This window comes from Coturnix japonica, chromosome 12, assembly GCF_054131305.1.
Source record: "Coturnix japonica strain WE chromosome 12, WE-NBRP24, whole genome shotgun sequence".
Lineage (NCBI taxonomy): Eukaryota > Metazoa > Chordata > Aves > Galliformes > Phasianidae > Coturnix > Coturnix japonica.
This window is the reverse complement of record NC_140674.1, coordinates 2,886,862-3,374,448: the sequence shown is the minus strand read 5'-3', so window position 1 is coordinate 3,374,448 and position 487,587 is coordinate 2,886,862. Positions and strand designations below refer to the sequence as shown.

The window sequence follows — 487,587 nt, the reverse complement described above, 5'->3', positions numbered from 1 at the left end:
AGCCATGTGTGATCAGACCAAACGTACTCTGACTCTAACAGCACCCAGATGTTTGCTATCTTTCTGGGCAGGTAGTTGGATCTTTATATTCTTAAGGTCCTTCATGTTTCAAATTCTCTGATGCCCTGAAAGTAACGGGTTGTGTTCAGTTCTGTTTGAGAAAAAACACAGCATTAGAGTGGAGTTCTCGTTTTGGGTCAAGTCTGACTCATTACTCGTGTATCACAGAATCACAGGGGTTGGATGGAGCCACTGGAAACCATCTCGCCCAACTCCCCGCTAAAGCAGATTGCACAGGAAAGCATCCAGGTGGGTTTTGAGCATCTCCAGAGAAGGAGACTCCGCCGCCTCTGCAGGCAACCTGTGCCAGAGCTGTTACCGTCACTGCAAAGAAGCCTCACATTTTTATGGACTTTCCTGTGTTCCAAATTGTGCCCACTGCACCTTGTCCTGCATACCACTGTTCAGGGTCTTAAACTGAGCGTGCTGGCTCCAAGATGTGGATGCATCAGGGGTTCTAAAATAGCATCAACAGCATGCTCTGTTTCCTAATAACTTCCCTGCTTACCGCAAGACTTTCTTCCTATGGGGTAGCAACTATAACTGTGCATATCAGACAGCGGTTGTATTTGCCTTGTGTGTGATACTTTGCACTCACTGCCACGGTGTTTGAGCACCTCCCCACTCTGCTTGGTGAAGCACTCCTCTAACTTAGCACAGACAACCTTTTTTTTTTTCATGTTCTCATTTCTTCGTTCCTTATCTAGGCTCCTTTGCGTTCACACAGGGCTACGTTCAGTGGCAGATGTTCCAGGACATCCAAGACTTTGTTCATTAGCAAATGTCCCAGGACAGGTGAAAGAGCTCTAGTGTACGCTTGCAATAGTGAAAAATAAATCCCAAACCTGAAAGTAGCCAAAATCCACATAAATTGTATTCCTTATTTCCTGTATCCTATCTAGTTATTGACTGAGATTGACCTGCCTTCTTGACTCATGACAATGTAGAGCCTCTGGTGACAAACCTTCTGAAAACTGAAGTGCCTGTGTAGATCAGATCAGCTTTATTTCTACTTGTGTACTCCACGGAAAGTCTCTCTTCAAATCTATCTGTAAAGGCCAAGCTACCTCTTTGCCTCTGGATTTTTTTAACTGGCCATATAATGTTTTGAATGACAGAAAAAAAAGTCCTCGGTCTCCTGCAATGTTTCTGAAGAGCTGCCCCCTTATACGGAGACCACCTTTGTATTGAACTCGAGCATCCATTGGGAGAGTCAGATTGGCAAACTAGAATGTTTTACCCAACTGTTGTGCCTACATTTTTACCTCATCCTTTTTTCTTTTTCACCCTCACCTCTGATGTCTCTCCCAGGAACCTTTGAGTCTCCCAGGATTCTTTGAGGGAGAAGAAGTTTGTTCATCCATAGTTACCTACTTGTTCATTGGTCATGAGCTGCCCTGAATCTCAGAAGACAGGGAAGAATGCTGATTCCACTCCAAAACAAGTTATCTTCAAAAAAAGCTCCCGTGACAAAGCTGTAAGTACCGTCATAATGGGTAGAAATCGGTACAAGTTTCACACATAGTCGAGATGAAGACTTAATACAAACCTCTTTCCTGTCCTCTCATTTTTCTGAAGAAGGACCCATGACCCATATTTAGTGTGTATTTAGGAGACAGTGTAAACAAAGCTCATATGGGAGAGCTTGTTGTGGTCTTGCATAAAAGGCAACTCTCATTCCCCCAGGTTGCAGTCCTGCTGGTAAATGTATGAACCAAAAGTGACTCACTGTTTGGTAGTGAATCTGATGGCGTCAGAAATATTCACATCCATAGCTCTGTCCCATCTGCGGGTATTTGTGTTTTACTTCTTGGAGCTGTTGCACATTGGCTCCAATCTCCTGTTGTCCCAAAGTGTGTGGATTGTCCTGAGCCCGGTGTAGGTTGTTTGGTGGGGAGGAAAAATAAACATGCTTAAAATGGGATTGCTCCATTCTCTAAGCAATTTACTGTTTGATACTACATCCTCCCACTCCACGAGCACACAACCATCAACACTTTGTAGTTCAACCATGGTCACCTTTTCCCTACAGCTGACAATCTACCTGGGAAAGCGTGACTTCATTGACAACATAGGGAATGTGGAACCTGTGGGTAAGTCCACAAATGTGCACGCTGCCCTTCCTGCTCTCCTAAGCCTGATTATCCTCTGGTAATCCTTTTAATTTTCCTTTCTTTCAGATGGTGTTGTATTGGTGGATCCTACAGCGATCAAGGGGAAAAAAGGTTTGAGGCTTTATGCAATACAGGTTTTTACTCAAAGAAATGTGTCTAGAAACTTAAAATATGAATACTAACTGGGTTACACAACAGTGTTGAAAGGAGTTTCCATGACTAGTGCAGGATTTTACATCACCTGGCTGTGTTTCCTTCCAGTGTATGTGACTCTGACCTGTGCTTTCCGGTATGGTCAGGAGGACATTGACGTGATTGGCCTCACCTTCCGGAGAGACCTGTTCTTCTCTAGGGTCCAGGTGTACCCACCTGAAAACAAGTCAGAGTCTCTCTCCCACCTGCAGGAATCTCTGCTAAAGAAGCTGGGGAAAAATGCTTACCCCTTTTTCTTTACAGTGAGTATCTCTTAAGAGCTCCTGACCCTCTTTTCTGCAGCCTTTCTTGTTGGTGAAGCTGTTGACCCTGTGCAGACCAGCAGCAAATGGACACTGCCTGGAGGCTGGCTGGTTTAATAGCCATTAATGGCTGTGTTTCTGAAACAGAGATGCCTTGCTTGAGCTTCAAGCCTGTGTGAACAGTGACTGGCACCACTGTGAGCCATGTTGATGATCCTGGATGGGAGCCAGATATCCCAGCCTCTAATCTGCATCTCCAGTGCTCTAGTGTTTGGTTATAAACCCAGGAGCTCTATGTTTCTGGGCCTCTTTTTACTTTTTTTCTGTGTTTTCTCAGTTGTTAGTATTCTAAGTCCCTTTCTTCCTATAAGGCTTTGTTCATGTATGGTAAGCAATAACACCCAGCTTCTCTCTGAGCTGGAACTTCACAGGGTTGCTGTATGTACGTGACCTGTTGTCTTCGGGGCTATGTTGTACCTTTTGTGAGCAGTAAGTTAATTAGGATATCACAGTAATCTGCATAATATTGCTCTGGGTTCTTTTTGTTCCCACAGTTCCCAGATTACCTGCCTTGTTCAGTCTGTTTGCAGCCTTCACCTCGTGATGTTGATAAGGTGAGACTGGTGCACTGGTGCTTGCCATGGACTTTGCTGTGCCACGAATGTCAGGAACCTGACTGTAAGAGCTACAGGTGGAATTCAATTCCTCAAAAAAAGGAAGACAATCTAGCTCAATAGCTGCAAGGCTGTGCTAAATCTGCAGTGCTTGCCATTTCCTTAAGGGTAACAGAGAAGATCTGTTTCGTATGTGTGTATTAATAAAAACCAACCTCTGGAGGACATATCAGCAAACAGTGAGATGTTCTGCTAGGTTTCTGACATTTAAAACAGTCCTCCTGTACTTCACAGGATGCTTCTCTGAACAGCTGGGCTAGGCCTAAAGCCAGGTATAGCAATATAAACCTTGTAGCATGGAGCAGGTGGATGCTGACACACACCAGGTGTGTCATAGGCCAGAAGAATTTGCAGTTGTCAGGAATCCACCAGTTTCTAGGACACAGAAAGTTGCTTGAACATCTGCAGGTGTGGCTTGTGACGCTGGTTTCACAGCTGTCCTCTCTCTCTGGCAGAGCTGCGGGGTGGACTTCGAGGTGAAAGCTTTTTCAACAGAGAATTTGGAAGAGAGAGTTCATAAGAGGTAACAGCACAGTATTAATGTATGTCTTCGTTGTTCCACTTGTCGGTGGACTTCTTGAGTTTAACTAAGCCTGTGTGAGTGCAAAACTCCTGCCTCAGCCAAACACAAGGCACCATCCTGGCATCTTCTGCTGCTTCCCAGGAACTCCGCACGGCTGCTGATCCGTAAAGTGCAGTTTGCTCCAGAAGAACCAGGACCCCAACCATGCGCGGAGACCACGTGGCAGTTCTTCATGTCCAACAAGCCACTGCACCTGAAAGCCTCCCTCAGTAAAGAGGTGAGGAGTTTGCCCCTGAGATGTGGACGTGGTTGTACTTCAATACCCATATGCATTTTGTTACCCAAACAGCTGTTGTCTGTGTTACCAGACTCTGTCTCAGCTGATCCAGACTTGTCCTGTGCGCTTGGGTTCTAATGTGATTTTTTTGTTAGTAGTTCCTGCTAGAGGAAGGAGGGACACTGTTATCAGAGTCATTTGAGGCCAAGGTGCGCATTGGAGACAGGATTGGGAAGGGTCATCTTACTTTATCTGGCCTCTGTGGGGATTTGAGTGGTTTATGGCCTGGGAGAAGCTTTCTGACTGGATTTTTGAGTGTTGGTTTCCCCCTAGGTGTACTACCATGGTGAGCCCATTCCAGTCACTGTCATGGTCAACAACAGCACAGAGAAAACAGTGAAGAAGATCAAAGTCCAGGGTATGTTATTTTTTACGATTGCTTGGATTCTTTTAGGACAAGAAGGCCATGGTGGGAGGGCTGGAAGAGCCAGAATTTAGTGCTGCTAGGCTGCCTAGGCGGGCAGTATGGAGTGCATCAGGAATTCATCCCTCCTCCCCATCTGTTGCTGTTTGTTTGCTGCTATTCATCAAGCAAAACACTGTGCCTTTTCTCCTGACTCATGGTTATTTGCCTGGCTTAATTTCAGGCCCCAGTGTGTCATGTCTATGCAGGAAAGGACTGGCATTGTGGCAAGCAAGGCAGGTCTTCCCCAGTCTGCCTATAGGGAGCCCAGTGGGAAGGGCTTCTTGTCAGCATGATGCTCAGCTAACAGGGAACGTACCGAGGTGCTGTGCCTCACCTGGGGCTTCAGAAATGCCCTGCACTGTGAGAAACAGCCACTCTGCCAGCAATGGGGTAATTCCTCCTGAGGGAGCTGAGGGCAGAGCCTGAGGTTCTGTACTGCCTCTGTTCTATTTGGAGCACTGCATGTTTTCAACCCACAAGCTCCGTTCTGCTTGGGCCTGTGGAAAGCAGTCTGGGACAGAGGATGAGAAAGAGAAGATACAGCAGGGAAGGAAAAATTGCTGAGGGTTTCATGGAACTCTACAGCAGAGAAAGCCAATTCAGTGCCTATCTTTCATGCACAATCTAGTTTAAAAGACCTTATTTCAGATTCTCTCATCACTGAGAGAGTATGAGAATGAGAGTATGAGTATTCTCAATCAGAATTACCATACACATTCTGGTGTTCATTTGAAGGATGCTGTCAGAGGAACGTGGCTACACTTTGGTATCCAGTCTGCTTGATGACGATGTAACTAGCACTGCTTGTGCACCAGAGGTGAAAGCAAACATGTTTAGAGTGGGAGATCCTTGTGATGGGAAGAGCAGGCTCCCAAGGGGTACCATGGGCTATTGACTTTCTGTTGTCTCCAAACCAAAGCTGGATGTGTTTCAGGGATGACAGAGACTAACAACACAGGTGGCAAAGTCTGTGAGCAGGATGCCTGACCTGGTGCTCCCTTCAGCCTCTAAATGTGTGGGTTTTCCTGTTGAGGACAACCTCCTTTTTCCCCTCCTGAGCCCATGGAGCAGCTGTGTTGTTTCTGATGCCTGTGCACAACTGATAGTCTCTCTTTCCCTTTCTTGCTTCAGTGGAGCAGGTTGCCAACGTGGTTCTGTATTCCAGTGACTTCTACACCAAAGTGGTAGCTGCTGAGGAAGCACCGTGAGTGAATACTCTGCTTATCCATCCTTGCTGCACTCCTACACGCACTCTTAATGACTCCTCCTCTGTTAGGGGAGGTGTTCCTGGCTGCATGGCAGTTGCCTGCTGTTACAGCACTCCTTGCCTTGATGCCAGCCATGCACTGGCTCCTTTTTTTTCAGGGAACAGGGGAGGCTGCAGAAAAGCTGCTTTGTTTGTAGTGTAATTACCTACAAGAAACACTTCACAAGGGCACATTGCTCCCCATTGCTTGAAATCTTTGAAAGGATCTGCTCTGCTTTTCTCAAAGCTGCTGCTATGCGCCTGGGAGTGCGGGATGCTCTAGTTTGGGATCAGCCTTTTTCATAACACTTTCTCTAATAAGATCAGGAGAACCCCTGCCAAACCTTTGGTTCTGTAGTGTGGTGAGGTGGAGAACCTCCTGCTCTTATGTCCTGCAGATAAATCATACTCCTTGTGGACAACTCTGTGATCTGTTTTGAAATGATCCTAGTTGGGATTGTAAGGCAAATCAGAGTTTATCACTTTCCCTCTCTCACCTGCTTCTAATTCCCAGGGAAAAGGTGGGGCCAAACAGCAGCCTGACAACGACACTGAAGGTTTTGCCCTTGCTAGCAAACAACCGGCAGACCCGGGAAATAGCCCTGGATGGGAAGCTAAAGGATGAGGATACCAACCTGGCTTCTAGCACCATGTGAGCAGAGGGTCCCAACTGTTGGAGGGTGTAAAGAAGAGGGCAAGATCTGAGCTATCAGATGTTTGTATTTGTCTTAATGGGTGCATCTGCATTGCATGTCTTAGCCCATTGTAGTCATTCAGGCTAAAGGGTAATAGGGATGGAAAGAGGTATTAGCTGCCCTTGAAGCTCTTTTTTAGAACAGTGGGGTGTTCATCTTGTTGTTTTTCCTGCCGTAAGTTGTTGCTTTGTACTACCTAACACCGCTTTCTTTTCTCTGATAGTATTAAGGATGGAATAGACAAGACAGTGATGGGGATTCTGGTTTCCTACAAGGTCAGAGTGAAGCTCACTGTTTCAGGGTAAGAGACTTCTTGCTATGCCTGCTTAGAATTTAGAGAGGTTATTCTTATTCTGGAGAAGGTGGGATGGTCCCCCCTAAAAGAAAGGGCACATATTGTAGAACATCTGCATAAACTTCATCAGAATTGTACATTAACCTATCCAAACAAGTTTTCTTGAGCCTTGAGGTGTTGTTGTACCTTCCACTGTTATAATAAGAATATGACCTCATGGTTTACCTTGAAGTTTCATTTCAAAGCTATAATTTTGACTTTGTGGAAGCTGAAGTGAAACTTTGCTTGAAGTTCTCTGTTGGTGTTGATGTTATGATCTGTAGGAAGGTGGTTTTGATGGCCCACAACTAAAAAGTGATTGGCTGGAACATCAAAATGGGAAGACAATAAACATAACTGTGTTTTCCTCTGTTTCCTTCTGTAGCCTGCTGGGAGACTTCACCTCCAGGTAATGCCATGTTTGTTTTCAGACCATGGTTTCTAATTTCTCTTCACCCTCTTCTTATTCCCCTTCCCACCTCCCTAAAAAGTAAGTAATTATCCCTGAAGCTAATAGGAATACGAGGTCTACACAGCCTGGTTTAAAAAAAAAAAGAAAAGGAGGAGTAAGGCAGTGACAGAACTTTGTCTTCTATGTGATGCAAGTATGTTCAGCATGTAATAAACCCATCCTACTGGAGAAGATATCCCTAGGGCTTTTGTGGAAAAATCTGAACTTAGGTCTTTTGAAGGTGAAAGTCAGTTAGAAAAAAGCTGAAGGAATTGGTGGAGCTGGAATTCTGGGCCTGGGTTGGCCTGAGGTGAGACAAAGATGGAACCAGGCATGGCTGTGGGCTGTGGATCTGATGCATTCTCTCTTATTCTCTCTTTTCCCCATAGCGAAGTGAGCACAGAGCTGCCATTTCGTCTCATGCACCCCAAACCTGAGGAAAAGAACCCAGCAGGTGAGCGATAACTCATTTCTGCCTTCTGTTGTTGTTGCTGTAGTTGTCTCACGTGAATTATTACTACTGCAAGTAGTGCAAGCTTGCAGTGATTTAGCCTCTAGGGGGACTCCTGTGTGCATCTGTGTGAACCTCAAGGCACATATATATGGAGGAGTCTATGAAAGAAGTTATCACAAGACAGGTTCTATGCTTTATACTGGAGGCATTAGTAAGAGTCTGCCATCAGAGCAGCACAGTGAGTCCAAGAAGTGCCTTCAGGATGAACCACAATGGTTGTCCCCCCCACCTCATTGCTTTTCTGCTGTGGCCACATAGAAGACAGCAGCATCACCAAGGAGGAGCACAGGCACTCCACAGATGCATGCAGGTTGCAGCCTGTGAGATGGGAAATTGGATCCTTAGGGTTGGTCTGTAGGACTGATAGGGGTGGGCCACCTTGGAGAAGCTGCTGTGCGGCAAAAGCTGTTCCCACATGGTGGGTTTCCCTTTCATGCTGCGTGCCTGCAGAGCTCTGCTAGCAAACTGCTGACAGTGCTGCTCACTGGATCATGGTCTCAAATGGTGACTCTCTGTAGGACAGCAGCTTTGCCAAGGGTCTTCCCATCTGTTCTGCTTGCACATCCTGAAGTATTTCCCATAGACTTCCCCACAGGAATCCCCCCCTGCCTCTGAGCTTGGCCAAGGCTGAGGTAGTGGCTTAGGAAAGGTGGTTGGTGAGGGCCATCTGGTGTCTGCAATGAGCCTCACATGGCAGGCGTGCTGCTGGGCCCCAGGGCTGCAAAGCTGAGCTTTTGTGGATCCAGAGAGAAGCTTAACAACCTCAAATGAGGACCATCCAAAGGCTCTGGGAATGGTAATGAATTCTCTGTATATTTGCAGAATGGCGTGAGGTTCTTTAGGACCTGACACCGTGTTTGGTGTTAATGCCACAACTCCCTTTATATTCCCCATGCTTTGGGCTGATAATTTTGGCAGGAGCATTTGTAGGCTAGAATGAAAATGAATGGGAGTCAGTCAGTTCTCCCTTCTAAGATCATTTCAAAGGATGGCTGATACACTTTGTTATAGAGCACGCTCAAAAGAATGTGGGCAGAAGACTTTACAAGGGCAGAAGACTTCACAAGGGAAATGGAGTAGTGCAGTATTTCTCAGATCACCTCCCCCAGCACATCCTCTCACCAAAGATGCAGCCCATTTATTGTTTACTACATCAAAGTCGTCTGGGAGCCTGCTGTCAGCAGGCAGCTACACTTCGTGCTTGTACAGGTGGAAACTGCAGGTTTCTTGTAATTTTAGGGGGGGAAAAAGTGTAGTTTCAAGAGCTGCCCATGGGAAAGCCCTAAAGCAGACAACAGGAGAAAAAAAAAAAAGTGTCTTCTATTCAAAGAAGGAAACTAGTATGGGAGAAAATCCCTTAGAAGCCTGCAGAGCTGACCTGGCAACCATGCTGGAGTGCAGTGTCTGAACTCATTACTGGCAATAAAACAGCTTCCAAATGAAGCTGGTAAACTAAAACTCTTTCTGACTTTCCACGTTCTCTGCCTTATCTCACTGTAGGAAGGGCTGTTCATAGTTTGGAGATGGAGTTTTTATTCTACCGCTTCAGTTCATAAACTAAAATGAAATAACGTTGAATTTGTAATCAAGCAAATTAAGGCTTAATTGCGGAGATGGAGCTTCCACAAACAGTATTTAGAGCACAAGATGTAATTTTAATTTGTTGGCTTGTTTAGCAGCCTCTGCAATGAGTGTAGGCAAAGGTACGTGCACAGGGAATTTTGAGATGACTTCTCCTTTTTCTATTCCCTTTTGATTTTACCAGTGAGTCAGTAGTAACCAGTTTGTGTGTTGTACCATCCTTAACACTGAGTTGTCACTTCATCTTAAGATACAGCTGGGAGAAAAGAGAAGTCAAAGCAGTTTAGAGTTGAAGCTAAAGTGGATTAGAAATGTCACATACAATGACTTATTCCATGCAGAGGGTAATATCTTTTCCCTTCTCTAGCTTAAGTGACTTACAGCAGAAGTAAATGAAACATGTAACGTCAATGTATTTAATCATGCAGAGTTGACTGTTTACAAGGGTGGGTAGTGACAGGACAAGGGGGAATGGCTTTAAGCTGAGACAGGGGAGGTTCAGGTTGGATCCTGGGAGGAAGTTTTTCACCCAGAGGTGGTGACGCACTGTTCACAGGTTGCCCAAGGAGGCTGTGGATGCCCCATCCCTGCAGGCATTCAAGGCCAGGCCTGATGTGGCTCTGGGCAGCCTGGGCTGCTGGTTGGTGACCCTGCACACAGCAGGGGGTTGGGACTGGACGAGCACTTGTGGGCCTTTGCAACCCAAGTCATTCTGTGATTCTATGATGTGAGTATGGAGAAGCCCAGTGTCAGAACAGGTGAACTTCTGAAGAACATGACTCAGTTTTTGGGCCAGTAAGAAGCAGGTCTGTCAGGGAGCATGGCCACTGCTGTTTGCTCGCTCTTCCTTTTGCACCTGGAAGAGAGAAATGGAACTGCTTGCTGCCTTTCTTTTTCCATGTCTATTTATGGCTTTCTTGTCTTGGTCTTCTCATAGGCCAGCATTGGCGTGTTTCATGTGTGCTGGTTTTGCAACTGTTTTTGGATCCATGTGGTTCCCAGGTGGTTATTTTTAGGCAAGGCAGCTCCTGTCACATTGGCTGGCAGTCAGTCTATTCCACTCATTGACAAAAATGGATCGAGAGCTGTTTCTTTCAGAGTCCAACTGTGCTGTGTGCCTTGGTGCTTCCAAGGCCTTTCCCAGTCAGCAGCTCTCCCAGAAGCCCCTGCTGGGATTTTCACACGGCTGTTCTTTGCTTTTGGGTTTTCCTGCTCTCGTCCTGATGTTTTACATTTTTTGGGCCTACATCTTGGACACTGACCTTTATTTTGGCTAGTATTTAACAAGGGGTCATTTATCTGTTCCTGTGTTAAACTTGCATGAAGGGATTGCTTTCAAGAAGCCCATAAATATTGTGTCCCTTTAACCCTATGCTCACCCCGTATTGATACTATAAATTGCAGGAATTTGTGAGTTTTTAAAGGGCTTGCATGCCTTGAAATGTTATGCAGCTTCTTCTTTTTTCCCATCATGAGGTTAAAAGAGGTTTAAAAGCAAGCTTATAATGAAAATTACCACGTGTCACATCTTTAATTACATGAAGTCATTTCTGTGGCTGCATAATAAGAGCTTATAGGAAACCCTCTGCAGGGAGTATGGTGATGTCCTGGAGCCTCATCTGTCCTCAAACACAGCCCCCTCCCACCCTAACCCTCAAAACAATTACTGGGATGCCAGCTGGATATAGGTTGGCTTTTTCCTTATTTTTAGGCTCTTGTGACTTTTTCAGTGTTATAATGCTAAATGAGCCACAGGACAGCAAGGCAATGATGAGGGGAGAGCCTGACTCTTGTTAGGGTGCTGATGTAGGCAAGCTGATGTAGGATGTAATGTAGCAGCCTGAAGATAAAATGCATTAAAAGGTTTATGTGTTCAAATGTAGTCTTACACCCAAGCTGTGCAAGCATTGCCATACTGCTACAATATCTGTGTATTGATTCAGTAAGTATCAGACAACAAAGTAAATGCCTAACCCCCAAAATTCCTCTTTCTCCCTCCCTCCCCCCCAACCCATTCTGTGCAATCAGCTTCAAACCACATTGGTGAAGATTGCCTGCTTTGCCCACATCTCTGATGTCACTGTTCCCATAGTAATGAGTGTACTTTGGAGAGGGGAAAGAGAGCAGACTATTTAAAGACTAAAAATTGGAGGAAAAGAAAGTGAGAGTGATGCTTTGTGTTGGAAGCCTTAAAGAAACTTTGCAACTTCTAAGTATTTCATTTTAAATCCATTTCAGTCAAGTATGATTGCACTGAGACTGTCCAGGCCTTTGTGAGCAGAGGAAGCTGTCCTTTCACACCATGGACATACGTGGGGGTGCCTTTATGTGATCCATCATTTGAGGCATTTGGGCTACAGCGCCCCACTTGGCGCACTCTTAATGCTGGCTTTTCCAGCAGTGCTAACCACAGCTTCTTGCCTTTGATTTCAGTGTGTGTTGTGGGTGGGGATTCTCCAGGTCACTCAGTCACTGAAGCATCATGAATCCCCGATGACTTCTGTAGAATGCTGGCCTTACAGCACTGTGCTTTCTCACTTAAATTCATAAGAAATAAGCGAGTGATGCAATGGTTACTTGATAAAGTGAATGTAAAAGCAAAACGATCCATTTTCCCACCTCTTCCCTACAGTATAACCTGTTTTGCTGACTTTAGGCTGTGCTGAACACACCTTCCAAGGAATCCTGCTAGCAAGCTGCAGTGCTGCTATCACTGCTGCATGGTCAGCAAAGATCTTATCAAAGGAACACGAGCACCAAAGGTTTATAAATATAGGCAGGGATGAAAGGAGTATTGCCTCTGTCTGCTGAAAGGCTGCCTTTCTTTATTCTGACTTCAATACCTCTGCATGTATTGAATAAGAACACATCCTCCTCAGTTGACTACTTACATCACAGTGACAGACCAATTAAGGCTGACACATGAGCGCTGTCATCAGAGTGGCAGTGTGCACACAGATGTTCTCACAGCTGTGACCAATAGCGAGCATAAATGGGGAAAATCTGTTTATTTCTCAGCCCCTCTGAGGTCTCGGGCAGCATTGCTGCATTGCTTTCACGTTTGAGAGGTCAGGTTTTGCTTTGGCAGGTGCGTGCACACATATGTTCAGACTGTTGGAATTCTTGTATTGCTGCAAATCCTGATGCTTTATAAAGTATTGCTGTTTTTACCACTGCTCTAACTGTTGGTGTCTCTCTTTTCCTCCTCTGCTGCACACTGACGACTGCAGGGAAGGATGGGTGAGTTTCTTTGGTATATCACCTTCTAGCTGCTGCTGCACTTTGCCTCTTTGAAAGCTCCTCAGAATGGGAGGAAAATACACAGTGTTCACAGAGCGTGAACTTACAAAGTGAGCCAGCTGCTGTGGCTTGATAAATTGCCACTCTCATTTGAGCAGTATGGACTGACCATGTGAAAGTTTGAGATCGTATTTTGCCTAACAGTTGGAGAGAAAGAGTCGGTCAGCTGATGCTCTGTAGTTTCAGGAACTCAATGAGTTCAACCACATGCCCCTATTTTAAGTGCAGAAGGATGAAAGGTTTCACATTTTATCTCGATACAAAGACCCTTTCAAGCTGCAAACTATTCAGCTAGCTGATATGTAGATATTGAGCTGGAAAGAGCGTGATTCATTGGAGATGAAAACCTCCTCAGTTTGTGTCCCGACTTGTTCAGTCAATTCCTTTTCATACTACCTAGAATAGCACCAATGAAGACAGTGTCTGTGGGGATGTGATACAAATCCCTTTGAAGACAAAAGAAATCTCACCAGATACTGCTCCAGGCTTCTCTTCTTCTTCCACTTTGCTGCTCTTCAGTCTGCTGGTATCAAAAATGGCTGTCCTCATTTTGAAAGAGCTGTGCTTCTTCCCTTTCAGTGATGCAGAGATGGTGTTTGAGGAGTTTGCTCGTCAACAGCTAAAAGATACGGGCGATGAAGAAGAAAACAAGAATGTTTCCTCAACTGATGAGTGATGAGAAGAAAGAGCTGACGGAGAAGATTGTAGCCAGGAACCAATCTGTAATTTAGGACCTAGGTTTTGAGTAAACTGTGTTCTTGGTGCATGTGCTGTGGATGTAAAATCATAAATCTCTCTTAGTTATTAACAGTTTCCATGAGAACGTAGCACACTCCATACCTGCTGCTTACTCTACCTGCCAGAGGAGGGCAGGAGGGCTGCAACATCTTCAGAGCTACCTGCTCAAGTGGTTGGTTACTTTTACCATTAAGGAGAGCTTAAATGAGGGCTTGCACAGCCTGCCTGCGCTCAGCTGGGGTTGAGGAGTCTCCGTGTCTTTTCTTTGTGTCTTTTTCACCAGTGAACTGAGCCCTAGTTTGAATGGCTGGCTTGCTGCCTTTGACTTGGAAGTTCCTCAGTGGGCTATATGAAATTTGTTTTGTTTCCTTTCGTTTGCTTTTGCATTTCTGCTTTATCAAACTCACCTAGTTAAGATTTTCAGTGCTTGCACTGATCCTGTGCATGGCTTACGTTTTCCTCCTCTACCATTAAATGTCTTGCAAGTCATCTTTCACTGCAGTTGTATTGCCGAGATGTTATGTTAGCCTTCATAGCATTATACTTAACAGCCAAGTTATTAAGGAACAGGAAAATATGCTCTGTGAGTGGTTTCCTTAACACAGCTCCTTATATGCAATGCTAACCCAGGTTAATCTCATCTAGTCTAGTTATCTTTATGTGGCAGCGCTTCGGAAGAGGGTGCAATGAAATTAAGGAGGAAACCATGGGGCAAACTGCCTTTAGAAACACATGTTGCTCTGCCAGAGATCAGCTTATACTCTAAGAAATGAGAATGTGGTCTGCAAACATTGATCTCCCTTGTTGATCTGAATGTTCTCATTATCCATGCAAGCACATAGGGTCCTTGTCTGAGTCTCACAGGGGCCCTGGGCTGAAACGAGTTGCATCAGCTAGTTGCATTTTGCACGTAAAAGGACTGCTGTTACTTTTTCCTCGTTTTTGTTCTGTTTTTCATTGCCTCTGGATTAAAATTCTCCTGGAAAATCTGAAGGCCCGGCCTACGATTATTACTGTAAACGTATGCTTCTTGCCTCACACAACAGCAAATGAATTGCTTTCCACTTCGATCCTAACTAACAACCAAGGTCGCTTCGGAGAGGGAAAAACACGTTTTAGAGATGCCCATTCCCTCACAGTGGATGCTGTAAAGCCTGCAGTCAGCAGGTTGCTGTTGGATCAGCAGCGTTGAGCCTGATTTGCTTAACGATGCTCTGCAAGCGGGGACCCCGCAGCTCCATCAGTACGGGGAAGGCCTTTCTAACTACCGCTGCGCTATTTGTATCGTTAATCGTGCGGTGATTCCCGGCTGACGGAGCTCCTGCCCGCCCCGCGGCCCCTCACGGCCCCACCACAGGCTGAGGCGGGGGGAGCCCGGCTGGGGGCGCCGAGCGGGAGGAGCCGCCTCAGCGCTTCCCGTCATGGCCGCCAGGAGGCGCTGCAGGAGGCGGGCGGTGCTGGGGGGTGGGCTCCGGCCGCGCCGCCCCGCTCGGTGCAGCATGGCGGCGGCGGGTGCCGTGCAGCCCCAGGCCGGGGCGGTCGCCGCCGCCGCCAGTGCCGCGGCGGAGGAGTCGTCGGACAGCGAGCCGGAGCAGGAGCCGGGCTCCCCGCAGAAACTCATCCGCAAAGTCTCCACGTCCGGGCAGATCCGCCAGAAGGTGCGTGCGGCGGGCGGGGGCCGCGGGCAGGGCCTCGGGCTCCGGCAGCGCTGTGGTCGGCGTTGCCTCCGCGTCTCCTCAGCGCCGCCGCCTCCCCTCCTCCCTCGCTCCCGGTCCGGTTCCTCTCGGCGCCTTCCCGAGCCGCGTGTCCCCGGGCCGCCCCTCATGGAGCTGCCCCCGAGGACCCGCCGGAGCTGCTGCCGCCCGCCCCGCGGGGACCCGCCGGCCCGTCACGGCTCTGAGGTGCATCTCCACAGCAGCCCGGCCTCAGGGACCCGCTGCGGACCCAGCAGCCGCCCCCCCCAGGCTCTGACAGCGGCCTCCCCGAGCCCTCCGTGCAGCCGCCCTCTGAGCGCCCTTCGGGCTCAGCCTGCGACCCCCGCCGCCCTGTGGTGGTGTTCCTGCGGGTGCCCCTTAGCACCCCTGGCTGCCCCCCAGTATCCCGGCTCAGAGCCCGCTGTGCTGAGCAGGACGCCGTGCTACCGCCGGCTGTTCCCACACTCACCTCCCGTAGTGTTCTCCTGCAGCCCCTCCAGTCAGTAGTCAGGCCTTCCCTTTGGTGCGTGATGTTTGATCCCCACAGCACAGTCACCAAGGGTCCTGCACAGTCACATCTGTCACCTTATGCCATCCTCCACTTACTCTTTCCCTCTGGCCCCATTGGTTTGCTGTGAGCTATCCCAAACCCACAGCTCTGTGCTCTGGAAGGTGCAGCTCCCATTGCTGTCCCTTGCACTCAGTGTGTGCCTCCCTCTGTGCATTCTTTGTCGTGTTTGCCTCCCAGTCTTCCCCATCTTGTGCTCTGCTCTTTCTGTAGCCATGTAGTGATGCTGCTTCACCTCCTGGCAGGACAAGCACTGCTCTCGTGGCAGGTTTGTTTCACTTCCCAGCTTTTTCCACCTTGCTGCACCTCCCTGGTCAGGGAGCAGTCGTGTTTGCTCCCCTCATCCCTATGAGGCTTTATCCCTCTGCAGCCCATTCTGGACCAATTCCTGTCTTTTTAGGGGCATTGCTGTCTGGGTGGAACAGTAGTTGTGCTTTCTCTGCATTGTTAACATAAAAGAAGATGTGAAGATTTCCTCCAGTCTTAGGCTGGGAACCACCCACAGGGAGTTACCCTCCTCTGCACTATTTTTACTGTAGCTGCATGGTTTTTCTTTGTAGCTTTTGAATCCCCGTGTAACCCTTGGATTTGGTGCGATACATTTCAGTTTACAAACACCAGGTTAGTTACTTTCTGCCCTCGAGTCGCTGTTGTCTCTGGAGCAAGGGCCAGTGCTGCGTGGGTGCAAGAGGCTGCTTGGTGCTCCTGATGTTTATCTTGCATCTGTAGCAAAGGAGAGTGAACATCCAGCTCTGTGTGTTGCAGCATGTGAGGTATATTCATAGGGATCTTTTCCTGCTGGCTGGTTTGCTCTACTTTAAAGCACACATTGGCATTCATACCACTTGGGGCAGGTGTCCCATGCCAGCAGGAATGAAGGATGCGAGTCTGATTTGTGCTCCTTACTGAGCGATGTGGTGCCTGTGGTTTTCTCAGAGCAGGACTTCATGCTCCTGGCATGGTGTTAAGCGCAGAAGGTGCACTGAATTTTACTTTTGTTTGAATAAAGCAGAGCACAGCCCCATCTTCTTACTTAATCATTGCCCCATTTTACGTCACTTCCTGCGTCAGCATGGCTGGAAAGAGCCTAAATCAGCCACTTGAACTACGTGAACGTAAACATGCTAAGAACGAGGATTATAAACAGATATTGTCTACAGCTGTTAAACTCCCCCTGTGTTCGTCTGCAGACCTTCCACTAAACAGTGTCACATTTTCTAAGTCCAGGTATTACAGTACCAGGGATTGGTTTATTCTGGTGCTCGTTGATGGCTTTCTACGTCATCATCACCTTTTCTGTGCTCTGCTGCATGTAGAGCTTTTCCTCACCCCGAGGGCAGGGAGCGAAGGGAGCTCCTTGGGTACTCATTGCTCTCATGAGACCTGGAGGATGTTTCTTCCTCTTTAATGGCAGACCTGGTTTTTAATTTGTCCACTGACTCCTGTGAGCTGCAGGAGCTGTTGGACAGGTCTGGCAGTGACAGCAGGAGCTGCAGGCAGGCTTTTACTGTGCCCTGAGGGCGTGAGTCGCCTCTAACCACATCTGCTGCAGTTAAATCACAATAAAAGTTTACTGTTGTCACAGCTCAGGCGTGAAACCTGCTGTAGCCATGAGTTCCTCTGAGTTTGCTTGTCAGGGTTGGTTGCGAGCACTCTGATCTCGCTTCCTTTGGGCCCATCCTCTGCTTTCCCATGATAAAATGTACAAAACAGCTGCGTGCTGATGGACCATAGCACTTAGCACTGGACTTGCTTCAGAGCCCAGGTGTGTCCTGCTGAAATACGTTGGCGCAGCAATACAGCAAACTGTGTGGGTGTAGAGGTGCGGTGGGTGCCCAGTAGAGGTTGGAGCAGCTCCTGGCTGGTGTCTGGGTGCTGAATGATCCGGCCCTGGTGAAGCGTGGGGCAGAGGAAGGACGAGCAGGAAGCTCAGTGTTCGAAGTCGGGTGCTGTGCTTAATGCGCTGCTTTATTTTTAGCTAGAAAAGAATTTTATAGGAAGAGGAGAAGGCAGGAAGAGAAGTGTGTTATCAGCTTCATTGTGATTATTGTGGAGACAGAAAAGAGCCCTGCTTTGATAAAGTATAGCTCGCAGGGTGACTGCTGTGGCTTGGGCTGCCAAAGAAGCAGGCAGCACAGAGTGCTTCATCAGCCATTTTGGGACCTGTCAGACTCGTACCAGCATCGTTCTGCTCCAGCCCCTCTCTGGGCTCCAGGCGTGCCCTGCAGCAGCTGGGAGAAGCGAAATAAAACAAGGAAGGGTGCTGCTTGTGGCAGCAGGAGCCCCAAATCCCTGTTTGTAAGCAGTGCTGGAGACTCAGCTGGCCCAGGAGTTGCATGGTCTCGGTGGTGAGCTGGCAATGAGATGGAGCACTGAGATGAAGCACTGAGAGCAGCAGTGGCCCCGGGAGGTGCGGCTGTGAATGGGGAGCGCTGCGCTCTGCAGCTCCGGCAGCACCATGCCCTTCCTCCTTTAGCACTTGATCTTTCATTGTGAGCATCACATTACAGAGCTCAGCAAGCAGAGGATGGATGGATAGGTCTTTTTTCTCATTCATCAGCTTGGTGTGATTTGGGTATGCGAGGTTTCAGTTTGTTTACCAGACAGGATTTCAGCGGTGTCCTTGGGTGGCATCAGGAGGAGCTTTTGTTTAGACTATCAGTCTGACTCCTGTTTGCTTTTATGAGTGACTTTTCCATCATTTTCTGTAGGGTTTATAACCATTTATCAGTACCTTGATCTTTTTAAGGCCAGTTTGCAGTGTATATTTCAGCAGAGTTGCAAACAGCGAGCAGCTCTCCAGGCTCACTTGGCTCTTGGAAGCTATCGTGCTCCAGTAGCAGAGATGTCAGGTTCATTTACACTGAAAAGCAGGATAAATGAGTGGGGCTGTGTTTGCTGTGCCTGTTCTACTGGGGCTCCAATCTCTGTGCTGTTGTGTGGATGGATCTCTGATGTGAGTGGGCAACAAAATGCAGTGTGGAATGGGGAGGGGGGGGGGAGGGGGGGCAGAGTGTTTCCTCACCTTGGTGTGCAGGCTGAGCTGTGCTTGGTCACATCAGGTGTGTGAGCACCTGAAGGAAGCTCACCCTTTTTTCCCCTTAATTACCACATCAATAGGAGCATCCTATTCCTCCCAGCTCCATGCTGCCATTGCTGCACTGTCAGTTTGCCTCGCTGCTGGGGATTTTTGGATGCCATGTGAAAGCAACAGCTGTTACTTCCTCTCTAAAAACAAAACAAAGCACAAAACCACACACGCTTGTAGCTTTTCTCCTTCTAACTATAGCTCAGGTTCCAGGAACTAAAGGGCTCGCGTAAAACTCTTGCCTGTTTTGAGAACATAGATTTACCACTGAGACTGCATTGCACAATGCGCACTGTGAGGCTGGTAATGGTTCCTTCAAACAAAATTAGAGACAAAGTAAGTATTTTTTTATTGCAAGGATTTTGACTTTCGTAGAATCACAGAATGGCCTGGGTTGAAAAGGCTGACGATGCTCATCTCATTCCAACCCCCTGCTGTGTGCAGGGTCACCAACCAGCAGCCCAGGCTGCCCAGAGCCACATCCAGCCTGGCCTTGAATGCCTGCAGGGATGGGGCATCCACAGCCTCCTTGGGCAACCTGTGAACAGTGCGTCACCACCCTCTGTGTGAAAAACTTCCTCCCAAGATCCAACCTAAACCTCCCCTGTCTCAGTTTAAAACCATTCCCCTTGTCCTTAGGTGGTTCTGCTTGCACTGAGAGCCTCCCAATGGAGAAGCTGGCCCTGCAGGCTCAGTGTAAGCTCAGCTGCATTGGTGATTGACTGATGTGCCAACAGGCCTTTTGGTTTTGGGGAAAATCTCATATTGTCGCAGTTGGATGAGCTTTACATCTGCTAACTATTTTCGTGTTGTGGTTTTCTTTTTTCTTTTTTTTTTTTAATAAAAAGGAAACACCATCTTGGTTGCATAACGTTTGCATCAGGCACGTTATGTTTGAGTCTTGTGAGTTGCAATCAGTTCAGCCATGTCACGTTCTGATGGGGAGTGGTGACACCATCTCCATTTCCCCCACGCAAACTGGGTTGCGTGCACCTTGCAGGGAAGGCAGTGGGGCAGCTCTGCACCCCAGGGCACACTGCTGGCCCTGGAGGGAAACAAAATCTATTCCTGAGCTTTTATTACAAATCAGCCTTCTGGGAACATGTGCCAGAGCCTTCTCTGCTGCTCAGCTCAGAGTTAAAGTGGTGTTCCCAGGGCTGCACACCTCTCCCCTGTTGTTGCTGGTGCTCGTTGTGATGTCTTGGCATGGTCAGAGGTATCTGCGGGACGTTAAAACAGGGAAAGTGGAAAAACAAATGAAAAACTTTGGAGTATCCTTTAAAAGCCGTCGCGAATGGGTGAGGGGAAAACAAAACTTAAAAGCATAGGTTGTTTAATACATAAATATGGAAAATCTGATAAGGACAATTGTTACAGATGAGATAAAAATAAATTCCGTGATATCGTAAGTATTAATTAAGTGGCTGGGGGCCAAGAGCTGCTCTTAGTGGCACAGTCCTCCTGGAAGTCTACTTGGAATGGAAGGTGCGTGGTCTGGTCCTGCTCTGCCGGCACTGCCCTGCTGTGGGCATGTAGGGGCTGCTCCTGTGCCTCCCCCTGTTGGGATTTGCTCCTCATCCTCCAGGTAAGGCTTTTGCTTTCCCACATCCTGCACTTCCCAGACCTGTCCTTTCTGCTGCCCCTTCCCTCCTCACCGGCCTGCAGGATGGGAAGCATGGGATGGCAGTGTGGGGAGGGATGTAGTTCTGTATGTGTCATTTAAGGTGGCAGAAAAAACTAACAGCGTATTTCTTATATTTGTCCTTCAGTGTACGGAGTTCATGTTTAATCGGTACCCTTCAAAACTGTAACCTGTTCCAAAGTTTTCGGGTAACTTTTAAACCTGTTGCTGCTCCTTGCTGTGGTTATCTCTGTGGATAGATTGGAGTGCTTACAGAGGTGAATTGTTCACAGTAGCAGCAGCTGAAAATGGCACTGAAAGGAGCTGCTTCAAGGACCCTGTTCCATGTCCTCCAGCTGCAGAGTTAACTGGCAAAGAACGAGGTATTTGAGCCTTGTTTGCCAGTGCCACGCTGGTTCAAACTGCAGCCTGGCTGAGTACAGACTCCTGTTTTCATTTCCAAGAATGATGCTACATTTCTGGTGCTGGTGCCCCTCACCATCACTTCCAGGGATGGGCCATCTCCTGTTCCGCCATGGTTGTGCTCAGGTCTGTGCTGCAGCCTGGCGTGGGGCTTCCCAGTGAGTAGCACGCAGGTTACTGAAACATAGAGGTACCGAGTGGTGTGTGCTGAGGGCCCAGGCAGCCCCTCATCGACATGAGCACGGCTTCTATCACTGCACAGCGGGCTCCCAGCCCTCACTTCTGTCTTTGCATTTGATTCTTGTGGCTGACCTCTGGTTTTCTCTTATTTTTTCCTTTATCTGAAGTGTTTTTGTTGCAATGAGTGCTCCTACTGTCCCATCCTTTTCATAAGAAGTGGTGGTGCATTTTTCACTTGTGCAAGATCCACTGCTTTTAATGCAGAATTGACCAGCAGGACCAAGCACCCTGTGTAAGTGCTTGTGCTGTGCTGCAGATCTTTGTGTCCCGTACTCAGGATTGCTTTACTGATCCAGATTTCCCCCTCTGTGCTTCCTGGAGTTAATTTCCAGGGTGTGACCACTGTCTGCTGGAAGGATGTTGCTCTCGGATTAGCTTGTTAACCCCCAGCCTTTTGACCTCTTGTGTCTTATTCTGTAGGCTTGGTTAGATTTATTCCCATCGCCGCTTTGTTGGGTTTTCTCTATTTGTACGTAATTACCAGTTCTGTATTGATGACCCCAGGGAGCTTTATTGGACTATCCACTCTGGATCCGTGCTTGCCTCAGCACAGCAAAAGCACCTTGATATTGCTGCAATGCCCCACTTGCACAGAGCTGCATGGTCCCTTGGTGGGTGGATGCAGAGAGAGCCTGTCAGCTCTGCACGTGCCTGGTTACTTGGCTCTCTCCTTCCTGTGCTCTGCTTCCTTAGCTTGCTATTTGTTGTTTGGCATCAGCACCCAGCTCGTCGTTCTGCAGGGTACACAAATAAAAGCAATCTGCATCCCACGCCTTTTAATGCTCTGAAGACACATGGCCAACAGAGCAACCCAGATGCCGAAGACTTTGGTATGTAGGACTCTTGCTGCTTAGATAGCTTTGAATGTGCTTTTGTGTGGTTGTTTTCTGCCCTTCAGATATTTATAAGCATTGATCGGATTCTCTCTCAGCCTTCTCCAGGCTGAACAATCCCAGGGCTCTCAGCCTTCCCTCATAAGGGAGATGATCCAGGCAGGAGGAACAGCAGTAACCCGGTGAGCAGTTGAGGTGTGATATGATTGCTATTTTTACTAGAACCAGTTGTGTTATTGGGGTAAGAAGCATTTCATCTGTGTAGGCTGGCTCTGGGATCTCTGATGTGGGCTATGGGTTGCAGAGGTACCTCAGACAAAGAAGACTGCAAGAAACAAGAGCTTGTGTGACTGGCTTTGTGCATGCCTACTGCTTGTCTCTTGCTTTGCAGGGCCATGTGAAGACAAACTGGGTCCTGGAGCCCTTGAAACCATCCCCACAGGGGCAGTGACAAAGCTTCTGTGTCACTGGTTTGGGGCTAGGCCTTACCTCTGCACCCGTTTTGGAAGGACAGATCTGAGGACATCCTATTGCTCATGTTTGCATGGGGGTCAGTGATATGGGGGCAGGGGGTTGAGCTGCTCGTGGTGGGCTGAATTTTTTCCTGCAGGAAGTTGCTTTTCTTCAAGGCCACTGATAAATAATGAAATGCCAGAAATTTCTTAGGCCTTCCAGCTGTCAAGTCATGTTCTTTGCAGAGATGCTGAAGACCCTGCCCTGTTCAGTGACTGTTGCTTTGCATTTGTGCAGCAATCTTTTTCATGCTGTCCAGTGCTGTGACCAAGGGGTGACTGGTGAAGCCAGGAGCACATCACTGCAGGTTCCTCCAGGAAGCCATTTGTCACAGTGCTGTTCACCCATGGCACACCATGGGACACCAGGTAGAAACATGCAGCCAGATGGCAGCAGCTCCATCAGGGAGGCCCTATGTTCATCCTGATAGGATGGGCTCCTACTCCCACCTCACCATGATTCAGAGCAGTAGCTTCTCCCATGGGATCCAGCTAAAAGGGACGTTAAAATGGCTTCAGTTCTTTTTTTTTCCTTTATGGAAGAAGTAATTCTGTTGTGGTCTCAGTGAGCTGCGTTGCTCTTAGTCTGATAGAAGGAGATCTTCAGATAAGTGTTGCATAGGGACTGTGGGCAGCAGTAGCTCTCTCTCCCCCCTTTCATTTCAGCTGTCACCCCGCTGCCGGGCCCTCTCCCCAGCTCATTCTGTTCAGCCGCATTCCTCTGCAAGCAGCAAGTCCTTTGGCTGTAAAATTAGAACAGAGGAGGAGAAAGGCAGCGATGTCTGAATCATTTCATAAAGTCATCTTGATCTTATCTCCAGCCCTTTCCGCCCAAACCCACCAAACTCTTAGCGAGCGCTGTGCCTATAAATAGAAGAGCAGCTCGTGCGGAGCTGGGCAGCTCGGAACCCAGGCTGTTTGTGAGCAGTGTGTGTGTGAGAGCCGCTGCTTGCCGGCCTTTCATGTCTGAGGTATGCAACAGGGAGGTCTGCTATAGATAGGGGCTGTGCAGTGACACACACCGCTCGTTAGGGAGGAGCGAAGTGACCTCCGGAATTGTTGCCTTTTGGTTGGAGAAAAAACAAAAAAACAAAAAAAAAGAGAGGATGCTGTTTAAATGAGGCATGGAGGAATGCACGGCCTGTGCAGAGGTGAGTGAGCCCTGCATTGGAGGAGCAGCAGCACCAGGAGCACAGGGCACGCTGCACTGCATGTCGCTGATCTGCTGGGCCGGGCAGGAGCGTGGGGGGCTCTGGCTGACCCCAGAGCAAGAATGTCTGTGAATAAGCAGAGCAGCAAAGGTCTGACATCTCCTCCTGCAAGCTGCTATTTTTGCTCAGGCTGCTGGCTGACTTGCTATCTTCTGGCTTTGCATCCTGGGAGTCTTCCCCATTCCTTTCTGCCTTCAGTTCAGGGCTTTGCAGAATTCGGTGGCTGCTTTCTCTGTCTCGTTTTTTAATGATACGTGCTTTGGCCAAGGAATGCAGAGAGATCCCTCCATGTTTACGTTCTAATCTGGAATGATCTCTTGCCATTTTTTCCATTCCCTTCTCTGTAGCCTTAATGCTGAGGCAAACTGCAGAGGTGTGCATGTGTGTAGCAGTAGCACGGCTGGGCAGTGCTGATGTCCTGCATGGCAGGTGGGGGCATGGGGAGTGCGAATGACTTCTGGGGTGTCTTGTGAAAAGTACCTGGGGCGAATGTACCTGTCTTCATTTCTTTGTTCTGGTCTAGATTTCAGCGTTCTGGCAGTGAAGGTGCTGCTGGGTCAGCCTTTGAATTCCATTTTCTGTTATGCTGAAGCTTTAGATTCAGATCGTGGCTGAGCTTCCGATTCTCTGCTTGGTAATATGGAGCCCAAAGTTAGCTTAAAATCTTGGTTCTGAGAATCCCTGCTATGCTTTTAACTTTGGATACTAAAGGCATTGCCAGATGCCTTATGGCTGCATGCAGCGTGTTCCCACAGCCCTGTCCCTGCGGTACCAGTGACAGCAGGAGCCGAGTGCCCTTTGGCAGCCACCTCGGAGGTGCAGGAACATATGTGGGAGACACGAGCTCAGCCTTTGGTTGTGCATTTTGCTATCTCTCTGCCCTTGTTTCCAGCCCAGTGCAGGAGGGCAAGGGAGGCTATGGAGTCCAGCGTCGCACAGAGCCCGCTCCCCTCCAGCCCATGGTGCAGGCCCTGCTATGTGGGGACAGCCCCGTTCAGCAGGAGAGCAGTCGTGTAGGCAGGCGGATGTTTCTCCTTAGAGTCAGCACTTTCTTCCAAGTGCTTTTTGAGGAAACTCTGAGCTTGGCAAGGGCCGGTGCGTGTGGAAAGTATTAAAATCTGCAGCTGTTTCAAAAAGGAAAGACCCACATTAGAAATATATATAGCATTTTAAAAGCAAGTTTAGTGCCCTGGAAAGGATTTCTAAAACAATGTAAACCCTTTGGATCAGCGAGAGTATTTATTTTGTGCTCTGTAGTAGCCTGGCAGTGGGCACGCAGTGCTGTGTGGTGCATTAATTGCTGCTCATCGGTTGACATAACCGTGTGACAAACATGAGCTGGTTGCAGTCCTCGGCTTTGTTGGAATGGTGTAATTTTCCTGGCACTGAGATACAGAATAACCTGTCTTACAAGGTTGCTGGACCATTTGTTTCCTGTGCTCTAACTGGGTGCTTATCACATTCAGCTTTCTCAGATAGAAGTGGGTTCCAGGGGCTGTTTCTTGGGGAGGGAAGTGGGTTCCAAAGGTTCCACACAGCACCGAGGCAGTACCTCCCATCACTAACTTGGGGCTGAACCCTCAGCTCTGGCTTTTCTGCTTTTTACCTCTCTAAGCTGAAGTTTCTGAGGCTGTTTGGATGTAGCTGTTGGTATTCCAAGTCTGTCTTCAGCAAAGGAATCAAATGTATTTGACAGAGCAGAATGAAGTGCATGTGGATTAAATACTTACCCCTACTTATGTATAGTATGTGAGCGAGCATATGGGACTGTGCATGCTGGTATGACAATCAAATTATAAAGCAGTAAAAAAAGAAAAGGGGAAAAAAAGAAAAAAAAAGCAGTGTGCGTAGACAGTTTTGGCACTGCAGCCCTGGGAAATGGCAGACAGCCAGAGTGTGCTGAGGGAGAGCCAAGGCTGTCTGAAGAACGCCGAGCACTGAGGTTGGATGCAGCTCCTTCGCTCTAGTTTCACTCCATCCTGTGTGCCTGCAGCCTGCCAGGTAGATGCAGATGATATCACAAAGCAGAGCTGGAGACAAGTGGCAGAGATGCTGTGCTTGTAATGAAATAGCAATTAGATGAAAGGCACCATTACCTGCACCTGAAGTCTGACCTCAATGAGTTTAACTGTTATGGCCCCCAAGTCATTGTTAGACTTTGCGATGCTGGTTCAGTCATAAGTGACTTATCTGTGTTGGTATAGTGATAGTGCCGGAGACAAAGATCAGGCCCCACCCCATGTGGGTTATGTGTTGGGATGGTTTGATCTCGATCAGTTCCTCTTGTTTATATGAATGAATTTGTTAAGCGCTTCCAGCAGAGGGCACTAAGATTATTGGTCTCAAGCTGCGGTCTCTGTTGGTATGCATATATATGGGGAGAACATAAAAAGTTCTGGAAAGTAAAATGTTGGCTTCACCTCTGTCCTCTCCTTGTTTTGTAGACTGTCATCAAAGAGGGGATGCTGATGAAACAGACCAGCTCCTTCCAGCGCTGGAAGAGACGATATTTTAAGCTGCGAGGGCGAACGCTCTACTATGCAAAAACTGCTAAGGTGAGGTGCTGAAAATACATTATGTTCCAGGGGAAGAAGTCAGTGTATGAGTCTTGGAGACAGACGGGAGCATGTGCTCTGAAAGCACCTGTCTTAAGGTTTTGCAGCTGCTGGAAGCTGTGTTTCACCTCACACTTGAACCTCCCTGAGGTTTTCTAAGTAAAGCATCGTGTAGACCTGCAATACCTTTTTTTTTCCCTCTTAGTGCTGGGAAATGGGCAGTGAATCTATAGAAAATGAAGTAGAAGGGAGAGAGCGTGAATGAAAAGAGGAAGTGGAGGGAACAAGGAAGGCAAGAACTTATCATGCAATCAGAGGGCAGCCAAGCATCTGCTTTAGTATGCTGATAGTTCACTAGATACCATTCTGACTCCTTTCACTAGAATTAAGCCTACAGTATTTTTTTGTTTATTTATTTAATTCTTTTAAGTAGTCCCCTAATAAAAATCAAGTCACTGGTTTCACTGACTGAAGACAGGCAAATGTGAGCACTGCTGTATGAAGCCAGGCTTCTGGGTCCACATGCCTTGTGGACTGGGCTTTCTCTTCAGATCATGCAAGGCTCTGATGGGGTGTGCTAAGCAGGCGTACAGTCTGCTGCTTATATACCTAATTCACTGATTCATTGAGGTTTCAATTTTTTCTTTCCAGTCCATTATTTTTGATGAGGTGGATCTGACAGATGCCAGTGTGGCAGAATCCAGCACTAAGAACGTCAACAACAGCTTCACGGTAAGACTGTCACATTATTTTCCATTCTTCTTGCATCTTTCAGTCATTCCCTTCTCTTTTGCACAGCTTAAAAACATCTGAACAATCTTTGCAGCCTATTTACTTACAAAAAAGTGTACCTGGACTTATTTTTCCTTCCAGCAGCCATAGTTCATCTCTGTGCCCATGGGAAGTACTTCAAGTTGCTATTTAAGATGCTGAAGTTTTGCATTCAAGCTCTTACCTATAAGCTAGGAAAGTCTGGTAGAATCCATACACACTGTAGGACAGAAAAATGCATTATGCTGAGGGAGTTCAGGGTGGGGGGGATGTTTATGCTGGAAGTTTTGCTAAAGGATTTTTGCCCTTCAGCTCTGAAAATATGTAAACTTTTTTTTGCTGACTTTATTTGTATGTGGATGTATGTGTGTTTATGCATGCAAGCTATAATATAGAGGAAAGCAAAAAGAGGAACAGAGAAAAGAAGTTGCGTAGAGATAAACACGCAGCCTCCCATGGACTCACAAGGGAGGAGGGAGTGAAAATAGGAAACAAGATTGATTTAAGGCAACATGAAGGAGGGAGCAATCCAGGTGGAGGAAGAAAACCGATCCTGCTGGTGACCAAGACTGAACAGTGTGGCTTGCTCTGCAATAGAGACCCACTGCTTTAAACAAACACATGTAGCAAAGGGTATTTCCATCATGCAGCTGTAACTTTTGGCTTTGTAGTACTCAGGCAAAGCAGCTATTGTGCCATCTGTAGATTAAACATGTTTGAAACGTTTCCTGCATCAATAATTGGACATGTAGGATGCCCATCTGCATCTGACAGTAAAGACAGAACAGGTGTCAGTGCATGTGCACACAGAGAAGGCTTCTGCAGCAATTTCTGTAGGAGATACATTCTTGAAAATGTAAAGTTATTTTTCTGTCAATAATACGTTTTGTTTCACTTTTTCCATATGTAAAATAAGGCTGATTTTTCAGATTAAGAAAAATGTGCTTTTGCTTATTGTTGGAGTTGAGAGAGAGGTGATCTCTGTCAGAGGCACTGGATTTATGCATGGGAAGAAATTTGCACTCAAATTGTCCCCATCTGAATCCAGAAGTGAGTTACTTCCATGAGTACAGTTCCTCTCTCTGATGGTTCCTGCCTTTCCTAAGGGGTAAGAAGTTTCAAGATTACTCAAGCATTCAAGTAGCAGAGAGAGTTTGCACTGTCTCCAGCTGATCGCTGTATCCTGCGCGCTCAGGTGAGCCACAGGAAAAAGTCTCACTTCATGTCTTTCTGCTCTGTCTACCATGCCTTAGAGTCTGCTTTGGCTGCAGTTTACTGTGAGCTATAAAAATGCTTTGAAAATCAGAAGGTTACTGCTGTTGTTCTGTCACATCACTGCATTGGATTCCTTGCAGTCTTGCTATTTTCTCTTGGGTTGTTTTTTTTTGTTGTTGTTATTGTTTGTTTGGGTTTGGGTTTTTTTGGGGGGGGGGATAGGGGAAGGTGGTTTGAGAGCACTCTGTGTCCCTCCTGTACATCCCCAGCTTAGTTCATTTCTAAAATCCAGAGTTCTTGGCATTTTCTTTCCTGTTTCAGATCAGTGGGATTCACTGATGAGGGTTTGCCCTAAAGTGGAAACATCAAACAGTCCGTGTCGTAAAACAGTTGCTTTGGAGTTGGATGTGTTTTGGCTGTTCTTCTGTTGCTTTTTCTTTGTGGGAGACTGGTAGTTTTGGATTTAGGAAAAACTGATTTATTTGTGGGTAAACTCATCTGCTGTCCATGTCCATACTGCTTAAGGTAGAGGTTCTACCAGGCAGGAGGTATCTGGTTTAGTTCATAAGGTGGAATAAGCTCACACTTAGTATTGTCTTCTTGTTCTCTATCTGTTGTCCAGGTTGCCTATCCTTTACCCTAGAACAATTTGCATTACATTAACACTTTGAATCTCAAACTGCGTTTTTGTTGTTGGAGTCTCATCTCTACTACTTGTTCTTTTTTCAGTCTCTTAGACGTTCCTTGGGCAGTTCTTGATTCTACTTCAAATGGAAAAGTACATCTGAAGGCAGTGAAGAGTAGATCAGCTCTGTGAGTGAGCTTCATGAGTGATGTTCCTCATTCAAGAAGAATAAGGTTAAAAAATAAAGCTGCCAATAAATGTTCTACATAGGACTGCTGGCAGCCAGCAGAAGAGAGAGGAAAGTGAATATTAAGATGCAGACCTCTTCCTTTAATAACGAGAGCATATGATATGGGTTCCACTGTTGTTTACTCGGTCACTTTCAGTGTTCGTATCCTGTTTGCACAGGCTGTAGTCAGGACAGTTTTCAGGACTGCTACCCAAAGTTAATGGATGCATGGCCATAAAATGTTGTGGGAACATGTGACTAAGAGCATCTCTGAGTGTAAGATGTTGTGCAGCTGCGTCCCTTGAGAGGTGTAAGGAAAAGCTTTATGTTTAGCTATTGTTCCTTTAGGTCAGGCACAGTGGCTGCAGTTATTTAGCAGGAAGCTTCCAGGAACAAATCGTATAGCAGCCCCACAGCAGGCCTCCCTTCTCAGGAGGATTGGAGATGCAGTATTTGCTTGTTTGGTCACATCTCTGTCATTATAAGACAGAATTAATTCTTTGTGGATGTCTGGGCTGTACGTGACTGCTTCTTCCCACGTGTAATCCCATAGTACCTGCTGTACACATCTCTCACCAGGGGATTTTGCAATGGCTGCTGTCTTCCACAATGCCTCAGAATGAATCTTCTATGGTGCTACCCAGGGATAACCATGGCGTGCACTCTCAGCTTTGTTCTGGCATCACAGCAATCTTCCTGGTGAACTTTTGAGTGAATGGTCATTTCTAGCTGGTTCACATGATGCACTAGATGTAGTTTTTTATGTGCAGCACTTGGCTGCAGTGGTTACTGACATTCTGGACACTAAAGGGTGATTATCATCTTGCAGAGCTGAGAATAAGTGCATTGCAATACTTTGCAATGCTAAAGTTATCCAGTAGTTTGAACCTCTAGACACCATTTCTTCATACTGAGAACAGAAAGGAGCTCTGTTTTTGTTACACCAGTATCATAAAACTCCTTTGCGTTCTGTGAGGACCTTCAGTAATGGCCAGACACAGAGAGGCTGGGAGTTCTCCATGCCTTTGGCTTCATGCAGAAAGCAGAGCTTCTCATTTGTGGCATAGTTTGGTGGGACACGCTGATTTAAAACATGTTCTCCTGAGGGAATGCAGAGCCTTCCTTGTTACTCCAGGAAGAGTTCTGCATTTTGCCCTGGTACTTCAGACACACTTATTTCTAGGAGGGTGGTCAGCTTTTATCCTGAATGCTCACCATCAGTGTGTGCCTCCACATGTATGCCTTGTGAAATGGAGGTCAGCAGACAGATGTGAGTGGGTGAACTCAGTGCCTGATGCTAATTTCTGAGCTGAGCTTGCCCAGCCATACCCTCTAGCACCCCGTTTCTCTGATATAAAGCCCATAAAATGTGGGTGGTACAGATTGCTTTATTGTATGTTGCCCAGGCTGATGTTTTGCCACCATAGCTGTCCACTCAACAGCCTCTGAAAGGACTTTGGGCCACCTCCATAAGCCTACTTTTGTAAATCTTTGTGTGGTGAACAAATCTTTACTTCTCAGGTTGGTGTGTTGGCTGAGGATCTGTTCTTTTCTAAGAGGTACCGAATGAATTAGACCTCCTGCTTCCAATGTGATGAGCAAAGCTAATGAAATGAGTTCTTATTAGTTCGTTGACTCTTCCTTGGCTTAAACAGGATTTATATGTAGCCGTAGGGGGAAAAAATCTAGTGTATGTAATAATAATAGTAATAAAACACTTATAAACAGGAGGGGGCCTAGGAAGAGCCCTTAGATCTTTTCAGGTTCATCTCTTTTGTTCTCATATGATTTTCACCTGGTGTTTTTGTGTTTCCTACTTAGCACTTGCAAATGGCGATGTGGACTTTCACCCTCTTTCATATAACTTTTTACATGGGTTTCAACTTACACTTTCCAGCTAGTCTTACTCAGTGCTTTGAGAACCCACCAGAGAGAGCTCTGTGGAGAGAGATGTGGGTCGTTTGATTCCTTCCAGAAGTTCAGATTGGATGCAGCAAATCATTAAGCACCAGGAGTCATGCTGTTCACCCTTCCTACATAAGTTAAAGTTTCTTCAGTGGAAGAGGTGGAGCTTGAACTCCTGTGCTCCTGCAAAGTCTTTTCTATTGGGAAGTACCTCTCAGCTCAGCCTCAGACAGGAAGCAGTGTATTATTACAGTCAGTGCCTGCCCCTCTGCTTTGCTGCCAGCAGAAGGAGACTTATCCCAGCTCCTCCTTAAGCAGACAGCTAATCAGCTCGTGGCAAGTGGAACACAGCTGGGTCAGACTGACCACAGAGTCCTGTCCATTGCATGTCAAGCCATCTGGTTAGTCGTCTTCCTGAGGGAGTAGGCTGCTCTGGATACTACTTTAGAGGACGATTGAACATCAAAGGTAAGAGCAGGAGTCTTGAGTTTTCTGGATAGAGCAATGAGAAAATTAGCACCTGTGCCAGCATAAGAGCTGATCAGGAGCTCACATTCTTTGGAATAAGTGTGCTGCACACTCCCACTGTTTGGTCATCTCTCCTGACTGGACTTAGGAACTGAAATTCTCCAGAACTGGTATAAAGGGAAATGTGTCTGCAGTGTTGGAAAAGCTGCACCTACCAGTTAAGAAATGCTGTTTATTAACTGATGATTCACCCTAACCAATGTTCCAGGAGAGAGGAAGTGCTGAGATTAAGGTAATACCTCTTCTTCAGAGCACTTGTGTGACTGGAGGCAGGGAGGGCTGTGGCAGGTTGAGGGGCAGAGGGCTGCTGGTGTTCCTGTGGAGAGCACACTGTCACCTTGGAGAAGCAGCGTGGGTGTCATTCTCCAGCTGGATGGAAGCCTGAGGTGTGCTGCAATTTTTATTATTGCCAGTTTGTTACTTAGAGTTGTCTTTATTCAGCAGCAGAGATTCTGGATCCTGTGTTGTGAGGTTCTGTGTGAGTGACTGTTCTCCTTCAGACTGTATGCTTTTGATGTGTTGTCCCAGGAGTTGTTGGTGTTGTGAAGAGCATAAATCTTCATTTGGGGGTAATTAACCTGTCCTAAAAACTAAGGGTAAGGTGGAGGTGAACAAAATACTGTGGTACTGAGTGTGTTCCCTTATGGGGAGAGTGTGTTGATGGCTGCAGATTTGTCTTACAATGTAGTGAGAGTACCTTTACATTTCCTCTGATTTTGTGTCAAATTAAACTGTTTGTGCTTTTAATGTGCAGTTAATTCTATTTTTTGCAGAGAAAACAGCAAAGTCTTCTCTGCAGAACTGGGTGCTGAAGGAGTGAATAGAGCTGTCAAAGCTGCCTGTCAGACAGCACAGGTCTACTGCACATGTTGAGCTCAGGAGCTGTGTGCCTGTATAGCACAGAACTTGAAGCAGAGGAACTTGAAACCAGATGAGCTAGAAACAGGAGGAGCCTGGATCAGAGGTTACTTGTGATGGTTTGAAATATAAGCTTTGAGAACGAGCATGTGACTTTTTTAAGGTGAAAGAACATGAGAATTTCTATTGCTGCTTTCAGGTCAGGCTTGGACTCATAGGGATCAGTGAATTTTATATGGTTTAGCACATGCACAGGTTCCCCAAACTGCCCTATATCACCTCAGCGCTGTTAAAAAGATGGGCCTTAAATGTACGCTGTGGGGGATAACTGGACTTCTAGGTTTGCTGCTACATCTTCCTCCCCAGCATGGGATGAGAGACCTCAGAAGTGGGCGAAAAGACTTCCTTATATTGGGACATGCTTAGTTACACCAGGCTATCACCAGGTGTCCTGGGGGAGGCGGTTCCTCACCCTAATCCTTCCTACACAGGCATGGATTGCCTTGTTAAGGTCTGGAGAAGAGAAAGATCAGAGAAGAAGGTTTTTTCCCTCTTCCTTTTCAACAGTCTTCTTTAAATTGGAAAAAATGACAGTGCCCGCTGGCAAGTTGGCCTTTGTTGGGGGTTGTTGTCTGTTCCACACCCATGTGTGCACACATTCAGAAATCGTACGCTCTCTGCTAGTGCACTTCATCTGTTTATATTGGCAGCTGTCAGAATTTCCTTTACAAGCAACTGAAAATATGACTGGAGCCGTGCATTGCCATGCCTGGGATCACTCTGCTTTTTTTCTCCCCCCCCTCCCTTCATTAAGTGCAGCTCAGTCCCCGTTTCCTATCAGAACCGCCGCAATTTCAAAATACTTTGCTATTTTAGTCATTTGTGATCCAGACTTCAGAGCAGTTTTTTTTTTCTGCTTGAGAAAAAGCCCTTTGGTAACCAGACCCTTCTGAGTCACTGTTAGTCAGTGAAAATAGTCATTTAAAATCCTTTCATGTCAGGGGATCTTAGGACTCCTAATCCAGCCTCCTGCAGGAACTGGTCATTAGGCTGCTCGCATTGGGAGGCAGCAGTTCTGCAGAAAAACACATCTAAGGGAGGACACACGAGAGGAAGGAGAGTCTGGAAGAAGTTGCTCTGGGTGGAGAGATCTGGTGATTGCTGTCTGCTACTGGATGGCTCAGCGATCTGTTAGAAGGTTTTGAAAGAGATGAAGCTGCTGCGAGTGAAAGAGGTCAGAGTGAGAGTTATGAACTTTGCTGTGAGATGGGATAGATAGAGGGCTGGAAAGTAAAGGCGGCTGCTTGTGAAGAGCTGTTCCTCAGGGAAGTTCACTGCTCTGAAGTTTACGCCTGTTACTGCCCATGTGCCTGAGCACTGGGAGCAGGTGTTTGGTAACCTGTTTGCTCTGTGTAACCTTTGTGCCATGGCTGGGGTTTTCTCTGGTTCCCTGAACAACTTGCAGATTCCAGCACTTTCTCCCCTTACAGGTGAGGACGCAGGCAGAAAAACTCTGACACACCAGGAGGACGCCTGAGTGTGTGGTGTGTGTGTAGAAGAAAGACTTCTTGCTGCACATATCCTGCTCTGTTTTGATGGACAAGGAGAGGCTTGTGAGTTACAGGCACAGAAGGAGCTCTGTCTGGTTGCTGTGCCTGTGATGCTTCCACTGTTGTTGTGCATGTAAGAGGACTGGTCATGGGGTGGTGAACCCAGGGTGCAGAGCTGCTGGCTTCCTCGGGCTGCTGACAACAATTCCTTTCCTTCTGTGCTAGCTACCAGCCTCTTCATCTCAGCAGAGGTTTCAGGCTGTGAGGAGCTGCTAACAATAGGCTGTCAGTAACAGGTTATTTTCCTGCCATAGGCAAGGTCTTCTGTTGCTCAATCCTGTGATTTACTGGCTGCTAGCCTTGATGTGTGTGAGACCACTGAGCCAGCAGCTGTACCACTGGGGAGCACTGACCTGCCCCTCTGTTCCTCGTGGCTCTGCTCCTGTTTGGACAAATTGGAAGGTTTCTCTAAAATATCCTTCCCAAGTGGACTGCTTGTCTTTGAGCAGTATGGTTGTGTCTGGGAGCTGTTCCTAGCAGGACTGCATCTTTTGGAAGCAGATGAAGACAAGGATGCATGTGTACATCTGCTTCATGAGCAGGGGAGGATTGGAGCTGGTACTTGGTGCTGGGGTGCTTTGGCACTTGGCATGGCAGCCGTATGGGTTCCCAGTTGGTGCTCTGTCATCCACGTACATCTCTTGTGATTAGTATGCACAGACTACTGGGACTGTCTGCATTTCATACCTGCTATCATTGCCAGTGTTCTTCTTGCATAAAGTAGATTTTGACAGCCGCTAAGTGGTTCCAGAAGTCCTGAAATCTCTGTCTGTGCTCTTCTCCCCAATTGCCAAGAGCAGGAATGTGCCTTGTTTAGGAGCAGAGTTTCCAGAAGCATGCAGGAATGTGACCCTGGTATGAGAGATGATCATTTTCCCAGGGAACATGCTGTCTGCTTTCCCACTGCTGGATCAGAGTAGATAGGGACTGGGAGGAAACACAGACAGAGGGTCAGCATGAGCTGGGCTTTAAGTGCAGCAGGACATGGTAGTGGTTGGAGAAGGTGGTTTTACAGCATGCAGCCACCTGGCAGGTGAAGTCCATACTGCAAGAAACGAACCTAACAACACAAAAACATTCCTGAAGTGTTTCAGTACAATGTTGTATGAAAAACTTACTTTTTCTTTCCCCTTCAGGGCAGCATCCAGGTTTCAAGGAAAGAGAATTATACGAGTTCAGGTGTGCTTTGGTGTTGGTAAATATGCTGTGATTCTTAGGTCTAAAAAGCTGTAGCTGACCTCAGCAGTGGGTTATCAGGACCGAATTTACTGGTGAAACTGGTTGAAGGCTGAACTGCAGATGGGCTCTCTGTGGAGGAAGACAAGCCTCCATCTCCCATGTGTGTAAAGGCTGATACTCATATTATTTCTCTCTTCAAATAATAGAGACTCACTAAAATCACGTTGACCAAGTTTTGCTGTCCTAATAGAGACTGATAATCCAGTCTCTTCCTGAGTGTTTTGTTCATGGGAAGCCCAGTGCTTACTCCAAGATACAGAAGCAGAGGCAGTGGTTACTTGCAGCTGCTGGCTGTCGTCCCTGCCTTTGCCATGTGTGATCAAGCTGAAATTTTTGCTTGCACCAGCACCATTTCCTTAGCTGTTTTATTTTTATAGTTTAGTTCCTTGGCTCAAACTCCAGAAATTCCTGCTGTCCCTCTATCCACATCGACTGTTTTGAACAATCTGGGATCCCTTTGGGGGATACATAGCTAACACCTTTGGACACAGAACTATATTTGAACGGGATATGAGTAAAAAGGAAGCAGTCAGAGTGAGCAGGTGTTCTCGTGCACCCACTTTTAGCTTATCCGAGAAATGCATCACATCAGAAAAACTATATTTAGCAGAGCTGGTTGTCACCCCCCCCCCCCGTCTCCCCCCTGGTGTCACTTCCACCCCGCAGCACAGCCCCAGCCAGCTCTGCCATTGGGCACCTCCATCTGAGCTTGGCTTGCTGTCTCTTGTGGTCGCTGAGCTCACCAGCACCGCTCTGATAGCAAACAGTGCACTGGGACAGGCTGCTGCTGCTTTGCTGAGAAGCTTCAAGTGCCAAAGGGGAAGTGGGCAGAGGTGGCAAAGCTGTCTTTGATGGCAGCAAGAGCAGGGATGAGGATTGTCCTCCAGCTGCTGGGTTGCTCAGGATAGGAAAGCTCCAGGGGATGAAATATAGCAGATTTCTATGTAAAATTTATGCCTAACATAAGTAGTTATTTTTGAGCTGCCTTTCTAATCCAATTATTCCCAGCTGTTCATTGGAGGAGGACAGCCAGGGACATCCAGTCCATTTTTAGAATGTAAAATGAGCAAATTCGGGGGGTTGGTTTTGTTGTTTGCCAGCTGGCCTGGTCTGAAATGTCAGGAACAAAGCAGTGTTAGTTTTGGATGGGAGTGTGCGGGTCAACATAGGGTGTGGGGCGAGGTGAGCAGCCTGCTGGGGGACATGCACTGCTGGGGATGGGACGGTGGGGGTGAGGGTGGTTGTGGATGAGCATCAGGGGAATATCAGTATTTCAAGACATGGTTAGGTTTTCTTATATGTAGATTTTTATTTATTTTTTGTAATTTTGAGTGATCTGGCTTGTTGTAAACTTGGGCAGCTCCTCTGCACAGCGGTGCTTGCTGGGGGCTTTGCCAGGGGTTTTGTTTGAAGCAAAGCCTTTGTAATTGAAGCTGTGTCCTGACTAGAAATGTCTTTAGGCCTTCCTGCCTGCCCTGTGGCTCTCAGCACTGATAGCTGATGGGCAGGTTTTGTTTCATGGCTGTTACAGAGCTCTTTGCTGTCAGCATCGGGACTCAGTGAAGTTGCTGAGTGCTGAGCTCTGGGCCCAGCTGCAGTTGGGTGGGCACCCAGCTCCTGTAGTCTGGAGAGCCACACCCAGAGAGCTCAGCAGCGTTTGGGATCCAAAAGTTATGTTCGTTTTTCATATTCCCTTTTTAGGAAGAATGAGCACTTTTAATTTACGTAATTTCTCATATCTAGATAAAACTCAGAGCTGTTTCAGTGCACGAACACTCAGAGTTCTGTCGGTCCCCAGGCAGGGCAAAACTCCATGAGATTATAAATAAATCCTAAGACTTTGTATTGTCGTTGCATTTATTTTCTTTCTGACTCGGATCAAGGCACCCCCCTGTCCTAGTTGAGAAGCGATCAGTTTGTTGTTATTGTGCTCTCCCTCTATATGAGAACAAGAGGTCAGTGGATGACATTACTGCTTTGTAAATTTAGAACAAATAAAAGGAAATGCTACTTCACCTAGTGCGTCGTCATCCTGTGGAATACACTGTTCCAGGATGTTAGTCAAAAGCTGTGGCTGGAACATAAAAAATAGCCAGACCGTGCTCCTAGCTGGATGCTTGTGCCCAAGGGGCTGCCCGGCCTCATGGCTCAGAGCAGCAGCTGTGCTGTGAGCACCACTCAGGCCTGGGGGAGGACTGTTTCTTAGGGAGAAGATTGCTGAGGCTCCTTCTGGTGGTGATGAGGATGGCTGCTTGCTGAGTGATCATCAGCCTCACCCAGCCAGCACAGATGTAATGGTTCCTGGATTTCTAATTATCCTCAGTAAAACATGTAAGTGTAGCACTACTGCAGGTTAAGCAGAAAAACAGCTTTGTGTGCTTGCTTCCTTTCCCCAGAGGAAAGGAAAAAAAAAATCTTACCTGTCCTTCACAGTGAAGCCTGTTTGCCCTCCTTAGAACAAGAGTGAGGTCTGAGATTGTGTTCTGCTTCCCATCTCTGATAATACTGCTAAATCCCAATGCAAATGTTGGTTTAGTGCTGAGTGATGGGGAACATTGTTCATCAATTCATCTCGCACAAAGCGGTGTTTTATTTACAGTTCTGTACAATAGACCCTCTATTTTAATTCTGTGACTCTTTGTCTGGATGGTTCAAGTATGAAGACCTTGATCTCTTTGTTAGTCCTCTGCCTTACAGGCTTATAACTTTATTTGTTCAGCACAAGGTTGTCTGAAGCTGAATGTGGAGATTTTAAAGCTGATGCAGTGGATGTTTTCAGGTGCTGGTGATTCCTCTCTGTTTGACTCTCTCCAGTGATCCAGGATGTCTGTAGCTTCACAAATGAGGTCTTGGCTAAATTCTCTGAGTTTCTGTCTATTATACCATTGGTTTAAGTTTCACATCTTCCAGAGTGACTTAAAAATAATACTGTGCATTTGCCTTTTTTTTAACTGAAGAGAGAAATAGGAAAAAGTACAGCCCTGAATGAGTGTGTTCTGTTGATAATTAGTGTCACCAGCTGCTTTGAATTATTTTTTCCCTCAGCCCAAGAGCATGCCAGTGACTTGTTGAGTGAACTGGTAGCTTCTCATCCAAAGCTGCTCTTTTTGAAGCAATAAAAGGTCCTTGGAAGATTGGACTTTCCATAGGGTACTGCTGTATGTAGGCAGTTATGGATGTTCCAGCATGGGGCCCTGCTCTACTTCATTTTTCTTGGGTAATATTGTTCAATTTCAACATACAAAAACCGTGTTTCTAATATAGGTGCCTCATTAAGGTTGATGTTTGTAGTGTGTTTTTCTAGGGGCTGTCAGCACCTCGCAGTAAAATTTGTTCTTGCAGGTAAATGCGGCAGTCTGTCCTACAAAAGAAATAGATTCTGAAAACTAAGATAAAGCAGAATCTTTTAGGTACATCTTTTTTTTTATTATTGGTGTTACATCTGCATTTCTTACCATGTGCTCCAAGCCATTTGGACATCAACAAGAAGCTTGACGTTCGATTTCTGATGTTTTTTACTCTGTTATATGGATTGTAATGAGAGAAGTGAGAAGGAGAACAGAAAACAAGTAGTTAGCATAGTTAGCAGGTCTTATACTAGGGTGTGTGGGGGCTCTTCGTGTTCCTGAGCAGCACCCCTTGGCATGCCTGGATGGGCACATGGATCTCATCTACCTCACCTGTCTGGACCCCAGCTGAATGGACAGCCATATGGATGTGGTCCGCTGAAGAGCCAGGAGCTTTTATTTCTCTCTGCTGCTGCCATCTGATAAACCAAGAGAGCATCGGTGATAGCTGTGTGGAAGCTTGTATGGCTGCCTCCTTGGGCCGATAGCATCCTTGGCATGGGGTCTGGCTACCATGGGGAAGCAGCCCAGGGTAGAAACACATGGTCCTTTTGGTCACTCTTGGTATGTGAGTCACTGAGCTGATGGGATGTTGGTTTGTCTACCAGTTTGAGGGTTTTGTTCTCTTAGATGCCTAGTGTTGCACTTTCAGTCTGATACACCAAATATGTGATCTAGTTTGTTAATTGATAGGAAGTGGTGTATTGTTCTGTTAACAAAGTATTTTAATGCTGTTGCCAATTTTAAAAGTACTTTAAAAAAACAACAACTTATGGAAGATCTGCACATGCAGTATATTAACTCTTACTGTTCTGTGCTTGATTTGTATTGTGCAGTTACTCAGATATGAGGCATTTCCTTACTCAATTCTGTATTGAGAATGAGAACTAATAACTCTGTAGTTCTGTAAATTTAGCAGAAGAATTAATGTAATCTGTGATATATATATATGAAAGCATAGTTGAAAGATGTAAATGACTTGTGTTGTGCAGCTTGTTGTGTCTGAAAATAGTGTCAGTAAACTGCGCTTGTGATAACATGTTCTCTCCCTGTCTCTCACTGACGTGCCCATTAATTGTGTGTCTCTCTTCAGATTATCACTCCATGTCGGAAGCTCATCCTTTGTGCTGATAACAGGAAAGAGATGGAAGATTGGATTGCAGCACTGAAGACAGTACAGAACCGTGAACATTTTGAGGTAATGGGAAAATGTGTTCCTTGTACTCTGTGCATCCTCTCCTAAGCAACAGCTTGTTATGAAACATAAAAATAAATATTCCATTGCCTTCTCACTCTTCAGTTAACTCCCCTGACTTAGTTCACATCTTGCCTGCTTGCTGTTCGGTTTATTTCAGTGTATCTGTTCACTTTCTGGGACTTTAATTAGACCAGCACTGCCACCAAAAAGAGCTGTCTGTGTTCTTCCCTCCTTGAAGCTCATCTGCCTGCTGTCCCTCTACTATGCTGGCACAACCATTCCTTTGCTATGCATTAAAATGAACTGGGGAACTGGTCCTGCTGGAAACTTAATTTAAAAAAAAAGGGAAAGGGGAAGGATCGACATCAGCAGATAAGTTCTCCAACTTTTTTGCAAGTGCACACTTGCACTGAGACAGGCAAGGGAAGCAGCACAGGAACAAGCAATCTCTTCTGGCATAAGGAGCTTCTAGAGCTACTGTGCGTAAACTTCATGTGGCCAAACAATTCCCTGCTAAAAACGTTGTATTTCTGCCTTCTCCCACTGTTGTATGCAAGTTTTTGTTCTAAGGGAAAAAAAGTCTTATGTTGCTACCTTAGATCTTGCTGTAATACATTTATTTTATTAGTCTACCCAGTACAGCATGGACCATTTCTCAGGGATGCACAACTGGTACGCCTGCTCACATGCTCGGCCAACATACTGCAATGTGTGTCGGGAAGCATTATCTGGAGTCACATCACATGGGCTCTCATGTGAAGGTAAGTGTTGCTTTGTCTCCTGTTTGGGGAGCAGCATCTTGGTAGCTTGTCCTAGACGGCTTTTAAGAGGAGTATTGTTAACAGTCTGCAAGAAGGTGATGTAGAAAAGCACTGCATAATAAACCCGACTGAGCCACAGGCTGTATACCTCTAGCGTGAATGAGGCTACTTTCACACTCTGTAAAATGACGTAGGAGTGTATGACTCCATAAATCATGCCAAATTGAGCAAGGTGATCATTAAACTTTGTACAAGCAACTGGTGAAATTAGTGAGGCAAAAATTAACAGCTAGCTCATCTCAGTATGCTTAGAATTGGTAGTTTTGGCAGTGCTAACAGAACTGATGTGTGCCCATGCTTTCTTTTGGAGCCAAGTATGGACACATGGGAGAAAGCTTTTGCACAAACTGCCACATTATATGTTCTAAAGCTGGATTAATATGTTGTTCTTCTTGTCTCTAGTGTGCAAGTTTAAAGCCCACAAGCGGTGCGCTGTGCGGGCTACCAATAATTGCAAGTGGACAACTCTGGCCTCTATTGGGAAGGATATCATTGAGGACGAAGATGGGGTAGGTGTTCATCTTAACTCTTCTAGCCTTAACTTGATGTGTAAGCACTGGTATGTGTTTTCTGCACTGTATAAATGCCGCTTGTGCCTTTATGTGTTAGTGGTGTGGTATAGGCATGAAATTCAGTGTGAAAAGCCCAAGCAAGGCAGTGAGGATTCCTTAATAGCAGGAGATGCTTGCTGTGGGCTAGGGAGGTTGAGGTTAAATGGTTGGAGGTGCAGGGAACCTGTTCTGAGTTTTGGGAAAGGAAAGACAAGTGAGTGGTTGGAACAGTATCTTATTATATCAAATGCCCGATGCACGGCTTTATTTCCTGAGTTGCCTGAGCATTTGAGCCTGATGTAAACTGCCCAAAGAGTTTTTTGGGTGTTTTCTAGAAGTTGCCCATGCTGTCCTCAAAGAGTGTGTTTACAGACTTGCATTGTGTATATCTGAAAGCCACAGTGTATCCTGCAGCCTTGAGTTGCATGCTGGTAGGTCCATGGTGGTTCTCTACCTCTGTTTCATTTGCAGATCTCAATGCCACATCAGTGGTTGGAAGGAAACCTGCCCGTGAGTGCCAAATGCACTGTGTGTGATAAAACCTGTGGCAGTGTCCTGCGTTTGCAAGACTGGCGCTGCCTTTGGTGCAAAGCCATGGTAAGTTGAATGAATTCCAGTAAAAGGGTAGTCTTTCATCAGCTCTACGGTGTGTTCCTTTAATGTCATTTACTTAAAACAAAACCTCTAACAGTGCTGACAGTATTTGCTCTGAAGGGCTTCATTGTTTTCTCGAGGTGATAAAGAGTCTGCAAGAGGTAAGAATTTGAATTGTGCTGAGAAACACCACTGTGATATATAAAAGTAAGACCTGAAATTAATTAATGCAAATTCATTTTCTTTTGATAGCCAGCTTTTGTAGAATAATCTAATTATTGTAGATATGAACCAGTGCCTCAGGTATGAGAGATTTTAAAGAGCCACTCTGTGGCATTTCTACAAGTTGAAAAGATGCAACAAAAAAGATTATAAAGAATACAAAGCTATTTTGATAATGGTAGTTTCATTTCCCATTGCAGTAGGTTTATCTTGCCTAAGCACTGTAGTGGTACAGGTCTTCTGTGTTTCTGGTTGTCTCTGGGATTCATAAGGGAAGTATTATGTTGTATGACTTCATGGAGTGTTACAGGGGGATGCTCAGACCCCAGACAAACCCTCTGTCTTGCAGACTTGTAATATCTTAACTGCCTTACTCCATATTAGATTTGTGTGGCATGATTAATCCCTTCTTCTCTCACTTTTTGTGTCCTTCATGTGCTCCTGACTCATCCTCATGAATTCTCAGCTTTTTCTTTCATTGCTACTTTTGATCACTTAATCATAGGCTGGCTTGACTTGGGAGGGACCTTCTAGTTCCAGCCTCCTGCTGTGGGCAGGGCTGCCACACATCAGATCAGGCTGTGTAGTTGTCCAGCCCAGCCTTGGATGCCTCCAGGAATGGGACATCCATGGCTTCTTTGGGAGGCTAAGATTTTGAAAGCACAGCACCTGAAGGCTTTTAAAGCCCATAATTTGTTATCTGGTCCTCTCCAAACTCACAATGCTAGTCTCGTGAATTCAGATGTTGGAAAATGTACATATTAATGTAGAGTGGAGGAGAGTTAATAGTAACCTGGTAGATCATTCTTTAACGTAACCTAACTGATTGACATTTCCTAGGGATCCTTCCCTCTTGCTTTCTTTCTTACCCTTTAAAACCTCTTGTTCCCAAAAGGTTCTGAAATGAATTTGTTTGTTTTAGGTACACACAGCATGTAAAGAGTTGTTGCCAAGCAAGTGCCCTCTTGGGCTATGCAAAGTATCTGTCATTCCTCCTACTGCTCTTAACAGCATTGATTCAGATGGTAAGTATCACTACTAAGTGGTGCCTTCTTTCTCTTCTTCTCAGTCATAGTCCTTCCAGTTAACACTGTTAATGCCAGATTCTGTTGACTTAAAATTCTACTTGTGGTGCTGCTGACATTCCAAACTAGAAGATCTTGCTGAAGTGTTGTGTTGAGCTGTTTGCTTCACTCTTGCATTCAGTTTATTGCTCCGTAAAGTCACTATTTGCTGAGCTGCAGCTGTTAACATTTATGAAGAACCAACTCTATTGCAAAAGTGGTTTGAGAGGGCTGGGGAAGCTGCAGAATTTGGCATTCTGTTAGGTGATAAGTGTGACATTTGGCAGCATGAGCTGTGGTTCATGCTGGATTCAGGGCTGCACACACTTGGCATGTACCCAGTGAGTGCCATAAGCATAGGGAAAGTATTAACTTCAAACTAGACTATGGCGTGTTGTTCGTTTGTTTTGTCACTCCATCTTTTCCTCCCTCCCCTTCACATCTTTCCTTAACTCAGGTTTCTGGAAAGCTACTTGCCCACCTTCTTGCACAAGTCCTTTGTTGGTCTTTGTCAACTCAAAAAGTGGAGACAACCAGGGAGTAAAATTTCTACGAAGATTCAAGCAGCTACTGAATCCAGCCCAGGTATTTGACCTTATGAATGGAGGACCTCACCTTGGGTAAGCAGATATTCTATAGATGTGTGCATTCCCTGTAAACACCAGCAAAGCATGTGGGACTTATTTGATTATAAGCTCATCTTCAAATGTAACGAAAAACTTAATCCTGAGAGAAGGCTGGATACACGTGAAGTCTGGGGGAGTTTTTACCTCTCAGAGTTTAGTGTTATTGATAAACTCAAAATATATGCAGTTATATCCATTCGTCATTAATAGCAGACCAGTTTGAGGGATTTTGGAGGAATTCCAGCAATGTTCCCCTGGAAGAAAACCAAGCATGGAAAGATGAAATCCAGAAAAAGTCCAACAATGGATTTGTAACAGATATCTTGAAATTCTGTCAATGAGTTTTAAGTTAAATCAGGTGAACAGTCAGATGTCAGAGATAGCAAATGAATACTGTTAAAATGAGATAAATCCAGACATAACCTGGTTAAGTGTGTGAAACATCCATCCTTTAAAGATTTAATGGCAATGCTGATAAAGTGTCACTTAAGAATGCTTTCAGTTGCTTCTGATCTAGGGGACATTTCAGGTTTGTTTACAGGATTTCGCTAGAGTAAGTATTGATTAAAGGAAATGAGAAGAGCTGTGGAACAAATCCCTTTACTGTGTTTCTGCAGCTCTGTTTAAAAAAGAAGTTTGATCTCTTAGTTTGCTCCCTCTGAACACTTCTGTTGCATCAGATTTGAGTAACTTTCTCATGAATCAGTGCTTTTTATAATAAGAACTAAAACAGGATGAGCCTCCATTGTATTTTTCTGTATTTAACTCGAAGTCTGTGACCTGCAGATGCAGGCTGCTAAGTCTAGGAGCATCCATTCTGAAATGAGAGATCACCAAGAGCTGCTCTGAACTGTTGTTCATATCATAAGACCTTGTTCCTTGCCACAGCGCATTGCAAAAGACTGACCTTTAAAACTGCAGTGTGCTATCCAAAGGATGTGCTTGGCTGATAAATAATTTACAGAGAACTATTAAAATTAAATGTTTTTCTTCTTCCTCATCCCAGTTGGGCTGTGCCTATAAGCAGGAGCGAAGGAAAGGAAAGCTGTAGCACATATTCTCAAACAGCTGCTTTTGTTTGCCTTTTTAAAAAGGAAGTGATGGTACGGATTAAAGACTGCTTCTTAACAATTTAAACACTCTAAACTTGTGCCAGTCAAACTGTACCATAAGATGTTGTAATTGCTGATAGATGTGTCAGTAGTGCTTGAAGAAGTAGAGTTTCACATGCTACAGCAAATCCTTTCGAGGCAATAAAGAATAGGTTAAAATAAATAAAAGCAGGCAGTAGTTCTGGGAGGTGTTCACTAAGAGGCATAGTTTCAAACAGCTTAAGTAGAGGTTGTTTTTGCATTTAATATTCTGGAAAGAGTAAATAAGAGAAGTTCATGCTTGTCTTGGTTGAGTGCTGTTCTCTGCCTGCAGGACAGATGAGGTGCCAGAGAGTTGATTGATGTTGCTTTCCCAGAAGCTCTGAAGCTTGAGAGGCTTTATATCCTCTTGCAGTTGTCTGCTTTCTGAATGACTGCATCGAGTTCCCATTCTACTACAAGTCTTGCTTTAATTGGCGTGGCCTTGAGTGTGGAGGCAGTGACATCAGAGCGCTCTCAGTAGTGACAAATAACTAGTGTTAGTCTGAAGGCAGCAAATGTGCAAAGAGGAATTAATTCAATGGATAATAGCTATCACATGCCTGTTTCCTCTTCTGTTCAGACAAAAGTGCCTTGCTTTAGAAGGAGAGTGCATCTGGGACATATTTCTGTAGTGAATAGCCATTGTAAATTGCTTAGCTGTATTAATAATAATTCCTTATTTATAATCGTTTGAATTCCTTTGTAGTCTGACAGTGGCCTGTATTCATTGCGAAATCAGAGCCTGCTTGAAGTAAATCTGACATGGTTGTAACCCAGATTAGAATTGTTTAGCATTCCCTTCTGTAGCAGCTGATTGTTCATCTTTCTTGTTGCTTTTTTTTCTTTCCCTTCTCTGTAGTTTACGCTTATTCCAGAAGTTTGACACTTTCCGGATTCTGGTTTGTGGTGGGGATGGAAGCGTTGGCTGGGTTCTCTCTGAAATTGATAGCCTCAATCTTCACAAGCAGGTACCTGCTCCATGAGCTTGGTTGGGTGTAGGAAGGAAGTATCAACAGCAGACAACTTCTGCTGATCATACAGTTGTAGTTTGCCCTGGGACTGAAGCTGCTGAAACTTACCATAGCTGTATATTTGCAGTCATTTTCTGCAAGAAGCAGCACTGGACTAATTTATTCTTATCTACAGTGCTCCTCTGTAATTTCCTTTTACTAGATCCCATTTTAGAGTGGCTCTGGTTTAGTCCTGCTCCATTGCCAACAGGAACTTATACTTGAAATGAGCTGCAATTAGAAAACAGGGATTTCAACAATAGTCGCAATTCTCATCAATTCCCTTTAATTCTCATGCTGTTTCCAAGCCCTGGGATACCTAGAAATTTCATTGGAATAGAGATGTCATACAGTGTTTAATTCATTTCCATTTTGTCTAGGAGATGGCTATGCTAATATTACAGAAAAGGCAATGTCGCCACCTGATGGTTAAATTAGTCCATCAGTAGGATGGGGTGCCTCCTTTTAGCAAGGTGCTCGTTGTTGAGTGGTTCTACACTCCTCACTCAACTGACAACTTACTTAAGAGCAGAGGGAATTTTTCCTTATTTGCAAGCTTTTTTGACTGTTTTTTTCATCCAGTGGCTTCCCCTCCCCCTGGGACTAGCTGTTTCTCAATAGCCAGTCTTTGTAAGGAATCAGTCATGTTACTTTTGGCTGTTTGTGGTTTGTGTTTTTCCATTTGAATATCAATTTTTATTTCCTTTTCTCTGATGCAGTGCCAGCTGGGAGTGCTGCCACTGGGAACAGGGAATGATCTTGCTCGTGTATTAGGCTGGGGATCTGCTTGTGATGACGATACCCAGCTCCCACAGATCCTGGAAAAGCTGGAGAGGGCGAGTACCAAAATGTTGGACAGGTAAATAATCAATGCTGAGCTGCATCTGTTGGGCTTCTTAGTAATTCCAGTTTGAGTTTTCTTTGATAATCTTCTGTCAGCTTTTATAAAAAAAAAGGTAGTTATGCTTTCTGTGTCACTGCTGCAGAATTGTAATAAGGGAAATGGGTGTCCAGACATTGGCCCACTTTCCTTTAGGAATGCAAGGCCAATTACAGTGTCTGTGCTTTCTTTTCAGTGCAGTTCTCTTACATTTTAGTGGGACTTTATTTTAAAGTTAACCTTGTTCCAGAGTTCTTGTCAGTTTAATTTGACAGCCTCACATGTGACGTTTCAAACTGGTTTTTCTTGGGAAATTTGAAGCAATTTATCTTGAGTTCAGCTTTTAAATGAAAGCTGAACACAGAAATTGACATGTTTATCTCTTGATATAGCCTGTATATCTTCATACATTTTAAACTTCTTGTCTTTAGAACTGTACTTTGGCCTCTGTGTTCTCATGTTGAATTGAGTAATGCTCATTGAATTGCTGTGAGGAAGGAGAGAAGTAGAGAGAATGTGACTTCATTCATGCCCCTATCAAAGTGCTCTTCATCCTTCTTGAGTTTCTAACCAGTTAGATCCTCTGGGTAAAGGCAGAAATCATCTGCCTCGTGGTGACATCTATTATGCCTCCTTTTCAACAGGTGGAGCATTATGGTGTATGAAACCAAACTCCCTCGGCAGGCCTCCAGTTCCACAGTCACTGAAGATTTCAGTGAGGATTCGGAGGTACTTTGCAAGATGCAGAAAGGGCATCAGAATGGACAAGAAGAGAGGCAGTGGTCGAGTTCATCCTATGGATGTCATAGGACCTACAGAGATCCTGGGGCTTTAAATCAGTGAAATATTAAAGAGGAGGTTGAGGTTAAACAGAGTCAACAACCATAGTGGGGGAATGCTTTGGGACAGGAGAAAGGAAATGATTGGCTGCTCTGCTCTTGTGATGTTATGTTGTTGAAATTGTGGAAAGCTGCATAGCAGTCGCAGGAACTTTTAACACTGGGCTTTTAGAGATACCAAGAACTGCACTGCTGATGATTGATTGGTTCAGAATTAGTTTTTTTTATCAAAATCTAGTCTTCAGTGGGTAAATAAATTCTGGACCACAGAATTTTTCTAAGGCAAAAAGAAGCTACATAGTATTAGGTATTCTCTGGGGAGCTGGACCTAAACATTGTGTGCTCTAATGTTGGGAGGCAGCACCCCAGTGACTTGTTTCTGGCTGTCACAGGTGCAGAAGATTCTCTTCTATGAAGACTCTGTTGCTGCTCATTTGTCCAAAATTTTGACTTCTGACCAACATTCAGTGGTCATCTCCTCAGCCAAGTGAGTACTTAAAGAAGAGTTATTCTAAATGAAAATTGGACTGTGAAAATCCCAAGACGATCCTTGCATGACTGTGTTTCCCTTACCATCTTTGTCTAGGGTGCTTTGTGAGACAGTGAAAGATTTTGTGGCTCGAGTAGGGAAAGCCTATGAGAAGGCAACAGAAAGCTCAGAGGAATCAGAGGTCATGGCCAGAAAGGTAAGACTGAAAAAATGGTTACGGCTTCCTACTTCAGACATTGAAAACTGTTGTTTTCAGAGAAATAGGATAGCAGCAGTTCAGCAAGCTCTAAAAGCTTGAGCTATCTAGACCTATTGTTAGTCCTACTTAAAACTTCTTCTTCACCCTGTAGTGTTCTGTCCTGAAGGAGAAGCTGGACTCACTATTAAAGACACTGAATGATGAATCTCAAGCATCTTCATCTCTGCCAAACCCTCCTCCCACCATTGCAGAGGAAACTGAAGATGGTGATGGGTCAGGCAGTGCTTGTGATTCTTCCAGTGACCGGTCAGTGGGCTCATCATGTACTGCACGGCCCCAGATATTTCGGCCCCGGGAACAGCTCATGTTGAGAGCCAACAGCTTGAAAAAAGCCATTCGTCAGATTATAGAGCACGCAGAAAAAGGTAACTTGTTAGGAGTCTTGTGGCTTATTAGTGGCTCTTGAGAATTAAGTGTTTCCATTATTCCAAAGGAGAGCGGTATTCTTTAGTAACAGCAGCTTTCATTAGCTGCAGAAGCTGTTTGGTTGCCCTGGCTGTCTAGTTCCGTCTCTGCTAAGCCCACATTGCTTGGTAAATGAGTCTGAAGTTCAAGGTATGTTCTCCCCAAAGGGCTGGTTTAGGAAGTCACTACCCACACACACTCTGTTCATTTGGGTTTCCTGTCTGTCCCCACCCATACCACAACTGTGTCAGCACAACTGTTTGTGTGGTCTTGCTGTAAAACAGATCTGAAAATAATTGGGAAGAAAGTATTTTAAGTATTTTAACTTGGATTGTTTCAGAAATCTCTTTATACTACAGCCCAGCAAAACAATGCAGTGGTATGACTGAAAGGGCAATGAACTGTAGCACAAGGCAAGAGAATGCAGAAACTTCTTAAATGAGCTTTCTTACTGGGAAAATGTTATAATGCTTCACCTTGATATAAATCGATCCTGTTCCTGTGTTAACTTCCTAGGCAGGTGACCCTCTTCTCACTTTGGCCCTTATTATGACCCCAGCCACTCACACCTCTAGCTCTAAGTTTCATTTCCTTCAAAAAGCTTCAGTCTCACAGATGTTAGTCATAAACCCGCTAAACTTAGACCAAAGGAAGTATTTAACAGTTTCTTATTGAAGATAAAAGCATTGAAGTTGCAGATGTTAGTCCATGTATACCTGAAAATGCATTGTAGAGAGCAACAATGTAGTAAGTTGCAAATCTTTGCAGTGTTACTTGGATTTCCAGCACTGCATTTCTAATGTGCAGCCGTTGCTGAAGGTGAAGATATATGAAATGATGGAAGTTAAGCAAATAGTCTGTTTCTCTGAAGTAGTGATTGTGACCTCAGGGCTGCCTCATTTTGCTTATCTTGATCTGATGCTTTTTGGAGTTTTTTGAAGCCCAATCAATTTGCTTAATCCAGATATATTTATTTGTTTGTTTTTTTATTTATTTGCTGGGTTAGCAGGTTGGATTTCCTTGTGGATAGTTCTCGTGAACTGCCAAATCAGCACAAGGTGGGACAGGGGCTCTGAAAGAAGTGGTGAGCTGGTAGATCAGCTGTACTCTATGAGAGGTCACTGGGGAAGTAGCACTGTTGTTTACATTTGGTTATTTAAGCAGCATGCTAGTTTAATTCTTGCCAGTTCTTGGGCAAACTCCAGTTACGTTTCAGATGTATTTATTCAACTTGTCCAAACCATTTTCCTTCTTCCAAATGATGTGATTGGATTCTTTTCTTTTGTTTGTATTGTTGTTTACCAAGTTCCTCCTGGTTGTATGTGACTAAGTGTCCTTTTCAAGTGACTTGTCTTATTGCCCAGCTGCAGATTAAGCAAACAGAAAATTCAGTTTGATCAGTCATTTAATGTCCCACTGGTTAGAATTTCTGGCAGCATCTGAACATGACTAAGTGGAAGCCCATCATTTGCAGCCCATCATTTGGGTGCTTCTGTTTAGAACCTCCCTGCTGAAGAAAGCAATAGACTAAGCCATCCCAGTTCCAAAAGCTCTCCAGAGCAGAGTTTAGGTGAGGCAGAGGATACAGGAACACTTTTTGTTATTCCTATACTTTCATATAAGGAATCAACAGTAGGATGGTACTCTAAAGGTCTTATTTCTGTAAGTGGGGAGGTGTTTTCTACCTAGAAAAGTTGCAGTCACCTACTTTCTCTTTCTTCGTAGCTGTAGATGAACAGAATGCCCAGACCCAGGAGCAAGAGGGCTTCCTCCTTAGTCTGTCAGCTTCTGAGGAAGGCAAGGAGCTAAGGAACGAGGACAAAATCTCCCTGCAGTCATCACACAGCAGCAGCTATGGATTGTCCAAAGGGAGGAGCCAGCGAAAAGGTATTGCTTTGGGGCTGCCACTGTGCAGCTTTCACCTGCAAACTGCAGTTCTGTTAGTTGTAAGAAGTGAGGGATGTGCTACATGTATTACCTTCCACATCATGTTCTCTACTTCTTAACTTCAGATGCCTGGCTTTGCATATTTCTGTGCTCAACCCTGTGTTCACATGCACCATTTTTTGATATGTTGCTGGTGGTCTAATTTCTTAGTGTATGGCACCTAGGGTTCTTAACACTCAGCAGTGATCTGCATTCTCTTGGCTTCCAGTGCTTGGACAAAGATGGCCTTGAGAATTTTTCATGTCATCTACCTGATGACTTATCCATGTAAGCTCCTGCCATCTTGATGGCACGGAACAGAATCCAGTCAGTTTAAATAACTCAGTTATGTGAACAATTTTAGAGATCCTCAGCTGCTCTGAGTTTATTTGGAATTAACTGAGTATGAACCGGGAGCCAAATACACTGTCTGTTGTGGCACCAAAAGATTTTTCTCATCTCTATTTCTCATATTTGCCTGTCACATTTCTGCACCTCTGGTCTGTGAGGTTTTCTGACAGCACATACACTGCATCTCTGTCTCTTAATGACAGTTTCTGTGAGCTCTTTTACAGTGGCCAGAGTGTTTTTCTCATTCACTGATTCTTAACCCAGTCTCACTGCTCAAGTTGTGCTGTTATGTGCTGGTCTGAATCACATCATGTTTGTCAATAGCCATGTTTGTATTATATTTTACAGCATCCAAGTCTCCTTGTGAAAGGCAAATAAGCAAAGGAAGTTTATCACTGGGCAGTTCTGCATCTCTTCCTCCCCAGACAGGAAACCGGGACAACTTGCCAATGCTGAACACAAAAATCCTCTACCCAAGTGAGTGTAATACTCACCACTATTCATTCAAGCAGCCCACTGGAGTGTGGGTGATGACAACACAGGCTTAAGGCTCCATATAAAACGAGACATTTTTCCTTTTGCTGGGTCCACTTGGAAATAAATCTCTTTGTAGATAACATTGCACTAGAACAGAGCAGTTGAGGCATGGAGTGATTGTAATAATTTTCAATACAGTTGAGACCTAAATACAGATTTCTATTAACGCTGTGCAGTGGCAGAATTTATGTGTCAGTTACAAGGAGATTCTGAGCTAAAAGGGAGCTTGAGAAGGCTGATAAGGTGCCAGGCAGATGAAAGAAGTTTCTGGAAAGCAGCAGCCGTGGACTGGGAGCAGTAGTCTGTGTGAAGACTGTGCAAACCCAGCAGCATTACAGCCTTATGCATCTTGTGTAGCAGCTTCTCCATCACTGTTGTGCCATTTTTCTACCTATCATGATCTTCCTGTTGCCAATTTTCCTACAGATATCCGTGCTGGCATGTCCGGGTCTTTGCCTGGGAGCTCTGTCATCAGCCGCTTGTTGATCCATGCTGATCCCTTCAACTCTGAGCCTGAAAATCTGTGAGTATGCCCAGTTGAAGTCAGTGGGCATTTCCAAACGAACATCAGCATTGTGCTGACAAGTAGAGACATTTGGAGTGCTAAATAATGCACTGCAGCAACTCAGAGTTATGTAATGAAGTAATGTGCTGGTGCCTGCAAGGGTTGTCTTATGTAGCTCTTATACATGCAGTGACATGTGAGATGCACAGTACAAGACTTTTAGGTTTTAGGTGAGAGAATGAAATCCAAATCAGTTTTCTTCCAACACTTAGAGATGACTCCAGCTTTCAGTGAGCAGGCAGGAAGTTGTTTGGGAATTGGCACCATGGAGGTCAAAGAAAGCTCGTGGACAGGGCACAGTAGGGCTAACAGGTAGCTAGTGTGATGTGAACTCTTCCTCAAATCGTTTCTGCTGAATTATTTAGCAGAAAAAAACAGTTAATGCAGATTTAATGCTTTAATTCAGTGTCCCTGAGATTAGGCTACTTTTATTTGTCAGGCTGTAATTAACACCTAATATATACATGCTTTAGCAATTAGCATTGCAGATGCTTTGTGTGCCTTTTTCACAACTCCAGTGACCAGGCATGTAGCTTGTTATAACTAAAATGTAGACTTTAGAGTATCTTTTGGTGGCAAGGGGAGAATTCTTCCTTGAATCTTGTGGCTGGTCAGAGGCTGCAGACTGGGGACCTCTGCTCAGTTGCCCATTTTGTGGTTTTAGGTTTTAGGCACTTCCCAGCAGTGCTCGTCTGACACGTTGGCATACAGCCTTCTTGTTCTTCACCTTTATATACAAGGGGATTATTAGGTGGCCAGGTGGGGCATGTGAGATGTATCCTACATGGTATGTAGGCTTAGGAGTGAGAGTTTTGGGGTTGTTTTTTGTGTATTTTTTTTACTTGACAGTGAATGTTACACTGAGAAGTGTGTGATGAATAATTACTTTGGGATTGGACTGGATGCAAAGATTTCGTTGGATTTCAACAACAAACGTGACGAGCACCCAGAGAAATGCAGGTGGGTTTGATATTGACTGACCATTGACTACTGCCAGAAGTGACTGAAATCAGTTTATGTTTTCATATGTGCTTTTGAAGTCTGGAAGTATGATGAGTAGATACATCGTCAGTCCCATCTGTGTGATCTTTTATGAAGGTTAGGAAGAAGGCTTGAAGATTGAGGATATGATTTTTCTAGTTTATTATTGACTCATTATGTTGTTGTGGATCTTTGACTAGCTACATCAACGTGGATACAGTGCTTTGGTTCCATTTACTTTGTAACCTCACACACAGGTTTCTCTCCTGGACATACTGTTTAACTCAGAGAACACATCTCAGCTTTAAGTGCAACTGAGGCTATATTTGGCCTTGATACTAAATTAATACAAACAGACCACTGTATCAGTCACAGGCTTGGGGCTTTAAATACCTGGGCAACTAGAAAGTACTTTGTATGACATGGTGTTGTTGGTACATTTTCTTGACACAAGCTAATGTTGCAAAACGCTGTTGATGTCCTGATATATGAGACTGACCCCTTCTGTGCTACGGGAGTCTCTTTTTGTGTCTGGTAATACATGTTACTCAGTTATCCCAAGTTCCTACATGACTTTTTTTCAAAGTGGATATTTTTCTAATGTAAGTGATGGTAATTTTGAGTGTTTGGCCCCTTTGGAAGCAAAGCTCATTAGTATTTTAGGGTGTAGGAGGTGCCATTTCAAACTATGTGGATGCTTTTGCCTCAATGAAAAAGCGAATGCCATTCCTGACCCTTTCTCTTTTGTTTTGCTCACTTAGAAGTCGTACTAAAAACATGATGTGGTATGGAGTATTGGGGACCAAGGAGCTGCTACACAGAACATATAAAAACCTGGAGCAGAAAGTGTTGCTGGAGGTGAGGAATTAGCATGTCCTTCTGCTGCTAAAACTGGAGTACGTGATCCTCCTTACTGGCCAGGATGTTTCCCTTGCCAGCTCAATACAGCGTACTTGCTGTATCTTTGTGGTAGCTGGAAGTGGTTTGTCCTAGTCCTGGAAAGTAATTTGTATTCTCAGCCCATTATAAGAAGCATCGTCTTGTTGTAATGTAGCCATCCCCAGCTCCATGTTAAGTGCAGATAGGATTGTTAGATGTGGTGTCTCATGTGAAAACAGCATTTTAGATGATGTGAAGTAGAGCTTTTAATTTAACTATGCTATAAGGTAGATCAAATAAGAAAAATAATTATTCCTGTATTGCCCACCCACAGCATGAATGACTGTAACAGGGAGATCCTCATTGCAGCAGGTGGTTCAGAAACTTTATTCTACTTTCTGGAATAGACTGAGAGGCTCTGCCAAGCCTCTCAGTTGTTCTTTTTGCCTGTTGGGGTAAAGAAGCAACAGTCTCTACAGCCTACCTCAGCCAAAGGAGAGGTGGTTCATGAAACATGAATGAGTATGTTCTTCTACTCTGTTAGATAGAAGAATAAGCTGAAGTAACCTGAATTAATTTATTGTTTAGCTGTACCATACAGGGTGTTCTTAGAGTATGTGCTGTGGCAGAAGAGGTTCTCTACAGCTGTGCTGGGAGTAATGATGCCTTCTTTTTTGTACAGTGTGATGGGAGACCAATCCCTTTGCCCAGCCTCCAGGGAATTGCTGTACTCAACATTCCCAGCTATGCAGGAGGCACCAATTTCTGGGGTGGAACCAAAGAAGATGATGTGAGTATTCTCTAAGATAGCTCAGGAAATGTTTTAAATTGATGTTGCTTCTGGAGTCATAGCTGCTGAGAACAGAGCTTGGAAGAATAGGACAAGGGGCATGTCTGCCTGTATTTCTTTTCTGAGTTGGCTAGAATACTGAAAAGTCAATATTCAGCAACTTTGCACCCAAGCAAATCTGTAGTGATTCAGAAAGAAACCAGATGCTGTCCTGAGCATGAAGTGTGCTAAATTTTACTCAGAAGGTGGTGAAGCAGTGAAACAGGTTGCCCAAAGAAGCCATGGATGCCCCATCCCTGGAGGTGTTCATGACCAGACTGGATGCTGCCCTGGGAAGCCTGATCTTGTGAGAGGAAACCCTTCCTGTGACAGATTTTGGAGATATGTGGGCTTTAAGGTCACTTACAGAATGGCTTGGCTAGAGATGTTATGAAATTGACCTTCTGCCTTCAGTCTGCTTGAGAAGTAAAGGCCCTTTAAGGCAAAGGGAGCTGGATCCAGTCAGAAACATTGTATTATTTGTAATGAAAGAAGTGCCTATTCTCATAAGAATAATTATTCCCTTGTTGTTATGGTCTTTGTGTTAGAATTATACTTTGAGTGCTATTGGAAGCGCAGTGGAAATATTGAGGCTCTTTTTATCTTTCTGGTACGGCTGCAAATCTTCACCTTCTTTCCTCACTGTTAATTCTATACAGATTAAATAGCACAACTGAAAACTAAGACCCAGCTGTAACAGCTGGGGGAAAAGGAAAACCTCTCTAGCAGAGCTGTATGTCAATTGAATTCTCTCTCCCTTGTGTTTGACTAGACATTTACAGCCCCCTCCTTTGATGACAAGATTTTGGAGGTGGTAGCCGTGTTCGGTAGCATGCAGATGGCAGTGTCACGAGTGATAAACTTACAGCATCATCGGATTGCACAGGTATCAACTGCTTTAATGAGCTCTTCTTGCCACCTTCATCCTCCAGCTGGTGGTGTTTTTGCCAGTTTCATTCTGTAAAGCCTTCCTGTTCTCTCTTGTCCATGAAAGAACACCCACCGAGGTTGAAAAGGAGAATATTCAGGGACAGCATGAACATGGAGTTGATTGCTGGTGATCATTGTGGGTGGAGTTAGATGGGCATTTCTAAATACAGATTAGTCCAAAGACACAGCAAATGGTGCTTGCATGATCTGGTAGAAACAAAGCTTCAGTACCCAGGGAAGTATTTTGGAAAGAGTGTCTTATGCTTCTGAAAAAGCAGTGTTTCTGTATTGCAATCATTTCTTGCAGTGTCGAACTGTGAAGATAGCCATCCTGGGAGAAGAGGGAGTTCCTGTCCAAGTGGATGGAGAAGCCTGGATCCAGCCTCCGGGTTACATCTGGATTGTTCATAAGAACAGGGCACAAACCCTGACCCGAGACAGGGTAAGAGCTGCCTTGGATGCACTGTACAGCACACCCATGCGTTCTGATGTCACATGTTCTTGCTGTGTGTCAGTGGCCACACATGAAAACTTATCTTGGTAGATGCAGGAAGTGAGACTCTCTGGGAAGAATATGATTAAGCTTGCATTCACTACTTGCGGAATCATATAGGTAAAGTTTTGCCAAGCTTATTTTGCATTTTCTAGGTGCCCTGTGACACAGCATTTCTTAACATGCTGTTTGTCCCTGATTAGCTGAGTGCTGTGGACTGACTAGATTCAGCTGTTCAATATTTTGATTTCTCTTTATTATTCAGTATGTGATTTAAACCTCTTTGGCCAAGGAAAGTGAGTCTCATGCCTGGTTCAGCATAGTGTGCCCATCTCATTTCCTAACTTTTAAAAGTATCCGATGAGTACTAGCACATAGGGAAAGTCTTGCTATTTTAAACTATTACTGAATGGTGAGAAGCTAATAGAAAAGGTAAAGGAATTGCTGTAGTGGGATAGCTCTGTAATTGTCCACTTAATAGTTACAATCATAGCATGCTTTGAGAGCAAACTGAAGTCCGCTGCAAAGGGCTGGTGTGCTGAAAAAAAACAAGAAAAAAGAGAGCATCTAAGAACAGAAAAAAAGGGAAAGCAGCCTGGTACAGACAAGGGACATTCCCTGTCAAGAAGTTGCAAGTATGATAGTGTGAAAAGAAAGGCAAGGCAGGCTTGCAAGGCCCCTGTCATGGTAGGACAGGGAAGTACCCAAGCCCTCCATTTAGCTGGGAGGGAACAGTGGGTACTGGAAGACATTAAGGACGAGGAGACAGAAATATGTGCACAGTCTTCCCTGGAGGGACAGAGAGCTTCTGCAACGTCTTGTTTTTGAGAGGGAGAGTGAGTGAGATAGCGCAGAGAGTCAAGCGGAACAGGATTCCTGCTTGAAAGGTGGGAGAGGGGAGAGGAAAGGCAGCCTACACATGGAGCCTAATGGGAAAGGAGAAGGAGGAAACACAAGAGGCAGATAGAGCACACGTGTCCCTAGAGAGTGTGCTGTGTGTATTGGACCAGCTGAAGCTATTGTTGTGCCACCCCACTTCTCCCTTCCTGCAAATCAGGATCTGCAGGCATGGAGCTGCCAGTGAGCAATAAGTTCCAGTTTTGCAGAGCGACATTCAACTCTTATCTTGACCACAAGCTTATCCTCATTTCTCCTGCTGTCCTCGTGATTGTCACTGCACACCCTTTCCTTCATGGCACAGAACCAGTCTGTCCTAGTTTGTGGAGTAGATGAAGTAGGGTCCTGTTTTTGAGTGTGCAGCCCCATACCTCTGGTAGCATTTTTCAAACATGGCATGGGATGTTTAGTTTCTTCTAAACTGAAGGTGGAAGAACTCACATTACCTTGTGGCCTCATCTGGACCACTGAAGAGACATCATCAAGACTGAGACTGGCAGATAGCTTGTACAGGGCTGACAAAGGTTGTTTTTATCTTGTGTGAGAAGCAGCAGGGGAAGGCAGTGCATTACTTCAGGACTTCACAGGTATTTGCTAATGCAGGGAAATGATGTGTCTCCATGGCAATTGTGTTCTGTCAGACACTGGATTTTCTGCTCCATCCATCTCCCTCCTTAGCCCTGTTTTCCTGACTTAGTTTGTGCTCATCTCACTTGAATTTCCAGGCCCAGGATCCATGACTACCATTTTATTTTCCCTTCCCCTCTACCCATTACACTCATTCTCCTTTTCTGGCTCCACGAACTTCTGTTTGTTTCTTTTTTTTTTTTCCCCTCTGAGTGGTGTGCACCCCATGATTGTTACCCCCTCTTCTCTGAATTCTTTCTATTTCAGTCATCCCTTTTGTGGTCCCTTCCCTTGTCTGACCTTCTGTATTCTGGTTTCATATGCTCCTTGATCCATTTCTCCTTGCCAAGAGATTCTGTGTCACTTCTTGTCCTTACTGTATTCAGTTTAGATTCTTCTGCACTGGATCTGTTTTGCTTCTGCTCCCTCAGCACTAGCTGGTGGTAGCAGAAATATTGGTAAGGCTGCAAGTAGGACAGGCCCTTAGCTCTGAGTTCAGCTGCTAGTGCTGCCCTTACTGCAGAAGTTCAGTTCACTTCCAGATAAGGAAAAGTCTCGAATGTTTTTAATTTTCAGCTCTGAGATGTAACTTGAAGAGAGATGTGTGGTAATTCTGCTGCTCTCTCCTTTCCCCAAAACTTGTCATTTGTCCAATTCTATGGATTTTTGCTGAATAACAGAAGACACTTTCTTGGGGATGCATGTCAAAAGTCATATTCCTGCTGCAAAGTGTAGAGGCAGTACAGATACTCAAAGTGAAGACACTGGGGAATTGGGGTCTGGCAGACAGAAGTGGACTAACAATTCTACTAAAATAAGACTTGAATAGAAACTAAGCCAAGACAAGGGAGTGACATGGAAAATTTGAGCTCAAACAGCTAAAGTTAGCAAAGTCACCAACAGTTGAACAGTGAAAATTGGCTATACCAGACATGCGTGTTTTACAGGCAGTGGCCACCAAAAACTCTTGTGTTTCATGAGAGATTTATCTTACAGCATCTTATAGTTTGTGTGCTGTGTTTCTTTTTAGGCATTTGAGAGCACCCTGAAGTCCTGGGAGGACAAGCAGAAGTGTGAGTTGTCCCGACCCTCCTCTTTCTCTCTGCAACCAGAGATCATGTCTGAAGAAGAATCCACCCAGATCAACCAGTTTGGTCAAACTGCAGGTGCTCTGATCCACAGGTGAGGCTCAATTTGCTTTTGGTGAATAAAGCTGCTCTCTGGTGCCTAATGTTCTTGTCGTACACTTCTGTTCACTTTTATCTTCTACCATGCTAATCCATGTCACTGGGAGTTGCATTTTCATTGTGCACTATCCCAGCTGCATGAGGACTGAAGGTGAATAGACTTTAAGTTACTCTGAATAAAATATATTACTTTTATGAGCAAAAAGGAGTCACCAAAACAACCCAATAGCTTTGATTGTCAATGACTGTTATCAGAAGTGAAACAAAGTCCTCTCTAGGAGCTCCCGTGGCAAGTTGGTTTTGTGTAACCCTGATGCCCAGCATTGGGAAGATGTCACTTTATACTCAGATATTCTGCCCCTTGGTCTGGGCTTTTGAGAGAAAATGCCCAGATTCATACCAAAGAAATGTCAACTAAGCTGCTGTGTGTGCAGCTGCCTTTTAAATCACTGCAGTCATGCTAAAATATCTTGGTCACATTTCAAACCGATTCCAACTTATGCACAGAATTGAATATGTGTCTGGAGTTGTGCATGTGAAATCTGATTTGCTTTGCCTATGCATGCTCACCGTAGAGGGGAGAATAGCCCTACTTTGCTAGAGGCTGTGCCTCTCTGTTCCTATCAGTCTGATGTGTACTAAAGGAGATATCCAGTCAGAAAAGATCTCTTAATTTGAGCTTATGCTGATGCAGTCTGTAATTCTCTCTTTAGCATTCGGGAAATAGCCCAGTCCTACCAGGACATGGAGCAGGAGCTTGCCCATGCTGTCAATGCCAGCTCCAAGTCTATGGACAAAGTCTACGCTAAATCCAAGTCTACAGAGGTACTTCCACTCCCTTGGCATCTTTCTTTTGCTTCTTGTTCTGTAGCATTTGGTATCCCTTTCTGATTGACCAGAAGTAGGCCTTGCTTCTCTAAGACTTCTTCCTTTTGACTGCTCAAACAACTACATTTCCAGGCTTATTTTGTACATGAATTATTTCCCACAGGGTCTGAACTGCAGCCTTGTTGTAGAGATGGTGAATAATGTCAAAGCCCTGCATAATGAGACAGAGCTACTGCTGGCAGGCAAGATGGCACTGGTAAGTAGCACAGAACAAGAGTAAAGCAGCCTCTCACATCCCCTCCTCTCATACTTGGCCTTGGCAACAACACTGTATTGGTCGTGGTCTTATTTGTCTTTGTAGTGAGTCAATTAAAATGTTGTCATGCAGGAATTGGAATGGTGTTGCTGGATAGATATGATGAGCGGTCAGGCTAGTTTGCTCACTTTGGAGCGCAGAAAAGATGCAAATTATTAACTTGGCAATGTCTGAATGGGGTGGCTGCTGTGCATATCCTTCTAAAATGAGGCACTGCCCTGTCAGCTGGGAATTTCAAGGCGAGGACATGACTGTATGTTCCACCACATGGCTTTTAACTCTACTTTGCTTCTATTTCTGATCCAGCAATTAGATCCTCCCCAAAAGGAGCAGCTCCAAGCAGCCTTGGCAGACATGGACCTCCAGTTGAGGAAACTGGCATACATCCCTTGGCTGTGGCAGCTTATGGAGCCCTGTGATGAGGAGGTGAGGAGGACCGCAGCTGTATTTTCTTATCAGTTTTTTACTACTTGGTTGTGTTTGACTTCATGTGAATATATGGCAGATATGAGAAAAAATTTTTGAGAAGGAAACTTGACTCGCTAAGACTAAAGAAAATAATTTCCTGCTAATGTCCCTTGACTGGCTTGGGATCTGCTTTCTCCGTATCCTTCCCTGCCCTGGTCCTTCTTTGCAAGGACAGCAACTTAAGTTTGACAGTTCTTGTTTTTGGTCTGTTCCAGTGAACTGATGTATGTTTTCCTCATTCTCTCTCTGTTCCTATAGAATCAGATGCTGGATTATTCTAAACGCAGCCGCAGTGGCAAATTCCGTCTGGTGACCAAGTTTAAGAAAGAGAAGAACAATAAAAATAAGGAAACACTTAGTAGCATGGGATTGCCGGGTACCGAGTCTGCTCATGTGTTGTCTCTGCCTTTCTCACACCAGTGTGGTCACAACACTACGTGTTCTCCGTTTCTTCTCATGTTTTCTCTCTCTTCTGTTTCACTTGCCTCTGCCTTTTCTCGGAATGGAATCTTTCTGACATGGCAAAGTAGTTTATTGCTGTGTTCTGAGTCATGATCCCGCAGTAATAAGCAGATATTTCTGAGCTGAAACAGGAGGTACCCTCTGAAGAGTTCTGCCTACATCTGGCCATTTTCTGGGATGTTTTTAAGGGAGCTTAGTGAGAGAATTTGAGGATTTTGGCATTTTAGGTATCAAAACGACTGTGGGGCCCAAGTCCGCATAACTCCAGTCTTTTCACTACTGATTCTCTGTGATATGGTTAATGATGTTTTTCTCAGTGACTCACTTTCAAGACTTTAATCAGGTTTCATGTCTAAATGGCTGGGGATCAGCATCACCAGAGGTGCACCCTGACCTTTAATCCTACTGGTTGGTAGATGAATGCTGGCCACGAATCAACAAATTGTCAATCAGAACACTTTCTCTCCAATTGGGTTAATTGATTTTTGGCTTATATTCTACTTATGAAGACCTCCTCCTAAAATTCAGAAGTACTGTCTGTTCTGTGTGTTTCCAGGTCCTTTCCTCTATCATGGAACTCTGGGTACAGTCTCCTCCTCTAGCATGCTGGTGCTCGTTCATTGCCTCTCAGAACCTGGGAACATTTTTATTCTCTTATTTAGAGGCTGTGCGGGAAGGCAGAAGACCAAGCTTTTCCTCACACTTTAGGTAGCAGAGTTGCTGTTTTGTTTACTGAGCACAATTGTTCATACATAGTAGCAATACATAATAGCAAGCTAACCCATGCTGGATTCTTGATATTATTTTATTTTATTTTGTAAGCACAGGGATATCAAGGAATTTGCTGTTAAGCATGGGGGTAAATTTAAAATAAAATAAAATAAAATAAAATAAAATAAAATAAAATAAAATAAAATAAAATAAAATAAAATAAAATAAAATAAAATAAAAGGAAGAAAAAAAGGATATTCAACCCTATATCAAAACAAACATGCACTTTCTTCTGGCTTTACTGCAGCTATAGCCTCTACTTAAGAGAAAAACTCTGATCTTACTCTACCCTACCTCCTATGTTGGAGGCTGTAGATTGTGCTACGCATTCTTTCCCTCCCCTTGTCGGCTGTGCTGTACTGCTTGCTGTCCTGGCACTGAGTGCTGATGGTGTCTCCATTTCTCACTTTCTTCTGGGATTCTGGGTACTCAATGCTTTTCCATCTCTAACAGTTCACCTCTGGGGAACGGAGGAGGTTGCGGCTTGGCTTGAGCATCTCAGTCTTTGTGAGTATAAGGATATCTTCATCCGGCATGACGTCCGGGGCTCTGAGCTCCTGCATCTCGAACGGAGGGACCTCAAGGTACTTTCATGATTGGCTCATCAGAAATAGACAGCTCCATCTGCATGACCTTCTGTGCTGAATGTGCTTAGAAACAGTCTGCCCACTGGTTACTCCATGTGTCTTGGCAAGATGAATGGGTTCATTGCAGCTTTGTTTTATTTTCTTGCCATTTCAGGTCATCTGATATTTAGTAGCAGAGGGCTAGAAGGGCTAGTTGAGAGCCCAGCTGTGTATCTCTCCACAGCTTACTGGAGATGGAAAACAGCCCAGCACACAGATTGCAAAAAGCAAAACTCTTTTTAAGAGTTTCTCAGCTGTTGAACCATCTTTGCAGAACATGCTTTGAGTGGGAAAACTTGGGTCTTGTGTTACAGTCACTGGACAAATAGGTCATTGCACTTCCTTAAAAGAAGTGACACTGCTAGATGGAGAGAATCGTTTAGGAATAGTACTTAGTATGGATATTGCACAGCTTTTCTTCCCATTGAGATACGCTTTCTCCACAGAGAAAAATTAAAAGTGGTGGTTCTTTGCATGTATGAAATAATTTTGTTGTCATTGTGGAAACTTGCATATGGCAGAAATATATTTAAACATAAAATAGTGCATGGCATTATTTGAATGACCTTTAGATCTTCGTTTGTGCTTTTGACCAGCTTTCTGTTCCAGGTTTTGCTCTACTTTGTATAGCTGATCCCTCTGCTTGCCATCCAGCTACAGTGTGTGCTTTGTTGTGTTCACACGTACTTTTTGGTGTGACCATTCATCCGTTGGTTCTTGCTGCATGTGTTGGGCTACCAGTTTGGGTCCCTGAGATCTGTATGTGCTTTCTTTTCTCACGCTTTGGCTTTTAACAGTCAGAGCAATTTGCATTTCTGGCTAATGGTCCGTGGTTGTTTCTCTCCATTGTTCTGTGACTGCTCATTGCAGTTGTGCTCTGATAGCTTTTTGAACCTTGGTTTGAGGTTGTGTGGGTAACCATCAGGTCTGTAGCCTTTCTGGTTGGTTTCCTCCTCTCTGTAACTGGCTGACTAACTTGTAACTACTGCTTGGTGCCCTGGTCTCTTTCCCCCTTTTCTCCACAGGTAAGCTTTTCTCTTGTCTTTCAGGACCTGGGTGTGACCAAAGTGGGTCACATGAAGAGGATACTGCACGGGATCAAGGAGCTGAGCCGGAGTACTCCTGCCAGCGAGGTTTAGCCTCTGTTTTCACAGCCTGTGTCTACCATTCCCCCTAACTGCACAGCAGTCACCTCACAGAGCTGATGTGCTCACAACTGTCTCCACTGAACAGCCAAACTGCAACTGTTCAGAGCTCATATCAACCAAGCATGGTGCTACCTTTCTTTCCTGTGGGGTACAGCTGCATCCAGTCAAGAGGCACCTTACCTGCGTTTGGGCAGAGCCTCCCAGGAGAGAACTTGCTTTCTGTTTGAAGAACTGCGTCCTCCAATGTGGGAAGTTCTGGTTCCAGTGACAGAGACAGTGCAGGACTCCTGAGAATTGCAACACAGCTACCTTTACTGGATAATTTCATCACAGTACAATTATTCAGGGCAAAAGATACATTGGCCAGTCTTAGTTCAGAAGCATCTGACAGTCTTTTTGAACTGAAAACTTGCCTGCTCATCTGTGTGTCATATCTGTAGCTTAGAACATTAAGTGGAACAAAGCCTTGTCCTTGTCTTACTATTCTCTTTTTAACACACCAGTAGTTGCATGTGATTTGTGTCAGAAATTCCAAGCCAGTACAGACCTCTCCTTGCTGATGAATACCTGGTGATCCTTACTCACATGTCCCTTGCAACTAACAATGCATGTGGTTAGAGCAGCTGCACCCATGTGTGGTCTGCTGCTGGGCCTGGCTCTCTGCTCTCAGCCAGTCAAATGGTACAACATTGAGGTTTTCACGCATCACAAACAAGTATTTGGAAGTTGCTGATGCTAAGAAAAGACAATTCTCAAGAGCTGAAAGATTACAAGAAATCAGCTCAGACTGCGTTCATCTTCAGGAGACAGATGAAAGGGAGATTACTACCTGGCTGTTTGGGCCATGCAAGAAGTGTAATGGAATGAAGCAAGGTGTGGAAGAAGTTGCTGCACTTCAGTTTGGGGAGCAGCATGACAGGCAGCAGCCGGGAGTGTCTTGCTGTCCATTTGGTGCCGCTGTGATGGCCACAGACAGCAAAGCTCTTGCTTTACTTCTTGTAGTTGCAGAAGAATGTCACAAAAGATACAATCTATCTGTAGTATGGGCATCTTTTGACCTGTCTTGGTGGAAAAGCTGCTAGAACCTTGCTTCTTTCTCTTGCTGCCTTGCTCCTTTGCTCCAAGTTGGATTCCAAAAGATTAGGGTGGCTCAGTCCCTCTGGGTTGTACCCATATAAGAGCAGTCAGGCTGTTAAACACTGGGGCTCATGCAAGAGCTTTGAGAGAAGGGTGATTGTTACAGAGCAGAAAAGCATCGTAATGAGAACTGGAATATGCTGGTACGTAGCCTTTGGTATCACTGACGGTGGAGCATGGAAAAATCAGTGCCTTTAAATCAGAGTTCCTAGATGGCCTTCAAACTCCCCTGTACTGCCAGACCCCAGTTGGGTGACTTACAGCCCAAAGACCAGCATGCATCATTATGTTGCCATGTTTATCACTGCAGAGCAAATCTGGGAACATTCAGAGCTATAAAGCCAGAGAGACAGCAGGAATTTTCAAGTTACTTTGTAATTTTGTATGTATTTATTTTGTTCTAAATCATTACAGTGCAGCACTTGTCTGCTTTTGGTTGCAGGCAGTAAAATGTTCACATTCATGGTGGCAAAAAAAGAAGAAATAATAATTTTCTGAGGACATCTATTTTCATTATTATTGTTGAGGATTTATTTTGTCAACTTTACATCAGCTGTGTAGCCTAACAGCAATCAGAATCAGTCAAGACTTGTCTGTTTACAGGTCTGGTTACAGGCTGCTGTTATGCTGGCAAGCTCCATTGCAATCTTTAGGACTTCACCGAGGGCAGTTCTTACTCTCCCTATCTTTTATTAGCTCATTCATTCACCCACATCTCTCTCAGCCTGGTGAGTTGGCAGGGTTTGCTCATGAGAACTTAGAAGTCAAGCATGCTTAAACCAGCTAGCAAAAATTCTGGTATAAAGACCATGCGGACCAGGAAAAAAACAGGTTCAGCTTTTCCCTAACTGTGTTCCCCCGTCTTTACATCAGCTATTGCTCCACTGGCTGTATTTTTTCTTTATCAGTACAAAACTGTGTCCGTTGGCAATGTGCATGGTGGGGAAGTCTGCGTGGGAGTGCCCAGCAGGGAGCACAAGGCAGCTCATGGTTCTGGAGATGGGCTGAGGTCTGTGATCGCTCCTTTGGATGGCAATAGAGCTGTGAAGTTTCTCCAAGGAACCTCGTATTTAAAGTCCATAAACAGTATGCACTTGCCTTCCATCTTTCCTGGGGTTTATGTTCTTCCTCAGCAGATAGGGCTCCTCTCTACACTTCCTGCTGAGAGTAACAAGGGAATGCAAAGAGTTTTGCATTTAGATGTGTTCCTTACTTAGTGCTGTACCTGAAGAGGCCTGGAGGCCACCTGCCATCCGCCCTGGTGATGTGATTCCTGCAGAGTTGAAGTTTCCTTTCTTGTACATTTATAGTCTGTCCTGTAGATGGGTTCAAATCCTTTTTGTGCAGGTGCACCTTTTATCAGAGCATTCATTGCCAGTCCATCCCTGCCTGTTATCGAAGGCAATGAGGGGGCTCTGCCTTCTTTTAAGAGCTGGAAAATGGGATCTGTGTTTAACCCGAGTGCCTTTAAATATTAAGGTTTCTGCCTAACAGAAGGGTTGTAGCTCTCTGCATCTCACTGAGAACAGTGCTGATTTCTGCTGCAGGGTGTTGTGAGCAGATGAGGACGATGTGTCAAACATCAGTGAGAGGTTATCTGCAAAGCAGGGAGCTGGGCTGAATTCTGGCCACAATCATCAGAGTTCCTCTTCTGCTGTCCCATCATTTCTATTGTAGGAGAGAAACTCAGGAAATACAGACAGTAACAAAATCTGCTTCACCAAAAAGAAAGAGACTCTCCTGCAGTCTCAGGTAAAACACCAGCTTGAGAGAAGCTAGAACTGCACACACACCACATCTCTTGGTTAGTCTCCGAAGAAGCACTGCTGTTGTGCAAGCCTTGCGCCACCTCCTGGTTATCAGCCCTCACTGCTGGGCGTACAGCTCTGTGCCTTCAGCCCGTTATCTCATGTTCTGGCCCCAGAAATTCACCCTTGGTGGCAAGGTCTGGGGATTTGGCATAGCCCCGTGTTACAATGGTGTGGCTCAGTGGGGTTGCAGAGGACCGCAGGGGGAGGCTGAGCTCATGGACCAGCTCCTGCTCTGACCCTGCCGAGGGCTCTTAGTGCTAATGCTGTCTTCCAGGTTTATCTGGTGGGATCTTTCCCTGCTGGGAGCACCTTGGAGTGATTCCGCGCCGTGTTGTATGGAGAGCTCCATTCATTGCTTTAGTAGTATTTCCATTTGTGCATCCTGTCTCTGTGATTGAAAAAAAAAAAAAAAAAAAAAAAAAAAGACTGTTTACAAACTATTTTGTATCTTAAGCTGCGCGTACTGTAAAAAAAAAAGAAAGGATGGAAACGGATGTTTTTCTGCTCCTGTCAGCAGTGACTGCGTGTCTGTGTCATCATCCAGCAACCGCTGTTCCTCAGGGGTGTCCCCGCCGTTCTGTGATCCTGTCGGAAGTGTAGGGAAGCACAGGAATCCCTGTACAGTCTTGGGAAGAAGGTTTTGTGCCTTAAGAATGGGACCTGCTTCCCTCCTATTTATTGTGTTAATTTATACAGTGATTATCACGGAAATGTCTCTTGTATTATTATTAATGGGGTTGTGTTGTTTTTGGTTGGTTGTTTTTTTTTTGTTGTTGTTTGTTTTGTTGGTTTTTTTTTTGTATGTAGTTTCCTGTTGGTTCTTGTAAATAAGTTTTTCTTGTATATAAAGTAAACATGTTTCTGAGCTTCCAGTAAAGATTCTGTTACTGATTTTGTTGTGTGAGATGGCTGCGTTGCCCGCCTGGAGGGAGCAGCTAATAAACCAATGTGCTGTGACAAATGGCTTTAGCCTGAATTACGCTGGGGGAGCAGAGCTGTTCCCTGGAGAGGAGTGAAGCTGTGAACGCTGTTTATTGCTGATCACTTTTTTGTGCTGGTTTAATTGCTGCGAGGTAGCAAAACATCACACAGGTGTTTGTTGTTGGCTCTCTCTGCAGTGAGCAAAAGAAGAAGAGGGGTTTCAATGATGGTTCTGCTGCTGCTCAGCTGTCTGCAAAACCAAACCAGGAGGGGAAGGCGCTCTGAGATAATGCCCTGTGTCTGAATGCTGGTTCTTCTGTCCCCTTTTGTGCTGTCAGGAGTGAGCAGTGGGGCTGCCCATGTGCTTGTGGGCATCAGGTCTGTGCAGTGTGACCACACTGCTGTTGTCATGCAGTGGGAGGTGGGCTGATGCTCTGCTCAAGCTGCTGTGCTTTCAGTTCATTGCAGCATGCCCAGTAACTGCAACAAGTGGAAAAATAATGGCAGAAATCGGTTTCTCTTGCAATCTGGAAATGCACTGCCGTAAAATGACTCCTGTGCACCTGAAACTAAAGGATTTGGGGGTGTTTGGGTGGGCGTTCCCTTCAGCCTGTATGGATTGATGTGTTTGGAAGGTGCTGCCAACAGGCTGTCAGCAGGTTGCTGTTAGTCTGAGTGGATGGTCGCAGACTTCCATAATAGTTTTGAAAGCAGTTGGTGACGTTGTACACCGTTGCAAGATGAAAATGGTAAAACTCATCATTGAGATGTCAGTTACCTCATTGTAGGAACAAAGAGAGAAATAAAATGACTGTCTTTGCTCACAACGTGCACAAAGGACCGGAGTGTGCAGCTCTGCACTAAGTATCACAGAAACATGCAAAGAAAGAGCAGAGAGACAGAAGGGGTGGTCGCTCCTCTGATGCAAGTTGTTCGTTTTGGTCCTTCTGGTCCTTCCAAAGAGGAGGAAACCCTTGGCCCCGCTTGGTGTGTCGTTGCTGTGCTGTCAGGCCTGCTGCTCAGTGCTGCTGGCCCCTTGGTTTAATTACAGCCATCAAACAGAACTTGGGAAGGTGGAGTGGGTTGGCAATGGGTTTGTGTGCTCTGAAATTACTGATAAGATTTATATTTTAAAATGTTTTCTCCTGCTTTTTCTCACTCGATGTGCTGTGGGTTGGGATTGCTGACGTTTGTTTTTTTTCTGCTCCCCCTGACTGGGCAGCATGGAAGCAAGCAGGTTCCAAAGCAGCCCTGTCCTTCCTTACCTGTAGAGCACCTCCAGGGCCATGAGGTGCATCCCTCACTTGTCTGTTCTGTGTGTCTGCTGGCGATGAACAGCCTTGCCTCACCACTGGGCTGTGGGCAAGCTGTGTTGTTTCTGATACAGAATAAGGAGGTAATGGAAATGATGGTTTAAAATACCCCCATAATTGTCTAGCGACTCTCCGTGGCTTACCCATTTGTTCCTCCTTGAGTTTCCTGTTATGTTTCCTGTCTGAAGGTGTGTTTTATGAAATGGATTTTCAGCACACATCTGCTGTCGTTCATCTCAGCTGAATTTTGAGTGGCTGAATCAAAGGATGAAGAATATATCAGCAGAGCTTCAGTGCACAGCTTCCCCAGCTGCAGTTTGGAGTCCAAAACTGATGGAATGGATGAACAAGGAAAAAAAAAAAAGCACAAAATGGATTTGAGAAGGCAGAGAGGACAACTGTTTCACTTTTCCATGCAGGTAAACTGTCACGCTCCCCCTGAGCACTGTTTGCTTAATGACTAAAGGGAAAGCACTTCATGTCACTCTAAAAAGTAAATACCTCAAGTTATGGATTAACCCAAGTTGCAGCAGAGCTCATGGCGGAAGAATAAATCAGGCCGATTCACACTGAATTAAAGCAGTAAGTGCCTCAAAGATATCGTATCGCTCAGGGTTTCAAAGAGCAGCTTAATTGAATTAAGCATAAAGCTTGTCAGAAGTGTCTGATGGCAAGGGGAGGTGCTGGGGCTGGCAGGGAACGCTCTGGGCGAGCTGCTGGTGGGTTGGAGGATCTGGAAGCAGACTGGGGGGCTCCGACAAACCACGTTGGGGCTGATATCAGAGAGGAACAGCAGCACAGCGTTCTGTGGGGGAGCTGCTGCATGAAAAAGAAGTGAGGAAACCTGAGCTGCTTGAGCAGACCCGGCCTCCAGCACAGGGCTGTACTGCAGCTCACTGCATGCCCCCCGTTACACCTGGCTGTTCTTCACAGGGGATTTGTGCTGCAGCATGTGGAAGCTCATCACCATAGGGGTGCTGCTGGCTGCCTGCTCCTCACCAGCGTGCTGCACCTCAAGTAAGTGTGCCCTCACCCCATTCCAGTCACTGTGAGCATGAATTTGCTCCCTGCCAGCTGCTAGTTTTCAGGCAGCTCTCTTCCCCGCTGCCCTACGTCCACATTTTTGCTTCCAGTATTTTACAGTTACAAGGATGCAAACCAAGTCCTGAAAATCCAGAAGCGGGCCAACTCTTTCCTGGAGGAGGTGAAACCAGGCTCTGTAGAGCGCGAGTGCAGAGAGGAGACGTGCGACTTTGAGGAGGCCAGTGAGATATTTGAGACCAAGGAAGCCACAGTAAGTAGGAGGAACATAGGACTAAACCAATAGATTGTCAGAGTATTGTCGTCTGGGGCATCAAAGGTCTTGCTGTCAGCACTCCTGACTCCTAAGGTGGGGGTATGGTTCTGAATGTCATGTGTTGCAGTGACTGTCTTTTTTCCCATAGAATCTTACTGTTGCATCAAACAGTGGCCTTGCTATGTAGGATGAACCAGTCCTTGCCATCCCTCAGGCCCCAGAGTCTGCTCACAGCCTTCACAGTGCCCCTGTTCTGCTCCTAACTGGGCACAAATGTCATTTTGCACTGAGCAACACAAGTGACTTGTCTGGCAATAAGCAGCCAGGAAACAGAATCTGGGGGGATACTGAGAGGTGGTGGGGCTGCAGGTAGGGCAGGGGGGGATGTGCTGAGTAGGGCCATGGCTGCAGTACATGAATGTTCAGGGTTGGCCACTTTTGTTAACTATGTCTGTCACTGTGCTGCCAAGAGGAAGAGACCTACCTGACTAGAGTGCTGCGCTGCGTTGTCCAAGACTGTGGTGCCCTTCAAATCCCTTGCTTGTGAAAAATCTGCTTCTGGCCTTAATGTAAACTTTGTTTCTCTACAGCTAGAGTTTTGGAACAAGTATGTAGGTAAGTAAGTTACTTTCTTGTTTCTTCAAGGTTAGCTATTGCTCTGCATTCTGCTGCCAGGGATCGCTCACCAGTTTGTATTTTCATTCTCTGTAAAGTGGGGCATGCAAAGTATGTTTGCCAGTCCTTTTGTATATAAAATTTTTCTTATAAAATTTCACATGCATCTATGCCCATTGTCAGTCACCTCCCCATAGATAAGGCACTGGTCAAGAGTGCTGCTCTGACCTTGCCTGGCATGGCCCAAAGAGAAGCCCTACTATTGCTCCCCGCTCCTGCAGTAGCTTACATCTGCCCTGGCTGCCCTGGGTTTTGCTTTCTTTCCCTTCTGCCCACTGCACTTCTTCTACAGCTGTAATTTGGAGCATAAACAAATGTCCTTATCTGGGCCAGCACCACAGTTATCACCATGTGGAGGCAGAAGCTGTGCGTGGTGCTTTGGGGATCAGGGATCTGCTTGTTTTGGTGTTTGATCTGAGCTCTGGCTCAGTGACTTAACTGCATGTTCCAGATGGAGATCAGTGTGAGCAGAAGCCTTGTTCCAATGGGGTCTGCAAGGACAATATTGGATCGTATTCCTGCATCTGTGACAAAGGCTGGGAGGGAGCTCAGTGCAATTATGGTAATGCTGTCTTTAATCCATGATACAAAAAAAAAACACCATTCTTTGTGATGGGGATCTCTGTGTTTAGGGACTGACAACTCCGCCATTGCAAGGTATACTTGCTTTCACTACTGATGTGATTTCTCTGTTACTTCAGAATGCAGTGGAAGGATCATCAGTGCTGACTGAAGTTTGAGGTTTGGAAATCTGAGAAATCCAGGTTTTACAGAAACACTGGAAATGGTTCTGTAAAGGATCAGTAAGTTCACAGCAGTCAGTGCAGGGGAGCTGATTGTTTGGTTTGTTGATGGTTTTTCAATAGTGAGGGAAAAGCCATCCACTGAAAATGTCATTACTGAGACGATGCCTTCCCCAGAGAAAAGCTGAATAGTGTATTTAATGATGAACATCTGTATCTTGTGTCATCACCACCTTCCACCACTGACTCATGCTCAGTAACAGAGAGTTTTCTGTTCTGCAGCCTGCCTGCCCTGACAGTGATCTCTGGGCTCTTCATCTCCCCTTATTCCCTTATTCGAGGTCTAATTGCTGTCTGAAGGGCCCTACAGCCACAGGAGCCCACAGCTGTCACCCCAAATCTGCTGTCAGGTGTTTATTACTCGGATCAGGATGCCAGTTTGCCACTTCCTGTGACTCTTTGGCTTTCCAGCTTGTCCTGTCTTTCTTCTCGTTCCCTTTATTCCCAGAGGTCAAATACAGTAACTGTTCTGTGAATAATGGGGGATGTCAGCATTTCTGCAAGGAAGATCCTGCCAAGCAGTGCCGCTACTGCAGCTGTGCGTCTGGTTATCAGCTGATGAACGACCATAACATGTGCACACCTGTAGGTAAGAGGAGGATGATCATTGGAGATGCCACAGAGGATTATTCAGACATGAAATAAGAGGCTTTAGAGGGAAGAATGCTTGCAGTGCACTTTGTAGTAATTTTCAGAGCATCCATTTCGTGCAGAGTAATTCTGTGCCTGTATTTCCCAAATTCATACCCACTTTATGGCCACCAAGAGCCCAGCTGGTGCCTGTGTTTGCCTCATAGAACTGCACAGGGGAATCAGGAAACCTCCTCCTCTACAAGCATTGACGAGTCCCTGAAGCCAACATGTAGTACAGCCTGGATTAGAGATAGAGGGGAAGCTCTGAGAGATGTTCTGCTGGGTGAGCTGCTCTGTGTGAGTTGATTTCTCTGCATTTTCTCTAGTGGAGTTCCCCTGTGGACGTGTGAAAATGGACTACATTGAAGGCAAAGCAGAATTCAATATTCGGCTTATTGGGGGAAATTCAGGAGGAAGGGGTTTTAGCCCTTGGCAGGTAAGAAGTGAAGAGTCTTTCTCTGCCTGCTCCAGCAGGACTCCTCTGTTAATAATCCCAGCATCACATCAAGCTAAGATTTCCTTAGCTCAGCTCCTTCAAAAGCAGCCCAAAATTTGGAGTAACAGGGAGAAATATCTGTTGGGACTCTTGGCCTTGTCATTGTTTACAACATTTTTTCACTTGGCCAGTAATGTTGAGAGAGGAGGGTAGTGGCATTTACTGCTCTGTTGCTCCATGCTTGGGAATGCCATTAATCATCTCATGCTGCCTGGTGCTCTCTCCAGCTGTTGTAACTGCATTGTTGTGGGAGCTGGAGGTAATCTTTGCCCCTTTTTGTGCAGAAATATTTTCCTATAAGCCTTGTCTGCTGTAAATTCAAGTTATTGGGTTTAATCAGCCAAATATGTGATACCTTTACAGAGCAGGCTGGGATGTCACAGAGAAAGAGGGGACCTCACAGTGCAGTAGTGGATGTGAGTCATCAGGGACCGCCTGTCTCTGATACTGAAGGCTCTTATATGTCACTGTAGGAGAGTTGGAGCCTGAGATGCAACTGTTACCGTGTGCCCTTTGGAAGCAGCACAGCCCTTCCTTGCCTACTGCGTCCTGTGAGCTGTGCTTCCTGCAGCCTCACACCTCTCTGTCTCTTTGTTTCAGGTGATGCTGCAAAATCTGAAAGGGAAATTTCTGTGTGGAGGTGTCCTCATCCACCCGTCCTGGGTCCTAACAGCTGCACACTGCGTTGAGGCTGGAGAGACTCTCAAAGTAAGACTTGGTATGGAAAAAAAAAATCCAGCCCTCTTTGTTTTTAAGCACTTCTTTGAAAAGTCCCAGCTTACATCACCTCAGGAGAAAGACCAGTGGGTTATAAAGGCCTGTAACTTGGCATAGAGCCTTGGAATGCTTGTGGTTTACTGTGGTGTAGGAGGCAGTGGAGAAAGGGTGGATGTGCAGAACATCTTGAGTCTTCACTAATAGAGAAAAGAGGATGAAGTTATGCCCCTGGTCGAGCAGAAAGGAACTTTAAGACCTACCTGAGCATCACACAGTTGTCCTTTTAGATGCATCTTTGTGGCACTTTAGTGCAGCTAGGAAAGCAGCATATTTTCTGTACCCTAGTGATATCTGCCATTACAGCCTTGAGCTATGTGGAACAGTGGAGATGCTGCCATGTCTGCAGGTGCAGACGTGAGCTCTGGGGCAGTGGGACTGCAGAGGTGGTACTTGACCTCCCTCCAGCCCATCAGCCTTGTCCTGTTGCACCTTCTGTTCACCAACTGTAAGAACAAGCCTGGAGGGAAGGCTCACATCTGGGTTTGCACTCATGACCTCGGAGAGTAGTCTTGTAGCTGGATTTGTTCATGTCTGAAGTGGAAAGTTATACCTCAGAGTAGATCTGTGGAAGACGGGTCTGTGAGCATCCCAAACCTCCTTCCTGTGGCACTTGTTCCTGCATGTAAATCAGAGCTGTCTATGTGTGAAGATGGAAGTGGAGTCTGCCAGTCAGCCCTTTGTCACAGCAGCTGCAGAGTGGGATTTGCTCCCAGAGTGCTGCCACCACAAAGAGACGTCACAATGGATGAAAAACAATTGTTTTGTGAGTGATGGCTCAGTGGTAACAAGTGCTCCAGGTGATCTCCAGAGGGGTTAGAGCAGTCTGAGCTGCCTACTGGGGCCACGAATTAAATGGCCACTGGCTGTCTGCAAAGGAGCAAGAGGAGGGGCTCAGAAATAAGGGGTCTAGGAATTCAAGATCCAAAGCTGGACTCCATGGAGTCTGTTGAGAATCTGTTTCTGTAGTTGCTCTGCATCATAAAGCTCTTGGAAACACGCTCATGCAGGAAAAAGGAATTAAAATAGACAAGAAACAGCAGCAGCAATGCCCCATTGACAGGCTCAAGCAGGCAAGTGACCTTGGTAGTGCAGAGGAACTTTAAGGGTTTCTTTGGAAGGGTTTGTTCCAAGTAAGACTGAGGGAACTGAAAAGTTAATTGGATACAGGGCAAACTGGAAGGGCGGTGTGGTGAAGCCTGCATTTGGAAAGGGGGTAGTAAAGAGCAACTTCCAGCTCACCCATAGAGGGACTGAGATGGAGACTCTTGAATTTGCAGAATGAATGGATTCCCAGTGGAGAAGTGTTTATATCAAGCACGTACTAAAATAGGCATTGAAATTAAGCTTAAATAGCACAGAAATGCAACTTTTCTTTTGTGGCTACTTCCCCACATCCTATCAGATAGCTTTCTTTTCCATCGTATCACACATAAATGACTTGTTCATCCCTTTCTGGCCTCCTTCAGCTTAGTTTCCTACTTACTTTGCATGACTGCTCGGCCCATGAAGTGGCCACGATCACACAGCACAAATAGAAACAGAGGAGTCTGAAGTGGTCAAAGAATCCTTAAGATACAGGTGCACAGTTTTAGACAGTGATGGTGTTATCAGTTAGTCACATTTGTCCTTTAAAACCTGAAATTTAGATGCTGGTTCTACAGCACAAACCTCATGTATGCTGTGACTTCCTTTGCTGTGTGCTCGCTGTGCTGGCTCCAGGACCTTTGATATAACCCAGCTGCTTTGGTGATGGAGGTGAGGAAGGCTCTAGGGGCACCTCTAATCTCCTCCTTTGCTCCTGCAGGTAAATACCACCGTCTCCGCACTGAGACCAGTGAGCAAACCATTCGAGTTGACAGTTATGTGAGCCACGAGAATTACACCAAACTGACCTCTGACAACGACATCGCCATGCTGCACTTGGCAGAGCCCGTGATGTATAACAAATACGCCCTGCCCATCTGCCTTCCCACCCGGGACCTGGCAGAGCACGAGCTGACAACGAAGGGCAGGCAGATGCTGGTGACCGGTTGGGGCAGCACAAGTGATGAAACGAGGAATTACTCTGCTCTCCTCAGCTACATCGAAATCCCCATTGTTCCCAAGAATGAATGTGCCCAAGTGATGAGAAACGCCATCTCTGACAACATGCTGTGTGCGGGGAGTTTAGGAGACAGGAAGGATTCCTGCAGTGGGGACAGTGGAGGCCCTATGGCCACTAAATATAAGGATACTTGGTTTTTGGTAGGACTGGTGAGCTGGGGTGAAGGCTGTGGAAAAAAGGATAAGTTTGGAGTGTACACCAAAGTTAGTCAGTACCTGGAATGGATCCAGAGCCACATAAATAAGATGTCAGGCTCTCGGAGGGGTTGATTCTGATGCTTTGAGCCTGGGATACTGTGGCTGTGTGCTGTGCCAGTGATGGTATGCGGTGTAATGTACTGTCACATCTACGATATTAAATGCTGAGTATCTGTTAACCTCATGTGACACTTTCTCCATGTTCTGTTGTTTATATGTAGCATGGTCCTGCTTAGGCCTTACAGGTAAGAGAGGTACCCCGTTATATACTGAGAGGTTGCACAGTGTTGCAGTAAGAATGGCCTGTGGTCCAACAGACCTGCCTGCTAGGTGTGAAATGACCGAACCCAGCGGGTGTTGGGGAGAATGACAAGAGGTCTACTGAGAAAACAATGTTTGAAGTTGAATACTTCATCATAGAGTTGTGTCGTTTCAGCTTTAGCGCATCAGTTGCAATAGCCGTGCTGGTTTGCTCTGGGTTTGTGTGATTTGTCTTTCAACAAAATGCAGTTTTTGTAATTCATCGCTGCCTCCACTTGTTCACGTTTGAATCCAGTGCTTGCAGGTCAGGCTGATGTAGCAGCTCAGTAGATCTCCTCCGTGTTTTCTGCTCCTTGCAAGCACAGTGCCTGATTGTAGCCACTGTAGTTCCTTGAAAGTCAGTGGGAACGTTGCTGTGACTGAAGGAAAGAGCTTTGATTGCAAACCCTTGTATGCTCTATTTATTGTCATGTTGTGCATCTCATCTCATTAGCAGGCCAAGCAAACTCTTTTATTCATTTCTTTTCAGCTGCAGGCTGAATTTGTGTTCCTTATACTCACTGATAGCTTCGTGTGTGTTTGCATCCCTGTCAACACCTCTGTTGGTATACCAGGAAACAAAACAGGGGAGCTGGAATAGTCAGAATCAAGCTGAATACAATCACAGTTCATACTTGTTTTTAATCTTGGCACATGACCCTGTGAAAGGCATCTGATCTTACAGAGAAAAGGGGAAACCAACCGTGCTGCAGTGGGTGCAGGTTCCCAATACCTCTGTTGGGACTTGGAGCCCAGTTTGGATCAGTGAAGAACATCACTTTGCTCTTGTGGTGAGATTCCTAAATGAAAGAACAACCCAGGCCTGAACGCTGCGTACATGCCTCTGAGAAGCCTTGCGTTGCTACACATTGAACTACAAAAAAAAATGGTGCAGTGTTCAAAGCCAGTAAAGCTGGGTTCTGACTGAGGGCAGAACTCACCATGTCAGTGAAAAGCTCTGGTTGTTAGCGGGCAGTGTTTGCCTGCAGTGACTGCTGTGCGTCCTCCTGCCCGCTCACAGCTCTGTGTGTTTCAAAAGATGTTTGCAGAGCAGCTGTGTGTATGTTCCAGGTCAGTTATCTTTTAGCAACTGAAAGCAAACGGGGTTCCAGGAATCTCCTTCCAAAAGTGCCAAATTCTGAAGGAGGTTGCTACAAAGAGGTGGCTCTCATCATTGGGGGAGGCTTATAATGATCGTTTATTTCTATACACACCTGTATGTGCGCAGGAATGAGGAATTTTTTCTTGCTTTTGGATTGTGGGTGGGTTTCAGGGGATCCAGAAGGTTGTCTCTCCTCTGTCAATATTTGTGGCTGGTTAATGATCAGCCCTGTGACCTGACGGCTCTTCCTGGTGTGCATCCAAACCTCTCCTGTCTCCCCCTAAAATATAAAAGAAAAAAAAAAAGTGAGTATAAATGCCTATTTCTGTGTAAAAGTGAATGCATTCCGGGCCCTGTGCTTGGGAAGATGCCACAGATGGCAAAGAGGTACGTGCTGCCAGAGCCCCGTAAATCAGTTAGGAGAGACATTTCTCATGGTTTCCTAATCGGAGTTTGCAAATGCAGCCTTGCTTGGCAGAACCGTGCTGCTTTCTGGGCCAGGCCCACCTGTGCACATCGCCCTGCAAACTGTTGGCGTTCCTACAGCGCGCAGCGTTGGCACGACCCGGAGAAACAATGGAAACCGCATCAAATGAACTCAGTAGAACTTGCTCCCTTCTTCCCTTCTCTTGCCCCCTTGCTCCTACTCCCTTTAGTTGTTGTCATTCCTACAGTCCGGCTGCCCGTTGCTGGCAGCACATCCATCTCATTCATCTTTTCCCTCTGAAGGAAAGTCGGAGTTATCCGGGTGCTGGCTGAGATGGAGGGCAGCTCCTCGCTGGTGATGTTTGTCCTGCTGATGTGCTCCATCAACAGCAGCCATCCACATTCATATTCAGGTGGGTACCTCTAAATACATTTTTAACCTAATTGACTTGAGAGAACCTCAGCACGTCGTCCTGCAGGCTGGAGAAGTGCATCCTGAAATGCACAAGAGGAAAATGAGCACTTGGTTGTGTGTCCATGAGACATTGGCTGCTTGTGACTTCCTTCCTAGGCCCATGTTCTGTTCTTCCTGTGCTGCCTTGTGACACTGAAACCCAGATTTGAATTAAGATTTGCAATTATGGCCTTCTGAAATTCCCTCAGCTTTCGATACAGAAATAGCACTTTCCTTGTAAAGGCGATCGAATCTTTAGGCTGGAAGAGACATTAGGGATGAAGTTAAAGGTTCGGTGTTGTTTTCCTAGTGTTCATGAGGAAAGATCCAGCTCACGAGGTGCTGAGGGTCCATAAACGCGCCAACTATTTCCTAGAAGAGATCCTCCCAGGGAACCTGGAGAGAGAATGCAACGAGGAGAAGTGCTCGTTTGAGGAGGCAAAGGAGATCTTCCATTCGCAGGAGAAAACGGTGAACAAGTGAACAGTGAGCTGGAAGGATTTCACACATTGCAGCTCTCAGCTCAGGTTTTCTAAATGACCGATAAGCCAGAATGGCCACTTAGCGAATGTTATTTTCTTGCAGATGGAGTTTTGGTTCAATTACAAAGGTGAGTAGAACAGAGATTACAAATAATTCTCTCTCGTGTCCCTTCTGGGTACAAAGAGTCCTGTGGAAGTCTGAAACCTTCTTCTCTTAATGCCCAGAATGACAGACACCATTCTGCTGCTCCTTAGGTTTAAATCCATGCACCACAAATCCCTGCAAGAACGGTGGAGTCTGCAAAATAAGACGCTACAGCTACTTCTGCATCTGCCCCCCCAAATTTGGAGGAGAGAACTGTGAGAAAGGTGAGTAGAGGAACACACACATGGACAGCTGCTGTGAGGGAGGGATTAAGGCTGGGGTTTGTTCCCTGCACACTTTTCATTGGGGTTCTTGATGCTGAATTCATGTGTCCAATGCACACCTGCTTGGTTGGGTAAGGTTAAGCCATTAGAATGGTTATTCTGTGTGACACACAGGGGCAGTGCCATGATACAAAGGGAATCGTGTGACAGTGCAGCGTTGTGCACAGGAGGGCAGCACTCTGTCACACAGCAGCTGCCATTCTGGACTCTTGCACTCATCTTTGCAAGCCCAGTGGAAAGCATGAGCTCATCCCCTCCTGTCCCCTCTTGTGGCCTTTCTTCCTTCCCTCCCTTCTCTTCCCTCCTTCCCTCTCTCCCATCTTCCCTTTCTCTTTCTGTCCTGCCCTTCAATCTCTCCATCCCTTCCCACCTCAGTTATTCCATCCCTCCCTCCCCTTTCCCCCCTCCTTTCCACATTTCAGTTCATTCCCTCCCTGCCTTCCCATCCTCCATTCTTTGCTCTCTCCATATCTCCTTTCCCTGTCTCTCCTTCAGTCCCAAACAACTCCTTACCTTTCCTTCCCTCCTCCCCTCACTGCAGCGCTGCTCTCAGGGCCCTGTTTGCAGCATCACCCCGCGCTGTGCTTCCATTGCAGAGAAGCTGGAGTGCTGGTACAAGAACGGCGGCTGCGGGCAGTACTGCTGGGACAGCGGCTCCTTGCAGGTGCAGTGCTCCTGTGCCAAGGGCTACACCCTGCACGAGGACGGGAAGAAGTGCGTGCAAGCAGGTACGGTGCACTCAGCTCCTGGAGGGGCTGCTTCAGGTGTGGGAAATGAAGCGTTATGATGCCTCTCTGTTGGTCTCCCTGTAACCCTGTGCCCCCATAAGCACACATGGGGATCAGAACAGCAGTAGGGCCAGGAACACAACTGTTCCTCCCACCAGCATCTCACCACATCACATCCAGCTCCCATTGCTCACAGCCTTTTCCCCCCTTTGCTCCCCCAGCCCCGTTTCCATGTGGCCTGATTAGAGCCCGACGTGCCTTGGAGGAAGCGCGGCACGAGGCGGCCGTGTGGAACAGGTGCACAGCCCATAGAGTTCAACAGGGCAAGGTGGAACAAAGAGCTGCCGGGGGAATGGAAGCTCTAAAGGATGCACCTGGGCAAAGCATGGTCATGGAGGATGATGCTGGGCAGGAAGGTGGGGACCCCACTCAGCAGCCCACAGAGGGACCAGCCTGGCAGGATGAGACGACAGCAGCTGCTGTGCAGGAGGAAATGGAGGAGAACACGTGTGGGCAGAGCACCGGGAGGAACAGAACAGGGGCAGAGCTGCACGTGCCGGGTGGTGTCCATGAGAGTGACAGAGCAGATGGGTCCGGCACAGCTCAGCACCCCCTGAGGAACAGCGGGGATCCCACAGAGCTCAGCCAGACCAGGATAACGGGAGGGACGTTGTGCCATCGCGGACAGTGCCCATGGCAGGTAACAACACACCTGGCTGCTGCTACTGTGTGAAACATGGCAGTGCTGCAGGCGCTACATGAGAGCAGTGCTGTTCTCACACAGGTTCTGATCCGTGACAGCAGAGATATCGGCTTCTGTGGAGGGAGTTTGATCAACAGCCGCTGGGTGATCACAGCTGCTCACTGCCTCGACCTTGTCAGACCTCACCACGTTACCATAGGTGAGTTCTAGGCAGCACCATGTAAACCTACATGTTATCTCATTTTAAACGTCCATGTTGCACTGTACAGCAGGGTTGGGTTCTCAGAGCTGCCCACTCCTCAGTGCCTGGTACCATAAGAGCAGGTTGCACCAGGCATAGTGCAGTACAGAGAGAGAGCAGCAGGGAGCAGAACACAGCCCTGGTACCTGGCACAGAGCAATGCTGCATCTTAATGTTTGTGTCAGTCCTGAGTCCTGCCATTCAAAATACAGTTCCTGACAATATTGATGGTGAAATCCCTACAGAGGAATCCACTGCTGCGGTCAGTTCACCTCTAAGGAGCAAACTGGTAGAGTGGAGTTGCAGGATCACACCAGCACACCAACAAATTCATTCACGCAGCTCAGTTTCTTCTGTCAAAGCACAGACATGGTGCCCTCCTGCTCCCACAGATACAAGCAGACCCATTACATAAGGATTATACATGGCTTACCATTGTAACTTGTGACTGCAGGTGACTTCGATAAGTACCAAAGAGAGCTGAAGGAGCAGAAGATCAGCGTGGAACGGAGCTGGATACACCCACACTACGATTCCAACAACTACAACGGGGACATTGCCTTGCTGTACTTGAGCAGCGAGGTGGTTTATAACGAGTTCGCCATCCCCATCTGCCTGCCCAGCCCCAACCTGGCAGCGCTGCTGGCTGAGGAAGGGCAGGTGGGGATGGTCAGCGGGTGGGGAGCCACCCACAGCCGCGGCTCCACGCTGCGCTTCCTGATGCGCGTGCGGCTGCCCGTGGTGAGCATGGAGACGTGCCAGCAGTCCACCAGCAGACTGGTCACAGACAACATGTTCTGTGCTGGGTACGGCACTGAAGCTGCGGATGCGTGTAAGGGTGACAGCGGGGGCCCCTTTGCAGTGCCCTACCAGAACACCTGGTTCCTGCTCGGCATCGTCAGCTGGGGTGACGGCTGTGCTGAAAGAGGAAAGTACGGCGTGTACACAAGAGTGTCCAACTACATCCCCTGGATTAAAGAGACTGTTGAAAGCGTGGTGGATTCAGAGAAGTTTTCCATTAACTTTTCTTAATCGCCGCCTTAAAAATAGGGACCACTCTTTTATTCCGGCTGTTCATTTCCTGCCTCTGATGCTGAGGAATGCTGAGTCTCAATTTGCCATAATTAGTTGAATTACTCAGTTAATATGACTAAGCAAAAAACTTACATAATAAAGAACTATCCCTGCAATAACAACGGCGACAACTCAGCTCCTTTCTGAAGATGGCAGGAGGAAGGTGAGTCTGGGTGGCTGTTTTTTTCCTTCTCACACTCACATCAGCACATAAAAATGGGCCCATTTTTACACCCTTTTCCTGAAGGAAAAAAACACATTCTTAATTCCTCAAGACACCCCCATCCCCTCACAGATATCATTTCTCCTTCCCAGTGCTTGATGAAAACCAGCATCCACACAGGAGCACTTTGCTGCTGCTCTTTTTCACCCATCTCCAAAGACGTTCCCACTGTCACATTTCCTACAATTCCTCAGTGAGCTCCCAGAAGGAACAAGTCTCACTCATCATTAGTCTTCTAATGAATTCTAATGACTTCTCTTCATCTTTGTGGACCACACCAGGGGTCTATAGTTAATAAAACCCTTAAGATAAATACCCCCCAGTGCCTGATGTGTGCAGCACCATCTATGAAATAAATGGTCTGGGGGTTGCATGGGGAGGGCTGGGAAAGCCATCCTAACCCACAGACCTTCAGGGCCAAATGGAACTGGGACATGAATACAGGTTCACTGACTTTCCAAGAGCTTCACCTGCCAATAAGGAATTCATGTTGTCAGTCAATTCTTAATTAAAAAGCAAAAAAGATCAAAAAAGCCCTGGAACACTCAGCAGGCTGAAAATGACACAGCTGAGCTCAGCTACATAAATAATTTATACATAAAATTTATCTGCTCTTACCTAGCATACAAGTGGGATTCCTTCAGGAGCCTCCAGTGCAGCATGCTTTGCTGTTTGCCCAAAGGTTATCTGCTCCCCCACACACCAGGCCCACATTTATTTCCCCTCCCACATCTCACACATTCACTCTCTCCTCCATACTCCACATACACGCCATCCTGAGCAAGTACCAGACAGCCCCCAAAAAAACAGGAGATGTTTTATTGTCTAAAGTGTTGCAATACAACAAACGTGTGATCTGTACAAAGGACACAATAGAGCAAGTTTAAATACAATCAGGAGAAACAAGTCCCCAAATTCACAGTCCTCGGACATTATCTGATACCAGAACCTGAACCAACAATTCAAAGATCGACTAAAAAAACCCAAACGAGTTGCTAAAAAAACGTTAAGGTCTCCAAAGAGTCTATGGGTGCATTGTCTTACAGCAGAGATCACAGGGTATTCTGTGAAGGGTCACAATGGCATCTTATTGCCCTCAATGCTGATTTTCACCGCATGGGCCGATCTGCTTTTTTTCCTGATATCTGTGAATTTCCGCATCTGTTTGTCCAGTCGACTCACCCCTTTCTTAGAGCTCCCCTGGAACTTAAAAAACAAAACTAAGAATTACCACTGAAAAAAAGCAGACGTCCCACAGGTTCAAGCGACGCATGCGAGGTTAGACCTGCAAGAGGGACCTGAAGGAGGCCCTGGGCTGGGGAGGGACAGCTCTCCCCCACCTGGACATACATTTTCCCCCCCATCTATGGCAGTGATCACACCAACATCACAGAGGAAAGCTCTCCTACCACAGAGGTTAAGAGACACATATGATGTTCACACGCTGGCAGAACATACGGTTTGGAATAGCTTTTGTTTGGAGTGCAGTGACGATTACATTGCACAATGCCATACATGCAGGCTTCATGTGGGAGGTTCTAGATGTAACTACGCAGTAACTGAGGTGGATTGAGTTGATAAATCAGTTCCAAACTGTGATTGATTTTGGAAGTAATTCATTAGCATTTAAAACATGTGAGATTACTAGAGGAAAAAGAAAAGGAGGTTGGAAGCAGAAGAAATGCCCAAGAAAAGCCGACCACATTGACCACATCGGTTACTAGAAGTTACTGCATTTCAACTCTGTGCTTGAACTGCAGCTGAAAAAACAGAGACAACACAGCAGCTACTTCACACAGATGAGAAACGCCACTGAAGACAAAGGACGTTCCAGCCCATAACCAGCACTTCCTAAATGCAGCTTCCCCTTTAACTGGACAGCAGGAACAGTGATGGAAACTTCACACCTTTTATGTTTGGGAAAAAGCAACATCCAGAATAAGCTGCTCAGCATCTGACTGCAGCAGCTACTGGGAAGTGAGCCTCTTGTTCCAGCATCGCAGAACGCTCATTTTAAATGAACTCTATGCAAAGAGCTCATAGAATTCACTGAAATCATATCTGGAATGTCACTGATTTTCAGAAGAGATACAGATATATATATATATATATGTATATGCTTTGGGTTTGAGTTTTGTTTCTCCTTGTTGCTTTACACAAATAAATACAAAGTTTAAACTCAACATCTACCATTTGTGCTCGCCTCACATCACTGTTCCTTTGTACCACCTCTGCTCACAGAACTGAATGCAGTTAGCACTGCTGCTCATGTTGTTTTATGTCAGTGATTGACCTCCCTCCACACTGCACTCATGGCAGGGGAGTCAGCTCCTGTTCTTGACAACCTCCCCCTGAATCTTACTTCTGTCAACAACTGTGGAAAAGGGGTGTGAAAAACATCTTGTGTCTCAGTAAAACACCAAAGTCCTACACTGAGATGTACGAATTGCTGTGCATCTGTTCAGGGAAACCTGGAGGTCTCAGTAAGAACAAGTTTCAAGTGCCAGACTGGCTGATCTGCCAAGCACCAGGAGCTACAGGTGCAGAGCTTTTTCTGAGCACAGGATTCTCATGTAACACTCATCATTTGGGCACCCTGAAAGTAACAGGCGCAGGAAACATGGCAGATGTCACGTGCTACAAACTTTTTCCTGTACAAGTTACAGTTTAGGCCACAGTGTGGACATCAGAGAATACACAGAGAGTTTTCCAAGTTTAATTGGGGTGTACACACTCCTTTCCTGTATGTGCAATCTGCCAACAGCTGAAGCACATGCACTGTTCACACCTCCCTTGAGGGATACCTCTCAAACTTGGGGAAGGCAGTGTCATGGCTACAGGGGCATCCTGTTGCCTTCAATGCTGAACTTGATGGCTCGATGCACTTTGCTGAGTCGTTTCTGTTCAGCAAACCGTCTCTTGTGTTTTTCCAAGCGACTAATACCTCTCCTAATAGTCCCGGGCTAGAAACAATATCTCAATTAATGCAAAGAAGGAAAGATAACAGCAGAAAGATTACAATAGTTATTACCTCTTCCATTTACACCAGTTCTACCATGTATTCTGCCTTTAAATTAAACCACACCAAGTAGATGGAAGAACCGAATTAAACAAGGCAAAGGCCTCAACTGATGCTGTTAATGGCTGCCAAAGCTTTGATGTTTTCCCAGACCAAAATACTATCAGAAGAACATGATACAAAAAAAATGGGGGAGAGAGAGAAAATATCAGTGACAAACTTATTGAACTGCTGCCTTAGTTCAACATGGTCTGAAAATAAGAGGCCTGTAATCAAATTCTCACATTAGAGAGAAGCTCTAGAACAGATAACATGAAAATCTCTTTCTGGTAAGAGAAGCAATGATACCTGGGGAAAGAATTTGACGGGCTTATTTGAAAGCAAACTTGTTGTCTACTCCTATTAGAAGAGGCACATAAAAAGAATCACTATGCTGTACAGTATCTAAAGTAAGAAGGTGACAAATCTCCAGGCTTATTTGCGGACAGCTTAGGTACAGAGTAACTGAGAGAGACTACACAATACCCCACACCACAGCACTTACCCTAGAGGACTCCATCTCCACGTTCCACTTTGGCCTGACCACGTAGTCCTTGTTGGAAGGCATCGGCACCCTCGCACGGGCACAGAAACCTGGGTCTCCAGGTCTGAGAGCCCTGAAGAAAGACAAGTTCCTGTTAGATACAGCAGTTTCTAGCAGAAAGAGCTATGACTGATGCAGGGTGTTTTACTTCTGAAAAAGTATCATCACTGATTTTTAAAGCCTCAAAACAAACCATGTACTGTTAGTACTTTAGAAATAACTTATTCCAGTTCAAATAAAAACAAATAAGGAAACTTCAACTCACTTTTCCTCTCCTGTTAACACTTTCTCCAGATCCCTGCGAGGAGTCTGACCACCAGAACTGCAAGAAAAACAGATTTTTATTAAGCATACAGAGGAACATAGTAGCTTCAAAACACAATCAAGTACAGTAAGAGGAAAGAAAAGAGCTCAGAAAGAAATGGAGCTCCTAGAAAGAAAAATAATGCATGCACATCTGTGCCTGCTATTCCAACCTGCTTAACCTCCTTCGCTGAGGCATCTGTTCCAAATCTCTCTGTTCTCTCTCTTCTCTTGTCATGCCTTTGTAGTTTGAGGTAAGACCAAAGATGGGTCGAGACCATTCATCTAGTAAATAAATAGAAAAATAAGTTAATAAGCACCGAGCTTATCAAGTTCATCTCCAAACCATTCTGTCCAAGGTTCATATATACTTCTCTCCAACCAAACAGCTCATCTATGAACTCTTTGTATTTCACAGAAATCCCAGACTTGCAGACAGAAAGAAAGATTTCACCCATGAAGTCTCCTGCTGTTGCTTGCTCTTCAGTGGGTTTGGTTTGGCTTTTTTTGACTCTCAGCTCTAGGAACATGTAAGTGTCAGAAACTCTCGCATGGTGCAGTGAGTGTTATTTTAGAAAGAAGAAAAATATATGCAGAAGAGCAGAAAAAAAAGTTTGAAATCAGCTTGTAGTCATTCAAGATGGAACACACTACACCGGATTACAGCCATTTAAGTACTGGGTTTTTAGACAGCCATCCAAGACCTCACTGAACTTCAGAGAAAAAGCAGTTTTCTGCCAGCACCTTCTGTCCTCCTTGTAGGAGGAGATGCAACCAACTCGCCAAGGAAGAATTTGGGCAAAATAAAAGCTATCCTCTGATTTTAAAGCAAAACAGAAAGAAACAGCAAAAAGTTCATGCAGATGGGAAACTATGTGTTCATTTAGAGCCCTGCAAACAAAGCAATGAGACTGAGGAGAATCATCCTTTGCAGAGTGGCTTCTGCTACAGCCAGTAACAACACGCAAAAGAAAGACTGATAGAAATTAAATTATCAAGAAACATCAATGAAGCAAGATAAAAGGTCTACATACTGATCAGCTTCCCTGCCATATCCTTGTTAGGCCTTGACTCTTTGGGGTGCTTATAAAGGTACATCACAGCTCGTCCGATTCCACTGTGCTTCAGGGTCTCTTGGCTCACGCTTGGCAGCTACAAGAGAAAAGTCAAGAGAAGGCAAAAAATTCTGTTTGAACATTAATTGTGCCATTGAATTTTGCAGAAAACAAAATTAATTAGCACAGCTTCTCACTTTATTGTGAACACAAGCAATATCTTCCAAACAACTGTCCAAGATTCCTTACCCACGTTTTGTTCAGCTAGATAGCACAGCTTCTAGATAAGGAATACTTGCTCAAATAATGCCACATTTAAACCAAAACCATCTAGTTTGTGGTGCTCCTGCACTTTAGCACATGGCCCACCAGCAGTGGCACAGCAGTTCGTACCACACGTTTCCCCCCAAAGCATGACTGTAAACCCACGGATCAAATATTAGAAGTCAGTTTAAAACCTCTTGCAGGATCTTCAGAAGCTCCTCTCGTATCTTTAGTGCTGGCAGACTTCGGTCTGGGAGAGGAGAAAGCCACTCCTTGATGGCAGACATCACACCACTATCGATGAACGTTTCTTTGAGGTCCTGCCTAGGAAGTTTAACACACAGAGTATCCACAGTCATATCTGGATCTGAAGTCCTTCAAGTGCAAAGTACATTTGAGTTTAACAGGTAAAACTAGGTGTAACTTCAATTCTGCAGCCACCTATCTCCATTATTTGCCCAAAATGTTTCACTGCATACTCAGTACAACTGCAACATCACCCTATGAAACCCCCCCAATTCCACTGCTCCCCAGGATAATAAGCAGCTCCAGGACAGACTCACTTTTTAAGATGCATAACTACAGTTGGTAGCAAAGTTAATTTCTTCAGTGCAGGTTTCTTTTGTGTATTCAGCTGTCGGTCCTCCTGCAGAGAGTTGAAAAATTACAAGATAATCAAAAGAAGAAATCAGCAAATCTCATTCATTACAGCATTTACAGGAAAAGAGCTGACTTTACACCCTACACCACTCCTTCCTACAGCTCCAGAACACATCTTATATGATGATTTCTCAAATAAATAAACTGTTTAAATAATGCACAGCACACTGATTAGTATTTCTGAGTACCAGACAACCACCTCTATTTCACTGAACACAAAATAGAAATTAATTTTAAGTGTCATTGGAACCCAGAAAACTCACCTCTGCAGCTTCATTCATCTTCACAATCATAGCACTGACCACATCATCTGCATCACTAATGAAAGTCCCACCATCGCGGTTTCGTCGACGCTTGCCACTCATACTCTTCTTTCGCTGCAGCATCATATCAAAATCTGACATGAAGTCCATACTGAAATGCAAGGAGAGAGTCTGCTCATAGGAGAGAGATTAACTCATTGTCCTTGCAGAAAATAATTCTGGATTTCTCCAGCATCACCTTTCCAAAGGTCTTCCAGAACTCTACTACAATTCTGTCACAGTGTCCCTGTAAGATATCAGATGCTAACTGTCTCCAGTACACTAACTGGGAAATGAAAGGACTTCACTTGTTCCGAGGTGTGCTCAGAAGTCTGTAAGACCTTACAGCTAAAGACACCCAGGGTACAAGTGCTAAAGCTGTCAATGAAGCTGTCACAGATTTAGCTTTCCTGTACCTGCAGTACATCCCTCTGACACTACTGAAGAAGACAAGGACAGAAGAAGTCAAATCTTGCCACACCTTGCCCTCTACCTAAGCAAAGAAACGTAACTGTGACTTCAATGCTACTACAAGCAGCCTAGCACTGAACTGCTACAAGTACAGGCTCGCTTCATTAGTTATTTTCAGTCAAGTTTTGATGGAAACTCCAAAAATGCTCTACCAGTGCTGCTGCTCCACTCATCTGCTAAGGATTGCCAAGTGACTGAACTGAACAGACAGAGAGAACGTTATGTCACAGTCAATGAGAACATGTTTTCTGTTGAGACACTGACCTTCCCCTGCCTGTCTGCTGCATGAAATCACGCCAGTTTATGGGGAGGCTCTTCTGAAAAAAATCTTGTTTGCTATTAACAAAATATGCAACACATCAACTTACTGCTTCCCTCTTTTGACGTTATCATCAGAGTCAGACTCATCTGCTGTCTCCTTCATTTCTGCATCACCCTTCTCTTCTTCCAAGTCTTCTTGGTTAAAGCCCTGATGATAAAGACAGCACAAGTCAGTGAAGGAATTAAGACTGGGCATCATTTCAGGTGCCTGACTTTTACATTCTCAAAACCTCCTCTAAACCCTCTTCAGACTTATCTGGAAGAGGAACAAAGATTAACAATTTCACCCACAGCTTTCACACCAATGACTCTCAATAGAAGAGTGGTGAAGATTATTGAAGTCTACCTCAGAAGGTCCAGGGAGATAAAAAGGGCTCCCTCCTGAGAGAGCATCCCTCAACAGGAATGCAAACCCCAATAGGCCTTCTGGGAAGAGCTTCCTATGAAGATTATAGTGTCAACCAAATACCAAACCTCCACAATAACACTTACTGTAAATTCCTCTTCTTCTTCATCACCAGATTCTCCAAATATATCTGCAATCAGGTTCCTGGGAAGGTAACAGAAACATTTACCTGTTTATACAGCAGCAGTGAGAACACAATTTTTGTGAAATTTCTAATGTGACCGAGTGCAGATCCAACCCTTTCATTTTGCCACACTGTCTTTCCTCCTTGCAATACCAATAAATGTAGATTCTGGCTGGTACTCCCCCATTTCCCTATTCACCATCAGTGCCACCCCCTGCAGCCCTGAAGATATTCATATTCCAGAAGCACTTACTCTTGTTCATTTCCAGATTCGCTGTCACTGCCAAACAGATCTTTCTCTTCCTTTTTCTTCCCTGTATCCTCTTTTCTTTCTTCCTCTTCTTCACTATCTGATACCATATTTTTTTTCCTTTTGTCAGATTTCTCTGAAGCAGCATCACTATCTGATTCTTCAACATCAGAAAGGATTCGTACTTTTTTTGCAGCTGCCAATGGAAAGAAGCATTACCACCTGCCCTAGTAACCAAAGTGACAATGGGAGCGATCTGACAGCTGTTCTCTCTCAAACTCAGTTTGGACAGAAGGGAAACCAATTCCTACACTAAAACAACTACCCGTTCAAAAGAGAAAACATGCTCATTCTGAAATTTGTTTTATTCAGTCGATAACTGAATAAAACTCTATAAAGCACAACTGTCCATATGAACTTCCAATTTCAAAATTCTCACTCCTAGTATATTTAAGACAAAATAGAGGGGAAAAAATGACCAGAGAAATAGCAGCAAAGCAAGTAACTGTAACAGAAACAATCAACATGACAACAGATTCCAGTATAAAGCTAGATAGTAGATGTAGAATATTCTTTTGCTTCTGTTAAACCTACTTATTACTCCAAAGTACTGGATACACCTTCATACAGAAATGCAGTTAGAACAACCTCCTCTCCAAAAGTAGTGCTCTAAGAACAAAACTATTCTGTGGTTTCACATTTATCTTATATACTGATTATACCGCTACTGTTTGTCAAACCACATTTTTACTTTCACATTGAAGTTTCTTACGTGCTTTCTCATTCTCATCCTCACTGTCAGAGAGGATTGCTGTTTTCCTCTTCACTGTCTTCTCCTCCTCTTTCTCTTCATCATCACTGTCTGATATTTTGCGTCTCTGAGGACCTTCTTCTTCACTGTCAGAACCCTGAAATCCTTCTCTCGCTTGTTCATTATCTGAGTGGTGAGAATCATTCTGCACCTCCTCCTTCCTGTCCTCCCCGTCACTATCATCAGACTCCACCTCTGGTTTGTGCCTGGCAACCCCCTCGCTCTCTGAGTCGCTGGCCAGCTGTTTGTGGAGCTCCTCGCTCTCCGAGTCGCTGGCTGGCTGCTTGTGGAGCTCCTCATTCTCTGAGTCGCTGGCCGGCTGCTTCTGTGGCTCCTCATTTTCAAAGTCACTACTGTGATTCCTGTGAGGTTCTCCATTTTCAGAGTCACTCGCTTGATGATTTAAGGCATCTTCATTTTCAGAGTCACTTAAGTGCTGGTTTGGACGGTCCTCAGTATCAGAGTCACTGTCTTTCCCTCCATGAGTTGCTTCATTGTCTGAATCGCTTCCATTGTGATTTGGAGGCTCCTCGTTATCCGAGTCACTGTCTTTTTGCCTCGGTACATCTTCATTTTCAGAGTCTGTCATATGATGCTCTCCCATTTGCCCATCATCTTCTCCATCGCTGTGTTCATTCTGGAAAAAAAACAAGAAAATGAAATCTCAGACAACTAAACAAAAAAACCAACAAAGCAAACAAAAAGCATTCCCAATTTGTGCTTGTCCTTCCTCCCTTCCATTGCCCAACCTTCTACAGACTCAAATACTTTCTCTAGAGAAGGACTCTTAGACAAACTGAGTCACAAAAGACTTCTAAAATACCGCAGATGAAAGAAAATCTTCAGAGATCAATGGAACTGCGTCTATCCTGCTGCTCAAATCTATCTTGGAAATAGTAACAGAGAAAAAAACCTCAAATGAAGATGACCAAGAAGGGTTCATCTCCCTCAAATGAGAATACTTAAAGGCTTCCATTTAAAGAGTCCAAACTTCAAAATGGATTAGCCCAACTCCACTTAAAATAATCAACCCCCTATACTGGTCATTTTCTTAAGATGCCAAATAAACTTTTTGGTATGAAATACATTTTACTGGAACTGCACATGCACTGTTTTCTGAATGAAGCTCAAGGGAGCTTGCTTTTAAATGATGAAAGAGCACATGTCAAGATCAAAAGCCTATTAAAAAGAAGACATAAAGCTTTACTAAGACTATTTAGAACATTATTAACAAGTTCTGCATTTTGACTTACAATGATTTAAGAACAGTTTCAACACTTCTGTTTCTTAAGCTCACAGCCCTCGTGCCTTCTCAGGTATCTACTCATAAATACACCAACCTTCTTAAAACCACAGTGGAACACAATCTTTTATGCCTTCTATTCAGCAACAACAGCCATTTATAAGAAAATTCATCATAAGACACCTGTCTACATCAGTGCAGACAACAGAACGTTATTATATCTTTACAAGATCTAAGTTCTGCGTTTACCCAAGAAAACAGACTCTGTTTTATTCCTATTCCTTAATTCAGCATGCCCACACGGCCACTGCCACCACAGCCCTGTTTGCAGCCAGAGAGGATACATGGAAGGAACTGCTTTTCTACATGCCTCTCTGCTTCACAAAGAGACTTCAAGGGTGATTCTGCCTTCTTGTCTGCAGACTCCTTCCATTAGCACCTCCACCAACTGAGCATGCCTTGGAATAGCAGATAATTACAGATCTCTATGTCCTAAAGCTTCCAAATCTTGTTACCTGTTTATTTTCATTGGGAGAACACATTTTATACTTTTATTTTTCCACTCATTCTACTCCCACATTCAGAGCCACACACAACAGCGCAGGTATATCTAAACTACAGTCACAACAAACAGATATTATTAATCTTTGTAACACATGGATAAGAAGGAATTTTAAATAAAGCAAAACTTCAGTCCCTTATAGGAATTACTCCCAACAGATTTATATAAACTGTTCGGCACAACAATTCTTAAACTGCTGGATCTTGGTAAACACTTGATACAACTACAAATTCAACATAACTGTAAATTCAACATTGTTACTGGTGCTATTCTGCAGTTCCGTTTCCCCTCACAGACAGGAAACATGTTTCAGTTAAAAATCTTAAATAAAAAGATTAAATATCTGCAGATTTGAGGGCACACAACTGAGGCAGATCATGCATCCAAAATGGCTGTTTATTGCCAGATTTCATTTCCTGTTCTTCAGTTACTACAGCTATAATAAAGCATTTTGTTAAACATCACCACAGAACACAAGAGAAATAGAGCTGTTTAAACTATTGGGCTTGTCACCTTCCACGCTGTAAGACTGAAAAGTCTTTAGTAAATGTTAAATGAACTGAAAAAGCATCGTAGTGACTTTTTATCACACAGTATTTCTACACACAAAAGCGTGGCTGCAGGTTATACAGACACCTATTCAGAATACATGACTAAGCTACAAAAAACTTCCTGAGTGTTTGGGAATGGACTCGATACAAAATACAAGAGCAACTTCACAACCAGATGATAAACTTTACAATAGTGTGAGTCTCTCCTCTACCTCCCTGACACACCTCCCCCACTATACTGAAAAACCAACTGTCTCTAAAGAAATATGTTCCAAGAAATCAACTATGTCATTTACAGTCTTCTGGTTTTATTTGCCCAATTAATTAATTAAAATAATAGAAAACCTTGGAAACAAGTAGGTCTCAGGTAAATGTTTCATTTTTCTTTAATTCCTTTGCTTTCTTTTCTTCCTCCTCTTTATCTATAAACTTTTCAATTGAGATGTCCTTAATATTTTCAACTGACTATTCCATAACATGAGGCCTTAGTACAGTATAAAATACAGAACACATCAAAATCAAATTTACAGTGTTATGCTTCCACGTGAAAAATTCATCTTGAAAGTAGGTTTTTGCATCAACGTGCGGCCACTTTTAAGACTTCCTACTTCGATAATTCATTAAGATGAACAAATTGACCCATCCCCTACAATCTCATGAATGGCAGTTGATAAAAACTAAGGCACACATAACCATTGTAGGCAGTTCAGGAAGCTTGCTTTCAATAAAAGGTATTTGTGTGTTTGTTAACAGTCACAGTCAAACCATAAGTTAAATCATGAAGACAGCAGCAGTTTGGTTGGAGTGTACAATCTGAGACACTGAAGATTTCCATACGAACCTGACTTGTACAAACACTGTAAACATGATTTAATATTCATTACTGTACTAAAACTATGTGCCATCTGCTTCCATTTGACTGAAACAGAATCGGTAAGGACATCCAAAAGAGCATTTATAGATAAAGTGGGGCTGGGGGAAGGAAAGCCAGAAAAGAATTGTGGAAAAGAAAAACCCACATACCTGAGACCTACTTAAGTAATTCCTCAGGATCCCCCTTTTCTTTAAAGTTAAGAACCTGTAAAAAAAGTTGGAAACTTCAGTTCTTTATATCTGAGCTCTGATTTCCAGACTAAATAGGAATTCAATAGACTTAACTGATTGGGCTGTCTCAAAGGTATCATTACCTTTGAATGTCATTCCTCCCACATACTCCTAAAGATGAAAACAATAATAGGATGAGAGAAAACTTAGGATAAATAGAATAATACATTACTTAAAGCTACTCTCCTTTCAGAGACAGCAGCTCCATGCTGTCAGCTGAGCTGCATTTGGGGTCTGACACAGGAACGCACTAAATTACCAGGAATGGAAGAGTAAAAGAAAACACCTAAGAATCAATTTGTTATGATTTTAGCCAAACCAAGCCAAGCATTAAGGTCTAAAGGTTCATGTTTTCTGCCAGATAAAGAGGTTTTCTGAGTGCTATTGGGGATTTTTCATTTGTTTTTAAGTGGACTTTCTATTTTGTCTACAGAGGAAGATCAACAGCTACCACAGAACTAAGCCCTTACAGTGCTGGAGGTACATGCAGGGAACCAGTCAGCAGGTGATGCTGAAGACGTAAATAGTCAAATCTGTTTCTTTAGGGCAGATTTTCAATTACTTGATGATAGTAAACACACAATTCAACAACAACTGATCACATTTTCAAACACTGAAGATAAAGCCTAATATAACTGCAGCAGCATCACAGCTCTCCATGCTCTCGTTATGATTCTTTCCCATTAAAACATAAGTACAAAATTCCTACCAAAGACAATTATTTGTGTCACACATAAAATCATGTTTCTTCCCCACATAGAAATCCTGACTGTCAGAATGGCAGATGCTGACTGGCAGCAAACCCCCTGCAATCCAACTGCTTTCACTGCAAATATCAATATCTAACGAAACAAATCCGAATGTGCTTTACACTCCAATTCAAAGCAGCAAGAGCTTTCCTTTTACACTCATACCAAATCTTCACTTCTTAACTCTGATGAAAGCACCAATTCAGTAAAGAAAAAGAGGATTGCAAGTTACCTTGCAGTAGAGTTGAGCTTTTGAAACATCAGTCTGTTAGGAAACACCATACCATGCATTTTAAGCTATTTCTTTAAGTGGAAGCCAAGGCCAGTGGATGTCAAAGTCAGTTCTGGTTTTCATGCAACACAATTGGCAAAGCAGAATGAAATGGCTTTGATTCTAATTTTGATGAGCTCTCCATAACAAATCTCTGATGGCAGAAGATGGGATTTCTCAGCCCAAATTCCTTCTATCAAGGCCAAGCAAAACTTGAAGCCAACCTATCATCTCAAGACACCAGAAGATCCTCAGGACTAAGCCCAGAATCGTCCCAGACACAGGAGTTACTTTTTTATTCAGAATTTCTTTCCAACCCCAGCAGTCAAACCACGATAAGAGCAGCTCTCCTCCAAATCCAACCCTGTATCACAACACCAGCACCTTGTCAACAGGCCGAGCTTCCAAAGCACAGAGCTCTTCACAGGAATAAGAGCCATCTTTCCACACAGGAAGTTATTCCTTTGTGAGTGACCAAGTGAAAAGTGTATCACAGAACAGAATTCACAGGCAAGGTTCACATCCAAAAGGAAAGATGGAAGATGAGAAAGCATTTATTGCTTGGTAAGGAAATCCATACCTCCATGACACACGGTTTTACGTTACTATGTAAAATTTAAAGCAAAATTCCAAGTTCTTCAACCGCCTGCTCAGAATTTTAAATCCAGAAAGTTGATCTTCCTTTGAATGCACATGACACGTTTTTTCTAGTGCAAACAGTGACTATTATAACAATTGAAGACCCTACAGCCAAGAGATGAGATGAGAGAAGTCATTCGTTTCTGGAAGTAAAGCTTTGCCACACAGGGCCCTTCAGATCAAACGAATAAACACTTAAGACTTAATTAAGGATGTGATACATCTTTAAGTCGAAAATTAATTAACAACAAGCCATGTACAAGAAGCCCTAACAGTACCTCTGAACGGTGCCCTACGCTTCCATTCTCAGATCCAGAATGCTGCTCGTTTCCTTCATCCTCAACGTCAGATCCCGAATCTCTTTCATCTTGCACCGGAGTAGCTCCACCATCATCTGCCCGCAGGAAAAACAAGGTTAAATTCGGTGACGTTTCCCAACACGTACCGGACACCGAAGGCTCCCGGGGGCACAGCCGGGCGGTCACGCAGGGACACGGCCCCACAGCCCGCCTGTGTCACAGGGTGCCATAAACCCCCGGAGCAGAACGCGATGCCCCCAATGCACACAGCCGGCCCAGCGCCCCGCACCACGACGCGGCCCCGCGGTACCGACCGCAGCTGCTGCCCGGGACACCGCAGGGCAGGGCGAACCCCGCCGTCCCTCCCTCCGGGCCCCAGCGTCATTCCCGCGCCGCTACCTGACTGGTCCCCACTGTAGTACTCGTTCTCCATTGCGGGCCGCCGGCCCCGCCGGGACCCGTGGTCTGGCGGCGGGGCAGAGCCCTCAGCGCGGTGCTCACAACCTACAGCTACCACCGCCCGGCGGCACAGGCCCAAAATGGCGCCTCCCCTCCTAACGACCGCTGGCCGCCTATGCGCATGCGCGAAGAGCGCTCGCCCTTTCTCCTCGCGGCCGGACTCTCGCGAGAGTTCGTGGTCCCGCCAGGGGGCGCTGCAGACGCTGTGGGGGGGCGGGGTGTGTGGGTGAGGCGTTGGGTGCGGTGGGAGATGGACGCAGTTTTACATGGTGGCAAACGGGCAGTGGGTGATTATTCACTGCTTTACGCAGCCTGGGGACCCCCCATGCCAGTGGGTGGGGCAGATCAAGCAATCCCATGGCTGCAGGGCAGGAAAAGTGAGTTCTTATTGGTGTGTTCTTCTGGAGCGTAGTTCTACTTCAGTGACTCAAGTTGTGAGGTGAATGAAGAAGCCCGTGAGGAAAATAATACTAAACTGAGCCCTCATATCAATGAGTCACTGTAAATACATGGAAAATGGTTATTTTAATAACGGTGATTCCCTGTACGAGCGCTGTGGGAGCTTAGAAGATGATGTCAGACAACCAGCTGCACACCCAGAATGGAAATCTGCCCATCAGAAATGGGGTGGGAGCCCCCCAGCTTCATCCATTGCCTTCAGTGATATTGTACCACCTAGGAAATGGATGGATGTGAGTCCCTCCCAGATGGCAGGAGACAGCCCCAAGTGGGCTATGGCAGCTCTCAGCAGGCCAGCAGTGGGAATGAGAAGCGGTTGTCTCAATGGAGTTAGGCCTGACCACCCCACCTGAAGCTGTGGTTCAACCCAGCCCATGTGTGGGTGGTGCCTCCACATTTAGCCTTCGGCATCAACTGAAAGTTGGCCTCGAATGCCTCTTTGAATTGCCAGACTCCAGAGTAAGCAGGCAGGTAGATCCACATCCTCATCAGGAATTGCTGTGTCCTGTTTTAGTGGCCTCTGTGCTCAGAGCAGGTGCATAATTCAGTTATTTGGCATGCCAAAGCTCAAGGGTTACAAGGTATGACTTCTGTCATTGATAAAGCATTTTACAGTGGAAAGCCTAATAAATCCACGCGGTGCTCATCTTCTTTTCTTGTTGTGTGCCAAATATCTGCATTCTCTCATAGGGTGCAGGGTGTGTGACAGACAGAAAACATCCCTGTCATTGGAGATATTTCTAATAACAGTGATTTGTATAATTTGATGTTCCTTTCTTGTTCAGAGACATCCCAGTTCAGTAAGCTGAGATCTCTGGTCTGACATGTGAGTCATCCTTTCTTCTGAGCTAGAAGCACTTCAGAGTGGATGGCAGGGAGGTTAAGCCTCTGTTAACACATACACCCCAACAGCAAACACAGTACAGTGCATGAAGTTCATTCTACCATTCTAAATACAGCTGGACTGTATGACCTAAGCCATTGCTTGAAGTGACAGAATCTTCTGTGTTTCATTTAGGAGGAGAAATTTAGATGTGTGGTTTCACTGAGGTCTTTTCTAGGAGGAGGCACATGTGCCTGTGTATGATGGGAGGCTCCTACTGTTTCACTGTGTTTTTTTTTCATTTGCAAGCCAGCACTTGGCACTTACTGACCTGTAATGTACTCTTTTAATACCTTCTTGGCTGCATCCCAAAAGGAAGGATGGAGTGACACTCAGACCATAATGGGATTGCACAGTGCAGGAGACTGACCTGTCTTCTAGCAAGCAGAGTAAGTAGCACCCGCTTGGCGAGTGTGGAGGTGTGTAATGACACAGATCCAAGTGCCTCACCAGTTTGCCTAAGTCCAGCATCATGAACTGCCTGGAATGAAATAAGCCTCTCTCTGAAGGACAGAATGTTCAAGACGATCAAGGGATGCACCTGAAAAATCCTTTTCTGGTATGTACTTCTCTAGTTTGCTTTGTTCTCCACTGTATGCCCTTCAGAGTTAACGGACACCAGTGACTTAAAGCTACAATCTGCTTACAGGGAGGCGGTTACTATAGACGGGAGAGCTTCCAAATGAGCTGTTTAACCTGGAAACTGTTATATCCAATCACCTCAGAAACGGCATAAAAATAATTAGTTCAGTGTAAAATTATGCTTGCCATCTAGGACCGGGTGATGTGGGAATAGCGAGGCCACTTTGATTTGGCTGGAGAGGAAATGTGAGAGAGAGTACCATGTGCGAATTAAATCCTTTGATCCCGGCATCAATCTCTTAATTAGGAAGCTGTCAGGAAGAGGCAGTTTTGTTAACACGTCTGTCTGGGTAGACCTATTGTTCTGCACAACAGCAGAATTAATGTCACTAGGGATTATCCAATTTTAATTAATGCATTTCTCACTACATTAGGTATGAGCATGCTACAAATTACTCCAGTGCCTCTGCTACACCCAGCTACAGCTACAAACGTGCCTGTGCCTCACAGGGTCCCTTACCAAACTGTCTTTAGCAGTAAACAGAGTTGCTCCCCCCTGGCAAACTCCTGATACCTGATACCTCTTGTACTGTGACTCAAAACTGAGCTCCAGCACTTCTGCTGGAGAAGCCTGCAACAAGTTGCCTGCCCAGCTCTCACATGTGCTTTATAAAGAGCCTAGGGTACGTCTGCCTGGACACCAAGCTGCTGCTCCTTCAGCATTTATATGTGCCACTTGAGTATGTCTATACTTAACTGTGGAAATCCGTCTCCCTTCTAATAGGTATTTCAGATGGCACCATGAATTGTGCTTTCATTCAGGCCGCCTTGAGTTCCTCGAGTTCCCATCTCATACATATTTACCTATTTCTGCTAGTACAGGAATGCTTTGGCTCTCTCTGAAATAGAAAATGCTGCCATTGTGTCTTGGTCAAAAGCACTGAAAATGTTCTATTTTAAAATGTGATTCTCTTCCCCAGAACAAGCTGCATTGGGAATTTCAGCAAGTGTGCTTCATTTGTTGAAGAAATATATATGGCGTGTTCATCTGTCTGTTTGTATTCCTGCAGTCTAATTGCGCAACAAGCTTTTGTTTTAGATATCTACCTTGGCGCTCCAAAGGTGCTTACTTTGATTTTCTTATGTTTGCCCTACATCTAAAAATTCAGTGCTTCTTGAGGAGGTTGTGCCATTCACACAGAGCACGTACATGATGATAAAAGTCTGCTGAAGAACTGTCTTGAGACTAAATCCTTAAGAATGACTTGCACAGTTAAGGAAAGCTCTGCTTTGTAGTTTCCTGCCTCTTCCTAAAAGCCTCTGAACCCTATGGCCCTATACTCTATTTGTGCTATAAAACATAAATAATCTCAGGTTTATTTGTTTAAGTTTTATAGCAGAAATGGTGGAGGCTAACGTTAACATACAAATATGTAACGTGGATATGTAATGTGTAACACAAATTATACCCAATTCTTTATCACTGTGCATGAATTCTGACCCCTTATTCCCATGTGGAACTACAGCAGGAATCCCAAGACATGGAGGCTTCTTCTTATCTTTCCTATGACACATTGTGGGTAATTAAACCTAGGAAACAAGAAAATAAGCACTAGGTGTGTGACCCTTGGTATTTCAGTTAGGTTCTTTTTACCTTCAGCTGTAGGTGCCGTGAAACACAGTCCCCACAGTACAGCGACTGATGAGCATTTTCTGACCTTGCAGAAGCAGCTGTAGAAAACCAAAGGGAGGGATGAGAGATAAGAACCCAATCAGAATGGTCAGTGGTGCTGGAGCAGCTAAGATCAGATGCTTAAAGGTTTCCTATTGGGAGTGGTTCCCAGCAAACTGAAAGGATTCATGCACAGAGGAGAGACTGAAGTTTAAGGTTCACCCAGGCAAGAATCAGCTGTCCTGCTTACTGGAACACCCGACTTGGAAATGACAATATGCTGAACTGGGGGCAAAGTCCTGCAATAAATAACCGTGCTTCAGCTATTTCCTCCTTTGTGCAGCAGACAAGTGGCACTCAGCAAGGGAAGCTTTCCCGGCACCAATGCCAGTTTCACCTTCCCTTTCCTTCTTACTCCCAAGCTTATGAAAAACGGGGAACTAAGCTGCTGAAGCCATACAGTGAAGATTTCTTCAGGAGAGGTAATTTTCCATCCCTTGAGGTGCAGGTCGGTTTGCTGCCACGTTGGAGAGAAAAGCAGCAGAAGAGACAGGTGTTGTGGGAAGGCTGCCTCATAGGCAGGAGGGGGATGCTCAGTTACAACTGGGAGTAAGCATTTTCGGTGCTGAATCTACATACCCTGGGATTATAGAGGATCTCTACCCCATACACCTACTTGTGGGCCTGGAGGTAGATGTGCCCTGACCTGATCCAGCACAGCCGTTCTCCATGTTGGCTTGCACTGCTGCCTCTCAGTTCTGGGCAGACATTTCAACCTCACTGCAGTATTCTCATTTCTGGCTCGGGTGAGAATCTAGTGATTGTGAGACCCTGTGGCTGACCATGGCCCACCTGCTGGTACACACTGTGCTCCTGTACCACCCTGCTTTGCTCATGCTGTAGGTCACCACACCCTGAGATTAGTGCACAGATCCAGTTGCCGAAGCATGAGCAAAGACATGAAGATGTGCCCATAATAAAACTGACCAGCACAGGTGGAATTTATTTCTTGAAAGAAGAGACAGAAAAAAAGTAAATGGTCTCTTCTATGAGTGAACTGGGCTTGTTTATCTTGGAGAAGAGAAGGCTCCGGGGAGACCTCACTGTGGCCTTCCAATATTTGAAGGGAGCTTATAAACAGAAGGGGAACGGCTGTTTGTGAGAGTGGGCAGTGATAGGACAAGGGGGAATGGTTTTAAACTGGAACACGGGAGGTTCAGGTTGGATCTTAGGAGGAAGTTTTTCCCCCAGAGGGTGGTGACGCACTGAACAGGTTGCCCAAGGAGGCTGTGGATGCCCCATCCCTGCAGGCATTCAAGGCCAGGCTGGATGTGGCTCTGGGCAGCCTGGGCTGCTGGTTGGTGACCCTGCACACAGCAGGGTGTTGGAATTGGATGATCTTTGAGGTCCTTTTCAACCCAGGCCATTCTGTGATTCCATGAAAGAACACTGCATTGATAAGTTTTTGTAGATGTTGAGCACCAAAATTCAGAATTGTCTTAGTTGCAGATGGTCTCTGGAGGTAGCCCTGGGTCTCACAGGGAATTCTGAATGTAGTCACCAGGCACTGTGCTGGGGACACAGCAGCTGAAGGTCCTCCATGTGCCACATCATGCTGTGTGACATTCCACATTTCTTCCTGTTATTGGGTTATGTGTGAAAACTGCAGTTAAAATTTCTGCTTTAAAACACGTGTTAGCATTGGACTTTTAGAGCAGTGGTCTGTCATCTCTCCAAGTTTCCATTTATTTTTCTCCTTGGGATCACAAGACATTTTGTAATTTTGATAACTGATTATTTTTAATGTCTTTTGCGGTTATTTGGAAGTGGTACATTTTTCTGGACTTGCTTAGAAACTTGTTCAATCCGTGCTATTGCGTAGACCTTTTCAGCCACAAACAGGGCATGCTGCTTGCCAAGCACTTCTCGTTTCCACTTTGCTACCACGGCAGCCCTCCTAGTGCTTAGGACATAGATGTGATGCACACAGTTGCACTGTCTTGCATGTAGGGCTATAAGTGTTCATCTGTTTAGTCTGAAGAAAAGGTGGTTTATGCAGTCAAGGCTGTAATTTATGGAAGCTATTTGTAACTTCCCAGCTAACACAGGTAAGTAAAGTTGGCAGCTACAGCAAACAATAAAATAAACCCTCATTCTCTCACTACAAAGCTTTCTTCTAACACTGAATACAAAAGTTTATTGAAACAAGAAGAAAACATCATCCCCAAACTTCATTTCATGCTGTGTGTTTTAATGGTGGCTTTTGTTTTTCAAGAGCACGTATTTCCAAAATCAAAGTGGTGGCTTAAAACAGTTTTCTAGTAATTTAAGCAAAGGGTAGATTTGTAAATTGCAGAAACCTCTGTAGCTTCACAATGAAATGGAGACAGAGCATTAAATGTCTGAAAATAAGAAGTCGGGAAAATAATGAGATCTGGATAGCTCTGATAAAATGCATGCACAGTATTATGCAGAATTGTAAATTGTTAATATAAGCTTTATCCATGAGACTTTAAAGCCTTTAGAAGTGATGAAGAGGAGAAATCTCATGGGTTTATGAATTATCCCATTGGTCACTTTTGATGGTTATATGCATAGCAATAGCAAAACCCCCACCAAACCCAACCACTTCCAACTCAGTTAATTCATGATTTCCTTGTTTTTCTCAAACTTCCCAGAGAACCTGTCCAAAATCTGTGCAAGTTTAATCTGGGGCCAGAACAAAATGATTGTGCCAAATGCAATGAGAAAGTAAGACATCTGAATTTGAGTGTTGAGATCAAATTGGAGCAGGTGTTCCAGGAGATCACGGAGCTGCCTGGAATAGCTACCAAAGATCAGTTCCTCGCCCTGTAGTGTCCTCTTGTCTTGTGAAATGCTTCACATTTTGCTTATTGCAAGCATTTCATTAGGAACTTTGAGTTGAACCTTGGGTGTGTGGCAGGGGAAGAGATCCTTTATAGAGATGAAAGGAGCAGAGTGGGCTGAACAGCTGTTGGAAGGCTGTGATGTGAGGTTGTGGAGATCTGTGCACACAGCAGCCTCTCAATCATAGATTATTCTACCACCTTATGTGCAGGAAAGACTTGCTAGCATGAAGAGAGAATAGGGGAAAAATAGACTTTAGTTTTATGTCAGGCAATGGACCTACCTCACTTTGCAGTGAGCTGGAGCCAACAGCAGCAAGCAGAAGAAGAAAGGATAAATGAAATCAAATAGTTGTTAGATATGTGCTGCAGTTCTGTGGCTGCACCCATGCTCTTCTTCAGATGCACAGGTTCCAGCAGGAGGGACTCCGCTCTGTGACTCACTGCTTAGCACAGGATCAGCAGACATGGCCTCACCCAGCTTACGTTCAATAGAGCTGTATGCGTATGCTTAAGGTGAGCGCTCTGCTACAGAGGAGTGCTTCCCGGTCTGTGATACAGAATCAAGGAATTACCAAGGTTGGAAAAGACCTCCAAGATCATGCAGTCCAACTGGCCCCCTGTCACCAATATTTCCCATTAACCATATCCCTTAGCACAGCATCTAAATGTTATTTCCTAAATGGCGGAATGTTCAAGCTGGGATTCTCTGAGAGATCCAAGAAGCTTAGGAGAGAATGGATTCACCGTGTCACTGGGCCAGCCACTTACAGAACTGAACTGATGGATCAGCGGACCGAAGTAACTCTGTTGTGCAATGAATCACATTGCACTGTTGAATCTTTTGATTTGTGATCTAAACTCACAGTTTAGGCTTTACTTGCTTAATGCATGGCTGAGGGAACTATGCACATTGACTTCTTTGGGGTTGCAGGCATCTGTTGGCTGATGTAGATGTTCAGAGCAGAACACCACACTAGATCTGCAGATTTTTGCTTTGAGTAGATGGTTCCATTGTTTCTAGAGCTGGTGTAGTTTATTTATTATGACCTATATCACTTTAGTGCAATCAGGAAGCAGTGTGACTTTAAGGCATTTTGCTGTTACTCTTTACAAGAGAGCATCTTCACTCCACTGCCTGTTCTGACGAAAGCCTGAGCCCTTTTCTGACCTAATATTGTGTTGTTCTTGGGACTGCAGGTTACATACAGTGATCTGAGACATAATGGTCATTTTCAGAAAGGTAAGTCCAATCCTTTGCTATGATTTACTCATTAGCCTGAGGCCTGAAGACGAGAAAAAGACATTAACATCCTTGTTCATCTCATAAAGAAAAGCAGAAAGAACCCAGTATCAAAAAATATAAGGTATCAGTCCAGACTGAAACTGCAAAGGCACTGTGCCTTGTTGGGTGCTGGTGACCTCTGTCACAAGGTGTGGCACTGAAAGTGCAGATTACCTCTGTAGTTTTATCCAGTGCAAATCAGAGCACTTTAGTGTTCTTTGTAACCTTATGTGACATTTATAGATCTTTACACTGCAGTTGTTTGGTTTTAAATGGAAGTCCATTAACTATTTTAAGAGGAAAAATAAATAACTTTTCAATGAAAGACTTGAAACTTTGACAGCAATGTTGTGGTGAGAATGCAATCAAATAAATAAACTGTTTATTGCATACAACTCAGCTGGAACACCAGCTTCTCAGCAGGCATAAGCCAATTCATACCCACTGAAGATCCAGCCCACAGCTTTGTTCCATTTTCATTCTAGTAATTGCAGTAAATTTTTGTTTCAACCTGAATTAGTGTCTGGAGCAAAAGAAGGTATTCCTGAGGTCTGGGAGTACTAACAGAGCAGTAGTTCAGGCAACATCAAGGTGGTGCTTATTCCTGTGAAGGGTCAGCCATAGCTCACACCTTTCCTCCAGCAGATGACAGCAGAGCAAGCACCCAGTGCGCTCATCCTTTTTTCACCTGGTAATGTCTTTGTTTTCAAGCATCTCATTTGAAAGAATACTGCAGCTAATGTGAGGGCAACAAGGCACCTTGTCAGCATTCACTGTACACCCCACAGCCTCTGCAGGTGGTGCTGTGCAGTCACTGTCCTTGTATAAGGTGTTAGCTCAGACAACTGGGCCTGACTTGGCCAAAGTCATGCTCTGTGGTAGGTGTGGAGCTGAGGTCCCAGTGCTATAACCATTAGATTGTACTGCCTGCAAGCAGTAAGAGCTGTCCAGTTAAACAGTGCAGAAGAAATCAAAGCAATAGAAAATTAAGACCAAGAAATGTATGCATGTGAACTACATGGCATCTAGTATGTCGCTTTACTGGATGCTGGATTTTCTTCTCCCCAGGGTGACCATGTGTGGCTGGAAGCTCAGCCAAACAGTGAATTCAATGTCCCTATTGGGGCAGTTGTGAAGGACTCTGACTCAGGACGGATCCTGCTGGAGGACGATGAAGGCAAGGTGGGCTACCCTATAACTTTCTGTAAATGATGAACGTAAAAATCAAAAGTAAAAAGGGGAAATTTAGATTAGATATTAAGGGGAAACTTTTTACTCAGAGGATGGTGAAGCCCCAGCACAGGCTGCCCAAAGAAGTTGTGGATGCTCCAGCCCTGGAGTTTCCCAAGGCCAGGCTGAGTGGGGCTCTAGGCAGCCTAATCAGGTGGGGAGCAACCCTGCCTACAGCTGGGGATGGAAGTGGATGATCTTTAAGGTTCCTTCCAACCCAAGTCATTCTATGATTCTGTGATTCTATAATGTCTGGAACCCACCTGCATGGCTTTGTCCAGGGTTTTAAATCTGGTCCTGTGGCGCAGCACACCTCTTGATTTCTGTAGTTCAATCAGCTGTCCGTTAGAGTATGCTTTATCTAATGTGAACTCGAAATCATTCTGGTATAACATGGCACTCACCTTTCCTTGCCTCTAAGTAACAGCATAACCCATTAAAATGCTGCCTTTCCTTTTTCAGGAGCACTGGATCACAGCTCGGAACATGCACATGGTTCGCCCAATGGACCCATCCACAGCCCAAGGGGTGGAAGACATGATCCGCCTTGGGGATCTCCACGAAGCAGGCATGGTGCATAACCTCCTCATCCGCCACCAGCAGCACAAGATCTATGTGAGTGCCAATGTTACTGGACATGGTACTTTTAGGAAAGACCTCTTACGTACCTTTAGAAGAGTGACTTGTAGTAGCCTGCTTTCCTTTCATGCACAAAGCCTTCCTATTCCTTTACTGACTGAGAGTGCCAAGGATACATGTTTTTTCATCCAAGTAATCTGGCTGTGAAAAAGGGATTTAATATTAGTCTCTGAAGTTGCAGGGATATGCAAAGGTAGCGACCCTGTTCACTTTCTCTTAGAGTGATCATTTCCAGCAGCAACTGACATGTAGCTGGATCCAGTCCATGTTACAGCTTGGTGCTGGGTGCACGTGCTGCTACTACCTGTGACTCTGGATCAATCTAACCAGTAAATGGTGACATTATTTGGACTGTGCTTCAATCCAAGTCACTGTTTATTTGATTTTGATAGAACACGTAAAGAATAGATCTGCATATTTAAGACAATTTGGTTTCACTTCCCGTCCATTACAGATTTAATCTATGAGTTTAAACAAGTTGACATTTTCAGGTTTCTTGTTCCTTAGTTCCTAGTTTGCAACATGATGATAAACTTTTTCACACGTCATCTCCCATGTTATATACACCATGTGCAGGAGAGGAGCTGTCTCTTACAACACAAACGTGGTAATGCTCAGTGTAATGAGGCAGTGATTTTGATATATGTTGTAGTTACAACTACCAAGAAGTGCATACACAACCATTGCATTAGATTCTAGCAGTCTGCCCTTGTGTCATGTACTTCTTGAACAATACATTGTAGTTTCCAAGTACTTGACACTCTCCTGCATTTCAGTGGGGCTGTTACAAATACTCAGTAAGTGTATAAATGACACAACCCCGACAATGCCTGCTCAACTCATGGTGAGGAACCAGGCTTTTGGATCGCCCAGGCTTCTCTCCTGACTCTGCTTAGATCTACTCTGTGAGTGCCTTTGGTTGTATTGTTGGTTGTGGGTTTGCTGCTAGAGGTAATGCTCAGAACTGTTTTCCAGACTTACACGGGATCTATCTTGGTAGCAGTGAATCCATACCAGCTGCTGCCTCTCTACACAGTCGACCTTATCAGGCTGTACTGCAACAAGAGGATTGGAGAGCTGCCACCTCATGTCTTTGCCATTGCAGACAACTGTTACTTCAATATGAAGAGGAATAAGAGAGATCAGTGCTGTGTGATCAGGTGATTGTACTTGTGATGTGTGGCAGACACCAAGTCTAGAATGTTTTTGGGGGACTTCTGCAGACACAGGAGACCTTTCAAATGGAAAGGCACAGATTAAGACTAGAGGTAACAGCAAGGAAATGTTCTCTTCCCTGCTACTTTTTTTTTTTTTTTTTTTTCGTCAGGGCTACAAAAGCTGGAACATAAACCAGAGATTTCTGGTCTGTTGTTTTCCACAAGGCTCTGACTGTGATGACATATTCTACACATATGAGCCTGCGTGATGTTCTGCTGTCTTTTACCTTGTGGACACAATACTTGTATTACTTACATTTTCTTAAAATGGAGATCTCCTCAAGAAACACTGTCTCTGCTAATCTGAAGATGGAAGAAACTATCTTACAAACACAGGACATGTGTCCATATTATGCATGTCATCAGTAAGAGAACAGTCTCATTGCAGCGTGATTATGGCACATCAACTGAGTTGCCTCAGCTAAGACTAACACTGAAAATCTGTGTTTTTAAAGAAAAGCAGGTGGTGATTTTTTACTGGTACAGAATGCATTCCGTGGATTTGCCCATTTTTAATCAAAGGGAGAATTTAGTTCTCAACCTTAGTTAAAAACAAACAAACAAACAAAAAAAAAAAAACAACAAAAAAAACCACTTTACATTTTAGCAGATAAGCTGTTGAAAAGCTAAAATTGTATAGCCATCAATGAAAGGAAACCTGATCTTCATAGCATAAAGCAGGATTTCACCTTGGTCTGCCATTTGCCTCCCTAACCAAAAAAAAAACCAGAAGAAAGCAAACCCTTAATGATCTCATTTCTTACTGCAGTGGAGAATCTGGAGCTGGGAAAACTGAAAGCACTAAGCTAATACTGCAGTTTTTGGCAGCTGTCAGCGGCCAGCATTCCTGGATAGAGCAGCAAATCCTAGAGGCCAACCCCATTCTGGAAGGTGGGTTATTTCACACTTATCACAAGATATTTGTCTCAGAGTAAAAATTCAGGAACCGACCCTCAAGCCACTGCTTTTGCATAACATAGCTAAAAGCTCTGAAGCATTAGTGATGCAGGGTAGAAGTTCTCTAGTCTTTTTTGCTGGGTCTTGATGAGGTCCACAGAAGTGGTTGTGATGCAGGAGGCAGTGCCCATTGTAGCAGTGTCTCAGAACTGAAGGGAGCACAAGAGTCACAAGAGACACAGAGCATATTTGGATCACCTGAGTATGTCTTTTAGGGCCCAGCTATCTGGATGCACAATATGTCTTCCTGTCACTTCAGAAGGAAGTCAGTTCAGATATTCTTTAGTGCATGTCAGCATTTGGTATACAACATGCAAAATACCAGGAGAAAAATGGAAGCACATCAAAAATAGACTCACAATATTCATTAACTACAGTAATCAAGGTACTGTCTGTCCTTTTCCCACCAGCTTTTGGAAATGCCAAGACAATTCGAAATGACAATTCAAGCCGCTTTGGGAAATACATTGATATCTACTTTAACCACAGTGGTGTGATAGAAGGAGCCCGGATAGAACAGTTCCTTCTGGAAAAGTCCCGAGTTTGCCGACAGGTGAGGGCACTTACAGACATCCATTCTGCCTGCTCCTGTGCTACAAACCTGTACCAAAAAGGTTATGTTGGCCTCTTTCTTTCCAGGCTCCAGAGGAGAGGAACTATCACATCTTCTATTGCATGCTGATGGGGATGAATCTGGAGCAAAAAAAGATGCTGAATCTGGGCACTGCCTCAGAGTACACTTATCTCACTATGGTAACTATCTCCATTATCCCTCTGTCATTTGTTTCCTCCAGCAACCAGAACCATCACTAGGAGCTTCGGATGGATAGTACCAAGTACCAACAGTCCTTTCCTTAAGAGTACCAGAATTAGTAATACAAGTGCTGTGAGTCAGTTTCCAGAGGCTTCCTGTAATGTCCACCTGTGTACTGCAGAGGCAGTCCAAAGCTTTCTGTCCAACTCAGCCTTAAGAAACATAAAGGGCATCATAAAGCACATGGGAATTATCCCCCACTTTCAAAGTTGCTCAGATTTTAGATGAATGCAAGGGATCTCATGCCAAGGAGAAAGCTAATTAGGTATGTATACCTTAGGTGATCATGAGTAAGCAGAAACAGTGCCAAGAATCCTGGTCCTTATGTCTGAAGATGATCTGAAGAGAAACCAGAAAAGATTATCTGTGAATGTGGATTCTTGCAGGGCAACTGCACGTCCTGTGACAGCAGGAACGACGCGAAGGAGTACGCCCACATCCGCTCAGCGATGAAGATCCTCATGTTCTCAGACTCTGAGCACTGGGACATCAGCAAACTGCTGGCTGCTATCCTGCATCTAGGCAATGTGGAGTTTGAAGGTAAACTCAGCATCGCCTCTGCTTGGTCTTTCCTCAGACTTGATATTAAAGGACTAGAGGTGCTTCTGCTTCCAGCTGTAAGGATTAGATTGTGCTTCTCTGCCCAGTATGGAAGGTTAGGTGGACAGGCTTGGTGGGGCAGGCAGATAAGCACCATTACACACTGGGTAATGTTTTGAAAAACACCCATCTTGTTATTTTGTCACTCTGGGGTTTCCTTGGTTATAAATAGACCCTTATCACACAAACAGAATCACTAGATGATATAATGCCATGCTGCATTTGCTGACTGTAGTGCTATGTAAGACAGAGGACAGAGGAGGAACTGAGTCATGCTTTCTGTGGAGGTGATTGCAGTCATTCTCTTGGCTGGGTACAGTGAATATTCAGCTGTGTAACTGCAGCACTGGTACGGTTCAGACATTCTGATAACACCCATCAGTAGGACAGCAGAAGCGCTCATATTTTAGAAAAGGACTCTCCTCTGTGTGATGCAGTGGTGCCAGTTGGGTTTTTTGGGTTAATGCTGGCTGCTAAAATGAGGCCTCTCCTATATAAAGGAAAGCTGTTATCTAGGCAGCTTTTTTTGTCTACATTTCCCACCAGCTAGATACAAGGCAAGAAATGTTTTCAGAAAAATAAAATCTGAAGTCAGATAAAACTTCTCCAGATCCCCAATAGCTAAAGTTTAAAACTAACAAGTCCTTCAGTTTTGCTGCTATTTGTAGTGCGATATTCTGGAGCTGTGAGGACCCTATATGCGCCTGGATCCCTAAGTAAAATCAGAACCTTCATTAGTAAAATCTTCAAACCCAGGAGCTCCATTAGGCAAAGTATTGCTTTGCCACATTCCTGGAGGTACAGGCTTATTGAAATAAGGCTGCACAGCTCCCGACCACAACAGAAACGATTCACCATGAGAATGACTGTTCTCTCTTTCCAGCGGCTGTGTATGACAACTTAGACTGCTCTGATGTGATGGATTCACCACACTTTTCAATTGCAACCAAACTGCTTGAGGTAATAAACTCTGGTCTTTTCCTACTTGTTCCCTTCGTCACCCGTGCTCCCTGAGCACACTGACAAAGCATGTCTCTGTGGATCATTTACATACTGAAGCACATAGAAGGGACATTTCCTGTTCTTTCTGTTGATACTCAAGTGCTACTATTGCAGATATCTTTCTGAGATAGGAGACCCTTCAGTCTCTGGTAACAGAATGCCGTCATGAGCACTGCTGGACAAGCAGTTTGTCACAGCCCTCCTCCTGAGACAGACTTTCTTTGCTGGATCTCTTTTCTCTACCTGGAATGACCAAGTTGCCACTACTGTTTTTCCAGGTGGACTACAGTGAACTTCAGAACAGCCTCACAAACCTCTCTATCATTGTTCGAGGAGAAAGTGTGTCCAGGCCCCTGAATGTAGCCCAAGCTGCAGATGGGAGGGATGCCTTTGTGAAGGTAAGGATTCTTAAATCTGTTCTGTTCAAAGATGCTTTCAGAGCTGACTGTCTTGCCAGTTAAAGTGCCTTTTGTGAGAAATGTGCACCCCAGAGGGCCTGGTTCCCTCTTGGTCTTCAGGCATAGTTTGAAATCATTGTTTCAACACAAGAAGAAGCAGAGAGATTTGTCCAAAGACTGTAATGATGGGCTCTCACTTTAATTTCTCCCCAGGGTATATATGGACGGATTTTCCTATGGATAGTGAACAAGATCAACTCAGCCATTTTTAACCCAACATCTCAGAAGCCTAAAAATACACGTCAGTCCATTGGGTTGTTGGATATTTTTGGGTTTGAAAACTTTAGCAACAACAGGTAGGAGGCTCTAGATTCATTTGCACTGGGGTGCTGAAAAGCAGTTGATGTAAATGGGAAAAAAAACCAAACAAAAAACAAAAAACAAGCAAATTTCATTATTATTTTCATTCCCATAGAAGCAGTGAAAGTTCCATCCCTCAGTTTCCCCGATGACAATCTAACCCAAATACCATTTTTCTTTAGTCTTGGTCACATTTCTGCTTTCTCCTTTAGTTTTCACTGTGGTGCAGCCATTGCACATGTCTATTTCAGAGCCCCAGGAATTTGCTCAGGGAAGATGTCTATGAAGCTCCTATGAGCAGGCAGCCATGAAGAGTAGATATATGTTCCTCTTGTTCCATAGCATTTTAACAAGACCTCTTGGGGATGCTTCTGTACATAGCATAAAGGAGACTGTTTTGATTCCTATTTCAGCTGTGCTTCCGTTTTGCTCAGTGTTCCTCTGTCACTCTTCGGGGACTACTTAATTTCTCTGCTTTTAAGGACAGGTCAGCAAAACACCTGGTCTGCATACTATTGTCCCACTGTTACCTCTTCTACTGGTGTTTTCAGTCCCAGAGCACCATTTCTATATGCCCTTCTCTACAGAGGCAGCAGTTCTCTCAGTTTTATGGTATTATATCATCAGTACCGCCACACAGTCTGCAGTCTACAAACCTCTGGGACCAGAGCAGGGAAGCTATGGGGCACCATCAACATGTGAGCAGTGTTGAGGCTGGTATGCTACAGTCAGTGAAGTTTGTATTAAATGACTGTGACAAACAGTATAATTTGTGTCACTCCATTTCCCTCCATCTTTGTCAACTCCTCCTTGATAAATCAATTAAAATGTTCTACTTCCTTCATTCTTTCTAAATTCTGCAAGTCAGCCTTTTCCAATCCCTTGCAACAGATGCACCTTGCTTGCATTCAGCAAGATAATATTCCTCACCAACTTTTAGAACATAATCTGTTCAGCCCATCCTACATTTTTAATGTTCTTTCCTATTACTTTATGCTATCCCCAAAGGCTGCAGTCCACATGGGGCCTCACTGGTGCACATTGTGCCACAGCAATTACCAGGTAATGAAACTCACATGCAGTGTTAAGGACTAACTGATAAAAGAAACAGTAATGCCACTGCAAGTTAAAACAGGTCATACACTCACCCTGACATGCTATTTTCACAGTTATATTTTCCCCTTTCTCTCTAGAGTTCCTTGAAACAGATCTTTCCTTGCTTAACCAGCAACACTCAGTCAACAGTTGGCTCATTTCTGCTCATCTTTATTAGAGCAGGAAATGCATCTCTTATGTTCCTAAGACAATGTGCAGTGGTGGTGATCATTAATGTGGAATATAACAGTAGTTTATCTGGAAAAGTATTGAATATGGACAAATGCTTTAGAGCAATGCAGCACTGGCCAAGGTCCAGGGATGACTGTGTGTTCCCATCTTGTTCCCTTACAGCTTTGAGCAGCTCTGCATTAACATTGCAAATGAACACCTTCAGCAGTTTTTTGTGCACCATGTCTTCAAGCTAGAGCAAGAGGAATACCTTGCAGAGCACATTACCTGGAATAACATTGACTTCACTGACAACCGCCAGGCTCTGGAAGTCATTGCACTCAAGCCCATGAACATCATCTCCCTCATTGATGAGGAGAGCAGGTTCCCAAAGGTAATGTTCTGGTTTCACCTGTAATATTTGACTTTGAACACAGTATATCAATAATGCTTTACACACAGAAAAGTGCAGAGGAGGCTTTCAGAGACATCGTGAGAGGCAATACCCCTTTTAAATCCGCTATATGAAAACTTCCTCTGTCAGAATGTGCTGTTCCTGGTACCTGGCTGTTTTGAAACCTACAGTTGTACCAGATGGAGAAGGAAGGAGACACAGTCATTGTGAAGTGGCATTTTAGGAAATGTATGGATTTGCATATTGAGTGTTGTCCTGCTGTTGGTCTGGGCTGCACCTTCCTCTTTCTTCTCCTGGATGGCAGTCACAGTTGAGCACTGTAATCATGGAGGAAAAAAAAAAAAAGTTATTCTACAAAGGGAAGGCATCTCCAACAGAAGAACAGGGTTAAAGTAGCATCTGACTTGAAAAATAGCTGCTGCACATTTCCATGGTCTCCAGAATATGATGAGGGTAAGCAGGACTGTCAGTACATGAATCTGATGGCAACATCAGCTTATCCAGGAAAGCAAGCTTCTGCCTAGGCTCACCTGTAGTCCTCAGGCAGCAATTTAAGAGTCCTGTGTACAAACAGAGAGCTTTCCCCTTTCCTAATAAGAGGGTGGTCCCAACTGTATGTCCTGCAGTCAGGAGGAAAAAAGCCTCTTCTGTGATTTCCAGGGTATGTGTCTTCTCAGATAGCTCAGCACTACCATTTCATGGGCAAGTGAGCAGAGCTAACCTCACATGCATCCCAAGGGGATGAGGATGTGATGGCACCAGCTGGCTGCTGTACATGGACACAGTCCATGCTGGGTATCTGCTTTGGGCTGCCTTATTCTGGGGATCTCTGAGTCTTGTACCAGTAGGGCAGTGAAAGCAGGCCCTGTGTGCCTGATTACTTCACAAGTAAAGGGCAGAATGTAAGCCTTGAAGAACCTTATGTGTTTGTTCACTGGGTGTAGTCTTGTGCTACAATAAATAATCTACTTAACTGTCCTTCTCCACCTGTATTCATTTCTAGGGCACAGATGCCACCATGCTTATCAAAATCAATTCTCTCCATGGAAAAAGTAGAATCTATATCCCACCTAAGAGTGACCATGACACCAAGTTTGGAATTAACCACTTTGCTGGGGCTGTCTTTTATGAATCAAAAGGTGAGCCTTAGCTGGGTGTGGAAGATGAAGAGAAGAGCATCATTTGCCATGGCCGTATGGCACTCCAGAGTAGCGTTGATCTCTGATTTCTCAAGATGAGAGTTCAAAACATTCAGGTTTATTTAGCTGAAGTCAGGAGGTCAAGAGGATTACTGTAAACTAATCATCAAGTTACAGCAGATGAAGTGGAGTTTAGCTTGGCAGAGTTGCATTAGAGCCAGCAGGCTGCAGAGATGACAAGTTGTTCTTTCTTTCTTTTTCCATCCTATAGATTTCTTAGAGAAAAACAGGGACACGCTGAGTGCTAATGTAATGCAAGTGGTTCATTCCTCCAAAAACAAATTCCTGAAGGAGATTTTCCAGGTGGAAACAACCCCAATTAGTCTGGGACGTGGGACCATCCGGCATCTTGGAAATGACCAGGCCTACAAGGTTGGTTTTTACTGACACTGTGCTGCAGAACCAACTAATTTCCTTACTACGATGCTCTGGCTGTTCTTGATCTTCACTTTATATTGTGCTGTTTCTGCACATGCCTTCCCCTTTCACTTCTTTAAAGGATTCTGGAGGAAAAGTTAGGAGAGTTCTGGCCTTTCCCTTCTTGCAGAGTGGCTGGCTAGCACAAAGAGCAAATAGCTGTGCTGTCACAGAAGGCCACTCCATCTCCCATAGACAGTCTCACTAACCTGCACATTGCTGCAGCTTTAGCTCTCCCCCCACATTCAGAGCCTTTGTGACAAAGTTCCTGGTGTCTAATTATCACAGAAACATCAGTGCCTGGTGGTGTCAGGAGCCCCAGTGAAGTGCAGTGGTCTGGAAGCACTGTGGGCTGGAGTTGAGGCTCTCTGCCTTGCTGCAGTTTTCATGTATCCTTATTTCTGAACCCTTAACCATGCAGTATCAGTACTGTGTGAAGGTACTTTTGCTTTTAGTGTTTATATCTCTGGGCTTCCTTCTCAGAGCAGAGGGTGAATGGTTAACTTGTTGCCTTACCTGTTATCTCTCTACTCTCCTGGTATTTTTTTCTGATCCTGTTCTCTCTTCCTCAGTCTCTAGCCCAATGTGGCTTTTTGCTGTCCAGAACATCTGGCTACGGACAGGTAAACAACCTGTGGGAGAAAAAAAGAAGCTGTACCAGATACAATACAAAGATGGCTTAGCATCTATTAAACGTTACGAGTAACTTAAGATGAAATATCAGGCCTATCTATGTTGGTCTGATGGGTTTTTCTCTTTAAATAAGGTTGTGTTATTGGGGGGGGGAAATGTTTCCTTAGGAAAACATTTAGAAAGTAGAGCAGCATGAAAAGAAAAGAGCTACTAGATGTGGACTGCCATCCACAAAAGCTCAGCACTACTCCAGCAAGAAGTTCCACCTAACAGTGTCATGTCCAAAGGTGGTCTGTGAGACTGGGAGGGCTTCAGCCTTCTGAGACCATGCCATTGCTTTACTGGTACAGCAGAAAAGCCCCCGTGGTCTGTGAGTGCAAACTGCTTTTGGCACCAATACAGTTTAAACATCTATATGATGTTATCCTATCTACTTCAAGCAGATGTTTGCTAGGCCTAAAAAGCATCAGAGCTGCTTATGAAATACTGCAAGGAGCTACTTTACAAGGCATGAGTGTTTGGTCGCTGGAGGGCAGCATTGCCACACAGCTGAGAGCAGAAGGTGGCAGCTCAGGTGTTGAAAAAAGGCACTTTAATGTAAGAACCAGCAGAATGAGGTGCTATAAAGATCATTAAAGGAACGACAGCCACTGGATTTACATTTATCTGGAGTGGGAAAAGCAAAAAAGCAAGCAAATAAAACCAAACCCACAACCTGAGCTAAAGCAAAATAAAAAGCTGCATTGTGCTGTTACGACTCCAAGCTCACAGGAGGCTGTAGGGAAAAAAAAACAGTGTATTCTTTTTGTTACTTAGAATCTGCACTGTAATTTAATACACTCTTAAAACACGGAAGGAGCAGTTAAGGCCTATTGTAGTAATGTTTGGAAAAGGACAAAGGTGAAACTCTGCTTGCAGGGAAGTGGGGAAGTCAGGAGATAATTGCAGCCAAGTGCAATCCTTCTGCGCTTATACCAGTGCAGCTGGAGCAGAATTCAGCTCAGAAGCTGTGAGACATAAAGCACTGCATCTGCAGGCAAAAATAAAGCAGCTTTTACATTATCCTCCAGTAGAAGATTACTTTTTCACTACTTACTATAGCGTTAATGAGCAAGGAAACCACCGTAAATGATAAAGGAAGAGCTGTTCTTAGCAGTGCTAGCTAGCAATAAGCAAAGTGCCTGCCTGCTCAAGAGGCTATTTTTGGGAGTAGCTGTTTCCTGCCAACTTTTCAGGCATGCAGCTGTGAATAATAGCTTGGCACCCAAGCCCTACACAAGGCACAGTCTCAGTTACAAGAGACAGGCCTATGTGGGCTCCTGTGGGTTGAATTTTTTCCACCACAGCCAGCCCTACTGCTGGAACTTATGCCCAATAGTGTTGGGTATCAGCGGGGTTGTAAGGTGCAGAAGGCAGATTTAGCTCCCTTATGGGTAAGCAGCATTTCCTGGCAGTTGTATGGTACCATTACCTAGTACACAAATAGAAAGATTTATGAACTGGCCCTCTGATGATGGACAATGTAGAAGACAGCATGTGCTTACTCTTCCCAGGGCCTGGATACCACCAAGCGGCTCTCTACTCTGGGGGGACAGTTCAAACAGTCCCTGGAAAAGCTAATGAAAATTCTTGGTCAGTGCCAGCCGTACTTCATCCGCTGCATCAAACCCAACGACTACAAGAAGCCACTGGTAATGATTTAACAATGTGAGGTCTTGTTTTCAGTAAAAGTTTTAATGAGAAAAAGCTGTCAGTTGCTGCGTGGGATTTTCTATCTGTACTTCAGCCAAGAGCTGGAGGACAAGGTATTACTGAAATAAAAGTGCAGTATGATATAGCAAGGTTCATTTATAAGATCATCTGTAAATCCATCCTATAGTGATGAGTGGCCAAAAGAATACATAGTTGTACTACTGAGAGCAGCTGTAGAAGCCATAAGCTCTTGTAAAAAGAGAACTGGAAAGTTTCCAGCCCCCAGTAAGGGGACAAACAAAAACTGAGATCCAGCAATGACTATACCATGAAATAGCCTGAGAGAGATGAAGGAAGCTGTGGGTGAGAGGGACGATACAGCTAAATCTGACACCACAGGAAAAGAGGCTCAAGTTTGTCATTAAAATGTTTGGCTGGGTCTTGGGGGAATCAAAACCCAGTTCTACAGTAACTCCTTGTTTGTTGGTAGCTGAGTGGCTCAATCACTTTTAAAGTTGTGCATCTGGATTAGTGAGCTTATTTTTAATCTGTATTACAAGAAACTAGCAGCAGTCATGCTGTGCTAAGCCCAAAGGACTTGAGTTTCTACTGCAGTTACTTGCACCTGCAAAACAATATCACCATTCACATGAAGTAACAGTAATAGAATTGAAAGTGGTTGCTTAAGCCTGTCAGAACTTAGTAAACTGTTTCTGCTGCCAGACACATGTGAAGACCCTTGAAGGCAGCATGTTTACGCCCATAATTAATTAATCTGGGACACTGAAAGAAGTACAGTTAAGAAAAGCACAGTGGTTTGTTTTGCAGCTCTCTGAGGTCTCAGGTTAATAGATGTGCTCTGTGGAATGTTGCCTGTGCAGCCTCTTTCTGTGCTAATGCCCCATCTGCTTTCTTTTGCAGCTGTTTGACCGGGAGCTGTGTATCAAACAGCTGCGATACTCAGGGATGATGGAGACCATTCGGATCAGGAAAGCAGGCTACCCAGTTCGCTACACCTTTGAGGAGTTCTTTGACAGATACAGAGTCCTCCTGCCACAGTCTGCGCTAGCACCGGTGTGTTAGCACAAGCTTGCTTTAAGCAAATCTAACCTTTCTTCTGAGGTGTTAGGTCTTCCTCACCAGAGAAAGTTCTTAGATTACTACTGGCACAACAAAGAGCTGTCATCACTGGAATGGTAGCTAAATACTGAGAACCTCACTTGGACATTAGCCAAAAGTAGAGTGCTTTTAGGTCCAGCTATCCTGGACTTGCTCCATACACACACTCCAGGCAGGGTGGCATTACTATTGCCCTCAAGTTGTTTGTTTTTCTGCAGTCATTTTCCTGTCATTTTAACTCTGGAATGCTTCACCAAGCACTAATGTTCTTCCTTTTCTTGACCATTGGAGCTGAACACTTTCATTCATTATCCTGCTGGCCCAGAGGTCTGTTAGACCTCATCTGTTTGCATTCTTTGCTCTTTGAAATGCAGGGCCATATGTTCCTTACATAGTACAGCCACTCTGTTTCCAAACAAGCACTAACATAACGACGCTTTTGCACATCAGGTGAAGAATGATGCTCGACAGTGCTGTATCAGAATCTCCGAAGCAGTGCTGGGCAAAGATGAAAGCTGGCAGGCTGGAAAGACCAAGATTTTCCTTAAAGTAAGTAAAAAGAACAGTTTATTGTCCCTTCTCCTGAAGAATTGGGCAGTTCACTGTAAAGCCTGAGCTGTCAGCACAAAAGTGGTGACCTAGAAGGACTGGGTCGCTTAAAGGTCTCTCTTGAAACTCAGTCTGGATCTGTGTTCTTGAAGAACATAATTTGATAGACGCAAGCTTGGTGTAGGAAGGAGCTGATCCTCTTCCTGTTCTGCAGTGGTGTAGCTGAAACAGTTGTGTGATGCATTGGATTCTGCTCAAGTCCAGAGCATTATTTATTTATTTATTTTAAAAAAATAAATGGACAGCAGCATGTTGCCACAGGAAACTTTCTTACCCTAAAGCAAGATCAAAAAACATCCCTTCTTTAGGCAGATTCTGTGCTTGTTCATTGCTAATACCAGACATGACATGGCTGGGTGGTGCACAATCTTTCTACTGCAGATTGCACATTTGAATCCCAGCTTGCACTATGCCACACTGATTCTGCACCTCTTTCAGACCTTGTGTCCAGTTTTCAGAAGGCGTGGGGATGTTTGTTCAGCTGTATATCAATATTTTTTTATAACAGGATTATCACGATACAGTATTGGAGCTGGAACGACAGAAGATACTCACAGATAAGGTTCTTCTTATCCAGAAGGTGATGAGAGGATTCAAAGACAGGTCAGTGGTGTTAAAGAAGGGAATTTGACTTGGCTTGAAGCACTAACATTTGTACTGTTCTCTACCATCCTCACTGAAACATTTCTGATTATGAAACGTATCAGTCCTACTTCCCACTGGCCCTAAATTCAATGCTCATCATGTATCAATGTGTCTGTACAAGTTTTGCACAAAGATTTGCTCTGCCTCAGTTTATTTTCCAAATGCAGGATTGCTGCATGTGCAGCTGAGAGGAAGGGTTGGAAGGAGGATTTGCACTTAATATTCACAGCAAGCAGCACAGATACCTCACTAGGAATCTGGAAAACAGGAAGTTTATGTGCAGTCTGTTCTTTCCAGAGCTACAAGGAGCTTCATGTTTAGGATACTTCTTTAAGATGTAGAAAAGAACAAAGATAGAAAACTAAAGAGACAGAAAACTACCTAGTCCTCCACTTTGACCAAGATGCACAACTCTTTTTTGGTTTGAAATATTCTTCAAAAATGACTTTAAGGTCAAAGTCAGATGTATCAAGGTAAATGAGTAATACTTTTATCTCATCCTTTCTACTTGCAAATAACAAAACAAAAATGAAAGCTCTGACTTCAAGATCTCAGCTGATTTGTGGTGCTGCTTCACCTCCAGAAGGAGCTGAGCTCCTGTGAAATTCCCCAGGGTATGCGTTATAGAAAAGGTCCGGCAGCCTCTTCTCACGTCTCCATCAGCCCGGAAAAGGCATAAGCAGACAAAACACTTTCAGTGAGGATAATTCTGTTACATGTGGTTTAAAGTACCTGAATAGACTTTGTACTGCAGCATAATACCTTTCTTGTGTTACTCAGAAGCAGGAGGAACAGCCCTTGCTGAGCTTCAGGCTTGCCCTAGCAAGATGCCTACTAGTAATGGAGTTAGTTAGTGTAGCTTTAGCTTTACCAACTCTAATATTCCTATTCAGTAGCAGTGGCTGAGATCAGAGCATAGAAATCCCACAAACAGAAAAAAAAACACCACCCTTACTCTTTATTCTTACCCTATGAAGCAGTAGAGATAACTTATTGCTTCTCTCCTCACCTCTCTGTTTGCATAGGAAGCAGTTTTTGAAACAGAGGAAATCTGCCATAGCTATCCAGGCAGCTTGGCGAGGCTACTGCTGCCGGAAGGATTTCAGAACGGTAAGAACCAGGTGTACATGTATGTGTGTACATAACAACCAGAAAGATCAAAGCAAGAGAATGGTGAGACAGGAGATGTAATGACAAAGGGACTACCATGGTAGAAAGGTGTTCCACAGAACAAGGAAAAGTGCTCACCCATCTCTGAAGATCAAGGCTCACAGGAAAGACTCCACAAGGGAGAGATCTCCAACCAAAGGATCCTTCCCCAGTGGTAGTCATCCCTTTAATGAGCTCTGAGAGGCACAGCCAGGCTCCACCCTTCCAGTCTCATAGCTGCATTGCCTTCACCTGTGTTCCTGGGCTGACCAGGTCCTTTCCTCAGGTGCTCCATCAGTGGGTCAGGCAGGGACCCAACAGTTCCCATACACTGTGTGTGTATTTATATACCATGCCTTGCCAGGCTGAGGGGAGCATGGAGGATTAAAATATTCACAAATTAGGAGGAGAAAACCAAAATGGCAGAGTATAAGGAAGGGATTTGTTGGGTCCAAGGAGGACACTGTGGCATCTCATGGCTTGCAGAGCCTGTGATGTTTCTGCTTACTGGTGAAATAGTAACCCAACTAACCTCTGGCAGGCCTGGCTGCAGTGCCCTGGCACCCCAGTGCTCCCACACTTCTGTTCCAAGGCTGCCATTTGTGCATCACTGACAAGCTGTGATCAAAGGGTCTTCCACAACTGTTAGAACAAAACTGGAAATCTGTACTGAAATAGCAGCCTGTCAATCTCTCTCTCTCCTCTTTTTTTAAATAATGACTGAACTTGCATAGATTGTCATTTCTGTTGGTGAAACAAGCTGGAATATATTGGTGATGCTTTTGTACTGTGAGCTTGTATGGAAACTGTTAATGTATCAGAACCTCCCACTCCTGAAGGGCAAGAGGAGAAACTGCCAGTTAGAGTCAGGAACATCTTCTATTTTGCATCAGTGACCCCATCCCTATCTGAAGAATCAGGATGTTGCCCTGCACTCAGCCCCATCTTTCTCTGACTCCATCTTTCCCAAGGCTACATCCTGTTTGTTATTTTCCCATTCTCTTTGTTTCATTTCTTCTCTCTTCTTTCTCTTGTCATCATCTCAGGCCAATCTCTAGAATCCTCAGTCTCTAGGTCCTCTAAAGAACTCTCTCTCATGTGATTTTGAAGGCCTATCACTGGCAGAAATCAAAGTATCCCCTCTGATGGCAGTACCACTAACCTCTTCTAGTGTCTTTATCCAGCTACTGAGTGTTGTTGTCTTCTACTCATCTGACTGCACCCCAGACTCACTTGATTGAATCACAACCACTTCTTTTTATTTTCTCCACCTCCTACAGGTTATGCTGGGCTTTGGCCGCCTCCAGGCCCTCTACCGGAGCCGTCAGCTTGCTAAGCAGTATGAAACAACCCGAGTGCACATCATCAGGTTCCAAGCTGCATGCCGTGGTTATCTAATACGTCAAAAGGTAGCAGCGCAGATGAAAGCTGTTTGTGTTATATACAGGCATATGCAAGGGACATGTTTGTTTGCCAGTTTCCATGGATCAGAACTTCAGTGACAGAGCAGAAATGTTTTTGACAGAAGGGAGGATATAAGATGTGTATATTTTATTAGTCATTCCTGCAAAGGAAGATTAATTTCTTCAGCAAGGCCTGATAGTGTCACTTTGGGATACATCCAAAAGGGAAACGTGATGTAGCGTATATTGGTATGCACTGACAGATAAAGTCCTGTACTTACTACCTGGGCTATCCATTGACATGGGGACTCTTGCTGTGGTTTCCTTTCTGTATTAAATCTTGTACAAACAAGGGAAAGCCGCTTAGCAAATCTCCCTTGGTCCATTCCCTAAATGGAGTTGGGATATAACCCTGGTGTGGACAGCTTGCTAATGGTGTAACTTGCTCAGCAGTTTTAGAAACAGTAACAGAATGGTTCTGTTGCCTACAGAACAAGGTCAAGCTGGAGGCAAGGAATATCCGCTTGGAAGAAGAGAAACGTCTCATTAGTGTCCTGGGCCCAGTGAAAGCAATGGAAGAAGCAATGAGGTTAGAAAAGGTAGGTATGTCAGCTAAGGAATACTGAACATAATACGCTTTTCCTGTACAATCACTAAGTGATACAATTCTTGAATATAGAACATTATTATCAATAGACCAGCAGTCTACAAAGACAGCTGTAGGAGCAAAGCAGTTTGTAATTGCCTTTTATCCCTGCACCCATTTCTTTTAGCAGAATGATGTTCCAATCATGCTTAATGAACTTCTGTGTTTAAAGGAACATCTAGCTACTCTGGAAGAAGAGGAGGAGGAAGGACTAAGGATGAATGATGATTATGTCGACAGACACGCTAATTATGATGTTATCAGCGACCAGGAGATGGTGGACAAAATTTTTGGGTTTTTACCTTCTATGATTGGAGGCCAAGAAGGACAGGCTCCTCTGGGCTTTGAGGTACAGTGGTCATGTTCATGTAAATCTACCAGATCTGTGAGAATCCCATCAGTGGTCAGTTCTGCTTACTGAACTGTACAGTGAAAGAATCACCCAAATTAATCATCCAGACAGTCTCTTGGGCAGCCTGCTTTCAGAGGTCAGTTCCCAAAAGCTTTTGGTCACCTGCCATTGAGGAAATTTGTGTTGTCAAAAACCACTTTGCATTTCTTTATCCCAGACCCCCACCAAATAATGCCATTCTGTCCATTTTGGCACCAGCCACGTGTTCTGCTGCCAGTGCTCTCACTGATTTTCCAGCTGGCACAAGTTGGAAGTTCGTGACCTAAGTTATCTCATGTTCTGAAAAGCAAAATTTGGCTGACAGCTGTAGAGTAGACTGGACATCTACTATCTACTACTGTCCAACTGCACAGATGGAGTAGGGAGATTAGGTAGAATAGAATGGTCTGGATTAGTACAGGATATGAACAATAAGACAGTACCTGTGTTTTGCAACCAGCAGTGTTCTTTGTGAGCTGAAGACCAGGGCAGGAGAACAAACTCTGGGTCCCAGTAGTCTGTTGGTGCCTGCTGAAAATGGCTTTAGTGTTAGCTGGAAAGTACATACAATATCAGATAAGAGAAAGAGATGCTTCTTACCATTGAATGACAGAATGGCTTAGGTTGGAAGGGACCTTAAAAATCATCTAGTTCCACCTCCCTTGCTATGGGGCTGGGGGCCCATCCAACCTGTCCTTGAGCACCTCAGGGGATGAGACATCCACAGTTTCTCTGAGCAGTCTGTGCTAGGGCCTCACCATCCTCTGAGTAAAACATTTCCCTCTAACACCTCATCTACATCTCTTTTAGTTTAAAACCATTCCCCTAGTCCTGTCACCATCTGTCCACATAAAAAGTTGATCTTCCTCCCATCTATAAGCTCCCCTTTAAGTACTGGAAGGTTGCAATGAGGTCTCCCTAGAGCCTTCTCCAGGCTGAACAAGCCCAGCTCCCTCACCCTGTCTTCATAGGAGAGGTGCTCCACCCATCTGATGATCTTTGTTGCCCTTGTCCACCAGAATCCCCCAAGTCCTTTTCTTCTTCATGTTCTGCACAGGATTTGGAAACAAAGCCCAGCAAGCTGGAAGAGGTGGATCTGGACATGATTCCTATGAGCATGGAGCTAGAAGAGGAAGCAGATGGCTTGGAAGACTACACCTTCCCAAAGTTTGCAGCTACTTATTTCCAGGGGTCATCTACACATACACACATCCGGAAACCACTGCGGCACCCATTACTCTACCATGACGACAAGGACAATGTCCTGGTATCTTGCTCCTTGTTGATGAACCTGCTCCCCTCACCTCAGCACAGCCCTAGGAGCCAGAGACTTTAGAGCCAAACAGATACTCCTAATCACTTGTATGAAAGTAGTTGTTCACGTCAGCATTTTGTGGTGCTTTGCATGCAGGCATTTCACACAGATACCTACCTAGCACAAGATCTTTGGTCACCTTTAGTCTGATGACAGAGAGCTCTCTGAGGCTTATTTGGCTTCTTCAGATAGCCTCTATCTTCAGATAGCTAGAAGTGGTCTGGTGGGTAAAGGCAGAGTAATGTTCAGTGAGTTTGTTTTCACTCCAGCCAGAGCACACATATGAAGTGCCAGTAAAGAGAGCGCTGAGAGCTGAGCAACCACAGAGCATATCTGATATTCCCACTAGAGCTGCACCCTCTTCCTGAGTGTGTTGTGAACATTGCTCACATGGTTGGATAAGAAAGTAAACTTCAGGTGTGAATGGCAGGAGACAGGGATTAACAGCTTGAACTGGGTAAAAGAAGGCATGAAGCATGGCATGAAGCATTCTGTGCACTTGGCAGTGTCTGACTGTGCTTCCTGTCTCTGCAGGCTTCTCTAGTTGTGTGGGTTATCATCCTGAGATTCATGGGGGACCTTCCAGAGCCAACAATGTTTGCCAAGAACGCCACCAAGAGTGGTTCCGTGATGACACAGATATATGACACACTTGGCAGAAAAAACCAAGTCCAGTTCAAGAACAACAGCCCAGATATGGTGAGATGATCAAGCCATGTTTGTATTTTTATATGCTTTCCCTGGTTTCTGTGCTGTTCTACTGAGACTGAGAAAAGCTGAGGAACCTTTGCATGCTGCTGTACTGGAAATAGCAGAATTGCAAGAGGGTGTGGGGTCATCCCAGGAGGACAACACAGCTCCTTCTGGCTGGAGGGGACAAAACAAAACCATCTCCATTTGGCTGTCTTTCCTTTCTCCATGAACAGTTCTCGCTGTGCATAATTTCCTATGTTGGCAATATTTGTTGTAGAGAGAAAGCAAAAAGGATAACAAGATTTCCAAGGGCATCTCTTCCTTGAAGCTGAAACGGTCCTCCAAGTTGACAGGGAAGGTAAGAACTGGAAATAAATGGCCCTTAAGTCTCTTTGCCTGGACCTTCATCCATTGTGCACTGATACTCTGGCAGATTCACTTCAACCCTTATTGCTGGTGAGGGTGAAAAGTTTACAACTGAACTGCTGATATTACAGAACAGTTTACCCAAAGCCTCGACTAGACTAAGAACCACCATGTGCTTAGGACTGTACAGGATGGTACCAAAAAGATTTCCTAGCCAGTAATAGTAGTGCTGTAACACTGTATTTTATGAGTTAGGTTGTATGTGGAGCAAGATCTGTTCCTAACTCTGCTGCTGCTCTCAGCAGGAAGAGTTTTAGCCAGAAAGACTGAGGAGGAATGTCTCTTATTTCCAGGACAGCTGCCTGGTAAGAGGGAAGGCTTCTAGAGCTCTCAGGAGCTCTGATTGGTTTCTTTCAGGTGACAGACCAGCTGAAAAGTGGAGAAGAGGGTTTCCAGGAGGACAGCTCGATCTCTGAGAGACCCATGTCCAACCTAGAGAAAGTGCACTTTATCATTGGCAATGCAATTCTGCGCCCTGCCATCAGGTAAGAAACCTGCACTTCTTTTCTAGGATGACGCACTCATTACATCAAGGAAATCCCCTTTCCTAAGTCCATGGGGTACCTTCCCAGTGCTGGAAGTGTCCCTTTTTTTTATCTTTTAAGATTCCTAACTGAAACTCCAAACCAAACTCTATAGCTGAGACCATAGGCCAAATACCACTTGCATCTCTTCAGCAGCTGGGTCATCTTTATTTGTGGGGATGGAGATTGACTCCCTTACTGCCTTTTCTGGTGCCTTTATCTCATAGGTCAGCTGCTTTCTGCATGGCTTTTTGCATTTCCCACAAGTAAGCAGTGGGGCAAAGCTCAGGGCTGAAACCCAATAACACACAAAGGTGAAACACAGTCCTGTTATGAGGGAGAGGAAAACCTAAAAGACTGTGAGAAACATGGAATTGATGTACACTACACATAGGAGGGAGGTTCATAACCTCAGTTTACCAGTAGCCTACAGATGAGCCTTCAAGCAGTGTACCCTAATCAAACTGCTAAAGGACTGGCCTGCTGGGTTTCTCAGCTGCTACAGGAGGAAATCCTGCTTGCAAGCAGTGTGAGGCTGGGCATTAGTCCAGGTGTGGTGTGAGTATATGAGTATGAGAGAGTCCAGTTGTTTCATACCTGACCCTGTGAATTCTCCATTTTAGTTTGTTTTAACTTATGCAACTCACTTCAGTAACAATGCCCAAAGGCACAGGCTTGGCCTTAGTCTCAATCTCCCTCTCTACCTAATTGCTCAGTGTCTGTCAAAATGCTCCCAGATCCTCTTCTGACACAAACTGCCTTCAGTCAATGTATCAGAAAGGCTGCAAGCTACATATCTGCTCCCTCATTCTGCTTTTCATCATAGGCTCTACCTGGGAGCAAAAACCTCATCCACCTTGTGTCTCCTCACATCATGTGAGTCAGATGCATGCTCCAAGAAAACTTAAGAGGAGTTTAAACAGTGGGTTTGTTTACATGCAGCTTTCTGCATCCATTTCCAATGTCCTTGCTGCAGGCAGCTTGCATTTCAGAAGCTCGCTCTGACCCACTGTGCCTGAGGCCTCTCTCTGCTGTTTACTCATTTTCCTAAAAGTATTAAATGAAGCAGGATGCTCCCCCTCCTCCTTATCCCCAAACCCACACATGTGCTGACAAACAGGAGCCATGAGACACCAGCCACATACTGTGGAGAGCTTAGGGCAAGCTTCACTCATAGGAGACAGCAGTGCCATCTGGCATGTGGATGGAGCTCCTTGGCTCATCACAGCAGGAATTCCAGCACGGGAACTGAACTTGAACTGGTTGAGTAACAAGGGGTGGCAGAGGACACGAGGCTTATGCTGAGCCTTTTCCTACCAAAGCCAGTTATTTCTAGTTGTACGTTACAGGTGGTACCCTAGTTAATTTGGTTAAATCTAGCTCAAATCTACTTCTTTCTAACAAGCTTGCTATAGAAATGTCTATTTCTATCATCATTATCTTTTGCTTTCACGTGTTTTATTACAGAGATGAGATTTATTGCCAGATTTGCAAACAACTCACTGAAAACAGCAGCAGGAGCAGCTATGCTCGAGGCTGGATACTTCTGTCACTCTGCCTTGGCTGTTTTCCCCCTTCAGACACATTTGTGAAGGTACATTATTCACCTTTCCTATAGCAGCTCAAATGCCTCAGCCAACCTGGTTTCTTTTGTATTGCAGTGTTCTGACACAAATAGCCACATGAAATGTCTGGCTGCTATAGCAGCTGGTGCTATGATTCAGCAGGAAGGGTCTCATCTCATTTGCTTATCTTGTAATTTAAAGAAATGATTGCTGCACTCACATTAAATTATTTTTTCATGACTTGGCCACAACTTCCAACAAACCAGACATAAATCCAAGACATATTTCAACACCCATCTTTAACCAGAGTGTGAGCTGTGCAGAATTCATGGAAGACTTGACTTCCTCCAGATCTTTCTTTCTAAATCAATGCCTTCAGGAATACTCTCAATCATTAAAATAACCAAGTGACTGACCCACGATCGCACTAAATACAGATCAAGTATGTAAATACAAGTCTATGCTTATACCACATCATCCAAGCTGTCAAAGGCATACAAACTCTAAAAGCTCAGTTTCTCCAGTCTTTTCTTTTCCAAAGGTCATTCTAAGCTTGTCTATTAGCTAAAAAAGATTTATAGTGCTTTATGATCATTTATGTTTCCCAATTCATCCTTATGCTCTGTGCATACAGTACCTACTGAATTTCATCCACAACGGACCCTCAGGCTATGCTCCATATTGTGCTGAACGTCTGAGACGTACCTATGTCAATGGAGCAAGGACTGAACCTCCAAGCTGGCTGGAACTTCAGGTAACTTTTCTTTTTGCTTAATCATATTGATCTGTGTCATTTTATGGTAGATTGCATTTACTGATCTATGCTAACAGATCTTCCAATCTGGTCCAATCATGGACACATGGGATTTGAAGACAGCTTCATTAGTCTGCACAACTTCTTAGATTCATCTCTTCCAACTGTTCCATTAACCTAAACCCAACAGAAGACAGAAGTTAGAGCTTCAGCGTGTGATCTGCACATACTCAGGAGCTCCAGGCCAGGACAATCTACTGTAGGAAACTCTACACACCATTTTTGGAAGGAACTGAGCAGGGCTTATGCTTTTGAAATGGAGAGAGGATGCGTGAATGATAGCTACGGCTACATTGCCCTGCTCCTTCCTTTAAATGTCAGCCTTAGTACTTGTAATTAGAAGTCATGTATGCTGTAAATTAAGCTCTCAGTTCCATTCCTTCCTAAATTTGAATGACCCCATTGCCTACCCTGCATCCTCCAGGGCAAAATGCTTCCTGCAGTCCATCACTCTGCTGATGCACAAGAGGCTACACCCAAAAGTCAACACGCTAAAAAGGCCTCAGGAAAAAATCTATCAGTTCACACTATCATGAATCGATTGGCTCCCCTGAGCTGTGGGGAGTTGGAAACTGGATTCCAGTGCTGCCCCAGGGACATCATTTATACTTAAGACCTGCTACACATTGAAGGAACTATGAGCTTTGGAGGTTCACTATGTTGACTAGTGTGAACATACAGAGTGTGGAGCTCCTAAATATAAACGTCTTCTTCAGTTTTTAAGAAAATAAGGTTTGCCCACAGTTGTTTCTCTTGTTTACCTCTGGAATACAGGCAACAAAGCAGAAGAAACCCATTATGTTCAATGTCACCCTGATGAATGGCCAGAGCATCACTGTCCCTGCAGACTCTGCTTCGATCGCCAAAGAGATCTGTCAGTTCATAGCAGATAAAACCAAACTGAAGGATATCTTTGGTTTTTCACTCTACATTGCCGTGTTTGATAAGGTAAGGTGTAGACAAGTAGAACTGAAGCTGTCTTCTCTTTCTGTAGAGTTACAGCTGTGAGAACTACCTCTGACTCCTGGAATCACTCCTGTTCTTGTCCCAGAGTTTGAATCAAATCAGTTCTGAACACCAGCTGAACCCCAGGGCAGCACAGTTCCTGCCGAGTTCTGGGATCCCACCCCTGCTGGCCATGCATGCAGCACTCAGAACTGCTGCAGCAGGTTGAAATTAGCAGGTCTCACACAATAGAGTGCCTGCTCAAAGGTGGATTTCCCACCTTCACTGCTGCACACAACTTTCTTGTCTTGTGTCACAATGATGCTGATGCAGTCCCTACCACATGGCACATACACTGAAAGCCACGGTCTTTGCCAGTGCTGCCTCTATGAGCTCATGTGCTGTCATTTTAGCCTTTTTTATTTTATATACAGCAATACTGGAGAATACACACAATAGGATAGATAGATATAGACAACAGGATGACATCTTGATACTCAGTGAGGCTCCAATTGCAAATAATAATAATAATAATTCAGACATCATGGCTCTGGGCAACTTGATCCAGCTGTGGTGTCCCTGTTCATTGCAGCGGAGCTGGACTAGATGGCCTTCAGAGGTCCCATCCAACTCTGAGGATTCTATGATTCTGTGACCATTTTAGTTTAAATGACACATTTAAGGGGATATACAAGGGATTAGAAAAAGTACAAGGAGACAAACAGCAGACTGCAAATCTTGCAGCAATGCCTTTTTATCTTCCAACTAATTTTCCCCAGTAACACCCCTCCACATAATACACTTAATTACCAAAGTGTAACTTCCACATCCATATACTTACCTTTTCAGATACATATATTTCTGTGTTGGGAGACTGGGAGCATTGGCTTTGCTGTCCTTCACTCCGATGCAGCACAGGCATGCCAGTAAATGCAGTGTCCCTTTGTTCTAGGTGTGGTCATTGGGTGGAGGACGGGATCATGTCCTAGATGCCATCTCTCAGTGTGAGCAGCTGGTGAAGGAGCGAGGCACACATGAACGCCATGCGCCCTGGAGACTTTACTTTCGGAAGGAAATTTTCACCCCATGGCACAACTCCCAGGAGGATCCCGTCAGCACTGACCTCATTTACCACCAGGTCATTCGAGGGATCCGGTTTGGAGAATACCGCTGTGAGAAGGTGTGTCTCCTTATTCATCCTCCTAAACAGAGCAAACTAAATGAACACTTTCCTGTGCATTTAAAAGCAAGAGCATGAACAAAGTTTCTAGCAGCTGTGAACATCTCTTCCTTTCTAATGGATAATTCCAGTCCAGGTGATCGTGCCAGCTGTCACAAGGCCAACTGTCATAGTTCTTTGCCTGCAGCATGTTTCAGAGGGGCAGTTTGGTTCCTTTCTAAGTATCTTTGCTAATAATTTCTTTGATACCATGACTGTGTCAAGTTCCTCTTTCCTTGTGCTGGGCGGCTGTCAAGAGTTATCCAGAAAATAATGGAGAAAACTGCCTTCAAGCTTGAACAAGGTTAGCTGGGCTTTGTGACACCTTTCTAGCCCTCTTTTAATGGCTTAATTGTTCCAGGACGAGGACTTGGTGGAGATAGGTGCCAAGTATTGTTACATCCAGTTTGGAGATACCATCCACAATGAACTTGTGCAGAAAGTGCTCCATGACTGCATCCCAGTGAAACAGCTGAAGTCCAAGCCCCTGGAAAAGTGGGTGAGCCTTATCACCTATGCGCATGCTAAGGTAAGAGATTTGTGTAGCACTGCTGGGTAACCACACTCAAGCACCAGCTTCTGCTTCCTTCCCCATTCCCATTTATGAATTGTTCATTGAGGGAAGAAGGGAAAACAGCTCAGATTGCACATTCCAAATAGGAGTGGGAGAGAGGAGAACCTTTCCACTCACTCTTCCATACAGGGCTCAGTGATGAGCCAGAATGAATGAAGTATATTTAAATCTCTGAATAGAGTTTCTTCGAATGGAGTCAAGATTTTAGTCTGGAAATACTACCTGAATAATTGTCATGGCACCCAAAACGTGCTAGACTCTGATCAGTCAGTGGGGATTTGAAGGAAATCTGGAATCCACTTGCCTACAAGCAGCCTTAGCTGCATGAAGCTCTGTGTCTGGTCCCACTGTGAATTTCCTCGGGTACTGCTGCCATCACTTACAGCAGGGGGCTGCAGGGAACCTCCTGGAACAGACCTGCTCTTCATTGTCTCCAGATCATGCAAATCAGAACTCTCTGAGAAAAACTGGTTCTCTTTTTCTCCTGCAGGCCCCATACACACAGGATCGTCTCTCCCGTCAGGCTGTGAAGGAACAACTTGTAGACTTTGCTCGCTTTCAGTGGCCTTTGCTTTTCTCCAGATTCTTTGAAGTCACTAAGTTTTCAGGTAATATCCCAAGCCTAAGAGTTACGGACAGATGTAAGTTCAATAGAGGAAAATGTACATAGCATTGATAAGGAGGTGTTATTTTTCTGCATTTTCAGGTCCCAGCTTGCCCAAGAACCACTTTATACTTGCTGTAAATTGGAAGGGTATCTGCTTCTTGGATGAGTCAGAAAAGCGGCTCCTGGAGCTGACCTTCCCAGAGATAACAGGCATCCATACAAACAGGTGAGTGCCCAGAAAGGCAAGATCTGAAGAAGGCAGTCCTGCTCATATTCAGAATGGGGTTCCATGTAAGAGGGTGGTATACTTTCTCTGCCATTCCCCTAAGTGATTTCATCTGAACCTGGAATGGTGAGTTAGCCTAGGTCTGGGAAACAAGAGAAACATGTTCCAAGCAGCCTAGAAAGGACATGATGAACTGGCTGAATCTTCCCAATCAGTAAAGGGAAAGATAACACTGCTCAGATGGAATAACATAAGGAACTAAATGAGATTTTATTCTTGCTCAGTTGTTCCATAAGAAGGGTGTTTTCTTGTCTAGAGTGAAGCATTTTTATACAAAACATGGTGGAGCCCAGAGAACCCGAACCATTTCACAGAGCCATAAACTTCTAATATAAATTAGGATCTATGGAGTTGTCCACCACCTCGGCTGTGACTGCAGATAGCTCTGTATTTTTGGATGCTCTGGTAACAAACTGCTTGATAACACACAGGGCAGTGAAATCATTTGGACAGAGTTGCACTCTCATCACCCTTCGTGCTGAAGAGTTTGTCCTGACATCTGTGAACAGCATTGTCATCGCTGAGCTGGTGGTGATGTTCCTGGAGGGGCTCAAGAAGAGATCACGATTTGCTGTGGCAATGCATGAGAAAAAATCCCAAGGTGAGTCCTGGAACTCTTCTGCAGGGTGAGGAAGGCATCTGGAGAGAACTCACAGCACTAGTTTAAAAAGAGCTTGAAGAGAAGTGGGAAAAGTTCAGCCAAGGGCTGCTTTGCTCCAGGAACAACATTCAGTGGTCAGCACAGTAATACAGAGTGTAAGGCAATGTGATTCAAATCTTTTGCTTACAAATCAGCCTACCTTCTATTTGCCTATTTTGTTTAGATCTTACAGTGGCCAGCAGCTCAGCCTGCTGACAGCAGGAAGCTGGAGCTGGGCTCCCTGGAAATACTTCCCAGAAAAAATTCTTCCCATGCTTTGCTGCCAGCTCTAGACTCAAATTCTGCAACCATTTGATTCAAATGGAGTTCTACTGTTGCCCTCACTGGAATAAAAATATCAGGCTAGCGTAGGAAATTTAACTGATTCCTCTGAAGTGTTGGTTGAGGATTAGCTTTATTTACACAAACCACTTACTGTTGCTAATCAAATTCCGGACTCCAAAATACAATTCTCTTGTCTTTCTTGTTGAAACGCCTTTGCATTTTCTTGGTCTGTCAAGCCTGAACAGTACTCCCTTATTCTGTATTCCAGAAGATCCTGCCATCCTGTCCTTCAAGAAGGGAGACTTGCTAATCTTGACCGAGGATAAAAGGCTGGATGCAAATTCTGGCTGGATCCATGCCCAGAATGACAGGACAGGCAAAACGGGGAATGTATTTCTGGAGGAGATGTACATCATTCCTTCTCTTACAAAGCCCTCCAGTCAAGTACTGGTAAGAAGAGTCTCTTTTAAGAGACTGGAAGATAGATAATGGTTAATTATGATTACACTTTTAAGTGGAAATTAATTGTTCTTCCAATGTCAGATAAGTTCTACATCTCCCAGTGATGCAAAAGCATTTCTTTATGCCCTGTCTGAACTGCCTGAAAACAAAACTAAATGTAGCCCAAACTCTAAGGAGAAAGCTGCAGCTTTATGAAGCAATGACTTTCAAAATAAGGGTCCGTCCAGTATCAGGGAGTTCAGTACCTGGAATTGGTAGCAATTATCATAGGTGTGAAGTTGAATTTTCCCACATAAAAGCAGCATTTTTCATAGAATCACAGAATGGCCTGGGTTGAAAAGGCCCACAGTTCTCATCCAGTTCCAACCCCCTGCTGTGTGCAGGGTCACCAACCAGCAGCCCAGGCTGCCTAGAGCCACATCCAGCCTGGCCTTGAATGCCTGCAGGGATGGGGCATCCACAGCCTCCTTGGGCAACCTGTGAACAGTGCGTCACCACCCTCTGGGGGAAAAACTTCCTCCTAAGATCCAACCTGAACCTCCCCTATCTCAGTTTAAAACCATTTCCCCTTGTCCTATCACTGTCCACCCTCATACAGATTTTTCTGTAGAGCATAATAGGGTGCTTTAGAAGAACAAGTACTTCCAGAGAGTGAACACAAGGTTTCCCACTGATCACTGCTAATAATTTCTTTCTTCAGTTTTGGAGACAGTAGATTGGATGTTGTGCTAACTAGAAGCTCAATAAGTGGGCAAAAAAACAACCCACCACAATGCTGGTGATAAACAGGTGCAGTCTGAACACGTTGTGCCGTAGATAATCACACATCTTGCTGGCCACTGCTGTTAAGTCTATGAAGTTGCTTTCCTGAGTCTCTCACCCCCTGCAGCACAGAGTACAGCTCTTAGTACGCATCCCCTGCATGTAAACGCTGAGTGACTTCTCTACATGGCTGTGTCCTTCCAGAGTTTGCTGATGATGTCCCCAGACCAGAGGAGGACAGCATCGCAGAACTCTTACATAGAGGAACCTGATGAAGAGGATCTCAAAGTGAAGCCTTACACACTGGAGGAGTTCTCCTATGAACACTTCAGGTGAAGCTCCCTGTGCAGTGTGAGCACAAGGAAAGTTCTAGGTTTTAAGGATCACTGAAGACCAATAAGAAACCTTTTCAGATTGGGTTTCTTTTTGTTCCCTGTAACGAAGTGTAACTTTGGCACATCACCTGCTTCTACCTGTTGTCTGCAGCAATGCAAAGGGATGGGAAGACAAATCCTAGCTGGAACTTTTATTTATTTCCAGCAGGCCCTATGCTTACCTCCCATCCACTCCTCAGTACCAGCCAGCACTTAACAGACTACATCTGAGACATTGGAATTTGAGAAAATGTAGCCTTCCAAACTCCTCTCCTTTTTGCAGGCATTCCCCTTTCTGGATTTTAAAGAAGCTGCATTTTCCCCTATTTGTTGTCTGGTATTATCAAAGGAGATCACTGTCTTGAGAAGGAAGGTGCTTGAGAAAGACAGGAATCTTTTTATAACACTCACATCAATGCTGATCTGATAGTTTTGTATTGCCTGCCCTTGTTTTCATCCAGAACTCCTGAGAAGGAATCAATCAGCAAAGCTGTTCTCCAGAAATCCCGTGGGCACAGCCAGCTGTGGGCACACTCTAAGGATCCCTTAAAACAGCCCTTGCTGAAGGCAGCCTGCACAGACCCTGATGTTCGGGACGTGGCTTGTCAGGCCTTCATTGATATCCTTTTAATTTTCTCTTTAGGACCTGAGAACTCTTGGGGGAAAGAAGAGCTGCTTCCATGGAACACCTCCACTGAGATCATACCATGTCCGTGTTACTGGGGGCACACTTACATTAAGCAGAGAAGGAGGAGTGGGGGGGTTTATCAGCTCTGCACAACTTAGCGTTGTTTCCCTTCTCTCAGAGAAAAAAGTCCCATTCCCTCCCAGTGCTCCACAACTTGTGATGACCCACTTAACTGAGAACATGGCTGCTGAGAGAGCGGGATTTATTACATATGCCCAGAGCAAACAGTTAGTACAGCTGAAGTCACAGACAAACAGCAACTGCTGCACAGGGAGAGAGAATGAGCAAAGAATCAGTTACAGACCTTCACCCTAATATTTCCCCCTCAGACCCATACAGAGTGCTTTAACACATTAGAATCCAACTGATACCTCCCACTTACCTTTCAAATTGTCCTGCTTTTGTCCTTAACTGCAGTCACCCATCATGAAATTCATGGGGGACTACCCCTCAAAGCAGACACACTCCTCCATGGAAGTCACTGACCAGATATTTGTGGCAGCTATCAAGGAAGAGGTCCTGCGGGATGAAATTTACTGTCAGATCATGAAGCAACTGACTGAAAACAGGAACAGGTACTCACCCAGGCATAAGAACCCTCCTCCTGGGGACTGGTGTTCCCCAGAACACTGAGGGGGGAGGGTGCACACATGCTGGCCTGACACCTTCCCTTACAGTGAAAGGTGAGATATATCTAAAGGCAGCCTGGTGAGAAAATAAATCATTGCAGAGTTTTCGGGTGCTTTCAGTGGCTGTTCTCCCAGACCCGTGTTGGTTTTCAGTTTCCCAGTGGCAGCATTTCCACCCTACAAACACGTAGTTCACTAGATCATGGGTGCCCAACCTTTTTTTGGCTTGCCTGGGCTTCATTGTGTGAAGAGGAATTGTCTTGGGCTGATGTTCTGGTTGTTGCTGAGTGATGGCTGCACACATAAAGCCAGGCTGGGCTGCTGTGCAGGGAAGAGGTGCAGCCATGGTAGCAGAGGGGCAGGGCTAATTACTAGCTGCCACGGGTTGGACATGCCTGTAGCCTCAATCTTTTACCACCAGTGAATCCCTCTGAACAGTTGTATCAATTAACACACAAATGGCTTGCAGGACACATTGGTTACAGAGGCTCCTGTGCGTGGATAAGTCTCTGAAACAGACCGGAGTTTTGCTTCCCAATCCAGGAAATGATCATTTGACCTGATTCCATGGGAAGTGAATTGCAAAAAGAAGCTTAAAACGTTAATAAAACAACCCTAATTGTTAACAAAACAGTTCACCAGTTTCTGGCTGCAGCATACCACTGCAAAAGCTTAAAATGGAGCTTCTATTTCTTCTTACTCTTATACAAATATCAAACTTAACAGAAACTTTACTCTGTTTAACTGTTAGATGGTAAAGTTCCTTGCATGCAGTAAATCTTACAAGCTTAATGCAGAGTCTGTAACCACTGTGTCAGCACCATTTGTGCTGTACTCTACTGACTTGGGCTTATGAGTCATTCAGTGTTTTGAGAGGGATCACTGATGTGGAAAAACTAATGCTTGAAAGGTGGCTATTTCCATATACTTTCATTAGAACAGCAACAAATCTTTCATCCCTCCCAGGCTGCTGCCCTGCAGACCTTGTCCTGCTCCCACACAGACACAAACACCACTGACCTGTAGAATATAAATAGGATTTAAGTAGCGTTTCTTCTTCCACAAAACTAGAAAAGTAAATGGGAATAAAGAAGCCAGGACCTCTTTATTCAGCGGCATCATGGTGTCTGTTCAGAAGCAGACTTGCCAGCTTCCCAGGTGGAACCACTCCACACTGCTCAGCACTTAGGAGCAATTCCTGGGACACAGCTGAATGATGTTATACTCCTGGCTGTGAAAGCAGAGTGACCAACTGCCTCCTGGCTGCACAGCTCTTCTTGCTGATGAGGGTGAGATACCACAAGAGCTCCAGCTGGCAGATTTCACAGGTGCAGAGCCTGAAGGAATCAGGATGGCTTAGGGTAGAAAGGACCTTAAAAGAGTTCCAACCCCTGCTATGGGCAGGAATTAGTGTTTATATGAGCAGTAAATACCTTGTTACACAAAGTCATCTGCTTGCTCCCTTTTTTCAGAGCAGGAATGTAAGTAAGGGAAAGTAAACTGCAAGTAAAATGCTTGTGTTCTGAGCAAAGCTGGCCAACAAGCACAGCTGATAGAGCCCAATCTGAGTAACTGTGGCTTTCCAAGAGGATGATAGCAAGGTCACTGCTGCCAAGGTGGCTGTAAAACTGGAGCTTATGTTTTATTCATGAGATTTGTAACTGCCATGATATTTATCAGCCAGGATTTAGCATTATCTTCACAATACAGGCTGTGGTTACTGCACAGAAAATGGCTGTCAGCTCCTGTGTGAAAGCTCTGTTGATTTGCAGCTCTCTGCTGAATGCCACAAAGCACTGCGGTGGGACCGTGTTTCTCTACCCTATAGCTGCTGTGTGGTCAAAGGAAGAAACATGTGTGGATGAAGCAGAGAACTGTTTGCTTTGTGCTCACAGGTACAGCGTGACCAAGGGCTGGCAGCTCTTGTGGCTCTGCACTGGCCTGTTCCCTCCCAGCAAATCACTGCTGAAGCATGCCCAGAAGTTCATAGAGACACGTCAGAAAGAGCCACTGGCCTCGGAGTGCAAGCGGAGGATTCAGACAGTGATGAGGTAAACAGTCTGTTTACACATACATCCCTAAGTGCTCAAACATCATCTGTCAGGTGCTGGAAAATCGCAGAGACTAAAATGTTGATACTTCCCTTTCTCTTTTTAGACCTTTTTATTTAAAATGATCATTACTTTTAATTCTCTTACAGATTTAGAACCACTAAGAGAGGTCTGTGTCAGTTTCACTCTTCTCTTTCATTTTAAAAAGCTGAGTATCACATACAATCACTCGATTCCTACAGCTGGGCTATTTTAAACACTGAAAGGCATTGGAGTGAAATGAAACCTGGAGGTATCGCTGATGAGGTCCTGACCTTGCTTTCCTTTGGTGACGTAGTATCTCCTTATCCCTGCCATGTGTCTGAGGATTGAATTTTGTTGTACCTCAGCATCCTCTGAGTTTGTTACTCAGTGAGAAACACCACTGAAGTCACCGAGATCTGCAGAGTGCTGATGTGGCTCTGTTGGTTTTCTGCAAAGCAAAGCAGTCCCATGCTAAGAAGGGAGCATTAACACAGTTTCGAGTCCTTAAGGAAACCCAGATGAGCAAAGCCCTGGTTCTCCCATCGTTATTCACCCCAGGGCACTTCTCAGAGCACCAGACATCATCATCCTTGTCCTGTTTGTCCCCCTCGTCAATCTCAGCATAGAAAAGTCTGGCAACAAAAAACAAGAGGAATTTGCTAACACAGTGGCTGCCCCCACTGCAGGAGATGAGTCGTGGTGCTGCTGGGGAAATGTCGCTGCACGCTGAACTTGCCTTTGAAGTGCATGAAAAAATGCATGGCGAGGAATGCTATTCATTACTCTTTCCATGGAGAACAGTGAAAATTTCTCACCCTTCTATGTCATACACTATTCATGCTCAAAGCCCTGCTAAGATCTATGGAGCTTCTTTAGAGTGGGGAAAACAGTGAAAGCATAATGGACTGCTTCAGAGGAGAGATCTCATTGCAAAAATACCCCAGATCTGGAGCGTGGGGGAGGGAAAGCTTAACAGAGACAAAATGCAGTTTTGGGAGAGCGTTTATTTCCAAAGATTAAGCATGTACCCACCCAGAATTCCTCTCCCTGTGAGTAGCCTGCTGTCCCTAGGAAGCGGAGAACAGGCAGCTTGAAGGACTGACCTATAATTACATGGGGTGAAAGCCAACTGAGCTCTCAGGTGCACCTTTCCCTCCTGAAAGAGCTTTACTGCTTCATCCCCACACTCCTGGCCAGGTAACTAGAGAGCATCCTGGTGGGTGTTAAGCTGGCAATGAATTCTCAGCTGAGGCTGCAATGGGAGGTGGCCCTGTGCCTCCAGCACACACTTCCTTGGTCTCGGGTGCAGGAATATATCACAGAATTGCTCACATTGGAAAAGACCTTAAAGATCATCAAATCCAACAGCAAAATAATGACAGAGCAGAGCAGGTAAGTGCCCCTTACAGGGCCTGTGCAGCACCAGAGCACGTACTGTTCAGCTTGGGGTCACAGACCTTCCTTCTCCAAATGGAACTGCTATTGTATTTAATGGAGAAAAAAGCGTTTTCATGTCTGCTTAACTAAAGCCAGGTGCCAGGGTAAGGTCTCTTCCTGAGAGATGTGCTCCACCTGAGAGAAGTTAGACATGAAAAAGTTCCAGTGTGTAACATCTCCCAGCAGGCTGCTCTGTGCCTCTGAGGACAGGAAAATACCAGCCCCAGATGGCAGCGTGCTACATTTGTCCTGACTTTAACCATATCAAGGTTTCTGCATGACTCACACTTTAGGCCCAGTTCCTCTGCTTTAAAGGGCAACGCTATTCTGAGATGTCATTTCAAAGAAGTAGGGCTGTTCATAAATCAGGGATTACCTGCCAGCTCCTGTGTAAGCTCTGATGCTTCTTGCAGCTGTCTGCACTTTTCTGAGCCGCAATATTCATTTTGAATCTGTTTGCAAATCTTTCAGCTGGTGCAAGAGTTAAAGTACAACGTAGTGCTCCTTGTGGCCACTGTCTTCACACTTCAGTAAGAAAAACTTGCTGAATACAGAGAAGGGGTGATGGTACTGGTTGGGAAGGTGCCTTGTTCATCCAGCCTCCGGGCAGAGCTGGGCATTCAAGATGCATGCTAATAATCCCTTCTGTTTCTTGCTGCTAATAGAATGAATTTGCACAGGGGTGAAGGTCCATCAGAGCCTCCCACACAGCACAGCACTGAGCATTTCATGTGGAATCTGTTGTTTGGATGAAATACTGTTGAACTCCTCAAAGATTAATTCTTAGTGCTGATCTCTCTTACATCTGTGGTGGTATTTTGCAGGAGTGGCTCCAGGAAGTGGGCACCTCATCCTGTGGAGGTTGAGGCCATCTTACAGAACAACACTAAGGTCTCACACAAGATTTGCTTCCCCAATGAAACAGAGCAGGTGAGAACATATCTTCTCAGCCAACACGTATTCCTGCAGGGGCATATTTCAAGATATTCAGTGTTCTCACTTATTCCCCTCCACCGTGTAACAAAAGTCTTATTGTCTCACAGACATTTGATGTGGGAACAAACACCAAGAACAGGACTCTGTGTCAGAACATCGCTTCCAAACTGCAGCTGAGCTCTTGGGAAGGTTTCAGCCTCTTTGTCAAGATTGCAGACAAGGTAACTTCTCAATTAGGGCAGGGTTGCCAGACTGCCTCTCTTGCTTCCTTCCCATACCACCTAAGCAACAATATTTAAGAATAGGAAACAAAGCAGGTGGTTACTGCTGCTGTCTTTCTGGGGGGCTACAGCCTTAACTCTGAGTCTTTGAAGAAGCTGGAAGGAGATACAGTTTCTATCAGTCTGTTGGTACATAAGCAGTACTGAAAGCTGGCAGAGGACAGAGGCTTTCTTGCTGCTTTGCTAAGGTGGTAGCAAACTGCATGTTGCACACTGCCAGATTCAGCCTGTTTGCTCTCAGGCTTTGCCCAGGAGATGTGCTGTGTACCTGCAGTACTCACTAGCATCAGCGAAAGATGTGGCTGACCAGCACCAGTCATTGCTCTCTCTAGTTTCTCAAAACTTGCCTTTCTGAGCTGAATCTCAGTTTGGCTGCCTTGCTGAGATGACCTTTCTCTCTGGAACTGCATGAGGACCAGGGCAAAAGCAGTGCTGGGTACAAGCAGAGGGAGCTCCTGATGTTCTGCTGTGGTCCTGAGAAAAGAAACCCAGTTATCTTACTCAATCTCACTACAGTGTTTTCCTATGAGATAACTAGGAACAAGGTAGGCATCTTCAGCTTGCTTTCAGTATGGAAAACAGAAAGAAAAAGGCAGCAGAGACTGGAATAACTTCCCACTCCATTTGACATGGAAATTGTGTAAGCCCTCCTCCTTTTCCCTTTGTATCCCCCTGTCCTTCCTGTCATAATTGTGCTTTCTTGCTCTAGACAGGGAAAGCAAATTCAGCTTTGCATTTGGGTATGTTGGCACAGGTAGTATTTTAAATGCTCTACTAATCCCTCCTTTCTCCTCTCCATCGCTTGGCTTCTTCCAGGTGATCAGTCAGAATGAAGCAGATTATTTCTTTGACTCACTGAGGCAGGTGACAGATTGGACCAAGAGGAACAAACCAGCAAAAGACGGTAAGCAGACAAAATGAAAGGAGCTGCACGAGATACTGCGTGGAACTGGGAAAACAGCAACTAGGACTGATTCCTTCTTATTCTTACCATGTGTGCGACGAGGTCTTATTTTACCATTTTTATTTGTACATATGTGGTTACTGCCTGCACCAGCAGTCAGACCCAGTGACCTCATGGAGCAGCATGTTGGAAGAACCAGAATCTCTTTGAGGATCTCCTCAGGAATGTTAAAATTGTACAACATATTTGATTTGTTCCACCCAAAACACACATCTGGATGCATGAAAGTTAGACAGATTGATCCTGTCTATAATCCAAAGCTCATGCAATGCCAGACTGTGTATCACCCAACACATGTTAACAGGTTCTTTACACAGTGTTGCTCTTTCTCCTTGGGTCACTAGGGAATTGTTTTCTAGATTACTCTCTAGTGATATCAGATCACAAGTTGTATTGCTAAGGGAACACTTAGAATAAGCCAGCAGCAAGGAACAACGAACACCACTCAGACTGCTGGGGCCTTCAGCCTCATTCTCCATTGCTGAAGAGCCCAATGCTGCACCTGTCACTATGTGATTGGTGTCCAGGAACTGACAACCAGTCACACACAGTTCCTTGGTCATCTAAAACTGCCTTTTTTTTGTGGGTTGGTTTGTTTTGTCATGGTTGTTTTTGTTTGCCATTTTGTTATTATTAAAAATGGAATTGTATTTCTAAAGAAACTCTCGATCCAATTACAAAAGCAGAGCTCCACAGTGATACACAGGACACTAATAGGACATTGTTTCCTCAGGTGCTACCATGTCTGTAGCTTATGAAGTGTACTTCATGAGAAAGCTGTGGTTGAATGTAACTCCTGGGAAGGACCTGAAAGCTGATTCCATTTTTCATTACCACCAGGTAATGCTCCCTAAAGCATAAACATAACAGCAGTCAATACCAGTCAGGAAATACTGCAGAAAAAGCAACCATGTTGGAATGCTGCCCTCCCTCACCTAGAGGGAGCCTGCAGGCAGCACAGCTTAGCTTCTGAAACAAACTGGATGTCATGCAGTGCTCACACCTTAGCTATATGGTTATGATAACACAGCTCCTTCATCTAATTGTTCCTTGGAGGTGCTCATCTTCCTCCATGACTACATGCAGAACCTCCAGAAGGAGCCACAAGTCCTTGGGATGCCCTTGGACTGAGCCTGGTGACGCTTTCACCCCAACCTCACAGGTTTAGTATGACTAAGTCAGTGTTTGCTTCAGCCCTTTCTGTCTGGATTCAGAGCTTGTCTCTTCCAGGAGCTGCCCAAGTACCTCAGAGGCTACCACAACTGCTCCAGAGATGAAGCTGTCCAGCTGGCAGGGCTCATTTATAAAGTGCGCTTCAACAATGACCGCACACAACTGGCAACCATCCCCAAGATCCTGAAGGAGCTGGTGCCAGACAATCTGCTTCGAGTGACCTCACCAGATGAGTGGAAGAAGGTACAGAAACCAGCACTGCTTTCATTAATCATATTAATTCCATAGAGCCTTATGAGGGAATTACATCAAGCCACATTCCTGTTACACAGAAGTGACCTGGCTGATGGTGTGATTCTCTCGTGCTAATGCTGGACAATGGAAACCTACCTACCTCCAGCTGACTGGGCCGTGTATCCTTTTTTCCTACACAGAGCATTACTGCAGCATACAGCAAACATGAAGGAAAAACTGTGGATGAGGCCAAGATTGCCTTCTTGAAAATCATATACCGGTGGCCAACGTTTGGATCAGCCTTCTTTGAGGTGAAGGTAGGTGTAAAGGCTTGGATGCCTGACTTTGACCAGCACTAGGGGATATGGACTAACCATTGTTCCAACTTCAGTTAACTGGCTTCCCATCATGCCCTAAGGAAAACACAACATCCTGACAGTGGGGAGATGAGTTCTTTATCCCAGCTACTGGTTCCTGAAAGGGGCAAAATTGCCAAACACAGGAGTACATGGCAAAGAAATGACACTACTACGTTCACTGTTAAGGAAGGATCAGTTGTAAAACACAGCAGTAGCACAAATAGTATTAAAACCATTCTCTCCACGTTGCTTTTAATTTCTCCCCACCAGCTTCTTACCAGCAATAAAGTCTGCAACCAACCACTAAGCCCACTAGTAGTCTGGGAAATAACAAACCCAATGCTGCCTTATGTAGCATTGAGCAAGTCATCGCTGTTTAGACAAAAACTCAACCTTAGCAACGGTTTCATAATACTGCAGAGCTTTAGGTTCCACTATTTATTTGGTAAAGAGAACAAGCAGTGCTAGGCACTGCTAGATGCATCACACCAAATAAATTCTTCACCTTTTTTGTTCTAGCAAACCTCTGAGCCAAATTTCCCAGAGATTGTGCTGATTGCAATCAACAAGCAGGGAGTCTCACTGATACATCAGAAGACAAAGGTAACAGTTGTTTCTCAAGCATCTAAGCAAGTCTGGTCTTACTCATTTCTTAGGCTTATAAGTATTACTATTTGCTTTTAATAAGAGAGTGTGTGTGTGTGCCCCGGTGGCGCAGTGGTTAAAGACGCCGCCTTGCAACACTGGGGCCCGGAGTTCGAATCCCCCCTGTGGCGCAAGTGGTAGAAGTGCCGCTCTGCTACACAGAGGCTCGAATCCCGGGGGCTGGACTCGATGATCTCTAAGGTCCCTTCCAACCCGCACGAAACTATGAAACTATGAAAAGAGAGTAATTATCCAGTGAGTTTTAATTATTGCAAATGTGATGGCAGTGTGTTAAGGAAGTAGGAGGAAGTCTCAGTGTGATTAAGACTCACCTGCTCAGTGTATACCACTAGTCTGGATGTAAGACCTACCTTGATCCACCGTATTTATGATTGAAACAGGAAACAAAAAGACAGCTCTTTCTCTTCAGGTTTTTGTATGACGGTCTATTTTCATTCGAGCAATGCTGGACAGCCCAGTCAAATCAATTTGTTTCTCCTCACAGGAAATTTTAACCATTTATCCCTTTAATAAAATCTCCAATTGGAGCAGTGGGAGTACATTCTTTCACATGACGATAGGGAACCTGGTACGAGGAAGCCGGATCTTATGTGAGACATCTCTGGTAAGAAGAGTTTTGTTCACTTACCAACCAAAAAACTCCTTGTTTTTCCTTGGTGTCCAGAGCAGCTACAAACAGGATGCCAGAGCATTAAAACCAGTCAGATAACCCATTCACTGTTCTGCCAATACAACTGCAGTTTAGAACCAGCTTAGTGCTCTGTAATGCCATCTAGCCGCAGAAATAAGGACAAAAGGTCGCTCCCCAAATTCTTCCCATACATAAAAATTCTACCTATCTGAGATAGAAGAGATTGCATTTAGCCACAGAACTGCATGAGAGGATTTTCATCTTGAGTGGCTTGATCCACTGCACAATAGTGGCACCTTGTAAGATTGTACTCTTAAATGAATGGTGATGCCTCTTTTAGGACTGGTTTCAGACTGTTGAGACTCAGATAAGCATCACTGTACTGAAATTTATAGGCAAAACTGTAAGGAAAACCTTAGAACTCCTAGGGTTTAACTTCTCTCACAGAGAAGCTTGGATTCCCAGGTACAAGATCACAGATCACAGGGGCTGGGTGGGACCCCGGCCTCCCAGTGTCTAGACAAGATGTCCAGCTACAGAATAAATTCTGGGTTTGAATTCCAAGGGTGTGACAGTGACAGCAGAGCTGTGCTCTGAAAAGTTGTCAGTCTACAAAAGGAAGAGCAGAGCAAAAAACAGATAAATAGTTATAAAACCAGCAACAGCTGTTGGAAGGGACATCAGCCATTCAGGAAAACATCTAAGAAGAAAAAACAAGGAGAAAATAATGATTATTTTTGCTCCTGGGGCTATTTGAGAGACTTGAGACTTCCTTCTTTTCCAACAGGGTTACAAAATGGATGACCTGCTGACATCCTATGTACACCTGCTGATGAATGCAGTTAACAAGCAAAAGAGCCTCCCAGCTTGAAAGCAGAAATAGAATCCATGACCTGCACTGGTGCCAAATACCCATCATTGCATCTCCCAGAAGAAAAAAGATTTAAAAATATTAACGTGGCTGATCAGTTTTCTGGTCACACACACGATGAACTGTGCTGCTGAAATACTAACACAAGTTCAAGTGAGCATGTGCTTGCAAGTATCTTTGGCATTCATCTTCCCTAGGTGTAGTAATAGAACTCAATTCAGATTTTGAAGTTTGAGGTAGTGTAGCTGTTTTTAACCTAGTAAGAGAGGAACACCCAAACCCTAACACAGGAGCCACTCCTGGTACTCAGGATCTCCTCTATTCTTAAATACAGATACATAACAGAGTTCTTTTTTCCCTTCTGGAGAGAAAATCCTGCCTTGTTTCTTAAGCTTTTACCAAATGCACAATTTGCAGTGGAGGTAATATTACTTCTTCCTAGTGGAAATTCTGGAGGTGAAGAAACACCCTGTAGTAGTAGTGTAATGGGACACCTGGAAAGGTAAGATGAAGGTTTTCATCCTTTTATCACTAGGTTATGTACAGAAATTACAGTAGACTATGATAGCCACTGTTACTATATAAATGTCACTCCTATGTGAGGCTGTTAGTGGGCTGGCCACTGGCTTACCTCTGCCTTTGCTAAATTAAATGGTTTTCTTCCTTCCATGATTCATAAAACACTCAGAATCTAACAGCTGCTTCCTACTAGACAGTTTCTAGGAGGCCTCGACAAACTCTGAAATGGGTCTGGGTCTTGGGCCCATTACTCAGTTGCTCCTATTTCAAGTTACAGATGTGCTATTCAGTGCAAAACTGAACTGAAAAAGTCAGTCTAACAGACATCTGTTGAAAAGAGATGTATTTCTGCTCTGTAGAAATGTCCTCAGCTCGGAGCTATGTAGACACTCATTCACGAGACAAGAAGAATAGCAAAGATCTTCAGCTATGAAAGCTATTTCCTGTTTTAAGTGCTGAGTTTGATTCCGTGCTTGTTCATGTCACAGACCTCTGTCAACACACAACTTGGGGCTGTCAGGAAGCAGAGCACGTATGCCCTGTGGTGGCAGTGAGCCCAGATACTTGCCCCACTAGAGAATGTGCACTGCTTCCCCAGCAACAGGCTCTCCTTTGCTCACAGTGAAACGTGGACATGTCTTAAAGCATTGCACCAAGTTCCTTGAGACTCGACCCTGCGGTGCTGGAGAAGCAGCTCTGCTGGATCTCTCACCAATTTGCCAACATGTGCACAACGGATCCCTTGTTCCCTCAGCTGTGTGTGCGTGCAACTCCAATGCTAATGGGAATCCTGTACATGCGTAGCAGGGAAGAGCCCCCCTCTCTTTGTGCATGTAAATGAGTGCCACACTTGTTAGAACAGTGGATGGTTTGGTAAGCAGGTAGATGTTCCTGCTGTCATGTCCATTGCCGGCAATGGAAACTTTTGAGACTAAAGACATTGGAGTTGTTTTGTCATCCTAGTCTGATCTGACCGACTGTGAGTGAGAAGCATCCAATACTTTACTGTGAGAAAAAGAAATGTTGCATCCAAAACGTATTGTTTCTGGTTTTTAAATAAACCCTGCAGAAAATCAATCACAATGGCCTTTCCAGCATGAAAAACCTGTATTTGTTCCAGATCCACTGAACTGAAATCCACCACAATCACAGCATCCCAGCTGCTTTTCACAGACAGCACAGGTTGTGTGGCATAGCCTCTAAAGAGATGACACTCCTTTCTGCATGTCTTCATCAACCAAACGCATCAGCACAGAAGCAACACAACCAGAACAGGACTTCAAGACAACAGTGGATCAGACCTGGGCAGTCCTCAGGGTTCCTCAGCATGTATAATGCCCCACTGCTCAGCAATGCAAATGAAAGTTTACTACATACAAATTCTTTTTACTTCTTTTTTTTGGTGTGCAAAGGTTTAAAAGGCAGCAGTACAATTAACTTTATTACAAGAATATAAAGAGGTACAGTATTACAATACTTCAATCCACAGTTAGGTTAGACAGCACCAGCAACGTGTGATAAAATGAGAGCTCCACACTGTGCAGACTCCACACCGATCATCACAGCCTGAGCCACGACTAATTGCTGCTCATTCTTTTATCCAACTTACGCCGTCCTCAGCACTTACCAGTGCTTTACAGACTACTGCAACTGCAGCCATTAGCTCTGTCTGCAATCTATTCCTTCACCATATAATCACACGTCAGTCACACTGTCTGATACAAAGCTCCCATCTAGGAACTCTCTGTCCAGGAGGTTGAACGTTTGCTAACACTGCATAAATTGATGTAAAAATAAAGGCTGGGATGCAAACCCAGGAGAGCAGGTTATAAAGAAAGACAGCAGGTGATTAACATGCCCTTTTAATACAAATAAGCTTCACATACTGTGGTTTCTAAAAGCATAAACGTTTTCAAGTGTAATCAGTGAATATTAGTGATTGTAATTCAGTATGTATAAATAGGAATGTAAACTAGAAATGCATGTCATTACATGAGCCTTTAGTTAGTGTAGACTTGTGAGCCAAATTCAACCTTGGTACAAATCTCTGCTCTCCAGAGGTGTGATACTTAGGATGAATTTGGCCATTTGTCTGCTTACAGCAGTGGAAAAGAAGCAGGCAGCTTGTGACCGAGACCTTGGCTTCATGAGAAAACCTGTCAGCTCTAAGGGCAGATCTGAAGTCTGCATTACCTTCTACTTCACGTTTTTAGAAGCGGACCCAAAGAGATAGATAGAGGGAAGATGCATTTCCTCCAACTACTCCTAATGATCTTTCCTACTCCTTCAGTTCCACTGCTTCACTGAAGGTACGTGAGTAAGATTCACCACTGTAACTCTGAACACAGTGGGCTAAGAAAAATAGGTCTTTAAAGTTAATAATTTAAGAGCTTATAATAGATCCTCACAATCAGCTCTTTACAGAGAACAAGGACTAGGATGTTTTTTTCACTCCACTCCTTTTGGGAAATGCTCTGAGGATGAGAGCAAACTGAACACCTTAACAAAGAGAACGATACCGACTGCTCTTGAAATACTGAAGCCAACTAGGTCTACTCAGTTTCTAGCATGAGACAAAGTGAAAGCACAGACTAAATCTCTAATTGCAGTAACAGATAATTCCATCTGCTTCTACATGCCTGAATTTTCTGTTGCTGAACTTGAGAGTGGCCACAGAAAGTATTCACTTCATCTGCTGAACTTATTCCTTATCCCTTTAATACTTTCTGGTAGACTTAAATCGCACATGGGACAGCAGTCCTCCAGTGCCTTCAATCCTGTCCATCTCACAAAAAGGGCAGATACAGTCTCCAGCTATTCATGGAGAGGCATTCTCAGTCTGCTCTGCTTAGTTCAGATCACCCCTAAAGAAACAGTAAGAATGATCAAAACCAACAGATTTTTTGGCAGCTTGGGTTGTGTAAGTAAAAAAATCCAAACAAACTACAGAGCAGAAGGAAATCTGCAAGCAAAACTATACATTAAGAGGTACAGATGCAGGTCTGAGGTCCTCTCTTGAAGTACACATTCAGGTCTTAAGAAGAAAGATGTTGGATGGCTCTTATTTGGGTGAATTTTATGAAAAATATTCGCTCATTTTTATATATAAGATTGCATTTGTGATCAACTACAAATAACAGACATCTCTTAATGAAATTAGGCTTCATGGAGAGTGACCTCAGAGGGTATTCTCACCTTTCAAACAAAGCGAGAAGGATTGGATTTGAAACTGAAGCAGTTAAACTAATACTGTATAATCAGCTGGGTTTCGTAATTCAAAACAACTGGAAGTGTCAGCTTTGTCTGAGGATAGGATGTGCTTTGTGCCGACCACCAGAATCCCTTGTATCCATAATGGACAAAGAGAACAGATTGAGAAATTATAGAGTCAGTTTTTAACCACAGCCACCACCTCCCTAAAGGGAGCTCAGCCATCCAGAAGAGGCTGATGTAGCCTTGGCAACTGCGATCTCCTTACTGCTGAACAGAGAAACAGATGTTCTAACACTGCTCCTGAGTCAGACAAGTAGGCAATGAAGGTGTTGCAACTATTGGCTTCTGAGCTTACCCAGTCAACTTGAACCAAAAAAGAGCAAACCACATGTTTCTTCCTCCCCTACACTCAACTAGTGTTTCTAACTTCATTAGACTATAGAGGGATGGAGAGAAAAGTACAGTTCAGCTGAGGAAAGAAAGAAAGGAAGATTGTGTACAGTTTAACAATGGCAAAATAAGTTGTTAGCAAATTAGTAACCAGCCTGTAAACTGCTCTTCCTGCAAGTGTTAATAGGCAGCTGCTTGAGAAAAAGAGAGTCAAGACACAGGCTATGTTACCAGAAGCAGGGCAAGGTACCACTTTTCTTTGGTTTCACTTGTTCCTAGTAATTCTCTTTGTAATCAACAGCTGCCGTGAGCAGCACCTTATGACTGACTGCAAGAGCGCAGTCAATGGATGGACAGACCTGTTCAAGCAGAATTTAAATCCAGGGCTTTGGGGTGTGCCTTCTTGGACGCCAGCTCTGACAGCTTCTTCAGGCGTTTCTTCAGCTCCAGTGGGAATTTCTCATAGCACTTCTTGCACACAGGCTTCATGTCAAACTCCACAAACTTATTCCTTTAACACAAACAATAGCGGGATATTAAAGGAGTATTTGCAAGCTATATGTCTGACTGAACCAAGTCTGCGTACAACCACAGCAATGCAACTGTTTGCTTTCTACTACATGTGTAAGATGCCTCACTTCCTTATCTTATCATGGAAGTATAAAAATCAGTCTTTAATCAGGGAACTGGGGCTTTTAGTACTGCTAGCTTAGTTAGAAGTGAGATTTTGCCATACATATAACACCCTTCGATAATAACGTTGTTATCTTCGAATGGAAATGTCATTACAAACGTCTGTGTGATGAATTCAAGTGCTTTCACATACCAGGCCCTTAGGGCCAACCCAGCAAGGCAGAATAAGGGTTTGAACCATTCTGTTCCTCTTCTACATACTTGGTAACAATTCTGAAAGATGATGTTATGCTACTCTAAATAACTGCAAGCACTGCCAGCAAGGAGTGCATCCAAACTAAGGAGCAATGGAAGCTGTGGGTATTTCTGTATAGGCAGTTACTCAGAGCTTAAAACCTTCCTTCTGTACAGCTTTCCTCTTACCCAACCTCCTTACAGAAGAAATTCTTCCTTTGTGAACAGAAGGAAAATAAGATAGAGAAAATGTTGGGTCCCAGCTCTCTTCTAGTTGTGAAATCAGCACTGCCACAGAGAGAGGGCATTACAAGCCAGCTGATCAGCAGGACATTGCCCCTCAGGGGCCCTGGCTCACAGCACTCCCAGGCTGATACTCTGCCTTGGGGGCAAATGTTTAGTATGGCCCAGAACATAAATGCTGACTTACTTCAGTGTGAGCTTGATGTTGCAGGTGGAGCAGGAGAAGCAGTTCACACACCAGGCCTTGTTAAGAGCTGATACCACTGCAAAAGCACAAAATAAAAGGAAACTGCCACATTATTTGAATTCAGATTTGTATCCAAATTCAAATGAGGCCAGATGTGAAAAACAAACACTGGTGCCTTGCAACTGTGAGCTGCAACAGCTGCACTAACAAACGGAGCAGGGACAGCGACCCAAAATAAGAAGAGAACAAATCTTACCATCTCCCTCTATCACGTGGCTGCAGTTGTAGCAGACATCTCCAAAGAGCTGCACAGTGAAAGAAGAACAGGAGCTGGTGTTACTGACTACCCACACTCCCCAAATCACACAGCTGGTGGGAACGTTCAATCCTAACGGTTAATGAATTCCCAGATATTGCAGTTGCCCCCAAATGTACCAATTTAAATCTTTTGAATCACTTCTCATACGCTTGCCAATAGCCCACGTTCATTTGGATCTCGTACCACTAAATACTACAAGACCTTTGTTGTTGTTGTCATACACTCTACCACTGTTGTATGATCTTGAAATCTTGTACACGTGGCAATTTGAGTCTGACAGGATCAGTACAGTATATTTGCTAAAGACAAATATCTCCTGATGCTAAAGGGTAAGCAACAAAACAAAACCTATTTTCAAGATAGCAGCACTTCTTATGAGAGAAAGACTGATTTATCTGACAGAAGAAAACACCATTCTTAGGTGTTCACTATCACCATGTAGAAAAAAACCACTTGTTTTGACTTGTGAAACATGCTTTTCTTTATGGTTTAAGCAGCGTAACAATCTTAGGCCTACAATAAGTAACCAAGAAGTCCACACACATGACAGGAATTTTTACTGCTACCCACAGTCAGTGTTTTTAATCTCAAAGGGATAATCAAATATTGATCTCCCTGAGACATCTCTAGTACGTTCTCAGTGTTACTTTTCACTTCTACCAAGAAAACCTATTTTTCCAATTAAATCCCATTAATTTCTTAATACTGTGGTGCCTCTACAAACTGAGATGATGAAAGCATTTGGCTGTCAGAGCACCTGCAGCACAGATGGCAGAATTTACCTGGTTATAGTGAGTTTCACAGTAAGCCAGACCTTTCTTCTCATAGTGGCGGTGTCCCAGGAATGGCTTCTCACATTTGGCACAAACAAAATGCTGCAAAAGAAAGAAGACACTCAGTAGCCAGCAATGCAACCTTTACCATCGCCAAGGAAAAACCTGCTTGGGTGCTGTGCTGGCTGCAAATCATGGCTCAACACAAGAGACTTAATGCTTTAATAAAACTTGGATAGGAAAATCCTTGAGAGTGATAAGATTAGATATTACAATAATTCATGAAGAATTACATTAATGATAAATAGAGCACTTGCTGGAAAGGTAATCGCGTTGTGTCGATGCTGAGAAGGCTTGTGGAATATTGCCTTCCTTGTCTGACAGAAGAGAAACAGGAATATAAAATGTGGTTGGTACGAATGCAGCTCAGATGAGTGGCAGCATCTCTGTCGCATTCAGCCCTAGGAGGTTTACATCACCAAATCCATAAATCACTATAAAATTTAAGAGCACATTGTGACAACTTAGCTGAAAGCTACAGAAAAATTGAGCTGAAAAGGCTTAGGAGGCAAGAACTGAACTGGTTCTGCCAACTTCACAAATTCTAACAGCTGCAAACCTTTTCATCAGGGATGGGAAGAATACATCCACCCTAGTAAGTAATTATTTCAATTGATTATTAAGTAAATGCTATTTTGTGAACTACATTCTGCAAGAAGCTTTACAGTGCAGGCCTGACAAGCCTGCAGTACTCACTCACTCACTCACACAAAATGGAATCAATCTGAAACATCAGCAATTAGTTTTTTATGCCTTCCAAAATGGCTCTCAAAGGAGGTTTTGGGTTTGGGAAGGCCTCACCTCAACATGCCATTGCTTTCCCAGGGCATTGACCACCCGCCCCTCAATGGGCCTGCGGCAGGCTCCGCAGATGGGGATTCCCATCTTGTCATGGCAGGGCAGGCAGTACAGCTCTCCCTTCAGCTCCCGGGCCTCAGCAGTCAGCTCCTTCCTGAAAACACAAACGTGTCCCTGAAGTAAGAACACCCAGTGAAGCTCCTTAATGTCACAGATGAAATCTTGGAAGACTGAACTTGAAAGTTAACATTGGCAACATTCATGCTATAAACGCTGTCATTAAATTAAGCCAGTGAAATGCAGCTGTTATACACTATTTTTTCTTCAATTGCTTTCTCATGTTGTCATCACATCTCAGGTACAGGCTCTAGCAAAAATATATGGTGTGTTTACATGCAATGATACAGCGCCACGCTATCTTTGACTGGGATAGCTCAGATAAAAGGACTATTCCTGAGTGGTCAGCAGCAACACTTCACCTTATTTCTCAGTGCCCACACTGTGCTCCAGTTACATGGACCCTCTGTGAATAACTCAGGTCAGACAGGTACAGCACGGCAACAGACAGCACCACAACTCTACAAGTCATCCTTCTTTTCCCCCCCTCTGACCAGAAATGCAAAGTGAAACCTTTTGGAACAGTCTGGCACCAGCAATATCTGGACATCACTTTAATTGTAATGTGCACACAGCTTCTGACATCAGCACTCACAAGGAACTGTTATTGCTTTCAGTATGAAGTGGTTTCATTCAAATCCAGCAGAGAAGAACAGCAAACAGCAAAATAAAACTGCAGTTCTTCTAGGTTCTCTCAAAAACTTTCCATTTTTCATCAAAGAACCCCTGTTTTTTCAACAAAGTGAAAGCAGCAAAGTTTAGGCCTCAGAAAGGCCTGCATTGCTGACTGAACTGTTCCTTCTTTATCATCAGGGTTTAGGATGCAAGAACGTACCCACAGTGGGTGCAATTGAAGTGATCTGGATGGTAGGAATCATTCCGGAACATCAGAGGCTGCTCATCAATGATCAGATGGCACTTCTGACAGATGTACTTGCCCAGCCCCTTTGCTTTCTCACGGTTGTGGCACGGCCTGCACAGGTGCCTGATTCAACAAAGAAAAGAAAGAAAAACATGACAAAATTATCCTAAAAAGATGTATGCTGCATGATGCAAAACGTACCTGAAGTAATCAGAGAGGTCAAACTAAACAGTATCCTGTCTTTAACACCAGCTGCATGGAAGAGAGTATATAAAGTAGCCACCAAGTTATATTTACTGGAATCCAACACAAGCCACTTTGTGGTTTCACGCCTCTTTCAGGTACCCTTTCCTGTTCTTCTAAATCCAATCCTTTCTGAGAGGTGGCCATGGAAACGTAGCAACACCCTGTTTGTCCCATGAAGCAGCGAAATTGCTTCTGACCAGTTCTCTGTGATACCAGGTAAAGCATTCTTGGGAATACCAGCTGTCATACACAAGAAAACAGCCGCCTCACCCAGCTGGTGATGCAGGTCTCTGGTACCTGTGCTCCCTGCACCAGCCATACCCCCTCCCCAGGTGCTCAATCACCATTTCAGGCCCTGACATAACAGTTCCCCTACACACCTTCTCTCTATTAATAACTATGGCAGGGGCATTATAGGACTGGGAGCAGGGAGGGAGCAGAGCAGAGAGAACTAAAAACAATCAAACCAAAGAACGTTGCTTGAATGGGACTCCTTAATGTTCAGTAGCTAACAGACAAACAAGAACCTATTGAATCCTCCTCTGTCTCCTAACTCCTTTTAGTCCTCAGTTAAGGACAACAAAGAACTATGTGATTTTACGTGGTACAACTGGGTTTCTATCACTTGTTCTAGAACAAATTACAAGCACAGCCCTCAGCAGGCAGAGAAGCCAAATTTCTGGTAGCAAAGCCTGGGCAAGAACATAAAAGGGGCTTCTATAAAGGCTGCAGGAATCCACCAGTCTTATCCCAGTATCCAGAAGCTCCGAGGAGAAACTTCTGTTTAATTCCCTCTTAAGTAGCCCTCTAGAAGCAAGGAAAGAATTTATGGTAAAGCAAAACTGACAGAGGATTCACTTCTGCGGGTTTCTCTGTCACAAAACAGAATCCCACTCGATTCCTTTCACTGAATCGCAATGTGAAACTTGCTGAGATCTACAGGTCATTCTCAACAGGCAGGAAATGAAAAGTTCAGATGGAAAGGGCAAATGTATGGCTGCAGAGTGGATTGATCGCAGGGCCCCTTCCAAAAGCCTGGTAGGATGAATCACTCACCCTTAGATCTGTAAAATGTGGATAAGGATTCAACACAGATGTTGTTGTGAGACCTCAGAAACATTTCTGACCCTCAGCTGGCAGGCGCCTGTCTAAGTGCTAAGTTTCATTATTATTCTCTCCAAATATGAGTCCTCCCGTCATCAAGAGTCTCTCTCCAGGGCTGGAACTACTGTCTGCCCAGACGGAATCCAGAAAAAGCAGACAGGACCCCATTATAAGGAAACATGCAGCTGTGCTCATCTCAGCATAAAGGCATCAATTTTATTCGGCACTGTCAAATGGAGAGTAATTATATGGGGCAGGACACAGGGACCCTGAAGCGAGTGTCCTGAAAGAGACCCCTCTCATTCAGCTGAATAAGATGCCTTCAGCCATTTGCACTGATAAACCATTATCAACCCCTCCCCATTCACAGGCCCTCTCTGCTGTCCCATAGACCCTCCTCTATTGCAAGCAAAAGGAAGTGTTGGACAGGCTGAGCTGTTGCCATAGCAGCCGCCCCTCTCCCTCTCCCCACTCCCACCATTATGGAATTATCCCATTCTGAAATGTCCTGTTGTGCCTATTAATACCAGACTTCCCCCAAACAATGCTCCACTCCACCCTCCTAAAATAATCAGGGGACTCCAAGAGGGCTGTGTGAAAGGCTGGGAGTTCAGCAGCAGCCATCAGTGAGCACCACAAACACTGCAATATTCATACAGCACATTCATATCTGTAACAGCAGCAGCAAGCCCCATGCCAAGGGCTCAGCTGGGATGAAGAAAGCTCTTCAGTGCAGGGGTGTCCTCTCCCTGCTCCATTGTGTGCCTGAGCTGATAAGGCACTATCAGAGCCAGAAGGACGCTATATAGAGGGGCACCCTCCTGCACCTCTGCAGCCGTGTTCTCTTTTTGGATCAGCTTCTCGGTTTTGCCGCTGCTGCTTCGTTTTGGTTTGCTGCCATCAGAAGGAGTTCCCTGAGATCTTCCCTAAAAGGAGCCAACTCTCCACCCATAGGACTGCGCTGTGAAGAGGTAAGAGACAAACTTCTTTAGCAAAGTTGCTTTCCTCGTGCTGTGAGTTTTAGCTGGTGTCAGGAAGGCAGAAAGATACACAAAGTGGGATCATGAACATAAGGGAAATGTCTGAAACTAAGCAAAGCAGAATATTTTGAAGATCAAAACACAAAACTTTTCACGCTTCAGTCCTTAAAGTCCATCCTTTTGGCCAGGAAAACTGACTGTTGTGTGTCCATCACTGATGGAAACTGAGGGGTGGGAGACTCAGCAGGAGTGACTGTCAGGAGAACATCAGCTCAAAGTGGGCTCCTTCTAATGGAGAACACTTACAGAGAAAGACAGGAGACAAGATGCTGCAACCCGAAATAAAGCAGCACAGTCCCAAACCAAAGTTCTTCCAGCTGGACAAGAGCAGTCATTTCTGAAATACACCACAAACCTCAACATACACTTTGTATTTACCTGCAGTAAGCATCATAACAAAGCCTTCCAATTAGCCAGGTAATGAATTTATGATGAGTTATTCTTTCTGTTTATTGTTTTTTGCATTGTTAATAACTGATAGTGTAACACTGCACCGACAGCCCCAGGGATTGTTATCAGTTTCTGAGCAGAAAAGAAACAGGGACATAAAACATGGGCAGTGTGTGTGCATTGCTAATGAGTGGTGACATCCCCTTCCAGCCCAGCCCCGGGGGGTGGGATAATGGCACCACAACAGCACCCTGCCCAGCAATATGTACATCAAGAAATGTTCCCACAGCACCAGGGGTGCAATCCAAGCAGAAATTACTGGGTGGTGAGACAGAGTCCTAAATAAGTTTTCTGTTTGTGTAGTCAAAGCCTCTTGTGCTACACTACATACAATAGCTCAGACTACACAGTCTGGGTCATCTGGGAAAGTTTCGAGTTTGCTCTCAGGATAAATACAGATGAGTACAAAAGTGGTGCAGGATTTACAAGCGTCCTTTTTTGTAAGCTAACAAACCAGGAAGAAAGAAAAAGTCTGATGGGTAAATCACTTATTTACACTGATAGGAGAGACATGCAGAATAAAAGCGCAGCAGTACATAACAGCAAAGGGGATTCCACAATCTACTACTGCGAAACCTGCTCTGTTTGTAAAGCTGTAGCTTTCTGTCAAACACATCTCTACTCAGACATGACCTCAATAGGTAACCCTAGCAAAACAGCAGCTTTTCCTCTGACCTAGTTTAGTGCTGCATTCTGTCAACAAACAGACCTGCAAAGAAATGCAGAACTCGACTAAAGTTCCCTTGTAACTTAAAATCTAAGCAAAATTAGAAAGAGACCCAATTCCCCATGGGATGGAGCACCTCTCTTATGGGCACAGGCTGAGAGCTGGGGCTGTGCAGCATGGAGAAGGGAAGGCTGCAGGGAGAGCTGAGTGACCTGTCAGTATCTAAAGAGGAGTGACAGGAAAGAATGGGACAGACTCTGCTACAGAGTCTGTGGTGATGGAACAAGAGGAAATGGCTTCAAGCTTAAAGAGGGGAGATTTAGGCTGGATATAAGGAAAAAGTCTCTAACAGTGAGGGTGGTTGATGCTCCATCCCCAGAGACTTTCAAGGCCAGGCTGATGAGCCTGGGCAACCTGATCCAGCTGTGGTGTCCCTGTGCAATGTAGGGGAGTTGGACTACATGGCCTTTAAAGGTCCCTTCCAGCTGTAAGAGGCTTATGATTCTCTATTTGTTTAGTTTCTGACGAAGCAATGAATGATACCTTCCTTCTCCTTCCTCCAACAAGTAGGACCAGATCTCAGGGGAAGGCAATCACTTGAACAAGAGAGAATCTATTGATTTTATCATCTGCTCTAAGGATCTCCTTCTTGCCACTGATGTTTTGAGCTTGCAGACAGACCCATGTTCTCCCTTCTCCTCCACCCCACAGCACTTTGCACTGAAAACAGGTCCAGATAGAAATCAATGGCAGAGTCAGTGCAGACATCACTGAGGACAAAACTGCTGATTGAAATGCCTGAATTCCAAAGGTCCTCCATAGGAAATGAGCTCAGTGTATCAGCTGCTAACTCTCAAGCATCTGGCTTGTAAGCAGGGCTTCCTGCTTTGTTTTCTGAAGTTAAATCGCTGCCATCAAGGGAAGAGACTTCCTTATCTGCTACCCTCCCTTCAGCCTTCTCAGCTGGTCCAGTCTTGTACTCACTGCTTTTTCAATGGTGTAACCACATAAAGAGGAGCGCTTACCATCAGACCATCTAACTCATCACTGACAGGTATGTGAACATACACAGATCATTAAGTTTTATTTTATCTGCAAAAATGTAAACAAAGATGATAGGCACCACTGTAAATTAAGAGCCCATACAAAGGCATGGTTTCAGCATATTTCTTCACTGCTATGCAATAGAAAAATATACATTTAAACTAATTCCATCCAGGGAAGACGAGCATTTGAGCATCCATCACATGGAAACTCCAAGCTCTTGGGTTCAAAAAGACCTCTAGGCTTTATTTTATATAGGACTAATGAAGACTAAAACCTAAACTTGTGTGCTCTCCAGCAACCCCAGGAAATTCACACAGAGAACGGCAACAGCATTTTCTTTTTGTTCATGAAAGCATCAGGAAGTGCACAGTGTAAGATATCACATGTATTTATAGAGAATGAAATGTCCCTTGGAAAAAAGGACAGTCTAGATGTACTTTAGGTAATGCCATCTACTAAAGCGTTGCTCTCTCTAGCTGGCAGCAGACAGTGATTACCCACACACTCACACTTAGTCTTTTTTGAGCCATAGACACACACTGTATTTGGGGAGTGCATGGAGTAAGAAGGCCCCTCTGTGGCCACACAAAGAAATTTCTGTTTCCAAATGTAATTTGTTCCCCTTCCTGCTGACTGGTCTCTCCAGCCATGCAGTAAGCACAGGTGGCCCAGCGGGCTCATCCTTCACCTACCGCAGTTTTCTGTCCACCTTAAAGTGACAGCAGCCAACAAAAAATGGGAATTACCTTGGAGTTCCATTCACAAACTTCTAATACACTGGTCTGCACTTAATCAGGCATTTCAGTTTCTCAGTCAGGTGGATATACTCCAATTTGTTGGGATGCTTCAGACCATCTGCCTGATGATGTAAGATCTCAGCACACAGTATAACTTCTCCCTGAGACTCACAATGTTGTGTAACAGTGTCAGCCTTTACCTTAAAATTCCAACCTCGGTAGAGGGAAATGGAGCAGACTGATCTTAAAACATTTTAATGGGTGAAGAATGTATCAAAGAAACAAGAGGCGCCTTCTTGTTTCCCTGGGCAAAGCAAACAGACACTAAAGCCAAACGGAAATTCTTGTCTTTTGCTATCATTATTTCATTGCTTTTTTCCAACTGCTTTTCCAACACAGTTGTATTTGATGCTGCCTCAGTGACCTTTCAGAGTGTACACAGGAACAGGAAGCTGCAGTTTACACCTTCCTTAGCTGCTGATTCTTTAAATACGTATTGAACATTGTGCTGTTATCATCGATTAGTACAACTAATAGAGGTACTGCTGTGGATACTGCAACATATCAGTATCAGCAAGCACAAGACCACACTGATTTCCATGCATGCTGTTCTCCAAAAAACAGGCTTGTATAACATACTGCTTCAACTCTTTCAGGTTTTTCTTTCATACTTCAAAACTGTGGTGAAAAATGAAAGGCCCAGCTGATCCCTCGAGTCTACTCTTCAATTGCTCCAATCAGTCAAACTTCCCTTTGGAAACTTCAGAGCAATGTGGCAAAGAGACCCCCCTCGAGAACATACTTTTTGCCACCTTCTACTTCCTGGACTTCATCCTGGCTTTTATTGGCAACTCCCTGGCTCTTTGGCTCTTCATTCGGGACCAGAAGTCCAGCACACCCGCCAACATCTTCCTGATGCACCTTGCTGTTGCTGACCTCTCCTTCGTGCTGGTGCTCCCCATCCGGCTGGTGTATCATTTCTCAGGTAACCACTGGCCGTTTGGTGAGATCCCATGCAGACTCACTGGGTTCCTCTTCTACCTCAACATGTACGCCAGCATCTACTTCCTCATGTGCATCAGCGTTGACCGCTTCCTGGCCATTGTGCACCCCGTGAAGTCCATCAAGCTCCGCAGGCCCCTTTATGCCCATCTGGCATGTGCCTTTCTATGGCTCATAGTAGGGGTTGCGATGGCCCCCCTGCTGCTCAGCGTGCAGACTGTGGAAATGAACAACACAACCATCTGCCTGCAGCTCTATAGAGAAAAGGCATCGCGTCACGCCCTTGTGTCCTTAGCGGTTGCGTTCACCTTCCCATTTGTTACTACGGTGACTTGCTATTTACTGATCATCAGAAGCCTGAAGAGTGGGAACAGAGTTGAGAAACACTTGAAGGAAAAAGCTATCAAGATGATCATCATGGTCCTGCTGATCTTTCTGGTTTGTTTTGTACCTTATCACGTCAATCGCTACATTTATATCCTCCATTACAATGGGACCAAGGCTTCCTGCGAGACGCAGCGCCTGCTAGCACTCAATAACCGCATCACTTCCTGCCTCACCAGTCTGAATGGGGCCTTCGACCCGGTCATGTATTTCTTTGTAGCTGAGAAATTCCGTGACGCTTTGTGCAACCTGTTTTGTGGTAAGAGGACGGTGATGATACCGCAGACGTGTGAGGGGAAGACGAACGAAAGCTCACTCAGTGCCAAATCTGAACTGTGAACGTGACTCCTGCCACTGCTTCACCATGAAAAGGCTGATCCACCACCATCAGAGCAGTGCAGATATGCAGAAAGGCAGCATTACCAGAGCCAGGCTCACTCCTGCAGAGGAAGCTGAGCACTTCAGGACAACTAAGGGAACACGGGCTGTGAAACGGACAGCTTCTTTTTGCAAAACAGCTTGATCCCCAAAGCATTCAGTAATGGCTTTTCCTATACACAATGCATAAACCTACTTTAAAACATCACATTGCACCAACTCCAGAGATCCATTCCTTGTGTAGACTGTACGTTCTGTTCAAGTTGCGTGCTCAGTGTTTATACACCACAGGCAGAAAAATGGCACTAAGCCATAGCAAAAAAAAAAAAAAAGAATAAATAAAAAGCAAAATGCTGCAACACATCCAACATGGAATGCAATTAAGGGAGTACTGACCATTCTTTAACTGCTTCCAAGTGCTGAGAGCAGGAGATGGGCTCAAAGCTTCAAAGGCCAGACAATGTTTACTACACTGCCTCTGTTAGGTAGTTCCCTGCCAAACATCAGACATCCTGATAGTACTCCCACTAAAGAATAGAAAAGGTCTGCTTAGGAATACAGCATTCATCTTTACTACATACTGGATCAAAAAGCTATGAACCTCTGTCTTAAAAATCAGTAAAGGTGGACAAAAGCAAGCAGAAATCACAGCAACATTTAGGATGGAAAAGACTTTCAAGATCAAGTCCAACCACCCACCTGACCTACCAAACACCATCACTCCAACCAAGTCCTTTAGTGCCATATCCACACATCTCTTAATCACCACCAGGGTATTTATTTTACTGATGTTCCCTTTGCCCAGAGAAATTCTCATCTTCAAGGTGTTTTACAGCTATTTCATTTTGGCAGATTACCCAGCCAGGCTATTGATTTGCTACAGATAAAGCAGGGATTGCCTTAACTATCCTCACTGACACAAATGATATCCAGTGGAATATATCTGGGAATGAGAGGCAGACCAGGCAAAATCAGGTACAGTGAGAAAACAGAAAATGAACACAACAGTTTCCAACAGCATTTGCTAGCAGAAAGCTTCTATGCAAAAGAGGTAAATGTTATAGGAAACCACATGGCAGGTGAAATAAATTTGGGATGTACAGATACATAGGCACACAAATTTCATGTACATTTAAAATTTGGCCCACATATTATGAAATTAAACATTCTTTTTTCTTCCTTGAATTGTTTGAATCCGAACTGCTTTCCTAAAAAGACCCAGGAATCCTCCTAGGTGCTGTAACAACAGCACAGATTATAACAAGCTGAGGTGTCACATGAAAATTTATTGCACCCAGCTCTAAAAACTAAGACACAGAAGTCGCATACTGAAGGACTGAACAGAAAAGGGAGTGGAAGGGTCTTCCTGCTGGACAGGGTACAAACACAACCTTTCCTTCCTCACCCTTCAGGTAGTGAAAATGTAAACCCCGGGAAACTACTAAGCTTTGCTCAAGATATGAAAGCCTGAAATTAACTGTGAATCATACAACACTATGAACTAACTGTCAGATGGGTTTATTTTCTTATGATATGCTTCTGTAGAAGGTTTTAGTTTCTTACTTCTTAATTAAATGCATTAATCTACCTTAGGACTTGATTTTGTATTTCTTTATACAAAATGAATGGTTTATGAAGACTGAGTAAACCTTATCCTGAATACATTTTGGTGTAATCCTCACATTCTCGTGGCCTTTTGCTATGTTTTGAATTGATGCTCAGCAGCTTATGACCTGATAAACAGCCTACTCAGCATCACACAATCCCTTTTCTCACCTGCTATCTGGCCTCTTACCTACAATCCCTTTTTTTCAGTACCTTTCCACTAGCTACTAATGCTTGAGTTCCTGCTTTCCACACATCCCATTGAACAAAGAACACTGTCCTTCATTAAATTCCCCATTCCAAAACAGGCTACTCCTTAAAGCTGCTTCTGTACCTCTACAAGCTTCACCTCCTGGTATATAACCAATGGAGCACTCTCAGCATCTCACTACCACATCAACAACGCACCGACAGCTTTTCCAGAGCTGCTGCTCTGTCTTACCTGCCAGCATTCTTCACAAAACCCAGGTCAGCAAGTGCCACATCACAAAGCTCACAACGGAAACATTCTGGGTGCCAGTTATTGTTCATTGCCTTGATAACACGGCCAATGATGAACTCACCTACAAAAGGAAAGCAGCACCTTGAGATCCATGCAGAAAACAGTTTTATTAAACATCTACAGCCCTTAATAATTCTGCCCTTTTAACTCCACAAGAACTATTATGCTATAAGTTGGGGGGGGGAAAAAACAAAACAGCCCTCTTCCCACCACCAGGATGCTCCAAATCACCTCTACCTCCTTTGTTTCGCTCCAGATTTCCTGCTTCTTAAAATGACTCCAACAATTCAGCCCAGGGCTGGACAGCACACAGTGGTGGGAGTTAACAGCCTGGCCTAGTATCAGCTATGGAGGCTGGTGGCCCTGCCTGTGGCAGGGGAGTTGGAGCTTGATGATCCTTGAGGTCCCTTCCAACCCAAGCCATTCTGTGAATCTGTGGTGTTTCAATGGATGCAAAGGCTACAGGGCCAGCATTGCTAAAAGAAAGGCCGCTTGCCCCTAACAGTGCAGCTCATTGTGGGAAGTATGTAGGTGGATGAGGCTGTACAAATGTGTATTTGTACATCTTACCACATTCCCCACAGCAAGGAGCAAACAGCATCTGAAAGTCATGCTCACAGTACTTCCGACCTTCAAACTGAAAAGAAAAAAGAGAATGAGCCATCATGAATAGCTGAATGGTGATCAGTCCCTACAGTTCAGCACTTTCCATTTGAAATAATGAACTGGTCAAGACCAGACAAGGTTTTCAGTTCTAGTCCCCCTTCTGACCTGTTTTTAAGTTCCCAGGGATTTCCTCAAAGCAACAACCAAATACAGTTTCAGCCTCATTGTGAATCTGTTTAGCAAATAATTAAACCAACAGCAAAGCCCCTACAAGACAACAAGAATCCTGGGGTGCCTGAAGTTTCTTTCCCTATAGTTTGTTTGTTTTCTAAACTTATGTATTTAGAATGACTCCTCCTACAGAGGACTAAAAAGCAAAGAACGCAGCATGTTCAAATTCATGTAGAAAAAGAAACCAAGCTGCAAATCTCTCTTAAGGCTTAGAAATTAAACATGCAAGAAAGATGGAAATTCATATTACTGTCATAATTTTCACCTATTTCTTTGCCTTTTAACAAAGCTATTTCTTTACTCTCATGCACAGCGTGTAACCTCACCTCATAAAAAAGTCCATCTGGGAACTGACGAAAGCACTGAGCGCAGACAAAGCAGTTCTCGTGGTAGAGCTCCCCGTTGCTGTTCACTATCCTCTCTGCAGGGTCAAATCGAGCCTGGCAGCGTTCACACACTGCATTCGCGAGAGCATCAGACATATTACTGGAATAAAGACAGGAGTGAGAACATCGGCAATGTTGTAAATGAATCAGGAATACACTCACGCCATCCAAGCTTCTCCAATATCTATGAACACGACATTTCCATTGCTTTAAACTCCCTGTGACACACACACAAACACTCACCACCAATGACTGAGGCACTGACATCAGCTGGAAATAATGTTCTTGCAGCTCAACTGGGCAGGCAGCAGCACTGCAGCAGAACTAACTCATGTAGCAGATCTCTCTATCACAAACTTTTGGCTGCTTTGCCAGTTTTCCACCCCATTATGTCATCCTGCTAAAGCCCAAACCAAATCCCCATCGTTCAAAATACAGCAGCAAACCCAATGAATGCCGACTCCTCAGTATTTCTGGTCTGGGGATGTGCACTCCTAAGATTTCCCAATGTATAAGCATCCATCTTCCACCACAGCCTCCCCCCAACAGTGAGAATTAATGGGGCCTCTCCCCATCTACCTGGTAGCTGATGTGCACAAGACACCTTGGGATATAATGACATACAAAGCCTACAAAGCCTGTGCCTTCCTGACAAATGAGTTGGAACTGTTGAAGAGTTAAAAGGGTACAAAAAGAAAGGAGCCATCCCGCCTGGCTTGGCTTCACTTCTCCAGAAAGCGAGGCTGAAATAAACCCACAAAGTCGCACACACAAATCAAAGGACCGTTTCCCCTTTCTCTCCTAAAATGGGAATTAACCGAACAGCTTCCACAACATTTTCACACTCGTCATCATGGTAATCCAAGTTCTCTATATGGTAACAGAATGCAGCCTTAAAATCCTACATCTCATGTCCAAACAAATAGGGGAAAACCATGATGAAGAGAGAGTCTCAACTTCTTGCTGTGATGCGCTCATTCTACTGACCATAGAATGACAGAATGGTTTGGGTTGGAAAGGACTTTTAAAGATCACTTTGTTCCAATCCCCTGCTGTGTGCAGGGTCACCAACCAGCAGCCCAGGCTGCCCAGAGCCACATCCAGCCTGGCCTTGAATGCCTGCAGGGATGGGGCATCCACAGCCTCCTTGGGCAACCTGTGCCAGTGTCTCAACTCCCTCACAGGAAAGAATTCCTCCCTAATATCTAGTCTAAATCTACTGTATTTCAGTTAAAAGCCATTCCCCCTTATCATGTCACCACCTGCCCTTATAAAAAGTCCCTCCCAAGCTTAAGGGGGCCTCTTAAGTCCTGGAAGGTCACTATATGGTCCATCCACAGCCTTCTCTTCTCCAGGCTGAAGAGCCCCATCTCTCAATCTGTCCTCTTAGGGGAGCTGCTCCAGCCCTCCGATCATCTTTGTGTCCCTCCTCTTGACCTGCTCCAACAGCTCAGTGTTGGGGACAGCAGGTCACACACAGGCCATGAGCAGCAAGGTGCTGTACCACACAGCAGGACAGCCTCCAGCACGGAGCACTGCTGGCACTGTGTGCTCACCAGTTCTGCAATGAAGTCAGATACAAAATCCTCCCCTGTTTTAACAATAAGTTGGTGACACAAACACAGGAAAGGCCGCGGGAACACAACCAGCTCAACATCCTGGTGCAAACCCAACGGAACACACTGGGAACACTCACACAGCACAGCTCCCAGCAGAATGATCACAGAATTAGAGGTGAACAGATCTCTAAAGGCCATCCAGTCCAACTTCCCTGCAATCAACAGGGACACCACAGCTCCACCAGGAGCTCAGAGCCCTGCAGATCTCCATCAGTGCTGAATCAGGACTTACTTTAATGTGGGGATGACTAAAAACCTTACAGGTATCATACCAAAGAAATCTGAGGACAGCATTTCAAGGTATAAGAGCACGGGGCATCATCCAAAGCTCAGAAGACAGAACAAACCTACACTAAGGAGCTCTCCACTCATACTAACCTACCAACAGACTCTCATGTATGTAGAAGGTATCTCGATGCAATAACATCTATGTGGTTATTCAGACCACACACAGACGTGTTCATCGGGTAGTCCAAAGTCAAACCCAAGGAAAGCCATCACCACTTGGTTGTGCCACGGACAAGATGGAAATCAGAGCAGTCACTCTATCTCCATTCAGCAACCTGGGCTATGGGGGGTGTCCCTGCCTATAGCAGGGGGTTGGAACCAGGTGATCCTAAAGGTCCTTTCCAACCCAAACCATTCTATGATTCCATTTCACTCCCTGCTGAGATATTTTGTAGCTGGCTGAATGTGACCTTAGTAGCATTGTGGCATTTCTTCTTGCCTACCCAAATTCTCAATTAAATCTACACTTCTTCCTTGCCATTCACTACCGAGGGGCAAGCAAAGCTAAGAATAACACAGAAAAGCAACTTACAGTCACAACGTGGGGACGAACCTTTAGAGTTTCTTCTCCTCTCCTTGCCCTACCAGCTCCCAGCCATTGCTATTTGCAGAAGCCAGAGGTTCACCCAGGGCAGCAGCACGAAGCAGTGTCTGTGTTTAACAGATCACATCTGCGAGGCAGCAACACCACCCCTCTATTATCAGCCACGCACCACAACGTGCACCTGATAAATGGCTTCCAATGCAAACACTCCGCGTTCCTCTTCTTCACTTCCACTATCTCCAAGGAGCCTGTGGTGATGGTTGTTTACCAGCACTGCTACAACTGACTGCTTCCAGCTGTGTTCATCAGTTACCAGCAGCAGTGCTGCTTTGGATCGCCACCATTTGCACCACGAAGGCATAGAAACAAGACTGACATTCCCAGCCCCAAGGCCAGCTGTGCTGCACACTCACTGCTCTCAGCACCACGCAGCCCTCAGACCCCACACTGCTGCTGCAGCTCACCACTCTCCCCAGATGCAATGACTTCACTCAGCTCATTTCTGCTAATTGCCCTCCTGCCCAAAGTTAACCAATGAGAGTTGTGAAGATGGTTACAATTTTAATTAGAAACATGGGAAAAGTAACCCTCAAGCTGAGCTCTGTGGCTGCCTGGGCGGACTCAAGCAGCTCTGCCTGCCAGGTAAGCGATCCCATGCAGCAGCTGTGCCAGGAACTGCAGCTTCCAATAGACAGACACTAAAGTCAAGAAGCCCAATACTCACAGTACCAACAGGTTACTGAGCCTCAGTGCTTTGAATGACCGCATTTCACTACTCCTCTGTCCCCACGGCACCGAAACACTCCAGCACTACCCAGAGCTGTGCTGCTGCTGGCTCTGAACAATCCAGCTTCCACACAGGAAAAGTTCTCCACTGCTGCTTTCCTGCTATTGTTAAAAACCGAAAGCTTCCCCATCAGGAAAGTCCTCTCCTTCATAATCTGCTTGGAAATAGAGCCAGGCTCCATCCTGTCCTGCTGAGCACAGACAGTCCCTGCCCCAACACAAAGAACACCCACCACCCCCCGCAGCAGCCCCAGCCGTGCCCATGAGCCCCCCACACGTACCCTGGGGCCCTGTTGGCTGTGCCTGCCCAGCCCTGCGCCGCCAATACAGCCCTGAGGCTGCCAGGCCCTGCAGGCGCAGGCCGGCCACGGCACCCCATGGTAGAGTGGGGAGGTGGCCAAGGAGCCCTGGCAGGGACACGCAGTGAGTCACCTTCCTGGAGGGAGTTCCCTTGGTGGTCCAGGAGAGCTGCAGCAGGATGAGGGCAGTTCTGCTCCAGTTCTGCTCATGCTTCACTTGACACTCTGCTGCAGCCGGGAAGACCAGAGAAGCTCTAACCTGCATCCCATTGCTAATTAATCACCTGCTGAAGGCTGCACACCTGGAGGTCACAGCAGCAATTCATGCTCTGCCAGACTTGGGAGATGGAGCTGTGTAAAACCCCCTGCCTTCACATAATCAATCCATGTCACCAAAGGAGCCTCTCAGATCAAAGCAGCTGCTGGCCCAGTCTCACAAAGCATCCTGCCCAGCTCTGGACAGGTGCCCCTGTGAACCTATAGGGCTCTTCAGCCTCATACAAAACAATGATGTTACACATCAGAAGAACAAAAGCCAGACCATGAAGGCAGAGCAGGTTGCCCAAGGAGGCTGTGGATGCCCCATCCCTGCAGGCATTCAAGGCCAGGCTGGATGTGGCTCTGGGCAGCCTGGTCTGGTGGTTGGTGACCCTGCACACAGCAGGGGGTTGGAGCTGGATGAGCACTGTGGGCCTTTCCAACCCAGGCCATTCTGTGATTCTAATACAGCCGCCCATCAACCACAGCACGTCACCACACAACAGACATGAGCACCACGACCACGGCCGGGCACTGCAGCCGCTGTGCACACACAGGCCGTGCAGCCCCGTTAAAGGCCGGGCGGTCCCACGGCACCGAACATCACACGGCACCGAACATCACACGGCACCGAACATCACACGGCCTGTCCCGCTCAGCCCACACGGAGCCGCTGCCGGCCCCGCTCGGTTCCCGTCCGTCCCCACACGGCGGTGCCCCCCGCCCTTACCTGCCCGTCATGGCGGCACAACGAGGGGCTGCGGGGCGGGACGGGCGGCTCCGCGCGGCGCTGCGGGCCCGGCGGGCAGCGCCAAACTCCGGCACGGCAACAGCGCGGGGCCACGGAGCGTCGGGGCAGCCCCCGCGCATACTTTTCCCATAAAGGGAAAGAAGCGCCGAGGATGGCGGTCTGCCCGGCCCGCCCCCTGCCCTGACCCCGGCCCCGCGGCGCCGCAGGGGGCTGAGGGCGGAGCTGCGCGCTGTGTGCGGGTGTGTGAGCGCTGCTCCCAAAGTAACGGCTGCCGTTACGGGTACAGGGGGCGGCTGGAGCGGAGCAACGGCGGGGGGAGCACAGAGCTGAACTGCTCCGTGTGGAACAGCGGCACACGGAATCACAGAGTGAGCCGGGTTGGAAGGGACCTCAAGGATCATGTAGCTCCAACCCCCTGCCTGGCAGGGCCACCAAACATACACCTTTACTAGATCAGTTGCCCAGGGCCCCGTCCAACCTGGCCTTGAACACCTCCAAGGACGGGGCATCCACAACCTCCCTGGGCAGCCTGTTCCAGGGCCTAACCACTCTCCTAGTGAAGAACTTCCCCCTAACATCCAACCTAAATCTTCCCTCCTTCAACTTAAAACCATTTCCCCTAGTCCTGCTATTATCAGCCCTTTCCAAGAGTTTACTCCCCTCCTGGCAGTAAGTTCCCTTCAGGCATTGAATGGCTGCAGTGAGCTCACCCCGCAACGTTCTCTTCTCCAGGCAACGGTGTCACACGGTGACACTGAACGTTGATACTGAACGTTGATACTGAGCGCTGATGGACAACGAGCGTGCGATGCCATTCAGCAGCGCCGCCCTCCTCTCCTCACAGCGCCGTGATTATCGCGCTATTACCGCACTATTTATTACCGCACTATTTATTAATTACCGCACTATTTATTAATTACCTCACTACTAACGGAGCTCAGGGCGGCCCATAACGCTCCGCCACCAGCTCGGACCGCCCCGCCCCGCCCCGGCCGCAGTGCGCACGCGCGGTGCCCCGGCCGTCCCGCCGACCCGGATGTAGCTGGCGGCAAGATGGCGGCGTAGCGCCCGCGTGCGGCCCGGCATCGCCATGGCGGACCTGGGCCGGCAGATCCACGAGTACCTCGCGCGGTCCAAGGCCGCGCCCGCCCCGCCGCCCGCCGTCAGCCCGCAGCAGGAGCCGGCGGGGGGCGGCGCGGGGCCGTGGCCGTGGCCGTGGTCGGGGCCGGGCTGGCGCTGGCCGTGGGCGGCCGATCCGGACCCGTGGCTGCCGGGCGTGTCGTGGTGGCAGCGGGTGCTGGTGGCGGCGCTGTGCTCCGTGCTGGCCGCGCTGTGCTTCGTGCTGGCCGCGCTGTACGCGCCGCTGCTGCTGCTCCGCGCCCGCAAGTTCGCGCTGCTGTGGTCGCTGGGCTCGCTGTGCGCGCTCTCGGCCGTGGCGCTGCTGCGGGGCCCGTCCCGGCTGCTGCGCTCCCCGAGCCCCGTGTCGCTGCTGTACGTGTCGGCGCTGTGCTGGACGCTGTACGCCGCGCTGGGGCTGCGCAGCACCGCGCTCACGGCGCTGGGAGCCGCCGCGCAGTTGTGCTCCGCGGGCGCCGCGCTGCTGGGAGCGCTGCCCGGAGGAGCCGCCGGCATCCGCCGCCTCGGGGCGCTCCTGGCGGCCGCGCTGCCCGTGTGAGCTGCGGCACCGAACCTCGCAGGGCACCGCGCCCCGCCCGATGCAGCGCCGGGAGCCGAGGAGCAGCGCGTGCCGGCGGAGCATCGCGGGGACCGACAACCACGGCCCGGCCCCGCAGCGCCCCTCGGTGCGCAGAGAGCCGCGGTAATTGGCATCCAGTAAGTGAAAGAGGCGGCGGGGCTGCGGGTGCAGAGCCGTGCTCGGGCATTGCAGGCGGGTGCGGCCGGTAACACCGTGCGATGTGCCGGCCTGTTTGCAGGAGCCGCGGGCCGGCACGGCGGGACCATCAGCAAGAGCCGCTACCGACCGGGCTGCTCGCTCTGCATTAGGGATGAACACACGCCCAGCACCTCGCACGGAGCCGGCACCGTGTGTGCCTCAATCACCGCCTGGGGGTACAGCGGGGATCGTCACACGGGGGTACTTACGTGCACGTAGACGGCTTTGATAATAAAACCATTTGTGTACCGAATGTCAGCGTAGACCTTCAACCACTGTTGAAGCTCTGTGGCTGTGGGATTCTGTCCGATAGTTTGTCGATCACCCCATTTTTGCATGAGTTTCACGTTCCACAGCGGTGGAATAGTTCAGATCTTCGTTTGAAAAGCTGCCATCGTGGATGTTAGCAGGTACAATAGTGGAGCTCACCAAGCACCGGGGGGAAAAAGAAGCATTTTCCCTTGTGCCCAGGTACAGAATGCTGGGTTCCTGCTTTTAGATGCACTCCAGTTTGCTTTGGCGTGGGACTGTATTGCATTAAGGGCCAAGAGCTCATCCTCCATAGCAGATACTTGAATTACTAAATAGTCACTTCCAGTCCCATAAAAAAATACACGGGGCCCTTCTGCAAGTAGAGCAAGAGGGATTCTGCTGCTTTCCCCAATGGAGGACCTGCACCCTACAAGGTGCCCCTCAGCCACTGCCTTTCAGGTCACACTAGAGCTGTAAGAGCAGGATGCTGTAGGCTACTGAGCATCCTTCATTGCTGTAATTTTTAATGCAATTTTCAGGCTACAAATTAACTGTAAAATGTTGCTTGTGACCAAGAGAGCAGCAGTTAAGCACCTCTCTCTTTTAAATGAGATGGATCGGGATAGAGTAGGTCAGTCTTTAAAAGAAATGGGACCATATCATTAGTTGGATAAAGCAGCTGCTGCTCATTCTGTGCTGTGCAGTAGTTTTGCCAGCTGTAGAACTGCATTGCCATGTGACTGTGACTATCCTAACAGCTAAAAGGGGGGATTTAGAGCTGTCAGGAGGGCAGTGAGGCACTGAGAAGTGTGGGTGCCCCATGCCTGCAGGTGCCCAAGGCCATCGGTGGAGCCCTGGGCAGCCAGCCCAGCATAGGGGCAGGACTGGGTGGGCTATAAGGTTTGTATGATTTTTTATGGGCACGCTGGATACTTGTGATTGCTAATAAGCAGCAAAAATGTGGGAAATATAAATAACCCTCTGCTCATCCCTCTCCTGTGGGAAAACCAAGGAACAGCACCCTAAAGATGTTTAGAAACATTAAAGTGACAGCAAGCAACCCCTGAGCTCTGCACTACAGCATTTCAGCAGAGCGGGTGCTGCTGGACACCCATATCTGTATGCAGGGGATCCTACAGCCATTGGAAAACATTTGTTTCCATATTAATCAAACTGCTAAACTTCTTCCCTTTCCTCCTCCATCCCTGTAAGCGGATGCTGTTGTGAACAGAAGTATCCGACTCCCACAGCTGAAGCACAGGATGACAGTACCAGTTACGCTGTCTAGTTTGCTGGCAGTCCAGGTTATGAGATGCACTACGTCTATGACAGCTTTTTCTAAGTGGTGTTCCCTGTTTTTCTCTTTCAGGACGGCAGACCAGCAGGCAGCAGTGACTTCCTGTGCTCTGGAGTTTTAATGTCAGCACTTCTGGTTACTTATAGACAGCTGCGACTGCAGGCAAAAAGAGTTCTCTGCACACGATAAACCAAACATGAGGAATAAGCTGTTAGCAGTGCCCACAGATGAGACTTCAGGAAGTCGTTTGTTGCTCCATCTGATGCATAAGCTTGTTAAGAAACAGCACTTTATAGGAAGAGGTGAGTAAAGAACTACACACTTGTTTGGTTAGTTTTTGCGCAAATTACATTCTGTATTCATACAAAAAACAACATAACTCCTCTGACAAACTGTACATATAGAAACAAGTTTCTGTTTGGAATCGAACTGAAATCTGTGGAGGTGCTCCATGTCTCAACACTAAAAAAAAATTCCAGCTCTTCACAAAACAAAGTAGGTAAAAGAAGGTGAGAAAAATGGGGGCGGAGGAGACAAAACTGAAAGCTAACTGCAGTATCGCAGCTAGGAGCAGTTGACTGATCTAGGAGAAGACCCTTGTTAGGAACTAATGCACATTCAGTTATCCCAGTTAAGAATCCAGGCTTGCGTTTTCGCAGGGTTACTTTCTCTTTGAGTACAGAGTAGCAGTCCATTTAAATATTGTCCATCAGGGACTGGGCGTGACCCAGTCAAAGCCTCTTCTATCGGCCTCTTCCGCCACCCCTGGATGCTCCTCTTCGTGACTGACCAGAATTCATGTTATTCCCCCTTCCCCAATTGCTTCCGCTCCTTCCTCCTCTGGAAGCGTTACTGCCTCCTGCAGGGCCTCCGCCAAAAGCTTCATCCCTGTGGAACCCATCATGATGGTCTCCATCTAAAGAATTAGAACGTGCTGATTTTGCTGCTCTCTGGGAAGCTCCTGAATTTCCACGTCCTAAAAACGAAGCACAAAGTCACTGATGTTGAAGTCTAATCTATGCCTTTTCTCAGACACATCATGTCTTTTATCTGGTTCTCTCACTCACTAACTGAATGTGGTTGAGACCTGTCATTTTATGCCTCTTTCCTCTGTTTTTCACACAGGTTCAGTACCTCCATGGCAGCCCAGAAGGTTGACAGTAATGGGGCAATCCCTTGGGGTTTAAAGGAGATTATGTCTCATACAGTCAGCGAGGACCTACTTAAGTCAGGTCCCATACACAAGCTGATCCTCTATTGGCAGTTCTTTGTATACTTTCATTGCAGAATACAACAAAACCAAGAGAAGTGGATGAAGTAATGGTTACACCACGTCTTCTATGGCGTGTGCAATTCTTAGTCACCTCATTCACAAAACAATAAGTTCAAACTGAAGCGAGTACAGATATGGCAAGAAGGGCAGTGAAGGATACAGAATGCATTCCAGAGACAACACACCAATGGATGAGAGCTCCAGCATAGACAAGAGCCAGCTCAGGATGGAAGCGACAGTTTGAAGCAGCCAGATGGCATTCAGAAATAACAAAGACGAACTAAAACACAGCCACCACTGAATGAAAGTAGTGAATGATGGGCTTACAAAGACAAAGCTTTTTTTTAAGCTTTTTAATATATTTTTGTTCCAATTAAGTTTTAAGGCTCTGTCTGAGGATGTGAGAAGATTTGATGATTCTTAAAGCTGGAGAATGCTTTTGTTGGAAAACACTCCATTGTTGCACGAGGTTTTCAGTACAAGGGACTTATTTACCTTTTCCCCTTTCCTCGGGAGGTCCACCTGGAGCATCCATTTCCCTGGGGTCAGAGGTCCCTGGTCCATCATGCCAGGGACGTTTACGTGGTGGCAGTGAGGCCATGTCCATGCCCTGGAGCGAAGAAGAACGTTCTCGGTTAGCTGGAGAATGTCCATCGTGAGGAGGGTGGTCTGGACGAGGACCTGATGGTGAGAAGAAGAAGTAGGATCATTAGATAACGTCCATCTGACCATTATGCCTCATTTTCAGAAAGCAGTCATATACAAATATACTTTCCATGCAATTTGACATACAGGTTGAAGTTATATAAAGCTTCCCCCACCACCAAAATATGCAAATAAGCCAACATTATATGAATAAGCTGCAAGGAAGCTGAAGGTAAAGCAGGTTTAAAAGATATTGAAAAAGAAGTAAGTGGCAGATCCCAACAAGCTTTCCTTTCAGTACGAGGATTTTCACATATTCTAGAGATGATCACACATTCACCTTTTGTTATTGGTTTGTCATTTGTGCTTGCTTGTGTTCTAAAGTTCAGTTCGGAACCACTATGTAATTCTACACAGAGATGACTACTGGCATTAACAGCCATCTCAAAAAGCTTTCTGTTACACCTCGTTCATCAGCAGGAGACACCAACGTGCTGCTCTGTACTGCATGTAAGATCTCACCTTAAAACCAAAATGTTAAGGGCACAGTGGCTTATTATTCTGTGAACCTGCAGCGTTCAGAGCAAGCTACATTCCAGGCAGTTCATTTATTTCTACATTTGCAAGCCCAAAGAACTACACGTTGCATCTCTGGTGATGAAAAACTGACAACAAGCGCATGAAGCACAGGGAAAAGTAGCAACGTTATTCATTTGAAAGCAGTTACGTTTGAGAAGTTTATTATCTGAAGCAGACCTCAGCAATTCCTTTACCTGATTCTCTGTTTCCATCCCAGGATTCTGGCTTCCGCCCACCTTCAAAGCGTGGAATTTCATCGGGGGTAGGAAGCAGACCCTTCCGGCCTCCTGAGCAGCACCAGATGCATGGAGAGGAGTGAGAAGAGACATTGCATTTGTGAAACTTGTTGCTGTTTGCCCAAGAAACGCCCTTGCTACCTTCTCCTTTTATTTCCCTGTAGAAGAATGTTCCCCTCACCTCTAATTGCACCGCGACCTCGGCCCCGAGCACTGTGGTCCCTTCCTCTCAAGTTTTCATCTGGGGAGTCAAAAGTGTCATCTGGCCCAAAATCTTCCGGACCAGGAAAGCCATCTCTCCCCCTGGGTCCCCGGCCCTCGTGTCTCGAGGGTCCTCCTCTTCTGAAGCTACAAGAAAGAACATGGTACACCTTTAGACAAGGTTTACATCGATAAACTCGTGACAGTTGATTATTAAGCTGTTTTCTGAACCATTTCACATAACGCTACAGCACATACAAGGATCAGAATAGGATTTGTGGGTGGAAAAGTGCTCACTGTCCGTCTCTGAGCACTTTGCTTATCTGTTTGAAGAGTTTCCCCCTCATTTCCTTCTGTTGCGTTGGCTTTTTTTCATACAAAAAATACTGACAAGTAGGTTTGCATTCATTTAACAAAAAGGAAAAAATAAAAACAGTGAGATAGATATAAGGCAAGGTAAGGAGAAGGACAAGTGAATTTCCCTTAGCTGCAGTGCTCTTGCTCTAAGGGATTACAAACGAAGCAGGAAACATAAAAGCAGTGAGAGTCAAGGCTATAGTGAAACGCTTCAGCATCGCATTCCTATGGATTTGGGAGTCTCTCGCTAGAACATTCTCTTACTTGTTCCCTCCATAGAGGACCTTTTCTTTTTTAAGTTTTTGATGTTGAGAAATGATTCTAGGCTGTACTTGGCTCAGCGGGGATGATGGCTGCTGAGCAGTGTGCACGGTGGCTTTCTACAACCCCAACAGCAGTTTCTCCATCTGCAGTAAACGAAGAGCTCTGTTTTGCCAAACGTAGCAGTGCCCCTCACGTCAGTCATTTCTACTCCTAGTCAGTACCATGGCACCTTCAGTAACTGGATGCGATTGGCTTTTGCATCTCGTCTGAACTGAGTACAGCTCCTCCAGTTAGCACATTGGGCTCTTAGCACAGATCTTCAGAGGGAAGAATGCTTCTGTCTTAGCTGCCAGTGCCATTCCAGGTAAGCCTGTAGATGGCTGCACAAACGCTAGCAGGTTCTGTTTCTTACAGCACCAACTTGGAGTGCTTGTCAAGGCCCATATACATCCCGTGCATCACTGCAGCTCCATGAGCATGCATTAGCATCCGCTGCTACGACTGTCTCTGCTTAGAGCCCGGCCCAGGCAATCTCTGTGCGAGCACCAGGTGACGTTAGGTGGTGCAGGCACACTGCCTCGGGGTCCTCACCGTGCGCTCCCACTGCTGCCCACCCTCAGTGTCAGCACTGATAAGGTGGAGCTCTGTCTGCCCGTGCACACACTGATGCCCCCCACCTCCCTTTTCTCCCACGGTGGGCAAACTGCGGCCGCCGCAATGCTCCGAGCCTTGGCTTCGTGCAGCATCCCCTTCCCCGGCTCATTAACGACACAGTGCATCCTATTACAAGCAAAACTTTAGATACTTTTATTTAGAATTTTAACAACATTAACCTTTTAATTACAAATTTAAATATTTTAACAGTAGTCATAACACAATACAATATTTTTTTAAAGTTTTACATTTTCTTTTTTTTGTTGTTGTTTTTTTTTTTTTTAAATTAAAAACAATAGGTCTGTCTCCACCTCCCAGAAAACAAACACGGTACAGAGAGGAGGCTGCTGTGCCTGTATAGGTACAACAGTGGATGGAGGGAGTGCTGCATATGGACAATGAACCATTTCACATTAACCTGGGTGATTTGTGGAAACAAACTGAACAGTTTCAGGTACAAATGGTTCAAATAACCACATTGCAATGTTGTTTAGCCTTGAGACAGCACAGTCCTCTCGATATATTCCTTAGAGGGTCTCCCATTTTAATACTGACTTGGTGAGATTCTGCTTAGCTTGTAAATTACCAAGATTTGCAACACAAGATCCTATGGCTACCAGGAGGAGGACCTTTCTCTCTGTGTTTCCAGGCAACCTTATGGACAAAGTTTAGCTTTGCAATCTATTATATCTATGCCTGATAAAGCCACAGCTCCTAATATTGGGTTATGTATATCCTTTTTCACTTTTTCTCATCAGTCACACGTAAAAACCCTGCCTTGCATAGGGCTCAGTTCCTGTTTGACTGCACTCATCTTCTTCCTTGAGGCCTAGGACCTTAACGTACAGAACTACACACTGTGCAGATTAGCAGCAGGAAGAGGCAGGTCTCTGCAGTAGAAGCATCGTGTTGATATGCACAGGTAGAGTGAGAACAGGACAGAGATGAAAAGGATGGGAAATTAGAGAGAAAAACATACACACACTTCCCTCTCACGTTTTTGATCAAACCAATTACAATGTAAATTCCAAACCAAGTCAGCTAAGTGAGCAGTTGCAATTCTTAGGCTCATTTCAGCATCTGCATGGCATCCAATTCACCTTCCCTCAGAGGAAACCACTAAGCATGCAAGCACAATAAGCCTTTTAGAGCCCTATGACGATGATTCTCCAGCTAACCAGTCTGTACAAACACTCACACTGTGACAGACCCTCGTTAGCTCAGAAGTCAGACTCCCATGTCCTAAGATGCCTGGACTTTCCTCCTGAAACCTCTGTAAAATCAGGATAAGAATAAAATATTCCCCAGTCCCTAAACAGTTCTCCAATGTAAGATCTGAACATCTCTATTGAGCTTCTAAAATCGTCGTCTGCTACATCTCTCAGAGTTACGTAAGGCAGACTATTCCGCTTGGATTCTCTCTATTCCTGTTTTAAATGGCTTTGTTACCTTCTTTTTGTTCATTTCTTTTCATACTCTTCACACAAAAGGAAGGTACATCTTTACAGAGCTAGGTAGAAAAGAGCTAAAAGAAGAGCTGTATAGATGCAAAGTACAAGGAATGTAAGAAAATGATTAAAAGGCAACTAAAACACAGAAAATTCACATTATGTGGAGACCACAATATATTTGTACAAGTACACATTTTTATACATATGGAGTTGGTGGTCAGTGAGAGGTTTAGACCTTGGAGGCCAAATTTAACTCTGTTAAACTAGCACAGATCTGGAGCGATTTCAGCATCAGGTTGTCTTGCCAACTTTGAGCAACTCCTCCATATTTACATTAATAAGTAGAAGCAAAAGTCATCCCTTCGTAATTGATTTGGAAATTGTGAGCAATGATGAGGACATTGCTATAAACTAGATTATTTCTGAGTTCTTTGCTTGGCATTAAGAAATAAGTCAGAAAGAGAGATAAAATTCCTACGAGCAAAAACATGAGAAAATAGTCTCGACAGTCCAACAGGCTGCAGCTCTGCCCCTCATATTTGATAGTAGGATCACTGTTCCTGCTCCTCACAAGTATCTTACAGCTCATTCTACAGTCTCCACAGTCATCCTGTGGTTTGTGACTGGAGACAGAGTCTCAAATTCCACTTCTAGTGTTCAAAAGTTTTTCATTTTAACCTTCGAGTTTCCTCTCAATTTTCATCAAAACGATCTCAAATCTTCATCCTGTGTCACTGGATCTTCTCTACAAATTTCCTCCCTTCTCTTTACTTACTGTTTACAGACACGGAAGCTGCTGTGTACAATGACCATTTTTCAGGTTTTCTTCTATTACTGAATGATTTTATGGACTCTATACTCAGGTATATTAGAGTTTTCATTTCCTTATTGGTTTCCAGTTTATAAATCTGAAACAGATAGACTCCTTAATGACAAGGAAACCAGGAAGAAAGAATTCCCTCCATTCACCCTTTCCCCAAGAAGAATGAATCGAGTTGTTCTTACCTCTCATCTCGTCTTCCTCGGAACCGTGCATCCTCGGGATCCCGTGGATATCTATCATCTGAAGGTCTCCGTCCTTCCCAAGCACCAGGAGGGCCACGATTTGAACCCCCGCCTTCAAATTCCCTGTGATCGGGAGGAAAGGGAGGCCCAGGTCCACCTCGTCTCCATTTCTCATCTTGCAATGGTGGGCCTCCTCTCCCCTCAAATTCCCGTAATCGATGGCCAAATCTCTTATCTGGATGGAAGTCGTCACGGAAGTCATCTGGTCGATCAAAGTCATCATGGAAATCTGGGTGAGGTCCTCGTCTATCTGGCATGCCCCTGCTGTCTCTACCATCACCCCACTCCTGGCCACCTCGAAACAACCCTCTCTCAGGCCCATGATCAGGGCCACCACTGTTCTGGTCGTGCCTTCTATCTGAGAGAGGGCCCATGTGGTGGTTTGGTGGACCACGGGAGTCACCTTGAGGGAAAAAATCATAGCAGATTTCTGTAATTTTTCCTAAGAATGCTCTTGGATGTTTTAGTTTCTAAGTTCTACAAAGCACACACCATACATTTCACATTAAGTAATCCTGGGGGAAAGGCTTTTCCTCTGTATTCTAGCCCAAGTCTACTGTAGCTTCCCTCATCAATCCAGACCCTTCGTTGTGCTGTAGCTTTTTCTAGCTAGAGGCTCTGCACTAGAACAGCATCTTTTTGGAGAGCCCCTTATAGAAGAACAGACAATTTAATTACCTTTATTAAGGCCAGGTCCTTGGTTGTGAGGGCCGAGACGACCTTGTCCTCCCTGCTGCCCCAGTCCTGGTATCAGTGGTGGAGGACCTGGGTTCTGTCCATCCTGTTAGCATACGAGGAGAAAAGCCATGTGAATTATCTTCTGATCCTTCTGTAGGGCAGCAAACCAAATTCCTTTGCTTAAACAGTGTATCTTCACAGACATTATGACAGCAACAGCCAACTTTTGAATGGTTTCAGCTTGATTTCTTTTTTATGTTCACATCAGTGATGCTTTTCTTTCCCAAGGACTGTACACAACTGTCTAGAAAACCGAGGACTAATCTTTTATCCATAACAACCAAACGACAATAAAGCTCCTATTTTCTGTGCCTGTTAGAGAGGGCGAGAGAACAGCGTGCATTTGTTGGAAAAGCACCGGGTGCTGATGTATCTGCTGCTGATACAGACGGACCTTGGAGGAACTGCAGCAGGTACCAAGTTACCCCCATGCCTGCTATGACAATATGGGTTTTTACATATTCGGTACCTACTTCTGAGAAAGACTATTTTTTATTATTAATTATTTTAGAGAGGGGGTTGAAGAGCAGCACTGAGAGTTCATTTGTGCAGTTTTTCCTGTTGCGTCTTGAAATACTGGTTTTATATCATACCTTTATACACATAAATATGTGCTACAAATATCATCTTTGCACTGAATATTTTCGTGATGATTTTGGAGAAAATAAAAGCAAAATGGAAGGCCTGGTTCCTATGCATATTACAAGATATAAAAGCACACAAACCTCTCTGTGGTTGAATGGTGAGCTCAGTCAGGAGAATAGTTCCCTGTCCATGTAGGACAAAGCTGTCACCATCCTTCCAACACCCCTGACCAAAGCATTGCTGGAGCTCCACCACTTTTCATGTATTTAATGTAAGATTACTTGCAATAAACTGTTGAACTTCTTAAGTTTGTGTCACTGCTGTTCAATCAGAGCAGCAGCTCTTAGTGCCCGTCTCATGAGGCCTATCAGTGTTTGCTAAAACCCTCAATTTCTAAACAAATTATACTTCAACAAGTTATGAAGACAGAGCCATCATAATGCACTTTTATATGCCTTTCATTTCAAAATGCAACACGGGCTCCCATGGGCTCCTAGCAGACAAAGTGAACTGCAAAGCACAGGAGGAGGCACTGCATCCCACAGCTGGAGGTGGGCAGAGCTGTGCTGTGGCACCACTGCTAACTTGGGAATGCTTTATCTACCCATCAGCACTTTAACGTTGATATTCCTATCTTCAGAATACAGTTCTGCTGATCACGTTGTTGTATTTCGGTCCCTTTCTTTCTCAAACAGGTTTGTGTTTTGCTCCCCACTGCAGAAGGGAGCAGCTCTCCCAGTTGTGAAGAGATGGGCATCTCCTTCACACAGCTCTTCAGCGTGTGGTGGATGCAGGTAACAGTGTTGTCTCCTACAGACACGATCCTTTAAAATAGGTGTACAGGTTCCATTCTGATTTCACAAGCCCTTAATGAAGGAAAAGAATGCTCCTCTTCTGCTTCTAGAAAAGCAGGTAAGTCGTTTCTACAAATCTACAGAAGATAAATGCTAAGTTCAGGACTAAAACAGCCAAAGTCTGTTGTTAAGAAAGCCAACACAGGGAGCTCCCCTTCTGCTTATCTTACAGAGAAGCCAACACGACCAAAAATGGAAAGGAACACTATGAACTGCACGATCTGCCCACTTTCTCAATACATTAGCCTTCTAAAGCTAGATGAGGAAGGAAAAATAGCCCAAAATACCCAGCTTTTCATGTATTTCTTAAAATATTTGTCAAAGACTCAAAGGTAGCAGCATTTATGGAATGCAACGTCTGCCTGCTGCAAACCACCTCCTGCATCCTGCCAACAGCAGGCTCCAATAAACCCACTCAAGCCTGGTGGCAGCTCTTTAGGTAGAGCAGTTGGTTTCCTTAGGATAAAACACGATGTTGCTAGAAACGAGACGAGCAATAGTCCTGGAGTCAATTCTTGTCTTAATTTTGACATTTCTGACATCTCAGCAACAAGGTCACATTTATGGACCTCTGCAGGAAGTTCCTGCTGACTGATAAGAAAAAATAATCACCAACACACCATTTGTAGGCTGCTGTGCCTCAAGTGCCTGAAGTGCAGGCACTGAGATTTAGTTCAAAGTCATCACACATTACTGCAACTGATACCGGCCTCCACGTTAAGTACATCTTAGACTGTCTGATCTAGAAACCATTCAGTACAAGAGCTAATTTTATTTTAAAATAACCACACATTTCTCAAAATTGTCATTTTTTCCCAATACATCCCCTTCAAAAGCCACCTTAAAGCTGAAGACAAACATGACAAATTAACATTGTAACAGGAACTTGTAAGGAGCAATAAATGCAGTGAGCTTTCCATTATCTGTAGCAGATCAGCAGCTGAAACAAACCTGCTGCTGAAGGTGCTGAAGAGCAAGTTGCACTTGACAGCTTGATGCTGAACCAGCCTTAACGCTGCAAACGTAATCAGTGTCTTCACAAACAACAATCTCTGATATTCCAGGTGAGCAGAGTCTAAGCATTTTGCTTACCAGGTGAACCCTGCTGAAACTTGGTGCCCTAGCTCCAGACCCAGGCAGGTCCTACCCAGCCTGCTTGCTTGCTCCCTGTGCTCTCTCTGGTGCTGCTCAGCAGATGATGCAGTTACAAATCTGTGAGCACAGGCTCTAAACTGGTGGTTCAGAAGGTATAGAGGTGGCTAAAGGTCCTATTCCTATGCAGGAAGCAGGACAGCTGTTCTGGAAAGCTCAAGCAGAACTAAGCTGATATTCCAGGTATGTCAGTATCTGTGGTAAACTCACCCCTCAGCTTGGATAAATTAGTCTGGAACAACTGAGAGTCAACAATAATTTACTTTAATTCATACATATTTTTTATGCTCTGTTGGCTTAATTTGAACTTATCCACTCTCCAGGAAACTTAAGACAGTTCAGTATCCTCAAGCTTAAAAAAAAAAAAAGCCAGACAAACCTGGAGTTTCTCTTCACTTTCTTAGCAGATACTGATTTCTCTATCTGTCCTCCCAGCAATCCCATTTCTAGTTACCTCTGCTTTTTCCAAGCTATGCAGCTTTTTTCATCATCATCATTTTGGTTTTCTGGAGGCCTTTGTCCATACTCTCAGCTCTTGCTTGACATTTGTAGAGCACAACATTATCGTTCTTACATTTTTAACATCCTTCTTATCACACAGACCAATACATACCTGATTAAAGGGGGGACGAGGCCCATCGCCCAACAGAGGTGTTTTCTGCTGCTGAAAAGGCAGAGGTCCCTGGGAAGGATGTGGCCCCCTCGAAGGGTTTGGTTGTCCTTGAGGTCCTTGCATGTTTCCTTGTGGCCCTACCATAGAGCCTTGTGGAGGTCCCTGCTGGCCTTGTGGCCCACGCATTTCCTGCGGCGGTCCTAACATTGCGCCTTGAGGCGGGGGTCCCTGTAGGCCCCTCATCTCCTGGGGCCCATGTCCTAGTAAACCACTTTGCATATGAGGACCTCTCATCTCTTGCGGATGACCCATCATCATCCCTTGTGGAGTAGGTCCCTGGTTATCTCGGGGCCCCGGTGGACCCTGCATCCCTCTTGGATTAAGTCCCATCAAAGGCCCTTGGGAGATAGGACCTTGCATTCCTTGAGATCCTGGAGCTCCTTGCATACCATGAGGAAGAGGTCCTTGCATCCCTCGGGGACCAGGCGGCCCTTGCATTCCTTGACCACCAGGGGGACCTTGAGGTCCCAAGTTACCTTGAGGGCCAGGTGGACCTTGCGGCCCCATATGAGTCTGAGACCCAGGTAGGCCCTGTGGTCCTAAGTGCCCTTGTGGACCAGCATTACCCTGTGGGCCTGGAGGCCCCATTGGCCCATGAGGGCCAGGATGCCTTTGCATTCCTTGATGTCCATGTAAATCCTGAGGCCGTGGCATTCCTTGAGGTCCATGGGGGCCCGGAGGTCCTTGTGGTCCCATGAAACCTTGCGGACCTCCACCTCCTTGGTGTAATGGAGGACCCTGAGGTCCCATTTGTCCTTGGGGTCCCGGAGGTCTGAACTGTCCTTGTGGACCAGGAGGTCCCATTTGAGGCATATTCATTGGCATCTGCTGAGGTGGAAGGGGCTGCTGAAATCCTTGAGGCATCTGTGACATTGGGCCTTGCCCTGGAAAAGGCTGGGGTCCGTGAAGAGAGCCTCCTGGAGGCGGCTGCACTTGCTCAGCTTGTTTTTGTGCAAGTCTCTCAATTTTCAATTGCTGTAAAAACAAACAAACAAATAAATAAATATAAAAGAGAAACCCAGCAAATCAACTAAACACAGAAAAATAGGAAACAATTGAAAATCAGAAGCAACTATCTCACTCTTGGGAGTTTGAAAAGATTGAGTACTTTTAATTAATTAACAGAAACGCAGCTACACTTGCATATAAGTGGGTCTAGCCAACTGAAACATGGAGACCTCAGTGCAGCTGTCTTCCCGCACTGAGTCTCATTCTTGTTAAACTCTGTTTTTTGAGAAACGGTGAAAATTGCACTGCAAAAGAAAGCTACACATTGCAGTGCCAAACTCCAGCAACTGGCTTTACACACATACCTCCAGGAGTTGTGGGTTTGTGTACTGAAGTGCTGCCATTTCCTGTTCAATCTCTGCCTGTGTCTTCTTTTTCTCCTCCAGCTTAATATCTTCCTTTCTATCAATCAATGGCTCAGGTGGGGGAGGCAAAGGAACTTTATTCTGCATCCATGCCTACAAAGAATAGTAAATATAAAATTAATTCTAAGGAACACATGTAATAAGTGTGTTATTACTACACTAGGACAAGATATGCTGGAATGACAAATAATGAGGGAGGGGATTGTCCTGCTCTGCCCTGCGTGGTCTCACCTTGAATACTGTGTGTAGGTTTGTATTTTACCACAGTACAAAAGGGGCATAAAACTATTAAAGAGTGTCCATGCTCTCAGTCACATTGTCTGATTTTCGGGTAGAGCCAGGAGCTGGACTCGACGATCCTTATGGGTCCCTTAGAACTCAGGATACTCTATAATTCTAACATGGATAACACGAAGCTAAAAACTAGATTGAACAGAACATCCAGGTGTTGTAGCATACTAGTTTCAAGGTATGTATATGAGATATATAGGATTTAACCCCATATGTAATGCATAAATGGTAATTTAACTACTGTGGTAAGTTATTTTGTGCACTGATGTTGGAAATCTAACAGAACAAGTTTTTCTGGTGTTCACCGTTTATCAGCTGCTTACCTGCTGAAACTGTGCTGGTATTGGTTTTGCATAGGGCACTTTTTTCTGTGGCACTTTCTTTTGGTCCTTTTGCATTACTTCCTCCATTCCCCAGTCTAGTCCTGGGATTGTCATTTCAATGTCATTGGACTCATCTTTCCCTTTAACAGCAGGGAAGACAAACAGTCAGTGTAATACAGGTTTACAAAGTAATTCCCTTACTCTCCTCTCCTTACAGTTAATTTAACGAAATAAACCTTGAGGTTTCCCAACTCTTTCTTCTTTACATGAGAAATACTCACTCGAGAACCTCAGAAAACAGTGGTTCTACCCAATTATAATTGACAGGAATGGACAGTAAGTTGCACAGTATGGAAGGCTCAGGAAAGTGCCTCCATATAGCAATTACTTACCCATCTGCTCTTGCTCCATGGCTATTTTCAACTGTTCAGGTATTCCCATCCCAGGGATAACTGCTAGGCTGTTGGGTTCCAAATCATCTGGAAGAAAACAATAAACATTTATACTTGGAGAATTTTTGCTTTGCATTATCATTTGGTTCTTTTGGACTCACACGCACTTTTACCTTGGGCACTGTTATGTATTTCATAAATGCTGGGTCACTTTTTAAACTTACATCTGAGTTGAGAGACATTAAAAGAGCTGCCCATTCAGATTAATATAAAAACGCCCCCAAAAGGCCAGAAACTACAACCTTTGGAGGAAGGTCACATTTCAGAAAATCCCATATCCATCCCCATTTTTGCTATAATGAATGCACGTATTTTAAAACTTAAATCAAACTTAAATGATACATCTTCACTGACATTCCCAAACACAAGAGGGCAAGTCATCAAGCACCTTCATAAACAAACAGATGTGACCCATGGGGAGAAAAAAGGTTGCTGAGGTACACTGTAGAGCTGGGTAACCCTGAGCAGCTTAGACTTAACAAGAAAAGTCCTTAGGAGGGAGAGTTAAAGTTTTAAGATCTGAGTCAAACTGATAATTTGAAAAGATTTCCCGCTGTAGTTCAGGACAGTGGAAAGTCTTGAAGTCACATGAAGTATCCAGGAAGAAAAGCAAACCAGAGGCATTGCCCGAGGGGAGCCCAACCTCCTTTCCGTGATGGACTGAGCAGCTCTTACCTCCTGGAGCTGTGAAGAAAAAGACAACTTGTTGTTGGAACTGCTTGGAGGATAAGATCATTCATGCAAAAAATACCTTTATCTAGGCAGTCAGCAATGCTACATACCACTTCAGTGTCTCACACAGAAGCACATTCTAATACCAGCTGAGAGCCCAAAGCTTGCTCCTTAACCCCCCAAACCTCTTACCCCTGCATTCTAGGAAACTGCCTTACCATATTCCACACCGTCCTCTGACATCCCAGGCAGCAGATTCAAGTTGTAACGATCTCGCATTTTATCTCCAGGCCGATTTCGAGTCCAAAACTTACTGTCGAAAGGAAGTTATATGATCTCAACACAAGGTCAAGAATATTAGCTACTTTTATTCTAACAAATTATTTATCTAAATTTTAGTAAGCTAACTTAGTTATACAAGGGTTCAGCTCCCACTAATGAAGTTCAGCAGTGAATCTGATCATTAGGCGTGGGGTTCAAACAAAAAACCATTACTATATTACATTAACTGTACAGTTACTATTCAGAAAATGCTTCAAAGCACCAAGCAAATACAATGCACCGGTAGCACCAATATCCAGACAGTTCTAAGGACTTCCCACCCTGTTTAAATACATCCTTCACATAAAACTAACCTTGTTGATAGGCACATCTATACAAAAATTCACCCCACTTGTAAATACTCCGTTACAGCACATTAGACATGAAAAGGCTCAAAGCACAAACTGTGCTTGTAATGCCCAAAGAGACAAGATGAGCACATGATCTGAGGACAAAAACATGGTGGAGACTGGAACATTTCTTCACCAAAAGAACATTTATTACTATGTTCCTCAGCTTTCAAATCTCACACAAACTGGAAATGTCAGCATTCCTTAAGGCTTCCTTAAGTGAAGGATAGGGGGTTAAATATCACCCTAACATCTCATGTAAAATGTCAGGGCTCTCCCATTCAAGTTTGTCTCTCTGCTTTGCCCACTGGTTGTGTATCAGAACTGCTCTTTATTCACTGATACCAAACACCCCTTTTTGATTCTGAACATATATAAATTCCCTTCTTGAAATATCTTAAAATACCTGGTGTGATCATTTGAGCCCGAACAGAGAATGTGTCCCAGGGGATGCCACGCCAGACTCCAGATCATCCCTTCATGGGCCATTTCCATTCCACCGACCTCCTTCTCAACACTGGTGTGTTAAAAACACAGTTATCACAGAAAGGAATATCTGATTCAGATACAATAAAAAACTTCTGCCATTTAGTTGTTCCTTTTTCCTTTGTCCCCTACTTCAGTAAAAATAAGCCTCGGTTATTTTTCTATCTCACAAATTCACCGTACACAGTTGTACTTAATTCAATCACCTAGGAAAACTTTAAACTATCCATTTAAAAGCAAAACAATTACAGCACATCATGAGAAACTCTAAGAAACTAGTAGCATCAATCATCCATCACCCCTCAACAAAAGAAGCAATTTATCCTTTAAAATATAGCTTTAGAAACGAAGCCTATTCACAAAAATCCTCACTGGCAAGAGTATAACTATAAACATAAACATGCATTCTAAGGTGGAAAGTGTACTGTGCGTTTAATGTAACAGCTTGAGCATCTGACCAACATCTTTCCAACACGCTGGTGAAAATGCCACGTACCCAACATGCCAGAATAACAAGGAGCCATCAGACCCTCCACTGGCAAACAGCCCTTCGTGAACAGGATGCCAGGCCACAGCTGAAATACAAAATAACTGACAATCAGAAAGCGTGATACTAGAATTCCAATCTCACGTAAATCAGGATCTCAAAAACATTTGTTTTTAATCCAGATGCAATAAGAAAACATTGCAATATCAAACAACAACTGACCTGTGGCCTCTTTCTTATGACCCCTGAAGACCTGAAGTTCCTCTTTCAGATTACGAATGTCAAAGAGCTTACAGAGATGGTCACGAGAAGCTGTTAGCAGCCAGTTGCCATTCAGATTCAGCTTCACCTCCATCACTGTGTTTTTATGAGCATGTCTGCAGGCACAGAAAGAAAATCATTGTTTGTCCAGATATCAATTTCTCAGACAAATCAAACATGATTATTTACCATTTCCAAATATTTAGGTCAACACAAAGCAGCTCAGCTTACTAAACCAGGATAGCAGACCTTTCTGTGCTGTATGCCTGGATGCTGTTATTTGTACTTTGGAACCTGGAGAGGTTCAGGCTGGATATTAGGACACATTTCTTCTCTGAAAAGAGTGATCAGGCACTGGAATGGGCTGCCCAGGGAGGTGGTTGAGACACCTAGAGACCCTGGAGATGTTCAAGAAACATTCTGATGTGGCACTAAGGGACATGGTGTATTGGCAAATATTGGTTGTAGATGGGTGGTTAGACTGGATGATCTTGGAGGTCTTTTCCAACCTTGGTGATCCTGTGATTAAAGCCACTATTTCTGAAGTTTAGACTTCACCTAATTTCTAGATTTTCTGGAACATTCAAAGTATTAGCTTTCTATTTGAAGCAATTGCATACGGCTGGAAAGACGTGAGGTAATAAGGTAAGAAGAGACCAACATGAAGTCAGCTCACATTCGAGCAAAGCACAGGGTGTGTGGGCATAGACTTACAGCGTGGCAAGGCTCTGGCCAGTTTTTGGATCCCAGAACTTGATCGGCTGCTGGCTGTCTTTACTTCCTGATACAACTAAACCCTTTGTTGGATGCCAGTCAACACATTTCACATCAGCTCCATGTCCTGTTAATAACGTAGAAGTTGTTCATTTAGAAATTTCAATCAAATTGAGAAAGCACTGAAAACTGAAGGGTGCACACCTCTTATAGCTGGGATGTAAAACTAAATGAAATCACACAATGCAGATCACATAACAAAATCAAACTAAGTAAAAATTAATCATCGAGAGCGTCTTCTCTTCAGATTGCAGCTCAAAAACAAAGCTCACTTCAATATAAAAGGTCTCTAAGATGGCTCCAATGGTACTTTTTTAGGCTTTGATCCTACAGTAACACACAGCATGAAGCAGCATTCCTATGGGGGTGTTAAAAGAAAAATACGCTGTGACATTTCACTTTCTCTCAAGTACTGCAGGAACAAAAAGCAAATGCATCTACGTTCCCATCCCATCCACACCACTCTTCAGTTGTTCTGTAGGAAAATCAGAACTTAAATCACGGATCTGAAAACTAAAATAGCAGACGATGAAAAGAAATCCATTACCAGGTTTTTCTAACAGCCTGGAGTAAGGAGAGAAAAGCCTTCACAATATCAATGATCCTCAAGGTCCCTTCCAAATCAAGCCATTCTATCATTCCAAGATATGATTCTGTGATTTCATTTTAAACTGACTGCTCTGATGATTTAAAGAAGAAACACTCATTCTCGCTACAGAGGAATTACAGGGATTTAAGAGATGAAATAATGAATGGAGATTTCCTTCTCTGGTATCTCTCCATGCCAGCCATCACCAATGGGAAGCCAACAGTAACATAATAGTCAATGTCAGAAAATGAGACAGCATGTGCCGGCTACAGCAAAAAGCCAGATGACAAAGGAATGGCTGTCTGCAACACAGAGGCATTATTTATAACACAGTATGGAAGAGTGGTAGCGTTTGTATCAAAGACAAATGGTCCCTATCAGACAGTTCCTACTGTACTGCTTTCCTTCAAGGTGCAGTATGGAACCTGCAGCAGCAAAACACTGCTTGATATTGGTCTCAATTCAATAAGAAAAATATACGAGTTGAAATTTTCCTGAGGGGACAGAAGAATCAAATTTGAAACATTATTCTTCCATTGTACAGGAAAAGCAAAATTTAAAGACACGAAGCACCTCCTCCATCCATTGCACCCCAAAGTGCAATCTCCTCCCTTCCATCATCTACAACAAGACAGGCAGGGAAGAGATTCTTGACCCAAAGGGAAATTAACACAAATGTAATTGAACATAAGGATATCAACACTGAGAAGTGGCTGGATGACAGCAGGGATGTAGGTACCCAACTCTCCTTCCCCAGTCGCAGCAGGCAGAACTGCCACAGAATATGCATGGTTTCAAGGAAGAACACAACCCCAGGCTGCAAAGACCATACAAGCACTGCTCTTTCCTACCAACAGAAAGGTACTCTGGGGTGTATTGTTTCCTCTTTCTCTTGTTCTTCTGATACAGCAAGAACTAAAAGGCACAGTGTGTCTGGATTTGCTCTGCTGGAGTCCACCTCTCAACCAGGAGGAGCTGAATGCTGAGCAGGTCTCAGTTCTGTGCGTTTATTTGGGAGGAGCAACTCTGCCAGTAGGAAAAGCACCTCAATAGTGAGGGGCAAACTCACGTTAGCAGATTTTGAACTGACAGCATTCTGTAGGTACCTGTTATCCTGCATTCTCTCAGGAAAAGGCAGTAGATTTGAATTCAAGGGCAACAAGGGAAGTGCTCCGTTATGGACAGTAACTGGATGAACTATAGGAAAACACGTTCAGACTAGAACACGCAAATAATATTAGTAGACAACGAAAAAGTCCGAACAATACAAACAGCAGAAACCTAAAGTACCTAACCACATGGACTGGAGTTACTTTGTCCTTGCTGCTCCTGAAATAAAGAGACTTCATAATGGAAGAGAGCTTAGAGACAAAGGGCTGCTGTCTGGCTGGTAAGCATGCAGCCAGTAAATGAGATGCTGGCAGAAGGCCATCTCAGTCTGGATAAAGGCTCACCCTGTGCAGGGCCTGATTCTTCAGAGATCAAACAAACGTGAGTTTAACCAACACAAATGTGTATCCTGAAGGAAAAAAAGGCCCAGACTGGGCAACCCAGTTCATGTTCTGTGTCACACTCTGAAAGAGAAGCTGCCTAAGCACCCATCCCACAAACACCCCCATAGGGAGCAACCATGATGGTGCAGCACAGGACTGATGTGCCTCTCAAAAACCAGGTTTAGCAGTTATGGTATATTATCCCCAGAGCACAGACACTGAGATATGAAAGAAGTATCTCTCTCTTTTTTTTTAATCCATATGCATAAGGGATTTCTGAACAGGGTGTTAGTTAATTAAAGCACTGATTGTTAACATTTTTAGACAACTTACCCTGTTCTTTTAAGATGCTGATCAGCAATTCTGGAGGGTGGAAAAAGTAACAGGCTGTATGTGACGAGACCGTGGGCAATAGTGCTTGATCAAACCCAGCGTGTCACAAGTATGAAAAAGTAGATATAAATTTAAGATCTTATTTTTACTCTCAACCTACTTCCTATATACACGACTTCGTGAATATTAAATATAGTATAAAAAAAACAAGTTTGGATCGCAGTCTTTCTATCACAGCCCATTAAGTATTTACTGTGTACAGATACATCATGTTTACTGCTGTGGCTGAACATTTTCCATTACAGCCTTTCCCCTAGAAATGAGTCCTGTTTTGAGGGCACATCAACTGATAATAAGAATATTTTAGGATTTCTAAATCCTCAGCAATTTCTGGGAGGCTTATGCACATACTGAGGTGATACTCCTTAAAGATCACCTTCATGTACACCCACATTCAAAAGCAAGTAGATCTCTATAACAGTGGATGCTTTGAAGAATGAGCACTGACATTTAACTGCAACAATGCTGTTTCCTTCCCCTTTAGAACAAGGCTGTTATAGAAGGGGGGGAGTGAATAGTGCTGTGTATCCTCAAGTCGGTCAGAACTGAAGGCTTTGCATCATTCCAGGATCATGTTCCCTTCCCTGTAATCCACAGCCCTGGCAGAAAACAATACCTCAGTTCCTCTTGGAAGAGTGGGTCCTTTGCAAGAGGCTATTTCCAAGGCATCCAAAATAGAGCCATGAAGCCTTACCACCACCCCCACTAGCAAGAACGAACAAGAAGATCTGCAAGGCCAAGACAAGTGGAAACAGCCCTGTTAATGGAAAGAGGATCTGTTTTCTATATAATTCCCTTAACCTTTGTTACTTGGTTCCGGATTGCTGACAAATTGGATTATTTTGCCCATTCTGCTCTTATAGAAGGCTTTTCAAACTACATCTGGCAGTTATCCAGTAACCTAGCAATTCCTTGCTTCCACGAAAATCTCATTTAGGAGCTGAGTACCTCTTATCTACCAGAAATGAGAATACTCCTCTCACATGATGCACCGACCAGGTTGGCAGTAAGGGTAAGGATATTTTAATTCCATTAACAAAGAACACTATCACACCCCGAGAACCATACACCTCCTGAAAGCTCTCCCATGAGCAAGACTGATTTCCACTCTCCACTCTAAGAATGAACACAGCAGAAACTCTCTATTCAGAGATACACAGTATGTTTGTTCTTTTTAGCATGCCGTTGGAGGCTGATGAATAGAAATCAAAGGCAAAGCTCCTTCCAGTCTTTATCAATACCTCCCACTGTACTTTTAGATCTGTGTCTCCCAAAGTTGAGTTTCCCTTAATTTGCTCACCGAGCCAATTTCTACCTCTTTGTTAGTTTATTAAACAAGGTACCTGAGGAGACTGATGGAGCTTTAATCCACCTGCAAGGAACATCTCCCATATCATCAACGTTTCTCTAGACCAGCAGCTAAATGGGACAAAATTAAGCCTTGTTTACAAAGCCCACCTTTACAGCTCTATTATCACACCACATTCTTTCCAGAAACAAAAGTTGCTTACAAAGGCAAACAATAACAACAAATATATATCCTGATGTCACTTGTCGAATCAGAAGGTTAAAAATAAACCAAATTGATCATTAACCATTAACAAAGTAGAACTGGGTAAACAAGAGGTTTCCCAGCTCAGTTCTTCTGAACAGGAAGTAAGACTGAAACACAAGAAGTCAAAGAGCCCCCAAAATGAGTTACAGCAAATGAGTTTGGGGTTTATATGTGCCAGTCCCAGTGGGACTAATGGCATGTAGAAATCTGAATTCCTTGTATCTATTGAAATTTAATGATAGTGTCTTACATAGGGATCAACGGAGGGGGGAGTGCTGGTATATGTGGGAACTGGGTCATGCAGGGTTCAGCCTTCATATAATGGGACAACTCACACGTTATAGTCAACATTCAAATTCTTCTCTGCATTTAAATTGAATGCTGAGCAACTTCCAAAGCTGAAATACTTTGTTCTGAACAGAAGCAACAATTACACAACTGAAAATATCTGTTTTACATTTTGGTAAAAGGTGGTGGTTGTTTTTTTTTTTTCCTTCCCTTAAATCACTGAATACACTGATGGCAGAATCTGCAATCATTGCAGAAACACATTTCCTTTTTAACTGATTGGTCTCCTCTGAGCATTATCCCATTTACAGGTTATTTCCTGTTTACGTTGTAAAACAGAGCCAAAACAAGCTTGATAGCAGGCAGGGCAACAGCACTGGAGGTAAGGGAACCAGCATCTGTAACACAAGGAGCTGCTTAACGTTCTCTTAGAAGTGAGAACTAGATGACAATCCATGAAGTATGCATGTTTCACAGTTCCTAATTGTAAGACACAGGAAAGTTCTATGTAGATAATTAACAGCAGGACATTTTAGTATGCAAAATCATAACATTTTCCTTGCGTTTAATCAGTGTGCAGATGTTCCAGCTTACCACTATCCACGCACTTCGGCAAAGAAGCTAAGGTTAATATTAAGTGTATCTCTGTCACAAAGTTCATCTATGTGGTGATGTTTGGAAATGCAGTGTAACAGTCACTGCAGTACGACAGTCATTACTCCTAATAGAGAAGTCATTACTGATCTTAAATAGGAAGTAATCAGGAAGCTCAGAGATGGCCTATGAGAAGCAACAGGGAAAATAGGACAGAGCATGAGAGGGGAAGCTACAACAAGTTACAACTGTCCAGCATCACTTATTCAATAACTACGGTAGTGTGGACAAAGCCAGGCCGTCAACAGTGCTAAGAGTTGCACCATTAAGGGCAAAGCAGACTGGATTCTACTTTGCACCGAGGCATACATGGTCACAAAAACTCACAATGCATATTATCCCTTTGCAGGTACTCATCAGAGAATGAAGAAGACTTCTTTAAATCACAAAAGGTAGAATATCTTTTTTGTTGCTGGTTACTTTATTTGTAGAGTAGTTGAGATGAGATGTTCTCCATTCAAAAATTAGCTAACCTACTTTGAAAGCAGCAACACACTTGCTTGTCATTGACAGGAAGCATTTATTTAGATTGGTATTTACATTTAGCGATAATAAAAAGAGGTGTACAGGAAATATTAAAAAATGAACAGCAATTATGAGAAAAATAATCTTATCCTTTGTAACATAACCAGCTCATAGGAGCCCCAAAGCCATCTGAGTTTGTTACTGCTTGTTTTCTGGCACCTTCCTTTCAAGTGTCTGACATCAGCCACTGGATCTGAAAGAGCTTATGTGGCATCTAACGAGTGCCCGCTGTCTTAAGCCATCAGACAAGATGGATCTCTAGTATTGCATGGCAATTACTGTGTAATTCCATATAGGAAGGGGGTGGATATAACAGTATAACGCGTCCAGGAATAGAACTGAGAGTCCTCCAAGGGAAGAAAAAGTGCTAACTTGGAAGATGAAAAATTCAATTATTTTGTACATCGTTGGTCAGCATTTTCCACAGATTTACAGTGCCGTGTACAGAACAACCCTACTGGGCAGCATGGGATTCTGTGGTAAGAACAGAAATGTCTCCCAGAGGAGCGTGAGCTTTCCCATTCAATGCTTCCAATGAAACCCTCCAAACAAACGGAACTGGTGTCTCTGGGGCCTGCTCACAGCCTCAGTCAGCTGCTTCGAAAACCATCGAGCAACATCACAAACCTGATCACAACGTCATGGGATTTGGAGCCTCCCAACGACAATCTCAGTCTCAAAGGTAACTCTTCAACTGCTGCTCAGTCAGAACACGCACATACACAAAATGAGGAACGTCTAACAGCTGGTGCCTGAGGTTAAACTTCTAGTAAGAAAAACACATCTACAGTGCACTGATCCTCCACTGTTGTTGTTGCTTTTAAAACATGTACGTAAGATGCTCATTTATAATACTTAATGATTTAAAATGTTTACTCACTTGCAGTCACCAAGCTGTAACAATTCCCCGCTTCTCCACCAGCAGGCTTTGGGCAAACCTTTGTCTCTTAAGCTTAAACTGTGCTGAACACATCACTAAGTCTGACATTGCAGTGAATATTATGAGAAGGAATTTTGCATTGAAAAGGAATGCCAAAAACACAGCAGACAAAAACACATTAGACAGAAATCCACGTCAACATGAAGCTACTACAGAAACTGTGCACATCCTAAACTTCATCATGGGAATTCAGAAGGTAGGGAAGAGCTGGGGGACACCACATAATCCAGCAGCAGCTGGCCTGAAGCTATGCACTTCAATTTCAAGAAGCACCAGAGTTGAAATGTTTAGTTCCAAACTCAGGGAAGACACAAAATGACGCTAAGAGTAAACCATCAATAATCATTTTCAGTATAACACCTTGTTATACACTCATTAAAGTTCTGCTGGTGATCCTGGCAGAGTTTGAGCACTTAGCTTAGGGACTAAACCAAGCTCCAAATCATTCTTGTGGCCACATGAACAGACACCTCTTAGCAACCTGCTAAAAACCCACAGACCACATTGTGGATCACAGCTAAAGAAGTTGTGTGAAGTCTACTACATTTCTCTAATTTGATATGCCATTGCTTCCAAGTAAACCCAGAATATTTTAATAAGAATGTCCAACAAAGACAGACTGCTGAGATCCCTCAGTCAAACTGCTCTTCCTCAACCTATTCTTTCAAATAGGTTTCAAAACCACTTGTGGCTGAGACTGAAGGGCAGGATCCTACTTCAAACCCATTGAGGAGAGGTGCTATCAACTGTCTTCTCTACTGGACAAACAAATGACTTTCAGAGATGGTGATGGTTACCTGGCCACTCAAAAAGAGGACTGCTTGGTCAGGCAGTTTCCACTTTAAAGGAACATATACAGAAATATATACACATAAACAGAAATCTTTTTCTTCTTACCAATGAAAAAGCAGGCAAGCTACTTCTGGTAGCTAGTTTACTGACATAGACCCTGTGATAAGTACAAGTCTATTATTGTTTTATGCAACAAAATCATGAGTTTAGGTACCCAGAAGTCAGGAGAACAGTTCCAGGACAAATATTCCATGAGTACCTGCTCTCATAAAGTGAGAAGCAGACAGCCCAGGTGTAAAGTGTGGGGACAAAAGAAAGACTGTCAGACTCTGTGTAGTCTCTAGGAAAGGATTTATTGGTCTAAGAAATCCAAGCACTCAGCAAGACATCCAAGAAGGGATACACTGATAGAGACCATATAAACTGCTCTCTCCATTTTACAGTAGCACCGAGACTGATCAAAGCAGGAAGCAGCAGGTCCACGGAAACAAAAATCATGGCAGAAAGGAAAGCACATGGCACTGGCTCTCATTACAAAACCTTGTTCTCCCTACACAGAGATAAAGCTCGACAAACTGGAAAACTCTCACCTCAAGGGCAAGGGATCAATTTTCAAACAACTGAAATATGAAAGGGCAGTGAGTTATGAAAAGAGACAGTAATGCAAAATAAATGAGCAGCATACCACGAAGAAAAAAATATGGCACATAAAATCATACAGTGACTCACAAATGTATCTACTCTATTGCTAATCTCAAGGCTAATGAAGAGGAAGTAAGAAAGTAAATAGAAAAAAGCATTTTCAGTGCGAAAAAACCCAGTTTGAATAATGTTACAGAAGCTTGGTAGAATCACATCTTCCACCGAAACTTCAACGAAGCAGTAAGGAAAAACTGAACTTAGGAATAGCAGAAACAAGGATTCTTATCACAGCCTTGTTCCAAATTTCCGCACTACTGCTTTCTTCCCTTTGCTTTCCTGTATCACCACCACCACACCTGCAGCCCGTTCTCTTTCCATCCACCTACTCATTTTTGAAACCTTTTAAGAAATCTTTTCCTCTTTCAGATTTAAAGATTGAAGTCCTGATTTAAGTAGTGAAATCCAAATCCTTTTATTTACGCTCTGAAAATAGGGCTCCTACTTCAGCAACTGCTCTGTCGAGTGCGACTGTGTAAATATCAATAAAGCTCTATTCAATAGCATGCATTCTCATGTACTTCTTTAAATTCCACGAGCACATGAATGAGCCAAACAGTAAAGCTCTTTGCATGAGATTGAACAGAAATGGGAGGGGAAAAAAGATGACACTGAAAACTTACCAGGGGTTTTGTGCAACCTGAGCCTAACAAAGAAACGGAGAGTTGTCAGCAGGAAGAAATGGGATAAAACAATCCAAAGAACATTTAAATAACTCAGATGTACCAAAATACGGAGGAAAAACAGAAAGGAGAATGTCACAGGTTACACAGCTGGTTATGAGAGACAGAAAGGCCAAAGGGAGGCTGCCAACAATTAGGTAGGGCTCTAAAAAAACAATTTCTGATAGCAGTTGGTAGAAAATGCTGTTCTTGGGTTCATTTACTGGCGTCAGAAGCAAACGTGAACAAAAGAAGAGGTATTTGATTTAAAGTGCAGCTTTCTTCATAAAAAAAAGAAGTGTGAAAAAATGTTTCCTATGTGACATAACAAGAGACTTCTCCTTCAAGACTGGAGTAGAGGATACAGGAATTAAACCATATCAAGTACAGACGGTTTGGATGCTTCTTTGAACCCTATGCTTCTTGAAATGACAACAGGGTATCTGGATATGAATCACTTAAAAGAAGTAATGAGTATAAAAAGGACAAGCCATGAGTTTTGCAGCCAGCACTGTGTTCTTTCCCTCTGTGATACAGTCTGTGACCAAATCTGTATTTGAATTTACAGGTGCATGTACACAGTGCCATGTTAAAAGGCTCCAAAGTAAGTGTAAGAAGAACGATGTGGAGGTTTGCAGGAAAGCATCATTAAATCATACTACAATTGTACCTCAGTACTAAGTGGATATCAAAAATTAAGCAGAAAACCCTTCAACAAAGCCACACCTACAGCTGACGCAAATACCTTCATGATGTCATTGCATACCCCTCCACATAAGCACCAAAAGCACCATCTTGAACTCTCTGAAGTTTAATATATATATATATATATATAAACGTTTTTGTTTTGTTGTTGTTTTTAAAGCAGAGAACAAATCAGATCTAATGATAGCATAAAATACATAAAGCCAAACGATGTGGGCAAAAACAAGAACCCAAGATAGAGAATGTTCATCTGTTAAATACATGGATAGCAGAAAAGGAACAGTTCTGACCACGTCCACAGAAGTGCTGAGAAAAAAAAACCTTTTTTCCCCTGAAATATTGATCTTGTCTGTAAGAATTCTTTGTCACAAGACCAGCACAGAACCATCTATCTTAGTACTGAAATTTTCATGGTGCCTATTCTGGGAATAGAAGTTGAAAATATAAGCAAGTTATCTGTGGGCCATGACTTCCAGTTTTAGAGCAGCATTATATATTATATGAAAACACCATCACAAAAGATATCTGCTACACCTCCATTGTGTGAGTGAGTCAATAGCTGTGTTAAAAAAACCAAGTGGTCTCAAATCACCAAAAGAAAATGCCAAGTAGACAATCAGAATTTAAAATAAAAGGCTGAACAGAAGTGCTTACCTCTCAGCCTGTACAGACAGTATTCAGAAAGAATCTTCTTACTAAGGAGCCCAAGTTTCTCTCAGAGTTTTCTTGCAATTTTTAAGAGTTTGTGATTTTACATGAAAATAAATGAGAAGAAATATATAAAATAAAAATACCTTTCCAGTCTGTGAACTGCATAAACTTGTCCACAGAATAACAGTGAACTGGGTCCATATAGGATGAAAGGACGTGAGATAGAAACTAAAAGGCTGTGCTTTTGGATAAAACAGCAAATGCCTTTAAAATAGCAGAAGAACGAAGCATGTGGGTTAGGAGCACAAACAGTGAAGACACCACCACCATTAAAAGGCTGCTCTCCTGATCCCTGAAAGGAACTGAACTGTGCTCTTCAGATAAAAGCCATTTTACACCACTGTCAGACTGTGCTGTGTTGAAGTAGTCTGAGAAACAGGAAAGTGTAGAACTTGTCTGGTAGGATGCACGACTTTAGGAATCTTCTGTGAAATAAAATTACTGGTAAATCAAGTCAGTGATGCACAAGAAATAGCAAAGCCTCACCTCCCATTATATGGATACTTCTCCATATGCAGTCCCATTCAAACACTAACAGAAGCAGAGACCAAAGAAGATGACTTTCACAGAAGCCGGCATCACTGGTTTTAGAACAGAATTGATTTATAAGAGCACGTTAATGCCAATGAGGTAACCACCGAGAAAGAAGAAAAACAAAGAAATTTGGTGCCGAAACGGTGCAAGATGACAGTTCTGCCAAATTCTCATTTTGGGTTTTAATACATTTGTGAATACAGAGAGAATCTGTGAATAGAGACCCTGCACGTGGGAGCAGTGAGGAACATTTTAACTTTAAAAAGTTAATTAAAAAAAAAAGGAAGCTTTATCAGGTACAATCCCATGTCAACAGTTTATTTTCAGCGCAAGTTAAAATACAGTTATTGTACACAGAATACACACCTTCATTAGACTAGTGCCTGTTTTTGGAACACATTCCCTTCTGAAAAATCTGCTGCTAGAAGATGCAGCATTACAAGTGTCAATGTGCCAAGAACACGATCAGCTGTGACAAAGCACTACAGAGGAGAAAAAGGTACAGCAGGTGGAGAAATACCTGACTTGAAGAGTAACAGGTGGTTCATCTACTGGTGACTGAGCTTTAATTACGTGTATGCCATCAGCAGCATCCTACAGTCCTCAAGACAGCATAACAGTGATGCTGACCATGATTCTGTATCAGTCCATCTTTTTCAGAAGAGAAAACATTGAGGAGTTAAGTTTTCACACAAAGTCTTTAGAGCACTATGCATGATGGGCATCCTACAGCACAGTAAGCAGCAAAACCCATTATTCCTGCTCTCAGGTACAAACAAGTAAACTTAAATTAAAGCCTGATATAGCTAACATGGTTTTATGAATAGACTTTTCTCCTACTAAGTGAACAAAGAGAAACTTTCTTGTCAGGGATGGGCTTCTACTAGATGAAAGCAATTTACCACCTTTCACTACCAGTTAATGTACTCAGATACGTTGGAACTGGAGATCCATTCACATGATGTCTAGTTGGTAGGCCATGTTCCTTAAATCAGGATAATCCACCATGTGGGTGTCCAGCTCACAGTAATTGGCACCACAGTGCCACGGACCATACTAAACTGGAGAAAATGAATTTGCTTTTCACTCCTCACCTGCATTTTGTGCAAGGATAGCAAAGAGTAGCCACAGCAGGAGAATACTCTGATGCTCTTCATGTTTAGCACATGCAAAATTAATTTGTAAAGGTTACTCATATGGCAGTCTCATTAAAGTCTAATAAGAACTCCTGAAATTGCTCATTTCCACGCACCACAACTGACCCATTTTTGTTAGATCACTGTGATGTATAATGCTTTAAGAAACCCCTCCTAGCATTTTCCAGGAAATCTTAATGCCAACCAGCATGTTGGAACAAAAATAATACTTTTGTTCCACTAAACAGTTCCTAATGGGTTAAAGGTAACTTGATACTTCCAGGCAATAATTTCTGTGGGAAAAGTTATCATTATTAAAACCTCCTTTGAATTTCAGTAAAGGGCTATGGGCGTGCTAGGTGTCCCAGTGACAACACCTGGATAGGATGCAACCATTGTGCAGAACACAAACACTTCATTACCTGTACATCCATCTAGGCTTACTGGGCACAGGCATCATCATGCTGAAACTGCAGGCTGAAATGCACACGCAGTAAGTGCATCTAGGAAGAAAGGCTGCATATATCTTGGAGGAGTCCTTGATGCAGGAAAAAGAAAAAGGCAGTGGGAGAATCATGTAGCACACCGAGAAGCCTCTGAGCAAGCAGGATGTTTTGTTAGACAGGAAGCAGCAGCTCCATCTCTACAGCAATGGCTGGCAGGACAGCACCTGCTGCTTAAAGCCTCTGCCGTTCCAATTCTGTAGTGTGAACAGATTCTAAGTTTAACACCAGCATTAAAAGTCCTGATTACACTTTTATAGACGCCTGCTTTGAAGATGCCAGCAAGTGTAGCAGGCAATGACAAACCTAATATGCTCACACAGATGGCAAAAATGACCAATTTTCTCTGTTCCTTTGGAAACAAATTATACACCTGATAAGCTCTGAATGGTGTGAAAGACAGATAACCTACCTTTGATCTCCAGACTACAACTGTGGAACACTGAGCAATTTAATGCAATAAAAAAGTTGTCTGAGTGCACTGAGCTTTTTACTTTCCTTGCCTCGACACCATATGCTGCTCACTTTCAAGTCTCTGCACAACAGGGGCTTCCACATGGAAAATAGTGATCTACAGAAACACAGTCATGGACATCATCAATATCGGTTGTCACCAGAACAGGAAATAACAAATGGGCCAAAATAATGGTGACTCTGGGACCAAACACATGGACAGAGACAGCACCTCTCACACTGGCTTTATGTAGGTGGAAAACCTGCTGGGGAAGCAAGAGTCAAGCATTGCTGTGAGAGTCTAATAGCACGGAGTGAGTCTGGCAGGGAAGATATGACATCTTATTACCCACCCCGCCAGCTAAAATAAAGCAAGACTGAGTCCATAACACAGGTTACTGGACTTCTAAATATTTTTCTTACATCTTTACTTTCTTACTATGCCAGCTAGTCTAATTTAAAGCATTTTTTTTCCTGCCTAAGTATTGTGTATAAATGAGAAAGAGCAGAAGGCAAGATTCCTCTTGACCAGCCAGCAGTAACACTGCAACACACCACACAGAGACCTTGGCAGTCTCAAGAGAACAGGGACCTCCCATGCTATGCTCCATACAAGTGTGTCTGAGCGCTGCTCACAAAGTACTGCTGTGTAAGTGCTCACTAGTGTCCAATAATCACAATTGAGAAGGAGCAATTACATTACAACTTTTGGGAGTTGTTCCTCCTTTGTAAGATCACCTTTAGCAGTCATAAAGATTCTTGCACCTTCTCCACTAACGCTTGAAATTCTGTTTCATTGGATTCGTGTTGTACCTTGAAAAGTATGGAATTTTCTTAGAGAAAAACAGAAACAACAGAGTAAGCCTGGTTAGAACTTTGCAAAGCATGATTCAAGAGGAAGGAATTTCTCATTTCCTGTTGACTTTAATATAATTTGCAGCCTCAAAATTACATTTAATATTTCACAGCCTTGTGCAAATTTGCTTAAACTTGAACATTAAGTATTTTATTTTCAAGAAGAAAGGCTGTCAGCACCCAGGACAGTGTATTAAATTGGTTATGGCCATACCTGTCCAGATCAGCTTTTGATTGAGAGCAAAAATATCTTTTCTAATACCTACTTTACCTGCAGAGAAAGAATGTTCAAGAACACACAGGTCTACTTGCAGCTCTCTGCAGAACTCAGACAGATGATCTAGAAAAATGGATGTTCAAGGGCAGCAATGGCAAAGCAGATGGACAAAACTATGCACATTCAATTTAAAGAGGAAAGGAGTAGCTCAACTACTTTTTGTTGAGCTCAACTGCTTTTTGTTCTTCTTTGAAAGCAAGTAAAATAGATGGATGCTTGTGGCTACGTTTTGAGGCTTTACAGCACTGTATGCACAACGTCAAAATAATTCTGAAACAAAGAAGGAAGCAGGAAACTAATATTAAATCCCTATGATGTGCTATCAGGTAAACATGAAAGCTGGATCCTTACAGATACTGAAATAACGTACGCATACAGAACAACGAGGCAAGATTAAAAAATTAAATCACTTGAATTTTTTGTTCCTTCCTTTCCCTTCTGGCAACAGAAAAAGGGAACTCAGTATCACAAGACTGCAGTTATGTTGGGCTGGGAGGAACCTCAGAATCCTCTAGCTCAATCTCCTGCTTCAAGCCATAAGGTCAGAACAGGTTGCTCATCCTTTTATCTATTTTCATCTTGAAAGCCTCGAAGAACACAGCATGGTACCTAAAATTCAGCAGAGATCTCACACTGTTCCACTGCACCAGTAAGAGAACAGTGGAAAAAGATTAGAAATCTCACAGTAAAAATGGCATTCTGAATGTCTTTAGTGGAGCACAGAAGGAGACAAATGGTATGGGGTTTTTTTTCATTAGAACTATTAATTTTGTCATAATACTTGTATTCATAATGGCAACATATCTGAAACATCAAGTGAGTTTCAACGCAGATTTCTGGGCATTCCCATAAAAGGGAAATTACTTACCTGTGAGTATCAATTACACATCCAGCTGTGCTATGCATCTCTAACTATAAAAGAACCATGAACATTCTCTTATACGAGAATATTTTGCTTCCTTTTGAAATTCTACGCTGATGGGAAGTTGGGTGCAGGAGGGAATTTCTTCATTCAGTTGGAACATACAGATTTTTCTCAACGTTTGCATGTATCCATCATTTATAAAGCCAGAAAGAACCTCAGCTTTTAATGAAAAACAGTTCTTAATGAACATTAGGCCTTGTGTTAAAGTCTTGCTATGTAAATTCTCAACTAAAATACTTCAAAGCTACGTCCTCCTTGAGTCGTGACAAACCATAGGAACTGGAATAGGACTATAGGAGTATAAAATAGGACTACCCTGGAGGACAAACAGCAGCCAGCTATAAAGAGAAGTTCAAATCTCAAAAGTTTCATAAATATTCACACTTGATTTTTCTTAACATCTTTTGAAAATGGTAATTATTAATGAAATCACCAGAAGCTGCACTGTGAGCTACACCTTGCACTTTGAGGGCAGGAACAGACCCGGTTCAGCTATTACTGTATTGAGAATTAGTGGCTCCATTCAAAGAAAGGTTATTAAAGCAATGTAGGATTTACAACAAAGATTTTTTATGCAAAACCTAAAATATGTTTCCTCCTTCATCATTAAAAAAAGGAATTTATTCCAACTATGGTAGAAAATGTGCATTTGCTGGCACACACCAACCAGAAAGCAGCAGAACTGTAAGCATCAGGTGCTTCCACTGAGATAACAAAGAATGAACTCAACTCTCTGTGATAGAAGTGTTCTGTGAAACTTACTACTATGACAAATATATATAAATATATATATATTATATATAGCTTTCTCCTATGTGAATGTACTTCTGACCCCTAGGACCGTGTTTGTTTGGAAGCTGACATGCAGTGGCCCCAGCATTTCTTAACTTCTAGAAAAGAGTAACAATACTTTCCAATATAGAAATTCTACAGTTCTGAATTCTAAGACAGTCACTTTACTTGCAACACACACACACACACACACACTCTTCCAGCAGCCAAAATGAAAATATCTCCCCTTCAGAACTGTTCTTTTTTCAACAAAGAGTCCTTATCTGGAAGTACCAAAATAAAATGACTTTGCATTCCCGCTGCAAAATGAATCTGTGATTTGGAAAGTTCTGGCACTGTACGTGGAAAATACATTTTTATTGTCCTTGCGTGCTTAATGTAAAAATTGCTTTTTGTAGAACTATGCAGCATACGTGTGCTTTGAATATATCACAACTGATGCGATTCAACAAACCTTGGGTCTGAATAGCAACAATGGGTATTCAGGTTTTAGAGCATCTTTTTAAATGCCCCCCCCAGCACTTCTTGGGGAAAATAAGAAAATAAATTGAGTTTCCAATCAACCTCCAGAGAGAGCATTCAGCCTCTTGTAGGCAGGAACTATGGCACCATTCACTAAAATAGTACTCCATGCTTCTCAACATGAGGACAGGATGTGTTCCTAACTGCACTCACACTCGTCAACCTCAAGTCAGAAATGAAAACACACAGTTTAAAAGACATTTAGGAAAAATGCATGTCTGTGTAGATGGATATGCACCGCATGTGCTTCCACGTACAGTACAGTATATGCAGATGTACACATACACAGTGCATGTATCTGCTCGAGTTTGCTTGCAGCAGCTTCCAAGTGTGCCACTCAGCCCCTTCTCTAGCCTTTTCTTGCTCCTAGGACACAATTCACCCCATTTATCCCCGTATCTGTAATCTATATCCCCCGTTTCTGTAACTTCATCCTCATCTCAAGCTGGACGGGACTGAGAGCAACCTGGGCTATGGGAGGCATCTCTGCCTATAGCAGGGGGTTGGAACCAGGTGATCTTAAAAGTCCTTTCCAACCCAAACCACTCTATCGTTCTATGATCTCCTCACACTACCACTATGTCTTTACAATCATTACTCCATCCGCTGTTTTATTAACTGTCTCTCCATTGATTATCCTAGTCATCTCCAGCAAACTTTTCACCCAGGTTTTCTTCAGAATTCTCATTTCTTCCTCACTCCTGCTCTGCTGTGTAATGCCTTCACAGCCCATTTCTCTTTTGACCCTGTCTTCTACAAATGACACGTGTGGGACGACTCGCTTTTCAACATAAGACAGTAAGGGCAAGTAGGGCAGAGAGGGCAAGTACTACAATATTTTGGGGAAACTGTGCAACCACTGTCCTCCAGCGCCAGGCTGTCCATATGAACATGTAGCATTACATAACAGAATGCTGTGACAGTACCACTCATATGATTAAACTTGATGGAAACTGTTTCATTACTAAACCCAGAGTACTGCTGAGCTTATTTCCTGCTACCACTTACCTAATAGCCAGAAATAACTGCAGCACGAACAATTATGCAAAAGAAAATATCAAAGGCTTTGCAAAAATCTGAGCTTACCAAGATGTACAAAAGCTTCTGAACTTTTCTGCTGTTAAAAAATGGAAAAAAGAATAAGAAGTGATCTGTTTAATTCTTCAATCTACACAACAAAGAGAACTGGCCAAGAAGCAAGGAAAGCTGCTACAGAGAGGCACAGATCATTTTTCAATAAGGATTTATATATATATATATATATATATATATGACTTCTAACATTTCTTCAGAAATAGCATATTCCTACAGGAACCTAAGTCTAGACTTCATTAAAGACACTGAGAGCCCAATTCTGAGCATGTGTCGCTTGCAATTTTATCAGAGAAGATAAGTTGCTAAAAAACTTGCCTAAGATTAACTCAGACCATCTTGCTTCCGCTGGAATCTTTGATCTGATCAATATTCACAAGTAGATACAAAGAAGCCACCACCCTTAATGCACACAGTCTGTATCCATTTCAACTACTGCCCGTGTGCTGAAATAAAAATCAATTCTTCTATCTCACCATCAGTATTTAAGGAACTGTGTAGCTGGGGAGTTTCTCCATTAGTATCAGTGAAATCTGATTACAGTATTGTTCCTATCTCAAATACAGTAAGAAGAGCTCTAGGATAAAACTCAGTCACCTGCATCAATGGTTTGTGTTGTAGATGAGATCAAGAACACTGTGTAATGCCTGAATGTAATCACAACACAACAAAGTTCTCATTGCTGACGTATTTGTACTAACAAGCTACACAAAAGGTTTCACCTTGTCCTGAATTCATCCACCACCCGTAACAGGCAGCAGGTGGAAGGATGCAGATGCAAGAAACCCTAGTGATGCAATTACATAACTTCTGAAGGAAGTATCTTCTGTTTCAACAGCACTAAGATTTGGCTGTCCTATGACAGCCGGACACAGGTCTTCCAATATTCCTTCCAAGCTTAACAAAACTGATTTTTTTTTTGCATAAAATTTCCCTTAGAATCAATACAACAGATTACACAGCTTGGAACCTCAGGATATTTTTCAGGGAGGAAGATTTCAAAACTGATTCTGAAATAATCTAATTCCTGCACGGTGCATCTTCATTCTTGTCTTACACGAAGTGTCGACAGACAGAAGTGTTTAATAACTCTCTTTAAAAAAGAACACACAAACACAGCACTGTAGCTCATCTCTCACGATCTCTGTAAGCTGATTGAGAGAATCCTGTATGTTATGAGTTATTAACTTTATGATTTGAGGAAAAAAAGATTCTAGATGAGAATCAGAATTGCAAGATGTAGCACACTGTACTTAAGCCATAACAAAACTCAGAACCATAATAAACCCCAAACGCTTTTAGGCATACAGAGGCAGACACAGCTCCAAGTGCCTTCAGTAGTTTCCATTTCCCCCTTCACTGTTTCAGAGACCAGAGCAAAAGCAATATCAAGCTACTCCTAAGCACCATATTAACATTATTATTTTTCAATAATCACCTTTTAATCTTAGGAACCTAGGAACTCAAATATGGTTGATAAACATGATTGTTTCTGCTCAAGGTGGAACACTGAACAAAAAGACAATATGACAGAAGCCAACAGAGGAGGAAGATCCTCAATTCTCAGATTTTTACATTGAACACAAGCAGAATTCAGTATTGTAACAATATCTACCTATAATACTTGCAATATAAACTTCCTACAGTGAAAAACCAAGATGCCAAAGCCTTGCAAGTCACTTACAGGAAGAAACTTGAGTTGTTAGATGACACCAGAGTATTTTATAGCAGCGTGAAGCCAGGGGATGTTGGATTCTTTCCATCTACTAAGAGAATTGTATCCAGTATCATAACAAGTAGCAGAACTACCGAGACAACTTATGAGCTCATGGAAGCACATACCAAATTTGTGAAAAGAGAAGCAGTAGGAAAACCTACTTTGCTCGATGAAGCTGGAAATTGTGTACAATGTTCCTCACTCAAATCTCACAAATGAAAGATTTCCTAATAAGACGAAAAAGTGAAAGCCAGCAGAAAACTGAGAATGCATCAAGAACTTTCTACTCACACAACTGCAAAGAAGCAGCAACAGGAATAGCACTATGTATGCAGCAGAACAAAAGCACTCCTGTTATCCCAAGCATGTCATAATGTGTTAGATTGAGCAAAAGTCACCTGAACTATTTAAGAAGAGGGAAAAAAAAAGATCCCTCACGTATTAACATCCCGGTAATCTCCTAGCACATTTAAAACATGTGAAAAGCTTGATGCGTATCTGTCCAGAGAATTAACTGCACCTCAAAAGACTTTGCTGCAACTTATTCCTCACCCCATCCCAAGCACTGCTTTGGCAATGGCAATGAAGAATCATGGAGATCAATGCCATGCACATACAGTGCCAGTATCAAACAGGTATCCATCTTAGGCTTTTGCTTTGATGAAAAGTCCTTCTAATGTCCAGTCATACTGAGATGCATCAGCAAGGTAAGATGAATCAGGTATATCAGACAGCCTGACAGCAAGGAGCAGAAAGCTCCCACTGAAAATCCAAGGTTAAAACACCATAGCTGCTTCCAAAAAAACCAGTATCAGCATACATACATTTACTGAATTTGTTGGGATTTCTACCTCTACAAAAACAAGGAAAAGATAAATCTCAAAAGAACGGGGAAAAAAACAGTGAAATGGCAGCTTCAACATTTCTTTTAAACAATCCAACACAGAGTTCAATTACATGCCAAAAAAAGTAACAGTTTTTGAGGCCATGCTACTTTAAAGGCTAAGAGTCAGCTACCAGCATGTGTTTAAAACCAGAGGATGAAACTGAATTGAGTTCTGGCTAGTTCCACTTCCCAGGCCCTAACTTAACTACTAACGTAACTACTTAACATGTATTCTCTAAATTAAAGCACAACGTTTCCTATTTGCTGAAGGTAGCGGACAGCAAGATGTGTGAAGAAATCCCTCACCTGCAGGCAGAAAGCTCAGGCTGTACAACCTGTACAGGTTAGTTAAATAATCAGACATTACATCAGATTTTATTTGCTGAAGAAATAAAATAGAGTAGAAGGAAGGAAGGAAGGAAGAAAAACCATCTTCAGTTATTTCAGCACGGCAAGTTGTGGAGATCTTGTGAGCAAACAAACCAGTACAGTTTACCAGAACTACAGTGACTTCACACATGCGTGTATGCACACAGATGTCATTTTGTAGGTAATGAGGGTTTGTACCGCTGTTAAGCCTGAAGACGTTCCTTGCAGAAGAATGTTGTTAAATACACAAGAGAAAAAAGACCTTCCTTAGGAGTAACTCAGCGTACCAGTACGAAGTTACGTTCTGTTACACACTGCAATCACCGAACACAGAGAAAATGTAAAGGAATTCTGACTGCTTTGTATTGTTCCAGTTGGAATATGAAAAATCTTCTGTTAAATCCACTATGTTGGCTAAAAGATAACTTAATATTCTGTTCTACACACAGAAAATTGACTTACAACACATCTGTAACTGTCCAAAAAACCTATTTAGGCCAGGCAACCTTTTATTCCCTGGGAACATACAGTTAACCTGGAGCTCAGAACAAAAGCCTCACAGTCTTCCCAAGTGCACATTTCAACTCAATTTTGTGTGCATCACTGTGAAAGGAAGGAAATGGAACAACAGTGGAACTGACACCACTGAAAATACGTTTGTAGCTTCCCAACCAGTGGTTTCACTCTGTGAATAATTAAGGAATGATGTGTTTATTAACAAACTATCCAGAATTATCTCAGGAATTCAGATCCAACAGCCTGAGATTCAATAATTTCTCAATAAAAATAAACAGACATCAAACATTCATCGTCTACTCTTCTCTCTCCGCCCCAATGTTTCCAATCTAATTAGGAACATTAAAACCCATTAATATATAAGTTAGTATACAAGTGGGAACTGTTCCACAAGCCCTGGCGTTTTCACTGCAGTTAGTGAGAGTGAAGACCCGGTCAGTGCTCTGCTATACTATTGCTGCAAATAGACTTGCAGAGTCACAGTCCTCATGTGAAACTTCTGGTGTAGAATTAGGAAATTAGGAATTAGGAACAGCAGCTTTGCTTCAGGAGAAAAGATGGACCACAACTGGGTTGAGGAAACACAAACATGTAAGTAACGGAGACTTGATGCCATTTCCCTCACTTCCCAATTGTCATTGTCCCATGGTCATTTCCTCTAATCTGAGTTACTTTAAAGATTATTACCCAAGAATTCAAGCGTCTAAACCCACTTACTTACTTACAGTATTAAAATGGGCTCAATTGATTATCACATAATTCTAACAAAACTGAAGAGCCCATCTTCTATGCACCAGAAAGGCACAATGGCAGAAACAGCAGCAAAGCCGCACACATCAGGGCAGCAAAGGGACAAGAAAAAGGGCCCAGATCTTCTGGCATTACAAAGAACAAAACAGGGAATACTGTTTATTTTTGTTTTGAAAAATAAAGAAGCTGGACACAGACAATACACTCTGCCTTCTGTACCTTTGTTTTCAGGGCTTTGCCTACTGAAAGCATCGTGTAGCCTACTGTTGAAAGCTGAAAACTTGAGCAAAACCCTTTTAAAAGTCCTGTGTAATTTAGGGCTTCCCATTTGTTTTCTCAGTCCTTAGAAAGCAAGACCAGAATCGTTGATTTTGATCACTTCTAAGGGAATAACTCCATCAAATAACAAAAATAAATGGTATCAGCTCACTCTAGTGCAAACAGGTGTCTGTATAAACTTCACAGAATGCTGTCCTTCTTAGACCAGCAAAGCTTATCCCACCACTGCTGCTGTTCTTACAATACTGCTTTAAAAGCATTTTGTAGCATAAAAGTCCTAAAGCTTCTTTCTCAAACTAGATTCCTGAATCATACTGAAATATTAGTAGGAATAACCATACATGGATATTTCACTTTGAGCAAGAAACCTTTCTAATGAACACATCAGACAGTAAACCAACACTTTCACTTGAATCTGTACTTCAGTGAAATTAGCTAAGGAGCACTATAATATACTAAATGAAGTTTTTTTTATCAGAACTGTAGAATCACTTCAACTTCATCTCATCAGTGTGAATCAGCATAGGTGAAGCACTGTTTGTGGAGGCAGGAAATAAGCATTCCTTACCATGGTATTCGTCACACTGGTACATTATGAACTCCACTTTTAGCAAAGTTCCATCCGAATTTTAACATACAGATCACTCATTTTGGAATCACGTTTTCATGGTTCCACTAAACAAAGCATTTCTAGGAGCAGAATGCTAGCGGAGATGCAAAAAGCTTAAGATCAGTTCCCCAAAGGCATAAGCACTGAGCTGCCTGCAATTAATGAAAGCCTGCATTTCCCATCAAGGACACTACTGAAGTGTTTCCCACGCAGCTCTCTAAAATACATCTGACCGGTTAAATGGTTTTAAGGACTAAAACCAAAACTAAATATGCATGTTTTGCAGAAACATGTCCCTCCTCACTCCACAAACACCCAGGGTTTGGGTTTATATGGATTTTCAGTTGATTGGTGGCCTTCTTCCCCTGTGTGTGTTGATTACATAGGGATTTTCTTTTTGTTTATCTCACAGTAGAGACCAAATAACGTGCTCCCTCCTGTTTTATCCACAGATACAACAAGAAGTTTTGAGAATATTTCCAACTTACATCAAAAATAAAGTGTATTGTAGGTACACTGCACAAGAAGCAGCAAATATTCTTTATAGAACTATTCTGCCAGCTAAAAACTGTAGACTGTGATGTGTAGGTTATAAGAAATCAAAGCGTAATTCTATTGGAGCCATAATCAGAAGAAAACATAAGTTCTGTTTTCTCCATGCTTTCCTCCTGCCTTATGCAGAACATAACAAGAATGCTAAGAGAATTAGAGTTTATTGTAATCTCAACAGCTCTGCATGGAGACAGTTGCCATTTCCTCCTGCAAATACCTGGAGGAGGGTACAGAATATTTACAGTGTAGAATGCTTTCTTCATGCTTTACAAAGAAATTAAGTCTTATATCTATTCTGGTCCTTCTAGAACAACTAATTTATAGGATAGCAGCTTACAAGTTTCCTTGCCAGCTTCAATAAAGAATATATCTTAAGTAATGCCTACATAAGCTTCAGACCAAAAATTATCATCCCAAGAATGCTGAAGCTCAGTATCTTTTCCAGGTGTTTAGAAGTAACACATTAGTAAAAGAAGAGCTTAAGAGTCAAGAGAAACAGAGATGGACTTCATATAGAACACTCAACGCAGGTCCAAGTTGGAGACGTGATTTAAACAACAACAAAAAAAATCCTTCCTTAGATTGAGAAAGCACTGAACAAGCTAAAACACCTAAAAACACATTTCTGTGTTTTTACTGCATGTCTTCTTTGCAGTTTATCTGCATGACCATAATCTCCAGTGTCAGAGCAACCTTTAATATATACTCCTACTTTTAATATGTTCCACGACTCAAAAATTGCCATCAGAAGCTACTATTTAAGACTGCGGAAAGAGAGAGAGAGAGAGCTTTACACAGCCAGCGATAAGGCAACAGAATTTCACACAGATGTGGGACAGAAAAATCACTGAACTAAATCTAAGATTATTTGTGATCAAAAAGTAGTCATTCTCTACCTAAATACAGACCTTCTCTTAAGAAGTGAGAAGCAGTTAACTGTCTCGCCTCTAACAGATCAGAACAGAAGGCATTTACATTAAAAATACGGAATCCCCTGCATGAAAATGTGTGCTCTGAAGGAAAAGTGACCACAAAGACAGAAGTCTGGAGAAAGGTATATGTATTTCTGACCTAGGAACAGCTGCTTCTACCAATGTCAGGGGTGGAAAAATGTCTTTATATTTACCTCCATTGTTTAGAGTTTAAGTGGACAGTAAACAGTGTAATGTCATTGTGAACTGTGCCTCAAGGCACCAACAGCAGCAGCCAAACAAAAACTTGTTTGGAGGATTTAAGACAGGGATGTAACATCCAAAATGTAGACAAGCTGGTAGTTCTGTATGGTGAATACCTAGTTACAAAAAGATTCCCCCTCCTGAAATACCCCAATCAGTACTTTTGGTACACATACCTCGAAGAATTCTCTCCTCATGGCAACGAAGAAAGTCCCAGATTCTAACAGTGCCGTCGTCAGAGCATGTAGCAAATTTATTATCCGTGGGTGAGAAACTGTTACATGAAGACACACAGCAGGGGAAAGAAGTCAGCATTTAACAGATTATCTATGCTTCTCAGACAGGGCAAAATCATACTGTAAGGTGTTATACACTGAAAGATGCATTTGAACACAGGGACTTTAAAGTGAATACGTTGCCTGCCACTTCATCACAAGACATGAATTTAGCATGGGATTAATACTGCTTTGCTGTCCCCAGTCAAATGAGAAATCCAGAACTTATTCTTAGCACCTTCCTACCCATGGACTGCATACAGTAGCACCTTTTTTGCAGGATGAGAAGCAACAGCAATATGACTTGGTAAACGTCACCCTAGATTTTCATGTTTTGCAATACAATAAGCAAGTGACACCGTATAGAGGCACAGGAGAACAGTTCTTAGGGAAAAAACTCCTCTTCAGCCACAGGTGATTTGCAGCAGAAAAGCAAAAATAAGGGAAAGCTGGTCACATGAAAAAGCTAGTTGAATCAATTGGTGATAAAATAAGCAGTATATAAAACAACCATATCACTTATTGTAAAAGAAATTTGGTAAACCTCCCTTCTTTTACCCAAGCCACAAAAAGAATTCTACAGACACAGAAGCAGCTTCCAGATTGAGCAGTCAACATCGCATGAAGAAAGTCACTGGAAAAGTAAGGAGTTATATAGCTCTAATCAAGGGCCAGAACACCTCCAGCAACTGACAGCACTCGGTCCCTTTCTGGTGCAGTGAAGGACCATGAGAGCCCTCTTGAAATCCTTGATCTTTATGATCAGGAGAGAGCAGAGAAATTCAGCGTAAGGCCACAATATTTAGTCATGACAGTAAACGAACTTTTCATAACCAAACAGAAAATGCTACACCCTATCAAAGAAAAATGGTGACTTTAGTGGAATGTGCTTTGGTGGCAGCGAACCTTTATCACCAAGGGCCAGCACCTGAACCCAAAGAAACACTGCTTTAGCTTCATTTTGGGTTTGTAGCTTCTCTTCAGGCTTACTTTAAAACAATTCTTCTATTTCTGTATCTCACTAAAGATTATATGCAGACTTGCTTTAGAGAAATCCTTCATTTACATCTTACTGACAATATCACTTTAGATTCCATTTTTTATATGTGTATATATAAATATACATTTGCACATTTGAAGTATCAAAACTGAACAAAGAGAATATCCTATAGTCTTCTCTTCAATGGCTTGCTTACAGTTTCAGGCTTGAAGAACCCATTCAGTATTAACATTAGACTTCTGTATGTGGCAGTCTGTGTGGGTATTTAGTATTACTGGAAGTCTTGGCTTCACCAAGCCAAGCAGTTCTTCACTTTATTTAGTGTTTTATTATTTTGTGAGAACTATGCAGGTGTTTTATTTCTGAAGGCTTTATATTTTATTCAGTTAGGGTATTAAAGACTGAATTCTTTATTTGGAATGAAATTGTTGTCTTACACAGTGCGTATAAAAAGGAATAACTGATACACATTGTCACCATATAAAAATGAAAAGAATACCAGTGCAAAATGCGGCAGACAAATACATCTCTAACATATTGCAGAGGCGTATACTGGGACAATACTAATTCAGAAAGGTGCCAGCAAAACGGTGAGAATGTGGAAACAAAAGAAAATACTGTGTTTATGTGGTGCAGGAAGTTTCCCAGAATCTGACAGAACCCATGCATTTTTGCACCCAGAATACACTGAGAGAACAGTCTAATCATGGCAATAGGTACTACAGAAAATGGTATATTGTGTATAAACCTGGCCTCTCTAATCGCCTCCTTATGTGCCTGGAACATCTTGACGTTGTTCATGTTGGACTGCCAGTATTTCACATATCCCCCGTGGTCTGCTGTCAACATCCACATATCATTGTGTGACCAAGTCATAGCCCTTACCGGGCTGTCGTGAGCCTGTAAATTCAGAAACAAAACTTCTAGTAAACACGTTCAAAAACTGCCTGAGCTACACAAACATAAGAGTTAAAGAAGCTCCCACTCAAACAGCTGTAACAAAGAAATGCAAACAATGACAATCTAGTTAGATTCAAAAAGTTGAAGGGGTAGAGAAGGATTCCCTTACTCTGTATCAAATCACAGTCTAAATAAGAGAGTATTTATTTACACTTTGTTTCCAAAGTGACTGGAACTGTTAGTACATCATACAGAAACAGAATGATAAGCATTAAATGGACTGTCTATGGCCACAGTTTGATACAGGGATAGAACAGGATAAAAATTTAACTAAAAAAAAAAAAAAAGGAAAAAAAACCAACCAAACAAACCAAAACCCAGCGCCCTGATGCTTCCACTGCCACATTTAGACAACAGGTCCATCACAAGCAGGTGAAGATGTGTTCCCAAAACATGCTCAAGGACCTCAAGGTAACAGACAGATACCCTGATAGATGAATTTACCTGTAATATTGTTTCAAAATTGAAAGTCAGTCCATTCCACAAAGTGAATTCTCCACTAGATGCACCAGTAACCAAGCGTCTCCCCTCAGGAGTCCACTGCAAAAGAAAGACTTAACTCAACTCTGCAAATACATAACATTCAAATATTTCTTTACAATCATCTGAATAGATCTTAAGCTACTTTTCAGGGCATTTCATCACTGGCATTTACTAAGTCACGTGCTAGTCAATACAAAATAGACAAAAATGTAGAAGCATGCCAGAGGGCTTTTTGACCTTTGTTAACAACAGGACAAAGTTACAGCAGTTAAAGCAACAGCAACAAAACGTAATCATAAAGAAGAAACAGTTTATTGGCACTAACACAGCTCTAACAAACCATATTAAACAATCCAGCTGAAATAAACGGAAAGTTGTTAAAAGATGCTACAAGAATTAAGGAGTGCAGAGACATTTATCAGTCTTTTATCTGAGTGAAAATACATTACCTCCTCTACAAATCTATGAAAAAGATTAAATGCACCCCAAACTCCAAAAGTAAGTAGTACCTTCTACTTAGACCTGTTTCATTTCTTAGGTCTCCAGAAAAAAAAAAACAGCAAACACAGAAGTAGTTCAGACGTTCTACATGGTGATTTTATTTGGAAATGCTTAAACTGCTCCTCTGTTTCGCTTTGCAGTTAGAAGTGCCAAAACCCAAAAATAAGGCAACACAACTAAGTAACCCCAACACTATACTCACCCTGACAACAAATACTGGGCATTTTACTTTATTAGTAGAAGTCCGAACAAATTTTGTCGTTACAGCATTCATAGGGTTGTTCAGCATTCCTATAGGAGGGACCAACTAAGAAAGAAGAAACAGAAGGTTTAGAAATAACATTTCTAATCAGAGACTGCAAGGAAAGCATGCATTCTGAACACTCATGTATAGAAAACCAAGCTCCAGTTTGCAGGGTTAGGGAATACATCTGCATTTAGAAACCAGCGTGGCTCACAATCTCAAATGTGCAGAATCAGTGTCTTCAAGAGGAAGGTGCTAAACTCCCTGCACTACGAAAATACTTATCTCCATCTTTAAAATCCTATCCAATTTCAGTTTTTTTCATGGGCATAGACTTCAATAGCAGCAGATAATGTAGGGTGAAGACCTGTCATGTATTTATGACCTCATGTGGAGGAAAAGATAATCCCAGCCGACAAGCAGAGTCCCTCCAATTTTCTGGACCAATTTTATCCACAAAACTTTCACAGGAATTAGAAAGATTTTACTTACATCATTATAATATCCTGCATCAGGCTGGATTGCTCGCATATCTCTTTGGTCTCTTTGCCATACCCTATTCTGGAAAGAAGAAGAAAACTCCTGGTTTATACCACCACTACAGCAAATAAGGAACATGCCGATAGGCAGCCTGGTATGAGCATTAAGATAACAATACATTCAAATGCACAAAACCAAGACTCAGTGATAAAAAATAACTTGGATGCTTTACATGATGTGAGATGTCAAAACACCAACTTTTAAAAAGTACTTTATATAAAATAGAAATAAAGTATATTTTGGCTTCGTATTGGAGACTTCACCAACTTGTTTCTGTGTGTGTATTAAAAATGTGAGGTAGAATTTCAGTTAAAACATCCTGCACTCACAGTTAGCTCGTTAAGAAGTCAGAACATCACAGAAGTCATTAGGAAGAACTCCCAGCTTGGAATTCCAATACAGACAAAGTTCACATTGCTGCTAACAACTCAGCTATAAATTCAGTTATGTATATGTGCAGTTTTATTATGAGCACCAAAGACTCTTGAATTCATCCCACGTCAAGTTTACAGACATTTATCAGTAGGTTTTAAGTGGCAGCTGTAGATCTCTCAGGATTCCAGACTATTCCACAGATACCTAGAAATCACGATCCTGAATTGCAGGAAGGAAGGAAGTTTTTCAAAGAATTCAAGAATTAACTAACCTCCAAATATTTAATTACAGAGGGATTGTAATCAATAGTCTTTCGGTTCACAGCTTTTCTCATACGCTTTCCATCGAAAGTAAGCTGTTGCATTGCTTGCTGCTGTGCAAAATCAGGCCTTTTGTAGAAGAGCTGCCGAGGCGCCTGGTGCTGGAATCTCGGCATGTGGAAGAATCGGGGCGGGGAGCCGATTTCTGTGGCCATGGCTCTCTCGTTTCTGAAATGCTGCAGAAGAGTGAAATAATTGATTACTACAGAATAGAGACAAATAGGCAGCGTTTGTACCTTCACTAACTTGAGTCCACAGAGATAAATAAATAACATTTCTTCCCAATAAGCAGCACTTTATGCAATTAGGTTTGCATTCCTCCTCTGTGTTACATGCCACCAACCTTAAACTATGGTAACCCCTCAATTGGAGTATCAAGAGGAACCATACTGAAACAGACTACTGTTAAGTTTGCATTACCACTGCTTAACCAAAACTGTGCAGGAAAAAAATGCCCTCAGTAAGACTGATACAGCCCAACCACAGCGAGCCCCTTCAGATTTCAGGTATAACTTCAGCTGCTAACAAGGAAAAAAGCTTTGAAGGGCTGCTCCAAATCCTTACTGTAGGATCTGAAAATACAATAAATACACAACATACAATAAATACACCCCAGACCACACTTTGCCTTAGGATATATTTTCAATTTCATTGCTGTAAAATAAAGTGTTTCACAAATTCTAACATTTCTAGAGATCAACTAAAGCAAAAAAAAGAATATGAGTACCAAGGGATGATGACAAGGGGAAATTAGTCTAAGAACTGACTTTTCATCCTCCAACCTCATTAAATGACATCACAGTAAGCTCCTCACAGCTGAGAGCTACAAACACACGCTGTCTTTACTGTAAGCACGAACTTCAGACTTTGCACTGGCACTGTGAACCAGACATACTCCAAACTCCATTTTCAGCTGCTACTGCTCTGCCTGAATTGGAGTTGGGCAAGAATTTTAACCAAAACAAACTGATGAAAGCAAAAAAAATGAAAAAAGCTGAGAAGTCTTCCTCTGCACAAAGGCTGTTTACACTGAGTAAAACTGTGCTTCACAAAGGACCAGAAAAAGAATGGGGAGAATTTAAAACAAGCAGCTAAAATCTGCCTTTAAATCCATGAAGGTATTTCCTTACTCAGGGAACAGCCTCAAGTTGTGACCGAGGAGGTTTGGGTTGGTTATTAGGAAATATTTCTTCCCTGAAAGGATGGTCAGACACTGGCAGGGGCTGCCCAGGGAGGTGGTGGAGTCATCCAAGAATCATGGAATTGCTCAGGTTGGAAAAGACCTTAATGATCATCCAGTCCAACCACAACCCAACCATCCTACCTCAACTCTAACAACCCCCTGCTAAATCACAGCCCTGAGCACCACAGCAAAATGTTTTTTAACCACATGTGGGGATGGTGACTCAACCACCTCCCTGGGGAGCCCATTCCAATGCTTAAACTGTCCAGTGCAGAAATGTGCAGCTGCTCAGTATCAGGCAGCATAAGAGGATACAGACATTGTTTGGATCAAGTAACATCACTAACCGCACAATGCATGAACATTAAGGTCACCTGGAACAAGAAAAAGGTGGCAAAATGTCCTCCCACAGGGAGTCTAAAGGGTATCTTTAATCAGGAAGAAAAAAGTACATTTTCAAGTCTATATAGTACCCATATTCCCCTGCAGGTAATACAGAAATAAATGTCAAGAAGGAAGAACGCTGATAAACAGACATGTGGGGCTTCCAAGAACACTTTGATGAGCCATTTACAAGGAAACATGACATAAAAGTGCCTTTCTGGGGAAAAGCTCCAAAGCAACAAGTTGATCCTTCAGAAAAACAGATCTGCTCTCCAAGAAATAACCACTATTTAAAGTGCAGACAAACTGTTAGTTATGTGAGCTGGTTTAGACGGGACAACCCCAGAAGTAGAGCAAGCAGACACCCACCAGCTTACATCAGTGTAGACCAGTCCAACAACAGGTGTTTAGATGGAAGACTCCATTTTTTTCCTTAACATGGAATCACAGAATGGTTTGGGTTGGAAGGGACTGTTAAGGTTCCAACCCCCTGTTATAGGCAGGGACACCTCCCATAACCCAGGTTGCTCACATCCCCACCCAGCCTGGCCTGGGGTGCTCCTAGGGAACCAAGAACAGGATTTTCCAACACCAAATGCAGGTTGTTTAACATCTTCCTTAACAACCTGGGCAATGGAGCAGAGTGCAGCTGACTGCACATAGGGAGCTGAGCCCAACAGGCAGAAGCACAGAGCCCAGCACCAGGACATGCTGGGGCACCCGGCTGGGGAGGAGCACTGCAGAAATGGGCCTGGAGTCCTGGCAGACACCACATTAAGAGGAGTCAGCTGCTAAGAGCTAACTGCATTCTTGAGGAGAAGGTAATCAAAGCTGCTGCTGCCTTCCTCTCTCCACTACACCACGCTGCAGCTTGAAAGGCTATTTGCTGAGACAGCTCAGAGACAAAGGAAAACAAGCGTTGAACATTTCCTGAATGAATCTGAGTTCTGTTTCTTTAAGGCTGCATTAGAGCTGCAAAAACTCTCACTATATAACAAACAGTGAAGATGAAGAGTAATTATTTGCATTGCAATAGTACACTGGAATCTGAAATATGGATCAGGAGATTCAATGGAAACATCACTAACAGAGGAGCTACGTCAGCTTTCCCAAACAGAAAGTACAAGACAAGAACAACAGTGCGGAGTCAGCAAAATGGGTTATTGCTCAATGCATCAGCAATGCCTATTTCCTTCCATGAGACAAACACAACTGTTACACGTACAAGGTATAGATGCTGCTTTTCTTCCTTTCAGTAATGTTTTTCTGACTGCAAAAACCCCGTGCTGAACAGCCACCTCTGAGGAAACATACTCTGCATTTCACTTCTGGATTAAGAACTCTGTAAGCACATCTAAATGTCTTCTGAACATCTTCAGACAACAGAAAAATCAGACCAAGTATAATACAGTGCCATCAAACTTCACAGAAGAAGGAAAGACCCAGTGAAACATTCTCCTTTCATAGTAGAGAAAGAAATTCCACTGTGAAAACAGAAAGAGAAAAGAATGCTAATTTACAGATCTAGCAAGTAATATATTAATCTGAAACACAAGTAGTTCAAGGGACTGATCAGTTTCCTGTTGGGAAAACATTTAAGCAGATTTACAAGCTGAGAGGTGCCATCAGTGCACTGGAGGGAAGGGCTGCTGACCTGCACAGCCCTCAGGTGGGCCCTCATCAGCCCAACAAGGCCAGGTGCAAGGCACTGCCCTGGGATCATGGCAATCCCTAACACAAATACAGGCTGGATGGAGAGCAGCCCTGAGGAGAAACACATGGAGGTGCTGGTGGACAGGAACATGAATGTAAGCTAGTAACATGCATCTGTAGCCTAAAATGCCAAATAGTCCTGGGCTGCATCGAGAGCAATGTGACCAGCAGGGCATGGGAGGTGACTGTCCCCCTCTATACTCTGCTGTTGTGAGGCCCCACCTGCAGTGCTACACTCAGCTCATGCCCCTGGATGCTGGAGAGTCCACAGGCAGCCTCCTCCTACAGCACTCCTCCTATGGAGACTGGATGAGAGCTGGGCTTGGAAAGAGAAGGCTTTGCAGAGACCTTGTAGCAGCCTGAGCATTCCTGAGGTTTCAGGAATGGTCTCCTGCCAGGCTGGATGGGGCCGTGGGCAGCCTGGCCTGGTAGGAGGCATTCCTGACCTTGGCAGGGACTGGAAACTGAAGGGCTTTAAGGACCTTTCCAACCCAAATCATCTCATGACTGTGATACACGAATTTACAGGTCTGTGCCTAGCTGATGTCTAAGAGCAATATGACCTTTCCTTCAGTGGAGAACTTTAATTACCACAGGCCTGTAACATACAAATCACAAAAGTAAAGACAAAAATACTCACCTATGTTACACAATACCCTTTTAAGCAGCGTTTTCCCCAGAGTCCTCCAGGGCTCTACAACCTTTAAGTGTACTCCTAATGCAGATTAGCATTCATTCATTCACTGTTGTATTCCATTTGTGAAAAGAACTTCCCTAAAACAGGGTTTACTTCTGAACATGTTAAGATGAAAGCATACGGCAGCTTTCTGAATCCCAACAGGAGACATAAAACAAAAATACATCATCTACTCTGCACAAAAAAAATAGAGAAGTTGATGATGGAATCATTGGTCACACCAGAATGAAGTACCCTGCCCAAAGGGCACAACCACTGCTTCCTATGCAGAGAGGCTTGAAACATTTTGGTTTCATTTTGTTATTACACTGCTAAGTTCCTCCCCTCTTTCATTCCAGCTCAGTGCTCTCACAAGCACAGCTCATCTAATGCTCAAAATAACCCCCCGATTCATTCCAAAACAGCCATACATACAGCAGTGTCTAAATACATCTTTAAAAACCAAAATACTTTTGTTCACAGGACTTGGGTACACATCTTGTTCACCACCTTGCCAAAGTAGAGAGAACTGTTCTGACAAGTCAGGAGCCCCACAACAACTCCCTCCCTGCACCCCCAGAAAGGGCCTCTTGCAATGCAAGTTCTGAGCACCTTCAGTGTTTGCCACACTGCACTACAGCTTGGCTACAAGATGCACAAGATTTGGCGTGCTGCTCTATTTCCATGCTGCTATTCTGATAGCTTTGTGTACTCCCAGTATTTTAATCCCTATTTAAAAGTGAGACAACATTTTCCCTCTCTGAACTACTAATTAAGTCCTTTGTCTTGACTCCTGCTCGGCATCTGACAAGAGCTGCATTTATCTTACAACCCAGACTTTCCTCCTGTGAGTCACCAATACAACAGCACCACAACTGACTGAAATACTGCCCAGTTTTTCCTCATGCCGAATATCGATGGCCACAATTTGAAGCTACCAACTCGTCAGTGACTTTTAAATCACAGAGCACAGGATGACAAACAGTGAGAACAGAAAACAAAAGGATTTACAAGCAAAAAAAAGCTCCCTTGTGCTTGCTAACCTTAAATATCAAGGCACCATAGCAGGCCTTGCTGTATCAACACTAAGCCTAATGAGAAGCAAAGAGAAATACCCAGCTGCATCTGCTTGGGTCACTCCCTGCAATTTTGCACAATAAGCAGTTCTTTACATATTATTTATAACAGGAATATTATAAACAACATGTGTTATAACAGGAACACACTGTTGGCACTCACTGTCACTTCCAGGTCCCTCTCGTTAAGGCTGTGCTTATGGCAGGCAGCACAACCCATCTCCTTGCTCATCCTCCCAGGGTTCTGCTGACCCCTTCCTCCAGTGTATCGAGGTGCCTCTTGACCCAAGGGCCACTAGTTCAGGCATGGTATATCCCAAACCACCATGTTATTATCTTTCCTTCTCATCTCACAGAAGACTGGACTGGAAGCACGCTGGATTCTTGAGAGAAATTACAATGTAGGCATCGTATGGAAGAACCTGCCATTTCACTTCCATGTGTTCATACACTGCTCCTGGCAAGAGACAACTTAAGAACAGACTCCAATCCTCAATTTAAAACCCAAACAGCAGAGAATGGGAAATAATGCCACAGAAATCCTGTCACAAGTCTGGAGAACTTCATGATCAGTGGAAGGAAGAAGGACCAGAAGGTCTTGTGAAACTGAACTAGGGACACACAGCAACTGGGATCTGATTCCAAAAGGATCCACCCAGATTCTGATACATACAAGTTAATACCAGCTTGATACTGTTTGCAATAGGAAACAGAAACGAGTATACTTAATAGGTTAAAGCTGAGTATCAGAGCCCTTCACAACCTTGAAAACATCAAGGTCTTGTCATTATGACTTGGAAATGAGTACATTGGAACTTGCTAGGAGGACTGGCCTTTCACAGCCTCTCCCTACAGATTGCTTGGCACACTTACCTGCAACTCTTAAAAACAAGTGTTGAAAGCAAAGAAACAGCGTTGCAAAAATCTACCCACAAGACCTAAGGAACCATCTCTTCTCCTCAGTGTTACTTATGACAAAGTAGCACTGCATGCCACACCAGTTTCTTGGCTAAATAAAGACAGAAGAATAGCTACTACATTTCCACCACTAAGAAACTGAAGCAGCAGGAGGAAGCAAAGCGCTGCTATCATTCAAGGCCACGTGAAGAACTGTAAGAAGGCTCAGAAATACTTATTTAATTGTGGCTGGGGAGTAGGTTTGAATGTTAATGTACCATCTGCAGCCCAGTCCAGTCACAGGCAGGAAATAAGGCTCTATGAAGGGCAGCTGTGTGACCCAGAGCTGCAGCTCAGCCCACTCGAGGCAGGTTCAGAGCATGAAGTCAGGATGGGAGAAGATTCTGGGCACTGCTACAGCCACACTCCAGAATAAATGCCCTGTGACAATGCACATCACAGTACTGTTGTAACAGTACCTAAGGAGGTATTTTTCCAACACTCCCGTTGATGGGACACACCAGAACTCAGAGCAGCTTAAACTTTACCAAATCACACAGTGCTGCTAAAGGAACCTCTCAAGGGCCCTGCTTTAGCAATTCCAACCCATGCTTCCCTGCAGGACTTTCTGCTGGGTCTCGGTAGTTGAAAAACAAATGAACAAAAAAAAACCAATAGAAAAAACACGCATTCACAAAACCTCAGCAATCGAACACACACAAAATAATTACAGAAACAGTGAAAGAACTAATTTCTGAATTATTACACACAAAAAGAGGTGACCAGCAGGGAGAGGGAGGTGATTGTCCACCTCTACTCAGCTCTCATGAGGCCCCATCTGCAGTGCTGTGTCCAGGCCTGGGGCTCCCAGCACAGGAAGGACGTGGAGCTCTTGGAGGGGGTCCAGTGGAGGCCACTAAGATGATCAGAGGGTTGGAGCAGCTCTCCTGTGAGGAAAGGTTGGGAGAATTGTTCTGCTTGGAGAAGATAAGGCTCTGGGGAGACTTCATTGTGGCCTTCCAGTACTTGAACAGAGCGTATAAACAGGAGGGGGAATGGCTGTTTATAAAGGTGGACAGTGACAGGACACAGGGGAATGGTTTTAAACTGAGCCAGGTGGATGCCCCATCCATGCAGACATTCATGGCCAGGCTGGATGTGGCCCTGGGCAGCCTGGTTTGGTGGTTGGCAACACTGCACATAGCACAGGGTTGGAACTGGATGGTCCCTGTAGTCCTGTTCAACCCAGGCCATCCTAGGATTCTATGATATCCGCTTCAGTGAATATTAAGTCAAGCATACATGGAAATTCAGCTTTTGCCTCAGTTTGCTGTAGAAAACCAGCAGGCAGGCCCTGCTTGCTGCTACTTGTGCTACAAGTTGCCTTCTGAGGAACAACCCTGCAGTAGCAACAAAAATTACTATTATTTTCCAGTTTATATCTTCCCTGTTTGAAAGTCTCTTGACTCTTGAAAGTCTCTAGAAGTTTTGTTTGAAATGTCTGTTTCAAAACACAGCCAGAACAGAGGTCCTCCTATATAAATGAACATGAAATACTGGAACACCTTCTGCACTGATGAAAGCAATAGATGCCACACGCTCACACAACTGACCCCCTACGTAACTAATTCCAGATTCTTAAGGCACTCCACTTCTAAAAGAGATCCTCTAACTGTATGTTTGGGATGATATGGCCCTTTCCATATAGGAAAAAAATCTACATCTCTTAGGTCACTCAGTTTCCACACTCGTTGTTTCTCAAAGGAAGAAAATGAGAACATGATCTTCAGAGATGAATTTAAGATTCAGGCTGCATTGGAAAAGTCAACTATGCACAAGGATTGATTTGTTACCTCCTTGGGGCACTTCATGTTGCTACCTCAGCACCAAACCAGCCAGGCCTGGTTCACAAGGTTACATGATAATCACTAACAGAACAGTGCTGTTTCATTTTCACGCAGCACCAAGTTCAGAAACCAGAGCAGTGCTAACAAACATGAATTAGAAATACACTTGTTTTTTTAACTGAAATTACACGGCCAACTCTTCCAGGAATAACTTTTGTGGCCTTTCATTGTGAATACAAAGATGTATGATTGCAGTCTGTACGTGATTAGATGTATAATGCTCCACAACCACATTTAAACTTCTCTAGTAAGTAGCCTTTGCATTTTGCTAATCAGTAGTGTTCAAGAAAAGCACATACATTCTCTGCCAACATATTTTTCAGTAAAGAAAATGCAAATCCATATACAGCAGCTCTCAACAGAGACTCCTAAAGTGCAAGGGTTGCAGTGTAAGATCTCCCCTGTTACAGAACAGCCAGGCTCCCCGTAACAGGACAGCCCAGCAGCAGGGCCTGACACCAGAGAGATGCAGTTCTGAAACCCACCAGCTCCCAAGGCCTGCAGTCCCTTGGCCTTTCTCTCCTTCCTCCTATTGCCTGCCTTGAGAGCATCAGCAAAAGCGGCACTCCAGCAACTGCTTAGGCCAATATTTGCAACTTACTGTACAGAAACTTGGCAGCAACAGTGCTCAAGGCTCCACAGAAGGTATCATTAGGAAAAGATCAAGCTTATTTATTAGCCCTGGATCTGCTGAGAGAAAAACACTGGCATCAAACAGTAGAAAGAAGTTACAAAACAGGGTGTGATGGCTGACTAAAGCACAGGTTTAATTCCCAGCTCTATAATTTAGGAACTACACAAACACTATTAAACAAGTATTCTATATTAACACTAACAGCCTACAGTCTTCCCACTTGCAGATTTGGTCCATCTATGATTTTCCTCGTGTTATACAAGTCTAGTAGTCTCTGCAAAGAAATGCAGATTTGCTTACAGAGATGCCCCAATAGAAATAAAGGCATTTGCAAAGTCAGCAGGTTTTGGTTGAGGGAAGGGGAACAATGCTGGGATGTGTGACCTGATCACACCATTTAAACACAGCTCTGTGAGCTTCAGCACAGTGGGAAGATGCTAAAGGACTGCTGAGATCAACTGCTGGCACTACATGACCCCAACCTAAAATTGCTGACACCAGCTAAAGTCCTGCCTTGCCCACAACAGTCTATGTCCTCTGTTACAGCATATGAACATGAGTGTGACCAGACCAGCCGCTCGCTCAGAACTACTGTATCAGGAGATCCTAGCTGCTAATATTGGTCAAACTGCAGAGCAGTATCACAGCTTACTTACTAAGGAGTTCCAGGCAGAGAGAATGGAGCAGAAGCAAGGCAGGCACCTTGCCAGGCTGCTGCAGCAGCTACACGGCTGCCAACATCCAGCAGGAAGACGGCAGGGCAGAGCAGGACAGCACACACCTGGGGGCTCTCAGTGCAGCCCTTCCATCAGCTGGAGCTGCAGCATTTCACATCACGGCTCCTGCCAGATTCAAAGCTGCTGATGAACACTCATACACACACAGCAGAACTCAAATCACTGAGATGCCAAAGCTTCATAAAGAACGCCAAAACTACACCAACCACATAACATACTACAGGACTACTTGCAATCTAGTTTCTGGCCTCCCTTCAAAAAGCAACGCACTCATATTTGCTTTCATATCATGTTTCTTTTTGAATAGGGGAAACTATTTAAAAGAAACCTCAACTATTTAAACCAAAGAAACAGGGATAAATTCAAGCACCTGCGCGGTCACGTGGAAGCACATAAAGCAGCCTCAGTAAAAGAACCCCTCGGTTTCAACATATCACTGCTGATAGCTGCAATAGCACGCTGCCCTACTGCTCACCTCACGCAGCTGCTTCCTGGTAAAGCTGCAGGGGACAGACTCCAGGCAGCTCCAAATCCATGTTTTATGACCAACTACCTTTCACTATAACTGGCACTCAACAACCATGATCTCAACCATTTCAGGATGTGCTTTCCTATCAGTGGATTTTGCTGCTGCATTAACTAAGACAAGAACTCTCAAGGCACAGAGCAGTCACTGAGCGCAGCACGGAGGCTGTTGCAGAGGTGGATGATTGCCACCACCAGCACTTCCTTCCCACCACCTCAGCCATTCCAAAACCAGCGTCTGTGAGATGCAGAGCAGAACAGAACTGACAGGTTATTAGAAGTCATCAAAAAGGCCTTTGTTTTGCTCAGAGAAAGGCTCTCCCTTATACAGTTACTTGGACAGAGCAAGGGCTCCAGAACCAAGAGAACAGAGGCAGGAGAAGACACTTTTTGACTGCTTTAAGATTAAATGAAGTAGTGGGTTATACCAAATTCATAACTCCACTCATTACAAACACCCAACAATTGATGTATTTTTTCCCCCTTTGTAAGCAGCACATTTTGTTACAGCAGGGATTCATTAAATAACAGCAATGAAGTCACAACAAGCATTGCTCTTTGTATCACAGTGAGCTCACTAATTAAAACTACAAAGAAAATGAGAAGTGTTTCCATTTAGGAAACATGGGAAGCATGGGAAAAAAAACAAACCACCATATTTAAATGAAAAAGATAAAGTTGCAGACAAACTTGTTTGTGTGTGATTTGTCACAGCACGCAAACACAGAGAGGAAGAGATTAATTCATTTATGATTATATTTTTCTATTCTATTCATGTGTGTGAACACTCCCGTGTAACCTTCTGAAGCACTGGAGTGCAGCAAGTTGTACCAGGGTGATTTAACAGTGAAGTCTGATATTGTAGAGTAAATCTTTCTTCCTAAGAAGAGAGAAATTGTGATAGAAATAATACAGAAATAAAGGCCTAGAGCACAACAGCTCCAGTTCCTGACCACATTTCTTTGTGTCTTACTAGACATGACACATTAGTAAACCATCCCATACTACGGAAGCAGCACTTACCCTTCCTGAATAACAGGACATCTTTATGAACATGAGATTTTGATTTGTTTTAAGTAAAAAGCAGGTTTGTAGCTCTCTGCGTACACAAGGATCTGCTCTGGCCATTCTCACTATACAGAACCACATTTCTTTTTATACTTTGGTACCAGAGATAAAATAACCTACCACTACCAATAGCTTGTTTCCAAGGTGTGAAATAGCTGGGCCCACAGCAAACCTCCACATTCACAGCTGTGATCACTCTAGTGCAAACTGCAAGGAAAGTGTACCAAAAGATAATAGGATCAAGCTCGGTAGGTTTAAACTCACACATCCAGACTCGGGCTTCAAGTATGTAAAAACACAACTGTTTGGGTTTGGTGGGTAATTTTATATTCTGTGTTGGATTATTGGGAATTAGATGTATGTTGTCATTAACCCAAATTCCCTTCAGACAACAGAAAGAAACCTGAAGTATACACTTAAAAAAAATGCAATGCAAAAGAATGAAGAGCTGGAACTCATGGCTGCTTCTCTGATCACGTCCTTCACATACGTACAAGCTTCCCCATGCCATAACACACAAAGTCTTCACCTTTTCCCACTATATACTTTAATTTTTATTACCCTACCACAAATTGAAAAACAATTTTAACCAGCATTTCACACCACAGTGCATGCATTGTCTACACCAAGGTTACTATCAAAAGTAATGGTGTAAATATATACTTTGTATCACATTTTGAGTTTCACAAGAGAACTCCTGGCTCAGCCAGTCAGGCTGTGGGAGCAGGTTGAACCAGGAATGACATTCCACCACACTGCTGACTTGTTTTTAAGCACTAGGGAGCAAGGAACAGGTTGCCCAAGGAGGCTGTGGATGCCCCATCCCTGCACATAGCAGGGGGTTGAAACCAGATGATCCTTGTGGTCCTATGCAACCCAGGCCGTTCTATGATTCTAAGAATGAATGGCCCTAAGTTTTACATGGTTCTGAAATCCAGGGTCAAGAAGCCTCCGAGATGAAGCAAAATGGGCAATAAAATACAGCCCAGAAGTGTTCAGCTACCAGCTGTCTATCTTTCTGCTCTTACTTCCAGAGATTCTCTATAAGAGAGGAAACCTCAAGTCACATCACAGCTTTAATCTTTTAGAACATCTCCCCACTTCCCCACTATCAAGCTATAAAATCATTCAGTTTAACTGAAGTTCAGTTGTAAATGAATTTCTTTCATTAACTACACCAGCAAAAACTGTGCTTCTGTTACTTCCACACTGTATTAAATTTTCAGTAACAAAATTTTATAATAACACAGAGGAAAACACAACACATCAAGACTATACAACTCACAGATGTGGTACAGCTGAAGCTTTCATCCTGTTTTCACAACATTCCTGCTCAGAGATATCAGTTTCCTAAAGCAGCAGCTCCAGCAGTATCTGGGCACAGTGGGAATTATTATTTTTTTTTCCAGTTTTAACAAACAAAGTACAGAAATTCCCTAGATAACAGTGCTGCAGCTGGAGCCACTGAAAGTGAAATATTCCACATGGAACTACCTCACTAAGAAGTTAAACTGCACTTTTTCATGCCCCTACACAACCCAAACCTTGCTCCAGCATATTTCTCAAGCCACTCAGAAGAGTGTGGCATCTGCAAGGGAAGGGAACAAACCAGGCGCTCTCTCACTCCCTACCCTGACCAAGACTTCTTTCTGCTGCAGCAAACTACCTCTGTCTCAAGTTCAACTTACAATTCCCACCTTATTACTGCTTTTGCTCAGCACAAGTTTTCAATTCCAATGTATCACAGGGTAATGGTTACTGCTGCTTTGTAGCTGCCATTCTTTTACATCTTGAAATTGTTGCAGCGTATGAAGGGCTGACACTGTGGGTAACAGTGGCAAACTTCAAATACCAGGCACAATCATCTGCTAGAAGATTTCAGCAGCTCAAGGAGTTTATTAGAATCATAGAATGGCCCGGGTTGAAAAGGAGCTCGTTCCAACCCCCTGCTGTGTGCAGGGTCACCAACCAGCAGCCCAGGCTGCCCAGAGCCACATCCAGCCTGGCCTTGAATGCCTGCAGGGATGGGGCATCCACAGCCTCCTTGGGCAACCTGTGAACAGTGCGTCACCACCCTCTGGGTTAAAAACTTCCTCCTAATACTCAACCTAAACCTCCCCTCTCTCAGTTTAAAACCATTCCCCCTTGTCCTCTCACTGTCCACCCTCACAAACAGCCATTCCCCCTCCTGTTTATACACTCCCTTCAAGTACTGGAAGGCCACAATGAGGTCTCCCTGCAGCCTCCTCTTCTCCAAGCTGAACAAGCCCAGTTCCCCCAACCTTTCCTCATAGGAGAGGTGCTCCAACCCTCTGATCATCTTAATGCTCCTTCTCTGGACTCACTCATTAAAGGACATTTAGATACTGGCACTGCTGTGCAGAGAAGTGTGGGTTCCCACCCCTGGAGGTGCTCAAAGCCAGGCTGGATGGGCCCTGGGCAGCCTGAGCTGAGGGAAAGTATCTCTGACCACAGCAGAGGCTGGGACTGGCTGGGCTTTCAGGTCCCTTCCAACCCAAGCCAACCTGTGATCCTATGGTAAATACACACCAGATAATCAGTTAATTCTCTATAGCTCAAAGATTTTTCACATGTCCCTGATATTTCTCTATTTATTTACGAAAACTGACTCTTAATCTGGTAATTTCATCAGCTTCTGAAACAGTCCCATGGAGGCAGGTCAAGTCAAGCCTAACTTTTGAGTTCTAGAGCAGCTGGGCAGAAAACTCCAAAAACAATAACAAAATCAATTAAAGACATGCCAAATTAGTCTTACCATGCTGAGGCTGCTTAAATTGTTTGTTCTCCGGAATCTCATAACTACCCATTAGAAATACTACAGCACAACCAAACAAGATGTCAAGAAGCCGACTGTAAATAGAGAGCTTATTATTATACACTGCTATATTAAAAACAATGTATTTTAACAGAACTCAATTCTGCAGACTGGTAATTGCAGAGAAAGAAACCGTGGGTACTTTGACACAACCCTGATTACATACTGTACACTCTCTCGCAAATACGCATGTGGAAGTGCCTTCATTAAAGGAATAACAGCTTCGAGTTAAATCAGGTACAAAGGGAGAGAAAACTGTTGCAAGAAGGTTGAAGGACTGAAGCTCACAGATTCCCAACCACTACCCACAAACGAACACTAAAGATGCAATAAGGCACAGACCCAACGGTACAGAACTACTTACCTACGGCAGTTTTTGTAAGACTGAGACGCTCACATGAGTATCACTACCGCAAAATACCATATTTCGAGTATACAAATATCTAATCTTAAAGAAGCAGCTAAGAGTCAGCAAGGGAGAAATAATGCGCGCTTTCACCAAGTTTAGCAAGCAGAAAAAAAGACATTTTCCTAATTTTAAGACGTTATTAGTAATAAATTTAACTGAGAAATCACCACCATCGAAATGACCCACCGTGCGCTTACACAGCCCGCCCAGCTCCCAGGGTAGGTGAGCGCCTGCCGCACGTGGCTGTACCTGCCCGCAAAGCCCCGCACCCACCTCCGAGCAGTGCCAGGCCGGCACCCCGCAGGCCCAAGGAGGAACAGCACGAACTGGGAGCGGGACAGACGCTCTACTCAGGCCCCAGCAGCCGCGCACGGCGCAGCGCTGCCCCACCACAACACGGCGCTCACAGCCCACATCCCTCACCCCGCGGACAAGGCCGGGCCCGAAGCGCCGCGATCCCGCCCCGCTCCAACCTGAGCTCGGCCTGAGCTCGGCCTCCCTCCAGGGCCAAGGCCTAAAAATGGCGGAGCGAACCGCGCTCTCCGAGCCCCACTCCCGCCTCACACCGCACCCAGCCGAGCTCACCGTCCAGCCGGCGTCTCCCACCGCGCCCTCGCGGCCCCGCCGCTCGGCTCGGCTCGGCTCTTCGGCCCCGGAAGCCGCCGACGCCGCCTCACGATCCCCCGCCGCGGCCGGCCGCCATCTTCCTGCCCCCACCAGCGCCAGGGGCGGCGCATGCGCACCACGATAAGACGCTGAGCGGCAGGGAGGCCGCTCCACAGCCTGCGCATGCGCAATCGGAAGCCGCGCAGCCCTCAGAGCGTCCACCTTGTCCCAGTACAATCAGTGTATTGCAGAGATCTTCATAAATATGACAGAACACAGAAGCTTAATTAGAAATATCTTTTAATATCTTAGAAACATCTTTTTTAATTTACGCTAAGGGGAATAATACAAAACAACTGAGCGTATCAGGGCAGCTTTTGGTGCTCAGCTTCAGTACTGGAAGCTGCGTTTGGTCTGAATATCGTCAAGAATCTGCTGTAATTCCTCATCTTCAAACCGGCCCTCGAGGCTGCAAGGTAAGAACAAGGTGGGTACATTAAAGCTCGTAGGAACAGCCTCCCCTGTTCCCCTCTGAATTCATTTCACACCCATGCAGAGCCTCCTGTTTATGTGACAGAACTCCAACCTTCCCACAGCTCAGTGTGGAATGATTTCAAGTCATTGTACCAAAAGGTCAACCCGGGTGCAGGCCTCATGCTCATAAGCCAGTCCAGATTTGCTATGAAGAATGTGAGCAAAATACCTCAAGTTGTACCAATGGAGGTTTCAATTAGAAAGAATTTCTTCACAGAAGGGGTGGTGAGGTGTTGGAACAGGCTGAGCAGGGAAGTGCTGGTTGCCTTTTGTGGAGGTATTCAACAAACGTTTGTACAACTTAGAAGATTCTATGAAATCTTAGCATACAAGGGGAAAGCTGTACTTCAGATGAGTGTCTCATTCCTCCTCTATCTCAGGGTACGAGGTAACAAATGATGAGACGACACTGGAAGATCTCCCTGCCCCATCTGCACATTGTCCACCCAGCGGTTCAGAGGGACACTGCTGTTTGCTCCAACAACAACCAACAAACGCAGCTGGCTGGGCTGACAGCCCCAGTCTAAGCCACTGCCCAGAGATGTGCTGGAATCCCCACTTCTGGAGACATCCAAGGCCAGGCTCTGAGCAACCTGACCCAGCTGTGGGTGTCCCTGTTCACTGCAGGGGAGTTGGAGCAAATGGCCTTTAATGGTTCCTTCCAACTCCACGATTCCATCACTCTTAATCCAGTAAATGTTATCTAAAGTGCGTTAGGGATATTTAGATTGCTTCACTGTCAGATCAATGGGTAAGTGAAGAAAAACTGAGATGGAAGGTTTTCCCATCAGCAGAGCTGGATTATGGAGGAGGCATCTGTCCATGGGCAGCTTTACATCACAGGGCAGTACACCACACTCCTTTTAGGTATATAAATGCTCACCTGGGAATCAAAGCTTTGGCTTCCTCAGCAGTCTCAGGGCATAAATTGGCTAAACACGCCAGTTCAAACTTATGGAGCTTCTTCTGGAGCAGCAAGCTGTGAGGAAAGCCAACAACAAGACAGATAAGCAAAGCAGCATCAAGGCAAGCAGACAGCACACAACTCTGCTTTTTGACACTGCATCCAAGTTTATGAAGGAAGAAACATTACAACAGTGGATAGGTAAAAAGACAGACACAGCTGTGGGAAGCCCAGGAAACGTCAGTAAATCTCAGCTCCATCGAACAAGGCTGATGTTACGTATCACAGCCCAAAGCCTCGCACCCACCTGCGGACGCTGGCGATGGTCTCCCTGTTCTTGAAGCGGCTGAACCGCGCTGTGTAATTCAGGGTTTTCATGAAGACTTCGGACAGCTCCTGCTCATCCTCCGCGCTCTCGTTCTGCTGCTTGCGATGCTCCAGAAGCATATGGACCTCTGAGTTCAGCAGGGTTTCTGCCGTTTCGAATTCTACGTTGGAACAAGCAAACGTCAGTGTTTAAAACACGGATCCAAACAACAGCACGAGGTGTCGCCGCGCACCTTTGGGGAAGACGAGCTGCGAGGCGTCCTCCTCCACATCCGCAGTGCGCGGGTCGCTGCCGCCCGCCGCCATTGCTCACCCGGAACTGGAAGACATGGCGCCCGGAAGCGCAGCGCTGTGAGTGCCCGGCGCCCAGCAGAGGGAGCGGCGCCTCAGGTGGCTCCAGCTGCGCTGCACGGCGCTGTGAGCACCCAGCGCCTCCATCTTGATGCCTCTGAGGGAACGCAGCGAGTGATGGCTCCAGGAAACAACCCACAGCAGCATTACTTCTGGTGCAGTGTGGTAAATACATGGAGGTGTGTGTGGGAGGAGCATGGATGGCAATAGCAGAACACAATAGAAGTAAGGTTCCCTTCTTTGGCCTACTCAGGAATAATCCATAGACAGCTTAAAGCTTCAGGCAGGCTGGAAATGAGTGGGTTCGTCCTGGCACTGCTAGCAAAGTAGTGTTTGTAGTAGTACTTTCCCTTGGGAACACACATGAAAGTGCCCAACCAGCTTAAGACTTACAGTAATCATCTTAGGCTGCACAATGTCACCCCATGCCCTTAAAGAAATGCAGAAATAAATGGCTGGAGGATTCACTGTGAGGCCACTCCTGCTCTCCTAACGCACATCTGTGCCGGCTGCTGTGCTTCCTGCACCCTGCAGGTGGGTGAGCTCCACCAGGAGCTGCAGGATCAGATCTGAGCTCCTTAATGTTTGTTAACTCCAGACGAGCGTGGCAGAGAAGCGAACTAAAAACGAATTAGCTGAGTGGTACAAACAGAAAGACACTCAGGAAGATAGTGTGGAAATAGAACATCTAGTGAATGAGGCTATTTCAATTACGTTTACAAGAAAACAAGGAAATCATAGAATCATAGGCTGGCTTGGGTTGGAATGGACCTCAAGGATCATAAAGCTCCAACCCCTCCCCCCCCCCCACCACCACAGGCAGGGCCACCAACCTCCATATCTAATACTAGATGAGGCTGTCCAGGGCCACATCCACATGCCAGATTGATGAGAGAAGCCTTTTAAAATCATTTGGAATCCCAACAGCTTCTCACATACCCTTTCACCTCAGAACATCCTGATCTTCAAGCAGTAGGTAGCTTGCAGTCTTGGTTACAAATTTAACATCTGTTGTTCCCCAGTGATCTCTCCTACTTAAGTACATGAAAACTGAAAGGATTCGGGGAAAGCCACATACCTACAAGAGCATAAAGGTACAGCCAAGGAGGCGGTGGTGGTGGCTAACAGCTCCCTGTCACTGCTGTGCTTGGTTTCAGTCTCAGGTTTTAGACATGAGCTTCTGTTGCATAGTCCAGGGCAGAAAGTGTTGGTTGGGACATCAGTGGTTTATTAAATAGATACTCTACAGCAATTCCTTCCTTCCCTCTGAAAACAGACCCACTAGCAACTTGAGTGCAAAAAAACAGCTATTACACACACACACACACACACACACAAACAACAAAAACAAAACCCCTTTAGCTAAACATCTGTATAGTAAAACATAGGAACATGTAATAAATACATTCCATTATCAGCATTGCTGAATTTTGTAATGTCTTTCCTTCCAGCAGCTCTGGAGCTTTGTCGCAGTAATTATCTACCTAGTGGGCGTGCCACAGACTGACTTTTATTTAGAAAGCAGGTTTTGACTGAAGGTAATAAGATCAGAACACTGAGACCTTAATCTCTTCTTGTTGTCAGCAACATTTTTAACATGTGCTACATCAAAATCCATGAGCAAAATCCCCCACTTAGAAAAACTGGTGTCAAAATGGCCATTGTTGCACAAGATTTACATGTTTTTTTAATGTGTTCTTGAAGTATAAATATCCAAAGTTTTCCTATAATCTCACTTTCCATTTATCAATTCCTTTTAAAATTGAATAATAAAAATACAGTGGATGAGCATAAGAGCAATACAAAATTGTATCCACACACCCAAATGCTGACAATCTGAATGCAAAACTGGCTTTGACATAACACTGATGTTTAAATATATATATACAGTATCTAAGCACACTCTGAACTGGCTGTGCTGTGTATCATTCCGTTTGAGAGCAATACTTACACATACAGCTCAGTGTGCACATTAATAACACTGAGTAACATGTTCTGTTTTTAATGGTTGTCTCTGAGACACAGCATTTCTCAATCATCATTAGATACTTCATATAAACTTTGTTCAAAGAAAAAATGTCTATATTCTGCTAGGAATAAAAACAAGTGTTATTCAGCTGAAGTTTCTTGTAGAGATTTCTCCCAGGCATTTCATCATTTGTTTTTAAGAGTTTTTAATCAGTGCAAAATGACTCATTAATTGTCTTTTTTTTTGGTGTGTGTTTCTTTTCAAGCAGAAGTAAAACCAGAAGGAAGTGCTTTTTGGAGAGCAATCCTGGAATTATTTCAGCACTTCCTTCTGCCTGTGCTCACCTCCACTGTGAGCTGCTGAGGGTTCCTGCAGCCGTGGAAGCAACGTGCAGACAGGAATCTCCAATGGAAGACACAGGCCAAAGATTTTGTGCCTGTCTGCTTCAGTGTAAAGTAAGGAAAAATATCTATGCCATAAAGTGATACAAAGCATAGATCAGTGTATGTACCCTAGTTAAAAATGCAGATGAGAAAGCATAACTGATAGCCAATCAGGGCACTTAACAGCAGCAGTTGCTGGTTTTGTGCTTGACATCAGGACATACAAGTCACCTGCAGATCGGGGTAGCTACAGACTCCTTAACTCACTCCCTACTTTGCATAAGGGACATACAAGAAATAAATTCTTGCATTATCTTAAGTCTTCCAAGGAAACGTAATTGCTGAAGTGCATGCTTTGGAGCTGCCCTGAAGTGAGCAAACTCCTTGGGTGTTCAACTCAGAACCGCTCTCCCTCTTCAGGTATGTAGTTTATTGATTTCTTTTTTCCTCTTACACTCATTCCTCCCCGGTACCAGGGCTGCAGCCCTTGAGAACCACCAGTGTGAAATACAGGACCTTGAACTACACATCTGCCATAGAGCAGTCAGCAGCAGTAGCCCGTCAATGTACAGAACGTTTAAACCAGAGGTAAGCAAAAAGGCAAAAGAGTCTGTGCGCAACCAGTCCTGTCCCAAAGCAATCATTACAAGATTTAATATGAGTCTAGCAATACACCTTTCTTTTTCCCCTAAATAATGTTTGTTTGTATTTAAGATAACTTGAGGACCTGTAAAGTGTGTATCATCTCTTTTTTTTTCTTGAATTCATTTTAAAAGACCAAAACCAAAGAACACTTTAAGGTACTGTAAGCCAGATGTACAGATCCATGATTTTCAGAGTGCTACAGAATTCAGTGTCTGTGGGCTCTATGTTCCACCATCAGGATAACTAACGGAGTTATCATTGAGTCAGTGTTATTTTGGAATGCAGACTCTTTGCTGTGTGATTATTAGTACAACATTTTGAGTATTTGTGTTTCATTTTCCTACTATTTCTCCTCACTTCTCCTAGCAAGTCTGTCTTTATGTTTCCAGACAGCTATGATAGCAACTTGGCAACTCCTGTAGTTCTGAACACGTAATAGGCTCGGTATTTATACATACAGCACGTTATCCAGCTTGGCAGATGAGAAAGATTTTATTGTGTCCCATAAAAGCTGTAGGAAATTGTATAAAGAGGACAATACAACCTTTTTTTTTTTTTTCCCATTATGATTTATTCTCTACAATACTTCATTAGAGGATAGAGTTCAATTATTTACACTCAGAAGTTATTATATAGGTAGGAGGCAACCAAGTGTAATACAAAGAATTGGTCTGACATCTCTGCACTGAAGGTCAAAAGAGGTCTCCTGCTTGAAGGAAATAAATTAACCCCAAAATAACTCAAAACAAAATGACGTAGTTTCCAGAATACAAACAGAAAACAGCACTAATAGTCAGTGAAGATTGCAGATGTAGGTTAATGAACTATGGAAACAAATTATCCTGTGCAAAGGTTAAAACCATCTCTTAGATTTCTTACAGAATTTGTTTTTAGTTCTTATAAACTGTAGATATGTGATATTTTGACCATAAAACCTTCCCAGACTGAAGTGATCTCAGTTGAGATTGACTATTAAACATGAAAAGAAGTTTTAAGAACCTCACAGTGGAAACATTCCAACACTGACAGACTCCAGTGATCAAAGACATTCTTCTGTATTTGCTGTAGAACAAAGACAATTCATACTTGCAGTGAGATTATTTCTCAGCTGTGGTTGTCATGAGAATAAGCCCTTCTAGACCAAAAGGCACTTGCTTCTAAGGATGAGTTGAATCCAGATCAAACCAGGTCACAATTGCTTTAGAGGGAGTAGTTCTAAGCTGCTGTCCCCACAAGGTAACCACTGATTAGCTGATTTTTGTTACCTCCATCTGGAGGTGAACCAAAGTGCATTTTGTTTCTAGTTCACTCCTTTCATCCTTATGCATAGCTGCCACGTAATGATCTAGAAATGGGATTATTTCCTGAGACCACCTGTCCTTGTCATACATTTTTCTGAGCTAATTTCACTAATTGACACACTTTTCAACTGATTTCATAGCTGGACCCTTATGGGACTAAAGCTGAGAGGGCCTGTTTCTCACACAGCAGATCAGTGGTTCTGATTTGCTCGCTTCTCTTCTCACTGCAGCAAGACAAGAACACAGTACATATTTTAGAGGCTTTTTTGTTGCTGTTTTTGTTTTTTTAAATCCAGACTGAACAGGGAAATGGAAGTGGGAGAGGATAAGGCTTTCTCAGTGCCAAACCACCCGGCCCACTATCAAGCTTATCCAACCACGTCACTCAACCCCAAAATTCTCTTATTTCAAAACAACAGCTAACCTTCCCCATCCCGCCCCTTCGTCATCCCCTATTCAAATAAAACGAGATCAGGAAAACACTGTACACCGGTGAAGACGCAGAACAGGGCAAATGCTTGAAAAAGAAAGAAGAGTTGAGAAGCCTGGCACTGTATGCCTGCATGACCAGTCTCACTGAGCGTGCTCAGGGGTGAAGTTTTAGCACCATTTTTTTTGCTCTTTTTAAACCTTTATGAAATTAAATTCTAACGTAGAACACTTGAACAGTAATGAGTGTAGCCCTATGTATCATACTGTTTGACAGCTGAACAGTGAATGGTATTGTCCAGAGCTGACCCCGTCCTCCCTCATCACTCCAGGGCACCTGGGAGAGTAATTACAAACTCCTCGAGTTTGTAACAAGTCCGATTTATTCTCAGCAGCAGGAAATCGCAAAACAATCCCTTCATCTTCAATTGCTCTTCAACAGCATCACAAGGGAAAAACAGCAATTTACAAGAACGACCCAGTACAGGAGGAAAGCTGGGTCAGTATTGCACAGTTATCCAGAACAGGGCACCCTCCTTTCCCTCACGTCTGTCTCCTCCGGCAGCAGGAGGACAGGACACCACCGTGAAAAGCAAAACCACACAGGCCTGTTTTCTTCTCTAGGACCAGAAGGAACAGCAGCACGCAGCCCTGAGCTTCCTACCAGCCTTATTCCCCACCTCGCCAGGACAGAATTTGAAGCTCAGTACACCACCAATTTGAGAAGTCCATTATTACCACACACAAGCAAACTCTAAAGCTACGTGTGACCAAGATGCCACCACTCTGCTATACACCTGTATTTTCTTTCCTGAGGGTCATTGCTGACCCTCCAAAAATGTTTCTGAATTTACAGCTGGAATTCCAGCAACCTCGCTGACAAGGTGTCCCTTAACAACGCTGCCAAACAACAACTGGAGAGCATATCTTCCTCTTAGAACAGAGTATTTCTTGCAATCAATGACAGGAGAAGGAATACAGAATGCACGCGAGTCATACAGTTTAGGTGACCCACGTTTCCCCGCTCATTGCCTTGAGTGGTAATGAAAGAGCTGTAAAATATATGACCAGCAAAACTACACAGCTTCATACAACAGGCCCACCATAGACCAGAATACTGACAAACCCCACTATCAATAGTCACACTAGAGGAAGTGGCTGTCCTACGAAAAGGAAGGTCCCCAAGACAGTGTTCCAATGAAATTTCAGTCACTTGTCTCCCTTGTATGACTACAGCCTCCACTCCCTGCCAACCCCTCCCCACTCCCAATCAGGCTCTCTTACAAATTCCTGACACAAAACAGGGTAGTAACAGCAAAGACTGCCCAGGATACACGCAAGTTACCTTGTCCTCCATGTACACAGCATGACAATTTGCTTTCCTACAGGCAAAACTGCATTCTATTTCACAGCAGGCTACATTACAAAGCACCACCTAAAAACCCAGCAAACTGTAAACCAAAAGGAGTTCTAGAGATTCCATCTACAGCGGGATCTGAGAATTAGAGCCTTCTAGGGCTTACTTAAGTAACAGATTCATCAGCAATACCACCCAAAGGATTTTCACATCTTTAAATGCTTTCTTTTTGACTGTGAGGATGGGGTGCTATCCAGATGTTCAGCCCTCTCTGTATTGTAACATCCACCTGTGATGCGCGGGGACAGCAATCAGCTCTTGGTACACAACAGATACCAGAGGTTAAAAAAAATTAAAAAGAACCTAAAAAATGTTTTATTGGACTCCGTTGCCCAGGCTGCCAGGGGAATGCTCCTACTTGATCTGGGGGGCTTCCATAACAAACAACTCAAGCTTCCAGAGTGTCGGTAACACACGCAAATAGATCGGTCTGAAGTGGCACTTTCACTTCTAGAGGTCTTCTGCACCTCACGACAGTTTGTAGGCATGGAGCTCCAATCCAACTAAATCCCCATTTGGAGGGAAGGCTGAGATAAGGCTTGGGCCCCTGAAGTTCTGTCATGCTCTCATCCTCCCCCCAGGTCAGCTGGAAGGCAGACTTGGCAACGGAAGCTAGCATCATAAAATGGTGCAGTAATAGAAGTAACTGGACCAGGAAGAAGAGGCGTCTGCCCCGATGATGTCGTAGCCATTGGCAGCAACTGGGGGGTGGGACTGGTCATGCAGCCGTGTGTCAGGAGTAATGATTGTAGAGGGGAGGGGCATGAAGAGTGCCATTCTGGAAACAATGCTGACGAGAGGCCATGTACTCCGCGTAACTGATTGTCACCTTCTCACTGCGGTACCTGTGGAAACAGCATCAGAGTAAAACACGGAAAAAGATCATCTTTTGGATCATCCCCAACAATGATAAATAAGGAGACACCCACTAACTTCAATAGTTGCTTTGTTTTCCATCACCTTATGCAATAGTCTGGATAAACTGTCTTATTTAGCTTTAGTGTGCCAAAAGTTGAGCCCTGCTCAAGATGATCATAATTAAGAGGACTCCTGAAGCGACATACAGGAAACTAAAGATCAACTTGTATCAACATCAGCACACTGAGAAAAGGAAGTCTGTTGTGAGAAGAGCAGAAGAATCGACCTTTTGATAAACTTGCAGTGTTCTGCTTCTTTTGACCTAATGACTGCACTAAAAAAATAGCAAGAGCTTTCTGAAAACACTGCCTTCAACCCTGCACAGACCGAACACGTTACGCTCTATTCCATATCCATTTACCTGCCTAACATGTAGAATTGGTGATTTTCTTCTTTCAGCCTCTACCTATCACCTGATAGGAGCCTGAAGACATACACCTGGCACTAGTAAGTGGAATCATCCACAAAACACCACAAAATACAGCTTAAAGGCAACAAATACATCACCTTACCTGGTGAGTTTAATTGTTTTCCTAAAGTCATTGGTAATCGGAGCCTTAAAGCCACCTTTCCTGAGTAAGGAGTCTATGGTCTGGATCTGATCCCAGTCTAATGAGAAAGAAAAATGGGATATTTTTCAGTATAGAAATGATGTCTGAAAAAGAGAGGAGATGCATTAAAAGACTGCTAGAGAAGCAAACAACTAAAGAAGAAACTCTGAACTTTAGAAATACCGGTGCCAAACTGGACACACACGATCTCACGCATGCACACTGCCTGCATATTTGAACTGCAGTGGTCTACAATAACAGGAATCCCATTTTTTCCATACGACCTCTCTTCTTACAAAGGTCCGTGCCTTGCCTCTGTTGCAGAGAAGCCAGACTGTTTTATCATGTGCCACTCACTTTTAGCTCTTAAGACTTAAAGTAAGGTAATACTTAGCTTTACACAGACAAATTGGGATCAGCCTGATGCTCTAGTGATAGCACAGTGCACTGCTATGTGAGAGATCAGAGTTAAAATTCCTACCTTAGTCTTTTGCCCCAGAGCCAGGAGGATGCGACCACTCCACTCTGCTAGGTGGAGGAAAGGAGGCAATATTTTGAGCAGTTACCATGGTGACCGCTACTATATTTGAGTGGGAAGTGTGCTCCAGAGGGGCCCTGTTTCCTGCCCTCATCTGGAGGATGCTACTTTAGCAACAATGAGGAGGAAAGGAACTCTCCTGTTGGTACTGTGCAGTCTGCAGTTATCCTAGTTGGTGGAAGAAACATAGAAGAGGAAAGACGCAATGCTAAATGAAGCTGCAAGTTCCATATTTTGAGATCCTCTATTTCTTAAGCCCTAAAACATTTTTTTACACTAAGATGAAACTGTGCACAGATGTGGGATGAGAGAAAGGCCAGATGAAAACCCAACAGCAGCTGTATCAGGTGTCAGTTATCCAGATTAAGTCTGGTGGATCCAAGGCACCACTACAAGGAGAGCATTGCAATCCAAACCCAAAGTCCACGGATCTACGTTACCCAATTCTGTGACACAGAGTACTGGCATGTTTAGCTGTCATCTCAAACCCACCTTGTTCCTTAGCAACCTCAGGTAAATACGTGGCTGTGCGTTTGACACCTTTCTCATTGATGAACTCTATTCTGATCCCATGGATCCCAACCTATAGATGGAAATGAATAGCCAAATAAGAGGTGTTTGCTACCACTAAGTTAATGATTGATTTGTCATTCATGCAACACTGTGCATTTCTCCACCGCCGGCCTCCCTGCCACCTCTTCAAAAGAAAGACTTCTTAGAAGTCTGACGGTTTGCCATCTCCCACACTGGTACAGCAAGACAAGAATCTAACAGAGAACCATGTCTAAGCTAGCCCAACTGCAGCCTACTTAACATTCCTTGAGCTAAGCATACTTCTATGTAAAATGTCCTAAACATTTCTTATGTTAGGTTTTAACCATCTTTTATTCCTTATTTGTTTACAGCATCAAAGCACTTCCCAGGTTTATACACGTACCTAAACCTACTTCCTACCGGTCTAAATCCACAAAATACCTTCTTTTTCACTTCTACTGCCATCCAGATCCCCTCCCAACCAACACCACACTATCACCCATCATCCTCCCCCCTTCTAGTTTCCCAGCCCCACGTTTCTGTCCCCAGTTTGGTTCCCCATACACCCTTGAAACAAAGGAGACACATCACTATGTACTAACCCGAACCCGAACGGAACGAGTGATGCAGAGTTCCAAATGCACCTGTTCTCACCTCCCAGTCCAAGTAGTCACTGGCATCCTCAAAGTTAGTGAGGAGGGAGACAGAGCAGAAGAGTTTGGGCAGCTCCTCGCGGGTCAGGGGTGGAAATCGGCTGTCCTTAAGTGCACTAAAGGGAAGAGAAGATACATTACCTCATCTGAACACTCAGTGAAACCCTCGGATGCTCAGTTATGCCCTTGTTGATTGTACCTCTGTGAAATATATACATTTTTTATTTGTCACTGCAGATAAAGTGATTTGCACCTATTCATGATCTAACGAACTGTGATACACAGACACTAGTTACAAGCCTCCTGATGCTGCATTCACTTCCTGCAAGTGGAGAGAAGTCAGGGGCTACGTGACAGGTCAAAACTGTTAGTAAATAAGACAGGTTCAACATTAGCTTTAAAATGTCGACCAAAATTCGCCTGGTGCAAATATGTTTCCGTACATCCTGATTCATTACCTCCCCCTAAATATCACACAATTCCCATGTTTATTTTGCCGTGAAGCATATCAAAATTAACTATGTTAATCCAATAAAACAACTTAACTTTCAATCCTCAGCAAATTAAACTGTTATCAGGTTTATTTAATTTTCAACATAGTTACCTGGTTAATGTGTATTCCCTGAGTCCTGAGTGAAGATTCATGGCTGAAAAGGTCCCAATGCAGCCACGAAGCCGCTTGTCTCGCCCCGTCTTCCACGTCACAAAGAGTGGACTGAAAAGGCAAGAAACAAGAAACACTTCAGCCTCTAGAGCCTCTCAGGGGAGACAACAGGTACAGAAGAGCATGTGCTTCCTTTCTCATCCTCCCTGTAATAAATCCTATCAGGCAGGTCTTCTCAACCTGCTGTCTAGCAATATAAATGAAAATGACATTTCCAAATGCAAAATGCATTTCCCCCCATGCCTTCCCAGCAGACTTCCTTATCTCTTCTGATGAGTAAGATCTGACCCCACTCATTAAGCTCTGTGAGTAACGGCCTCACCAAACAGCATCTGGTAGCCTACAGGACAACCAAAAGTCATACAGGTGATGAAAATTAGATTACTCATTTGTAGCACCTTTGAAAAATGAAAGATCCTGAATGGTTTGCATTCTGCAAAGCACCTATAATTCAGGTTTGCAAGAGAAGTATAAAACCACTGTATCGTTCTGATCCAAAAATGCGTTTTCCCATCTACCCATAGATTTACAGGCATAACGGTAGATTCTCCAAGTCAGTGGGCTCATTTCAATCTATTAAGCCAACAGCCACAAGAAAACCCCTCAGAAAACATGGAATTCTTTACAACAGTATTCAAAAGAGCTCTGCAAAGAGGTAAACAGATACAGATAACAGCAAATACCAGGGGCAAAAAGTTCACTTGTACAGAAGGGAGTGAAATTGCAAACAGCTGGGAAGAGAAACAGGAAAGAAAGGATAATGGTGGCTGGAGCTCTACAGAAATGTCGGAACAGCTGGAATATCACGCAAGGCAACCAATGATGCTGATCTAATGGTAAAAGCAGGGTAACCGAGCTCACTTCTTCAGATTACAGGGTACTGGATGCAAGGAGTGGTCACTCAGAATTCAAACAAACCCAAACATAAAGGAGAAAGTGACCGCATCAGTGATACCAAATGCGTGGATTTCTATGGTGATATGATAGGAAAGCACATGGTGTTAAGAAAAGCTTTATCTGAAATCAGAGAGATATTACCAAGAGTTCTAAAACATGAAGGCAGGACTGACTCCACATGAAAGCACACACAGAATTCCTCAAATTCTTGAAGCAATGTATTTTTGCAGTAAATGACACAAGAAGTACAGAGAGATTCTGTTTGGATAAGGCAAAATCAGTGCGGAGAGGGGCTGATTTCTAAACACAGGAAAAAGCTTCTAACGTCTTAAAAATCAGAACCTTTTATGACCTGCAGTGACAAAGGAACGTCCAGTGCTGTTACCCACAGCAACGATAGAACCACAGGACAGGATCACAGCATAAACCCAGCACTCAGGACCCAGTTACCAGCTGTGACCACCCTAGACAGCACACAGTCTTTAGGTGGTAACTGTGAAGTACTTTGCCCACAGAGGAAGTGGAAACATTCTTCAGCAACCGCCAGCCACCTCGTGGCTCCTTGATGGAGGCAGAGGAGTTTTACTGCTCTCATTTCCCAACGACACTGCAAGGTACTTTCAGGATATCATCATCCCTCTCTATTTTCATCCATCTACCATATGTTGAAACAGAAAACAGAAACAGCTCAGAAAATACATACGAAAGCTTACAGTTAAAAAAAGGTAATGAAATGACAGTGAGCTCACAAAGGAGATTTCTGAGGTGCATTATTGGCACAAGCTCGGTGAGAATTTAGCTTAATCTAATTAAACTTTTGGAACAATCACTTTGCCCAGACAGAAGAAAAGGAAGGGAGAAGATGGAAAGCACAGCTGACAGAATACAAATGTAAGTCCCTTCTCTTCTTGGATTCACATCACAGGTTCACATTTCCAATTCACCTCTCTCCACTTTAACAAAGTTTCCACTGAGCTGTGACACAGCTTCCTACATCCACAATAGAAGAGATATTACCAGGAAGGACAAGATAATTACATCCAGGAGGCCATTGTATTTAAGAAACATACCTCATTTTTAACAGGTTTTGAGTGTGGTCATAACAACTGAGGCATAAAGGACGTATATCATTTCAAACAAGTGGATAAAGTTGCACTGTTTTAGTTTTTCACCATGTAAAAGACATTGTTTCTCAATGTGAGCAATAAATGCTGTTAGCAAATTACAGGCACCAATGACAAGAATTGTCCCACAGCCCATTCAGTAAAGTGCATTTCCTTTACATTTCACCCAAGACTTTCTGATCCTTTGCAGCCATACCCTGAGGAGATCAGGGCAACCACTTCCCTCCAGCCACAGCCCCTACCCAGACACTGCACTGGGTGCAGGGCAGCTCCGGGAGCAGACAGCTACAATGGGGAGTTAAAGTAGCAAAATGGGGGTTGCTGGAAGCAGCATGGAGCTCACGTTACAGAAAGAACTGTTGTAGTTCAGACCCCACAATACACGCATGTTATTTTTCTTGCATGGCAGATAGGAACTTGCACGGTACAGCATGTTGGAACAAACTGGGTTTGTTCTGAAAACAAACTAAAGTTTTAAAGTCGTAGAAGTAACCAACTAACTATTTCAAAACCACCATTTTCTCAGTAAGTTAAATAACAAAGGTGATATTTTCTTCATTTGCCAAGTTAATTCAGAGCCGACTGATTCCTACAAGCCACCTTTTCTACACCGCTCTGCGAATGTCACTGTTAACATGTGTACAAGGTGCTGTGCCGCACAGGTACCTGTAGGCACCACCATCCCCATCCCTGCGCGTACCTCTCTGGATGACCAGCATCCACAGCAGACTCCAAACCGTAATGGTTGCAGTTATGACATCACACTCCTTACTCAGGATCCCAGCCATCACACCCGCTGCCTTTGGGGTTCAGCACTGATAGATCTGCTGTCTGACAAACAGCTCAGGATGAAGCTGGGCAGCTCTCTGCTCCTTCCATCAACACGCTCCTTCTTGTTCCTTCTGAGGGACTTCTGGTGTATTTATCTTTGGTTTTGCTTTGCAGTGTCACAATTATCAGCACTGGAATGCTCAATGAATTTTAACTTCTCAAACAGGGGCTCACATTTCCAACAGCCAACATTTCTGAAGCAAGGCCCCTCATGAAACTCATCAACAGAAATGTGATTTAACACCCAAATAACAAAGCCATATAAAAATAATCTCTTAGTGATTATGGAACAGAACACCACCACCTCTGCATTTCAAGCAACAGAACAAACTAATACGCTCCTTTGAGAAAACAACCATTAGTTTAGGTATGAGAAACATCAGCAGAAACATTTCAGTCTGGGGATGCCCTGCAGCTATTCCGTATTCCAATCCAGAGCCCGTCTCCACTCACTTGTTCTTACAACATTAAACAGCTCAGCCTGCAGTAGCATTCAGAGCATGTACCTGTAATCCTGCTGGGATAATAACTGCATGGATACACAACCTACATCTGATTCCACAGTGACAGTAAGGTGGGAAGATGTTCAGTGCAAGGAAAAGTCCTTGACCTCTTTAAGCTGTTGTCCCTTTACATTGATTTAAATAATATTCTAAATACTCATTTAAATTGGGGGTGGCAACACCTTCTTATTTGATCTGCTGGTTCTGGAGGCGGCCTCCTGAGGAGCACCACAAGTTCTGTTTGTCATTGATGTTTCCCATATAATTCTTCATCCAAACATTTTAATGACATTAACATTTCTACACCCACACGTTCAACCTTCAGACAAACATCAGGTAAATCTCCCCAAAGTGAAATGCCAGGTAACTTCCATAAATCCTCCTCCTCGCTTCTTTTCATACCCATCTCCTTCCTTCTTAACCTTGCTATCAATCCTTGAAAGTGAACTGCCAGTTTCTCCCCATATTGTGCAGCCAGCACCATCTCAAAAACAATCAGTTTTCAGTTCCACAGCTTGAAAATGTTTTACTCCCCTCCCTACTAAACCCATTAGCTCTGGCAACAGAACACACCCCTGTGCATGTCCTTGTCCAATTCTCTCTAGCTCAGCTGTTGTTTTGGGATCAGACACAAACTTGCTTCAACTGCTCACTTCCCTCCTTTCCCAATCCGCCAGCAGGAGCCTCTTCCTTTGTCCTCAGCACCTGCTATCAGAGGCACAACACCCTTCAAACTAATTACATTAGTTTGTTGTTTTCTGTCAACTGTTTAATTTCAGCTTCAGTTGCTTTAGTAGAATTTTATTAAGGCACGGCATGCTTAATTACTTGCAGAGCAAGAAGTCTTAAAGGGAGCCAACTGCAGCAGCGTTATCATGAGGTGGATATGCACTCCTTGATAAACGCACAGATGCTCTCATGCATTGCATCAGACCATGAGCCAAAGAAGCACCGTAACTCCTCACACATCTGCCCAGCTTGCCCGTAGGCCCAGGCCTGTTCTCACTTGACCACTCTTCAGAGCTCCACTCAAACCCACCAACTTCAATAGAACATCTTTACTCTTTCACACAGCTACAGGGAATCCTTTCTGTGCTCAGCAGCCCGAGCAGAACATCCCCTTCCTCCCCACACACCAATTCTCCCTCTCCCCATAGGAAACCCTGCCTCCCACCCCAGCACCCCGACCCCATCACAGCTCCGAGTGCTGCTTTCTCCCCTTTCCTCCCGCACACCATGTACTCACTAGGGGTCATTGGTAAATCGAGGAAGTCGTGGCTGAGGGAAACCGTAGAGATGACAGTAGAGTACATCGAAGCAGTAGCAGCACATCTCCGCTGTCACCACCAGGTTCTTGGTGCTATTGGCAGTTCCATTGGGCCGAGTAAGTGGGCTCAGAGCTCCTGAAGTGGGATTCATTCGAGTAATTGGGGAATTTCCCGGGCCCAAAGTCAAGTCAGATACGTTCTCCCTTCCATTATTCCCATCTGTGTGCTGGTGGTTCTGAAGAGGACCTGAACTGGAGCCTGGTGCAGTTGTGGCCTGATTCCCATGACTGTGCGTTCCGCTCCCGGACAACTTGGGCTTCTTTACCCCACAACAGCCAGCTGCCAGCTTGGGCTCAAGGGGAGGAACACAGCGCCTTTTGCCCATCCTGCTTCACAACTTGAAGCCTGAAGCACTTGCAGAACCCTGGAAAGGAGAGGGGGAAATAAAATAAGCACTACACAGAACAGTTTCTAGTGGAAAACCAACAGCTGCTCCCTTGCTTATCAAAGTCATCGGCTTTGCTTTCCCAAGAGAAAGCAGAAAATCCCTCCAACATGCAACTCTAACACGGAGGGAAAACCAGGCCAGCAAGCAAAATGGGGACTTCCATACATAAATCAGAAGAGTAGGTACGCAAGAGGAAACTGGGCTTGTGAGATGTGGGTGCAGTTCACCAAACGCTTTGAAGATAGGCAGCTCATCACAAAAACAAACAGCAACAAAAACAAGCACAGCAGCAGAACCCTGCCCTCCATAAAGGGAGGGAAGCTGGGAAAACTGAAGGGGGGCTACACTGATGGCAAACTGCTCACAGCCACGGCTGCACCTCCCTGCCTCCTCCTCAGCAGAAGGGTAACAGCTCCTTTAACCCACACCCTGGGCTTTGGGCTCCCACAGCTGCTGCTCATGCTACAGAGCTATGAGCTTTGAACAACAGACTGTGCCCAGAGCACAGCAGCCAGCACCTGCATTAGCTTTCTAGGAGTAATGAAATCAGCAGTGCCCAGAAGCAGACAGGAGAGGTCAAGATACACACAAGAGGAAGAGCTGAAGATAAGCACAGCCTGAGAGGAGGGAAGTGGTAAGGACAGAAAACAGATACGTGTGCAGAAAAAGCAGAACTGATAGAGAACACTATCTCATACAGCACGAGAAGGGATGGGACACAGGGAGGAGAGCGTATGCAGATCCTCAAGGACCTGCACGCAGCCAGTGCAGGAACGTAGTGACTGTAACGCCGCCATCACCGTGAGATCTGGGCACACAGAGGGAGGGAAAAGCAGTTCCCCATCTGTCAGACAGGGCTAAAAGCACAAACGTCACAGTCACGGAGAGTACCACGAAGACCTGGAAGTCACATCGAGCTCCTGGAGCTGCCGCCTCCAGCACCGCATCGCCCGTCCCAAACCAATAACTGACCTGCGAACCCAGAGCCCGCACAGGGAAATGGGCAAAGCCCAAAGACACACAGAGACACGGCAGCTCCTGCCCACAGCTCCCTGCTCACAGCCCCCTGCTCACAGCTCCTGCTCACAGCTCCCTGCTCACAGCTCCTGCTCACAGCCCCTGCTCACAGCTCCCTGCTCACAGCTCCTGCTCACAGCTCCCTGCTCACAGCTCCCTGCTCACAGCTCCCTGCTCACAGCTCCCTGCCTCCTGTGCTCCTGCCACAGCGCCAGCTGCAGCTCCCGGCACAGCGGCACCGGGACACGCGGAGGGAGATGCCCCCCCCGCTTCAAAAGCCCCCAGCCCCATGTCCCCGAGGCACAGCCCGCACAGGGCGCAGCGAACGCGACCGACGGGGATCGCGCCGCTCCCTCCTCGCTCCGCTTCGGGACCGAAAACAGGAAGAAGAAAAGTTGTGCCGCCGCCGCTGTGCTGGAGCAGCCCGTCACCGCTCAGCCGGGCTGCACGCAGGGCGGCACACAGCACAGCACACAGCACAGCACAGCACAGCGCCGCCCTTCCATCACTGCCTCCCTCCCTCCCTCGCTCACTCCGCGCTGTCCCGGCAGTACTGTCGGCCCGCGGCAGCCCCCGGCCTCGGCTCCCCGCTCCGTGAGGGCGCTACAGCTGCACGGAGCCGCTCACCGGACTCGCCGGGCCCACAGCGCGGTGCACACCGGCCTGCGGGGCTCCCGGCTCCGGCCCGGCCGCTGCGTGGCGCTGTGGGACGCGGCCCCGGTGCCGGGCTCCCTCCCCGCCCGCCCGGCTCCGCTTCCCACCTCCTGCCCCGGGCCGGGCCGGGCGCGCTCCGCCTCTCCCTCCTCAGCCCAGTCGCCGCCGCTGTCCCGGCTGCCGCCTCATGGAGCCATGGGCCCGGGCGAGGCTCCCCGGAGAAGCGGGCCCGGCGGGCGGCAGGGCGGGGACCCGCCGTGAGCCGCGCTTCCCGGGGCCGGCGGCAGCGGGGGGAGCTGCAGGAGCAGAGCGAGGCCGCGGGCAGGTTCCGCGCTCCCGGCAGCCTCCTGCCCTGTGAGGTAATGAGCGAAAAATGCACATAGTCCGCCAGCTTCCCGGCAGCCCCCGGCGGCGGAGCGACCATAGAGAGCAGGGGGCGCTCTGTCCGCCTCGCAACCATAGACGCGCCGACTTCCGCTCAGCGCCGACGCCGACCTCCTTCCGCGTCACGTGACGGGCCGCACGTGCGGGGACAAACAGCGGCGGGGGGCGGGGCGCGGCGGCACGGAGCTACGGGGCGGGGCGCGGTCACGTGGCGGGGATACCCGTCTCCCATTGGCTGGCGGCCCGCGTGACGGCACGGTGCAGGAGGAGCCTGGCGCTGCTTGGAGCCGCCATCGCTGGGCGGGAAAAGCTGAGAGGAAACGCGGCACCGGGCGGGGCGGAGCGCTGGGAACGGCCGGACATGGCGGGCAGCGACGGGACGGGACGGGCGGGATGGGCGGGATCCCGCCTGCCACAGCACGACATTGGCACCGCTGTGCGACGGGACGGTGACGTGTGGAGCGGGCTGCCATGTTGGGCTGCATGGAGCACAGGGCAGGAGCGGCGCTGTGAGGCGCTGCCTTGTCACACGAGCACGGCTCCGTCACGGCCGTGCCCGCCCCAAGGCTCCTCTCAAGGCCTTAACCTGAAATTAAGGTAGAGCAGTTGCAGTGGTACAAGAAGTACAGCAACCCCTGACGTACAAAAACCTCCAAGTCCTTTATTCATGTTTTTTGGGCTGTATGTGGTACATAAAATGAACGTTACACCAGCTACACGAAGCACTGTGCTGCAGGACGAGCACCCACAGACACACACAGACACCACACAAACCAGCCGGGATTCACCCCCCACCCTCCACCCCTCGTTTGTGTATTTTCCTCTTTAAAACTGATATCCGGGACTCCTGCACCCCGTGGTGCAGCAGCTCTGGGTTTAAAAGGCTCCTTCAGACACTGGAAGGTCAGAAGAACTGAATGGGGGGCAGCAGGAAGCAGTGTCGTGTTCAGTGCTTTAAAGCGTGGCCGCCTCACCTGGTTCAGCCCCAGCTGCAGCACTGGTTGTTCCAATAGTCGGCACCGACACATCACCGGGTTACACACGTGGGGCTGCCAAACACATTAAAAAATGAATGAGCCTGAGAGAAAGCGTTGTTCGTTCCGACGGGTCAGCGACAATCCCTTCAGGTCACCGGGCTCCACACGTCCATCTGTTGCCATCTGTTCTCTAAACTCATCCTTTTGTTTTTTATTCAGATGCTCTGCTTAAAAATAAACTCAAACTACAAAAGGTCGTAACTCCGTCCTGTACACGTCCTCCATTTCCAGAGTCATTATTCTGGCTTCAGACCTTCTCCTTCCGCTTTAATTTGGATACTTTCTTGACAGTTCCGTTCTTGTTCAGAAGCTTCAGAACACGATCCTTGTGATCCAACACCTTCAGCATCGAGTCTCTCGCCTCGTTGATTTGATCCATCACGAGTTTACATCTCTGCATATTGCCCTGAAATAAAACGTTATCGTCACCAACAGCAGAATAAACAGTCACAACAAACACCTTTACTGTATAAAGCCCCCACTAACCAATGACGCAGGAGAAGCACCTTTATTATTGTGTTATTTTTAAAGCCAGATTCAGCACTTACTTGGAAAACATCCTGCTGCAATTACTAAAGGTAGAAGAGTTCTTCTGAGCTTAGGGGCCAGTAGGAGCCTACCTGTATCAGCTCATTGATTCGATGCAGGTCATCGTCAGTTGCTGCCTTCTTCTTAGGAATGAGCCCCTCCTGTAAGGCCGTCAGTCTCTCATACACGTCACGCTCCAGGTTTGTCTACAAGACAACAGCACTTCATGAGCAGGTTCACCACCGGGCCCATAAAACATCTGCCCACATTATGAAATCTACACAGAGAAGACAATCGTCTGTTCCCCTCTCAGCTGCTCATGTTAGTCATTCAGAAGATGGAGCCTCTGATGCTGAGTGTGGCATTATTGTTCTTACTAAACATCCTATTCACAGCATTGCTCCACTTCTGAACAAACATGGAACCTAGCCAGAACTGTTTCCCCTGTCTCTCACAATACTATTCCAGGAATGCAGAGGTTTTGGGGAGTTTGGTGCTAGAATGCAGAGCACCTACCTCACCCCCAACCTGAAACAGAAGCATCCAGGAATGTGGATCAGTGCTGCCTCCTCAGATCAGCCGCACCATCCCAAACAGACGCTTCTTCAGACCTGTGCATCAGCAGGAGGGAGTTGCCAATTTTGATCATCTGTACAAAATACATCAGCTCTTATGTCTGGATCAAAACCAACACTAAGTTTCCAAGCCACTTAACGCCACATTCCTGAGAAAGGGGAAAAGCGTGTCCCACTCCCTTTGGGCGCTACACACCAGCTTATGGCATCCCTGCATCAGGTGAGCATGTACTGAGTTTGTGATAACATCCTGCCTTACAGAGCTCCGTGTTCCCCGCGGTACAGGCAGCCGGCACGTCCCATGCACCTACCAACTGCAGCAGCTGCGCCGCACACAGATGGACCTTCCACCCTTGTGCACGGCAGGATACACCCTTCTGACTGGCAATCTCCTGCAGCATGGCTTTCTTCTCTTCTGTCACCAAAAAACACAAATAGAGGTTCAAGTTTCAGGAGTCCACCAGGCCTCTGTTCTCAAACAAAAGCTTTAACCCAGCTCCTGCTTTCCACACATCCTGCTTAAGGAAGAGTCAGCAACACTTTGATTGGGACAGGAACATAACGACTCATCTGCCACGTTACCTGAAGGCTGCTCTCACCCCCCAATGGCTCATCTGCATTTTCAGATCATTTTTTATTGTTTGCAATGTTGATTTTCCCTTTCTTCCTCTAAAACGAGGTGTTGCTTCCAACACTGTACATGAAGAAGCAAGCAGTCCATCTCACACTGCTGCAATACCTATCTGCTCCTTCCTACCAGCCACAAAGTCCAAATCACAGAACCTGATCTCAGTTTTCCTCTTACTATCAGAAACATCCCATAGAAACGCACCAGGCCCATCTGTTAGCTCACGAGACTCATTAAATAGGGAACGCTTTTGATTACATTGGCAGCACTGTTAGGTAGTAAGGCAATCTGAGTGCCAAGCCATAGCCTACCGCTATATAATCTATTTAGGAATTTCTTTAGGCAGTTTCTATCCTTGTACATAAATACATTTCTCAGTAACATAACATTTTCGGTTAACCAGACAGTTAGAATTGTATCTGACTCTATAGAAGATCCTCCCCTTTTCTTCTCAGTCTTGAGAGAGAAAAGATCTAAGCAACATCTAGCTAACTAAGTCATTAGCTCACGTGAGTGACCAACGCTTGTGTTCCATACTGTGAGCAAAGCCTGCTTGTGGGGCAGCTTATCATCATCATCATCAGCCCATGCAGCTCCTCAGGCAGCACACTGACCTTTCACTCTGACGTCGCTGTATCTCTGGAAGTGGTGGTAGGCGGCTTTCCAAGGATTGCGGTAGTGGCGGAGCAATGTGATGGGAGGCCTGGGACGCACCGGGACATACCTCACACCTTCCTCATCTACAAAAGGGATCACAGACAGCTGTGTTACTATTGTGACATGGGAGACCAGCACGGCAGCAATCGTGACAGGCAACAGGTAAAACACAGATGTTCAAGTAGGAGAAGAGTGTCAGAGATGGCATTACCTATATATTCCTTGGGAGGAGACTTGCGCTTCTCTGCCTTCACCAGCAAGCTTTTGGCAGTAGATTTCTCATCATCAGTGCTGTTTGTTTCCATCATGTCTCCCTCCTCTGTGGAGATGACGTGCTGCTGCTTACGGGGTTTTTTCCTTGGGGAGGCACCAGGCGGCAAATCACTTGGAGGCATCGAAAGGTTGTTGGCCAGCAGTGCCAAAGATGGAGAGACAGTACTTGTAGTCAATGGAGGGACTGCTGGAAGGAGAGAAAGGAGAAGAACCTCAACTACCAGTGGCACAGAGGTAGCAGTACTGTGTTTTAACACCATCTCCTCTCAGTGCGTTGTGAGAAACATGGGCTCCACCACAGATGCAGTTCATCCCTTAGTATATGAGAACCAGGACTCATCACTAGGACAATGCCTGTATTCTAAGATCCTCAGAACAAAAAATGACAAGAGACTGTTCTCACTCAGTTCCTTCACCTTCAAGGCTTGCAGCAGTTGAATGCTATTGAAAAGGAACCTGTGCTAATATCTCTCACATGGTCAGTAAAGAAAACATCTTTGAATTGATGTTTCACCACAGATCACAATCAAAAACAGGCAAGTCCCCTCTTCAGTGCAGGTAGAGGCAGATGTAGTCAAACCATGACTGCAGTGCTCTCCTTGTCAGTGCACTTATACTGCCAAGTCAACAGCCAGTGTCAGCAGGCTGCTGTACAAACCAACAGACTGCTGGAGCTTGGCAGCACAGCAGCGGGAGCCTGAGGGGAAAATAACCCTTTACATTTGCAGGGACTGAACCAAGCGTGCCACGTAATACACAGCAAATGTCTGGGATGAAATCTCAATTGAGATTAACTGCACTGGTTTGTATTATACTGGCTCTGCTGCTGACTGTGTTCTAAGCATGCAATTCATACACTCTTTGCAACTGGACTGTTTGAAAATGAAGAAAGCAGCTCCAACCCCAAGTGGTTTCCACAGGAGATCAAGGAGAACAAGGCAAATTAGAACCTAGAGATGCTCACCTAGTTGCTGTTCTGCGGTTCTTAGTACCTGAGACAGGAACCCTCTCAGACGCTGCAATGCCCTTTCCTTCTAGGAGTTACTAACTTGTGTCAGCTTAACCTGAATCGTTGCTTTCCATTTTATTTACTGGGCCATTAAGACTTCATACTGTGCTCATATAGCATGTCATACCTCAGTCATGTCACAAAACCAAGTCCCTTGTTCTATATTGAAAAGCAGTAGGCAGGGATCAGAACTATAAGAAAGTGAGGCGTGAAGGAACTCCTTGACTTATTTTCTGTGCTACTGTGAAAGAGAAGTCATTCCATTTTCAGGTTGCTTGTGTTGAAATCCTAATTTATCCACTTTCTCAACAAGAGAAACACCTTGATGCTTCAAAAACCACCTACCAGATACCGGTCGCATTATGTCCATAGGTTCCACCTCCTCTTTGATTTTTATCTCTGGCACCACAGGTCCCAGCACTGCTGAAAGGGCCCCACTCATGGTTGCTGGAGGAGCAGGAGCAGCCACAATTGTGGTAGAAGTCGGTGGAGCAGCTGGGACGGCTCCTGGAATGGTGGACAGAGCTGCTGCAGGCTGCGAGGTGGGGCTGGCTGCGGCAATGATGGTTGGAATGGCAGAGGGGGGCTGCTGGGAGGAAGGAGGAACCGCGATGGTGGGCTGCTCACTGCCTTGGTTGGACACAGCCTCCATAGACACTGTGACAGGAGTGGCCATGGACACGTGAATCTCAGGTTTTGGTTTGGCACTGTGACATTGAAAGAAAAGTAAAACAAATTGATGTCAACTGCATCTCGGTCACAACCTTCTAGCACAAAGTAAATGAGACCAGCTGGACTTGGGTCAGTTTCTTCCTGTACCAGTAACACCTGGCTGGGTAATGACTGTAGTAGCAGGAGTGTGTGTCATCTCAGCTGTGCTCTCTAAGCCCTTTGTCTAAGGTGCTGTTCTCTTCTAATGCACATGCACATCTCACGACTGACTGCAGATGGCCTCAAAACGCTCACAAAAGGAGCAGTGCAGCTTCACAGTGCAAACAAATAGAACGTGTGCCCAAAGCTGTACTGCCCTCATCCTTTTTGTGAGAGCTCACACTCTGGGGCTAGTGGTTTTAAAACAATGAATTACAAAAGCCACCGGATACAAGTGAAGCAGGTAGAATTCAGCTTCCTTTAGAGTTAACGTCAAAGAATTATAGAGAAAAGTTCTACAGCACGGCCTTTAACACAACATGGTGATTTTCTTGTCACTACCTCCACCCAAACTCATAACTGTACCCTTTAAAAGCCCATCGCCTCAGCTTCGGAACACAAGTACATCCATTCAAACTCATCACACTGACAAATATAAAACACCTTTTCCAAAAGAAAGCACCTCAATGCCCAAACACCACAAATCAGACACACAAATGAAGCCAGTACGACGTAGTTGCTTTTCTCCCTGTCTTACCCAGCAGGCCTTGGTGATCCAGACGTGCTTCGCATCGTATTCTCAACACGTGTGCTCGCTACTTCAGGTGGCTGAGGTGGAATTAAGCTTTTCCGGACTGCCAGGCTGTAAGACAAGGGCACATCTGAAGTTCCCACCTCTGATGCAAAGATAAACACCACTGAAAGGAAAGGAATCAATCCCCTCTTGCCAAATCCAGGATCGGAGTCAAATCTCTCTCTGTGTGCACTCACTCTAACCAACCTGCTATAGAAAGTCTTGTTCTTAACCAAGCCTCTAGGTTTTATTTTCTTTAAAGATAAGAGATTAGTTGCTCTGGCTGAGACTCCCTCACATTTGGGGTTTCTCCAGAAATACCAGCCTTACTTTCACTTTGCCAGTCAAGGCATCTTATTGAGACTGCCAGGCTCCAGATGTGGGGGGGGGGGGGAAGGGAGATCTGGCCACACCAACATCCCACATAACCTCAGGACAGAGCAAATTATCCGGAACTAAACAGCACAGCACTAAGATGGGCAACTGCTTTACTTAGTTGGAGCAGACTGTGCCAAAGCCTGGCTCCAGGATCTCCAGACCTGCACGTGGACGTTACACAGCTCAGTGCTGCACACAGAAAAACATTTAAGAGACTTTTCAGTCCCCTGTGAGGCTGAAAGAAAGACTGTCTTCCAAATAATCAGACGCTCAAATGGGAACATTCTCCGGTGATCTGCAGCTGCTTCTGTAATTTATGCCTTGGTTTTACAGCTTGCAACTTCTCTGCCTTAAAGGATTCCACCCAAATGAAAAAGAAGCACCACGGTTTAGCCTCATAGCACATATCAGCTCCAAACATATTCAGTCATTAATCAGGAGGAAATGGATTGTTAATTCTAATGCTTTCTCCTGCCTCTTTTATTCAGGCAATTGAAATTAAGCTAGAGAACATGAAGTATTTTAAGTGATTCCCTCCCCTTTCCCTAATCAGTTTGCACAGCAGGGTACCAATCCACCCTTACTATTCATCCACACACCCTTCCAAGAAAAGCTCTGAAAGCAAAGCATGGATTTCTAATTTTAGTAATTGACCTCTTTGGATTTGAGGCTTTCTTGCTTAGCTTAACAAAAACCACTTTCCCTTTAAAGGTCACTTTCAAAAGACATCTTATTACAGAGAGGAGGAAGCAGCTATGATCCATCCTGGAGGAGAAGAAACTGTGCTTCACAGATCAGCAGGTCACTTGCAACCACTTGCTGACTGTATAACGTCCTATCCACAATCAAATACTGCCATGTAGCTGGGCTAGATTGAACACAGGTGCCATTTCTGCGTCCCCCCTTCAATCTTACTCACCCATCTGTGGTTGGTTTCTTCCGCAGGATGCTGGGGCGTGGGGAAGAGCCCTGTGCTGGGGCACTGGCACTCTGGCTGTGGGTCTGTACAACTGTAGTTGCTGCAGAAGCAGTGTTGAAGGTGTTGCTAATAGGGTTGGCTACAATGGTGGCTCCATCTGCCAGTACTACTGCTGGGGAGGATGGATGTTGGCAGAGCAGAGAGAGGAACAGAGGAAAAAGGAGCAGTTACTGAAGGAGGTCTGACAACAAAGCAGGTGTCTGCAGAACAGATGCTGTCTCTGCTCCTTTGACTCCCCCAATATTTAGCTGCAGCGCTTCCAGTACTCTATAACTAACACCATAACTACTACTAATCTGCCAACAAGGCCTCCTGCAGGGCAGATAACAGCCACCCCCTGCCTAACAACTACTGGCTACAGAAATACTTCTTCCAGAAGAAATGGAAGACACACAAATTGCCAGGGAGGTCAGCAACACAACAGGGGCTGCTGGTGGAGGCCACGTGGCAACTTTGAACTTTGTAAGTGAGCTGGCAGCTCTGCTCAGATTCTGAGCTGCTCACCAAGCCCTGCCAGGAAAACTAACATGCAGAACAACAAGGCAGGGAGTCGCAGTGCTATCTGCCAGCACAATGGTAGCTCCTAGCTGCCATTTTCCCTTCAGTCCATCACTGGGATCTGATCACACAAACCCTTCCTTGTGAAAAAAGGGCTTTTAATCACAGTCTGAACTGGAGGCACCTCACCATGTTTTACTGCTGCAGTGACCCAACACAGCTGTAACAGTTCAGTGAGCATCTGCTTGTAAATAGCTCTTCCCACAAGGATGGACTGAAGAGAACCAATGACTGCACTGTCAAGTTTTTCCTGCACACACAACCCATCCAACACTACCCATATATTCTACCCAGAGTGCCTGAAAAAAGCCAATGAATTGCATTCACTAATTATTTAGTGAAGGAGAACATTCATGGGGATGTATCTGATCCACCACAATGTCATAACCCAGAGTTAAAGAACCCCCTTGAGGCAGAGCTGTACAGGAGTTATGGGTTCAGTCCACTCACCTGAGGTCTTGGTGTCAGCCTGTGGCTGCTGAGCGCTGATGGGCGCTGGCTGCAGCCCCTGCGTGCCAATGGGTGCAGCTGGGTGCAGTCCTTGAGTCCCAATTGGTGCTGGCTGGATGCCCTGGGTGCCGATGGGCGCCGGCTGGATGCCCTGGGCACTGATGGGTGCTGGCTGGATGCCCTGGATGTGGCGGGCATGGGATGCATCCACAGTCATCAGCTGCATGGGGTTGAGGTGCACAGTGGATGCCACCCCGACACCCGTCTGCGCCGTGATGGCCGAGTTGGGCGCCTGGGCTGAAACTGTAGGCAGCAACACGGACAGCTGGTCATGCCTGGCTGGGCACTTCAACCCCACCACCTCTCACCCTATAGGTACCCCCATAGACTGCTCTTCTGAAAGTCAACTTGACATCCTGCTTGAAGCAGGAATGAGTTTGAGAGCAGCAAGGCCATGCTGTCTGCTAGAATAATACCACTACTTTTTCCCCCACCCCATATTACAACAATGAAGATCAACGTTAGGCTAAGGTTATGTTTCTAGACCCAGTCTCAGAAATCTGGGTGCTCTTTTTGCTCACTAGAGTATTTTCTCATTGTTTATTTTCACACAAAGCTTCCAAGTACCCACAGTTGGCACCTTTCCTGCTTCAGCACCCTGGAAGCCTCGAGGAATTCTTTCCAAAACACAGTCTTGCACAGAACTCATTACATCAATTAATAACATCAACATCTTTGCCTGTACAAAAGCAAGTGGAGAAGACAGACCCAAGTGCAAGCACCTTAAAACAGTGCTCACTTCCCACATCTCTCACCACATCAAACAGTTCCACTTCACACAGCTGGACAAACCATTCTGACCCAGAACACAATCTTATCTGACCTAGAATGCAATCTTATCTGACTCACAACAGGCAATTACAGGCTGATTCCTGCAGCTACAATGAACGCAGCATCTTTGCGGCGTTCCCAGTGACGCACCTAAACTGAAAAGTTCAGCTAATTTGAATGTACAGCTCTAAGCAACTATGGTCACATCTTTCCAGACCTGCCCTAAGTCGTGCTGCACTTCTCACAGGGAACATTTAGTGGCCACATTGGACTTCCTGCAGTTCTCCAGAGCTCCAAACATGACACAACAGCAACATAATTTCTGCAGCCGTGCACAGAATGAAGTGCTAACTTGCAGCAATGAGCTTGTCTGCTAACAATTGAGAACGCTCTCAATTGAACGAGCTGGTTTTGTCACAGGATTTCCATCAAGTTCTTGTGCTGACCAGTCCCTCTAAAAACAGCTATCTTAAAAGCTAAGATACAGCACCAGTCCCTGGAAATGGCTCCTATTACCACGTCTGCTCAGGGTACAGAAGGTGAAACACTTGTCGCAGAACTGCCCATCCAACAAAATCATTTTGGAGACTGCGGAAGCACAACTGGCTCTTGGAAAGCCAAAGCTGACCCCCTTCCTCAAAGCACAGAGGTAGCCCTCAGCTCAGTGATCTTTCAAAAGGTTTCCTCTGTACTTTTTGCTAAGTCCTCCATGGCTGTCCTCAGCGTAGGTTTGCATCCCTCCTTGTACCGTGTTCTCTGCTTTGAGGTGTCACCAGTTACTGCCCTAATTAATACCTTTAATTGATGCTTCAAATCAATGTAATAAGCAAAATAGCTCCACTGTCCATATCCCAACTCATCATCCTGAAGCTCATGACTTACAGTCAAGACCTGAAACTTCAATTTCAACAGCAACTTCCAATGTCACTAACAAAGAACAGGCCTCAGTAACACATAATTCCCTATGCATATTTTCCCAGTCAGCAAATGGACTTTGCAACTTCCATGTCCTTCCAAGGCCACTGTACTGGTCAAGAGCAACATGCTACCAGCAGACACTATGAAAACCCGAATTAGGCATTTTCTTAGAGTTTGGAAATCACCATATCTGCCCTAAGCTACTCAGCAAGGTGAAGTGCTCCAAGTTTTTGTCTCAAGAGAATGACCTTAGTTTGGGATGACTGCACTGGCTCACGTTATATGTGATATTTTTTTCCTGTCTCTCCACAAACTACTGCAACAATTCAAACTGGTTATCACCTGATTTTTGTCAACACAACACCAAGAGGTTGCAATGCAACTTGCTTTCTGCTTTCAGCTCATACTTCTCTCTCAGACCATGCAGTCATATGAAAACATATCAAAAACGTGCTTCTCAGAACATGAGGGAATGAAGATGGATAACGAGCTTATTTGCTTTGGAGGAACTCCTTTTTGATCTGTGAAATCTGACACTTTAAAGAGAAATTCTGGATACTGAGTATGAAACTCACACCAAAATGGTCATTAGCTGTGTGTAGGAGGCCTCTAATGTAGCTCAGTGCTCCTTTTGCTCATGCTTTCCCCTCAACCAACAAGAAGTCAGACTCAGTGCCAAGTTACCAGAATGGAGCGTACAATCCTCTCAGCTGCTCCCAAATGCTGCAGGTGGCACACAAACAACTGAGCAAAGCATCAGCAGCTCATCCCACAGCTCCTCACCTGGGTACTGGCGGATGGTGGACACCGAGCTGGTGATGGGGGTGTAGGTGTGAGCAGTCAGCGGGTAGGCAGAGGGCGGGTAGGTCGGTAGGAAGTACTGGAACTGGACAGGCACCGACTGCCTGCAGGCAGCAAGAACAACAAGTGTTACACCACTACACCTGCCTACCTTCACCTCATGTCTTTGGGCCGCTGCCCAAGTTTTGTCATCACATCTGTCATATTTATTAACTCTTGCGATTAATTCAGAACTACCAAATCTCTCTCAGGACTTGTTCCCTGGGGTATCAGAACCCAGACAAGTAGTAAGGTACTCAAAAGCTACTCACACTCTCTTATTCATAGAAATGTTATCTCCTCACCTGTTGTCATTCCTGGTTTCCATTGCTACTGGGTTTGGAGATGCCCGGTGACTAGAGAGGGGTATGAGGTTACTCCTCTCTGCTGTATAATCCGACTGAATCCGGGGAGAAGTATGTGTGATTTGCTGAGGAACCACTTTAGCTGCATAAAGACAAACAAGTCATCAGTCAGAAAAAGCTGGGAGACGCTGCAGAGTCAAAATTAGTTCCCAAAAATCCCCAACAAAAATCAAGACAGAAACAAGCCACACTGAAAAAAAAACCTACACAAGACCAAATACCACACCTACTCTAGCCACAAAGCCCCAGCCCCACTGTAAAGAAACCCCCAACCTCCAATCATTTCCTATCCGCAGTGATGATACATTGCTTCAATAGGAAGCATCACAGAAAGGCCTGGGTTGAAAAGGACCATAACGATAACCTTGTTTCAACCCTCCTTGCTATGTATGCAGGGTCTCTATTGCTCTCTATAACTTCCTGAAGAAAGGTTGCGTGGGAAGGAACTTACAAAAACCAGCTAAGAAAGCCCTATTGCCAAGCAGTTACAACTCCTAGCACATACAGTGCAGGTTCTGAAATGCCAAAAAGCCTCTGTTTGTCTGAAAATTCAATTGAGTAAGTTAATGAGCCATTTTATTACTTATTTCTCTTAGAACATCAATTTCTTTCTGGCACTGAAATAAGCTGTGCCACAGCAGACCTTCTAGTTGATTTCTCCCTGCTTGGATTGATTTGTTTCCCCTCCTTGATGTTCCAATGCACACAAACACTGCTAGCATAAACAGTACAACCAAAGTACCCAGCACACATTGCTCTTGGAACTGAAATCACTCACCAACTGGGATGTTTGAGGTTGTGACAGCTGTAGCATGGGAAGAATGGGAGGGCATTGTCATGGTGACAATGGTGCTTGTAGGCGCTTGGGTGTGAGAAACAGAACCTAAGAAAAAGAACAGACAGGATATTTCTGCAGAGCTCTATCACATAGAAGTAAAACTAACTATATCCAATTAAAGAGTGAAAAAACCCAGCCCAGACAACCCCTGAACTCAGCAGCTTCTCTCCTGGATTCTAATTATGCACTTCCAAATGCAGTCTTTAGCAGAAAGGAAGGTTCCCTCAATTCCAATTAGATTCCAACTTCAGCATAAAGAAACAAGAAAACCTCAATCCACAACCCTCTCACAACAGCGTTATGAACACTCACCAGCTGTGGTTGCTGAAGCAATGGTATTCGTTGCTAAAATAGGTGCCACTGTTGCTGCCGCCACTGGAGTACCAGTACTGAAAATGGTTTTCTATTAGAAGAAGAAAAGCTTCAAGTTAAAATACTACCACGTTTTTGATATCTACTTAGCTCAGAATCGTGCTGCACGGAATGTAAAGAGCATCAATTTCTAATACTGTATTATTTTCCCAAATTTCATCTCATCCACCCAAACGTAAACTCAAACATTGCCCGAAAGCAGCAGGAGGGTTTCCCCTTCGCAGCCTACCTGGGCCATGGTGTGGAGCTGTGGCTTCTGTGCTCCTATGGCCGGGTGGGAGGGCAGCGTGATCCGCGTGGCCGCATCGCGTGGCTGTGCGGGCCGCTGGATGCTGATAGCTGCAGAAGGGGGGTGCTGCTGGATAGACAGGGTGGGCCGGCTGGAGAGAAAAACAATCATGAAGATAACTCTGTAGATACTACATCTTAAAGATAAAGTGATGCATCTAGCTTTGTTCTCTTTCTCTTTGAAAGCAGCACTGCTATCAAAAACATGGTGAAGCAACACAAGGAACTCAAGTGCACTGTCCTGTCCTCATCAGGTGTCTGCCCTAAGTGGCTCTGTAGAAAAGCTTTCCCTGTCAGGGATGCTTTACAACATTCTCGTGTCATTCTTCACTGTGTCCTCAGAAAAAAGATGGGCTGAACTACCCACAGGCTTCTGGAAAGGAAACTCAGCTTTCCAGGAAGCAGTGGTTCACAACTGATTTGTTGTGCCCATTCTTGTAACACAGTGCAACAGTTCATCTTTATAGTAACTTTTATTCACAGAATAAGCTTCCGTAGCATGCAGGCACTCCTATATTTGTGTTGTACCATCCCACATCCAGAGGATCATCAGCTCAACATGTCTAACACGTTTCCTCCTCCCACAGCCTCTGTAAAGTCAGAGCACTGCAGACTATAAAAAAAATTGCCTTAGTCATCTTTACCTGAGGGTTGACTCCGTCGCATGTGCTGCCGTTGTGGTTATAACAGGAGACTGAGCTCTCGTGGCTGAGACAGTTGCCACCACAGCTGGAGGGATAGTGCTTGAAGTCGTCACAGGAGGACGAGACTGTAAGAACAGAGGCAGACATTCAGCAAAGAAATTCCGCGGTTCAGAGAACAAGTAGGAATTATTTGCCTAGAATCCCTTTTTTTGTTAAAAAACCTTATCGTTAAGTGTCAGCATTCTGAGATGTTTTCAATCATTCTGATTTGATCTGCACGCTCCTATGCAAATCCGTTCTGCTTTTTAAAGGACACACAGAGGGCACTACCGACCAGGAAGGTGAACAGAAATTACTGCAGTGCTTTCGACGCATTCTTGGAGGAATAAAACCCAACAAAGACTCCTTCAGAACAGCCTGAAACCCCATATTAAGGCACATATAGGAAGTCAAAAAGATGATTCGACTGGATCTTGAAGTAAAAGCTATTTGACCCTTTATTTTAACCTCGAACGCTAACAGAGAGCAGATACCTGCAGTCTCTCTCTTACATGCATATAGAAGCTGAGATATATGGAAGCATACTAAAATAATTTTTTCTATTTTACATCAATACAGTTAAGAATAAATCCCCATCTGCATGACGTGCTGGGCCTTTCAGGCTGAAGCTCCACTATCACACTATGTCCTGCTCCCAGCTTGTAAGCACAGGACTAATGGGACCATTTCACAGGTTGCTATCAGAAATGGATACCCAACAAACTGAATTAGAAGAGAGCTGCTGACAGCTGCAGGCCAACAAACAAGCATTTACAGGTTATGGACTGCAAGGAGGTGCCAGGAGGAACTTGGAGCAGGTGGTTGTGCAGAGCTGCCCAGCTGCTACCTGCCTGGATCGGCTGATGAATGATGTGCTGAACTGCTGGCTGAGCCGTGGCTGCGTTCGGCAGCTGGGATGCTGGTCTCAGGACTGTAGTTACTTTTGAACTGGACATCACTGCAGCAGCTGCAGCACCTGGGAAGCAAACCAAGCATGTTAAATAGTGCATACAAATGGCTCTGCTTCCTAGCTAAGGAAATCTGTAGAAATAATTCAGGCAGCTTGACTACTGAGCTAATGGGGAAATAAGCTACCTGATAGCAGAAACCTCCCTGCAATGAACAGAAATCGAGGAAAAAGCACCAACAACTTGTAAACCTGCAACAGCAGAGAGCTGTGTTTTCCTTGTATCCACAGTTTGCTGCCTCCTGATCAGGTAAAACTGCTCTGAAAAGCAAATAGCCTTGAAAGCATTTGATGGACTACACTGCATAAACATTCCTGACTGAAATTACTCTGGAAGGTGGTACGCAAGCTGAGAGAAAGAGATCGGGAGGAGAGAAAATACACTAGGTGAACACCCCAGGTTTATGGGGTGCAGGAATCAGGTGACCAAAACCACACTGACTTCAGCTGCAAACAATACTGCAGTCTTTCCAGCTACTCCAATACAAGGTTGGATCTTTGCACACATCATTTTTGTTCCCCTTGAGCAGTGGCATAATATTGGATCTCAATGGAAATAAAAACATAAACGGTGCTTTGAAATTCAGATCAGCTGAAACTTGGAGACCCAACTCATAAATGTTTAGAAAGCAGAGCTAATCAGAAATCACTGCGCTGAGCTTCTTTTAAAGGGCTGCTCTGCTGTTATTTAAGCTGCAGCAGCTGAAGTCCAGGGAGACAGGAGCCTGGACGTAGCAACAGCATTTAACCCAAGGGCAAATGCAAATGATACATTAGCACGTATAACCACATACTGAAATGATCCTCTATCAGGTAGGTCAGCCATCACTGTGCTTAAGTGAGAGATGCTTAGTACCAAGAACATTGCATTCTGCACAACAGGCCAATCTATGCCAGCATGGTTTTGTTTTTCAGGTTTGTTTTTCTTTGAAAGCATTCACTGGTGGCAGCACAAAAGTAGAACAGCTGAGGTTGCAATACAACACAGATCAGCAGTGAAGAGAGATTCAGAGGGTGGGTGCACTGCCCAGGAGGTGAGCGTGACAGGCAGCCACACACACTGCTCAGCCCTTACCTCGAGGAAGGTGGGAAGCTCCGATATGTAGAGGAGGCCCAGGAGCACTGCTTCTGATGATTGACATCTGCACATTAGTAGCCATAATATGGTGCAGGTTGCTAGGATGGCCCTGCAGAATTAAAGACATTAAGAAATAAAGAGCGAGCTCTGTGGATAAGCAGCCATTCTGATGGCATTGCCTCAAGACTTTTAAAGACGGGAAAAAAATAGTAGAAATACATTGTACAAAGGGTTCTACAGGGGAGTAAAGAAACAGGGAGAAGTCAGAGCCAGCTGACACCGTACAGGAAAGATGTCAAAATTTCAGAGCCCTGTTTCCCTGTTTGGCACACAGCGGACTGTCAGCAGCCACTCAGACACCAACCTGGGACATGTCCCTTCTGTTATCAGTGACCTTAAAGGCACACATCTCTACCACACTGCCATTCAGGTCAGAAGAACAGTGGCACTCGGCCACTCAAACTCAAATCCTCCTCAGGACACTACATTGAAGCCCTGAGAGTTCAGAGGGTTTGCGATGAGTGCCCTGGCACGCTGGCTTCAAATTCAATTATTCAAAGAACAGCTTTGGATATGTTTCTCCTATTGCAGTCTGTCATTTGGATGATTACACCAACAGTGTGTAACTGCTAGACAGCAAAGCCTGCTCTCTGCCTCCCCCCTGCTCCAAGAGCTTAACCTGCTGTGCCAGCACTGCACTGCCCCAACCTTACAGTGAGCACAGCAGGAAGCACAGACCTGCTGTCCGCTGATGGTGGCCACAGGGATGGTTGGAGCCTGCGGGATGCTGCTCTCCATGGTGACCGTGACCTGTCCAGGAACCTTGGTAGGAGCTGAGAGGGTGGAGGGTGGTGCAGGAGCAATGGGCCGGCTGGGCATCGTGGGCTTCAGCGGCGGCTGCAAGAAAGAAGCGTCAGGAATGTGGCCAACTCCCATCAGCACCTCAGGGTTGGAGAAACCATTCATAGAGGTTGAGGAGAAAGTCAGTTTTGCCCAAAAGTAAGTAGGGACAGAGGTTTCAAAACTGTGTATAATGGCCATTCCATTTTCACCTAGGACAAAGAGCATGTTTTGTGCTGGAATTCTTCTAACACACAGCATGAGTGACACACAGGACCTGGTGGGGCTGTAGCCTTCCTTTACATACTGCAGATCAGCAGTTTGTTTCATGTTCTCATCCACTCTTACAGAGAGAACGTTTTAGGACTGCCCTGAAGTTGCTCTAAAGTGTGCAAAAATACTCCTTCAGGATAACACTGTGATGGCAGGAAGGCCTCAGTGTGGTGCATGGAACAGCTCCATCCAGAGCCATCAGAGCACAGAGGCAAAGATCAACCAATGATAACACAGACATCCCTGACTTTTGCTCAGCACTTCAAGTTTTAACACGGATTAAAAGAAGAAACGCATCTACGGTTATCTAAGAGCAATTAGAGGGGAAAAAACCTCATTCATAATTAAACTGTCTTTCCCATTTAAATGTATTCCCCACGAGCCCCCTTTACCTTCATGAGCCCATCGGAGAAGGAGAGGGGCACAGCCGGTGCCAGGTGTGCAGGGGGCGCCGCCACCGTCACCGGGGCCCCGGGAGGCACCGGGTGGTGCGGGGCCAACATCTGCACCTGCGGGTAGGGCCGCACCACCACGGGCTCCTGCTTCTCCTCGCGGGGCGGCGCGGGGCCGGGAGGGCCCAGGTGCTGCTCCCTGGGGGCCGCCTCGGGGTCACGGCCGGTCTCATCGCTCGCTGCGGGGAGAAAAGGAGCTGAGAGCCCGCGGAGAGGAGAGGAAAGGAGAGCACAGCAGAGCAGAGCAGAACAGAACTCAGCAGAGCAGAGCGGGCCCGGAGCTGCCATGGCTCCCCCTCCCCCCGCCGGGCCGCACGCCGCCCCGCCCCGTCGCTCTTACCGGTGTTGGTGGGGGCGCTGATCCCGGCGGTGCCGCCGGCCGTTCCCGCCGTCGTGTTGCTGCTCAGCGCGGCGGGCGGCGCTGCCGAGCGGGGGAACTGCTGGGAGCTCATGGCCGCCTGCCGACACACAAACCGCCCGTTACGTCGCGCCGCGCGCAGCCCGCCCCGCCCCCACCCCGCGGGTCCCGCCCCCTCATTGGGCGCGGCGCCACAAGCCCCGCCCCCCGCGCCCCGCCCCCCTGCGGCGCCCAATGGCCGGCGGCGCCGCGCGGCCAATCAGAGCGGGCCTGCTCAGCAGCGCCCTCAGCAGGCGCCGAGCAGAGCGCAGCGCTGCCGCCCCGCCCCGCCCCACACAACGAGCCGCCGCGGCCCGGCCGTGCGACACAGCGCGACGCTACAGAGCGCCCGAGGCTGCCCGCCCCGCTCTGCACGCACCGAGCCCGGCGCGGCGCCCCGTGTCCGCCCCGCCCCGCTGTGTGTGCAGCGCTGTGTGTGCAGGGCCGCTCACCCCGCCGTCTCCCCGCCCCCCCCGCCGCCATGTCCCGCCGTCCCGCTCCCTTTCCCGTCCTGTCCTTTCCCGCCCGGTACCTGCCCGCCGCGCGCTCCCGTCTCTCACTGAAGCCCAGACCCGAGCTGCGCTTCCGCCGCCGCCGCTGCCCGCTGCTGATTGGCTGCGCCTCGCCCCGCCCCCCGCCCCGTCCCCTCACGCCATTGGCTGCGCTCGCAGCTCGCGGGGGCTGCCGGCGGGTGTAGTCCGCGAACGCGCCTTCGAGGCGAAGATCTCGCGAGACGTCGGGCAGGCGGCACCCGGCCGCGGCGCGCGATTGGCTGCAGCCCGCGGGGTTTCCCGGGCAACGCGGCGGGGCGGGGCCGAGCCATGGCCGCCACACGGGGCCGCGGCCCGACGGGCGGCCGGGAGACAGAGAAACAGAACGGGGCTGATCCCGCCCGGCGCGGTGACACCGCCGGTACAATCCGTCCGCACCGCGTCCCGCCCAACGCCGCGCCCGGAGCCACGGAGCCGCGCTCCCGGCTGAGCCGCCCGCGGCCGGAGGGCGGAGTGCAGCGCCCCTCCCCAAGATGGCGGCGCGGTGACGCTCTGCTCCGCCCGCCTCCACTCTATGGCGGCGCTGCGCCTCTCCACAGGAAGCGGAAGTGCCGCTACCGGAAGCGGCAGCAGCGGCGCGAGCCGGAAGGGCGCGTGGCGGCCGGCGACAGGTGGGGTTACCACGGAGACACGGACGGACAACGGGCAGCGGGGGGACGGGACGGGACGGGACGGGACGGGACGGGACGGCGGGAGGGAGGGGCGGGGATGGGCGGGGATTGCGGTGCTTGGGGCGGGGGTAGCGTGGGACACGGGGGCCCTCAGCTCTGGGGGCGGTGACGTGTGTCTGTGCCGGTGTGTCTGTGTGCCGTGTGCTGAGCTTCCTCCCGCTGCTCCCGCTGGCCGGGGAACACCTGAACAGCGGCTCAGCCACAGGGTGTGATTGCGGCGCTCCGTTGTGCAGCCGGGAGTTGCACTCGGGGCCCATTGGGGTCCATTCGGATTCGGAATCTGAGAGATCCCCAAATGTGAGAGGAACTGTGAGCGGTGTTAGACAGAAAAACTAGAGATTAAAGAGTAAGGGTGAATGGGGGGGGTCTGGTTGTGCTGCAGATGTACCGCAGTCAGGAGCCAGGCCTGTGGTAAAAAACTGCCCTGAGAACTGACACTTTCCATGGGCTCATGGAAGCTGTGAGCAAGGAAAATCCCCCATATGGGATTGCACAGGCATGTAAGTAAATGTGAATGGCAAAGAAATGCCATGTGTACATGGGCCAATACACTGTGTCACTTTGAGGTGGGAGTGGTGGTGCTGGCAGTTGCTTGTCGCATTTCTCACAGTAAATCGTGTTACTTGAATCTGCCTTTGTTCCTGTTTCAGCTTCTGATCCTCGGGGCATGTAGCGCCTGCAGGAAATGAGCGTTTCCTCACTCCCTGGAGCAGAGGTTTGCTGTGTGCGGCTGAGCACAAGGGGCTGACGGGGGACCCTGACCTCACCTGGCTCCTTCGACATCGGTTTGTGTGGCCATGGGGGTGTCTGTGTGGAAGGGGGATGTGATTTTTACTTCCCACTGAATGAAACTTCACCTAATTCCAAATGAATTCCACCTAATTCAAAGGTTCCCGGTTTGTAGTACACTGTAAAGCAAATGGCACGTGATGTGGGTGTCCCAGAAGAGAAGTAATGTTAAATAAAATTATGAATATCAAAGAGGCAGGGATTGATTTAGGTTTGGTTGTAGTTCAGGAGTCAGATTTTAAAGTATTTTTCTCTCTTCATGGCTCCATAGTGTTTTTAATTCTGTAAATGCAGGTGGGACTGTGATTAACTGAGTCATTATATTATCTTAAAATGTCTTATTCTATTTGGATGTGTGAGATTCTATACTTACAAAAAGAGGCAGCACAAAGCTGACTTGTTTTCTTCATCTTTTTTAGGCTTCCCCTTTAAGATGGGAATCCTTATTGCAGTTCTGGGGGTCTGGGTCAGCTGTTCATTTGTAAAAGGAGACTCTAAGGCTGTGACAACGTCTCTAACTACAAAGTGGTCTTCAACCCCTCTGCTCCTTGAGACGAGGTCAGTGCGCTGTGATTTTTATTCACAAATCAGAATGTAACTAAAGTATAACACAATATGCCTCTCTGTGTTTAGAAAATGTAAATCACTTTTCTTAGTGGTTATAAGTGTTTATAGTGTTAAGAATACTACATGATTACTGCTTTCAAGGTGAGGCTGGGTAAGGCTCTGGGCAACCTGTATTGCTGTGCCTATCTCTGTTTATTGCAGGGCATTAGATGGCCTTCAGAAGCCTCTTCCAACTCTTAATGATATATCAGCTTTGTTGTAAACAGTCCTGTATGGTGTCTTAGTGTCCAGTTTGACCTGGAGGTGTTGGTCTTCTAATTCTTGTGACACAGCTCTGCTCCTGCGTTCTGTGTTTGTGTAGAGGCAGCTCTATCTTAATACATTAAGCCTTGAGAATCAGCCAGAAAACCCCCATTTGCTCCAGTCCAAGTGCCTTTACACACAGCTCTATCCCTGGGGAGCTGCAGCTTTTGGGGCCATTGGTTTCCAGTCAGGAGCATTTGACATACAGGCATGGACAAGAGCTGCCCTCTGCCTGCCTGAACCTGCAGGTTCTGTAGACATGACAGTGAGTTAATGCTGGCTGCAGCTGTGCTAATGTGCCTGAATTCATGATCTCGAGTGAATGAATATTGTTAGCCATCACCTTGACTGTGTCACATTGCAACCGTAACTGGAGTTTGTGAATTAAAAAACAAATATGCAGCTGGAAGTTTTGCTGGTGTGAAATAAAGATTCAGTTTTGTGGTGCTTTGGATCCTGGTTGTTACTAATTGGATTTGTTGGCAGTGATAACACTGAGCTGAATGCAATCATTGCTGTGCTTCAGGAGGTGGTATGAATGTTTTAAAGGAGATGGTTGTGATTTTTATTGTTTTTATAAATCCTTTCATTGCGCATTTGAGCAAAGGTTAATAACTAAATAACTAAATGCTGGCTACCCCCTGCCTGTCTGCTTAGGGTTTCACAAGTCCCAGTCATTTCATTGCACAGTGTGAGCATCTGACAGTGTTAAGGCAAAGCAGGACTTCGTGGTGTTTGTGCAAGTGTGTGTGTGTGATGAATTTGGTATTGTTTAGAGGTGTTACCATACACAGAATTCTGCCCATGTTAGCACAGTTGGTTCATGTGCAAATATTCAGGCATTGGGCATTTTGCTGGGCTTGACATTGAGTGATAGGACAGGTGTGCCCTGGGTGAATTTAGTTGCTCTTCTCTGTAGAACTTCAGTTTCAAGAGCGATAAGTCCTCAGGCAGTAAAGTGCAAAGCTCAGGTGCTGATGATGGGATTTAAAGACCCTGGCAATATCAAACATTTTGGGGGGGGAAACTTAGAGGGAGTTTAGCAGGAAAGCTCACCCTGGAAGACCAGGAAATAAGAATCCAGTAATAATTATGTGCCCAAGGCTTGGTTTGTAACCTGGCCATTACATTCCAAGACTTTGGGTAGCTCTGTTCATCTTACATGAACTCCAGAGTGATGCAGAGCTGCAGAGCCAAGTTGTTCCTGCTGCTTGATGGTACCCAGCACTGCCATTCAGCACCTGAACATCTCTACAATGCTTATTGCATTAGGTCAGAAGGGCTTGGAATGAGCAAATATGCTGCTGCAGTGTCTAGTGGGCTCCACATCTTGTGTTACGGGGGATTACAGTGTCATGGTTTGAAGCTGTCTGTGACTTCTGGTTTTGTTCATTTGAAAAAAAACCCACACCATTTAAGCCAGCAGCTCTAACCAGCCATAGTTTGTTGGAATAGAGTGAACAACAATGTCTGCTTCATACAAAAGGTAGCTAGCAAAGAAATAGGGAGAAGAATGTGCACTTCGGTCTTTGGGAGATGAACATGTGCTGTACAGCTTCATCTGTATTGTATGTATTTGTCCTGGCCTGCAGCTACTCATTGTTTTGGTTGCTGTTAGCTTTCCTGGTTTGCTTTATTTTGTAGTAATATACAGCTTTCTGGGTGAAGGTGTAGTGGGAGCTGACCTATGAAGCTTTGCAAGGTGTTAGTACTGTGAGAGGACTCATAGACTGAGCTGTGTCTTCTCTTCTTTAGTGAATTTCTATCAGAAGAAAGTCAAGAAAAGTTCTGGAATTTTGTTGAAGCCAGTCAGCATATCAGGACAGCTGAACAGGAGGGTGAGTGAGTTCTCATCATTCATTCATGTCATGAACAATCACTGGTAATTGGCATGGTTGAAAAGTAAACCTTTCTATTTGTCTTCCATTATCTAATATTATTAAAGTCAGTGAGTGCTGACGTTGGTATTGTTCTTACTGTGGAAGTGCTTGAGGCGTCTGGCTGTCCATTTGATAAAAGCAGTAGCAGACAACTGTTTTGCTTTCAAGTTTTCTGTCTCCACATCGAGCATAAAATATTATTTTTATTTCTAAGCTGAAGTTAAGTGGGAGCTCTTACCTGTTCCCCTGCTCGTGTTTGCATACTTAAGAATGTATACAAGTGTCCGTGTTCTCTCATGGATGAGGTTAACTCTCATCTACCCGTGGCACTGGTTGTAATGAAAATTAAGAAGGAAAAGTCACGTGCATATTTTCAATTAACTCCAGTGTGTTTCTGTTGATATAAATCTCAATGAGTGGGGATATGATATAGGAGGATAACTGCTTGTGCTCTGACTTTGCAGGCAGTGATTATTCTGCTTACCATGAAATGCTGAAGGTCGCCTCCCAGAGCCTGTCACCCTTACAACAGAATTTGTTGAAGTTTTCCTTGTCCTTACGTTCTTACTCTGCAACAGTTCAGGCTTTTCAGCAGGTTAGTGCTACACGAGAGAAATCCTGCAGTGTTTTCTAGAGCATTAAGGTAGGGCCTCAGAGTAAACATTCAACCCGTGACTGCAAATATTTCAATACAGATAGCAGCAGATGAGCCTCCACCAGACGGTTGTACCCTGTTTTTTGCTGTGCATGGGGAGAAGACATGTGAATATGACTCTCTTGGAACACTTCTAAGGACTGCTTCAGAAAGGTATTTGAATTGTTTCCAATTGTTACATTACATCTTAAAACTGAACCTATATGTACTGCTGTCAGTATATATATGATATATATGATATCAGAGACTATCATCAGTCAGTAGTTTCTGGTTCTTCAATTTTGATGTATCCATCTCTTGCACAGATGTGGCAGTCTCTCATTTCTTACTGTTTGTGATTGGAATTAGTATTTACTGATCCCTTGCTCTAGTAGCCTCTTATTTTTTTATACTGAGCTTCTGAATGACAAAATAAAAGTAACTGAAAATTTAAAGGACGCGGTTAACTTTTAAGAAAAGATATTGTAGCAATTAGATCAAAATGATAGGAAAAGGTGTTTCACCAGAGATGTAATGATGAAGGATCAGCACTATAGAAAGGTGCTATAAAGGAAGGGCAGAAGATTGCTCACCCATATTAGAAGATTCCAGATGTGCAGGGGAAAGCTTCACCAAGGAAGGATCTTCAGAAAGAAATCCTTCCCTAGTGGCAGTCAGCCCTTTAATGGGGTCTAAGAGAAGCTGTCCCACAGCCTTCACCTGTGCTCCCAGGGCTGACCAGATCCTTTCCTCAGGTGCTCTGTCAGTGGGTCAGGCTGGGACTCAGCAGTTCCCATACAGGTATCATATTAGCTTCAAAGTAGCAGTTAGCCATCTGTTGTGTTTTCATGTGTCCGTTTTTAACAAAGCCTTATCAGCATTGTATCCAGTGCAGCCAGCCCTGCTATTACATCTGTATGCTGTGAAGTCAGAAGAGATGTTTAAACACAAGAAAAGAAATTATGAACCTTGCATTGGGTAAGAAAAAGGTGCAAATCACATTGTGATTATCTTCAATGTTTACTCTTAGACCAAAGCCCTTTTTGTTCAAAGGGGACCACACATACCCAGCGTCCAACCCTGAACGTCCCGTTGTCATTCTGTATGCTGAGATTGGCACAGAGGATTTCTACAGATTCCACAAGCTGCTTGTGACAAAGGCTGAGGCAGGAGAAATCACTTATGTCTTCAGACACTATATTGCTGTAAGTATGTACACTCAGAGTAAAGCAGGCAAGAGTAACTGTCCAGGGGAAGCCAAAAGGAAAAGTGATCTCAATCAGCTCCCTTTAAATTTACACTTGCAGAATGCATTGCTGCTTCATCATTATTTCTCATACTCACTGTTTATTGCTTCATTGCCTGTAGCTGAGGAATGCAGCTACATTTTTTTCTCCTGATGGTTTAAATAAGAGGATCATTTAGTTTTTCCAAATGCAGAACTAATCTCCAGATAAATTACAGAATTTAACCTAGAAAAATGTTGCTCTAGGAACTAAGAACTCGATCTTTCCACAGCTTGGCCACCTGAGTCACTTGGTACAAAGAGCAGGCATTAACCTTAGGGCACCATTTCAAATAAAAGGCAGTTTTGTTACAGAACTGCTTTCTGCTCCTAGTGTAACCTGTCCTTTTTGCCATCTGCTTCCCATAATCCTTAACCATTAAGACCGATGTTTACCTGGATTTTAAAAACTCAGAGAAATTGGAGTGATTTGACTTTTTTCTGAATATCATTTACCAGTGCTAAACCTAATGTAGTTCTACACTGCATGTACTGCTTTCATTTAAAAGGTAATCTGTTTATTATCATTGGGAGGGGTACTTAAGTAAGAAATGAAGTGTATTACACAGTTGGTCTTGGCATGGTTGTGCTATTACAACACATTACTGTAAGTTCTCTCGCTATTTATCGCTGACCCATTAGCAGTTAGATGTAAAACATGCACCAGCTTGAGATTTCAAAGCTTTGGGAAATGGCAGCTTTTCATTTGTAGATCAAAACAAAGAGTGGCAATATTTCAATGTTTGCTTTTCCTTACAGAATCCCAGTGAGGAAAAAGTCTACCTCTCTGGCTATGGTGTGGAACTGGCTATTAAAAGTACTGAATATAAGGCCAAGGATGATACGCAGGTGAAAGGTGAATTCTTGTTTTAATAACTAATGTAGGTTCGCCAGTTTTATAAGGTTCTTTTGTTTTGTTTTGTTCTGTTTAACAAATGGCTGTTTGACTGATCTGAAATCACCAAAATCACAACCTCCTCCTCTTCTCTGTGCTCATTCAATTGTATATTCAGTAAGGCACTTGTCTTGCTTATTTGTGGTTGGCACAGCGGTGTCACGACTCTGGACTAGATCTTATTCAAAGCACAATTAACATGACCAGTTGTTTACCAGGTAAGCAGATTGCTTGCAGTTGTAAAGCAGTTCTCTCCTTTAATGTTACGTAGTGTACCCATCCTCAGAGTTGAACGGTTCCTGTTCTTTTTTTTGGGAAAAACAGGATTTACAACACTGTGCATCTGTTTTTTTTTATTGCTTTCTGTAGAACACTGGCCTTTGTTTCTTGAACAGCCGTGCTTCTGCCAGATTTATTTCAGTAGGGTAATGTATGTGACTGCGTACATATACAGGTACACACACACACATGTATATATGAAGATAAATGGAAATCTCTGCTTTTTTTTTTTCCTTTTTTACTGAACTCATAAGTGAAAAAGAAGAAACTCTTTTAGTTATTTATTTATTTTGGCTGTGGATTTTTGGTCTTTTCCCCCCTCTACTTCTTCTAGTAACAGATAACAGCTGTGATGAATAGGACTCGTATTTTGAATGGATTTCTTCAGGGTTTTGCAGTTTAATCAGATCGTAGATACGGATCAGAGCTCTTGCTGCGGGATGGAGTACTGACAAAAGAAACTATCGGTCTTTATTTGTCAAAAGGACAAATTACTTGCATTGCTACGAGCTGCAAAATGGGCTGTGGTGATATTGTACTGCAAATTAGAGATGTATGGCTTTCATCCCTCACCTGTCTGATCTGGGCACGTTCTGCAATCTTCTGTGTATGTCTGTGCTGTCCAGAAGCAATCACTCATTCAAAAGGTCAGGATTGATTTGATTGGACCTGAGAACGTAGATAAGAGCTGGTCTGTGTCCAGCAATTAGGTCATTATGCTCAGGATTGTATGATCAGGGTTGCATTCATGGTTGGAGTGTGTCACTTTCTCTACAGAGCTTATGTGGCCTGAGAGCTCCTGGGTCCTACTGAGTTTGCAGTGCCTACATCCCTGGGATTTCCACTTAGCTTACACTTATCTTTCTAAACAATCCCCCTGATTTTATTTCAGCTGTTACTGTGACCATTCTTATAGTTAGTACTTCTTGGACTCAGGTTGACAAGTGTCCTTTCTTTCCTATTCACTTACTGGAGTGCATTTTGGTAAGCTTATCAAAGTACCCATGAGAGCTGTTTCTGAATAATTCAGAAGTGTTTTTCTTCCCTGTGTGTTCATAGGCACTGATGTGAATGCTACGGTAATAGATGAAGATGACCCTATTGATGAAGTACAAGGATTTCTTTTTGGGAAATTAAGGTAAAGCTCAGTTGCATATTTTTAGTCTCTGTCATATTAAGCTACTTGATGCACAGATGCTGATCTTATGCTTTGCAGTTATTTAAGTATTGGGGTTATCCACATGTGTTAGCAGCATGCTCTGTTGTATATTAGTTTATTTGCATTAGTGGCAGACTTGATTACAAGAAGCTACAGAGTTGCTTGACCCTCATTTCCTTTTAGGCAGCTGTATCCTGACTTGAGTGAAGAGCTGAAAGAGCTTAGAAAACACCTCGTGGAAAGTACCAACGAGATGGCACCCTTGAAAGTATGGCAGTTACAAGGTAATCTGTGTGAAGACTTTCAATATTGCATGGCAGAAAACTTAAAGTAAACCTATCTTCCTGTGCTCTGTGCAAATGAAGCAGAAGTGACAGCGTTCAGTTAGAGAGTTTGACTGTAAATTCCTGCAGTGGAAAGTATGGGCTTTCTACAGCTCTTTGCTGAGTCCTGCTGAAATAGCTTTTGGAAAGTTTCTTTTATGGGACTTTTGAAGTGAGGTTTGCTTTCTGTATTGTGAAGTATATTGAAAACTACTTGCTCTGAACTGACTACTTGTATCATTTGCTAAGAGCAGAAAAGCAAAGGAAATGTGAAGATAGAAAATGAGTTTTATATGTAACTAATGAGCTAAAATGTTGGAAGTCAAATGTAAGATAGCTGCGGTAGCTTCTTTGCTCTTACTGTTGGTTCACTTGCAGATTTAAGTTTTCAAACTGCCGCACGCATTTTGGCTGCTCCTCCTGTGGATGCTTTGATGGTCATGAAAGATCTGAGTCAGAACTTCCCTACAAAGGCCAGGTGATTCTAGTAATGAATGCTTTGGACATCTTCTGTTTTTTCTCAGCAGAGCACGAGATGGGCAACATCAGTTGGGTTAATTAATTTCTGTGTTTCTATTTAGCTGGAAGTAACCACTGGGGAATGTTTGTGCACTGTTTGTCAGCTTATGGCTGAAAGAGGGTCTCAGCATTTCTCTTTGGTGGCACTCGATGTGAACTGGTGGTAGATTTAACAGAACCAGCTTCGCTATTGTTGAGAAACGTTTCCAACGCTTTTGCATCAGATTCTCATGAGTTTATTGGGCAACGTGCCTGTTTGGTGGCTTTAGGCTTAACCTTTCCTCTGGATCACACACTTTTGAGATCCCATTCTGCAGACTGCCCACTCAGACATTGATGTGCCATTCCACTGCTCTTTGCACTTAATCAATTGCTTGAGCATGCTCTAATTAATTTGAAGAACTTAAGTCATAATTTGGCCTACCCAACCAATGTAAAAATAGATTTCTTTTGATAGGTTTTGAGCAGGTGGAGATGCACTTGAGAGTAAAAGGAAGCTGAATTCTGGTCTCATCTCTAATAACTGATGTTAAGATTTGGTTTCTTATAGCTTCTTGAAGTTTGCTTTTTCCTACCATCTAGTTTCTGGTCAGATTTGTGAGCTGAACTTTCCCATTCCGTCATGGTACAATCACTAGATCCAATGAAGGGAAGGGAATGAGAGCCCACAAGGAGTGAAATCCCTATGTGTCATGCTGTCAGACTTCACCTTTCTAGAAGCTGCCCACTTTTATCATGAATTAATGTGAATCTAGATGCTGAGAGCCAAAAGCTTGTCTTTCCTGGTGTAGTTTACATGAGAATAATGTTTTTATGTTCTCTTGAATTATATATATATTAAAGAATAAGAGATGAAAGATATATATCTTTTTTGTTTATATTAAAGAATATATATAAGAAAAAATAGTGCATCCAACTGTTTAATGGTACTACAAAATGCAATTTCTTCTGATTATACCTTTTCATACTAAATATTTAGTCCCTTATATATCAATATATTGAAATATATGATATATATTGATATTTAAGGTGCAAAAGGTGAATTAGTTAGATAAGTAATCCATTCACTGGGTTAACAGAACAATGGTTCACAGCACCATGTTTTTGTTTCTGCAGAGCCATAACAAAAACAGTTGTTTCCTTGGATCTCAGAACAGAAATTGAAGAGAACCAAAAGGTAACACTTCAAGAAAGTAATGTAGTTCTGTCTCACCTTTGTTTTCACGGACATTTAAGCTTTAACGGTAATGATTCTATTAAAAACTTCACATTTGGCTCGAAATATTGACCCAGTATTTTCACTCACAACTTTGTCATGGTATACGACAATGTGTAGTATAGAAGCAGTATCAGAAATTCTTGCTTGAGTGGCAGAGCAGATGTGTGAAGCCTGCATGTCATAGCACTAGTCATCCTGATTCATAGTTAAAAAGAGGCTTAGACTGATTTCGGGTCAACAATTGTAGGTTTTGGTTGTACTTTGTACTTCTCAAATTCAATTGAATATTAAATAAGTGGTTTTTTTTTTTTTTGTCAAAGCAGAGTTAAAAGGTAGTTGCACTTCAGGATTATTTTAAAGTATCTCTGCTGGATAGAGTGTAGCTTGTTACAAGGTTATTGCCTGAAGAGTTTTAAGCACCTTTTAACAGCTTTTAAGGATGCAGAATAAATTTAGATCTCATCCCCTCTTTTGAAGCAGTGCTTATGTGTCACAATTCAGCTGTGCTCACATTGAAGCAGCTGAATAAACACAAAACCTTCTGCTATGGCTCATAAGGAGCCATGCTGTGAGGAGGACATTGTTCCTTTGCTCTCAGAACAGCAGCACTGGAACAAAAATTAACATCTACTTGTTCAGTCAACACGTGTTTTGAAATTACATAATAAAGAAATAAAGTTTATAAGGGCCCAGAGACCCTGGCAAGTTTGTGATCCTTGAGTAAGCTCAAGTGATTGGAGAAATATGTTTCAGCAGCTCTGTTGTATCCTTGGCATTAGCAAAGCACTGAAAAAACAATAGAAACATGGAAAATTTTGTGCAGAACAATTGAAATACACCTGGTTGTGCTGTCTGGATAGATTGCAAAATGCAAGTTTAAGATTGTAATAAAGACAGAGCCAAACAATGGCTTTTAGTGTACGATTCATGCTGATCTGTTCATGCATTTCAGTCACATTTGACATTAATAGGAAAAGTGAATTGCTTTAAAATCTGATTGATGACATTTAGCTAGTCCATTAGTAAATGCACAGTTACCTGAAGGCTATTTGAGGGTCCCCTGAGATTCCCATTCTGAAAGAGGAATTCCTTGTTGTTCAGTAACATCAGACTGCATCCCTTCTGTTCTGATTTTGACACCGCCATCCGGTGTGGTTCTGGAAGGGACAAAGCATGGAATGTAAGTGCAAGTTAAAGCTGCCTGGTGGCTTCTCTTTTATTCTAGGGCAGTCTGGTCCATGGGTCCATGACTTGGTGGGTGCAGTTTCATTCCAAACACATTTAGGCTACTAGATCCCAACCAGGCTTGATCTAACCCTGCCCTGTAAGCTGTTCTTTGCATGATGGTCAGTCTATGTGGGTACTCTCTGGTAGCAAAGTTTTAGTAAGGTGGAGGTTAGTAGATAATTATCCACGAAAAGGTACAACTTAACACTGCATGTTCTCAGCTCTTCTCTGGGAGCATTGTTATTCAATAAAATACTTAAATTCTTCCTGATTAGATGCTTCTTTCCTGTTCTTGGTACCTCACAGGGTACTTAGCCATGCATGTTACTTAGCTATATGTATTGCTTTGCTCTTCTTCATGGTATCAGGCTTTTTTAATGTCCAAGCACTATGCTTCTCCTTCATTGTTCATCAAAATATCAAATGGCTTCACTCAAACGTTTCCAATAGTTTAATTGGATATGTTTTAAAAATCCATTGAGGGACTTCCCACAACTACTGCTGAGTCACATAGAAACAAACAGAAGTCCCACATACATGTCTATGCACTACCTAGTTTCACTTGTCTTCCTCTGGCATGGATGTGTGCATCAAGTCAACAGAGGCTGTAGCTGAGAAGTCATGTCATGCAGTTTGTAGCGGTGATGGAGGTAAAGTCCACAGTTTCGACTCACTGAACTCTCTATTTGTGTTCTGACCACAGCATTCTTCTAATGGCCTTCTGCTTTCTTTCAGTATTTCAAAGGAACGTTAGGATTGCAGCCGGGGGATTCTGCTCTCTTCATCAATGGGCTGCACGTTGATTTAGACACTCAGGACATATTTAGGTAGGAGTGTTTTCTTTTTCATTAAAGAAAGTATCCTGCTTAGCATCCTGCTTGTGCGTGGAGTCATTTAGACAGCGTGAGCCTCCTTCACAGTGTCTGTATTTAGACTAGGTTTAATTGTTAACTTTTGCAAAAAGCAAATTGTGTTTCCTTCCCTTATGCAAATGCTTGTTTGACAGCAACAACAACAAAAAAACTGCTGTGAAAACTGCAGTGTCCTGGGATATCAGGCTGGGAAAAGTCACCTTTGTACTGTTCTTGTGATCTGTCCTGTGAATACACAAGACTTTGGTTTCCAAGGGCTGTCTGCAGATTTCATTCTGAAGACAGTAGAATATTTGATTCTCAAAAGATAAGACCCTGTAAGTCTTTCATTTGAAAGCCACCCTTTATCTTTCTCAACATCAGTTTCAGTAGTGTGGAATTGAAATTACACATGTATATCATGCCTTATCTTTATTTAATGTGGCGTTTCCTAGAAATATAAAAGAATAGGTTTAAGTTATCTCAGGAGAGTTAGGAATAAGTGAGAAACAACAAGTAATGCATACATGTGGCAGATTTGTCTATACCTTTTATCTGATTACTCTTAGGATAAGGTCAGTTTTTTGTTATCTTTAAACTTTACAGATTTGCTTTTCTTTTCCTTCCAGCTTGTTTGATGTGCTACGCAATGAAGCCCGTGTTATGGAAGGTCTGCACAGCTTAGGGATCGAGGGGCTTTCCTTGCACAATGTTCTGAAGCTGAACATCCAGCCATCAGATTCAGACTATGCGGTGGACATCAGAAGCCCTGCTATTTCGGTGTGTGTGGTTTCATATAAGGAATAACCTGCGTGCCCTTGAGCTGTGTGTTCTTAAGCTCTTAGGAGAACTTTTTGTTTGTTTTAAATTTTTTCATGCTATAGTTTTTGATTTTAAAGCATTGTACAATCTCAGACTTGGGCAGAATGACTGGCAGTCATTAAAATGCAGTTATTTTTTCCTAGTGGATCAACAATCTGGAAGTTGACAGCCGGTATAATTCCTGGCCTGCCAGTGTGCAGGAGCTGCTGCGTCCCACGTTCCCAGGGGTGATCAGACAGATCAGAAAAAACTTCCATAACTTGGTAAGTAACAATCTGACCAGGAATTAAACGTGTTGGCATTTGTTGTTGTTTTGTTACTTGCCTGTATGCTTATAAACATCAGGACTATTAGCTCTAACACTGTGGAGTGTATGCTAGCTTCCTTACCATTTAAATACCTTGAGGTAGTATGCTCCTCTCAAAGATTGTTTTTCTTGTACTAGTGAGCTATAGCTGATGTTCAGAGATTACTGAGCATGATTCTCTGATGTTAGACTGGTCTCGTGTGTGCTGCTTGTACATCCATGTACTATCATTTGACAAATGAGAATTTGTGTGCATTTCAGCTTTGTGTTAAAAGCTGATATTGGTTAATGAAATCCCTCACATTTGTTACTTAATATTTCCTTAACAGGGTTAAGAGCAGCTTCAGTTGTATTAGTAAGGAAGCATTCTTGCACCAAAAGTTCAAAAGACGATTATCAGTCCTCACATTACTCATGGGTGCCCCTTCAGTCTGGGGGTGCCCAGTCTGTAGCTACAGCTTGTGGTCAGATCCAGCACAGGGTTTGTGAAAGCTGTATGGTAGCACTTCAGCAGCTCAGATGAGGTACTTTTGATTATGATTTTGGACTTCAGGATTATAGTAGAAACCATGGCTTAGTGGATCTCATCTCTCTGGCAATGCATAAAATGGGATTATGATAATTCTGCAATTGTAACACGAATAAAAAGCCCATTATCTTGCCTTCTTGTGGACAGGTGCTGATAGTAGATCCTACTCATGAGACCACAGCAGAATTATTGAATGTGGCAGAGATGTTCTTCAGTAACCACATCCCACTGAGGTAATTTCTGTATTTTTATGGGAATTTGTTTTACATCAGCTCTATTTTTTGTGACTTTTACAAGGGTAAGTGCTTTCTGCAAGGGCACTGCACCAGCATCAAGTAACTTGTATTGGTGGCTGGGAAGGGCATTTACTGAACCTTGTTCCTTCTTCAAAAAGTTTTGCATATTACTTTTGCTATTAGCAAAGCTGGGCTGAATAAAAGTTACTCCAACAGTCCAGAAGAATCTTAAAAGCAAATACTATGGGTGAAAGACATGAAAAGCAAGATTCTGATCAACTCACCTTTAAAGACTGTGATGTTGATTCCAGGCCACTCTGCTCAAAATCATTTTGTTTGGCGTGCTAAAGGAAAGGCCTTTGCCTATGATGATTGTATTCCAGCATTGTATGAATAGCTGATTATTTGTTAGTGTGATAGCTTCAAGATATGGGGGTTTGTTTGGTTGCAGGATAGGACTGGTCTTTGTGGTTAATGACTGTGACGATGTTGATGGACTTCAGGATCCTGGCGTTGCACTTCTCAGGGTGTACAATTACGTGGCACAAGAAATGGACAATAATTATGCATTCCAGACAGTCATGTCTGTAAGTATTCATTTAAAATGGGAATGAATGTTTTAAATGTGCTTTTATGTATATAAGATTTGTGTGTAGTTTTCCTACCTCTTTCCTCACTCTGCCAATGAGTTCGAAGTGGGTGTATCCCCTCAATATATCTGGTTTTTTTCAGCTGAATAGTTCCTCCTGCATACTTTTGCCTTAGAAATCAACATTTTATGTATTAGTTAATCCATTTTCTCTTATGGTTTGACACTGTTATGTAAACCTACAAGCTGGGTCACGCAGGTAACTTGAAGACTATGACTGTTATTCTCTTTTTTTTTTTTAAATACATCATTCTAAGTCAAAGAAGCAAAATCTTTTGCCTTCAGGAAGGAAATGATCAGTTAGCTATTTTACACGCGAGATTTACTCCATTGTTTCTGAGATGTCTTGAGTTCTAAGCCTTTTTTTTCTCAGAACCGTTTTCCTTCTCCAATCTCTTTTGTAATCAAAGGTGCAAGATGTTTAAAGAAGTCCATATGTAGCTACTTTCAGTCTTATTGATGTGACTGTAAGGGGTAAAGCAAGGTGATTTTCAGAGCTTGGAGTTCTTTATAATTTGTAGCTTCATACTTAGGGAGTTTTTATTTAGGTGAATAACTATGAAAATATATTTTGCAATATAGCTCTTGAAGCTTTATATTTACTTTTTAACATAATCACTGGAATACAGATGATAGGTCAGTTTACCTTTCTTAAAGCGCTTTTCATTTGCAAACTTGTGTTTTCCCCTTCCAGATATATAACAAAGTAAAAACAGGAGATCAGCTGAAGGTGGAGCATGTGGTTAGTGTTCTTGAGAAGCAGTATCCTTATGTGGAAGTGAAGAGTGTTCTGGGAATTGATTCTGCCTATGATCAAAACAGAAAGGTAAGAATTCACGAATTAAAGCATTTGTCACTTTTCTGCTTCAACACAGTTGGAATTGATGACCACATACAGTTTCTTGATGCAACTTTCTTGCTAAGCATGTATCTATTTCATTATCACGTTAGAATGACTTTTCATAGTGCTGTAGGAATTTATGTTCAGCACAAAGCTTTATAATGTATGAATAGTATGCATCACATGTTGCAATCTAATATTGCTAAAATCTTCTGTATAGTACAGGAACGAAGATAACTTTCCTGTCACTCATGGGTGCTCTTCTCATTCTGGCATGATATATTACTTACATGCATTCCAACTTTGTATGTAGGAGGGTGGAAGGAAGAGTGCTCTCTCAGGGGCCAAAACCCACTGGAGGCAGACAGTTTTGAATGATAGAAGTCTTCTCAGTTAACGTGCTAGACACTACATTGAGCCCAAGCAAAAGAAAAGCAGCAACCTAACACAAGTGCATTTCTGTGTGATAAGGCAGCATTTTTTGCTTGGAAACTGAAAGACAAGAGCATCTTGGTTGTGCAAGATACAGGCAGTGTTTTATGTGCTGCTGAAAGGACATCTTAGTGTGTTTAAAATTGATGTTTTTTGGATATTATATAGAAATATTCTGAATCCTTGTGGTAATGGGCTGACACAGTAAAGTTACCTCTTTCCTTGGATTTAGGCAGCGAAGAGTTACTACGAGCAGACGGGTGTAGGCCCTCTCCCTGTGGTGCTGTTCAATGGGATGCCTTTTCAAAAAGACCAGCTGGATCCTGATGACCTGGAGACGGTGACAATGCACAAAATCCTGGAAACCACAAGCATCTTCCAACGAGCTGTGTACCTGGTAGGTGCTGAGAGAGAAAGGATTATTTTAAACACTGACTCAAAAGTCCCCCCAGATACATGATACACCAAGCACCTTTACTTGTGTATTCTCTTATATTTTCTAAGTTGTCTATGGCATGCACGTGTGATATAATAAATATTGCCTTTCTCTTTTTTTTTTTTCTTCTCTCATTCAGGGTGAACTATCTAATGACCAAGATGTGGTTGAGTATATCATGAACCAGCCTAACGTTGTTCCAAGAATTAACTCAAGGATCTTAATGTCAGACAGAGAGTACCTAGATCTGACAGCAATGAGTAAGGGATGCTTTTCATTGCATTAAACCTAAAGTACCTGATTCGAAGACTTGCTGTCCCAATGGAAACCTCTAGTGGCAAAGCATTGCCCCAAGTAACGCTGTAGCTGTAGTGCTGGCTGATATATTACTTACAGCTTGAAAAGTTACAGATTTATCACAGCAGGAATTTGTTTTGTTTTTATACAAATCCTCAAGGGAATATGACTTGTGAAATTGAGAGCAAAAGTCCAGAACAGCACGTTCATGTAATATGTATAAAGCATCAGTTTGTTTCTTATTTCTAGCCTCTTTTTAAGCTGAGAATGACAGGCATCTCTGGAATTACTTAGGATTTGCTGTGACATGTAGCAGAACTTCTCAAGGCTGCAGAATAATGGCAGGACTGCAAACACAGTTACTTGAGTTGCTGGAAAAAATAGTAACTCAGTGGCTCTTTTAAATGTATGTTGTTTATATAAATTAACTTGAACAATTATTTCAGTTAATTCCTCAATTATTGTGTATTAACAGTGGAAATCAAATCTAAAACGCATTATCATGAGGAAAAAATGATGGGAAGTATTCATAATATTTTGGTAATAAGGGCGAATTTTCATTCATTTTACATGGAAATTATTTGCTTTGATATCTAAATATTTTTTCTCTTCCTCAGATAACTTTTATGTGGATGACTTTGCTAGATTCAGCACGTTGGATTCCAAAGATAAGACAGCTGCTGTGGCAAACAGCATGACCTACTTAACAAAGAAAGGTAACATCTACCATGGATTATGAACTGCACTTTATTTTTGTGTGTTTCCAAGCATGCATACAGCACATGTCACACACCTTGTTCAGGCCTGTGGGCAGTGCTGCAATCTAGGTGTTAAAAATTAACATTTTTATAGGGCTTGACATCTATGTGGAGCAAAACTGTTCATATCTCTGGTGCATATACTGCTTTTCCACTGGTAGTTTGGCTTAATTGCAGTGTACATAAAGTCCCCTGTTAGCATTAAAACTCAGCTCTACTACTCATTGTAAGAATTGCATACACAGACGTAACAGCATTTAGTCAAGCCTTTCCTATACTCTTCTCTGTTAGGAATCATAGATGAGCTGCTGTCATTTGAACCAGTTCCTCTTGTTCCTGTCTGTCCCCTTGCTGGGCTCTCACACATCTCCCAGATGCTGCCTCTGCTCCTCTCTTGTATTTACCTTTGGTTTGTGTTCAGTCACTTAATCTTGAAAAGTTTCTCACTTTCCCTGTGTAGATTATTAATTAAACCTAGGCCTCATTTTAAATGTGTATTAGTTTGTAGTCCTGCAATGTCACAGTTTTGGGTCGCTGCCCCTTTTGTCACTCAAGGTACTTAATAACTGTTTTCTACTCATAGTAATCTGCATCACGTTTATTTTTGCACATACTGATGGCTCAGCAGCAGTACTGAAATAGTGCTGCCTTGCTTGTTTCTGAAGGGGCAAGGTAAACTCTTAACATTTGAGTCCCACAAATGACCTTGCAAATGGTCTTAAGAATACTATCTTCATGCTATTGGTAATATGTGTTGTAACTACTGCTAACATGTAAAAATAAAGCATCCATCTATTCGATAGGGGGGAAAAAGTCAAAGCTTATTCTGATAGAATTAACACAAATGTGCTGCTTGCTGGAACTGAGCTTTAGTTATTCAGTCCAGCACAGTCCTGCAGCTTCTTGGTACATTTTAGAATCACTATCAAGTTATTAATGTCTCTTTCCTTTCCCTCTTTCCTTTCTGCTGTTTGACCAGGAATGTCTTCCAAGGAGATCTATGGTAAATCATGCTTTGGCTTTCCATTCGTTGTTGTTCTGGGAATTTCCTGGTTTCTTTGTAACTTTGGCCTTAGTACCAGAAGGAAATGAAGAAAGCTTGTTTAAATGCATGTTTGCTTTGTCACTCCTTATCTTTCTATACAACTGGTTTTGTGAACTAACAGTTTCGGTACGTAGAAGCAGTGTGCTGTGCTCTGGATGGAATCAGTACGTTATTTATGGGTTCTTTTTAAAAATTCTAAATTGAATGGGTATTAAAAAAATAAATAATCCAATTTAGAAACACAAGTACATGCTGTCTTATGTGGGTTTACTGAATGAGGTAAATGAACTCTAATATTGCATCAACTCTTCAATTCCCCTCTTGCCAGGCATTGCTTTAGCTGGGTCTTTCATATATTCTTTTACTCTGTTTCAAGTCTTTGCATGTTGACCTTGTTCTTCCTCCAAACGAAGCTTTCCTCTCAAATTTCACCTTCTACTTTTCCTCCCCCCCGTTTATCTCCTGCAGATGATTCTTTTGTTAGACCGGTGACTTTCTGGATTGTTGGTGATTTTGATAAACCTTCAGGAAGGCAGTTGTTATATGATGCCATTAAACATCAGGTAGGTGGTATTTTCACTTGCGCCACTTAGCAGCAATAATAAAGCAGTAGACAGAGGCTTGAAAAACACAAGTTGTGCTTCATTATGTTGTGTGACCCTGTGGAGATCAATTCTCCATTTTCCATCTTCACCCTGTTTGTAGGAGCCAGCACATCTCTGACCTCCTCTTCTTGGTCTTACTCTGATACGGAAAAGAAAAGATGTTCTTTTAAGCTCCCGGTTCTAAATTGAAAAACCTCTGGTTTTATTTGGAGATTAACATGAGCACTGTTCTCTGCTCTGTCCCATTTGTTCCAGGAAGGTAACTGAATGATAACAATCCGTAGCTTACTGCTAAATCGCTCTTCTGCCAGCTTTCTGAGTGCTGGCTGTGGTCCAGTCTCTCTTATGCAGGCCAGTATTATGCGGAAGATTCTTGGCACAGTGGTGCCTGTAGGTGAACTTGCAGTTAAACAATGGAATTCATTGTATTATAGACTTTTTCCTTTTCGTTTAAAACAAAACCTGAAACTTTCCTAATTCGTATTTGCTTAAATACAGAAATCCAGCAATAATGTTCGAATTAGCATGATTAATAACCCCAGTGAAGAGCCAAACAGCAGCAACACCATTGTTGCTAAGGCCATATGGGCAGCTCTGCAGACGCAAACATCAAATAATGCCAAGAACTTCATCACCAAAATGGCAAAAGAAGAAATTGCAAAGGCACTGGAGGCAGGAGCTGACATCTTGGAGTTTGCAGTTGGGGTAAGCATGGATGTTTGTGTTTGCACAGACAGGGTATTTGTTCTTACCACAAATTTCTTAGCGTTGCACGTTCATACTACTAAAGGTGAGGTGACAATGGAGTGTTCTCTGAAAGTGTGGCTCACCCTAAATATAACCTTCTGTCTAAATGCGAAGTAAATCCTCGTACACGTCAAAGCTACACAACATTAAAATGCCAAAGGAAGACAGTTGAAAGGATCTGTTTGTGTGGGTCATGTATTGGGACCTAGGGAAGGATTTCAATCTCATGATCTCTTTAAACAGCAGAGGAAAAGTACATTTCTCAAACTAAATTTAAGTGGTTGGGCAAAAATCACTTCAGAACAAATGCATGGAACGAATGGTCTGAATAGCAATAGTGAGCAGGGCTGGGACCGTTCACTGACAGCAAGAACTGGGTTTAAGATCACCAGGAAAAGGGGCCTGAGGGTTATTAATATTTATTATTAAATTTTAGCTGGGTTTTAAGATGTTCTTGCATGGAAACAAACAAACAAAAAAGATATGTTTTTAAATGTGTTCAGAGGTGTAATTTTTTCCCCCCACATTTTAATGACAAGTTTCTTTTTTTGTTTTTTTTTTTTCAGGGTATGGATACCAATATTTTTAAGGAAGCCTTTGAATCTCCCAAAGTTGATTTCATTCTGTCCCATGCTGTATATTGCAGAGACGTTCTCAAGCTGAAGAAGGGGCAGAGGGCTGTGATCAGCAATGGAAGGGTGAGATCAGATGCTGAAAGAGATTCCACTCGTGGGAAAGATGCAGGCCTTGAGCAGCAGGGATCAGATGTGCTTTCAGACCTAGGGATGGGATGTGGGGAGCCGGCCTCCTTCAGGTCGTTGGCTTGCTTCCCAGTTACTTGTTCAGATGTGCAGTGACCTTTTCTTGGTACTGTGAGCCATTAGTTGTTGGTGTTGCATACAAATTCAGATCTGTCGGTAACATTTGAGCTCCTGCTGTCACTGAATTGAGTCCAGGAGCCAGAAAGGATGACAAATTTAATTGTGCTGCTTCAGTTCATTGGGCATTGAACTGAATATTGGTGCCTTAATTTCTTCCACTGGCTCTTTTTACAAGGACCTCTTAAATTTAGGCAAATTATGTAACAGCAATATTTCACTGCCAGTAATCAGTTGTGTTTTCTTTGGTCACCTCCTTTCTTGTTAGTAGAAGGGAGGTTCCATGGCTGCTGTATACTTTAATGGGTTAAAAAAATCAAGTGATGTGTTGTGGCATTCTTTACCTCTCAGTAGCAAAGTAGTAAGAGCTGCCTAGGTAGTACTTTTGAAGGTTAGGCTTCTGAAGGCCTCAGGAGTGAGATTTGCTGGACTATTGCCATTGGCTTGGCATTCTGTTAACCTTTCAAGATGTATTGCACATATAATTTAATATGCCATATTTTTGCAAATCAAGCAGTCATTGAAAATTCTAAGCATGCTTTGTATGGCTTTATCTGGGGGTGTTTTGTTCATGGCTGTAAATAGAATTATCTGTTTAACATTGCCTTTGACAGTCATATTTACCTCAACAGCTGACACCTGTAAAGATTGAGCTGGATCATTTATTTAACCTATCTTTGAATTATTTTTTTCCCACTGTAGCTCTTACCTAACAATGCTGAACTCTCTTTTTTCCCTCCCTGTATAAAAGATAATTGGCCCATTAGAGGATGGTGAGATGTTCAATCAGGATGACTTCCACCTCCTTGAGAATATCATCCTAAAGACATCAGGACAGAAAATCAAATCTCAAATTCAGCAGCTGGGATTTGAAGAAGATCTGTAAGTAAACATGAAGAGGCTGACAAACAGTGGTGCCATCCTGATAATGTGGCTTTCTGCAGCCTGGAGAAAGCTTGCTTAGTGCTCATTAATATTAAAGCCTTCAGACTTCTAGTGGATTTTTCCTCTAGCTAAGTCTTAGCTGACACACTGTTTTAGAATCATCTGCCTCCTACATGCCAGGGTTTTGTAATTCTTGTGTAGGATTACTGTTACTTATTTAAAAGAAGGAAGGAGATGAGACACTGGGGTCTGCTTTCTGAATATATCTGCAGTTCAGCTAACTGCTGCTGGCCTATCAGTATAAAATGTAATAACCTATTCCACTGTCAGTGCTACAGAAACATGTGAACTGCTTTTAGCTTCTTAAAGAGAAATACCCAAAAAAAGAGGAAGAGAATGAAAATTGTAATTGTTGATAATTCTTGGAATAGATGAGCTATTCAAAAGAAAGATGTCTTCAGGGTCAAGGATGCCGGTATCTGTGGATCCAATGTCTGTAGGCATGGGGTGCTGGATGGGAGCTGGGGGATGGAGGTTGTCGCTAAGAAGATAATTTCCATCATATTTAGCATTACATCTTTCTGTGATGGTGCTTGGCTTTGAAAGACCTTTCTTGCCGCATTGCTTGTCAGTAAAGCTGTTGTGTATGTGCCAATATTCATTGAAGTTTCAAGAGCTTTTATATTTTAAGATTCAGTATGGTATTCTCATGATGCTGGGCTGCAAAATTATGGGAATAATAATGAGGAAGAAGGTGTCTGGGGTAATTATGACTTAATGATAGGACCCCCCTCTCTTGGAAGTTTCTCCATTGCTTCCTAGTACTTAACAGCCGTGGTTTAAAAAGGCTGCTGTGAAAGATGGGTTTGATCTGAGTCTCCTACAGGCCTGAGAGAGGTTAGTGAGGTTGAGGGATGCAGTGCCTGCAGCACTGTTGAATCCTGAAATGAGAGCAGTTTCGGTGTCAGCCAATCCCTGTGGTACTTTCAATGATAAGGCTGAAAGCCATTTAAATTCTCAGTGCTAGATTAACCCTTACACGTGTTTAAATCTTCAGAGTTACTTCACAGGATCCTTAGAGTAAGGTGAGGACAGTAAGGACACCGTATTCTGGGCAAAATTTCTGGTTTTGGAAGCATCAATCATTTATTTGCATGCTTCTGTTTCTCAAGCCAACATTATCATAAATGTGGAGAATGCTTTTGTGGAGAGGTGGTAGAGCTGCTAGCTTGTGTATCTCAATTCCTTTGAGAGCCACTTTTGCTGCCAGTTGACCTAAATATGACATATGCATGCGTTTTTCTGAATACCTGTAAACCTCGTTTCTTTTTCCTTCAGTGCAAGTGACCTGGTAATGAAAGTGGATGCTCTTCTTTCTGCTCAACCAAAAGGAGAGGCAAGAATTGAATATCAGTTTTTTGAAGAGAGATACAGGTATGGGATTGCTGCTGCTTGCTAAGCAATATGCTCTTCCTTGTTTTGTAACGTTGTCATGTGTTTAAATCACACTTCACATTAAAAATAAATGAATACAGGCATCAATAAGAAGTCCATAACACCTTTCAGAATGGGGTTGGTTTTCATGATGTATGCATGTCTGCTTACTTATCTGTATGTGTGTGTATGTACATTTGTGTCTGTATCTGTCCAGTTTCAGAACATGCGCAGCATTTAGGAAGTACTTTGACTTCAGAGGAGATGGATGGTATTTTTTCCTGTGTTTATTCAATTCATTTGATAATTTGATAATTAATAATCCTTTTTTCTTCTGTTTAGTGCAGTTAAACTAAGACCAAAAGAGGGGGAGACGTATTTTGATGTTGTGGCCATTGTTGATCCTGTTACCAGAGATGCTCAAAGACTTGCTCCGTTACTTTTGGTACGTATACAGAGTTGTCGTGTGTTTTATAACAATTTTTAACAGTTTTTCTTTTCCAACTCTGTAATTTTGAAAAGTTTGTCTTCTTCCTTGACTCTGTAGTGACCAGTGGCCTTCTAATGATGCAGCTGAAATACACTCACTGTGTACTACGCACTAACAAAGTTGTGCATCCAGACAGCTTTTAATTTTACCACTTTACCAGTTTAGCTTGCAGTCATTACTCTGGAGGAAGAAAGTCTCTGCATCCCAAAAGGAATGCCTGCAGATGAGGGAGCATGTGGCTGATCTAATTTCAACTAGATGAGTGCGGTAAAGAGAGGCTTCAGAATGAGCAGGTTGTGTGTCTCTTTTCCTAGCTGGAGTTTTAAGGAATATCTCTTTCTTATTCCTGTAGGTATTGAACCAATTGATAAATATGAACCTGAGGGTGTTTATGAACTGCCAGTCAAAACTTTCTGACATGCCTCTAAAAAGGTAAGCAATGCCATTACAGGGTTAAAACAAAGCAACAACCTGCCTGATAGCTGAAAAAGAGCAGTATGGAAGCAGAAGCATATGCTTAATGTAGTGAAGCTGTCAATGGCTGTCTGGAAGCCCTGTCACAAGTTGGGATGTAGCCTGGTGGAGAAAGCCACCCATACACGACCTCAGGTTCCACAGCTCTGCTGGGCTGCATCTCTCAAACCCTTAATGCTCCCGCTTTTCCAGCCCTCCAAAAAAAAATTCTATCCACATGAAAACTCAACCAACCAACCAAAACACCACCCCATATTAACGATAACAACAGCTACAGCAACAACAACAGCACAACAAAACATGGTCAGCCCAGAGAGAGAGAAAGTTAAACCCCTTGAACTATCAGAAGGTCTCAATAACTGCTTTCAGCTTAATTACAATAACATGAGTTCCCACAGAGAACCCAGGAGTTTGTGGGTGGTATGAGATGGTGGTACTGGTTTGCAAGTTGGGTGGGTTTTTATGTATATGAGCAGGGTTGTATCACTTACTGATCTTCATGTGATTTCTGCTTTGTTCTGTGAGGTGAAAATTCTGCTTGTTCTAAGCATGTTGCTTTGGGCAAAGCCTCCTGCATACAGTAGGGAATAAAAATTCCATGTAGCAATGCTTGGAGATGTTGGAGCTCTGGGAAAGCTGATGCTGTCAGCAAGTTCAAAGCATGAAGTACAGCCAGGTTTGGCAGAAGGAAGCTAAAATCTTTTCTTTCTGGGATTTCAGCTTTTATCGCTACGTTTTGGAGCCGGAAATTTCTTTCACAGCAGATAACAGCTTTGCTTCTGGACCAATCGCCAAGTTTTTGGATATGCCTCAGTCTCCATTATTCACTTTGAACCTGAATACTCCTGAGAGCTGGATGGTGGAGTCTGTCAGAACCCCGTATGACCTTGATAATATTTACTTAGAGGAGGTAAATGAAATCAGAACATTACTGTTGTTGCATTTAAATGTTGGTTTTTCCAGGGATTATTTTTTCTAATTGGAAAGAAATTTAGAATTTCAAAATACTAATAAAGATGAAGGAGTTGATCTTAACGCTTGTCACGGTTGCAGACCTCTCTAAACTCTATAGGAGGGCTGCAGATCAACCAAAGCTTGCTGACAAATTGCTGCCCTCTGTTACTTGTGGATGCCTGGTGGGTGCCACAGGGTGAGCAATGCTGTGGGCTGGAAGCAGACCAAACAGAAGTGCTGCTTTGAGTGTGTGTGTGTGTGTGTGTGTGTGTGTGTGTGTGTATGTATATATAGGCCATGAGCTGGACCTCTAGAATATTGACCTGGGCTTTTGCCCCACATGCAGAAAGATGAAATTCTGACCAAGGAGCTGGGGGTTAGTACAGAAATGGGAGGAATATTTGCATGTACAAGCCCATGATTCTCATTTCATCTTCAGTAGGATAGATAAGTTAGTGTTAATAATTAACTTCTTGCTGTTAACAATTAACTTGGTCTCTACTCTTTGTTAGAAGCTCTGCAAGTAGTGGGCTGTGAAGTGGTTACAGATGCACAGCACTGGCATGTAATGATGTGCACTGAAAACATGTAGCCAAAGGTTAGAAATTCTCATGTAATGAGAAGTAGCAAATGCTGAACTTCAGGGCATGAAGTGAATTACTTAAGGAGGTAACCAAATACTCTTCTATTGTAGTAATGGTTACTTAGCTGGCCTCTGGATAGCCCCCAAACTCAATTTTAAATGCGTTGAAAGCCTGAGAGAGGGGGCAGTAGATGCTGCAGGTCTGCTCAAAACACCATCCTGAGTACCAACCTATTGATTAAATCCACAATAAATATAAAAAGAACTGTAAAATAAGGCAACAGTCCTTCCCTTTCTTACCCTGACATCCAGCCAGTTGGGAGCCAGAGGTTTTTGGTCAGGAACAGCCTTAACAATACATGTTCAATGGAGCCACACTCTTCGAGGGTTTCTGGGTATTCACTCAATAGAACTACTCTGGTAAAGTAAGGTAGGTGCTAGTTAATTAATATGACTGTCTTAGGAGAATAACTGGATCGCTAAAATAAACTGCACTTCTGTGTTACTGCTGAGTTCAGCATTGTCTTCTCCTTGCAGGTGGATAACATTGTTGCTGCGGAGTATGAGTTGGAGTATCTGCTTCTGGAAGGACACTGCTACGATATCACCACTGGGCAGCCACCTCGGGGCCTGCAGTTCACCCTGGGAACCTCAAGCAATCCTGTCATTGTGGATACCATTGTTATGGCCAACTTGGTAAGCGTATGATTCCATTTGGCAGTGAAGGATGATGGTCGTGCAGTCAGCACAACCACCTGCATAAAATATTTCCAAGTACATGGGCTGTGGGTACTTGACATTAGCGACATCCCACGGCTGCTGGTGGATGTATCGGAACCACGTTGTTCTTCAGCTGGTCAGTGTTGTAGAAAACAAAGGAAGCATGAAATAAGAGGAAATTGTTAATGTAGTTGGGGAAAAGGCTGCTTGATGACTTGGAGGTGGGCTTTTTCTCATTAGATAAGCCAGTAGTGTATATCATGGTATAGCATGCTGTATCTACTAATCCTGTTCCTCACAGTCCGTACTATGAAGAGCTATGAAGGGACCTGAGAGACTGGGAACGTGCCTTGTGTTCTTCTATGAGCTCCCTTTTAACTTCTGGAAGGCTGCAGTGCAGTCTCCCTGGAGCCCTCTGGGCTGAACAATCCCAACTTCCTCAGCCTTTATTCCAAGCAGAGCCATTCCTCATATGGAATTTAGCATTGTAAGCTCCTAATTGTATTAATCAGCTGGGTTACAAGTAACTATTTCCAAATACAAATCAGTGGGACAGAATACAAGACTTACAAACTTGGCTGTGTTTTCTGGAAACAGACAGATGTTCTTTTCTCCTTACAGGGTTACTTCCAGTTAAAGGCCAATCCTGGCGCATGGACTCTGAGGCTCAGGAAGGGCAGATCTGAAGATATCTACAGGATCTATAGGTGGGACAATACAAGAAATACTTTGGTCTCTTCCTTGGGAAATCTTTTAAATCATACTGGCACCGTTACATGTGAATCTAACAGTTCACTTGCCCACGTGCAATGAATTGGTTGGCAGACTGCATTTTGTACTGCACATAAGTTGCATAAGATGAAAGAAATCCATTTCTTTACCAAACCTGGTCTGTGTTTAAGTATGTACTGGAATGTGTCTGTATTTGCTACTACTTTGTCACAGCTCAAACCTATCTTACAATACTCAGCTTTAATAGTGTGTAGAAAAACCTGTAGAAGACGTAAAGAACTTATTTTTACTTTGCAGTAAAGGGTTTTAATGTATTTTCAGCCACGATGGCACAGATTCTCCGCCTGAAGCTGATGAAATTATTGTCGTTCTCAACAACTTCAAGAGCAAAATTATTAAAGTGAAGGTGAGTTTATAAACTGTTTAAGAGCAGTTCTTAAAAACAGACTGCTTCAGCTGCACTGGGGGAAGAAACTGATTGAGGGCCTGATGACGCCTTCCTACAAGCTTAATTAGAGTCAGTTGGCAAAGTTCATGTTACAGCATCTGTAATGGAGGGAATTATCTATAGGCTTGGGATTGTTCCTTTTGACAGAGGAGATGCAGCTGCTGTGCTCTTTGCATGCACATGAGAAACAGTTTTGCTCACATTTGTTTTGCTTTTCTTTTTCTTTTTTGACTGTAGTGCTGCTTTGTTTGAGCTGCTTCTTTGCCAGTTTCCTTCATTGAGGATGATCCCCAAATAGCTCTGAACAAAGTGTTTTTAACCATTTAGGCTATCACGCCCTCAGTGTCTGATGTCAGTTTCTCCACACAGCTTAGGTTGCATAGCAGCTAATTGGACACAATTCATACTGAGGCTAGAAGTGCTCCGAGCTGTTTGCCCAGTGTCTAATTCCACTCTCTCAAGCAGTGTTATGCTTTCACAGGTTCAGAAAAAGCTCGACATGATGAACGAAGATCTACTGAGTGATGGCACCAGTGAGAACGAATCTGGATTTTGGGAATCTCTCAAATGGTAAAAATGAATTCAATAATAACCTGCAAGTCTGTTCAACTGGAAAGCTATTTGTTCTCCTAATGATACAGATGGGCCTGTGATAGTCCATAGCCATCTATTAGAATAGCTTGAACTTAAGGCTTGACTCATTGGAACTGTATCTTTTGTAAGACCCCTTGGTTTCTAGAGAGATTAATTCCTGCTTTGTCCTGCTGCTGTTCCCATACCACGTGTGCTGTAGGGAAGTCTGAAAGCATTGCTCGTTTCCAGGAGCTGCATCTCAGCCAGGCATCTTCCAATTGCAAGCTCGCTGGCTTCCATGTTTGTGTCTGCACTGCCCTGTGTTGTGGACCATGATGCACAGACCAGGGGGAGGGATGGCAAACAGCACTGTAGTAATCTATAGTCTGTTGCACTCCTTCTAGGCCTCGCTACCTGTCCTTCATGAATACATTTGTCCTTTCAGGGGATTCACAGGAGGACAAAAGAATGAAGATGTGAAACAGGATAAAGACGACGTATTAAATATATTCTCTGTGGCTTCAGGACATTTATATGAAAGGTTCCTACGGTCAGTTCAGAATTTATGTTCTGGGGTTTCAAATGGTGAATGTGCTCTGCTGTTTACAAGTCAAAAGATCAGGATTTGCAAGAATATTTAAAACCAAACAAAAGCAAAACCCAAACGAACGTCAATCAAACAAAAACCCAAACCACAACCACAGCAGCACAGAATTCCTTCACAACAGGAACATCTGTCTGTATAGAAATCAGATTCAGAATAGCAATATGCTATCTAGCAAATTCAGTCTACCCTAGGAATTTCTAGCTACAAAAAAACTGGATAGGAATGTTTTGTTAGGAATGTGCAAGTCGTTGCTCTGGAGAAGAATCTGACTTTGTGTTGTCAGCAGCTCCAGAAAGCCAGCAGGCTTTTTCATTCTTGCTAGAGTTCAGCAGTCTGTGATGGGCTGAAGCTGTCCACTCTTTCTTCATGCACTGAGCTCAGTAATCTTTTGTACTGCAGTTGGTCTAATGGTGTGAAATAGCAATTTGTGATCTGTGTGCAGCTGATCTCGAGCACGTGATGGCTATTCCTCCAAATGTTTTATCTTTTTCTCTTGATAGCATAATGATGTTGTCTGTGCTGAAACACACTAAGACTCCCTTAAAGTTCTGGTTTCTGAAGAACTACTTGTCACCTACATTCAAGGTTTGTTACTGATTAGAAACATACTCTGTAGTGGGAAAAGTAAATAAGGAAGATGTTTCAAGTTGTGCATCATACTGTTACATAACCACATGTGCAGCTACCTGTCTGTATACCTTCTGTTTTCACAAGGAATCCTTTTAGAAGGAAGTCAGGCTGAGAGTAGACTTGTGCCAAAGATAAATATTGAAGAGAACAGCATGTAATTGGAAAATGATACTTGGGTTTCAACTATATTTTTTCTGTGATTTGTGTGATAAAGGTGCAGAGTTCAAGATGAAAACTGGGGTTACAGACCTGTGTCTGATACATGAGGGATGAAAGAGCATAGGAAAATATTTAGCAGGGAAGCGAGGGCTCTAACTAGGTATGGAGAGAGCTCCCGAAGAAGGAGATGTTAAAAGCATGTGTTCAGATGGATGAGAATGCATAAGCAGTGCATGCTAGAGTGCCCTGGACTCTGAGTGGAACACACCTGGAAATATTTGTCAGTTATCTGTGATTCCTCATGAATCAAATGGCAGGATTCAACACAGAGTGCAGAGGTTAATGAACAACAGAACCGTATTTCAAGAATCAGCAAATTCCAACACCTAATACTAGGTAGCAGCATTACAGAAACCTACCTGCTTATGAGCTCAAGGGGAAATAACCAGCAGTGCCTGTGGTGCTGCAAGAGCTGTGGGCTGTGCTGTGGCTGCTCCTGGGAGGTGCTGTAGTGTGGTCCCCCCATCCTTGCTAGCAGTTGCGTTCTGCCAGTATGTCTCAGCAACATCTGTGCTGGCCCAGTGTTGGAGGAAGCCTCACAGATGAGAACATTGCCTGATTTGATGGTGGGCCATGTTGCTCTAGTAAAGCATTTCTCCCAGTTCCTTCCTAATGTTTTATTATGGGATGGGAATCTATCTCTTGTCGTTTGCTTTTCTTTTTGCAGCAGAGGAGCAAAGAACTGAGATAAGCTCCTTTTTTTTTCCCCCTCCCTCTGCAGGAGTTCATCCCATACATGGCAAAGAAGTACAACTTCCAGTATGAGCTTGTCCAGTACAAATGGCCACGCTGGCTTCACCAGCAAACGGAGAAGCAACGAATCATCTGGGGTTACAAGATCCTCTTTCTAGATGTGCTCTTCCCATTAGCTGTTGATAAAATCTTATTTGTGGATGCTGATCAGGTAACGCAGGGTGGAGTAACTCAATCTTTTCCTTTTTTCCCCTGTAGGAATAATATGCTCTAGAATACAATTTCTGTATTACAAAAGTTGCAAGTCTGAACACTTTGCAGGCCTGACTGAAGGCTGATTCTGTAACTCTGGCGTGCTTCAGCCAGTGCTTGTTTTCCTCCCACAAAGCTTGGTTTTGTTGGCCTGTCTCTTTTGGCTGGCTCCTCACTCTCTCACTGCTGTGATTCCAGCTAGTTTGCCAAACAGATTCCATCTCATCCTGATACTTGTGCGGTTCCAGCCCTGTTCCCCAAGCCTGCAGGTCTCTTACCACACACAGTGTTTTCCTCAGTCCCCAGACACTCTCCTCCTCCCACTCCTGCTGGATTTTAGCTTGGCCAGATCTGAATGGCTTTCAGAGGAGCCAGAAGGCAGTTCCCTCGTGCACAAAGCTGTGCTGTGCTGCAAAGCAAGCAGTGTCCTGGTGGCTTTGTCTGTGCTTACTGCCCAAACACTTTGAACGCAGGGGATGCGTGTGCAGTGAGAACTGCCAAGAACACTCCTTCAAACATATCTGAAATAGTGAAGTACAGATTATCAATACATAAATATAAAATGCCCCAGGCATTCTGGCATATAGACAGTGTGATCCTTTGTCAGCTAAGAACCAAAAAGTATGTGACTTTAGCATAAGTATCAGCTAGGGTAAATTCCAAGCTATGCTGTTCTTAGGGTATTGGTGTTTCTTTTTCCTCTGTTAATAGCAGATACACTAATACAGTTTGTTTCAACCAGAATTTTTAGAGTAGTGCTACAGCTGCAGCAACTGCGTCAGAGGGACATTAAAAAACATTCATCCATGAAGGGTTTTCAGACTTTAAAGAGGAAAGGAAACAAAGGATCATAGCAAAATTCATTTAGAGTGAGAATTACAGCTGCTTTCTAAGCAATAACGTGGCACCTCAGCTGCCAAACAAACCCCAGTCAGTACTTGAAGTTCCAGTTCAGTTGATCCAACTCTAATGGGAGAAAGAGAACCTCTGGTGTCTTGTTTTTGTACTATATATGGTAATGCAGATGTCAGAGTAAAAGGTAATTCTCCCATTAGCTGCTCAGTTTGAACTAAATCCAAACTAGCTTATCAAAATAGCCCTTGATGGGCTTTGACAAATAAAATATCCTTTTGCTTCAGATTGTGCGCACAGATCTCAAGGAATTGAGAGATTTCAATCTAGATGGTGCTCCTTATGGATATACTCCGTTCTGTGACAGTAGAAGAGAGATGGATGGCTACAGGTTCTGGAAGTCAGGATACTGGGCAAGCCACTTAGCTGGAAGGAAATACCATATCAGGTACCAAAGAATTGTTTATTTTTGTCTTCTCAAAATGGAAGTGGAAAACTTTTGTTACTGATTAGTTAGCAGAGAGCTAGCTGAGGTACACAGCACTGCTTCGAACCACTTTTTGCTCCCTATTGCTCTAAGGTTCTATTGCCTCTAGTCCAATTGGAAGCACTAGGGAACTGAAGCTAATTTCAGTGTGATTCAGCTTTTACAGGCAGAGAACTGAAGCGTTAACTAAACAGACATCTTCCTTTGATAATAACAAATGTTGGAAGAAGTGACTGCGAAGCTAAGATTTGTTGAGTAATTTTGATGAACGTTCCATGCCATTAGTTAGAACTGCTTTCCTGCCTTGTGCTAGATAATTCTTGGTGGCAGTATATCAAATTGTTTTGATGTATTGAATCTCAGAGTCTGAGGCTTTGGTAATTTACCCATCAGTCAAATGTCACTGCTAATTGTGTTATCTCCATGCAGTGCTCTGTATGTTGTGGATCTGAAGAAGTTCAGAAAGATTGCAGCTGGAGACCGCCTCCGAGGACAGTACCAGGGCCTCAGTCAGGATCCAAACAGTCTGTCTAACCTTGATCAGGTGTGTATTTATTGTATGTACTTAATGTATTTACTGTGACCTGATGGCAGGTTAAGACCTCTCCTTTCCTGGCTAAACTTCTGTCACTGTCTGATGCCAGCGGCACTCCCAATAACTCCCGGCCTTCAAATGAGATAGATAAACATAGAATGGAATGCACATGGTGGGTGGAAACAACACCTTCCTCTTAGATGCCTTCAGACTGTCTATTTCTCTGGTATACTCCAAAACAAATACATAACACAGCTGAATACTTGCTTTTTGAGCTACCTGGCCCCAGGCGCTTTGCTGTGTACTGCCTTGGGTATGTGCAAGTAAGGCCTGTCATATGTGGGAAAAGTAACACAATGCTTTTGTTCATTTGAGAACAGTCTTCCAAATTGACCCAGTACAGGTGTGACACTGGATTCAAAGGGCTTTGTTTGGTGTTGATCGATGGCTGTTCATTGGCTCTGGGGAAAAAAAACCCCTCTGTTTTCAGAAATTACAAAACTTGTCAGTGCTGTGTGGTGGGACAGCTTCACCACCTGCCCTGCACTGAGGAAACTGCTACTCCATCTTGTTCTTCACTGCAGGATTTGCCCAACAACATGATCCACCAGGTGCCGATCAAATCGCTGCCACAGGAATGGCTTTGGTGTGAAACATGGTGTGATGATTCGTCAAAGAAGAGAGCAAAAACCATTGATTTGGTGAGTAGAGAATGGCTCCTTCATTCCTATGTCTCAGTAAGAAGCTGTGACCAATTCAGAGGCACCTCCCCACCCCAGATGTAGGTTCCTTACCCTCTGTTGTTCCTTTAATGTTTTCAATACTTTTCTTTCCCTTTTTCTTCTACATATCTTTCTTACTTAGAGCATTATGAGTTTGAAGAGACTTTATGCTCTAGTCTGGCCAAAATACTGGCCTGCAGGAAGTGTTCACCAACAATCCATCAGTTCCACTAGGGGGAAGCATCCCCCTATTCAGTAAATAAAGCTTATTTGTACATCAAGTGTTTGAACAGTTTGTGTGTTTTCTTTGCAGTGTAATAACCCAATGACCAAAGAGCCCAAGCTGCAAGCAGCAATGCGGATCGTCCCAGAGTGGCAGGACTATGATCAAGAAATCAAACAGCTCCATAATCTTTTCCAGAAAGAAAAAGAAACAGGATCACCAGCTCAGATGTCAGGACAGCACACACAAGGTAATGTTTCTCGCTGTTTTCCTAATTTTCTGACTCTCCTCCTGCCTGTTTGGACTGGCATAAAGTCTCACACTCATTTACTGTAAGCCTGCACCATACAAGGGCTTGCGTGGAGGATGTTTTAATTAACCTGCATATTTAAGCAAGGACTGAAGCACCTCGCTAAGTGAGGCAGGTGTAACTTCACTTGTTGATGAGACCTAGAGAACAGAGAAATATACTTCACCCATGTTTCAGTTCCATTAAAGATCCATATTCATGCAGTGTCATGAACCCGGCCTTAGCTTTGCCCATATAAAGTGCTGTTATACACAGCGAGTAGGAATGGTTCTTCAGCCACTGCTAGTCTTGCAAATAACAAGAGTCTGGGATTTAAATGTCAAGTTTCAAACCAATCTGCAGACTGAGGAAGCTGGAAATGGAAGTGCTTACTCTTCTCTCCTCTTCTACAGATGCAGTGGCACATGTGGAATTATGATCCATGGAGAAGAATTCAAGTCAGACTGTTTCATAGACAATTTTTATATGGAAAGCTAGGATTTTTGTTGGTCATTTGTTTGGTTTTTTTTCCCAGTATGTCTGCAAAACTGCTGAATAATTGAATGGGATGATGTGTGCATTTTTATTACCTGCCTTTGGGTTAATTTCTGCATATGAAATAAGATCTGGATTGCTGGGATTAGCATTACCGTTCGTTTGCACCTGTGGTGGAGATGAAAGAGCCCGTGATGGAATTCAGCCTTCTGGAAAAAAACTTCAAAATCCACTGGAAAAGCCCCATCCTGCTCCTTCTGCTGTTGCTGCTTCCACCACTGGTGAAGATCCTGTGTTTGCCTCAGATCTCATTTGAGAGCCTGGATAATGCAGCCCAGTGAGCCGCTGGCTGGAACCTAAGCCCAAGCCCCAACTGATGGAGTTTATTTTTCCAGGTGATTTTAAAAGGCTCTGAATCGTGCTTTCAATTGGGATGCTGTTTCATCAGCCAGTTTTCAGTCAACAATTCTCCTTGCACTGGTTTGGTATGCCCTTGATTTATTTTATTTTTTTAATCAAATCCAGCATTGCTTCATCTCTGTTTCCTGTCTTCATTTATCGCCCAACTTTTGAGGGTTTGGCTTCATGTAAATCTACCAGAGTCTGTGTAAATGCCCGTCCCAAATACAAATGCCTACAAAGGGATCAGAGCATTGGACCTGACTGTTCTGTTCCTCGCAGCCTGTCTGACTGGAAATAAAAGAAGTGCCCTCCTGCCTCCTCTGCTCAAAGCTCAAGTCCACCTGCAAGCCAGTAGGGCCTTCCCATTGCTGTGGTTCACTGATTCATGAATGTGTTTTTGTTTGCTGGTAGAAGAAGCTGTGGAAGCTTGGAAGCTTTTCATCATGTACATTTCACTAATTTCATTTTTCTTCAAACACAGATGTTGTCACATGAGTATAAATCTCTGGAGTTCTTAGATCTTAGTTCACATTCGGTCTTTTCATCATCCTGTTTCCTCACACATTACTCCAATTTGATTCTGGAACTTTGGAATATCTGAGTTGCATTTGTTTTCCTTTAACACACTGACAAGAAAACATTTTGCTCCAAAGATGGGTCACCCCAAATTGGTTGGGGTTTTTTTTTGTTGTTGTGTTTTTCTTTGTTTAATAGTTCGTATCCATGTGTTAATTCCTAAAGGTGCTGTAGTAGTTACATGAACTTAAAATCCTCAAACCCTCCTTCCCTCATTCTGTAGGGTTATTGTCTGCTCCCTGGAACACAGAGACTTGGAAGAGCTGAAATACAGGAACCCAACTGGTATTTCTGTGCTGAAGCGAAAGGTAGCTCTGTATGCACTGCTTCTTTAGAGATCCAGGTTGGGATTGTTTCTGCCTATTGTGTTTTTATACAGATGTTCTGTGCTGTAAGAACTTCCCCCTAAAGAGAATCCTGACTTAGATATTCGTCTAGAAATACTGTTTTATACATCATGTAAATGTCCTGGGGGAGTCTAAAAGACATCAGTTGCAAAATTCAAACTGTTGTACAGGGCAGTGCCCAAATCTCTAACCCAAAATCATAGGGAATGTGGTTAAAAGAAACAGGGACAGTCCCTTAAATTTGCAGTGCTGGCACTGGTGGCAAAGCAAGTAACTGAATCAGCACACACTGATGGTGGGTGCCAGAAGGGGGTAACTCCAGAAAGGCAGAGGAAAGGCCAATCCCCCTTTTCCATAGGGAAAGATGTGAGGGGTTGGATATCAAACCATGAACTTACTGAGCATGAGTTTCCAGCTTAGGGTATTTCCCCCTCTGTTGGATTTTCAGTTCAGATGGTCCCCCCGATGGTTTGTAGCCTATGAGTGCTTTATACTTGCTGTCAAGCTGTTCCAGGTGAGGTTAAGTGGACTTACCCTAGAAGGATTTTTTTCTAGTGTGATGTGCCTGCCAACAGACTGAAGTTAGTTATTGGAGATCATACTGGCCTGTTTGAATCACATAGATAAAGTAACACTGGTGAAGGCCTCCTCCTATCAAAAAACAGTATTTGACTTTGCTCTTTTTGAATGTTATTTGAAGCCAGGAGATGGAAAATAAGGAAACCTGCTGCAATTCACCCCAATGTTTACACACCTTCTTTGGAGCTGGGAAAGGAAGAATTTTTTTAATCCAGTGTAAGTTACAGAACTATTTTTTTTTATTCTGCTCCTCCATTGTAGTAGTTGATGTATGCACTTGAACACACACACCACTATTTGTTTTCAATTATAAGATGGACCATGCTGTGGAGAATGTTGGTTGTTTTTTCCTTCTCTTTAGCGCAGATCACACTCTTCTGTTCAGACCTTATTAAAATATATATACATATAAATCATTTGGAAAGGAGAGGAACCAGAAGGACACGTTTGGTGAGGCCTTTTGCAGTACTCCTAAAGAGTCCTGTACCTATTCTGAAGTACAGCACAACACTCACACCACCAGGCTTCAGAATGTGAAGTACTACAGTCGTTTGCGGGAAGCACATGAGAGGATGATACTTGTGTTCTGGATCTGTGCATGTGCTTGCTGGTAAAAAGCCTCTTACACTGAGTTGATTATTGAGACAGAGCTGCTTCTGACCCTGCCTGCTCTGGGAAATGAGTAAGAAAAACAATAAGAAAAATAGAAAATTGGGATGAGTGTGGTAACGGTGTAATTGTGGATCCTCAGTCTAGAGAGGGCACTGCTGTGGCAGGGCCACTGTTGCCAGTATCTCGCTGTAACACATTTGTCCCATCGATGAAAAGTTAATGCTGAAAAAATGTTATTTTGAAGGGAAATAATAGCAGAGAAGTGCTGTGGAGAGAGATAGACAGATAAATAGATAGACAGATAGATAGCTCTTCCATTGAGCTGCTGGGGGGTTTGTTGTCAAGCAAGGAACCGAAAGGAGGATGCACAAAAGTAACAGTCTAGTCATGGTTCGAGAATATGCTGCAACTCTGTGGCACTGATACCAAATGAGCCCAGGTACAGGGAGCTACTCCTGCATTACTACCCGAACTGAGACCACAGCAGTTTTCCCAGTATGGTGACAACAGTAAGATGATGTCTCATATAATAAAGCCTTTCTGTTCTTTACCTGTGCCTCTCCTCTGGGTTATTTTGGTTCTGATAACTGATGTTTTAATGAAGTTTCTTGGAACGTGGCTTGTTCCCCACTTAGTGTTGCAATACTTTTCAAAGGATTCTGCACTGGGAAAGCTGAAGTTGGTGTTCCTCAAATCACGGTGCTCACAGCTACAAAGCTGAGCCCGGGGCCCTGAATTCATTGTCCACTCTTAAGAACTCCTCTGGGAAGCTGAGCAAAGGCTCCAAACCAGTCTCTTTATGTCTCAGCACTAAAGAGTAGACAGCTTTACACAGAAAATGTCATTGAATGCAGTAGAAATACATACTTTGTTTCCTGTAGTTGGTTGTCTGAACTTGCTCAGGTTGAGAAAAAGAGGATCAATTCCAAGGAGATGATGGAGAGGAGAAAAGGAAGTGGCCAGAAAGAATAAATTGATGTCATAAGCCTCCCGAACCACTACCCTGTTTTAATTTTAACAGTCTGTTTTCATGTGACAGTACAGACATGTGGTTTTACAGCAGTCAGCCTGCTCTCCATGCAGTCATTGCTGGGGAAATCAAGAGAGGTCCCTGTTGAACTGGAAGCTGGCAAACACTGCTCCAGCTTTCTAGAAGGGCACAGAGGAAGAATCAGGCCTGTCCATCTCACCTGAGTGGAAATGATGGAGAAAGTTAGGCTGGGTTACTGACAAACACCTGAAGGACAATGTTTGGGGGTTGATGGGGAATGAAAGCAGTGTCTCTCCTAGAAATAAAGACCTGTGCAATACGTGTGGTAATGAAACACCCATCAACTGCTTCCAACCCCACCAGGCCCAGTAATGACCCTCACTTTCAGACCTTGGACCTGTAGATGGAGCAATTGCACTGCTGAAAAGAACCACGAGCACCTGCCCACCCCTTCCCAGCAATTCAGAGCAATTTTTAAACCAGGAAGTATTTGTCCCACGTGGCCCCATTGTGGCATTCAGCTAAAAAACAACAACAAAAAATAAACCCAAAAAATCCAACGTCAGAAGAGCAGAGCTTGGCAAGCTCTACCCAACCACACCACAAACAGGAAGAGCACGCTGTGATGCCCCACAGCTGCACCAGCTCGTTGCATGCATGTAAAGACACACACAACACAATCTCTGTTAAATATAGATACATTTCCTAGACATCCTGCCTTGGTGTTCTAAAGGTTCCCAGTGAAGTTCAAAGGTAGTTACCTCAAAAGGTCAAACTGCTTCCAGGAAAAGGAACAGACAAACAGAATCATAGAATTACCCAGGTTAGAAAAGACCTTGAAGATCATCAAGTCCAACTGCAGCCTAACCATAGTACCCTAACAACACCCCGCTAAATCATATCCCTGAGCACCACGTCCAAACAGCTCTTTAGCACATCTAGGGTCACACAGGGCCCTTAAACACAGGGTCACTCATGGTGGTGTTGTTTTAAACCAACAAGCAAAACCCAACGAATATACACACACTTCATTAACCACCAACTCCTACTGAACCACTTCCATTCAATTTACCATCAACTTCAAGAGCCCATCTGTTAACTCAAATGGATGCGACCATCCCTTTTTAGTGCTACAATGCAACCAGGACACCTTTCACAGGAATGGACTGATTCTTGGAGAAATGGGCTAGAAACAGAGCTTTGATCAAAAAGCTGGGGAACACTGTGTGCAAAATGGGCAAAGTCAGCTGTGGGAAGTAATTGAGAAACCCCAGCGTCTGCCTACCTGCCATTGTGGCTGAATGAGTCTGATGGAGGGGCAGAAGTTGGCACTTCTGAGGGCAGCTGTTGTCTTACATCCCTTTGGATGCAACAACTGCATTCAAAAAGCAGGAAAGTGATCTGAAGCTGATCAAGCATAAAGTGAATATTTTAACACCTGGAAGTGGAGTTCTAAAGGTCTTCAGCACAGCTCAGATATTTCAGGTGATGAGGAATGAGGCATCGGAAAGGTCTTGCTGTAACAGCTTCACCTCACAACCACCCAGAAGACACCTAAATCGTCTGTTCATTCCTTCACTTAATAAGATCAGTACCCACATAGCAGAAGACAGAGAGAAGGGGCAGATATTCAGGCTCTACCTTTTCTGGAAACCCAAAGCAGGAGGAGAAGGGAAAGAAGTAATTCATCCTGTGATTAGAGAAGGTTGTACGTCATTTTCTAAGTAACCTCATGGCAGGAGACAAACCAAACCAAGGAGAAGAAGTAGTGCTAAATGGCAAAGAAAAAAAGGTATTTTTTAAGCAATGGCCTGAAATAAATAATGTATCTGCTTTCAACTATTTACATCCCTTTTCATTCATTCTGGCTCTGATTTGCTGTCACTGCTGAGTTACAAGGCTATTAATACTGCAGAGCGATGAATAATGTATCCAGTTGCACCAACTGCGTTGTGTTTGGCTGTACAGCCCAGCAAGCACTGATGAATTTATTACACCAGAGGCTTTTTTCTGAATGGTAGCTGAGATCCATGCACACAAACCCAGGTCAAACCCATACAACAGGTCAAGAAAATGTTCTGAAGCCATTGCTGGACAAACAGCTGATGCAAAAGCAACCGATTGTCAACCCCAGCTCTGACAGCTGCCACAAGGCACAGATCACAGCAACAGTGAGAGATGGCTGCACACAGGACAGGTCTGCTGTCAACCAGGTGGGCTCCTGGAGCCACAGCTTGAGAGAACATTATCAACCATTGAATTTATTGCCCACACAATCCATACAAGCCACCAACTTCCATTCTTCTCCTGTGCTTGGAATGGAGTTTCCTAACCATAAAGGAGCTTCTTGGGAATGCAAGAAGGACATTCTTTTACAGCCTAGTTCCTCACAGGGCCTTCCAACTTCATGGTGACATGTGGTAATGTGACACAAACCAGAGCCCAAGGTTACATTAGAAAGCAGCCTTTAACACAATGCAATTAACTCCTGATCACCTCAGGACTCCTAAGCACTGGTACAGCAGAATATGAAGTCCAACATGCATAATACCACAACCATTCGTATAACAGTGATGTCGTGCATCTATACTCAGCATGTATGGAGCCAAGGAAAAGAAGCTCTGAATACACTAAGAACAAGAAGTAGAGGCTCTACACCTACTGAATAAGCTGGTTCTAAGGTCACAGCATCACTACGTCCAACACAAACACAAAGGCACAGGAACTAAAATATGTGTGTTTGCAATGAAGGGCAAGGAGAAGGTGGTGAGATGGAACTGGGCTGTTTTCTTCTGCAGCTGCTGAAAGTTACCTCAAATGAGGCGCAATATAGAAGGGAGCGTTTAAAGGAAAAGCCAGCATTTAAATGCAGCAAGCCTGCAGATGTCAGTGAGAATACAAATGAACTCCTCGGTGTCTGAGCTGAGTTACCACATTAACTACTGTCAGCTGCACTAAGGCAGTAAATGGGCACTCCACAAAAATCCCCCAACACGTGAGGCTGTGTGATACGTTCACATCAGCAGTATTTATGGAGCAATCCCTACCTATTATTAAAACACACTTGAATATACCACAGCAAAGTATAATCACATTCCAGAACTGCATCAACACCCTGCCAGGAAATGCAGTGAGAAAGATCCTAAAGGTAATTGCCATTGAACTGGGAGTTAATTGAGAGGAGCAAATGATACAATCAAGCACTAGACTGCCAGCAAACTTCAAACTTCACCACTACGACAGAGTTGCATGAGTGTTCCGGATCGGTATTTACTCAGACAGTTAAAAAGCAAAGTAACTTAGCTGAGACCCAGGGAGATGATGCTGATTTAAAGTCAACTGAGAAACAATTTGTGCCTGAGCAACCTGACACTTACCTGCAAGGACAGGAGTGCTGCACCAACAGGCACTGGTGCTTTCTGAGTCCAGCTCTAGAAGAGGTGCCCACTTCCACTGTTATCCAAGAGCCTGTAATGAAAATCAGAGCTCAGTGCATGCACAAAGCCTGCTTTACCTCCCTTTGTCTGTATCCCACACTGCAGGCACACTCACAGGCTCTGAGGCTCACAAAGTGAACCCACTTGCAGCGAAGCATGTGGAGCAGTGGTACACAGTTGTGTACCATGGACCCAAACCTCCACAGCCCCTGGCACTCAGGCTAATGGAGTCCGTCCCATCTCAGTGTCTCATTTGGGCAGAACACAAGGACTGGACACGAGCATCCAGCAACATCTGGCAAGTATCACCACCTCCTCTCAGCTCTGAGGGAGAAGTCCTGAATTATCCCTTACTTTGGATAATCTTCAGCCATGTGTGAAGCAAGTGACATGGGCCTGGGATACACTGCTGATTCACAGAAACTACCTAAACACAGGAATGCTTACACTTGTATTGATGAGGGACCCCCACAGGGAGAGGTGAGGAGGTGGAGAGATTTTGGCTGCCAGTGGAGGAGACTGGAGGAAGACTCTCTGGAGATAATGCAAAATCTGACAAAAGGAGGAAATTCCAAGAAAATTAAAGACAGGACTTCATTATACTGGGAAAAAATCACTAATTGTGAGAAGAAACTCGTGATTCACACACTATAATGGAGTCTGAGGCTTCAGTCTTCCTCACTGGTGTCATCACATCATCCTTCCCCTGAAGTTACAACTCCTTCCCTGCTCTGGAGGTGGGGGAAGCAGAGCAGGTAATGTGGGATCTGAGCAGGGTGGCAGTGTCCTCACTGGGGAACTCTGTATTTTTACAGCCATTTTAAGAAATACTTAAGGAAAATCTTCTGAGGTTAGTAAGAGTTTTTGGGAACTAAATGTAAATCTCAGTCCTGCCAGCTTTCCTTTATTCTTAATGAGACAAGTTCGCAGATCCTCACACTGCTAACAGCGAGGAGCTCCTAATCTCACCTTCCTGCTAATGCAGAGATAACCGATTATGCCACAGCCCAGGGGTGAGCTAAAACTAATCCTCCCCTCTTCTGATTTAGGTTACAGCTTCCCGAGGCAGGGTCTCATTTTGTTCCCTGTTTTTACAACACGGTGAGGGTATGCTTTATGAATGAGGATGCAAACACCACAGCATTTCAAATAATGAGATACGTGAAAACCCACAGTGCTTATTATGTATGGAACACCCAAACAATACAGGTTCCCACCCTTCTTCTCTAATTCCTTTTTAAGCCAAAAGCTGCACAGAGCAGAGAGGCAGAGCTGAGTTCTTAGAGGAGAAAGACAGCATCACTGTCTCCCCTGCTGCATCACTGTAAGAAAGTTTCCCCTTTATTCTTTATCGTCACACACCACCATGTAAATGCTTGGAGCACTTTGGGAAGCAGAGTAGGAAGAGTAACCAGACTTGTGCTATTGCACATGTCCAAATGGAAGCCCATGAGGCAGCCACCAAGCTGGATGTGTCTGCAGCAGGACAGTCCAGACGGAGGAGAGGCAGGCAATTAATCAAGATGACCTTTCAATCCTTTTTATCACAGACAGCCATCCCTCTGGGCAGTCTGTGCTTCAGCCTGCTCTGGCTCATTTCCAATTACCTGTAGATATAGGCTTCTCCTTATCACTGCTAGTGAATGGTGCCCCAGAGTGCCCAGGGCACAGCAGCTACAGACACCTGCTCTTACCCTCTATCCCAAAGCCCTGCTGAAGCATCCCCTGTATTGCATCACCTTTAGGCAGCGCACAGGAGAAAACAAAGCAAAGGACTGATGTGTGAGCAGTGCCCCTCTATTAGCAGGGGCAGGAGGGCGCTGCTTTCCTGCCACCCTCCTCCTCACACAAAGGGGAAGGAAGTGTGAGGAAAGATGAAACTTCCCTGGCAGGAGCAAGGAATAATTCACGCTCACCTGGCCTTGCTGTCCTGAAGGTGGGAGCCAGTTTCTGGGTATGACCCAAAGAATGAAGAATCTGTGCCCTTTGATACAAGGGCATGGGGGAAAGAAAGGTTAATGAACTTGCTGCAATTATCAAAGCTAACGTGTGGCAATTCCATCTTCAGGAAGTTGCTCAAGGCTGAGTTCTCCCAGCACCTTTTGCATTGGTTTTCACACATCAAGCTCTCCATGCTGTTTGACATCAGGATCAGGAAATGGCAGCAAGTGGTTCTGAGTTCCAGTGACAGTGTCCTGCACCAGCACACAGAGAGGGGGAGGCCTGGGACCCCATTGATGGCACAGCCTGCAGTACACCAGCTGGCCCATTTCATCCTGTTCTGCTTGGCCTCTCTAGTCCTCTCCCTCAGCTTTTTGAGAGCTGCAGCTGTTTCAGTCATAGAAACACAAATATATGGGAACTCAAAGTATAGACACACTACAGGCAGAACTGCTCAATACTGCAGACAGAGGGACAAACACACCCACCCAGAATCAAGAGTATTCCCCACTTGAACAGAGCTCAGGAGCAGAGCTGACAGCCCATGCAACTCGCCACTGCATGGGGATGACCCCAAGCCCACCAGTCCTGCAGCAGAGCGTTCCTGATGGCTCCAGAGCTCAGAGCCAAGCAGCAGGCCTGTGCTTTAACACTGCCAGCAGCACAGAGATTTGGTTGTGCATTTGCTTGGTGGAATTTAACAGCCTACAGGATGATGTGGCTAATTGACAACAGCTTCTGAATTCCTACATAGCATTGAAATACTGGAGATTCAGGAAACAAACAGAGGAGATCAGCAGCACCACGTACTTGTGAGGGCTGCTACAGCACACAGAACGTCTCAGCACTCACTAATTTGGCTGTGAGCTCTTGTTCTGAAAACAATGTCTGGCAATAATAACACAATCCTGAGGAAAGGGCTCCGTAGGGAAGTCACTCACTCTCACAAGGGCCGTGTGATTTATACATGTTGTCACTGCCTGTGCCAGAAAATTGATGACTGATTACCACGTATTCATTTCAGCATCACGTATCCAGCCCGAGCTAACCAGGTTAGGCCACATGGAATTCTATTTCTATTCATGGAACAACTGAGTGTAACAGTTGGTTCAAGGGAATACAGTGCAGGAGCTCTCATTCTGAATTAAGTAAGAGCTAGAACATACTGAAGCAGCATGAATTAAATGTTTGTTATTTATCATTACTGCTCGTTTATAATACAAACATCTGGATTCCATAACTACAGCCTGATAGAACGATATTATTAGTAAGGAGAGCAAAATAATTATGTAAATGCCATAGAGCTTGTTAAGCATTTGCAGAGTGCTGCAATCACTCACCCGCTCCCAGCTCTAGGAGCACAGCAAAGTGACTCCTCTTGCTGTTGGTTGGGCATCCATTTGGAACCAGGGGCAGCTGCTCCCTCTGCACGAGGAGGGCAACCCTTCCATGGGACAGGGGCATGGAAGCACTCTCAGCAGATGAAAAAAGGCTTTTGAGAACTGCTTCAACAGATACATGGCAGTGCTAGTAAATGCCACTCTGTTCATGAGTGTTTCATTGACTGCTCCTCTTAATCTGAAGGATATGAAATAATGATTACAGCAAAGCTCACACTGCTTTACTGTTAGGGCTGTGATAGATGTTTTTGTGTCAGTGTGTGACCGCGTCTCAGCCTCCCCCTGCAGCAGAGTTCAAACCCACATGCCTGGGTCAGCACAGAGTGCCTCCAGATTCAAAACACCCAGAGCTTTAAGTAATCTCCATGTAATTTATTTACACCCCTGCTGTTATTGCCACTTACAGCAATACTCGCCATAAAGTGCTGAGAATGATATGCATGGCACTCTGCTAAGGAAAATCTATCAGTATGTACTTGTTGCTGAACATATATTTAATTGCAGGGGAACCTCCAATCTTCCTGCTTTTTGACCAAGAACCTGCATAGCATGATGTGACCCACAAGTGAATCATTAAGAAGGTAAAAAGAACCTGAGCTGCCCAGAGATCAGTTAGTGCAGAATAGAGGAGCAGAAGCCATAGATGTAAAAACAAAAGAGAAAAATCTGCTTACCTTTGGAAGGCCTCAGATAGGCAGAGAACTCCTCAAGATGCCCTCACCTCCACTGCCAGCCCTTAAATGAGGCCTTCTGCTCACTCAGTACATTGCATGCACCTGAGCTCCCCTGGGTTGGTCCTGCCTCCCCACCAGGTGCTCCATCACTGCTTCCAGCTGTGACCAAGCATTTCTGCTACAGTCACCAAACAGAACAGCCACAAACAGAGCAACCAACCCACACACCAAAATAACCCCAAACCTCTTGGTGTTTCCTCCTTAGTAACCAACTTCCACGCTCCCTTTCACCCTGTCTCAGTGCTGTTTTGCCACCTTCCCCTGCTCGCACATTGTGGTGCCCTCCCTTGCTCGGCCTGCTGCCTCTCCTTCCTTCTTGTGCTCCCAGGAGGAAGAGATGCTGTAAAAATGGCACAGAAATACTGTGTGTGAGTGGGAGTGCTCTGCCCTGTGCCAGAGGGATGGGGTGGGCAGTGCTAGAGACGGGATGAGGCTGACGTGCCGCCACCATTTTGTGGCTGAGAGGAAGTATGGTCACACACAGCTGAAGGAGGCCAGCAAGGACAACACGCACACAGAGGCTTGGATTTAGGGTTTATTTCATCTGCTAACATTCATTCTTCATCTAGACAAAAAAAAAAACCAACAAAACCAAACACCAATCAGATGGCTACTTTTTTAGAATCCAATTTTGTGGAAGAAAAGGGAAAACCAAACTTTTAACACCTTTTTTTTTTTTGTTTGTTTGTTTTGTAAGACAGTTTAAATAAATAGATAAAGCTTTAGGTGTGACATGGCTCGAGTTGAACTGCTGCCTTTCACTTTAGTTCTAAGCTCCCGATTGAGGAGAAAAAGATCACAAAGAACAAACACAGAGGCTGAGAGCAATGGGATGGATGGCTGCAGCATGAGCACTGCAGAGCACCCAGATCTGTCTGATGGAGGGAGGTGGGCAGGGGCACTTTGCTCTTCTTGTTTTACCCTCAGTCACACGATTCCCAAAGGATAAAAACTGAGTTCCTTGAGATGTAAAGCACATAACAAAGAGGGGAAGGGGGGAAAGGAAGAGCACCTGTGTTGCCTTTCCCTTCCCTGTGCAGGTCACAAAGCGCAAGGGAAAGAGGAGACGATGCATGGAAAGCCTGTGACAAAACCACAAGTATGAAGAATCAGACAGCAGGAGGGACCCATGGAAAGGCTGGTGGCTGTTGCAGGTTTAACCTGGAAGACTGTGCACAAACACAGAGGGATTCTGAATTGAAAGAACGTGGGGGTTTCTGTCTTTTCCTTAAGAAAAAAAACAAGATGGAAGGGGGCAATAAGTGAACTCATATTTTGGTATGTACAAAACTAATGGTGCTCAGTAAGGAAAATAAGTTAGGAGGAGCTGTGGGGCTTGGAGGGATGAGAGACTCATTTGCAAATCGTGCTTGTTTTCCAGCTTGCATGGCTCAAAACGAGAGAAATCCATCACCTGCAGCTGGGACAACACAGGCCTCATACCCAGGTGCTTATCAGGACTGTGCTAATCACGGTGGATGGACAACACAAGCAGGCAGCTTGGCCCATGCAGACACAAAACCTGCTGCTGTGCCACTCACTGCCTGCTGCTGGGACAGCCTGTGTCCTCACTCTTGTTTGCAGGGCATTGTAAGGCAGCAGAGCTGAGACCCCCCATCTCTGCCTGGTAGCAGGTAACTGTATAAAATGCTCCCTCACACAAATACTGCTGGCTGGATGAGCCAATGGATAATTGTACCACTTCGAACTGTAGTACACAGAAATCCCAAGAGCTACATTCACATTATGTTAAAATAAAGTTCCCCTTAAACCCATGAAAGGAAGAAAACAGGGCCAGGTGCACCCTGCAGCCTATGCTCTGGCACACAGCACTCAAATAAAGCCAAGTGTGGCAGACAGCCTTGAACAGACTGGCATGGCAGCTGGGGCGGGGGATGGCTTTTGGGTCATTCCCTCTATTTCTGATCCTCAGCCTTAACATCTGTTTCACAGTGTGCTATATGTCTGCTACTTTGGGATGCCTCTTTGCAATGGGGAAATGTTCTAATCCCAGTGTATGGGGTGGAGAAGTGGAGGAATGGCCAGGTGAAGGACTGGAACCAGCAAACTCCTGCCTCAGTGCTAAGCTGAGGTCGGCCCTCCTTTTGTGGGTTGAAGTGAAACCGTTAATGAGACTCCGTAGTTTCATTCCTTTTGCTTGTTACTGTAATATACAACAAAGCAAACACTGCAACAAGCTCTACCAACATGCTCCTGGGTCAGAGGCTGCCTCTGATTTACAGAATGCTGCGGATAGAGCCATTAAAATCCAGCTGGTTACTCAGAGCCCATAACACAGGAACAACTCAGGCAAAATGAGCCCAGTTACAGCACTGGTCCCGATCACCTGGAGCCCCACTCACCATCACCTTTTGGCAGACGAGAGCAGAGTTTGGCTATGAGTGCAGAACAACGGGAGCGCTGGCAGCACTGGGGCCGCGTGGCTTTGCTGCAGTACCCGTTTGTGCATGATGGATCCCTGACACAGGGCAGATCATAGTGAAAAGCCTCCTGGCAGAGCTGCAAACCCTGCATATGAAACGGTTGCTTTTTATATCCAGCATATCGGCTTTGTGGGTAAACGGCCTGTAAAATGGCATTTGTAAAATATAAATGTTTTCCTTAGTTACAGCAAAGCATAAAAGTGCTGGGAACTAACAAACACAGCTCCTCCCAGTCTTGGAAGTCAGAGATGAGCAAATGGATTTGTAATACTTTCTGCCTCCAAGCCAACAACGGAACACTGCTTTATTTTGCCTCTCGCATTTCAGCCAGGAGCACGTGCTTATGGCCAGGCATGCACATCTCCAGAAAGTGGCACCATTTTGTGCTAAAACCTTAAATAAAGTGACTCCACCAGCAAGCAGGGTACCAGCCTGTAAGATGAGCGTGTGAGCACTCTGCAGCACCAGGATGCAGACCTGACCAGCATCTATTTGAAATCAATGGGCAATATGTCCTTCGATGTCAGTGGACTTTGGGCCAGGTCTGCAGCAGGGTGTGCTGCTTGTAGGCCCCTTTCTCAACTTGTTAGTCACCTTCCCTCTTCTGGAGAAGAACGTCTCCAGCAGCAAGGTGTACACTTCCTTTGCAAAACTCAGTGTGAACCTGAAATGGCTGGAAACAGTGTGCTTTGTGTGTGGGGCAGAGAGGGAAGCGAAGTATAAAATGACCAGCAGCTGTGTGGATTCGTGTGATGGGGTGGGGTGCAAAAATGACATGCTGAATGTATCAGGTCTCTGCCTCTCCTTCTGCGATTCGAATGCCATAATCGATCTGCAGTTACCATGGCCTTTGAAAATCAAATCCTGTTCCATCTGATTCCTATTTTACCCCAGACAATAGCTGGTTCGGGTCTTACCAGCTGAGTAATAACGGGATGAGGGATGAAGCAGGCAGAAATGGCATCATGGCTCCATGCTTCCAGACAAACAAAGAAGTGCTTACAACAGCAAGAAAATAAGCCATACTTCAGTTTGTTGAGTGGGAAGAGGAATTAGGGAGGTCATTGTTGTTCTGCGACTGAAAAGTCAGTAAGCTGAACCTGGCTGGACTGTCACCACATCAGAGGATTAAACTTACATGAGTCCCTAAAAACCAGCATTAAAAGAAAGAGTTCTGCTTTGAAAGTGGTCTGAGACTAAAAAAACATTATCCATGATTCCCCTTTCCAGCTTTTGGAACACAGCTTGTTCATTTAAAGCGCGGGCTGCAGCGAGGCACGCTGCCAACAGACAGCGTGCACTACCTCATCATCAATGCAGACCCACTGTCAGAAATTGTTACAGCTCTGGAAGTGAGCCCCATCCTGCTCCCACTTAAATCAGCCCTAGTGACTTTGCTGGAAGCAGGATGATGCCCATTATCTCTTGATAAAGGCAAGCAAAAATAACTTTAAAAATAAGATATGGATATGTCGGTATGGCTGTTGCAGTTAAGAACTTTGCACAGCAATGAGCAAAACAAAATCACCCCCCTCATCTTGTTGCCATAACCAGTTACTTGTGGGACCTTCTAGGAACCTGTCCTGCAGATTTATAAGGGAGTATTGCTATTCCACTTGTTCTCCCTGTCTCAGTATGTAGGATGGGTTTTCACGTGCTGTTAGCTCATTATGCAGATGAAGGAATGAGTGGCAGTTGTGTAGGGTGACACCGTGACATGGGGCTGCATCTTTGAGCCTATGCAGAATTTGGCTGGCTTTTAAATTGGTTTGGGACCTGCCTGCAAAACAAATCCGGGAGCTCTGAGCACAAGTTCCCTAACCATTTTGAGGTGAAGTTGCAAAGTATGTGTGATACAAGTGCAGTCTATCAAAACCACTGTGCTACATACATATCTTAGGCCACAGTCAATTTGCTTTCATGTTTCTTATCCTCCGATGCTTTGCTTCTCCCTCCATACTCACGGTGCTCTACTTTCTGGCAGGGGCTGCCAGCTGAAGCCAAGCAACTGCCCTCGTGCTCAGATCACAGCCTGCCAGCACAGCGCATCCTCAGCTCAGTCACCGTTATCAGTTACTCACAAGCAACGCAATTCTCATCCCACCTCTAAAAACATCCTCGAAAGAACAGCTCCGTTTCCTTGTGGTTATTTTAATGAAGTACATTCTGATATTGTTATGCTCAGGGAAAAACAGATTTAAAAAAAAAATCTTGCTTCTGCCATTTGTGTTTGAATTATGAGGATAAGAAACATTCTTTTCCATCTGGCCTTTAGAGGGGACAACTGCATTTGTGCATTTTTTTTCTTACCTCTGCATTACAATGTTGACCCTTTTTTTTTTTATTATTTTTACGTATTTCTTTATTTTTTAAGAATCTCATCGGTCTTGTAAGAAACAGTAAAAAGACCCTACGCTTAAGGAAGCAATCTACCTTCTGTTTTACAGACTTGCTTTTAAATAAAACATTGTTCTGCTGTTTTTTTGTCATTTTACTTCCACGGTCTTTTAAATGGAAACCCTAGAGTATCATTCATTCGTATAAAAGTCTGCCTAGGCTACCACTTCTCTATAATATGGCTCATGTAGTCCTCAGTGGGCAAGCGTCCTTGCTCTTCGGTCTCTTCCTTGGGAAGCGCTTCATTGGACCGGTGAAGAAGCCTCTCTTCCCGATTCTTTATCCTCTGCTCCATCCTCTCTAGCTGCCGTTTGTACTGGTAACGCTGCTGGAAGAGGTCCTTTGCATAGTCGTAGAGCTGCATGTCCAGGTCATTGAGCTCCTCGATCCTACGGATGGTGTCATTGTCCACCTCCACCCCTCCTGCCCTTGTGCTGTTGTACTGCATAAAGGGCCGGATGAATTTCAGGTTAAAAGTTCTCTCAAACAGGTACTGAGTCTTTCTCTGGAACTCTGTCAGGCCGAAGAAGGCCATGTCTTTGAGATTCTTTTTTGCGCTCTCCAGCAGGATCTGTGCTCGCTTGTTCTCTGGGATGAACGACATGTTGTAGCAGCCCACCAGGCTCAAGTCGGCCAACATCCTCACCTGGCGGTTGTTGGCCAAGTTATAGGGGCAATCCATGAACTCCTGCAGCGTGCAGCCTGACCAGTCCGTGCCCTCATAGCATGATGGCAGCTCTTCAGGAGTCGGCGTCCTGCCATCACACATGTGCAAGGATGTCTTCCAGGTGGCTCCTCGCTGGACGTGCCGCCACTCGCTGAGGTAACGAGATACGGGGTCTCTCAGCAGTGTGATGTAGTAAAATTTTCTACAAGAAGAAGAGAAAATAAAATAAATTCTCCGCTACTAACAGGAAAAGTGCTTGGAAACAGGAGATCTAGAGCAGACATCAAAAAGGAAAGAGTACATCAACATCACGGCACCCATTCAGTCTACCCTTGGACTATTCTTGCAGTCTCCCACACTATGTATGCCATGCAACGTCAGACCCACATTGCCCACCATTTTAGTCTTTCACCAGTGCAACCCTTTCTAGAAACAGACCACAATGTCAAACAACCCATCGGGATTCACCAAACTCATACGCCAACCTCACAGAGCAGCTCTAACTTCAGAGGCCGCCTGGCCTTTCCCACTAGCATGAAGGCTCTGAAGGAGCCAAGGCCTGCTCTGCAGGATGTGCCCAGGAGCTGCTCTATTTAAAAGCTGGGATATCACTTTCTCCTCATGCAGCTGCTGACTTTGCTGCCGAGCTGAAAGCCGTGAGTCTGCACTGCATAGCAGGATAACGCCACGGGAACGTAAGTGAAAACTAAAGGGGAAATAGGAATGTGACACACTGTGCAGAAAAAGAAGGCACGAGTTGACAGCCAGCGACAGTAGAAATAGTCTGTTCTCATTTCTGCTAAGCTGTTACCAATTCAAACTTAAGACAAACTCGGACACGTGAGACTATGAAGGGTGTAAAGGGAGGACTGCTAGGTGGAAACTCCTGCAGCTCCGTGTGTAATGAAGCCAGCCCCTAGAGCTGAAAGCATGACAGCTGCTGCCTGCACAGAGAGTCCCTGGGTCTGGCTCACGTCAAGCCTGGATAAAGTTATGGGGCTGCTAATGATGGCAGTTTGCAATGGCCCCATCCAGACAGAGGAAAATGGGTTGGCTTTTTTTTTCATTAAATGGCTTGGGACCACGGTGTCCCAGAGTGTTTCTAGAACAAGGAAATTCCTTCTCTAGTTGCTGAAGTTGGCAGAGAATTAAATCCACATGTGCTCCTGGTGTGTGGGGCTGTGTGACACACATGGGACCAGCTGGCTTTGGCAGGGTAACGCACACCTATGGGCTACTGGAAACGCTTTGCATTGGGGGTGGCAGCGGAGTCACTTCCCCATCAGGAATGCATCTTAGTCAAGGTGCTATGTCTCCCTGCTCTGCCAGGAAGGCTCGAGGGAGCTGAATGTGGTGGCTGCTATGAGGGCACTGCACAGTTGGTTGAGAAAATCAAGCATTTTTAATTTTTTTTTTTAAATAGACTTTGGCTAATATTAGCACGCCCATATTTTCCCAACACCTTCAATATTATTCTTCCTAGAAGTAACCTACATTACTGCAATAAGAATAATTTGATTTAAAGAAACTACATCCATTGCCTGGTAAGTCTGATTTTAAGGTGTGTTTGCTTTCCCAAGTCAATATTAATTTGCTGGAGAGTTGCTCTAAAGCAGAGCATCTTGGTCTCTCCAACAGCAGCCATGGGTGTCAGCTTAGGCTCCAGATTCCCCCTTGTTTTCTGCTTTCATGACTAGGACTGCTAAAAACACTTGCTATTTTTGGAACCTTTTTTGTCTCTCTTGATATCCAGGGAATCACACTGTCTAGTAGTGCTGTGCAACACAGTGTTTGGGTATGGGGAGAGGGAAAAAAGACAGGGAGCAGAGTGAATAAGAGAAACACTTCCCTTAACTTCACCTCATTTTCCTTCATTTTACTTTGCATCCTGTAAAGATTCCGCTACCCAGACTGGGAAGCAGGCATTTATACAGACACCGCTAAGAAAGCTCAACGGATGGGGATAAAATATGACAGTGGGAGGAAAATGGAAGCGATGATGAATGCCAGATGTGCAAGGGACAGGCACTGATGCTAAACACTACCAACATTTTTTGAGTTATGAACCATAGCGGGCTTTTTATTTACAGCAGTGCAGCCCAAAGGTTGCATCTTATCCTGAAGCAAGTTGAAGGCAATTATCATCATGTGGCTTACACAAACAACCAGAAGTTTCACCTAAGATCAGGGACCCACATGGGAGGCATCCAAAGGCATGGGAGGAACTAATTCCTGCCCAGACCTACAGCTTATGCAAGTATGGATAGAGGAAAAAAAGAGGGACTGGTAGACAAGGGAACTATTAGACAAGGGAAATACTACATGATTTGCACAAAGTCAAATGGGTGGCTTGGCAGAACTGGCATTAAACTCATTGCTGTAACCCTCAGCCCAGTTTGCTGCCCCCCACCTTTAAGAGTCTACAAGTACATCAGCTTAACAACCATCATGCAAAGCTTTTAGGATCCACTGAAACAGAGATGGCTTCAGCAGGACAAGGAGTGTAAAGACAAGAATGAGCACGTATTGCTTTCTTCACATCTGCACTATAAAAGCTGTTATTTCAGTTGATGTGATGCACCAGTAGATGAGTTGCCACTGTGATCTCTCTCTAATATCCATCTCAGAGAACAGAAAATGCAGTAGAACAGCTTAGATACTGAACTGGATGTGCCCCTTTGCAGATCTGCCATGCAGCAAAGTGTGTGAAGGAGGGGAGCTGGCTGTCTAACACTGAGACAAGATGCACCTCTGCCAGCTGGAGTGTAGGCAGCAGAACCAGTCACCCTGTGGCTCTTCGGGAAGCCGTCCCAAAAGCATATAAAATAATTTGGAGTAAAAATGCCAAGTTACAAATGCTGCAGTGCAAAAGAATAGTTTAAACTGCCCAGGTTGAGATGACACACTGGGAATTGGGCTCCTAAGGCTGAATTCAACTTTCCAGAAGGACACTGATATCAGAGGTGCAGGATCATGCAGCTCTCAAGGAAGCAAAGAACAGATCTGTTGGAAGGCCGGAGCCTCAGGAACCACAGAGACAGATAAGCTGCTTTGTTCTTAGATGGACGACCAAGGAAGTATTCACCCAAGAAGTTCCTTAAGATTATCAGGTTTTCACTCTCAAATGGAAACTTGGGGATTGCATTTAAGTTCAGAGAAAAGCCAGATCTCATCCACAAGCAGCACTGCTATTAATGCTGTGAGCCAGAAAGTCGGGAGAGCTTTCTGCCAGCATGGTGGAGAACACAGGCAGTGCCACTTGACAGCGCTGCTTTGAAATTTATGAGGAACCACACGACTAATACGTTCTCTTTTGTCATCAGAGATAAAATGAGCCCGTAAAATACACAGAGCTGGGGGTGCCCTTCCTTTCAGCATGGTGCCCCAGACAGCTACTTAACTCAAATGTTCCTAAGGTCTCACTGCAGAAGTGCAGTCTTCTCATAGCCCAGATGGCTCCACTCAGCTCTGCCTCATAAAAAGACCCAACAACATTAGCTTGGTCGTGCCATGCCAAGTCTCACTGGCCTTCCTGGAGTTAAAATCCTTGAGAAAGAAAACAGGCCTTCTAGTTGGTAACATATTTCCTCCTCCTGGGCAGGAAAGTACAACTCTTGCAGGCTCCCTTTCTACCCACGAGGCTGTGATCCCCATGAAGGCAAAGAAAAGCTCAAGTCACAGCTCTGCCTTTCCTTGCATTACTCTCCTTGGTGCACTCAATGTGAAAATCCACCTGAAGCTTTTGCATTTGCAACTTCAGCACTGCAACTCTGCCGTGCATGCAAGCTGGGCAGCTTTGTCAGAAGAAAGAAGCACTAAAATATTTATTAAATAGAGCAAAATATATTCGTGCTTTTGATAAACAAAACTGTCATGGAACTGAAGTTTAGGACTGAAAAAAAAATCCATTATTAGAGAGCAGAAGCAGCCCCGCAGTTGTAGCACACAAATATATTCAGGAAACTTGAGTTTAAGGAGCCCTTATGTCAAAGTTCCCCTGTGCGCCCCAAACAAAGCTCTCTCCCCATGCCTCCATTTCCCCTGTGTGAAGGGCTGACAATGTTTCCTTTGTCTATTTTGGCACTTCAAAACATAACATCTTTTAGAACGGGGACCCTCTCTCCAATGATTATGCAAAGCCCCCTCTTCAGCAGGGATTGAGGTCAGATGACAATAGTTAACTGAAGCCTTTTTTCATGACACAGTGTCAGGAGCAGTGCCGCCCTACACATTTCCCACCCTGGACCTCTCATTCCCATCTCACAGCACAGCACAAAGCAGCCTCAGTTTTGCCAGCACTGTTGTGGTTTTATTCTGCAGGGCCACGCTGCAAACGCAGTCACTGAATAGATAGATGTGCATGAAAAGTAATGTGTAATGCAGATCCGAGAGAGTGGCTGAAGCCCCCCATGTATTTTGCCCTAATTCTTGCCAGCAGGCTCCTCAGCAAATGAGGGGGAAACGAAACCTTCCTTCTGCTAAAAATAACCCAAATTCCTTTGTTTCTGCTTATAACCTGTCAGCATACTTCTGATCAGGACACATTCTAAGTATGACACTATTGTCTCTAGGCCCATCTCCATCTGTTCTCTCCAACACCCCTATGTGAAATCCCCTCCATCCTTCCCACCGCTGGTCTCTGACATGTGCTAAGAGCCGTGCAGTTCCCCATTCCTTGCTGTGTTTCAATTCCTCCTTCCCACACAGCCAAAACATCTCGTTTTTTTATTCCTACAGGTTCTGAGCTTTCCACTGTCCCTCAAAGGAAGAGCAAAATCCTAACACGGCCTTCTTGTGGCGGCCTTCTATCAGATAAAGAGCAAAATAATGATAGTGCTTCTATTCGCATGCTGGGGGGGGGGGGGAGGAAGCTGCATAGGTCAGCTTCAACCATACAACCCCAATCTGTCAAAGCACTGTGCCCTCAGGCTACACTTTAACAACAAAAAAAGATACATCTTTTGATGTCCTTGCCAAATGAAGCGGATGGAACAGGGTGTCCGCCAGCTTGCAGGACCAAAAACCACTCTGTTTGGTTTGAAAAAGAGGAGTAATGTCCAATTTATGGTGGGCGGAAAGCATCTCTGCAAGATGCCCTCATGCCACGTGCCATGTACATCTCTCATGCTAGTCCTCCTGCCATTGTGTCCTCACTAAGGCAGCTGGAGGGGACATCAGGCAGCTCTCACCTCCAGACAGCAACTCCTGAAGAAGCATTCCCAGCCATGCCTTGCAGGTCTACAATAACTTACTCAGTTCTATGGTCAGACTTGTGGTGTAACACAGCACACCCTTGCTAGAGATTGGAATTTAATACATGTACAATGATTACTTCCTTTGGTAGCAAATAGCCCTAATTTTCCTCCGTCTATTTCCTCTCATCTGGTGTTCATTTAAGCCTCTTCCTGCATTTCACACACAATCAACTCTGCAGCCCCTTAAAGTCCTGCAAAATGGAGGAATACCCCAAACAAACTAACAAGTCAGCCCTAACTCCAGCACCCACAGCACTGAGGGCTCAGATGGTTGTCCCATTCTGCAGAGCACACACCAGCTTTCTGTGATTGAAATAGTGGGAGAGCCAAAATCTATCACCTGCTTCTGTCTTCCTGCAGGAATTAAATGTTCTGTGCTCATTACAGGAGCACTTAAAAATCCTAGTGCTATTTAACATCAAGTTAAAAAGTAATTTACCTGTGATTAGGCACAGATGGAAAGCCACACCTCTCCTTTTTCCTGTTTGCTTCCCAATTTTGGGAGCCTTTGTGATGCTGGCTGACACAGCCTTCCATCACAGCCAGGGAGCGTGAGGCTTGTGTGTATGCCTAACTGTGTGTGCAGGACTCAGAACATCTCTCCTGCAAAGGTGGTGGAAAAGGTAACAGAAGCCGACCCTTCTGCCTCAGCTCTCTGTTTTGATACTCACTGCATTCATAACACACTGTCCCACATCCAGCCTCTCAACTTAGCTCTTGTGAGGCCCCATCTGCAGTGCTGTGTCCAGGCCTGGGGCCCCCAGCACAGGAAGGACGTGGAGCTCATAGAGTGATTCCAGAGGAGGGCTGGTAAGATGATCAGAGGGTTGGAGCAGCTCTCCTATGAGGAAAGGCTGAGGGAACGGGGATTGTTTAGCTTGGAGAAGAGAAGGCTGCAGGGAGACCTCATTGTGGGCATCCAGTATTTGAAGGGAGCATATAAACAGGAGGGGGAACGGCTGTCTATTAGGGTGGGCAGTGGTAGGACAAGGGGGAATGGTTTTAAACTGAGACAGGGAGGTTCAGGTTGGATCTTAGGAGGAAGTTTTTCACCCAGAGGGTGGTGACGCACTGTTCACAGGTTGCCCAAGGAGGCTGTGGATGCCCCATCCCTGCAGGCATTCAAGGCCAGGCTGGATGTGGCTCTGGGCAGCCTGGGCTGCTGGTTGGTGACCCTGCACACAGCAGGGGGTTGGAGCTGGATGAGCACTGTGGGCCTTTTCAAGCCAGGCCATCCTCTGATTCATACAGGTTAGCTACATACCTATTGCTACCAGGTGTTTACTCAGGAAACCACCCTGGTGCCCTGTGACTATTTCACACGCAACGTGCAGAACAGACACAGATGGAGGTTTAACAGCATCTCTGCTTTATCAAAGAAATCGAGCTGTTCTGTGAGCACAAGCCTTTCCTGTAGCACTGTCTCTCACAAACAAGTTAATCTAAAAAAAGATACACGACTTCTTAGGAACCTCAGGAGCAAACTGCCAGTTCATTTTTCAAAATGACAGATGTGATGAAAATTGGCCAAAGGCTTGAGAAAAAAAATATGGGGGTCACGGTGAGGGGAGCAGCCGGGGGCGGAGAGGAAGGCATTCCTGAGCCCCCTGGAGCCTCCTGCTCCTCCAGGACCCATTAAAAGCTTATGTTACTTGCACCGCCTATAAACAAGCGCTTTCTTTTGCCATCATAACCTTCCTCACAGCAAACGCTTCGGAAGCATTGACTGCTGTCTTGTAGTGAAGCAAGGCACCAGAAATGACAGCAAGTTACAAATCAAATGCCGCTGATTTATTACCTTCCCAAGTTTCAGGAGGTTTGTTGTGATTCCTAAGTGACCTTCATACACTGACTAATCAATAGCACATCTGAACACCGACTGACTGCAATGGAAAGTTTCACTGCCAGAGGAATGACATCAGTGCTGGCAGAGGACAGATGTAGAAATGTGGATGGCAAGCCCATGCATATCCTTCACATTCTTTTGCTTTTATTCTTACCCCTGCTGTCATCGAAGTAGAAGATTTCAGGATGGAAAAAAAAACCCAAACCAGAAAACTCTGCTGTTCTCCATAAGAAAATTTTCCTTCCTTCCATTCATTTCTGGGTCTATTGCAGAGACCTTAATTTGTATTGGTTTGGCAGTACACAAAATATAGCTTCTAATAACAGATTACAGCCCTATTTACTATGTGTTAGCAGTATACTGTACCCATTCCTTCTTTTAGTCTCTTCCTGTTAGACGCACTGAAATCAAGCAAGAAACAATCAACAGCTGGAGAAGAGAAATGAGAGGTTCATAATGAGACATTATGCTTTCCATCTCTGTGTAGGAAACCCATTTGAACCAGACAGGTAGCTTAAGATGGCAGTTTTCTCCCTACCAGTACATTATTTCAGTGGAAAACACTGGAGGTCCCATTCTAGCTGTAGGGGATCAGTGCTGTCCCCTTACCAGCTGCAGTGTTGGCTGCTGGGCTACCAGGGAGGCTCAACTTGGGTGTTTCCTCCTCCTCAGGACCGGAATGAGCTGATATATAAAGGAAATCCGCACAGCTCCTCACTGTGTTTGCCTTGGGAGGACAGAGTGTCAGGGGTTCACCCGAGTGTCAACACGGAGCCAAACAAGGGAATATGTTAACTAATGAAGAAAGCTTCCTGCCTTGATTCCTGCACACTTCAGGATGCAGAAGACAGATCAGGATATGGCCATGCAGGAAAATCAGAAGCAAGATGAAGTACTGCAAGGACAAAGCAGAAGTACTGACGCAAAATGCAAAGGCGTGTTATCTGAATTAGCTGCAAACAAAGCAGATAGGCTGGAATTTGCATTTTCTTTTGAACTGTAGGGCAGCTTCTCCTGTGAATCACACCAGCTCTGCCAGCAGCGAGGTTCAAGAAAGATGCAGGAAAAGGCTAACAGCCTGATGGGTAGGAAATCCGCCTCCTTGAAGATAATTCAATAATAAAGAAGCCAAACAGGAAAACTAAGGGAGCAACAGCAGTTAGAGAAGCTGATTCCGATCACTTCTGCATGAGAACTGAATTCCTTGGCAATGGCCTGCCTCGGCCCGAAGGGATGTGGTGTGTGTGTCAGACAGTTGCAACAACCCACAGCTGCCCCCCAACCAAACCTGATAAATGATGGCTTGTGTTGGGATGGCTCAGGAAAAGGGACGGGCATGCACAGAACTTGGAAACCAGCCTGGCAAGCCTTGGACATCCAAGGAAACATGGCGACTCTCAGCATGTCAGGAAGCCACACATCCCAAAGAAGAAAGAGACCAAGAGCAGCAGAAACCACTCCTGTGAGCTGCTGCAAGAACTCACTTCCAGAGATCCCAGTGGGCCGTGGGGGGCTGCAGGCAAAGGGGACAGCCCCAAGCTGCACAGAGAGGGGACCAATCCTAATTCCATTTATCCAGTTCCTTCTTAAACCCAGTGCAGGGAGAGGTCCCCACACTGCTTCTTTTCTTGCGAATAGCCGCGTTAGTGCTTACAAGCAATACTAAAGCTCCCTCATCTCAATTAACTGCCTCTCCTTTGCACAGGAATAGCAGATGCTGTCAAGCAACAAACAGATAATCCTCAGGAAAGCAGAGGTACTAATCAGTTGCTTTTACATTTAAGATCACTAGGAGTTGCCACTGCCTAATGCTGTTTTTCTAATTAATTGCACTGGAATGCACTTAAGCAAGCCCCGGATCAAAGAATCAACTGCACAGATTGAAATAAATCCTGTCTGCTGCTAATGCCTTGGAAATGGATGACTTGCTAAGCATTCAAAATCCCGAGTACCAATGGTTTAAAACTACAAATAGTGCGAGAAGCCTGCAAAGGAAAGGAGTTAAGGATAAAGAGGAAAAGGCTTTCTTCTTTTGCTTTAAACAAAGGCAGCTGTTGAACTAATTCATTTTGAAGTTCGAATATCTTAAGTTCCTTATTCTCTGCATTCCTCGCACCAGAAATCATGACACAGTCAATTTTCATCGCAGCAAAGCTCTATCAAACTCCATCATCATTACAGATTTACTTCTTTGTATCCCCTTTAACGAAGGACTGAAACCTTCTCAAAATAATGACAAATAAAAACGACTGGGGATGGATGTGTTACCGGCTGCTGCAATAAATCACCGTCTCTTTCGGCACAAGTCTCTCCCGTGGTTTAAAATATCATCAGATTGCCTTTGATTGATTTACAATTTAGTAATCCAGCCATCATCATCCATAATTCCACAATAAGACACGTCACTTCATGTCGCTGTTACAGATGTTCAGAAGTTCATTCCCTGCCTTTTAAGAGGTGATACCCAGACAGCAGCTGCAGACACCAGGATTAGCTGGGAAAAAAAAATCTGTCTTCAGCCAGTAAAACATCCCATTTTCCTATAACAGTGCCTTGTCTTTAAAGCTGAAAGGCGTGCTGGCAACCTGGACATGTCCACGTTCAATTATGGAGCACCAGATGTATGTATGCATACACGCATGCTGCTGCACCAGGAGTAACAAGATGCCTGCACTTCTGTCTGAAATCTGTTATTTCCTAGGAAATCAAGACACTACTAACAGCCAGATGTAAAGCACCCGTGAAGGGGCAGGCAGCACACAGCATCTGATCTCACATGGGCCATGCCAGCCCCACAACAGCCACGCTGCAAAGCCAGAGCTTGGGGAGTGCTCTCACTGCTCCTGAAGGCAGCGCAGGAGGGGCTGCAGCTGCAGGGAGATGCTGCTGCTCCTTATGCAACACCAGCACTTCTGAAAGCACAGCTGGGGACTGCATGGTTATCATTACTCACCTTTTTTTCCCACAACTTACTCATCTGAAAACAGGAGGTTAAATCCTGCTTCCAAGTTCTCTTGATTACGCCTGAAAACACCACAAGCTTGGCTTGCAATTAACAGTTTTGTTAATGTTGCTTCCCAAAAAAAACCTGTAAGGTGCACAGTGCAAGGTGCAGATATTTTATAGCACACAGCACCAGCACATTCCCCCAGCACCAGCAGCCAGAGTTCATGGAAAGCAGGCACACGAACATCCAGCAGGAACTGTCAGACTTACAGCCTGGGTCACAGCAATGATTTCTCTCCTAAGTGAACCACCACACTGAGGAAGCCAACAAAGGCTGCAAAACCCATTAGCTGGGCAGTGCTGGAAAGCACTGCTCCACATCCATCAGGTGGCCGGGCCAGCACACTGAGGTGACAGGGACCAGCTCCAGCTACATCAGCAAGCAAGGATGCAGTGACAGGAGCCTCTGCCTTCCTCCTGCCTGTACCTGCAGGCAGCACATGGTCAGACTTGTGGCTTGGCTCCTCACAGGGGCATGGGAGCCTTCAACGCATCAGCAGCCACAGGCTTTCTCTGTTAGGTGATCCCTCAGGTCAGTACAGGCTGAAGAGCTGGCAAATCAGTGAGAACTTAGGGTTTAGGCTACTGTGGGTGTCTGACAGGGCCAGTAGCCCTGAGCTGGGAAAGAGAGGGATGTAATGCCTGGCAAACACAGCTCCTCCAGTCTCCAATGGTGCTCAGTGAGGCTGTGTGCCCCGTGGCAACCTGCAGTACTAACAGCTAGCAGAACAGCAGCAACGTGCTGAACATGACTTCAAAAAGCAGCTTTTGATTCAAAAAATCCTTGTGAGGATCTGTGACCAAGATTATTGCCTACCCTTCCACAAGAAGTACTCTGGAAGGTCCCAACTCCCCTGCAAATGGATGGAACGATGCTCTTGGATGTGTATGACACATCTCCCCAAAGTACGTCCTTCAAGTGAGAAGGAGCAGCCCTCCTGCACCTCCTGCAGCCTGGGAGCACCCAGCACTCCAGCACAAAGGGAAAGTGAAGCTAGGATGGAGCAGCCCTGCTCCCACTAGATGGCAGCTGCCCACTGCAGAATGGTGGGGGATGCTGGCAGCATCCACGGAGCCTCCCCAGGGCAACACTTTTCTTCCCTTCTCACAGGATCTGTTGTAAGCACTGCATCTGAAGGCCACAAAAGTGCAGTTTTGTGTCATTGGGTGGGCGGGGGAGCAGTGACTGAGTGCCCCTGTTCCCTTGTGGGGCAGCGATGCCGGCTGGCAGAGCCACAGCATAGGCTCAGAGAGCAGCTTCCTGCACGCACAGCTCTCCTCTCAGGTGTTAGCATCTCCAGTGTAGTTGTATATACTCACTGCTTACCGAAACACTGCATGCAAAGTGCCCTTGGCCTGCAGGTCAGGCTGCATACATCACCACTAGGCACTGGGTTTTGTGTGGAGAGATTACATTTCTGTACCTGCTGAGCCTCATGCTAAAGTCTCTCCCTCAGGCTTGACTAAGAAACTTCACCTCCAGAAAACAAACACAGGATTTTTCACCCCCATTCATTGCAATGCAAAGTTCTGCTGGCAGAGCCGCAGCTGGAAGAATAGCAGAACACTGTCAGCCAAAGAGCCACGGCAGCACCAAGTTGTGGGTGGCTATCTACACAGTTGTGGGCCCAGCTTATTCTGTCCAGGGAAATGGGTTAAGTTGCAGAGGCAGAGGAATGCTTGCCAGTGTGAGCTCTCTTCCAGAAGGGGTTTATCAGCACAGCTCCACAGAAATAATCCCATTTTGAATGCAGGCATGTCCTTAGTCTCTCTGTCAAAACAATTCATCACAGAGAAAAAAGTTTCTCATGTTTAGTAATTTTTGAAACAGGAATGTGGCAGCTGAGCTCCCCAACCCATGCAGGGCTCAAACTCTGCCCGCTGGGACCTGCTCCTTCCAGCTGCTGAGCAGGGACAGGCTTTCACTCACCGCCAACCTGGGAAAGACAAGAGCTGGGATCGTGTTGTAAGCGGCTCCATTTCCAGCCCCCTGGCTGTCTCCTCACATAAGAGTTGATCTTTGCTCTGAGTACTTTGCCAACAGGAGCTGGGTGGGGGGTAGCGGGGTCACTGCAATCCATTCCTTTGAATCCCTCCAGGGATCTCAGCCTGGCAGTATTTCATTTTTTCATCTCAAAGAGATGGGTGTGTACATAAGAAAGAGATCTGGAAAACGTTTAGTATCACAGGAACTGCCAGCAATGCTTCCTTTGTTCGCTCCATTTAGCACGATGATGTTCTTTATCATCAATTAGCTCGGACAGAGAAAAGCTCCATCCGTGGGACACAGGTGCTGGGGTTCAAGTTGTTGCTGTTACTGTCTCTGGCAAGCCAGGTTAATGCTTGTTGTGCATCCTGTTCTTCCAGTCAGCCTGGAGACAAGTGCCAGAGCTGGCACCAAAGGCACAGAGAAACCCAAGGTAAATTCCTCCCACTCCATGTTTGGGCTGGGTGTACCTGTTACTACACGTCCATGTGCCTTACACCAGATCTAACAAAGCAGAAGCAGGAGCAACCATTGAGAGGGACAGGAAGGGGACTGCTAGCACCGAAAATGAATATAGAAAGAATCAGTACAGCAAAGATTTGCAATGCTCACTGAGGTGAGACAAGGTCTTCCTACTGGAGAATCCCCTGCAGGGAGGAACAGCAGCAGTAAATTTGGGGGAAAAAAGAAGAAATCCAATCACATACTCGGTATTTAAAAATTGAAAAGAGTACCAGATGCAATTACATTCATGATTAAAAGATCTAACAGAAGCATATTTAAATTCATTAACTTAGTCCACACTTCAGTACCTCAGGAGACCAGCTGCTCCTGGAATACGGGGCAGCAAAATACAAACTACATCTTGCTTGTATTTGATCAAAACCTTTTGGAAGTTTCAATGATCTGGCTGTTAACATCTCTTAGGTGATAATTAGGCTCTAGGGGCAGCAAGCATTGTTTGGGAGAGAAAATGCACGGTGGAAACCTAAGTAGTGGAGCCTTCTGCTCTGCTAAAGAGCCAGTTATTCCGCTGTATAAGAAAAAAGCAGGCAAGGGCAAAATGAGGCCATTTTCAAAGAGAGATTCATTTTGCCCATGTGTATCAGCAATCAGCAGATGATCACCTCTGTGTAAACAGTTTACTTTAGATTTTGCTCATTTCTTGCAGTGTGTACTTTAACCAAGAGACTGTAGCCCTTGCACGCTGCGGCTCACTAGCACAGCTCTCCTCCAAAAGCAGATGTGGAGGGGCTTCTCATGCAGTGTTTGACAGCAGCTGGGCTGGGCAGACCACCATCAACCTGCACCCTCTTGAGCAGAGCCCTGTGCTGTAGGGCGAGCTGTGGGTGGGGAATTTCAGGAGGTGCTGGAAAGGGCCAGAACCTGTCTGTGGCTCCGACAGCAGGGCACATGCTCAATGGTTTTCTCAGGATGGCCCACAGGAAAGTACTAAATTAACAGCAGAGGCACCGACTTTTTCCCTTCCAATTACTGCCCAGAGACTGGACAGGAAGAGGCTTAATTAAAGAGAAATGGGAATTTGTGTTTGTGGCTTGATCTGACATATTCAAGAGAAGCCTTCATCTCCATGTGCTATGTATGGTTTTGGTCTCCTCCATGCTGCAAGGCAATGTCCGCCATAGACGCTTTCCTTCTCAAGGGAAATAATTCTGACAGTTTGAGTCAACTGGGGTCTTTCCTGTCCTTGCATGGTCCCCAGCAATCAAGTGCAAGAAACACCAAAGGACACGGCTGACCTTTAAGACAGACAGCTACGAGTGTGCCTGAACTGATGTTTTCAGGGCCCCTTCCTGTGTTTTACTCTGGTGCACTGCTTACAAGACACAGCAGAGCTCTGCAATGTGGAGCTGCCTCCTCTCCCTCCAAGCCCCTGAGAAGAGGCACCATTCCCAAGGAGCTTCAGTTCTACTTGAAACCACCAAAGACCAGCAGATTTAGACTCTAGCTGTTAGTGCCACACAAAGAGCATTTCCTCCCTGTCTGCAGATGTAACTGAAGTGCCTGTTTTCTTTCTGCACCACCAAAGAAGCCCTGATGATATGCACACTCTATGCTGGTACTGCTCTGCTCTACTCTACTTTATTTCTCCTTTGCTGATGAATAACTGGAGAGGACTATTTTGTTTTGCTTTAAAAGTCATGCAAGACAGCTGACTTCCATTGACAAAAAACTGAAAGCCAAGAATAAGTCAGGTATTCAATCACAGCCTCAAAATGTTCCTTGTTCAAGCACGAGTGTGTCAGTAGCTCACAGCTGAGGATATGGAGGTGAAGCTCCTGCAGGGGCTGGAGGAAGATGCTTTTCCATGACTCATCAGGCATCCCTCCAGCAAACAAGGGCATAGTGGTGAGTGATGGGATTAGTCAGAGAAATTGTACCGTGACCAAAAGCAAGAGGAAAATATAAGAAAGAATAGGGAAGAACATGGAAAATGGCACTGGTTGAAAAATATTTCTTAAATATTAACTTTCAACTCAAAATATTTTCAACTAACTCAACTGTAGACACTTGACTTTGGGCAGGTTTCCATCTTAGAACTACAGGTGGTCTCAGTTCCTGATCCTCATGAACAGTAACTACATTTTTTCTTTGTTAAATTTAAGAATACGTATCATAAATACACTATCATGTTTCGAATGCATAGGAAGATTTCCCCTTACTGCCATAGTTCTGGGACAGTCCTTAACATGGCTCCAACAGTAAAAACAATTACATGCTCAAGTCCCTTCTACTAAAGAACAGCTTTCCTGACTGGGACCTGGATTTCAACCTGAAGCAAAGTTACTCAAAGCAAAACCCAAACATTTTCCATAGAATAAATGCATCTAACTTAGAAAGTGAGGAGTTTTCATGAGAGCATGAGCGGGTTTTTCTCTTCCTCAGATGAAAAAGGTTCTTAGATGCAAATAACCAACAAGATGTCCATTAACACCACGAACACACAACATTCTGTGGATGGAGCTTCCAACAGCACTTACAGCAATCGGGTACCAAGAGCCCTTTGCAAAGACGGATGTGCCTTATATTGTTCTCAATGTCTGAGCACCTGCTCTGAGACTGGAGGTTGGGTACTGCAGACAGTAGATGGGAATCACACTTCTATTTGTTAACCCAAGGAATCTTCAAAAGCTTTTATTACCCTCTCAATCTCAAAGTTAGTCGTTATCCTTGAAAACAGATAGCTCCATCTGCACTTTTATTTATCCCCAATGAACACACAGCTTGTCTTTAAACACAGATTCTCATCTGAGCCTTAAGAAGTAGGAATACATTCCTAGAGAAAAACTCAGAAGGATACAGAAGACAAGGTGGGAAGAACCAGGAAGGAAGAGAAGGAAGGAAGAGCTTCAGATGAGTGGTGATTAAATTTGATACATTTTGATTAAGTTTGTTAGATTACATTTCCAAAATTACCTAGAGTATTGAACATATCAGCCTTGAGTTCACTGTTAGGTCAGTGCAGTTGTAAAACAAAACAAAGGGCTTCCTTTTCTAAGAAGTCACATAAAAAGTATTAGACATCTTCTGTTTAAAAAAGTTACGGAGAAAGTAGTGTTCTGGTTGAACATTACAGTTAATTCTCTTTTTGGCTGGCACCTGGGATGAGGTTAGCTGCATTGGTCATCACCCCACTGGGTTCTTTTTACCCTTGTCCCTACTCTCATCTTATTTTTCCCCTTTTCTTTACAAAGAAACCTGGCCTGGCTGTGGGCTGAAAGCTGAACACCTCAGGAGTTGGTTGCCACTGCCAACAAGTAGGAACTTCTGTCTGCCTGCTGTTTCAACACTGATAACATGGTTTAGTGGGACACGGTGGTGGTAAGTGGACAGCTGGACTTGATGACCTTGGAGGTCTTTTCCAACCCTAGGATTCTGTAAGTGGGACCCCAGTGGTGACGTCACCTTCCTACTAAAAAGGTTCTATGTTCTGTTGAGGTTGTCTGGATCCATTGAAGGGTTCAAAGAGCTTTTGAAAACTCCCAGCTGGAGCTACTGTGCTTTCTGAGCCCCCAGCAGGCCTGTGAAGCTATGTGCATGATGTCAGACCCAAGAACTCTTACCCACTTTGTCCTGACTCAGTGGTGCACCCTATGCTGTGGTTCTGCTGGGCTGGGACAGACCGAGGGCTGCTCCTTGTTAGTCTGACAGAGGAATCAGGCTATAAAATGCACGTATCTCATAGCTTAGGCGGAGGCTGAGTGACCCATATTCTTTGGAAGGACAACTTGTGAAAAAAAGTAATTGTCTAAACTTGTGTACAGAGCCAAACACTGATCTCTCCATAGAATTATGACTTATCTGCCATAATTGCAACGTCAACCTTCTGTGCCCAGTTTATTGCCTGGGATTCTGCTGATCTTATTGGCTTCAGCTGAAGCACTGGGGACTCCCAGCTGTTCTAGCGCAGCCAAGAAAATTAAACACTCCTCCCTTGCTAATTCACTACGAAGCTAAAAGGCAAAAAAGAAAAGTCCTGGTAGAAAACCGGTGCCTCTAACTTCAGTCGCTGCTCTGCCACGGCAATACAGGTTTCCCAGTTGGTTCACATGGAATCTACCAGTGCCATAATCCCTCCCACCCACACGTGGTTTTCACACTGTTGTTACTGGATGTTACAAAAACCCACAGATTTGTGAATTGCCAGATTCACGCATTCAGAAAATTTGAGTCAGGCCCTTGGAAAACCACTGGGCCAGCTGAAAAGTTCCACCACTTGAGGCTGACCTCATCCTGTTCAGCTCCAAGAACTCTGGCACTGGACCCCAGGATCCTTCGAGCTCCAAGCCATTCACTCTACTTACTACACTAAAGCTGCGGGAGGTGTCCCCTGCCAAACCTCCATCTCTCACAGCAGCAGCGCCTCTGTTCATCAGCAAGCAGTCGTTATTTCTGTTAGTTGTGGCCCAGCCATAGTCTATTTCGGGATTTTCAGAAGCTGTTGAAAACTAATATCCTCTTGCTCCCTCCTCCTAGAATCTCATTTATCACCCTGCCTCCTGCACAGTTACAATTCTCTCTCTCTTAGCTGGCAATTTCTTTACTGTGATAGAAGTTTTGGATGACCCCAAGGGTTTGTGAGCACATGGGTGCAGTGGACCAAACCAGAAAGCGATAAGGGAAGATTTAAGCAATTGCAACTGCTAGGCTGAGGGAAATGGCACTAATTAAAAGGAAAAGGGATGGTAAGCAGCAAGAGACAAAATATAAGGGTATTTTTTATATGATAAGCAGTAGCACCCAAGCAGCAGAGGAGGGATTTGTGATGTGTCCTGCCTACAGAGCAGCTCTCTGAAACAGGGCTACGAAATAATAAGAATGAGTGAGTTATTAACACATGGATTTGGAGTATTTTCAGCATGATTACAGAAATGGCAGTAGAGCTAAATTTTGCCTTGTGTCTCAAATACAGCTTGTTAACCAAACTTAATTACTGAGTCTTGTCCAAGATGGCACTTGGTTAGTCACATGGTGGCACACATTCAGACAATCTGCACACATACAATAGCAGAAATATTTTGGCTGATGGAATCTGAATAAGAAGTAACGATGCTTAAGACAGTGTTGACTTGGTGGCTGAATACCTGACTGTATTTGTTGGGCTGACATTAGTTCTACTTGCAATATCATTTGACTCACGGCTCATCTGATTTACAGATATTTTTAAACAAAAGCAAACGAGCAAACGCTAACTAACTACAAATAAGATGTGGAAATGAGAACAGGTGTCTGTAAAGGAAGGTGGTTCAGGAGGAAGGCAAGCTTTTCAGAACCACTGCACTAATTAGATGACACTGTTTCTAAATGTCAGCTACTGTTACTGAAGTCTGCCCACAGGAGCAGCTCAAACTTGCACTAAGATAACTGTGGGATACAAGAGTGCACACACAAGGAGGACTCAGTCTGCCCCTCAGGCTGACCTCCGGTGAAGTAAACACATCTCTCTCCAAACCCAACAGGGGCTCTTTCCCATAGGCTCTTGATATGCTGACACTGCACTGGTTCATAGAGCCATATTCATGGCACTGCCATTTGGTATAAAGCATTTGTATGCTGGGAAACACAACTAAGCACCAGACTCCTTTTCTGCTGTGCATTGTGGCATATCTGCTGCTGCAATCTAAAAACACATAGCACGGGTCAGGCAAGGGCCAGAGGTAGCTGCCAAATGCTGCTGCTGATCCCAGATCTGCCTTATGTCTGATGAGTGGCACGAGTACAAAGGTTGTTTTAAGTTTATGGGCTGTCAGGGGCTCCTGTGGACCAATAAAGCGCCAGGAGATCAGCAGTAACGTGTAGAGAAACCCACTCTGATTCCCTTAAATTAACAGTGGGGAGCCACAGTAAAGACTCTGGGGTGCAACAGGGTTCCTTCCCTCTGCTGAGATAACAGCTCAGTGATCAGCTGTACTGCTGTGCATCCCTCACTCTGTACCAGTGAGGACCAAAGCTGGATCTGTATGGAAAGGCAATGGAAGTATATACACTGTATAGTCCACCAGGTCCTGAAGCCCCACATAACGCCTAACAGACTCATTATATGAGCACACATCTCTGAGCTTATTACTTCATGCACAACTGGCTGCCTTGCTTTCAAACAATCAATGCTCCCTCTGCTTTTTGTGCACGCTTGTATGCCAAAATGCAAAGCAACAAAGCCAGAATGTCCCAACTTTTCCTCTCATTATGGACATCTTCCTTGCAGCTCGCTCACTTTACTCTCTCAGGTATGAGCACTCCCAACAGCAGGTTTCCAGAAGCAAATTAGGTGAGCTAAATTACTGGAAGTTTACCAAAGGAAAAGGAAATAAAGACCTCAAACACCTCGTGGACTGTTCTCTCCCTCAAATCAGTAGCTTGTTTATTCTAATAATAATAAAGCAGGCAGAAGGATGCAATTAATGTCAAGCACAATCCATTCGTGTTACTTTGAGGTACTAAAATCAAAACCAGAAATTCTGACTTTGAAGCAACATACGCACAAAAACACAGAGAACTTTCATGGGTAGGACTTTCTAATTGAGCAACATCCATGTGCAATGTGAGCTGCTCAGCAAATCGAGGCAGGAAATACATTAACTGGAAGCTAATTTAGGGCAGAACTGTTTTACCTCGTATTTGAAACTGTTCCACCAGGTTATTTCGCTGCAGAAAAGCGGAACGTTTCAGAGAGGAGAATGAGTGCACTATGGGGAAGGGGAAAGGAGGAGACTTTCAACTGTAGGTTTCTGGCTAAAATGGAAAGGAAGCTATTTCTGGTGAAATGGACTCTCTCCCACACCCGATTAATGGATAAATCGTGTAAGAAAAATGTCTCCATCCCAAGGCAGACCCAATTATGTTCTGCATTAGCTGAAACATATGGGAACATTTCAGTATAAACAAAAACTGCACTGTATGAGCTTTTTTCTATGAGCTTTCCAGTTCATTTAACCCTTGCTATGGTGCGCATTAACTACAGACTGAGGTTACTGGTATAACACTCCACTGAGTATTTTTTGGCTGTGGTAATGCGGCAGTAACTCCCAGATTTTATATTGCAGAATTGAAAGCTTGCTCGCATTCTGAACACCATCAGTCCTGTTCTTGTCAGCACAAGGAGCTGGATGTTGCAGTGGGCTTCCACAACAAAGCCTAATTGTTTGAAAAGAAAGATGGCCACACTTAAAATTCAGGAGAACAATGATTTTAAATGGGAGCTCCAGAATTACCTGGCTGCTTTTGAAAATACCACCACCAAGTTCTTGCTTCTGCCCATTCCTGACCGTGCCCTCGTCAACCTTCATGCAGCAGCGTGATGAATCACCACCACTCTGATCTTTGTGCAAGTCCCAGAGCAGCCAAGCCCAGCCCTGCAGAGATCAGCACCAGCTGTACCACTGGTGACGGGGACGAGGAGCTATTGAGTTTTAAACCATTTTCTTATGTTAACTAGAACTATGTTTCAATACTAATGCTTACTAAATCAACTATTTTACTTATGCTTCAAGAGCGAAACATTTATTTTCTCTTTTAAGAGCACACTGACATTGAATTAGCAAACATACCTCCAAACCCCTGCTCCTTGTGACTGCTAACACAAGCAAACACCTGCAGCTGCTGTGAAAAGCTTTGTTTTTATATCTTCCACCTGTGTGTGTGTCAGGAAAGAAGCTTCCCAAAATCAAAGCAGAAGTTCCTTCTTCCATGGAGAACAAGGGGAGAAGTATCTCCAGTCAGTGCCGTGGTACTGAGAGGATACATGCTGATTTTCATTTCCTGACCAAATCTCAGCAAAAACAGGAAATTCTTCATTTTACTGTCATTCACAGAAAGCAATACCGCAGAAGCCAACTGCAAATCTCCGTTCTGATTTCTGAATTACATGGGCTGTTGAGCTCCTATGACTTAATACTGCTTTGAATTCAGCATGTATTCCTGAAAGACTCTTGTTTCAATTTAACCGCTGTCAGCAGCGCTTAACCCACCGCGCAACCTCAGTTTAGTCTGACTGTGTCCACCTTTAGCTTTCTGTTATACCTTTGTCTACAGGCCTACTGCCAAATTGCCATTCCTCTCACAGCCTGCAAATCAATGGCCCTTTAAACCTGAGCTTGAACTCAATGGATTGCACTCCACAGCTCTCATCTCAAAGCCTGCCTTCCAGCCTTTTCATCTGTCGTTTGTTTTCTTCACTGGGCCACGTCAAATGTTGTTTGGCTGAGCCTCGTGCTCCTGTGTTTGGGATACAAACAATGCTCATAAACTCATCCCATCACGTCAGTAAGCATTTACTCTCTGACAACAGTGGAAGCGGAGTAACTGTACGATGAAAACACTGACAGGGATATTCTGGACACAGCATCACATGCTGTCAGATGGAGTAACAGTGCCCTGAATTGCTCAAAGCTGGAATTGAGGTGCTACAGCGTTTGGTTACTTTTAATTTGGCTGGGTAGGTGAAAGGGAGGCCAGGATACAGCTGTCCTCCAAGCAGCTGTCTGAAAGGTAACCTTACTCTTGCTTTTAAAGATGGCTTTCATTCTGTAAGCAAATGCCTGTTTCCAGCAGGGAGCAATGTGTGACACGAGAGGGGTGCACGTTCTGCTTCCAGCAGCTCTGCCTGCTTTGACAGTGCAAGAGTCCCCCCTTCCCTCTCGCTCTGCTCTCACAGTTCCACTGCCCAAGAGGTTTTCACCTTTTTCCAAACACCTCTTTGGCTATTTTTGCTTTCTTACACAGACCACAAGCCCCATAATACTCCAACAGAAAACTGTGCGACCCACAGTGTCTAAATCATAAAATGCATCAATTTTATTCATCCCTTATCTCCACTGCTGTCAGTTCTGGCACTTGTCATACAGTTTGAAATTCACTTCCAAATGTGCCACCATGGCTGGAGCAGGCTCCTTGGTGGCATCCAGCCTCCTTAATCTATGCAGAATCCTGAAGACAGAATGTGGGTGAGCTGTGCTACAGAGCTCCCAGCAGATGATGGAAACCAGTGTGAGAATGCACACAGCTCCCATAGCTCTGCTGGAGTACCAGGCCAGGCTGGGGAAGGGCAGCAGAACTCTCCCTAGAGATTAAAAATATGGCAGGAATCCTCTCACTGCTGTTCTCCACTCCTTACTTCAGCTTCCCTTGATGACCTTCCCTACTCCTGAGCTCCATTATAAATCACAGACATGCAATAGCATACAGTTCTGAGTGAGCAAGCAGTTCTCCACTGCAAGTCAGGCTCATTCCCTAGGTAACTGGAGATATTAAGAAGTTAAATCCTTCGAACTACTCTTGCGAACAGCAGCACTTGACACGCTGACCTGAGACCGGAATAATCTTGGGCTCTGATCTAGTTAAACATCCTCATCTAATAACTGCCTCAGGCTTCCAGACTACTAAATCTTGGAAAATAAAGCACTGTTATAGTAGAAAAAGCCCTTCTTGTGGCATTCCTGACTGAACACCTGCTCACCATGAGCTGCCAGTGCAGACAGGTGGGTGGGAAGAGCTGGACAGTGGTGGTGGGACATGGCCAGGTAGCTCAGGCTGCAGTTCAGCTCAGAATGAAGGCAAATGAGCTTCCATAGCTTGGTGTCTGTCTGCTTCAGCCCATTCTGTCTGCTCTGCACAGCCTGCAATGCTCAGCTCCATTTTACTGGAGTAAATTGGTAAATCAACTGAGGCCAGGCCCAAGACCAGAAGAGAAGTGGTAACAACAGGCTCTACTTTTCCCCTCCAGGCCACAGCTCCTCCTTCAGCCTCACCATGGCTGCTCCAAACCAACCAGGCTCACTTGGTGCCCGCTGCCTGTCAAGGATGAATCAGTGGCTCTGGAAAGCCCAGCAGGATGGACACAAGCTCCCCAGTGACCTGCAAGGTCCTGCAGAGCTCCAGGACACCCCTTTTGGCCTCCAGCACTGCTTTGGAATTACACAGATGACACCGAAGCGCCAAGTCAGCCATGGGGATAGGACAGAAAAATTAGAGCCTTTGAAGTTCATTTACTGCATGGCAGGTATAATACTCAGAGTCTTTAAGAGACCTTTCTTTCGCTTATCACCAGTGACAGCAGTTCAAAAAGACCCTTAAAAATTCTTTTTGTGCACCGTCCTAAGAGCTGCAACTATACACACCCACTCCTGGATGGGATCCAGAAGTGTCAGCAACAGCCTGAGAGTTAAGTCCCTTCCCTTCTTATTGAAAACAATAGTCTAAAGCTCACCATGAAGCTCTTTGTTCCACATCCCCTACAATGAGGCCGAATGAGACCTCAGGGCATCCCACAGGGATAATCCACCCTCATGTAACTTGCCCGAGGGTCTGTGAATTAACATTTGCAGTGACTGGGTAGGTAAAACCTTTCCTGGCGGGCATGATTTGGCACTGTGACACCCATCAGGGCCTCGAGCATTCCTAGGGTGGCCACACACTGCAATATTTATTGCAGCTGTATTCTTAGTGCACACTCTTTGGTAGAAATCCAGCACGCTTCCTCCTCCTCCGTCCATGTTTTTGTGGTCTTCTACCAATTAGCCTTCTTACAGATATGCATCCTGCTTCAAAGCACATTTTTAGTGGGAAAAAAAAAACACAAACCCCACAACAAAATATTGCTAAGAAGTCTTTAGTCTATAATGGGCACAAACAACCATCTCCTCAACAAAACCCAGGAACCTTAATGTCATTGATTTAATTTCTTGTGACACACCGGCAGTTTCTGTGATATTGCCTCTGGCCCTGGCACCCAGCCACAGTGGTGAGTCACTGACAGTTCCATTTCAAGGGTTAAATTTACATGTTTTACATAATGAGTACACAAATTTTTCCATTCCCACTAATTAAATGCATTGAGTCTTCCGTGATTCCACTGTCACTATGTAAATGGAGGCAACCTACCATTGTTGAGCGAGGCACAAGGCTACTGGGTCCAACCCTCTCTGTCAGTCACTCTCTGGAACACAGCCAGGCCTTTGCGGGGCTGCAGAGATGACCCAGACACTACAGCATGTATTTCTGGACCTCTGAGAGGGGCAGAAGTATAAAGTCTGTTAAAATAATAGCGTCTTCAGGAACCATCGAAGATGAGGATTGTCTCTGTGCAAGCTGGGAAGCATCAGGACTTGACTATTTGCCACTTGCTGATTGCACAGAACAGTGCTTATTAAAATAAAATTCCCTGCTTTAGTTCCTGTTGCTTATCTTCAGCAAAATTCCGGGCTGTGAAGCTGTCAGAAAATACACAACTTTGCCTGTCAACATCTGCACATTTCGCAGTTCCTACTGCAAAAGTTTCTCCTCCCTAAGGGTCTAGTTCCTGAGGAGTGGAAGGTACTGAAAAGGCATTAAAAGGCAGCAAGCTCTGGGAATGAGTGTGTTTGGAGGTATTTCACCTCAGACTTGGCAGCCTCCTGAAAGCAGCAAAAAAATGCAGCCTAAACCACAGACATACTTGTCCCACAGCAATATAAGGAAAACACTGCAAGCTTTCAGGAAAGAGACAATGTCTTTGTACACCTATCACTGCATCCTCTGATCTTGATTGGCATCCACCTCTGTAGTGTAATTTAAACAAGCAGATATGTATGCATCCTTACATTCACTGAGCCCCATGTCTACATAAGCAATTCTTTGGAACCCCTGCAAGAAGGGAAACATGAAGCGACCGTGTCTGGCACCTTGCAGTCCCAGACAGATTTGCTGCTCCGAGGCTGCTGCACAGCTCCTCTAACCTTTTGGCAGCCCCTCAATCGCTCCCAGCAAGTCCATGGGAAGCAGCAAGAGGGACACAAGGTGCAGCATGGCACAGCACGGCACACTGTGGCATTGCATGGCACAGCGATGCTGCCTGCAAGGCACTGCCAAGGAAAAGAGGAGCCCCCTCCATTGGGAGCATTCCTACCTGCAGCCAATGGTTAGCGCAGACACAATAAAAAATGTACTTCTTAACTGGACTTCTTGCACTCCAAATGGCCGCTAATTACTTTGCCTCCTTACTAACCTCTTCCCCAGCTGGCTTTCAAGCTGAATTCCTGCACCTCAGATACATGTATAACACTGACTTAGGAAATAATGATCTTACCTTTAAAGTAATGAAGAAGAAAGGATCACACAGGGATATCAAAGCCATCCAAAGACAAATCCAGGTCAAATGAGAAAAGAAAGAGAGAAAGAGAAAAAAAAAACATTACATTTATATTTTACTCTAGCTAAGTAGGAAAAAGAAATCGAATTCAGAATACTTTACTTTCTCCAAGAAAATGAAGTTAAAACAATGGAGCAAATGAAACAGAGCTACAGAAAGTGCTTTTGTCAGAGGATAAAGATTTCAAAGATAGATGCAAATAAATTTTCATCAGCGTTCCTTCCTGACACTGATTTGCCGTCATCAAAGGAATAACAGCAAAGACTTTTATGTAGGATGAAATTTATCACAGACACATGCCATTCTACTTTTGAACACTAAGTGTAAGTAATGGGCGCAGATCTAGAGGAAAGGTATGGTATGTATCAATACATCTGTCTGCACGCACTTAACAGTATTAGTCCCTTGGCAAAACCCCAGTTCCCAGTGGTACAAGACCAGCCTATTGTACTTGGCACAGCATCTCAAAGCCTGTGTGCAGTTTTAATATCCAGTCACTTTTCTCTATATTAGCACTATACTTCCGGCACTCAACCAAGGAAAATGCTTTGGAGACCTGTAAAAGCTAAAACAAAAATCCATAAAACAGCAGAAATTTGGTGCAATGCAGGGATAAGAAGGGAGGGGGGAAACTATTACTGGTGAGAAAAGAAACAGAGAGTGCCCTAAAGTCAGAAATTCTGGGAGATTCCTGGGGATTTTATCAGGGATACTGAGAGATTTCCAGCGCTACCTAATGAAGGAAGCAGGAGGCTCAGGTTGCTTAACTGCCTCATCAACCTAAACTGTTCTATGATTCCATGATCATCAACGCTCTGATTCTGTAGCAAAGTACATCTTGAGTACTGTCTTCAGTTTTGGGTATCTCAATACAGAAAGAACAGTGAGGTGCTGGGGCAGGTCCAAAGAAGGGCAACAAGGATTGTGAAGGGCTTGGAGAACAGGGAACTGGGGCTGTTTAGTCTGGGGAAACCACCACAGACAGACAGACAAGTCCCAGCTCTGACACTGCCTTTCTCATCGTGAGGCTATGATGAAAACTGGGGCCTTCTGCCAACGTGTTCTTCCATCCACCTTTATTTCTGCTCGTGAAGGGAGGAAATGAACACTTGGATAAAGTCACTCTACTGAAGGACCCACAAGGGTGGGGAGAACATGGCTCTAAATAAATGCCAGCTATGATCTCACTCCTGAGTATCTACTGAATGCAGATGAACGAGAAAGGAGCAAGCACACGTGTCAGGAGACATATTTTCTCCAAGTTCATACAGTCACAGCAGTACGGAACATGAGCTGCCTCTGCCTTTCACCCCCACCCTTTACAGGATGCCTGTTACTGCCTTGTTACACATCAGTGTGTGGAACTCACCCAGTGAACTCCCTTTTCAGAAGGGAAAGCAGTAAGAACGGAAGAAAGAGATGCAAAAAACCTGCTGTAAGTGGCAGCGTGAGCTGGGGGCAGAGCTGAGGCCTTGTCTCTGGGCTGGGGGAGAGCTGCTGCTTCAGCTGGTCCTTGGAAACCACAGGGAGGGCTGCAGAAGGTCTGCTTCTCTCTTTTTCAGTCTCATAAGGACCGCAGGGCTCCATTTCCCAGCTATGCACTGTCATGCAGCACCGCTGCGCACAAGTCAAGGACATTTGCTCTCTGCATTTCCAAGACCCTCTGATGCCGCTCTATAGCATCAGCAGGAGAAGAGTCCTGCAAGCTAACTCACAAAAAGATACTGCATTCCAGGTGAATACCTAATGCTTTGAATTTACCTTGCTGGATTTTAATTGTGGGCAATGCTGCACTATGGGAAAACTGAACACAAAGGCCAGCTGCAGTTGGCAGACTCTATTTTTGCTCCTAATGCTAGGTGAGCTATATTTGCTTAGCAAGGGGATAACATAAGGGACAACTGCGTGGGGTTCAAAAGCACCTCCCATCGCAGGGTCACAACCAGCCTCAAGGGTACCTGAGATGCAGCTCTGTACCACCACACTGACTTCAGACCCCACTGCTGTAAGCATGGCAGCAACGTCTGCCTGTGCCTGACACACAGGATGCAGCAGGTAGCTACACAAAGGCTTCGCTCTGGAGAGCGAGACCATGAAGGCGGCTGAGATATCAAAGGGACCTTTACCTTTTTAATCTTGACTGGCACCGTACTGATGGAAATGCGTTCTGTTGTAGAGATGAGCTAAAGATAAGGCTGTTTGCATGGAATTGGACACGCACTTTGTCTGCAGTGCTCGCACAAAAGCGCTGCTCTCTGTGTGCTGCTCTACGTTCCTGCAGAGCCCAGGGCAGATTCCAGTCATTCCAAAACCAAAGACAGCTTTAAGGATCTTGGACACAAAGCACATCAAAACTCAAGTTTCCTTTTAATCCATTTCCTTTCAGCCTGTACTGATGTGCACAGTGCATCCTATCAGCAAAAAGTGAGAGCATCATCCTGTAAATCTCTTTCCAGGGGTCAACACGAGAGCACAGAACTATTGTCTAGGGAGAGCACGGTTATTTGCTTTATTCAAAACCACTTTTTTCTCATTAGCTGTCAGAGACAGGGGAAGGGAGCAGAAAAATCAATACATATCATAACTTTAATAATAATCACGGAGGGAAAAGTTGAAATGAAGTTAAATAAATGAAGTTTAATAATGATTTTTAATTTCAGGGGCTTTCATTTCACTTTTCAAATAGATCTTAAAATCCCTGCCCTCTAAAACCTCACGGTATTTATGAAATAATGAATAATTCAACACAGCTGCAACTGACACTTTACACAGCGCTGATGGGAACAGCACTGCAGTGATCAATCTGCAGAGCGCCCATCTCCAAAGCTCCTACATCTGGCTGCTCACACAGCCGTGAATCACAACACCTTCAGTCTCTTAACTTTGCATAGAGATGGCAGCAGAACAGAACCGAACCGCCTCCATGTGACATCTCCTCCGGGGCTGGGGGCAGAGCTTGGCCTGGGATTAGAGCAGGATGGCACCGCTGGCTGGGGCAGGGAGAGGAGAGCACACAGGAATGTGCCCGCAGGAGAGGAGCGCTGGGATGAGCCCCGGCACGAATGCTGAACAAGTGAGAGTTTTGTCTCTCTTAGGACTATAATTTCTGGAATCTTACAGATGCCAAATTGTTCTTAAGATCTGAACAGGAGATGAAAAGCAAGAGGAGCTGCCTGCTCATTTACTACAAACGGAGTCTGTCCCAGCCCCTTTCCTTAGAACATCCCATCACCATCAATGCACTGAAGTGCTATTTGCTTGCATTCAGCAGGGAGAAAGCCACGTGTTGCTGAGGGCTGGGGGATGTCAGCAAAGCACTGGGGGATGTACGGATCCACAAGCATAAAAGAAATGATAGGGCTCCCATTAAAAAACAACAACAACAACAAAGCAAGCTCGGAAAACCAAACAACAAAGACACTCCAACTTCAGAAGGAAGTTTCCCAGTGAGTGACAGAGCTGTCACTAAGTTTCAGGATGGGTAGAGAAGAAATGGCTTTAATGTTCTGCCTTATTCAGAGTGAAGCAGGGACCTGAGAGAGCATCACCTGCACTTGGTGCTGCTGCACTGAAGGAGCTGCAAACCTGTTAAGACATTGTGCCATGTTCCATATTAACCCAGTTTTTTAGACAGCAGACTCTTAATTCTGCAGGGTTACATTCTGGGGGGAGCAAACTTGAGCCAGTTCCCCTCCCTGGGAGCACTCCAGGCCAGGCTGGATGGGACTGTGAGCAACCTGGGCTATAGGAGGTGTCTCTGCCTATAGCAGGGGGTTGGAACCAGGTGATCTTAAAGGTCCTTTCCAACCCAAACCATTCTATGGAAGTATGAACTTTGCGGACAGCTGAGTTTGCAGGCGATTGATAACAACTGTAGATGTGGTGCAGATGGTGGGCTGCAAGCAGCTCTGCAGATGAGAAATTTCATTTTCATGCAAGCTAAGGTGCAAAACGATCTCCTCCATTGTGACTGGAAGGACTGAGGTAGACACAAAGGGAAACAGAGCGAGCCTGCGGTTCCCGGGGTTCAGAAAGCTACTCACAGCTTATTAGCAAAATCTGTGGGCTGTTTTTCCCCACTCCGCTTTGAGAAGCTGATTGACTCTAAAGCGCTGTTTGCCAAGCAGAAGTGCCAGAAGCTGCATTCATCTGTCTGTGCATTCATCACTTTGCGAGTCCCTTCCAAAACCACATCCCACAACCACCAGGTGAGGAGGAGTTCAGATCCCTCTCAGAACCCACTTGTGGGAAATCCCACAAGCCTTCAGTTCTGCTCAAACTCAGTCCCTCGTTCCTTTCAACTCACTTTTCTCTGCCGCTGCACAGAGAGGCCCTTCAAAACAACGGGCACGCTTAACTTTCAGTCCAAGTTTTAAAAGGTATTCAAACAGTAATGGCTTTTTCATTTGGGGCTAATCCCAGGGAAAAGCCCCAGGCCTCTCAGGAGACTTCAGTTTTTATTAGTCATTTGGAAACACGGACATTTTAAATGTAATTTGGAAGAAAAACATTGGAAGCTTGTGCTCTCGTTTACCTGCCAAACCCAAGAAAGAAGCAACATTAACGCTCACCAAGCAATAGGAGAAAATCTTCCTAATGACTGCAGGAAAGAATCTGCACAGTGAGCCCTTAGGCATGCCGGAGGGGAGAAGAATCTGCTTTGTGGTAGCAGCTCTCAAGAAGCCCTTTGGCGGACTGGAGGCTTCTGTAATGTTTCCCTGTGCCCAGCCCAGAGCTATGCACTCATTCACAGGAGACCACGTGGCTTCAGATTCTTCCTAAAGCCACCGACGTTGGACCGCCAGCTCCAGTGGGGGACCAGGAGGGAGAACAACGTGAAGACCCCACGAGATGTTGGGTTTCACTGCCTCCGTTTCTGTCTGCAGAATGACATGCTGACGAAATAGGATTTCAGCTGTTACAGGCAGGGATATAGTCTTACTCCTACAGTTTGAGAGGTAAATGTAAGAAAAGAACAGATGATCTCCAAAGGTTCCTTTCCAGACTCTGCTGTTTCTGGAAAAGGTTGGAAATGCTTCATTTTCTTTTCAAAAATATAATAAGAAAGGTGAGATTTTCAAAATAACCCCTTCTTCTATAGAAACTGGTGTTAGAACTGTTATTGGTCTTAATTGCCCTGGGTGTGAAGTCATTAAAATCTGGAAGAATGCTTCCAAAGCACATCAGACTATACATTAACCAGTGATTCTTATATTAGAGTTCCTGCGTTATGATTTGAGATTGATATTTAGGAAGTATCTTTGAAACCAGCACCAAATACTAGTGACAGAAATAACTCCTGAGTATGTCTTCCGTGTTGCAGGTCAGTAGGCTGAGGTATAGAGGTCCATCCGAGAGTTAATGCAATGTTTTCAGGTACACAACTAGAGGTGATATTCCATTTGCTAGAGGCTCTTTACCAGGCGCAGCAAAACTGGTGTGCAGAGCTGACCTCTTGCTGGGTTAGGACAGACCTGGGCAACCTGCTCTGCTGGTTGGCGACCCTGCACATAGCAGGGGGGTTGAAACTGGATGATCATCGTGGTCCTTTTCAACCCAGGCCATTCTATGATTAAGCAAATCCTGGCATCACGTCCCTGAAGTCAGTGTGATAGTGCACAATACCGAGGTCCTGTGAAAGCTCAAGTGCCATTTCACACTCACAAAGACTATGCTTGCTCTACAGGAGCAGAAATTACTTCAAAACTACCTTTGGATGGAAGCTGAGTACATGAAAACTCTTTCCTGGGAAGCAAGCTTTGGTTCTGTGCATAGTGTGAACTTCACTACGACCTGAATTTTCTCATCCAAAGAGAACAAAAAGCAGAAAATTCTGACGGAACAGACTTTGTTTTGTTTCCTTTTTCTCCTTCCTTCAGAAGAATTGCTGATGTCAAAAATGTCAAAACACAATTAGAGAGGTCTTTCCTCTTCCTCTGCGTGCTCTCTGACAGTATTTAATCATTACCTTCTAAATTAGTCTCAGAACGATGGCAAATATAAACTGCAAACCAAGTGCGTCCAGGAAAAGCAGCCGTGTGGGAGAATGCCAAAGCCTGAGTGGTGCTCATGCTCATGGCTTCTGTGGATCTTGCACACTTGGGCTCCTTCCCTGCAGTGATGCGCTGGCTGGGTGAGGACTCACCTCACTGTGATGTTTCAGCAGACCTGAACGGCAATCAATCCATCCACAAATAGCAAAACTGACTCTACATGTGCCTTAAATTCTGAGGTGCAGCAATGGGACGAAGGGCACTCTTTAAGGAAAAGGCAGGTTTTACTCTTGTGAAGATCAAAATCCAAATCCATACCTGCGTCTGATTTCTGGCTGCAAGGAATCTCACACAAGACACCCACACCGAATGATTTGCAATATTACTAAAATTCAGCACCTCTCTGTGTACAATACATGGTGATACACTCACTGCTTCTTACAGGTGAACTGAGCATGGTGACCAATTACACAAATGTACCTTTTTATCATCTCCAAACCGCCCCATCTGTAAAATGCTTGTGTATGTAATATTAATTTTAGAGTGACTGACAGCTCTTTATTGCGCACTTCTTTCTGATACGCAGCTCTTCAGCATAGCTGAACAACACGCTTTTCTGCCCGTAATATAAAACAAAGGGGATATCTTCTGCCTTAAATCATGCCCTAAGAGCTGCATCTGAACACCTCCTGCTTTCCTTAGAAAGACTTCTTGGGTTAGTGAATGATGACACTACAAAATACATGGAAAGGAAGAGTGATCTGCTGGCACTGAATCATTTTCTGGAGAGATTTGATGAAAACTAATGAGAAATACATGTAGTCATGGTCATATTAGCCAATATTGACTCTCTTGGACTAGTTACCAGATGAAATCATGCCCTGGAATGCAGTCTGCTTTGCCAGAAGCATTAATTCTTTCTGGAATTCAGTTTTGCAACCCAAGAAACAACCGCATACAGTCTAAGCTGGAAATACCAGGCAACAGCATCGCGTTTTAAGCATGTACCAAAAGTTAAAGTAAAAAGGAAAACAAACAGGCTTTCTGCTTCTTTACCTAGGGATTCAGGTGTCCCTTTCAGGGCTGCAGAATAAAACACTGACATCTTTAAATAGCTAGCTGGCTTCCAGCACTGCCAAAAGGCAGGCATGGCCTCTCCTGCTCTGCTGCCGTGCTCTGTCAGCCCTGAAGGACAGCAGGGGACACAGTAAGAGGCAAAAAGAGGGAATTTCTCTGAACCCTGACCCAGAGAAACAGCCGAACTTATCACAGACCCATTTCCATTTGGGGTAGGAAGCCTTTAAGTGATTCAGTAGGGACATATGCTGCATAGGGAAGGTGAAGAAGAAGCTTAGCGTTTTGCTAATTGTAGAACGGAGAATGATGAGTGAGAGCCGGGCTGAGTTTTGCCAGGTTATTCTGCATCGATTAGTGTGAGTGGGCAGTAATGTACACGTGGGAGGAGGAGAACTGAGCAGGAAAGCGGGGAGCAATCGGGCTGCTGCAGGACACCCACACACCACAGCAGCGCTCCCCTGCTCACAAATGGACATGCTATAATTCACACCTTGCATTTACTATTCTGCTATCTTGTTCTGTATCTGGGGAAAGCTACCAGAACGTGAACACAGCAGGGAAATCACCAAGATGAGCCCTGTATCCATTTGCTGTACAGCATTTGGTTCCTCTGGATGTAGTTACAGCACAGGAGTCAATATACAGGCCCTTTCAGTGGGCATGTGCTATTGGCTATCAGCTCCAGTGCTGTGGAGGGCCATGCATATCCCTGCAGGAACTGCTTGCTGGAGGCATGCGCTGCGGGCAGCCAAGCAAGAGCAGCACTGGGTAGTTCACAGGGGTGGCTGAAACCGACCTGTGAAAGGGAGAAGAACCATGGCTCTTCCTGTCATACCTGCTTGAAGTGAGTGAACACTAAGGCTGGGGTGAAGGCAGCCCAATGCAGCCCCCAGGGGTGCTCTGCCTGGCCCAAGGCAGCCTCTGCTGGCCTCAGCAGGGCTGTACCAGTTAATTCAGGGAGAGAAGCAATGCCAGCACGGAACATTACTTTATTTGCAGCTGTGCCTTAGGAGGGACAGGTCATTCCTCACATTTACCTCTCTGTATTACAATAAAGCAGCGCACAAAAGCACTTAATCTTCACTTGGGCCAGCAGGAGCTTTTTGCACTGATTGGTATGTCAGAGACGTGTTGGCTTTGATACTGAAAGGGCAGTGGTTTTCTTGCAGCGAATATGCACATATGTCATGGAGGCGATGTGTTCAGAATAGGGAGATGGGAAAAAAGGAGAACAGAAAAGCCAGCAGCAATCTTGCTTATCTGTGCCATGCTGTGCTCGCAGCCCAGGAGAACTGCTATCTGCATCGCTGAGATACGGCCCCGTGCCTCGTGGGACTGCAGCAAGCATCTTCACATGGAGAACAGCTAACAACATGCTACATATAAAAGAGCTTGCTACAACTGATCCTCAGCCGCTCCACTCCAAGACTATTAATCTAATTTCTTCATGATTATCTCTTCAGAAATTGGATCCAGCTGTTCAGCAGTCTTCAGTGGGAAGTTAATGAATATTGCTGAGCTTGCAGAGCAAAATGTTGAGCTTCAAAAAAACTTCTGGGTTCATTTTTAATCAAATGCTTTAAATTCTTGGCTTTTATCTATTTTGCAAGCTTCAGAAGTAGCCTTGGCACTCTTTCATGTTGCTTACTTGATACTTTTTGTAAGAAGAAACTCAAAACGCGTGTATTAAAATGCATCATATTGTTGCCCTTTTAGCCCACACGGTATGCAAAATTCAAAGCCTTCCCTATCTTGTTCCCATGAAAAATTGATAGGGCTCCAATATCTCTTTGTGAATAACTAAGGCTGCACAAGAATCTACAAAAAGTCCTATTTTTTTCCCAACACGCCAGGGAGGAAAAAAAGGAAGCAAAGGGCTCTGGGAGGCTGGCAGGGAGCTGGGGGCAGGTGCTGCACACACGATATGCTGCCAGCCAGCCCTCAGCACCAGCTCTGAGCACTGAGAGGTGAAGGGGCGCTGGAGCTGGTGCCAAATGGATGCCCTTGGCCTCCCTCAGAGTGTGTGCCAAGGAAGCCCTGCCTCAGCACTCTGCCTTTGGGACGATGCTCAGCCTCTCTGCTTCCCTTCCCCTGCTGCTGACTCCACAGGAGGAGATAAAGGGATCCTGGGAACTCACCAGTTCAGTGGCCTTGCCCCGGCAAGCAATACCCACTGGAAACAACATCCACTCTGCTTTGGGTCTGGAATCCCTTACTGGCTTTATGATTTAGCCTTAATGTTAAAGACTCACTGCTGACACAAATGCAGCCAGATCTGTGACTCAAATCTACTTTTACTTCCCACCCTGCCAGAATTTTCCCCCACCACAGGAGCACAGCAGTGCAGCCACATCTCCGTGCCCCCATGGAGCCCTGTGCTGCTCCTGCAGTGCCTGGTGCTTCAGCCCAGGCAGGACACAGGCCAAGGCACTCCCCAGCCTGGAGCACTTCTCACCCCCATGCACCACAGCGTGGGGTCCCCTCTGGGATCTGTTAAACCAGCAGCATCACACCCATGCTCCCTTTGGGACCAGCTTTGGGCATGCAGCACAGCTGGTTGCACTGCTGCTCTCTCAGGCTCACTTTTCAGATCCCACCTTGTCATCCCTGTAGAAGTATTCTGCAATGATGCTTGTGTGCACTGCTTTTGTATTGTACATTAGCTCCATATAAATTGAGAAAAAGTAGGTAATCGCTGCACAGTCCCAGTGACTTTTAGGCAAACCCACTCTTACACAGAGCTGTGGGACATGAAGAAGCAAGAGCTTACGGTAACTCAGGCGCTTTTACATCAGTTTACTATCAACAGGAAGCAAACAGCTTGAGAAATGCAAGACAAATGGTCTTGTGAGATCTCGTGGCCTCATAAAGTAATACTTTGAAGCAGCTAAGCAAGGGAAATCTCTCAAATGAAACTAAGGGAGAGCTCACCATCAGAAATGCTGACAGAAGGAGACAGCAGTGCTTCACTCACAGGAAAATCTACCCTGCTGTAAAGTTAAAAGCTGCACTCAGCTAATTACGAATCCAGTTAATAATCGTGAGAGGAAGCAGGAGAGACTGTTCCGTACAGGTTGAAAAATGCATTTATCCCCCAAGAAACTCCTCTTGCATCTCTATGAACACATGGCCTTGCATCCAAACAGCCTGATTTCCAGCTCAGCTCTGTGGCAAGGGCTTCTCTGCTGGCTGCCTCACCCATAACTTGCTGCCTGCCTTTAAAGGGTGCAGCTTTCACTGCCAAATGCAAGGTTGGAGTGGGAATCCAGGCTTTCACAATGTAAGGTCCGGTTTAAGAGCCAGTCTTACATATCCGCCTTTGAAAGATAAGATACTTCTCATTTTCACACCACAAGTTTCACTCTCTGTAGGACACAGCACCATGATGGATCTCCTACCTGTGGATTTAACGTCCTGCTCTGATTGCAAAAGCATGGACTAACTGGGTGGTAACTGTGGGGATGGGTGAGCTTCAAAATGCTGCACAGATATGCAACAAGTATCTCGTTAACTTGCATTTTGTTCTTGCAAATTGAGAAATCCAGTTAAAAATATCCCTATACATAATAATAATATTCTCCTCCCCTGTAATATGCAGGATATTGGTAGCAGCTGCTTGAGCAGCGCTCTGCTCTGCACATGTAGACTCCAATCTTTCAATCTAATTGCTGGACGCTGTGGTGTTATAAACACAGGCAAGTGCATCACAGGTGGAAAGAACCTCCTCATCTAGAAGGCTTAAAAAGATCTTACACTGAATTGACATTTCACTACTTCGCCATGTTAACAAGAAGCCTTGCGAGCAGTGAGTATTTTGAGACCAGCTCTGATGCTCATGACTCGGCACGTGCATCCACAAGGACATAATTTGCACTTTGATTCTGAGAACACGTAACGCTCACTGTACAGCAGAGTTGACTCGTCCTCTCTGAATATTTCTGAGGTAACTTCAAAGGCGGGCTGGTATCTCTCATGGAAAGCATGCAGTCTCTAGGATTACACACACGAGGAGGGCAGCCCAATGCTGGGCATGACAGCAAAGTGCCAGGCTGCCCTGCCAAGGTCACAGCCTGATGGCCAGCCTCGGTGCCTGCTTCTACCTAGCGACTCACCAGCGTCCCACGTAAACTGGGGAACTCCTAATCCAGTCCCTAGGCAACAGATATCCGTGTCAAAAACAAAGCCTTGCACAACATGGTGGATGGTAACTGGCAGGGCCAGGAGAGATGCAAAGGATTGAGGACATGCGCAGTAATGACCGCTTTGACCTACATGCATCCTCATCATCCTAACGGCTCCACTAACGTTCCTAAAAGGGCAGCTTCTGGTCGATGGGGAAGCTCTGCTGAGGGACGGCAGGGAAAACTGTTCTGCTCCCCATAAGGAACCTACAAGGAGGAGAAGCAGCACTTCCCAGCTGTGCTGCATTTAGGTTCATGAACGACCTTCATTCCTGCACTGGAGGAGCCCCAGCTTCCCCCCACCCTGTGCTGTTCATTTCCAGCCCCCAGACATCCCCTCAGGCGGTGCCAGAACAGCTGTTTGACAGGGATGAGTGCCAGGCTTGACCAGGCAACTGGGCCCAAGTAAAAATAACCCCCAGAGCAGTGAGCACTGGGCACCATCCTGCTCTGGCCCTCCCTCCCACGCCAGCTCCAGCAGCTGCAGGAGGTCAGGGAGGATGGAGGGGACAGCAGGGAACAGCCTCCAGCCCCTGCAAAGGGCGTTATAAAATTAAATCACTTCATTCAGTTTCAACTTACCAACCACAAGATAACATTTTGGGCAATTTTGGGCAAACTCCACTAGCTGCATCCCTATTCTAGATTAGAAGCCAGGCTCAGAATTGCCAGAACTGATACCCAAAAGACTCTTGATCAGTGAAGACGCAGAACTACGACAGCCCATCTCAACACGGGAGTTTACTAAACCTGCAGGGCCATGCACTGAAGCCCAGACATTCACACAGCTCCCACTTTCTCCCTGCTATGACATCTGGAGCAGGGCAATGTGACTCCCAATGAAGGACGAGCCAGCAGCCACAGTGCCTGCCCGCAAGGCCTCAGGAAGCTCCACCACGAGAGGCTGTAAGAAGCTGTTAGATAGATGTTCATGAGGGGAGCAGGTCAGTTCGCACTGATCCTTCCTGGGGCAGCAGTGTGGACCGGATGACCTTCTGTGCTTACAGCAATTCCAGTAAAAGCACAGGGAGCAGAAACCTGATTCTAATCTCTTCTCTGAATACAACTTTTTTTTTGTCCTTGCAATTATTGTTAGCTTCTCCGATCGCTCTACTTGCTAGAGAGCAGGGATTAAAGCAATCCCTCATTAATATGAACATATAAAGCATGCACAGAGACAGAAATTCACACACGATGTGAATTGCTAGCTGTATTTGTATCAATAACCACTCATCTACAAAACATACGCGTGTCCTTTCTGTAAACAAGAGTCATTGCAGACAGTCAGGAAAACAGTAGATGGGAATGGAAATGGAAAAGACAAGCATTAAAGGCTAAAGATACCATAACAGTAATTCCAGAGCTGCTAGTCATGGCTGCTATTTTTAAAGCAGGAATAGCTACATGTCAGCCCAGTCACATTCTTCTTATAACACAAATGAGCGACTACAAGTCCTGAAGCCAGAACAAATAACTGACTGCCATGACATGTTATAACCATCGCGCTCCACAACATCACACGTATCACTAGTGCTTCCCTTCTGCGCCAGTATGTGCCAAACTGAGTCAAACAGAAGCTCTCAAGTAAAGGAATGTTCTATAGCTCATTTTGTACTGAGAGAAACCAGAGGAAAGGGCACACTGGCATGTCAAAACTTCAGTGTGAAGGCCGCAGAAGGCAGCAGAAGCTGCAGTTCAGCACTTATATCTCAGGTAAGCCCTGAGCAGAGCAGTGGGTTGCACTGTACTGGACCACAGCTTAGGACTGAAACAGAAACCAGGCAGATGTTTCCTGGCTTGTCTGCTCAGCACGCCCAGCTCTACTATATGGTCTAATAAGGCACACAGAAAATGGAGTTTCCCACAATACTTTCTTTACATATAGTAAGCGCAGTATAGGATTCATACGCAGCAACCAGCTTCCACCTGCACAAAGTGCAGGGCAGTTCCTTGCTGGATCGTGTTCATTCTACCTCCAAACACGCTTCTACTTGCTGAAGAGGATGCATAAAGAGGCACTGCAGGCACACTCATCGGGGCCAACTGGGAAACGTGGTGTCCTGCGTGCATCCACATACATGTTATCTATGACTGTGCAACACCTGAGTATGTACAGCGAGTCTGAAAGAGTAGGTAACTACTACATACACACATCCCTGGGGAGATGAGACGTCTGCTCTCAAGAAGTGACAGGAAACAATTGGAGTAAATTTATGAAAACCGAAATAATCACCATGCAAATCACCAAAGTGGGTTTGAGATGCAAAGGGATTTAATTCATCAATTTGCACAGATTAGGCAAAACTGAAATTCACTGCATTAAGGGCTCCTATTTACTTCTTAAAACCTCTCTTGGCTAGGAGCCATTAGGTGCTCGTAAAAGATTAGAATTACTGGTGTTTGATGGGCTCTCCTCAAAGGGATGGAAGGGAGAAAATGGCAGATTTGAGTCATTAGAATCATCTTCTGTTAACTCCCGTATTTTACAAGAATATACTTCTGAAAGCATAAATGGACGACAAATTGCCTAACTATTACCTAGCATGATTCCTCACTGCTTCCAAACATGCTTCCAGGCAAACCGCCTGCGCTTTGCAAGTGTTCTTCCTTACTCACAGACACATACCAGAGCTCAAAGATTCATCCTGCAGACCCTTTTGTTCTGTCCCGCCACGTGAACACTCAGCAACTCTTCCATGATAGCAAAACAGCTATTACACACCGCTAAGCTCGCTCCCCTTCCCTTTTAAATAATGTAAGCAAGCTGACTTAATTCAAGATGAAGGATGAGCCACACTGACAGCACGCCACCATTCATTAGCCTGCGTGCAAATCTTCCTCGAGCAACTCCTGTCAATACACCTACAAAGAAAACATCACATCTCCCCTGCTCTTCTCCCCATTGCTTTTCTCCTTTTAGACAGCCCTTGTTTTGGAGATGAGGCCTGTACCAAAACCAGCGTGCGTTCTGAAAAGAGCTAAAATCATTCTAGCCAATTTGATTTGCAGGCTAATCTCAGGTTTTTATTGGGTGAGAGATTAGCATCCTAAATGCATTTCATTAACCATGTATCAGCAGACCCCATCTGTTGATTGACTGAAGCTATTTGATTTGCAAGCACTGTGGAAAGGAACGCTTCTGCTGACCTCGTAGTCCAACTGAGAGAAAGAAAGCGCAACGCCAAAGGAATCTTACATGAGTTAAAAAGGAGCTACCTTGAGAAGCTGCAAAGAAACCATGTTTATATACTTGTTTATACTTGGGTGAATAAATGAAGTTTAAATGTTAGTGTTTTCTGAGTTTTCCTTCTGTTTTCCTAAGTTTGCCTTCCCACTTATTTATAGTGCAGATTTATGTCCTGCCCACCCTCAAAGGTCGTGCCAATGCCAGAAATCGTTGACAGAGAGAATCAGGAGAATGAAAGCAGAGTAATTGACAAGACCTCTCCATTTAGGCTCTATAAAAGCTCTAATATTTTGTTTAAAATTCCAGTAGCTAACGAGCATTTCTCAGAATGGATGTCCTTGTTAGCAATTCAATAGCTCCACTCTTTCAATTATGAAGTACGATCACACTCATGCTTGAATATCTAGGCGCAAAAATGGGTACAAGTCTGGAGCACAAGAACATCCTTTGAAAAGGTCACTTTTTAAAGACATTCCAGAACGCTATATAGGGCAGCTGTGCTACCTCCCCCAAGAGCCTGGCATGCTTTCATCCCTTTTAAATGTAATTCTGGGGAAATGAACAGCCCTGACTTTTCTCCTCAGCTTTGCAGAGCCCTGCATGTTGCACTCAGCACTCGGTACACAGGCACTCCTGTTTTAGGGCATGCACAGCATCCAAATGTAGCCGTTTATTTAACTGCCTGTGATGGGAGAGCAGGCTTCACAGGTAGGCAAAGGAGAGCAAGGCTTTAAACAGAAGCCTGCCCCACTATGTTAACAGTACGAAGGGCCTGAAGTTATATTTGCTAATGTATTAAATTCCCTTCCCAACGTCCACTTAGCTCACCACACCGGTAACACTAAAAATACCAACTGCACTAATTCAAGGTCTGAGTTTGCAGTGCATTTCAACTCCTCTGCTCTGGAATTACAAGGAAGGAAGAAAAGAAACCCATCTTTTGTTAGAGGGAGATGACAGCAAGGTTGAGTGGCATGGAGTATTTTCGTTTCAGCTGCTATCTGTATTTTGATGTTTGTTTCCACAGACTGTCATAACAGATAATGCATGAGACACCTAGGAAAAAAAATCACATTATTTTGCAACTATACAGCTCTCAGAAAAGCTGCAGTCCTGGTGAATGATGCTGCATTGCTTCAGAAGAAAAGGGCACAGGACTTTTGAAGCCGTGAACAAAACAGGCCTCCTACCGCAGGACAAGGACGCAACAAGCAAACAGCAATAGGGTGCTCCTGAGACGCTGCCCTGAGCTCTCTGAGAGACAACAGGGAAGACAAAACACAGGTGACGGGAGGATGTAAGTTTACACTGTGATAATGTATAGATTCGGACTAGAAGCTGGGAAGGGCTGTGTTCATTTACCTTGGAACAGCTGAAAGAGGAATGAAAAAGAAAAGGTTTTCTAGATCTGAGAACACTCTCAGTGCTCTCTGCAAGCTCACTTCACTGCTTTCCATTCTCAGATGTGGGTAATAAAATATAAATGTACACATACACACACACACACATATATATATATATATATAAAACTAACAAAAAACAGCATTCAGACAAAGACGAAGGATTCGTGTTAGCCAAGCTCCCCCTGCCCCGCTGCCGTGCCATGTGCCATCTGGGGTCCCTGCTCCAGGCTCTCCTGTGGTCCTGGAGTGCTCAAAGGGGGAAAAACTGCTCCTTGAGAGGAACAAAGCAAAGCACCACATTGATTTGTTGTTCCTCTGCCAAGCTGGGACATGCGAGCAGTCACACTGGGGGAAACCAGGCCTTGCCAAAACCTCACCGCCACCGCCTTGTTGTGCCCTAAAAGAAAGCGTGTGGGTTCGTGCACATGTGTGCATCTACTTGGATGGAGAGAGAAGATGAAGTAACGATTCCCCCCTCCGCAGGCCAATTAACATTCCCTTGGAGGTTTTTAATTAAAGTGAATGTCCGCCCAACAAAGAAGGCAAGTCTGGGAGGTTGACATCACACCTCCTTAAAAAACACACACAGACACACCTCCCAGATAAAGGCTATTTATTATCTACTCAAGAGACTCTCTGGGATTCGTTCCCCCCTTTTGGCCTCCCTATGGCCAGAGAGTCCCTTTCTTATCTGTCTGACAGGTCCATACAATGCTTAATTGACTTGCCTGGGGTCTTGGTTTTTATTTCTTTGAAGGAAGTAGGGCCTAGGGGGTGGTGATGGAGAGAGATCCTGTCCTTTTTGCTTGGAATGAAAAGACTCCATAATAATGGCATCCATTTGCAACCATGACCCCCTGGAAGAAGATACTGTGCAGACAACGGCTTTCCCTGCACAGCCAGTGGGAGCTGGGACAAACACAGCGCTGAATTCCCAACTACTTTGGCTTTTGTTTTGCTGATGCTTTAAGAAATCTAGCATTCCCATGCACTGAAGCTGGTTTTCATGAGCACCAAAACCTTTACACAAGGCAGTCCAGCTCAGCTAGAAGCACGGCTGACTGCCAACATGTCTGGGACAAGGAAGGCCTGAGAAGAGTCACCGCTTGATCAGTGATGGTCTGGCCCTGAGGAAGGAGTGTGGAAGGCTCCCAGAGAGCACCTCAGCCCCAGAGAGGCATCACTGCCGAGGAGCTGCCCACTCAAGCAGTGTGGGACCAGTGACAATTGTTCCCAGCAGCACTGGATGGCAGCATGGACCCTGTGAATGGGGCCAGTGAGAGGAGCAGAGCTGCTTCCACAGCAGGCTGCTGCCAGCAGGAGCGGTGCCGCAGTGCTGCCATGCTGCGGTGTGATGCCATGCAGTCTTGCCCTCCATCGGCCCCATACTGGGACCCATTTGGTGCCCCACTGAGCCCAGTCAGTGCAGCGAGCTTTGGTCCTCAGGCACATCAAGTCAGCACACAACTCACATCCCCACCTTTCTTTCTGTATCAGCTTTTTTGCATGTTTAGTGAGGTGAATCCACTCGCTATGGTGTCAGTCACATCCCACATAAGTTTTCCCCACCAGGCTGCCCCCCCCCCAGCAGTCCCGTTCCACACCGAGCTGTGAATCCAGCCTTGGTGGGGCTGCACACAGGAACATGCATCTACAAATCAAGGCTTGGTGAAAGCTTGTGGCTGGAAATGAGTGATAAGAAGATGAGTGATAACGCCAGCCCTGCTGCTGGGACCAGGAATGGCAGCAGCTCGCCTTGCTGCCATGCTGCCCCTGGGGTTCAGCTTTGCCCACATCCTTCCTGATGGATCCATCAGAGTGCAGAGGGGACGCGGTACAGGAAGGGTCAGTGAGCAAGCAGGGTGTGCTGAGCACCTTCCCCTCCCTCCCCTCCTCTCCCGGGCAGTGCTGACAGCACAGGGAGCCATGTGTTGCTGCAGGGAAGGTGACGCAGAGCACTTGCCATCTGTGCACATCTGTGAGTGTCACAGACCCTTAACACACCCTCAGGCAGGGCCAGGGCTGTGTGCTGACAACTGCAGGGAAGAAAGTGCTGAAAATCCTCCAGAGCAAACCAGGAAGACTGGGGATTTTCCAGGTATGTGCAGTATGGAAAATGGCCTGTGAGCTTGTGCTGGAGAGTGAGAAGCCGTCCCAGTGAATTGCCTTCACCGAGTATATTTAGCATCTGTTTGTTGCACTAAAATCAATTGCCATAATTAGATAAGAAAAATGAAAAAAAGAGAGACGAGAACCATCTGAGATGCTAGAGAAACATCCAGATAATGTAATAAAAGTGCAAGGAAATCCGCAATTAAGAATGGAGGCATTCCATAAACCATTCCTCTAATTTGACAGCTTAGTATCTCTTCTGCCTTGTATTCTGAAATTAAAAGATGCTGCCCTAGCATCCCAGCAATGCTTTCAATGCTGTTCTCACGCAGCAGTGAAACTCAATACCCTGGAACCCTGTCCCATGCTCACAGCTGTGCTCTATGTGCATGTGCCATGCAGCATGTTCCCAAGATACTAAAATAGAGCAGAGCCTTTATTTGGGTGCACATCCCCACGCTGCTTTATTTTTGCACGTATCTAAAGGCAGACAACGCACACTGAGATCCTCAGGTGAAAGTATTCAAATGCAAGGAATAATAAGAATAAACAAGAGCTTTTCAAGAGATAAATGCATCATACATTGTGTGTTTATATATTAATATATTATAATTAATTCCCTCCAGCACTAATGCTGGCTTGGCCTGGAACCAAAGCAGCTGTCTTGGGGGATTCTCTGCATGGTACTCCCTCTTAAATACACTAGAAGCAGACACTTATCCACTTTCAGGCCTTTTATAATGTTTGCATGGACAAAAATAGAGAAAGAGGCAAAAGACGGGAGGCATGGGGAGAAAAGAATAAAAACAAAAAGAGAAATGCAGCCTGGAAGTCAGGAAAAGCGAGTTTCCTGCAGCACAGCTCCAGGGGTGCTTTCTAAGTCTCTCAATAGACATTCAGAGAGCCGACGCTTACTGGAGGAAACCGGGCTAAAGAGATTATCTGAGTTTGGAATTGTATATCGGTTTGGTTATTTTACATGCGGCTTCTGATGTCCATTTCTATCCCAGAGACAGAGCTAAAAAGCTGGGCTTTGTTTGCTGCAGCTCGGAGAAGGGGATATGGAGGGGGGTGGGGGGCAGCTTCTATCGACACAGCAAAACAAAGAAGTCCACAATCACTCCAAAGTCCAGCATTGCTTTTCTTTGCAACTTGGCCTTTGTCTGCCCGTATAAAAAATGTACCAATCTCAAAACGAATTTCACTGTGCCCTTCAGTGGAGGCTGCAATGGATTCCCCAGGGGTCTGCTGGGATGAGACACTGAATTAGCAAAACGTCCCATTATTTAACCCCCTTAGCTTCACCTCGACCCCAGCCAGGGATCCAACAGCAGCAAAAACAAGTACTTCAAAGAAAGACATAGAGATCTTTGCTGACAGCACAGTAGCAAACATAGCAAATAAATCGAGGATGATGTATTAATAACTTTGCATCAAATGCTGTACGCAGCGCTGTGTTCACAAACTGCAGAAAGGAAGGACTCCATCAGTGAAAACATTGAAGTTCTCAGGCCTTCAGGAGCAGGAACAGACTGACTTGTTACAACAACGTGCAACCTACGCTTAAGAAGGTTGCCTGAGAAGAAGGGGTCTCATAGGCAGAGCTGAAAGACTTCAGTGTCAGAGATGCATCCCCTTCTACCACCTAACACACATCTGCACGGAGTGCTACCAATGGATATCCCTGACTTCATCACCTTGTCTGCAGCCGGGCTAGGCCTATCCTCAGTGTGACGTCGTGATTCTGTGGGTAACTCAACCTGCCCGATCACGTATCCTGTGGTTAGCTTCATTAGAGGTGAAGAGTTCAGCAGTTCTAAAGCTTCTCACCCACGACCATTTCCAACTCTCTCTGACCTACTTCTTCTAAAAGCCCCAGCTTAAAAAACAAAGAATTTCCTTCCATATAACCAAATTCAGCTAATAGGTCTGTTAGCACTGCTGCTCCTCTCCCTCTGTACTGCCACCCTGCTAATGCAGGATGGGGACTGATCTGCTGTGAGCAGAAGCCCTGTGGCTGCTAACCACAACCCTCACCATTCCCATATACCCACTGACCCCCCTTAGGACTGTCAGCTCCTGCTGCAAATGGCAGAGCTTTGCTGGGTCTTCTTCACCAAACAGGAGAAAATAGGAACTTCCACTGCAGTCCTGGAATCTGAATTTCTCTGCCTGGCACACACTGCAGATTAAGAACACCACGGTACAGTGCGTCAAACCATCCTAATACAGCTCAGTTCTTCTTGGATCTATTCCTATTGCTGCAACTAAAATTAAACGTCTGCCAGCAACATATCAAGCACTAATCAGAGCTTTCCCTTTTTTATTTTATTTTAGGAAACCATACAGCATTTTGTCTGCATTTGTCAGGAAATTTCCAATCTTAAGCCCTACATCTGCTAAGGTTAATAAATCTCCCCGTGTCATCCTGCTCTGCTCCTTATTTCTTTTTCCCCTGTGTGAGTGCTCTGGGAGTAGCACTGCTATTATTTATGGCACTCCTCACCCCTTTGCTGGTGCAGACATTTTTATGACTCACGGCCACATTCCAGAGCACAACGTGTAGGGCCCTAATGGCTGTGGTAGAAAACTTTTTAGGTGCCACATCCATGTTAGCCCAGTGTTTTAATCGCTCCCTGCTCTAGGCACAACGCTCTGCCCTCCAGGGCTCACTCGCTTGCAGGGCACTGCCATATGTTTCAGCAGCTCTTTGCTGCAGGAAAGCTATATCACAATTGATGGCAGGGCAACCCCGTGTCCAAAGGCACAGACCCACAAGCAGACAGGAACCTCACACTGTGATCCATGTGTCCCTGCTGGACAGCCCTGTGCAGGGCTCCATCGTCTGGGTCCATGCAGCTGGGGGTGAACCTGCTTGCATCCCCAGCACTCCCAATGAACTGTATTTACCAACCCACCACATTGAAGTGAGCTGACTACCCTTCCCTACTGCAGGGAGTTGACAAACGTCTTCTAGGTGATGGGGCTGCTCCTCAGAAGGAACCAGAACGCCTCACACAAGTTTCCCCCTGCCATCTGCTCAGCCTGCCACGCTGGGTATGAAATGCTGCTCTCCTCCACATGGCAGGCATCCATTGTGCAGAGGTGAGGCATGAAAAGGAGGATTAAGTCTCCTGACTCGAGTGCTTTGTAGAAGGGCTGATCCAAGGTCAGGCGCACGCATCTCATTCCCACAAGGCCCAGTGGAAAAAATGAACTGCAGACCAAGAGAAACAGCCAGCAGGAGTGCGGTTATCTTTTTTTAACCTTTTAAAAATAAAACCTGCACCAAAATTAAAATAAAATGGGCAGGAACGATAAAAATGTCTCTGGAGCATTGGGAATCATTTGAACATGTGCTTCAGTGCTTAAACATAGCTCAGCCCCACAGAGAAGCCCAAGCACAACCCGTAACCCCAGAGGGAAAATAAGCATGCTATGGCAGGCATGGTTAGAGGAGACCTGTCCAGAAACTAGATCCTGGGACTGCATTTAGCCTGACAATGATGACAAAGAAAGTGCACACACAGGGTATTTCCTGCCCTGGGATGCACACACATCCGCTGCAGGGCCCTGGCTATCACAAACCTGCTGCTCTCTGCTGCAGAGGCCTCTGCAGAAGTGTACTCAAGAGACAAGCTCCTAAGTGAGAACTAAACACAACACAACACAACACAACACAACACAACACACACAACACAACACAACACACACACAACACTACACAACACATGCAACACAACACACTGCTTATTTAAATATTAAACTAATTCACTCGTCAGTATGAAATAAACAGAATCAAAACAGTGCTGTTTAAACAGAGTTTTAAAACCTTCCTTCTATTTTTAATATCCCTCCAATGACAAAAACAAAACACTTACTACAAGGATATCATAACAAGCCTTTGTGTCCTCGCATGCCATCATCTGTATGCAGCTGCATCCTCACACTTCAGTGGGACAGATCTGTACACCTGGGCTGCTGTGAGCTGCAGGCAATGTCCATGCAGGGCAAGGCATTTCATGGTGTGAAATGAATACAGCAAGGCTAAGTCTTGCTATCATATGATAGCATCTCTTTATCTGGGACACCAGGAGCAAACAGTCTGGACCGGGTCTCCAGGGGAAGGATCTGGGGCTGGGCCTAGCAAAGGATGAGCAGGAAAGAAGCAATTCTTGCAGCAGGAGGCCTTAAGGAAAGGCAGAGCTGCAAAGCCAGGCTCCCTGCCTCCCCTGGGATCTGCTGCTCCCAGCTGCAGCTCAGATGTGCTCTCTCCTTGGGCTGCCTCTGAGATGCAATGCTGCTGCCGCTGCCGTTGTGATGCAAAGAAGCCATCTCTGCCAGCAAACTGACAGGGAAATTCAGCCTTTATAACCATCCTGCCCTGCACTACAGCCTGATCCACATCCCAGAAGGAAGATTAATCCACTAAGCCTCTCAGCTCCTAGAAACGATACTTACAGGCCAACAACTATCCCCAGTCATTCTCCTCCCCAGATGATAATCAGAAAAATGTCTGTATTTGGCTCACTATGACAAGCTGATCTTAAACCTCCTAAGGAGCAGAAGCTCCTTGGCCCTGGGGATAACCCGGCTCTGCTTCAGGCAGAGTTGTGCCAGGGGTTGTGCAGGTTTGGTGCCTGGCCTCCAGGCTGGGTAAGGGGAAGCCTTCTCCTCTCCCAGACCACAGGTGCACTTCATCACTACTGCTGCTTGCTTTTGATGGGCAGAACAAATAGACGTGTAGGCACCACGGACGTCTTGGCACCTTGGAACAAAATCCATTCACAATTAAGTTTGAAGCTGGCTCACTTTTAGGAAGCCAGTTAAGCACTCTCTATAAAGAAATCAATACCTTTGAAGCTTCATCTTGCCACCCCTCAGTTTAGAACAGCTATTTTGTAGAGGATGAGAAAAGCAGCGGATAAAGACATGAAACACCGTGGTCACAGCATTTAAGAAAGAACTGGGTACATTTTTCCCCTCTGTTTCAAGTTCCTCACTCTGAGCGATTACCTATAAATTATGCTTTATCCTACAAACGTTACATTTGTTTTTCTTAGTTAGGCTATAAACCATCTGAATGATGAACCCTATTTTTTTATGCATTTATAATGCAAACCACAAAGATATCCCAGGGACCGGAGTCAGTAAATTACACAGTTGGGTGTGTTTTTTTTTTCATATGTAGATAATATACACAATTTCTGGCCAAAGAAAATTGCCTTTGGGTATTTTATTCTCTCCTGGAATCAAAAGGGGCTGGAGGAAGAAAGGACAGGCAATAAAATACACACAACACAAACAGCCTGTGATAGGCTATGGCTGCTTCACATTAAGAGGAGGTTAATTAGAGCGCTGATAAAAAGCAGGCAGTGGTGGAAATGAGGAGAAGGTCTGCAGGGAGAATGGATAACTTGCTGACCCATCAGGTCACCAGTATGAGGCTGCACAGCACAGAATGCTCGACACTGAATCAAGTTGGGAAGAAGGTGCAGATGGAATGGGTCTGCCCCTGCACATCTGCAAAGAGAAACACTGTTTTATCAGCAGCTCCACGTTTTGTCCTCGCTCATCTGACCAAGTTAGGGATCATATATTGTCTGAAGGCCTCAGCACACTGAAGCCAGGCAGATCATTCAGGACTGCTGTGAGTTCACAATTTGCTCTAATTAATGTGTTTCTTTGTAAATCATGCTGCGGAGCCTCCATTACTTCCACACCTTCCTAATCCCGCTCTCCGGCAGCTTTCACAAACTCACACCTACATTTTGTAGTCGTAACAATGATCCGTTTTGCTGAGATCTGGTTCATTTCTAACACATTCTCCCACTCAAACTGGGCTCTTTTAAGGATAAGGAACGAAATAAAAGGGCTGCGCTGTAACCAATCCTACCACCCTTCAAAAATAAACTCAGCAAGCTCAGTCAAACCAATGGTAAAAAAAACAAGCCTGGAAAAAGTGAGTTAAACAGAAGATTTTCTAACAAACCCTCAGCTCCCCAGTGCTGAAATTCAACTGCACAGGAGGGCTCCTTTTTTCTCCTCGCTATTCTGAAGGCTTTCTCGATGAAGTTCTGTGACAGGACTAATTCTGTGTAACCAAAGTGCGCTAATTGAAATGCAACCCATCATTTCCTTCTAGGTGATTTGCTCTTAATATCTGTTCTGCATCGGGGTTTTGATACTTAGATGCACCCACTGTGCCATTGGGAGGAAGGAAAAAAACCACCCTATTAGCTGTAGCGGAGATGATGAAAAGCAGAGAAATCAAAGGGGAAGGGAGACAGAAGGCTTCCTCTCTTCAGTCCAGGCCGTTCCGTACTCCACATGGCTTGTTGAGCTGGGCCAGCACTACCGACTTGGCACTCGGTGCCCTGGAGGAGCAGGCTGGCACCAGGCTCTCAGCACACGTTGGATCCCGTCCTTGCTCTCCAGCTGACACCTGACTTTGGACGGAGCTCAACAGGAAGCAAGGCATCTGGAAAAAAGCCCGTGCTTCCTTGTCTGGGGAACAATGAGAAGCTAATACGGCAGCCTAAATGAGACATGACTCAGTTAATGAGAGCTGATGGGGCTAATGACTAAACAGATGGTATTCCTAAAAAAAGATGAGGGAGAGGAAATATAGCTGCAGTAATCGACCTGCTGCAGCTCACACGGCAGCTCCAGATCTGCCTCTTGCAAGGCACCGAAGCCATTGGGAAAGCAGCGCTGCTGCCCCAAATGCAGCGGGATGCTGCCCTGTGCAACGGGGCCTCACAGCTCTCCATCCTGAAAGCAGGAGATGATTTCACTAACAAAGTCTCTGTTGAAAGCCACTGATAGGCCGGTGGGAGCTTTGTTAACAAACTTCTCTCTCTCTGCGCACACTTGTTCTGCATCCCAACACACCAAAGCAAAAGCACCTTGCCAAGTCTTTCAAAGAAGCATTCAGAAGGAAGGAACAGATGGAACGAAGACAGTCCTAACTGCAGGGCACCACAAAGAGGTGTTACCACACCTCACTTGGGGACAGACAGACTGTCTGTTGTGGGACACTGTCACATTGTCCTGGAGCAGCCCCACGAGGGTCTGACCGGGCTCAATCCCACTGACTGCTGTAACTGCTGTGATTGTGGGTCAGATGTTATGGGCCACTGGACTGTCAAGGCAAGTCACCGTTAGGGGGAAGGAGCAGCCCCTCTCCTTTTTCACTGTATGTCAGCTTCAATTATACCCGTGACATTTTATCATAGGCCTGAGAAACCGTAATGAGCACAAACCTCCAGTCTGATCAAAATGCAATGCTTCTGGCCCTAACTGGAAGCCTCCTTTTAAGCATTACCCATATGCTCATCCTCCAGCCACTCTTCGATCAAGCTGCTGTGACCAATACATGCAGTGCTGCTACAGCTTCCTGCGGGTTAAATATGCCGTGCAGCCTGTCTGTTCTGATGGCAGGTTGTGCAACAAAGGGCCCCTCTGCGCTGAGTGCCAGCAGGAGGGAGCAGGGCAGGCCCTGTGTGGCCATGCATGAGGACCAACGGGTGGTGCTGTGCTCTGAACTTCTGGCTCTCTCCCTGCACACCAGCAGCATGCAGCTGCCCTGCCACAACCAGACAGTCACAGCTCTACCATTCACCAACAAGCTACAGGAAAAAAATATATAAATTAAGAAGATCCTTTGTTCTATCCTTGAACCTTAAAAAATACTTCACTAAAACAGCAGTGCTCAGAGCACCCCTTTTCCCACTTACTGACATCTCTGGACCTGATACTCTCGTTCATCACGTTTCATTGGGTCCCTGAAGGCACCTCACTGTGACTCCCTTCAGGCCAAGCAGCCCGTCCACACACAAATCAGCACCTCCAGAAGCCTCTCCATCACATCAAGTATAATCTGCAGAGGGGGAACGCCAGCATCGCTCAGCTGTTAACTTCTTGCCAACAAGCACAGGGAATTTCTCTCTGTAGCAGGGTCTATGATGTTTATGAGATTTATAGTTGGGCTGCATAATAGCATTTTTTCAAGGAGTATTTGAACAGCTGCCATCCATCCTAACTTCCAAATGCAATCATCTCTATATGCCTTGTGTCTGAAGGCAGCCAGTGACAAGAAGCAGTTTCAAAAGCCAATGGCCCCACTGATTGGCACTAACATACTGGACAGAGTGCTGAGCAGTTTTATGGCTACAAAGGCACATGAGGTGTTAAGGGAAGATGTACGGCAGATGCCATCAGCTCCCCTGGTTCAGGGACAAGGATCAAGGAGTTTACAGCACAGACCCTGCCCAAGCCCACCATCTCCGGTGCTGACTTTCAGCCTATTTTTTAATCTAGAGATGCAGCAGTGCTGATAAGCCTCGAGTTCTTTCTGACAAAAGAACATCAAAATATGCTCATTAAATTCAGAAAGATTCAGGGGCTGATGTTGATACACTTTAGGAAAGAACAAAAACCCCATCCCCGCAGGCATTCAAGGCCGGGCTGGATGTGGCTCTGGGCAGACTGGGCTGGTGGTTGATTACACTGCACACAGTGGGAGGTTGGAACTGCATCAGCACTGTGGGCCTTTGCAATGCAGGCCGTCCTGTGATTCTATGAAAAACAAATACCTAAAGCCAACATTTCTGCTTATGTTCGACAGTGGCTTTGGGTGATGTCCAAAGCCAACCAAGACCTGGTCGAACGTCCTGCTGACAGTCAGGAGCAGAGCCCACCTGCCTCTTGGTGAAAGAAGATGGTCACAGAAATCAGAATTGATCACATGTAGGGGAAGGAAGGGGAAAAAAAGCCCTATCATGACAGTCTGAAATTAGAGACCATACTGCAGGATTTACCGCTGTTTCACCCTTAGCTCCACTAAACAATTAGATCAATGCTCTTTAAAAAAAAGAAGGGAAGCGAATGGAGCATTTTCAGTGCTTCTTTATCCCTGTTCTGAATGTGCCATGGAGAAAAAGGGTCCTCCACCTCTGCTGCCACAAGCACACATGGTGGCAGGGGAGCATGCCAAGCCTGGCTGAAATCAGCTGCAGCAACTCACAGCAGGGAAGCAGCCCCAGAAGGTGGATGGACCTTTCTTCCACATTAAACTGCAGAATCCCCATCAAATAAGCAGCACAGCTCCTTGCTCTGCGATGGAAAGAACGATTTACGAACACGGCAAATCTTGGGCAGAAGGCACAGAGGGGGGTTCTGAGGCAGAAGCACAGGAGAATTAAACCGAACGCGCAGGCACAGCATCAACACATCTTTCAGAGAAAGGCTGACAGTCCTGCACAATAAATCTGCTCCCTCTTCGCTCCGAGCCTGTCTGCGAGGACTCTCTTCACTAAAAGCACTGCTGTAACCAAGTTCTATTTATAGCAATCCTCATGGCAGTTCCCTACTTCTCCCCCTTCCTTCCCCTTCTCAGCATTCGTAATGATTATCTCTCTTGGACGGCAGTAAAACAGAGGTGAAGCTGATGTCTGCTAATTATGGGGAAAGGCTGGTATTACACCAAACGACCAAATAGGAAGCGATACAGCGGTGACACTTGAGTTCTATGACTGTGAGGTCAGCACATACGCACACGACTTGCCTTGCTTTTTATCCGCTCCTCACTTTATTACACCCTTCCTGGAGCAGACCCAGCCACAACGGTGCTCACCACACTCCAGCCTGCATCATCATTTGTGCGTGCTTTAGCGTGAGCATTACCGCCGGAGCTTGTACTGCAACAAAACACACTAACTATCCCTAAAGCACTTATTTTCAGGAATGTTTTGATCATTAGGGCACAGCGTTTGCACCGTTGGTTTGTGTTCCCCACTGCTCAGCCCTGATCTGTGTCAGAGAGTGGCTGTTACCAGAGTGGCAGGTGGTGAGGGACTCGCGTGCTATTCCCACATTTGCTACAAAATGGAGCGTTTCTTGATCGCTGTCTTTTTAATGAGCATCAAATCATTCAGCAGCGAAGATGTGTGAGTGCAGCAGGACTCTCTGGGTTTCTGCTCTTGATTCTCTCCTTTTCAAAATCAGAGTTCCCTCCTTGCAGCCGTATTCTTTATACAGGGTTTGGATTTCTGGGCCAGGGCTGCCTGCATCTGATTGGGCTCTCTGCAAAGAGAAAACCAGGGCAGACTGCACTCCTGGGTTCTGACCTTGAGGCTGGTTCAGTGGTGGGGCAAAAACGTAGCGGAAACAGAATACTCATTTTGTTTGTTCCCAGGGATTTATGCTTCTGAACGGCGATCCTGCTGACACACCGCGCCTTCAGCTCACTGGGTGCAGCTCCGATTTTGGTACTACTACAAAAGCTGCTGTGCCTAAACGCCTTCTGTCAGACAATGGGCAGCACCAAAGCCCAAAGTGAGGGGTTCCTAAGGTGCCTGAAGCATCAGTACATGGAGAGAAGCTGGGGAGCCGCTGCACTCCCCGTGTGTACACCAAGTCAAGTTTCCACTTCCTGCACGCCCGATACGTAGGCGATCAGGGCTTTTATTCCAATGCTGCATTTCCAGCCTGATACTTCCATTACATAATTTGAAATCAGGAATGCAGCAACCCCTGGTGACACCGGCATCGTTGCACCATCGGCTTATTCTTAGGCACCACATACAAAGAGCTGAGCAGGTGAGCCTACGTGCTGTTCCACTGAACAGCATATTTGAGATGGCCAAAGGCCGGGTGGACCAGCTCTCCATGTCTTTTTCCATTCATTGTAAATTTTCCAAGACCTTTTGCGGTCTTATGAGTTTTCAGTTATTAAAGCATAACTGAAATACACAGAAAGAGGCATGTGATATTCAAAATAAAAACCCGGAGCCTTCTGGAGTGTGAACAACGTGCCCTGGGGAGCACTGCTGTTACTATAATATGGATTTATTCTCCATTTATAAACAGGAGCCAACAAACCCCAGTGCAAAATCTCTTCTTCCAGTTAACAGAGAAGAAACGATCATGAAAGGATGAGATGTGCCTGCATAGTGGCTACGCACAAAATCACATCCAATCGAGTTGTGTTTGGGAGGCTGAATGAGGAATTATTTAAAGATGTTTTTCACCAGCCCCCTGGTAAACGCTTTGGAATTATTTATCATTCTCAGACTAAGTGAGACTACTCAAAAATAACCCCCTTTTTTATTCTTTTTCCCACCAGATGACAGTATTTGGTACCAGCGCTTACAGATGACAGAACCTGAAAAGTAATTTCTTCCACTTTCCCGACTCTTTATGGGAAAAGTGGTCTTTTGTGCTTGCCCCAAGTAAAGCAAGCCGCGTCGGTCCAACTGTAACTGACACAGGAGCCTCCAGCTGGGAACTCCTGCACTGCCCATCCTCACTTCACATGCAAACTTTAACAGTCATGGATTTGAAACAGAATCTCAGAAAATGAAGAAATGCACCCAAAAGGATCCCGTGTATGGGATCCACGAACACAAAAATGTTCTTCTGCTCAATTTCTTTCAGTGAACAACAACTGCACATTGGCAACCATCAGGATAGGTGCTATCTATGATGTTCCACCTTTCTTTATATATTATATCTCTCTAAACATACAAAAGTGCTACATTAAACTCTGCTCGTTCATTTCAAATGCTATTCCTTCCATTTCACATCTTGGCTCCCCAGAGGCTGTTATTTTTCCCCACTGAAAATAGTATAAAAAAGTCCCACTTTGGTGTAAGCAGTGCCTGGAGCCAAGCTGGGCAATGTGGGTGCCACAAGCAGTGGCAGGGCTGGTAGTGCAGTGTCCCCTTGCCTGGCCACAGCTCGTGTGGAATAAACAAAACTCAGGTAAGTGTGAACAGAACCTTCTAAAACACCGATAAAAGGAAGGGCTGCAGTTTTGTATCTACTGTGCTTCAAAGCTTGGAAAGGAGAAATAATATCTGGCATAAAGCCCGTTAAGATGATGAAGGATTAAGATCAGCAGTATACGGTGGCTGCCCACAGCTCCTTGGCACAGGACCTGCAGGCGGTGCTGGATGCCCCATCCCAAGCATGAAGCAGAGCGGTCGGGGGAAGGCCAGCTCATGTCACCCCCTCACATACAGGCAGCACTGGGACGTGGAAGGCTGACTTCTTCTATTTCATCTCTAACCAATTTTATTCCCTGAAGAGCTCCTTTGAGAGAGGTGGTTAATAGGAGAGGCCCTATAGAAATGAAGAATACAGCTGATTGCATATGCAAATCTGCATGCTTATTTTCTTTCGGGAGGGGGATTTGCAGTTGAATGAGTTAATGATAAAAGCAATGATAAAAGCGATTACTTGGCTTTCTTTTTTTTTTCCTTTCCCCTCTCAAGCTCTACATCTGAACCCAACTGGCTGCGTGCAGGGAAAGGATGGGCAGGGACACAAATTAAGAAGTGCAAAGCCATTCCAACTGCTTAAAACGTTTCTGGAGAGGCTGACAGTGCTGCTGAGTGCTGCCATGTGGGAGGACTCTCCTGCCCGGCACAGAGCCCTTCCCTCACAGCCTGCCCCAGCTATGGGAAAGCAAAGCACACCAGCAAAGGGAGCAGCGCAGCCTTCCTCCGTTCAGGTGTTAACGGGAAGGATGCTTGTGTTGTGAAAGGCTGAGGAGCATAAAGGTTCTATATGCAAACAGAAATAATGAGGCAGGAGCCCGGGCCCTCCACAAGCACAAACCTTCCCTTCTTTTCTTTTCTGCGGTGTCTTTGGAAGCTGCTGCTGAGGCACACTGAAAGGGGGCTGTCACAAGCCCTCTCTGCAGATGTCTCCTGATCCCCTTTGGAGGCATTTCAGCCCTAATACAGCTGTCACTTTCCCCCTGCTGCTCTAACAGGGAAAAAAAAAAAAGAAAAAAGGAGGGGGAGGGGGAGAAATATAATACCAATAAATTTCTGACTAACTGAGCCCAGTGCTGCTGACAGCCACCATTGAGGAGCCCAGGCCTGCTAGGATGCTCTGTTGAGTGCTGAGGAACCCGGCCTGCAGGCTGCCCTCACCCGCTGCCATGGCACAGGGGCCCGGCCCGCTGGGAGCCCGCCCTCCCCACCATGGCTGCACTGAAAGCTGAGGCCCATCTGTGGCTGCCATGCAGACTTTGCCCCAGTTCCTCAGGCTCATCTCTAAGCCTCCTTTAGGCTCCCTGTGGTTTAATGCATCCTGAAGAACTGCCACTCCATCACTCCCTCCCTCCCCCCCCTCCACAAATCCTTCCCAGCTGAACAAGCGTTTTCACTGTGCTCAGCTCAGAAACGGGCCCTCCCCCTCTGCCATGCATTCGTATCCCCCAAATGAGAGATGCCAGAGCTGTGCTTTTTGCTGTCATTCATGTAAGAGATGTCCCTCGCTCTGCATGTTGGGCTGCCTTGGGACACCATGCACTCCAAAGAATCACATTTACACCTTCTATGCATTAACATCTCCAAAATGCAGTTCTCCTGCCCTTGTTCGTCTCGTGCACACCATAAGGAAGGATGAGGGGCAGGTAAGAAAGATGAAGAAAGCACATTGCTTGAGGACTATTCACCTGATACTACACCTACACACAGGATAGCCCCAAGAACCACACCAATGGGAACACTCACACCCATGATGGTGGGTGCAGGAAACTGGAAAGCATTTGGTGGCCCACAGGGATGAGTACACCTGAAGAAGGTGTTCCACAGACTCTCCCATGCTCAGTACTTAATGTTTGACTGCTTGTGCCCATAGAGGAAAGATCCCACAGCTGAAGGGGTCATTTTCAGTCTTAAACTCCTGAACAGGTCTAGCAGCAAGAAGCTGGGAAAGAAAAGAGCCATTTGGCGATGTGAAGCAGCTCACTAAAAGACCTGGCACTTCACAGGTAGGGCAGGGAATTAAAGTCCCAGCTCTGCTTTTGAAGATTTTCCCTCCAATGAGGATTGCTGCAGTTTTGATGGAGGGAGGCTGGAAGGCCTTCAGCATAAAGGGACGGGATCCTTCAAGGGCAAAAGCTCCACTAACTGAGACAATGCATCTATTCCTTGAAGCAATAAAAAGCTGAGAAGGAAAAGGGTTTTCTCTGAGGCACAGAAGTCCTTTGAATTGTTTCACAGGCAGCAGATCCATTTAGCTCTGAAAGCTGGAGACTAACCTGAGCTGGTGTTGACCTGACCACCACCACCAATCCTCCAGCCCTCTCTCCCACTGAGGCTGACCCCCACTTCCACATCCTGGCAGCAGAAGCCTTGAGCTGAACTTGCCTTGCAATTAAAGACAGCAAGAGCCATCCTAATCAAACATCACAAAGCCCATCCTGAAGCTGGAGCAGAAACAGTGCTTAAAACCCAGACCTAGGATTGACTTGACAAACCGCTTTCCTCCCTCCCTCCCGCTGCCTGACACCGACAGAAAGCACTGCCGACACTGACAGGTCCCACGTAAATCCCAGATTGGATTTCTCTACTTCCTCAGCACTGCGGTTTTGACAAACTCCTCGTGACACCAGTGAGACGCGGCCTTCGCACAACCCCCGGCACTGCACATTTCTCTGCACAAAAGAAAAATGTAATGCTCAGATGAGAAAGAACTGCTCGGTATTGGCACAGAGTTGTACAGCTTCCTCTGGTGGGCTGACACTGCTGTTCGTGCATGGAGAAATCCTGCTGGAAATGCAGTGGATTTGCTCACAGACCCAATGCTTAAGTCTTCAGACCTCTTTGTATTCAGGACAGACACGAGTGAAAGGATATTATTCTGGAAATAAAGCCATTTGTAACATTTCTTGCACACAGAACAAGACTGACAAAAAGAGGAAAGATCCATGACTGGTTTGAAAGAACTGAGATTTATTTTGTGCTGCTGTTGAGGTGGAAGAGAGAAAGTGTGTGATAACCTCCCCTCTCTGCGTCAGGAACGCAATAACAGTGATCTGTTTCCTGTCTCCAATTTTGGGGTTGATTGAAAAGCAGGTAACTCCCAACACTGAATTACAAGCAGTGCTGTGGCTGCCTGGAACATACATGGAATGGGGCTGCTGGTCATTCAGGCATGCTATGTGCTGCATGCACTGCATGCCACCTATGTGAGCTATTGGAGGGGAAGACACCTGAGGATGCAGTGAGAGCACAGCGTAGGGGTACACACGCTCCATACAAATGCCCTCCCTGATAAGCCCAGCCATCAAGCACCAAATCCACAAAGAGCTGTAAATTAGCACTGAAATTGATGGGGTGCTGTTGACTTGTATCAGCAGAGGCTTTGGCTGACCATCTGCAAACAATGAGAAAGGACTGTAAGTGAGCAGTCAGTATTAATGCAGGACCACAGAACTCCTCCAGCGATGCTCAGAGCTATGTAGGGTAACACTTTCAACAGCTCACATCACTCAGACACCTCTGAAAATTCCATTTACTGAGCCATATACTCCCACACTGTCCCTACCAACACATACTGCAAAGCGAAGCAGGTGGGAAGCGTATTAAGAGGCAGGGTTTAATAGGTTTAGAAAGGATTAATAGACAGAATGACACTGAGAGGCTGGGACTCGAGAGCAGCAGTGCCACACTGCACACCACCACAAGGCCTTCTACAAATCCAGGTGAATAAATATGCTAGACTGAGGCTGTGTGCACACTGTGCTGCTGACAGCCCAGCCCACAGGAGGTGGTGGATGGTGGGATGGTGCCATCAGGAGCCCTCCATGCAGCACTGCCTGGGCTGGCAGAACCAACTTGGGGCCAGAAGGCTCCCTTCATGTGTGCTCACTCCAGGGAGAGGTGCTACTCAAGCAGCTCTGCCTGTAAAGCTGATGCCATTGCAAGAGCAATTTGTCAGTATGGTGCTTTCTTTTTCCCTGAAAAAGCACTTCCAGTGCAGCTTTCTTATCAGTTCTTCAGTTAACCTCAGCATTGACTCCAGCTTTCACCCAGAACTCAGAAGTTGAATTTGGAAAGTTAGAAAAAGCTCCTTTAAAATAAAAGACCTCAAACAATTTCACCCTCGGGTAGAGCTCCGTGTCTCTGATGTGATACACTGCCAGCTCAGGTGCACTCAGAGACAAACTGAAGAGATAAAATGTTGAGTACCTCTATCACAGAAGCACCAAATGTAAATAACAAGGCTCAGGACTTTGCTGTAGTCAGGGAAGGGTGTTGTCAAGGCATCAAGCCTACATTCCAGGTGAAAATGTCCAGTAAGCACTGAACCGGGCTGCTCTATTGCCTTATCCAATGCCAATTATAATCAAACTTCCAGTCCCCACACTGGCAGGAAGATCTTTTTGCGGTGCTTTAGGCCAGAGAACAGATTAAAGTTGACGCTGCAGTGCACTATCCTGCTGTGTGAACCCTCAGTTTCCTTACAGGAACTCTACTTATTGTTTATCAGATGCTAACCCTCTGGAATGGGACACACTCTTCCATCCAGATTCACAACAGAGAGAAGGAACAGCTTCGGAGGGGCTCTCTGTGGCCTACTCCAAATGCTCACCTGGTCTTATCATCTCTCCCAGATAGAGGGGAGATGGGCAATTGGCCATCAGTTAGAAAAGAGTTCCCACTGCACATGCAGAAACTTGGATTCACTGTTACCTCATTAAGGGTGCTAATGTTTTTAAAGGTTCAAATGGGTTTTTCAGGCTTCAGCCAGCAAGAGTTCTACTCCTGCTGCTTGTTAGGTAACTGTCAGTTAATGAATTTAAATGCTTCGTGGCAGTTTGAACGCGGAACTGACAGCTCTTCACAATTCAATGAATTCAGGTGACACGAACACACTGCAGAGTACCCTAAATACGTGACAACACATGCATGACCCTCTGCACTGCCCCATTTGGTGGCCGTAACCACCAAGACAGCAGCATGCAGCATTTAAAAGCAGCAATGCAGCATTGTAAGACTCCATAAACCCCTAATCTTGTTCTAGCAGACTGTTTTAAGGGCTTAAGAGTTATAACCAAATCCTTTGCGATTCAAACCACACACATTTCTGCCTATTTTTCTTTGCGTTTCCACTAAGTGGTAGTAAGAACAGTGCCTGGAACTATTCAGCACAGGTCTGAATGGTCTGCACAGCTACTGCCCTGTATCAATGTTACTGAATTTGGAGACCACACCTCCCCTCCCTGCATTCACTTTAGGATCCAGCACCACAGCACTCCATACAGAACAGGAGAAAGCAGACTGCAGCATAAACTTAGAAATAAGCAGCTCTGTAACAACAACAGAGGTGAAGGTTTTGCTGGTGGTCCCAGCACAGTATGTATAGCTTTCCTAAACCCACAAAGGAGCCCAGCTTCCACAGGAGGAGGGTGCTGGGGTCCCAGTGAGCACAATTAGCTCAGTGCTTGCTGTGACTGATGGGGCAGAAGGCAGCTGGGCTGGGGCCGAAGGGGAGGCCAACTCCTCACCTCCCCTCCATGGCACAGATCACTGCTGTGTGATGAGGGACCTATTCTGCCCTTCCCAGACACTCTTCATGGTGAATTTACAACCTGACAATCAAAATGGAAAGGACTACACAATGGGGGAAGCTCTGAAGAAAAGGGAGGAGGGAAAACATGCTCGGCCTTCCCTTACTTAAAAAGAAATTACTTGTCAGATCTTAAACAGTTTTTATGTTGTTTCAAAGAGAGGCCAAAAAAAAAAAAAAAAAAAAAAAAAAAAAGCATCTTCTGGGAAGTAGTAATGGATAAAGGAAAAAGGCAGCAGCACTTACTAGTAACTGAAACCTCTTAAGAGGAAATGGTCAGATGGTTCAGCTGGTAAAGATGTGTGGAACTTCTGGGGAAAGCCAGACTAGCTCCTGTACCGGAGTCAGACCCTGTCTAAGGGTGAACTCAGGTCTGAAACTGGACTGTGAGGTTGCTGTAAGTGCAGTTGTTTCCTTATATAGGGTATCCCCCGTGCTCCTGCAGCATATTTTATACTTCACTATTTGTAAATGGGAAAGAAAACATGTCACTGGCCACAGAGAATTAAAGACATGCTGAACTTCTGCCTCAGCAGATGTGGGTAAAACTACCCAATGCATGCGGGTAAAAAAAAATATAAATCAGCAATCCTATCCTAGACTTTTTATTTTAACTGTTAGAGAGAGTAAGACCAACTTATATGTCTGCCTCCACCTCTGCATGGAGCCAGTCCTCCAGGACAACCGGAGAGCAGTCTCATCTGAACAGGACCCTGCAGCAGCAGCATCATGGAGATGGGACGCAGAGGGGACAGGTATGGCTCCAAACTCACACCTTTTCCTGGTGTCACAGCCCCAGGCAGTGACTGGTTAACAGGAACAGGTCTGTGTTGCCAATCTGCAAACACTACTGTCCTCCAGGAGCAAGGCAAGTCTGCCACCTGAAGCAAACAAATGCACATGCCAGCAGACTCCTCTGCTTCAAATGCTGTATTAGAGCCAGCTATCTGCCTGCTGAACTTAAATGAAGACATACAATTAAAGTCCTAACAGCCAGTCAGGAGCAGTAACAGCATGCTGCAATGGTTTATTACCTATCCTGAAGTTGCAATCAGAAGAGCTGATATTCCCAAAGCCTTCACTGCCCTGCTGGGTGACAACATGCAGACCCTTAGGCCTTCCAGCTCCAGAAAATCTTGGAGCAGCAACAAGACAAAGGACTCTGGAGAAACCTTCACAACCTGCAGCATAACAGTGCTGACCAGGGTGAATTAACTCAAGTTTGCTTGATTTCTGGCGCTTAGTAAGGGATGGCTCTTCAGTCTGGAGTCCTGCTTTTTTGCCTACAATAGTTGAGATCACCAAGCAGGCTCTATTGGACAGGCCCAGGACAGTTCAGTTCCTTAGCTATCTGCCTGCTGACTACAGTCCAGTGCTGGACACAAAGCAGTTCTGAGCTATGCCCCTCCAGAACACCTAAAGCTGTAGCTCTGTGATGGGACTTTTTGTATTATCTTCGGCTGCTGCTACATGCTATTACTATTATTAGCATTGAAACCACTCTCCACTGCATAGTTCATAAGCAGATTGATATCTCCTTTTCCCTCCCACCAGAGCATCACACTGCTTATCCATTGCTTCTAATATGTCATTTTAAATTCCAAAGCACACAACTTAATGTGAAACCAAACTGTGGCTTTATGCTTGGTTTTACAAGCTACAGCCTGAGCTCTGCAGCAACCTGATGCTACCAGCAAAGGCAGCCACCTTGCACCACTTGTGATTGGGATTTGATTTTGTAACACACTCTTCCTCCTTTGTATTTCTGGAGACATTTTTGGACACCACTGATTTAGAGCTTTAGAGGGGATTTCCTCCTGCTGTCAGCAGGCATGGCACAATCTTCCTAAAAGCGATTTGAATTATACACACAGCTCTGTTGCAGGTACTTAACGGAGGTAATTTTACTTAACCTTTGAAACAAAATCCCAACTGAATGTTGGGTGAGCTGCCTCTGCCACTCCTCCCCAGCAGGGAGCTGCTGAGATGGGCACAGCCTGGCACCTGGTCGGAGCATTCCTGGAACAGGTTGAGGCCCAGAGCTGCCTGAGGCGCTGGGCTGGACATGCACCATGATCTACTGGGCCTGGTGAAGGATCAGAGGCAGCCCCAGGTGTAAGGGGCCAGACACAGGTTTCTGCAGCCACATTCACATCTGTTTTTCTAGGCACAAAAATTCCTTGCAAAACAGGAACAACCTGCATGGCCAAAGTTCACCATTCCTAAAGACTTCAAAACCAACCAAACAACAGCAAAAAAAACTGTACAAAGCTTCCCCCCCCCATCCCCAAGAAATGCCATCTTTAATACTCAAGTGCTGCTCTTCATAAGCAAATGAATACGAAAAGGTGAAAAGGAAAAGGAAAGTGATAACTGGCACCAGCAACTTGTTACAGGAGTAGAGCAGATGTCCACAGATCATGAGGGATCATTTCTGCTCATCAGACAGTTGAACCCATTTTCTAAATGTTGGTCTATAGATCCAAGCATCATGAATACAGCTAACCTAGATACTGACATCCCCATTGCACTGCCAGCCACCTTTGCTTCTGAGAACCCCACTGAGATCAGTTTCACCACCCTCAAACACAAAATTAGTTGCTGGTTTTTATCTGCTAATCAGGTCCTTCTTTACACTAAATCACTTCTTGATATCAGGGGTTAGAAAGGCTAAACAACACCCCAAGGCACAAGAATACACATAATCAACTACAGAGTAGGAGCAAGAAAACTGGAGGAAAACAGGAGAAAAAACTTGGGGCTGAAGCAAGACAAAGCAGCCGGCTGTAAGAACCTGGGAACACTGCAGCACAGCAGCTTTGTATTAGTGGGTTAATCGACACAGCGGCAATAGGAAAAGAGGTTTTTACAGGGAACTGAAAATAAAACGACAATACGTCATGTGCCGGTAAAACTGGATCTGTGCACAAAGCAGAGCGGGTCAGTGCCTGGCATGGTGATTCTCCACCACTGATAGCCCTATGTCCTTCTAACAGCACACCAAGGGCAGAATGGTCTTTTGTCTCCTGGCTTGTTTGGCATTTTCTCAGAAACATGCTTCCCAGAGGAAAAATACAAGGGCTAGAGAGAGATACTCCATCAGAATAATTTAAGCCTTTGAGAATTATAAGTAATGGGTGTGATTTTCTACGAGCTAGTACAGTTTATCTCAGCGGATGTCAGGGGAGTTACAGTGGTGCAAAAAGGTCTGATGCTGAGCATGCTGCTTTGCTCGGATGGCTTTGCATTGCTCATCTGCGCTTTCCGGGCAGTTGAACTCCCAGTACATCTAATAGCAAACTCATTTTTGTTTTTCCCTGCGCTTTCTTTTGAACAGGAAGGACTGATGTGCAGAGAGAAGAGCTGGAGCACTTTGCTCGTCTCAGTGGACTATCTGCTGATATTCCAGGAGAACGTGCTGGTATTAATTAACCGCACAGCTCTGTGTGCTAATTCTGCTAGGGAACCTACTGCAGCAGTTCAGCCTGTTTTCAGTGTGATGCTGCCAGCCATCAATACTCCAAACCTGTTTCATGAAATAAGAATGATTGCCACAGATTTGCCTGGGAAATACTGGAGGTCTGTAGGAGCTTTAAGCAATGCCAGATGCGAATGCCTTGCTTTAACTTGTGCGCTGCCAGGCAGTTCCCACTCTTAGCCACCATCCCACCAGGGTAGTGGTGGGGTCATCATCACTAAAGGTTTCATTAAACGTGGAAATGTGGCACTGAGGGATGTGGTTTAGTGGGGAGGGTGGTGATGGTTGGACTATATGATTTCAGAGACCATCATTTCTCAACCCTAATGATTCCATGATTCTGTTCTATGATTCTAGGAATAGAGAAGCACTGTATGACAAAATTGTCAGTGTTCATCATTCAAGTCCACAGACTTAACCCAGTTTGCAGGTGACACAGCAAACACCTATAAATGGAACACCTGTGACAGCTGGGCATCCATTTGCCTTCAATTGGCTCCTCAGGGTGTAGAAGTGTACAGTGATTGAAATTACCAGGCTGTGTGAGGTTTCTGCCTTGTTAAAGTAGCAAAGGGAGCCAGTGAGGTGAAGGCAGAGAGGGACAGTGAGCAACCAGTACTGCTGGCCTGCTGCCTGGCAGCATTGCTTCCTCAGGCTCAAGGCTTTCTACAATGAGGTTTGGGTAAGCAGAACAATCCTTCTGTCTAAGGGCAACACTCCTCCTTGGGGAATGGCAGACCCAGCAATAGAGAGTTAAAATGCAGTGGCCCCAATCCCTGAAGTACAGCGAGCTCTACAACTGCAACAGCTGCTACAACCATAAACTGTACGCTTTCCTTCAGTATCCTGAATTTCTTTAACGTAATAAAGCACTCATAACACATGACTAGCACAGCAACAATATAATTATCCCACAAAACAGGCCATTTGTCCACCATGTTATCATTCCCATGTAAACTCAAGTGCTCAGACTGAGGGCTGCTTGGAGCCTTCCCTCTCCTCCCACCCCAGAGAGCAGGGCCAAGGCTCAGCAGCCACACGACAAGGCCGCTCACCAACATCTCTGTGCTCCCACTGGGCTGCTCGGCCTGCAGAAGGAAATTCTTTCTAGTAATGTTTGCATTCTAATTCTAAGTCTATAAACGAAAACAGAGTAAGAAAGCATTACTGCTGTATAACTAATGAACCAAAGAAGAGAAATATTTATGCTACGGAATGACGTTAACTGCATTCCCACTTGAGTGTGTGCTGCGGTACGATATTTAATTCCATGCTTGCTTATCATTTCTCAAATACCTATTGCAACATATCTTCTGTTGGACATGATGCAAGCGTTTCATTTGTCTGAACAGCACCATAATACACGGAACAAAGCTGCAGGAGTTCCTCAGCAGGATGCCAGCTGCCTTCCATCACAGACGGGCACCTGAAGCACTGCACTGCTGCAGCTCTGCTTCCTGTACAGCCATGGGCAGGAGCACCTCAGCCACAGCCTGGATCCAGAACGCCACAAACAGAAATAAAGAAAACACCAGAGCAACTTTTAACACAAGGACTTGCTCCTGATACAGCTCTATCACTGTGACAAGGCCAGCAGCAATTCATGTAGCTTGAAAGTAAATAAAGCAGAAGAAAATGCAGTGTCTGCTGTAACTGATGTGTGCTCTCTCTTGGTTCCTTGTATCAATTCCAGAAACTTCAGCCAACCACACTAAATTCACTTGAGAATACGATCAATGTTCAACTGAGCTTTCACTGATACTCGGGGTTAGTAAACTGCAAAGCCTGGCTGAATTTTCCTATTAAAGGCTGAGCAGTGGATCTGTAACAGTATTTAACGTTTACAGGAGCCCCTCATACCCACAATTACATACGTATATCAAAGTTTAGTGTCTAAACCAGCAAGCCTAATATTTCACTTCAAAGAGATGTCAGCACCTTTGATATGGCTTTAAAGCAAGACGGATGGCATCATGCTACTGCACTTCAAGCAGGCTGAAACAGCGGTGTTAGATACTAGGCTGGGAAAGCTCTAACTGCATGCAACAGAAATTAAAAGGTAAATAAATACAAGAGATGGAAAACACTTCTGTTGCATTTCATCTTTTTCTCTTTTTAATGATGGTTTTCCATTTTCCTCCCCATAAATCTTCAAGATCCACCTACACTGTGTTTATCCTGCTGCAGTTTGACTTGATTTCCTCTACCCTGAGATTTCTGTTTTCCTCAGGATCTGCATTTCTTTACTAATTGCAAAGTCAGGAAAAAAACTGCTTCAGTTTAATTTGTTTTCATATACAGTGCATTAAGACACGAGAGACTGGAGAGTGCTGAGGAGCTGAAGAGAAGGAATATGAAGAATTTCAAGGTCATTAAACTGTATGATAACCAGAGGACTTACAGCGAGGCGAAAACAGAACCTGCCTCATTTCTTTTTTCCTTTTTCAATGGAAAGATTAGTTGTAAATAAGACTTTTTTTCCCTCCTAAACAGAACTTTTATGTTCCTAATCCTCCCAACCACAGCTGACAACACTCCAAAGGCATCGTTTGCCAACAACAGTGGACAAGATTGCTGAACATCTTCCATGTGCTCCAGCTGGCCAGTTCGCAGATTACAACTCAGTTAAGCCCCAGCTCTGAGCTCTTATTCCAGCACACTGCTAAAGTAAACCAGAGATCTATCCTTTCCAAATTACCTTTTCAGATGTCTGTGCATATAAATATAAATGAACCTTTAGTAAGAAGAATAATGGTACTGCTAGTGCTATTGCTACTTGCTCTCTCCTGCACATAAATAACTCTTACCTTTACTGCACCTCTCAAGAAGCCTTTCCTGAGCATCATCTGCTCAAGGACACAGAACTTAAGTGCTGTATTGGAAAGCCTGCTCTTTCCTCCTCCTCAAGAAGAATCTGAATATATCCAATAAAACAATCTACCACCTAGAACTACCAAGCACATCCAGCTTGTCTCTAACATATATATGTTGTACTTCAAAATGCACATTTTGTTACCAAACTGAACATCAACTATAGAGGATGAAACTACTTCTGCAATAAGTTATTTCACAGTGACACCCACTCTTGCTGTTCTATAAGGATGAGAAGGCCAGCTAATCACACTGGTGATGGACTCAATACCATACTGACAGTGGGGATTACAGTTGGGCTCACGATATCCCTTGGACACCAAACAGCTGGGAGTTACTCCGGAGAGATTTAGTTCTAATGCTACATAAGCCACACAAGACCTTGGCATAGACATGGAGAACAATTGTTCCACATAAAGCTACACCCAAAAGAACATTAATTAATGGCAAGACTGGAAGAGTGCATAAAAGCCACGGCCAAGCCCTGAACCTCTGCTATGAAGCTCTTTCTTCTCCAGGCACAGAATCACTTACCCACCACCAACTATGACTTCATTTGATAATTATCACTTGTGCAGAAAAGTTTTTAAGACAAAAACACATGTGGGGCGCAATGCTGGACAGAATGGGAGCCTTAAGGAATAGGGGACTCAGGGAAGGAAATCCTACATTGCTGTGAGTAGTGCTTAAATCCTGAAGTCAGAAAATCCACATTCTAACCCACATCTGTCTGGCAAGTTTAATTCTCACGCTGAATGTCCTATTTTTATGATACTTCAGTCACTAAACTGAAAATAACTGAAAGCTGCAGAACTATTTGAGGGAAGCACCACGTGAGCTCAATCAAATACCCCTTATTCCCTTTTTGGCATTTGGTAAATCAGAGAGAGCAATGGGCAAGATTTGGGACATGTTCTGTAGTACAACCAGATTAAGCATTACAGTAAACTTGCCAGCAAAGCCTTTCTGTAAGCATGCTAATAGTTTTAAGCTCAAGGTTCTTCTGATGAAGTGCACAGGTATCAGGTATGCTTTCTTACATTAAAAAATCCCAGTCATTTTTGAATTGCACTTGGAAATACATTTGTGACTTCCTATAGAGGTCAGCCTCACTGAAGGAAAGGAAGGAGTCTCTTCATATAGAGTTCTGATTTGCAGTGCTTTTAATTACAGCACCAGCACAAAAGCGAAGGCTGCAGGGTGACCTCATCGCAGCCCTTCAGTATTTCAAGAGAAACGAACACTACAGGGGCAGACAGTGATAGGACAAGGGGGAACAGTTTGAAACTAAAGGAGGGGAGATATAGATTAGATGTCAGAGGGAAGTTCTTTACTGAGAGTGGTGAGGCATTGGCATAAGCTGCCCAGAGAGGATGTGACTGCCTCATCCCTGAGGTGCTCAAGGCCAGGCTGAATGGGACACTGGGCAACCTGACCTAGTGCTCATCTAGTGGCTGGCCGCCTGCCTGTGGCAGGGGGTTGGGAATTAGATGATTCTTGATATCCCTTCCAGCCCAGCCATCTTATGATTCTATGATTAATGATATAAATGACTTACCTACGTTTCAGTTCAAGTTGGAGGAGAGAAGATCCAATAGCAGCAGAAACATGGAAAAGGAAATGGAAAAAACATACTGTTAATTCAGAAAATAAGTGATTGGTTATAGCAGCATGTTTAAGTAATGCAAGTCTGGCAGGAGCAGAAGTTTAACACCTTGCCCACTGTCTCTTCAGAAACCAGACCCCATCCACTGGATCCCAGGAGGAAACATCACAGCAGAATCACATCCCCAAAGCCCAATGGGGAGCTTGTTTTCTGTCCAAGGCACCATCTGCTGAAATAAGCTAAAGTGGTTTCCTTTGTCACAGTGAAAGTCTGGCCAAAGTATTTACTTTGCCCAACACAATTTAGATCTGCAGTAATCTCAAGATGATGATACTTTTCAGTCTATCTTTTTGCACATTCTAGTCATTTTAAAGACAGGAACAGCAGAACTAAACACTCCGGCAGGAAAAAGCATTGGTTTTATCCCTGGAGAAGGCCCGGCCCTTGTTTGTCTTCTCAGTTCATGCTTATTTACCATCAGACCACTTCCAAGAAGTCCAAAGCTCAGAGGTCATCTCCCATTCACCCTTGATGAATTTTACCAACACCAGACACAGCCAGGAACTGTCCTCTCTCAAAAATCCTCCTCTCCCTCTCAGCATCACTGGGGAAAACGCCCACATGAAAGAATTCCCTCTAACTAAGCCCTCTGCCTCCAGGAACTGGGGCTGAGCTTTAGTTCTTGCACGGTGCACAAAGAGAAGCCATTAGAAGCCCAAGGTTACGGGAAAGGCGCTGACAGGTTCCTTTTAATTAGGCTGAAAACTAACTTGGTGAGAATAGCTTGTCTGTATCAATAGCTCTAATTGACTGTTCTGAAGACAGACAGAGCGAATAAAGCAGGGGGTAATTATTGTCTGTGACAATATGATTGACAAGCTTGTCCCCTGGAGGAGAATCCAGAAAGCCTATTGTCTGCTGAAGCCCCCAAAATAAAGCACTTACTTGCTGAGGGCTCCATTAAAAACCACGCTGAAGGGCTGGGAGAGCTGGCATCTGTGCTAATGGGCTACCAGAGATCTCAGCATGAACAAATGGCTCAGGTGGGCTCAATGCAGGAAGGAGGAGAGAGCTGTGCTTCTGCCCAGGGCAGGAGCAATGGGGACCCATGGCAAAGGTACTGTTTTGCTCCTGTTGCAGCACACCAAGTGAGCAGCAGATTTGCAATTCAGCATCACGGGCTGTATTGAGAGAGCACTGCCTGAGGTCAGCCAGAAAAAAAAACAGGAACTGAAAGGACTGATGCTGCCCAACTGAGCTCAGGGATGCAGGAAAGATGCTACCCACATTTGATTTGCAGATTGCCCCTCACAGACTCACAAAATGTGAGCTGTGGTTTTAAAGGGCTTCTCCGGAACTGCTCTAAGCTGCAGCCAACAGCTCCTAAACCATCATACCACCTCCCAGCACTGGGTGGCACAGGCATGGCCCCCAAAAGACAAGGAAAACTTGGCAGGATGGGAGAAAGCATCAACTTGCTCAGATCCATCTGGCAGTTACCCTGGAAAGCAACAAGGAGCAAGATCTAGGGGAGGCTCAGGCAAGTGATGCTGGACCAAAGCTGCCTAAAGTCAAGGCAGCACAAGCACTCGGCAATTCCAGGCCACTGTCCCATGTATGACAAGCATCCAACTGCTCAGCTAATTAAAGTGATTCCTTAGAGCTACATGGTGGGAAAAGCAGAGTCTTAAAGAGTTTGCAATCTACATATCAGAGACAAAGGATGAACAGGAAATAGCCATGGGGTTCAGCAGGCTGCTCAAGGACTGAAAAGCATGCCAAGGGCAAATCTTGCAAAACCCCCTAGATTACTTGACCTCAGGTTCAGGAAACAAGCACTAGCTCAGAGGTCATCAGCCATCCAGCTTCACATGTGACAGTTCCCATTTTGTAATGGAAAAAGACCAAGTAGACTGGTTTCATGTTTCTCATCTCGCTTCTGTGAGCACTCCCAACTTACGCACCTCCCACACAGCAGCATTTGGGGTTCCCCCATTCAGAAGGGGATGCAGCAAGGACCACTGTCAGCAGTTTCTCTCTGAGTAAGGCAGCAGGAGCCTCTTGCTCTGTGCTCCTACCTAGTGGCTTCCCACAGAGCATGGGCTGGACAACTGCCTTCTGCATAACCTGGGTTGCAGCACATTTTGGGATGCTCAGGAAGAGGTCAGGTTTGGGAACATATCCTCTATCAAGTACAAACAAAGCTTCTTTGATGCCAAACCATTTGCCTCCTTATTGCCTTCAGAAAGGGTGCTGCAGGTCAGCAGTAGTGCAGACTACATACCAGACTCCAAGAACATGGTCCCAGAAGAATTAAGAATTATTGAGTCACAAACACGGGTCAGTTTATACAGTCCAACTGCTGCTCTGCCTGCAAGGTCAAAGACATTGCTTCAAGAGCTGAAACCGTGCTTAGAGGTCATTGCCCAAACAGACATTGCAACAGCAAGACCACATAAACCACAATCTCAAGAGACATTGCTGGAAAAGCCGAAGGGTTAGCGAGCATTGCAACTGGAAAAAGGAATAGAGAAACAACAAGGCATCCCAGGTCTCAGCTTCGGACTGTCTTTTGTTAGTAGACCTTAGGTTGAACTCAGGAGAACTCTTGAGAAACACAAAACATCATTCTAAAACCACTGACTAAATCCATTTAGAAGTTTCACTTTTGTTCAGACAGTAACAACTTCATTTTTTGAACCTTAGTCCTTTGCTCCACATACACAGGAAAAAAAAACACCCCACTTAAATGACACTGCCAGATACGAACAGAGTTCAAAGATAACCCTGATTCCACCAGTTCCCAGTCACACTTCTTGGCCAACTGAATGTTCATGGGATGTTTTGCAGTCATCTGCACATGAATAACTCAAAGGCAGCAGGTAGCCCTACTGAAGACACGAAGGGGAGAAATCACTTCAAAATAAATCACAGCCCATATTTCTACAGTAAATTCAGTATAAAAAGGTTTAAAATAAGCAGAGAGGACTCACCATGAACACAAGCCACATCTAAACCCACCATCAGGCTCACAGCAGCAGCTTAAGAACATGGCCAGGTCATTACAGCCCAAGCCAGAATAATCAGGCTCCTAAATGATCTGGATTACAGCCAGACCAAAACCACCTCAACTCCTGAAGGAATAGCAGACAATCTCAGAATCAACAGCAGATTCACTTATGATGTGTTCCTGCCTTTCAGACGAGGTAAATACAATTCAGCCTCCTCCCAAAGTGCATTTCTGATACTACTGCACGGGAGCCCCTACTGCAATTTTCTTTGCTGCTGGCTAATTGCTTTATGAACAGCCATGTTCCAGGCACTCAGGTGTGAGCAGTTAGCACCCTGAGCCACCACGTGCCACAGGCAGGGCTGGAAGGCCACACTGCTTTTCTTTCACACAGAGCAAGTGCCACCTGTCACTACAGATACATCCATCCTCACTGAACGTGGAGATTCAGAAGCACCTCAGACACTAAAGCGCTACTCAATATGCTACACAACTCAGCATCCGCAAGACAACAGATGGAGCTGAGATATTCCTGCGTCCCAGAACTTGGCTTTGGTACATTGTCTGCAGTTTGGTGGGATGGGGGGTATTTTAGCTGATAAAATGGACTGATGCAGCTGCTCCTGAAGCTGAGAGCCATTAATTTATGTCTATAGCTGGAGACAAAGAGGTAGGCCGTGTAAAAAGACCCATCCCCTGGAAGGATGCACTGAAGGGTCACCTCATCCATGGCATGGGATGCTGGTGTCTGTGCAGAAAGACACCTGGAGGGAGCTGCCTCAAAATGGTGGAGAAACAGATGGTGGGGAGAAGCACAGGCACAGAGCAGCATGGAGGTTTCCCCAGGCAAGGCAGAACTGCATCTATCAGAGCAAGGGCACAGTGGGACTCACCAAGGCCGGCACCTCCTGTGTGGGGTTTGATTATCCCATGCTGAATAACTGGGAGCTCTGCTCAGAGCTGCTCCTGAAGCAGAGCTCCTTGTCCTGTGTGTACTCATTAACTCCTAATTATGTAGCTGGGCTTACCCCCTAACCCTCCCCTCGAGGGGGGAATTAATTTGTGCCTCTTTGCTTTGCCCGAGAACTTATTTTCACTGAAATTTTAGGTTGAAATAGTCTAGAGGGCTCAAAAGCTTCTACAACAGGAGTGACAAGCATGAGAACGGATGATACAATCACAGAAGCCCCAGTCCCTCCAGAAATCAGGCTAATGATGGCTTGGGACCGTTCTCAGCACCAAACTCCTAATGACTGATCACTTCATGATTATTACTATTATTGTTTTGTAACTGATATGGTAAATGCGATAATTAATGGATCTGGGATTAAAACGTGGTGCACAGGAGAAGCCTGTGCTCACAGCTGACCTGGTCAGAAAGCATTTCAAGTATGAAGGCCACACTAATTAGAACCACACTGCTATGGGTAGAGCACTTGCTCCTGCCACCAAAGTGACCAGGAAATACTTTCTTCCTTAGCTATTTTGGAAAGAACACATTCCTAACAACTAATTTGTATTGTAAACATTAAGCTCTCAGAGCTAGAAAAGGATAGACAACTCTGCCTGCAGTGGGGACCCAATTATTCCTCCATACTGTGTGTAGGGATGCAGGTTTCCACTCGTGGCACGACGGCAGACCCTACAAACAGTCACCACTGTCCTACACGTGCTTCATGTTTTGCATCTATTTGTGTTTCTCAGCTGCTGGCACCATTAAGAGAGATGCTGTTCTCAATTAAAACCAGCCCATTGCTTCTCTAGGCTTAATGAGGAGTGGGGCTGTACATTCTGGCACCAGCAGGATTTTCTTTTCAATTAATGGACTTAACAGGCAGCAGATGCCAGTGTCTTCCTTTCTCCCCTCTCCAGCAAGCACCCTATCCCTGTGTTAAAGTAATTGACGATGATTTAAAAGAGATGGTTAATTCAGACACCACTTCTTGGACTGCAAAGAGAGCAATCCTTAAAACAAACAAATAAATGAAATCCCATGTACCTTTTCAGCACTAAGAGAGCCTGCAATAGCCTCCCATCTCCTCCATGCCATAGAATGGCTAATAAATACTGAATACTAAGCAGAGTGGTAAGTTAAGTAACAGTGCCAACCAGGGCAGTCTGTATGACTTCTCAACAAGTCCAGTGGTGAGGCTGATATGGAATGTAAGCGTAAGAAAATGGAAGTTGATTTTCCCCACTGACATAATTCAGTCGTTTGGAATTTCCTGCATTGTCTTCCTCAGCAGAAAAACGCAAAGAGCAATCAGTCATTATTCTTACTGGAAAACAGTACAATCCCAATTAGAAATACTTCAGCTGTATTTCAGCCTTTTCTACAACCATCTCTGGTGTTAGGACATTAATTTATGTCCCCTTCAGATAACCCTCAGTGCTAAGAGGAGACTTCAGAAGAATATATTAACATGACTGAAAGCATACGCAAGAGTGTAGAAAGTTGGAAATTAAACAAAGAGAGGGTTTTTTTGGTGGACATTTTCAAATTCTATGTGGCTTTCTCACCAAGAAAACATACTGAATTACCTCTCTTCCTTTCTTGTACAGTCTTGTCGTCAGGCAGTAATTATTGTGATTAGGCTAATGAACATGACGCGATCTTTCCCGATAGCCTGAGAGCCAGGTGCCAGTGAACAAGCCTAGGCCAGAGTATGCATCTCCTGCTCATAAAGCTGAAGCAATGCACAAGTTTAGTACAGCATCTCCATCCACACAGGGCCCTGGCCAACCTAGTGAGATCCTTCCCTGAGAGGAGCCAATGAAACAAAAGGGGGTTTCTTCTATCAGACAGTAAAGTTCAGCTCAAAGTAGCTATCGTGTTTTTCCAGTAGCTGTTTGAAACTATTACTAAGAAACATGAACTCCATCTCAGCATTTACTTCGAGTTAGCTGGCATACATGCTGAGAATGATGGCTTGCCTGAACCTCTGCCTGTACCGGGCCAACAGCAGCACAACAGCAGGACTCCTGCATGGCTAGGTACTGCAGACACAGGTGTGACAGTATCTACTGCCCAGATGTTAACATTAAATTACATGCAATCTCTACTTGCAAATCTTCAGGCCTACCTATGCTTCTGTGCACAACAGACCAACGATGCCTGGTTTCCAACACATCTGAGTCTCATTTTCAGGAGCTGCTGTTAATTCTCTAATGTATAGTAGGAAGCTCCAGCCACTACTGTGAGATGATCGCATCTCTCTCCTCTGTTGTTACCTCCTGCCTTCATTAAACTTTCTACACCTCTCCCTAAGGTGTCTCTTCCTCTTTGGCTGCAATTTGTTAGACATGTACTCCAGGTATAGTTTGCTGGGGGAATCCACAGGAACACAGCATGCCCACATAAACCGTGTTTGCCTGGAAACTGAAGGACAGCACTGGGGAAATCATTTACTCTGGATGATGAGGACTCTGTTTGGGTAAACAGGACTACAGACAGGTTTCAGAAACTCCTGATAACAATGCTGCCTGTCTGCCAGGACCAGGCAATGGTTCTTCTCCAAGCCATGGGTGAATCACATGCAAAACACTCCCCATCATCTGCTGGGTACCTTCTAAACCTTGAGGGGTAACAATTGTGAGGTTGAAGGTTGTTTTAATGAACCCAATGATCTGATAGCAGGTGTACTCCTGTTTTTCCCTTCATTTACAGGGCAATAAGAGGAACACAGCATCATATCACATAAGCATCAAAATACACACACTGAATTGCAGTGCTCTAAATCAAGGCTTCCATTTTACAACAGTGGGCCCCAATGGTTCAACAATGCACTTCTGAAACCTGGCTGCATTCAACGCTTGAGGACATATACGTGTCCCAAGCGCAGTGATGGATTTTGTGGTTCTGTGGAGATCCTTCTTTTACTAACAGACTGTAAGCACTCCTCTACCACTAAACTGCTTTCCACAGAGCTGTCAGACAGCACACCTCAGTTACTGTCCCCTCCTGCCATGTAAACCTGGAAATAGGCGCCAACGTACTGCAATATTCAACATGCAGGCCTACCTTGTTCAGAGGTTCCACAGCAACGATGAAATCTCAGAGATCTCACCTTTGAGCACTGTACTGCAAAGGGTCTGATGTCACTCCTCTCCTGTTTCTACAACCCAGGTCAGTATTTGTGCTCATTTCGTGGCAGACAGCCAGGAAGAGATAGGAAAGGAACAGTTTGCTTTCCTTTAGTCTAAAAGGAATAAATGTCTCTTTCTATTGAGCAGCTGGATCAGATCAGGTTTAAGGGAAACTGTCCTTAATTAATTTGATAAGATTAAATTTAATTCAGAAAAAGCATAGAAGCTACCCAAGGGAAAATCCTCCCTCTCTAATCTATAACCTGAACCGGTCCCAGCTCCACATCCACTTCAGTAGAAACTGTGAATGTGAAAGACAGGGTCACATACAGCACTTAAAAGGAAAATATAACATAGTCGTTGCTGACACCAGAATTATGACTGTGGTTCAAGAACAGTGCTGAACAACTTCCCATGGACCTGTACTGATCTGACTGCATCAGGCATGGTACAGACACAGTATGTGATCACAAAGAGCCACACCTGGGAAGCACCAAAACACTCCGGATGCTTCACTGTAAATTACCTTCCTATCATTGGTATATGATAGATATTGGAATACATGCATTATAGCTGCCTAATGTCACAACATTAGAAAGACTGAGACTATTAGAAAGCCACTAACAGATACAAGGAATATTTGATTTGCTTGCTGAAATGTGATATAGTGAGATAGAAAGCACAGCAATAACCAAGCCCTAGGCTGCAACAAGCAAGGATAAGCCCAAATACAACAGCTGCAAACACAGAAAAAAGGGAAAAACCTACTTACTCTTGAAGATCTCAGATAGGCTCTCCAACAACACACCTGCACCTCCACTGCCAGCCTTCAATTGAGGGCTGGGAAGGGGTCGATCCTGGCTCCACCCCTTCTGCTCACTCAGTACATTGCATGCACCTGAGCTCCCCTGGGTTGGCGCTGCCCTTCACCAGGTGCTCCATCACTGCTTCAGGCCCTGACTTAGTATTTCTGCTACACTTGCTTTTCATCATTATGCATCACGTTTTTCTCAGTCTTCCGAACTCCAAGTTGGAAGACCAACAGATGAGTGCTACTTACAGAAAGCCTCCTGAGCAGCACACCAACAATCAAATGAGGCCGTGACTGAAAGACCCTACTTGGAGACAACCAGAACTTCCTCCTGAAGCTCCAAGGGAACTGAGAAAGAAGAGGAGGAACTGCAGCAACACCAGGCCGGGCATGGCTTAGCTCAGGAAATCATGCCATGCTGAGTAACGCTAAGTCTGGAGCAGGCATCCTAAATGAAGGACTTCAATCTGATACTTTCCATTTGATGTGTGCTGGTTTGCTTTAGAAAAGGCAACTTTGCCTAGCTGAGATTTGCTGACATTTTGCCTGTCATCCCTTAAGGATGCTAGTTTTGAAGCTGTCTGATGAGCACAGAGATGCTAGAAGAGATCTTGTGCCTTACCACCCAGTCTCAAAGCCAAGGGCTTTCAATGAAATCCCCTCCAAGGCCCTGACTGACAGAAACATGAGGGAAAGGTCTTGAGAAAGACCCTTTGGCAGAAATGCATTTCACCAGACCAAAGTGACTTTTGTGTGAAACAGATTAAAGGAAAGAGTTCACTAGAGCATTTTCCTTTTTGTTTGGAGTGAGATGGACTTTATCTTCTACTATCACTGCTAACACAGACTGGGGAGAGGGCAGCGATTCTCGCCAACTTCTGCTTTTCATGAAGGCTGGTTTCACAGGCTCAGGCTGGCAGAAGTCTTTCTCCCTTTATCCTACCCCTGCTGTAAGCAAGCAAGCAGGGAAGATGACAAGAGAGGACAAAGAGATACCACAAAACATGACATATAGGACCACAATTACATTAGCCAACTTGCCTTTTTTTTTGTTTGAATTTTGCCCAAAGTAAGAAAAAATTGCAGAAACCCAACAGAAGACCAACCATGCTGTGATGCGCTACTGCAGTGCCAGCTAGAGACTGTGACAGGAGCTTACATAGAGCTTATCACACACCTGTTAATTCTGGGTATGGTGCACTCCAGAGCTGCTGGTTTTTCACAGTCTGCCAGTTCTGCTGTTGGTACTGATAGTTTACACAGCAGGAAAAGAGGGTTTTAGGATGGAAAGAAAAGTACAAGCCCAGAAAGGCTAACACAGACAACAAGGCTTCCTCGATAACCTTGTTTCTAGGGACAGACTGGTTTCAAATGGTTGGTGTTACATGGTGTGAAGAGTGAGGTGCTTGGGGATTTCACTCAGTTTAGACTGTCTTAACTAATGTATACTTTTTTCTTACTGTAATGCTCATCTCAAAGGCAGCAAACCAACTCAATTTGCTAGTTGAAATGGGACCTTCTGGGATGCAGTATTTATATGCCATCCAGATATAGAAACCAAGCGCAAAATGAACGTATGTGGTGAAATATGACTGCTTCCATATTATTTAAAACAAACAAAGAAAAAAAAAACAGCAAAACACAGAAATCCCCAAATCCCACACTCCGAAGTTCTCTTCCATTCAGTGCTGCTTCTAGAAGTAACTGAATTTGAAAAGAAAAAGCACAACATTCTCATTACAAATTGCTGCTGATGGTGCCATTATTTTAGCAGACAGCATCTCTTTCCTGCCATCGATCTGTCCCTGAGGGTCCTCGTAATAACAAGGAGATGCAGCCAAAGTGGATTTCCAAGGTAGGAATGTGCTACACGTCCCACTGCCACGCCGGCAGCTGACCCAGCCAGCATCCCACCCAAAGCACAGGCACACATCCATCCCAGAGCTCCCTGCAGTGAGCAGCTTCTTTTCCCTGCATGCTACGCTGTTCTCACCAGGTCCACCCGTCAGCCGGCAATGAGCTCACTGCGGCAGCACCCCAGAACACTAAAGACTGCTGAATTTCAACTAGTTTATCTGGTAACACTCCAAGTATACATGCTGACGTGAAGAAAGCTTGCAGATATCTCCCAAGTTTAGGAGCCTGTTCTTCACACTCACCTTCTGGCTACGCGATTTAAATACTCTTTAACAGGAGTATTTAAAGACCTAGTGAATCATGAAAATGGCAGAAAACAGGATCTCCGTGCCATACAGATAAGGAATGTGCTCTGATGTTTCAGCTAATTAAATAGCTGCCATCAAAAGCCCGTCCTGCTTCCCCACGCGTATCAGGGTAACACAAGATACCATCTCTGTCTTTGAAACTCATACACCCTTTAGACTTAGATCATTACAGCACTGCTGCTATTTCAATAGTCTCTCAGATGCCTAAAAAAAGACATGTGAACAAATGCAGGCTATTCTAACGTGTCATCTGCTCTACTCAGCTGCAATGAAAACTCTCTGCAACTTTAGCTCAGCAGTCGAGTAACGAAGCCTGCAGTCTGACCATTTCTTGTGCACTGAGGAAAACAAGCAACAAAAGCTCATCTAATGAAGGCTGCATCTTTGAATAGTTTCTACAGCTAAAAGAAGATAAACTGGGCTGGTGGCTGGTGACCCTGAACACGGCAGGGGGGTGAAACTAGATGATCACTGTGGTCCTTTTCAACCCAGGCCATTCTGTAAATCTATAATTCTATGATAAACAGCAAAAAAAAAAAAACAAAAAAAACCCAAAAACCAAAAAACAAACAAACAAAAAACAACCAATCCCAAATCAAAGAAGCATGGAAGTGAAGCAGTAAGTTGTAGCATACTTATCTAACTCAAAACTGAAGACCTCATTTTCAGAGGTAAGGCGTATTAAAATGTTTCACCCTGAATGTTAAAGCACAGCTTCAGCAGTACCTTCAGGGCCAGGTGTTCAGCTAGTTAAATACTACGGGTGATTAGGAAAATATCCATATTGCCTAACTCAAAGGGCAGGCCATGGGATGAAAGAAATCCGGACTCACTTTTCATTGCAGCCCTTGCAGTCATGTTGTAACAGAGAGCACCCGGAGGCGTGTTAGCAATGCACCTGGCTGCAGTTCCGCAGGAAGGCAAGGTTTGGGCTTGCTAAGTTCACAGTTAGGCCAGGCAGCTCCTGCCTTTTGTTCCCTGGGTGAGTTTTACTGTAACTTCTTCAAGACTAATATCTGTTCTGGTCATGACTGAAACATCATCTCGGGCTAAGAACGCTCTGACGCAGCCCACCACCAGCCTTGCACTTCACCCTGCACACTGCATAAACAGAGCAGCGAGAAAACTGTCACCCCATGAGGCTGGTGCTTGTTTTGGCAGGACGGATGGAACAGGTTCTGATCAACAAAAACATCTCCTGTTTTTCAGGTCAGTGACATGACACAGGTTAAAAGTTTGCTGGCAAAAACACGAGGGAAAAAAGAAGCTTTGCAAAACAACAGCTACTCCAAAAACAAGGAAAATGAGTTTGCAGCGTTCATGTCTCTCCCATTATAGATCCGCTCATTGCTGCGCAATAAATATTAAGCTTTCATATCGGGAGAACTACCCAATAGCTGCCCTGATTTCACTGCTAGGCTGCCTCCCTTCCTTCCTCCCAAGATTCCTTCGTTTCCTGCTTCCTTCACTTCCTCTTCTGTCTCCATAAATCAATCTCCTTCCTGCACATGCTTGTCTCCAAACTGCATTCCTCTCAGCCACTAATTTTGTAAATTAGCAAACAAAACAATGGGATTTCTCTGGCAGGATTCCCTGTGTGCAAACCCCACGTGCTGGCTGCCTGTGGTTGTGCTGCTCATTAGGACCAAAGCACTGGCAGCACACACAGCACATTCACCTCTCTGTGCTTCTCCTCCAGGACAACACAGCATCCTCCAGCCACCTCCAGCCAAGTCAAACCCAAGTGATACACCCCCACATCAGGTGCCTAGATGAGTGGAGTAATGCATGTACGTTCTTTATTAGCCACCCATGTCAAGACAAGGCTGACAGACCACTTGCGGTGCCCACTGGGAGCCCAGTATTTTAAGCAGTATTCTTCATGTTGGTTCTGATGACCTCCACAGTTCTATATTCACAACGGAGCTTAGGCAGAGCCTAAAGATAAAATTATCTCTTGGTCTCCTGTGCTGAGTTCCCATGACATACAGAAGTGGTGAGTACAGAGCAACTCTGTGGTTATGTCTTAGCACCAACCTGTGTGACAGCTTGTAGATACTAAGCCGATATAAGCGTGCGTATTGTAATCTGCTTTTATAGCTGCAATTCATACGTAGTCTTTGGGTTTAATACCACAATACTTTACTCTGAACAGTATTATCTGAATGCAGGTAAATAAGCACAAAGAGGATACAACTTTTCTGCATTTTCTGGGAAAATTTTACAAAATCTCCTCTAAAAGAGATGATTAAAGGAACACAGAACTAAGAGAGTGAGCATCCTGTCACAAACTACAGCAATGGGAAGCATAAATGGCAGACAAACACTCTTACACGAGCTTTCCACCACACAGACACGCTACTGTGCTCAGACTCCGTGTTCCAAGTGATGAAGTCCCTTCGAGTTCAGTAGTGCTCTTGCTGGCCTTTAAAGAAAGAACTGGAACTGCAGGGAACACAGCTGCGTACCTTATGGGCAGCCAACTGAGAAGTCTCCCTGCATGATTACCACTATCTGATATGACCATGTCATCTGTAGGCAAAAAAACACCAAAACAACCCACCAAAATCAGTATTAATCAGTGCTGGGGAAGCTCAATAAGAAAGATTAACTTTAGGGAAGGTACTTCCTGGTGATATCAACTCCCATGTGCCTTTATACAATGACTTACAGAATGGGTTCTTGTTCTTGGTCAGTAAGCACTATAGGAGATGTCTACTGAAGTGCAGTAAGGACACAGCCTTATCACTAATTTGACCCTTGGAGTGATACAGGGCACAGATTACATGTAAATCCCGAGGACTGTAGCCTTAATCTAAGATGTTCCTAAGGATTCAATTTTCCTTACGTTTTGTACTGTAGGAAAAATATGGTTGCACGAACAGCAGGACACCTCATCCTTGAACTTAAAAAGACCTTTTACTCTGACTAAGGAGGGATCCCTTCGAACAAAGATGAGAAGACTGATTCAACTCTGAAGTTTCCTCTCATTAGCCACTGTGATTTCCTCTTTCCTTGAGTAATGTATTTCCCACAAAGATCAGACTGTTTTTCAGAGCAACGCTATTAACAGACGTCCTCTGGGCTTTTTGCATGTATGTTTTTCATTGTTATCTCTCACAGCAACAAAGCTAATGCCAAAGCACTAGGATATGTTGTCTTCATAGATCATAACTGACAGACTCTCCACACTTTAAAAAATAAACCTTAGTGCTATTCTTGTGCTGGCCCAATGCTTTCCACCTTTTATTTGTTGCTGTTGAAAATCATATAACTTAGAGAGAAATTGAACCGGCATAAGCAGTTCTTTTAATAAGACGTGGGGAAGGGCTGGAGCAGGGAGCGGGTTGGAGGCTTCAGCAGGTAACTGCTGCTTCCAACAGCCAGTACCTGCAAAAGAAGCTTGACAGACACCTGTCACATCAAGTGACATCTCACAGTGACAGGAGAGTAAAACAAACATCCTGCTTGCTCCAAAGAAGCAGCAGAAATGGGCAGCTAAAAAACCCTGTACCTGTGTGTCTGAAGAGATGATCCAGGATGGACAAGACTCAAAGCAAGAGATCAGGCTGTGCTTTGCCTCTCTGGCACCTGGAGGGGCTGCTGGTGAGCAACCCACCAACCTGCAGACATCACTTGAATACTTTGAAGGTACATACAGATGGGGTTGCCATGTTTGAAGGGATTGCAGGATAAGCTCTACGTTTTGCTGGAGCTCATCTGCTCTGTGCAGCACTTCCTAGGGTGGCATACAACAAAGGTACAAGCCAGCAAGCTCCTTCACTGGGACTGCCTGAGGCCTACAGAGCACATTTGCAGGAGATGGAAGCTGGCAGCTCTTTGCTGGAAGCTTTTTGCTGACAGTTGTGAACCAGATGGTTAAAAGGTGCTGAGGATCAGGTGAGGAAAAGTGACTTGCATCCAGCTGTGCAAACAGAGGTGCAGCTGGAACACACTCCCCTGCCATGGCAGACAATGCTGAGAGCACAGCAAAGGACACTGACTGTAAACTTGTGAAAAAACTCTAAGGACATTCCTTCCCAAACCCATCCCTAGGTGTCACACAAAACCCAGGACACCACTTCTCCATGGAGCAGTTAACCATACATTCAGGAGAGAGAGTAGCAAAGACAGACAAAGCAGTACTAGAAATCTTGTTCCATCTCATCCTCAATAATGGAAAAAAGCTCATCCCTACCAGAGCTCACAGCTCCTCCAAACTCCAGGCAGTGAAGTAGGGACAAAGCCAACAATTCATGCTCATGATCAGAGCCCAGAGCTATGCCTTCCAAGGACACCCTGCAACTCGTCCTGCAGATCAGAAGCAGCTCAAAGCCAGTTCCATGAAACCTCACTACAATACTCACCTTTGAGACTGATGTACATTTTGTTCCATCTACTCGTTACCTTAAAAATATAGCCTAGAAAATACAAATTCCAACATTATTACCAGCTACTGACAGTAACAACAAAAAAGTAAGACTTAGGAAAACATATGGTGAATTCTAATTTGCTTTCCAAGTGCTGCAGCCCAGCTACATTTTCGAAGCAAGCCTTGATGGGATTATTCCTTGTCCGCATGGAGCTCAACACCAACTGCTTGTGCCAGTCTGTGCCCATAATCTCTATCTGTGTAAGTATCCAGATAATACTATTTCTGCTATTAATAATGATAATAAAAATACCTCCCCCAGATCAAGCCCAGTGAGAAATCACAATCTGAGAGCATTTCAAATGCTGTCAACCATGAAAATCAATCAGCGCTGACAGGCTCAGCTGAAGCAGGCTGGCTGCGGCCATCCCAGCAGGGCTGGAGCACTGCCAGCCTAATCCCCTGGCTGTAAATACAGCGCTGTGTGTGCCTCCTGACAAGGGAAATGAGCAGATTACATGGGGAGGTAACAGGCTTGAGCTGCACCGCAGAACTGACTGGGCTGGGGGAAGACAGCAGCTGGTTCTCTTGTTCTTGAAACTACCTGCTATGGACCAAACTTCTGCAAGTTTCCCCTATACATATATAAAATAAGATGGCAGCTGAAAAAAAACACACAATATCACCCAGTCAAACAGAAAATAAGCAACGTGCCAGTTCACAAATGCAAAGTACAAGCGTGACTTGCACACTGCTGCTGCCAATGCAGCTCTGTGGTGTGACAGCAGGAGTGCTCCCTGCCACCCCACGCTCTGACACCCACTGTGATGAAGAGGAAGGATGCTGTGGAGGGCCCCACTGCAGCACCCTCTGGGAAAGGTACGTTAAGGTGGCAGATGGGCATGTAACCACACCGACATCCACCCACGTCTGTCATCGTTCACAGTGCTCTTAAAGGAAACTGGCATGTTGAAGTCACATTTGCTCACCATTTCTTAAGCTCGTACTGCACTGAAAAGGTGCTCGCTTGCAGCAATGAGAACTAAACCTGGTTCCAATAACGAAAATCCCATTGCTTATTCAGAGTCGTGTCATTCCTTATAACCCATCCTGGACTGTCTTTCCCTATCTCCACCCTTGGGCATCACCAGCACCACGAGCTGTGTCAGTTCCTGCAGCTGGGGTTCTGTTATGCAGGGCTGGCACTTGACAATTACCCCACGAGCTAGAGACAGCACCTATTCTACAAAGCCTCCTCCTTGCATTATGAACATCACCCCAATGAGCCTGCATTGAGGTCTACATGCTGCCGAGACCAGCGGTGCTGCGTGCAGGCAGACATGCTCTGTGCACTTCTGCAGACAGCACTTCAGTGAATGCTAACACGTGCTTTGTAACGAGAATGGTTTGTGTTCTAACAGAAGCATCACACACACGCAGGGGTGAGCCCTTCAAGGCACAGCTTTCCATGCTGCTTCTCACCAAACAGCTGTTACACACAACGTTCTCCGCCTTATCACTATGCATGAATTGGGGTTTGTTTGTTCATTTCCATAAACGTTAGGGATGGAGCTGCTTTCTCCAGAGCCCAAAGGGTGCTCCTGCAAGAACAACGGTCCCCATTATTACCTCGATGCCCATTACTCTCCCATTATTACCTTGATGCCCATTACTCTCCCTTGTTCATTTCCTCCCCTTAGAAATGTAAATCATGCAATCAGGACAAAGCAACACCACCACCTTCCTTATTAAGGCCAATCACTCACAGCCAGTTCCAAAGAGAAAATAATTCAAAGGAGCAATTTCTAAATAACTGTTTAACCAAACTATTGGTGAATTCGCATCAAGTTTGCTTAAATCAGGCTTGAAAAGGAGTTCAGTCCACAGCAAACACTGGTGCTCTTTAAAAAACTATCACCTTTAGCAATAAGCTACTGATCAGCCTTACTTTTGAACAGCTACCGATAACAGGCCAGTGTGCACCTAAGGCTGCACAAGCACAGGTGACCAATGACACCAAGTCTGCTGATAATGGCATACGAAGGCAGGAAAGACAAAGCATTTCAGGAAGTGGCTCTCCACATCGTAGCTAGTTAAACTACAAACCCTATCTTCACAGCATCCAATAAATGCTGAGATGCACAGAGGCCCAAAAGGCAGTTAAAACAAACTAATGGGAATAATATCTGAAGGTGCCACCTCAGGGAAGTCCTTCAGGTTGGAATGCCACTAAGAAAGTTCCCCCTGTCTCCTTGCCCCTACCTGGGCGCCATTTCTCCACATCTCTGAGTTCTGGCAGACATACATTCAGAATGGCAAAGCCAGCACCTGGGACACAAGCAGTACCAATGGTAAAGGGAGCGCTGTAAGTCTGCAGAAATACCTCTGTGGCTGAGGGAAATGAAGAATAAAATGGGAGAGCCCTATGCATTTAAGGCAGGAATCAATTGTGTCTGCTTCGGGCATCTCCACAGATCCCAGGAGGATTTGAGCTGCCATTCACGAGCTGGAGAGATTTCCACCAACCAGATAGATCCAACTGGAGGGATGGGAACAGGAAAGGGAGAAAAGGAAACAAACACCCTGAAACCACCGTGGGTTTGCACTGCAGGCAGGAGCAGGGCTGACAGGGCAGGGGTTGCACCAAGCAGGAGAAGCCAGGCAGGGAGCAAGGGCAAGGCTGAGGACCAGGGCAGCCCCAGGCCGGAATGTGGGATGCTGACGGCCAGCAGGAGCCCAGCATGGCCTCAATACATGCTCCCATTAATCATCTGCTGCTAACTGGGGTTTCAACAGCAAGAGAGCTGGCATCTAATAAAGCCTTGACAGGCTGAAAGGGAGCCCGAGCCTCCGGCCTGCCGCTCTTCTTCCTTTGAGAGCTGGGGTAGAGGCTGGGGGAGAACAAAAAGATGCTGATGATTGATAACAACTTAATATCTTCGTGCAGCTTTATCGGGCTTTTTAACTAATGACTGAGGCAACTTCACCTCTACAAAATCAATCATTGTGTCACAGAAATCTGAAACACTAGAAAATGAAGTGCCTGCCCCAGGGATATAGAGCGTGTGTCATGCTTAAAGTGAACCTAATTCTGCTGGGGGTCCCTAGATGTTATTTTTGACTTTTGTTTCCCTTGGAGATATATTCAGAGATGGAGAGAGACACGCCAAGAGCATCCCGAGTCAGAGCCTTCCCTTCAAGAAGTGAGCTGAGTAAACCCAGCTGCCTTCAACCCCCTTATCAGAACAGCGTGCTTATCACACAGAAGTGAAATCAGTGGTAAAACAAAGTAACTGCAGACACATCAGAGGGAACAACGCCGCCGAAGTGGACCAGGCTGGACAATACAACCCAGCTCCTCCCCAGGATGCATGGAATTCTTCAACAGAAAGGCAAGCAAACCCACGTGGCAGATTCTCACTGAGAAACCCTTGCCTCCCCCATGAGGTTGCACTGGGTCTCAGGGAGGATCTCTCCCTGTTTGTACAGAAAGTCATACTTCTCATCAGTTTCACTTCTTAACAAGAAGAACAAGAGCTCCTGCATTTTCCTTTGCATTCTCTGCAATCTCTTGCTGCTGGTAGGAGCACGAGGGATACCAGCAGCTCGCTGCTGTTGTCTGCACCCTTGTGCAGTGCATCCACACCACTGCTCGTCTCCTCCCACACTACTAATGTGATGCCTCTGCTTCACCACTGAGTCAAAAGTCCACATCCTGACCTCTGGGAAGGCAGAAAATATTCCTCTAACTTATGAAAAGGAACATTTTTCTTAAGTGAGTCAGACACCTCAACTGTGATCAAGGCTTAATTTCCTTAGTGATTTAAATGCTTCAGGAAAAAAAGACCCAAAACAACCAACAAACATATTCTAGTTCCAGATTAATAATCCCCAGCTGGATATTTATGTGACTAAACTCATCATTCTCAACAGCTGTTGCACACTGCCAGGTGAGATCATGGCTCTGCTCTGCAGCCAGCAGATAGCTGTGCTGACCAGGACACAACACACTGCTCTGCTTTTAAACTACTTCAATCTTGTTTGTACCCATACAGACTTTTAACAGACAGAGTCCCAGCCAAAGCACAACTACTTGTACAAGAGGTTTTTTCTCTTTTAAAAGCTCACATTTGAGACAAGCCCTGGGATTTGTTTTTCCCCTTCTACGCAGCACATTATTCAGCCTCTCCTTGTTCACAAACCTTCCAAGAACTCTATTTAGACAAAATCTAAACTGGTATGTTTTTCATACATGGAAATATTCCTAATTCTGCGAGCAGCTGAAGACGTGCTTTTATCTTGCCATGAAGTCATAATGTTTAATTTGCAACATCACAGTTGCTTCTATGGCAACAGATGGTGACATCAAACACAGGATCATGACTTCATGATGGGATCAAGAAGGATTAGTTTTGCTCTGAGGAAGTTAAGATCTAATGCAAACAGATAGCTGCAACAATTGCAAAGAGAATTTACGGCGGGATAGTTTACTGGTTGTGTCAATGTTCTTCTTGTTTACTCTAGGACGAAAATCGCTTTAAATCGACCAGCTGTTCATAAATTAAGCACAAATGGATTAGCTTCAAAACAAGCTCATAGGTTTAAGATGGGGTTTGCATGCATCCCAGCACTGAGCTCCACCTATGCTAAGAAAAAAGCATGTATGGCATTGCAATACCACTTCCTTGCCACAACTGTGAGGACACTTACAGGCCTCAAACAGGTTATGGCAGGAGTGCTGCAGGTCAGGCCATGATTTCTACTGAAGCTTCTATTTTTGTTTTAATTGCTGCTTGTTACCCCTGAAAACCTTGTGGGCACAGTTATTTAATTACATGAGATTCTCTTTCCTAAGGGAGGATGCTCAAAGTGATGAATCCCCCAACCTTTCACCTTTAAGTTACCAAAGCAGGACCAAACAGAGGGTCCCCAGCTTTGTAGGCCTCTCTGGAGAAATCTCTTCATCGTTAATTATCCCGATAAGAGCAGCCCTTGGTAGCTCCACACACGGTCAACAAAGCAACTTCCCCTAAGGAGAAATATGGAGATGGATCTTCCTGGGATGCAGCTGAGTCCGCTGTTGGGATATGGAAATCTGCCTTCTGCAGCTGCTCCAAGGACTCCTGCAGGTGGGAGAAGAGACAAAAATCCTCCTAGAGAGGTAAGTGCCTCCTGGGATCCACCTTCACAGAGAGCTCCAAGCCCATCTGAAGGCGTCCCAGGAGGTTCTCTGCACACTGGTTCTACACACAAAAACCCTGCACTGCACCACGCAGCTCTTTGCTTACTGAAATGTGCCTATTCACAGCAGCGTACATAGAGTCCTTTCAGCACGCGACATTTCACTTTCTGATGAGCACTCGAAGGATTGGACTACAGCAATCTCTGCACCCCCACCGACACTTTTTGTTTCAAAACGGTGCCAGATTCAACAGCTTTCCTGCCTCAAGAAGCAGCGAGCTCACCAGTGTAAGCATGCCCACGCTGCACGGCCATGCCCTGGGAGAAGCACCATGGCTGCCCAGCGGGGTAATTCGGATTTCACGCCCAGTCAGTCTCATGCCTCTTTGTTGAAATGCCAAGTAGGGTATAAAATTCTGTTCCACTATCAGAGTTTTCTTTTACATGGACACATCAATTAGACTACCAGTCCTGCCGCATAAAGCAGATTATGTTGATTAGCACAGCCCCGAAGGAAGGGAAAACTCTGAGCAGTTCTCTCAAGAATTACAGCTGAGCAATGTCTGAACCATGCAGGGGTTGGAGTCATCCCAGTCCACCAATCCTCTTCCATGGGTTTCTAATTACTCTTGTTACAGGGCTCATCTTTTCAAACTTCACTGGACGCTGCATATCACAGTTAATAGCCATTAATTTCTAATCAGCAGGGACTCACCCAGGTAAATGCACGCATTTTGCACCCAAACAATTAATATAACACAGTAAATCAGGAGAACATGGGGCACGATGGATCCTGATGTAGTGGGACACTTGGGTTACATTCATTTCCAGACACATTTAGTTTGAACTGACAGATTATTTGACCTTCTTCTACACACACTTATGTGATAATGGAAAATCTTTTGGACTGCGTTGTCACCTTTACTCTTCTTTTCCTGTCGCTTATCACTTCCAAGCAGCTGCCCTTGTGCTCCCACTGAGCACAGCTCCTATTTCAGCAGCACTATTAGATACCTTGAAAAGGGAGCCAAAGTCTTTTCATTCCTCAGAAACCGTCCAACAGAATGAAAACAATTTCACTTCAAAATAATCATCTTTTAGTGAAATCAAAGGCTGATTATAGAGAAAGGAAAAACCCATCCAGCTCAGCACTGCCGAGATTTGATGAGTTTAAGTTCTGTGCCTCCTTCCCAACAAACAAACCATGGTGGTAACAAACCCCATCTCCCACTCCCTGCCTGCCCACGTATTATACATGGCGCTCACCAGAGCCCTACACGCAGGAGACTGCTTTTGGGCAAAGAAATCCGCTTTTCTTTCTAGAACTGAAAAGCACTGAGGTCAGAACAGGGAACATGGCAGCTCCAGCACCGAACAGCTGGAGGGAGAGGACAACATCTAGGGGAGGTCGATGGAACACTGCATCTGAATGGACACCAGCAGCGAGCTGTTACAGGAGATGTAACACATGCACAGCACTCCATCCAGCAGGTGCCCATTGGTCAGCAGCAGCATAAAAACTGAGGTGGCATTTCATGTTTCTGGTTTTACTAGAAAGACGTATTTAAGATTCAGGTTCTTTCAGCCTTCCTAAAACAGCTCTCAAAATGAACCTGGTGTGCTGCACCTGACCCATTTCCACTTACTCTTCCCAGAAAGCAATGCTCAGAGCTCTGATCAGCAAATGAACCAGGGCGTAGGCTTGCTTGGGTCCACCTTGCATAACACTGTTTATCTGAGCACAAACTCCAGAGGCCCAAAACCCCATCCATATTTCATATCCCACACTTGTTTTCTCCCCACTTTTGCTGCCTGTTTTTTAATGCACCACTGGGTCTCTGTACAACCCCCTCTTATTTTTTGTTGTAAGAGAGCGACGAGGTGAGAAGCAAAACTGAAAGGCCTGACAGTCCCAGCTTCCCACTGACATAATCCCTTGTTTACGTCAAAAACCGGGGGCTGGAAGTGACAAGAAGGCAGCGGAGAGTGGAAGGTGCACGGAATCATTCATAAGGCAGCAGTGACATGACAACCTTCAAAAGGCCAGAGTTGATGTTTGGCAGGCCAGGAGGGTGAGATTGCATTAACTTGCATTTCATTAAGAAAAAATAATACACGGAAACTATTAAGGGGTCCCATGTGGCTCCTTCACCACATTTAATTTAATATCTTTGCTCTCCAGTGACCAATCCACCCCCCATCTTCCTACAAACGATGACTTGTGGGTCTTAACCTTACAAGCGAAGATACATTTGACCCATTAGCTACCCTATTTAAAGGCTTTTGTTAACCTATAGCAGAGAGCTCAGAGCCATGATTTTACTTTGCGACTCCAGATCACGGAAGCAGATGGTGTCATAAAAACCCACCTCCCCCTACCCTACTTATTCAACTTGTGCTGTGTAATTGACATTCATCCTTCATGCTCCATTTTCTAGGCACCATGTCACCACCCGGAGCTGAAGCCGGGGCAGTGGGTATCTAAGAGCTGGTCACAGGGAACGCCTCGGGCAGTGTGTGTGCCTGAAGCTGGTGTTCCTGGTCTATTTCTTGGGAAGAATGCCCCAAATGCCAAAAAACAGGCTCCAAGAAGCAGAGATCTCCTTGAATAAACAACTCCCTTCGCATCTGGGGAATTGAGAAGAGAAACAGAAGACTACTTCATCTCAAATTCAGCCTTGCTCCTACAGTGCCTTCTATGGCTGTTCTCATTTTGGAAGCTCCCTATTCTCACCGCCCAGAACCAGCTTCCCCACCAAACATATTTTCTCCTTCTTGAAAATAACTGTGGGAAAGATAATAAATCCTGGCTCTGCTGGTGAGGGAAGAGGATTTCCCAGTAAGCTGCAAAGTTCACAACCTTCCAAATCCATCTCTTAGGAGAGATCCATGACTCAGAAATAAAGCATGTGGAATTAAGGAATGGAAATAAATCCAAACATGGGCAAGTCTTTTTTATGGTTTTTGTTTTCTTTTCTTACGTTACTTGTCTGAAAAGAAGCTGGAAGGCTAAAAGAGGGAAAAAAAAACCTCACAAAAAAAACCCCACAAAAACAGCCCAACCCAACAACCCCAAGGAACTGTCAAGGGGCATCAAACATGCACATAAGAATAATAATTAAGGAATGATCTGTTTAGATATCCTGTCTCAACGAGTCAAATCGCTACAGAAGAGATTTCCAAAGTCTGGTCTGTTTGATTTTCAGATGGAAAGAAGAAAGGATAGCATTGTGGCCTGATGGTAAAACATTGACATCTTAAGGCAAAGCTAATTCCGCTGCAGCTTAGCACTGGCAGAACATCACTTTGCCTTTTGTGCTTTGAGGTGCTGCTGTAAACCCAAGGAGCGTGTTGGATGCCTGATAACAGGCTGGGTGCGAGCTCCTGGCCACTGGATTCCCTCTTGCTGAGCTGTAATACAGTGACATGTGCAGCAATGAGCTTTCATTGATTTTACATTTGGACCTGGCTCAAACACTCAGGCTGTCTGTCTGCAGAGAAAAAAACACCAAGCAATGTGAGTGTGGGAAGGGCAATGCTGGTATTAAAGCAGCAGAAACGGAAGAAGAACTATTTCAACTCCTTGAAAGAAATGAGCTGCTCCACTGAAATCCACAGAATGAAAAGAGAAAAAGAGGAAAATCTTAAAGGAGAACTAAAATATAGCAAAAATATTAAAAGACAGAGAAAGCTACTGAAAAAGTTATTGACTCTTTGTTGGAATCTGCTCCAACAACGACCACCTCCCTCTGACCAACCCTCGGTACCCTGCTCAATCTCACCAGGCTGCAGACAGCTCCCCCCTCCTCTGACCTGCCCGTTCTACATGTGGGTATCTAGCTCAGCCATTGCATGAATTCCATCCTTGGTGCATTTCACCGCAGTTCCCAGTGCAGGCACATCTGGTGGGAAAGCCAGAGAGGCTGTGCAGGTCTGGCAGGGTCCTGGGAAGCGCACTGACTTGTCTCTGTTTGCTGTCCAAATGGAGACTGCGGGGAAAGCCTGGCTTCTGTCAGCCATCAGATAACAAGTTCTGCAGAAACCTGTGAGCTAACATCACCACCATTCTCAATGAACTGCCTATAGACAGACAGCAAGCAGTGTCATCAGATAAGGGAATCTGCGTACAGACTACAAGATGCCCTGGGCTGCCTCCTCAGTTACAGCACAGCCCACACTCCATGCCTGCTCAGCAGTGGGCCCCTTGGGTGCCGGGAGCAAGCTGCTGCCCAAAAGCAGCCTGGGTACAGCTGATGCTGCCACACAACTTCAGGTAAAGCAAATCTTCCTGTGCGCTTGGACCAGACACAGCTTTGATATACAAGTCCCAGACTGCCACTGCAAACACAGGGAAAAACAGTAGGGAAAATCAGTGCGATTGACCCATCGAAAAACTCAATAGCTCATCTTGATCAATCGTGGGCCTCCAAATGTCCACAGGTGGGCAGACACTTCAGTGGCCCGTGTCCTTGCCCTGCTCACCAGCAGTCTCACGTTCCTCCGGCTCATCACAACTCAGGCCTGGATCCTGCAATGCAGCAATGCAGCTACAGCTGTGGCAGGTGCAGAGCAATGGCAGGGTGCTCACCTGGAAGGCTCCAAGCCAGGCAGAGACTAATGGCCCACAATGACAACGCAATCAGCAGCACAGCTGTCATATCTCTGCCTCTTTTCTGCACACCATTTATAAAAGCTGAAGAAAAGAGCATGTGGGCTTAGGTGCCATGAGATCTGCAGTGCATGAGGTGACATGCAGTGGGAATGACAACACTGCTATGTGAGGCTGCAACTTGCTGGGCTGCTTCTCTGTATCTAGAGGACAGATTTCACCTTTTCTAAAGGAGCTTCCATTCCCATCCTTCTCGCCATCACTTATTTTGGTTCACACCAAACAGTGAGGGAAAGTTCACAAATCTGTGCTGATGTTTAGAGAACGTGCTACAGGCAACAGCTAATGGGTTATTAATAGAGCAAAAGCTGCTGCAGATTAGTGTACATTCCCTAATTGCAAAGCAAAATGTTTATCTCACTAAGTGTGTGGCACTGCCATCAAATCTCAGTTATCTTCCCATTCCCACCCCTCAACCCCACAGTCACACAGGAACCAGGCCACAGTGGAAACTCACCCCAGTGTCTGACTGACTACACTCACCAGTTTTTCTAATACCAGCCTTCTGTGCTCCCCCAAGCACTCCAGCATGCATCAAAGCTGCAAGGACTGAGCTGCAAGCAGCCGCTGCTGCTGTCTGCATGTTGCTTCTTTTCATCCCAGCCCCTGCCCGTTTGTCTCCCCCATGAATGAGATGACAGGCTTAAGTGGAGGCAGGCATTAATTACAGGGTTTGTTCTGAACCTAGCACAGCACAGAGATAACATAATCACGTCTTTTCAGCGCTACTACGGCATAAATGATGCACGGCCCCTTCAGAGCTGTCTCCTGCCCAGATGTTCTGCCTGCTGTCTGCAATGCACAGCCCTTAGCAGGGTTATGGGAGCCAGCACAGGGTCAGGCACGCCTGGTTCCCTTTGTCCGCTCCCTCTCCCTCCTGTGCTCGGCTCCTCACAGCTGCTCCACATATGGAACAGGCAGCGATCAGATGATCCTGATCTTTGAAAAGGAAATATCTTTTCTTTAATAACGTAGAGCTTTTCCTAACCACCCCACTAATAGAAGCCATAGATCTTTTTCCTTTCCCTCTGGCACTGATTTCTAGCGTAGCTGGCACTGTGAGTACTCAGACCGGCTGCCACAGAGCAGGGAGCACCAGGTGACATAAAGTGCCTGTGCTGGATCCTCCCCATGCTCACAAGCAGCCAACACGTCGTCACCCAACAGCCTCCCTGCTGGGCAGCCTCTGAGATGAGCCTCCCAGGGGTCTTCTTCAAGAACAAAGAGCAGCAGGCAATAAATGGGTGCTGTCAGAGAAGGGCCAGTAATGAAATATTGGTGGCTTAACACTATGAGAACATGTGGGGACAAGAATTCAACCAGGCATGTCACCTCTGCAGCAGGTGGGGAAGGCAGGACTATGGGATTTGGATGGCGGTGACAAGTGAGCAGAATCTGCCACTGCTGCTCAGGTAGGAAACGATATGATGGCAAACGACACCGCGTGCAGCTCTGCTGAGGCAGGGACAGTCCCTGCAGAAGCACTGAGCAAGTGTGCATGGTTAGCGATACATTTCCCACGCATGTGATGTGCTGGGGGCCCAGTTGGCAAAGACAAAGCCCTCCTGCTTTTGCTAGCAAGACAGATGTGCTCAGTGCTGTGCCTTCTTCTGAAAGCTCTTTTTTTTTTGCTTGGAACAACTACCTTGCAGAAGAGCTGCAGCAGCGCCCAGGGGCCGCTCAAGGATTTGTTTCTGAGCTGGCAGCTGGTGGGCAGCTCCTGTTGGGCTGCCCAGCACACACCGCACTGAGGCAGAGTGCTCCACTTCTGCATGAGGACACAGCTGCACGGCCCCTGGAGCTGAGCTCCGTGCTGCTCCACACACCGTCCTGGGCTCTCCCTGGGGAGATGGCAGCCAGGCCAGGGGGAAGCCTCGCCATCTGCTTCTGCCAGCAGCTGCTGCAGAGGAGCTGGGCTTCTCGGATGGGATTTCTTAGCTGGTCTGTCCTCATTCGCTCGTAATTGCAGCATGTGGGGTTGGGTATCTGGCCCCTTTGGGAATAGTTTCCTTTTTGCCTTTTCCTCACCGCCCAGCCTCATGCAACCAGCACAGTAAGCCGCTAGCTTCGGATCTCAGTGTTAACAGTGTGTGCTTGAAGCCCAGAAGGCCATTTGTATCCTGGACTGCCAGAGCACGAGGGAAGGTACCGTCGTACCCTGCTCTGCCCTTTGTGAGACTCCATCTGCAGTACTGTGTCCAGGCCTGGGGCACCCAGCACGGGTGTGATGTAGAGCTGATCCAGAGGAGGGCCACGAAGATGAAAAGAGGGCTGGAGCATCTCTCCTATGAAGAAAGGCTGAGGGAGGTGGGCTTGTTCAGTGTGAAGAATGCTGTGGAGAGGCCTCACTGTGGCCTTCCAGTACTCAAGGGGAGCTTAAAAGCAGGAGGGATACTGACTTTTTATGTGGGCTTATAATGATAGGACAAGGGGGAATGGTTTTAAATAAAGGAGGGGAGATTTAGATTAGATGTTAGGAAAAAAATTCTTTACTCAACAGCTGCCCAGATAAGCTGTGTGTGCTCTGTCCCTGGAAGTGCACAAGGCCAGGCTGGATGGCCTGGGCAGCCTGATCTGGTGGGGGACAATTCTGCTCACAACAAGGGCTGGAACTGGATGACCTTTAATACTCCTTCCAACCCAACCACTCCATCATTCTATGGTCAGTACCATAGGGTATCTGCTACCTAATGCCTGCAGGCATTCGATGCATGTAAAGTGATGTTTCTCTCACAAATAATGATGAAGAAAAGACAGTTCATGGAACCATATTCTTTGATGCAAACTGTGCCTCAGTTGTACAACTGCAAAACCACTTCAGCTCCAGTAAAGCCAGTATCTATTCTATTACATCACATAGAATATTGTGTATAGATGCTGTGTCAAAGCTCAGCCAGCAGTATTACAGTGTGACAGACTCCAAACACAGCTTTTCTGTGGCTGGAGGAGCAGTCAGAGAATGCTTCGTGATGTACAAAAGGAGAGAAAGAGAGTAAAACAAAGAAATAAAACCATAAAATGCATAAAAACACTCATCAGAGCAATACTCAGAGTATATACACTTACCTAGCATGCATCAATGGGTGGAACAGGTTCAAGTTGGAAGGCATCATGGAAGCATGCAAAAAGAAGAGAGAGAATAAAATTAGTTCAGAGATATGTAATTCCAGCTACCTCGATAACAGGAGCTAAAAGCACACCAAACAAAATCACACCCAGTATTCATTCTAGCAAGCAAAGCTTATTAAATGAGTACTACAACCCAAATGCAGCCTCTGCTATGCAGCGGTTTGCATCATTAGTAGCAATGGCAAGTTCAGGTGAGTTCATACAAAAGCCAGGACTGAAAAGAAGCCCGTAGTGCACCGTGGATGGGACAAAGCTCCACCTGCCAGGCTTGCAGCAGCTGCCCACCTCAGACTGGCTCTGCACACATACACAGCACAGGTGGATCAGCACTGGTGGCTCAGGGCCACAAAGGCCAGGCTCTGCCTTCAGATCTCATTGACTTTGGTTAAGAAGTTTTAGGAACTTGATTCCTATTGAGCCCCTTAATTCTTAGCTGTGCTAAGCCTGAAGCAAATTTCAAGAGCAGATAATCACCAGGGGAAAAAGAAACGCCTTAGTAAGAGAGGGATAAAAAGACAGGAAAAACGAGTAATCTTCAAAACACCTTTATTTTACACCTCTACCTACTGAGGCTCTTCTCGCAGTCTGTGATATTTACTTTACGCAGTCTAGCCCTTTTTGCCCCATTACATGGCAAACATCTTAATTCTTAATGATTTTACAGTGGAACAGTCAGTCTGCAGCCCTGCCAGCTGCAGTATCTCACAATAACCCACATTCCTGCTACAAACAACACCAGCTGTTTACCCCAGCCATACACACACGCCTTTTTGCCGTACTGGGACTGTGCTCTCTGGGGCCAGCTATGACCCTCGATGGGAAGCCTTCCTCCTCTCACCACCAGCCCATGTAGCACTCTTAGAAACTGCTGGCAAAAGACATATTTTCTTGGTTTCTTTGTTAATCTAAACTCAGTTTACAAGCAAACAACTCAAGCAACTCGGGGCAGAGTTAGAGGTAGGTGAAAGCACGGATGGCACTCGATCTTTATCAGCAATAATATTTTAGTCACTGTGTGGTTCTGCTGACATAACTCAGCTCTGATCTGCAGCTCCAGACCTGCTGCCTCATTAAGGAGGATAAATGTGCCTTTATCTTTACAAGCGAGCACTTCTGCAGGATTAGAGCTGCAGAGGTATAAAGAAGAGAGATTGTTGCTGGCCACCTTCCGCGGCGTATTAGAGAAACCTATATGAGATCCCAAAGGCAGACAGTAATAGGCCTTAAGATTAGAGGTATGTGGCATTGCCAAGGAGATGGTGTAAGCCCTCCCGGGCTGACAGATGCAGCAGGAGCAGTGAGGAAACAAAAAGCAGACGAAGGCAGCTGTAAAAGAGATGACACAAACATCACACATCTCTGCTGAGAACTTCTTCCCAGCTTAGGTTGTGAGCTTAATAATTACAGCATAACGAAAAAACCCCACCACAGCACAACACTGTGTCGAGCATTTCTCAAATCCTAATTCCCATTACAAGCCCTCATATCCAGACCTGTGAGGCAGCTGTGATGCTACAAGGGAGCAAGACCCCAACAGCATCCTCCCGTACAAGGACTCTCCTGGGGGTAGGTAACCCTTCCTGCACACCCAGGGCTCAGCTGTTAGATGAGGTTCTGCTCCAAGGCCCTGGGCACAGAGGGACAGAACTGCATGGTTATTCCATAGCTCAGATCAGAATGGCATCACCACTTGGGACCTCCTGTGACATCACCCAACAGCCCTTCTGTGATCTAAGAGGAGGAGAACGGCTTCCACTAACACAAACATCTCTCCAAACACCTTGACTTTCGTTGCTCCTAAAATAAGCCAACGCTTCATTGAAGTACAACCATATGGTTAATGCTACAGGGTTGTTTTTTGCTTCAGATCAATCATAAAAAGGTTTGTGTGGAATGAAACTACACTGATTCCTTCTAATTGTTGCTGCAGACTTTTCATTTTCTCTTACTGTATGAACTAAGTTCATTTTTCATTGGACACGGATGGAATTACCGTTTTCTCCCCTCTGTACATTTAAAACGCTTTCAGTATCCCACTTTGAGAGTTCCCAGATTCAGCAAAATGAGAAATAATCAATAGATGTCAAAACTTTAATAGGCAATAAAGGCGAGGCTTCGTTTTAAAACAGATTTGCTTAGCCAAGTATATTGGCTGTTTGTTTCACTAAAGACCAAGAGGTAATTTTCAGGAAGCCTAAGGGTGCCCCATGCCTCTGTGGTACACGGACCATTCTGTTTGCTCTGAGAAACCAACGAGGTGCTTTAATGGACTGGAATTGTCACAGTTGCCCTCCCACAAAGCAACCAGGACCACCAGCCCCCTGTCAGCAAAGCAGGGGCTCTGGGCAGCAATCCCACCCTGATCCAGTGCAGCTTGTTCCGAGGGCAGGGCTCATCTCAGAGAGCATTACAGAGCTGCCTGCTTTAGAAAGAACAAGAATATTTACAGGAAAAGCTGGTAAAAATAGTCCTAACATGTTACTTCTTTTCAGGCTCATCTAAGGATTGAGAAAATGGTTTTGTTCTAAGGATGGGAGGACTACAAGGTTTGCTTTGAATGAGAAGGAAGCGGTCGAGGCTGGCTGACAGAGCTCAGGGTCCCGGCTCTTTGCCCTGTTGTACAGCAGCATTTCCCCTTCCTATGCTCATTTTCCTCCTGCCTTTGATTGCAGGCATCTGCAAGCAGAACTGGCTGTTACCACAAGCTTCTGTGATGTACAACAACAACAAAAAAGCAAAAAGGCAACACGATTTACAGCATTTTGTACCACCAAATGACAATGATTTTGCAATGATTTCCCTCAGCAAAGCAGCTGAAGCACCAACCCGGGTTCTCCCCCAGTCTCATCAGCTCCATTCAAATACAGCTTTTCATCTGCTGTTTGTCAAGTTCAAGATTAAGAGGTTGCTCTTATTGACAAAGGGATGTCAGCTCCTGAAAAGCACTTCCTCTGTGGATTCTGTGGTTACAAAAAGCTTTCCAAAGCCTTTCACAAGGTCTGCCTGAGTTTTCCATCCCTCTGCCCTGCCTTTAGCCTACAGAGCCTTTTGGTGATGAAGCTGCACTCAGACAGATGCTCTTTAGCCAAACATCTCTTTACTAAAGGTGTAGAGGTCAACAAGTATGAAAATACCTGGGGCCTCAAAATTTTTCTGTTCAGAGGAGAGCAGCCCCAAACCACTGACAGTGTGTGTATCAGCCCTATAATGGAGAAGGGGAGCCCATAGGGATGGAGGCACCAAACAGAGGTTAAAGCACTGTGGGTGCCAGTGGGATACGGTACGGCTGCAGTGGAAGGGGAAACACATGCAAACATCCATCCCATACCATTAGATGCCCAGCAATACTTTTATACCAAAGTGATTTATAGGCCAGCTGCTGTCAGAACTGAAAGCAGTGCTCAGGAAAATGTTGTCCTATACATCAGCAACAGAAGGAATAAAGCCATCTTGCAGTCATTTCCCTAGGGCTAGATAAAAACAAACAAACCACCACCACAACTGTTTCCTGTACCGTGCTAAACTCAGGTTGAGCTCTCTGCATTGACAGAGCGAAGCATAGCACAGGGGCAGTGCTTCCTCATGCCTTCATTTAAACCCAGCACAAACCTGGGGGGACACCTTTTTCCAAAGGGTTTTCCATGCATTTTGTTTGTTTTGCAGCACAGTCTGGCATTTATTAGGCCTGGATAAGAGCACTGTTGCACTACAGAAGTACTGTTGCATAAGAAACGTTCGGACACGCAATTCTCCGTTCTCATCCCCTACGATTTCATGTAGAGGCGGGGAGCTCCCACATTCTGACCTTGCTTCCCAGCACTTCAGTTTGCTGGCTAAGAGCAGCCCTGCCCACAGCCAGCGCTGAGCAGCATTTTCCCCAGCCCAGAGTGATGCAGGCTTTCCTTGCCAGCCTTTCTGTGCTCCAGTGGGATGCAATCTGGCAACGCTGAGCTCTGGATCTCATCACACGGGAGAATCTATCTGGAAGAGGTCACAGCGTAAGTTTTTGCCCAGATGTGGGCACTTATTCCAGGGAATCCTTATTGAATTTTTTATCCTTCTAGGAAGAACCCAGGAGTGACGCAGGGGAGTTGTGCTATGGCTGTAAAACTGCTAATCCTGGAAACCAGCTTCCAGCCCACGGCCAGCACAGCAGGGCAAGGACTCAGAGCTGCTGGGTCCATTCCCAGCAGAGCTGATGGAAGCACGCTTTGCTTTGCATGTGAAGAGTTTCCAAGCCCTGAGATATGCCACACTTTCTTAGCTCTGCTGTTTTCTCTCCCAGCCAGGCAGAAAGGTAGATGTTTAATCCATAGCCTCATTACTTGTCCTAATGAAATGTCAGCAGCACATGCACAGGTGTTTAAGTGCTGCTGGAACGTCTGCAGATGGCAGTGATCCCTCTGGCAGGGAAACCATCGCAGTCAGCTGCCTCCAAAAGGGCACAGAGGCAGTGCAAGGTCACAGGAGACCTCTGACCTTCATCTGCAGCACTCAAGCAGCTTTAGCACTCCCTCCCTTTGTTTTCCCAAGCCCAGAATGCATTCCCTCTTTCCCCAGCCCTCGCTGGCAATGCAGCCTCAGAGGGGTTCCACGTTATTCAAAACAAGTGCAAATGTGTGACCTAGGGGAGACCTGGCTGGGACCTAACAAAAGAGAGCCACAAACAGCCGGCCCTGAATGCAGCCAACTCTGCCTCCCTGCCTGCTCCCCGGCACTCCCGGGAGATGCAGAGCGTTTATCTGCATTACAAGCCCCAAGCTCTCTCAAAGCATCCTTCTTCCCAGCCACAGCGGTGGGCGTGATTTATGGCTGCTCTCAGCCCTGGGTTGGGAGCCACGGCCCTGGCTGCAAGCAATGGAACGGTGCTGGCTGACAGCAATCCAAGGGGAAAGGACATATGAGAACTGAGGAGAGAGAGAGAGAGCAAAGAAAGAAGAGGCCGATGTGCTCATGTAGTCAGATTCCTGCCACTTCCACCCCCTTGGTTTCAATTAAAAAATTAAAGATCATATGACTGCCAAAATCTCCTACCTGGCATTTCCTTCCTGAAAGCGGGAATGGAAGAGCCTAAAGGGGGTGGGGGGAAAAGGACTGAATTCCTGCACACATTTCCTTTCTCTCAGCTGTAAGCCACACAACAAAAAAAGCCTGCAGATCCTCCGACAGCCACAGACGGCCACCGTGGTTAGAAAGCAAGACAAAAAGGAGGAAGAAATACAAAGCAACAAAGCAACATTCTCAGTAAGGCAGACGGAGCTGCCTTTGTGTTTTATGTCTGGAGTCAGGCACAAGCATAAAAGTAGTTGGCAAGTCTCATCCTGCTCCTTGGCTGCTGCAAAACCACTGCACCTTTTGGCACAGTCAGCAGCTTCTGATAGAGCCCCACCAGAAGAGGCACTGCGGGTGACAGGAGGAGCCTGCAAACCTGAATGCAGGGAGCTGGGCTCTCATAGCTCCCATCAAAGCTGTGCTAAAACATACCTGAGAGCTGACAGCTTCCTTGTCTGCCTCAACAACACCTGTGCTGTCTCAGACTGGCACAGAAAGACCTGAGTTAGAGCAATGAATTCCAGACTCTGCTCATCTGTAGCTGGCTGGAAAGTTCTCCTGGTGACAGTTTCTATGTCTGGTCTCCATGCAAGGTGAGGAACCACAGAGGTTTATAAATTCAGCTGGCCTTTACCCGAAGTAGAGGCAGACTAGTATTTGTAATGCCACAAGATTTGAAATTAGGCACAAAAAAAAAATAGAAATCAAACAGTCGCCTTGGAATAAACAATAAAATCTGGGGAAGACAAGAATAAAAGATTACAATGTCAAGTGCTTGAAAACAAAGATGCTGATGAAGAGTCTCTAGGTCTGTATAGGCTTGTTTATTCTGTTCCAGGTTTGGCTGGAAAGCATTTTCACCTGTTACAGTGCATGGCAATGTAACCCCTTCCTTCACAAACAAGAAGGTAACCTTTGTGTCCAGCTGTCCATGCATACTGTCACTAGGACCTGCAGTCCTGCCAGGGCAGCAGGAGATTGGCATCTGAAGAACACCCATGGGGCACAGGGTGAGAGGGGTGTGGAAACTGGTATACATTCAAACAGATGGAATCTCACCTGCCTGGGCTCTCCACGGAGCGAAACCTGTTTAGGCAACTGCTCAGAGAACAACTGAAGTTGGCATTAAGACCATCAGGGGAACAGCAGGGCTTTCACTCATGTTCCAGCTCTGATGGTACAATGGAAGGCTCCGCTCCCCGGGCTGCTCGGGTGGGTTTATCAGAGGTCAGGGCAGCACCAGGCAAAGCAGGGAAGAAAAAGGTGGTGGGTATGCTGGTTTTGTAGCTGAGATTTTCCTCTTTCAAACGGTGTTATTGCTCTCTTTGTATCTGCTGTAGTTTCCAGGGAAATAAACTGGAGGCATTACTTTTGGAGTGACCCACGTTAGTGCCATCCACCCGACTGTCACAAGGGCAATGCTCAGCTGAAGGCTGAGCCTCTGAGAGACGCAGGGCTTGTGCTGAGAGCTGAGGTTTCCAACTAAGGGAACAACAGGAAGCGGTTACCGCCAGCCAGCAGAGCCGTGAGGAACGTGGTGACACGCGGCCAAAAGTCGGCCTTTCTAAACACCAACAGTCGCCCTGCGGAGCAAATTCTCTGTTATTTGCTGACTGTAGCACTCCCAATGAAGGTACCTGCTCACACACAGCTCCAACGTCGAGGTCTAATTATCATCTGCTTGTTATCATTACAGCCTTATCTTGTCCCCACGTGATTTATGCAGACAACACGGGCAAGCAGAAGAAGGCAGCTTTGTGCCACAGACTTCTCTTATTGCACTGTACAAGCTATGTAACTTCTTCATGCCTCTCCATGTGCAATTTGGAAAGCCTGCAGGCCACGGGGCGCATTCACACCGCTCCCAGCATCATCCCGCTGTCAGATCCCCACCTGCCTACGTATCAAACTCCCCAAAAACACTACATAGCAATCACTGTGTTCCAATGAAGACCTTAAAACAATGCAGATCCTAAGCCAGCTCGGCGAGGTCCTGCTGCTGGCCCAAGCAGTCCCAGCTCCATATGTCCCTATGCCCCCTCCTCCCTTTCTGCAGGTGGAAGGTGATCACACTGGCTAAAGACAGCCTTCGTTTGGAAAGCTGGCTCACATATGTCAAGGAACAGAGATGAGCCTCAAAGATCCTCAGTTTTGGCATGGGAACTGAGGTAAAAAGTTGAGGGGCAAAAGCTTGTGGTCCAAGGAAGGAGAGCACGGCTGTGTTTCTAGCCCTGACTCTGAGCTCTGCTCCATTCTTCCTGCAGAAACACAAGACTCTCCTTCAAGGTCTGATGGCAATTTCTCTATATTGGTGGTCAGCACAACTGCTTCAATCTAAGGACAGAAACAGCTACAGCGATATCCCAAATAAATACGCAATTAAGGAAATAATTTCTTTGCTAAAGTTGGCAATTATATCAGCTGTAGCCAGCAGGTGCTGCTCTGGCAATAGGAAGTGAGGAGTTACAAAAGCTGGGTAACAACAACTGAACTACAGGAAGACAAAAGAAACGTCCTATGGATATACAGACATACCAACAAAAGAACCATACAACAGTTTCTTGCCTACTCCAGCGTTAAGCGGCAGCCCAAACATGCAGGAAGTAGAGGGAAAAGGAAGAAGAGACACAAACATTTTATTTATTTATCATAATTATTTTTTAAACAAGAATTAGCTGAAGAATTGCTGGGCACTTGCCCCCTCCCCTTATGTCTGTAACCTCTCCTCTTTCCCAACCACCTCCAATCCAGAGGGAAAACATAAGGGGCTTTCTATTCATGGAATATTTATGGACCTGGAGACCTGGGGGCCTTGAAAAAGAAGAAAGACTCATGCATAATACAGGGGTGGAACTCGCCGTATGAAAAGGCGAATTTACCACACTGACAGACTGAACAGAGAGGCTGAAAACCCATTAGAGGCAAAAGAGATGGTTCAAAAGTTGTTAACACTGGACAAAAAACAGAGTAGAACAGGTGACCAGCGTACACGGTATGAGAGTAACAGCATTTCCTATTCTAATTTATTAGCTGATAGATAATCAGGCTTATTAAATCAACGCTTCTCCGCTGATTGAAAAGTTCCATCCTCTCTTAATTACAAGCATAGTAGGAAAAACTAATGATCAGAAGTAATTTATGCAACGGAAAAGCCTTCCACTCTCTGGCACTGCACACTAAGGGGAGGAGATTAAGCAGCAGGCGTTGCTCCCTGCCTCAGTGGTCAATGACACAGGTCCTGATCCAGGCTGTGGGGGGACCTGAGAGCAGCTTGTCAGTATCTAAAGTGGGGGGGAATGGACAGGAAAGAAGGGGACAGACTCTTCAGCAGGGTTTGTGGTGATGGAACAAGGGGAAATGTCTTAAGCTTAAAGAGGGGAGATTTAGGTTGGATATAAGGAAAAAGTCAGTGATGGTGGTGAGGCACTGGCACAGGTTGCCCAGTGATGTGGTTAATGCTCCATCCCTGGAGACTTTCAAGGCCAGGCTGATCAGGCCCTGGGCAGCCTGATCCAGCTGTGGTGTCCCTGTGCATTGCAGGGGAGTTGGACTACATGGCCTTTAAAGGTCCCTTCCAGCCCTAAGGATTCCTGTACCCCATGCCATGCTGTGCTGCTGTCCCTGAGGTCATGGGAGCACAGGCCCAGTTAACCCCAATGCACTGGCCCAGGCCATGCAGAGCAAGCAGGAAGGGTGGGTTTTTCTGCTTTCTTTCCAGATCTGAGGCAGTACCACGAACATGAAGGCAACTCTGTCATTTCAACTTTCTCTCAAAATAAAATTAGAGCATGCCCTTCAGTTCTCTTTGAAAGGCATCTGAGCTCAATAAACTCTTTTATCGGGATTAGAGGTGAGGCTGAAAGCAAACGGTCTCTTTTAGCTGATAAAAAAAAAAGCTTTCCATTTCTCAACCTCCCCACCCCCTGGGCTGAGAGTTTCATGCATATTTGACATGTTTTCCATGCAGACAGCAATGCAGCACTTCCACCATCTTTCCTATCCTTTAAAGTGACTCCAGTACACTGTGTTTCTCCCGAGAGCCAATTTATTTCTTAATTGTGTCCGAGCACTCGGGGATTTTCATCTTTACTTCACATATTAATTCACTTAAGAACAGCAGTTATATTATGACCAGAAGGTGTTAGTAGTAAACTCAGAAGTGCTTATGGGTGCTTATGGTATAAGTGCTTATCTCTAATTACCATTGTTCTTACAGTAGAGGCCAGAGGTTTCAACCAAGGTTGGTGATTCTACTGTGCTGAGACAGAGAAGAAAGGCTGTTCCCGGCCCAAGGCACCTTCAGCACTCAATGAAAGCAAACCTGATGGCATGAACTCACACTCTAATTCCTAACAACCCATACTGAAGTCTGAGGGTCACCACTAGGGACATGAAGGCCACAGCAGGCAAAGTTACCCTGAATAAACTTATAATGCAATATTACTTTTTAAGTACTTATATATAAAGTCACAGATCAGCTGCAAGAGATTTTGCTGGCATTTGGGTACTTCTGTGTTTTGTTCTATGCCCTCAAAAACATGCTTTAACTTCTGGCTATGACTGACGTGATCGACAGTTGATCTCTGTAGGTCCCTTCCAACTGAGCCATTCTAACTGCCTAGGAAAAAAAATATCAGGAAATTGAGGTCAAAAGAATCCTGACTTAAGAGAACATTGATTTACAAATGCAACACTACTGCTCAGAAAGTACATTTATTGGCTTGAAAGGGAAATAAAAGTATGATGCTCTTTATAAAGGTACAGTGTTTGGGTTGTGCTTGCAATGATTGCTTTTGGTCAGTAATGAAGTGCAAGGTTAAGTCCCAACACGTGTGGTAATGACAGCAAACACTGATCTAAGTGCAAAGAAAGCAACTGCAAGAAACGCTTATAGAAGAGTACAGCAGGCAGAAAAATGCTTCTAAGGGCATTTTTACTATGCTATTTGTACTCATAGCATCATCTCCTCTTTTGCCACATCATACTACATAAAGAAAGGTAAACAGCTGTTTTGAGTTTCAATGTAAATGTCACCATCACTATCTTTCACTATCTTCCTTAAGTAAGTCTGTACTTCCCTGAAATACAAATTGAGAGAAAAAAATAAGCATAACAAAAGTAAAGCGTGTTATCTGAGATGCATTCAGTCCTAACCAAGTTTGGGAGTCTGCAGACGTGACTGGTTTGTACCACCTACCAACACACCTCCCTTTTACCATTGGTGCCCCTCAGTCCGGTTGCAGTGCAGCTGACTTACAAGCACGTGGCTATAAGCAATTATCAGCCCAAATCATGCTCATCAGTTGTTCTCTCCCTGGACTAGGGCTGTTTGGCGAGTCTACAAATCACAAGTGACTAAGTGCCTGTGGAAGCATATGTCTCTCCCATTTCTCTACAGCTACTCTTTGTACCCTCTAATGCTACGGCAAATTTTGCACAACAAACCCACTGTTAAAAATTCATGTGGAAAAAAGCAAAGTGCCACATTTTAACATGAATTCAAATACACCAACTGGAATGACTGCACCTACCCCAGCCCTCTGAAAGGACTCTGGAACAGAAACTCTGGAAAATTAAATTTCGCAGTCTCTGGAATGAAACAGCAACCCATGATTGGAGGAACTCGAGTGCAAAAGCAGGAAATCAGATTAAATCACTTGTAATCGTGGGTACACAACCATGGCAAAGTCTTTTACTTTCATAGCAGTGCAGTTGTGGAGCTCATAGGGCCTTCAATTGGCACATAAAGATGATGCAATGTAAGTAACACCACCCCCAGCAGGTGCCAATTCATTCTTTGCTCCCAAAGCCATATTGTTCAGCCCCAGGGCAAACACGCAGTAAGGATAAGACAGGTACAAGCTATCCTCAATGGGCAGCACCAATCTTCAGTACAGCCTACTGCCAACTCTTGGCTTCTGCACACCGAGGCTTGCAAAGGAAACAGTTTGTACCTTGCAAAGAGGCAAACGCAATGAGGCAATTAATTCTAGACAGATAAGGAATTATGCAGATGTGAACGTGGTTGTGGTTCACTCCAGTTCTACCTTGCCCATTTTTCCCTCACCTCTTTGATCCCTCTGTTCCACCTTTCTCCAGTGAGGATTTCAGATACTGCTGTCAGTGACTTTTGAAGGGAGCTGCAGCAGATGCAGAGCAAGCAAATGGTGTACTCTGCAGATGAACAACAGTTGGATGTGTTAATTGGTTGCTTAGCCTAACATTTTTCCAAGTGTGTGTAGGAGTCAACGCAGCGGCTCCATTCTACTCTTTGAATCAGTGACCTTGTGCCTAAGAAAGGCAGTCCCGCTTCCCTATGGTTAATCTGTCCATCAGGGATAAAGTGCTCTATTCTGGTCTAAAATGTCTTTTTTTTTTTCCTGTCTACTTAGTACTGCTGCCCTTTCCTATTACTGCAGTCAGCACAGCTCCTGTTACAAGCCAACACAACTTCCGCAGACAGCCTGGCTCTGCCTCTGCCCCAGAAGGTAGTACAGAAGCCTGCAGAAACATTTGCTTTTTCACCCCTTTCTACCTTACTCTGCTAAAGGTCTGGCATGTTCATAACTATGTATGCATGAAGAGATTTCAGATATAACCACATGAGAGATACAGGCGGTGGGAAAAAGAGGAAGAATGCCATGGAATGAAGGGACTCATTGGGCACCATGAGGCCTTTTGCCAAATGAACAAAGGTTAAACTAATCTACCTATTGTAGCCCAAGCTAAAACTGTCCCTCATTATTAAAAAGCTTATATATTTACAGCTAACTTGCATCTGATCATATTCGACATCTACTGCACAGTTATTCTTATACAGACAAATATGCCGTCCTTCTTCTCTAACACAGCAGGAACACCAAGTATGTGCTTTTATTTGCAGAGGAATCTTTCTGGGAAATGGAAGGCCCTTCTCCGCAAGGAAATCTGTCTTAATGGACGCATGAGTCGCTTTCTCTCCCCTCTACTCTTCTGTTTCTATTACTCATTAAACGGATAATTTCCTTTCACAAACACTGGAGTACACATAATATGCAAGCATATTTAGATGGATGATTAATGAAATAATAGCTTCCTGGTTTCCCAGTGCCACGGATGAAACCTGAACCCAGGGCTCCCCAGAGCCACCCCTCCCCAGCAGCCCGGCCGGCCTCTCTCCTTCCCTTTCACGTCCTGCTTAGGCAGCGATGATTTCATCAGAAGCTGCTGATACCAGGTCTAGACAATATAAATCCTTCCCATCTCGCTGGTCTAAGTGTACTTGGAGATCTCCAAGGAGATCCAGAGAATATTCCCTCTGCAGACTACCTCAATCATACTGTTTCTTATGGAAGCCTGCCATGGACAGATCTTGTCAATGGGGATTCCTCAGAAATGCACTGTGGTTTCCTAAGCATCAATGCCCCCAAAGCCCGAGCCAGGAATTTCAGTCAGCACTGCAATGTCCAGCTTGTTCTGGAGAGAAACAATCAATTGGGTGCTAATAAGTCAGCTAGGAAAAATGAACCAACGGGCAACTTGGCAATTTGGGAAGTACTCATATGGCATGTTTATATGTTGGGTAAGTCCTAAATCAGAAACAGACATTCTTACTAGTTTTCAGTACTTAGTTAGAAAGGGCACTTGATGTGTCAGAGTCCGAACTGCACAAACTCTACAAAGCATGCTTTGATCTGCTTTTGGACATGAGCTAGGAATGAGTTATCACTCAGCCTGGTAGCTCACACAGGCATTCTTTCCAGGCAGGGCACAGTTCTGACAACTGAAATCCAGTTTAGGTTTTGATTTCCCTTTAAATCCCTGCCAGAGACCAGAGCTGGAGCTCAGAGAAGCAGGGGGCAGAGGATGGGCTGCCCAGCAGGAGGGCAGTGCTGTGGGGTGCACAGCTGCTCTGAGCCACCTCCATTGAAACCCCAGCCAAGAGGTTGGAGGCACACACACTCTGACCACTGCCCTGCCTTTTCTTTTTGCTGTTTGAAATCAGGCAGGATTATTCTCACTTCTGTCCCACCAGTAACCAACGCTGAATAACAAAGCAGGGACAGGAGGGCAGAGAGTGTTCCTCATCCTTTCACTGGTGGCATCGAGGCCAGCTGACCTCAGAGAGGAGGAGGATGGATGAGACGGACTGTAGAGCAGTCAGCGTGCTCCTTTCCTGTGCCCATGGTTGCAGGAGGTGCTTAAGGCAAAAATACCTCCTATGTGAATCTGAAAATCCAGTAATTCCCAGCTGAGGTCAAGAGCGATGATATCTCCTGCTGGTAGCAGCAGACACTGTGCTATCAAGGATGCAAACTCATTCCAACCTACCCAAGTCTTCTGAAGGACTCATTCATTGCTGCCTGGGCTCTTCTGCAGCCTGAAATGGCACAGACTGGGCATAAGCTCAGACTAACACAGAAAATTCTCAGGCAGAAAATTCTGGAGAAAATGAAAATGGATGATGTAAGACACAAGAGCTGCGAGCAGAAGAAAGCAATAAACTGCACTGTTTTCCAGCTTAAAAACCTTTTGCATTGCGTGCTATTTGAGTTTTTCCCTCCATACCAATTTTGTTTATTTACACATATATACCAAAATAAACCTGCGCACACAAGTCTAAATATGTACTTGTTCAATAACATGAAATATGGGAATATAAGACTAAGTACAGCAAGCTGACTGGCTTGTGCAGCGACAGAGATTGCAAGTTGATACCTCTGAGGTCTGAAGGCTTTCCCAGCGCTCCTGTCTTCCAATCACTTCAGCTCTAAATGTGCAAGTAGAGCTACACAGTGAGGACCTAAAGCTACAGCACGGCCTGGCTCAGCACTGATATCCTCAGGCACACTGACACCAACCACTGGGGCCTGCCCCACTCCTCAGACCCCAAACTGGGATGACAATGAACTGCCAGCTTTAAAGGAGGAGCCAACGCGTCTCTGCTGTCCAAGATCTACACTCTGCCAGGTTCCTAAAACAGGTCACAACTGGCTTTCAGTAAATCACTTTTACATTATACACTGCATCTATTGTATCAGAAATCCCCTATCTACCACGTGTAATATATATATGTGCATATATATATATATATATATATATATACATATTTAAAGAGAATTTCTCTAATTTCAGGAGCAAAGTGGAAACAGACCATCAAGGTGGTACATTTCCTCTCAAGTTCCTGTATAATTTTCAGGACTAAGTGATGCTGAAGCTTTGACCCAATGCAGTGAGTAGGAATGATGTGTAGAACTCACAGCAACATACATCTTTTTCCCCTTTTACTCCTAAGACTTTGAAAAAGAACTTGTATTTCCCATCCCCTGGCAACAATCTCATGGCCTATGGAGCTCGTGTACAAAAGAGGAGCAGGAAAGCTACTGCCCTCCCATGCAGGTTACAAGCAGAATGCTGCACAGAAGGAAGCCACGAGCTGACTGCCCACTGCAGAGCTCATGGCTAAACTGCAGGCACCCTCACTTGCTTTGACTGCACCCACAGACCTCAGAGGTGTTTCCTATGGTCAGAGTGCTGCTCACATCAGGATTCTGGCCGCATCTCTGCCCGGTGCGACGTGACGAGCAGTCCCAGCAGAGCAGAGGGCACAGCTTGCTGGTGGATCCACACTGTGCAGCCGTGTGCAAGATGAGCTCAGAGAATTATTTTTAGAGACTAATTCTTACACAGAAGCAATATCACCCACTCCGCTTTCCCTTCCCTTTCATGCTTCACTGGCATTAACTCATTTGTTAATAATGTCCATCTGTGATGGTCCATTTTTATATTCATATATTTCATGGCCGATTACAGGCTTTTAGGGAGCTCTCTACACTTCAGCTCCATACAGTGAAAGATCTACCTATATACCTCTACATCACCCGAAGGAGTAGCAGGACCCCAGCACACAAACACCAAGGCAGGAATGAATGGAAGCTTTGTATAGGGATATCTCAGGGTCTTCACACCCGAGGAGTGCCATTAGTGCATACCTCAGCCCAAATACCAGAAGAGATTACCTATCTGATCAACAGGGATGGACCAACAATAGGAAGTCTATTAGCGAGCGGCTCTGAGCAGCTCAGGGCAATTAGCAGCTGACTGATTAGCCTGTCGGGGACAGTCAGACTTTCTCAAATCTCATTTTCAATAAACTGTTAAAAGCCAATACTACACAGAATGAAAATTCAATTCCGGGTAAGGGGAGGAAAAGAAAAAGCTAATTATTCTTCTACAGCATCATTGATCCTTCCCCATCTCCTTTAATATATAACACCTTGCTCTTGGTTAGACTATTCATGTATAGATTTCCAACAAAGATAATCTGAGGGAAAGGAAGGGAACCAAAAACCAGTTCTACATACCAAGATGCACAGAATTTTAAATACTAAACCACAGATAAATAGCTCTCAAACGCTATGGGATCTCCACAGAAGAGAAATAAGTTCAAAGAGTCAGTAGAAAAAATACCCTGTTTGGGATGAACCTGTATCAGCTCCTTTACAGTCCCATGCTGCTAGGAGAAGCCCTCCAGCTCTACCTGCTGTGCCAGTGGTAATGCCACATGCATGCAACAACTGCGTGGCCAGAGCATGAGGACATTTTACTGTGCATGGGTAAAGGAAAGTGGCAGAAAGAGAGAAATACATGTAAATAAATATATTTATTTATATGTTATATAAATAAATATAAATAATAAATGCATTTGTTTATCAGAGCTCTTTTTAAGTTAGCTTCTTTCAGCAATATTGTTCCAAAGCGGATGCCCAAATACTTGATCCAAGATAGCAGCAATACGGTATGGGATGAAAAATGCCAGCAAAGTGCATGAGCCAGCTGAAGAATCCATGTTGTGTGCCTTGAAGTTTCCTTGTAGTTAAAGAAAACCACAAACCATAAAGCAGAGAGGTAACAGCAGAGGGTGAGCTGTACAACAACCTGCTGGTAGGTAAGAGGCAGGCACTGCACACCAGGCAAAGCAGCGCAAAGTGGGCTCTGCCCAGCTGACACAGCACCTCACCCTGCTCTCCTGGAGGGCTGCAGCTGCCCAGGGAGAGGAAGAGGAGAATGAACACTGAGGGGCATCCTGAACCTGCACAGCCTCCAGCTCGTGCTGTCTCACCTTCAACACAGTGAAAATGGCTCACTGCTGGCATGCTGAGGACTAACACCTTGCTGTTAGCTCATCCCAACTGAAAACAACGTGAAAACATGCAATTAGTCAGAAAAGCTACACAAAGGGGGAAAGAAACTGACTACAACAGTGCCAGAGATTCAGTGAAATAAAGCAGGCAATGCAAATCATGGGAAGAACTAAACCCTGCAGACAGAGCATCTCCCAGCTCTCCAAGAAACACCCACTGCTATTGCACGTGTTCATTTATAAGTGCATAGTCTCCACGTTCTATTTCAAGGGTGCTCGCAATGACTTCCTGTTGTTGTTTTTAATCAGAAAAGACAGGCTGATTACTTTTGTTTTGGTGATTATTCACCAAACAGAGGAGGGCTGCATCAACTTTGGCTCAGCTGAGACTTGAACAGAATTCGCTCTGCTTGTGCCTGCCAGCGCGACGCAAGCACCAGCTCAGAACGCACTCACCACTCCCTGTTTCCTACCCCATGCAAGCCAGCTTTCAGCTCAACCAGCTTTCACCAACCGCATTTACACGTGCAAGCTGTGAGCACAAGGAGGCATGGCTGGGTCTGGCTGCTTGGGGTCCAACACAGGGCCCCAAATCTGGACACAGCTGCATCCACAAACCCAGCAGCACGTATGGACATGTCAAACTGGGACATCCACAGAGCTCATCTGCGGCCACACTCCACAATGCCAAAGCTGCAGAGCTCCTACTTTAATGCTTCAGAAATGCTTTAAGATATTTGCTCTCCATGAAGTAATTGTTTCTAAAAGGGAGATTTCTTCCCTCCAGGAGGAGCTTTCTAACAGTCTGGTATTTTTTTACTGAGCACTGCATGTTTTCCAAGTCCATTGGCATTGTTTACTTCCCCTAAAATCATTACCAGGCCCACAGATACGATAGCAAGATGTTTTCCTAATGTTGTTCCACATTTTTGTGGGCTGTTTTTCAACCCGTTGGCTCTGAGCTCTCTTTGCTGTCACAAAGTACACAGATCACAGCATCTCCTGCTCCACAAGCAGACAACCCGCTCTCATGGAAAGCAACAGGAGCTCTGCCACCAGCAGCAAACTGCATCAAAAGTAACAAGCTGAAACAGAAGTTGGGATATTGTCTCCTTGAGTAAGACCCTGGCACCAGGATACCTGGCCAAGCACCAACAGTGCCCTGATGACCTGTACTGTTTGCATGGCTCAAACAAGGATTGAAGCTGCAAGAAGCACCATCTCTCAGTACTTTATTTCTAACAGCACAAAACAGTAACAACAACAACAAATTCTAGTAAAGCTACACACTCTTTTGTTACAGTTACTACACACTCTTTTTGTTACAGTTATAAAAGCTTACTTCTCTTTCTCCTTCAATAAAAGGCAGCAGACAGCTGAGGGTCCCACACAGTGCGGCGTTCCCACCTGCATGAGCACAGTGCATCCATGGCTTTCACTCCCTGCAGTGCTCTGCAGGGCAGCTGGTGGGCTCGGGCTCCAGCCCAGCAAGAAGAAAGGTGATGCTGGCTAACCAGGAGCACCTCACTGCCATGTAAAGCAACCAAGAGCTGGTTTTCCTCTTTTTTTTCCCTTTCTCTTTGGAAGCATCAGCTGTTTGTCAGCACACACAAACACCCAGCAAGCAAAGTGCCTAAGAGAAAGCAGAGAACCAAGTGACCTGTGAAATAGACCCATTTAAAGCCAGCTTCCACACTGGGCTGTTTCAGAGAAGCAGGCTTCTCTTTTACATGAACAGCAGACAGGATGATCAAGCAATGAATGAGAAGGAAGGAAGACAACAAATCCACTTGTGCCTTCCATGCCAGCTAGTGGCAGATGAAGCATTTTCCTATCACCACCCCATGATAACCTCCAGCAGTGCAGGAGCTTCCTCTGCAACCAGGACAGGGGATGGATGTGGTTTAGATGGCAGGAAGATGCCAGCTTTGCCTTTTCCCAACTTATTCAGCAACCACTAAGAGAATGAACAGCCATAATACAAATTATGGGCTTTTCTGGATCATGACTTCACTGCAGCCATCCCTGTCCCAGGAGGGAATGTTACATATGCAACTGCTTAACAAGACCAAAAGGATAAGCTCCAGGTAAAGCACAGCATCACCTGCTCACGCCACAAGCAGAGCCCGTTTCCGAGCCCCAAGCACAGCTCTCTTGCAGACCTGTCAGGACTGTTTGAGGCCGCGGTTCTTTTCAGAGCATAGAGCTGCTGATAGAAGAGCTGCTGCTTCAGAACCAAAACATCCACACATTGAGTAATTTCTTATAATGTAAGTGGCAAGAAGCCAGCTGAGATTTTTCTGAATCAATGCGCGTCTCTTCATAAACTCCATTTATTTGTAAAACACTGATAAAAAACAGGAAGCAACTTCTAGAGCTGCCTTCAGCCCATTATTTTTCACTTCCAAGAGAAAGCCTTTCCCAGCCCGGTGAGGAATGCTGGACTGCAGAGCAGCAGCAGCAAATGATCTGCCACAACGTGCCATTTTTCATCGAGTTTTTACATCAGCTGGCACAAGAGAACTCGATTTTCTTTAGAACGCCTGCATTCCTTCCTGTCCTGGGGAATACTTAACAGTCCTCTGGTGCTGCTGCGTTAAGGACTCATGCACGGTACGTTAGCTTAATAACTCTGTCTTTGGGATACAAGATGGCATGTCATATTCAATCTACCACAGAAACCGCTCCAGTCAGGTGGAAACAGTCATTGATGGCAGTGTTGGTTTGTAAAATGATTGCACTATTTCACTGTGTCTCATTTGACTGCTTTATCGAACCCCGGGTTTTCCACTAAGTAGTCTGGACTCCGTTATCTACACAAAGAAGAATGGCTATGCACAGATAAGGAAGGGCAAAGAGCAGAATCCTACAGCACATGTTCAGGCTTCAGTCCCTGTTTGCATCTCCTGTGCAGACAGGACTGAAGGTTTTATTATTGCTTTCTTTCCTCTCTTCATCCTGTTGCCCACTGCTTCAAAGGGCCACTTCTGGAGAGGCTGTTCCTTGCACGTACCGCTGTCCAGAACATAAGCAGTGATGGGGGCTGGGATAAAAGGTGTGCAAGACAAGGCACTGAAGCAGCCTTAGGTTCACACCCCACATCCAAGCTCTGAACCGAATTACTTTTGCATTTTCACGAGTTTCATGATTATTTCTCAGGGTTCCACAATCAAGATGTACAGATCTACAGATCTAGATCCTGTTCTCACGGTTGCATCACCAGTAGCTTTTACAAGGCCTATGTACATAGTGCCCCTTCCATGTGGTCAGTTTTGTCACCGAGAAGAAGCACAGCAGTCCCACCTCTCCCACAGCCCTGCTTCTCCACCATACTCCCTCCTCCTGACTCTTTCCAGCTTCCTGCAGTGCTTCTCTCCATGTAGCAAAATTCAGCATGAAGACACAACGGGTATAGGAGAATAAGCCGTGCTGGGCAATACTGCTATAGAATTGCTGACAACATCAAAATTAAACCCCAAACTTGAAGTGCTCCTTTGTCCACTGCATGCTCTTGGTATAATGCAGCACTTCCCCAAAGCACTGGCTCCAAGTCTCATCATTTGAGTTCTTCTGCTCAGTGGGCGAATGCAGCTAACCAGCTCCTCCCTGTTGGCAATGGAAATCAGAGGGCTAATAATGAAGGAATTTTCTAACGCACAGCTTGGCAACTTGTCAAGGAATACATCTATTGTGTGTTCAGGGTAATTTTATCAAATTAGCCTTACTTCACCATTTCCTCTTTCCCTACTCGTGTAATTACAAACATCACATGGTCGACATTAAAACTTTCTTTCAGAGTAAATTCAAAGCGAAACCAACCCAACCACTGAAAATTCCACACATCACTGCAAAAACCTCAACCTCTCCAAAAATATTATTACAAACACTATTTTTACCATCTCGATGGGTTTACCCCCTCCCCCAGCCTGGCATAACTCCACTCTCAGATTGCAAATCCTACTCATGTATTTCTTTTTACAATAAGATCTGCCGATTCAAAGTAAAATCTTTATGCTTAAATGGATTTGCCTATCCACTGATGGGGTTGGTACAGGGCTCACACATGTACTCCTCACAAGAGATGACTGCAAGAGTGTTGCAGCACAAGCAAATGAACACGGAAGCCTGTAAGACCCTATATGAGTATTTAAGGGGTGTGCCTGCCCCTGTACCATCTGTGGGATAAGAGCAGGGTACCTGTGCACTCCACTTGCACTCCATTCTTTTCTGTTTTGCTTTTGTTTTCATTTCCTATGTATACTGTAAGAGCTAGAAAATATCTCATATGGAACTGATAACAGACATAGTGGAATTCAAGTATTTACCACAGGGGAATCAGTCATGCAGTGCCTTTTCCTGCCAGCAATCATATGTTCCCAGCACAGACAGTATTATCATGTATGAGCAAGGCCACGTATCATTGCTGTTTCTACTTGGGAAGTACCAGGCTTTGAGCTGTAACAACTATCTAAACACACACTCAGAACCCATCCAAAAACACCCAGCCCTTCAGACCTCCATGCTAAACTTCTAACTTAAAGAGATGCATTGCGTGCTCAAACTCATGCAATAATATCTGCAACACTTCAGTCTCATTCATTACAACAGTAAATCACGTCAAACACCACCACCTATAAGGACCGAGGCTGCAAAGCCAATTTCTATTAGTTCCATTTCTGACCGAGCCTCTTTGTGGAAGTGTTCTGACTGTCTGCACTGCTGGAATCACCCAGCCTGACGCCCGGCTGCGCCTGTTGGTCATCCCATCCCAGCAGAAGGTGCCATGCCAAGCCAGCACGCTCGGGGGTCCTTACAGAGGGAAAGGGCGTATCAGTGATGATTGCTTTCAGCATGGAACAAGCACTGGTGGAAAGCGCATACCAATTTAATTTAACAGAAGGGATTCACATCACGGCACGCAGTTGTCCATTAACAGAACAAACCCCTGTCCCCCTCCCTTCTCCAGTTGGCAATTGCAGCAAATCTTCCATGAAAATACATTTCCTGTAATGTTCTGGTCATGGTCGGCAAGAGCTGCAACCCATTTCCATAATGCCACCATGTGGAAAATTGCCTTGGCTGTTAAAATGGACTAATGCAAAGGGTTTTTTTTTCTTTCTTTCTTTCTACATGTTGAAGGCATCAATTCCCTTCCAAAAGCTCCAGTTTTCAGAATATTAACAGGTCATCTCCCAGCAATAAGGCTGAGGCCTTGGACTACAAAGATGGCGATTCAAAGAGCTTTAAAGAAAAGAATAAAATAGAAAAAGAAAAAAAAACCAACCATTCCCAAGGGGAACGGTTGATAGGACAAGGGGAAATGGTTCTAAACCGAGACAGGGGAGGTTTAGGTTGGATCTTAGGAGGAAGTTTTTCACCCAGAGGGTGGTGACGCACTGTTCACAGGTTGCCCAAGGAGGCTGTGGATGCCCCATCCCTGCAGGCATTCAAGGCCAGGCTGGATGTGGCTCTGGGCAGCCTGGGCTGCTGGTTGGTGACCCTGCAGATAGCAGGGGGTAGGACCGGATGAGCACTGTGGGCCTTTGCAACCCAAGTCATTCTGTGATTCTGTGATAAGGCTTCAGAGGCACTGACTGGTCTCCATAATGAATTCCCTGTTTCTAAGTTCCATATGATCAAAACAAAAAACCTGCCATCTCTGGACACCCACTGCTAATAATTCATGCAGTGGAAACTCAAGTGCTTCTCAAAATCAGGCCAAAGGTATCTCAAGCTGGGCATTAGATTACAGATATATTAAAAACGTAAGATAGAAGGCTTGTGTCGGCTTCGCAAAACTAGAACATAACAGAAAACAGGTCCAGCAATCTTTAATCCCCAGGTGCCACTTCATCAATAGGTCAATTTAGGATTACTCAACAAGAAGGAAAGTTCATTGTAAAAGTTAAGAATGAGTCATCAAAGAGAAAAGAGAACCTATTTATACGGAGGGAAATACTTAAGCTTCAAATAACCAATAAACCACAAAAAAAAATGGATACTGGTGAGCACATAAATGCTTTAAAACAAACATTTTTGTGATTCAGTACTTGACTACTAAACTCTCCTGGCTGTGACTCCCAAGCACAAAGCTGTGTCCAAGGCAATATGTCTAGAAATACAACTATGAGCTTTCCAATTTTTCCCTTGCTTGCCCAAGGAAGAAATGAAGAGGTATCTCAGCTATATCTACATGAACAAAAAGTCTATGTTATATCTTTCTTTCTCTTGGAAAATCATCTATTTATTTTCTGGGAAAAGGACTCTATCCGTGGCCTCTTTTCATTCTCAAGATGCAGCAAGGGAAGAAAACACAAGGGAAGAAATACATGCATCCTTCAGAGCACTCTGCATTCCACGTGCACCAAACAGAACCAGGTGGGCACAGGGTGTTGCACACAAGGGTAATGTGGTTAAGACACACCACATGTTTCTGAGGGGATACTGTTAGAGGGGTGCAGAAGGAATTCTACACCACTCTGATTTCTTTCTGCATCATCTTGGGTTTCTATTTGTCACACCACACAAAACATTGCCTTAAACCGCCCTCGTAGTACATGAGAAACTGGAATTTAACAAGGTCCTATCATTCCTGTGGACAAGAACACCTTCAGTAACTACAAGCAGGTCCAGCCTGAAGACTAATATTTATATTTTCTGAATGACAGCTATGAAATTTGTTCACATCCCAGCAAGCAACACAACAAATTAACTGCTGTGGAAACACAAAATTAAAACCAGATGTTGTAAGCAAGGCCAGCACCTGGATGGAACGCATTTCTTCCTTCTCTTTTCTTGGTATAGGCAGCAGCATGACTTTTCCTCTGCAAAAGCCATCCCATGCTCAGCCATCTGCTCCCTGCTGGGTCCAGCAGAGCTGGGGGGAATTTTGGTCAAAGGGGACAGTTGAGCTGCTTGCAGCTCTTACCTCTCTGTAAGCTAAGTCTCAGTGGACTCCAGGCTTGTATCCAAGGTGATTTGCAATCAGTCTGCAACGCCTTTTGCAACCGTTGCCTGCAAGATCCTTCTTGTCTCCTGCCCACTGCCAGTGCTGATAAACAAGCAAAAAAAGCTAATGGGAGCACGTTTTAAAGTTATACTGGGTTACAGCAGTTGCAGAATCCAAGTTAAAAGGCACTTCTTGGCCCTACAGTCATGTAGGGCCACGTGCTTTCTTTAAACTTTTCCAGGTCAACTTTCTGACCTCTTCCTCAAAACTGAAGTATTTTGCAAGAAAGACTCTGAAGATAGAAGCAAATTGGTAATTTTTTTGTTGTTCTGTGTTACAAAAATGGGCACATCCTATTCTGTTTCACTGCAACATTCCGAAGCAAATTAAAGCAGAGCCAGGACTCCAGAATCTTAGCAAACTTCTGTAATGCTGAATAAAATGGTTAAAATGCATATGTTCTTTTTCAGACATGTCTACCAGCTCCTGCCCACAGAACAGCTTAGTATCTGCTGAGGGTAACAAACAAAACAACAAAGGTAACGTCTCCTACTTTATGATGCTGGCCCCCAGCATCAGATGTGGATATTGGTGGGATGGCAGCAGAGGCTGAGCCTTCCCACCAGTATCCCATTACATGTTGTAGCTGTGTGACAGACGGCAGCAGAGGGGCAGTCTGACAAGCGGTGGCTGGTGTGGAAGTGAGGATGGAGTAAAGGGGTGGGACTGAATTCTTCCATGGGGAAAATATGGCACCCAATGACAACCATAGATGCTGCTGAACACTGATGGAGACCAAGCAGGGATGCAGCACAATATCTTTTTGTGTCCGTTGTAGTTCCCATGGAAATGAATAGCAGGCATTACTTTCAGAGACACCCTATGCAGTTTGGCTGAAACTGAAAGTCGCCTCCTCTTCCCTAATCTCCGGAACCACAGCAGCCCTTCTTTTTCTCTAATCATTATTAACAATCTTGCAACGATCGTCATCCCCACTACATCAAAGGTGTTACTCATCCCAAATTGCCGAGCAAATCGAAGAAAATGTTCTGCCTGACTCATGAGCTGGCTCACACACCTACTGCTGGGGCCTGCCTGTCCTTCCTAGAGCAGCACATTTATGGCTTTTATGCTTTTATGATACATGACGCCCAGTTCAATCATTTTCAGCACTGTGCTGAAGAACTGATCAAGGGACACATCCAAAGGCACGCTGCAGTACCAGGAGGTCAGGGGTGGCTCTGTGAGAAAGAAGATCCAGGAAAATGAGATCCGCAAAGGCATTTGCTCTGTAAGAAGCCTCAGACATTTTTACTGTCTTCCATCAACCTATGATCCCACCCAGTTATAGTTATCATTTCTTTTTTAACCCAATGTGACAAAGACACTACAAAGAATTTCCCCTTTCTTTCACATTTTCTCCTCCAATATTGACAACAGTCCTTTACCATTGAGGGTGCACTCAACCCCACTGTCCACGTCACCCACAAAGGTGTTCAATAACACTGCTCCCAACACCGACCCCTGAGGAGCCACTCATCACCAGTCTCCACTTGGCCACAGATCACTCTCTGAATGTGACCTTATCCAGCAAGTGGACCATCCATCAAATCCATTATTCTCTGATTTGGAGACCGGGATATCATGTGGGACAGCATCAAATGTTTTGCACAAGTCCAGGTAGGTGACATCACTTGCTCTTCCTTTATCCACTGTAACTCCATCATAAAAGGCCATCAAATTTGTCAGGCATACCTGATAATGAATGTTAATGATGTAGCACGCAGCAGCATGGCAATAACCTGTGCTAGAATTCCTGTTAGACAATCACACAAACAGCAACAATCACACAGCTTTCCGTGCAAACAACTGCTTTGAACAAAGCTGACACAACAGACCAAGTGAGAAAAAGCCAACATCACATTTCCTCTTCCTCTCTGTATGACTTCAGCACAGAAAAGGACTCCACCACCAAAATAACACACCTTGGCTGCAGAGTTGTGCAGAGTACACAGCATACAGCCTTAGTACTCACTCAGAGCCATTCCTGACTCAGAGTTTCAAAATGGAGGAAATAAATACTTTCATTTTTGCCCGCTATCATCTTTTTTTGATAGGTGATGTAGTAAAGCACAGCAATAGCAGCCAACCACCCAAGGAGAAGGTACTCTTTAAAATGGAGCCCAGCAGGTTGCTCTGACAGAGCCTGGGACATACTTGTCCTCAGAGACACAGCCAGACAGGTGCCTGTGTGACAACACCCAGAGGAGAAGGTTTGTCCCATCTTATGCAGGGAGCTGAGCACCCCCAGATGAACCCAGCACAGCGCGAGGTGTGACCCTGTTAGAGGCGATGGATGAATCCTCCTGCCTCCGCTCTCTCCAGGAGGGAAACTGGAGATGTTTTTGCTCGTTTCATAGTCTGCACATATTCACTCATTTGGTTATCAAAATATTAGCCGAGGGTGATATGGTAATGTTGTTCCACTGACAACAAATGACTAGACTGCATTTACAACAAGACATGGCTGCAGGCAATGTGCTGCTGCTTCTGTCAGGAACACTTCTCCTCCTGCTCCCTCCCTGCTTGTTTCAGGACTGTCAGTCTTCTGCAAGCAAGGAGTGAACAACCATAAAACAACCGCGATGACTGGGAAAGCTGCTCCCTCTTTCCATTTAAACACAACTTTATATATGTTCTATCTATGCATGGCATATAATGTGCCTACTTTTCTTTTTATGACTTAGAAATAAAAATAAATGTAGTGGATTTTTACTGTGTACTTGCGCTGATCAGTGAATGTCATAAAATACTGAGCTGGGCACAGCTCTGGATAATCAGTAACTCGGCAGGTGCCAGCTGTGCAGCCACATGGTGCCAGGCAGCTTCGTTCCTCACTGCCTTCCTTGTGACATGGGCACAAAGGATGGATCCAGAACTGAACTCCATGACACGTATGCTGGGACAAATGGGATTCAGTGATTCACTGACATTAAACTCCTTTTGCATCAACTCCTATACTCTCCTTCTTTACAGCAAGGTGATTTCATTGAATTCAGCTAACTCACGCCCAGCTTTGGGTTAGTTCAATGTGAACTTGAATTAAACCACGTAAATACCAACTTCCAAGGAAAAGCAATGCACACCAACATACTGCACCATATCTCATTAAAACACTTTGGAGAGAAGCAGTTCTTCAATTACCAATTTACCAGTGCTGCTTGAACAGACTTGCTTCAAATAAAAACCATTGCTAGTTATTTCCAAAACAAAACCAAAGGGCAGGTATTGAAATACAAAGAAAATGGCAGAGGTAACATTATCCTTCCTGGTGCTTCAGGTCCTGCCCTGGGCTGACAACATGAAATATATCTGGGCCTCCTGGGAGGCTGGAGCAGAAAGGGGCTCTCCTGCAGTCCTGCACGTGGCACAGTGCTATGAGACAACTGATGGGATCTTCCCTGATGGTGCTGTGCTCTGAGTACCCATCATACAGCTGCCGCCCACAAAGTGATCTTCTTCCTCCTTGAAATGGGAAAACAGAAAACACCAGGGAAAGCACAGGCCTGAGCAGTTTGAGAACCAGCAAACAACTTCCCAATTCCTCCTTCCCTGTTCCATAATTGAAGACATTTCAGCAAAGGGAGAAGTGGGCACATCTGCTGAGAGGGAGGAAGCAGTGACAGCAGCACTTTGTGGACTCTCATGCTCTACTGTCATTTTACTTCACGCTGTGTCACTGTGCTGTTTCCCTTAAAGACCAACGCTGTCCAACTCGCTGCCATACAGACATGGAGAAGGCCAGGCACTGGGATGGAATGCCCAGGGAGGTGGTAGAGTCACCGACCCTGGGGGTGTTCAAGGAACGACTGGATGTTGTGTTGAGGGACATGGTTTAGTGGGAGCTATTGGTAATAGGATCTGGTATTGGTATTGGTAATAGGACTGGATGATCTTTTAAGTCTTTTCCAACCTTGGTGATTCTGTGATTCCCTTCCTTGGGTAAGGAAGAACAACAGAGAGTGACTGAAAGTTTATGGGGGAAATAAATGGTTGTGGACTGCAGAAGGTAATACTAACTTTGCCCCTTTGTGCAGCACTTACTTCCTTTACAATCAAACCTCAAACTCTATTCTCAAATGTTTTCTAGAATCTCTACAATCTGTTAATTTTCCTTCTGGGGAAAGGTGGAGCCAGAAAGTGAGAGGAAATAGTAATCCCTGCTTCCCTTTATGCGTCTCCAGTTTCCAACAGATGGCTCTTTCCTTATTAACTAATCTCTCTGCAGATTCCCAGCCACACAGCAGCGTGGGATACAGCAAAGAGAAAAGATAATAGGGCAGCTCCCTTCTAAGTCCCTTAAATATGTATTGGAGACGATGGACATCACAAAGCAAGGGGGAGGAGGGCATGGGGGGTGTTAAGCAACACACTTCGATTATGTCACCTATAAAACATTCCTCTACTGCATTGTTTCCATCACTGGTCCTTGGTGTGATTCTGGCCCACCTGGTCAGTGTCCTCCCAAACAAACCTTCAACAGAAGACAGGGAACAAAAGCTCTACATTCTCAACAGGCACCTCATCTACAGGAAAGATATTCAAAGATATTCAAGGCATCTGAACACCTCCAAGGGAATTACATGTATGATTTCTGCTTAGCATGGTAGGCTTATTTGTAGTGTTTCTATGTAAGGTTCAAACAGCGCATAAACTAATTCCCATACCTGCATTTCTTTTTAACAGCTTAGCAACAACAGAAATAAATGTTTCTAACTAAGGAGCAGTCAGTAGAGACTCAAACATGTAAGGTTCCTGTCAGTTTACCTGGAATTCTGGTGTTTATGAAGTAGTTTCAGTTCTTGGGTCCTGACAGAACGACTGACACCGAGATGCAGTTCAGCAGGAGAACATGAATGCTGTCACTAACACCACTGGAACGCCCTCTGTACTTAGTTTGAGCTGCTCACAGACAGGACCATGCAGAAAAGCTTCACCACAATTTCATCCATTACACGCATATCCACACAGTTAGAGGACTCATACCACGGACACTACTTGCAAATACTCAGTTTTAATCCAGCCCAACCACACTCCACATAATGCACAAATCCCTGTGGAAAAGGCAGCATGCTGCATGCCAAAATAAGACTGTGCTGGAATTAAAAACACTGCTTTATTCTGTTTCCACCTCCGTGCTCCCATTCAGGGCACACTGACTGCTCTCTTGAAGTGTCATTGCGAGGGGCAAGAGGCAACAACTGGCAGAACATACAGAGAGGCTGTCACTGTTTGATGGAAGCATGACCACCTCTCCAGAGCTCCTTGCCAGTATAAGTAATCTGGGCCTCTATAGTCTTTGGAAGAGGTTTCTAATAATGCATTTCCTGCCAAAATTTAGCAATACAAGTCAACATTCAGCAGCAATTCAAGCATGCTTTGTGGGATGGCATAAAACTGCTTTTTTCTTTTTCCTTTTGCAGTAATGCTGCTGCTTAAGTCAAGTGCTTGGCACTGGGGTGACATAGATGTCATTCCTTTATCTGCTGAAGGAGATGAAAATGAAAGCAAAGAACGAACCCTGCTCTTCCACCTCGCCCCTTCAGATTCCACAACTGAAGGGGAAAAAAACACAAGAACCTCTCTTGCTATTGAGAACACCATTATATCTCCCTTTACAAAAACAACAAAACCCTCAAAAAAACACCCAACCAAACAAAACCAAACAAAAAATCCACACAGAAAAGCACAGTCCTGAGGGATGCTTTGTAGCTTCCTGCTGAGGACTGGCTGCTCCAGGAAATGTGTGTGAGCAGCTGAATATGGTCACACTGAACTTAATGCCTGTATCCCGCAAAGCAAGAAGGCTACAGAGCCCAGAAGCTGGGCAGCAGGCTGCACATCTATAGCAATTCTTATAAAGCTCATCCAGTGACAGAAAGCTTTCTCCCAAAAGGTGCTGCTCCAGAAGTTGCTTTTTCAGCCCCTTTGGCACGTGCACCGTGTCCATCCAAGCTTCCCACAGCCCAAGCCTCCCATATCTCTGGTCATGGAAACAGAAAGCTGGATGTGTAGCAACCAAACACAGATAACAACCTCCGTAAGACAGCATCGTAACAAACTTAACGGAGTAAGAGTGCAACCTCACTGAGGATGTGCAGAACTCAGCCAGGAAAAGCTGAAGGTAAATGGAGGTTCTCGGCCTCGCAGTGTCCTCCTGCCGCCTCTGCCTTCCTCCAGGATGCAGTCTGAGGCAGTACATAATGCAGGACAGCCTTACCACACACAGACAGACAAAGATTAATTACACCAGAGCCCGTCTGGCAGCCACTGAGACCAACTGCTGTGTGCTGTGAGAGCCTGAGCCTCTCTTCTGTCAGAGGAGCCCTTTCTGCCCACTCCAGACAGGACCAGTATGGCCCAGTGGTGACACTGGAGCTCAGACAGCTGGAAGGCTGGCCCAGCCCTGGCTCTAGCACTGCTATGGGGCCCCCAGAGCTCCTCTTCTGGGACCACCAGCTGCAAGTGTTATCCACACTTGGATTTCAGCACTGAACTGGTGAAACTAAACCCAGACTTCCCTCCTAAGTGACTGCGAATCCCACGACAGGTTCATTTAGTTCTGCGGCTTTGAGCCAAATCAGCCGATTCCACGTTTCTCAGGGTTAGCCATGTGCGTGCATTAGCAGTTCCCACTGGCAAAGAGCAATGCTGGAACCAAAAGAAACATAGAAGGAACTTGAGGCAGAGGTGCTCATTGACCTCCCCCAGGATCCAGACAGCTCGCTGCACTAACATAGCTCCACTCCACCCCAACACTGCGAGCTGGCACTTCAGTCTTTATTAAAACTTCCTCAGAGCTTTCAGTTGCTCAGCAATATTGCCATTAAGAGGAAAGGAAAAATAATACCGTCCAAAGCTACGGAAGCAACTCAAGGTGTGATTACATACAAAAGCCCCATTTCAAATCCTGGGTTTCTCCTGCTCCCGCTCTGCGTGTCATTGAGGCAGTACCTGTACAGTAAGCTGACATTAGATGTCTTTGGGTACTTCGAGTTTGGGTACTCCTCATATTACCACGTTGGAGTGAGATGGAGAACAGAAGCCAGGATTGCAGTTTCAACACTGCTCCAACAGACGTGGCATACTCAGTACCTGCATCCCATTCTGCTACCACTGCTTTATTTACAGAGGAGCACTCTGGCATGACAGGAAAGGCTCTGTAATCAAATCAGAAGGGAGCTCTACAATACCATCAACAACTCAGCCATTCACATAGCTCAGTTCATCTAATTCAATCTTAGGTGCTCAACTAAGACTGCAAAAAAAAGAGGGGTCTATTTAGTGCCATACTGAGAGCTGCATCTGTAGGAGGACATCTGTCACCTAAGAACCACACTGAAACTACCAAACAGATGGATCCGAGCTTTTAGCACTTTAAGCATGTCCTGCATTGATCTGGTGACATGGGGGCAAGAAGATCCCATATCTCCTTACGTGTCCTCAAAGCACTGGTCACATCTCTAACCAAGTGCAGCACTTACAAATCCCATCCCATTCCTCTTCCCTTTCCTGCAATACCATCAGCTGAAGAGAACAAATGGATTTCTCAAAACGTGCCTGCAGTTTTCCCATACAAGCTCAGAGGTGTGATTTAAAAGCGTGGCTTGGAAGCCTGTATGCTTTTATAGAGTTTAAAGGGAGCTTAAACAACAAGGCCTTTGTTTCAACTTGCATCATCCACCAGGGTGGAAAAAAAAAAGCTTATGTGACAGGTAGTGAAGTTCTTGCTTTAGCCATTAGTCACATTTAAATGGGTTATAAATAGGAAGGGGGAAGAAAGGCCAATAACCAGAATGAATTGGTGTAACAAGCTCCTTCTCTGAGCTCCTTCACCACTATAAACACTTGTTTAATTGTCTTCTGGAGCACGAAGCCTGTATTCTTAATTGCAAAAATCCACCAAGGTTCAGAGCTGCTACTCACACCCAGTAACTGGATTTGTTTAAAGGGAGGACTGTTTGTCCTTTATCCTGTGGGAAGTTGTTAACGCCCAGTCATTTCCCCCTCGTATTCTCTCCTCACTGACCCCAGAGAGACCACTCCATGTTAAAGAGAGGGTTTTTTTTTCCTCTTGGAGACGGGAGTATTGCAGCAGAGTACACTGCATCATTCAATCATTTAATACACATTCAATCCTAAAACACACTCCATATCCATCACCTTTGGAATTCAATAGCTCTGGGTCTCACCTGTACCAGAATTTCTTGTGCAGATTACTTAATGTTATCTTCAGAATAATCCAAAACAGCAACCTGTTTAGGCTTACTTAACCTATCTACTATAACTCGGTTTCACTTTAGCTTCCATGAACACCCCAACACACACACATTCCCATGAAAAGAAGTAGTAAAGAGGCATTTCAGTTCTGGGGCATGTAAGCCTACAGCCTTCCACAAGAGAAAGCTTCTCTCCAGCCCTTTTTGCACAAGGCAAAGCCTGTAACTCTCTTACCTGCAACACTAGCATTGACAGATACAACTGTTCTTTTGTTCTCATAAGCAGTCACTTCCAGATCTGGGATTGGCCAGGCTTCAACCCAGAAAACAAGAGTTTTCATGACAATCCCCAGTAACTTCACTAGTCAGGAAATACCCCACTTAGGAAAGGGAGGGATTCATCCTGTCTGAAGCATTTGGCAGGCCCAGCACATCCCCCCTTTTCCCAAGTATCCAAGAAATCCATCCTGCAATTCCTGCAGGAATTCTAGTTGCTCTGTGCTGACAGCCAGCGCTTCATCTCACCACCCGCAGCCACCAGAGAAACCACTGATCATCCACCAGGTGTTATGAACTGCAGCTGCACCCTTTCCATCACCATTTATATTGTCACCGTAGTCCGGCTGCACCTCAAGTACCAGTTCCTCCTCCGTCAACACTGAAAAGAACAAGCTCTCTCTCTTTTTCAAGAGAAAGCCTCGGGGGGAGGTTATTTCCAAATAGAAGTAGTCAGGCAGTGGACAATTTGCAGCAAGATTTACTTCTCTGCTTGTTCCAGGATATTTACAAAACCCATTTAGAAGATCCTTACTTGTCTGACCGAGGGACAGGAAGCTTCCCACAGTACCATGTTGCCCAGTACATGCTCACTCGTCAGACATGAGACAGCGAAGATCACCTTGCCCAACCCACCAGTGAGTCCTCAATACACACACCGCACCCCTGGATTTGATGTTACAGCATTAGGGCAAGCTGTTCAACCTTTACCTCTTCCCTGCATTAATAAAAGGACCACATTGTAGCCTGGTTCAGCACAGCAGAGGGATGAGCAGCTGTGCTGCAGAGGCATTAGAAGATACAGATCATCCATGCACATACACTTCCCGTCCCTATGTTCTTCAAGAGCAACAGCCCTTACATACCTTTGCTAGGTAACAGCTTCTTCAGCTGTGGCTTCAAGCCTGTGAAACTAATGGGATACAAGAATTTCTGCACTTTTCCTCAGGCAACTTATTACCAAGGCAATCCATCCACTAGAAAATACAATAAAATTGTACTGCTGTTGAAATCCTTCAGGTCAGTTGGCAAGCAGCCCTCTCACTGAATGCAAAAAGCAGGCCCCCAGATTCTCTGCTGTCCCTTCGCCATGATGGCTGGGCTGCTCACAAACGTGATGCTGACACCCACGGAAGCAAGAAGCTTCCATCTGCATGTGCCAAAGGGATTTGCTGCTGGCGCTGCTTCCTTTGCACACTGCTGCTGCCCGCAAAGGAGAAGCTTAAGGGCTTCCACGATAGGAGCAGGGAGCAGCACATTGCCCCTGGTACCCTGAGTGAGCAGCTCCTGGGTGTGGGGTTCAGCTACTGAGCAGGGGCAAAGCCTGTGCTGTGCAGTTCCTCCTGCTGCACCCATCTATCACCTTACAGCTCACTAACACGAATGCTAGCTGAGCACATTGCGTGCATAACCCAGCCTCAGCACTGTCAAACAAACCTACAAACGTGTCTGAGCAAGTCAGGACAGACAGCATGTTAGAAAGGGTTTCTGCTAGTGCCCTGCAGTACCTGGTAACCGGCAGCAATCCTGTCTGTGTAACACAGCTCACACGCCCCTGGTTGGGCCTTCTGCTGGGATGGAGATGGGAGGGACAGCTTCCTACCAGCTTCCAGTGGGTGAAACCCTACTTGAGTAAACAGCACCGTTTTCACCATCCCATCCCAGAGGGTCAGAAAAAACAAACATGCTTCTCCTGCTGACAGCCACTGTTCTGAGCGCTGAGGAAACACTTCAGGCAGTAGCAGCAGTATTTCTTCCCAAGAACTGCTGCCACGGCAGGTTAGCACCTACATAGGAAGTTATGAGCTTAGACCAGAGAGGACTTCAGTGATGTTCTGAGAAAAGAAAGCAGAAAGCTGACACATACTGTCCCAGTGGCTGTGACAGCCATGCAGAGTCAGCCCCTTCCCGAGCAACCAGGATGCTCCAGGACACATGAAACCAACCCCAGACAGCACAGACATAATTCTTTTTCACTATGCTCCACTATGTCTGACAGCAGCCATATACCCATTTTACTCACTGACCACCTCACTAGCTTACCATGGAGGAACCCATTTCTCAGACTGGGAAGACTGAAAGGACCACAGCAGGCTTCTGTGCCATGGCCACTGCAAGCCGATCCCTTTGTCAGTGGTGTTCCTGATTTCTGCAGCTCCCCTGAGCTTCAGTTAGTCTGCAGAGGGAGGACAATTCTTCTTCCTTCAGTGCACCGCTGCATCACAGAAGCTGCTCTCAGCAGCACATCATGGCACGCAAAGCTTGCAGACCACCTGTAGGCAAACCCAGGGCTTTTTCACTGCTTGGAGCCTGACTGCCTTCTGAACATCCCATGTTGGAAGCTGGTAACTGGCTGACACACAGCGGCTGCTGAAAACGGCTATTTGCTGATTCTGAGTATCTGCAACACATGCATTTGCTGGATATGAGCGGCTCCAAAAACAGGTGTCAGCTTCATCCAATTTGGTAAAAGTCATGAAAACAACCCTTTCTGAGTACTGCTAAGAGGCTCATCCTAAGATGGTTAATACCTCACTCAAAAGATTTGAGTGTATTGACCGCATTAAATTTGACTGTTGAGATTAACAGTTATTTCTGATTTTGGCAGAGTTGTGTTTTGCAAGCCTTAAAAAGGAGGTTTTTGAGAAGAAGAACAAGAGAAAATATGAAGTCTTAAGATAAGAGAAGCATTTGGAAATACATGCATAGATTCTCAGTGCTGGAGTATGACCGCTCTCTCCATCACAAGCAGGGTGTGAATTAAATACACAAACACTTACGTGCATCTGAATGGAAAACATGAACTACATTCACATCACAGCTAATGAGAGGGGGAGGAAGGTGCTCACAGAGTCCGAATTTATGTGATATGGAGACTGGGCATATCAGAAGGTGGGACTGAATTGTACATTAGAGATGTGATGGAAGCAGGCTGCTGGCTGACACAGAGTTCAAGCCTCACCTCTAATAACTTATGAGTGAGAAGTGTTAGACAGCAAGAGATCTCTAAAGTGAGTTCAAACCCGCTAGTGGCAATGGTAGGAGTCCTGATACCATGTTTTTAACAGGGCCTCATCACAATGACGGTGAAAGTAAAGCTGAAATCTTTGGCTAGAAGGTCTTAGGCTCTATAGGAGACAGGCTATGTACATATTAGGAAGATGATTCTTATTTTTAAATCTTTATGGAGATTGGTGAAAAAAGAAAACATCCAGGCAAAGGCTTGAGATTATTTACCTTGCATGCATTGCTAATCATCATCCACCACAGCAGTACAATCAGAAAACAGGAACCCCACTCAGACACTTAGAACTGAAATTAGGGCCAAGTTCCAGTTTTGCTCCTCTAGGAAAAAATGCCAAGGCATTCCCTGATTTGCACAGGTCTTCTAAGCTTCCTTGTACAGTATTCAGTGGATGAGTTATCTCTCTTAATGTGGACTTTCACCAAGCACATAGTTCATCAGCCAGGAAAAGACTGTCCAGCCTCCGCAGAGCTACACACGTCACAACTGCCTCTGCTCTTCCCAAAGACCTAAAAAGAGGTACAGGCAAAAGAGAAGAAGGAGAAAATAGCAGAAGGTAATCTTGTCTTGATTGATTTAAGGCATGTTAACAGAAGGGATGGTTGACTGATTATGATTACACTCTGCAATTCCTGTGCTCCTCGTTCTTTCCCCATCTCCAATTGGAAAGCAAAAGCTGCCAGGAAGCTGATGAGTCAGCACGCTGCTGCTGTTTGTCCTAGCTATGAGGCATTGATTTTTTTCCCCAGCGCTTTGATATAGGGTCACAGGTAACCTAAGTAAAATCTTTACCGAGAGCAAGCGGGTCAGGCAGTAAGCACTGTTAGTTTAAACAAAAAAAGGCAGTTCTATTTTTACAGCACTTGTTTGGACATTTGGTTTTTCTAAGAGACCTTTTTTTTCCCCTCTCAGATGTTTAAGATAAAAGCAAGAAAGGACCACGCGTGTTCCTCACAAAATCCTCTTTCCGAACTCGGAGTGATCCCTGTGATCAGGTATCTCATGCACGTGTATGTCTAATTAACACAAGAACTAAGGCTGAGATCTGGAATACTTCCAATACATGGAAGGAGTTTTTACTTCTTCAGAAACCAGGATCTGTTCAACAGGCCCAACATGGGACAATGAAAAGCCGTTTGGAAGCTTTAAGCAAGGCTGATTGGCTCCAAGCCCTGACATCCCTTAGTACTTTGAGGCCAACATTAACCAAAGAGGTAAATTTAAAGAACAAAAACACAAAGGCAGATCAGGAAGCTCAGAGAGCTTCCCCCATGGCGCGTCTTCCATGCTCTGAAAGAGGAGAGACACCACTTCCATCTGCAGCGTGGTGTAGCAGCAAATACCACGTCACACTATAAAAAGTTAATTGCAAATCAGTTTTCTTGTTTAAAGTGGCAGCAGGTTGTGAAATGTTTCCTCTATAAAAACACAGGTGAGCTGCTATGTAGAACTGACCCATTAACAGAGGGGAAAGGAGGGAAGCAGAGAGCGAGGTAGCTGTAGTGTGTTGAGAAACCAGCTGGCTCTGAAAGTCATTGGGCATGGAAGGTCCATACATACTGAGACTGGGCAAAGTCAGCTTTAAGGCAGCCCATTTAAGAGCAGTTTTAGGCTGTAAATGAACATAGCAGCAGGTGCTATTTACTACACAGCTTACAGCAGTGCAGTAGCTGTACACAGAGGTATATTGGTGAAAGCACTAAACAATTAGCACTACTAAGAAATTCAGGACAACATGCACTGCTGAGAGGCTCCTCATTGGGCAGCAGCACACCAGGCTCACTGAAGTATCCTCTTCAGGTCTGAAACCTGACATGCAACACTACAAGTATTAAAGGCTCTTGGTGTCCTTATGGTAACCCTCTCCAAAGGACTATGCTATTTCAGAAACAGGACAAGCTGTACCGGGCTCCTTCAGCCCCACACTCTTCCTGTGCCCCATGCATGCTATCCCTGCCTTGCTTTAGGAAGACATTAACTTCTGATAGTAAAGTATCACTTCCTTCCACCACACCAAGCAAGACTGTACCAGTAGCTATCACAGTCATGATTATGAGGAATTAAAGACCATGCTGTATCTTTGCTTGGTAAATACGACTTCAGTTGGTAACAGAAAATTTCTCTGTTCTAATACTTCCTGGAAATACAAGCACAACCAAAGATAAGCTGTGCTGCTTTGCTTTCTCTAACACAAGCAGAACCCCGAGTGTTCACTGACAAAACATTATTCCAAGCATCCCTACTATGAATTTGTAGAGTCCAGGTGAACCCTCTGCTGGCTCTGCCCGTCACTGCGGGCATAGACCCCTACGTGAAGGCCATGCTGACATGGAGTCCCCCAGAGCGCTGGCAGGAGCAGGAAGCACGGGCACTGCTTACAGATAAGGATGAGGGCACAGCACCAATTCACCTCTGAAACAAACACACCAAAAAGTCAACCCTGGGCCTTCAAATCCTATGTTTCTACCTGGAGAACAGCTGCCTGGTTGCTCCTCCAGCTCCCACAGCAGGCAGACAGAAGGTTCTGCTGGGTGCTGACCATGGGGAGCCTGGCCCTGCTGTGGGGTAAGGAGGGTGCCCGAGGGAAGGCTGGTCTCCCCTCCCTCCTGGGAGGAACAGATGGCCGGAGGAAGACAGCACAGTGGTAATCTCCGAGCTAAAATGTAATCTCTTTGAGCGGTGTTTTCTTAAGAGGCAAGATGACCTCCACCAGTTCACATCCTAATATCCAACTGAAGGCCTTTGCCAGCATCCTGCATACCTAGACGTGCCCTACCCAGTCACACCAGTAAGCCTGCGGCTGTTCTATCAGTGCCATCACCTGGGGAGCGCATTATTTTCTACTTAAACGCCCCTACAGTTTTAATTAACTCCAATTTTCTTGAAGCACAGGTATTTGCTTCCAAATGCAGAGATCCCAAGGCAGGATGCTCAAGGTCACAGCAGTTTGGAAGAGAAACACAAGAAGCAGAAGTGCTCAAGGAGTGGCAAAGAGTGGGACGGACATCTTCTTGGCACCAGGGCCATCAGCACAGCCTTGAAGCCAGCCCCACTCCCACCACCATCCTTCACAGTCTTGTAAACTGTAATCTTTAATCAACTGAACTGCAAAAAGCTTATGTGAAGGAATGTGGTGGAGTGTATCAGCTGTGTGCTGGCAGTTTGTCTGAGGCAGTGGGGGTACATAAAGCAGCAGTGCACACAGCATCCAGTTGGAGGATGTTTAAGGCAGCTGCTCACAGAGCTCTGAAGTTTAGTCCCTTTTAGTTACAACGTCAGCGTAAAGATCTTCTGTGTGGAACTGATGGGCTGTTTTCTGGGCAGCACAACTGGATGCAAGAGACAGGGGGCTGTGTGTCAGACCTGGGGCTGCACAGCACCGCACGTGTTGGGGACATACGGGAAGAACCAGACCACAAAACAGGCTTATATTAATGCTTTCAACCAATCTGTAAAAGAAAATAGATGGGCCAAACCAGTGCATAAAGACATCCCTTGCTCTCTGCAGGTGGGTGTCCACCAGCCCGGCACAGAAAAAGCCAACATTATAGAAGCAATTTGGTAGTGCCCTCCATTCACAAACAGTTGGTATCCTGACAATGTGTCTCTGCAGCTCCTAAACACACATATAATATAAACCTCATCAAGCACAGATCCCAGCAAGGGGACAGTCTGTGGTGGGAAGCTGTGAAAGTTGGCACTTTGGGGAAACCATGCCAACAAACCACTGAGCCCTATTAAATCATTTATCATAACAAAAAATAAACCCAACCAAAAACCAACACACAAAGCGACAAGCAAAACATAAGCTGTAAACAGCTCGATCTGAGAGTGATGCCAAAACTTGGGCCGATCAGCTTTGATAACCTGAAAGGATAACAGGCGAGCAGCCAGCTTTGAGGGCAACAGGCAGGAGGGCACCAACCAAACAGTGCTGAGCCTGGCTTTGTGTTGGAGTCAGTGGAGGAGATGGGATCTCTCACAGCCACGACAGGGTGCCTGCACTGAGGCAAATTCAAGGGAGCAGCTCATAGAAAGTGCTTAGCCACTGCTTTCTTCCAAATATCATCCCGATGACTCAAAGCACGCGTCCCTGTGTTATCTGCTTTTATAACAAGTCTTTCCCAGCAGTTATTGAGGCCCGGCAGCACAAGGAATGAACAAACCTCCATTCCCAAAGCCTGGAATTTGCCCTTTACTAACACTGTGGCCAGTGGAACTGATGGACACAACCAGCCCCGAGCTCTGAGCCCCAAACAGACACACAGGACAGAGCAACACATTTGCTTCAAGAAGTGCCTGTCTAGGAGCCATCTGAATTCAAAGCAGGAAAAGACACAGAGGGTGGGAGAGAAAACAGCACAATATATATATTTTTAAGGAGTGTGCTGGCCCATAAGAGCTCAAACACCCATCTTTGGCTGTCTAGCAACACAAAAGAAAGAAAAAGGGGGAAAAAAACAAATGCCCCCTTTGGAAATCCAAGGCTCCCAGTCATTAAGTCTAACACAGAGCAGCAGAACAATAAAAAGAGCAATTGCATTGTAAATTTATGTACCGTGCACAGGTTATGGAATGTAGTGCAATAGGGCACTGTGCAGTGATAAAACCGCATTCCTTGCAAAGTTAACAGCTCTAAGCTCATGATTTGTACATGTGGGCAATACCGAATGACCTTCATGCTTTCCAGCGCCCACAGGAAGGGAGATTTATCTGCCAGCACAAGTCAGCGGGTTTGTTGTGTGGGACAAACAGAGGCTTGGAGGAACAAAGCTTTAAACTTAGCAGCCAGGAGCAAAGGCAGAGATTGGTACAGCGGGTTTAAAAGTGAATGTGAAGCCTTCACTCCAGCAAACTGAGTGGCTAATAGCAGCATCTGTGTGCACCCTGCATGAAGGGCTGTTGGCTGGTTTGGGTTTTCTTTTGGAAAGAAGCCCCTGACACTAAATCAGTTCTGATTCCCCATACAAGATACAGTATTCACAATGAAGAAACAGTCACATTGCTCTTAGACACAATGCCAGACCAAGTGTTTTCTTAGCAAGAAAACCCAGCAGCTACATTACATGAACAAGCACGGTGTGCCGTGACCCCAGCTCTGGAGATGGAACAGCTTTGTGCACAGGGTGGCCGCTCGGCCGGGTGCAGCGCTGTCCTGGAGCGCTGCAATGGAAGCACCAACAGCGCGGGGCACCGCCGAGCTGCTTTAACCCACCACGCTGAGCAGAGCTCCACAGCGGAGCGATCACACTGCTGGGCACGGAGCTCCGGTTTAGCTTAAAGGGAAGCGGGGAGACCGCATTCAGCAGAGCTGTTTGTGGGCACGCAGGGGCCGAAGGGAACAAGGTAGGAACGGTCACAGAACGAAGCATGAAGCCAGCAGCCCCCGATGCTCCAAAGCCAAGCAGCACAGAGCACCTCATTGACAGGCACCGCGATGAGGCGCGATGCTGGCGGGGCTCCGCACGCCGCCTGCTGCACCGAGGGGCTGCCGGCCGCTTCCCAGCCTACAGGCGGCGGGGACCCACAGCCGCAGCACCCGGCACACGGCAGCTAAGGATGCACGAGGACTATGAGGGGATGTGCCGACCCGCACGGCTCTTTCCGTACGGCAAACGGATCGCTACCCGAGTGCCAATGCTCAGCAGACGGCACTTTCTCGCTTCTTTTTCTGAAGTGAGATTTGAACGCCGCACGTTTTTGCCCGGAGCTCGGCGGAGCACAGCCCGCTGGGTCGGGCCGCTTTGCCCCGGGCTGTGGCGTCACACGGGAGCGGCTCAAGCGGCTCCGTCCCAACCGGCTGCACCGGAGCGATGTGCGGGGCGAGGGAAACGCTGCAAGCGGCTTTAGGGAACGCGGGGAGAAAGCGGCAGCGATGCTACGGCACGTTCTTAAAGGTCACTTTTCAGTAATGGGATTACGGATGGCATTAACAATGCACGGAGCACATGGCTCGGGAAAAGGTTAGTAGGAAACTTCAAGGCAAAGAGGAGACGGAGCCGCGATCAAAGCATCCGCATGTTGCGAAGGAACAGAGCTCGGGTAAAAAACGAGCCCAAAACTCGCGCCACGAGCGGCACGGAGCTGTGTGCGGTGTGCGGAGTTGGGCGAACACACCGCTGTGGTTCTCATGGGAAGCGCCGCGTTTAGGAGCGCTCCCAGCACAGCCCCCACGCTCGGGAGCCCGGGATCGCGGAGCCGCCCGGTGCCGCAGCGCAGCGCCGTACCTGGCCGTCCGGTTGGGCGCGCTCTCGCGGCGGCCCAGCACGCCGGGCACGCAGTTGGTGAGCTCGGTCCAGTCGGCGTGCAGCCCGCAGCTCCAGCCGGTGGAGAAGCGGGAGAAGAGCCACGTCTCGCGGCGGTTGGGCCGGTAGCAGGTGCACTTCTTCTGGCCGGGCCGGCAGTCGCAGGGCACCTCCAGGCGCACGTTCTGCACCAGGTGGCGGCCGAAGGTGGTGCCGCCCGTCTTCTGGATGTGCAGGAACACGATCACGTCCTCGCCCTTCATGTCGAAGGCGAGCTCCCGCTCCAGCTCTCGCACCGGGAAGTAGTACTTCTTCACGTAGTGCGGGTCCGGCGTGGGGAACAGGTCGGGCTCCTCGGCGTAGGGGCGGCCGCTGGGCGCGCCCAGGCTGAGCCCCGGCCCCACGTACTGGTACAGGATGAGCATGAAGCACACGGACGCGGCCACGATCAGCAGGAACTTGCTGGTCCTCTCAACCATGGTCCTCCCCGCGCGCTTCATGTGTCACCATCTCCCGGGGCCGCCGGCGCTGGGCGGGCGGCGGGGCCGGGGGCGGGCGGCGGAGCCGGGCAACGCTGCCTTGTCTTGCCGTGCCGTGCCGTGCCGTGCCGTGCCGTGCCGTGCCGTGCCTTGCTTTGCCTGCCCGACCGCCGCTGCGAGGCCGCCGCTCCCCGCCTCGCTCCGCAGCACCGGGCCGGGCAGGACGGCAGGACAGCGGGCAGCAGCAGCAGCAGCCGCTGCACAGGGCCGCGCCGCGCGCCCAACTTGGGCGAGGGGGCGGGACGGGGCGGAGAGCGGCCGCGGCGCCGGCTCCTCCCGCCCGCCCCCCGCCTCAGGAAGCCGCCCCCGTCCCGCCGCCGCCTCCGCCGCGCCCCGGCACAGCGGCACAGCGGCACAGCGGCACGGCGGCACGGCGGCACGGCGACACGGCGGCAGGGCGACACCCGCCCCCATCGCCCGCTGCGTGCGGCCCGGCCCGGCCGGCGCTGGGCGCTTCCTGCCCGGCATGCACAGCGCCGCAGCCCGCCCGGCACCGGGAGCGGAGCGCAGCGGGGCCGAGGGTCTGAGAGCGGCGCGGCGCTGTGCCCGCCGCCACCCACACACACAGGGCAGCCAGGCCTCGCAGAAGTCACCGCGATGCCCAGCACCAGCTGAGTGCACCTGGGTGATGAGCAGCCCTCAGAAGGTCCCACCCAAGGCCGAGTTTTGTGCAGTGTGTGCACATGGTGCTTCAGCGTTAGGGCAGAGGAGGAAACGGGGTGGCGTTATTTTTCCTCTTAAAAGTCTGCTTCTGATTTTCCTCTTTTCATGTTGGCTCCTAACTCCAGGAACAATGATGTCATTCTTGCACGGCAGCATCCAGAAGCACGGCATAAACTTAATTGAAAGGCCTGAGATTTATGTTATGATTTCAGAGATGCAGGCGCACAAGTGAGGTTTATATACATTATACACATACAATGTGTTTGCATGTGGCTGTAACATACACACCTAGAAATGATAGAACTCGGGCAAAATCGCCTTCTGATTCCAGTTAAATGAGTTACTTATTGTTAATGAATTGTTTTAACTCTAAGCTATGAACTATTCAAGGTTTTTTCTTTAGTTGCATGGAGATATGGTTTGGTTACTGGTTGGTATTGGTGGCTCATTCCATGTACTGCTCTGCAATGCCTTATCCCCAAGCTGCTTACAGGTATGACTCACCTAAGATGATCACTGAAGCAAGTACTTAATTCAATCCCTGTTTGTTCTCAGGCAAAGTCCCACTGAAGGCAATGACAGTAGTTCTGTGCTGCACAGGGAGTTAAACACCGAGCACTGCAGCAGTGTTCCTTTAGAGCAGTGTGTTTTTTAGAGCCGGGAAGGTCTGAGTGGAGGTAAAAGAATGAGATCTGCTCTTTCCTTGGATCTTCTGCAAACCACTGTGCAAAAAGGTGAGGACTCCAAGTTGTGACTGTCCCCTCTGCTGCTTTCACCCAGCCATCACCCCTCTCCATGCACTGCATCTTCCTCCTGCAGGCCAGACCCCAGCAGGCATCCCCAGGTCTCCCCTGGGGTTCATCACGGTGTGTCAGGGCAGCCCCAGGAGCAGAGCTCTGCTTCCCATGGGGCCAGCAGTGATGATCAGCAGTCACTGAGACACACCAAACCTCACTCAGTGTTTATGGAGAACGAAAGCATTTTACAGTCTGTATTTTCATCTCTAGCCAGTGAACCGGAGAGACACATTTCATGTTTCCTCTCTCTGCATTCTTGTAGGCAGATGCAAATAGGAGCCTGCCCTTCGCTCACTGGAGGAGTTCTCTGACCTCTTGTTCGCTGTACTGAAGCCTGCAGTAACCCTGGCATGACTGACTGAAGGTCACTGTCCATTCCTGTCTGCATCGATGAATACCAGGGCTTTGGAGTGGTTGGAAAAGTAAACCATATCTTAGATGCTAGAGGAGATCAAACCTCTGCATGGACTCCTGATGTTTTATTTTGATTTTCAATACGCTTTCCTTTATTCTGTGCTTGATACCAGACTGAAGACTGATTTTAGCCATGTTTCCAATTGCTTGTTTATACTGATGTCATACTGAGATAGCTGGTGACTAACTGCTGTGAACCTTTGTCAGCAGGAGCTCTTCTAATGGAAGCAGGAACGTTATTCTGGGAGCAGTCTAGGGGTGCTGCTGGGCTGTGTAGGGATGGGACCAGAAAGGCCAAGGCCCAGCTGGAACTGGACTTGTCTACTTGTGCATTACTTGCTATACACGTTTATACGTATCTATATATTTGTCATTATCTTTTTCATTATCTCAGTAAATAGTTTTATCTCAATCCACGAGTTGTACTTTGTTTTTTCCCCCCCCTGATTCTCTCCCTCATCCCACTGGAGAGATGGGGACTGAGTGACTGGCTGTGCAGTGCTCAGCCACCTGCCAGGTTAAAGCACAAGAGGGAGGTGATGTGGGATAACCAGCAGGGCTTCTCCAAGGGCAGGTTCTGCCTGACAGGAGGAGTCAGGGAGGTGATCCTGCCCCTTCACTCTGCACTGTGAGGCCTTACCTGGAGCACTGTGTCCAGATGGGGAGTCCTCAGTACAGGAGAGACATGGAACTGTTGGAGCACATCCAGAGGAGGGCCACAAAAACAATCCCAGGGATGGAACAGCTCTCCTACAGGACAGGCTGAGAGCTGGGGCTGTGCAGCATGGAGAAGGGAAGGATGTGGGGGGACCTGAGAGTGGCTTGTCAGTATCTAAAGGGGGGCTGTAAGGAGAGAACAGTCTTTTTAGCAGGGTCTGTTGGGGTAGGACAAGGGGAAATCATTTCATAAAAGAGGGGAGATTTAGATTGGATATAAGGAAGAAATTCTTTATGGTGAGAGTGGCAAGGCACTGGCACAGGTTGCTCAGAGATGATGGGACAGAGATGTTCAGGCTGTGTTTAAGGCACTGAGCATCTCTGTCCTTGGAGATGTTCAAGGTCAGGCTGGATGAGGCTCTGAGCCCCTGATGGAGCTGTAGGTGATGCTGTTCATTGCATGGAAGCTGAACTAGATGGCCCTTTAAGGTCCCTTCCAACTCAAAAGAATCTGTGTTTCTAATACAAGCAAATACAAAAGCGGTGTTTGACATTTCAGAGAGATCCAGCTGATCCAGGACTATGAACTCCGCTGATTTGCAGTGATTTTTACATTCCTGGGTCACTTCAGGTACGCCTGAAAGGTCTGTTTTGTACATTTCCTCACAGTAGCTCATGTGTGTGAAGGCACTGACTTTGAATTCACACTTCAGAAGAAAAGAAGCTGAAGTCAGTCTTAAGCTAGTTAAGTTACCTAAACCTGATTTACATTCGGCCGCTTTCCTAGTCGAAAGGAACACAGACAGATAAGCCACCTCTCATGATTTCTTTGCGGTAAAGCTTTGCTAGGAGTGAGATAGAACAATGAGAACTCTTCTCACAGACAACGCCACAACACATATGCAAGTTTTGCAAGTGCAATTGAAACGTATTTTATCACTGCTTGCTGCTCTCTGCTGCATGCCTGAATCTTAAAGATCGAACAAAGCATGCTTCCTTCTACCCCATGGTGGCTATGCTTTCCCTGTAGAGGAGCTGGGAGCAATGGCTTTGGTTGGACTTTGAGTAAGGAGTGCTGACACAAAGCCATGCTGCTTACAGCCACACACAGTGCTGTGCGCTCGCCTGGAACTCCAAAGGCCTCAGCTGGTGCCCAGCACAGCAGCCTGTCCCTATCCCACTCCTTCCAAGTCACTGTGAAATGCAAGGAGTAAACATTCAGAGCACTTAGCCTGCATCACGCTGCTACCAGCACTGACAGCAAGCAGCATTCAGTCTTAGCACTTAGACCCAGAGATGGGACAGGACTGCCAGGTGTAAATCGCTAATACATACCTCAAGGTTTATGTATTTGCAGCTAGGAATTCAATGAAGAGTAATCTCTGAGTTAATAATGAAGTGAGGGTGAACTTAGAGAGCAGGCAGCTTATTACAGAAAACCACCCACGACAAAACAGCAGTAAGAAAAGTGAAAACCACACACCTCTTCTGCCACCAAAACCTCAGAGCAGCACTTCCCTCAAAGCCCAGACAGTAAATACCCACTTTATTAGGCAGGGGGAGTCTAAAGGCTTCTCAGCACAGAAATTCCTCTGGTTTACTGTGAGCTGGCGCAGCTTGGCTAACTAAAGCAGTAAAAAGTCCTCTTTAAACATTTGCAGACCCTAAGAAATCCTTCAGTAAAGGCATCTGAAAAGAAGTTCTACTACTGACCATCAAGAACAAAAGAGTGTATTTACTTTGTTTCCTAAGGATAAGCTCCCTGTTCCCTTGAGTAGGTCGAAATAAACCACTTACTGAGTTCATTCCAACATAGATTTTCCCCCATTCCTCTGGCTGATTAGGACAAGTGGGCACGCTGTGCTCTCCTTCACACTGGTGAAGTGGATGGGAGCATGTAGCATACACCCAGTAAGTACTGAGGAGTCACGAGCCATAGGGTTTAGCAGTTGCTCTGTCATATCAATGCTCAGACCTACAGCAAAGTGTATTGCGGGGGTTTCTAAACTTATTTTGCACTTCCACTGCTGTTAGCAGCTGCAGTAGCTGTTCCCAGCCATACACACAGGCACAGAGTGGGAGTACATACCATACTGCTGTACCATAACTGCAGATGGTAAACTGCAACCAGTCTGTCACGACCTTGAAATGCTGGGAAAGATCCTCGCTGAGCTTTCCAAGTACAGGAATGCCAACAACCACAGCTTAAGCATCTATAGTTTCTAGGGTATTAACCAGCCTGAGGTGGGTGGGGGGGTGGGGAGGTGGGTAGCGAGGCCACAGGGAAGGCACAAGATGTCAGCTGCTCCTTATTCAAACTCTTTTCTTTCCTGCTTGCATCACAACAGCTGCCAGACGATGCTGTCTGGGATTGATGGAAAGGACAGGCTTATTTGTTGGTGGCATATTATTAGCATTGTTACCCATTGCTATATGGGGATTAAATAAATGCAAGGGGAGCTTGGTTTCAACAAGATTTTCTGTCCCCCAGCCTCTATCTGATGCAGCAGCTGTCTGCCGTGACATGCCTGTTAGCAGCAAGCAAGTGCCACCCTCTCAGCTTTGCTCTGTAAAACCCTCAAAGCACAAATGGGACACAACCTCTGGATTTCTGGGAGGGATTTGAGTGTCATGTATCTGGAAACACAAGGACGGCGGTCTCATCGTGGAAGGAAGTCAATGCAGCCAGCAAAGTTTCTGCACGTCTGCCCCGTCTGCATCCAGAACAGGTGCTCAGACAGTCAGAAAATGGGGCTGGCATCGTTTCTGTCTGGGTGGCTCAGCAGCCTTTAGTAGTGACCTGGAGCTTAACGTTTGCTCTTGGCCAGACTGGCTGGCACACAGTTTTTACATGCGCATATAAATGGCACGTGAACACATGCATTGTTTCTTAATGTTTTATACCATATATTTATACTATTCCTTGGTCTTTATACAAAAACTGAGAGCTCAGTTGGGGAGCAGTAATTCTAAAACAAATATACTTACAGGATTGTGACTTGAGACCTCCGTGTGATCCTCCAGGGAAACAACTAATTGGAACAGGCATTCATCCTTTGTGCTGCTGTGGTGATGTTACTGCTGAGCAGACAGAGAGGGATGCTGAAGTTCAGGAGAGCTGAGAGACACACACAAGTGTAACTAACCACTTTCCCCTCTAAGCCCCAAATTAAGAAGTTATGAATGAAGACAATAAACTGAAAGCCATACAATAAGCTGGCTACATAGCAATTGTATGCTTACAGATGTGCAGTTAAATGGGAAATGCATGCGATTCAGCTCTTGGAAAGCTTTCAGACGAAGCTAACCACCTGAAAAGTACGAGGAATCTGAAGTATATTGCTTAATGGATTTTTAAAAAGGGGAAAGAAAGAAACTGACTGGCAGAGCAGAGCTGCAGACAATCACAGTCCGCAGAATCAGCTTCCAATTATGCCTCTACCCACAGCACAGCAGAAGAGTTGTGGACTTGACAGACAGAAGTCGGAATGTTTTCCAAATGACAAAAAGCTGCTTGCTTAAAAACCCCTCACTGTGGGGAAAAAACACACCAGAAACAACTGTGCAGAAATAATAATAATAATAAAAATCTTCATTTTGTTATACTGGGAGCATCACACATTGAGGTTAGCAGGAAAAGGAATGGGAAGAAGCTTCATGCCAGCTGCTCTGTGCAGCAGAACCTTGTCCTAGATTTGATTCCTAGGCACAGACAGCTCCAGTTACCTGCTTCCTCCTCTGTCACTGCAATCCATTCTATTTTAAAGTGTTTGCTGCAGTAAAATCTCCTGCCTCATTGTCCCACATCAGGAGGAAGAAAGCTTTGTCCCCATAGTCACGCACAGGCAGAGCTGCAGGAGAGAGCGCCATGTCGCTCCGTTGCTCACTGTACCGCTTTTCAACCACTGGATGATGCTGGATGGAAACAGGAGAAATTCCAAGGCAGTACAATGGGACGTAAGGAGGAGGAGACAGCCCTGCCAATTTCTGTATGTTTTAAAGAAAAACAGAGCATGTGTGCTCTGCTGCTGGGAGCCCAGCAACTTATTAGCAGTAAAATATACATCGGAAAAAAAGACAGTGACTGCCAGTTAATTTACCCTGTGTTAACCTCTCCTCCTAAAGCGTTCATTGTACAACTGCTAAAACAACTGCAGTTCTAATGTTGCTGAGGCCTCTTCTTTTAATTAGCCCTTGCGTGTCTCTTCTCCTTCCTCCAGTCTGTTTCCTCACTTCCTTGCACTGCAGTAGGGATTAAAATCCTTGTGACAGAGGCTGCCTTGTCCGAGGCTTTGTCACAGACCGAGCAGTGCCTGCACTAACGATGTGGGCTCCTGCTGCTGCAACACAAGAGATGTCACTGCCATCTTTGCCAGGAGAAGTGGATGTGCAAGAGCTGCACTCTGTGATGAAAACCTAACTCTAATGTCGCCTTCCTCAACTGAAAGGGTATTAATCCATTGCGAAATGAAATGATTTCTTCTGGTTGGGAAAGGAGTTACAGGAATAGTGTTAGTTAAAAATGGGAACAGCTGAACTTAGGAGACTGTAGAACACTTTTCACAGAAAATGACTTCTTAGAATTGAGCTTCCTAGATTTGATGGGAGTTGTCGTCAAAAGGCTACGAGGCAAAAGATTATTCTCTTTAATGCTGATGGAAACGGATACATGCCCAGTTATGTTTGCCACGGGAACTGTGCAAGACAGACCTTAAGCACTTCCCAACAGTGTGTAAGAGATTCCTGGGGAGCGAGCCTGACCTTAAGGGAAAGGTGTGCTAAGGAAGGTATGCTAAGGAAGAGGAGGAGAAATGTTTCTCCTTCTAGCAAGAAAATTAAAGCTTTCCACGTATCTGTCACTTTGGTAACCTCCTGGAAGACAGCTCCTGGGAGTACTGAGATAAGAATCTCAGAGCAGAAACGTACTGCTAATACTACTCTTACAAAGGAAATGACCTTAAAATGAGTTCACATCAGCTTGATGATGTTTAAAATAGAAGTATTACTCTTTCCAGTTAGTGCTTGGCAGCGTAGTGAAATTTATTAGAATAGTTTCCAGTGCGGATACTCTTCTGTGATAAAAATGATTTGTTTTGGAGTAATCAGTTTGCTTCAAATGCAAATGCAGAGTAGTTTGCTTTGATGTAAACCTCTCCCCACAGCCATTTCTTTAGACCTGTGTCCAGACAAGAAGGACATTCTGGGATTCTTCTTGTGGTCATTCGCTGCCTCCTCAAAGAAGCTGTTAGGTTATTTAGGAAGTGGAAGAGATTGCAGGAGTGCTCCATTTTTAGGGAGAACCACTTTACAAATGATGTGTGTCTTCTGCAGTAGGTATGAGAGTTTGGGGCTTTATGTCAGAGCTTTACCACTGTATCATTTCAGCACAGACACCGACAGTTGGCCACATGTATGCATTATTCATCTTTGGAATGCAGAACAATGGGAAAAATTAGGGCTGTTGAGAAGCAAAAGCCACATTGGGTAATTGCAACACACTGGAGTATTTTTAATCCAGCTCCTGCTCTGCTCCTGCTGCTGGTTTGCCAGGCTAACAGTGCAGGTCTTCTTAAGGGAAGAGCCATGGGGAGTAAGGTGTTCTCTCTTAGTCTGAGACACAAAACCAGAAATTATAAACAGATTTTGTACACTGAAGCTAAAGCTTTTACAAGGCATGACAAGTGCACTTGCCTATGGCTTCCCTTGGAGGAATACAGGAATCCTTCTGATGAGTGCTAGTGCCACGTCTGCAAAGAATCGGAATGTTCTCAGTGAAGGAGAAACCAGAAGAGGTTGTGAATATCTTGTTCTTTGGGTAATCCAGCAAAACATGCTTGGAAACATTCCACATCGTGCCTGGAAGCAACTGAAATCTTGGAGAAGGTTTTGTGCTGGTTTTATAGAAGCCTAAATGAGTTGTGGTTAGTACTTTGCTCTTAGCTTGAAGGAGCAAGCAATTGCCTGCTGATATGGCCAAGCCTTTGTGTAGTGTTTGTTTCTACTGAGCTGGCAAGAGCTCCTTTAAATAACTACACACAGTTTATTTCGAAAGAGTGAAGTATTCCATATGAAAAAGTCTAGAAACCATACAAGAATGCAAATGTATCAAGATGCTCATCCCCTTTCATTTGGATAAACATCAAATTCCCAACAGCAGAGAAAGAAAAGTGTGCCATGTTTTGCTACCACTTCCTTTTACGCAGCCATGCAAAAACCATGCAGTGTCTTGGTAGAATGCAGGCCTTCCATTGTCTGCACTGAGCACTCAAGGTCAAATCTGACACACGGCTCCAAACAACGTGCCAAGTGGGCACACTCCAGCAGCACAGCCGTGTCAGCAGCTGTGTGCTCTGTGCTGGCAGTGCCAGCACCTCCAATGAGGATGCTCTGCTCTGGAAGAGAACAGCCAACGGTACACGTGCTCCAGCAGCAACAGCAACAGCAAATGGAAGTCAGCAAAGCATCTGATGGTGATGCCTCCTAGCGTGGATGCGGTCTCAGTGCTGACAGTAGTGGTTACACCGCAGGAATTCCACCTTTATTCACACTTGTGTGGATGTGCTGAGAGCCTGAGTCTCTCTGGCTGGACAGCAGCATTCAACATTTGGAGGTGACCTGGTAGTGATGGCACTGAGAACAGCTGTGGGAGGCTGGTTTGCAGGCAGGACAGCAGCAGCGGGAGGGCAGCATGCATGTGTTGTCCAGCATCGCTCTCTGGCAGCAGCTGCAGGAGGAACACAGCATCTTTTCTGGCACCTCATGCTGCTGGACTGAAAGATGCTGCAGCAGGGAAGATCAAAATGGGAAAAGCAAGAATCTTCTTTCATTATCTCTCCTCCTGGGTCCCTCAGGACTGTTCTCATCAAAGAACTGTCCTTCTGGGAAAGGGTTAAGTGCAACTGTAGCTATCCCCCTAAGAATTATAGCCCCAAAAGTCTAAGATACGTGGCTGGGGAAATGCAATCCAGACACAACTTTTGTGGCATTCCTGAGGAATGAGATGGCAACGTGAAGAAGGAAAATAGACAATATGTGCAGAGGTGTTCTGGGGACCAGCCTAAATGAGAAGAACTTGTGCATGATGTGAAGAGATGCTCTGCAGTGCATTTCTCTTCTCTCGGAGCTTATGGACCAGAGAGCTACACAGTAAATGTAAGAAGATCTTGCTGTAGATCCACATGCTCACAATTCTCAGCAGAAAACTTCACCACAGAAAATGCAGACACATGCATAGATGTGGCTTAGCTTTAGATACTTCCATATCCAGTTTTGACCATATTTTGCTCAAATATACTTTGTTCTTCTCACAGACATTATCATGGGAGAGAATAAAGAGAAGGTTGGTTAGTATTTGTCGTTTTCCTCAAAAGAACTATTTTTCTTTCTAAACAGACAAAGCTGTCACTGCAGTGAAAAAAAGAAATGTCATTCAAACAAGCCTGGTCAGCTGTGAGCTCGTCCCATCTTTGAGTTGGCATCTGGTGCAACTCATCGAGAAAGGCACAATGGGAGATGCCCATTGACCACTTGAAGAGAAGAGTTATCTCCCATGAAAACAGAGTTGAAATTCAGGGAATAAAATGGACTTGATTTCTGTGAACCACCCTGATCTTCCCAGTATGACAAACTGAACCATTGGACTCAAACACTCTTCCTGGAAGCAAATCTGTTCTTCATGAAATGCAACAAGCTTGTTTCCCCTTTAAGCTTTTTATATTATCATACTAATTGTCTTTTTCTGAATAAGTAAATGAAGCCATCTCAAATTAACAGCCCTTCATAATGCAACAAAAAAGAGGAAGGAATACATCTTTCTGTTGAGCAGCTGAGCAGTCGTACAGTCTCAGCAAATTCATTCTTTATTCTTCTTTAAACTCCTGCCATCTTTTGACCTTGTCCTGATCTCTCTTCAGAAGAACAGAGAGTTCTGCTTTGCTATCTGGAGTTTTGCATCAGCACTCATTTTTTAGCAGTGCATCCTGTTGATACACTCTGAATCAGTTGATTTTCCATCTGAATATTTTTGGTATTTTCTTAGCAGCTCATCTAACAACAGACACTGGGTCTAAAAACCACTGAGATCGAGCTTGAGGAATTGCTCATTTTCAATGGGTTTTGTATTTGATTAACATTAAAAACCCTCTGCGCATAGACATCAAATAAATACTCCATGCTGATATTAGAAGTAAATGCATATAATTTTAATCAAGAAATAAGGTATTCTTGGGGAAGTTGGACATTGAACACTGCATCAGCTGCTCATAGCATTGGATCTTTGGGCCCTTAAGCTTTCCTCACTAGCTGCATGTTGCAGCACTAGCCTCTTCCTTGTACAGCATGAGCACAGACTCCCTTACTGTCAGAGCAGGACCCTGCTGCCTTGCTGGCGGTGTGGTGCTCTGCTATCTTAAGGGCTGAATTTGCCAGGACTCCAACCACGTGAACACGCTGGATTTTCTGTCGACCTCTCCAAGAACAGGTGCCCATGAATTCAATTTTCAAATCACCACTGCATTCACCGGTTTAATTCTGGACGCCTAATTCATCTCTAGTTGCTTGCTTTCACTTATTCACATATATTTCCTTCCTCCTGTTCTGTATTCCCAGGTTTTGGAGGTCCAGGGCTCTGCTGGAAGTGAGTATTGCATCTCTAAGTAACGGAAACTTCTCCTTTTAATCCGTGCCACCAGATGATCTTGTGATTTTGCTTATTAGACAGCACTTCCATCACAGACATGTAGTAGTTTCATCTGTTCACTTTTGCATGGACTTGTTGTATTTGTAAGCAATTTTTCCTATTCCATCACAGTTTCAGTTCCCAGTTAACATTTCAGTCTCACTTCCTTGCTGGGGTGCTGTCAGCTCACCAAACTCCATCCTCTAGGTTGTGTTTCGTCTGTTCTGACATCTGACTGCTTTAGTTCGGCCTCTGCCATTCCTTGCACCCTTTGCAATGAGGATCAGTGTGAGGCTGGCCTTTTAGCAGTATTCTGATGGATGGAATATGACTCGCATTTCACTCTTTATGCAATTTAGGAGACAGCAGTTTGAGATACTGGCAAACTTGGCAATAAAATGCCAATTAGCTTTGACTTAACACAGTGTAATAATGCAGTGTTTGAAATGCCTGATATTCTCTTATTCTCTTTCCTGTTATTGAATTGCATCCATTTAGACCCATTATGTCCTCTTGATAAAGTGATTACTCAGTCCATTCCCTCCGTGCTTACTCCATGGTTCTCAGGGGGATTTCAGAGGCTCTTCTGAGCTCCACTCTTTTGTAACCAGCTGCTCTAACATGAGAACCAGCCCGTTTATAGCAAACTCTGAGCTATCCATCCTCCAGCACACAGCAGAATGAATCTAAGGCATAATCTACTGACAAAAACAAGTTACAACAAGGGACATTTCAACTGAATATTAGGAAAAGATAAAAATGAGCACAGTGATATCAGTGATATACTGAGACAGACTTAGAGGTTGGCCCTGCTTTAAGCAGGGGTTTGGGTTGGATGACCTCCTGAGGTTCTTGCCAATGTAAATGATAGGATTCTATTGTAAAAATAGTGTAAATGCAACATGAAGACAGTTGTGATATGAATATATATATTTCTTATTTGCCTGCCTCAACTAAAATACCCATTGAGTGGGAGAGATTCAGTCTCTCTAACTAGACATCTAATTTAGGCATATGTATCAACCTCTGAGGTTTCTATTTTAACTGTACCATAAACTTGGGTGTCTGAGCACAGATGCTGCCGACTGCTGCTGAGATACATCAACAGCCTAAAGCAGATGGGAAAAACACTCCAATCTTCCCCCTTACTGGGCAGTCGTATTTCAAACTACATTTATGACAACATTACATTAGAATTGTACCTGATATGACAGCCATAAGTTCAACCACAATCAAGCACCACAGCATGGACTATGAAAAAGGCCATTCAGGAGTCACAGGATACTTAAAAGCATGGCTATCCCCTCCCTAAATTCAGGCAAAATAAAATCCTTATTCTTGTCATTACATTGCCACAGATAAAACAGTCCATGCAAAGCTACACAAGCTTTGACTGTAGAGCCCTGCTTCTATGGACTGCCTATATCTCTATAAGGCAGTTTGTATATCACTGACTCATTTCTCTGCCAGTAAATCCGCAGTCATTTCATTTCTTGTAATTTCTTTCTCCCTTCTCACCCCCACCCCTGCCTCAAGAGCTCTGAGTTGGGCTCCGGTGCCAAGCAAACTGCTTGGCACCAGCTGGTGTGTCTGCATAATTCGGACCAGCTCCCAGCACTGTGGTTTGTTACACCACATTTTTGCATTCGGGATTTGGACTCATCCCATTGAGTGCTAATGCTAGAAGACAATTAAAGGAAACCAGGAGTGGAAGTTTGCTGGAGGAAAACAAAAGGCCACTCTATAACATTCTCTATGTGTGAGCAGTTTGCGGTGGTGAAAGGAAAAATGCAACCACAGCAAACTTTCTATCATGATCGTGGAATGAATTGTGACTAAGAGCATCCTGGACTTCTAGAAAATGGCTTCCCAATTCATGGCATTCAGTTACGGAGGAAAGATGTTTTGCCTTGTAACTAGATCTTTGGAGCAAGAAAAAAGCTCAGAAGTTAGGTTACCTTTTAATTTAGCAGAGCTCACATTGGATTGAGGCTTTGAAAATCTGTTGAGAAAATAGCGATCACCTGAAAAGCACCACAATATCACAGAGCTTATTTCATAGCTGTGGCCGTTTTCACACCACATCTCTTTCGGAAGCAAATATTTCCATAGGTAAGACAAAGATTCCTTCCCTCCTGTACCATCTGGCTACACTGGGAGGGCTGTTTTCTGATTACCATAAAGCACGAGCTCAAGTAATAAGCTTTCTAATGATGTTTCTTGATTATGTCAATACTCTGATGGAATCTGAGGAAGGAGAGGGCAAGGGGTCAGTTTGCTATTTGGTAAATCTAGGAATTTACTCATTAAAAAAAAAAAAAAAAAAAAAAAAAAGGAACCTTATATTTACCAAGTCAAATATTTGAAAATTAGAAAATACCAGAAAGAAAACTTGTTTGTATAACCTAAATTGCTCTCCCCCTCCCCTCCTTTTTTTTTTTCTTGCTGTGAAAAATAGAATATTGAATTACATCGTGACATGTGCACTTCTTACCACCAGACCCCATTCTGTACAGTACACAGAGCAGACAATGCCTGCTGAACAAGCAGCTGTAATAGCTTTAATCTGCATTGTTCAGTGTGTGCTGAGCGGCCTTACTTACTGAATATCACTGAATGTTTCAAGAGGGCCTTTTTATTTCTCTTTTCAGATCAAAATGGAAGTAATTTCTCATTTTCAAGTTGCAAAGTGCTTGTATGAGCAAAGAAGATATAGCTCCACCTTGCCATCCATGATGATGGGGGACATTATCTGCATTACAGAAAGGATCTGATAAATGTACAGGTTAAGATAAAATGTAATTTTTAACATCCCATCTTTTAGGAACAATTTTTGCATTACAAACATACTCTCTGCTAATATTATTACAATTGTTAGGGCTTAAAAACACTTCTGAGATCAGGTCTCAACACTCTGATTAGCCACCTAGAACAAGCGGAACGTATATTTAGTGATTACCTCAAGGTAAGCAGTTCAAACACCACTTTTTGCATTTGCTAAGCCATGAAGTGTTGAAGCATTTGATTCCTCAGCCTTACTAATACTTTTCATTTGGCATGCGCAAAGCATCACTGAAAGTCTCTTATTGGCAGGATGCTACTGAACATATATTACAGAGAACAAATGATTTGAAACGGGACCTCATTGCAGAGTGTTTCTGATGTATTCATCCCAAAGTTGCAAATGTCTTCTGCTGCTGTTCCGCTCTGCCTCAGCATTAGAGTGCTGCTCTTCTCCTAGGAAACTGTAGGAGCTATGACGGTGATTGTGTGACTTGCAGTGCCTTGAGACATTAGGCAAAGGCTTTGTACAGTGCTTGCCCCAGCATGACACTGTTCAGACATCACGCCTAAACTTTTGCTGTCTGAAGAGGGAAACTAACAAACAAACAAAGAAATCCTAGCCTCAAAGGTCTAGACAAAGCGTGAATGAACTAAAATGCACTGGCACAGGTTGCCCAAGGAGGCTGTGGATGCCCCATCCCTGCAGGCATTCAAGGCCAGGCTGGATGTGGCTCTGGGCAGCCTGGGCTGCTGGTTGGCGACCCTGCACACAGCAGGGGGGTAGGACCGGATGAGCACTGTGGGCCTTTTCAGCCCAGGCTATTCTATGATTCTATGATTCTATGATTCACAGCAGTTGAGTAGATGCATGCAGTTGTTCCTGATCTTCAGCCTCCTCTCCTGAACATCTACCATACATTTGTTGGTTTCATAGCCAAGAAAACTGGAACCTTTTGATACTACAGAGGTAGCATCCACTCTATAAGAGTGAAAGTAAGAGGAAAGACTCTTTGTACAACAAACCATCCCACGTGTAATTCTGCCTCCACATGGTGCAGCTTTGTGAGTTCATCAAGTACTGCTCTGGTGCTCAAAATTTCACAGTTCACAGAAATAGATCATAGACATTTGTTAAACAAAAATATCATTAAAGAGCTGGAGCTCATCAATTCTGGGATGCTATTATTGGGATAGTTAGGAAAACATGAGAGAACTTGGATGTTTTAATACATTACGTCAGCTGTCAGTACTGTGAGTGTTGGTATTTTAGTTTGGGAGCTGACAAAGATTTTGAAGAGCTTTTTCATATGAACGTATTTTGAGCAGAGTGAATGCCTGGAAAAGATTCTCACTGTACTTGAGACAATCAATGGATGAATACAGTTATATAGAAAAGAGAGGAATACGCTTGTAATTCTGAGTACAGAAACGAGAGCAAAGCTGCAGGAATTCTGCAACTTGGTTATGTTTTCCCCCTGAGCAGGTAATTTCACTTAATTCTTACTTTCCCATTGATAAAAAGGGAACAGCTTACTTCAAAAACATGCTGCAAGGATTATCTGGAAGAAATGTTATGCAACTTATTGAAGTAAACACCAGCAGTGTGAAGTAAAATGTCCTCGAGTTGGGAAGTGCTCTGCAGACCTGGGCAGTCTTGAAACTGAAGATTCAGCAGTGCTAACATAGTGAGACTGGAAAGGTCATTACACTGCAAAGCTGGCATTATTTTCATATTTGGCATAAGGAAAGATTGCCTCTATAGCACATTTGCCTAGATGAGTATTGATTTGGCCTCTCTGATTACGAATGGAACCTAAACTGATTACAAAATAATTAAGAGTAAATCTGCATGAAAGGGTCTATTTTTTTTCTTCTCGGCCCGTTAACTTGATGTGGCACCAATGAGTTTGATTGCAAGTTTGCCGCTGACTTGCAAAAGCAGGCAGCAAGGCCAGACGTTGTCACTGCTGATTGAACTACAAACTGTGACAACAAAAGTCTCTAATCACGCTGTTTCTCAAGTATGAAAATCTCTGCCATCTCTAGTTCCCTTAGAGGGAAATGTGTAAAGAAAATAGGTATGGCTTCTTAAGGAAATACTCCCTTATTATATATATCTGGCCTTTGTCTTGAAGCTGTGCTGCTTAGTGTTCTGTTAATCCCTGTAATCCCTGCTTATAGCCTGGGTTTGTACAGACTTGTGCATCACGTTCCCAAATTCACCCCCTGCTCCCCATATTTCCCCTGGATTTGCCACGCTGTCAGAGCTTCCCAACTCTCTCTTTCACATCCTCTATCTGCTGTTGTACAACATGCTGGCTACGCTGGGGGTGAGTCGTCATCTGACTGCTGTATGTATCAGAACAGATAGGAACATGTGTATGTAGAGATAAGAACATGTGTGCATGTATCTCTATCTAACGGTACGTGTCGGAATGTTTAATTTTCTATTTAAGATGATACATCTCAGAATGGTAGAATTTGAGCTAAGTGGGAAGCCTGCATCTTTCTGATACACAGCTAAAGATCTTTCACAGAACTTGTAGGAACTTTGTGTCTTTGAAAATGCTGCTTATCTTCACAAGTTAGCTGCACTTCCACAAAAGGCAGGAGCAGAAGCAGGCGGTGAGATGGCAAAAAACAGCCCGGTGTTAGAAATGGTGGCACAGACACACAGCTGGTTTATTCTGCTGTTAGGTCTCACAATAGTCACAAGCCTGGACAGAATGCTGTGTAACAAGGCAGTGCTGCAGGTGCCACTTTGCACCGGGCCATAATGCCACACTGAGATGTTTGTCACCACTCCTTTGGCTTGAAGGGCAGCAGCACCACTACTGCTAACAAGAGAGAGTAGGAATTCCTGTGGTACTCTATGAAGGAAGCAGAGGCTCTGAGTCTTTTCCCTTAATCCTTCATTCTCCTTTTATGAGAGGTGCCATGCAAGGTGGACTCTGTGCTTCCAAGTCCTTCAAGGACTGAAGGATAAGTTTAGGTGGCCAGTGAGAGAGGTGGAACCCATGCCTTGGTTCTGCCTCAGACACTGCCTTCTATCTTACAGATTTAAAACCAAGGTACACGTTGTGTCAGCAATCTTGCTTGCCATCATTCGCTTTTTTTTCACCCTGTGTTTTTGCCATATGGCAGTAAGAACTTTCAGATGTTCTGAAAAACAGGGAACACTTCAAACTGGTTCCCTGAACAGGTTGACCCCATCTGCTGCGGTAAACTGGGATATGGCCCCCACATGTCACATGTTTTCCTATGCAGAGAAGGAAGAAGGCTCTCACATTTCACATGTTTGGTAATGCAAAGTATTTTTAGATTAAAAACACTTTATAATTACCATTCAGTGCAGCTTTGTGTACCACTGATGTTTACGCTGTGATGAAAGACCTTTCTTCCTACTTGATTAAAAAGGCATTTGCTGCATGGGAAGGATTAAACGTGATGTACTTGGTTGTTTCTTTACTTTGATGTTCCTGGCTTTCATGAGTGATACAAAGTGAGTGAAGTACATAACTGTCACTTACCAACCCTGAACAACCCTCAAGACAAAGGTTCAGCTGGCGATTATAGATGAGGGTACTCATTCCCTCACCCTCTTTGACTCATTTATTCATTCTGCCTCCATGAAATTCGTTTCTATAAGCACTGATTTAGGCAATCCAAAGCCAGCGTTGGATGCAATGTGTACTTAAGGTGCCTGGAGAAGGGAGCCCAAGATTTCTCCAAGATACCGTACTCCAAACCACTATTGGCAAATACCCTTTGGGCCAATGCTTCTGTAGTTCTTGCAGGGCATTCAGCCTTTAAAAATGGGGCCAAGAAAAAGCAATATTCCTCACTGTTGCCAGTGGCCTAGAATGGTGGCTCATAGAAAAAGGGAGTAAGAGGAGTACAGTGGGGAAATGAGTGACAGGAAACATTTCTGTGATCTAGGTGTGCTAGACTTAAATTCAAGACTGAAATTTTCCTCTGAGCACAGAGAGAAAAGGAAGCTTAGACGGAAAGAAAGCACAGTCACATAATGAGTTACTGTTTAATGATACAGGAGCACTGCAATGCGTGTTCTGTAAACAAAATATTCTCCAATCAAACAGAAACATTTCATTTCTCCTTCCTCTAAAGTCTGGATAGCAGATGAAGAAAGCAGTGCTTGGCCTGTTCCAAAGGTAGACCTAGATCTGAAGAGTGTGTGTAACCTAGAACCCCAATCACAGAATCACACAACCATGGGATGGATTGCATTCAATAGAATGCAATCAGGCTGCTGGCCCAAAAAGTTGGCATGAAAAGTTTCTCTTGGCCTTGTAGGTTATCTGCATTTAAAACCCACAGCTGAGATATCCTTCCCTTTTAATTAATGACGGCCCGCTTGACTGATTCTAAACCTATGGTGATGTATTCTGCTCCTGTCATGAGGTTTCCCCCTTGGCTGTGAGTGCTCTTATCTGAGTGGTGATTGTAAAGATGTAAAAAGACAACTGTACATGAAGAGGGTTTCATTTAAAGACAGAAAAGGAATAAACAGTATTTTAATTGCTTCTGTAGGAGGAGCTGAAGTAGGCAGACTCCATTTTTCAAACACAAGTCATTATAGTGCAGTCCTGCCACGTTGTAGTGTGACTCTGGTGCTCATCTGGAATTTATTTGCTGCAAAAATGTCACTGAAATGGCAGAGGCAAAACAGAGGAAACAAAACAAAATGAAACGAAAAAACCCCCACACTTCTCAGATGTGAAACTTCAAGCTTTAATTATTTTAAGCTTAAATAACGATCCTTTTGCTCCACCTCTCAGGATGGTGTCACGTTTCCTTTTGCCTGTGTGGAAGACACAGAAATACTTGGGATGTGCTGCTGGGGAGGCTTTGCAGTGTCAGTGACCCCTGCACTGGGGGCTGTTTCCAAATGTTTGGTGGTATCAGAAGAGTTAAGCCATTTTGCTATATGTTGCTTGTTTCTTTAAGCTATATTCACCAACAATCAATAGGGAGGAATTAAAATGCCAACAATTTACAGGGAACTTTTCGATATATCTGACGATGAGGTTTGTCTGGCTTATCTATCACTCTTTTCTCCTTGTGAGTATTGAGATAAGTCTCAGCTGGTATCTGTTAATCCATACCACGGATTCAAGTTTCATGTGTGAAGCACAGACATACGCAACAGTCACGGAAACAGAAATTAAGAAAAGAATAAATAGAAAACATTGCAGCTAATGGAAAAAGCCATGAAAGTCTACTAGTAGATCCACAGAGATCTACTTCTGTCTTAACAATACAAGGGTAAATTTAGACAGTGATAGGACAAGGGGGAATGGTTTTAAGCTCAAATATGGAAGGTTTAGATTGCCTATCAGGGGGAAGTTCTAACAGAGAGAGTGATGAGGTGCTGGCACAGACTGCCCAGAGCAGCTGTGGGTGCCCCATCCCTGGAGGTGATTAAGGCCAGGTTGGATGGGGCCCTGGGCAGCCTGGTCTAGTGCCAGACTTGGAGTTTGTTACCCTGCTTATGGTGGGGCTTGGAACTTGATGATCCCCGGAGTCCCTTCCAACCCAAGCCATCCTATGTTTCTATGATACTATGATTTGACACTGAAGTTATCTTCCATAGTAAAGTACAAAACACCAACATGAAGCGCTTGGTCCTTATTCTCTCTCCAACCAAAGTGCATTTTCTCTGATGGCAGTTCAGTATGTCTGTCTTATCCCTACAGACACTCAGAAGCATTTGTGAATCCCAGTGTGGGATTCCACGTTAGGAGACAGGCAGCTTTGTGTGCTCTGAGCAGTGAAAATTGGCAGCAGGCAGAGTATGAGGAGCCAAGAAACTGAATGTTTCATAGCTACCTATTCTTCCTCCTCCTTATCTTAAAGACTTCCAGGGACTTGGGATGCTCTGCAGTGTAAGTGATTAACTCAAAGTCCCAAACCCAGTATTTGAAAGGGAAAATGTTCCAACTGCTTACATGCTCTTTCATCACTCAGACAGTTCATGTACTTGCTACAGAGCCCAGCAGGTGCTCAGCAAAACGCGCAACTCCATTAACTGGCCATGCCTGGCGGTGTTTTTTAAGCATCCTCCCAGATGTCAGGTGGGCTGGCTTACATGGTCTCTTGAAATCAGCTTCTGGGGTAATGGTTTTAAAGTGAGGCAGAGGAGGTTTAGGTTGGATCTTAGAAGGAAGTTTTTCACCCAGAGGGTGGTGACGCACTGAACAGGTTGCCCAAGGAGGCTGTGGATGCCCCATCCCTGCAGGCATCCAAGGCCAGGCTGGATGTGGCTCTGGGCAGCCTGGGCTGCTGGTTGGTGACCCTGCTCATAGCAGGGGGTTGGAACTGGATGAGCACTGGGGGCCTTTGCAACCCAAGCCATTCTGCAACTCTACGATATCTGCTCCCTCAGTATCTAAGCAGAGGTGGAGGCCCATAAACTGCATTAGCCTTTCAAAGTTGTAGCATAGTTTAATAAAGACTCCTAGTGAAGGTTCATACAGTGTCTGCATCCAGGTTCTGAGTCAAGGATAGTGTGTGCACTTATCATCCATGTTGCAGAGAAGTGAACTTACAAAGAGTTAGAAAGAATGATGGGACTTATGTAATTCTGTAATAGACATCTCAATCATAATTGTCTCTCGGTCACTGTCTTGAGTGAAAAGAGTCTGCATTGTCACTGTCTTCCAACAATATCTCAGGCTTTTTGAATTTGCAGCCTCAGTGATCCTTCACTACCCCCGTCTTAGCTGGGAGACATGGGACAGCTGAGCCATGACGCTCAGAAAGGTGTGGATGCCTGTTCTCCATCACTCCTGGTCACGCTGCACAGTGAGCAATGGGGCTGTGAGCCGAAGCAGAAATGCTGTCAGAAGCAGCCATGCAGCTTGGAGCCCTGTGTGTGTGTGCATTTCCCTCTTGGCTGAAGGCAGACTTTTGCTTTTGGATGGGTTTGACACCTCTCTGATATTTACAGATTGCCCTGTATAGATTGGTTTCTGACTATTCTACTGTGCCCAGACCTACGTGATATGCTATTTAAATACACGACCTTGGGCTGAAAATTTGCACTTTGTGTACTGAGAAAGCAGCACAGTGGGACGTGGACATGTAGAGAGCTGCTCTGTGCCCTGAGCCCCCAAAGGCACCACAAGAGCCCCAGCACAGATCAGACACCTCTGCTTCCACCCAGCTTAAACCAATCCGGAGAGCAGACACCTGGGGCATCTGGGGCTCCCATTCTGCCAGCTCCTCCCGGTGGTGAAAAAGAAGTAAAGCACAACGTAGCTGGCTGTTACCGTGACATTTTGGTCCGGGGAGAACTTAATCAATTCTGCTTCCCTCGTGCTTTCCTGGCAGTATCTCAACCACCTGGGCAGCCCCTTCACCTGCCAGCCCCGAGCACGGCCTCAGACTGGCAAACACAGGATGCTCGAGATGTAATCTAATTAAAAACACTAGTGATGGATGGGCAGCTAAGGATGTTTCCAACCTTAGCATCCTTTGACTCCTTTTGGCTTCTACATTTGGCAGCTCAACAACAGAAACAAACCCTTCCTCCAGGCTGACGGCTTTCATGTTCAGAAGCTAAAAGAGCATCCACCACCTCCTGTGAGGGACTGCAGAGCACAGTCCACAAAGCAGTGCACAGCTCAGCTCCACACACAAGCAGTGATTCCAGGTCCCAGAGGCCAAAGTGAACCTTGCACAGGGGAACGCTGCAATTAGCAATGAAAAGCCTCTTAGATATGATGGCTTCTAGCGCATTTCACAGTAAATTTAGAAATTACTCTGCTTTGAAACCACTGTTGGCCTCATCCACAGTGCAACTAAGAGGAAAGCACTGTCTGCTTTGCCTTGATCCAACTCTAACCTGGCTTCTGAATTTGTAAGGAGTTAATGCCATCTAGTTCTCATAAACGTGACCTCAGAGTGGAGTTATAAGTTTACAGGAGGGGAATTTATTTCCTAACTGAGATCTGAAAAGATTCCTTTTATTAGCTCAAAATGCCGTATTTGCAAAGATCTTATCCCACTGGTGAGGAGAGGGAAGCAGTGACTGCAACTCCCTGAGAGGAGGCTGTGAACAGGTAGGGGTTGATTTCTCCTCCTGTGTGACAGCAATAGGATGTGATAGCCTGAAGTTTTACCAGGGGAGGTTCGCTTGGGTATTAGGAAGTATTTCTTCTTCAGAACGGCATTGATGCATTGGCCCATTCTGCCCAGGGAGGTGGGGAAGCCACCATCTCTGGAGGAGTTCCACAGCTGTGGAGATGCGACACCGAGGGACATGGTTAGTGGCACAGTGGGGATGGGCTGATGGTTGGACTGGATGATCTTAGAGGTCTGTTCCAACCTGAGTGATTCTAAAAGTCTACGAGCATAATAGACTTCCTGTCCCATCAAGGGCCCAAAATAAAGACCAAGGCTTGAACTCCTCATGCTGAGAGTGAGCAGAGGCAGTAAGGGGCGAAAAATGCTGAACTCCTGACAGTGCTGAGATCAGATGGGGCTCAGTGCCTCCTGTCAGGACTTCTCATTTACTTGTAGGGAAGAATGGCTGAACACATGGGAGAGAATTTTTTAGTGAAGACAATGAAAACACGCTTCTAACTGCACTCATTTGATACTTCACATCGGAGTATTTCCTGGGGCTCCTGCCAATCTTTCCTTTATTTCACTTCCTCTTCTTCAGCCAATAAGTCATCACACGAATCTCATCTCCATTTCTATGTCCATTACTGCAGCCACTCTCAGCCCAGTGGAAGGTCTGAACTATTAAGGTGTAGATACCCCTATACTTTTTATTTTGGGAAATAAAATATCCAATTGATTTTGAAAACATCTGCCTTGAGCATGAAAGACTGGTTGACACACAGCATGTCCTATAGTGGTGCCCAGTGAGGCTGTGGATGTGGATGTCCACTCACTAGAAGCACTCCAGGCCAGGCTGGATGGGGCTGTGAGCAACCTGGGCTATGGGAGGTGTCCCTGCCTATAGCAGGGGGTTGGAACCAGGTGATCTTAGAGAAAAGACAAAAAGAAAAAGGGATTTTCTCAAGTTAAAACACAACCGCTGGCTGGTTCGAGATCAGCAGCGTGTTTCCTTGCGCTGCTGCAGCTACACGGACGGCTGGGTGGGAGCTGCGCTGCGGGCTGCCGGGAGATGGCGGCAGTGCCCCCCGCCCGCTGCCGGCACCGGGAAACAAGGGGGCTGGGGGTGAGCTTGGACAACGTGGGGAACGAACCCTCCTATTTATTCCCGAATCACAACGGTGAAGGAGCAAGGAAAAGTTGGGAGGGATCTGTTGTATGCCCAGTTACTTCTGAGTTCCTCAATAATCACATTTGTTTGTGGCACATTTGCTCTCCTTGAGAGCTTGCGGCTTTGCCCAAGGTCAAATGAGAAGATCTTTAATCCAAAAAGTGAAATAAAACTATTGGGCCCACCACTGTTACTAATTCCCTTCAGAACACAGATATTGCACACTGTTTCTTCTCCTACCACCTGCAGGTCTCCAACTGTTTTGACCTCCAGTACTGAGCTGGATGAGGTGAATATTGATATTTACCTCTACATGAAACAGGCACGTTCTTTATCTACCAAGCTGGTCTTTACAGGACAATGAAGAATGAATGAAATCTCGGGTTCCTTGTTTCCAGGCACATTTTTCATTCTGATTCCAATTTATGAGCCCACACACCCTTATATGTGTGAATGCACACCCGCTGCCTTCTTTTTATCCAGCTGTCAAGACCCAGTGTTGCACGACACCGACCTTTCATTGCATGCAAGCTCTGCTCTTACAGGTGAACTACCTTTGTTGTTCTACCATCGCAACCAACATAAATCCTCTCCTCTAAGAAAGTCCATCCTCAAAGGGTGGATTCTACCATGCATTTTTCTCTTGGGTTGGTAAGAGTGAGGTCTGTGCATGACATGCTCCAGAGGCTCAGGATGCAGATGAAGTGAATATTCTGGTTACTATAGCAGAGCAATTTCTTTTCTAACATGCCTCCCCTTGGGAACCACAGCTCCATTTAGACCTGTAGAGACTTGTCTTCAAGTGTGAGAATTTGAAACCTTGTAGAAAAATTAATCTAAAAATAATACCTCGAAAGTCATAGATGCAAAAGTAATGCAGTCAAGAGATGCAAAGCCTGCTGAAATTAAGCTATTATGCTGGGATAATTATCAATCCCTTCTGAAAATCTTTAAATGGATTATCAGGCAGGGCTGTTTTTCATCTTTTTATTGCTATCTTCAGTGATACTTTAATATCCTTCACTTGCCCTTAAATATCAAATAAAGGCATTCTGATTTATGAGGATTAAGAATCTCTTCATTAACGGCATCGTAGGGGTTTCACAATGATTGTTGCTGTGTGTTTCTCAGGAGAAAAAAAACCACCTCGGTCACACTGCCAGGTGAGAGTCACCTCACTAAGGACCTTTCAGTCCTTAGACTGGGTGAACCAGCAGACTTCTTTAACAAGCAGGTGAATTGTGGGTCAAACCAATTAGCAGATAAGCTTCGATTTAAAAGGAAAGCGTAAAGGCTCTTGAGAAGCTGGAGATAAGGCTTCTTCTTTCAGCTGCTGTGGGCTATTGGAGAGTTTTCATCACTGAGAACACTGCACTGAGGTGGGGTGGAGCATATTGCTGTTTTCTTCCCCTGCCTGCTTACACAGGATGGGATTTATCTGTATATCTAATCCAAGTGCATCTGCCAGGCCATCACCACAGCTCCAAAAGGACTGGATAACCAGTGGTAGTAGCAGAATCCTGGTCAGGCAGACAGAGTAGGACTGAAAAAGCAAGACATGGTAACAGCTGGAAGCTTAGCAGAGATAACAGGAGTATGGACAGAAACACAAGCTTGTTCTTTATAGAGAGGCTCCAACCCTCTGCCGTAGCAAAATGTCTGCGGTGTGTGTGCCTGTAAAATTCAAGTCATGCTTCCTTCCCCAGGAGAGCACTCTTGAGAAGGACTCAAGGAGAAGAACCCCAAACCGTTCTGCAGCAGCTCACAAATTCCCACAGCGTGATTTATGTGCTTTTGGGCTGTGTGATCCAGCTCGTTACTTCTTAGGGAAGGTGCTTTGCCTTAATTACTTCCACAAACTGTGAAGTCGTTCAGTGTATTTTTCTAGCCTAGTTTATATGAATTCTTTTGCCCAAGGGACTCTCCCGTAGGTCTTTGCTCACTGTGTTTTTCTGAAAGTTTATTCTTGATTTATTCAGGAAAGCATCAATAAGGAAACTAAAAATATCTGTGAGGCAATTAGCAGGAGAGATTTGTTTGCAATAAATGCAAGAACACGTTATGTTTTGAACACTACTTAGCACACAGAGCAGCAATCCAAACCTACATGGAAACTGCAGCCACCAGCCTAGAACATAACCAGTTTCTGATCCCCATGAAAAGTAGGGAAGTGCATAAAAACAGCAGCCTAAAGAGCCAGCACAAAGCAGCTGGATTCTGGTTCAGCAATTTCAGAGTCACGTTAAAAGGGATTGCATAGAAGATTTGAATTACACTCAAGTGCTCGTAAAACCACATTACAAAACTTTACTTTCCCTGTTGTGATCTGCAGACCTTGCTGGATGCTCAAGTTTTGGATTAAGGCTTTTTCCAGGCTCTCCCCATTCTCTCCCCTGGATAAAGTTCTTGGTTTCACTGGGCAGTGATTGTTAAGAGGGAAACACAACACCTACTGTGTGTGGTTAGAATTACGTTTGTTCCTTACCTGCACCTCCCATGTATTCTGTGTAGGCAGACATGCTTCATCATGCACAGCATCCAATGCCCCTGTAAAGTGACCAAGAATGGATTAGGGAACATCCTGGATACTGACAACAAATAGGTGATATCTATTTACTATCAAGTTAATCAATAATTACTTCAAAATTGTTTTGATTACTTCTCTATCCTTTGATCTTATACTCCAGAGAAAGACTATGTTATTCGGAACCACATCCCATACATCATCATCCTATGCCTGAGCACAGCCAGTGAAAGCATGAACCATATGCAGGATTCATCTATATCAGCCACTTCCATTATTTTCACTGCAACTAGGATTCTTATGGTTATATATAATGGAAAGAGGAAGTAGATTAGCACTGTTACCTTCCAGTCCTTTAATAAGTCTTGAAGTATTTGTAAGGTATTTCTTGATACTTCACGTGCTCAAGAAACGTTGACATGTGATGCTACAAGATGTGTTTAGTGGGGAATATTGGTGACAGGTGGGCGGTTGGACAGGATGACCTTAGAGGTCTTTTCCAACCTTGGTGATTCAATGGTTCTGTGATATTTCTTGGGCACAACAGGATTAAATTACATTACAGTACATTATTACATTTGCAGCATGTGTAGGCTGGGAGAAAAGTTTGCAGTCGTGCACGTGCAGAATGGTTTGAAAACGAGGCAAATAAATCAATCATGTGAAGTTCTGAACTTTTATAAACAACCTCGAGGCTTTTCCAACAGCTTTCCAAGAAATACAACGGAGGTGGAGGATGGCTTTTGGGCAGCGCTACTGCACTGTCAGTGATAGTTCTGCAGTCAACATAACCTTCCTGTTTCCAAGAGAAATATCTCCTCCACTCTCGGACCTCTCGTAAATTTCCTGGTACTAAGGCAGTAGAGGAAGGCATTGTAAAAATAGATGCAGTTTGTCCTCTAAATGTTTCACAAATGGAATTTAAAGTTTCATTGCTTGCTGCAAAATCCTCTGACCTTCGTGACACACCGCAATGCAATTTTGCTGTGGAAATTTCCACAGTTGTTCTGTGATACAGACAGGCATTTTGTGGGAAGGCAAATCCCAAACGCTCTGAGATGTGAGGCAACAAAAAGCTTCCACTGTCAGTACCACAGGCTCCATCTAAAGTCAAATGCAGTCAATGAGGACCCCTCAGTAAGCTCCACTCCTATAGATCCCATGAGTTAGAGTGCAGCAATAAGGATGCATGCGGTCCTTCTTGTCCTGGAAGGGGAAAGGCAGCATTTCCCAGTCCCTGATGTTGAACTGTTATCTTCACCAATCCCTCTCCCCTGAAACACTTGGAATCCATGTTCTCACTGGCTCCTCTAACAACTCCTTTTCTTCCCCTACAGCGTTACTCGGGCACAGCAGCATACAGAACTATAAATGTGAGGGAGCTGGGATGCTACAAAATTACACTTGCTTCAGCTTTATTCACTGCTAGGAATCACCAGGGCTCTTTGAAGCACTGCGTTCAGAACTGCACACCTGCAGTCTCAGCTCTCACAGTGGGAAATGTGCAACTGCTACCTCTGCCTTCACCCCCATTTAACTTTTCACAATAGCAGCAGTTTGTGTTGCAAATTTTACATGTCTCAAACTACTGCCATTTGTTCTCAATGCAGTAGCAATTCACTCCTGTGCATGAATTAAAAGCTGTGTCTGCATGCACTGCCTGTCCTTCAGGTATCTGTCACTCCACCTGTAAATGAGGCCTGGAATTGTTACCAAGAGATGTCACCACACGCACTGCAAAGAACATTTTCTTGCTCTGAACAAATAACTCCCCAGATTATTTCCTACTTAATGTAGATACCATGACCAGTTATCTCATCCAAATATGAACATGTCAAAGTTGAAGCGATGAACCATTTTACTTCCAGGCATAATGAATAGAAAAGGAATATCAAAGTACAAATTCTACACCATAGATGGGCATTAATGTACTCACAACATTTAATATTAATTCATTTTCTATTATATCTTTGGGTCTCAAATGCACTGTCCAGAACAGACGCTCTCTTGCAGAGTAGAACTGTTTGGAAACTAATGATGGCACAAATAATTTAAGTTGTTCAAAGTTTGCCTCTGTCTGAAATACAGTATAAGAAATATCTCCTCCAAAGGAGCAAAAGACAATATTCAATCATAAATTAGTACCTTAGGTCAATCTAAAGATACATACATCAATGCTCCATTCAGCAAACAGCTTAGATGTTGAAAATGGTGTAGGTGGTTTTCACAAACTTACAGGAGGGTGCCATGTGTACACATCAGAATGAATGTTGGGTCAATTGCAAGGAAAGGCCAAGGAAATTACCAGAAAAAAAAGCACAGGAAAAACAAAAAGACAGGAATTGTATGTGTGAATCAGCACAACCAATGCCAAGCAGAAGAGCTACGGTAACATGAGTTGCCTCATGAGATTTCACATTAGATATTCACAGCATAGCAATAGAGAAGGAATTCACGACAGACCTTTCTCCTTTGGAAAGCTTTCCTCTCAAGGTATTACAAGTTCAGTGACATAACACTGCAATACAGCAGAATCTGAATTGCTCTGTACAATGGCAATGGCCATTAAGACACTCTTAGAGCGCAGATTGGGGTAAAGCAAATATGCAACTATTGATCACTTTTGTGCATCAGTTCCTTTATCGCGATCCTCCCCAAACTGAGATTCTTGGACTACTTCTACATCAGTTCCTTCCATATTTTAGAATGGGAAGTTGACACTTTTTATCTCCACCCACTGTTATAAATAATGCAGCATGAGTCAAAACCTTTCTTGCCCTCATTTTCTGTCTTTTATTTCCATTTTAGTTATGCTTAGGTACTTCTAACTCCCCATCAGAAACTCATTATTCAACATAAAGTCACATTAATGTCAGTGAGCTTTAGATTATATGTCTAATATCTACAAAACAATCAGAAAACTGATTAATTTTACTCCGCTTTTTAAGTTAAATGTCAATTAATTTTTAGCTGATCGAAATAATCAGAATATTTTGTCTAGTGCCATGGGTATCGTCCTATTTCAGCATCTAATAAAACATGCTCTTTTACAGAAAAACTTCCCCATCGAGACCCCAATACCAAATCTATAGACTTCATTGGAAACTTTGCCACTGACTTTAATATGCTTTGTCCAAAGGCCACATAGCTTAGAGGAGCTCTGTTATAAATGGGTCTGGCTGGGGCTATCTGCTGATATAATTCAGATGTGAGAGAGGTTGCAGCTTGAGAAAACTGACCTTGTTTATGGGCATAGCCTGAGAGGAACTGCCTTAAAAATGGAAAATAGGAGTGCTTTGTGCCTCTGCCCTTGCTTCTAGCAGGAGAATGAATAGTGGATGTTGGTAAGAGGAAATTGGCTGGCCAAAATCCAACTAATTCCTTTTATTTTTCATGCCTTTGATGTACAATTTAAATGCAACTTCCTCCCGTTCTTGAAAGGCTCTAGGTCAATGTTTACATGTATGTGTTCCAAAATGCTACGCAAACCTATTTCCTAATTATATCTGAGACCAGCATATGCAAACTGGTAGGAAGAACTGACATCCTTCCAAAATTAATTTAAAAAGTCCAAGTATTTTCTGCTCATTTCCCATGGTTGCAGAACACAAGACTTCTACTTGCACCCTTGTGGAACAGTCAATGCAGAGGACATGCTGTTTTTGTGTTTACTGCGACTGCCTTTACTGCCTCCTGATGCTAGTAGCCCTATAAACAATACAACTGGGAATAAAATATCCTCATTACTCGTACTTTTCTTTGTCCAGCACCTTAAGGAATCAGATGATTTCCTTTTAAAATCAAACTGAAGCATCTTGCCTTTGTTTTTCCCCTGTTCTTCTTTTAAGTCTGTTTTAAATCAAATTGAATTAGAATAACAGAATCACTAAGTCTGGAAAAGACCTCCAAGATCATCCAGTTCAACCAACCACTTACCACCAATAGTTCCCCACTAAACCGTGTTCCTCAGTACCACATCTACACACTTGACCCCTCCAGGGTCGGTGACTCCACCACCTCCCTAGGCACGTTGGATTGATTTTGACACAACCTTTATCAGAGGCATAGGAAGTTGAGGGGCATTACCTATTGACCATGATACCATGCTATGACATAACAAAACAGATGATATGCTCAATAATTTGGTGACACTACAGGGTTTAATGCTCAAACATTTGTTGCCAAAATTACTTACAACTAGAATTCCTGGTGGTGACGGTTACATCCCTAAGGGCATTTCACTGTGAATATAAATCTCAAGTTGAAGAGCTGGATATATGACAAGCTATCACTTCATTATTGCGAAAATACAGTTTCATACTAGGCATTTTAATACAGTACATAAGTTGCATTGACTTGCAAAGATTTCATCAGCAAGGAAATAGTTGTTCAGCGTGGGTGCACAGCCTCTTTCTGTAAATACTGGAAACAGCACAGTATTTATATCGTCATTTCTTTGCCCTGATGTGCTGGGTATGCAATAACAATTCTTTCTAGTTCAGATCCACTACTTACCTGAGTTTCTTTGGCCTTCCAGACCTTTGATTAGCAGCAGCAATGCATTAAAATAGTTCAGCTGCTGACAAATGGCCAGAGTTATGTTTGTGGACCTTTGCAGTTGGTTCCTTTCTCTTTCAGAAAGGAGGAAAAGGGAGA

At 45.0% G+C, this 487,587-nt stretch overlaps 16 protein-coding genes and 7 long non-coding RNA genes across 86 annotated transcripts; 11 read left to right on the top strand and 12 right to left on the bottom strand.

Annotated features, from left to right (window-relative positions):
• Positions 1–439: 439 nt before the first annotated feature.
• SAG (S-antigen visual arrestin) lies at positions 440–14,408 on the top strand. 3 transcript variants are annotated; one of them, XM_085512566.1, is made up of 14 exons: positions 440–1,537; positions 2,093–2,153; positions 2,241–2,285; positions 2,436–2,629; positions 3,184–3,243; positions 3,759–3,826; positions 3,968–4,103; positions 4,437–4,521; positions 5,701–5,773; positions 6,330–6,467; positions 6,734–6,811; positions 7,230–7,253; positions 7,685–7,759; positions 13,267–14,408. In XM_085512566.1, exons 1-14 carry the CDS (start codon positions 1,448–1,450, stop codon positions 13,364–13,366), a joined length of 1,227 nt encoding a protein of 408 aa, XP_085368692.1. In that variant the 5' UTR covers positions 440–1,447; the 3' UTR covers positions 13,367–14,408. The 3 variants fall into 3 exon arrangements, with proteins under 3 accessions (XP_085368692.1, XP_015726522.2, XP_085368691.1); XM_015871036.3 differs by lacking the exon at positions 440–1,537 and adding an exon at positions 12,621–12,630 and having other exon boundaries at positions 1,955–2,153; positions 7,685–7,749; positions 13,270–14,408; XM_085512565.1 differs by lacking the exon at positions 440–1,537 and having other exon boundaries at positions 1,955–2,153; positions 7,685–7,749; positions 13,270–13,498.
• A 460-nt stretch (positions 14,409–14,868) lies between these two features.
• On the top strand, positions 14,869–67,238 carry DGKD (diacylglycerol kinase delta). 8 transcript variants are annotated; one of them, XM_015871048.3, is made up of 30 exons: positions 14,869–15,086; positions 26,063–26,173; positions 26,825–26,905; positions 39,594–39,698; positions 40,327–40,459; positions 40,922–41,028; positions 41,542–41,667; positions 42,809–42,911; positions 43,408–43,570; positions 45,569–45,677; positions 46,439–46,578; positions 47,244–47,328; positions 47,831–47,925; positions 48,025–48,124; positions 48,279–48,552; positions 50,318–50,479; positions 51,218–51,346; positions 51,833–51,929; positions 52,821–52,931; positions 53,714–53,810; positions 54,514–54,621; positions 55,433–55,546; positions 55,898–56,032; positions 58,638–58,789; positions 59,508–59,619; positions 59,786–59,878; positions 60,245–60,364; positions 60,665–60,782; positions 62,093–62,223; positions 63,315–67,238. In XM_015871048.3, exons 1-30 carry the CDS (start codon positions 14,928–14,930, stop codon positions 63,402–63,404), a joined length of 3,660 nt encoding a protein of 1,219 aa, XP_015726534.2. In that variant the 5' UTR covers positions 14,869–14,927; the 3' UTR covers positions 63,405–67,238. The 8 variants fall into 8 exon arrangements, with proteins under 8 accessions (XP_015726534.2, XP_085368658.1, XP_085368659.1 ...); XM_085512533.1 differs by lacking the exon at positions 14,869–15,086 and adding an exon at positions 23,322–23,558; XM_085512532.1 differs by lacking the exon at positions 62,093–62,223 and having other exon boundaries at positions 63,315–65,057.
• A 1,868-nt stretch (positions 67,239–69,106) lies between these two features.
• PROC (protein C, inactivator of coagulation factors Va and VIIIa) lies at positions 69,107–75,761 on the top strand. 5 transcript variants are annotated; one of them, XM_085512559.1, is made up of 9 exons: positions 69,107–69,177; positions 69,529–69,612; positions 69,729–69,889; positions 70,483–70,507; positions 71,019–71,129; positions 71,819–71,959; positions 72,330–72,439; positions 73,100–73,207; positions 75,081–75,761. In XM_085512559.1, the coding sequence occupies exons 2-9, from the start codon at positions 69,546–69,548 to the stop codon at positions 75,141–75,143; spliced, it is 786 nt and encodes a 261-aa protein (XP_085368685.1). In that variant the 5' UTR covers positions 69,107–69,177; positions 69,529–69,545; the 3' UTR covers positions 75,144–75,761. The 5 variants fall into 5 exon arrangements, with proteins under 5 accessions (XP_085368685.1, XP_015726520.1, XP_085368684.1 ...); XM_015871034.3 differs by having other exon boundaries at positions 73,100–73,217; XM_085512558.1 differs by having other exon boundaries at positions 69,107–69,314.
• A 738-nt stretch (positions 75,762–76,499) lies between these two features.
• LOC146758733 (uncharacterized) lies at positions 76,500–77,226 on the bottom strand. The gene is made up of 3 exons (XR_014933130.1): positions 77,092–77,226; positions 76,819–76,967; positions 76,500–76,677 (listed from the first exon to the last, which is right to left on the bottom strand). It is a non-coding gene; the product is annotated as an uncharacterized LOC146758733 (long non-coding RNA).
• LOC107317866 (coagulation factor IX-like) lies at positions 76,816–81,638 on the top strand. 4 transcript variants are annotated; one of them, XM_085512548.1, is made up of 9 exons: positions 76,816–76,948; positions 77,709–77,818; positions 78,170–78,330; positions 78,445–78,469; positions 78,597–78,710; positions 79,367–79,498; positions 79,720–80,198; positions 80,283–80,400; positions 80,897–81,638. In XM_085512548.1, the coding sequence occupies exons 1-9, from the start codon at positions 76,917–76,919 to the stop codon at positions 81,472–81,474; spliced, it is 1,749 nt and encodes a 582-aa protein (XP_085368674.1). In that variant the 5' UTR covers positions 76,816–76,916; the 3' UTR covers positions 81,475–81,638. The 4 variants fall into 4 exon arrangements, with proteins under 4 accessions (XP_085368674.1, XP_015726504.2, XP_085368675.1 ...); XM_015871018.3 differs by lacking the exon at positions 76,816–76,948 and adding an exon at positions 76,961–77,366; XM_085512549.1 differs by lacking the exon at positions 76,816–76,948 and adding an exon at positions 77,173–77,284.
• A 902-nt stretch (positions 81,639–82,540) lies between these two features.
• IWS1 (interacts with SUPT6H, CTD assembly factor 1) lies at positions 82,541–96,282 on the bottom strand. 8 transcript variants are annotated; one of them, XM_085512546.1, is made up of 16 exons: positions 96,126–96,282; positions 95,706–95,821; positions 93,688–93,742; positions 90,270–90,945; positions 89,501–89,693; positions 89,210–89,267; positions 88,765–88,865; positions 87,887–88,037; positions 87,527–87,609; positions 87,158–87,287; positions 86,679–86,796; positions 85,818–85,929; positions 85,607–85,663; positions 85,303–85,414; positions 84,544–84,702; positions 82,541–82,945 (listed from the first exon to the last, which is right to left on the bottom strand). In XM_085512546.1, exons 4-15 carry the CDS (start codon positions 90,910–90,912, stop codon positions 84,574–84,576), a joined length of 1,887 nt encoding a protein of 628 aa, XP_085368672.1. In that variant the 5' UTR covers positions 90,913–90,945; positions 93,688–93,742; positions 95,706–95,821; positions 96,126–96,282; the 3' UTR covers positions 82,541–82,945; positions 84,544–84,573. The 8 variants fall into 8 exon arrangements, with proteins under 8 accessions (XP_085368672.1, XP_085368671.1, XP_085368673.1 ...); XM_085512545.1 differs by lacking the exon at positions 84,544–84,702; XM_085512547.1 differs by lacking the exon at positions 84,544–84,702 and having other exon boundaries at positions 82,541–82,939.
• A 3,843-nt stretch (positions 96,283–100,125) lies between these two features.
• On the top strand, positions 100,126–146,765 carry MYO7B (myosin VIIB). 3 transcript variants are annotated; one of them, XM_015871003.3, is made up of 50 exons: positions 100,126–100,263; positions 103,849–103,891; positions 105,002–105,115; positions 105,626–105,778; positions 106,778–106,962; positions 107,789–107,910; positions 108,387–108,529; positions 108,616–108,729; positions 109,177–109,330; positions 110,274–110,350; positions 110,671–110,790; positions 111,004–111,146; positions 112,600–112,810; positions 113,835–113,970; positions 114,242–114,402; positions 115,020–115,070; positions 116,634–116,771; positions 117,694–117,846; positions 118,342–118,440; positions 119,009–119,103; positions 120,171–120,255; positions 121,575–121,703; positions 122,189–122,296; positions 122,516–122,692; positions 123,792–124,001; positions 124,584–124,748; positions 125,020–125,100; positions 125,526–125,653; positions 127,160–127,286; positions 127,892–128,011; positions 128,846–129,019; positions 129,969–130,196; positions 130,597–130,764; positions 131,300–131,417; positions 131,516–131,642; positions 132,134–132,303; positions 132,899–133,077; positions 134,056–134,183; positions 134,687–134,844; positions 135,335–135,488; positions 137,438–137,593; positions 139,879–139,984; positions 140,098–140,211; positions 141,088–141,175; positions 141,969–142,075; positions 142,466–142,651; positions 142,843–142,959; positions 143,521–143,604; positions 144,152–144,271; positions 145,086–146,765. In XM_015871003.3, the coding sequence occupies exons 2-50, from the start codon at positions 103,874–103,876 to the stop codon at positions 145,167–145,169; spliced, it is 6,483 nt and encodes a 2,160-aa protein (XP_015726489.2). In that variant the 5' UTR covers positions 100,126–100,263; positions 103,849–103,873; the 3' UTR covers positions 145,170–146,765. The 3 variants fall into 3 exon arrangements, with proteins under 3 accessions (XP_015726489.2, XP_015726488.2, XP_015726490.2); XM_015871002.3 differs by having other exon boundaries at positions 132,896–133,077; XM_015871004.3 differs by lacking the exon at positions 115,020–115,070 and having other exon boundaries at positions 132,896–133,077.
• Positions 105,815–112,822, bottom strand: LOC146758732 (uncharacterized). Its single transcript, XR_014933129.1, has 3 exons — positions 112,705–112,822; positions 109,066–109,129; positions 105,815–105,943 (listed from the first exon to the last, which is right to left on the bottom strand). It is a non-coding gene; the product is annotated as an uncharacterized LOC146758732 (long non-coding RNA).
• Positions 113,013–135,429, bottom strand: LOC146758731 (uncharacterized). 6 transcript variants are annotated; one of them, XR_014933124.1, is made up of 5 exons: positions 129,858–129,981; positions 124,167–124,269; positions 123,178–123,265; positions 114,964–115,079; positions 113,013–113,148 (listed from the first exon to the last, which is right to left on the bottom strand). It is a non-coding gene; the product is annotated as an uncharacterized LOC146758731 (long non-coding RNA). The 6 variants fall into 6 exon arrangements; XR_014933123.1 differs by lacking the exon at positions 124,167–124,269 and having other exon boundaries at positions 129,858–129,992; XR_014933125.1 differs by lacking the exons at positions 123,178–123,265; positions 124,167–124,269; positions 129,858–129,981 and adding an exon at positions 135,296–135,429.
• A 336-nt stretch (positions 146,766–147,101) lies between the features above and the next one.
• LIMS2 (LIM zinc finger domain containing 2) lies at positions 147,102–169,441 on the bottom strand. Of its 7 annotated transcripts, none has more exons than XM_015871032.3 (10): positions 169,368–169,441; positions 163,843–164,002; positions 163,250–163,316; positions 162,620–162,740; positions 153,491–153,640; positions 152,542–152,692; positions 151,690–151,782; positions 150,845–150,893; positions 150,589–150,664; positions 147,102–149,802 (listed from the first exon to the last, which is right to left on the bottom strand). In XM_015871032.3, exons 2-10 carry the CDS (start codon positions 163,996–163,998, stop codon positions 149,655–149,657), a joined length of 1,011 nt encoding a protein of 336 aa, XP_015726518.2. In that variant the 5' UTR covers positions 163,999–164,002; positions 169,368–169,441; the 3' UTR covers positions 147,102–149,654. The 7 variants fall into 7 exon arrangements, with proteins under 7 accessions (XP_015726518.2, XP_015726519.2, XP_032302340.2 ...); XM_015871033.3 differs by having other exon boundaries at positions 169,158–169,432; XM_032446449.2 differs by lacking the exon at positions 169,368–169,441 and adding an exon at positions 168,427–168,635.
• GPR17 (G protein-coupled receptor 17) lies at positions 155,417–162,160 on the top strand. 3 transcript variants are annotated; one of them, XM_032446450.2, is made up of 3 exons: positions 155,464–155,838; positions 157,736–158,078; positions 159,465–162,160. In XM_032446450.2, the coding sequence occupies exon 3, from the start codon at positions 159,499–159,501 to the stop codon at positions 160,531–160,533; it is 1,035 nt and encodes a 344-aa protein (XP_032302341.1). In that variant the 5' UTR covers positions 155,464–155,838; positions 157,736–158,078; positions 159,465–159,498; the 3' UTR covers positions 160,534–162,160. The 3 variants fall into 3 exon arrangements, with proteins under 3 accessions (XP_015726529.1, XP_032302341.1, XP_085368693.1); XM_085512567.1 differs by having other exon boundaries at positions 155,725–155,838; positions 157,979–158,078; XM_015871043.3 differs by lacking the exon at positions 157,736–158,078 and having other exon boundaries at positions 155,417–155,838.
• Positions 169,399–173,661, top strand: SFT2D3 (SFT2 domain containing 3). 2 transcript variants are annotated; one of them, XM_085512571.1, is made up of 3 exons: positions 169,399–170,280; positions 171,963–172,192; positions 173,016–173,661. In XM_085512571.1, exon 1 carries the CDS (start codon positions 169,538–169,540, stop codon positions 170,120–170,122), a length of 585 nt encoding a protein of 194 aa, XP_085368697.1. In that variant the 5' UTR covers positions 169,399–169,537; the 3' UTR covers positions 170,123–170,280; positions 171,963–172,192; positions 173,016–173,661. The 2 variants fall into 2 exon arrangements, with proteins under 2 accessions (XP_085368697.1, XP_032302342.1); XM_032446451.2 differs by lacking the exons at positions 171,963–172,192; positions 173,016–173,661 and adding an exon at positions 170,382–170,594 and having other exon boundaries at positions 169,400–170,280.
• WDR33 (WD repeat domain 33) lies at positions 172,221–222,388 on the bottom strand. Of its 3 annotated transcripts, XM_085512544.1 has the most exons (23): positions 222,250–222,388; positions 217,006–217,230; positions 216,312–216,380; positions 215,778–215,882; positions 215,036–215,131; positions 214,380–214,531; positions 212,533–212,630; positions 188,348–188,474; positions 187,595–187,749; positions 187,382–187,460; positions 186,806–186,916; positions 185,947–186,041; positions 185,732–185,740; positions 184,997–185,083; positions 184,605–184,744; positions 183,931–184,083; positions 182,558–183,592; positions 179,294–179,396; positions 178,556–179,018; positions 174,805–174,971; positions 174,582–174,674; positions 173,659–173,844; positions 172,221–172,866 (listed from the first exon to the last, which is right to left on the bottom strand). In XM_085512544.1, the coding sequence occupies exons 1-23, from the start codon at positions 222,316–222,318 to the stop codon at positions 172,634–172,636; spliced, it is 4,050 nt and encodes a 1,349-aa protein (XP_085368670.1). In that variant the 5' UTR covers positions 222,319–222,388; the 3' UTR covers positions 172,221–172,633. The 3 variants fall into 3 exon arrangements, with proteins under 3 accessions (XP_085368670.1, XP_015726493.2, XP_015726494.2); XM_015871007.3 differs by lacking the exons at positions 185,732–185,740; positions 185,947–186,041; positions 186,806–186,916; ... (8 more) ...; positions 217,006–217,230; positions 222,250–222,388 and having other exon boundaries at positions 178,556–178,817; positions 184,997–185,488; XM_015871008.3 differs by lacking the exons at positions 172,221–172,866; positions 173,659–173,844; positions 174,582–174,674; ... (12 more) ...; positions 217,006–217,230; positions 222,250–222,388 and adding an exon at positions 176,229–178,458 and having other exon boundaries at positions 184,997–185,488.
• Positions 175,667–176,616, top strand: LOC146758730 (uncharacterized). The gene is made up of 2 exons (XR_014933128.1): positions 175,667–175,809; positions 176,399–176,616. It is a non-coding gene; the product is annotated as an uncharacterized LOC146758730 (long non-coding RNA).
• Positions 222,389–226,186: 3,798 nt separating the features above from the next.
• On the bottom strand, positions 226,187–231,905 carry LOC146758729 (uncharacterized). Its single transcript, XR_014933117.1, has 2 exons — positions 231,685–231,905; positions 226,187–226,366 (listed from the first exon to the last, which is right to left on the bottom strand). It is a non-coding gene; the product is annotated as an uncharacterized LOC146758729 (long non-coding RNA).
• An 83-nt stretch (positions 231,906–231,988) lies between these two features.
• POLR2D (RNA polymerase II subunit D) lies at positions 231,989–233,791 on the bottom strand. The gene is made up of 4 exons (XM_015871210.3): positions 233,704–233,791; positions 233,451–233,631; positions 233,123–233,218; positions 231,989–232,174 (listed from the first exon to the last, which is right to left on the bottom strand). The coding sequence occupies exons 1-4, from the start codon at positions 233,774–233,776 to the stop codon at positions 232,096–232,098; spliced, it is 429 nt and encodes a 142-aa protein (XP_015726696.1). The 5' UTR covers positions 233,777–233,791; the 3' UTR covers positions 231,989–232,095.
• Positions 233,792–233,800: 9 nt separating this feature from the next.
• On the top strand, positions 233,801–239,309 carry LOC107317955 (uncharacterized). Of its 5 annotated transcripts, none has more exons than XR_001557090.3 (5): positions 233,801–234,000; positions 235,273–235,359; positions 236,059–236,245; positions 236,650–236,761; positions 239,173–239,309. It is a non-coding gene; the product is annotated as an uncharacterized LOC107317955 (long non-coding RNA). The 5 variants fall into 5 exon arrangements; XR_014933119.1 differs by lacking the exon at positions 236,650–236,761 and adding an exon at positions 236,494–236,593 and having other exon boundaries at positions 233,822–234,000; positions 239,173–239,298; XR_014933118.1 differs by having other exon boundaries at positions 233,842–234,000; positions 235,276–235,359.
• AMMECR1L (AMMECR1 like) lies at positions 237,364–250,905 on the bottom strand. 6 transcript variants are annotated; one of them, XR_014933114.1, is made up of 7 exons: positions 250,673–250,905; positions 248,425–248,870; positions 243,764–243,874; positions 243,109–243,275; positions 242,465–242,555; positions 241,396–241,492; positions 237,364–240,810 (listed from the first exon to the last, which is right to left on the bottom strand). XR_014933114.1 is itself a non-coding variant. In XM_015871211.3 (7 exons), exons 2-7 carry the CDS (start codon positions 248,829–248,831, stop codon positions 240,699–240,701), a joined length of 933 nt encoding a protein of 310 aa, XP_015726697.2. In that variant the 5' UTR covers positions 248,832–248,870; positions 250,673–250,905; the 3' UTR covers positions 237,364–240,698. The 6 variants fall into 6 exon arrangements, 3 of the variants coding, with proteins under 3 accessions (XP_015726697.2, XP_085368694.1, XP_085368696.1); XM_015871211.3 differs by having other exon boundaries at positions 243,161–243,275; XR_014933116.1 differs by lacking the exon at positions 242,465–242,555 and having other exon boundaries at positions 240,672–240,810; positions 243,161–243,275.
• A 685-nt stretch (positions 250,906–251,590) lies between these two features.
• On the bottom strand, positions 251,591–269,168 carry SAP130 (Sin3A associated protein 130). Of its 8 annotated transcripts, none has more exons than XR_014933106.1 (22): positions 269,140–269,168; positions 268,551–268,668; positions 268,151–268,389; positions 267,384–267,542; positions 266,643–266,754; positions 265,452–265,576; positions 264,562–264,686; positions 263,859–264,009; positions 263,570–263,660; positions 263,198–263,302; positions 262,360–262,501; positions 261,998–262,119; positions 259,466–259,768; positions 258,398–258,569; positions 257,065–257,169; positions 256,002–256,363; positions 254,586–254,834; positions 254,332–254,457; positions 253,401–253,504; positions 253,031–253,163; positions 252,607–252,720; positions 251,591–252,392 (listed from the first exon to the last, which is right to left on the bottom strand). XR_014933106.1 is itself a non-coding variant. In XM_015871127.2 (21 exons), exons 2-21 carry the CDS (start codon positions 268,660–268,662, stop codon positions 252,234–252,236), a joined length of 3,177 nt encoding a protein of 1,058 aa, XP_015726613.1. In that variant the 5' UTR covers positions 268,663–268,668; positions 269,140–269,168; the 3' UTR covers positions 251,591–252,233. The 8 variants fall into 8 exon arrangements, 5 of the variants coding, with proteins under 5 accessions (XP_015726613.1, XP_015726616.1, XP_015726614.1 ...); XR_014933107.1 differs by having other exon boundaries at positions 258,398–258,566; XR_014933108.1 differs by having other exon boundaries at positions 252,376–252,392; positions 253,031–253,125.
• A 12,384-nt stretch (positions 269,169–281,552) lies between these two features.
• Positions 281,553–306,975, top strand: UGGT1 (UDP-glucose glycoprotein glucosyltransferase 1). The gene is made up of 36 exons (XM_085513722.1): positions 281,553–281,558; positions 281,644–281,735; positions 282,389–282,539; positions 282,725–282,844; positions 283,565–283,650; positions 284,105–284,240; positions 284,997–285,128; positions 285,808–285,972; positions 286,151–286,271; positions 286,926–287,024; positions 288,580–288,674; positions 289,068–289,106; positions 289,215–289,421; positions 290,030–290,161; positions 291,093–291,223; positions 292,565–292,660; positions 292,878–292,931; positions 293,003–293,105; positions 293,503–293,582; positions 294,345–294,534; positions 295,699–295,857; positions 296,503–296,588; positions 296,935–297,019; positions 297,543–297,631; positions 298,080–298,184; positions 298,742–298,826; positions 299,812–299,994; positions 301,175–301,335; positions 301,804–301,918; positions 302,494–302,610; positions 302,945–303,104; positions 304,320–304,391; positions 304,452–304,485; positions 304,840–304,924; positions 305,412–305,477; positions 306,910–306,975. Exons 1-36 carry the CDS (start codon positions 281,553–281,555, stop codon positions 306,973–306,975), a joined length of 3,903 nt encoding a protein of 1,300 aa, XP_085369848.1.
• A 286-nt stretch (positions 306,976–307,261) lies between these two features.
• Positions 307,262–310,616, bottom strand: LOC107317924 (uncharacterized). The gene is made up of 2 exons (XR_001557083.3): positions 310,523–310,616; positions 307,262–307,344 (listed from the first exon to the last, which is right to left on the bottom strand). It is a non-coding gene; the product is annotated as an uncharacterized LOC107317924 (long non-coding RNA).
• Positions 310,617–315,179: 4,563 nt separating this feature from the next.
• On the bottom strand, positions 315,180–457,528 carry HS6ST1 (heparan sulfate 6-O-sulfotransferase 1). Of its 5 annotated transcripts, none has more exons than XM_015871133.3 (2): positions 456,600–457,528; positions 315,180–320,367 (listed from the first exon to the last, which is right to left on the bottom strand). In XM_015871133.3, exons 1-2 carry the CDS (start codon positions 457,115–457,117, stop codon positions 319,659–319,661), a joined length of 1,227 nt encoding a protein of 408 aa, XP_015726619.2. In that variant the 5' UTR covers positions 457,118–457,528; the 3' UTR covers positions 315,180–319,658. The 5 variants fall into 5 exon arrangements, with proteins under 5 accessions (XP_015726619.2, XP_085368687.1, XP_085368686.1 ...); XM_085512561.1 differs by lacking the exon at positions 456,600–457,528 and adding an exon at positions 402,686–402,734; XM_085512560.1 differs by lacking the exon at positions 456,600–457,528 and adding an exon at positions 394,280–394,485.
• On the top strand, positions 452,927–459,442 carry LOC107317925 (uncharacterized). 3 transcript variants are annotated; one of them, XM_085512572.1, is made up of 2 exons: positions 452,927–456,335; positions 458,879–459,017. In XM_085512572.1, exon 1 carries the CDS (start codon positions 455,743–455,745, stop codon positions 456,220–456,222), a length of 480 nt encoding a protein of 159 aa, XP_085368698.1. In that variant the 5' UTR covers positions 452,927–455,742; the 3' UTR covers positions 456,223–456,335; positions 458,879–459,017. The 3 variants fall into 3 exon arrangements, 2 of the variants coding, with proteins under 2 accessions (XP_085368698.1, XP_085368699.1); XM_085512573.1 differs by lacking the exon at positions 458,879–459,017 and adding an exon at positions 458,375–458,496; XR_001557084.3 differs by lacking the exon at positions 452,927–456,335 and adding an exon at positions 458,278–458,553 and having other exon boundaries at positions 458,879–459,442.
• Positions 459,443–487,587: the final 28,145 nt, after the last annotated feature.

Bases quoted from the DNA above. Each gene is read 5' to 3' on its own strand.
- PROC (XM_085512557.1), top strand. From the start codon at position 69,263: ATGGCAAGGGGAGGTGCTGGGGCTGGCAGGGAACGCTCTGGGCGAGCT. The intron at 69,613-69,728 runs GTAAGTGTGCCC...TTTTGCTTCCAG, and splicing joins ACCAGCGTGCTGCACCTCAA to TATTTTACAGTTACAAGGAT. The intron at 71,130-71,818 runs GTAATGCTGTCT...CTTTATTCCCAG, and splicing joins GGGAGCTCAGTGCAATTATG to AGGTCAAATACAGTAACTGT.
- MYO7B (XM_015871002.3), top strand. The intron at 108,730-109,176 runs GTAACTATCTCC...GGATTCTTGCAG, and splicing joins AGTACACTTATCTCACTATG to GGCAACTGCACGTCCTGTGA. The intron at 139,985-140,097 runs GTGAGAACATAT...ATTGTCTCACAG, and splicing joins TCCCCAATGAAACAGAGCAG to ACATTTGATGTGGGAACAAA.
- SAP130 (XM_015871127.2), bottom strand. From the start codon at position 268,662: ATGAGCTCCCAGCAGTTCCCCCGCTCGGCAGCGCCGCCCGCCGCGCTG. The intron at 264,010-264,561 runs GTAAAGATGACT...TTTTCTCTCCAG, and splicing joins GCGACGGAGTCAACCCTCAG to CCGGCCCACCCTGTCTATCC. The intron at 257,170-258,397 runs GTGAGTAAGATT...CTTGTCTTACAG, and splicing joins AAGAAACCAACCACAGATGG to CCTGGCAGTCCGGAAAAGCT.
- WDR33 (XM_085512544.1), bottom strand. From the start codon at position 222,318: ATGAGCAAGGAGATGGGTTGTGCTGCCTGCCATAAGCACAGCCTTAAC. The intron at 187,750-188,347 runs GTAAGTCTATGC...CTGTGCCTGCAG, and splicing joins GGCCAGAGCCTTGCCACGCT to ACATGCTCATAAAAACACAG. The intron at 184,745-184,996 runs GTAAGTAATTGC...CTGCTGTTAAAG, and splicing joins CATGGAGCAAGAGCAGATGG to GGAAAGATGAGTCCAATGAC.
- UGGT1 (XM_085513722.1), top strand. The intron at 290,162-291,092 runs GTGAGATCAGAT...CCTGTATAAAAG, and splicing joins CTGTGATCAGCAATGGAAGG to ATAATTGGCCCATTAGAGGA. The intron at 301,336-301,803 runs GTACCAAAGAAT...ATCTCCATGCAG, and splicing joins GGAAGGAAATACCATATCAG to TGCTCTGTATGTTGTGGATC.
- LOC107317925 (XM_085512572.1), top strand. From the start codon at position 455,743: ATGAAGCCAGCAGCCCCCGATGCTCCAAAGCCAAGCAGCACAGAGCAC.
- LOC107317866 (XM_015871018.3), top strand. From the start codon at position 77,068: ATGATCGTTTATTTCTATACACACCTGTATGTGCGCAGGAATGAGGAA. The intron at 78,470-78,596 runs GTGAGTAGAACA...GCTGCTCCTTAG, and splicing joins GTTTTGGTTCAATTACAAAG to GTTTAAATCCATGCACCACA. The intron at 79,499-79,719 runs GTACGGTGCACT...TTGCTCCCCCAG, and splicing joins GAAGAAGTGCGTGCAAGCAG to CCCCGTTTCCATGTGGCCTG.
- POLR2D (XM_015871210.3), bottom strand. From the start codon at position 233,776: ATGGCGGCGGGCGGCAGCGACCCGCGCACTGCGGATGTGGAGGAGGAC. The intron at 233,219-233,450 runs GTGGGTGCGAGG...CTTTCCTCACAG, and splicing joins ACCATCGCCAGCGTCCGCAG to CTTGCTGCTCCAGAAGAAGC. The intron at 232,175-233,122 runs GTGAGCATTTAT...CTTACCTTGCAG, and splicing joins GCCAAAGCTTTGATTCCCAG to CCTCGAGGGCCGGTTTGAAG.
- IWS1 (XM_015871011.3), bottom strand. From the start codon at position 96,159: ATGGAGAACGAGTACTACAGTGGGGACCAGTCAG. The intron at 87,610-87,886 runs GTGAGTTTTCTG...AACTCTCTGCAG, and splicing joins AGATGAATGAAGCTGCAGAG to GAGGACCGACAGCTGAATAC. The intron at 85,930-86,678 runs GTATGTAGACCT...TTTATTTACTAG, and splicing joins TATGGCAGGGAAGCTGATCA to ATGAATGGTCTCGACCCATC.
- AMMECR1L (XM_015871211.3), bottom strand. From the start codon at position 248,831: ATGGGCAAAAGGCGCTGTGTTCCTCCCCTTGAGCCCAAGCTGGCAGCT. The intron at 243,875-248,424 runs GTGAGTACATGG...TTGCCTTTTCAG, and splicing joins CGATTTACCAATGACCCCTA to TCCACTCTTTGTGACGTGGA. The intron at 240,811-241,395 runs GTAAGGTGATGT...CTGTTTCCACAG, and splicing joins AAAACAATTAAACTCACCAG to GTACCGCAGTGAGAAGGTGA.
- HS6ST1 (XM_015871133.3), bottom strand. From the start codon at position 457,117: ATGAAGCGCGCGGGGAGGACCATGGTTGAGAGGACCAGCAAGTTCCTG. The intron at 320,368-456,599 runs GTACGGCGCTGC...TTCTTCTTGTAG, and splicing joins GCGCCCAACCGGACGGCCAG to AAAATTTTACTACATCACAC.
- GPR17 (XM_015871043.3), top strand. From the start codon at position 159,499: ATGAAAGGCCCAGCTGATCCCTCGAGTCTACTCTTCAATTGCTCCAAT.
- DGKD (XM_015871048.3), top strand. From the start codon at position 14,928: ATGGCGGCGGCGGGTGCCGTGCAGCCCCAGGCCGGGGCGGTCGCCGCC. The intron at 45,678-46,438 runs GTACCTGCTCCA...TCTCTGATGCAG, and splicing joins GCCTCAATCTTCACAAGCAG to TGCCAGCTGGGAGTGCTGCC. The intron at 51,930-52,820 runs GTGAGTATGCCC...TTTACTTGACAG, and splicing joins AACTCTGAGCCTGAAAATCT to TGAATGTTACACTGAGAAGT.
- SAG (XM_015871036.3), top strand. From the start codon at position 1,970: ATGCTTAAAATGGGATTGCTCCATTCTCTAAGCAATTTACTGTTTGAT. The intron at 2,154-2,240 runs GTAAGTCCACAA...CCTTTCTTTCAG, and splicing joins AGGGAATGTGGAACCTGTGG to ATGGTGTTGTATTGGTGGAT. The intron at 3,244-3,758 runs GTGAGACTGGTG...TCTCTCTGGCAG, and splicing joins CACCTCGTGATGTTGATAAG to AGCTGCGGGGTGGACTTCGA.
- LIMS2 (XM_032446449.2), bottom strand. From the start codon at position 168,566: ATGCGCGGGGGCTGCCCCGACGCTCCGTGGCCCCGCGCTGTTGCCGTG. The intron at 162,741-163,249 runs GTAAGATGTACA...TTCCTTTTGTAG, and splicing joins TCCTTGCTGTGGGGAATGTG to GTGAGTTCATCATTGGCCGT. The intron at 149,803-150,588 runs GTAAGTCAGCAT...TTTGTGTTAAAG, and splicing joins AACATCAAGCTCACACTGAA to GAATAAGTTTGTGGAGTTTG.
- SFT2D3 (XM_085512571.1), top strand. From the start codon at position 169,538: ATGGCGGACCTGGGCCGGCAGATCCACGAGTACCTCGCGCGGTCCAAG.